Source organism: Megalops cyprinoides, chromosome 2, assembly GCF_013368585.1.
Source record: "Megalops cyprinoides isolate fMegCyp1 chromosome 2, fMegCyp1.pri, whole genome shotgun sequence".
In the NCBI taxonomy this organism is placed as follows: domain Eukaryota; kingdom Metazoa; phylum Chordata; class Actinopteri; order Elopiformes; family Megalopidae; genus Megalops; species Megalops cyprinoides.
Genome location: NC_050584.1, coordinates 31984547 through 32451358, shown reverse-complemented (window position 1 = coordinate 32451358; position 466812 = coordinate 31984547). Strand labels below are relative to the sequence as shown.

Genomic DNA, 466812 nt, shown 5'->3' with positions numbered 1-466812 from the left:
CAAAAGCGTACTGGAAGATGTACTGAGCTGTGTTTAGAATTGGAGTTTTGAGATTAGCAAAGAGATGCATTCATTACAAGCCACATGCATTTGTTGCACAACAGTTCTTTGAGCTGTTTTGTTCAGCAGGCTCCCCTGAGTCCTCAGCCCTATCGTTTTTCCTACATTAATATTTCGCAAGACTCATCAGTCTGAGAGGCCTCTGTGAGAACACTTCTATTTGGAGAGTTACGCGTGCTGTTTTTATTGTTTTAGTGTTTGTCTGTACATTACTGAGACTCATGCCGCTATTGTGCTACATGCTGTAATCTGCACACCTGTACAATATAATGCATCACAATCCACCATATTTTTGTTGTTTTCACATGCGACCACATGCTAAAAGCTGTTCTTTGTCAGGTGTTTTGTTAGTTTGCATATGAAAACATTATTTTTCATCAGGATCTTTACTAGTTGCCAACTAACTGTACAGTTGCAACTGAAATGTACTGAGCACTTAAAGTACTGTTCTTTTTCAGGATGTTTCCTTCTTCCTCTTAGTAATCTTCATGAGATCACAAGCAAATTACCTCATTCCACTTTACTTCACATACATCACATACACTATATGTCCAAAAGTATGTGGACACCCCTCCTAATTATTGAGGTCAGGTGTTTCAGCCACACCGATTGTTAACAGGTACATAAAATCAAGCACATAGCCATGCAACCTCCATAGACAAACCCTGGAAGTAGAATGGGTCATACTGGAGAGCTCAGAGACTTTAAACATGACACTGTCATAGGATGCCATCTTTGCCACAAGTCAGTTTGCGAAATTTCTGTCCTGCTAGATCGGCCCCAGTCAGCTGTAAGAGCTATTATTGTCAAGTGGAAGCGTCTAGGAGCAATAACAGCTCAGCCACAAAGCGGTGGACCACGCAAACTTACAGAGCGGGGCCATCAAGTGCTGAAGCACGTAGCATGTAAAAACTGCCTACCCTCTGTTGAATCACTCACTACAGAGTTCCAAACTGTCTCTGGCTGCAACATCAGCATGAGAACTGTGGGTCGGACTTCAAGGAGTACATTGCTCGCACGTCACGGACCTGCCGATTCCTGCCGATTCCTCCTCCACAACATCAGGAGGATTCGCCCGTTCCTAACCACATACGCGACGCAGCTCCTTATCCAGGCCACAGTTCTCCCTCGACTGGACTACTGCAACGCTCTCCTTGCAGGCCTCCCAGCATGCACCACCCACCCTCTCCAGCTCATCCAGAATGCAGCTGCCCGACTGATCTTCAACCTCCCCAAATTCTCCCATGTTACTCCCCTGCTGAAATCCCTCCACTGGCTTCCTGTCGCTGCCAGGATCAGATTCAAGACCCTGACCCTCGCCTTCTCTGCAGTCAACAGGACAGCCCCTGCCTACCTCCAAGAACTCATCCAGCCCTACACACCAGCCCGACCCCTACGCTCAGCAGCAACTGGACGCCTTGCTCCCTGCATGGTCAAGGCAGGAGGTGCTCGTTCTGCCAGACATCGGCGTTTCGCCTACATCGCTCCCCAGTGGTGGAACGAACTCCCGGTCTCGCTACGGACAGCTCCTTCACCCCAGTCCTTCAGACGGGGCCTGAAGACGCACCTCTTCAGACTCTACCTGGACTGACCCAGCACACAATTGCTGCCCCCCCCCCCCCGCCCATCAGTGCTGTAAATTGCTGTGCTTTTTTAAAATTGCTGTGCTTTTTAAATTGTGCTTTTAAATTTTGTCTCTTGTTGCCGCCTTAACCCTGACGCTCATTGTGCCGTTTTGAAGTTGTTGAAGTTTGCCGTTCGAAAGTATATCGTACTAGTTGCCCTTTAGGCTGTAATTGTAAAAATCTGATAGTACTGCGTCCTCAAACAGACCTTGCTCTCAGCTGAGAACTGTCTCATTGTGGAACTGTACACATCCTGTCCCCGTACTGTCGCTGTACCTACTGTATGCACTTTTGTAAGTCGCTTTGGATAAAAGCGTCTGCTAAATAAATAAATGTAAATGTAAATGTAAATGTCGGGAGCTTCATGAAATGGGTTTCTATGGCTGAGCAGCTGCACAAAAGCCCAACATCACTGCCATCAATGCCAAGCGATGGCTGGAGTGGTGCAAAGCATGCTGCCACTGGACTCTAGAGCAGTGGAAATGCGTTCTCCGGAATCACGCTTCACTATCTGGCAGTCTGATGGACGAATCTGGGTTTGGCGGATGCCAGCATAGAGCTACCTACCAGAATGCACAGTGGTGGAGGAGGGGTAATGGTCTGGGGCTGTTTTTCAGGGTTTCAGCTAGGCCCCTTAGTTCCAGTGAAGGGTAACATTAATGCCACAGCATACAAAGACATTTTAGACAATTGTATGCTTCCAACTTTGTGGCAGCAGTTTGGGGAAGGCCCTTTCCTGTTCCAGCATGACTGTGCCCCTGTGCACAAAGCAATGTCCATAAAGACATGGTTTGACGAGTTTGGTGTGGAGGAACTCCAGTGACCTGCACAGAGCCCTGACCTCAAACCCATTGAACACCTTTGGGATGAATTAGAATGCCGATTGCGAGCCAGGCCTTCGCGTCCAGCATCAGTGCCTGACCTCACAAATGCTCTTTTGGCTGAATGGGCACAAATTCCCACGGACACACTCCAAAATCTTGTGGAAAGCCTTCCCAGAAGAGTGGAGGCTGTTATAGCTGCAAGGGGGGGGGGCAACTCCATATTAATGCCCATGGTTTTAGAATGGGATATCCAATAAGCTCATACAGGTGTGATGGTCAGGTATCCACATACCTTTGGCCATATAGTGAATTATATGCTATATTATATGCCATCAATAATGTTCTACAGTGAGACGTTTGGTAGCCTCACACTCTTCCAACTCTTCCATACAGGGAACGAGAACCAAATTTGCCTAAGAAATGCAGCATTTTGAAACCAATACCCCCAGATGTGTGTGTATGAACATAGAACAAGAGCAAATACTCAACAGTTACAGCAGTTTCAAACCTGAACATGCAAGAATGAGTGTGTGTAGGGTCATTGTCCTCCAACATCCAGTTGTTCCACTGTGATGTAAACCAGCTGTTACATGATTTAATATAACACCTTAACCAAACTTTTAACACAACTCTCTGATAATAAATTACAATATTCTGCCATGAACAAACATTTCAATATATTCTTATTCTTCTTACTTCTACAAATACCCTCACCCCTGTGTCAACCAGTACCACGTTTCTGTGTAAATCAGTGTCGTTAATCAAACGTACATGTATGCCTGCTATGCCTGAACCATTCCAAATAAACATAAAATGACAAAACGATAACTGACAGCACCATGACTACAAGAAAAACCCAATAAACTGAAGATCTGTTACTCCTAACCTTTCTACATGACTAATACTCCTGTTATGTCTACCACTTTTACAACTACTATTCATACTTCTCACACTTCCAACTCCGATACAATTTATACCACCATTATTATTCTATCTCTTAAGAGCTATGTTTACATGTGTCATATATGTCTACATCATATAATTTTGTGAGTAGTGCAGTTAAGTGCAAACAAACATTAACATTGAACTTCTTCAGAACTTCTCTCAATGACAGCAGATACATAGAATATGTGGTAATCATTACTTTAGTCTGACTCCTGTGTATTACATCTTGTCTCGTGACAAGCAATGCAGTGTTTTATGGACTTTGGATAAAAACAAAAGGTCGCAATGAATATTTCTTTATTTGGAGAACATGCACAACCCAATGCTCAGATTCAGTTGATCACTTGTGTTGTCTGATGAAAGTAATTATCTTTTTACAGTGAGGGTAAAGCTGCTGCTGATACCTAAGATCCCCTGCTATTTTATGTAATACCAGCTGTGTGAGTCCCCAACAAACATCTAGGCCAGTGAGTTTAGAAATAGATGTATACAGTTATTGGTGAATAATAAAAAACCTTAAAAGGGAACTGCATCAGTAGCCTAAATGAAATAGTGGAAAAGACCAAAATCAAACCTATAATATTTCATAATCAGATGAATTATCTTAAAGGAATACACAATGCAATATACTGTTTACCGTTTGAGAGTTAAAATATTTTATCATGTCTGCATCTGCATGTCTACATGCATGTACAACACTGCAGCATATAATTTCCCTTAGGGTACTTTGCACATAACATCCCATAACAAGAGATAACATGTTTTGTCATGTCAACTGTCAGTGTAGAATTTACACAGCAACAATATCCAGCACGTTTGCAATGTGAAAAACTGAAATTAAGAGCTAGTGGTGTCCTGTTACTCAGATATAAATATACAAAACAAAAGTGTTTACCATGCAGTCTAAAGCAGGGTCACTTTTTATGTCACCTGCTAATTCCAGGTGTGCTGAGCTAATGGATGCTGTTGACTTTTGGTCAGCCTGAAATATGACTGGAAAAACATACTTCTTGCAGCTCTTGTGAAAGCTGATGATATTCGCTGTGTTGTTTCAGAGTGCATAACTAAACATTATTTTTCCTTCCCAAGGGATGTCACCGTGTCACTACCTGAAGTTGTGAGTTTGAGCAGCATGTACATATTCAGTTTAAATGCTCCATGTTAATGGATACAGACCACACATCATTATTTGTTCTTCAAATAAAGTGTAAACCAAAGGTCTTTGTCTCACTGATTTAGATTTGGACAGCAATCAGGTTGCCTCTTCTATGTTTGATAGCGCCAGCATTTTGGACCCTGAATGGACCTTGTTTTTTTTTTTCCTTACTTTAAAAACAATTTATAGAAATCCCAGTTTAATCACATTAAACATGTTTTCTCCAGCATTATTAAACATATGTTTAATGAATAGTTGTATAGTTACAACAATATTTATATAATCAGTATAGATGCATCATAGTAATTGTTTGTCAGTGCTGGCTAAAACAACAGAACTGGTTCATTTAGGATTCTTATCAGGCTGCTATGTTAAAACAAACATGCTTGCAGTCCAGGTTTTGTAATACATTTGCACATTGAAATCATTAACTTCGCTGACATGATACTGGGGTAAGGATTAGCACTGAGGCTAAGCCACTGTTAATTCCCTTGTAGCCATATCCAAATTAGCCTAAAAGGTTTCCTCTCATTGTAGTTTCTCAGTGGTACCCATCATTATGTTTTGCGACACTTCACACAAGTTTGCATTCAGCTATCTTTGTCTTTGAAGTGAAGGACAAAAGTTAGTGATGCCGATCTTAATTTGCTGGATTTTTTTTTAATGCAACAGTCTCAAAAAGTAATGGTGTTATCTTAACTTGACCATGACTAAGGATTGAGAACAACTGACAGCACATCAGACCTAACTGGTTAACAGGCCAAACATCATGCTAATGTCAATCCTATTTTTTAACAATGCAACTGAGTTTAATTATAATATACATTTAACAATAATACAAATAATAGAATGTAGTGTTTATTCAGCAAGGTGGAAAAAAGGTTCAGCTGGGAATCTGCCTCTGGGAAGCTACTGCAGGCTGAAGAAGAGAACATGCCAAATCTCCCCTGCTGTCCCAGACAGATGAGACTGACATCAGTCCATATTGAGCTGGCAGAATCTCATAAACGCTGAGGGAGAGGCTTTGGCAGCCACTGAGAACATTGGGAAGGTCTGACATGGAGATTCTGTGAACTCTGAGCAGACACATGCCCTGCGCCTTAAAGGTGTGAGCCAGCATGAGGGTAGGACCGTGCTGAGAAGCAATCAGTTTGATTATTGATGCTAGGTAACCCCTCCGGGTCAAGCCTACCAGGCCACCTTCAGCCTGAGACAGGAGGAAGAAATGGATACACTAGATCAAACCCTTTCTGGAAGCATGAAAACTGCCCCAGTTTCCAAAACACAAAGTTGTGACAGATGGAGCCCTCAAAGCCTGCAGCTTGTTTAGCCAGGGCAACCATAATTGTCCCTGTACAGTTGAACTTTACACAAGCTTGGCATAAAATCCAGCAAAATTCAACATCAAATATCCCAGCCATTCAACCATAATTTTTGCTAAGTTTTTAAACACCAACTCTGACCATGACAAGCAACAAACTGTGACCACAGTTGCAAAACCCAAAGAATAATTTTTGTAAACAAGACAACAAAAATATGCTAGCATTTTCATCAGAGCAAGCTTTGCTTTCAAATACTTAACAATTTACTGAACAGTTTACTCTTAAAATTTCAAATGACTTGTACCATGAACAGTACCAGTGACAACTGATTACAATTTACAGGCTTTTGTTTGGCATTTCGCAGACGCTTTTAAACCAAAAGCGACTTACAATTAGTGCATATTTTAATTGTGATGATTAATTGTAGGGGCTGTAGATTTTCTGAAAATGAATGAAATGTTGCTTGTAACCGCATCCTTATAGCAAAACCCTAACAGTTCACAGCCTAATGGCATCCAAACAACCAGATGTAACCCCAACACTGACCCCCAACACTGACCCCCAGCAGCCAGGCTTTCTGTGGAAGTAGTCATGATGCAATATTTGTCATGTCAACTGATTCACCTCAGTTCTCTTAACAAGCTACTTAAAAACAACTGTCACCACCCGACGTGTAAAAACAAACAGTTGATCATTAAGCTCAGTGTTGACCAATCAGTGGAATAACTGGATAAAAAGGGTCTGAAGGGTCTCCAGACAGAGAATGCAGCATGTTGTGCACCTGAACACTGAGCGGTGGCAATGTTCCTTCTTACATGTTCAAGAAAACCTCATTGATCAGCTACACAACACTTTTCCTTGTACTCACCTTGACATAGCAGGTCACCACTGAAAAAGAGAATTATGTTTTCAGCCGCGCAGCAGCATAACGGTTCCATCTCCTTCAGGCTCCAGGTTCCCTCAGCTCTCTAGCTCACCTCGACACGGTAAATAGCACGCATTCACAAAATAAAACATTAAATTTACACGCATTACTCACACTGCAGCAACAACTGGCATGTAGGGACGGAATGAGGGGGAGTTGACAAAGCTGGAATGAATCCAAGGTCAAGTGTGCCTGCAGAAATGCAACAAAACAACAATACAACTTTGAAAGGGTCTAAACAACCATAGTATGGACTTTGAATGTAGAACATCAAGTTATGCTCTGTAAATACTGGCTCTCACTGTTTGTCCCTCAGATACAGACTGAGAAAAGGGTCTTTGTTGCACTGTGTTACATTTCAGCAAGTTGATTTTATTATCAGTCTTCAAAGTTAGAAGCATTTTGGCTTGGACCACAAATGTGGTGACTTGACCACAGAAACTCCTGGTAATGCCAAGTGCCAAGTGTGAAGGGCTTAGCTAGCCTCAACATAATTACTTAACAAACTGAAGGTGCCAAAACATATCATTTACATTTATTCATTTACATTTAACATAACATAACATGAAAAGCCAACACAACCACAGATCAGACTTTGCAACATGTTTGCACACTGAGGACTTGGACTAAGGACAGTAATTGGTGAGTAGTCATTGCAACAGTTAAGAGAGATCTGCATGTGCCACTATGCCCTCCAACCTGTCCCACTGACATCACCTGACAAGATGCTTCTACTCTTGACATTTGGCTTCCTGCTTTATGTTGCTATATTTTTCACAAAGTGTCTGATTGGTTATTGTCCTGACAGTCACACACATATCTGGACAAGGTGTGGGAAAAGCAGACAAAGCAAACTTGGCTCAGAAAAGGTAAGCCTCTCATGGATAAGAAATGTGCCATAGCTGATCTGTGAATATCAAAATTATTAAGAATAACCAAATCAAAATAGGGTTGATGCTTTCCAGACTGAGGAGTTACAGGCCTGTCTGCTGTATGCTAGACATGTGTCAGGCTATATACCCTCATGCTTTCACAGGATAAAAACGACTGATGTGGACCTTGATTTTCCTGGAAGATTTTTGCACCACACACATAAGGGATAACAGAATGCAGTGTTTGTTCAGGAGTACAAACGCTCAAAGCACTAGACTGATGCCTAATGCCTTTCAACCAAGACCAGTGAAAAGAGTGTTGTATTACACAGGGCACACTTGTCCCTTAGTTTTAATGAAGCCTAATACTCAGAGTAAATCTCTCCTTCCCCATCTGCATTTGAACCTGTTTGTTGAGTGTGCAACAGAGCATGCTACTAAGGGAAGTAATAAGGGAGCTCTGTGTTCTCCCAATTGCATTCTGGCATTCCGACAAGACACCCATCCACTATGCAATATCAACCTCATCAGGGAGATGGCTGCTGGAGGTCCATGTCCCAGACACAGACACACATCATGGCATTGAGGACTTCTCCCCAACACAGGCATTGGCTGCAGTAACCCTGTCCTAACCTGCTCACATGCTCATGACATACTGCTCCCAGCTTTTTTCTGAAGGAGCCAGCTAAGAGCTAACTGTTTGCATTTTATACAACCTGCAGCAATAGATAATTGTGCTGACTCAATCTTAAATGCAAGTATGTGTATGTCTAACATGGTATTTGGCACAAACCTTAACAATATAAACACAGTGCAGTGGATAGAAAACTAAACAGAATACTGAACCTTCATGACTGAAAATCATGTCAAATGAAAGCTTACTGTCAAAACAAGAGCTACAGAAACACAATATTTTTGACTTGTAGCAGGTGTTTGAAAGACTGGCTCTAGGTATTTGTCCACCTGATACTGATACATAGCTTACTGGCATTCACAAAATTATATGGACTATAGGGCACAGGATATGCCTGTTCGGTTTAAACAAAAATGCCACTGCTGAAACAGAAGAAGGAAGAAACACAGTGGGATTGAGCACATCCTGTAAGTAATCCTTTGGTAAGCATCTGCTGCAACAAAGGGTCCTTCCTGCACGTCATTCCTGGACTCCTGTCAAGAGGTGCATGAGCATAAAAGTGCTATTGGGATTTAAGTCAAGCATGAGGAATATGCTAATATTTTTTCCCTTCAAAAAAGTTTTTTGTATCTGAAAAGTTGCAACATGCAGTAGCCAGCTGATTTTTTTTTTTTTTTTGACACGATTTTTCATTGGGGTGGATCTGGACGGGAGGATGGGGTAGGGGTTGGATTGAATCAGGCAATTGGGGTAGACACAAAAGAAGAGATGTGAAGACCTTGGTACAGGCAGAGGAAAAGATTGACACATGAGCCCATGCTGGAGAAAGACTCTTTCCAGACAGAGAAGGATTAAGTGTGGACTAGCCCTAATCTCTAATGGAGACTGTGAGCTCGATGTCATGGCGATGGCCCCACAGATGATGACCGTGTTTATCTTTCATCACTGTTTACTGCTGAACAGGCCACACAACCAGAGAACACTGATAGCTGTGTTTGTTTCAAAAGAGAAGAGAGGTGATTCAGGGAATGAGAGAGAGAGATTGACAGAGTAAAGGAGGTTTGTCCTGTGGCTGCTGCAGATGTTTGAAGATGTACAAACTAGCAGAACAGAGCCCTCTGCTTGCAGAATGACAAGGCTCCTGTACACACTCACCACACCACAACACACACACGCACACACACATAACCTGATGCTCGCAGAGGAAAGCCCTGCACGACTTCCTGGCCAGACAGCACAACACTTGTACTGTGTGGGCCAGGGGAAGAGAGGGCAGGGCACAGAACTTGCAGTATGTCATATACCAAGTAGAATGACAGATAGTGTCACTCGCCGAGCAGGCAGAGAGGCTGTGGAAGTGCAGCCATGATGCAGGCAATAGAAAGGCTTCTCTACGGCAAACACAAGCACATGGATGCACACACTTGCGCAAACTCAAACTCATACAAATGCACATATACTAGACACAATCACTCACTGACATTACAACCTATATAGACATAAGTGTTTTGATAATAGCCTCTATATATCGGTTTAACTGTCTGCCTCAAAAGAGCAGAGGAGGAAAGGACTGCACTGCTACCAACACTGCAAAAGCAAGGTCAAAGTGACAGGGGCTCAAAGCGGAATTCTATTTTCAAAGCAGAGAAAACCTATTTATGGAATTCTGGAAACAGTACCAAATCTACTCTTTCTTGGTGTGTAAGGAATGACCTCTGTCCCAAATATCTTCCTGAAGCTAGCACCACAGAACACAATGTCCCATTCTCCCCCTTTCAAAACACTCCCTCCCGGTCCCTGCTTTATAAACATTTTAATCCTGTGCCACAGCTGTCACGTAGCTACCTCACTATCATTTCCAACAGTATCTCCTCTGCCACGAATCGGGGCTAGGCATTTCCTCTGTCAACTCCTCTGTGTCGGCTGGTCTCCATGCAGTCCCCTTCCGCTCTGCTCCAGTCCACTGAGCTCAACCGCGACAGCGTTCTGTGTGACATGGAGCAGCTCTACTCTGTGCAACATTATCCCACTATTACACCAAACAAAACAGGACACTTTTTCCTTCCAAGCACAGAGATATTTTCTCCTCTCCCATCCTCCACACAGCTACCGCTGCCAGGAGACGGTGTGACTTATAATCAGTGTCCTGTTTCAGATTGATTGGATATGCTGAGTAAGGTGCATTTTATAGGCACAGTATTCTCTGACAAAAAGTTAATGAAAGCAAGCCACATGTACACATGTAAATAACCATTTGGACACACTCAGGTGAGATTAGCATTTACCATAAATCTGCAGATAAGTCAGAGAAAAAAGATGTATTCATTCTGAATAATGGAAGCTCCTTCCCTCTCATATAATAAATACATTTGGAAAGCTAAGCTATGGGAACCCTCCATTTTGTGTCGTTGTCATTGAAGTATAAACATATATACGCATATAAACATAACAATATGCTGTTGGCAAAATTAGACAGAAATCAATACCTTCAAAACACACTCCAATGGTTTGTTTATAAATTTGCAAGTATAGCTAGAGCCTAAACAAGGCAATATCTACAGCTTTTTGTTTTGTTCTTGGTTTTATTATGTCATGTGGAGAATAGCAAAGTAAAATGATGTACAGCTTCCAGTGGCAAATTAATATAAGTGCTTGTTGATTCCAAACTAAGTGACCTTTTCCCACATCTCCCTTGCATTTTCTTTGCTTTAAAAGAAGCATTTTCAGATATTGAAAGAGGATACTCTTTATCATGATCAATTAACAGCAACCAGGCACATTCAGGTAGATGCACTTGAATAGTAGATTCAGTCTTCATATATTCAGCAGGATTAAACACTGGACTATACTGACCAAACAATATATGACAATACGTCCAGCATAGGTATCAGTAGCTGTGCTACTAACTTCCTCCCTTTACTCATTGTTAAATGCACATTAGATATATACAGTCAAGTTAACTGTCTGCCAATCAATCCAAAATAGTATTTATAAAATGAACACCTTCAAAAGTTTCAAAGTACCACCTGCTTCCTGAATGACATATTTATAATAAACTTTAAATATTATGGTAAAATAGTTCATGTAATCAAATATTATTTGACATCCCAGTGTGGCCGGAACCAGATAAAATCAAATATTGATGACAATCAAAGTTCATCTGTTGGAACGAACAGTTGCTACATTGGAGAAAAAAGTTCTACTAATTCAAGGACATCAATTTAAAGCAAAGCTTTCGTTTAACAGTGATCTGTCTTCTGTTTCTTCTCTCATTGCTTCTTCTTATGCCACAATCATTCCAGAAAGAGAATGATTGAGAAAGATATGAGTTTATCTTTCAGTTAAATATCAGCTGTTAAATGTTAGCGTCCATCCCTCGCAGATAACCCACTTGACCAGTTCAAAACTGGCAACACTTTAGTGGTTCACACCCAACATCCCTAGACCCCAGCACCACCTGACTCATGTGATAGTCACATGGCTGTTTGCTAAGTGGCCACACTACTAATAAGCCTATAAGATTAAGCAGAGCTCTGTGAACCAAACCATGAGAGGCACGGTAAAAATAGGAAATGTGGTCCAAACTGCATTTTTTTTTCATGTTTCTGCAAAAAAGTAACCCAATACTGTGTGAGTTTTACATGAGAGTCTAAATGGGGGTGCTGAATGTGTCTTCCTGCACCTGCAGCAGAAGGGTGCTTACTCCAGAAACAAATTTATTACATTCAAATCACACACAAATCATTCCTATTTTGTCTCTGACCCGGGTGATGTACACATACAAATTAATTGAGGTTTATTATTTGCCTGAAATCTGCTAGCTGGGCTTGGTACTACAGCCTGCAATTCACTCAACAAGTTCTGACACCAAACTGTAGCTGGTTTCCCCTACACACTGAGGTTCATTTAAATGGCCAAAGTGATATTTCATATTTCAGAGACACAAGATAATTTTATGGTTAACCTTGTATAAACTGTTTCACAAAATGATTCTGTTTTCCATGACTGTCAATCTTCTATAAACCCAGTTTTAGGAAACCTTTAATGTTATCACTGACAAATCAGATTTACTGGTTTCATCAAATCTTACATTTACATTAATTCATTTGGCAGATGCTTTTATCCAATGGGACTTACAAGTGAAGACAAGCAAAAAAAATCATCAGTCAGTATCTTACCTGTTTTCTGTTACTGTTAACCCTGTATAAACATGTTTTAAAGAATTTTTCCACTGTTCACTGTCACCTTAATTTACCTGTTTCATGAAGATTTCCCTGTTTTCATGTACTATTAATCCAGCACAAACTGATTCACAAAATACTTGTGACTACTCACCCTGTAGAAACCCTGTTCCACAGAACCATTGTTTCCACAACACTTTTCACAGGGCACCTACTTGAACGACCAGCATACACAGCAGTGAACCTCCCCCACACCCCTCCCCCTTCTTCCTTAACAGTGTCCAGAAACAGTACTATCTGGTGACCCGGTCATCTGCTGTGTCACCTCCCCGTGCTAACATATCCACACTGCTGTGAAAGCCAGGGATGGAGATGGCCTGCCAGACTAGTTCCCTCTCATTTCTGAGGTGATTGCCAGTTTAAAGATCGAGACAGAGAGGGGGCCCCGCATACCATCCCCCACCTGTTTGCTCTCCCTGGCTCCTGACAGCGGGAAACTGAAAGCTGAGAGCATGCCACTCCAATCCTTCAGTGCGAGTTAGAGTACTCACCAGGGCAGACCCCTCACTCTCAGGACACAGAGGGGGCGAACATGAGGCAGGGTGGATGGGGGAAGTGGTGTGCCGGTGCCTGTAGCTGCCGTCCTCTCCAACGCTTGCTCTCTGTTAAGGCACTACTCCAAGTCAGCCCACTTTTTAGATCACCCTGTGGGCAGGCAGGTGGTAGGTGGTGCTGGTGGTGGTGGTGCTGGTGGGAGGGGGGTCAACATGTCCTTCCTCTATCCTCCGTCATGAGGTGGAGGCTGTGCACAGCTGCCACTGTACAGCTGCTGCTGTGTGAGCTGTGCTGCGTGGCTAGAGAGTCCCGACAGCGAGGCAGAAACAGCAAGAGAGAGTAGTGCAGGAGGGAGATCTGACAGCTCAAGAACAGGCATGCGTGTGTGAGTGTGCACGTGAGAGAGAGAGGGAGAGAGAGAGACTTAAGTAAAGCTGGAGGACCACTGAGAGAGCTGACTGGGGCCCGGCGCTTATGTTTCGGCTAAAAGCAGACATAAATATTGCCATTCCCTTTTGCCTGCATCAGCTCTGCTGAGTTATGGAGCAGGTGACCCAAAATAGTGTGCCACATGCCTCCTGTGTGACCGATTGTGTGTGCGTGTGTAGTGCCAGAGCGGTGGAGGAAGTCCTTACAGCTGCTCAGAACTCATACATAACTAAAGCCAGAGTTCTTTATTTTCACACTGGCCCTGACAAGTAGAGATTACTTCAGCATGACTACCTTGAGTTATCAACTACTGTATCAGGTCATTTTAGAATTACCGTGAGGACCTATTATTACATCAAAGCCAGATCTATTTGTACACTATAGCTGCAATGTGCTTTGTGTCTAATTTTAAGAAACAAATTTAGCATGAGCTGCATTCTCTCATAATTCACACAATAATATAAGTTTGGCTGTTGCTAAAAGTAATGACTGATGTTGAGAAAAAAATAGATTAGGTAATATAATTTAAGTAAAATGTTAAAAAAGCACTTGTTGAAATCCATTACTCAAAGGGCAAAATACACTGCTGTTAGGTTCAATCTGGACTGAAGCGTGGCTAATTGCTTCAGAAGAGTGTGATGAAAGGGCAGTGTAAGTGTTAGTGTCAGTGACCTGACCATTCTGGAATATAATAGTACTTTGCTATGGCAATGGCTATAAAGCTGACTTGCTCATAGAAAGAGGTGAGATAATGGTGACATGTGAACAGACACAGTTGTTGTGCCAGTAGTCTGTGAAATACGTTCTCGTAGAGTTCGGTCTATGAAGCACCACTAGTGTGTCAGCACCGATGTCAATGTGCTTTTTTCACTCCAGCTGACAAGGGAAGACTATAAAAGCTATCAATTAAAGTAGCTACATCTTCGGTTACTGGCAGCCGTGATCAACAAATGCTGTCTTTAGAACTGGACAGAGTGAACTATAATAGGAAGGCATTGGCAGCAGTGTGTTATTTATAAGAGAATGTCAGACTGTCCCCACAGAGACATGAGGACACGACCAGTGCGAGAGCTGACAGCTCCTAGTGACTAGTCACCTGAATGTGTTCATTCTCCACGGTTTTAATCAGATGGGTTATTGTCTGTGTGGGCAGGTCACAGCTCCTTTCAGCAGGCAGGAGGGTAAGCAATACTGGGAGCAGGGAAGGGAGAGAGGGACACCACTGTAATAAGATATGCAGCCTCCCTGCCAGGCTTTCCATGGGTGTTTGGTCTGCCGGATCATGCTGAGCAGGCTGAACACAATACTCCTCTGTGAGCAGGGTGTGGTGTGGGGAGGGAGTCGGGTCTGCACCGGCCCTCCATAGTCGGGGGAGGGGGACCTAAGACAGCTCTCACCTAACACTCAACAGGTCGGTGCCTCTAGCCACGTTGTTTCATTCACACCTGCATCAGCACAGGTGAGATTTCTGCTTTGTGCATCCAGCGGGCAACGTGTTAACCAATCGGTGCTTAAAGGTGATTGTAATGGCAGGCCGTGTGGAGGATGGACCTCAAGGATCCCTACTTGCAAAGGCACATCCTTCACCAGCTGTATTTGAAGGGACCACACAGCAGGAAAACAGTGGGAGGTGACACACTGTTTGGCACAGACCGGCACGTCTGCACTGACAAGTGACAGGTCAAAACTCCCACAATGGAACGGAGAGGTGAGCCCTCGATATAGAAATCACCCTTGCCACAGCTCTGTTATTATCTTGCTCTTGATTACTGTCAACAGTAATCATGTCAAGTCATCGCTCATTACCTTATCCATGCTGCCTTTACGTGAGCAATGACAGCGTCTTTGGGGACACATTCATGTCCTCCTCACTAAAGAGCTGTGGATTTATGAAGCCCTTCATTTTGAATCAAAACCCAGCATTAACTAAAACCCTCTACATATGGGATTTGTTTTCCTGATGTCTTCAGCATTTTGCATGATGTCTCAACCTCCCACACCAGGATTAACTTTTTAGCCGTTTGGCCATTGCTTTGGTCGGGAACAAGGTTTTTGATATGCGACTTTGAACGTGTGATACTCCAGCCGTGACTCACCCAGAAGCAGTGGCTTGTACAATATATAGACTTGCATAGACAAGTAAACATTAATAAACACAAATCCGACTGTATAAAATTACAATGTATACCATTTGATCAAAACATCAATTTGTTGACATATTTATTTTTTGTAGTTTTCTTTTTTCTGTGTACAGTTATGGAGCTGTTTTTCAGTAAACAGCATCAAAACAGACATTAGACAATGAATCAACACATCACAGCAAACTCAACATCCCCAAGGGCTTTCCTAAGTGGAGCTGGAAATCAAGTAGAAATAGACAGCAAAATATACAGGGTGATATTAGGAAGCATCTGAAGTTGGAAATTCATGTTCATATAGGACAACTTTTACCAATGTGAGTAAAAAAGTGAAATACCTGAGGAACATCAGAAAAACTAGTCATGTGTGAACAGGGCATAATGTTTTTACTGTATCTATTCATCCTCATCTCCTGAATTTCAAAACAGAATCATTGTACCCTTGCAAGTTCTGTGGCCATTTCAGTTTTACCAAGATCCATTTAATTTTTTTTTCTTTCACAAGTGAGGACTTATGACTCTTCCTTGCCTGCACAGGAGGATTACCATGCACCAAGCAAAAGAATGGCAAACCTCATCCCATTACATTACTCAGAGTGCTGACATAGTCCTGGTATACTAGCCAGTCTCACACTGAAATCTGGTTTACATTTACATTTACATTTATTCATTTGGCAGATGTTTTTATCTAAAGCAACTTACAAGGGAGGAAGAGTACAACACAAACAAAAAGCTTCTTGCATAAGGAGTCAACGACATTAGAAGCTCTGCATGACCCAGTTTCAGTAGTTGGCCAGACAAGGTACAAGCTGCTGGTAGAGATAAAAGTGCACAAAACCCTAGATTAGATTTTTTTTAATGGGAAAACAAAGTTAAGGAAATTGCCTTACGTGGTAGTGTTCCAGGTGTTCAGGTGAGTGTGGAATAGCTGTGGCTTCAGTTGTTTCTTGAAAACAGAGAGGGACTCAGCAGAATGGATGAAGTGTGGAAGTTCATTCCACCATCAGGGGACAATGGCAGAGAAAGTTCTGGATAGTGATTTTGTGCTGCAATGAGACGGGACTACCAGATGCCATGTGTAGTGGTCGGGAGGGAACATGTAGTAGTGAGTTCAGGTGGGTAGGTGCAGTTTTGTTGGTTGCTCTGAACAGACCTGGATGGAGTTAGTGTCAAAATATTTCCCCATAAATCTATGGGCTGGACTGCTTACACAAAGGCATTGAGAGGTACTCCATACAGACTTGCCCACTGACTATATTTATAGCTATACGTCAAATAGTAATAGAAAAGACCCAATATCACATTTTCAATGACCTACATCAAGAAATACTGACTAGAACGATCATTTATCAATCCTTGTCTCAGTAACAAGACCTAGAATGTCAACTTTGAGCAAAAGCGCGAACATGCACCATCCTGAACACAAAAGTCTAATGACATCAAGGAAGCAGTCTGTATCACATTTAATATTTAGTTCAGTAGGCAAAATGGGTTGTGAAAGGAATAATAAGGCTTGCATGCTTCACCACCTTCCACACTACTCCATGCACTTTATTTCCAAATGTTTGATGCACCACTAGATTTCCGGTTGCAACATCTGTTAACCCCCTGAGATGATGAATACTTATATGTACATGTATTATTCACCTTATTTCAAATTGTTTATTTAGGATGTTAACTCAATTCATATTTATATGCATATTTATATGAATAGAGTTAAGAGGACATATTACATTTGCTTTCTTTTACCCTGGTAAGATATGACACGCAAGCCAAAAAGCGGTGTCTGGGAGACATATCTATCTTTTCTAATTGAATATGTATCTAGGGGGTCGTACAGTAGATACAATTACAAATATAATTAATTTAAAAGCAATTATAGAAATCTGTGTGACAATTCTACCTGTGACACATTTGCAGTATGAAGAATCAGTTGCTGCATGGAAAACATTTAAATAACGTAGTAACACAGCGTGTTAGGTAGTAGTTAGGGCCATAAGTGTATGGGGTTGTTTTCCAAATCCCCAATTGCTTTGCATCCATTTGCATACATGCCAGGGAGCCTAAATTTCAGCCACTTACACATGCTATTATCAGAGAAAACCACAACCCTGACTATATGCTGCAATCACAAACTGTGACAGAATGAAGGAGGGAAAAATAAGCAAACAAAAACACACGGGGCACCTGCACAGAATGCATCAGCCTGAATCCTTTACTGAAGTACAGAACAGAGAAAAGGTGCTTATAATATGCACTACTGATATCCTGGCTGCTCAGCCCACATCAGCCATTGCAGAAGTGTTTAAAATAGCTACACAGGCTGTAAAAATGGCAGACAACACTGCTCATAGGGGAGATGACCAAGGGGCAAAACATGGGATCCTGTAGCAACAGTTTACATCTTTAAATAAACTACATACAAGTCTATCAAAATACAATTTAGCACACAGTATACAAGAATTTAAAACTTGGGTAAACAATTAAACGCAAGAAAAAAGGCTTTTTAAACATCTTAAAAAAGAAATTCCAACTAATGGTTTTAAATCCAGCTGGTGGTAAATATGGCTCCCGTTTTTCATGTGGAGATGGTGTAAGTAGGCGACACGGCTTCTAGACTTATGGTTATATGTATTATGAGTACGGCCCAGAATTCCTCTCCACCACATGACCTGCAGGGCTTCCAACCTGTATTAAAACTGTTTAACTATAACAATTAGGGTTTCATCAGTGACAAATAAAAAAATTGACAAAGGTATGGGTAAGGGTAAAGGAAATGTATAAACAATATCAACAAGCTTTTCAGAGTGAGAGTGTGCAACTATCTGGTATACTATATACCAATTTAATTTACTATATACCAAAGTAATTTATTTTGCACAACTTGAAAATGCTGTCATGGAAAAAAGTGGATCAGCACTGCACAAGATCATTATGTTTTGTACATGTTGTTTTTGTTTGTTTTTTTTTTATTTTGCAAGGACTATTAATTACGGCTTATTTGTGAGTTTTGGGAGATACTCTAAAGAGTTTAAGTATATGGTATCTCAAATTTTAAAAAGATGACTGCAATGTGAACAACATGTTCAAGGCTTCTTGCCAGAATGATGTCAGAAAACACAAAACATACAATAAAATCGAGGAGTTGACCGATGAATATTGAACACTGGTATGGCAGATGCATTGTATAAATAATTAACTGCAATATGTAAAAACATTCACCAAGGTTGCAGAAAAACTACAAGCATATTACAAACCTTATCAACCCCTTCTGAGACATCCAAATCACAAATTTCTTATATTTCAATTTTTACTCAACACATTTGCAGTTTGGATGTGGAAACCTTCCTGTGATGTTCAACTTCAAACTGTACGCAAAATAAAATGGCAATGGAATGATTTTTGGGATACATGGGGAAAAAAATCACAGTCTAACACTAAGGGCTGCACAAGTCTTGTCAATTGTAATGAATTTGGCTGAAGCAGAGAGAATTACTTTGCATGGGCCATCTTTCACACAGTAAGAAGAAGACTATAAGCACAAAGAAGAGACTATAAGCAAACTGACACCAATTAAATGCACCCCCAAAATTTACAGCAGTGGCCTGCCTTTCACTAAACTGTATGTGAACTTTGTGTGCTCCTGTTTATTTCACATGCCCCTACTATGAACAACTATTTTTTGCTTGACGCTACTTCTTATATGCTTAGGACAAGTTAATTTTCTGCACTAACTTTCTGAATTCAGCAATTTGTCACCACTTCAAACAACAGATTCTGTATACATGTTCCTGGTAAATATTTTTACGCATAGCCACATTGCCAAACAAGACTGAACTTGATAAAACAGCATCAATGGACATAAACCATTGTCACTCTTCATATCAATGTGCGTAATATGTGACTATGAAATGATTAATTGAGATAACTGAAGTACCAAATGAGATAACTGCTTAACCAGTGGCTTGAAATGGAACTTTATCAACCTCTTTGTGCTGGAGGATGAAATACATGCGAGAAAACAGGCGGAGAAAAACTCTGGGCTGTAATTATGAAGTCTTACACAGACAAGACAGCAATTCACTAAGAGTCAAATCTCCTCTTCAATGAACACATTTTCATTAATGACGTTTTCCAAATGTGCCACACAGATGCACAATTCAAAATTAATACATTCCAAAATGAAATTTGTTCAGATGTAACAAATATATAAATATATATGTATATACAACTTCATTTTCTTCACGAGATTGTAGCTACAACAAAGAATTTAAAACGGTTTTCTGAAACTCATGGACTTAAAGACCAAATGGAACACGGGAACCAATGGCAGAGATAAGGAGCCCTTGGAACTTAAGGCTAGGCATCCACTGACTGATCTTCAGAAGCAAAAACAGACCGTACATTATCGGCTTTGAAGCACCAGTTATGTCAGACAAAAGATCTATCTTTTAAAATGTTTTTTTTTTCTTAATAATAATCAATATATTGCAGGATTATTTTAAAGCACCTTATAATAAATTAGCTAGTAAAAACTCCCTAAAGCAGAAGAGTAAGGTTAAGTAATATGTCCTATTGGAATACCATGCTCAGAAATGCAGTCGGCTGTGAGCAGCGTAGATCTGGAAAGACAAAACATTTCTTTTTTTTAATAAAATGGCAATGGTATTGTCCCTTTTACCAAATGCTGGCAGCAGCAGCACTGTAATGCTGAGGAAAATAAATAAAAATCAACAGCAGGCCTTCAGAGAAACAAATTTTACTCTTATTCCAATCCTCAAACAGAAAAGATATCCTGCTTTGTAAGGCAACTCCCTCAAAAAAATCACTGTCACAACAGATGGTAACTGGTGTTTTCTTCCGTTGTGTGGAAGCCCTCAGAGGCAAAAATATTGTTTATTTGTTTTTCAAAAGGATATTCAGTGGTTTCCATTTGTTTTTACCACGTTATTGCTGTTCATTGGAATCTGTTTGATTGTGAACTCAGATCGTAACCAACAATGAAAATTATGAAAAAACAGTCCTGTACCGAAGGACATCTGGAGAAAGGATTTGTTCATAAAATCCGTATTCACTAAGTCAATAAATTAAGGTACAGGGGGTAACTATCCTGAACATCAGTGCTGGTGGGTCTCTGCAGGAGCAGATTTTTGGTTGACTACTCCATAATGGCTCTGTAGATGACAGGCTCAATGTAGTCCCCCCTGTACCGCGAGTTGATCACCCGCTGCCTCTTGTTTTCCTGAATAATGTCCTTCTCTGTGAAAATCCCATCAAAACGCATGTCTGATGCTGCAGACTGAGGAAAAAAGCACAAAACACAGTAACACAATCAACAGCAGCAATTCAGAAAGTATTGGTACTGTTATTGTGAGTTTTCCTTAATATCTGAGGTAAAAACACCATTTTACTTGGTTGATGTTCAGTGGTTTACTGCCACAGATTCTCCTTTGTTATAGGTTGGTACTCACCAGTCGTGTCTTCACTCTCTTTGGCAGCTCTTCATCTAGAGTGTAAACGTCATCCCTCTTGGCCGTTAGCTGTGAGCCATCTTCAAACTCGACCTGCATTAAAGAAAAGCATGTGAGTACTTAAAACCAAGCAAGGGGGCACTTAAGAATACATCAGTAAGAGGCAGGGTCAATACTGACCTCTCACAAGGAAAAGCAATGCTTTGCTGTGCTGTACGTAGCACAAACTAACACAACAGCTAAATTTTAAGGGAAACAGTTTCTACAGGAATTACCGCTCCATTTTTTTCTCAGTTGGAATACCTCCATCTTACCTGGTACATCTGGATGACATGCGCGGCCACAAACTTGGCTCCATAGACTAGCCCATCTGTCCAGCGCACCTGCACCACTTCTCCATGTGAAGGGGGGCCCAGCTGCGCACAATCCCGATTCTGGGTCAGAAAAACAGCTTGGTTACACTCAGCAATGACACACACACACACACAACCTTTGCAAGCAAAGCAGCATATTGACTGGGGTGGCAGTGTAGCATAGTGGTAGGGAGTAGGGCTCGTATTCAAAAGGTTGCTGGTTCAGCTACCTGCTGGGGCACTGCTGCTGTAAGTTTGGACAAGGTCCTTAACCCATAATTGCCTCAGTGAACAACCAGCTTTATAAACAGATAAAACTGTAACCTATGCAAGTCCCTCTGGATAAGAGCACCTGTTAAGTAACAATAATGTAATGTAATGTGATGTCATGGGTACCCTGGCCTACTCACCACAATGTCCTCAGGGAAGAGGTTGTCACTGAATGAGCCATCATCAAAGTTGACCTCATAGAAGGTCTCTTTGGTCAGCTGTACCACTTCACACTGGTAGTAGCGGCCGTTCTTGTGCTTACAGATCACCCTCTGTCCCACTGCCAACTCCCGCATGGCAGCTTTGTTGCGCTAAGGGAAAAAGCAAAAGACAGGAAAGCCCATTTCACTCTGCCCGATTAGCCCACACTCACTCACTTAATGCTTTACCATGGTAACAGCAGTAGCCAATACAATAGTAGCTAATATCCCTCCCCTGCAGAAGAGTATAATTCCATATAAAAAAATAAAAATATATTGCAGAAAAAATCTAATTCTATTGCAGCTGAGCGCTAGCGAAGAGCATCTAGCTGTACCTCAGTGTGGATGGGGCCCTTGTGTCGGCAACAGGTCACATAGACAACAAAGGGCCAGTCATCGGGATGCATGAGGACACCAGCGGCCTGGGCGCAGGTTGGATGGTAGGCTGTGGGGCATCGGCCATGAGAGCACTGCACACAGCAGCCTGAGGTTTTCTTCATGCGCTTCTTACAGTAGTAACACTTCTGTTACAAAACAGGCCAGGGTATTGTTGTTACAAACTGCCACAGGACACAACCTACATAAAAAGGCCAGCTCTGCTTCTTTTGTCTTTTACCGGAAGTTAGAGTCAAGCATCTTTAACACAATGGCAATGCAAACCATAAGGTAGAATGTTCCAGAAGTTCCGGAGTTCCAGAAATGCGTATGTGCAATAACCAGACCTGATATTTACCCACGATAAATGTAAATGAGACAACGTAAAAACAATGCTATGGTTTAAAAGTTCAATGCTAATATCAAAGGCATCAGCATCAAGATCAGCGTTCCCTAGCCAAATCATAATCCAGTAGTCTGTGTCCAGTAGGAGCTACACAATTTAAAAAAATCATCAAAATGATCTTCGGCACACATATACTTGACATGAGGAAACAATGTCCTTATCACATCCTCACAGATCTACTGATGCCCAAGGGGCATTAAAAAATATTTTCCTATTTGCTCATTTCTATTGCTGTTATTATTCTACTATTCAGAACCTCAACATAACAGCTAACAACTAACTAGTTAGCCTTACTGCTAACAACAGATTTTGGAGCAAGCAGCTGTCTTTAACATTTCTTTGTATTGATATATTATCTCCACAAACACACAACACATCTTGTTTCTCAGCTACTTCTCTGAACCACTACCTTTATGACTGCATCTGTGTATAAACACCATAGGCAGATCCAGACATTGCTTTGAGTTCATTACTTATCCATGGGTTGTTAACTCTGTTAAATATGTTAACATTTTCAGTGGCAGCATGCCCTAATCTGACGTGTCGTTTCCATAGCATTAGTAGTTGTGGCGGTGGCGACTGGTGGGCTGTCCCTCTGAGGAGGCCGATTGGGTCGGGGGGCTTATGGTTCAAATCAAATATAACTCATACACATAAACATTTCCCAGTAAACTGTGGAATGCTTAACACATGGGAAAAATTTACAGACATCTAAGCAAGGGTAACAGTGGCAAGGAAAACTCAGTTCCACTGAGATCATTCTGGGCCAACAGTACATTGACATCATCATTCTACCGGTAAGACACTCGACCTTCTCATACCAGGACTGAAATGATTGAACCAAATTGATAGGTTTTAGTCTACATTTAATGGGATTTTTTCTTCATAACAAATGTGACACAAATGAGTTACATAAAATCTGATCCATGATGTTCTCCACTGCAATCATGTGGGCAATTTGCTAGCTATCATTAGCCTGCTAGCCAGTATAGCTAGCTAGGTAGCAGTAAGCAAAGGCAGCAGTTAAGTCAGAAGGCTAAAAAAACCGTAATTATAAAAAACAAAAATCAAAGCCTGGACAACACACACCAATTCATTGGGTTTTCCAATTTAACAAAAGTAAAACAAAATTCAATCTCCGCTTCAGATAAACTTTTCTCATTTACCATCACCCAGCTATCACTTCAATACACTACACGTGTACAAAGCTCACATTGGTTAAGTGATTGAGCGCGTATTTGTTAAAAAGAGATGGATGATCTGTCTACGCATGATTAGCGGTTGGACAGAGAACGCTCTCCAGATACCAAGTAGAGCCATTACAAACGTGGAATAAAAAAAAAAAAAAAAAACAGTGAATTGGACCCAATACTGCTGGCTTCACAGGCAGCTAGGCATATTCCTTATGCCATGGTGCTAAATGGCCTGGGATTAGTGTAGCTAAGTACAACTCTCACCCTCACGGTCTATGTACAGTCTAAACAATCTCTGATCTGTGATGGGTTTCATTGCACCTTTCATAAAAGACTGACACAACCACAAAATTAGAATTAAACGTATACACTTTGGATAAATGTACACATGTATTTTCAAAGAAAGACATAAAAGCAGCACAGATCCTACTCTATCCCTCACTAGACAAGTCTTAACCAGTTTCCTACCAGCTCTTACATAACTTGTGTGTGGCTTTCGATGCAACTGGCACTATAGCACATGTGTGTCTGTGTCTTGCAGGCTACTTGAAACTTACAACAAAGAGCGGAATATACATAACAAAAGCACCATTACCACATTTCAACCATGATAGAATACAAAACAATAAAAATGAAATGAAATGAATGGGTATGGCACAACAAGAATGGGTATGTTCACGTGGGCCACCATTTCAACTGCAAGTCTAAGGGGGAAGGAGAGTGAAATCGCTTACCAGTTTAAACCTCTGTAAAGGTATTCCACTGAGGTCCACTGGACTACGCTCAGCAATGTTCACGAAACGTGCCTCCAACACTGCCACAGCACACAACACATGCACCCACCTGCAATACATGGAAAACAAGGCCATAAAAATGACTCCAGATAATGCAGGCTTCACTGACATCACACAACCTTCTGACTTAATGCCCCTGTGTGCTTACCTAAAGACTCCCAATGAACTGCACCATGATGAACTAGTTTCTAAAATCAATTAGGACAGCTTCTGAGACATTATTCTTTCATCAAGACCGGGGCACTGTAAGATAACTCAGTAATATATATTCACTACTGTGACACGAGACTGTCTGTGTAATTAAGTGACACTTCAATGAACAAATATTCAGTCATTTGATGTCTCCTCCTTCGAAAGGTCCCATAATTCTGCTGTGTAATTCATCACTGGTTGACAGTGACCGAATGAATGGTATATTTAGAGTTGAGTGTGCTGCCAATATGAAGTCAAGGACTTGCTGCCACTCACTTGTCATTGTTGGCTTTGTGCAAGGCCCCTCCTCTCAGTGAACACAAACAACAGTTCTGAAAACAGAAAGACAGACCAGGCCCGGGATTCAAGGTTCAACTGAGGTTTAAAACATCAATGCACAAAATAGCTGCTACACAGCCCACTGTAGTGCATGTCCACATTCGTGAGAGAGCACTTATGAAGAAGGTCATTGACCTGAACGCTGCCCTGTTCATTTACTTCAGATTTGAACATGTAACCCCACCTGCATGCAATCCTACTTGCAGGTACCTTTTATAATGGGATTATCACAGACCTCTCCCAAATAACACTGATTAACATTTTAATAAAATAAATATTCTTAAAGACACAAGATAAGGTACATAAGGTACAGCATGGTACCTCAGAAAAATTGGATCATGTACAATGTGATAAAAACGCTATCATTTTCCTGCAGACTGTTGCGGTGAGAAAGGAGGAAACGAGACTGACCTCCATCATGGCGTTGGCTGTGCAGCGTGCACACTTCCAGTCCTCCGACACCCGCTCAGGGGCGACGCCGTAACAGCCTGGGAGCAAATGCAACACACAACATCTTACACCACCCACTGCAGAGCGCAGCACAGCTCCCAGTGAACCGGACGTCAAACTGTTACTGCTGCAAGATGCAGGTAAAACAAAAGTTGTGCATGCATTTCCTTCCCGTGTGAAAATTAAAAGCAGAGCAGACACCTGGATGGCTATTAATTACATCACATTATTGGCATTTAAGCAGATGCTCTTATCCAGAGGAACTTACACAGGTTATAGATTTTTTTTTTACATGTTATCCACTTATACAGATCGATATTTACTGATTCAATTCTGGGTTAAATACCTTGCCCAAAGATATAACAGCAGTGCCCTAGTGGGGAATCGAACTGGAGACCTTATGAGTTATGAGTCCTGCTCCTTATTGCTATGCTACACTGCTGCTGTTAATGTCTCCTTTGCAGCTTCTAAAGGACGCAGTGCAGTCTACAGAGCGACAAACCATTATTAAAAACATCACTGATATGAATCCAGTGACACAGCTCACAGCTGTGCACAGTCCACCGGGTAGGACTGGTGATGATGCAGAGTAACAGAGCAGTACTCACTCGTGTGTACCCGTACGCTGCACTGTGTGCAGCTGATCAGCAGACTGGTGCCATCTTCCTCCAGGTAGGGAGCAGAGAATTGCACATTGGTGTTATCCGCTGTGGTGGTGAAACACATCTCTGGGATCAGAGGCTTGGTCCTCAGCTGCCCTTCTGTGGGATCTGCAAGACTCTGGCTGCTGTCACCGCCCTCAGTCTGAACAAAGAAACGTTACATATTACTGTACACTGTCATTGCCTACAGTTTGAACACAAAGATATACTACATATTAGCATACACTGTCACCACCTCCAGCCTGGACACAGAGAAACACTATATATTACTGTTGCTGCAGAAATGACAGAGAGTGCTTTGGTCAGGCTGGACAGAAACAGAAAGTGAAGTGTTACCAGTGCTGGGGATAGAGAACACATATACTATTGCCGCAGTTGCACCAAGACAGGCCACAGAGAGAAGACAATGCTGCTCCACTGCAGTGTACCCAACATGAATGGATGAGACTGAAATAATGTGCTGGACTGTGGCACAGCGGAGGTGGGTGCTGACCCGCTGGTAGGTCTGGAAGAGCATGCAGATGGCACAGTAAGGTGCCTGCAGACCCATCATGTGGTTGTACGCTCTCTCTCTCTCCGGGTTATAAGGTCTGTTTTGCCATAGGTAGGCTAGGGGCTTGGCCCAGGGCTCCGCCTCCAGCCCATCCTCTTCTGTGGCCATCTGCTCCTGGAGCTCTATGGGAGTCAGAGAGGGGGAATTACCAAACAGTAACAAGAATTTTGAACAATGATTCATAAGAGTGGTTTCTGGCTTCACACTTTCCCTAACCCTAATACACCTGACCTACCTTACCATATCATTTGATAAAAATACCATAAACACTCATTTTTGAACTTGAAGTGTATTTTTGTTCTGAATTCAAGTAGAATATAAATCCTTGATCATGGCTCCTAGCTGGCTCACCATTCATCCTTAAACAGGTGAGGCAGTATAGGGTGGCAATGCTGGTTAATGTTTTGCCTTTAAGCAAATCCAGTAAATGGTGAACCATATAATTATACTTTGGATATCAGCTCTTCAGGGCATTTGAAACTCACCCTCATCACTGAAGCAGTCCTTGATCAGGGGGTGATGACGAGGCAGTTTGCTGAGCTGTGTCTTCACATGCTCACTCTCATTGCTGTCTTCTGCCCCCTGCTGGCAAGAAGGCAGGTCAATTCAATGCTGTGCAGTGGCATCATGTCTATATAACTTAATCCGAGAGCTATGTTTAACCAAAAAATGTGGACAATGAATTTACGCGCACTCCCTAAGACTAAAGGAAGATCTGTCACGTTTGAATGCTGGGAGGGAGGTATCTCTCAGTTCTGCTGACCTTAATACCATCCTGTGTCCCTGTCTCAGTGCCAGTCCCAGTCTCCTCTGCAGCAGGGGTCTCAACCTCACAGTAGTCCCCTTTAGCGTAGCTGTGGACATGCAGGGCCTCAGCAGGGCTCAGAGTTCTCTGGAACAGCAGATGAGCCGGCTGGGCATTTCCACTAGTGCTTGCCACCCCCTGGCCCTGTGGGGGGTGCTTTCCAGACTGGGGAGGGCAGATGTCAGCACACTCTTGGTCTGTGGGGATGTCGTTACCCAGGAAAGTCTTCTCCAGGGACTGTGGCTGTGTGTTGACGTTAGCCTCCAGCTTCATCTGAGGTGCCTCAAAGGCTTCTGGAACACACAGTGCTAGAGTTGCATTCGACTTGTAAACATCTGCCAAAACTTTCTAATGCATATCTGTGACAGGTTTACAATGTGCACTGTGCCAAGCCAGGTGTGCAAATAACCAGATGTGAAGACCACAGTCTTGAAGATTTTCCAGCTCTGGTCCAGTCACTCTTTGCCATTCTAGAGACTGAGGAACTGAGGATTTTGATTTGAAACTGCTCTTCTCTCTAAGATAACAACTTCACACCACTGGCCAAGTGACAGGGCCCTCTACAGGCACAGAGGGTGCTCTGCCCACAGTGCTGAGATAATATGAACATAGGCATACTTATATACAGGATACATGCAGAACAGCCTAAATCAGCAGTAGAGCAGCATGATAACGCAATGCTGTGAGGAGGCTACCGGTGTCTGTTAGGCTGGGTCCCTCACTGTCCTGCTCTGGAGGGGTCAGACAGGCCTTCTTCTCCACCACCTCATCGCCCTCCTCCTCCTTGTGTAGCACCTCCTCTGGAGCATCCTGGCAAGCCCGTGGTCTCTTTGCTCCAATTCTCTGCTTATAAGGACTGGAGCTGAAAACAATTTTCCACAGGTCAACATTTTAGACTAAATACAGACTTTGTCACATGAAGTTGCAACAAATCACCTTCGGTCCCAATGATGGACAGGGTTTATAGTTATCTGTCACATTTTAAATGTAGACATGTCTATGTTTTTGTACAATGGTGAATTTGAACTACACAATAATCTTGCAAATTATATTGCAGATATCTACCAACATATAATTAACTTTAAACAACCTTTTTACCGTTTTCTGAAAAATATGCTTAATATTCATATTATAATGTTTTACGGTATTTAGATTTTGTCAATAAAGCTATTTCTCTTATTTCTTAGAAACAACTATGTATTAAAGAGGAAACATTTTGGATTTATTCAATTAAATAATTTCATTTAATCTACACATATCTGCAATCCAGTAGCCATGAAATTCTTTGTCTTTTCTTCGTGTTGCTGAGTTGACTCAGTTTGGTTTCCTGAATGATGAAATACATTTGGCTACAACAATGGATATGGAAATCATTGGCACTTGCTTCACAGGAATATCTCACCAAAAGACAAGATCAGCAGGTATACAACACCAGCTATTCCTAGCCTTCTGTTACGAGTCAAGTGTCCTCTTGACTTGACTTCTAGTAATGTGTTTCTATCAGGTACATATTTCTTGTTTCTTTTCTGCCCAAGCTTCCAAAATGTGTGTGTCAGTGTGTTTTTGTGTGTGTGCATGACGCATTTGTGTGTTTTAGATATAATTTTTAACTGTGGTCATCAGTGATGTGAAAGTCATAATTCTCACTTGAGGTGGTGGTTAGACAATGAGGTCTAAACACACGCTGATACATAAAACCAATTCAACTAACCCAAACATCATATCAGGATGCCATCTGTTGCTCTTAAAGGCAATGTCATTATCATATCACCTAAAGGACTACTTTCAACAGCAATGATGACCGCGGCAGTGAATGTGGGAAAGAGAGAGCAGCCGCGCTTTGGCACCTTTTACTTTCTCCCTCTGAGGTGGGGCTGTTCTCGGTGCTCTCCTCTTTAAAGGGGGCCTCTGCCTCAGGGCCTGTCTGCTCCTCCTTTAGGAACTCTGCTGCTTCAGGCGTGGGCTTGGAGTGGTCGATAGGAGCATTGTCCTTCCCCGCCTTCCACTGCTTGTAACGGTCTGGCTGGAACTTCCGCACAAACACATCCATGGAGATCTTCACCATATCCTTTCTGCAGGAGCACTAGGCAGGGGAAGTGGACTGCAGCTCAACACCACTGACACTCATACATCCTACTCAGCCACATACACCTCCTCAAAGTCTGACCTCAACACCTCTGCCGAAAAGCTCATATACCGAACAACTGCTTTTCATCTGTTCCCCTAACTGTTGTGCCAATTCAAACTACATGTACAGTGCTTACAATGCTGAAATAAGTTAGGGCAAAATCAACATAGGATGTTGGCTTTTTCCTTTTTGGATCAATAAAGTCTTATCTGTCAAACACAGTTTGACTGACTAGTGACTGGGAGAACACAGTGGATGTCATAATCATCTGGATATGGTCAAACTGTATTTTAATGGCTTATTGATAGAAAACAACTGCTAAATAATAAGTAAAAGTGTTTAAGGAAGACGTTAAAAAAAAAGTTAACATAGCAAGCAGTACATGGGTAGTACAATGCAGTACATGGGTAGTACAATACAATTCATCTTTTTAAAAAGCTGCACTTACTCCATGTTCATATGCATATATATCTTGCAATCAGCAATTACCTAGCAAGTCTGTCAGTTTAATCACAATGCTGTACGTTTAATTTTGTAATAAGACAAGATTTAAGTGGGCCTTACGAGAGTTGCCTGCTTCCCATACTCAATCCAGCGCTGAGTGGCGAAGTTGGTGGATTCTGCACAGTTGAAGCCATGGTTGAAGCCAGCATGGTAGCCATATGGGAATGTCACTATGAACTGACCAGCCTCCTGAGTGATCTGACATATGATGTACACATTAAGTCAGCCAGAATCTAATATAGGGGCAAGAGCACCAAGTTGAAGACCTGGGTGCAGTTGTTTTGCATCCATGGTAAAGCATTGCTGTTATTTCCTGTAGTTCCAAAAAAATTCAATTGTATAAATGTATGTTCTAAGAAATGTATGTTATACAACCCCGGGTGAGATCATCTAGTATACAAATGACTAAGGTAATGCAAAAGATAAGACTGGACTCCAATTTATCAGTTATCCAGTCACTTAATTCTCTACCACTAGTTATAATATTTGCCACAAAAATATAGGTTACCTTTTCAAATGGAATGCCATACTTCTTCAGGATGGATGGGGAGATTAATGTCATCTTGTGTCGAAGGAAAGCCTCACAACTTTGGGCACTTCCAGGGAAAAACCCTGCAAGAATTAGTGTCAAAGTCAGGTTTTGTCCTCAATGAGCTTGAATCCACCACCCAGAGTCAGGTCTCCTCCTGCATGGAAAACCTGCCAGGTCTGAGAACATCTGAATTACATGTGCAAGGTGTTCTTCTTCTATTAGAATGTTACAACACAAATTGTCACCTGCTTCATTTTGATTATACCATGTAATTGATAATAAACACAGAAAGAATCTGCCTGATTCTCACCACCCACCCATTAGTTCAAGGCTTATCTGGACTACTCCCTGATAACTCCCTGTCACTGCCATACAACCACTCCAACTAATCCAGAACTCTGCTGCTGAAAAGCTGTTCCCTGTCCCCTTTGTATTTTGTGTACTGCTATTTTCATCTCCCTTAACTGTCATCTGTCTGTCCATCCCCTCTTCAGTGAGGTCCTGCTCATTCTCAATGTTGCCCCCTGGTGGTGGGATCAGCCACCTTCCCTGCATCAGGACTGCTGTTACTCAACCGATTTCATCTCCTTCAAAAGACACACCTCTTCAGGCTATACTTAGACTGACCTAACCTGGATCCATCCTACATCTGATTGTTAGACCATGGCCATTTTAACTTACTTTAAGGACAGCACAGACAGATATTGATTAGGATTCATTTCGAATTCATCACATCTGGGTATTTGTTTTTAGAATGTAAAAACAGCTCTGTACTGCCCTGTAATTAGTGTTTATGCAACGGGTTTAGCAACTGTACTTGCCAATATGATGTTTCTATTCTGTACTTTCTGTATACTCTAATGATCCTTGTCACATTATTCTTACTCACCTTCACAGAGGATTGTTCCTTCTGTACTGGTCAATATTAAAAAAAACTCCACACTTCAATGCATTTTAAGGACAATTCCTCAGTCATACCTTTGGCGAGACGTTCCAGTCGTTTCCCATGTTCTGGGGGAACACAATACCTGTGAATGATATATAAGTACAAAATACATGGACTACCAGAGTAAATGAAGAAAAAACAGTTATTCTGCATCAGCCTTAGGAAGGACAGAGGACCAAAACATTGCTAGAAAGGAATTAACTGAAAGAAATCTGTGTTGCACCCTCTGTTCTCATGAATGGCCTCCTTGGGTAGTAGCTACCAAACTAGATAGTGGTGTGCAACAAGGACCTCTTTCACTCTAACAGTAAATGAAGTACAACAGCATTCAACTGACAGACACAAATGTTTTTCATGAACATAAACACAAACACAAAATTCTAACAAAATATAAAACACAATGATCCTACACAGTGTTGTTTAAAGCCACAGTTTTATTTTCTCTCTTAGTAATGCTGGCTGGTCAGTGATAGTGAATGAGGTCAAAGAAAGTACAAAATGTGTAAGTGACAAATAGTGCTATGATGTTACCAAGACTTGGGCTCTCCAAAGTGCAGGTAGTTGATGCTGTAAAGGTCCATGTCCTCTGTGTGCCAGGCGAAGGTGGTTTTCCACATCCCAAAGTAAAGGTAGGGCGTGTTGACTCCCTTGATTTTGATCCCGCTCTCTCTCTCTACTGTGTCCAGAATGGTGTTTAGGTGTCCGATGTTCCACTCTGTCACGTCCTGAGAACATTATCACAATGCATTTTACCAGACGCTACAGAACATTCCCATGGAGAAAGGGTGTGCTTTGATATGAAATTGAATTTGAAGCTTAATTACCACATGACAATGCAGAAGGAGTACAATGAGACAGTTTGAACATACAGCACAAGTGACGGGAACATCACTCACAGGATCATACAGTGTCCCATTCACATCTGCCCCATACAGGGGTGGATTAAATGTGAGGTTCTTCCAGTACTTTCTCTCCAACTCTTCAAAATCCACATAGCGGGGGTTGCAGAACCTACAACGAAAATGACAAGGAAGTGAGCTGTGCGAAACAAACAAAGCCAGCAACAACGACCATTTTAGCAAATTATTACCCAACTGTATCAGCCCATCCCCTGCATGAGTATAGGTGAGACACTGCAACTACAGCTCCAGACATCAGTGCGAACCCTTGAGCACAACGGTCATGTCTCTGGTGCCATATATGATGTGTTTTTCCTTGCTCCGAGTAAGTGGAGTTTTCAGGCTCACTTGTCAGTGTTAGCAATCCTGCGAAACTCGCGCACAGTCATTGGCTTCTTCTGGATGTTGTACTGGGTGAAGAGACCCGACTGCCCTGTGACCACCTGCTGGATGGGGGCTGGGATCACCAGGTCATCAATGTCATCATAGCAACGCCTTGGCTTCCAGTCTTTTGGAGGCACAACCTTCCACCACAGACAAACAAATAAGACTGCAATTCACCCATGGACATTGTTTGTTACTGCATTTCCAACTACAATACATAATAATTGATAATTAACAATAACCGATAATAAGATAAGATGTGGGTCACTCCCTGTCCACACATCTCACCTTTGCCATCCCAGCTTTGTGGGCTCCTTTCGACTCCATGTAGGCGATATAGCGGCTGAAATTCTTGAACTCCTCCTTGGAGGGGTGGAAGGTCATGATCCCGGAACCAGGACTGTTAGCCCCTGAGTCCGAAGCCATTGTGGCAGAACGCTTTTTCAATCTAAAACAGAAAGAACACAAATAAAATAGCATGCACAGACGCACCTTATTTGACACCTATTTTCTGAGACACGAGCTGCTGTTGACACTAATTATAATCCATTTACATATATTTACAGTTTGTCACTTCGCAGTTTCCCTTATCCAAGGACAGGTAGAAGATGCTAGCACATTTAATGTTAAGTTCTGACACCCAGCTGACCCTCTTGTCAAGAGTGACGTCCAAGACGTGAGTACATTAAACGTTACATTTACATCAAGCTGATGCTCTCATCCACAGCGACTCACAAAGTCTACCACAAAGTGTCAGGTAATGTCACCGTTTTGAATGGTATATACAGTATAATGAAGTATGTCGTCGGTTAGTTGTCAGTTCACAGCACAGCCAACAGTTAACGTTACCTGGACTTATCTAGCAATCAATCCAATCACATATAGCCTAGTACTGCTTGACTTACCAATACCGTTAGCAACCCATCTTATTCTAGTTATACTTAAAAATGTAGACAGCTAGCTACCTAATAATTCACGTCATAGCAATATATTTCCAAGCACAATAACTAGCTAATCAGTTAAGCTGGCTGCTAGCTATCTTAACAAATATAATTCAATATAAAGCTAGCAAACTTTCAGGGGTATACAGGGCGCCGTCTAACACACTACAGTGTATGTTTCACTCATAAAACCGTAGCCAGCATAACTTGCTAACCGACGCGGTCCAAAGTTTAACAAAGTGAAGTGAATGAGAGTGAAATGAATACTCCTATTTTGTTACATGTTGTCTACTAAGTCAGCTAACAAGCTACGGTGCTTTTAAAACATGTAGCCACCTACATTACCTAGCTAATGTTTGCTAACTTCGCTAGCTAGCTACCACGGTTCGGCCCGCCCTCTGCCCGTGATTGCACCGAACCCTAATGAGAAGCAGTTACTGTGTTTGTGATTGGTTAAATGTCGCGTCCTTTAAAAAGCCGTGAAGGCCCTGCTGCAGCTGAACTCTCAGAAGACAGACACCTAGCTAACATTCATACCAGAAGTGATCAATAAGTGCCCATAGCTATAGACTATCCCTGTCATATATAGAAACGTGCACAAGCATCTAGCTAACGACATGCAGTACAGAAGCTAACATCCCAGCCTGCAGGCTTTCAGGTTAACTTGCTAGTTGACTTGGAAATACAGAGCGACTGGCTAGCTAGCATTAGCTAACTTATCGATTTTCAAGAGAGTATTAAATATGGAAAACACATTAACTCCCGTATTTCAGTAATTATTTATTAAATAAAACTGCACAGAACTACTCACAGGTGCTGACAAAATAACTCTTGACTGCTTTGCTGTATCCTCAGTGCAATCAATTTATAAATAAAGGTTTCCCCTCTCAGGAAGCCTAGTCCTCGGAACTGTCTACTGTACGCATGCGCACACAATTTGTTTACCACGAACGTGCGTGTGCGAATGGGCGTGATCCGTAGCTGACCGAACTAATCAAAATGCTTGGTTAGGTTGTAACCCCGCCCAATTATACATATAATTTTCCAGTTTGTTTGAAACCGTAACGTTTTGCTCTTATTAGCCATAATGTTCATGGGGAGTAATGCTTCTGTATAAAGCAGGGTAAAGTGATTTTCCCATTCCTCCTGGTCCCGGAAAGTCACTTTGTGCGATCAAATTAGACTTATTTTGTGAAACAGTGTTACTGCTGGTGAAAAAAAAACAAGCAATCTGTCTCCTTTAATTTTGTTCATTTGTGCTTAAACAAATTAGTATTTTATAAAAATTATAAATATTTTACAATTAATACAGATCATGAGGTCTAGTACAGTACGTTTTACCATTAATGCAATGTATGGGGTCTGGTTAAGTTAATAAGTGTAATAATTGAGACAGCTGCCATACTTATGTTTAAAGGGCAGATTCTTAAACAAGTAAACTTATCTTTAATAACACAAAGGTATTTTATAAAACAGTGGTAATATGGCCTTGTGCTGCAGATGAATGCAACACTCTTGATTGTAGTGCATGATGTATCCTGCACGATAGCTCTCTGCATAAATTTTAATTAAGTTACCTTTGTATAACCTTGGTATTACACTGAAATGCCTGGACAAAAGTTTGGACACAAATTTTATTTATTTTTCATAAATACCTTTATTTTTACCATTTTCCACAATTTAGAACAGTAGTAAAGACATTAAAACTATGAAATAACACAAAAGGAATAATCTAACAACCAAAAAGTGTTAAAACTATCTTATATTTCAGATTCTCCAATTAGCCAAAATATTTTTAAAAAATAATTTTAATTTGTAATGAATTAGAAATTCATACATAGGCATCAACTTCACTATTTATATTTGTCTAAGAAATAAAATTTAAGTATTTAAACATAAGTCTTTAGATCAAAATGTCTCTGAATGCACGTTTCCCATTACCTTAAACAGATGTGTCCAAACTTTTGTCTGGTACTGTATGTATGTATATAAACTGTGTTTATATGTATATACGTATGTGTGTGTATATGTGTATATATATATAAACTGCAAAGCTGAAATCAAGTCAAAGGCACAGTCAAAGGTACACAGTGATTGAAATGAAGTAGTGAATCGTGAAATAATTATAATTATAATTATAATTATTGGTCCACAGTGAAACAAAATGATGCTATCTGAATGGACACAAGAGACACAAGCTCTGTTGGACACTTTTCATTTAAAATGTACTGGGCCTAACAACAAGTGATACATTTCAAAGGAACGCAGTAATAAAATCTTAATAAAGTGTAGCGGTTAACTATGTTAAGGTTATGTTAGGTTCTGTGCCTGCAGAAATGCAGCTCAGAATAAAGACATTAATGGGGATTAATTAATAGTGCAGCAGTAACATTCTCCAGGCCCCTCATATTCTTAGGAGACATTGGCATAATTAGAGAGGAGATGACACATATAAGACAAGCCTGCAGTACTGGCTCAGACCCAATCCAGACTTGAAACCTTTGGCACACACAGATGTTGGTGCAGATCTGATACAGACATCTTTATGCACAGAACATCCTTCATTTTTAATGTGATAGTTAAATTCACATTGTGTCAACTTAATTGGATTTTCAGTCACCAGGCAGTAATCAAGCATACAGGTTCAGGAGCCTGAGGCCTTGACCCAGTTGTTTGAACTGCTGCCATCTTGTGGTGACTTTGACGATTTATTCAAGGAAGGACATCAAAGGATAATTGTTGCACAGAAAATGAATTCACTGGCAAGCCAGCAGTGATGAAGGCATGGTAAGAATACAGATGAAAGCAGTGATGATGAATTCGGCATTCTTAGCAGAGTTCTGAGAATGCTAACTATTTGTCTAACTCTATCTTGCTGGCCCTTCATTATCCAATTGCAGGATGTCTTTCCAGCTAGGCATTCACACATTGTATATATTTTTTTTCAGTTAGCTCCCAAACTGAATCTTCATACTGATGTAACGCAATCACAGGTGAATGAGTTCAGTCTGTAAGTTAAGGTATTTTACTTTATTCATGCCATGTGTTTTTTTTTGGCCCAATTACAGGGTAAAATACTCTTTTTCTTTTTTCCAAAAGTGAACTAGTATCTAATCAGACACCCTTTTCCAGGGCAACATACACAGCGTACATTGTACATATTATGCATGTACAGGGCTGAATTTTCAAGAGGCAGTTCTGTTATAGTACTTTACTTGAATGTACAAAAACAGTGGTCCACTGTGGATTCAAACCCTCAAATATTTGATTACATTATTAAATCCAGTTCACCACCATGGCATGCTACTGCTGACGACTGAGCCCTATGACTGAGCCCTGTGTTTCTCTTGCTTTTATTCCCATGCTCAGCTATATTGGAAGGCACTCTTTTTCAGTTTTTTTTTTTTCACTGAAGTTTGAGCAACAGTATTCAGAGAAATGGCAGGTGAAAGCCTACGCTGGCTGATGATTTTCCAAAATACCTTTTGGAAATGTACACAAGGATCTACTGTGATGAAGAAACATGGTGCAATATGGGAACTCTGCCACAGTTCGAAAATAAGCTGTAGAATATTTATAAGATCAAAGGCCGATAGACTGCGACAGGTGCTACTTACTTTTCTGCTACTCTGTTTTGACATTTCTAGGAGATTACTGATGGGTACATTACTGTTTATTACAGCCGTGCACACTTTAACTGACTGAGAAAACAGTGGCTTTTCCAGTCCTCCAGGGGACAAGCCCCACCCATATCAAGCTGTAATCGCATCAGATCTGAACCCAGCTGAAGTGAGTAAAGAGCATTGATTCCTCACAATCTGATTACGTTTGGGCACATCAGCAGCCACTAGATCAGATTCCCATTCCCTGTCCATGGAAAACAGGGAACGGAGAACCGGAATAAACATATTAAAAATAGAAATTGCCTTCTGTGCTGACGAAACCCAACAATGATATTCATATGAAACAATTCTCATTGCTTAGACTCAATGAGAGGCAATGAGAAAGTCAGCACTGGTTGTATCTCCATAATCATTTTGATGCTGCAAGTTGGGAGGCAAGAACTGTTTATCGTCCTCATTGGTACATACTGTGACATATCTGTATAGATTCACTTACAAAATGTGTCATGTTTGGTTGCGAAATAATTGATTGGGTGTGAAACTGAATTGAACATGTCTAAGTATCACTTATCTGCCTGTTGAAAACTGAGAGCTTTTTACCAAGAGCAGGGACCGCTGGGCTGATTCTGTATAAAGATCTTTGGTGATGTGACTACATGATACATATCAGAGAGCAAGGTTTTGGATTCTCTTTGTATGTCTCCCAAACTGGATTCTGATACAAGTCAGATTCTTGACACCCACACATCTTAAAGGCCCCTTAAACTCCTTTTCCGAATTCGTCATCTACTCTGCTACGAGTGCGTTGAGTTCAGTGCAAACTGGCATTGACAACACACTTGACCAGCTGCAACATTTCTGCATACAATGCTTTCGTATACTACAGCTACAGTATTGTCATGGATAGACAGATTACTTCTCTTCCACGTTCATAATTGAACCTAATAATCACATGATAAATTTCTCCTGAAGGCATCCTATGAGGCCTGCAGTCTGCACTATGACAATGAGTCTCAGCAGCAAACAGCAATGAACATTAGAGGGAAAGTGGTTTGTTGCTGTGCAGTTTTTGAAAGCAAATCCTGATGACAACCTGCCTTTGATCTCATGGCTCTGGTGACAGGCTGGTTTGCATGTTCCAGATACCCTGCAGCAGGAGTTTCACATATTGGTCCTGCCATCCGTACCACGATATGAGCTTCATAAAACAGGTGACACAAACCTGTAGGTTACAATGATGTACGGGACAAGTCTGCACAACCGTAGACAAGTCCACAACCGTAAAACACGCAGATCTTACAAGTCGTCTTCTAAGCAAATACAATGCAACTGCAATAATTATCTAAAGAATGCAAAAAAGAGGCCCGCCTACCCCTAGCTTTGTTAGACTTAAGGCCTAGCCACTTGTCCTTACCTGAGGAGGGGGCAGGAACATGCGGACACCTGGATGGAACAATGTTCATCTTCTGTCACTTGGACTTGGGAAAGAGGGACAGATGGACACAAGCCAACCAGTACGCCCTCATGCAGGGTGCGCCGAGCACCCTGCATAGACAGATACATGACAACTGAGTTGTATAAAACCCAATTATTCAACTTTATTAACATCAACATTTTTGCAACATTTTATTTCCTTTTTTATTAACAAATAGAAAAACAGACTTTGTATACAACAGACTGAACCCCTACAGCACTATGCATACACAAGGTAAAAATGAATGCATCGCCGACATTTTCAGTCCCTCATTCAAATTCGCCTCGCTTTTGCAACTCTATCCATTCGAGAAGAAAATGCTTGACTAAATGTAGAAATCCTCTACTGTCCGTTGGTGCTGCCTCACCATGTGCTCAAAGGAGACGGTCCTCTGCTTCAGTGAGGGCAATGTTAATACAGTAGTTAGAACATTGGACTGTTTCAGATTCAAGGACGTAAGTCTGTTCATTTACCTGTCATCCCCATGTTGCTTTGGGAATACTTGCAGGTGGAATAACTGACAACAGTTAACGTTTCTCCAGGATAGCAAGAACTGTATGTATATATGTGTATATACTATATATTTTTTAAAAAATAACAGCAGGCCAGTCCAAGGGAAAAAAGACTTCTTGCTCCCTAGAGTATGTGTCATTGTACATATGTCTGTGGTGTGGCGTGCCCCTTGCCCTACCACTCTACTTTTTGATCAGGACTGGGTTCCCCCTCTTCATGTGTCGTGTCTGTCACTTTGCCCAGCCTGGGCTTGGCCAGACCTGGGGGGTGTGAATGAAGGGCATCACTGATAGTCAGTGATACAGGGAATGCTCCCCTCCCAATATTCATCTTCAACTGTGTGTAAAGGTCTTTAAGCAATGGGTGATCCTTTTGAAATCACAGTCAACAGCTACTGAGAACAAAGCTTGGAATGGCTGATTTTTTTTCTGATTAGTTTATTCAGTTTTGGTACTTTATGGTTTAATATCATACCATTCACTCTGATGTATGCTTTTAAATCATTTTTATATATAATGAATCTTTCCATAAAGTACCAGGATGTGAAAAGGCTTACAAAAGTTTATCCCCCATTCCACTGGAAAAGACCAATTATACACAAGAAAAGGATAAGTTTTGAATATAATCATGGTAAAAAATAAAATCAACAGCAGCTCAGAGAATAGTGGCTCTCCAGTATTAGTATATAAAGACATGCTAAAAATACATGTCCCTTGTGCTAAAATCACCTACAAAAGTTTGAAAAATAAAATTAAAAATAGTACCAATAATGGAAAATACAGACCCATATACTAGGTCATTAAGACTTAAAAAAATACAACCAGTGAAAATGATTATAAAAATTCTAAATAACAACAAAGTAATAATGGTAATAATAATAATAATAACAACAACAATAATAATAATGATGATAATAAAAAAGCCAAAAACAACATGTGCTACCAGTAGTGTCCTACAAGGGAGGGGTGCTTTGTGCAGGGTGGTGACCTGGATGCTATTCGAAACAGACTTTTTCCGTGGAGGGTTTAAAGCGATTTCAGTGTGCCAGTCCAGGTGGACCACTTTAACTGAAGGTTGGCCAGCTGAATCTTGCACCGTACTCCTTTCCTCTTGGCAGCTCTTTGTACAGAATTGGGTGGGTGGATATGGCTGAGAAAGAACACTTGGCACTCCTGAAGGGTTTCCCAGCTGCCCAGGAGTGGTTACGTTGCATAGTGATCAAAGCTCCCCAGGTACTCCAGCGCTGCTCTGTAGCACAACTGATACTGGTCCTGAGAATCACAGAAAAAAGCACTCAGATAAACACTGGATATAAGCACTGGATAAGCACACTTCATGCAATAGAATCCTGCAGTGGGAAGCACACGTGCAGGACTTGTCTTTACTGGACTTCCCTCCTAATATGTCACCGCTGTTATATCAGTACCACCCCGCCAATGGCGGCCCCTCCCACCGTCTGTCCCTGCTGTGGGTAGTGACTCCCCCCTCTCAGTGGCCTTACCTCTGTCTGTACCATAGCCGGCCGCTGGGTGCGCAGCGTCTTGACAGTTTGGAAGAGATCCACGACGCCCTCGTACCTCATCCGTTCCAGAACGATGCTGAGGGTGATGAAGACTCCAGTCCTGCCCACACCAGCACTGCAGGGGGAGCACACACATTACACACTGGGAAGAAGCACGCGTGCATGCACACACACAATCATACACAGAGAGAGTTTCATAATGACACGCACACGCACATACACACACATTCACACATGCATAATCTCACGTTAAATCACATATACATGCACACATTCACGTACACACAGTCTGTCCTACACACACATTCACACAAACACACAAAACACTCTCAAACTGTCTCACACACATGTATGCGCCCACAAACACACTCAATCTCACATCAAACACACGCACAATCAAACATGCACTCACACTCAGTCTGTTGCACACCCATACATAATCACACATGTATACAGGGTTTCCATTAACCGGTAATTACCGGTTTTTGCCTGGTAAAATTTATAAAAAACTGATAAATTAAAAACTATAATGAAAGCTATCCCTAAACAGGACATTTGCGTTTTGACAGTGAAACCTAGCCTACATTTTAGCGGCTAATGTTGAGGTTTTGCTCAATCGTTACTGTTCATTTTGCTTAATTGTTACTGTTCGTTAAATAGTCAAACTGATTTGAGGTCGTTGTCATTTTTTCGTCAGCCTAGATGTACATTATATTTGCGTTTGTTTCATAGACTGCTATCGAAATGTGACTGGAAAGTTTCAAATTTGTCCGTTAAAATAAATTCTTTCCGGACACCGGACCGGCAAGAAAAAATCCTAGCGGAAACCCTGGCATACATGCTCATGCGTACACATAGCACATAATACTGAAAATGAGGATAATTGCATTCCTAGACACCTAATACAGGTAATGACGATAATCACATTCCCTGGGAGTCACTTCTTTTGTGGTTCCTTTTACACCCCATAATGTTCTTGACTAAATGTTCTTGAAGGTGGCTGGACAAATAATTGCATCCAAGACCATGCAGACCCTTTTGTGGGGTCTGAGACTGAATGTACCGAACACGTCACCTCTGCCCCTACCTGCAATGCACAGTGATGGGTCCATCCTGTCCAAACTGCTCCTTGGTTTTGTGCACTTGGCCAATGAAATCGATGAATCCCTCCCCGGTTTTTGGCACTCCTTGTTCAGGCCAGTCAGTGAACTGGAACTGGCGGATGGTCCTTGACTGTCCATCCTGTGGAGCCAATGAGAAGCAGAGGTTGTGGTGACCACTCATTCCCCAGACAGCCTGTCACACCTCAAGGTAACACAGGGAATGGCTGATACGATCAATCCTGCCCACTGGATTTTACCAAGACTTCATATGCATGTTCCTCTTGTTTTGCCATGTGCTACAGAACTTTTAGAAAAAAAGATCATTTTTTAGAATTGCATCTGGTCCATCTTGTGAGAAGTACTGCCTTCTTCAACACATTCACAAGCAAGGAAGGTACACTGCTGAATCAGAAATAATGAGCTAAAACTCCACACAGTACAACATAAACCAGCTGAGGCTGTGGAAAGTAGGCTGTATTTTAAACTTAATGTTAAGCTAAAAGCAGGGAACCTATAATTATATGTACCAGTGACAAATAATGTACAGGGGGATCCTGTGGTGTGTATAGTTGTGCGGCTTGCAAACTCAAGACTGTGCTCGGTTTGCTGTGGTTAGTAATTTACAGCCAAGTTCTATTTAGCAGTAACAGTGACAGTGCGCTGTAGTTTTTACACTGTCAGACCGGCCCTGGCTGAGTTTTGACCTTCACCGGGCTTCCTGAAAAATGCCTGGGCGCATGCAGCCTGACAGTGTATGTGATCACATGTAATTTGTGGAGGGTGTGCAATGGCCAGCGACTCCTCTTCCGACCTCGTTCTGCAGCAGTCCATTATTCACTTTCTTGAATGCAATCAAAAATATAAACACAGCAACAGCAACCTCCTCCTCATATTTTCCATCATTTCATCCTCCGCAACTGGATAATGTAATCTCCCTCTATGTGTAATGTCCTCTCTGTGTGACATCATTCAAAGCAGTAAAACAGCCTTGTTTTGCAGAAATGCACTCCACACAAAACTGTATTGTTTTCTGCTGCCTTGAATTACAGCTGGCCTGGCACCTGCTCCATGGAGAAAAAGACCCCTGTGTTGGCATTAAGGCATCAATTTGTTAATAAGCAGGCCATACTGGTTCCTGTGTTTTTTGTCTCTAAAGTTTCACCAAGCTTGCCTTTAAACTGGTAAAAGTGATCCCTTAAAAATGACCCCATATCCCTTATGCCCAAACGCCCCTGTGACAAATACGGTGCTTACCCAAAAGCCACTCCAGTGCGTCATGGTCAGTTGTAAATAAAAAACTAATAAAACTGAAACATTACATCAGAGTCCAAAATCAGCATACTGAATTATTCTAGAAAATACAGAAGTTTCTTTTGATGCTCAGTATACTTGGTTTGCTTAGTTTACCAAATTCTTTAAGCCGTTTTTTCCCCACTGCTGCCTCTGTCCTTGCCATGTTGCAAAGGTTGCCTAATGATATAATGCACAGTGCACACAACAGAAACCCAAGCCACACTGAGGACGGAGGAGAACTGAATTGCTAGGACTTTGTTTTTCTAAATACGAATCAAAATGACAGCCACTTTGCAGAGACCTTCAACAGATTTAAAAACACAGACTGAGAAAACAATGGAAAAAAATTCAGCCTCTTCAAAACCAGATACTAAGATGAATCTCATATCCAATTCAGAGCCTTCTGGGTAACAACAGAGCTTTGTATTGTTAAAGAAGCACGGTTAATTAGATGGTATCATACAATAAATAGTGTGAGGATATTTTGATATGCAGTGTAAATATACTTTGGTGCACATGACACAATCCCTGTGGGCGGTATGAAACTGTGTGCACACTCGGTTCTCAGCGTCGGTACAACAGAGACAGGCTGAGGCCTGGAGCTGCCTGTCCTGTACCGCTGTGGATCAGCCTTTGGCTGTTGGCAATGCTGCAGATATGTCTTGAGAGCCGCGGGCACACAGACACACTGGTACACACGCACACTCCTCCCTCGCGGAGCACACGTCTGTGGGTCAATCTCCATATGGCGTACCGCAAACATGTGGCGGATGAGCATGATGCTCCAAGCCTTTCCAGTACCAGAGTTTATTTTTGGATCGGGAAAAAATCTGTTGTGTCTTGGGGGAGGTCCTTCATTTTTGTTCCAGAAAACCTGGGATATCTCGCATTGCACTCAATGTGGCCTACATGTTCTGAAATATTCAGGTTTTAATTCACAGATCAGCCATTCAACATTCATGTATTAGTCATGACCAATGCTTCCCTTTATAAAAATCCACATGCTCATAAACATGAATAGAAAGTAAAAAACCTGAATTTTATATCTGGAACTTCACAGTATACAGTATATCCCTTTTAAAAAGGGACTGGAGCAGACAGTGTGACAGTTCTGGGAACAGATCTGGAAGGGACCTACCCTGGCATCAGTGACCTTGAACTCTCTAAGGATGTACTGGGGCATGTTGTACTCAGCCATGGGGTCCACCACAAAATACTGGTACCGGGCTGAGCGCTCCGCAGGCCAATACTGATGGCATTTCTCCTGTTGGGAAGAGCACAAGGACACCTGGTCAATGAGTGCACTGGAGTGGCAGCCAGCACATCGATGCATCCTGATGGCGACACTCACTCTACCCATCTCTCTCAGCTTGGTTAGCATCACCACGATGGTGGAATTGTGCTCCCACAGCATCCTCCAGAAGTCCTCTGTGGTCTCAGCCAGGGGGCCCTGGGTGGCAATGTAGGCCTTCTGCTGCCTGTGGATGCAGGGAACAACACAGTGAGGGTCACACACCTTCGACCGTACATTGCAGCCTTTTGAGAACCACCAAACCCTGCGCGGGCACCTAAGACACGTGTTATGTTCACGCGTTATGCACGTGCTGATTATAGCAAAGAAGTACAGTATAACATTTGATGATATAACACTGAGGTATTATCAGGCACTCCAAATGACTGGGAATAGTGCAGTGCTGACGCTACACCTACAGGCACAGTTCCTCTCATGTGCCAACAGAGGGCAGTGTAACCCTGCATAAGAGACACACTGGGTATGCTCAGCATGCCCCCTCCCCTGCACATGGCCGCAGGTAAACAACTAATGAAGGTGCTGCAGGGGAGGCAATAATGTGCAACTTGGAGATTAAAGCTGGCCCTGGGCGCTACTCCTCCATATCATAAAGGAAACTGCAGAGGAGCGGGTGGAGGATGAGGAAGGGGAGAAGGGCGCAGGAAGGAATTGTAAAACAGCAAGGAGGTAAGGACTGATTTCGGGAAGCTCAACTCTTTTCTCCCTTTACCTTCCATCCTGCCGGCTGCCCCGCAGCTGCTGGACTTGATGCCCTCGGGGGCTCTCAGAGCAGCTTTCTGACGGAGTTACAACCTCAGGAGGAACAGGACGTGCGTTTGTTTTACCAAGGGAAGGGTTTTAAAAGAACAGCAACTGCGATGTGGTGCTTAAATGAATGGATCAGCGCTGCACAAGAATCACTGCCTCACTCCCTGATGGTTTTCGCTCTCCACGTCTTAGCAAGTGGAGATGAAACACCATTTCACATAGAACGGATTCATCAGCAGCAGTGATGTATGACATATTTTACTGTCATTGTCAATAGTGCTCCTTGACTGCAGCCACTCACAATTGACATCTTATGTCCAGAAAGTGGTCTCATGGTACTACTGGAAAACTGCAAGGCTTGTATGATGAAAATAAGAGTCAAATGATAATATCACAGATATCTAGGTGTTCATTTAGCTAGCAGACACCTACGTTGTTTGGCAAGTTCAAGTTCAGTTCAACATTTTAAAAAAATGCAGTGCTTACATTTTCCTGATGCTTAATGAGGTTGTGTAGGAGATATGTATTTGGATCATTTCATTTTCACAACTGTATTTACTCAGATTAATTCCTCTATTTGCATGTGACAAGGCCCATTCTGCTTTTGAAATGAGAAGCTAGCTGGATGGACTGCACACTAATCTGATGATGTCAACCAACATTAGGACTAAGCAATAATGGTTCTGACACTGGGAAAAGTTGGATAGAGCACACTAAAATCCAACGAGGAATCAAAACAACTTTTGACATTGGTATCACAAGTCAGCACAGCTTTACACGTTTTGTGTAAAATAATGTACATTCTGGTGTTTCATCTCTTCCTTAAAATGCAGGATCCCTAAGTACAGTATACAATCTAGTCTAGTCTGTCAGGTGTGTTTTTCTCCCCTACAAACAGAAAGGGTGCATGAACCTCAAATTGTTTATGTGCTGCCAACATAAAGTCCCTTAACAGCCCTGCAGCATTTATTAAGCCAGTCACCCAAGGCAATGCACTCAGGGAACTCTGGAAGTTAAAAGGGAGGGAAAATGGAGAGCAAAAAGACGTAGCACCACATATGGAGGAACCCACTTTTCACAACACTTCATTAAAACATCTTCTCACTGGGAATTGTTGCAATTACAGTATTTACACTTGAATAAATGACAGGGCCTCTCTGGGTTGGCTTTCATTAAGTTTTAATTTGATAAAGAGCAGTAAAGGGGCCAAGCTTTGGACACCCTGCCCATGAGCTCTAGTTAAAAAAGTGACATTTCTCATTCTGCTGTCAACATGGCAAAGAGATGGGGAAGCTTTTAAAATTCATCCCTGCAAGAGATCCTTTGACTTTGCCATCATAAAAACCTTCTCTTGAAAAAAGCCGCATTCAAAATGAGAGGCATAGGACAGATAAATGTGCCAGCCTGCCAAACTGATTGAGGAGATCATTTAATCCTCCTACGCTTGGTTAGAGCTAGGGAGGAAGAGATGGCAGCAATTAAGCCATTATGATAAGCAATCATTTCACTCCCCACAAACTGTGTTGTGTCACATTTCACAGGAGACACCAGGAAAACAGGTGTTATTCATTTAAAGACAAATCAGAGAAGAAGTGAAGAGGTGCTGGCAAGCCTGGCACTAAAAGCTCTCTGAATTGGCTGCTAATAAGATGAACCCAGCTCCATATTGACAACAGCTGAAGGCTTACAGTGATGAAAGTTCTCTCATCTCTCCCACAACCCTGCTGAACATACCTGTATCCATCAATGAAGCTGGCATTGATGTAGTCAGAGCCCTCCACACCCCGGATGGGCTGCAGACATACACGGGTGGACTCAAACGGCATGATATTGACGAGACGGTTCTTGAATTTGTTGCAGGGGAGGTTGGCACTGATGAATCTTGAGGTATGTGCTTTGGAGTTTGCCAGTCTCTGTTGGGTGTAGGGGGTATATACAGTTATTAACTTCTCACATTTCTTTGAATATTTTGGTACCAGCACTGCACATGTAAAGGCAAGCAAACAGTAGCAGTTGCAAGGAGACAAACACATCTCATGTGTCTTCAAGTGCGATTTGGAATTACGACCCTCACACTATCACCAAGTTTCCTTGAGCTGGGGAGGGTGAACGGGCTCAGAACTCACTGACTGATGGATGACAACTGAAGCACTTCAAGCTCCTTGTTCACAGCTTCACACCATATTTATATGTGAATATTTAGATGAATAATCATACATATTTAGACATAGCTGTGTCTGAAAATCAAATGTACAATCCCGCAAAAAGGAAAAAAAGCCAAAAACAAACAAAAAACATGTCATGCTTGTGTCAATTTCAGAAATGTTTATGAAACAAGTTTGCAGCAGGGCTCCGCAGAAAAAACCTCATTATACCCTCTCTAGATGTACAACTGTCCTGCTTGCCAAACAAGTTTGACCTGTATACTTTCGGCTGTTGTGCATCCCCCAGGAAGACATTGAGAGACTGGAGGGAGGGGTGAGGAGCAGTTCGCTTGGTCAGAGTTGCAGGGGCACAGGAGTCTAAAGCGGTATAGGCCTACTCGCCCTGTAGCTTTTCTCTCATGGCCATAGTGAGGGGATTTCAGACCTTCTTTCTTCCCTGCCTCGATCTGTCTCTCTCTGCCTGTCCTCAAGATATGCCTGCAAAACAGATGACTTGCCTGCACAGGACCTCTCTGTCTGTGTTTGAGGGAATAAAGATACATAGCTACCTTATTTTTCAAACTCATAGCATATTTCTGCAAGTTGCCAGCACTCTTCTGTATCAAATTATGATACATCACTATTGTGGAAACTTCACTCTTCACTCTTACCTATTATTTATCTTTAGCTATCAATGACCTTGCGTGCATTTGATCTGTTCAAGGTTAATTGCACCCAATTAGCAGTGGAAGCTTTGCAGAATCATGGCCAAGCAGTATGCTCTCACAGTAAACGGTGTCAGGAAGACAGAGTAAGTGCATTTCAGGTGAAAACCGAGAGCATGCAGCCACAAAGTGAACAATGGGCGTTGTTTATGAAGGATCCAAAAAAGTATCCAAAAAATAGGAATTATCTAAGATGGCAGTGTCACCCTCATTAAACAAGAGCCATCACAAAGGTGGTACAGACACATTCCAGTAAAACCAGATCCAGCATACTGCTTCCTCTACGGCTGCCGTTACCTTGAACTCCAGCTCCATGGACGTCACGGTTTCCCCTGGAGGGACCTGGGTGAGCTTCTGGATGTGGGAGTACAGGTTGCGGGCAGGGACCTCGGTGTTGCCACAGGTGGCTGCCTCCAGCAGTGCCTCGTGGATGAAGATGTACTGGTCCTCCGTCTGCACCATGTAGTTGCGCTGGGCGCGCATGCACGTCACGTGGCCGTAGATGTCCACTGATTTCTCATGCTTCATGCGCTCCAGCATGGCCTCGATGACGATGAAGCAGCCCGTTCGGCCCACGCCCGCGCTGCAGGCACAAGCATGTGAGGTCACCACAGAACATACACGCTTGGAGGCAGAGGTGCCACACACTCACAAGGAGGAACCGTGCAAGGCCCTGACCCATTACTATGATTATTCACTTGCTGTATGTAAGGTCAAAATAATGGTTCAATGATATTCTAACCTCACAGAAGCACGTCTCCAAGACCGCCACCTTAAAATCTCGACTTTCCTTTGAAATGTCTTATGGTCTTAAATGGTGGGAGGCTCTCCAGCAGTGTTGCCCTGCTGATCCAAAATAACAACTGGGGGGATCAGGCTGGGGAGGCCTTACCTGCAGTGCACCACCATGGGCCCAGCATCGGGAGGGTTGCAGGCCTTTACCCTACGCAGGAAGGCTAGGATGGGCGTGGGGTACTCAGGCACTCCGTGGTCAGGCCAGGCCATGAACTGGAACTGTCTCACCTCCCTCTTCTCGCTGGAGCCGTTCTGTTTGCAGCAAGAGAGCACACCCTCACACCCATTCTCAATGCCATTCAACACCAAAAACCCCATTTTCCCAGTGTCTGTTTACCTCAATGTCACAGACAATGTTGCCAGACAGCAAATCATTACATTATTTGGGAAACACTCTTATCCAGACAGACTTGCATAGCTACCCATTTTTACACATCATTCATTTATAGAGCTGGAGGCAATTCAGGGTAAACACCTTGAAGGGGTGTTTACCCTGACAGCTTGCCCAGGGGCCTCACCTGGACCTTAGAGCTTTGAACATAGACACAAATGGAGGAGGCACACCAAACAGGAAGAAAACTCACCTTGTACAGGGCGAAGGTACGCACGCTATAGGTTGCCAGCTCCACTGTGTCCAGCATTGTCACCTGGATCATGCCGTAGGTCTCAGTGCCCCGGCTGGGCCAGTACTGGTCACACTTCACCTGCGCATATACACACATTATTGAAAATCCATTAGGTAGAGCTAGCTGAACCAAAGAACCTAAGTAAGGTGCATCTGCTCATTGTGCATGGTGGATAGCAGCGGGCTAAGGGCATGAAGGTGATCGATGTTAAGTGCACCTTAGCTGCTGTGCTTCACCAATCTGTGCTGACTGAACTTTGGGTGGAGAGAACAATGGAGGCGGGGGGGGGGGTTCTTTAACTGAGGTTGGGACAGGTGGTGGACAGCTTGAGTTCCTCACGCACCACTGCACCTTCTACTGTGGCCTGGAGGGGGCAGACAGAGGGCAGCTTGTTGGAGCTGGGGCCAGGCTGGGGGGACAGTGGTGGGAACCCAGCAGATGGGGGCATCACGCTACGCAGGCTACATGTCCCGGGAGGGCTGAAAGATTGGGGGGTGCATGTCAAAGTGACCGCTGCCCTCATTTCCCCTCTTGTATTTGAGTGGGTTTTGGGTGTTTGAGAGAGGGGATGGGTGGGGAATGGGGGTGTGTGGGCTGGAACCCTGAAAGCAGTGCTTGGGGCCTCTCAATGCAATGCAACAGCACAGGGTGCACAAAGTTGCAACAGGATGAGTGGATGGAGCTCACTTAACAGCAGGGCCTCCACCTTGACCCATAATTCCATTGCACAATAACTGCACTCAACCCAAGAGACAGAACCAATTGCAGCACAAATTAGGCAGGAAGCCTGCACTAAACTGAAATCATTGCTCACTTTCCTGGGGATACTATTCTGAGATGTCTATCATTTTGTGCTGCACATGGCCATTTTCAAAGTGAAAAATGTTTATAACTCTAAACACTTCATTTTGATTTCTAGGACATTATTACCTTTGCATAGATGCATTTAATGGCATAAAGGTAATGATAAACCATGCGCAATAGCAAAATCATGTGAGGACTGCAATCCTGAAGTCCTACAATCGCGACAACTCACAAACATTATGGCTTTATGTGTTTGTCAGGAACGAGAGAGCTGGAATGTTGACACAAAAGGCTTGTTTTATAATTTTTCTAATTTTATAGTTGAAGCAGATAATGTAAAGGCCCTATGTTCTTGTCATGCGGCAGAACAGAGTGGACAGGTGGTGCTACCAGAGGGTGGCCAACACTCACTCCTCTCTCTCATCTGCTGCTGTGCCATTTCCTGTTTACTCTCCCCATAAACGTTGCCTCCTTTACTTAGTCAGTGACGAGCAGGATGTATGTGGGGGTGGGGAGAGGGTGGTCTTGGCAGCTACAGTGGTAAATGAGGTGGGCCATGTCAGCAGGGGTCAGAGGTCATAGAGTACCGGATAAAAGCCTTGTCTCCTCCTCTGAGCTGCAGAGAGCTGACAGGTGCACTACAATGCAAGGCTTCGTTCCAGCAATTAAAGGAGTAGGAGGTGTAACTATGAGGCAGGATAAAAGGATCAGAATAATAAGTGTATCAAAATCTTGCAAATCCCAGGCAATCAGGGCCTTTTGGATGTGCAGCAGACAGACCCAGTACAGGCGAATCAGAGCTGCATGCATCAGTCTTGTTTACTCAACCTAATGTTGTATCGTGAAATTCTGTGTGCTGTCTGGTTAGAAATGAACAACAATCTACCTTCTAATTAACCCTTTCGCAGGTGACTTATTTTATGCTATGTAGTGCGCATTAAGTTACATGGTTCGGTATGTTTTCATTAGCATTATTAAGCTTCTCATAGTTTTCACCGCCACATTTGCCGTACTTTTTAATGTTAAACCTCTGTTTCGTCAAAACTAACTTTAGCTAGAATCTAGTGTTCTATTCACACCGGTTTGACCGTAAATGCAAAAAGGTTAAAATATGCACCAGCCAGATGTCTCTGCCCTGGTTATTAATGGTGTCAGGAAACAGGATGGCCCAGACTGATGCACAAACAGACCATGGCTGTCACCCGGCTCTGCTACTCGAGGACCTACTCCGTCTGAGTTCATCTTTTCTCTCAGTCTCTAAAGAGACCTCATTATCAGCCTCCAAACTCTACTCCTGTGGGGGTGTGTGCTTCTGCTGCCTTCCAGCTATCCAGTGTCAGCCTATCCAGTGTCAATAAAGATGTTTATTTCATTTGAATGTGGCCTTATACCATTGACAATGTTCTAATGTTTCCCCATCTCTCATCTGACCTTAAGCTTATCATGAAAAATCTATAACTGTGATGTGGATGCCCTTCTCCAGCCCAGATACATTTCCCAAGCTGATGCCTGCCCAAAACATGTCCAAAAATGACATTTCCCTGCTAAACAGAAAATGTTCTACCTAATGTCTAATGGCTAACACAACCCAATAGGGTTTAAATAGATTAATATATCACCAAAAGCACCAACGAGGACACTGGCTCATCAGTGGACACCTTATGGTATATGTCCGAAGTTGTACAAGATAAATGTATGTAATCATTTGAAACTACTAAGAAAAGCACACATATACCAGTTCTGACAGTAAATCAATGACCACCTTTCCTGCCTTGTTTGAACCTCCATGGTGCCAACTGCTGTGAGGATGTGTGAGCCCAGATGAGCACTCACCCGGGATTTCTCCTCCAGTCTGGTCATCATGACAATGGTGTTGGTGCGCTGCTCCCACACCATGCGCCAGAAATCACTCAAAGTCTCTGGCAGGGGGCCCTGCGTGGCAATGTAGGCATTCTGCTTGCGGTATCCGTCAATGTAATTGGCGTTGATGTAGTCGCTGCCTGGCACACCTTCAGGGTACAATAATATAAAACATCAGAGGCTGACGGCAGAATGTCTGGATACATATACAGCACTTATTGTGGCTCCTCAAGAAATCGTTCACTTAACCTTGAAGTTAGAAATGTGCTGGCCTGATTAGCATTAATTACACATTTATTAAAACCTTCTACGAGAAGATATGATGTCATTTAGTATCCTTCTGACTGCTTGTTAAGATGAGAAGTTACTAACCATCGACCGCAGTGAGGATGACCCTGGAGTGGTCATAGGCAATTACATTTGCATAACGGTTCTTTGGTTTGTTGACCTCCAGATTGGAGTTCTCCCAGGTGAACTGCTGGCCAGGGTCGATGGACTGCAGGAGGAAACATGAGTTAGAGCAGAAGTGACTCTTCCCTGCTCTGAGGAGAGGATGGGAGGCAATGACAGTCCTTTGATCTTGAGGAATCTTTGAAATAGGGCATGGGGAGCGGACCTAGATCCTCACACCAAAGTATATGCATGGGTTTACAGAAGTGCCCTCCAATGACTTTGTGCTAAGAGAATCTTCATCAATTGGTGACTGAAAAGATGTTGACTTTGAATGTCATGGCAACAGATACCTGGAAAGATCTGCTCTCTGGGTTAACCAAAAGATTATTAAAAAAGATTTTAAAATAGGAGAAAACAATACAAGCTGAAGGGTTTCTTTTTGTAGTTTGGGAGTGCTGTAGGCTGGCCGAGACACAGGAAGAACAGGATATTGTGTGCAAGACTGTTCCTGTTCTATGAAAACTGCCCTAATGACAGAAACCCTGTCAGGGGAAAGCAACAACTTGAGAAGATCAGGAGTCTAAGGGGGTGAAAGACAGAGTCCCTACAGAGCAAGTTGCTGACAAAGTTGCTATCCTAAGGTTGCTTTTGGCCACAGTTTCCATAGAGACTTCCTTCCTGCTCACCCTCTTTCACGTCATGGAGAGAGTGAAAGAGACATTCAAAGTCACAGTCTACATTAAAATTCATTCCTGGGCTCACATTGTTGCCAAAACACCTTGTACTTTGGGCCTCCCAAATCTTTTACAAATGTATTAATTCAAGCATGGTTCTGGGTCAGCAGAGATGATCTCTCTAAGTCTTCTGTATGACACCTCTTTACCTTGCTATAAAGAGAGGCAAACATCCCATAAAATAGCTGTTCGTTTGTATAATGTTACACTTTCAGCACAATACACAATACTAGCTCAAAGTCTAGTGCTGGAGCTCTTAAGGGAGGAATGTGTCTATGCACTTATTTCAAGAGAGAGATGCTGTGGACCCTGGAGTCTAAATGAGCTTCAATTATGAATATAGGCTGATGGCAGGCTGAACAGATGGAGAGTAAGACCTGTCAATCCAAATACATTGATGAAACAAACTTGCCTGACATAAACATCTTATCACTTAGTGATAGCAACTGGATGCATCTGAAGGCTTCCAAAAATTACATGAGTCTGCAGCCCAAAAAAGTGTAAAGGGCACAGACTGTAGTCACTAGGCTCAGAGAGATCTGCATAGTATGTAGGAAGCTTTGGCTCGAGGAAAGTGCATATCCCAGAATTTGTTTTCTCCTCACAAATATTTGCTTCATTGTATTAAACTGACCTGTAATGTGAGATGTAATCGCTATATACTTCTCTCATAAGAACCTATTTTTGCATTTCAGATTTGACATTTTGATATTTTATTCATTTTAACCAACCAACTCATGCATTTAAGTCACTATGGGTCAGGGGAACTGGCAAAGGGACAGCGATGATAACAATGAAGCAACCATAGGAAAGGACACTGCTCCTAGGTTATCTAATAAAGACAGAGCGACTACAGCAGCATGATGGCTTTTAAAGATATGATTACTGTCCTACACAACAGGGCTGCAGCCATGGCATTTATTTATGCTGCAGTGTAAAACAATTTTATCCACAGACTGTTCCTCTGCACTGCTTCCTGTTCCGCACCTGATTTGTAGACTTACACTGGACCCCCTCTGATGTAGGTTTATATACACCAACACTCACAGACACATTCACAGACAATACTCTGATGTATACTTCTACTGCAGGAAGTGCTTTCATGGCATTTAGAAAGCACTTACCGCACTGTGATGAAGTGAGGCGTTCCCTCTCCTGGAGGACCAGCACACTTGATTTGACCTTGAGGGGACCTGTTTACAGATGCTTGACACTGCAATGCTGGTTTATAGGCATGGTGACGGTGCCAGTGACAGGAATAGAATGAAGGCGAAAGAAATTGAAACTAATTTTCCTGCCAGCCATCCTTCAGTGAACTGATTTAAAACCCTCCACACTCTCAGCTGGTAATCTCACATAGCTTGGGAAACCAACTTTTTATAACATGTTCATTTTTGAGCAGTTTCAAGTAGGAAAAGTTGTCAGAGATTTCTCTGTGCTCTCTTACGTCAGGCAAAAACCACACGCCTGATTTCTCTGTTCAAGAAACAGATAATATTTCAACTTCTTTCATACTTCAAGCATGGCAATGGGGTCTTGCTTTTGTCTTCCTCTTTTCTCCAGGTATGGATTCAAAATGGATGAGGCCTGATGGTTTCAATTCATATAGTGTACATTTGATCTATATAATTGTAAAGACATCCTTGTAAACCGAAATTTTTGAAAAAACACTAAAAATAAGACAAATGTTGTGCTTATGTTGCATGGCTAGGAGAAAAGCTATGGCTAGCTATCCTTGAACAACATTTGGGTTGGTTAGTACAGAGAAGAACTTCACCTGACAGAATTATGTCAACATTTTATTTCCAACAGGTCATATACAGCCTCAGTTGAAATATTTTAACTGTACTTCTCAGTGCTGACCTCTGAGGTCATCACTGTGCTGCCAGGCATGCTCCAAATTCATCTGTGAATGCCTGTCCTGTCTAGAGGTAAACAGGGCCAGTATTACACAGTAGTACACACACTTTACTTGGATGGAGCACCCTGCTCCTCTGAGACCCTCCCACCCCCATACATGCCCTGAGCACTTTCTCCAAACTTCTTGCCTTGTCTACTGGCTGTCTGGCAACAGTTTCAGCTCATCTGTACTGAGACCCATGTCACCAAATCACCAGTTATGTGTCAAGTTACTCAGGGGTGCCTATCTCCACAGCACAGTACATTAAGTTTTATTGTAGAACTTCTCAGACATAAAATTCTGAAATCCATTTTTTTCATCTGTGAAATCAGCATGCTGATGTTATAACAGGGAAGATGGGGAAAAAAGCACTGCAATTTAACATTTGGATGCTATTAGTTTGTTCTGCTAGATAACCACTGGAAAACTAAAGAGGCTGTCCATTTACTACCTTTGCTTAAGTTGAATATATAGAGGAAGCAATAATGCTCATATACTGGAGTGTATGTCAGGATAGTGACAATGAAATGTGCAATCAAGAAAAGCAAGAAAATGCTTGTCAAACTCCAGGCTAGCAACAGTGCACCAAATTCACCAAACAAGAGCCTGAAACAGAAAAATGCTTAGAGCCCCTATTGTGTTTCCCATCGCTGGTTGGGCCGACATGTTTGAGACTGCCTTTCACAGATAATGATGATAATGGCGAGAGAGTCAGAGTCCGCATCCCATTTAACAGGCTGTTAAGTAAAGTATCTACAGCCCCAGTCTGACAAATACTGCACATTACTGCTAATGTGCCTGAGAGGCATGAATATTAGTTGCAGTTCTTGTCACTGGAATTGGGCTCTCAGTGTGTCCAATCTGTTCTCCAAAGCTGTGGAGACACATAAACAGTGACATAAGAACAGGGGAAACAGAGAACCATGATTTCCTTATGCAGTTCTGTGTACTAGCGAAAATCCAGCAGCGAATGCAAAATTTAACAAGCCATGAAGACTAAGTTGAGGCATGAGAAATAAATATCTTGATGAGCCTTTAGTGACTGCCCCATAGATCTCAAACACCTGACGGCACACATAAAAGTTCACATTTCTGGATGGGGTCCAGCACTTGGCAATAGCACCGTTACTGTTTCAGGAGTTTGACTTGTCACAGGTACAGTCATGCAGAATATAGAATCCTCTTTTACTCTTCAAACATCTTGCTTTTCGTACAGATGTAAAAGAATAGGGGCCCTCATTAAAAGAACACCCCTGCAATAAGCTTTATTTCTGAAAAAATTAAATGCAAACCAAGTTATACTGTTTCAGGCTTTCTTCTAAGGTGCCCCCAACGGTATGAGAATACAGGGGGTGGCTACAGTCTTGATGAACTTTTTCACTTAAAAAAAACCTCATCTCCCCTGCTTACATCGAGATCCGGCTCTGGGAACACTTGAGCACTGGGAAGGGGGAGTGAGGCACAACCCCCCTCCCTCCCTAGTTCTGGCTGCGTGGTCGAGCACACAGTTCTGGACAAACCGGTGATGAGTTCACACACACAGAGCTCGGCAGCTCTGGCCTGGCCCCATCTCCCCCTCTCTTTGTTTGTGCGGCTTGATTAAGGCCTGCCAGCCCATCTGCACAGCAGCTCCATGCCGGGATGAATAGACAGATCAATGAGGGCTGACAGTCTGTCTAGGTGAGAGGCTGAGAGACATTGTTTGCTGTATTTCTTAGTGAGGCGCATGAAAGAGATGCTGTGCTGAGCCCAACAATAAGCCCCACTGATGCCTTCCTCAGAAGCCGGAGGGAGGCGGTTATTTATGGCACCTGTCTCAGGACATGTGGGGTGTTTTGAGGAGGGTAGGTGACGGCATGTTGGGTGAAAACAAGTGTTTCAGAAAAGTGCACAAGAAATGTACAGAAAGAAAGAAAACATTTCACATTTGAAAATCCAGGAAGGTTCCACCGTTGTTTCAAGTGGCTTTGTTCTTCAAATGGAACTCTCTCTCTCCGCCGAGGTGGATTTAAGAGACTTCATTAAGATGCGATTCCATCTAGCGAAAGCCTGATTAAACCTGTTGTCATCCCAGAGTGTTTATTACCAATGTGTCTGTTAAGCTAATTGTGCACCAGTCCCAGTCCCAAATTCGTCATCTGTGTGATTATGCCTTTCAGAGCATATGGTCCCCATGTGTTCAATATATGTGTGCATAATGAAAGCCATCAATTCCTTCATAAGGGAAGGCCGTTCAGCAGCAGGTGCCAAAGCCAGCTGCAGAAAGCAGGCGCTACTGCCACTAACCTTAACACTAACACTACTGCCGCTCTTAATCTGAGGCTTCTGGTGCCGCCATGAAACAAACTGGCATGCAGACACAGCCAGGGGCCATTCTTCTTAACACCTGTCAATTACTAGTGGAAAAAATTACAGCCACTTAAAGGCCTGTATTGGTGAGAGCCTGCTGGTTCTTGCTTGGAAAGACTGAGAGTGATGAGTACATGACATGAGAAGTGTGCACTGTCAGAGCCAGTGGCAGAACAGTGCAGTTTCTTATCACAGGCAGGGGAAGAAACACTTCACTTTGCTGACACTGAGCATCAGTGGGTGCTTAGCAGGGTCTTTAAGCCGGTGGCAGTGTTGGCTGTCTTGATGCAAACAGAAGGATATGTGGCATCTTCCGCACTATGCAAGCAGGAAGGGTGATGCAGTCCAGTATCAAGCATTCACGGACCTACCACAGCACCAAGTGCAACTGAGAGACTGCATCTGTTTTTTGTTTTAAATATTACTCTCATGGGTTACTGTATCAGCTGTATCTGGGTTTGACATGGCTGGTCAGAACACCTTCCAACTATTTTAACCCTCTGTTCAAGCAGGTGGAGACTGTGCTCTTAATAAGGTCACCAATCAATTTCAATTTCAATCAGGAGAATAAAGAGCCTATGAAATAATTAGGCTGTGTAAGGGGGTGGGATCAAATCTCCATGTGCAGATAGACATACAGATAAATGTGCAGACAGATAGCTGAACTTATGATGGAAATGTGCATTTGTTTACAATGTAACAAGACTTTACTGAGACTGCAAAGCTTACCTGAGTTTCCATTTGACTGGAACAGACCATTACATAACATGGACATCAACTAGAAGGGCTGAAAAATTAGACGTGCCCTACTTAAATATGTGAGGTTGAAAACAACAGCACATAAGTGGGCTGGCATGGTTACATCAGGCCACATTATGAGATTCAATGAATTTTTCCTTTCTTTCCCTTCTTCAGAAACACTACTCATTTCTGCCTTATACTTGCTGAAATTTGCCACTTTAAATGCAAATTTCCTCCCTTTGTAGGACAACAACAGCAATAATCCTTCTTTGGGTTTCACAAAAAGGAAATGCAGAAAAATATTATTCTTTGGGGTGAAAAATGATTCATACATATTTTAGCAGTAACCTCTCACCAATGTTAAACCCTCTTTGATTAAGGCTCAAATAAGGGTGCTGAAACACACAAAATGTTGAGCAGTTCCACCCTACTTTCCTCACGTTGCACAGAATGAATTACGGTTGGATTATGAATATAGAAAGGAAATAAACATTGTGTCATTTAATTCATTCATTAAAGTTAATGTTTGAAACTTCCCTCAGCATTGTGGGCACAGGTGATTGGAGAGAATACATGCTGAAAAACTGAAATACATTTGAATGCATGAAGCAAGCAAAGTAACTGCAGCACTACAGAAAACAAAAATTGAATCCAGCTCATTGAGGAGAACACATGTGATATCAATACATGTATCAGGGCATCTGTGCAAACTACATCCTAAATTGAGAGGAAATCATTTTGCCCTGGCAAAGTTTAGCTTGAACCCTGGTTTTAGTCATTTTCCTGATCATGAAACAGTTTAGAGTCAGGACATCTGTATTATTTGAGGGCAGAGAAAGTGAAAGAGAGCAGGAATGTTCAGTTCTTCTCTCTCTCTCTCCCCAGGCTCTGGAGAGAGAGGGCCTTCTATCATAACCTGCTGTGTTTTCATTCAGATGTCTCATCACTTGGGAAAGCTCATAACTGAAGAGAATGCATGTTCAGCCCTTTTCATTGTGGTCTGAATAAACAGCCTGGGTCCCTTGCATATAAACAGGTCAACACGGGTGATGGGCAGCTTCAAAGGCCCAGAGATTTCAGTGTACCACCTTCAGCAAAACCTTAGTCGGCCATTTATATTACTCATGTTGCTTGAGCTATGCTTATTTTCTAGTTCCAGTTCAGGATTTGAGCATGGAGGTCATTTATCTGTGCCACTGAGTAGTTTTTGCTCCACCTGAGTACTCAAATAGCTGACTCTATTAAACAGTTCTGACTGTCCAAATTTTTAGCCCCCTCTAGTTTTTGGTGATATATGCAGCTTAGCCTGATGACTTATCTGATGGAAACATAGATACCATTGTCAAGAAATGCACGGAAGTGCATAAAACGGGGGGTTTTCCCAGTCACTTTCAGCATTTGCCCTTAAAGACTGCAAAATGGAACAAAGCATCCCTATTTCTGATTTGCATGCCACTACAATGATGTATAAAACCACACTGCTATGGTCTTACTGTTAAAATCAAAGGGAATGCATTAAAAGAGGAAAAGGATTTTCTGGTACACTTGTACACAGGTATGAAATTATGAGATTTCCAAGATAATTAATTGCTGTACATTCTCAAGATAAAAGGTAGCACTCCTGTTGCACAGAACCCCCGTAACTCTCTATAGGAGATCTTGCTTCCTTCAGCTCCTCTTTGGCAGAGGGGGAAAGTGCCTGGAAGAACTCCAGCTGGGAATTAGAGGCTGGAGTTACATCATTTTTTGTTGACTATGCCATTTCCACACTCATTACATTAGCTGGACATGAGATGCCTTCATGTTGAATTCCCTTCCATCTGGAAGGGGACACCATTTTCATCTATTGCTTGTTAATAAGACGAAACAAATTCAGACACATAGATCCCAGGCAGTGCATGTCTAAAACAACGTGAGTTTTGCAGCGAAGTCACACCATACCTCATACTCCTGTGAGAAGCGGAGGCTGTCGTTGGCCTTGAGGCGCTCGATGTGATCGGCCAGGTCGCAGATGGCGATGGGAGGGTGCTCCCTCATGCCTGTCAGGGGACAAGAGACACGACAGGTCAGCCTGAGGGGAGTGGAATGACCCTCTCTCCACCACAGGTGAGCGCACAAGTACTGACCAGAGACTGACAGTGGATGAGGGCTGCCAGAGAGGTGACACGTGTGGAGAAAGAGAGAGAGGACGAGAGAGCTGATGCGGGTTGGTGACATCATGCTGTGCTGTGCTGGCGTGAGGCTGCTGACATATCAGTGATGTGCATGAGCAAACTGGCATGCTCACCGGCGGGCTGAGGTGGACGGTCACCTGGAGTGTGGGGGTGGGGTTACACAACAGTATCTCCAAAAAAGAAAAAAAATGGCAACACTGTGACAGCACAGGGCAATGGTCACTTTCTCAGACTGGCTGCCGAAACTGTTCCTGACTGGAGTGAGCGGAGAGGAATTTCAAATCCCATCCCCCCAGAGGCAAAAGTGATTTGACAAATCTGTGGCACTAGCAGCCTTTAGTCCTCCAAAAAAATCCCTTCCTTAACATTTTCTCCTCTAGATTTATATTCATGCTTCATATGATGATTTATCATCTACAGACAGAAATCCCTGACACAAATCCCATTCACCTCTGAGCACAGAAGGGTACGTTCTTAACTGGAACTGAAAGTGTTCTGCAATTATTGCGTTTTTCCAATAACAGCTGAGCCAAGGTGACAGAAATTCGTCCCAGTATATTCTTTTCACAGAGGTTTCACACCACAATAAATTAACACTCTGTATGACAGACCAAGAGACAGGCAAACACACATACGCTGTACATACAGATCACACATATACTTCAAAGGTATATCCTTAACTTTAACCTCAAAATTCAAATGATATAAAAAGATCTACATTAAATTCAGTAACAGCACTCTGTGGTGGATTCCTGTTAACGTAACACTGCGACGCTGATAGGGTACACAGCAAACAAAAACCTCTGATGGACCCTCTCCTCTGTGTACACTAAACTCCTGTCACTGAGCCTTCAATGCATCAAGAGAAACCACACAACCCAGAACTTCAAATACCTCTTAAAACAAACCTGAATGTTGACATAAAAGGGAAGCAATCGCTGTTGCCATTTCCCCCTCAGGAATGACCGTTCCTATGCCATCACACTTGACATACATGCAGATCAAACAGCCTGTAACAGCCCAGTGCCCATCCCCAGGCCTCCAAACACCACACCCACCCCCTGGTTGCACTCAGCACATCTCTCCTCCAGTGCTCCTGTGTCCACCACTCCTTCAGAGTCAGTTGCTGTTGACTGAAACAGTTCTGAGAGCCACCCTGCGAGGTTGAGACTCATGAGGGCAAACCCATCTGTACCCACACACTGCTGGTCATGTCAGAACTCCACACACACAGTGCAGCTGGCTTGGAGTGTAGATGGCCTTCATGACACACCGAGGGGAGAGGTGGCACAGAGTGGGGAAAAATAAAAGTAAGCAGAAGATGATAAGGCTAGACGGAGGGGGGATGGGAAAGCCGCACAGATAAGGGCTACAATACACAAAGGAGGAGTAGAAACTAACTTGGAGTGTTCGGGCAACAGGGAGCACTGGAACCTGTGGAAAAAAGACGGGGTCAGGAGTAAAATATCTCAGTCATCAGCAGCAGGTTTCAGTACACCTAGAGTCTAATGTGGAGAGAGCTACAGTAATCAGTGGTTTGAAAGAGAAGGAAGAAGCAGGAAGACTGGAAGGAGAGAAATGGCTGTGTGGAGAGAGAGGGGCAGTGGCTGCTGATGGAAGAGCTGGGGTGTGTGTGAGAGACACAGGGGTACAGCGGCTGTTTACTGTCCTGAGCAAACAACAGACTATGCTGAGCCTATCTGTACGCGCTTATCAAACTACTGCCATCTGGTGGTCATACCCTGTAATGTCTGCTCTTTCAAGAGAGAAATTCAAAGAGGTGGATTTAATTCAAAAACATAGCTGCATTTAACACTGTAAATAACACCTGTGAAATGCTCATGCATTTTATTGTTTTTTTAAAGGTTCTTCTGTGTGTGCTGAGCCAAGAGTTTTTCAGGGCACCAGGAAAGAGAACTGGCAGCACCACTGCTGAAACAACGTGAGGTCCTCTCTACAGCCTGGCACAGACAGAGGAGAGAGAAAGGGGAGCTCTCCTGTGAGTGAGCCCACTTAATTCCTCTACCAAGTTCAAAGGGATGGTGCACGGATTCCTGAGAACGCCTATCTTTAATTACCTCAGATTGTTGCGGTTCATAGGAAAAGGACAGAACGGAGAAAGCTGTAACTTTATGCTTCTCTTTCCAACTTCACCCTCCCTCTGTCACCCTGTAATGAAAAGCAGTAGGACTAACACCTCAATTCCATGTGAAAAGGACTGCCTGGGTGGGAGGGGCTGGAATTTCCCTGCTGTGTTCTTCCTGGCCTGGGTATTTGTGATGCCTAACAAGACGATCACCTCTTCCTTGCTGCGGTTCGGGGGGAACCTAAAGACATGTCATCAAGGCCACCCCAGAGCTCTGCAGCAATTCCAGAGGAGGGCGCTATTGTGACTCCAGACAATCAGAATCACACCTTACATTCCACATCATCCAGATGAATTGAGTGTTTGTCCATGTCTTTGAGAAAGCAAAATTATAACGTGCTAAAGAACAGCGAACCTATTTCACTTCACAAATCCGGCGGGACTAAAACAAAAACAAGCAGGTGAATCACTTCTGACTGGAAGTGGAAGGGCAGATATAAAACCACACCGACTTCCTTTAGACTCAGAACAGCTTATGCAACCAAACAGAAGTTGTTCTCTCAAAATCTACAGCCGCTTCCAGCATAGATGGTTCAAGGTGATCTCGGCACCATCTCTGAACAGGTCCCATGTTCTGATGATTTTCTGTGCAGCAAGCCAGTACCGGATCAAGGTTTATGATCTCTTCCCCTGTGGAACCCATCGAAGTAAAGTAATATTGGGTAACTAGTGAGGCTGCTGGAGCTGACGTTTCGCGAGATAGGTGAACAATACTCCTGTCAGCTAGCCCGCAAAATGCACTGCCAACTGTGGAGCTACCCTTTTGTCTGCCAGTGTTGCAGACAAAGGAGCCATGTCCTCACGGGTGGGAGCATGTGTCAGTCTTCCTGTCACCAGGCTGAGAAGGAGTCAGTGGTGGAGTGACAGTCAGAGAGAATAAAGGCCCCTGACCAGAGAGGGCCTGGTCCAGACTCTGTCCCTTTGGTGATTTGGTTCCAGCCTGTCCTGCGGAGAAGTGCCCTTTCACCCTTTTAGCACAGTCCTCTAACCTCAGACTGATTGTTCAAAGGGCTTTCTCCCCGCAGCAGGTGTGTGTGCTGCCCATAATGGATTCCCTGGGCAGGAAAGTATACCACTCATGCAAATTTCAGAGTTTATCTCTCAAAACCTTTGTCAACTTCAGTGATTACTACAGGACAGATGAAGAAATGAAGAAGACCACAGCATAAGAAGAGAAATGCCTGTGAAAGCCAGTGAAATAATACAACACGTCAGAGAGGAAGAAGCCTTGATAAATGTGTGCTCCTGAACAAAAAAGAAAGCTTTCAGGGAGAAAGTGAAGCTTAAGGGGGGGGGGGGGGGGTGGCGGCGTTGTATGTGTGTGTGGGAGATGGGGAAAAAGTTCCTCTTTATGCTATTATTGCTGCACAAAATTGCTGACTGTGCTGATTTTGCCTTCTCATTTTAACTCATTCCAAAAGGGTGCTGGACATAAAAAATGGTCTGCTCCATGGGCCATACTGGACATACAGACAGCTTCCTAAGTGTTTCTTTGACCGCTTTGAACTTCTGACTGGTTCAGACTAGCTTGGGTGCTTTCCTCTTTCTCTGGAAGATATGGTTAGTAGTATACACAACATGAGGCAAAAGATCATCATAGCAGAGAAACACTGGAGAGCTTTGCGTGGTCTGGGATGGGTGTTGGGGACGAGCCATTACCTGGGGTCTGGTAGTTAAGTCTCCTCATCTCCACTGGGTCGGACGAGTGGGCCAGCAGGGAGTCCTTCACGCCCCCGGAGTGATCATCCTTAGCTGAGGGAGAGGCCCGTTTCCTGTGGAAGGTGCGAATGGAGGAGATGTGAGAGGACCCTACCCACAGCAGTTCGCAGAGAGTCAGTGTGTTTACTAATCGCGTTTAAACTACTCTCGCCGGGGTCCTCATGGCATCTGGCACACTCATAGGACACAATTCACTACTAAGACAACAAGAGCTGTCATGGCTGCATGCTAAGAAGGAACCAGTCAAATGCAGGTCTGATGTACTTAAAAATCAATTAGAAAATTAATTTTAGAAAAGGCTATTAGGCTCAGTGTTCCTCTCAGGAGAGGAAGCCAATCTTCGGGAAAGGAAAGCCATTACTCTGATGATTCAGTGGTTCTGGAGTTTGCCACTGCTTAAGTAATGTTGGCGTCTCCCAGGTGGACATGTTTGGCAGTAAAGTGGCCACTTTAACTTCCCCCAGCTGGAGTCGGATCGGTTTTAGGTGCTCTTGTTAAGCATTTAATTTCCCTGGCCTGACTGAGGGGAAAACAAGCAGGTGCCACAATTAACAGATCAGCTGGATGGCACAACCCCAGCTAATTGCGTCGCTGCTAGCATCTGTAGTTAGGCGTGCATCTCCGTCAGGTAGGAGGCTCGCACCTGGGTGGTGCTGGCACACTAACGCAGAGCAGGGACACATCTGTGAACGCCAAGCAAGACGGAAATTCACAGTGGGCATGGCTTAGAGCCAGTGTCTGGCGTGTTGCAACCCGTTGTACTCCATTTATAGAGTTATGCTGGGTAAGTAAAGCATCCTTTTCCAACAGCCATTTTAGAGAGATGAACATGCACATGGAGCATAAACGTCTGTGCTGTATGAAGGCCCCTGTGGTTATCTTTCCTGACTGGTAAATCCCTGCCAGTGCTGCTCTCCCTCATGCCCAGCCGGTGCATGGCTTATTTTTGCATGCCTCACCCCCCATTGAAAAGGCAGGGTCCGTGAATCTTTGCTTTTCTTTTGTGATCCATTTTTACTGGCTTTGTAAACAACTGCAAAAGCACAAGGACAGCATACCAGAGAAACACCATCAAAGTCAACAGCACACCCAATCCGACAAACAGGTCCATGCTTAATCGGAAAGTGAACGTAAACACTAGCAGATAAATGGAGGCATTTGTCCAACATTCACAATGACGATGTAGGAGGGAGAAAAACAAGAGAATGAAGCCCTCTGCTCCTCTCACCTGTGTTTCAGACAAGGCTTTTGCTCATGAAAATGTCAGCCTTGACGTTAAAACTTTTTTTACACAACTGCCTGGCATTTACTTAACAGGAGGTATTTAGATGTAGGCGAGACTGCAGTCCTTGAGCATTCAGACAGCACTGTCAGGGCAATCAACTGTCACGGGATCTTTTAACACAGAGGTTGTGAGACTTTCAGAGTATTCACACATCTCACATATCTGCATTCAATCTCTCTTAAAGACAGATACATATACCAAAAGAGGAATTTAAAAATTCCTTTCTTTTAAGTAAAAAAGGTCTTCAGGCAAACTCAAGAAGCAAACTTCAAACCATCATTTCACCCAAATGAAAACCTGAATAGAGTGGGTCTACTTGGAGGAACAGCAGGAGCTGAACCAGGAGCCACCACACTACAGAATTAGAACCTACCTTTCCTGCTTGCTGTGTCCACAGAAAGCAAAGGGGAAAAGACAGAGAGAGAGGGAATTACATTACTGTTAGTCAGCACCACAGATGCAACCTAGCATCTTGGCTTGCGTGCAACGTGCAAGGGGAGACAACACCAGACTTATGAGCTCTTCACTTACCCTTGGCCTGCGGTATATTCAGATGTTGACGCTGACGTTTAGAAAATTAGTTTTTCCCAGGCAGGCCCAGATCTAATCACCCTGGTCGTCTGATAATCTTTAACAAGGCTTTTCCCCTTTTTGCCCCTTTTTTATGTTTTCATTCATGTAGACTTCACTGCCACTTTCCCCCACAACACATTTGTACATTTGTAAAAACTCTCATCTACTCAGAGAGTACATTTAGCCAATGCATGCCAACAGCAACTTCATTCACATTTGACTTGGTTTGGAACATTACCAGAAAACATGATATCAGAGCAGTGCAAATAAACCGATGTCTGAGAAGACTGTCAAGCATTATGTTCAATTATGTTCAATTATGTTCTGAATTTTTGTTTTTTTTGTTTGCAAAAATACAGAGTATGTTTGCCACCCCCTCAGATCAACTGCAGTATCCAAGAGACCTAAGAACTTCCCTGCTTGAGAATCACTACACCTCACAAGCTAGGACTCAAACTGAGCTTGAGGATCTCTCCTTCTGGATTTAGTACCAGGAAAGGTCTGCAGGCTGGTTTTTCTCTCTCGGTGCCAATTAGCAGAACTTTAATTTGGAGCAATGGGGCAGAAATTGCATCTGTGCCAAGCTCACTGAACATCCCTTTATGCAGGGCGAAGCATTAACAAACCTGTCATTAAGTGAGACTTATGTCTCAATTCCTGGCCAAGCTGGACAGATGAGAGCTGGAGAGGAAAGGGCCTGGGCTGTGTATCTGGGTTTTAATCAGTACTGGCTGGCTGAGCAGGCTGTGCTGTCTCTTATTAAACAGTAGGCAGCCGAACAACATTTCAGCAGCCATAAAACAGCCTCTGCTGGGGCGATGTGTAGAGATATGTCCATCTGATATTAATTTGTCTTTGGGCCTAGTGCTCTAGGTTTTCAAACTTTCCTGTAATTGGCTTAGAGGAAGGCCTTACCCCTCAACCCCCACGCGGGGGCTGCCACCACATCTCAGTCCCCCTACTTGTGACCAGGAGCCCAGGCCCCACACAGGGGGTGGCTGTAAAGACTTTCAGAGCTGGAGGAAACAAGGGGGCTGCCTCCTCACATAACAAAGTCCTACCTATGACTGAATTATTGCTGGGATGGATATAATGCAACGCCACACGTTGAATCCCCAATGAACTTTGTTAACTTGGTTTAAATAATCTGTCTTAGAGACAGAGCATTTGGAAATGGGGTCATCCCAGTTTCTGCTGTTGTGTTCTTCTGTTTAAACAATCCCCCACCCAAGCTCTTTTATCTACAATCCACTAGCTGAATTATCCTCCTCTGATATGGGGGCTTCTGCAGTTCAACACAAAGGGAAGGCCTGGACAAAAGGGGTAAAACTTAGAGCAAGTCCAGAATGAGACTTTTTGTAAGCAAGAAGCATTGTTTATTCAAACCTTAAAGGCTCTGTGCACAACCACTGTTTTAAGTTTGACTATACAGCCCCATAGAAGGCAGCAGGAGCTGAAGAGAGGACTCCACCACGCTCCTTTGTGTCTTTGTGAGTGGGGACCAGCGGAACGGGCTGAAAGCCTGAACGACAGCACAGCGAGGGGATGCCCCCCCCCCCCCCAATACTGCCGTGGCAAATTGTTACCATTAGCATTTGCGCCAAGCGCTCGCTACACACAAGCAGTTTATGACCACTGGCCCAAGGACACCTCCATCCACCCAGAGATGACAATTTTTAACATGGAACAAGACACATGGAGGTGGCTGGTGGTTCTCTTCACTAGGTGTGTGGTGAGGGCTTTGTGCAGGCTGGGAGGTATACAAGACTTCTGGTTACAGGGAATCGACCTGACATGATCAGGGAGAGACAGAAACAAAGGATACATACAGTGTGGAGTCGTGGATCTAATTCCGCACACCGGCTCTAAAATTGACCCACTTTTGGGTGGGAAAACACCCATATTCTCTAGGGCTTCGGTCTACTCAATTTCCAAACTAAGGGGACAAGCAACTCAGTGCATGCTTATAGCCTCTCTTCAATCCCCTGGAGGCCGGTGGCTCAGTGCATGCCACATAACCTCAGGTTAGTGGTGCGATGTTCAGCCTCACCTCTTGAAGAGCAGGATGGCAATGACGATGATGATGATTAGGACAACGGCTAACACGGGCCCCATCACCCACAGCATCTCGGGGTCCTCGGCGTGCTTGGACATGCCACTGTGCAACTCCACTGTGATGGGGTCGGAGTAGGGGCTGGCAGCAAACGTCTTCTGCAGAAACAAGAGGGGGGGGAGGTTGGTGGCAGTGAGCAGGAGAGCGTAAAGGGGCTGGGCATGGGAATGACGGCCACAGGAGGGCTGAGTGCATCCTGATGTACGAAGAGACTGGGATGCAGCTTGGGGACTGTGAGGTATTGGGGGGAGGGAAGTGGCTGCTTCAGAGCAATCTTGGATGGAGAGAGTGAGCAAACGGGTGTCAGAAAACAGTGCAGGTGATGCGTGAAGATGGAGATCGATGCGATGGCCACCTACAGGGAAAAAAGTGGTGTGGCTCAAGTCCTGTGCAATCAGCTCAGAGACAGCAGAGGCTTTTTAAGGACAATGGCTGCTGAAAGTCTAAGGCTGTTCTCACAGAACCATGTTTCCTTTACGCCTAGAACTAGGTCTACCAACCAAATAATGCGTATACAGATGTGATTCACATATTGCTCCACTGAAACATTCATACATAACTATAGAACAATGTGCTTAACAATGTACAATTTCCTGTCTACCTCTGACATAGTTTCATCATTACAACATCTGCAGCAATCAACAGCTTGAGCAAAATTGAGAATCGCAGCATCTGCCCACACTGACTGGATTTCCTCCCAAAGTTATTAACCATGGGAAAAGATATGTGCATTCCTCCTGAATCTTCAAAGTGGCCAACCCACAAGACTTCACACACAGCCAACTAATCATTTTAGTAAGCCATCTCAGCCAGAAAAGGGGAGTGCGGATAGATGTACCAGGTGAGAGGGTGTTTCTGGGGTCCCAATAGACAGTGGGAGAGGACCAGCCTCTCCTTCACTGTAGCCCCTACCATGACAGTGGTATGAGACAGAGCAGAGTCTGCTCTGGCACTGTAAAATGAGATATGTCCAAGCTGTCTTCACTTCTAATGTACAGCCTGTAGATGAGTTGCACATTGAGAGAGGAAGGGTCAAGTGTGTGGGATCACTCAGCAGGTTTGCCCAGAACTGTTATCCACCACCTGTGCAGACATGCAGGTGCCATCTCCCCCCCAGCCCCCTCATGACCCCCCCCCCCCACATCCAGCACCCAGAGGTACCACACACTGAAGGTGTATGCCTGTGTTTAATCTGTCATTAGCAACACTACATCTGTTATGAAGGTGACAGATGTGCATGGGTATGCACACACAGTACATGAGTGTTAGTCTGAATGCATAGCTGTTTCACTAGTTTACAGTGAATCTGAGTAATAGTGCATTACAAGTGTGTGTTTAAGTGAAGTTAATATATACTGTATAGGTAAGTATGGCTTTGGAAGCATGTGCAAACTGTGAGAGATCATGATGTCAGGCTTGCCACACACACACACACACACACACACACACACACACACACACACACACACACACACCATAGTTCTATGCTACCATAATGCCCCAATCAAAGGTGACTGCTGAGAATGTGAATGGAGCTGGAGAGAGACTGAGAGAAGATGGATGCCTCCTCCCTTCTCAGGAGGCAGGGGCTCCATACAGTTACTGCAGGGTCCTACTTCTGAAGCTTGAGAAAGATCCTCTTAGTCAGCACAGTGTTATTATTTAATCAATTAGAATACGTTTGATAAAAGCCATTAGGAAGACATTTTAAAACTTCCATTATAAATGGAGGTTTCTCAACCCTCAGAAAAAAATGTAATTTCACCTTGATGAAGCTGTCTGCAGAGATGGCTGGCTTAGTGCACAACACTTACATAACAAAATCAGTCAAACTGAACAATTATTGGGGCATAATTCACTTGAGGTGACTCATCTCAATTGTCATTTTAAACACCCCCTTGCAGACGCTGGATTTGTTCCGTTAGAAAGCATATATCTGCTATAAATAGTGTTCCCAAGGTGCTGGGCCAGCACTGGGCCTGTGACACATCCAGCAGGCCACCAGTAAATGACTTTGGCAGGTGGCTAAACCAATCTACCGTGCTCCAGCGAGAAGAGCCAGACCCACCGTGCAGGATGTGGTGCTGCTATGACCGGGGGTAGAGGGGTCAGCACACCTAACCGGCGACATGACCGCACAGCTAAATGTGTGCATTCTCGGTTGTGTTTCACCATCACGCTGTAACAGGTGAAAAAGAAAGATTTGAAAACTGTCAGCGGTCATGCCTCTTTGACAGCGCAGCATGAAGGATCAGCAAATGGTACTTTTAGAAATGCAGAGGGAGGCGAGAAAGCCAACCAATTTGAATGGACTTATCTGATGGAAGCTCATCTCACTGAGCGCTGTATGCGTTTCCCTTCACTGCAGATCAACAGTGGAATGATGTGGCATTCGAAAGCAAGCATGAGGGCATTTGTTTGTGTGTGCCAGCGAGAGACAGGGCAGAGACAGACCAGATGAAACTGGGGGTAAAACTCTCTGAAGCCAGCCAGCGATGGCAAAATGAGATGACAGAAAGTAAAAACAAAGGAGTGGAGGATAAAACACCTGGAGGAAACCAAAAGAAGTGGCGAGGCCAACCAGCACAACCAACCAACAATGTCCATTAAAAAGAGATAAGCTAACTGTGCTGCAGGGAGAGAAAAAAAAAACAAAAACGGTTCTAGTGTGTTATGAAGTTATGAAGTTATGAAATTGTAACAACTATGAACAGCTATTTTAACTATGACTTTTTTATCATCATTATGTTATGTTATAAAACCCAGAGGTGAGCTGCACAAGGTTTTGAATCCCATTGCTCAGTTGATAAACCACTTTGGATACATACAGTTATTTATGTTAAATCGTGGTAATTTTATTTGACACAAAATTGAAACCATTGGGCAAGTCACATCAATCCAATTCCTTCCTAAAACTGCTGTCAGTTCAGAAGGTGAGAATTCAATGTTTGGATTAAAGACTGCCATACTTGAGGATGAAACTGAGTATCAGCACAAGCACAAAGAATTATAAATGCACTGCAGCTAAAGGAGCCAACAGCCGGAGAGGAGCACCCACTCATTGTCTTTCATGACTGTCCCTTTTCCCTAGCCACAGCAGTGGTGGTTACCTTCTCATAATGTTTCTAGGAAGTAACTAGGAAGAAAAGAAAGGAAGAAACAAACAGTGACAAAAAAGAAAACATGCTAAAAACTTGCACCCTATGGCTCCATGGCAGTCTTAGTCGTAAACAGCATCTTTCCTATTGCCCCAGTCTTCAGAATGGTAATGTGCCCACTTTATCTGTGGAAAAGCAGGAAAGGAGCTGGAGGCCTCTGTTCACTCTGTGAGCTGACCCCCTCTCTCACACTAGCTCTCCTTTCCTTTCCTGTTTTAAATGATCACACTTTTTATACAGCCAGCATCTATCATCCAATTTCACACTTCCTCAGCTTGTTTACCAGCCTCGAGAGCAATGTAAAGCCACTTTCCATTTTTTTTTTACCTCCTGCACCCCTGATGCCCCCTCTCCCAATTTTATTCTGTACCCTGCTCATTGCCTGGATGGAGAAGCTGGCTATGAAATTTGAGATTATTATGTTGTGGTTCAATCGGTTCCCCTTCGTTTTCTGTGCTACAGGTTTTTCTGTAATTCTGCCATGTCATGGGCCTGGCTGGGTGTCCTGCTACCTGTCCCGCTGTGAAACCAGGTCCCCTTCCCCTGAGGTGACCTGGGTGTGGTGAGTTGGGTATGACACAGGGGGGCTGAGAGGGCGATAAAGGAGTAGCTCAAACGAAATGTGAAGAAACTGACACCTTCAAAGTGTAGAGTGCTGAAGTTGTGTCTCCGGATGAACGGAAAAAAATAACACCAGGGCTTTTGGGGTAGTAAAGATGGCCCCAGCAGCATCCCCCCCTTTCCCTGTATGACAGAAAGAAATCCAAAATCTATACAGCAGAAATAAAATTTAGTGTCTTGAAACTAAAATAACTATTCAGCGTGAGCATGGAAGGCATTTCAGTTATCAGGCCAGCTGATTAGTATTTATGTAAACGAAGTTTAAGAGACCTTGCGCGTAAAGGACTGTTGTACCAGCTATAGGACTGTGTACATGCAGCCTTTGATTATATAATTCTTCCAATCACACATTTTGAGAAGAGCAAAATCACAGTCGTTTCTGTGTGGGGAAGAGATAAATAGAGATATTGAGATATTGATTTAGAATACTGTCGAAAGAGAAGAGGAGCTTCACTACTTAAACAGATGTTACTGGAAAATGAATGAAATTAACTTTCATTTTCTTAATAAAACACGTTAATCACTAGATCAGATGTCTAGCTGAAGTGCTGTGGCTGGAGCTCCATTGACAGGTCTCCTGCACCGATACATTACTATGTTGGAAACAGTAGAGTGTTATGGGATATAAGTTTGGTTTGGCCTGCGTTCTGTACTTACAGAGTCCTTGTCTTTTAGGGCTGCCAGCACAAAGCACAGGTACTGTTTCTGGCCGGGAAGGGGCTTGTTGTAGAAGCCATTGTACTTCTTCTCATCTCCCAGGGTGAAGGTACTGGGAAGGGACTCCAACTTGGCGGCGATGTAGGGCTTCATTGACTCAGCCTGTCGCCGCCGCCTCCTCCTAAGGCTGGGGTTCTCGCTGGCTTCCAGGAGCTGCCATTATCAGAAAGATAGGTTTATACACTGCACTGAGGGCCAAACACACTATGCTGAGGGCCAAACACACAGCATTTGATGATTGCCTGAGCAGTAACAGACTTAACCACATTACATTACATAACATTCATTTAGTAGACACTCTTATACAGAGCAACTTCCAGCACAATAGCATGTAAGTTTATCCATTCAAGTTGAATGAGCAACAGTGTCAGACAACACTAACAACACTCTCAGACCAGTGAATGTAAGCATAACACTACTGAAGCTCTACCACAAGTTAACTTGTGCAGTCTGACTAAGCAACGGAAGCCAAGTATACTACCATACATCAGGCACGAGAACATAGAATCCAAAATACATCACAACACTACACGTAAAATAAACAGCAAGTACTAGAGGTCGCAGGTGTTAGGGGGTGGGGACTGAGAGGGAACCGAGATGCAGTCAGAAGAGGTGGGTCTTCATTCTGCGTTGGAAGTTGGCCAGTGATTCTGCCATCCTGATCGCTGTGGGGAGCTCATCCCACCACTGAGTACCAGTACACACAGTTATTGTGTCTGAGAGAAGCGACACCGTCAGGATGGGACAGTTAGTTGCCCTATGGTTGTCGAGCGTAGTGATCTTGGGGGAACACATGGTTTGAAGACTGATTGTAGGTATTCAGGGGGCTGCCCCATTCACTATCCTGTATGCTAGCACCAAGGTTTTGAACTTGATGCAAGTGCTAACAGGAAGCCAAAGAAGTGAGGTGCGGAGGGGAGTAACTTGAATACATTTAGGGAGATTGCCTACATTATGGCTTAGTTGTAGGGTTTTGAAGGCACAGTGAGCTACATACACCAGCAAGAACCTGACAAAGACTCCCTATACTAGAGGGTTAAGAAATACTTCAATGACTGTTACGGCTATATAATTAATAGTTAAAATAATTACACAAAGGAAAGTGCTACATTACAATCAATCAGGTATTATTAGGGGTTGTTTTATATTTTAAAAGTAAGAACTGATACATATCATAACATCAGTATTTGCAATGTTTTACATTTTTTCAACCAGTGTGAGTGTCACCCATTCTGTCCCTAGGATCCAATTGTGAAGGTTCATCCTATACCTGTGAAGAGTTAAACCTAAAGTCAGACCGACACCACAAGCTGAACCTCACTGTAATAAGATGTGAGGCCACACCGCGGCCCAGCCAGCTGCCTCTCCCTGACCCCACGCAGGAGAAGGTTCGCTGGGTCAAGTTTTATCGAAGAGTCTCAGGTGTTCCTGAAGGCAAAGCGTTATTAATTCATCCTGACTGAAGGCGAAATGTCTCAGTAGCAGGTTGGCACTTTTCTTATGAGCCAGGATGCCCCCCTCCCACTGCCCAATATAAATTCATTTTTACTTTGTTATGGCCTCTGCATTTATGTTTCAAACTGAAGCTCCTTGACATTCAGTTGAGCTCACGTCAGAGCCGGAGGGTGGGGGGTGGGAACAAAAACTAATCATCTCAGAAAAGCCTCCGATCTAGACAGATTTATTTTACATATGTGAGGTGTCTGAAACTTGTTAAGCTGCACTTTGGCACTACTTTTTTGCAGACTACAGTATATTCACAGAAAGCAAACTCATGAGAAAGAGAATGTTTTTCATGACCAAACTCAATATTAATAACAGCAGTAAACACTAAAAAATGCTAGGAGATGCTTTTTTAGGAGTACTCAAAGTGACATGGAGTACTGAAGACTGAAACAAAAGTTCATCAAAAATGAAAGTTAAATGCATTTTTAAAACATCACAGACAACAGTACTATTGGTTAGATACATGAATAAAGCACCCCATTAATATAGTGATTTTCAGCGCTATGATTTCACATGACCAATCATTTAAGAGGCAATAAAAATGGGTGGGGTAAACTCTGAAAACAAATTTCTGTGGCTCTATTCTGAAGTGCTAATAAGAGGCTCATATATCATGTATGACTTATACCACAGACCTTGCAGTCATTTCCCACCTGTCCCATAGATGTGACTATGCTTGGGTTCGCTCTGACAGCAACCCGGGGGAATCTGTGCACCAGCTGTCATTCAGCACACAGTGTTCACTCACGTCATCCAGCTCCATCTCGTCCGGATTCTCCCACCGATGGGCTGTGGCTTGTGTGACCGGCACCACCACAATGTAGTACCACCTGCGGAGAGAAATAACGAGCTTGGGCGAGTGTAACGGGTGGTCTCTTACTGCGTTGTGTATTAGATTTAATGTGATGTTACGTGGGTCGGCGAGCGAGCGAGTTAGCCACTCGGCTACCTGCTACCCGCTACCTAAGGCTTTACGCAGGACTCACACGAGCTACTTCAGCTCCGCTACACTCACCCCCCTTTGACCTCCTCTGACTCCTCAGCGACCACTGGCGGCCAAGCTGTGCTTTAGCCAGTGATCCGGGTCACGGCACCAATGTAACGGGTGGTCTCTTACTGCGTTGTGTATTAGATTTAATGTGATGTTACGTGGGTCGGCGAGCGAGCGAGTTTCGAACCGAGGTTCTTACTGCTCGCTGCCAACCCCTTACAGCCAGCGTCGTTGCCAGTTGAGCTAAAGGCAAATTGCCGTTAGCCTGTCGGCGACAACGCTACTTAACCAGGTCTCAGAGGGAGTGACGTAGCCGCTGCAACCACTCGGCTACCTGCTACCCGCTACCTAAGGCTTTACGCAGGACTCACACGAGCTACTTCAGCTCCGCTACACTCACCCCCCTTTGACCTCCTCTGACTCCTCAGCGACCACTGGCGGCCAAGCTGTGCTTTAGCCAGTGATCCGGGTCACGGCACCAATGTAACGGGTGGTCTCTTACTGCGTTGTGTATTAGATTTAATGTGATGTTACGTGGGTCGGCGAGCGAGCGAGTTTCGAACCGAGGTTCTTACTGCTCGCTGCCAACCCCTTACAGCCAGCGTCGTTGCCAGTTGAGCTAAAGGCAAATTGCCGTTAGCCTGTCGGCGACAACGCTACTTAACCAGGTCTCAGAGGGAGTGACGTAGCCGCTGCAACCACTCGGCTACCTGCTACCCGCTACCTAAGGCTTTACGCAGGACTCACACGAGCTACTTCAGCTCCGCTACACGAGTGTGCCGCAGCTGACGCGCTTCAACTGGCCTGCAATTAGTCTGGAATAATCCGCCTGCTTCCACAGTGGTCACTAATTAGCCTGCATTTTCTCCTCTGTGGCTGATGGGTTTTTGGGGTGACTGTGATCTGCAGGGTCTGGAATCTCAGGGCGTACTCACACTAAGTCCGGTTGCCTTGTACCGTGCCCGAGCATAATTGTTCCCCCTCCCCACTCACCCGCTGGCCTGCGCTCACATTGCGCTTAATGCTCCGGGCCCGAGCGTGCTTACGTCATCACAATGCGACTTTTGTGTTTAAGAAAAGCGCTCTCGCACAGCACAAAGGAGTCCATGATTGTACTTATGTTGTGGCTTATTTGGAGTCGTTTTTAGCGCGGTGACACACGGCCCTCTCTAGTGGTGTAACGGACCGTAGTTGATCCGTGATCCGTACAGATCCCCCCCACGGTTCGGCACTTATGTGAACTGCAGATTAATTGCAAAATTTAACCATAATAGTGTGAAATACAGTTTTACTGCTGCTGTTACTTTTTAAAGTAATAATTCCCTAAATCTCGATGCAGAATTGCAGTGAAAAGATACAAGCGCCGTTTTAAAAACCAGCAACCTTACTTAACACTTACTAGCACTGTGAAGACGAAGGCTACGTCGGAAATCGCTCACTTGTTCACTCACTATACTCACTATTCACAGTCATACAATAAATTAATTTTCTGGATCTAGTATTATGTTTGCAAGTTTATTCGAACATTTGTATGAACATCTTTGTGTCTGACTGTGCCAGCTAGCTAGCTAAGTGACTAGCTAGTGGCAACTGACATTAACCTGTAAGCTAGATAATACTACTACCTATCTAGCTATCACGAGCGAACTTAATGAAAGTTTAAGTGTTCTTTAAGTTCTGTAAGTAATAAATGGAAAGCAAAGTTATATTCGTCTCCTTTTTTTTTTTTGCTAATCTGAAAAATGATCCGATCTGTGACTCAAAAACGGTGATACGATCCGGACTGTGAGTTTTGTCATCCGTTGCACCCCTAACCCTCTCACATGCCTTACAGATTTATCGATTATGCAATGCGGCGATTTTCAGTTAATCGTGCTGCACGTATAAGAAGATTTTTACAGAGGCAGCTGACATTGAGGGAGTAATTTGGAGCTTTACTCGCCAACTACAATTCACGTTCATCAATAAGGTGAGAACCAGACCCATTATTAACCAAATATTCTCGAATTAATTGAAAAGTGTACTATCCAAATAGTAATAGAAGATGATTGTTGTTGTAATGATGACAGTAGCGCGCACACAAGTAGTAGCCCTAACTGGTTAACATTAGCTAACATTACTGTGATTAGGCTACTGTAATTTGACACAAATCTGACACAAAATATTGGTCTGTCCCTTAGCATAATGACTGAAACACAGTCGCATCATTGACATCATGTTCCGTGTTCCGAGTTCCGTGCTCGGGCACGGTTAGCGATCACACTAGATGCACACCATTCCCGAGTCCAACTGAACCGTGCTCGAGCTCACCTCTTCAAGCGGGCCTGGGCACGGTACGGAGCGATCACACTAGTCAAACGAACTGGACTTTAGGGGTCAAACGTGCTTGGGCGCCGTACGGTACACTGTCAGGAAAAAAGCAGTATTGGAGTGCTGCGGGGAGATTTGTTCCTGCTGTGAGAGCTGAGGCTTCAAGCCCCAAATAAAAAAAAAAAACAATCACTCTAATCTTACCTTGATTCAGTACATTGCCATTTTCATGGTTTGAGAAGCTGTATTCTGCAATAAATTCTGCAATAAATCTCGTTCAATCACACCCCGCAGTACTCAAACACAGGCTTTTTTCGCCCCTGATCTTCTCTCTACAACTTAACACAGACACAATCTGTCCAATAATCCCCAAAATAACTTTTAGATGAAACCCTCATCAGCCCTGGGATAAATACTTTTGTGTGTTCTTGGGTTCCAATTTTGATTGTAAGAAGAACTAGAAAGAACACGGGGACTCTAATTTTCTTGTGAAAATTAGGTTTCGATTTTAAGCAAAGTTCTCCTGGCTCTTCTTGCTAAGATCAATGTGTAACTGCTTTTTGGAGAGATAAACACTTGAAACGCAATTTTGCTGCACTACCGCGAGCTCCATCTTCATTTACGCAAGCATGCTATACCAAATTGCTGTTTAAGTATGTGCCTCCTTACCTTTATAAATAGTCATTTTCATTTTTTAAGCCGACTCCATAAATTGCCTGGTCTCATCATAAGAACCCATTAAGATGCAATAAAGGCTGTGGCTTACTCAGACACTGTCCACTGAAAGACCAGTGACCAGGATTTAGGTGAAATAACAACTTTGCAACAACTCCTAACCGCCAGCCTGCCATAGTTCTAACAGCAAGATGGGGAGCTGCAGTTATTTCTAATGCCGGCTCTCTGCCTAATTACTGTAGAGAGAGCAGAGTTGTTGCATCTCCCCAGCCCCCAATGTAACCTATTGGAAAAGAGTTTTAAAAAATAAGGCCATGTAATATTGGCTGGGCTGAAAAATAGAACAACTATTTCTTTGGTGTGGCCCTGTGAATTGATTACTGAGTAACATACCAATGATGGTCTGGCTCCTTTCCAAATTTCCCTAACTGGGCTGGTCACTGACCTGACGGTAGCCTTGGTGTGCACTTTGGGCAGGTTGATGGTGAGGCGGCCACCCTCCTCCTGGCTGTGGCTGTAGAGAACGGGCTTGGTTTTGAGCACGTCGGGGGCGGTGCGGATGGACACCTGCTGCTGCAGGCCCCCGGCGCTGTTGCCCCGGCTCATCAGCACAAAGGAGTACTCAGTGTCGGGCTGCAGCTTGGTGATCAGCTTGCGCTTCAGGTTCCCCTGCACCTCCACACTCTGCTGGTTGTACAGGATCTGTGGGGCCCAGGCCACTCTTGTTAACAACCCTTGATGGTGCTCTGTGTGTGTGTGTGTGTGTGTGTGCTGCTCTTGCAATCAGGTGTCTTCAAACTAAATGAGATCAGTTAGGACCTATGAGTTTGTGGTCAACAGTCCCCCCCTCCAGCATGCAGCAGCCACCAGGCTGACTTTATTTGAGTGTGCGGGTTCTGGGTGGCAGCTCAGCTCTCTAGTGTTGCTGGTGCTGGCCTAATTAAGTGAGCTGTGGGTGGAGTCAGCAAGTTTTATATAAACTTTGCCTCTAATAGGGTAAGTAAAAACAGCTGTAGCAGACAGTCTTAAAAAATATAAATATAAAATTTTTATAAAATATAAAAAATCTATATATTTTAACATTTGAATACAAAACCCCAGCTATGAATGGCAGATGAGGTGCAGGTTTCAGGATTCAGTGCTATGTCATGTGCTACAGCTCTAGATGCAGGTAATCCAATGAAAAAGCAAACGTGCTATGCTTGGTCAGCCACCTTTGGCTCCAGATTGTGTTAGCCTAGTACCAGCTACGCAATGGAAAACAGGTAGGAAAGCCTTAGCTACAGTGATACTACACAGGTGAAAATAAACTGAATCTTTGTAGTCAACCTGGACCATTCTCAAAGGGAGGTGAGTATTGTTATTCTTTTACTGATATCTGAATGAAAACCCTGACTGAAAGGAAAAGTCTGGTTTTCAATGTGATAAATATTACTAAAATCTGATTTTGTTATTGCTATGATTGTGAAAAAGCCAAACAGTTACTGATGGTTTATGGAAAAATCCAACTAGTTTGTGTACACTGACGGTAATTAGATGCTTAGCTAAATGTCTCTCTATGATGAGCTAATTGCCTTGTTTATCCAATAAAACACCCCATGTCATCTGCAGAAGGAGTGATTAAAAAAACAGTGGGAAATAAAATTTGTGCAGATGCCACTCATTCATTCTCAGTGAAGTAACAGAACTGCGTCCATCACCTATTTATAACTGTACCACATCTGGACATACCTCCCCAACACACAAACACACATACACACACAAACAAAACCAAATGAGGATACAAACTCTGAACTTATGCAATTCCCTATTTTGGTGTGGGTATTCTGATTGTACCTGAAACTTCAACGACACGAAATCTTACCTTGAAAGGCACTTGAGAGTTATATGTTTCCGGCACTTCCCAAGTAAGCAGGACTGAAGTTTTCATCACAGCTTTCACACCGAAGTTTTTGGTAAACTCTGCAGGAGCAAAGAAATTTTAATTGCCTCTTCATATGTTTGATGGCTGGCAGTTTTCTCCACTTGCTCTGGGATGACAGCTGGATGAACCCAGAGACATTTAGGATGTACGTAACGATTACTGTGGTAGTCCAGAGGGAGACTTTTTGGAGGAATTTGTGTTACTGAACAGGTAGCTCTGCTGCTCTGCTAAAAATGTCTAATTATTTTTACTAGATTTTCAACACATACTGCCATCACTCCCTTCTAATGCTTAATGTCACAACATACTGATAGATATTATATTCTCATTATTATTTATTTGTTATCCATCACACAAACAGCATTGAGTTTATTAATGCTATAAATTTGCCAACAATCCAATCAATCTTCTTGTAACTGAGCCTTAAGTGCTAAATTTATGATATGGTACTCAGCAGACATTTCAACAGTTGTGATAAAAATCTCATGGTTCCAATATTCACACTTAAGAGGAACATGATGTTGATTCGAGTGGAAAAATTACACAGGCAGGAGGGCTGAGCTGTAAATAAAGCATGCAATAGGATTAGCTAATTTATCTTCATCAATCAGCTATGATGGTGTCGCAACAAGTGGAGCAGCCAACATGAGTGTGTATGACAGAGAGAACACGAAGCAATACCTCATGACATTTTTGTGGCCTGTGAAAACCCTGCGCTAGTCATGCTGCCTAAACACTGTTACCACCAGCTCCCATGAGCCGTACATCTGCTCATCTCCATTCCCATCTGCTCTCCTTGGCTCCATTTCCATGTCAACCACCTCCTGTGGTCACTCCGGTCTGCACTGACGTCAGCCTTGAGCTCGTGACCTTGTGTAAAATGGAGTTCCTGAGTGCCTCTATCTGTAAGTGGCCTGTGTGCATTTAGCTCACAGCATTCCCCAGGCACAGCAGTCGACATGGTGCTTGGTGTGTGTTAACAGTAGCCACAGAACTCACAGTCATGGAGGTAGACATGGAGCCATGTTCATGCGTGTCAACGTTAGCAACAGCGCTCAACAAGCATGGCGGTAGACATGGTGCTGTGTTCATGTGTGCTACTGTTAGCCTCAGCACTCACCAGGCATGGAGGTAGACATGGTCCTGCTTTGTATGCTGGGGCTGATGGGGCCGCCTCCCTTGCTGGTGAAGGCGCGCACGCGGATGTCGTAGGTTGTGTCAGGCTGCAAGCCCTGGATGGTGATCTGGGTGTCAGCAGTGCTGTTGGTGCTGTTCTGCTGGCTGTTAATGTCCCGGTACACCACCACATAGTGAATGATCTTGCCGTTACGCTCTGACAGCAGCGGGGGCTCCCAGGCCAGCTTGGTGGTGGAGGTGGTGAGGCCCACCACGCGGAGGTTCTGTGGGTACCCGCTTGGCACGTCTTCCGGGGTGGTGATCTCCTTTACGTACTCCTCCCCGTTGCCTGCCCTGTTCTTGGCGCAGAGTTTGAAGACGTAAGTGGCGCCTTTATGCAAGCCCGTGACAGTGAAGTGATCATCCGTCTTCCTGAAGTCCTTGACATTGTAGGCATCCTCCTCACTCCGCTTGTACTGCAGCTGGTAGCCAATCAGCTCACCCACCATCTCCTTGGGTGGCTGCCATTGGATCAGAGCCGTGTTCCCGATGGTGGTGCTGATCATCATGGTAGGCTTTGGGGGGACTGAGGAAAGAACGAATGGAAGAGGAAGTGGAAAAGGGAACACCAAAAGACAGGACGAAACACAGAGGGAGAGGGTGAAAGAGACAAAGAAAGCGAGAGAAGACCAGTCATTTGACGCCTAGGTGATTACTAGAGACATGAAGTGCTTTCCCTTCACCCGAGAAATAAAGCACTACAAGAAACCTGACTCCATAAATATTACTCTACCTGCTCCGGTTGTGGTAATGACTTTGGCTTTACTGCGAGCCCCATCCCCCTTGGTGGTATAGGCTGCCACAGTGACAGAGTATGTAGTCTCAGGGAGAAGTCCACTTATAATGGCCTCCTGGGAAAACAAAGCTTGCAGGTGAAGTCAAGTGCCACTCCTGCAGATTAGCCATTCACACATGCACCTCACCAAAAGTGTACCTCTGAAATTCTTCCCAGACATTAAAACTATCAAATACTTCTAACATTTGTTTCAACTGACAGTGTTGAGGCAGCTTTGATGGCTTTAATGCAGAAAGGCATTGAAGAAAGATTTGTCCACTATTAGGTACTACGAATATATGCAAACATAAATAAAAACAAGCTGTGCCACTTAAGTCAATGCTCTTGACATCTGCCATATTCACAGGGATGGGATTGCCCAGAGATCTTTTTAGACTTTTGGAGAGCTGAGCTTGTAGAAATTCCATGTATTCCCAGTCACTCAGCCAACTGCATAAATAAAATAGGCTCAATTTTGCCAACGACAATTTTAGGTCACTGGATGATGGGTACCCCATTTCAAAAACACTGACTTCTATGGCAAGCTTCTTTGATCAAGCAAGAAAACCAACATTCAATTAAAGAAAGAACCCAAACAAAAGAATGTTACAATTACAGAAAACTGAGAGGTTACATTTCCTGATCAAAGGACCCGCAGCATTTTGAAGTGTTTCTGTGTCTGTAATTACATCACCTTGTTAGACAAGAAATATCCTCATCATTGAAACAGCAAAATATATACATGAAAACAGCCAATCTTCCCTTCCCTTAATTGTAGGCTTTAAAAGCATAAACACATCCATAAAACCCAACCATACCACACACATGCACAAAAAGGAGATCATATCAAGTTCTCTGGCAAATCATCACAGATACTCTCATATAATGTACACTCATACATCCATGCACGCACGCATGCACACACACACACACACACACACACACACACACACACACAATCACTCAAGGCACATCCATTGAAACTCATTTGCGAAAAACACTCACAGGACTGATCATTTCTAAGTGAAATGACATTTAATTGTTGAAGACAATAAAGTAAATACAGAGATGAATTCTCCTTTGAGGAAGCAGGAGCTTCTCCCTCCCCACTGATGGCTTGTAGATGGGGAGCCAATAAAGACAGGCAGGGTGAGAGTCAAACAGAGTCGGGCGTCAGACCAGGAGGGGGTTTCCAGCACAGAACACCTGCTGTGGTTCATCTCCAACATCAAATTACTGCCTTTAGCTACAAATGCTTCTTAGGCTTGGTGGAGAGAGACCAACCAGCACCGTGAGAATTATAAGGGTGATATAATCCTGCTTGAGCTTGAGTTCCCAGAAACAAAATAGCTTTTTTAATTATTATATCACTGTGAAACATTCATATCCTTCATGCATTATTAAAAAGGTTTCCACTACTAATTACACTTTTGCTTTAAACGACAGAAATGCACCCTTCCTGCTCTACAAACACATACAGACACATCCTCCCAGAGAGCAAAAGAGAAAAACAGATGAAAGGGGTCTGGGTTGTCTGAAGTTATTAAGTTTATTGTAAAAGCTTTATTATTTTAATTGCACAGAAGTCATTTTTAGCCCTATGTTGGGGATTTTAGTGATCTTTCATTTTCAAAATTCGAATCAGTCCCTTATCTCTCTTTGAAATGTTGGGGGATAAGGGAGGGATTCCCAGAGAGGGGAGAGATTAAAGAGGAAGGCTGAGCTCCATCACAGAAAACCGCGATGTTTCCACGCCGGCACCCTCTCAGAATGAGATCAGCCATTCTGCTCTCTCCTCCTGTGTGCTGCTTCTGGGTTGCCAGCTAATACAGCACTGCTGCCTCTTATGCTGCTCTGCTACAGCTCATTAAGGGCAACACAGCTGAAGGGCATGCTCACATGTCGGCCTGATTAAGGGAGGAAATAAGTAAGAAAGGGCACAGGCAATTTCATATTTTGACTGTATTTGACTTCGGCTGCAGTCCAGGGGCCAGTTTATCTGGATAGTGTTAAGTGCTCTCCATTAAGTAGTGGCAATTATAATGGACACAGCCATTATCTAGCAAAGAACTTAACAACTTGACAAAAGCTCACGTAGCCACTTATGAAGCCTCCTGTAATTTTATGGGTTTATTTACATACAGGTGAGACATTTATCAAAGGAGAAATTAACTACAATGTCAGAGGAGTTGGAGTTCGAACTCAGAACAGCACTTCCATAAACAGCCACCAAAGGAAGAGAAAACTTGTGTCTATTCACAGTGGTGAAGTTTCACTTGATTATCTGGGCTTGTCACTACCTGTCTGGAGAGGAAGAGCAGGTGCTTTTGTCAATCACCTGTAATTCTCACTCAGACATGCTGTCTGATTCACTGCTGTTGACATTTGTATTTGAAAAAAAGGCCTTTGTGTGGCACAGGCTGGGTGTATTACTTGGTTTAACTGTTATTGTCAACAACAGAGTTGTCATATCCCTCCCATGCAGTCACCAGCCCATCCTTGTGCCCCAGTGTAAGCAGAACAGCACCACTGAAAGAGCACACTGATAAAATGGATATGCAATAACGTCCACACACATCTGCAAGCACAATTAATTAATACAGCAAACACTCCTCTGTGCACACACAGGAGAACGTACACATAAACGGGCAGACAGAGCGCTGAGAGGAACAAAGCCATCAAAATAAATGTAGCATAAAAACTCTGGAGGTCACAGGGGTCAGGTGTAAATCCTCTTTTCCAGTATAAGGAAAAAAACACCACAATTCAGGTTAAGTTGTGAAGGAGTTTAGTGAGATGGGATGGGGCTCATGACAGCTGTATGTCAGAGCCTGGCTGCACAGGCGAGTCATGGCAAGCCTGGTGTGTTACCTGGGCCCTGCAGAGACAAGCAGGCAGGTAGGCAGCCAGTGATCTTGGCAGCGAAACCATCCATGAAGATGGGTGGGGCCGCCTTAGAAATATACTACACGTTCATATACCATGACGTTTTATCCAATACGAAAACAAAAGGAGGATTTACAGCTCTCACGCCTGCGAGCTTTAAGCGCAGTTCGTTCTCACGCAACGTGACGCCATGGGAACTGGAGAGAGGGGGGCTGTGGGGGACACGTGCGGGCGCAGACGCATCATTGTCTCCAGCTCTGTCTCACTGGGTGCAAAAGCACACCGATGGGTCTCGCTGGTTCTCCACCTTTAGGCGTGAAAAATAGCTCTCTCTATTCACAAAGGCAGATGTGGAGGTGTTTGAGGGAGAGCTGTTCAGTAAGACAGACAACTATGCCTCAACAATGGAGGTCTTCACACCCCAGGTCCCTCAGAATCCGCTGTGCCCCCTGCACACCCCCCACCTCCACAAACACATATTGCTGGGAGCCAAGCAGAAGGTATGAAGAAAAACATCTGCAAAAATGAAACCGACAACATGATTTTGATTTTTCAGCTTTCGTCACTATATGGTGTACTGAAAAGTTAGATATCAAAGACTGGAGCAGCTAGTTTGAATGGAGAGCTATGTGGGTGAGTGCCAAGAGTACAGTAGATTTATATGTAGAGGCAGCTACAGAGAATATGTTTACAATGAGGGCGGAGAGGGTAATAGTTTTTCAAGTGCTGACAGATTTAGAACAGTCAGCTGAAAACATACATGCAGAGCATGGAGGGCTCTGAGATCACAGTGTATCATGCAACAGATCTTCAGAGAGAGGGGAGAGGGGCCAAATGCCTTAATAGAACATCTAAACTGGTAGTGGATCTGAAGTGTGGAACCTGATTACTGGGAGATACTACAAAAGCACATGACCTTACAAATTAGGCATGATGCAGAAGCTACTGCAGCTAATTTAGATGCAAGTAGGAGAGGGGGGCTGGGAGAGGGTGAGGTGTTGTAGAGAGATCTTGTCTTGTTACTAAAAGGTAGGGGAGAAGAGGGGAAAAAAAGGTTTCACACTGCTTGCTTCAACTGTATTAAGCACCTGCAGGACATCTGTTTAGATGGGCAGAAGAGCACCCCTTCTCTCTGCATGGGGTTATGGGGAAGAGTGTTACACCCCGCAGTAAGAACAGAGGCGGAGACAGAGACGGAGGAGGGCTGCAGAGCATTCCCAATGACCCAGCACTGATTGAAGGAAACCCACACTGCACACACTGGCAACACACTTCAGTTACTCACATAGTCCGTCGACTCTTCAGCTTTCCACTGACATAGAGAGATAGATTGAGGGGAAAAAAAGGAGTCAGAAAGAGCACAGAAACAAAAAAAAAGTTTTACTTTTTTTTCTCTGCAGAGGAACAGCTGTAAGAAGGGCCTTACAGCAGCATGCGTTTGGTGAGATTAGTTGTTCTAGGAGGAAAAGGAGCTCTCAGGGGTAAAAATATGTTAATAAGCACTAATGAAAGTGGGTGAGTTTTTGTGGCACTTCACATGTTGCCAACTACTGGCAGGGCATGGTAAGGCAGGCACATGTGGAACCAGTGTAGTGGCAGCAGTGGTGAACATGGCTCCATACAGGATCGGTAGGTGATGAAGCCATAGTGGCCCTGTGCCACAGTCACCAAACTTCTTGCTTGTTCAGCTGCAGGGAACTCAAAATATGGATGAGGGAATCAGGAAGGAATTCATCAGTTTATACATGAGGGACTCACCTGAAACGTGGATAAAATATTTTGGTGACCTCTTTTTTGAAACAGAAGAGTGTTTCAGTCTAATCGAAAAATCATGGAAGTTAAAAAGAAACCTGCAGCACAAACTCAGTGCAGGGTACTCTGTCTTTACATTACACTGCCTTATTATTCTACCTGGACTATACTAATATTAAGCCTTGACTTCTTTCTCTGACTGCCATGTGAGAAAAAAAAGAACTCATGTTTAACATGTTTCCCAAAAAGCACTACAGTTATTATTCAGGTGTGGTTATTGTGATAAAATAACCTGCTACTGGAAGACTTATCGTTCCCATAACAGAAAGCCAGGTTTTTATTTCATAAGTGCGTTCATAAGATTTTTGCAGGTGAGATGTCTCATTTCCAGCTCAGTTTCCAGTGGCAGGAAGCGTGCAATCCCATTACCCCTCAGCTCTGCCGTGCTCATGACATCCAACTCTGCCAGGGCCCCAAAACTTTCACTGCTACCATTCCTGTCCCAATTCAGACACGGGCCTGACATCTGCTCACACCCTGGGACCAAGGTAGCCGGCTCTGACAGGGCAGAGAGAGAGAGAGAGAGGCTGTGGTCTGTGAAACTGTTCAGCTTTCACCAAAAATTTGAGAGGCTGCTGCAAGAGCTGCAAACTTCGTTTCCAGCTTGAGCGTGTGACAAGCACTCAGAAAGTCATATGAACTCTGAAACAAACTCAATTTTAGAGACAGGTTAGTGAGGCCCCTTGCTGCACAGACCTGGCTGTGCACTCTTGCCTGTGAATACTGTGACTTTGAGCATCTCATCACAGCTCTCTGTTATGACTCTCAAAGCCCTGCTCCTTCTCAAGCAGAATATGAAGCTGATCATTACCACAGAATATCTAGCAAGTATCCAGAGGGATAAAAAGCTCCTCTGATCTTATCTGAGTGGGCGTCTTTGGACTGTAATGCCTCTGTGTGCGGAGGTGTGTTGAGAGGAATGGGAGGGGTGGAGAACCTAGCACCATTTCATAGGAGGGCCTGCGTGTGTGCATGTGTGTGTGCGTGCGTGTGTGCGTGTGTGTGTGCATGTGTGTGTGTGTCTGTGTGTCTGTGTGTGTGTGTCTGTGTGTACACCTAAGTAATGGTTCTATTAGAAAAAAGGGTGGGACATGTGATCATGCGAGCTTTTATTTTTCCTCCTTTGGTCTGTGTATACCAATCCTGTTTCTTCCTTTTTCCAACATTCTGTTTATGACATTTAATTTCACATTTCATACACTACAGCACTTAACATATCCCCCACTCTCTGGCTGTGAGAGAGAGACAGAGAGAGCGAGAGAGAGAGAGATGCATACACACACAGTCTAGGTGATTTAAGTTCTCCTTCAGGACTGCAGTTGTGCCCATCAGTGAGTTGAGATGAAATTTCACCTTCAGAGGTTAGCCCTTTTGCTTATTCAGCAATGAGCCAGGGTATTAGATTTTTTCCCCTATTCCATGGCATTGTTCACCCATTCTCTCTGTTAGCAGTTACCTAGGGGACTTCATGGATAGAAAGTCTATTTCAGACAGGAAGGGCTGCTTGTCTTATAAATAAGACTGATGGATATTTTATTTTGTGTGTTGCCTCTATATATTACATCTCTCACACAAGCCTAACATGTCCCTAGGTGCTGCTACAGAATTGGTTCCACAGATGCAAGGCATCTGTATTCTGGTCTGGGACTTTGCTGACATATGGGAAATAAAAGGCAAAGTGGCTTCTCTCTTTTAACATCTTTAAAAGCTTCTTTATCATAAACAAGGTGCTGCCAAACACTTAACAAAAAAGTAACCCACCAGTGACTGTTCAAGTCAAACACTTGATCATACAACAATGTATTACACCCAGGGCTGGGAAAAAAGCTCAACAAGAGCAGCCTCCACTTTAAACCAGCTGCTCTGTTCCCCTTTGGCTTGGTGACTAATAGTGTGCAGAGCATCTAATTGCTCTTGTGCTTTTTATGACATTAGATTTGCTTGGTATACCAACAATGTTCTTAAGCTTTTGCAGTGGCAAGCGTGTGTCTTATCTGAACAGTAATCTGTTCCCACTGCGAACATTCTCTCATCCGAGGAGTTTGCCAGCAGTCTGCTTTAAGTGGTCTGGAACTGCAGCTGGTTGGAAAGTGCAAAACAAGCAGGTGAGACGGATTGACAGAGCATGGCCATGACTGGCAGGACCCAGCCAACTGCCACACTCAGCATTCCAAGGTGCTTCGTTTTGAGGGACTGAGGTCACAGGGGGGCACTAGAGCAACTGCCTATGGATGCTCTGAGGGAGGAGGCTTGACGGGTGCAGAGACCATGGAGCCATGTTACATGAACAAAGCGAATGTTCTCCTGAACACCACACCTCCCAGTGCCAACCTGAAAATGCATGGCGTCATGTGGGTTTAGTTTGGGAGGACTATGTTCACTATATATGAAGGGTTACAAAACACTGTAACAAAACAAATCAAAACGAAAAGAAAACGCAATGAAGATGGAAAGGTGAAGATAAAAATCAAAGTTCGAAGGCTGTATGAGAACATCAAAGTTCGTCGAAAGCACCCGACTGTGATTTTATGTGAAGGACGCACTCGCCTGTGCGCTAATGCAGACGAATGAACCCCAGGTGAACCTCAGCAGCCCTGATGAGGGGCTCCAGAGTGGCTGTCAATCACCATTAACTCGCGTGTCAAATCACTGCACAGTGGCCTCGGGAGTTGCGCAGCCAGTGACAGTATCAGGACTGTCCAACAGATTCAGGGCCCTTGTCCATTAATAATCAGTGGGAGCTCCACTGTCCTCTGTTGCGGCCCAGGAAGTGGGCAGGATGTGGCAGGATCGTGCAGCACTGGGGTGGTCACTGTTTAACACTGTTGCCACCATGCTGACTGACATCTCTCACAAAATGGCAGTCAGACTTGCACAGTGGAAAATTAGTTAAGCACATTACTTCAGCACAATTACCTGGAAAATTAACTGCAAAATAGTCATGTTAAGTATTATGCTGTAACATCTTCTTACTGCTTTCAAAAAGTCATTTTTCAGAGTAGTTTACCCATGCTGACTCGTTTCTGGCAGTGAGAAACTACCAAAGGCTGCAGTTGCTTTTAATATTAAGCCTTTGTGCTTTGTGGCTGTTCCTCAAGAGCAAGAGGAAGGAACATTTATTGAGTTAATTGAATTATTATTATTATTATTATTATTATTATTGGGCTGTTACACATGTAGCTATCATGTGTAACCTGGGAACCACAAACACAGATCTAAATCCAGGGCACTGAATGCACTGAAAGAGAAGGGCCATCAGCTAAATATCAGCTGTCCATGGGCGAAGCTAAGAATACTCACATTATTTGTATTGGGGGTAAATGACAATGATTGTCAAAGATACACTATCTGCATCTCACATGAGCAGTCCTCCTTTACCAAGAGAGGTGGGAGAGAGAGGAAGGGGAAGTTAAGTTAAATCTCTCCAGGCATTGATTTCTACACACACAGCCACATAAACACACACAAACATCCAAACAAACACACACATCTTCCCTCCAGCCGTGGCCAATATGCCAATGTAATGTGAATTCTTGAACACTGTTGAGGGACATCTACAGAGCACACAATCAAATATTGCAATTCTGTGATTCATGAGAAGACAAAACTATACCACAACTTGACAAATTTGGACACGCGGTGGGCTCTGAACACTGACACTGGATTCATTTGGGCAAACATGACAAACCCAAACAGACAAACAAACTCTTCAGTGGCCACACACAAACAGGTTCCCTTTCTCCCAGTGGCACAAAGACTGTTTTCCTCTGCATACGGAAAGACAGGGATCAGCATCTGATGAGGGCTTCTTATCTGATCAGACAGCGCTTACGCCTCAGCAGCCACCATGTGAGGGAGGGAGGGAGGCGGGGGGGTGTGGAACTCTGGGGGTCTGAAAGGTGCTGAAAACAAGCCTGATTTAAGCAGCACTCTTAAAAAGCCAGGAGTGTGCCAGAGGAAACAAGGGGGGGTCGTGACCTGAACACATCTCAGATATAACTGGCAATAAGAAACGCATCATAAAGTGCAGGCAAGTAGTTTGTAAGCAATTAAGGGTTTATGTTCCTGAATCTCTGCAAGCTCCACAGCTGATAATTTAATATAGGTTATTCTGTCATTCTGCCTTTGTGCTAAAACCGGCAGCCTCTCTGATGTTGTTATGAGCAGACTGCTCAGGGTGCGGAGAAGTCTCTGACGCAGGAAAGAAAGCAAACGGAATTAAAAAGTGACCCCTGGGACTACGGGCTAGACTCACTGTTAATATTTCCTCAGACTCTGTTTACTTCTATCTCATTCTCTAAAACTCAACTCACGTGAAGGAATAAAGCAGACCTGCTGTATTTAGTCTCTAGTCACATTTCAGCAAGGACAACGCAGCCATAAATATGGGCCGAGAGGGGTGCAGGTTGAGCTGGTGGAGTCACATAAAAATGCACACCCGGACAAGATGCCACTTTCAAAATGATTCAGGAAGGGGCCAGGGATGAAATGAATTAATCACGGTGACTCCGTCATATTTACCACTGACACTTTGGCAGACAGGCCTTATTCCAAATTGATTTTTGTCAGAGGGCAACATCTTCTGCTCGCCCCTGCTGTAGGAAAATAGCTACATGAATGGCTGAGGAACAGTCAACAGTACCTGAAAAACCACCAGTGTGGACAACCAGAGAACACTGAAAACATATTAACGTAAAACCGGTACACAAAGCCGTCGGCTGGAACACACAAGCGTGCTTTGGCAAACTACGTTAAAAACACAGAGGCAAAACGACAAGCCCTCTCATTAAAAAAAAAAAACAGATCTTGTAGTTAACAATGTGTGACAGCTCTGTCTCCAGGACAACAGTGATGAGGCCTCAAGCCTCGGCAAGTTTTACGCAGAGGTGATAAATCTACTGATGTAATCAGGTTCTGCTGCTAATGCCCTGAAAAGACTGTAAACCCTTCAGAGACGAGTCTATGGGATAGTTCCGCCGAGCACCGAGATTTCAGAAAGGGGGCCAGACATGTGGTTGCAAGTGCTACTTGGAGAGGCCTTTATGTGGCATACAAGCAGAGATAAGGCAGAAATGAACATGCTTTTCAAAGCTGGAAGAAGAAGGCTTTCCCTTGAAAAACATAATAAAAGTGGTTGATTGCCTGAATGCAGTGCTGTGGTTTTAATGGGTGGTATAAACAGTGGAAGAAACCAGACAGTCATTTGACTTTGAAAAGTGTAAAATAGAGCAGTCTCCCCTACTGTATCAGGTCAGAGGAAACAAACATGTGACTCAAATCCCATTACTGTTTCTGAAATCAAATACTGAACTAAATCAAATATTAGCTTCAAAACACGTCATAGTAATCATATTCAAATTCATACCTCCTTTTGCTATGCTTTGAGGTCTCGTCACATTTTTTGTGATTCCATTTCATACTAGCCTTCTTAGTTACATGTAGTGACATGATTCTTGCTACTGTATACAATACAGTATACAGTATCTTTCAGTGGAATTGTTTTTTCCACACTGAAGAACCATGCTTTTTTACAATGAATACTATGATCGGTATTCCAGGGGAAAAGCCATTTTCAAAGGTATCACTCATGTTTGGTATATATACACAGTCAAAATAAGAGGATGGTATTACACAAATGGGGGCATATACTTATCAAACATGCACAAAACATTTGCGCATTTATCAGCTGCATTTTACTCCTCAGTATAACAGAACACAGAACAAGTAATCGGTAACACAAATTTCACATGAAATAACTGATCCTAACTGATTTTCTTAACAGACAGGTGGCTTTTTCATTTGGACAAATCAGCTGTTAACTCTTAATACCCACAATAATGACAGAACCCTTTTAAATCAAAGTTGTCTTTCGAAACAATGATAATTATATTCCTTTGCAGCTTCATGGCACCACGTCAGAGATTTTTCCAGATGACTCAGTGGCGTGGTATGCACACACAAGACAAATCAGAAATATTGTCGGAGGGCAGAATGTCTAATAGCAAAAGCATGTTCATGCATGTTAATTCCTGCATAACAACTGGAGGTGTGATGCTAGATTCCCTCTCTCTCATTTTCTGACAATGGAAGGCTGGAATATTCATGAATACATGAATCTCTGTGAAAGATTAAAATCTTTGTTCTATCTCAGACAAAACATCTATACTTTAAACCATTTAAAATGTATGCGAAAAAAAGAAAAAGTAGCTGAATAATAAGGCAGTGTGTTTGTATTAATATTCAACCACAAAAGGGTACTTGAATCTTGAAAGGTCACCAATGTAATATCCACTTGTGAATGGAAAAATGGTTATGCATTTGCTTACAACCTGTTATTTTTGCCTTTTCAATACTTACAGTATTCCCCCATAGGCGGTGTTTTTCTCTAGTCGTGTGGAAAGGATTTTGTTAACAAAAATCAAATAAACAGCACAGAAACATGAAAGGCCTGTTTGTCTGTTTTTTGTTGTGTTTTTTAAAGAAAAAAAATTACCAGATAACGAAATCACACTCGGCCAGAAACATTATACTGCAATGGCGAAAATGTGCTAATACGTTAACACCTGGCTAACAATCCAGCAGAAAACAAATACTGTTTGTAAGGCAATGGCTCTACCTAAAACAACTAAACTGAAAACAAATTTCAGTCCATGGCCCAGGTTATGTGGTTGACTGGACTGGATAAAAAGGGCATGCCCATAGAGGTAATGTGGGTGGGGTAAATAGTACCTGGGCCTCTGGCAGTGCCACATCCATGATGTTCGGCTGGCCGTGTGGCTCCCCACCCTCCAGCCGTGAGTAGATGACCTGGTATCCCCGGATTTGCCCATGCTGTTTCACTGAGAGAGGCGCCTTCCATGTCACCCGGATGGTGGTGGAGTTCAGGGCATCTGCCTCCACCTTCCTGGGGGGGGCGCCTGGCACTGCATCGGGGGGGGTGCAGAGGGTGATGTTAGCAACGAGGTGCTTTTGATCAGGCCTGGGGGTGGGGCAGCACATCTGCCTTTCTCAAATCCATAGGTTGTTGAAGACTTGGAGCATGTGGTCAATTATATTATTTCATCCCATTAATAATTAATCCCTCAATGCATTAAAAAGAAGCAAATTCAGCACAACAGGATTAGTATACAATTACAGGAAAGTCAGTGTGATTTTGAAAGGTGTTAGAAGAAAAGGTTTTGTGTATGCTAAGTATCAGCTCATTTATGCTAAGCACTGCACAGTCATGTTTCTACTGAACAATTTTTGTACTTTGCTGTACAGTGGCTTCAGAAAGTATTCAGACCCCTTCACTTTTTGCACACTAAAATGGATTAAATTTATTCTTTTTGGCACACAATAACTTACATATGAAAAAGCAAAAACATGTTTTTAGAAATTTTTTGCAAATTTATTAAAAAAAACTGAAATATCTCATTTACAAAAGTACTCAGACCCTTTGTTATGGCATTCCAAATTGAGCTCAGCTGCATTCCGTTTGCTTTGATTATCCTTGAGATGTCTGTAAAACTTGACTGTAATCCACCTGTGGCAAACTGAATAGCTTGGACATAAGGCATACACCTGTTTATACGAGGTCCCACAGTTCACAGTACATGTCAGACCAAAAACCAAGTCCTGAAGTTCAAGAAACTCTCCGTAGACCTATGCAATCAAATTGTGTTGGGTCTGGACAAGGGTATAAAACCATTTCTAAACCTTGAATGTTTCCAGGAGCACAGTGGGCTCGATCATTATGAAACTGAAGACTTTTTGGAACCTCCAGGACTCTTCCTGCAGCTGGCTGTCCACCCAAATTCAGTAACCTGGCAAGAAAGGTCTTCTTCAGGGAGATGACTAAGAACCCAGTGGCCACTCTAACAGTTTCAGAAGGCCTCCGCTATGATGGAAGAACCTGCCAGAAGGACAACCATCTCAGAAGCACACTGTCAATCAGGTCTTAATAAAGTGGCCAGATGGAAGCCATTCCTGACTACACAGCATGCAACAACCCGTCTGGATTTTTCCAAACTGCACTTAAAGGACGCTAAGGGCATGAAGAAAAAGATTCTCTGGTCTGATGACACAAAAACTGAACTCTTTGGGCTGTATTCCAATTGCCATGTCAAGTGAAAACAAAGTACCGCTCATCACTTGGCTAATACTATTCCTACGATAAAGCATAGTGGTGGCAGCATCATGCTATGGGTGTGCTTTTCAGCAGCAGGGACATCTGCCAGGAAGAATAGAAAAAACTGCTCAAATCCAAAGCTTAGACTTAGCCAAGAAGCCTCGAAGCTGTGAGTGCTGCCAAAGGTGCTTCTACAAAGTACTGAATAAAGGGCCTGAATACTTATGTAAATGAGATTTCAGTTTTTTATTTTTAATAACTTTGCAATTTCTAAACGTTTTTACTTTGTCATTATGGGTTATTTTGTGTAGATTGACAAAAGAATATAACACAACAAAGTGTGCAGAAAGTAAAGGGGTCTGAATACTTTCTGAATCCACTGTAGGTCATCTGTACCTGAGGCAAGCTGGAGGTGTTTCTACAGCAAACTGACCCAAGCTGCTAGCATACCGGCCTATTATTCATATGAAAGCAGGTTCCCCGTAGTCCAGACAAGGGAAATAGAACAGTTCTCTCCTCCTTAGGTAAGACAGTTTTGTTCACACAACATCAATAGTTCACATTAGAAAATTATCAAACATTTACCTTCTCTGTTGAGCACTGGCTCTACATCTAAATCAGCTGAATTACTGTGTCCAATCAGGAATGACAAAAGCACAGCAAACAGGATTGCTTCCTGATTAATAAGCTAACAAGCAAACATACCCTACTTATTTCTTGGAAGACAAACATAACATCAACTGATGGAGGAAGCTAAAATTGGATGTCTCGAAAAGGAAGTAGTGTCAGCAGCCCTTCAGAATAAGTATAACTCATTCACTTGATCTTGATCTTGATACAGGCCTCCACATTAGGTTGTGTTGGAATGATACACATACAGCTACGGCAGTGCAACCCAAACTCAGATCAAGAGAGCGGAGCAGTACCATGTTTACTCTAAACAGCAGTGACGGTTTTGCTTAGTGCCTTACTGCCAGCCCTGGTTTTGCTAACCTACTCATTATATAACTGCTCTGTGCCTGGCCTCAACTCCTGGAGCATGCAGCCAATGTAAATTGTACATGAATGCAGAGGAGCAGAGCCACAGTTTGACAGCTATGAGAAATGCATGGTAGAAAGCCAGTCAGCAGCAGCACCCATGCAGGCATCTGTAAACGATCAGCGTGCCATCCTCCCACTGCAAGCTCAGTCTGCCAGGGTGGAGAACTGGGTATCCTTCATCATTAAAAATACTTCATACAAGTTAACACACTCTAGCCAAAGCTGAAGAGGCCTCCCAAGCAGCTCTCAGTCATAACGGCTTGGCTGTTTATACAACTACATAAAAGGAAGCCAAGCTTGGTGACTTTCATTCCACCCCACGGTCTAGTGTATTGTTTTATTTAAGTCTTTCAATCACATACCAATTCTCCTTATGTTATATAAAAATCTTCTCTGTGTAGGCAATTCAGGCTTAAAGGTGAGCTAGCTCTGGGGTAAAGAGGCAGTCAATACTAGCATGTACAGCGTCATTGCTTTGTGCAACACTTTCCGATCTTGTTTACTCCCTGTTTTCGCTTCCTCTCCAGAGCCTCAGCAGGTCCACGTCAGGTCCCACACTTCTCTCACCTCCGAGCCTTTCTAGCCACTTCACTAAAGTTGCTAATGCACTTTTCTAAGAGGCTCAGGCATAAAAGAAACCCAGAGCACATCATCTGGCAGCCAGGTTTGAGCAGAGGAACAGAGATTTGATCGTAATTTGATGAGCCGCGAGAGAGCGGAAACATATCAACTCGTTCACTTGGGGGTATGCTCACGTCCAGTCCAACCAATATGTTTCATTTAGGAGGGAGACAAGCCGAGCTGCTGTTCCCCGGTACTGCTGATTATCACAGAGATTGTCAGAGTGTTTCTTTTTTTCCCCCCAAGGGAATCAAGGACAGATTCTGCTCCAGTGAGATGTTAAATTTTCTTAATTGCTGAGAGAAAAATGGCTGCATTTCAGTAAATTAAGACAAATTAATTATGAAGCAGAGCATTCAAGGCCCAGTAATCCCTTGCTCACAGCTGAGCAGAATATAGGGTGCTTGGACTGCTGCTCCATTTCTATAGGTGTGCAAGGGACAAATAGCAAAACCCTGGCCAGGAATGGTGAGAGACCTGCTGATGCCTCTTATGGGAACATACAAACCCTGGAAAAACCATGCTGATGGAAGGGGTTTGAAATTCAGAGGGCACAGACAGAAAGAACAAAAGCAGGTAGTGTTAGAACTCCAAGGATGTTAGAGAGAAGAATGGCAAGAGCGACACAAAGCAAGGGAAACGAAGCGGGTTTGGTTAGACGTACGAGTGCGCAGAATGAGCATAGCACTCTGGGGAGCGTGGAAAATCCTGTTAGCAAAAAAAAAAAAAAAACAAAGTGTTTGTTGTCTCTCAGAGGGCAGTACTGGCTTGAGCCGGTCTGCGTTGGAAAGTGCGCCAGGCCTAGGAGGGAGAACAGAGCCTGTGACTCCGACTCTCCTCAGCCACACTGACCAGGAGGGGGGCCTGGAACGGGCTGTCACAGAACTCTGCCCTGGCCCGACTGCCTGCCAAGAGGTTTGGGGTCGCTGGCAGATGAGCAGTCATTCTAGAGTAGCTGCCTGGCGTAGAGGCAGGATGCCGCCTACACCCCCACCCGCAGTCTAACCCCCTGGGCACCACTACTCTCCACACAACAGATGTAGGCAATAGAGACATGATAAAGGACCAGGGGAATCAAATTAATGAAGACAATAGACTGTATAAAACGATTACGAAGGCAGAGGGGAGACATGAGGAAGGAAGTTGTGAAGGGCACTGGCAGGTTTAGTTTGTTAGCTGTTTGCGACGGCTGTCCCCTTAGAGAAGATACTGTGCCGGCTGCAGGAGATTAGCATTGACGCAGTGGCAAGCTGAGGTAGTGAGCGGGCTTTATCAGCCCTGAAAGGGCTACACAATGTGTAAGCCATCTGGGAAGTCTGGTCCGCTTATCGGGGGCCATGCTTTGATTTTCTTGAGAGGCTCGGGACAAAAGAAGATTTGTTTCCAGGTTGCAATTCAATGGTTTGTGCTTGGATGGGGAAGGGGTCAAGCCTTCCTAAATCTTTTGTAACCCACCACCTTAAAGCTTTGGATGGCAAAGTGTAATTTGTTAGAAAACACAATCCCTATTCTTTGGATGCTGCTACTGGCTAAAAAAGGCAACAGTCTGCTATATGAGAGTTAAATAAAAACTTCAGACCAACCCCCCCCCCCCCCCAAGGTGCCTCCACCATCCCAGTCAGTTAAGAGAGAGAACGCACTAAGAACAGACAGATAAGCAGACATGTGATTTGGAGGAACAGTAGGGTTAATGCACTGGCGGTGTTAGTGGCAGGAAGCGAAGCTGGACAGTGGACATACCGTCCTCGCTGGTTCGGATGAGCGCGCCGGGGCTCTCAGGGCCAGGCCCCACGTTCGTGTACGCTCTCACCCACACCTGATACTCCGTCCACTTCTCCAGGCCCTCCAGCACATAGCTGGAGGCATCTGCTCCAATGCCTGTCACTTCGTGGCGCTCCATGTCCTCCCCGTTCACCGCCTGGTAGGCCACAGTGTAGTCCACAATGGCCCCATGGCGGCTGGCAGCAGGGGGGGCCACCCAACTCACCTTGATACTGGTGGAGCTGAGGCTGACCAGGTGCACATCCTGAGGGGGGGCTGATGGGGCTGTGGAACACAACCGAGGGAGGGGGTGGATCAAGCAGGAGGGGAGGGAGGAGGGAACCTTCTGGACTGGGAGGGGCCTGACACACAATGGCACACAGGTCTCATGCTCATGCCTGTGCTTGTTGTAGGCTTAGTTCTCAATTCATGGACTCCAAGACACTGACATAATTGCCATGAGGACCACAGTGCCAAAAACATGGCCTGTTCACTTGTTTTAAGCTTGAGATACCACTGATTTATCACACACTGACAAGCATGAGTTTGCAGCTGGCCATCTGCTCCCTGTGGTGGGAGGGATGGGTGCTCAGATTTGGCTGACTTCAGCTTCTCCACCAAGGGGTAAGACTGGATCACAGGCTGGGCTGCACCCTCTTGAGTGTCACCTTCAGAGGGAAAGGGTGCCAATGTAAGACTATACTACCCACATCCACACTAAGGGCTTGTAGCTGAGCACAGCTCCTCTAAGAGCTCCAGAGAGCCCTGTAAACAGCAGCAAATGCGAATGTACAGGAGGGGTTTGTCTCAGAGAGCCTCTGTTCCCACACACAGGCCTGCTCGCAGCTCACAATGGCTTGTGCTTTTTTTTAATATTGCAAACTCTCAGGCTCTTCTATTTTACCATGCTTGTGTGGCCAATTCTCCAAAGCCCAGAAGTTAATACATATACAGGCATAGAAACACTATGGCACGTGTACATGCAGGGGTGAGAAAGACTTTATGAGAACAGCATGGCTGTATGGAAGCACAGCCATGCAGCAATTCAGCATTCCAAAACTGTGGGGAAAAGAAGTGGGAGGAGGAGCGGGAAAAAGGAAGCATTCTGTATCTTTCACATGTCTGCTTGCATTTTTAGTGACCAGACCAGCATGGTAGCATCACATCAAGGAAAATGCATGTCCTCAGGATGTACAGACACTGGATCAGAGTCAAAATGAGACAGCAAATAAGAAAACGCATAACTGAATTAACAAACGTGTTTACATTGTCGTAGACAAGTTTTGGAAATTTCAAAATGAGGGGCAGATCACACTAGAATAAACTAAGCAGAATAGTAACTCTACCAGTGTGCTAATATACAATACAAATGGGTGGAGGCAGAGAGAGAGAGAGACAGGGAGAGAGAGGGTAAAAGAGAGAGCAACAGAGTGAGTGACAGAGACAGAGAGGGAAAGAGAGATGCTCCTCTGTGTGATGTGCCAGCACAACTCTAGGGACTCTGACTCACTCTGTCAGAAAGCAAAGAGATAAGGAGCTGGAATCAGGGAGGCAGATTTTGGGCTTCGGTTCCTATGGGAACTGAACCCTGGGTACGCTGAGGTTTTATGGCTGACAAGTAAAACAAACGGCTTAGAATAAACTCAGATCCCTTTTGGGAACCGTCATAAATATTTCAACAAGTTTGGATCTGTATCTCTAGGCGAGCAGCAGTGGCTCTGTCAAAACTGGCGACTTCACCTCATTAAATGTAAAAGGAAAGTCAAAAGAGACATGATTAGAGGACAGCTGTATGCTGGATTTTTCAAAGGATCTGCAAAACAGCCAGAAAGGCAAATATCTTAAAAAGCACTTTACTGTGAACTATTTTCATTCTTCTCTTTTTTGATCATCTATATTGTTACATGTTGGGGGTGGACAGGGACATCTTCACTAAATGGATATGCAGACTGCCTCCATACGTTCTGTCCTTACCTCCCTGCAAACATTCAGAACACAGTGCTACATCCCGCCAGCACCATGATAGAGGATATTTGGCATGTCCAGCTGGGCATATTAAACATTCAGGATGTTCAAACGGTAACATCACAGTACAAGGATATGTGGTGCCTTTGCTCTTTTATGTAAGAATACTGCCACCTTGTTTGGCCAATCTTTTCCAAATCTACAGAGGGGAATTGTGAGTCCTAGGCCCCTGGCGTCAGCACCTGCTCCCATAGTTGAGCCCCAATCCTGCTTTCCTCACAGACTTAGAGACAGTGATCCCCAGCCTAAAACAAGCATCACTGGTCTGGTCAGAAAAAAATCACAAGCCTCTCACATCACAAAATGTTGATTTTCATGTGAACGTTTTGATACACCAAACAGAAAAGAAACTGATTGCCATAAACTGAACTTACCTTTTGCCCTTGTCAGTGAGTAAAGAAATCCCTTCAGGTAGAAGCGTGGGTGAGCTAACTGTGCTGACAACATAGTGGCTCGAGAGGGGACAGAACATTTTTGGTGGCTCAAAATATGTGATTGAAGGGCCGTGACCTGCTAAGAAGAGTGGCAGGGAGGGAAAAGGCCATGGGGGGTCGAGTTGGTGGGCAGTGGGGGTGACTTACTGGATTGTGCAGTTCTGGCCTCGATGGGCTGAGTGAAGACCCCTTGGCCCACCTCAGAGTGGGCTGCCAGGGAGAACTTGTACAGAGTGTCTGGCTTCAGGCCTTCCACAGCATAAGAGCCTGCAGGATCAAAGGTAACGCGGAGCTGTGTGGAAGAAAATAATAATGACACTCAATGGTCATCCATGCAGGCTTCCAATGACAATGATGTGGGGGTAGGGGAAAAGCAGCTGCACGTGTCCTGTTCACCATGGGGAGGACATTGCATGAACTCTGGCGGGGCCGGGTCTACGCCTTCCACTCTCCAAGCAGACAGGAGGCTCCTACTCTGTTCTGTAACAGTGCTGATTCTGATCAACAACAGTGTAGGATTACAGACCGGAAAACAAAAAAGCAACTGAAGATAACGGTCACGGATTTGGGCTATTTGAGTTGAATACTTGATCAGCTGTCCAAACTGAGTGCCTTATCTTGAGCACAGCAGGAATATGAACAAATCAGTATGTAAGGTGAAAGTATGCAATAAACCCTTGCAACAAGAGGCCAAAATCAAACTAAATCACAGGATGAAATCACACAGTGAGTGCTGATACCTACAATCATTCAGCAATTCAGAATAGTTCAACGGGATGTGCTCCAGAAATAATTTATGCATGCTTAGCCTCATTTGCTAAGTTGCTTTTGCCTTGTTGTTTCTCCAAGAAACTTTGAAAATGAAAAAATGTGAATAAATATAAAACAGAACAACAGAACAGAAACGTTTCAATTAGGTTTCCATCAGTTAACAGGCAAGACATGGAGGGACAAGGACAAGGACAAAATGTATATCTTCTGTGATGTTGATACACTAGAGAAAGAGATAACTGCCATGATAGCTGGAGAAGCTCATGAGCTCCCTAGTGCATATAATGATGTATTGATTAGTTATTAGAAAGAATCTCAGTCACCACTTTGCTGATAATGCTGGGAAAGGTCATATTGTACTGAGATGATTGATGAGAGGAATCTTTCTCTGAACCAGTAAAGAAAACAGATATGACAATTAATTATTTGACCAAGGGCTGCAATACTTAGTCATGTCTTGCAGCACCAATACTGGCCATCATTGATTCCCTGCCACAGGATCCGTGTATCTGACATAGAAGAGAGTGTTACAGTGCACCATGCTTCCTGCATTCATTCCCTTCACGGGGGCTAAACTACAACAGCAATAGCAATAATAGACAAAAAACTCCCCTATCACTTTCAGCTGCTGCTTGTGATTATGGGAGACCTAGTTAGATTAGTCTGCTATTCTAGTTTCAAGCTGTGAGATGAAATGTAGCTTGTTGGGTATGACTTGGATGTTTTCTGTGTTTTTCAGGTGATTGACAAGAGGGGGGTGGGTCTTGGGTCAGTTGTCAAAGGCTGGGGCGCACCTTGTTCCCTGAGTCTGCCTCCCAGTAAATGAGCTCGTATTTGGTAATGGGCTCCTGGACAGGCCACAGCCATGTCAGCATGATGCGGGTATCCAGCTCTGCCTCCGCCTCAAAACTGGATGGCTGGGCCGGCACTGAAAATGACACCACAACATAGTTCCATTTAATACAACCAGGTACAACAGCACAACAGAGGCAAACATAGAACAGCATAGGACAGAACACCTGTCCTACCCTTTAATTTGTGTCTTTATTGAGACATCACCTTCTGAACTCAGCCTCAGATAGCCTCATGTGCTTTCCTGTGCAGGGCAAGAGCAATCTATTCAGGGCTTTTTAGTGATTTGCCCTGATAAACAAGGGTAAATATTGGAGCTGATGTTTTACAGAAGTGAGGCTATTTTTCAAGAAGGCTTGTGCTCTCCCACGTCCCGGATTTTTCAGCATCACAGCATTCTGTGCAGCTAGGCTCTCAAAAGCCCTGTAGCAGGATTGAAACCACTCTCCAAAGAGGCTGGCCAGACCACAGAGCCTACCATGGGGGCATGTGACTCACCTCCCTGCTGGGTCTTGATCTGCAGCACGTCGGAGTGTGGCCCGTCCCCCACGGAAGTGAAGCCTAGCACGCGAATGCTGTAGGTGATGTCAGGGATGAGGCCGGAGATGGTGGTGAGGCGGCTGTCATCTGTGTTGTGCTTCTGCCAGGTGCTGAGTGGCGTGTTCATATCAGTGGTGTAGTAGACACGATAGCCCCGGATCTGCCCGTTGGGTTCCTCGGGCGGCTCCCACTGCACCAGCATAGTGCTCGCGCTAAGCATGCGAGCCTGCACGTGCAGCGGTGGCGAGGAGGGCGCCTGCTCGCCCGTGCGGGCGTCCACAATGTCGCTGGGCGGGCCCCGCCCAATGTTGTTGACAGCCATCACCCGGAACTCATATTCGGAGTAAGGGCTGAGGCCTCCGATGCTGTAGCGAGTGGTGGCCACCCCGTCCACCTCCTGGAAGCCGTTCTCAGAGGCCTTGGCCTTGTACTGGATCACATAGTACGAGACAGGCTCCGAGTTCCCAGAATCCCATGTCAGCGTGACGCTAGTGGCAGTCGTCTCTGTCACAATCAGGGAAGTGGGAGGCTTTGGCAGGGCTGTAGGGCAGGGCAAACAAGTTAATCGCTGGAAAACCACCATCTAACAAGTTGTGAAAGAGCACAAGTTCTGACTAACAACTCTTGCCAATGCAATTCTGCCCTATCTCTATAGCTGGAAATATGTCTATTGCCTTATTTGGAATCAATACAGGGCCAAAAACGTCACCTTGATTCTGCTGCAGAGTGGGATGTGAACTGCTGATGGCAGTGATGTTTTAATATTTGTGAGAAATCAGACCTACCACTTCAAACACAATTTAAAACAAACATCTAGCCTTACATTTAATGCAAATAAATAATTAACAGTTGCATTATGAGCTCTGAGCAATGATGCCTTAAATAAGTCTCCACAGTACATTCAGTCGACATAAAAATTATTTCGCCGACACTTCTTTGCAGCTAAATAGCTTTAATGAGATAAATGCAACTCAATGTTTAAAAGGAGCTTTAAAAGGATGAAAACAACAAGACAGACAATAGACAAAACAAAATCATACAAAATGTATAAAAATAAAAATGTTTTACTGTAACATTCATGCCTTTCCGATGCAAAATCAGCAACTACACATAACTATGTGAATGGATATGAAAGCTTTCTTGAGTTGTATTTTGCATTCCACTATAAACCAAACATGAAGATCACAGGTATTATACATGTAAGCCTGACACAGCTTCAACATTTCAAATTCACATTTGTTGAACTGTGAACAACGAAAATTTCCATCACTTTGTTTGAAAGTACATGGAAAGCATGCCTGGATTTGCTGTTCTTCTCCAGGTTATGTGGAATAACCTGGAGAAAGCCTTTTGCTTTCTTTGACAATACCCAAAGCCCTGAATTATCCATGATCTATGGATAATTCTGGCGGTACTGAAGAAACGCTCATTAGTATCCCCCTGTACAAATATTAATTTTCATTCATTTTCAAGCATGCTCTCAGACATAATCCTCAGAGAATACTATTACGTCAAGGTTGGACATGGGATTCATGTTTGGTTTTCGAGCAGCGGGGCAGGTCACATTTGAAAACAGCAACTGTATGTGTTCTCTCTCTGATAACACAGGAGCTCTGAGAGGAGTTGAGAGTGGGGAGATTTTTTTTTCCTTGAACTCAAAACCAAACTGTTGTAGTGAAAGTATTCATAATAAATGGTCAATAAGGCCTCTTTTGTCCACATACATTACATAGAATTCAGCAACACATTCCGCATGACACTTGTACAACCACATCCTCACAGTGCACGTTAACCAAGCATAAATTAGGCTCATGAATTTCCACTTGATCTTTCCAGACATACATTCCTGAAGCACAGCAATTTAATGGACTCAGGCTTTTCTCACCGTCCACACAATATGACCCCCGTGATCTACTGAAATGCACCAGCGCAGTACAAGCAATGCAAATGGACATGCAGTGACAGTAGTTTGTCTTACCTGGAGTGAGCTGGCCATTACATTAACCACACCAATTCATTTCCAGATCTAATTCGTAAGAGTTGTAAGGAACAACTCAGTCCCCATCCCTCTCATCTTAGGTGCCCTTTGCCAGCAATGAGCTCACCTTTGACAGAGATCTGTGCTGTGGCTTCAATCATGCCCAGCGAAGAGATAGCCATGCAGGTGTAGTTGGCCGACTCGCGGATGTTGGTCAACTCCAGCACGTTGCGGCCCACGGGCATCTCGTCCTCTTTGGTCAGCTCCACCACACCCGCCATCCACTTGACATAGGGCATGGGTGCCCCCACTGCCACGCAGGTGAGGTTGACGCTGCCCCCCGGCATCACCTCGTGGTTGATGGGAGGGATGGAGAAGCGTGGCGGGACACGGCGGACTGCCGGGGGAGAACAGAAGAACGTGTGGGAGTGTGGTGGAGGGCTTTGTTGCTAGCTTCTTATGTGGAGACTGTGGAAGGCCTGGGTTTGGCTGCTTGATGCTTTCACTTATAACGTAATTCTGGGGATTCTAGAGCAGAATCCTCATTCGCCTGCCCCCCATTACATGCTCCTCAAGGGATTAGACACCGACTTTGTGTTTGTTCACATCTCATTCCTGGGTCCCCCGTGGTATATTGCATATTTGTGTAGTGAAACAGAATGGAGGGATAGGTGGATACAAGGTGGCCTATGAAGCTGCTGTTTTAACACAGTGTGCAGATTGGAACAACAGCATTTTATAAAGGATCTGCCATTTGGTAGCACACATCTTCAACAACAGAATAAAGACTTTACTCGATAGTGCTGGATTATGATTATCAACATGAGAGGGGACTTTGACAAAGCTTTTTAATGTGGGTCTGAATGTGGATGTCATTTAGACTTGCAAAGGAAAGATATTCCTTTGTACTCTCTTATGGTGAAAAAATGGCTGCCTAGTTCTCTGCAACGCTGTAGGAGGGTGGGGGTTGGTATCCAAGCTTAATTGGGGTTTACGCAGACCATTGCTATACCATTGTGACAACTGCGCTAAGCCATGCGAAAATGTTAGCAATAGTGCTAGAAGCTTCTCGGCTCGGTGGGTGAGGCCCACCCGTTCAGAATCTCATCTCAGTCTATGCAGGTCTGCTGGCAGATCAAACCTCAGGCCCTGGCATGCGGACAGACTGACATTAAAAGGGGTTCCCATGGACACGCGAAAGCTTGTTGACGTGGTTGAGGGTAGAGGGAAGGAAGTAAGAGCGGCTAATGAATCAAGGCTGAGCGCCACAATTAAGAACTGATCTGGGACAAATGACCTGGAACACAAGAAAGAATGATTTTCTTTTTCTTTTCTTTTTTTTAATTTCTGTGCAAACTAATTCTTACAAGAGAGACAAAAAATGTAAACTTGGTTGTAAGACAGTTAAAAGATGCTCCACTACATTTAAATCACACTACATTTAGTAAAACATGTGAATCTGGATTATGAGCAGTTACAGCCCAGAGAATGAGTGCTCTTTAATCAGGAGCTATTTGTCTGAAGCAGACAATGATGGTACAGGGAACGTCTGGTCCCAATCCCCACTGTCTGTTCAGTCAGCATTATCAGTATGGTAAGTGAAAACTGTGTTTTTCCTTAAGGACAGCGAAAGCCAGGCCTCCATTCTTCTCTCATTTGTCTCCCAACACACATAGGCAGTCTGCAGAACTTCCATCCAGCCACTCCAAACCGAAGTACTCCCAACGGGATTCTGGATTAATAAATAGCTGTTTACCATATTGTTTTCTCCTTTCTTTGGCACAAGTATCAGAAATTTTGGACGAATGTGCTGCAGAGTTCTATATGTGTAATAAAACAAAATGAAATGTTCAAAAATTTACTCTAAAAACTGACAATTACCATTACTTAGGCATTTCCTTACCATTGGAAAAGGGTGAGAGCTGTATGTAATTATCTGGTCAGTTTAACTAATGCTGTATCTTTTAAGTAAATTCGAAACAGTATGGAGAAAAATAGTTTTTGTATCAGAATTGAGATCTCAGTGTTTATGTGACTTGAGGATAGCATGAGTGCAAGGGGGGTTCTGTCACCAAAGCACAGAGAAATCACAAAATTTGGGCTTTTATCTAAAGCACCTAGTAGCAAACAATAAATAAGAAAATTCCATGTAATGGAATTTATGTGATTAAGTCTCCTGTATCATCTTTGGCTCTGTAATGGTGAAACTGTGCTTGCTGTGACTGCAGAGCACTACAGCTATGCTTGCTGTTTTTGCATTTCCAGAAAACATCTATAGTCCTACAGTTGCATATATTTGTGACAGAGTGAGAGAGTGTGTGTGTGTGTGTGTGTCTGATTTAAGCCACATAAACCCTGAGAATGTGAGCTGATTCAAGTTTGACAGTTTTTTGTAACCCTTTTCCAGCCAATATGCTAACTTGGGTCATCTTCAAGGAGTAACAGATTAGAGTGAATGTTCCGTTGCTGTACAGACAAGCCTGCGGGGGTTTTAACGTGCTAGGCAGTGTTAGAGAAAACCGGAGTTAGTCACTGTGTAAATAAACAGGATGACGTTACCCATGGACATGAAAAATGGTCACAACATGACTTTCTCAAGTTAGAATGACATTAGCCTGCTGGAAGGCAGCTGGCAAATCTGTGGGTGGGGGGGGAGGGTCTCCAAAAAGTAAGCCCAACGCGATAGGAGTGTGCTGGGCTTCGTTTTGTCTACTCAAGGAGACCAGAAGTGGCGTAGGCCCATTAGAGGCTAGATTAGTGCACGTGATGCTGGCTCATGTGAAGCAAACACCGATCCTCTGTTCTCTGGCATGCGGCAGGCTGGGGGACACATCTCACAGACAGGGATGTGGGGAGGAGGGAGCATGCACTGTGGCTCTGGGCAGGGGGAAGGAGGGAGAGGGGACCGTGCGGTCGCACATGGATGCTCTCAGGCAAGGGCACGCAGCAGCCCAGGCGCAGGGATCGCGAAACACAACATGCACAGCAATGGTAGCGTGTCTGTGTGATCATGCATATGGTTATGAGTAACACAAATTAAAGCTGTTCCCACTCGAATGTACAAAACAGCCCTCATATCCAAACCTGGCCATCACCTAACCAATAACAACAATAAAAGCCCTATTTGATAGGGATTTACAGCAAATGTTTAGCATGGTTTAAAACAGTTATCTCACCACAGGGGCCGCAGCTAATGAAGAGATGAAACTAAGTTAGGGTTTACAGTACGAAGGCACGGCTTTAGAGCATTAGATTCTCTGGCTCTAAAACCTAGTAGCAGTGTGTCTCGTGGGAGGATGAAGATACTTTACAGATACAATTAAAATGGCCCTTTGTGGTTTGGCATGGCTGAGCCATGAGAAAATCCCTTCTGTTGCCTCGAAGGCTGACACACTCCTGAGTGAACTCTCAAGGTACTCGTGTGGTGATGATTATATTCCTCTGCCTGAAGAACTGTTTGGAAGGCTCCTGAAGATCCTCCTAAACATTTTGTCAAAAATAGCTGAGCGGAACAAGGCCACAGCACAGCACCACAATGAATATCTGTGCTGCTCCTCCCCATCCTTGTTAAAACCATGCTTCTGTCAGTGTGGGGAAAGCTGACTGAAACTGACATGAGGATACACGATGGGCCATTTTGTAAGCAGATAATGGAAAAATAATGTGTCTTATTCTAATAGCCTTTTCTTCAGGAAAACAATGACACAATTTGCCAAATTACTCACATTGATATCACAGTGTATATCACTGACATTTAACTGAATAATCTACCCATGCATGAGTGTGACTGGGCAATGTGTAAGTAATACTGATTGCCTTTTTAACATTGGTGGCTAAGGTTTTGGCTTAATGGCTTTGTGTTCTGCCATAACCTCGGGGGGAGTGATGTAGCTCCTACACTGGCTGGATGTCACACAGCTCTTGGGTTTCAGCACAGCAAGAGGGGGCATCTGAAAGGCATCTTCTCCCAAGGGGCAACATTCTACACCTTCCCTCAACAAAGCTACACCTTGGTCCTTTTTTCAAAGCTGAGTTCAGAGGTCCCTGAGCTGCATCAGATCAGACAAAAGTTATAGAAAAAGGCAACATTTCAATGCAGGGAGAATATCACAGGGGAACTCTCGGTGCGTCACACCGCTTAAATTGGACAGAGAGCACAAAGGAACTGTGACGCAACCCTGTCTCGCCAACGTTCAACGTATACCTACTGTATTTCCAAGCTGCAACTAGCCCCTTGTTAATCACCGTGTGCTTTCATGCATTTTGTTAGATAAAATGTAAACCCTCAGATGGAGCTTGAATAAATTAATGGTAGCTGACTGGCTTCCACTTGGGATGCAATGAGAAAACTTGAGCGATGCAGTTTTGCCAAATGCATTTTTCACACAGAAACTCTTTTGTCCTCAGGTAAGAGGCAGTGGAAACAGATAAGACCTTATGCTTACACAGTCAAGCGAAGGTGTGATTAGCTATAAACATTACAGAATGGCTTGAAACAGGTGAAACCAATGAATACTACTTTAAGGGTGTATCAGAAGTAATTCTTGTGAAGTAATGCCAGCCAGAGTAGAAACAGAAATGGTTATCTACACTCCCTTGCAAAAAACTACACATGAAAAGAGCAGCGGAGACAGAGCTTCATCAGTGAGCTCTTTATTAATACCTATGAATGACTCATTCTGGAATGTGCTGTATTATTTAGAAGCAACTAAACTGTTCGGAGAAAAGCACCTGATTTCAGTATTTCTGCATTTCAAAGCTGATTTGGGATTTGGCAAAGAAGATAGCTGAAGCGGCTTTAAAGAAGAAAATATAGGGAAGAAAAAAGGATTCAAACTCCCGCCCTGGCGAAGAGGCATTTTGGGAGCTCAACCCTTCTCGGCTTAAGGAGACAAATGGCGAAAATCGTGCATGGTCCTTGAGGGGCTTGATAAAAATGCTTAGAATTTTCTGCTTTCTGCCTCTTTTGTCCTCAGAAACAAATCTGGAACCCATAAATGCTTGAATCCAACATAAACACTCAAAGCTGTTTCAACAAGATTAAGTACTTGAAAACTGAAATGGCTTTACCCTGTTCACCAGAATAAAACAATTAATAAATGAGAAAAGTCATCAATTTTGGGGAAAAAGACACAAGAACTGATTTGAACTTGTGCTTACACTGATGTGATCTGTCATATGTGATCAATATGGTTATCTCCTTGCTCTGACCTTACCTTAGAATCATGCAAAACCAGAGTCACTCTATGACATAGTCTATGACTATGACTGTACTGTTCTCAGGCAATGAAAGACCATGCTGCTGCTGTGAAATAATGTGTGACCATACTGTCCCCACTCATTGTACATAAAAGCTAAGACTGACAATTCACAGTCGCAATCCCCTCCATCAGAGCCCTAATTCCTTTACTACCGAACTGGGCTGTCTGAGAACAAAGGCACATTAAGAATCCTGCTGAAAACAGTGAATGGCTTGTGAATAGCCTATGCTATTTGAACCTCCGGAGGGGAATCAGGGAAAGGCAATCATCTGTGCTTGGTATTCACTGTGAGATGTACAACAGGTGCAAACAAGGAAAGGAACCACACTGGACTCTGTCAGTATAGGGAAATCTTGCAGAATAATGACAAAAAAATGAAACAAAGGCCGCGGTAGACAGAAATGCAGGGCTGGCGCAGTGGGTCCAGACAGAAAGGAAGTGATGGTTTGAACAGACACGTCTTGTATGCGGTGCAAGGGTTGAGGATATAGTATGAAAAGACAGATCATGAAAAGACCAGCTGAGCCTCAATGTCAACAGACCCATGCGAGCATTCTCAGGGGGTGGGGGGGGGGTGGGGGGGCACAAGTGGGAGTACGAGCAGCATAGCAGGGTGGGAGGGTTGAGGAGTGTGGATGCACTGCTGGAGTTTCAGGGTGGAGGCTGCACCCCGAGAGGAGACTGGTTGGGCCCGCAGTGCCCAGCGAGGCGCTGGCTCTGGTTCTCTCAGGGCCTTGGCGTAGGAGGGTAACAAGTGAAAAGGACCAACCTTCCCGCTGATCTGAGAGGTGAGTTTTGGATTGATTTTTGGATGGCAGGGTGCAATGGTGATGAAGGAAGGAAAGTTAAAAAAAATAAAACGAGAGAAAAGAAGAGGAAGAAGAAGACAAGGAGAAACAGAGACAGTGAAACAGGCCAATCTTCTGCTTATCCATAAAAGAGAGTGAGTAAAACATGATGGAAGCAAGAGCACATAACACTGACTTATAAGACACACACACACACACACACAGACACACACATTCAACTTCAATGCCTGTCTCACTTGCATAGGACTCACACACACACACACACACTTGTCTACCACCACTGAATAAAGATGGCATCAGACACTCACAGCTGGCTAACACCTCAGCTTCATTATACACAAAAAAAAACCAGACACTCACAACCCAGCTGGTAACATTGTCTCCTTTAGAGCATAGCCACCAAGCAGAACAGAAGGCTGGACATGAATACTAACAGGCCCACTGTATCTAGATAAGTCATGCATACCATTATGCACTTAAAATGGGTTTTCAGCCACACCCTACCAAGCATAGCTCCTGTATGAGTTCATCACAACAGACAAGCTCAACTGTTCACACAGAGGCTTTAAGATTGAATCCTTGAGCCAACAAGAACATACACACTCTCACACAGGCACAGACACATATATCAGTGTTTTGAGCTGGTTATCAATACATGAAATGACACATGTATTTGCAGAAGATATGTAGATGGGAACGGACCTTGTGGTTTATCTGTGTAAAGGCCTATACTCACATATCCAGCACTGAATGTATAACCTATTCTGTGGACAATGTGTGTATTCAGGTCTGCTGTACTTTCCGTGGCAGGTGTGAATGAACACACAAACATGTACACATATACACATTTATATGCATACACAAGTGCATGTATCTGTCACACACACAATTACTTAGACACAGCGAAAGCCCTGGCAAATTATGGGTACCCGAACACACTTGTGATACACCTCATGAAAAGTCACATAAAAACATGAACAAGAGCAGACGATGGCAGACTTCTTTTCATTACAAGATAAGCATCTGACGAATGGGCACTCGCATATGTGGTCAGCGTATATGACTGATCTCCCCATGGTGGCGGAGTCCTCTGTCAGAGAGAGAAAGCCCACAGGCAATGTGATGAACTACAAGAAAACTCTGAGGCAGACAGCAACAGACAGAGAGGAGGACAGACAGATAGAGTGAGGAAAACTGAGAAAACCAGTCACTGAACAGCAGCACCGCCCCTTCACACCCACCCCCTGACCTCCATCCTGCCCCCATTGCAGAAGAGAAGATGAAAATATTTAAAAAAAAAAGAACAAGTAACACTGGTGTTGCAAGCACCTGAAGAGAAAGACAGGTTAAATTAACTCAGTCAAATGTCCAGAGATACATTATAAGAAAAAAAAGCCTTACAGAAACAGATAAAGATCCACATCTCATAGAAAGCTGCAATGTAGAAGCCATTCGCAGAGGCCTCCCTACAAAGTGGCTCTCTGCTGTGTTCAACTGGTAGCTAACAGGTTGATTGTTTACTTAGTTATCCATTTCCCAATACGTGGATATTGAAGGGCAACACCATGGTGATGAAACATCATTGAACCATCAACATGACTGATGCTCCATTACTGTTTGACCTCTATAAAAGCAAGTTCCTCCAGTTCTCAAAGGCAATTCTTCTATCCATTCTTTCCCTTCAAACGGATGAGTATGATTTAGATTAATCAGGGATATTTCCAGTAAGAATGTGCAGAGGCAAAAGGAGAAAAACCCCCTAGACTGAAACATAATACATGCATACTGATAAAAAAATTAACCTAACTGACCAATAAGAAGGAGGCTTATATTTAATGCCATCAGTCACATGACAGATCAGAATTCCATATTTACCCCACTGGCCCTACTACAGCCATATGTGCAGAGTACAGACTATTGCAGCAGGGACAGTAAGCACAGAGTGAAAACTCTCTGTGTGTTCTTTCATATGTCAGTTTTTTTCTTTGACCCTAGGTTCCCTACATGGGTGATGTACAAGGAACCTAAACAACAGAGGACTCATCATCTCATTTTGCAGGCTCTCCTCTCTGTGTGAATCCACAGCCTACTTTCCACAACCCCATATTCACACAGACTCTACTGTGTAACACTGCTTTCAGGTTGAGACTGTTGTCCTACTGTCTGAAGGAGGATGCGAAATGAAGGTCGCACGCTAAGCTCCAGAAATGCTTACCCATTTTACTGATGTATTACTGCCACCTGTGCGGTTGTGCCCTCACTGGGGTGCAAACAGAGGGCTGGCAGTGTGACGGGTCTTCATTTCATAATTTAAGTGAAGCACGACACACTTTTTTTCCTTAGAGTCAAATGCACTTCCACAGGGCTATGTTGTGCTGTTTTGTATTTAAACGGAGTCACCAGAGCGGAACAGAATTCTGTGTGGGGTTGGATGCCTGCTGTTGACTTGAAAAATGAATCTTATTTGGATCTGGTTTAAAATCCATGTCGGCTTCTGAGGTCAAGTGAGGGACAGAGCAAATGCATTTTGGCCAGTTTCAGGTCAAGATATTTAGATGATACTCATGAGTACCTTCCCCGATTTGAAATAAACTTAAATGCATTGTGTAAAAAAAGAAATGCATGTATTAAATGACCCCTCATCTCATCTAATTTATTTTCTCTGTTCTACCTCCTGCCTCCACTTTGCTGTTATGCTGCAATACTGAACACATCACGGAAGGAAAGGGAAAAACACACTAAGATTATTACATGAGTCTACACAATGCAAACAGCAGACATACGTCTGTACATGACAGCGTTTTGGAATTATTATGCTAAGGAATACGGACTGCGGTCTCTGAAATATGCAAGCAAGGGCTTGGTGTTAAATAAAGAGGAAGGCTGACAACTGCTCCCATTCTTTAGCCTGAACGTGAAGCAGTCTCACTGTTAAATGATAGCTAGGCCCAACTAATTTTGTTTAAAAACTACTTTCAGTTATAAAATGTTGCTTTTGCATAGATGCACAATATACACATTAGCATGTACAACTAGAGGCAGAAAGAAAAGCAACATTAAGTGAGGGAAAACGTTCTCTGTTCTTGGTTCCTCGTAAAATGCAGACAGATGGCTTGAATGTTAATCAAACCTATTGTCAGTGCTGTGCTACATGTTCTATACTCTACTTCTTAACAGTGACTGGCTAAAACAAATCTAAAGCAGTGATGGGTATACACAGGCATACATCAATTAACTTCATAACGACAAAGACAATCCTGCTCCCTAAGTGATGTCAGCATGTCATATCAGTGGCTATTGCAGGCGACTGACACATCCATCAGATAAACGGTTTTCTCATTAACTACATGCCTCACATGCTATTACACATGATCAGTATTTTACTGCTCAGATGAGAAACACGCTAGAGCATTCTGGGCAGTTGCAGGTTAAGAGGAGCACAACATGAAATTTAATGCTGAACTCTTCTTATAAAAAATGTACAACACAACAGTCACATGTCTACATTCTTGTATAAATACAGTAAAGCACAGTTAATTAATACATGGGACTGTAATTACAGCCATGTAAAGATACAGGTGAACAAATGGGAGATGCTTGCATCTACTACAAGAAATCAACAGAAATCTACAGAGCAGCTGCTGGCTTTTCTCATAAGTGTAATAGCAGCAGAGTTTATTTTCAGCTGGGGATATTTGATGTTTGAACACTGAGATGCTGTAACGAGAGGCACAGTGATGGAAGATGTCTCCCTTTCTCCATCTGACAGGGGTATTGATGTTTCTGTTTTATTTTTTTTTTTTAACAAATGCAAGCAGGCACAGGTGTGTAGCACAGGTGTTGCAATTGCCTTTGAGAACTTGAAAGAGGTAGCCCCAGTTATAAAAGCTGAGGGACAGAATTGAATTAATCCTACTGGTGTTGCGATCAAGCATAACCTGGATCCGGTTAACTGGGGGAAATTCCCCACTCCTAACAAACAGGAAACACAACAGTCAGGCAGGTGTCTTCTTTCCCCTCTCAGATCTCTGCCTGTCCATCATCACAGCAGACCCTTGATGCCCCCCCACTGTTAAGCATGCAGCAGATCCCCGGCTGAGATTGAGCAACTTTTACAAAATGTGCTGAGCAAACAGACTCCGCCCAAAAAATAAGCAAAAAAAGTAAACAGCAAACACATACCCTGACATTCAGCGACTCGGTAACATCTGTGCTTTTGCACTGAAAAAACCCCTTATGACGCCAGGAGTGATGCTGAAAGATGAAAATGTTAGTGTTGCCCATCCTGAGGAGCGTGCTGATGGTGGGGGGCGCTGACGCCCTGCATATCGACAGTGATTACAGAGACCATAGGGCCACATGTCTGTCAGTGATTCAGCACAGCAGGGGCAGGGCACTTACCTCGCACGTAGAGGTTGGCGGGGGCAGAGTAGCGCGTCCCGGCACTGTTCATGGCCACGCACTCATACTTCCCCTGGTCGGACTCCTCACTGTTCTCAATCTGCAGAGCTCCTGGAAGAGAAGGACAAGAGGCAGGGAACACAGGGGGGCAACAGTCACTCCCATGAACAATATTCACCCATCTCCTCCCCTCACCTGCCAGTGCCAGACCACTGACACATTAGCGCCACCCTGAGGTGAAGACACTCCTAACAATGAGGACTTCAGGAATGCTATGGGGTGCCACTCTGGTGACAAGCACAAGACCACAGTCCAGAGGTGTAACAAAATTGAGACAGCCTCATAGACAGACATAAAACAAGAGCATGCACTTATGATGTTTGGGTGCAATGCACTGAACTTTGCTTTGCCAAGGATCTACCAAGGCTCTCGGTTAAAGAAATCCTCAGACAGTAGCATATAAATCTGGTTTGTCAGGGCACAAAGCTAATAATATTGCTAAGTTTGAAATGGTGTCTCTCTTTTGCATAGAAATGCACTGTAAAAGACTTACTGATAAGCTGATAAGACAAAGTGTGTGCACTACCATATTGACATTATTCACAGAAAACAGCTGGTGAGACCCTATACTATGTTCATGACTTATAACCTATTAATCAGCTATGTATAGCTGTATCAACTATGAATTATATGTTTGATAAAACAACCTATAGAGGGCATATGCCTAATCTTCCATAACAACGTGAGGACCATTCCCATGTATTTGGCAGGGGGACCTCAGAACTGACAGCAGCCAGACATATACGAAGAGGGTGTTAAGTGCAGCGCGTCACCCTCCGGTAGTTACTTCACAGTCCGCACAGTACCAGGGGGCTGTGGTTTATGTATAACGTTCCTAAGTGGCTGCCAGTCAGGAGTCTTCACAGACAGAGAGAAGGATGTGAGGGAACCCCCCCCCCCCCCCATCTGCACAATGGTGAGCCTGTTAACAATGGACAAATTCACTCCTCCCACACAGAAGAGAAAAATGAAAGGAGGAAGAAGAAAAAGAAGAACCTAAACACCATGGGTTTTCATTCATTAACACTTCAGATAAAAAAAACCTGTCACAGATCAAGGGCTGGGAAATAAGTAATCAGATTAGAAAATAATGCACTTTCTTCATGCGTCCCAGGTCTAGCAGACCCATGGTATTGTGGTGGCCTGCTGGGACTGGCTGAAGTGCTTCCAGCACCAGAGAGATGATTGTCGCCACACAGAAACCTTCCTGGAGCAGCGAGCAGGTCTGCAACCACAACCAGATGCTCTCAAGGTCTGTCCCCCGCAAGCATACCAGCTGCAAAATGCCAATCAATTCAGGGATTGTTCAACACTGATGACATCATTATTTGCTATGGAAGACTGGCTCTAAAATAATAAAATAAATAAAACAGATTTTTCCCCTAAATCTGGTTTAATTTTATGTTTGAAATGGTCAATCCAGTGAACTGTCAATAATGTCTGGACGTTTCAACAAACATGGTCGATAGCAAGTGCCCCAGAAAATAAATGTTGCCTGCATTATACTGCTGACAAGTACTTACCTGATTCTTTCAGCAGCATTTGTCTGGATGGTCTAGCATTTTCTCATTTTTCTTTCACAATGCATATAACTGCCACATATACACTGTACATATCAATAAAGAAAATCCAGTGTAACAAGCTGTAAACGGTAACATGACTATCTTGCTCTAGCAGCTGTGCAGCCAGAGGTGTGTAACAGACATCAGACATCATGCAGTGTGCAGACAGCGACGCACATTGAAGTAAATATATGTCAAAATATATTTTGGAAGGTTTTTCCGGAAATGCATTATGGGATGAGATTGTTACGAAAAATGTTCAGCACTGACAAAATTAAACTGAAAGAAACAAAGGATGGATGTGTGGCGACATCTGATATGGGTCTGATGTGGTAAGTGCTCGGCACCGTCCGAATGGGGGCCTCTCTGAACCCACACCTTGCTCCCTCAGGTCCAAAGAAACCTGAATGCTTTGGTAATTGAGTGCAATGTGACTCAAATATGCAACCTGAGGCTACACTCACACACACACATACACACACACACACACACACACACACTTCTCCACAGGTGCTACAAAAACAGAACTACTAGATGGTAAATAGTGAAATTACACTGTTTTATACTGTATATGGAGACAAATCCAGGCTTTTACTGTGGAAGATTTATTACACTTCAACTCTGGTGAGAGACCTGGATGTCTCCTCTACAGAAAGGAGAAGCTGACACACTCGTGCAGGTTGTCTGTATAGTTGGACCTGATACAGCAGTTTTCCTCTTAAGTATATTTGGACTTAGCATAGCAAGATCCTTAAAAAAGCTGAGATGTTTATTCTCCTTAGAGCTGAGATTCAAGAAGTGCTCAAAGTGTTGATGCTCAGACCAGCCATGTTCATCATTTCAGTGATAAGGGGTTAATTAACCTTTGCAAAGGAAAGACTTTCACAGGCTTTAAGGCTTGGTGCACAATGACACAACTGCCAAATATTCCAGCCCCCTTCTAAGAATTCCGTTAACTGAACCTGGCTTCCTGTGATTAATGGCGTCCCCCTTTCACTCAGCCAGATCCAGACAGTTTTGAGACAGAGATCACAATGGAGCGACCCATACAATTCCACAGACTATTTCCAGCACTGTCAATCACCGTCTAGCACGTATGTAAATAAGGTCATTTCAGACTCAGCATGGAAGCATCTGATATAGCTATTCAAAAGAATGGCCGGGATTCATTTTGTGTTCCCCCACCCTGGCTCTCAGATAAAAAAATGCGTCCCTTCAAACCCCGGTCCCTCTCGAAGAGGCTAACATGCACGGTTTGTTTCCATAGACACCCATCCTGACGTGTCTGAGAGGACACCAGGGTTCCGGCAGGCAACCCACCCTACTGGCGGCCTTCGCTTCGCCGCTGTTGTCGCTTGTTTGTTTTGGACAGAGTAAACAAGACAGAACAACGGAGGGGGCATGAGCTGAAGCAGAGGTGGTGTTAGGGCTGAAAGAAAGCTGAAGATGGGAACAGCGGAGGGAGGGGGAGTAAGGAGGAGGGGAATGGAGTGAGTCAACATTTCACTTTTCAGCATTCTTACCTCTGATTGGTGTACCACCTGGTGAGGTAATTTGAATGCAAATAAGATTAGAGAGAAGCATTAGTAAAAAGAGGAGAGAGAAAGAGAGAAAAAAAAACAACAAAAGGAAGGAAACTACTATTGTGTATTTCTCAAGGGTTTTTCTTCCTGATTTATTCTGAGTGGGGAAGAATCAATGGTAAAGATACACTATAGTAGTACTATAAATTACCATGATGCTCTCTGATGGTTGCCATTGTGCAGGGAGACAGAGCGACTGTGGCTGGTCGGACAGGCCCTCCTGGGAGAGGAGCCCTAGGACTGTGGGTTTCCGTACCACACATCAGGCAACCCACCAGTCAAACCAGTTCTTAACTGGCAGCTAGGCTGCCTCCGGTCTCTGCCAGTGTATGGGCTTATTCATTCTACCACAATGAAGAAAATGTACTGACCAGCTTGGATGTGATACACACCAATGCTCCCCTTTGCCATAATTTACAAAGTCACTTTCAGCTCCTAACCTGAATTCACAGAGCACTAGTCTTATTCTCAATCACCATGGCAGCAATTAAGTTTTTTTATTCTGGTTTCAGAAAACTATCTTCAACAGACTTGTTTAAATATTGAATTTTTGCATTGGTTCTAAAACATTTCCCAGGCTGTTAGTAAAGGGATCCTGTAGCATATCTAGTCATATGCAGAAGGACAGTAGGGTCTGTTGGTTACTATACGGATGCAGAGAATCCGGATAATAAAACCAACTACTTGCTACTCAGAAAAAGGAGAATAGAAAAAGGAGAAAGGTTTAAGGAAAAGGAGAACCTCTTTTAGCTGTGGGGCTTGCATGAAGAGGGGGGCAGCAGCAGCTTACAGCAGGCTTTGGGTACACTGAAAACTGTCAGAAAGACCCATGGTGCTCACAGCAGAGAACTCCCTTCTACAACTCTCCACTGCAGTCAAGGATAACTCTCCATTTAACCTGCTTCACAGAGGGTCATTTTGGACAGCTTTCAAATGTGGCTGGGTCTATGTGAAAACAAGTAAATCTTTACTATGTTTTCACAGTGACCTTCAACTGTCAGCATCGAATCATTGCTTTTTTGCCCTTCAGAATTAAGTTTGTTCAACGTCGAGTTACAGTTTACTCAGTACTTTAAAGAGCATCAGGACTATTCACCTTAAGTCATCAGCTGACAGAGGAAAAGTGGACTTAAGCACCATATAACCACCCTGAGTGCAGCTCCATTATTTTCAGCATGTTCACCTTTTTTGCCTTTACCAGAGTTGCACATACCAGAAAGTACCCACAAAGAAAGCAAATCCCATTCCATAAACCTGCTGTGGCAATGTCCAGACCCCACTTATGTACAAATGCACTGCTCACAGATGGAAGGACTTGCAGCTAAGAATGACCACCTAAATGCTAAGTGTGGCTGAACAAGCTGGACTAACCACAGAGCAATGAAATTCAACTCTGCCAAGAGCTGTTAAGGTGCTGCTTTCACACTACTTCAATTCCGTTGTGTCCTAAGGCGGGAGGCAGCTGTTTATTTACCAAGCAGCCCATGCCGTAAACAGAACGGCAAGAAGCAGTTAAGGCAGCACTGATGGCAATTACTTCAGGTCAGTCGCATGTTTAAGAACTTCATTTCATAAAAAGGACACAAATTAAAATTATTTACTTTTATGTAACTGGAGCACATTGGCCACCAACTGAATTTCTTGATGAGAGGGGAGGATGTACCTTAACGTCTAACATGAGCTGACCTAGTAAGATTATCTTGTGTTATATCAAGGCAAATAAATGACAAACAGAATGACACATAGGGGACGCGAGCAAATATACGCACATTTCACTGTTTATGTGTATTTGAATCCGCAGGCATATTTTAAGGAGCAGGTTTACGTCGAAGCAGGACAGCCGCTGAAATGGCATTGCTGGGAGTATTCAAGTCTCTGCTTGATTGTAGTGTAGCTGAACAGAGGGGCTGAGATATAAAACCAATTGAACTTAAGTGCAGTGCTGTAATGTGGATTACACACAGCATAACTGCCCTCTCCAGAGACCCAAATGTCAAAGCTCCGTGCACCCCTATGGCTGCTCTTTGCAAATTCGTATCCTCTGTTTTTAGGAGTATTGGTAGCCCTGCAGAAGTCAGAGGGCTACTAAGAGCTCAGTGAAAATGGGTCAGTCTTGACTACAGGAGCAGTCAAGTGCTAGGCATACCAAGGGCCTTTAAACACTTTCCGAGCACATCTGATGAGAGATCGCGAGGACAAGGGTATTCAAAGATTCAGAGACCTGCACCTCTCTTCCTGTGCTTGTTTTTGATGTGTTTTGTTTTTCTCATTCATTGTAAAGGAGAGAGAGGGTAGTGGCATGTGTAAAGCAGAGGAGGTGAGGCAGCGAACCCCAGCGGCCCTAGTAGCCACCTCTATGCACTGGGGGTGAACCGAGGCCTTTCCTTTCCTCTTGTCCTCTAATGAGCCCGCTTCGTTTTACTTGTGGAGCAGACATCGTTAGGATCAAATGCTGCTCACACCTGGGAGACGCAGGGGTCCTGGCAAATGGTCCCATTATGCAGTTGTGCACAGGTAATTACGCATGAGTTGGATATATCAAATTTAAAATAGAGTGCACATTTGCATATTACTCAGTTTCTGAGGCAAATAAACATTTTTTCAGCATTTCCTGTGCCACATGGTGTCAAAGGCACAGTGCTTTTCATCCCACGTACTAATGCACATTACCTGGCCCCCACCACAACCTTTTCCCCGGGATCTACTGTCATTTTAGTGGCCTTTTCTGAAGCATTCATAAATGGCTATGGAGTGACATCCTGCAGAGGCCTAATATTCGACCTTGACACCTTGAAGAGGGGGGAGGGGCAAGGCGCATCTTACCTGAGCGAAGTTGCTTGATGCGCCCATTGCTGCTGCCAATGTCCACGGGCAGGAAGTCTTTGAACCAGGATATCTCTGGGTCGGGGTTCCCACTGGCAGCACACAGCATGGTGGCAGTGCGCGTCCGCTCCACCACCTTCAGCTGGGGGCCCATGTCAATCGTGGGGAACCCGTGAGGTATCTGGTTTTCTGCAACACACAAAGCAAGCAGAGGAGGGGGTAACTCAATACACATGGTTGGACCAATGGAAAGTGGGAGGGCACAATCTATGTTTTTCACAATCTACGTTGACTTCCACTGAGGACAAAATCCAGATGGAGTGTTCTCTCAGCCTCTGGAATACATCTGGAAGGTGGAGAGCACCTGAGAAGTGATTTTCCCCCCTGCTGTTCTCAAACACAGATAAAATGCCTCCCTGTCCTCTAAAACCTAGATCATCTGAAAAGCTAAGCATTGTAAAAACATGGGCACTAACAAATGAAGTTTAAGACCAAACAGAATCAATGAATGAAGTCCCATGTTTGTCTTTCTGCTGGGCGCAGAAGTAACAAATTCAATAGGTCCACAGCCAAAGCCTTGCAGTCCAAATCACCTGGACACCAATGACCTGGGAGATCGTGTATGCAAGTTCACATTCAGCATAATGCAGGGGAGAAATTAAAAGATGCTAGGAATTCACAGGTCAGCAACAGCCTGCGGTCCCTGGGAGGGGAAGGGAAAGCAAATGCCTGGAATCCACAGTCAATACCATGACAGGGCAACTTACAGAGCTGGTGCACAATGTTTACAGTGACAAATCAGCACAAACAAACCGCTGGTCCAGGTGACGCCATGCAGGACTGACAGAGAAGAGGCCAACTGAAATCGATGAGAGGGGCAATCTGGCACTAAAGTGAGTAGTAGCCTTCGGCAGACAGTAACGCGATATTGGGGAAGCAGTGATTACATTTAAAATGTGATCCTGTCAATAATAAGCGCATGGCCTTTCATTACTGGAAGACTTTTTTCCCACGGCAATGGTTTCCCTTTTCTGTGCAGTCACAGATTTGGACATTACATCTAATAGTGACTGCACTCTACTGGAGGAGGGCATTCCGGAAGATGGGCAAGTTCACTGTGATGTTTATGAAAATGGCATTGGTTCTATTCAACTGACAAAACATGCATAACAGTTGTACGATCTCTCTAATATAGATAATGGGTACAGTGTGCTCATGCACGTACGTTTACATGCATTTGTGTGTGCACACACAGACACACACATGTGCAGCCTCAAAATCCCAACAAAAACGGAACAGCACAGAAGCTTATCATACATTAACCAGCAGGCAAAAATAACAAGCTGGGTGATATAAGCTCTGTGATTACGGTGACACCAATGGAACACTGAAGCCTATTAGCCAAAAAAAAAAAATCCATAATCCTTCTGAAAGGAAGAATACTGTTAATAACCTGTATCAGATATCAGTGCCAAAATAAAAAATGCATTCTGCCTATTTACATGCTTTCTACAGAGACCAACTTCAATTCATTCAAATCACTTGCATTCAGATGGAGCAAATTCCACTAGCATTTATGTGATTTCCACAAAATCAGTGGAATATGCAGTGGTCTCCCTAGGATTTTAAAGCCAAGAACAGGAGCACAACCCAATAAAATGTAATAACATGGTCAAAATGATGCCCAGGTTCCAGGTAACTGCTCATTGCTCATCGTGACAACAGGAGAATAGCAGCTTTTATTTGTATCCAAACCAGCCAAATCGTCTATAGTGATGCAAATATATTCTATTATATCTGAACACAGTTCAGCCTCCTGAGAAGCTGTGCCATTGGTCCTGAAGCTAACATTTGGGCTTGAAGCTCCTGGGTGTGCGGAACTCCTTTTCCATTACAATCCCCGGTGAGTCTCTCATAAGCCATGCTGTAGAGATGCTGGCTGACACTTATCACAAAAAGACCAGCAGAAGCATACTTACAAAAAATAAATCACAAAGTTTGTTTTGAAAATCAACAAAGAACCAGCTGGAGCACACAGCCACATACCTGTATTTAATATACCACTAATTAGCCAGGTGTGGTTGATTAACCAATAGCTAATCAAATCAAATACAATTACACACAGACAATGACTTACAATTAAACAGACAACTAATAATTAAACAATTAACTAGTTTGTATGTAATCGACTGAAACAGAGTCAGGTATGGATGAAGAGGACAACTCAGAGAAAAGGCTTCTTAAACACACATTTAAACAGCTCCATGCTGACACACACACAGAGGGGAGAGATGGATGGACTCACTATGTAATTATGGAGTGAATTTGCATCCAAATATAGTTGAAAGGAAAACAACTGGTGGCTTGCTATCATTTTGCAGTCATTTTTGATATGATAAAAAACGTGCATTCATTCATTGCTATAAATGGAGGCCAAGAAAGAATGTGTTTTCAAAGTGGACATTGCTAACAACGTAATATGCTTACCAATAAATACATACTGACACTCAGTATGTAGTGTAAAAAATATATTTCTGTAATCAACAGCTGATCAAAGCCTTAGTACTCATTCAGGGACCTGATATACTGAGTCACTTCTCTAAGCACCAAAGGGTGTTTTAATATTACTTATTCAGCAGATGGTGTTTATGCAGACACAGCCCCACTCCCACCTAGCAAAAAAGACCACACAAAAAATGAAGAAATTTGACAGAACAAATGAAATACACTGCAGCATAACTGTCAATGCTCTCCAGCACATATTTCTACATCACTGAGAAACAGGAAAAGTAACACTTGCTTGTGTTTGTTTTTCAAAGCTAAACAAACGCTGTTAAAAGCTGCTGACACCTTTCACTAGTGGCAAACGAGGTGCCGCCTATTTACGCAACTTGAATCACCTAAGCAAAAATATTTTGGAAGATGACATGTTAAAAAATCCAATGGGATTTGGAAACACCAGTGAGACCTCATCCTGTCAAGACAGGGAAAATACACATAAAATAGCCTGTCTACACTGTTTTTAAATGACAAAGCTTATGGAAGGTTGATAAAGTGCAGAATCATAGCATTAGTATTTTTTGCAACTTTTTAAGCAACTATATTTAGGTCATTAAACAGGCATACATAAACATTCTTTTTCAAAAGTCCATATATGTGTGGACACAGAGTCTCACACAATCTCCTTTTCCTGGTAAATATGTCTTCGGGAACCTAAACATGTGCATTTAGGTCCGCAGTCTCTCAAGGGATTGCAAGCTCTAGCTCAAAATAACAGCACGGTGCGGATCTGGGGACCTCTCCAATAAAGGGCCTTAAACAAGCTTTCAACACTGGGAAGATCAGATTAGAACAGAGAGGAGAAACACAAATGCACCCAAGGAGTCCCCAGAGAGGCTCTGCTGGTCTTGCAGTCCACAGAGAGACACCCAAATCTCTCCAAGCTGCCTTGCTGGAGATGGGACAAGTAGAGCAGCCTATTCAGCTCTCCAACGGGAGCCAGGCTCACATTTGTCTTTCCTGTGGGAGTGTATTGTTCAGCGGGGAGGGTACAGTGGAGAGGGCGCGCAGAAACACTTTGTGAGTTCGCTCTTCTCATGTAGGCATTCTGGCACACTGTAGTTACTGGCAATGTCACAGAAAATCTCCCAGGGAGTTATTACGCAATGCAGCGGTGTGCGTGTGCCCCTATCAATACTGCAAAACTGCAGAATTATTTAGGAGTTTACCGCAGCTGTTCAGCTCTGGGCGTTTTGTTTTGGTGTTTTGTATTGTGCAAGAGGAGTGCATTCAGTGTCCACAGAGGTGCGAACAGCATGTTAATCACAAGCATGATATCATCTCCAGCACAATGGCGCCATTCTCTCTCAATGTCTGTGTACCCCAAAAGAATCTTAAGCTGCCAGGGAAGCACTCTGACAAAACTCATCTGGACTTGAAATTAAATCTGTGTAGTTTTACAATACACAAAGTATGGGCCAGGGCTGAATTTATTTCACTTTATTCTGTAGTTCAGAGGCCTTCTAATAGCAAAAATGTATATATAATTATGATACCAGTGCTGAGCTGTCACAACACCAGAATTATTGCAGAATGTATATGATTTATTTTTGATTGTATTCAAAGACAACAAACATTAATTACATCTCCTTCATTGCACTAAGAGTAAGGCCTTTTTACAAAAATGTCTGTTCTCTATATTGTCAAAAAATTAAAAATTATAATTATTATAATACTGCTGCTAAAGGCAACTATTATAGCTGATTTAGAACGTGGAGATACTACAGGTATTTTCCATTACACATACTAGTGATAAAGTTGCTGTATGATATGCTATACAACATATTTGGTCAAATCATTTTTGATTTTATATTTAGAGCTTTAAAGACCAAAGGTTAGTTTTTCCATAGTGTACTTAATGTAGCTAGCAAAGTGCTTAAAAATTGCATTCTCTGACAACCTATTAAATATGTGATTGGTTAGCTATTATTTTAATCTGGTGCCCTATCAGAGAAGTGTTTTTAACTGGATGTCATATCTACAACAATCATTTCTTCTGCTGTCTCTCATGTTTGAGGTACAACTGGTTAGGTAGCCTCATAGTTGAACTGGTAATTGACTTTCTATTATACACTTTCTATTACATATGTGGAGGTGCACAGTGGATTAAACAATTTTGGCTGGCTCAACTGTCATTTAAATATTTCAAGAGCAGAGTGGAAAAGAACCCGGAGTCATATCTTACAGGAGGGGGTCGCTGAAAAGGAGACTCTTTTGACCTGCATATCAAAGGCTCCAATAGTCTGCATAGTCTGTTTGCAGCAAAGTGTCACTCTTTCCTGAGGCTGTCAATTGCACACAGACCTCTGAGAGGATCCTGTTCAGAATCCTGTTTTTACGGGAAAAGGGAACTCATATTTCTGTTTATGTAGGAGGTTTGGGAGGTGGAGAAGAGAGAAAAAAATTCAGTTTGGTCTGAAATCCTATACGCTCCGTGAGGTTTCAGGTGGCAGCTAACAACTCAAAAGACAGCATTAGTAGCATTCTTAATAACAGAGTAATGGCACTTATATTAGCTACACACATCCAGTTTTCTTTCTTTTTTTTCACTTGACATTTGATATGTGTACTGAAAGTATGTGACCGCAGTAATGGCATGTTCATGCATTACGTCTCTCTGCAGCTATTTATCGAGCAGAGTTACCATGTCACCTGAAAAAGGAGCCCACCTTGTCTTGGCTGCACAGAGAAATTTCTGTACCTGTGGATTACCAAACCACCCACCTAATCCATGCACACAAAAGCTGTCAGTAGGGCATCTTTTGCGCAGAAAATTAGTTCCGACATGCCCAATCCATTCATTCCTATCACTCTGCCTGCTAAAGTTAACAGCTTTTTGTCATCACTTTGTCAAGAAGAAGAAGTGCAAAGAGCAGGGCCACCTAACTTATCCAGCATGCCACAATATAAAGGTAAAGTGACCCACATTCCGACTGCCTTTCTCACATTTGAGCTCCACAGGGTTCAAGATCCACATATTTGTCTTCCTCATTTAAAAAAGACAACTTCATAAAAACACATACATGCCAGGATTTGGTGAGCAGTCCTTGACAAAGCAGCTTAATACCTGATGTGCATAATGGAAGTCTGCAGTGTGCTTTTGTACTGCTTAAGATGAGATCCTCTCTCCACCAACATGTGTAATTCATGTATTATTGATACGTTCTCACAACACTGAAATTTATTTATTTATTTAAAAAAAAAAACTGCTGATCTTCACGTCCATCATATACAGCACTTATAGTAACACCGGGCCTGCCTGACTTCTTTTTTTGTTTAAGACAGCTTGCCACAATGACACAATGCAGATTTTGAATTCAAAATTCCTTCTGAAACTGGGATTAATTATTTCCCAAGTTATGACATAACAGTGAGGTGTTTAAACATAAGTGTTTGGCTGCTGGAAATGAACGCGTTTCTCCAGTAAATGGTCTGCCAAAAGAGAAGGGTGACCTAGGCTGACCCTGGGGTTAGGGTTAGCATTGTGGGAAGGTGCCAGGTGGGCTCTGCGGCCACGTATCAACACTGATTGGGGCAAGGACGAGCCCTTCTGTATACCACAGCATGTATGAAGGTGTCTGCGGTGACACACCAGGGAGGCTGTTTTTACGAACCCCACCGTATGGCCCGGAACCACAAACATCTGGGCCAATCACGCCTGGCTCAAAGCATGCACATAGCTGAGGAGAGACAGAGAAGAAATGCTAATGTTACAGAATTTGCTGTCTGTCTGACTTTACAGCGGCTCTCCCATGGTGTTGTCCTCACTGGGCAGTCTGCCAAGTCCTTGCCACAGAAGGAGAATACACCACCAAATACTGTGCTAGCTGTATTATCAAGGTTCCTGAAGTGAAAAAGTCTCCCCTATGATTTACTTCATGTGGGAGACTTTCCATTCATTCTGGGACTGAAAAGCAAGCCCCAGGACTGTGGGTATCAGTTACTGAGTGAAATTTTCCCAGAGAAACACTCACCGGAAGGGAATATTTGTGACATGACAGCTGGATAGAGTGGATGAGACTGCTTCAGAAACGCTGATCCACAGAGCTAAATTTATTTTCCGCTATGGGATGTCTCCTGTCAATTCTACCAGAGGCATAAATCAATACAGACCATAATGCAAAAGTATACAAGGACCAAACAACATACTTCCTCCCGGACAAATGAAAACATATAAAAACTAAACCAGACCATACAAATAACTGTTGCAACTTCAACCATGCAAAGGACTAAGTAAATTGAGGAAACAGTACTGGGGTTAAACTGGACAATGTTTCTCGGCATGTTCACAATTGTGATGGAATTAACAAGTGTGATACATATAACAACTAAAAGTTTGGAAAAGGAAGCGTTCTTCAACATTGCAGAACCAGGAGCAGGTGTTAAACTGACTGCTGAAGTGAGAGAGCTTCATATCTCAGTGACAATCAGCTTGTGCCCCTGTGCCCTCTCCTTAATTGCATTTGCATTGGCTGTAACTGCTGCTGGGGTAAGTCTGTCATGGGCCTGGTGAGCAGTCTTACCTCAGTGTCAATGTCCTACATTAGCCTTCCCAGCAGAAGTTTTGCCTTAAGAATGCCCCGCTTTAATTAACAGCACATTTGTTGTTTTCTGACTGTAGGGGAGGGGCACATCTCATGGTTCACTGGCATTTCGAGTACCTGCCCACCATCCTAACTTTTAATCTCAGAGCTGCAAATCCCCATGAGGGATGCAAGGCTTTTAATAAGATCCCCCTCTTTCCCAAAGTCAGAGACCTGCAGTGACCCTTTCTCAGTCATTTACTGTAGAATGTCAAAAAAACAAAACATACAGTTGACCACACTCTGATTCTGTCTATCCTGGCTATGATGAGGATCACTAACACCACTCTTTTTTTGGTTCAGTCCTACCTCTGCGCTCTTTCAGGGTGTTTTGGAATGGAGGATTGTCTTAGACCCCACAGATTGTCTACGGGTGTCCCTCAAGCCTCTGTACTTGGCCCCTTCCTCTTCTCTCTTTACACGCAATCTCTTGGCTGGCTCTGTCATTTCCTCTCATGGCTTTTCATACCACAATTTTTCATACAGCAACTTTTTCTGTCTTGCCCTCCATCTGACACACAGGTTTCTGCATGCATCTCAACTTGCCTGAAAGACCTTCCACATTAGACGGTTGACCACCACCTAAAGCTGAACCTGGCTAAAACTGAGATGCTTTTCATCCCATCCAAGTCCTCCTTGTTTTAAGATGTCTCCCTCAGCCTAGACTCTACAAGCCCTATCACCAATAGCAATACCAATAATGCCTTGATGTAATTGTTGATAGCCAACTGTTCTCCTCTCAGGTTGCAGTGGTGAGTTGGGTATGCAGATTCTTTTTGTACAAAACTGAAGGATCCACCACTACCCCACTATGCATTCTGCAGCTCCTAGTTCAGGCCTGTACCATGTACTGCTTGTACTGACATTCAGACCCCTACAACTAAACCAAAATGCAGCTGCACGACTTGCCTACAATCTCCTTAAACATAGTCAAGTTACTCCCCTCACCTCACCCTCACCTCACATCATTGACTTCCTGTTATTAACCGCATCAAGTTCAAAACCCTGGTGCTGGCATACAGGACAGTGAATGGGACAGCCTCCTCATACCCAAAATCGGTCTTCAAACCCTATGTTCCGCCAATATGGCTATGCTCTGCAACCATGGGCAACTGACTGTCCCGTCTCGACAGGGTTGCTCCTCTCAAACACAATCCCTGTCTGTACTGGTCCCTCAGTGGTGGAATGAACTTCCCACAGGTTTCAGGACAGTGGAATCACTGGCCATCTTCTGATGCAGACTGAAGACCCACTTCTTTAGACTGCATCTCAGTTTCAACTCAATCCCTGCCCCCTAAAACCTGCTACTTGTAGTACTTGTAGTTTATTTTACACATAGTATTGCAATGTGTTTTGGATTCTGTGATCTAGTGACTGATGCATGGTAGTATACTTATCTTCCCTTGTCTAGTCAGGTTGCACAAGGTAACTTAGATCAGGACTTGAATAGTGTTACGCTCACAATCACTGGTCTGGGAGTGTTATTAGCCTGGTCAGACACTGCTGCTCATTCAACCTGAATGGATACACTTTTGTTCTATTGTGGTGGAAGTCACTCTGGATAACAGCATCTGCTAAATGAATGTAATGTAATGTACTGTAATGTAATTCTAAATTAATTGTTCTCAATCTACAAAATAGCTTAAGAATGCAAATGGCAAACTGTAGATTTTTTTGATTGAACTGGTTAGAAAAATGTTTTTTCTGCATTGATTGGGATTACACTGTTTAGTATTGTACAGAATGTCACTGAAGGGTTTAATACAGTTTATTTAGTGTGCTTATGCTCTGAATTTGTTCTCCTTTGAGTTGTGTTCCAATGTGTACACTGGAATTGAGTTGCTGTAGAGACTGCAATCCCACTAACCGCATGTGTGTTGATAAATGCACATTCTTTTGGGGGTGACAGATTTTTTTACAAGGCAACAGCTGAACAAACAAATGACTCTATTAAATCATGTATCGCAGTTTGACCTTATCTTATTATGTTTCCTGAAGTTCCAGATCACCACTGACAGACTCGGCCTCTTGTTTTGTTTTGTTTTTTTGTTTCTTTTCCAATTGAAAATGTTCTTCTAGTCTTGATTTTTGGCCGTGGTGCAAAGATAAACTGCAGTTTGGGCAAAATGAGTTATATCCATCTGAATACCACCCACCAAGAGGATACTGCTGCTTGCGTATGTGCAACAAGTCAAAACATGTTGTTACTTTTTTCATTATCTGAATTCTTTCTGATTTGTGGAACTGCACCTAACTCATTATGATTTGTTCTTCTTTATTGAATTAATTAATGCTCAATTACTGCAGTCAATTATCTTGTTATGTGTGCCAAGAACTATAGCAAAACGTAGCAGATTTGGCTACAAAAGCTGGCCACTGAAAATGCTGGGCCCTCCTCCATCTGTCTTTTTCAAAAAACCAAGAAAGCATACAGGGGTGGTCCTGGAATGAAATGTAGACATCAACACCTATACAAGGCAGGTCAATGTTTTTTAATATAATACAGGGATTAATTCAGGCATTGAGAGGACAAGGCCAGCAAGGGTACAGATGCAGGCAGAGGGAGATCAATAACCGAGTAACTAATTATGTGGCTTGGCACTGAAATCCATTCAAGAAATGGATTTAAATTGAAAAACAATGAAATGGGTTATAAACACCAGGTAGTAACACACCTGACATTCCTTCTTCAGTCCTGACTCGATTGGCTGTGCTTCATGCTGCAAATTAGGGCTGTGCGATATGGTGATATATATCGTGTGACGACAGAAAAACATCTATCGTTTCATATTATGCTCTATCGTTTATTTCATTGTGTCGCAAATCACACACTTTACGGCAATATTTTTCGTCATTTGCTTTGCGTTCTTCCACACGGCACGGATGCAGGTAGGAAATTTGCATGAAGGCAACACAAACAAACATGGAGGAGAGTGAGTGCGACACAGAACTTGACCTGCTACTTCACAGAAGTTGAAAAGTGTTTTCTATTTACCTTTTTATATTTTATACATTAATAGTTTATATTTTCTTACATGCTTAACCCTTTCGCATGTAACTTATTTTTATGCTATGTAGCGCATGTGTTATGTTACATGGTTCGTTATGTTTTCATTAGTGTTATTAAGCTTCTCATAGTTTTCATTTAACATTTGCTATATTTTTTTAACGTTAAATCGCTGTTTCTTCAAAGCTAAAATTAGCTAGAATTTTTCCAATCTAGTGTTTTAATCACACACGGTTTTAGCATACACTCTAAACGGCTAATCACACTGGTGTGATTGTACACGCAAAAGGGTGAATTGAAAATTTGCACAAAGTTTCTATATAAAAGGAGAAAAATGACCGAATATGAGTAAGTACCTTTTATTTGTCGATTATATAATTCAAAATGTAATAAGAAATAGGCCTTTCCATGTGGTTATTTTATATAAACTATTTATTCTTTGAATTTACAGAAAATATGCTATATTGTGATATGTATTGTTATCAGGATATGAAATGACCTATATCGGGATATGAGATTTTGGTCATATCGCACAGCCCTACTGCAAATGTTTACACATTGTCTTCAATGGGGCCTTGAGCTTGCCTGTAGTCACTGACTTGACTAGCGGTTACATTAAACAGTACAGAGACAAGGCGAGGTGACCCTGAGCTGGACAGCGTAACTGTTGATGCAGAGGAGACGCAGTGTTTGTACCACAGCATGGTGGACAGGAGCCTGCTTTGTCAGATCCTTGCCTTGTGTGTAAGCCATGCACGGCTGTTCTCCACACCACCACCCCTCCACCCCCCCTTTCTGAGAGACAGAACCAATGTCTGACCTTCACTTGTTTTCATCAAGGGTAATTAGTTTGTGCATTTATTAGCATTGCTAATTAATCTCTAGCTCTCTCTCTCTCTCTCTCTCTCTCTCACTCTCTCTCTCTCACACACACACACACACACACACGCACACGCACACACACACACACACACACACACTTGCACTTATGCAACACAGCAAATTCAGAAGCTTCCAATAAGGCTTTAAGCTGCTGTTTGAACCCCTAGCCTTTGAAAACATCTCCCTTGTGGTTTTATGTTTGTCAGCATTGCTCACACTTGCTGTAGGAGGGCGCTCTTGCACCCTGCACACGTTCCCTTTGAGAGGTGCATTCAGCAGCATTTGAGCGTGCAGGTTGGGGTCCTTTTCTGTAATTGAGGCGTTCCTCCTGCCGCTCTGTCTCTGCTGCACATACTCACCAGTGACTTTCTCAGAGCTCCACGCAGCAGCGCAAAGACACTTTCTTATGACCCCACGGCGGGAGTCCCTGAGCGACACCCCCATTTCAACACCAAACTAACAAACATACCATAAACCTACTGTGGCTTACATGCTTCAGAAATCATCAGCAGTAACCTACTCACAAAGGTATTTGTGCACAGAATTTGGTACAACTTAGAGCAATATGCGTTGTGGAGGGAATGCGGTAAATGGAAGATGGAGGTCTGATGAATTCCAGCATCACCTAGCATGTGGAACGTGCTGGTGGCTCTTGGCTTATCTGTGGCAATAACAGAGGTGCTGGTCTGAGCAACAGAGAGAGTGCGTCAGCAGCAATCTGTTATATAAAACAATAAAGGCATTGTTCTCCTGCCAATGGTAAATCACACAAGAGCAGGCTTACTCGCTGTAATATGACCAGCTTATCGATAAACATGTTTACAGTAAAGAAAGGTGAGAGCCAAAACTGTGGCAGGGTGCCACTCACTAGCGGACAGGGGAGGGGTGGATAGATGAGGTCAGATACTGACATACAAAAGAGAGACAGAGAGAGAGACTGAAAAAGAGAGACACAATGAACTTGGACAACCTACAAAAGTAAGAGTTTTGACACCGCAGGTGGGGAAATGAACACGGGGACTTGTCAATATCACGGTAAGCACTACGTGAGCAGAGAGGAATCTTAAATAAGAAATTGCTATTAAAAAGGCCAGTGTAACTGCTTCTTTATCAGGCTCTCACATCCTCACCCCACATCAGGAAGAGCCTGTGTTTGCGGCAGGCCAGGAAGGCGGCTAGGAGCCTGCCGCAGCAGATAAATGCTGGTACAGATGGCAGATAGTCCAAATCTGGAATCTCCGCTCCAAAGGGCTCCGCAGCCTGCTGCGTTAAGGCCGAATGTGCCTCTGAAAATATAAATGAAGTTGAAAAAGTGCATGCAAATCCTCTCAAGCATCCCAAAAAAGGATTTGCAAAATGGCAGACTGGGTGTACTCCCTCCGGTGAATGTCACCGCTCCGGAATGCTGTCGCTCATGTCAAAGAATGTGCACTCGGAGCCTCTGTATTTGAATTCGATCACTCCAAAGTCTCCCTTCTGAAGGGAGGGGGGCCCTCCTCCGCGGATTGCTGACGATGCCTGACTGGTATGGGGCGCCCCCTTTTCCCCAGATTCACTGCTTGGTGTTCCAGAACCTAGGTCCTTTGCAAGCAGTCCTGGACTAGGCAGAGGGATTGGAATTGGCATCCTCTGCTTTTAAGAGAGGCCAGGATCTCTCCTCTTTAACGTGCATTACACGCCCTGCAGCCCCACCGTTTATCATCCCCACTGAGGTGCTGCTGACAGATTAAGGGAACATCTCCTTTAATGCCAAACAGGTAGAGAGCTGCACCCAGCGGGTTCCAATAGGCCAACAGGCTTCTGAAAGATGAGAGTGGCTCTAACATGGGGGCATTGCTGCCAAGAGCTGCCCCCCCCCCCCCCCTTCCACGCAAGCCTGTGCCGGTGCCAAAATCCACCTTTGTCACATTCTGCCTTTGAGTCCCTTGACAAACAGAGGAGACCTGCTTTGGCAGATTATCGGACCCACTAACAAACACAGATCTTCATTACCACCAGCAAGATAACAGACAAGCCAGAGGGCTCTGCCCCAAACAGGGCCTGTATCTGCACCAGTCAAAACCCTTTTCCTTTTTGTCCCTCATGAGCGCACCTGCGGAGAATTGGCAAATCTTTGTAAATCTGTGACTTATTCATAAGGTCATCTGTGCTTGTGAGTGGTGCTGCAGAGATGAGGTGGACTACGCTGGCTCCACCTCCACCATCCAAGCTTGGATGCAGGGTGGTTGAGTCCTCAGGGGCTCCTCCAGCTGTCAACTGGGATCTGGTGCCAAGAGGAGGATGGGGGTGGTGCTGAGAGGGAAACATTGAGGTGCAGGGGGGGGGATTGAGAGGAGGATGGGGGGTGCGTGCCAGCCTCCTGTCTGCTGTAATTACCGGAGAGTGGGAACCATGGCAGCAACGATATGGGTCTAATCAGGTCCTGGCTGACACAAACCTGTCTACTCACGCCAATCACACAGAGCTGCCAAGAGAAGAGTTGACACTGCCTGATCATGCTAATACCAGGGTTAGCCTGCTACTCACAGTAACACACAAAAAAGCCACTCACAAAAACAACTGGAACAGGAACCATTACCCATAAACACTCCTAACGAGTCAGTAACTAGGTGACACTTTTTTTTTTTCCTGTGCAATGATGGCAACGCACAGACTATAAGTAAGACTAAGGACTGAAGGCTGTAATAACATTATGCCTTGAGAAATTCTAATTTGCAACGTTCAAACAGCCAGAACATATGCAAGTTTGAGTACATGCATGAATTTGACTGCAGGCAACCAAAGGATTAACCTGAGCTGCTGCAAGCTGCCAGGTGGGAATATTACCTTTGATTGATCAGCCCAGCACTTCAATTACTAAATACGTCCAGTCCTCTGGAACGGAGGGCTTGTTACGTGCATGGAACTAAGAAGTAGCCCTGTAATTCTTGGTGGTTTCAGACCTGACAAGGAAAAAGGGCTTTGGCATTCCCGTTGGCATTCACAGAGGCTGCAGAGAGTGATGGATGGCCATAATTACATGTAATGTCCACTTCGACATGGGGGCTCGTCTCATGGAATGTTATGGTATTAAACCGTGCATGCCCACTCATGGACTCCAGTGCCCTTTATCACCCTCATCCATTCTTGATATAGCCTGTGTCTGTGTACATGGTCCCCTGCTGAAAATAAATACTAGCATAAGCACAAACAAAGGGTAGCTAAATGACACTGTCAGAATCAACACCTTTTCTGGAGGGGGTGCGCCACTGTATGCGCAAGCAGAAGGAAAAATTCTACCCTGTTATGACTACAACTATTATTGTAGAACCTAATCTGACTCATTTGCATGTTTATTTCAGGACAGTTCTTCATGCTAGGTTGTCCTATACCAAGACTCCACTGGTTTTCCAAAGAGAACTATGAAGTGTCTGCTTTGAATACTGCTAAGAGGCTACTGTTTGGAATCCATTTTGAAAACAATGTAACTGACAGGCGCCCTTTCCACATCCTGAGTTTGTTACGCTAAAGGTGCTGGCGTCAATCCAAGATAAAGCAAGCGAGCCTGTCTGTTTCAGCTGGTCTGGAGTCAGCCCCGGACCTGAGCTGCGAAAACAATGTCGCTTAGACACCACACTCCCCTCAGGGTGTTTGTAGCAGAACGTTTGTGTCCCCCAGCCCTGGAAGAGCACCAGCAGCAGGTGAGGGAGTGAGGCCTGCAGATTAGACTGAGGAGCTTTACCAAAACAAACAGGCGCACTCTGTCATGGCTTTGTGGTATGGCAGGAAAAGAAAAAACAACAAAAACAAGCAACCACAATCCTTTCAAAGAACATAATCCATTAGGTTCATTATTGGAGGTACAGAACATGCCTTTGGGATCTGTTTGTCTTGGAGCAGAAGTCAGCTGTTTACCCAAGTGCTGCACCCTGGTAAGTGCACTCAGCAGGGGTGTGCCTGCCACAGCCACACACTGATCACAACACTGACACCCCCATCGCCTGTCATCTCTGTGTGTGGGTGGATGGTGGTGTGGTGTGGTGGGGGAGGGTTGCTGCTGACCGCGCATGCTCACTCACAGGGGGACCTTCCCAACGTGCAGAACGTGAGCTTTCTGTCCCCTGCTCACGTAACCTCATGCGGGGAGTTCACATCTTGGGTAAAATGTCAGCCATGTGACCAGAGACTCTCTCACTCCCTTCAATAAACCCCCCTGGCTGCCCAGCTTTCTGAGGAACAATGCCATATGCTAGAGTTTCAAAGACAATGTGTTGAGTTATAGACATATTTTCTTCCTGGCCATAATTTCTGGAGGTATTGTGCAGGGCACTTATGTAACAGCACTGTAATGAAATACTCATTTCTTTGTGACAATGACAGCTAAATTGGTTAGAGCAGAACTTGGACATATCAGCAAATGAGTGTTGCACTTAATCCCTTATATCAAGCGAAAAGACATACTCAAAATAAAATTATGAATGCAGACAAACACAGGAGTTAATAGAAAATTTACTGGCAAACACCTTTACCCAGGCAAACACCTTCTTCCACATGTCTTTCATGAGCTAGGTTCCACTACCAGCTGAACAATCAGCCCCTCTTTTATCTGAAGCAAATAAAAACAGCTTACTAAATGGCTCTGGCTCCTCCATGGCTCAGCCCAGAGCTGCTGTATTTATGTAGTTGCCATGGAGATATGGCCCGTGATTTTTAAATGCTGCTGCAGGTGTCACGCCACGCGCGTGCCTCGGTGCTCATGCCTTGATTGGTTTCAGCAACGCATGGGTCAGGCCACTTCCAGCAACAGGTGCGTCAACAACATCGTATAACCCCCATGGGCTCCACGACCTGATCAGATGGCACTGACCCCTATTGTCACACATCAGCTGAACAGCAGGGGGCTGAGGCCACCTTTCTGCCTCCTACCCAGGAAGGTTCCGGACCACCTTGAAGGACACCACAAGCTGTAATGTCACGGAACCACACTGTTTTCAGTCAACAGACTGTCTCACACAATTTTTGTGGAAATGACAGGTTCTCTGCAACATTTTACCATCACACTCTTCATGTTTGTGAATGCAACAAAGCTGCCTTTGAAAGCATTGCTTCAGAGGTATAAACACTGGATATGGCTAATAGGTCTAATTTAGACCACATTTATTAAGTTTGAAGACCATCTGACAGTTTTTTTCTTTGACAGTATTATACAGATAAGATTATTTCAGTATATTTTCTGGAAAACAGTGGGTAATTTCTTCATTATGGGCTGAAGAAAAATTACCATGTGAGAGGCAAGGATTTTAATTTTATTTGGATTAACTGTACAAACTGTGTTTCAGTTTAAGAAACTAGTTATCCAAGTTTAGTAGCCAGCTTGTTATGCATAACAATAAAACTTTTGCAAACAAAAATTTCATTTTTCATATTGTCAAAACTCTGGCATGATGACAGCTGGTGATATTATAATCAGCTATCTATTTTAGTGCACAGAACTTGCCCAAAGTAATTGGTTGGACGAAAAGACGCTTTGCACCAAATTTTAACTGTACACAATAAAAACAGGAACTGATAAACTAAATGATGTCATTTTCTAAAATCCCTGTGGGAAGCACTGTGTGGGGTGCAGCACAGATGGAGGGTGTCTGGAGGCTGTCTCTCCACTTCTCCTGCTCCACAGTCAAGTGTGCAGAGGACAGCAAATTAGACCGTTCATGGGGGAGAATCCCAAAGGTGGACAGCAATGACACTGCACTTTCAAAACCTCAAGAAAGCAGTAGTGTTAAGAAGCAGGGAATGATCACACAGCACGCCAAATATCTTTGGATTAAGAAGAATATGCTTTCACTGAACAAACTCTATCAGACTCACATACTTCGAACAGGACACAGGAGTCACTTTCTGATGTACCTCCCTCTCTGCTCCTGATCGCGAACACTCAGCTGAACATTTGGTAAAAGCTGCATTTGTTTTGTTGAAATGTGAAAAATGTGAAAACTTTTTTTCGAAGGAGGGGCAGTCTGTGGAGTTCACACCATGGTATAGCAGTCCCCGCAAGAGTTATATACACACTTGGGCTGTTAACAATTTAAAGAAGAAAGAAAAGAAAAACCCCCGACAATTAATCGATTATTATTTGATAAGGTTAACAACAATCGATTAAGGACACTTCTTAAAATTCACATCCCTAATACACACATATACGTGTGTGTGTGTGTGTGTGTGTGTGTGTGTGTGTGTGTGTGCGTGCGCGTGTGTGTATGTTTTACAGCAGTTGATGTGTATTTTAGCATGTCTAGTACAAAGACAGGTTGTTTGTTTGTCACAGATGATTAAAGCCAATCAATCCACCATTATGAGCAAGCAAGCTTGAGTCAGTAAATGGCTGTGATACGCCACAAGAGCATCAGGAGGGCATCTCCTCAAAGGTCTCCTGAGATCAATTAACACAGCAACAGGTGACACTTTTCTGATACTGACCAAGGCTGCTTCCCTGGACCAGTGGAGCTTAATAATCACTTGCCCTTTCCCCAGTCAACCACAGGTTCTAAGACACTGTTGGCTGCTGCCCATGGATTATTCAGAGAGCACCTCACGTGTGTAGGGTGACCTGGACAGACTAATGGGAGGTGGAAACAAAAGGGTAAAGAAGCACCCCTCCTCTGGGTCAGCGCTGGTAGTGAGGAGGATTTTGGCGGCACAGTGGCTCACGGTGAACTCCTGTTTGGCCCCCTTGCAGCTCAGTCCCTGGAGTTCTGATTAAAGAACGCTAGCAGAACCACCCTTGCAAGCGTGAGCATGCAATTTATGAACTCTACACACTCGCACAGCCCTGTCTGCGGAGTCGCTCTCATCTGTTGCGTACTGGAACTGACTGTCTGCTTTTGAGTTTCCACAGCAATTTACAGATCCTTACTATGTGCTCCTCAGCATGACAGAGCATAATGCATGCAATATGTGAACCGGAACATGAAGGGAAAGTGACAGAATGGGAGGTCTTCAATCTCTCTAGGAAATAACGAGTATCTGATCTGGCTTCCATGAATGGTTTGGAGTTTAGCGGAAACAAGTAAAAAAGCTTAATGCCATAAACTTGTTATGAATTTATGCAAAATAGCTCTCTACAAAAGGAATGAATCACTGTCAATGCTTTCCTTCTATAAATTTGGAGAGAATAAAGCAAATATGTAACCTTTAAAGCAATGAAAAATTGAAAATGTTGTGGAAACTGGCAGGCGCAATGCCTTAAGTCCTCCTCAGATGGACAGTAGTGTCCCAAGTTATGTTTTAAAGCCTACTTACTCCTTTAAACTTTAAAACTCCTTTAAAAGGAAAACTTCAATCCAATACCAACTTCTCCTATTCAAAAGCCTCTCTTCAGCATAGAGACAGCACAACTAAAATTAATTTTGTGCCGTCTGTCACATTCTTAACACAAGAGCATTCCTGACTATTTTATTTACAACTATCAAGATTCTCGTGGCAAGACACTGCAAATAGAAGAAGTGACCATGCCAAATGAAAAGATTTACAAAGGAAATTGTGCAACAGGAATTGAGCTTCCCACGTTATCTTGGCCATTAGAGTATTATTTTCTTTCTCAGAAACAAACACAATCGAAAGTATTTATGGGGTTTATCGGATAATCTTGCGTAACGCTCACCATTATGCAAGATTATCTGATAAAGCCCATAAATACTTATGATCGTGTTGGATGTGCGTCGGTAGCCGAAGAAAATGAGCAGTTCTGTTCTAAGGGCCTTGGCTTCTGATGAGTCATTCCCTGCCTCACGCAGTTCTCCTTTGATATATGCTGTCATTTCAATTTGTACCAAGGCCAAACAGACCGCTCGTTTGATCAACGCGTTTACATGGAGTGTAAGGTCGCGGCACGGTGGAGCCAGGGCCTTCGTTGCTCTTTCATGTAGCAAGGGGACCGGCTTCCTGCTGAGGTGCACACTGTGCCCAGCTTTTTGGGAACAGGAAGAGAAACTGGTAGGTTTAAGTCTAAGCCTCTTTCTGACAGGAGAGATCCCTGTGATGCTCCATCTAGACCGACTGTCTCTGCCGTGCTGGTGGCAAGTTCACCTTCTGGTTCTCCAGATGCGAAATGCAGGCAGAAGCTAACAGTGGTCATTACCCAGTTTGCTGAGAACAGGTATTACAACACAGCAGCCCATCTGTGGACATCAGGGACAAGAACCGATAGAGGACTCACCACTGGCCAGTTAGGGCCAGAAAGTTTCATGCTTTCTATTTATGACTTTAACTGCTCTGGCCATTTATCATGGACTTTTTAACTGTTATGCTACCTGTCAAAAGCTCTCTCAAAATGCTCCAAATCTTCTAGTTATCAAGCCCAAAAAACCTTAAGACCAGTTATATTCTTAAATAACAGGCAACTCTACATGTCCCTTGTCCCTTACATGTCAACCAGTGCTTTTATGAGCAAAAACATCTTTCCTGAATACAACACACAATACTCACTTCTTATACTTGTCTAATCTCTGGACAAGTTCCTCCATGTTTATTTATTATGTTCAAAATTATTTATATATTTTTTTCCTATCTCCTTTGAGATCAGTGTTATTTACCCAGAATTTATATCTTGCCCAAGGCAATGGAATTGGTAAATATTACTATGATTTGACAGGTTTTTGCATTGGGATGTCATGTCATGCATTGCTGAAAACTCCTTGAAGATACAACGTTAGAAACAAGCGCCTTTTATTCAGAAAAATATGCATATTTTAGCCCTGAACTCACCTTTATTTGGAAGATGGAGGCTACAAAACATCTGAATTTCAAAATAATTCAGAGTGGCTGGAACAGGGGAATGAATTGCTAGATGTCCTTTTAAGCAATACATTCACCACTTCCACATGCACCATCGGCCAATCTAGGGAAAACCTGAAGAGTAATTGGCATATCAACTACATTGTGGTACTTAATTAATCAGAAACTAATATGATTATTGCTGTAATTGTTCACATTTCAAGGACTATGGGTTGCGCATAACAATGCATCTTCCATTCAAATGATATAGACTTGATTGAGCCTGTAGGTAAAATGATTAAAAGTGGTTCAAAGAAAATTAATGGGCGCTATGAATACCTCTTTCCAATTGAAATAAACACTAATTTGGACTGTGATTTAAGAACCATTAACAAATGTTACAGAAAAAGATTTAATGCAGTCCCCTTAAATTATATGGCACTATTATATGGCATATTTGCCTGTTAATTGGGGAGTTTTTCCTTGCCACTGTTGCCTTAGGCTTGCTCTCAGGGCGTCTCAGGCCTGGGATCAATGTACAGCTGCTTTGTGACAACTTGTGTTGTAAAAAGCGCTATACAAATAAAATTGAATTGAACTGAATTGAACTATATGTTGGAGCTGTATTACATTCTTTATAATTCTTGAAGACAAAATGTACTTCTGAAAAAATTTCCTACTCAAAATGATTAGCATTTCAAGGTATCTAATAAAAGACAGCTCTTATATTTTTTGTAAGAGTATGATTTCAGGCCCTGCAGACAAATGCATTCACCCTCTTTTCCATTAAAGAATGTCCTTAATGAAGCAAATTAAACCGCAACAGCTTTGGTTGTTGCAAAACACAACTAACGTTAGCATGTTGTTAAGCACAAACAGGCACAGATATAAACAAAACAGCTCTGTACAGATGTGAAAACATTGCCCAAGGAGGAAAAAATTAAGAATCTTAAAAATAAAAAAAATCATATTTTCATTTAAACCCGTCTAGGCGTGGAAACAAGACATGTTAACATGCAAATTTAGCAGAGTGCCGTGCCAGTCAGGTTACCATCTGTCCTTGCTTCAGCAAGGAGACTCCTGGAGATTTAATTACCCATAATGCAATTCCTCCAGCTGGCTATTATTGTTAATGAACAGACTGGAGGTACATGTTCTAATAGGAAAAACAAAACAAACTGCAAATCTAAAAAAAGGGAATTCCACAAATTACAGTGAAATATCTTCCTCTCAGGTGAAGTCAAGGACACCCCACCCTGAGTTAGACCAGCAGGATATGCTTTCCTGCTCCTACCACAACAATACACATTAGGGTTCACAATTCATGCATCACGTTCATATTAATCAGTGGAACGGTGTCTGGATTAAAAACTGAACCACAGCCAATCAGTGATTCACTGATTTCCAAAACATTCACTGGCTCAGGACTGCAACACAAGAACATGCACAGCTCATTACACATTGTTGAGGCGTTGCAGGACAGATACTGCTGCAGCAACATGTGCCCATCAACAACAAACCAATCACGCGAAATGTGGTTTGGCACAACACTGTTGTTCTTAGTTCTGTGTGAGCAGGTCCCACAGAGGCCCCACACATTTCTCTGTGCCTGGAGGAACCCTTGACAGCTCCTGGATATGCAATGGTGCACCCCACCACCTCTCAGTGGGCACAACAGCATGCACCATAGCACAAAAAAAAGTAATTAAATAACCGTAATGCCATCTGATACCATTTCATCCTGCTACAATTTTATCCCATTTGAAGGAGAGGTGTTGGAAAAAGTGGCCTATTGTTCAGTGCAGATGCCCTCTCAAATGACACGAGAGAACCGCCTGCTATGCAACTGGCAGGTCATGCTCTAAAATTCATCTCTCCTACTTCAGATGATGATGATTATTATTATTATTATTATTATTATAATTATTATTTCACTAAGCCAGTGTCAAAAAGAGTCATTGTTCTGCCAGAAACTACAATGATATAGCATTGTAAAACCTAATATTGTGAATTCCTCACAATAAAAAAAACAAATCCTCATGGTAACCCAGGCAACTGGCATTGTTCCATCTGCCGTCGTCAGGTAGTTTTTTGTTTTGTTCCGTTTTTCTCCTGATGTATTGTGAGGGTATGTATGTCTGGTTGGTAACATGTTCAGGCAGAGTTTCCCCACTGTTGTGAGTGCCTCCAACTCTTCACCTGGAAACCTGTTTGACATATTGGCATTCTCTCCGGTAGATCTACCTGCCTTGGCACATCCTCCCCGTTACCCTCCTATTTCCCAGGTCACCCTGATCCCTGGATTCTTCCTGCTCTTCTTCTCATTTATTCGCCTTCATTTGACAAATGAGGCCACACCATGGCGGGAGCGTCACGCTCCTCTCAGGGCTCTACTGCTGTAGCGAGGCCCAAAATCTCTAAGAGGTAGCCTGTCATATGCTGTGCTCAGACTTGCCCTGTGGAGACAACAATAATGTTGCCAGACAACACAATCATACTTGTCTGAGAGTTCAAACAAAATGATAAGATATTTGTTCTTCATCATTATTTTTATTATTATTGTTTTAATGTCTTTCTACACTATAAAACCATTTATCATAAATGTCACTGCATATTAATTGTGACATTTGTTTTTTTAATAGTTCATAGAAAACTGGTAGCAGTGGTACTAAGGAAGGTAATAAGGTTTTCACTTCTGTTGTTGCATTCCACAATACTTTCACCTGGATGTGACTAAATTATATGTAACTTTAATCTGCCATTAATTCCAAATATATCTGAATATATTAGAAGTACAATTTTAAGAAAACACTTCTGAAATAAATTTACACTCTAATATCATATATTTAAAACCAACATTCTACATGCACACACACTACTTGCTGACAAACTTAAAAAATGTCACTTTTAATTAACAGGTGGCAATATATTTATCAACTATTTTCCAACAGTATAAACAGGCCCTTAAAGTGAAGTGAGTCCACAAAATATGGCTGACAGAGAGTCAGGCAAGCATGGCCACCTGAACTATGACTGTGGCAGGAGTTGAGACATTTCAGGTAATTTCCTGATGCCCATAAACCTCTCCCTTCATGTAGCAATGACAGGACTGCTGAAGGAATCTCATCAGTCATACTTAAAAACGCTGTAACCATTTATTACCCCCAAGGCTGAGGAGCCCTGAGGCCCCGCTCTTTCCTCTCCCCTTCCTCCAGCTGAAGCCCAGACAGAAAATGTATCCTTTGTGATGAGAAAACAGAGTGAAGGTGACAGCAATTATTGTGGACTGCTCTAGCACCGTATGTGTAGGAGGCAGGGGATTAGGGGTTATGGTTGTCAACTGACAAGTTTACTGCTGCATGTTAATAAGGTCTGCAGGGGATGCTGTACAGCTGTGAACTGAGCATGCTCACCAGCGCCCCCACGATTGCCGCAAAGCATGTTGCTCTTTTTCTCATGTTTGACAACCACTGAAAGACAATTATGTTTGAATTCCGTTTTCTCTGATTGGATTCCAAATGTCACCAGATCTGCTCAAATCCAATGGCACATCAATCATTTCACCCGATGCAGATGTGTGTGCATATGTAATGGTAGTCCTCCATGTCTGAAAAAGCGAAAGGAAACATTCTGATACAAAGATATGACGTTCAGTGCTTGAGGATCATGTCTGACCTGCAAATGTGGCCAGGGTCTGTGGAAGAGGTAGCTTCTGCCTGTCAAACATTTCTAATCTCAAGCCACTCCAGTACACATCTCCACTCAGCAATGCGGGCTGGGTCTCAGCCAGGAGACAGTGGGAGAAAATGAAATTTGTGACAAGGATCGTGCTCATAACAGGGCGGGCCAACAAGATCTCTTTCAATCCTGGAGATGGCTACACTCTCGTCTCCTCTCCAAACTCTGACACGCCCCCAAGGAACACTGCCACGAGCATATGGACACTGTCAGACAGAGTCATCTATGTGATGTCATGCAAAATCCCATGTTCTGTGGATTGGACAACATGAAGAGATCTGATGGAGGAAGGTGCACCTCTCCCTGTCCTTAATGGAACAATGGATTCATTTGATATTTCTTCATTAACCCTTTAAGACTAGGAACCCATTAAGATGGATGTGAGATGTTTAATGGGTATATGAAAAACCAAAATTAATTTACAATTAGGATTGGCAGGATTTGGTACATACGGTAAACACTCATAAATGCCACTGGGAAAATTATCTTTGAAAAGCAACATAATTTTTAAACCCAACACACACCAGTAGATTCCACTGTTCTGCACCAAACCGCTCACAACTCAGTTACATATTTGAACAGCTTAGTGGCACCTGTGGCCTCACTCCAAAATCTTTGTCCTCGCTTAGTATGCTCCCTCATTTCTACTACCTTGCAACAAACGTAAGAATGAAAAAGGAAGGAATGCAGATTTGATAGAGTTAAAGGCTAGATGAAAGACTGGACATCATATAACCACACACATGAGAAACTTACAACAGAGGGTATGGGGTGGGGGCAGAAGGTGAAGGACAGAGACACTCAACTCAGATGATATTACACAAATCTTTACCTTGTTACACATGATATAAGTAGGACGAGCAGAGGACAACTGATTCGCTAGGAGAAAAAGGGAAGAAACCTAAATTATTCAATCCCAAACACATATTTTCCTTGACAAGAGGAAGCACATTTAACCCTGACAACTGGGTGACATTTATCCAAATACACTCATGTCCTGAGGTATGTAAAACATTGCTAGTACTGTTCTGCAACCAGCCACGCAATTTAGACTAAGGTAACAAGCAACATAAAACTGCCTGACTCTGCACCTCATCTATCTCTTCACATCAAGCAGCCACTAAACATCCTTTGCTTTATTTACAGTGAATATCTATCAATTATTTCTTTGTGTGTTGTGTGTCATGCTGCTGCTTTGATTTAGTCAGTATGAAGACAGTAGGGAGGTAAATGAGAACTGACAAGGACAGAACATTCTAGAAATGAGTCAGTGACGCTGTTGGGCTCATCAGTCCCTCTCGGTAGAGGCGCCAATTTTTTTTCACTCAAACTGCGAAATTTATTATCGTCTTCTTTATTATTTATTTCACAAGCGGGCTGACCTTTCACAAATTGCATTTTTGATGAGGAAGTTTTGAATAAACGTGGGAGAAAGCTGACCAGGTGTGCTTCAGGGCTGCGATAATCATGAAGCCGCACCTATATCATGCAAAGGACTTTAATCTCCTGCTATAAAATGATATTAGAAAAATTCAATAGAAAAGTAAACATGGAGTCTCCTTGTCTGTCCTTGTCAGTCTCTCTGGGAAAGAGTGGAGCTCCAGGAGAGGGAAGTAAAAAATAAAAAAAATTATGAAAGTTCTCCCCAAACTGAGTCTAATGCCAGTTTTCAGTAACTCTTCTAGTGCTCCCCCTTGGCTGTATCTGGTCCAACAAAAGCTACTCATAGTAAGCCACCAACACTGGGGTGTTTGTTACAAAGCTCCTTAGAGCAGAGTGTGCCTTTTTATCCCAATGCCCAAAACATCAGTAGAAAAATGACTTTGTCACAGAATAAGCAAGACAAGCTGACTTGTGTGTGCTTTCCTACTAGCTTATGTATGTCTGTTACTCTACGACCTGCTGTGCCCCAATTCCTTCTCTACAACAGAGCTTATGGCTTCTTACTTTCACAGAATACTGGCAAAAAGGAATTTTACCATGTTGACTTCAAGTACATACATGATGCATACAGGAATATATCAGGTGCACCTACTTTAAAAAAAAAAAAATCCTCTTGGATTTTGTAGCAGTGCAACAGGCAACAAGCCAGAGGATGTTTTAACAAATAATTGTGTAGGAGGAATCAATGTACCCATGCACTCACACATGCACGCACACACACATGCCTACACACACACATACTGCAAAATAAGTGGAGCTGCACGCCCTCCTGGAATTGATCCTTTTTCTTACATGTTCGTGTGGATGGAGCACCCAATCAATGCAAGGCCATTTGCACAGTAATGCTATAGTGCAGCAGTGATCTCTGGGCTACCAGGCCTGCTTGTGTCAGCATGAGCGCTTGCACCGCATCACAGTGCCAGCTGAAACAATAACCTGAACCTGTGCTCCATCATTTATTCATACTGATTGGTTGCAGTGACTGCGTGATCATTACCAGGGAATGAAGACAGACTTTATTCCACAGAGTGATGTGGCATCTCAGTTACTCACTGAAAGTTGAGGGGGCCCTTCAGGGGATCAGAACCTGTGTGACATGCCACACATTGGAGGTTTTCTTCAATAGCATGCCCACGGTGACGGAAAACAGCCTGTGACAGCACTGCCATTATTCTTCTCTCAGAGGCTCTGCATTACGAATAGCAAACGGCATCTCTCTCTCTCACACACACACATACACGCAAACACACACTCTGAGGTCTGGGGAAGTGAGCGAAAGGAGAAAGATAGCTTCCCCCTTCTCTCACTGCAGACTTTCTGCATACTGATACACACATGTGAGCAAGCATGTGAATATGCATCCGCACTTATCTCAACACCGGCCCAGGTGGCTCTCTCTATGTTTTATTTTTATCTGTCAAGCAGGGCAGCGCCCGTTATTGCTGGCTAGGGAGGTTGGGGGAGATAAAATGTGGGCCTCAATGCCCCGTCTATGGTAGGGTGCAGTAGTGGAGACAGGTAACGCCTACAGCCACACTACAGGTGGGTTAAGAACATTCTATGTTGCAGCTGAGGTTACAACCAACTAGTGGGGCAAAACAATTGGCATCTGCATTAAGGATAATCAGTGTATTCCGACACTTGAAACATTCCACAGGGCCTGCGCTGTGCACCTTAAAAAATTTATTCCACAAAGCCTAAGAAAATATAAGAAACATACAGATAAGGAATGAATCATGCCTCTATGTTCTACAACTGAGCATATGGTGAGAAACTCAGCCCATCACCTGCCAGGTTTCTTTTATACCCCCACGTTAACCTGAGACCCTCTCCTGGGCCGTATCCCATAATGCACCTCATGACTAATCCATTCTCATCATCACTCACTCAAGGTGATTTGATTATTGCGGAGGCTCAGCTGGCAGGTCGTCCCTTCTCTCTCCACACTCCTTCAGAAAGACGCATCTGCATTCTTCAGCAGCTGCAACTTGACGGCCTCACAAGGGGACCACAATGAATGGCAGCCCCCTGCAGAAAGGTGCTACCCAGAACACATTATCATCACTGAGATTGGTTTTTGCACTTTCTCCTTGCTGTGCCACTGATGTGAACTAGATGTGGTAGACAGGAATAAACAACAGCTCTCTCCAAAAATAGACCTCATCAGTCTTCCTTGCTGTGCGGCCTGGCTGAGCCCCATCCTTCGAGTCCCATGGTGCATCTCCTCTGCTTGCCACATGCCCCTTTGCAGGGCTGGACCATAACAATCTACCTGGCGGCTCGCATTAATGAGCACCCCTCTCTGGAGCTCCCAGGCTGTGGGATTTTGTCACTCACCATGGAGGGATTTTCTGTGCATATTGTGACCTGTGCTGCACAGATTTGCCTTTCTCAGTTCCAGTGAGGTCTAAAACATGGGATTAATGAAGGATTGGGGGGAGGGGGCATGTGTCCAATGTGAGTGAACACTCGACACAGGTCTGTGTATTCAGACTGACTGGCATTCTGCGATTAGCCCCATTCACATGATTCAGACAGAATCCAGTTAAAATGCAGTTTTTTTCAGAACTGCATATACACTGAGACTTGAAGTGCATGTTCCACCTAGCAGCCTCCAGATAGATTTGGCAAGCCAGCGGTGATATCAAAGACATCATCTCCAGTTGGGTGATTCCAAACAACAATCCCATAATATTTCTGCCGAGACAGAACGTATCAGACTGAAATCACTGCTCTTTGACATAATCTTTAATCTTCCTTCTGGCAACAACATTACAACTTGTTTCCTGGGACCAACACACTTAAGTAGAGTAAAATCAAATCTTGTTGATGCATGTGCTGAAATCCTGATCAAGAATGTCACGCCACGCAACATACAAACCAATTATGGTAGAATATTGGACTAAATCAAATGAAATCTCCCCCCTGCCAGCAGCACTAATGTCCCACCTCCACGAGGGGTGGGACTAAGATAGACAAAAGGTTGCAGGTCATCCCTGAACTCAAAGAATTTATCCATTTTAACATGAGCAGGAGTCTGTGGGTTGTGACAGGCCTTACCTTCTAAGACGGTGAGCTTGGCACTGGTGTTGATTTCCCCCACACTGTTCGTGGCCGTGCACTCGTAGATGGCCTCGTCCCTGTGTGTACGAAGTGGCTGGATGCGCAGCACAGACCCCGAGCCATCATCAAACTCGATCACCTGGGAAGAGACACATCCCTCTGGGGTTAGGACATTTTTGGAACTGGGCCGCTTATCAAATGACGGGTGCTACCATAAAGCAAATCTGATCTGATTTAGGAATCCCCCTGGGATAAGCAGCTGAACCAAGGGGCCATGTGTATTGTTACAGTTCCATCTGTTTTTCGCAGGGCAGGCATAAGTGCACAGCTGCAGGTCGTCCTGGGAGACCAGATGCCATTTGATCATCTACCGGGAGACTAATCCGGATGCCAGGGACTGCTACTTCTCGTTAGGAGCTGAGGAGGGGAGTGTTCTCTGGAGCAGAATGGGGGGGAAGGGTTTCCCAATACATCAGAACAGCTAAAAGATATGCCACCCCCACAGCCTGGCAGAGGAAGGGAGTGCACTACGTGCAAAATCCACACAAAATATGTTGGCTCTGGAGGTGTGCCACCTCAACAGTACACACGGCTCAAACTGTGCCTGCAGTGTAGCTATGGGTTTGTAGCAAAGGGCGAGAGCAGTCACCCCACCCGGCCTTGAACCCGGGTCTACAGGGTACCAACCATGCGACTTTGACCGCAATGCCAAAGAGCCTGGCTCGTTGGTATGGCAGTCAGAGCGCATACTCAACCGCAGTGACGGCACTCCGTCACACTGCCCTCCCCTTCGGGAAGTGCGCCCATGCGCTTCACGCACCATGGCGTCACTCACACATTCTCTTGCCGTACTTCTCCCATCCCAGGGTGCCCCACTCACCAGTGCTTCACCCATCTCAGGGGTCCCTCACACTGTGCTTCACCCATCTCTGGGGTCCCTCACATACCAGGGTCAACTGAACCTGGGGGTCCCTCATACGGCTCACACACCGGGCACGCCTCCGATGGCCTTGTGGCAAGCCATCCCACTTCTAACACCATTTGTAGCGAAGGGCGAGAGCAGTCACCCCACCCGGCCTTGAACCCGGGTATACAAGGTACCAACCATGCGACTTTGACTGCGATGCCAAAGAGCCTGGCAGTATGGTATGGCAGTCAGAGCGCATACTCAACCGTAGTGATGGCACTCCGTCACAGGGTTTAAGTGGTGTCGTATTGAAAGTTAGAAGGAATCCTTTCCCAATGAAGCCTTGGTGAGTCCACGTGCAGATGCTGCACATTGACAATGTGTTGATGTGTCTTCCCTGAAGGCGTGGCCTATTACTGCATATGCTTCATTGGCATGTAGGCAGTAATGGAACTTCCTGCTGATGCCAATTCAAGGCTAACTTGCATGCTTCAAGCTTCATGGCTTCAGGACTTACTTTGAAGTGGGACAAAATGATAAAGAAGCAATGTGTTCACTACACTGAAGAGTGTTCAATGCGAGGCACAAGTTAATGATTGTCACACTCCAGACAGGAAGGGAGAGGAGAGAAGGGTCACTGGGTGAAACGCACCTCAAAGCGCTGAGAGCTGACTTTCTTTCCCTTCTTCATCCATGTGATTCGAGGTCTGGGCTCACCAACTGCCTGGCACACAAAGGATGCCACCCCTCCCGAAATCCCGGTCTGGTCATCCGGCGATTTGATGAAACTTGGCAAGCCTGAGACAGAGAGAGTTCGTGAGAGCAGGAGAAGGCTGCATTAATGCTCTGTTAGATATCACATGTCCTGAAGGGGAAAAATATTGTCTCAATACTTTTACATCTTGTATCATTTACAATGTAGCATTGAGAGTTTTCAAACATTGACACCACATGGCCTGCAGCCAAATACAGACAGAAGCTGTTTTCATTTTTTTTTTGTAAACTTACTATGTTAATGCTGTTTTCAGCTGTGCCTCCTCCCTCATTATTAAACCTGGTAATATAAATCTTAAAAATTTCTGTTGCTGTTGCCTAACAACTCCAGGCAGAATAAACGTGTAACAAATCTCCTCACTCTTTTTACATTCAGGGTAACTGAACCCCAAATCTCTAAGAGGAATTCAAAAACACTATTTAGTGCCTTGACAGAAAAGCGCCATGGCAACACAAATTGCCCCAGACAATAATAATTTCCAGAATAATTTTGGGAGATGTATTTGAATATTCTTCTTGTCACAACACCATAGGGTAAAACACAGATGACACAACACACTCTCCACAGATTCCTGAACACACAACATGTATTGCAACCTTGCCTTACTACACTTATTTTGAAGGTCTCTTCATGTCAGGTTCTCTTTGTATCAGTGAAGTTAATGGGGACAGGTGTTAATCAAGTGTACACAGGAGTGCTGAAAGGAAAGATGCAAGAGCAGGTTGAATCCTTGCCACACACAGCCGTTTTGACACGAACTTCCCTTTTCAAATAAATAAGCCTCACGTTCATTTAGCTAATGCAAGTCATTTGATGTTTGTTTGGCATATTGTAGAAGAAGTAAGCATTGTTCTTATACAGTAATTCTGACGTCCTAACAGCTGCCCATGCATTTTGAGTCATCTGCCTGATGGTTGTGAGACTGGCCACATAGTGTGAGGTATTCAATTTGTTGGAGAGCTGGACCACACACATGTTTTGGTGTGGAAGCATGCAAGGAGCAAATCATCACACTCAGAGCTACATCCTTCCATTATGCTTGGGGCAAGCATATACTCGGTGTGGCAGGTTTGCTGTCTGTTAAGTTATCGGGTGCCGGGGTATACCCCATACTAATTTCATACATATACACTTATGCAACATGATGACCATATACAATCTGTAATTTGGCCAAAGTGAGCTAACAAAGACATGGCACTTAGGTTGTGACGTGCAGTTTGTACAGTAAATAAATTATAAACCTAAAATGCCATTTCAATGTATTCTATTTATACAACTAATAGGCAAAATCACTTGAATGAAATATAAATTACATCAACTACAATTACATCATCAAATATCAAACTATCAAACCATCAACCTAACATATTTTGACTATTCTATTATGTTTTAGATGGCCATCTTTTCGTTTTCGAACACTAGTTTTTGTTATGTCTCTTCTGTTACTTCAACAAACACCAGCTAAGCTTTAAGCAGAGCCTGAGTCATGTTCTCCAAAAAACAACACACCCAGTGGAACGTCTGGAAGAATACTCAATAGCTGTTTAATCCCTTGCATGTATTATCTAGGGTAACCAAGTTTATCAGATATGCCTAGAAAGCACAAACACCTCTCTCTGTGCCATGGTAAGACTATCAAATTCCCAAACGAGAAAATCATTTCACAGTGTGAAAAGGAAAGATGAGAACAGGGTACTTGCTCTCAATAGAACAGCCAATGAAAAGTCTGCTGCTGCTACATGCAATCCATTCTCTGATTTATCTTTTAAATATAGAATCGGCACGCAAAAAGGAGTAAAAATACATACCTTGTTAACATAATAGCACTACCCTGAAAAAGGAAAACACATGCCTGTCTACCTTGCAACAACTGCTAGCAAATCATTTCTGCCAGTCTCTGGCCCCCATAACAGAGGAAGGCAGCATGTTTAGGTTGGTTACTCTTGCCGTTAGATTGTGCTTTCTCAGCTGTTATTAGACAGGGGCCCTGGTGCAGAGAGTGCAGAAGCACAGACACCTGCCCTGCATCTCAGAGTTGATGAACAGGCCCTCCTCACCTCATCTCCATGAAATCTGAGCACATTTGACTTTTCCATTTTCACAGCCAGATATGCCCCCTAGCCCTCCCCAGCCTATCAGCTGCTCTGACCCGACACTTCACAGGACCTTTACCTTGACTGGTGGGAAGAATAACACCCATATTTCAAAGGGACCATTCAGCAAGGTTCACTCCTGCATTCTAGAGGACACTCTAGGGGTGTAGCAGGGTAGAAAGTGCAGGCATTTTGAGTGCAGCCTGTGTATGTGTGCGTATGTGTGTGTGTATGTGTATGGGTGTGTGTGTGTGTGTGTGTGCGTGCATGCGTGCGTGTGTGTCTATGTGTGCTTTTGAGGTTAAAGGGAAACCTGCAGAGGAAAAGGAAATTTTAATCCACTCTGAGGCCACACTACACATTTGTCTCTCTGAGCAGATGATGCGTGTGACACTCAGAGAGCCCCACTTAATTAATGTCACTCTGACCTCAGACAGTCCCCCTTCTGTAACATCTATCACACAGCGGTTCTGCTGAGCTTTTTTCTGTTTCCAGAATTATTATGGGAGCTGGGCTTTTTTCTGCTTCCAGAATAGGATCAGGGGAATTAGGCAGAGATCTGCACAAATGCTTCAGAAGGAAGCCACGCAAACCCTGGGAGCCCAGCACCAGCTAATCAAAGTGGCGTTCAGAGGAGAAGCCATTCATAGTTGAACAAGAAGGAAATGTGCAGGAAAAAGACACTCCTTCTCTTGCTTAGTGCTCCTGAGTAGGTGAACAGGATTCTGTGGCACAGCCATTTAGAGCCCTGAGAGACTTTTGGACCACAACATGCAGAGCGCCTCTTTGCACTACTCCATGGACATCCAGGTAGGCTTAAGCGGGCACTGACTGGCCCTCACTCTCAACCCTAGCCTCTGTCGGAGCTTGTCAAAAAGGATCAGTGTGGACCACATCCCATATATCCAGCCCAGTCTTTGAGTTTTGGACCTGTCTGACGATGATAGTACATCAGCCAAAGAAATGACTTGTTTCTTCCTCCCCCTGGCATATCCTCTAGTGCTCCCCAGGGTGGACTGGTAGCTTTCCCACGCAAAGCAATGAGGCCTCCTACACCTTCTTTACACTTTCAAATGACACCTCACTGTAAAGGCTTGGCATCAGATCAAGATGAAACTGAACCATTCCTAAGCTTGGCATAAGACATCACCTCCATCCTTCTTATGCTGCCACAGGTTTTTGGTCCACTGCTGTTCTTAATAAGTATGTGTGTGTACATGGGGGGGGGGGTGCTGTAGATGACACCCCACTCTCTATCACATACACATGCTGACAGGAGCCACAGCTTGCATGAGGAGACAGATGCTTAGTGAATCAATTTGGATGCAATTTATTCAGTGTTTAGAATGCAGAGGTAAAATCCAACTCTCAGGCACACTTTTTAATGTCTTATTTTCATCTTTTTAAGGCAACAGCACATGAAGGAAAACAACCCTTACTCTTCTGTCTGGTGATATTCACAGTCATTGACTTAATGATGACTCCCTTTTAAAGGGATTTTGCCATCCTTGTTCAGTTAACACTAGCAGAGCCTCTGTAATCCCCAGACTCCATTCCCCTTAGCTTATCTCCTCTCTAGTAGTTCTCAGTTGTTTCCAATTGACAGTAGAAATTTGCTTAAGAAAAAATACAGGACTGGCATTTGAACTGGACACATCCATATGGTCTCTTGATCACACCATTAGGTAATATGCACATATCCCCTGAACAACAGTCAAAGAAATAACCTAATTGTAGCAAGCCCTTTTCCACTGGCAGGGCTAGGATTCGAGGTTTCTCTCTCTGTCTGTGACTTTGATTAGCCATAATACCCAATCAATGAAACAGAGAGTGGTAAACATAGCACAATAACTCAATTCCCATTAGAATGGAGAAGTACAGGTTTTCAGAAGTACTGGGTTTGAAACTAGTTCCTGGTTACTGGTCTGTGTCTTTAGCTCTGTCTACCCTGTGTCCTACCATCTGAAATCAAGTGTCTGTGAATTAACATACTGGGTGTCGGGAGCAAAAATAACAACCCCATTGAGCAAGCACAAGTGAAATTGCACCAAGAAAGCCAGCAATTAAACATCACCCCAGAGTTCCATTTCATGTCTGCAAAACACCATTGAGGAGCACTTTGAAGTGGGTTTTACTGATCAATAAACACACTAGAGTGCAAACCATTTATTCTCATTAATAACAGATAAGCAACTTATCATCAGGTGTAATGTTCATTTGCAAGGTGGTACAAAGAAAGTTTTTTTTTTAGTGCATTTGCATTCCATTAGTGTGTTTAACACCATTAGCAAACACAGCTTGAATATTACTTCTCAGATAATCTCAAAAGCCTTTTAGCCTGTTTGCTTAATTTCATGAAACATTATCTAATTGACAACTAAACACCCCAATTGTGTCAGTCAACCGTTAACGTACATCATCAAGTTTGTCTAATTAAACTACCCAAAGAAACAAAAACCAACACAGCAGCAACCATTTACTGTTACATTAAACCAGTTGGCTTGTCTTCTTCTTGTAACTTAATTCACACTTTGCTAAAATCTCAGTACACATATAAGGGTTACGTATTCAAATCAAATCTCGGCATCCCTGTTTAATGTGTTAGAATTAGAAAACTTTTGCTGGAATTCCTTTGCTTCTTTATCGGCTTGAAAGCCAGTCCATCAAATGCTCAGTTCTCCACAGTCTCCACAGCTTTTAAAACTGCTGCTTGTGAATAACTCAGCTCTTATTTCATAATGTGCATTCACTCTCCAACCATCCAAGCCACTTACCTCTGCTATCTTTTGCCTAAGCTCCCCCAGATCGTTCAGTCTACATTAAATCAGCTTCACTGATTCAGAGTTTATTCCTTCATGGGTGGTTTACACAATGCACATTAATATTCACTCAGCTGATTTAAAGAACATCACAATGAAGGCCAAACAATAGCCTTCAACATATGGCTCAAGAGAGATGGGCTTTGTTCTCTTTACTGTCCTCCATCCATATGAAATGGGAGCTCTCCTCAATCCTGATATTAAGCTGAACATCAAATGACAGCATTGTGCCCTGTTGATAAGACTCCAGGTGGTACTGACAGGACAGGGGTAAACTGGTGGATACATATTTGCTGGCTTCCACAGAGTCCAAATGTTTCCTTTTCTTGGTCTTAGGATTTTTAGTGAAGCTCAGAAGCTTTGCCATCATTTTTCATGTAAAATTTTCAAAGGAGATCAATGTACCACAGACCACTCACAAAAATGATATTAACGATGCTGGGTACCAAATCTCTGCACCAGCAGTAATTTATTGGTAAAAGGGGACTTCTTGCATGCACATATAAAAGCCCTCTTTACACTATCTAGATACATGTATCTGAATCCTGCACCAGGTACAGTGCTGAGATTCAAAAAACACTCATTACAGTAGCACTATTGTCCTTACACTCAGCAAGAGATTTCTCAAGCTGTGTACAACCATTAACATCTACTCACACACCACATTTTACAAAATTAGACATGTATTACATGCAGTACATCATTTTTAGCTAAACAATCTGAAACCTTACAAAACATCTGAAACCTGTTTAGAAATGAAATTCAGTTTATATGATCTCATGTAATATTTTTTTTCCTTTGACTGACTTAAATAATGTGGTGCAGGTCTAATTCAAAGAAAGAGCAAGAATGCAATGGGAGGAAGACAGTTTCACTCTCTGAAAGAGAGTGTTTGTGTCTGAAGATGGCTCTTTGCTGAAGGGGCCTGTTGGAGTGAAGGGTAAAGACTTGTGCTTTCTGCCAGGTGAGCTGAGTCCCACTGTCTCAAACACAGGCCCCATGCTGCTCTGAGATTTGGCTCACACATCCAGTGTGACTTGGATTCCTACAAAACAGCCCTGAGTCCCTTTCCCCAGTACAGCCCACAGTATTCTCAGTGATAGCAGAATACAAACGGAGGCCTACATCCTGAGCGGGGCTTTCTCCATCTACAATTTAGCCTACCGCAACACACTTTGTCCAGCTCAGCACTCTAACTGATGCGCCCTTTGAATTATTTAAGAGAAAAGTATGAGAGATAAACTCCAAGTGCAATTATGTTTTTTCCCCTCTCCCACAATGAAGTACATTAAAGTAATTGTCTCCTCAAAAACAGCTGAAAATGGTAGTGTGGAACGTTAGTTATCTCCTGGGTTTAACATTTTCAAGCTGCTCCTTCACAACACTTGTCCCAGCTTACGTAAATACACACTAAATTATGATCCTGACATTGATGCGTGGGAATTCATATTAACTGTAAATGCTCACTTGGAAAACCTTCCGCCAGTAATTGAAGTGAACATTATTACATGAAAGGAAAACTTGGGACTGAACATTACCACAATGGTAAGCATATGCGTCTCCTGTCAAAGGCCTCTACACCCATTATGTGCCCTGCAAGCACTTTCTAAGGCATGAATCATATTCTGCGGTTCCTAATGCTAATGTTATTGCACTTCAAACAAAATGCAATCACAACGGGATAGTTTTTCTCCATGAGTTTCCTGTCATTATAAAAACAACAAAAAAAGTCATTTATTCACATTTTTAAAATGAGATGAGAAACTCCTGCTTGCAGAGGTCTTGTTAAGGGAGAAAAAAGACTTCTCTGTCACAATGTGAGGTACTCAGTTTCCTCGCGTTGCCCTCATAAGGACCTTGTTATACTGTAAGCACTGAGAACACCAGCGCAACACAACGAGCTGCTGTTTTTTTTTTGCTCTCAGATGTGCACCCCCAAGCCCTGTGGGGGCGAGAGCTCACACAGGCTGGAGGTGTCAAAAGGATCGCCTGCCACTTCTAAGAGGGGTTTCAGATGGTCAGCACAAAAGTCACCTGGAAAGTCTGCAACTTCACGCTCGGTGTGAAATCTGTGGGACCCCTATGCCACCTGTGAGATCACTGTAAGCTATGGAAACTGGGGCCTTCGTGTGGTAGAGAGCAAGGCTATCCTTGCACAGCAGAGTGCCAAGCGGACACTGTGAGATTCTGGTGTGCTGCTAACTGCAAAAGTGTGACGCAGGCTGCATGAGAGGGAAGTCAGGAGCAAGCGACGCCCACAGCGTTTCACTGGTAAGCTATTGAACAGACACAAGGAATCGAAAGGGACATAAATTACATCCTCACATGAGCAATTCCCTGCAGGTCTGCTTCCAGCAATAACTCTGTCACGTCTAGTTCATTGGGACAAGAAGAATCTGACTGCATAATGGGAATGGGTGGAGCTTTCAACAGACTTTTTTTCTGAACTCGCTATATAGGTCCTATCATGTTCATTCGAAACTCAGAGGAAAGTGACTGCATGCTCAACGTGGTGTCCTTCTCTCCTGTTCTGTCCATGCATCGACCTTCATGGTTGCAGGCATGGTGCAGTGTAGCGAAGGGCGAGAGCAGTCACCCCACCCAGCCTTGAACCCGGGTCTACAGGGTACCAACCATGCGACTTTGACCGCGACGCCAAAGAGCCAGGCTCGTTGGTATGGCAGTCAGAGCGCATACTCAACCGTAGTGACGGCACTCCGTCACACTGCCCTCCCCTTCGGGAAGCGCGCCCATGCGCTTCACGCACCATGGCGTCCCTCAAGCATTCTTGTGCCATACTTCTCCCATCCCAGGGTGCCCCACTCACCAGTACTTCACCCATCTCTGGGGTCCCTCACACCGTGCTTCACCCATCTCTGGGGTCCTTCACACACCGGGGTCAACTTAACCTGGGGGTCCCTCATATGGCTCACACACCGGGCACGCCTCCGATGGCCTCATGGCAAGCCATCCCACTGCTGACACCATTTGTAGCGAAGGGTGAGAGCAGTCACCCCACCCGGCCTTGAACCCGGGTCTACAGGGTACCAACCATGCGACTTTGACTGCGACGCCAAAGTGCCAGGCTCGTTGGTATGGCAGTCAGAGCGCATACTCAACCGTAGTGATGGCACTCCGTCACATGCAGATTGAACCACACAGTCAGCACATTGATCTTTTACATGTTGGACAGAAACTTCTCCACAGACCTCCATCTTTCCTACCCATACATTGCTATAATGACCCAACAGGGTGAAACGTCATATTTGCCTTCATATTCAAAGTCTGAGTTTATCAAATAAAATAACAGTATAATTTGAGTATCAGTCATTAGCAGGATGCTCCAGTGACCACAGGGTGATATTCCCAACACACACAGTCTCCCTTGATCAGGCCATGGCAGCTGGGGTAATGCTCTGCCTGGTCCAGCACTGAAGACAGCAGCCAGGCACCCTCACTCTGGGATGCATTTGCCCTTTAGTTCACCTTCTTTTCCTTTAAGGGAAGTGGAATGAGAATGACTGTGATGGTATTTGAGGGCAGATACTGTCCCCTCCATACTCCCAGAGTAGATATGTTTCACTACATTGCAAATTGGATGGTTTAAACCTGTGGAATTCACAGTAGCCCATAGGAAGCAGCTCTCATTCTCCTCTTCCATAAATCACTTCATATAAAAAAGAAAACTCTGAGAAACAAAATGCACAAAGTGTTCAATCAATGAAGTCAAAGAAAAAAAAACAACAATGCAGTGGGTCAACAGACTTTCAATGTCCCTTGCCTTACACACAGTATTATGACGTGTTTAGTAAAGGGCGGGTGTCACATTGCTGTGATCCCTTTCATTGAAATGGGGAGAACCCTGGGATTGGGGGACATATCTGTAGTGGGGGAGCGACAGAGATGTCCCCAAATTCACAATATCTGCCTAACTAATCTGATTATGGAAACCCGTTGGCCTCCAGGGGTCAGTCCCTCCAGTGGCACATTCATACTCATATTTTGCCTCTTTGCCACTCCAGTATTTAACCTTTCACCTTATTTAAAGTGCTGTCTGGAAGAACTAAATTACCGCCCCTTTAAAACAAATAGCGTCTGCCTTGACAAGGAAATTCACTAATGGACAACTCAAAGCGACAGGTTTAAAAATGAAGACCACCCATTTCCCATCACACACAAATCCCTCAATACACTCAAAACAATTTACTGAACATCAGAACCTGATATCACAAAAGCTTAGGCAGGGTCTCTCAAGTCTCTGAGCAAGTCTCTCATCTAATGTTAATCCAGAACTACTTGTGGAAGCTGCACCTTTACAGATTGAGAGGATGCCACTGTAAATGGTGACTCCTTGCTTGATTTGAAATAAGATGTACTTTTATTCTACCAAACATTGCTCTATTCTTTTCTCTCTGAGTAAGGAAAACATTACGCCCCTGCCAAAACCAAAAAGGTCTAGCAATTTTTATAGACATGGCTGCTTGATAGATTATTTTGGTCAACAGAAACCATGCACATCACGAAAAAAAAACCACAGCTGACGCAATGTTAATTTATTTGGACAAAGTGGTTTTTCACATGAATACCATGTGAGTTGTTGGGGTATACTGGTGGACATGCAGATTTAACAGGTTTTTCCCACTTGATTATTTTGTCTACCCCATATGTTTTTTTTTTTACTTCAGACCATATTACACAAAAGCCGACATCTATTAAAATTAGAATCATTTTTACTTAATGAAAATACTTTACAAGTGACATGAAGTTTACTTCACCATTTCTCCTCTGTTAAAAACACTGATCAAAAAGTGTTACTGTGAAAAGACATGAACAGCCTTTTTCATCCTAGCCAGGAGTCACAGGACATGAAAAAGGAAACTTAAAAAAATTTCAGCTAAAAGGTGAAAAAGCAGTGTCAGGACATGAGGTGTGGATTCAACTTCACAAAGGACCGTGTATGAATTTAATTCAAGTAAATCTAAAGCCAAACCAGACAAAATCCAGATTAATCAAATCAGATCAGCAGAGGGGGAGGATCATTTCCTTTATTGTTGAGAAGGATACATGTCAGCACCTGAGGCTTACTATCCTAAAACAGATATTCATAAACTGCATGTATATGATACAAGCTGCCTTCACCGTATGACAATAGGGGCTGACAGATGTCTAATAACCTGAGGGAAATCAGCTTTGTTGTCTTTGATGGTATTAAATATGAGGCATTAAAGCTTTGCTGTTTCACTGGCCAGAACCCCATGAAGATCATTCTTCCTGTGCTGTTTTAATGTGTTGTCCATTACCAGTTTTTAACTGTTCCTTAATGTCTTCATTTCCTTGAGATAATACATTGTGTCATGAATAATTAAGCCACACAGGCACACTTTGGTGAAAACCAGCCTAATGTGACGAATCAATTTGTAGAACCCATCCCAGCACAAAGAGCTGTCGGACTGGCGTAAGCCTGTCATGCAGCTCTGCAAAAACAGGGACACGACCTGTGTGTGTGTGTATGCTGCAGGAGTTGTACAGGAAGGGAGTGGCACTGCAGATCTCGAGGACTAAAAAAAAAAGAACAGCCAAGCTCATTTACTTTCAGAGCACAAGCCAAACTAAGCTCTCTGTGGCTGTACACCTGCCAGCACCCAAAATGTTCCTCTCTCAAGCACCTGACAGGGAGCAGTGAGCATAAATTGTCAAAGAGTACCTGATTCTCTGCCTATTCCTGTGTTTATGGGTGGTGGGGGTTGCATGCAAACAGAAGGAGCCTGAGCAAGGAGAATAATTTAGAAGGACAGTCAAGGACAGACTGCCTTAAATGTCTTAAAGAACACACTTGATTTTGTATGCACCTCAGCTGTTAGATGTGTGATATTCTGGCTTGCAGTTGAAACCCTACGCCTTTCGCTCCATTATAGCTGTCACATTTCCGCTTTCTGGAAAAAAATGTTGTTGTGAAGTGCTTATTTACTGATTTTTGCAAGTGAAACCCTGCTCTTTCTCTAATTAGCACTTTTAGCAGCCTTAGACCTGGTGGTTTGAATGTCTATTACAAGAACATTAAGGACATGCTGCGCTGTTTGTTTAGGGAGAGGGAAATAATTACCATAATCAACTGCGGTACAGTAATTATGGCATTACTTGCTCTCTCTCTTTCACATACACACACTCGCGCACGCACACGTGCGCGCACACACACACACACACACACACACACACACACACACACTCACTCACTGTGCACAATATTTAAAATATTCAAATACATACAAGATATTCAAATATGTTCCTGCCCTGAAATCTCTTTTATCTTTTACTATATTTTGAAAGGCAAGAGAAGCATGCAAATGATTCATGTTTGTTGTGATAAGAAAGAAGGTGAGGCACACATAAATTCCATTTTTCATGTCACGCCATTTTTATCTTTACCTCTCTCCCCCTCCAGGAAGGGCATGGATCCTACCCTCCATAAGTCACCAATTCAGGCCCTGAATGCGACTGAGGCTGCCCGCAGCAATGTTGTTGTGCTGTTGATTTAAGCCATTAATCTAATGCTGTTAACCTACTGTAGCCCCCAAAGCCCCCCATGCCTACCCTACTGCCACTGTTACCTAGTGGCCTGTAATCCAAATATCACAGCTGTTAACTGCCAACATCACTTCCCAGTGTTTTGGGATATGCTTACTTTAAATTAAATCCATTTTAAATCACAATCATAATCAATTCTGTTCCTCTCGAACTATATGGATACTTAAAGAGGATACAGTTTTCAAACCCTTCACTGAACCACACTTAGTAAACAAACCCAGATCAATTTAGAGGGTACAGGCCCTTGGTAACCCCACACATGTCCTCAGTAGTAACTTAAGATGGGATTTATGGTGACTTGCTCTTCCTTCCACACAGAGAACCATACGATATGAGTGAGCATACCAACCCACTTCGTTGAGGTATTTTTCAGAGAATAGATTTTTTTTAGCTCTATCAACATATTGAAAATATGTTAATTATTGCTATTTTGGTACATTTCAATATACACTGATGAGCCAAAACATTATGACCACCTGCCTAATATGCTGTTGGTCCTCTGTGTGCTGCCAAAACAGTGCTGACCCACCAAGGCATGGACTCTACAAGACCCCTGAAGGTGTCCTGTGGTATCTGGCACCAAAACATTAGCAGCAGATCCTTCAAGTCCTGTAAGTTGTGAGGTGGAGCTGCCGTATACCAGACTTGTCCGTCCAGCACATTCCACAGATGCTCAATCGGATTGAGAGCTGGAGAATTTGGAGTACAGGGCAACACCTTGAACACTTCTTTATGTTCCTCAAACCATTCCCGAACAATGTGTGCAGTGTGGCAGGGCGCATTATCCTACTGAAAGAGGTTACTGCCATCAGGGAATACCATTGCCCAATGGCCCTGGTGCAACGGTGTTTAGGTAGGTGAGACGTGTCAAATTGACGTCCCCATGAATGGCCGGACCCGGGGTTTGCCAGCAGAACATTGCCCAGAGCATCACACTCCCTCCACGGCTTGTCCACAGTGCATCCTGGTGCCATCAGTTCCCCAGGTAAACGGCACACACGTACACGGCCATCCACATGATCTCAAAGGAAACGGGACTCATCGGACTAGGCGACCTTCCTCCACTGCTTCAAGGTCCAGTTCCAACGCTCGCATGCCCATTGTAGGCGCTTTCGACGGTGGAAAGGGGTCATCGTGGGCACTCTGACCGGTCTGCGGCTATGCAGCCCCATACACAGCAGGGTATGATGCACTGTGTGTTGTGACACATCCCTCTCGTAACCATCATTAAAATTTTCTGTGACTTGTGCCACGGTAGACCTTCTGTCGGTTTGGACCAGACGGAATAGCCTTCGTTGCCCTCGCACATCGATGAGGCTTGGGTGCCCAACACCCTGTTGCCGGTTTGTGGTTTGTCCCTCCTCGGAGCACTGCCGGTAGGTACTCACCGCTGCTGGCCGGGAGAACCCCACAAGCCTTGCCGTTTCAGAGATGCTCTGACCCAGTCGTCTGGCCATAACAATTTGGCCCTTGTCAAAGTCACTCAGATCTTTACTCCTGCCCATTTCTCCTGCATCCAACACGTTGACTACGAGAATTGATTGTTTCCTTACCATCTAATCTACCCAGACCTTGATATGTGCCCTTGTTTGGAGATGATCAACGTTATTTGGTTCACCTGTGAGTGGTCATAATGTTTGGCTTTGCATTAAAATATTTTACAAGTATTGGCAATATATTCTTTAGCTGAACAACATATGTCATTTTCACACTGAAACAATGCATAAAATACATTTAAGTCAAGAAACAGTGTTAGTTTGATCCAGGTTCAGTAACTTTCTGAGAAACTTTGTTAATGGAAAGCAATGTGTTAGCAGATGCACCAGATTCGCTGTCGCTCAGAGGAAAATCACCTGCTTAGGCTGCAGAAAAGAGAGAAAGAAGCATAAGGCCAGAGTTAGGTGGTGCCTGACAGCACCTCTCAGCTGTCAATAAGAGAGAGAGAGGTGGGCGAGAGGTGGCCCTCAAACAAACAAAGACAATATAGGCACAGGGGGATAACAGACAACACGGCCATCTGGCATCCACTGGTTTGGTGGGAGTCAATGTCACGACTGCATAAAAGTTTTTTTTTTTTTTTTATTTTGAGGGTGCCCCTGTTTGCAGACAGCTGATACTCTAGATCTAATCTAGATCCCTGCAGATTGATGACAGACAAGTGAACAGTACTCCAAGCAATGACATGGGTGGACTTGGACTGGGATTCAAATGATACAAACTACATATCTTCTTGCCTTCAACCTCTAAGAATGACAATGAGAGGAAGGAGGGGTGCACTCTCCCTGAAAACCATCAAGCAAGCAAGATTAATGCATGAAACTACACTCCAATTAGTCAAATCTGGAATCAAGGCAGGCACACTGCCATGTGTACCACTTCCCTCTGCGTTGAATATGTAAAGCGAAAAATGGAAAGGATGGCCATGGTTTCACTGCAAAGTGCCTTACATGCAAAATGGAGACTGAAAGTAGCAGTTTACTCAGGCTTAATCCAGCATTAACAGGAAATCCTACATCCCATCGGTTATAGGATAAAGTTGCACCAAAGCCTGCTGCCATGCGGTGTGGCATGGGAATCGCAGCAAAAGCCTCAATAAATAACGGCTGCGCAGGCCCTCACTGAAATCTGTAACGGCAAGGCATAACCACTGTTTATGTTTGTTCGTATGAATAATACATCTTAGCCTTGTTTTGTGCTTCTTCCGAAAACTGCTTTCCACATTCTCCTGCAAGGGTGGAGACAGCAGAATGCAGTCTCCACTGCGTTCTGCCCTAGAAAAGCCATAGAAAAGTTTCCTGTTCTGTGCAAAGCCATACAGAGCTGAAGTGTTGGGGGGAGGCTAGGAGCACAGGCACTTCACACGTTGTATCCTAGCTTGGAAGCTGGTGACCAAAGGTCACATGTCTTCACATGTATTACCTGCCAGGATTACGATACTGCTGAGAGAAGACAGAGCTCCCCTTCCTCTTTTCTCCTGTTTTGAAACAGGGAGGAAATTACAGAGCCACAGAGTAGTAAACCCTGTAGCCTTGCCACCGTGAAGCGCAATGACCTGCAGGATTTACAGGGGCTGCACCATAGCTACACACTGCTGTACGGGCCAGTGAGTACTCAGCAGACAGGAGTCATGACATTGTTAAACGCAAAATAGGGAGGCACACTTTTAAAATTTGCTTGTGGAGGTGATCACACAGAGTACTGAGTCTCATATATAGATGACCACAAATGCATTATCTACAGTATCACTCTACCTTATTACTACCTTAGTATTATCTGGGCCAAGTGGGACTCACATTAATACTCATTTTGCGGGAAAGCCTTACTAACTCTTCAGTGGATAAATGCATAAGTTTTAGTTTAACAATACATTGACCACTGTGATAAGACACTGTTTCTGCTGGCTAAGGCTGGCTAAGCTGATCGGGTACCTCGACCTCTGAGAAGTTCAATGTCCTCTGTTTGAGAAAAGGGTATAAAGTACACTATGGTGTAACTAATGATGCATCCTAGGAGGGTAACATAGTGACAGAAAACCTCTACAGGTGCTCTCTCTAACCTCAAGCTTGTGAACCTTGAAAATAAAGCGTAAGCACATTCTATGACCACCTCTCCAAAGTGACTCTGCCTTCCTACCACTCTCACCGAGCACCACACCCGGCCTCAACCCGTTGTTGATAAAACGAAAGTGCGTGGTGCTTGCTCTCGAGCTTGGGCTACCCACCTCTCACAAGCAAGACCTGCAATTCTTATTCAATTAAAGTCAATTACAAATCCTCCTCAATTTGGTGTGTACCACGCCATGTTTTAATGTAGAGAACACTTGTCCCCTACGGAGAGTGTTAACTAATGACACCTGTATGCGGTGCTAAGAGCCAGCTGGATAGAAATACAGCAACTCCATCAAACTGATTACATTAACTCCAAGTCCAGCAAATGGGATCTGTTGCTGTTACCAATTTTTTTCAGCTAAATGCTTGTAATACTTCAGATGTTCAGTGTTTTTTTCCAAGGCAGTAATAGCAGTAACAGAGGAAGACAGGTGTTCTCGGCAGGTAAGGGCTACCACGTCTTGACTGCCCTTTGCAAGGGAGTGACAAGGTGAAAAGGGCATACAGGATGTGCTGACGCCTTGCAGCGTTCACCTCAAAAAACAGGTTTTTGTTTGTTGTGACAACACCAGAATATTCAGGCCAAGTGACATCCCTCAAAAGTCCCCCCCAACAGCTTTCATGCCAGGTGTGGATACTGGGCAATGAGGAGTTAAAGGGTTCCAATGTTCCCCCTGAGAAGCCAGGAGATGAGACCAGGTTTTTGCAGGTTGTGGGGGGTCCATGTGATTAAGAAAGAAAGCATCCTGCAGCCAACACCAATTCAACAAGAACGCACACCACCACCTCACCCTTTCATTTCCAACATCTCTGATTAAATCACCATGGAATTTTTATTCTGTCTTTAACAAAACAGAAAGGCCTGGTTTGAAAGGTGTCTGGATTAGTCTTCTTTTATCCAATACAGAAACCACAGGGTTCCAAATTCTTCTGAATATCAAAGTCTCTGGTAGCTATCCAGACCTGACACTGTAAATTATTTCTGCAAGGTCATTTTCACCCTGACATTGTGTGGGAACTGTAGGAGAGGTTGGAAAGATCAGCACAAAGAGGGTCTTTTCTTGGACTGTAAAACAATCATTTTGATTTGGTCCAGATGGAATCTAATGGAATTATGGTTGCCCTGACCAGACCTCTGTCAGGTCACGCAGTGAATTGACTCATTCCCCTGCTGCCCATGGTTGCAGAGACTTGTCTTGGCCTGACCTGCTCTTAATCAGAAGACTCTGCTGACAAAGTCACTCACCTCAAAGTGCAACTGTACTTCTGCTCACTGGGGCAGTCCAACATAATCCACTGAAATGATGTCCCGTGGACTTTGAGGAACATCAAAAATACATAAACTCTATTTGGATTATGGAACTTTAAAAAACCCAATTAAAGATTTAAAATAAACTAACGTAGTGCTTTTAGGTCTCAATACAAGAGAAGTATGACAGTTCATAAGGAATTTTGTTCTATGCCAACAGAGGCAAATCTTAACTGCATTTCGTCGGGTAAAGCCACAAGAGCTGGTAGTGTTTCCTGAAGTGAATCAGCTTATAAAGACATTGCTGTATTTGTTCATAAAACCATTTAAGAAGCTGCTGCATTTAATATGCCTAATTTCCAAAGCAAGAAAGTCAACATCTTGATTTTTCTTGGCCTGTTTTAGAAGTCAAATTTTGGGAACCTTTCAGGTGGCACCTGTAATAACAGTGGACCTTAAAGTGATGCTGAATAAACTATTAGAATGGAATTCCCCCAGAGCTTCGCCTTCTAGAAGAAAAATAAATCACTCAGGGAGCTTCTGGCTCTAGCCCAAACTCACACCTGCTAATTGTACAGGGATTACATGCAGTGTTTGACAGGGAGGGTGACACAGTATTAATGCAGCCTACCAGAGAAATATTCAACCATGCGGAACAGTTATAGGTACCATGGCAAGCATTTATGTTTGATTTCTGCATACTGGGTCGAATGCTCACAGGAAGAATGTCATTTCTGAAACTCCATAAATAAGCAGAAATCTTTCTGAACAAAGCAAACAGAGATAATTACTTGGATGCTACATGTGACTGGATTCACAGACATTCGGTCAATAATGAGAGCAGGTGGTGAAAATGAGGTAAAAGTGCAGTACTCACTGTCTGCATGTGAGGGCAGTACCAGGCAGCTGAGCAGGAGCAGCACGGCCCCGGCAGCGGTCGCGAGAGGTGCTGGTCTGAGGCGAGGTACCATCTTCTGACTCGGTCCTGACGCTCCCACTCGACGACTCCGTGCTCGCACAATCATAGGCTGACACCTGAGGGGTGGCAGAGACACAGGGCACATTAGGGTCCTGCTGGCTCTGACCTCAGGAGTGTTCCAGATGTGGTTCAACGATAAAATAAAAAAGGAAAGCCATGCATTCTCTGAAGAAAACAGAGATAAGTGCATCTTGAGATGACTCCAACCCAATTAAACAAAGTGCCCTGGACTGCAGCTGGATGACAAAGAGAAGAAAGGAAAGGGGGGCTTTAGAGGGAACCAGCAAGTCACCACTCTGGTGGCTGCACACTGTGAACCCAGGTGTCAGCCAGGCCTCCCGGGAGACCGACGTTCACTAACGGCCCCATTAAGAGATTAAGAGCTTCCTCCAGAGCCCAGACTGCCATACCGTTACAAGGCGCATACTGTTTCCCGGAGGAATCTGGCTGGTGAGGAGGGTGGGTTTCCCATCACATTAACTAGGCTTACTCATTGATTGAGAGCCTCCTTAATGTAATTACAGAGAGACAAAGAGATCTCCACTGACTCCACTGATGCACAGCTGAGGAGCACGACTGAGACACGTTTCAGTGCCACGGCCGCCTTCCACATTCAACACCTGCCCACTCTGCTGTTGATAAAGACGAGCTCCGACCACCACTCTGTGGCGGAAGTAAGGCTTGGACGTGCAGTGTGCCACCCAGTTAGCAAGTGATGGCCTGCCAGCAGATCACGGCATTGATGTCCTTCTCGCTAGCTTGATTGAGAAAGACAGAGCTGACCATTAATAGCCACACCGGCCCAACCAAGACGAGTTGCTTGGCTGTAATGTTCATCAAGAGCCATATGGTTGTGCACACCGGCTGCCTGGCACTTTGTTATGAAGCCACAACCCAGCTTGAGGAGCTGTATCCTGCCAGCCGGAACCCTGTGAAGGAAGGTGGCCCATTACGCTCCCTTCATCAATAAAGGGCACCCTGAGATGGGGTCTGAGGGGGGAAACAAGCACAATCTTCACTAAACACTGCATGCTTACAATGCCTGATTTCACAGAATGCTGCTGTCAGAGGCAGAGAACATAATGTCTCCTCCTTAGAGGGAGAACAAATCAGTGGAACCCTCCCTCCCCCAGCACCTCTGACAAGGGGGGTTCAGGGGCTCCGTGAGACTGCCAGAACCCGCCTAATAGGCGGCCTCCGGAGACCTGGCTTGCTATAATATCACAGGGCGAGAGAGCTGCTCCCACTCAACCTGCGCAATTTATTCTGGCTCTTTCAGAGAAAATCATGCACCTGGAACCGCGACACCTCCCCACCCCCACCCCACCCCCGTGCACATGCTCAAATTCTTCATCAGGTTCGGGCAAGGCTGCAGGCCGCAGTGATTCGGCACACTGACGGCTGTCCAAATGGTTCCCTTCTGGTTCATTACACTGGAAAATTGCAAGGACTGAAAAACTTTTCTCTCGCTCGCTCCTACCAAAAAAAAGGAGAAAATATTTTGTCGAAGCAGAATCAGTTTAAATGTTACCACGTTCTCTGCCAATGCTCTCACATTTACAGAGCAACCATCCACTGCAACAGATGCACAGTAATTACTGCTTTCCTCAACTCTGTGCAGTTACCTGTAAACCGCAGCTCTCACTCCACGTCAAAATATTTTTGATCACCTAAGAGTAGACAAGATAAGCCCAGAATATAAGCAGGGAAAAAACATAATCATATTTCAACAACATTATTCACATGTGGCTACTTGACTGCAATGTTCCCATAAGAAGCTGTGCAAAGCAGCACCATTTCATTGATTTGACTCTGTCAGGGAAAAAAGCAATACTGATATTGTCTTGTGCACGAAGCCCCCACTCTTTCTACAACTTTCTGACTAACCCCTTGCTCACATGTCAAGTTCAGTACATGCAGAACAAAGGAACCTTCACAACTCTTGAGATTTGCATCAGGCATCTTCCTCACATGCTGTCTGAGAGACAGAGCATGAATGAAGGCAAGGAGAAACAAAGAGCAGATGGGATAAAGATCTCAAAATTTCAAGATGTTTTTTTTCCTCCCTCAAATCGACGCTAATCTGTCCTGACAGTGATGTGGTGTGCTGAGTGGAAAAAAAAAGACAGGAGATAAAAAAATACATAATCAAATAAATAAACCAGAAGAAAAGAAATGATCTGCTCTGAATGTGATTAATGTTAAAATGACTCAAAAAACCCTGCCAGATTTTCACTTGGGCAATGACATGTCCTAAGCTATTAGCCCCTCATTTCAAAAGCCTCCTGCAAAGGAGTCTGTCAGACACAATGTGCCCGTGCGCTCTGTGCTATGTATCCTGTTTTGAGTGAAGTTTCAGCAGGTGAAGTTGCCTAAATCACATGGAGAACAGAGCATGATCACCCACTAACAAATACACTTGTGGAGCTTTCAATCCCTGCTGAATGTGGTCCCTGTTAAGGCTGTCGCCACGCAGGAGGAAATCTCCCCAAGATTCTGACACAGTAACCATTTTAACAGACTGTGTCGATCAGGCACTTGTCTCCAAAAATGACCCTATGTACACCTATACGGATCAACACACTCTGAAGGTGCAGTCTGTGTAGCCTCCAAGTGACTTGTAAGTGTGCTAGAGATTTTTTCAGAGATCGCGACTTGATGCTGATGATGTTTATATAGCATGTTATTATCCATAGCTAGTTACTTTTGCTGCTATTGAGTAGACACAACCTTTAGTACTTACTGAAGGTCACTGTTGTATTTACTGGTCTGGTAGTCTAATTCCCTCCCCTTCACTGGCTCACATTTTTACCTTGCTGGGAAAAACAAAAAGGAGAGGGCTCTGGTCAACGCCTCTGTTTACCAGCCACTATGCTTTTGCACCTCTTGCTTGCTACACCTTGTACTACGTCTCACGCAGAAGGATGCCAAATACATCCATGTAAGGTACGACATGCTTTGTTAGAATATATCTTTCACAACAGATGCTGGGGAAAGGCAGGTGCACTTCATCTTTGACAGGGCAGAATCCTGGAGCTACGTTCCTTTATTTAGTCATCCCCATGCTGCTCGGTTCCCTCGCTGGTGGAGGGAGATAAGTCAGCAGAGCCCATGGCAGGACAGTCCCTCTAAAAAGGGTGGAACATACGCTCCGCTTCCTGCAAAGTGAGGGGATGGGAATCCAGAACAGGGCTCGTTGAGGTGGCCAGAACTGCTTCAGTGCGGACTTCATATCCCGCATGTCATTACAGTCATTTCATTTGCAGCTTGACATGCCACAACATGGTTGCCTTGAGAAGAGACAGGCAGCAGAGGAGTGAGCCCAGATGAGTGGACTAGGATCCTCCACATTTATGGGAAAAGTATCCTTTCCCCACAGTTAACACAATCATCCGCAGGTTCGTGGCAGAGACAGGGTTTCCCCTATCCCCTGGGAGGTCCTCGTGCAAATATATCAGTCGCTTAGCGCCATGCAGATATAGTCTCCTAGCCAGGCCACCGTGGCAACAACAGCCAAAGAAGTACAATATCAGCTCTGCTGGCAGTGCTGCTGAGCTCATTTATAACTTTATCGACCAGTGACTCCCCCAGCGAGCAGCATGACGGGGAGGGACCGCCTGCAGAGATTCGCTGGGCCCCGCAGAGAAATAGTCCGTTTCAGATGTGCGGTCGAGGCGGCTCCCCGTAATCAATCTCACTTAGTTGCCAACTCGGGCTCTCTCTAATTGATTGTGACAAAATTTGCCTGTCTTTCACTGGGAAGAGAGCATGTCGCTGGGCTGCTTTGAGGAATAATTGATAAGAAAGGACATTATCTAAATTTAAAAATTACAGCCGACAGACGGATGCTGGCAGCACATGAGCGCAGGCTTCACACAGAGGCACTCCCACCAGCCCCCCATCCCCATCCCTAACCACCTTACCTGCATCCGGCTCAAAGACAGTTAGGGCCTCCTTTACTGCCTCCCTCTTAATGTCCAGCTAGGGAATGTTTCCACCTCCACTCGTAAAAAGACCAAGGACAGGAAGACCAAACATAAACCTTCCTAAATTCCAGTGTGTGGAAGCGGGACACAGTGATTACTGTGGTGATGCTCACAAGATCACAGGTCCACAGGGAGGGGAGGAGTAATGATCAATTTAATGCTTTACAACATCGCTGTGGCTAATTACGAGCTACAAGGACAGTGCAGCAAGCCCTCTAGAGAAGCCTAAAAATGTTATGGGATGCAAGATACTGGTCTTGTGGAATGCCTTCCCACCCATGGCACACTTTAAAGCTGTACAAAAATCTGGTGCAAACTAAGCATGGACATTGAAGTTAATGGCACATGTACACTAATAAGGCTAAGGTGGGCTAGGGGAGCAAGGATGAGACTAGCCAGATGCATTCTTCTCTGTTTTCACATTGAGGGAGACCAGTAACACAGGAATCACTAGGGGGCTGGCACTGTAGGCCTTAATTAACAGGTAATTCACTGTCGGCTGCGGATGAGTTGGTGACTGGTGGATGTGCAAGTTGCTCACAGTGGGTAGTGCAAAGGTTCTCATCTCTTCCTTTTATGTGTCTGGGCAAGCAGCACCACCAACGATCAATACCTCCTATAAAAATGTTCTGTTTGCTCCAGACCTAATGAACACAGCCCAGAAGTTAAGGGCATGGAGGATGTGTAAGGCCAGGCTGAGATAGACACAATGCATGAGTTCATAAAACAGCCCGTTCGCCAATAATATCGGCATTCAGGAAGATTGTGACAAATCCAACAGGGGGTTTGATAGAGTACAAACAAAGTGGCCTGACTTCATGTTCCATTCTCGAACACATAAATGCCCCATAAAAAAGACCTTATGGAACAGATACATACTGATCCTAATCCAATTAAAATCTCCAGAAAGGTAACCAAATTACTCCGTCTTCAAACTGAGTTTGTTCCACAAAGCCAGCCTTACAGCTTGAGACAAGAGGCCTTTTCTGTGCTATGATGCTGCTCTTCAAATTCTGCATACAAAAGGCAATGTTACGTGACCAGACACAGTTACTGCATGTGTTGAGGGCCGCTTTGGATGAGATAATCATTAATCCACACACGATATTGCTTTGGACTGACTTTCTCATTTCACTGCTGAACTTCAAGCACTTAGAACACTGGTTGCGAGGTGCCAGTATTTTCATAAAAACTCATCTGCCAGTTCACAAAAGGTTATGAATATTTTTATAACCTCATAGATGTTGAGGATGTGGAATAATTTATCGGGAATCAAAAGCAAAGCCTAGGTGAAGTCTGACTGGAGGAGGTGTGTGGTAGCTGTCAGGCAGGGGATCAGCAAAATTAAAGGGAGAAAAATGATTCGGAGGGCCAGACAGCTCAGAGCTGAGGAGAATTCAAAGGCCTGCAATGTAGCAGTACTTCTGCTTGGAATGACACCTGATGAAGGGAATCACTTTGGAAATGAGCTCATTTCCTATAAGGTCCTCAGGCCTCCCCAAACAGGTGTCTGTGAGTGTGGGTCTGGCTCGGTACTCGGAACGGCATTCAAATGTGGCCAGCGAGGTCAGGGATATGGTCCGATTTCACACACTGAGATGCCAGATAACTTTTAACTGGTTTATTGCACTGTGCATGTGTAAGAAGTCACTGGCAAGAGCTAATTTGCTGTCAGCAGTCAGACCGGATTTATAACAGGACTCATAGGCTAGTTAGTGATTATCTCAGAGCCACTCATCACTCCACATAGACTAGGAAAGTCAGTGTTGTACACTGCTCAGAGCAGATTCTTTTGGTTTAAAATTTGCAAGAGCACTTTAAATTACCCATTGCCGTCGCTACAACATTTATAATCACCTCATGAGAATGACCCAAAGGCAAGCAAAACTTCAACTAGGCAGAAAATCAAGCGGTGGCTCATAAAGTGCATGTGACATATTTTATTTAATATCATGTGTGGGGAAAATATCTGCACTCAAGTGCCATGCCTTAAATGTCAGTCAGTTCATTACTAATTCCACTGATGTGCAGAATCTGATATCATTAGCAAAGACTCACAAAATGACTTTTATTAATCTCTCACAACTGTCCAAGCACACATGTTGATCATGGATGGCTTCACTAAGCATTTCCCTTATCCCTTCCCCTTCAAGCAAACAAAACATTTGACAAAAGACTTGTACAAGCAATCCATTATCCGTTATCAATATTATTATTATAACTATTAATACTATGTTTGGACGTCTTGATATATCAAGAGTGTATCACAAGAGCAACAAGAACTAGAAAAACGTAGGTACAGAACAGCTGTAGCATAACTTTAAAGCTACAAGATAAAAAAACAGCATGAAAATATGAGCAATTAACCGTAAGTGCCTTAGAATTACCTTTCACATCATACTAACTTATGTATAGAGATTCATGAAATGCAAATGCAAGATTACCTTATATATTAGCATTCACATGCTCCCAAACAATGATCTGTACAAGCAACATTATTTTGCATCATATTAGCACAGTCAATGCCAGTGGTTAGGAAAAGCAATGCTCCACAATGGCAGATTTCATTCATGGCTTGGAATCATCATAAACCAGGCCCTAGACAGAGGACATGATTCTTAGCAAAAATCCTCTTCTACAGTTACATCAGTATGATCAACTTTAAGACTCGGTGGGTGGAGGAAATGTAAGAAACAGAGGGCAAATGAAAAGCTGCATACGAAAGAGATGTTTGGAAAGGTCCCACTCACTGTGTCTAGAAGACAGAGGTTATGAACACGGCAACAATTTCCAGCACCATGCCTTATCTCTGTGCCCCCACATTTAATATCTCAGTCTCCACTCAGCATGCAATAAAGCAGTAAACATTACACCAGCTCTGTGAGGATGACTGTGTGTTCGCGGGGACTTCTGTGATACAATAAGTAATAAAGGCAGATAAACACACATACAGGTAGCATGAGGACAAGCGCACAAACAATGTGAACCCTTGTTACAATAAAATTTGAAGTGAGGCCTAATGTGGAGTTGACAGCATCAGTGATTAGACGGGCAAGGTCACTCTCCACCAGGCTACCCTCACACAAAAACTGTCCAAGCTCAGCACATGGAGGATTAGAAAATATCCTGTCTGCCTGTTCAATTGCTGTGGGTGAAAGATAGGACTCTTTTCACACTTCAGGCAGAATGACACAACTGCCCAAAAAAACACAAAGAAAGGGTGTGCTTCAGCATTTCTCCACAAGATCAAAAACGATATTAAAAAAGTTCACTGCTGCATTTTACAGTCCACTTCTATCATGAAGAGTAATACCTTGGTCATGTGACACTCCAAACAAGAAGCGGTCTCATGCCTTCTCTTTAGAGAGCAGTATTCAAAGGTAAGGACTGCATCTGAGGGCGTGGTGCACAGACAATCTGCTTTCACCAACACATTTCTAATAAAAGTACCATGCAAAGTTAATATCACTTCTTAGTCTATTAATATTCTAAGTGAGTGCAAGAATGAACATATTTTGATATTTAAAGCCATTGAAATATATTGGAATTAGAAGATGGGATAGCTTTAATTATATTTAAAAATGGGAACGTGTGTGTGTGTGTCGGGGGTGGGGGGGGGTTGGTGGACATGTATTGGATCATATTAACATCTATTATTGGGTTTCATCTATGAGCATATAAATATGAATATATTTTTTGATTGGTTTCATGTGAGGGGTCAATTATTCATCTTGCGTTCCTTTTACATCATCTGTTTCACTGAAACATTCAGGACTTTCTACAGTGTTAAAGATACTACGGCCTTCAATTAAACTACAAACGAAAGACCCCCCGACCTTCTTCAAGTACTCTCAAACACACAAACATTTTATGGACTTTTCTACACGCACGACACACCCCTTCTTCATGAATTGAATGAGATTAAAAAAGTCTCCAAATTATCTTGCATGCTAAAAAATGCAGTATGTGAAAATGAAACTGATTTCATTAGCTTTTAACCAATATCCCCAATAATAATAACAGTAATAATAGTAATAACAAGAATCATAATGTAGGCAGGTAAAATGAAGGGTTTATTTAAAGAAACCCACTCCCCCCCAAAAAAGGAAATTCCTGATTCCTCCATATCAGATTCAAGCAAAATGCATTTTCCTTTTGTGCATATCACAGAATATTTTTAAAAAGTCTGAGCAGTCAAAGAAAGCTGTAATGCCTAATGCACTTCTACTATTTGTATGCATTACAAGCACTTGCTGAAATCCTGGGCTCCATTAATTTACACAATTGGAGTTGAGCAGAATTCCAGATCTGTGAGGGTAATGCTAGCCTGCTGATGATGACATACTTGCTGAACAGACAGCATAGTCTTGCTGCTAGAGGGCTCCCAGCCAGAGGCCTGGTAGTCAATCATCTGTTTGTTTTTGGTGTAACGCCCTGACTTGTCCTGTTTCAACCGACACCCTGGGGAGAGTTTCGGGGGGGGGGGGGGGGGGGGTGTCTAGCCTCACCTCAATCATGCTGGAGGAGGAAGAGAGAAGATCAGTGGGAGTCTTGTCTTTATCTGACAGACCTTCGGGCAGGCTGGTGTCGGGGAGAGTGGGGGGCTGGGGATGTGTTATACCTATCAGGATCAAGGCTGTCAGAGACAGTGAGCAAGCCCCTCTCCTCTCTTTATAAAAGAGCATTTCTGTGCAAGTGTCTGCTTCAGGAGGGGATAACAGCCTCTCTCTATTCTCCACACCCCTCCTTGTGCTCATGAACAGGACGCTACTTCCTACACTGTTTGAGTGGCCCTTAAGGACACTGCAAAGATATATATTACACAGTAATTAGCCTCCAAAACAAACTGTTTGCTCTTGGACCATTTTGAATTCCCATAAGTAGATAAGGTCATTTCTAGTTATGAAAGGCAGAGCGTACGAGGTCCCCACCAGTTTAAAGCAGTGTGAAGTTTGAACCTGGACAGGTACAGTCAGTCAGAATACCTCCACATCACATATTCTGTCAGGCTTATAACTAGGGTTGGGAACCGAAACTCGGTTCCAAATTAGAACCGAATCCAAAATGCCAAGTACCAGGTACCCATAAAAAAAATGAATTTCGGTTCTGCTTATCGGTTCCTAAATGTGATAACCCTTTATTGAAAACAAAGGCTACATATCTGCAAGGACGTACGTTACTATCTGCCAGGACTTGTCCACGTGACTACGTCACGCATCAACGCAACAGTGTGTCCATTTGTTTAGCCCTTTCGCGCGTACGGTCACACCGGTGTGATTAGCCGTTTAGCGCATATGCTAAAACCGGTGCAAACAGAACACTAGATTGGAAAAATTCTAGCTAATTTTAGCTTTGAGGAAACAGCGATTTAACGTTAAAAATACAGCAAATGCTAACTGAAAATTATGAGAAGCTTAATAACACTGATGAAAACATAACGAACCATGTAACGTAACATGCATGCTACACAGCATAAAAATAAGGTACATACGAAAGGGTTAAATACGAACTAGCATGCATGGCTAACATCACAACAGTGTGAAAGATAGACCGGGGTAAACGGTAAAAAGTGTGGCTTCACTTTAGAAAAGAAAACAACGACAAGACAAAGTCCAATGCATGTGGGAAGCTAATTAGCTTCAAGTCAGGTTGCACATCAAATCTGTCCAAATGCTTAAGGCAGCACGGCGTCGATCTGAAAGACTGTACAGTGTTGCCATAAGCAGAATCGGAATTGATAAAATTCAAACCAAGGCGAACCCTTAGTATAATCCCTTTTACATTTGGTTGTTTTGATGGTTAAAATGACCTCTGGATGAGGTGTTTATTTGTTGGTAGTGGGGATAGTGTGTGATGCACTCGACTAGTAAAATATAGGACAAATAAAGACGCATGTGTTTGTCACCAGAACACAAAAAATAGTCTCTCCAAAACAACTAACAGTTTAACTGCTCTAGATCGATCTTTATCTAATATTTAATATTTGATTTTTTTAATGCACCTGTCTGTGGATCATATGTTTTTATTGTATGTCTTTAGTAAGTACTAGTAAATAGTAAATACTATTTACTTTGTGAATGTTCAGTTAACTCTTGAAAGAATAAATATATTTTTGTTATCTAAACATTTGACCTCTTTTTTTACCATTTTGGAATTGAAATGGAGAATTGAAAAGAATCGGAATCGATAAAATTCAAACGATACCCAACCCTATTAATAACGTCATCCCAAAAACACTCTCTCACACAGACACACACAGACACAACGTGTGTGTCACTGCACCTCTCTCCATTGGATGTGTGGCTCACTTGCTCCCAGGCCACACTTTCCAAGCGGACACCAAACAGGGCAGATGGAGTGATGTATCCTGCTGGTCCCTGAAGGGAGGGATTTGAAATGTAAAGGAGGGGGCAGAGAGAGCTGACAGGCGTAAACACGGGAGCCAATCATAGTAGGGCTGATTAAACATGAGTGCTGCTCCCCGTCTGAGATCGCCAATACTTAGCGCAAGACGTTGCAGCAGGGGGTGGGAAGCACACTGCAGGCACAAAGCATGACAACTGTCAATCTCACACGCACATTCCTGTGCCCTCACCCACTTAATCACAGTACACACTATCACACACAAATGATCTCACATATGTCCTCATACACTATGTCTTCTACACACACACAGATACGCAGACACACAGACACACAAACCCAAAAATGCACACCATCCTACATACTATTAAAAATATGTACACGTGCCAGTCTGTGATATCAGGTGAAAACGAGGCAGCTCTCAGATACCCAGCGCTGGAGGCAAACGACAAGCTATTAGCAGGTGTCTTCAGGGGGCTCCCTGCAAAAAAACAAAAAACAAAAAACAAAAAAAAACTTGTTCCAGACAGCGGGGACATTGCTGGCTTTAATTGGCCTCTCTGTTGTGTGACAGTGGTGCGCCCACATGGAAGCCGGCTGGGTTGGCATACAGTGGGAGAACGACATGGACCAAACGGCCCCTCTCTACCCCACACCGTCCCATGTTCCGTCCCTCACAAAGCTAGGACAGCACTCTTATTACAGAGGTACTGCAGAGGCCATTTCAGTTCAGTTCCTCCATGCAGGAAAGAAGATGCTAAAGACAATTCTCACGCTGTGAGGAACTCTGGCCCGGATGCGATTGAATTACCCAGGGGTGCTCCAAGATGCATTTATCATTCAGGTAAGAATGAAAAAGGACAGATACAACAAGCTATCAAGGTAGAATAATTGTGAGGAAATAGCCATACAGACGTTTTCTTCCTTAGACACACTGTTCAGTGCACAGTGCTGTATCAGAACTGAAGCAATCAGGGATTTTTGGATCACAACATAACATCAGTCCAACATCAGAATTAGGTGTGTATGTGTGTGCTATGACTACTGTGTTTGTAACAATTACACAAAGAAATGGTGTGGGAAGTTGTTTGTTCTTATTGAAGAAATACCACTTGCAAACCAATTATAAAAGTTGATGAGGAAAACATTTGACAACAGGTTGATTGTGCAAGACTGCAATTAATGTTTGATTAAGAACAAAGACCGTCAAACAGGATTTATTCAGAAGGGAAAAAACAATCACTCACAACACATGCCAGGGCAGGCATTACAGGGTCACACTGAGTCTACATTAAAGCAGGCTACTGACATGTAACAAAGCTTGTGAAGACATCCAGGGCTGGTACTAAAGCAACTGTGTCATCATACAGATGCTCCATGTTGCTGTGTCACACGTTCCCATTCACATAGAGCTTTGCAGGGACACAGTGACAATGGCCTTTGTGCGTTCTGGTGACAGGCGTGGTGGCAGCATTCGTTCGTCCACCGAGAAAGGCTGCTCCCTGTTTGAGGCATTAATCACAGCTCCCTGACCGTTCGGCTGTCACAGAGGACAGGAGTCCGGTGTCAGAAACAACAGGAGCAAAGGATCGATGTACCGCTGACACACACTCTCCATTATATTGAAGGGTTCCCCCAGACTAGCTGATGTCCTCATTAATGACCAGAGCCTCTCTTTCTCGTGCTCAGTTCCTGCCCAAAGGCTGTGGCTACCAGCTCGTGGCTCAAGCTTCCCATAAGTGCTGATGTAGGACCAGATTCTCCAACCACTATTTTAAACTTTACCATTATAATCTAAATAGCAAAACTGGTCCAACATCAGTACATATGGGCAACCTCTGTCTGCAGCCCATCACTGGGGCAATGGCTACCTTCACACAGGGGTCCGGGGTCCAATGAGCAGCAGACAAGAAAGGCAGAAGGGGGAGTTCGTTTAGCGAGTTTTATTTTGCTATGCTCCAGCCTACCTGTATTAAAACCCTGCAAGATACTGTATCACAGGCGATACATGAATAAATGTACAAAGATTGTAATTTGAATTATCCATATCATCCATCCCACCCTGCCGTTTCTTTCTCCCACAGACTCCTATCCAATCCTCTGTCGAAGCACTGGTACATGTGGGAGACCCAACTCTCAGACCCTTCAGCACAAGGACATAGTGTTCTATAAGAACCGGCTTCTGCCCCATGTTTTTTCAATCTCTTTCTCTGTCAAACTCTCCATCTCCCCCTCTTACCACGCAATCCACTTCTGACCCTGAAAAAGATAAATGTTTTTCAATTAGCCATGGGCCCATCTGGATCAACGTCATGCAGGGTGATGCGTCCGGAACTTTTGAAAAACATTAAGCCCTGACAAAGTTCATTCCTTTCACAGATCAAGCTCACCAGGCTGAGTGCAAACTTCTCCTCCTCATCCCCACTAAATTCATATGAAACAGGAAGGGGGAGAGCTGTTTGACACATGAACACAAACCTGTCAGATGCACAGGCTCCTGTTCTGATCAAACAGAGTTCATCAACATGTAGGAGCAGCGCAGTGTCACCAGACAGGTTTCAGACATCTGCAGCCGAGCCCCGCGGGCTCACTGAAAAGAACACTAGGAGCTGTCAGTAGACCGTTAGCGTAGGAACAGAGCACATCCCTCAAACATAGCGATGTATCAACAAATCGCAATTCCAGTTTGGCAGAGGCAAGCATTTTCTCCCATCAATCACGCAATTACTTCCACGGTTCTGACAGGATACCAGGTCGACCATGTTAGATAACAAATACCTTCGACTAACCTTTAGCTCCACTGAAATGCACAGCAAAAAAAAGCCTGTAACAGAAATTAAACTGTGACTATGCAGCTACTGCTACCGCCAAGTTGCTACCTGCAGGGAATTTGCAATTATGTTAAAACAGGACTGAATTTTTCACCAGCTGATGAGCTAAGAATGATTATGAGTTTGTACTATCACCTGGGAGGCTAGGTCTACGCGTGCAGGGGTGTCAGACATACAGTTATACCTCCTTTACCACATGACACCATATGCAGGCATATGCATCTCCATATTACTAAAGGAGCAGGCCAGAGCGTGACTGTGACCCATGCCTCCGCAGGGATGCTGCACGGCACTGGGGTGGCTGGCAATGGGGTTATCGTTGGTGGTTGTTACTGCAGTGGGCTCCGAAGACTCTCTCAAACCCCGCGCATATGCTTCCACGCATAAAGCTCGGTTGGCGAGCTTTATGCATGGAAGAGGCTAGAAGACGTCATGGCACAGCAATAACCTTGTGAAAGGGAAACGGTTGATGCGTAACCTCTCTTTATTATGGCTGTTGAATTGCGCTGCTTCCTGTCACCGCACTCTCATCCCCTTACAGGGACAACAGCCCGGAGGATGAATCACCACTGAATCAAATGAGTCACACCCAGACTACCATCTTTTACACATATAAAAAGCTAACAAATGGCTAAATAGAGCTAACATATCTTTAGGCTTCTGGACAGTAATTTTCAGAGGTTTGAGTGATGTCAAGACCATCCATACAATACAGTGGAAACTCAAGCTTCTGAACAGCTAAATATAGATATAAATACAAGTTTAAAAATGTGGAATTTTGTTGGTCCTTTCTAAATGCCATGAAATGATTTTTTTAACAAACTTCATACACTTCATAAACACAATCCCACAAAGCCCACTCCTCACAGAAACACATCACATTAAGTGTTTTTACCCAAATACTGCACAAAACACCTAATTTATCTGCTGCTGGCAGTCTCGCTTCTTCAAAGTGAACTGGGGCAGTGATAAAGCCATCCAGCTGGAATCCAATTTTAGCAGCCAGGCATTGTTCCTGTGCACGTGGGGTCTCCACTGGGAGCAGAATGGCAGTAGGAATGTCTTTGTCATGCCGGGCCCTGTCCCTGCCCCATCACAGAAGCAGCCAGTTGGGGCCACCCCCGAGCAGTGGGGCTATAAATAATAAAAGCACACTAATGAAATGAAATTTATCTCAATTCATCTTCCCAAACAAGCCAGCGCAATGTCCGGCAGCGGGGGAGGGCACTGCTGTGTGGGCTGAGGGTGACTTTGAGAGGAACAAAGGCCGGTGCTGGCATGATGATAACTAATGGCGCTCTCCGCCAAACTCTCCTTCCAGTTCTTCATCACGCACGGCAGAGGTGCAGCCTATGATGCTTTGGCTAAAACGGCTAAAACTCATCAGAACAGAACAGGAGCAGAGTGTATACTGTATGCCTGATACAATTCAGTGTGCATGTGAGTGTGTGTGTGTGTATGTGTGTGTGTGGGAGGGGGTCTTTTTGACTGTATGCTGCAGTACATGTTCTTGCTGCACAAATGTATTTCAGTTACTGCAGCCTCCCTGGACTAGTCAGTCCATCTAGACCCTAGAACAGTGAGTCATGACAGAGTCCCAGATCAATATACCAATCAAGGTCTCTGTGCTGGCCGCCTCAACACTGCAACTGGAGAAACCGCCGAGGTTGCTCAGCCTACTGTGGAGGAAGGGGAGCCCACAAAGTCACACTGGACAGACTGGATGGATGCACAAAAACGGGGGCAACTGAAACATTGAAAGACCTGACCCAGCCAACACCCATGACGTGTTCATGCTCTATGTGTAAAGAATGGGACTGAATTAGACTCAGCCAGAAGAAAAGGAATGAGATGAAGTGGGATTTTAATTGTTTTTCCCAGAGCTTTAATCAAAGTGGGCTGGCCTTTCGATTGCGTTCACTGCCTCCCAGGTTACATGCTTAAATTGGCAGAGGACACTTTCACATGCGGCATCTGATCGCTAACCTTTCACCCTCTGATGTGTCATCTAGGTATGAAATGAGGTATTGCAAATGCGTAAGCTGCACATTAGCTGTGCTGGAGGTACTTACATTCTAAGACTCACATTTAAGGTCACAGACTCTGGTGAAAACAACTACAGCAGTGAAATCTGAAATCTACAGCAGCACATTTCACAGTGCTGCTTGACAATGAAGAACTCCTTAGTATTCCTCTTATATATTTCTAAGAGGAATGAGTACGCCAAAATATTGCCAGAAGGTTGTACTGGGAAGATGCATTTGACACAATGCGTACTTGTTGTATTAATTAAGAGTTGTTATAATCTTAATAAACAAAGAAAACTGACATTACATCATCTACTATTTAAGCCTACAATCAACCTTTGGACTATGAGGCAAGTGTAATGTGCTGTTATGTCATCTGTGCCTTGATCTAGAATCTCTCCATACGAATTAAAATCATCAGGGTAATTCAGCTGTGTATGTTGGATGTCACAAAACTATAAGAATGAAATAAGTATACGAGACCATTACATGTGACGGTGTGTTTTTGAAGAGAGGACTACAGCAGTTCAACTACAGATAAAACCTAGAAATGGAATGTACAAAGTGTGAATTGTACTTTGATTTGATTTGAATTGTAAGTAATTATTTGAATTATAAGTAACATGTAGGCACCACACGTCCTTCTGGGAAATGGGTGTAGAGCATTTCAGCCAGGAGCGGCTGAAGGCCTCTGATTCACTCCAGTTTCGTATTAATCCCATTATGTGTGTACTGAGAACAAACAGCAGGGAATCAGTTACTGGAGTTACATGTGAAATCACCCAAAATGTGTGACAAAGTTGAACTGGAAGAGGTCTATATTCAACAATTATGTTGCAGTAGCCCACATAAAGCACTTGACAGAATATTACTCAGCATGAAATGTGGTTAGCACTAATATTAAACTTTCATGGTTAGCACTAATATTAAGGGAAACACCTATGCTTTTAAGTACTTTAATTAAGCTTCATACAAACTGTGAAATCCAACAGTAGATGAGACAAGCCATACTGAGATTGAAACCCCAAGGCAAAATTCTACTGAAGCGCCACTATTTTGTGAAAGGTTACCTTCACCATATCTGATTCATTTGGATAGAGGATGTCTGAGATGTGCATTTTTTCCATTTTGTAGATAATTTTAGCCAGTGAAGAATGTGAAGAATGACTGAACATGAGAATGATGTCAAGCCCACTGAGATACTTTTTTTCCCACCAAGCTGTGTGGAAAAACCTGTGTTCCAGCTGTCTCTGCTTGTGCTCTGAATCCTCTCAAAGAGGCATTTGAAACCTTGGGCTACTTACTCTGCGGACCTCTGCTTACAGGCTGTATGGAACTTCAAAGTTTCCAGCATAGGAAAATAAAAGCTCTGATGAAAATGGCTGAATCAGTCAGTGAATTTTTTTTCATATTCATTAAGTACAAACAGCATATTTTTCTCTTAAAACCAAGGCCTATTATTATGGTGGAGTATTTTGAACAATGTGGAACTCCAGTGACAAAAAGGTTTTCTTTTGTAGAGTAAGTCTCAGGCGGCCTCTGGGAGAATAGAAATCCACAGCAAGAGCTCTTTTTTTTCAACGGCAAACAATTTGCATGCTGCGATCCTCAGTCAGCAGTTGTGGGCCAGAGCGTGGAGAGACCAATTTGCATCTCTCCGCACATGAATTTTCAATCACTCTTTGCTGGTTTGACAAGTCAGCACCTGTAAGGCAAAATCAGCAATCGAAAAACACCAGTTCCTTTTCTGAGATCCAACGTGCGTTCAGCGATGGATGTCCTGTGGTACCAAGTGACACAGATGGATACCGTCCGGTCCGTGAAACAAACGCAACTGAACACCCCATTTTTACCAAGCTTGCAGTATGCCTCTCCAGGGTAAAGAGATTTCAGCTGGCAGTTACAAACTGGCTAAGTACTCAACCAGGTCTGTATACTCAGGTGTGCGGTCACAGGGTCATGTGCTGAGGTGGTGGTGCGACGTGCTGGGGCATGATGTAGGCCCAACAGACACATTCCCACCATGCCTTCCCTCTAAAGGACAAACTGACAACACTCACACATAGGGCAGCGAAGGGGTTCAGTTTGGTCATTAAAGTCAATGTTCTACACCTATGCAAGGTGCTTCATTTAAACTGTAAGCGAAAAAAGCTTGTGCTTCATGAATGGGTTCTGAAAACTGGATTATCAGTGTGTGAGAGCGGTATAAATGTTGCTAAATGCTAAACAAGTAACATGACGCAGTAAATGAACAGAACATGGCCATATGCTCCCCACTCCAGCAGCTTTCTTTCACCGTTGTTGTGTGTAAGATTCCTTGAGTCAAGTACCTAGAATGGCCCACACAGGACATTACTTCTGTCAAAACACTTGCATTCCTTCACACTAGCACTTTTACAGTTCATGTCAGAACTTATCAGCATTGCCACACAATAATGCCCTGTAGTCAATGCAGCAAAGTGCTAATAGGCAGTCAGTGCATAGTGGACTCTGTCACATTTCCGTTCAGGCCTTTTAGGCAGTATGTCGCAGGGTCTGAGGTTCTGAAACACCTTCTCTGTCATGCTATCAGCGGAGCATCAACACAAATGAAAAACAGCTGGGAGTAGAATGTATGCACAGACGATGAGCCAGGAATGTTGTATCAGAAGCCACAAAACCATCTATTCTACATCATATGAAATGCTCATTTACCTCAAACAATTATAGATTTTACTGATGTTTAGAAATACAGTCATAACATTCCCCTTTCACCCTTGTCATTTTAAGGCAAGCGCATCTTGCTCTGGAGAAATAAACCTGTGAACATTACTGCACACAAACCATACTCCAGCATCTGGGGTCAATGTGACAGACAACTGCATGATGCTCAGCGCTACTGTTATCCTCCTGTCACAACACAAATGATTGTAGCAGGGAACAGAAGACAACCTGATAAATTCCAACTACTTTGAGTCTCAGTTGGGAAAGGCTACGAGCATTCCTATCAAATGGAAGAGGAACTTCAACAACATACTGATTCAAAAAGGCCAGTGCAGTGGGACATCAAGTGTTACCCTCCAGGTTTAAGCTGTCTGTGTATGTGCGTGCCCCACCTACTAAAGGTGGAGCAGAGGCCCACCGGCAAAATGAGCTGGAATGCTGCAGAGCAGAGTTGCACAATGATCATTAATGGCAACAACAACACAATGAGGACGAGTGCTCCAACACAGACTGCGAATGACACAAAGGCAGGCTCAACTATGTTAACCCAGGAATCTCTGAGGCAATTAACCTGCACTGAGTCAGTGCCCTCCCCGTGAATCCACCGAGTGCTGGCCGGCTGTGACAGAGAGGGATTTGGAGGACGTGACAAAGGCGGGGATAATAAAAAAGCTCTTCAGTGTCTTCAGTCGTAAGAATGTCCAACTCAACAGTACTGTGTGGGAGAAGAGCCGACCGGGGTCAGTCCTGGCATTTCCACAATGCCTCTCTGGGAGGTACAGAAAGACGTCTGGAGGGGGATATCGGCTTTGTATTTTCTGTGCTTTATTCTAACTCCTTTCACACACTTGCATTATCATCAAGTTGCATGTGGCATTCCCCCTAAACAAGGTTCTACAAATTGTGGGCCAGGGAATAAAAATGGTCCCTGACCAAATGACTAAGGAACTCTGAATAGGTGTGTGATTTGGGGTAGCATTGTGGTTACTGATGAGACACGAGTGTGGCTTCCTGAAACAAATCTCACCCTCTCCCTCTTGCTCTCTCTGGAGAGTAAAGCAACAGAGACAGCCAGCCTGCCGCAGCACCATACCTCAAGCAATACGCTGGATCTCAGAAATGGGTAAACGCCTACATTTGCTTTGGTGCTGATTCACAGTGCCATTGAGTTTATTATGCTGTTGTTCTTTTTGTTGTGGGTGAGCGTGAAATGAATGTTCACTTATTTAAAAAAAGAACCTCTGTACCTATGCTAACTAGCCTAGATGAATAAAAAGAATGACCTGGTGTTTTTTTTTTATCTTTCAACCTGACAGTTTTGCGCAAATGTCATCATCAAAAGAATGGGCTAAACAATCAAAAAACTGAAACAGACAGTACACTGGGTTTTCAGTGGACAGAAGAGGATAGTCAGTGTCCTTCACTGAAACTTGCTGCTGATCATGGAGAGAGATAAAAACAACTGGAAAAACACAGGTGGCTTGCCACTCCGCAGGGTGTCTCACCTTAGTAGCAGTAGCTAGGGTACTACTGAGAAAAGCTCTGGGCTCTACTCAAAGCGTTAAAACTGAGGAGTGGAATGGGGGGGGGGGTTCTAACCAGATGGGGCAATTTGCCAAAGAGCAGGCTAAAGAGGTTAAAGGCTAAAGAGTAGAAGTCAGACCCATACCAGACTGAAAAACAGGACAAAGGAACTAGAAAAGTTCTTGTCAAGCAAGAACAAAGGGTCAAAACAACGAACAAAGGGTAATAACATTTAAAATACAATGCACTGATATACAAAGAAAAGAAAATCTCCATCCTATAAAATATAACAATAACTCATGCATTTTCCAGCCACCAGAGAAGTTCAAGCAACATGAACATACTGAAGCATTCAGTTGATTACTCATACCTGTTGAATCCCCTTTTATTGAATGTTACCATTATAGCTAAACAGTAACAAACGCTATACATCTATTTCTAATACAAGAAAGTTCCCATCGGTAAAGACACTGAACTTACCCATATCAGTGAGAATGATCAAACAGCAACAAAAGACAGATAAAAATCCCAGGAATAGATATCTTTAACCCTCCTGATCAGAAAGCTTGCAGTTATTCCACAGTCATTACACGTGTTAGCCTGTGTAACGTATCCAGTATTGTATCCAGTGTATCAGTGTTAGGCTGCCTCAAATGGAAGTGAAAAACTGAAGGAGCTTTGCTTCGGCTGTTTAATCCATCTGTATAAACCTGGCCATTTGCATTCTGCTAGATTGTCACCAGTTAAACCGCACTGACGCGGGGTCAGGGAGTCTCTCCTGAAACAAGGTTGATTGTATACTGAGAAGTGCTGGCCTGGGTGGAGTCAGTGCTTGCATGTGATGTCACAGGTGTTGGATTTCAGTATGCGTGCATATGTGGGGGGAGGGGGGGGGGGCTTGACAGCTCCAGCCAATGGGGAGGCTTGTTTGCAGTTACCTGAGTGTTTCTGTGCAGGTAGAGCGCCATCGGCACAGTGTTCCGTAATGGCTGAAGGAGGAACACCAGGGGGCATTCCAAACAGAATGCTCACATTTATTTGAATGTCAATGGATTGTTCAGCTGATCAAATTGTTGTTGTAAAAGTTAAAGACAGTTAGAGGATTAGGATATTGCAGATTGCAGTCAGCCAACTTTCCTCATTAAAACCAGCAGGTCTCCCCCCTTTTTCTCTGAGTTATTCTGAGCAGGAGCTAAGCTAAACAAACCACAGCTCATGGTGCTAAGGTTACTCCCACACCAGTGGAACAGGGGAACCATCCATCCATTTGAAAGCAGTGTTCATCTGAATGCAAATATATGGACACACAGTTTGTTCACATACACACACACACACACTCTGACTTCTGAATGTTAAAGAGCCACTTCCAACATTCTTGAAAAAAAACCATTCACTTTAATGCAAGTCTCATCAAACAAACAATGTGACATAGTTTAGGCACAAATATTGCACTGACAAGCAACTGTCAGCACATCTGTAAAAATGTGTTACCAGTACTTTCACTTAAATCACAAGGCTTTTAAATAAATTCCTATTTGGCTGCTGAAATGCTAGAATAGAAAAAGGTAAGAAGATAAAGCCATGTGTGTGAACTGTTAATAGCTCACTTCACACCTTGGAAAAATAAAATTTAGTTTAAGCTTTAAAATATTTCCTGAATGTGATAAATGCGAACATTCTCCATGATCAACATAATCCATGATCTCAGTCATAGTTATGTACTGGCTAAATAACCCAAAGCACAGCACACAACACTAAATACCAAGGTATTCTGCGAATTTCCCAGTCACCTCATCAAATAACCTGCGATATGATTGCATGGGAGTGTCAAACTGTGTTTGTTTTCTTCGTGCTGTGTTTAGCCTTAAATTGTTTACTAAAAAGTTGTTTTATGACACTTGGACGAAGACAACTGACTGGTAGAAAAACAGCAGATGTATGCTTTCCTGGGCCAGCTGGGCCAGCTGGGGCCTGCATCGTTTATAAAGGACCCTGGGCATTAGTGGTGAATACATTCTAGAGATCCCCTTAACAGGGAAATTCATGAATACTGTCCCCTAATCATAACAGACTTACAATAATAACAGAGTACCAATAATAGCAGAGGGGAATTGTTCATGACAAAAAAACCAACCACATTCAATATAAAAAACAATGTAAAAATGGAAAAAAACAAGTAATTAATATGTAAATTAATGTACAATACAATACAATTGTTCTAACACAACAAATGTGTTCTGCTGCCTGACAACAGACAGTGAAGCCAGGAACAGGGAGCGCAATCTGTTTGGCGTGAACGCTCAAATACAGGTGAATGCTAAAAATGCCATGGGTCGTAAAACGCTCAAGTATTAACCTTCTGATTCTGGTTCTGTGGTTAATCATCTTCCACTCTGTAAATGGTGGTAAATCCTCTCAAGCACAACACTATCTGTCTGTTGCAGGTTCAAGGGGGGGTTACTCTGAGGCATACTCTATACTAAATTGCCCCCCCCCCCCACTGCAAGCTGACAGCAAGTTATGTTCAGGGCTGTAATATATTTTAATTCGTTATGGAGAAAAACAATTTTCTTAATGGTATCCAGAGATTAAAGGAAAACCTCTCAAAGCAATTGTACAGTACTACAATTCAGATATGAATGTAATAAGAAAAAGTAACACATACTGTATGTCCAACAATGATGAAATCCACATGACACAACCCTTTCTTGCTGGGGTGATCATTTTGGCATCTATACTCTAGTTCACATATCGTTAAAATACAAGTAAAATTATAAGTAATTCATGACATACAGGGTTTTTAAAAAAGCATTTAAAACATGTGGTCACTCCAGGTTCACTGGGTTTGTTTAAAAAAAAAAACAGACTAAAACAAGGTCCCTCTGGTTGAAGCCTTCAAGTCAAAAGCTAATCATCTCATTCAGATGTTCAGGGGGCCTTCCATCAGTCTTAAGAATTCAAGAAGGAAGCAGGAAGCCAAGCGCCTCTCGGTAGAGTGTCCACACAGGTGACACCTTCCTGGAAGAACTCGTGGCATCAACCCTTCCAGAACTCCCTGTGAAGTCAGTGGCTGACACTGACTTTTATTTGATTACAGTGGTCACTGGACTCTTTGGAGGTTCAGTGATTTCACTTCAGTGACAATGCAAACTGCAGCAAAATCAATACAGCAACTAGGTTAGAAAAAATGCCACTGATTAAATCAACGGCATTGGGATTTCTGCACACCGCTCTACGACAAAGGGGCATGAACCAATTACAAATACAATACATTTCAGCACGCTGAAATCACTTCTGGTTTCTAAGCAGTACAATTTCCAAATCATTTTAAATTCTCACCATCTCAAAATCAGAGTTAATGCCACTTAATGCCAAGACCACCTGCATTTTACTATACATCACTTTCCTAATTGTGGGCTCTTATTTATTAATTTATGTATTAATGCATGAGCATTTATGAACTGAAAATAGACAACCCACAAGCAGGTGGACCCTGCACAAGTTATTTGTTATGGCTGAATTGAGTTGGTGCTGCACTGATGATAAAGTAATTACTAATTACTCAAAGGAAAACACTACAGCTTTGAAGTACTTAAATGCTAGTGAATTAATTATTTTCACACTAATATTCTCTACTGATCTATTTGCTAATTAACTTTTCAAATTTCTCTTCTCAAAAATGTATATGGGTTAGGAATTTACTATGCAGAGAATCACAACTAAACTTCATGAAATATTTGAAAAGACAACCAAGCAGATTGGTAATAATCACCGACTTCATTAGTGATGTACTAGTATATTTTACTTGATAAGCATGATTTAACATTTGCTGACCAGACATTTAATTAAATCTGATGTATTTATCTGAGAACAATTTATCTGAAGAAACTTCCAAGAGCTGGAAATCTGAACTGCACATAAAGAACCACAGGGAGAGGCTTTTCTACTGTAGCTATTAATGCAAGTGCAATTTTAAGTTATAGGTCCAGTTCTTATCAAATTCCGGCTCCCTTCCCCTTCAATTCAAACGTTTTAGCCCTTTGCAAATAAACCTGTGATCTATAACCAACGTTTTTATTTTTTCCTGATAAGAAAATATGTCATGTAAATGCAGCCAGTGATCGACAACAAATTAGAATCTGGAGTAACTGGCAATCATTTTGAGTAAAATGAGTAAAATGATGAAATGATGAACCCACTCATATGCTGCTGATGATTTAGAATCAAAGGGAACACAACAAATGAGAGTTTGTGAGTATTATAAAGTTGTGAACATTACACAAGCTGCAGTTACACAGATACATGTAAATAGGCAAACATGAACAAATTCATGTGCCTTCTGCATTCTACAATGAATTCTGCAACCACTCAGCACAGAGCTAAACCAATTTAATTATTTGGGATTAAAATGAGTATGAGATTAGGAATACTCGATGAGTTCATGCAAATGTCCAAGGGGAAGAAATTATCTAGCCCTTGTTTACTATTAAAATGGTATTCTCTTCAGATGGACCCAGACTGGGCTGAAAGAAACTGGACAAGGCAGCACAGTGCTCCAAGGAGAGCTTCCAGCCCATCAGAACTGAACTGTGCTGAGTGGGAGAGACAGCCTTCTCTGTCGATTAACACCCATAATGCACCCTGGCCACTTTCTTCTTCTTGCATTTCAAAGCACTGCAAGTACAACCTTGTTTATCATGATATGTAACATGCACATCTCTCCTGTAACTGAGCCAACACACCAGTGCCAGCTCCCTAGTTCAGGAAAAGCATTTGAACAGGGTATCCAAGGGCAGAGGTGTATTGGACACATGAAAAACTAAAACTGTAACTCTTAGGGGAAAACCTCCATCTGCAAACACGGAGGAATGATGGCATTAGGACACTCCAACATATCCAGCAACACTCAGTTCAGAGTCGCTCAAATATGTCAATTATCACAAACCAAACTCACACGTCCATTATCACAAGCCAAGTTGTAATTTAACTGCTTGTAGCAACTTTGGTTTGACGCTGTGCTGAAGTCAAGGTGGCATTTCAGACATAGTAAGATATCAATTAGGAATTCTCCGCTGCAACATGGGGGCATACGATGAACAGTCTCCTTCAATGGGGGGTTACTGATGATCATAGGTTCACGTTTTGCACTGCACGTGCCAGCTGGCAGCCGCAGTCCTTCATGTAACTGCAGTGGTGTTACTAAGACAAAAAAACCCTGTAATATCCCTGACACACACTGTGCTAGTATCAGCTCACATCATAAACAGTGAAATACAGCCTCTATGGCAGCTGGAACTAACTTGGGTCATTTGAAAACTACAGAAAACCTGCAGCTCTATTTTCTTATTTTCCAGCTTCAAATGTGAGCTGTCCTTGTTCTTCCATTTCTCCTTTGCCTGTGTTGGCACACCTTACCGATACCCTGTGAGAACATCATACTGCCACACTAACATCTCGTGTTGTTACCATATTTTTTCTCTCTGAGACTGAATATGTTTTTTGAAAGATCACAAAGTTCTTTGATGTTTTCCCCCCTACTTGTTTGTGTGTGTGTGTGTGTGTGTGTGTGTGTGTGTGTGTGTGTGTGTCTATGACATGTGCCTATGACTCATGCAGCCAGACAAAGAATTAAAGAAAACAGAGCTCTGTCACAATAGAGACCGGGAACTACAGATTGTAGTATGGGCCTTCCAATCACCAAAAGGTTTATTTCTGGGCCCAAACTCTAACACTCTAACAACAAAACAAAGCACTGCTGTAATTGTCTTCTGATATCTGGAAAGATGATTATACTGCAACTGTTGTGAGGATCCATTTCAACAGAATTATCAGAGAGTTCAATTTCAAAAGAAACCTGCTCAGGTTACTCATGGAGATTTACGCTTTCCAACAAAGAGAACCACACTCACAATTTCACAGGATGGGAAAAAGATCCCGACAGGGCTCAAATGCAAATAAACCCACCTGTATTTCTGTTCACCAACTGTTTGAACGAGAGCTAGTGGGGCAAAAGCTAGCGAGGCATGTGGGGCTTGAATTGATGAATATGTCATAATTGTACTTTGGTGAATGTGTCCTGATGTAATCTAACAAGTTCTTAATGGTCCCTCACAGGCCTGCAGCAGAGCATGGTCCCACAAGCACAAATCCCACAGTGCCGGCAGGTGCTTTGTCCGCACCTCTGCAGCTTGGCCGCCCTTGAGCCCGGTCCAGCTGCAGCTGAGCCCCACCTGCTACGTACGACTGTCACCTCCACTCGTGTAAGCGTATCTCATTCTCCCTAAATACACACCGCCTCATAGCATCCCCCACCTGCAGCAATACTTTAACAAGCATGTACTGCAGTATTCACTGCACATTATAATACAGTGAAAAAAAGGTGTGGTGGTAGGTAAATGCACATAATTTGACACTGGAAATGTTACCATGTTTGCGACCCTCAAACAATAACAGAGCATTTATCTGTATTTCCCCACCACTAGTGACAGGTCATTTTGAGAATGGCATTCGAGAAGTCAGTTGTGAAGCCAAAATGTCCTAAAAAACACTGGTGCCAAGGGAATGTCCCAGAATGCATCTCAATGCACATGCTCCCACCAGCAAGGGCCAATCCTTCATGTTTCCCATTATGCTGAATTTAAACCAAACAAAGATTCTTGTCTCCTCCCACAGATTTCCAATATGCAAGTGGCACTGTCTTTAAGAAAAAGCACATCTACAAATACAATGATGCCGTATAAACCCCACTTCTTCCATGCACTCGGCTAACCATGCTAAAACTAGAGGCCTATTCACTCAGCCTGGGAGCTATATCAAACTCCAGCAGACAGTGAGGGCCTGCACCCACCAAGCCAAGGGTGTGAAAATAGCCCAGAACTGCGAAAAATTATAGCAGACAAACTACTGACAACAGTGACAGCTCAGACAGCCCAGTCGAGGGAAGGTGAAAGACAGAGAGACTGTGTAAGTGATGTGCGCAAGACAGCAGGAGAGAGGAGAGAAACATCTGTGCAAGCATGTGTGTGTGTTTGTGTGTGTGTGTGAGAGAGCGAGAGAGGCAGAGAGACAGGCGGCGAACACTGTGTCATGCACGTTAAATTAAACGCAACATGCATTCTCTATTACACTCATCTGGGTGAGTCAATGGGCTGCTATTCTCCAAGGTCTGGCCGAGCGTGCTGGAGAATGCAGAAAACAAATCATTTTTTATCTGGGATCCCAGTGGGTATTGACAAACTGGAGATGCATTTAGATAGCCCAATTAAAACAGGAAATGAACCACTGTGAGGCACTTAACACAGCGCCCACTCCTTCGGCTCCTTGCACTTCAAGGGTTTGCTGTGGAGGAAAACAAGCATCCCTGAGCCCAAGGCCTTTCCTCTTCTGCAGGTGACCGCCGGAGCCTGGAGGGATAGTGCAGAGGAGGCTGGCGCAAAGCACCATGGCTCCTCAGTGTTGCTAGCTGTTGGCACGCACACCTTACAGACCCTGACTATGTGGGAATGAGGATGGGTCGTGAGGGAGCATTTCTTGGTCTCACTGTATGATGAATAAAATGAACCTTGTCAGGACTGTGCCATAAGCAATGCTGGAGATGCAGTGAGGGCAAGCATGGGAAGGGTCAGTGCAAATAGCAGCTCAAAACACAGTAGAAATAGCGAGTTCATTGGTTTACTATGGTTTATTACTGCTCAAATGCTATTTGGACTATTGCTGCTCAAAATTTGCTTTGCTCATTTTTTTTGTCATCATTAGAGGAAAGATTTTGTTTGAATTAATTCATGCAAGATCCTTGTCTACAGAATCTCAGAGGGTTGATGATTTGGTTGCAGGTGACAAATGACAGAATAAAGAGTGAAATCACAAAACCTGTGCAAATAACTTAAATTTTGATGAACTCCTCCTGTTCACGGACCAAAAAAGGGGGCAACTTCAGGAATTTCAGCACACGGTATTGAGAAAACTAATGGTTTTCCTGACACTGCAAGTATTTTCGCTGCAAAAAATAACTTGGATGGCAGTCATCTGAAAACTTAAAAGAGCTGTCTTAACCTGTGTCATATTCCAGTGTAGACACATGTGCTTACATATAAGGAATATAGACTCTGTTGAAAAAAACAAAGCCTTCATCAGTAATCACAGCAGCACCTGACTATGTTCCACACTGACTATGCAGGCTGAGCCATTTGCAAAATGAAAAGATAAATTCATGCAAGGGACAACGTGTATGCACACATATGCATATACACACCACACGCAAGCACATAACCTAATGTACATCCTATGACTGAAGGTGAGGAACACAACACATCATGTAGATCATCTATAAATCTCAGGTCTCAATGATAAAAATTAAGGACAACATAATAGCCTGTGCTCATACTGATCTTCCGGGAGAGCACCACATTAGACTATGCCAGCACAAACAACAGGGCTCTGTAAGTGTGACACGACGCCTCTTGGTATGCGCCGAGTGTGGAGTACACTGTTCACTCCAGTCTGTCCCTCCTATACCCCCTATCCCCCGAGGTGGAACAGGTATCTGGCAGCCTGTGTCTTACTCCACCTGTGCCACTCTATCCTCCCCTTTACCTCTCTCTCCATTCATCTCCCACTCCCTCCATTTTTCTCCCCTCCTCCTTGTCATTTCTGACAGGCAACGGCTGAGGGGAGACACCTGGACCTCCTGAAGCTGGGCAGAATCTTTTTGCAAAGCCAGTGACTTCACCCCTATTCACGTATGCACACATACGCGCTGACAGCCCTGGGGTGGTCTAACCATTGAGAATCTGTGGATGTGCATGAATGCCTCGGCAACCTGCCTGTTCACACATGCACACAGCCAGTCATTAAAGAAACAATAGCTGTTAAAGCAAACACAAAAACACATTCATTAAACTGATGTCACTTTTTTTTCTACAACACAGAATCAGATCACTCACAGTAATTATATACACACACACACACACACACACACAGCCTGTCTTACTATGAAGACTTACATAAGAAATAGATTATGCAGAGTTAAGGCTAGGTTGTGCAATGCACTGGCTACCCTTATCTGTACCATATTGCATTAACATTTCCACATTATAATTACACACCATCACTCTTCTGGGTACTGGGGTGTAATTAAGGAGCAGTCTAAAGGTCTGCCAAAGGTACTGTTAATCTCTCAGGGCAGACAGCTACCCTCCATCTGCAGCCGGGCAGCTGTGTTTGTTTAGGCTTTCTGAAGCTCAGACTGGTTCTCAGCTCTTGGAAGAGGTCCGAGTGGTCACGATCACCACAGGTCCGTCTGTGCTCACGCCAACAGACGCTTCGGGAGGCACAAATCCTGCCTACCCCTCTTTCAACAGATAAGAATGCTTCCCCAATTTCCTCGCAATTAATCACAGCTACCATCTGAGAACCCGTCACTCCAGCAATGCATGGATGGGGAGCCAGAAGGCAGATAAGGTCCCTCTGTTGTTACAAAATGAGATGCACATCCCTCGCAACAGCTATGGGCCTTTTGCAAGCACCGCCAGAGCCACGTCCATTCTTTTGACAGGGCTCAGCATCAGTCATGCACAACTAAATTCCTATTCCCCAAAAGGCCAAACCTCTGGGCACAGACTACAGGCTGGCACATTAAAGATGTATGGAGGCTGGAGGGAGAGCTCACATCTCCAGTGGAGGTGAAGACAGGGTCGTAGCATGGGGTGGAGAAATAGTGAACAGGAATGAGGTGGAGGAGCAGTTGCTGAATGGGTGAGAGACAGCGCTCTGCTGAGTCCAGCTTTATAAGATGCTCTGCAATGACATGCAAGGGCCTCTTTACAGTATCATCAGTACAGCACCTGCTGGAGAAGGAAGGAAGTAGGACCTATGAATTGTGAGCTGTGAATTGTGTTAATGTCTTGCCAAATTTTGGAAAATAAATGAAGTGTTATCAGTTGAATCCTGCAAGAGGGTGTATCATTTTGCACCATCAGTAAAACAGTGGATCTGATGAAGAATGAATGAAAGAAAGAATGAACACTGTACCATCAACATGTTTTCTTATGGAGTAGACGGATCAGACAGTACAAGCCTGAGGAAACACAGCAACAGTGAAAAGTGAAAAAGTTTCACAGTGATCTGCAAACTGGAATTGAGAACTGTTTCACAAAGAACTTCATTTCAGAAAAAAATAGGGTGATATTTCACAAGCCCTAGTTCCGATTGTATGTACCAGATCCCCTTTCTGCTTTACAGCAGCAAGCAAGACAGTACTATGATCTTCAACACATTTCTCAGTTTCTTTTAGCATGGTTGTCACAGATTTAACTTGATGATGCATGATGACAGTAATAGTAGGATTCATCATACTTTTTCTTTTCAACAAATTCCATTCCGACATGCCTTCTCAGGCCCGTGATGACGGATAATTTGGCCTAAATCTAAATTGGCTATTCCAGAAAGTGTGGTGTAAATGTCATCACTATAGACACATATACAACAAAGGCCTTCAAGACACAGATTTACCCCTGAATGATGGATGACATTTGTTTCCTAAATCCATGCTGTCTATTAACGTTTTGTGAATTAAATTCCCGATACATAAGATTGTGACAGCAGTGAAATGTGTTTTTCTAAGCTGTTAATGCATATAGAGAATTGTTATCCTTAAAGGATAAAGCTTTTGAAATAGGGGAGCTCTGTGAAAGGGGCCTGATCCTTACAGTTGACTGCACTATACAGCTGTGCTCAGGAATGTCTGCAGATTATTGTATTTCACACATTAGCACTTAATTGAACTCAGGGCAGCATAAAGCAGTGTATGCGATAGCTGCTAATTGTTGCAAACCAAATACAGAATGAGAAGGGACTTTTTGACAGAGCAGAGAGCAACCCCCCCATATTACATTTACATTTATTTATATATATTACATATATTACCTTGAATACCCCACAGGTTTTTGACCTCAGCTTCCCCTGAGTGTTCTACCACACCCACTGATGAATACCCCAAAATTAAGAAACACTACTTCAACAACTATAAACCTCCTTTTTCCAGCTTTTCATAGGATTTCAAACATTTTGCGAGTTAGATTTAACTTCACAATGAGGCAACGTATGCATACATCACATTAGAGATCACAAAGTTGTGTCACTGGAATAAACATATTGAATATTTTAAGTGCTCTGCTGCAAGTGCTCTGGTATTAAAGAACCTTTAATGCAGAGATATTACTGTGGCAGGCATACAGTTTCACCACTGACTGACAGCACTGCAACTGATGAACAGATCACACCCATGTAAGCTGTATTAAGCACATGTAGCACCTTTCATCCAGAAAATGTCTCTGAGGCCATGCAAGCTGAGCGGAATTATAAATCACCCTATCAGCCCCCATTGGGCCAAGGAGAAATGCAATCTCACACTTCTGAACCACATAATGGCTCACTCGAGCTCAGTGATTTACAACTTACAATTACAAATACAATTACATTTAAAGTCTAAAACTTTGTCAGCTTGTCCTAGAAATTAATATAAGGAGAGCAAATAAAAAAGAATTGACTCATGTTGCCATTTCAAGGCATTTTTGCCTCTCCCTCACTTGCAGTTAAATCACAACCTGCAATTTTTTTTAAGAGAGAGATTCTGATATATGCAGTTCCCCAATTATTTCCTATCAGTTCCTCTTGACTTAACTTCATCCATCTCCCAAATACACTAGGCCTTCTTCACACTGTCCAAACATCTGAATCCAACATCAGTTCAAAAACACATCAGTCTTTATGTCTGTACACCACATTGTACTGCCAAACACTGTATAATGTTTCACTCCATTGGAACCTCCGACCGAATGACACATAACGTTGAGCACTGAGCATAACTTCAAATAACAGCACACCTCCATTGCAGATCTGTCTTTAAACTATGTGTCTTGCAGACGTGGTGTGAATGAACACTACCTCTACAGACTGGTACTACAGCATGCTTGGAAATATATTACACATATACTTTTTTGCTACCACAGACATGTGTTGTTGCCAGATCTCAGTTAGACTCATTTTAAGTCACAAAGCAAAGAAGACCATAAGGCACTGAATTTTGACTGTTATGAGCCGTGATAATGAAATACAGAACCAGTGCAACTGAAGTAAGTGGCTGCCTTTTTTGAATCCACAAGGTTTTAAATTCTTTGAAAAATTGAAACACTTCACATTACACAGATAAATGACACAGAACACAGAATAAAAATAGCTAAGTGGCTATATGGAAAAATGTCGGTGTTCAGCAGACAGAAACTGCAATAAACTGACAGCGGTTGGTCGTTTGGGGCTTTGGGGAGATGTACATACTGCTGAGATGAAGTGCAGTGCAAATAGGGCCATTCATTTTTACTTCATAGGTTCACTATATAGGCTGACTTCAGTGACACTACCTGTCTGTGTACAAATGCACTGTTTAGCACTATTTCTACAACCTGTGTCTACTGTAAACAAACTGTGGAGTACAGATGATAATTAGACAGGAAGATTACATATAATTACGATTGCTGCTTGGAACAGAGTGGCTACGGATTGTTTTCGTTATTCAAATAAGAATATGGACACAAGTGTGTACAGAATATTAAAAAAGATACATCACTAGCATGCTTTAGAAGAGTTCTGACTAACTAGATGTTTGAAATACTATTTACGTTAACAGCAGCTGCCTTAGAAACCTCACTGTCTCACAGATCCTACAAGTCCTACACCATGACATTTGTAAATGACTCCTTCCACCACGGACAGCATTCCTCGGACTTATAGACTCATTCAGGCCCAAAAACAATGTATTTCAAGCATGCAGAAGTCAACTGCTATTGTAAACAGAATACCAGAATCATTTACATAGGGGCCCACCAAATTCCATTTCATGGTATAATCTCTCACCCAAGCGCTACTCTCTGAAGGGCAAAGAAAATATTGGAATATTTTCACCCAGAGACTTAATAACTAGATGCACAAAAGCTTCCAAAACAGCACATGTAATTGGAAGTACTGACTAGGCCTTGTCATAGCGGCAGACTTGCAGGAGAGAGAGAGAGGGAGATGCAGAGATAGAGGAATACAAAGAAAGAGGGGAAGATGCCTTTATGTGAAAAAACAGAAAACATAGATGGAAAACTGAAAAGACAGGATGACAACTTTGTGGGATTGCTGGTTTATAGTGAGGCAATACAGAGCAGAAGACAGAGAGATAGGGGTCGAAAACTCCAGCCTTCCTCCCAGTGTGTGTTATATAGCCTGTAACCTCTGTGTTCTAATGCACTCTTGAGCAGCTGAAATACACCTCATTGCCAGGTGCAACACAGCCATGCGAATAGTAGCCATTACACAGACTCAGACTCAATGTGATTTTCCTGTTCATTTATGGGATGCCTTACCTGGCACTCTGCTCACATTGTGCTTTAATTGGTCCATTATAGTGTGATGCTAGCAATTCATTCCTTGTTTTAGCCTCTGCTGGATGATTTTCAAGAAAACACAGTGTACTTTCAGTACAGGAGGACAGCAGGTGTAGAATAACAGCAAGACATACTGCATTAGCATTCACACTATTTGTTACACTGCATGAAGACGCTTGGTCTGGAAGTTGCTGAGCCCCATCTGTAATGTAGAACTGACCAGAATGTATATCTAAAATATTGGGATGTTAGATATATTTTTTATTATGCATTATCAATGTAACTCTATAGTAACCTCTAAGGCCTCTAATATCATGGGGCAGGTCAAAGCTTTAAGACACTCAGACTTGCCTGCATTTGTGTATCACACTCAGTGTTGTTCTTTCAGTTCTGAGATTCATTTTATTGGCATTTTCTCTGTAGTGTTTGGGTTGTCCAGAATTCATTTTTTAACCAGTTGATTTTTGGCTTTGCCACAACTTTCAGTAAGGCACTCATACATAGGCTGTGCATGATGTAGTCAACAGCTCTATCAGTCTGATTGTTTTCCTGTCCTTTACTCCAGATTCAGTAGACAATGATCTAAAGCTACACTAAGGGGTTTGGACAAGGTGCTATGCCCATTAATCCTCCCCAGCCCATGCAGCTCAGAGTGCAACGGAGCCCAGTGGTGCGGCTGATCCCATCAGACAGCCCAGGAAAGTAGGAGATGAAGCGTAATGCAATTTGCGTCAGTGTCTTCAATGCGCCTGGGACAACATCCGCCTCTGAGCGTCTACCTGCTAAGAACTACTCCGATCAATTTACATTGATGTAATGAGTTCTGCTATGCTGGTTATATCACCTCAAATACTAAGTGCTGTGTTATTGTGATAAAAGATTTTCCACTTGCACTAGGGGTGATGGATTTCTGATTTCCCCACAGAGCTGTATCTTGAGAATTATTCCCCTCGTTATCTCATAAGTTGGTGAATTTGACAGCACTTCGTTAGAATGGCTGAAGAATCATGAGACACAGAGCTGCTGGAGACCATGTATAAGGAGGTTAAGAAGGACAAAGTGGTTCAGGACTCATTAATCCACATAATCTCACATGTAAGGGCTTGTGTGGACTGTACTACTGCAGAGTACCAGTGATATCACCACCTTTCGTGTTCTCATACAGTGCAGATTAGATGGATCAATTACTCATCATGACATCTAATTCTAAACTTAAGCTGTGTGTTTACAGAGGTCCACTCCCACATCTATTATGTTTCTTGCCCTCATCCTTTAGTCAAACCCCAGAGAACTATGTTAGTGACAAAACTAAATTTCCCTTAAGAGACACTGACTGTGAAGCCATTTAATAAATCAGAGTACACAGCAAAAACATCTAAATATGAAGAACACCCTTCTGTTCACAGACCCAGCAACCTTTGCAGCAATCATGACTACAGGTTTTGACAGTATTTCGAGTCAATTCATTACACAAGTGCTATGTCTTTTCTCCATTTTGGGGAATCAGGAGATGTACGATTCATTCTATCATGCTGGACTTGGCCCCTCCATCCTTCTTTTCTTCTCTCATGGCATTGTGCATCAAAGCATACATAAACAGGTAGATTTTAGCATCAGAGAATATCCAAACATGTAGGTTTTAAAAGGCATTAACACCAGCAGCACAAACAAATCCCATGTTCCCATCTCCTGATTTCTTTGATGACCTCAAAGTCTGTGTCCTTGGGTGTCTGACAATGCCAGTCACAGGTAGCTCTGAAACAAAAGCATGCACTTAGATGTGGAATTGTGCAGGCTATTCCAAAGGAGACCATTATCAATAAGCCCTTTAAACTTCTTTTAGGAGAACCATAATGGTGGTCTATGATGATGACAACACCTATCATCAGGCACTTGGACTGTCCCAGTGGTTGTAAGGTGGAGTGTTTGACAACAGAGCTGTCTTGGTGGCTCTACAGTGCTTTTCTAACTTACAGGGCTACCAAAGCTCTATTCCGGTGGCCCGAGGGACCAGTCAGAAATAAAAAAAAAAAAAGTCAATCCTCTACAAATGTGTAGCTACAGCATGGCCGCAAAGACCATGCAATTACATTCACTTTCCTCTACATTACAGAACAGCCACAAGTTTTGTTGTGCCCTATGGCTTGTGAAATCATCACTGTCATCCAGCAGCACACTGATAAGGTATATTTCAGTCAAGACGCACATTGGATGGGGTGTGGTTTCATGCCTGCATGTGTTTCAACACGATCCTCATAGAGGGGGTCAAAGGATTCGCAACAGACAAATAAAATCACCTTTATAAATAATGTAAAATGGCACAAAACCACATGCTCAAATGAACATTCCAAACCACAAAACTGCGGTCTCCCCTGGCAGCAGGATTAGGTGGAGAAAAGTGCAAAAACAGACTCTCATCATTAGCCACATACCTGTGCTTCAGGTTGAGGTACGTTAGGTAAATAGCTGTCCAGACTGGTAGCTTCTCATCTGCATTTGAAAGCAAATCTAAAACAAGTCTGACAGATGTGACGTTTCAGTTTAATGCTCATTTTCACCTACAACTCACTGAGTTTGCATTCTCCTTCTTAACACCTCTTTTCATTATTTCTTCCCATTGCTAGCTATTTATTCTGTAGACATATACTTTTCATTATCAGAGCTTCATGTTATGAAGGCAATTAAGTAGTTAGAGGAGTTCCCAGTGTAGGAGCTCAGATCACCCATAACAGGGTGAGTGATCTTTTTAATTGATTTCCAGTGTGCATGCTAAAATGCATTCCAAAAACATTCCTATATTCCATGTATTCCAAAAGCACATCTCAATGCCAAATCTCTGATAGTATTTTCAATCTTCCACTCATACCACGGATCTTAGGCATGATGTCTTACACAAAAAAAATACACAGCATGCTGACCAGTAAAAACAGGAATCAAAAGAGACTGAGGAACATATAAAAAAGGTACCTACATGGGACTCATGTAACTTGGTTTTGACTTCCCCTCACTGTCACGTCATTGTGCTAATTGGTTCGACCTTTCCTGTGCCCGAAAATGTGTTTTCACAATTATCACATACAAGCTCCATAAATACCCTGTTTATCATCCTGAGCTCTGCCTTTAATTCCACTTGTTTGGGGAAGTGTGGTGTGATGAGATATCTCTACTGCTCAGCTATCTGATTTCCTAAGGCAACTGGGACAGGGAGAAAGAGACAGTATCAAACACCTCAGCATGCCACCTAACATTCGCACAATGTCTCTTCAGCTTTGGTGCAACATGCTGGGATGAAACTAAAGACGTTGCACCAGAGAAGAATCTCCTAAGCTTTCCCCTTCCACAGAACAACACCTCACCACTGCACCTTCTGCATGTAGCCAATATGGATAAAGTGAAAAAGAGAACCTTCTCTCTCCCTCTTTCTCTCAGCTGGTGGAAAACTCCTGTGTCTCCAGATGCTTCTTGTTTTCCTACTTCCACTGCTCCTCTGGAGATCTTTTATCTCCCTGTGACTGTGCATAAATCACTCCTTGGAGGTGGGTAAGTTTACTACTTCATTCATATATGTCTACTGGCATCCATGTAAGAGTTATTGAGAGATTTTACTGCACCTCCATTTGGATGGCTTGTGAATTTTGTTCATTAACATTTTCTTTGCCTGTCCACTAGATTGCACCCTTTTAACACACCTCTCTTCTTCAGAACAGTAAGGAATCAAACTCAGAAACAAATTCTGTGGAGAAGCTGGCCAACACTTCTCACAAAAATAAACAAAGAAAGGGCCAGTGTTCAAAAGCTAATGATGGATTTTAAAAACCAACAAACAAAAGAAACCAGCCTGAGTACAGAGTCAACCAGAAAAAGTGAACCTCCTGCTCTCCAGCCACACATGTGTATTTAACATGCCCCTAATTAGGCAGGTGTGGCTCATTAACCAAAGGCTGACTTTGTTCAATTAAACACAAAGACAATTATCAACTGGCAATAAAACAATTAACCTGTATGGATTGGTCAATGAGATCAGTTACTGACAAGGTTGAAAATGAAGACAACAATCCTTTTAACATAGCGACAACTGATCAAACAAAACCCGGTGACAATTAACCCCGACACTTCAGGCTTTGATACTCTCTTACTGGGGGTGCCCTCAATTATACAAAGAGCATGAAGATTATATTCAACAAATCCAGTAGCCAGAACAGATAAAGTTTCTTTCTGCAGACGTTTTAGGCTCCATTATAATCCAGTGGCCGTGAGGATTTGTCCAGATAAACTGTGATTATGATCTCTGTTAAACAGGAGGAACAAAAATGGCTTTGAATTACCACATTTATTTATGAGAGATTTGGAATTAGTCTCTGTGCAAATCAAATTATGCATATTCCCAAAGAGATGCCAAAACAGATACCCAATGCAAATACATATAAGCCGTGTGAAATCTATGCACAAATGCAGTAACACACACACTTCAGTTCTGAGGGAGGCTTTATTATTAGGTAGACATGCAGGCCTATGCATAGAGTAGCTATGACAAGGTAACTGTTTCAGAAGGTAAAACAACGTTTACATTTTTAATGTATGCTGCTCTAAATGCAAATGGCTCCACTCTTAAGTCCCAACAAGGCGTGGCAGCTCTGTTGTGTTGACGCCTGCTTTAACACAAGTATCCAAGGAATCATCCAGTCATGCTTACCAGGACTACTTCCTTGGGCTGCAGAGCCACCAGGACAGTAGGATTGTGTTACTTGCTGCCAATCCCCTAGCCTGTGGGATGAATGAGAAGACAGGGTGGCAGTCCCTTGATTGGAGCCCACTGCCCTCCACAGATGAGGAACTCCCTCTCAGACAAACTCTCCACCTGAAAACAAGTCTCCCTGCCAATGAGTGAAGTGTCAGGGCCTGGGGCTGTAGCAGTGAGGTTGGGGTTTCAGTATACAGAGCACTGCAGGCAATTGCTCCCTACCCTGCTGTCAACTCCAGATGCAAATGAACTCTGCCACCGCAGCCTGTGTGACTAATGGAGAGATGACAAACTCCCTGCAGGCCAGCAAGGGCAGGTCAAATACCTGGCCTCTCCAACAGTAACGTCACAACGTCACAGCCATCATTAAAGCCAATTCCTTGAGGAAAGGGAGGCACAGAACAATGAAAGGAAGCTACAGAAACGGTTTTGGGGATTGGATCCGTGACCCTTGGAACTCGCAAGGCGCATGGTGAGGGGTTGAAAATCTGCACAGAGCTCCCCCCTCATCCCCCAAGCAAACAGCAGGCCAATTAGCCCTAATGACACATCCCACATCCGTTGCACACAAACCTTTGCCTCTTGACAAAGAGGAACCTGCCCACAGAAACCAGAATCCATTTGAATATATCCGCTTGACCAGGCTCCTTCGAGCCAATGGTGGTATCTAGCACCGTTACCCCTCCCCCCTAGCTCCTCCCATACCTTGCCCTTCCCTAATCTCAAAGTGTAAACCTGTCAGACCGGTTACAATGGTAAAAATGATGCAAGTGAGTTCATTTAGCAATTCCTAACACCAGTGGTTCCCAAAAATGAGAAAGCTTGTACTTCACTCAAAGGTCTATGTTTGTTCAGTTTGACAGGAAACTTTTTTTTCCACAAATAGTGTCTAAACACTACATCTGCTTTAGCAGAACAGGCCCAAGATGGCTTCCGTTTATTTGCATAGCAAACTGAAACATGCAGATTGCCCATTAAACCTCCAGCGCTGCACTTGGTAGATTGTTGTGTGCTCCTTTGTCACATGAAATGATCAAACAGTAAACACTTCAAAGGGCATCAAAGAGGACAATCTAGTTCTAGTTAGTTTCATGTCATTTTCTCCTACCAAACTACTACCAGTATGGTGCAGCATTGGAAATGTAAGGTCTCTTTTTGCAAACTTGCATTAGCTATTGAATTAACAAGCATTAACATGCACACAGTTGGAGCATTTAGGACTGTTCAGCCTTGATTTTGCTTTTTACAAAGCGCAAAGCAAATTGTCTCTTCGGAGTTAAGGCCTGGATTTCCAGTTTTTTTCTTTTGTAAACACTATACCTTCTGTGTCTGTTAATTCAACAATGGAATATTTAGCTCTACAATCAAGTCTGCTATGCAAGGACATTCACATAACACAGTAGTGAGTGCTTTCACACTTCCTTCTCTCTTAAATTTACACACAATTTTTCCCCTTGACAAAAGGCACAATGACTTTTTTATATTTTTCACCCTGTAGACGCAAACATGCTTTGATTCACCACTACTAGAATTGAGTACTAGTAAACTAAGTGTCAATTTCTAAGAAACAAAGTGTGACTGAGGAATAGCTGGGAAAGAATGCCTGTAATCCAAACCCCAAACAAAGCAGAGGAAGGCCAACAGAGTAAGGATCGGAGGTCAAAGACCCCCAGATTTCTGGCCAGACCGCCTATCTGCAGGCAGGGGACGTAATAGGTGCCACCATTGGTCACACTCCCAGCTACCATTAGTTCAGAGGTCAGATGGGAATCGTATCGTCGTCTCTCTGTTTCAGAGCCAACCTGGGCCAGTTGAGGAGGCAAGGGGCAGCTGTGAAGCATGGATGACAGTGTCCAGCGTTGAAGTTGGTTTTCAGTCTGTGGGATGCAAGGTCTGAGACCACTTGGGTGTACATACTTGGGGCATTGAGTGGTCTCACTTGGGACTAGAGGTGCCTTCAAAAAGGCAGACTTTCTCTCATAATTCCCATCATGCAGCATTAGCATCCAAAATTAATATCATAGTCTGACATCGTCTGGATACTTTAAAGGATAGTCATGTGCTGTAGAGAAGTGTTGCCATGAAATAAACAAATGAGAGCTGACAATCCCTGTGATAGTTGTCCACACATCCTTGTGAATAAATCCCCGTATCCCCACTGTTACTAAATATTTAATACACAGGCACGTACATAAAAGCTGATTCTTGTTTTCAATGCAACCTTGAAAGAATTGATAAAAAGAAACAGCAATCTGTAAGCCAATATGAGCTAATCTTGACCACAGTTGAGGTGTCCTGTTTGATAAATAAATAAATCAATAAGAATGAATTTTGTTGGCAGCATAGAGCATTTCGGAAAAGGCAAAAGAGGTGCCCTTTGCAAGATCAGCAAAATAAAACAACACAAAAAGATGCGAGTTTTGTCAGCTCATAAAAATGCTTCCAAAATTCCGTGTTGGAATGCTCTTTTGAGCACAGAGCTACGGCTGTTTCGTCTCTGCAGTTCCTGACTCCCACAGCAGATGGCTGAAGCGAAGCCTCTGCAGTGGAATAGAATCCCTCACAATCCCTCACAGGCCAAGCTCCCATTATGCATTCCGTCATCTACCTTTGCCACACAATTACATAAGTTGTGTGTGCCTTTCCCCTGTTCATTGAAGGAGATGGTGTGGTAACACTGACCAGTAATCTGTGAGACGTACCTAAACACATCAAGGTTGTGTGAAATATTACCCCAAGCACTTTCCCTGGACACCTATTGCTGGGCTCTGCAGCTTGGCTGCAGCAGCCTGTACAGTAAATTGCATGGGACATGCCAGCAATGACCAGAGCTTGGAGCAAAGATCGATCTGACGCTGTTAAATACCTGTACACCCTTTGCTGCATGAGGCTCTGACAAAGCAGGTAATGGTGTCAGATCACATACTGAGGCAAGCTATACAAATCCATAGCTGACACTTCTTAATAACACAAGAGGTGGGGGTGTGGCTATTTACAATCAATCTCGGTCCTCTACAATCTAATAAGGACAGTGGGCTAGCCTTCACACTTGAAATAGTCTTACTTCTACCCCATTCTTCACTGTGCAATGCAACCACAGCACAACCCTGTCATCAGAGTCTCTAAAACTGAATGAGTAACCCAAAGTTTGGTTTCCAGACATGTATTAAAAGGCATGTCTTACAGACTGTGGTGCAGCTTGTCTGTGGGAAAAAGACTCAGAGAGCAAATCAATCATTTCCTCCCCTGCAGGGGAGGTGTTCTGAATGGCAGCCATCTCCTTGCAGAGTTGCTGTCTGTTCCAGCAGATCAAGCCCAACCATGATGAATATTTTCACTGAAAACAAATCTGTTCTGTGCATTAAAAGACAGTAGCATTTCTGTACGATATCCCAAACACAAGAATATCACGTAAAGTGAGGGACTTCAGATGACTCAATCTTTTCAGATTCCTCCTCAAAAGACCAGGACTTTGGAAAAATCTGGACAAGTAAAAGACTAAGGGAAACACCTACTGCACTCTATATTTCCCAAACATGCAATATTTATCTGCCGTGCTGAGCTGGACTTGCTGTGGGACCACCTGCTCACAGCGGACTCAGGGCTGAGTCTCAGTTCAGCCTTCATGCCACACAGAGGAAGCATCCAGGGGGTGGGGCTTTCAGCATCCAGCTCTCCTCATGCATTTGCACAGCCTCTGCAACACCACTCAATACCAGCTTGACTCAATGAAAGCTTGACAATAATTAATGCAATACTGTGGAATCAGAGCTAACAAAAAATATTCAGTTTCCTCCTCCAGTGCAATTAGTGATTCAAATATCAATTTCTCTAACTGTCTAATCCTTGGTGTTTTGATGCACCATTAACCACAGATGACTTTAAAACTGAATGGTCATTTGAGCGCCTGCATTTGAAATCAGTGCCACATAAAAACTAATATATTCAGTTCACCCTTGGAGGCACATGATGGATGAATGGGATGTATGTGAGGGAATTCTGCAGAATTAGGCTGGTGACACAAAGGAGGGAGAAGTACAGGTAACATGCTTAGTATGTCCTGAATCTTCACAGGAATGTGCTGAGGAAGAAAAAACAGAGAAGCTCAGCAAAGCAAGTCAATTAGGTCATGCATCCACTAATGATGTGCAAGATGGGAGATGTGGCACCTGCTGAAATTTTACTTACTCTGCTAAATGCCAATGATGTACTTACTGACTGAAAAATCTCCCAGAGAGATGAGTGTGCACTCATAACACAAAGTGCGTAGCTTCCCAATGTGTGTCTTGCGTGTCTCCGATCAAAGCAGCACAGCACCGCCTGTCACCACCAAAGACAATGCAGCAGAAGTGACCAGTGTGATCAAATGGGTCCGCATGCGGTTCACAGTGGGGACCATGAGACCCATGCCCAGCTGACCAAGGCATTTACTACTAACTGGAGGAAGCCCTCAGGAGGGAAGGAGAAATCTCAGCGGTTCAAACTGTCTGGTTCATGACCCATTCCGACTGACTGCAACAGCATATGCAACTGTTTGCTTGTCTTGGAACTTGAATTCCCGACTACTGCAGGGCAACCTTCAGGGAGGAATTCTTCATGTGAAACAGAATTCATCGGTCATAAGCAGGGGAAACAGACAGAGCTCCAGAACCCTTCCAAACTGCACAGCCACTAAATATTCCCTTTGGCAGATTACTAGTCTATAGGTAAAGAGAAAAGCAAAACATAATTGCAGGCTCTACGTCATTCTTTTCCCAAAGCACTTTCAAAGTGCGATGACTTAGTTGCATCAAAGATCCTGTCCAGCAGAGTGACTATGTCACAGAGGCTACTTGTCACACCGTTATGTTTTTTTAATTTTTTGTCTTAATAAGACTTTTTGTTGTGACTTTTTGCTTCTTGGCTGTGGGATAGACTGATGTGCCTATGAGGAAGGCTAATAAGCAACGAGCATTAACCTGCTCTGGCCACCATTCATTGAAAGAAAAACCTTGTTGGCTCAGTTTTTCAATGCCCATTCTGAAAAGGAGTTAATTTTGTTCTCCTTCAAAGCTTTTAAAGTTTGTGCGTGCCATTTCCAGAGCACAGCACGTGCATTTATTCTGTTGACACAGCACTGAGTGGGGACAATAATTTAAAAATCCTGGGGGGAGCTTGCACTGAAAAAGGCACCTTCACCAGACAGAAATTGTGAGTCTACAGAATACAACAAGCAGGCAAAAGGAGGACAGAGCATGGATTTTCTCACTTCGTCCTTCATACACAGCTTAATTCAAAGAGGAGTGTTTCCTATGGGTCTAGGCTTCACACACATGCACGCAAACACACACACACACACACACACACACGGAAATAAGCCACTTCTCAGCTGCACTGCCATGTCCCTGACCTAAAGCTGTCACCCAATGCTTCTAAACACTTTACTGTTGATAGTAAAATATACAGGATTGGTGACATAAAAAGTAGGGTTGCAAGATATTGGATTTTTGCCGATATTTGATATGACAATATTTTCAAACTCATTTTGGCCTATTGCCGATGCCGATACCGATATAGTGTAGATATATATATAGTTGCCGCGTAATTTAACCCTTTAACCCTGTCTTATTTCCCATCGCATTCTCTCCTTATGGAGCCGCAACATTTATTTTGAATGAGCAGAGACACAATAAAATTACAGAAAAGGTTATTTGCTGTCCGGTGTCATTGTGTAAGTGTAAAAACACAAAAAATATGCCCTCTGTTCGAGTCCCAAAGCAGGAACTAGGCGGAGGTTGTCTTGTTTTTTTCCCATTGCCATCTCTGCTTCTGGAGCCGCGTTATTTAAAATTTTTCTTACACCCCTCCAGAAGCAGAGAATAGCTCGCACTCCCCAAGTGAGAAAATTAGCTATATATTTTACCACTCCTTGCATCACTGGTGCTTTACAAGCATTGCAAATAGCAATTTTGTTATCTGTTTCAGATACTTCGAAATACTTCCATACAGCTGACATGTTGAAGCTTGTTGGTGGGGCTCATAATAAACATTTAGCATCATCGCTTGTGCATAGTTAACGCGTCACCTCTACAGCCAGGCACGTCGGCAGAAATTTTCATATCTGCCGATGCCGATAATTAACTTCTTAAGTTTTTTAATGGTCGATACCGATGTCATGCCGATATCATTGTGCATTCCTAATAAAAAGGGATTATGCTGACATTGCTACCCATTCAAACTCTCTTTCAGGGCTGCAATGTTGAGAAAATACCAAACCATGGAAATGCAAAGGATGCCTCATGATTCAACTGCAAGTTTGAAGAACTGAACAAGCCTGGCAAACATTGTGGTTTTCTGACTTCAGAAGATATTAAATAATGCTATACCTACAATCAGAATAGGGAGCAAACAATATCAAAATGTATATTACAAACCCTTTGTTAAGATAAAACTAAATCTACATCTAAAAGCAACCACACTGTTCAAAAAACTGCCTTAGGCAAATCTCTCACTGCATTGTAATGAGCAGTCTACAGTATTCAACTTGAGGCAGAATGCAGGAAGCAGGGTTAAAATGCTATTGACTGGGATAATTTGGCACTTCAGCACAAGAACAGATGGTTGAATTTCTATTGATCGGCCTGCACTGCACACGCAAATTGTCCTTATACTTCAGCTCAGAGAATGATTAAGACAAGCAGTTCTCATTTTGAATCCAGAATTCCATTTCAGTGTGAATGCGGAAGAGATTTCCACCAGAGAGGAACAACAGAATCAGACTATGCTCTATGACTATGACTATGTTCTGTATGAATGATGAAAACATTTCCTTCCTCCAAAGGCACAGAACACAACAGTTAAAGTCAATCCAAATTTTGTACAGACAATATTTACAAGGTGGCTGATTTTGGTTTTACCCAGGCAATATGTATACTTTACTTGCACCATTAAACATTGCTACTGGTGACCCAATTATGACCAAATTTTGATCCCGTAGCTCCATGCTGCTACATAAATAGCAATGTTTAATAATTAGATTTCTCCAGACATTATGCTTAGAATTGGCTTCATCAGACCAGAGAATCTTGTTTCTCACAGTCTGTGGTCTTTAGGTGCTTTTCTTGCAAACTCCAAGCGGGCTTTCACACAGGATCTCTGGAGCTCAGCCAGAGTGATCATCAGGGTCTTGGTCACCTCTCTTACCGAGGCCCTTCTCCGGGCAGCCAGGCAGAGTCCTAGTTGTTCCAAACTTCTTCTGTTTAAGAATTATGGAGGCCACTGTGCTCTTGAGAACCTTCAACGCAGCAGAAATTGTTTGTAGCCTCCCCCAGATCTGTGCCTCGACAGAATCCTGTCTCTGAGCTCTGCATGCAGTTCCTTCGACCTCATGGCTTGGTTTTATGCACTGTTATGCACTGTCAGCTGAGAGACCTTATATAGACAGGTGTGTGCCTTTCCAAATCATGTCCAATCAATGGAATTTACCACAGGTAGAATCCAATCAAGGTGTAGAAACACCTCAAAGATGATCAAGAGGAATGGGATGCACCTGAGCTAAATTTCAACTGTAATAGCAAAGGTTCTGAATACCTATGTCCATGTGATATTTCAGTTTTTTACTTTTAAGAATTTTTTTTTAAAATTCTAAAAATAAAAATTTCTAATTTTCCTGTTTTCACTTTGTCATTATGGGATATTGAGTGTGGATTGATGAGGGAAAAATGAAGTTAAACGATTTTAGCATAAGGCTGCAACACGACAAAATGTGAAAAAACTGAAGGGGTCTGAACACTTTCTGAATGCACTGTAATACAATCTTACAATTATCTGTGATGGGAGCACAGTCCAAATTTTATCTAATATGATTTTCATATTAGCAAGGCCTTTCTTTAATTGGGATGGGTCATTGAGGATTGGCCCCCTGCTCTGAAAACACACGACTGATCTAGCATTCAGCTGCAGCTCTGTGTTTTGTCTGCAAACAGTCCTCCACATTAAAAACAACAATCGAGACAGGCAGTTGACAAAGTCGAGGGATCTTTCCTTACATAGCAGTGTCAGCTGAGGATTGATTAACATGCAAATTAAATCAGCAGAACGTTACATTTGGCCAGGTGTGTGTTTGTGTGTGTGTGTGTGCGCGCACTTTAATGAGCGCTCAATTAAAGGTCTGATATGCTCCCTTCGCATCCTCAAATTAACGGTAGAACACCACTAAAAATTGCAGGGACTTTCAACCTTCTCCAGCCACAGCTCCTTTTCCCTACACTCCACTGAGCCAACTGTTAAATAGGTCAGGATGAAGCTCCAGTGAGATCAACGCATATCTGCTTCAATTAAACTACAAAGACATCTCCATTCCATACTGCATTTATAAAAAGGGTGGATACATTGATGTGGGGCAGCCAGGCCTGTCGAAAGCCTTGAAAATGCACCCACGCTGCAATGTTCCACTGTGCGAAAATGGAGACACCCACACAATGAAAAAGGCTGGAGAGTGCTGAGGGACGCCGTATGGTCTCAGCATTACTGCCAGGCTTCTGATCATTGTCACTCACAGTGTCTCAGTCCTGCACATTCTAAAGGCTACCAGGACGAGACCCTTGGCTGGAGCTTTTAAGGACCGTGTAAAAATAATGTCTCCCCGAGGACACACAGACGGTAAACACTTACCTTCATTTTGATACCTGATATCCCTGCAACTGGTGCTGCTCTGTGATTTGGCATGCCTGGGTTCTTCCCCAGCACATTAAGTTTTTACACACAGTTAGAGTCCAGGAGCACCTGAGAAGCCCTACTGAGTGAGAGGTAGCCTCCGCAACAGAACTCATTAAGATCAACAGAGAAAATGACCTCCCCTCCCTACCCACACACACACACACACACACACACACACACACACACACACACAACCACACAGCTAGTTCACAAGAGCCAACAATTAGGCACTCCTGGTTTAATGGTGACATACAAGCACGGAGTACACCCTCTGTGAATTGTACACGAGTGTACACGAGTACACACAGTCATTCTGAAAAACAGCATGACAGCTTTGTGGTCGCCTATACAAAAGGGAACAGAAATGCAGTAACATGCCATGAGTCACTCATAAAAGGCCCTCAAGACTGAGTGAAAAACTGGAAACTGATGATTGATGATAGCCTGCAGACATCTGAAATGTTGCCTAAAAGCCATGCTCTGTAACATGAGTATTTCAGCATGCTTCGTACACTCTCAGCAGTGAGTGATTTTGACCACATTATCATTTTCTTGAGTGCTAGAACATACGTGTTTGCATGTGTGCATTTGTGAAAGAGGAGAATGGAAAAGTGTGAATGTATCTACAGTGACACACAGTAGAGCTACTTTTCTGCCCTGGTTTCCATTCAAACACAGGAAAAATTGTTTTTTGGATCAATAAAAGCTACAAATTGCTTCACATCTAACACAAGCATGAGTCTATTCCCTTGAACTCGTTCTATGATGTAGAATAATTACCGCTGCAGCAAACAATAATACTATAATGCAAACCATTCTCTCCACCACCACCCTCACCCAGTACTGAAAGGACAAATGGCCTCTTCCTCCAGTGAAAGACCACTGGGATCTGAGCAGAGCTAAGTACTTTAATGGCAAGAGGAGAGAAAACCAACCAACGCAGCAACAACAATTTATATCAAGTGCCATCACAAGTCTTCATTAACCACAAACATTTGATTGTAATTAGTATCTGTGCCAGGAATAAGATTAGCAATTTACAGTTAATGAACACAGACTACATGGTTAATTAAACTAAAATTAGTCAAGATATTGAAAAAAAATCAGTTTTTTTTTTTTTTTTTTACGTGAACTTCACAATGATAAATGGACAGAATCGACAAACATAATTGCATTTCCGCATTAGCAATGCAGAAAATTGGCTTCCAAACAAAACTGACAAAAAAACTCCCTTAGGAATTTACCATGCTTTCAGAGATCCTACTGCAGTGTAGGCCTCATTCCTCCATCCTGCATGAAATAACTACACTCACCCATTTTTTTCCCTGAGCTGGCTCTGAATTTGAGGAATTAAGAAAGCAGCTCAATTTTTAAGTCTTCCCCCTATGACAGAGGTGTCAAACTCAATCACTGAAGGGGCCATCTTAAAAAATCACCACAAATTCATGGGCCAGACATGGTCTATAGTTTTATTTTTTAAAAATACCATTCTGCTATGACCCAAACTGGCCATTGTTTGATCAAAATATGCAGAAGTATTTCAGAACTCCAACAACAACAAAATATAGGCAGGCTGTACTTGTGGGTACTGGGACCCCGATGGAATCGTACTTGGCCTTCAGTGCGCTGTTACATTGCAATTCTATTAGCTCAATTTTTATGTTCATTGGTGCGCTGTCCACATCAGCTGCAAACAGATTACTGAAAAGCTGAAAATTGAATTTCTAGGCCTTGAAATCTGCAAATTGTCTTGTAAAGTCTGTGCAAAGTGTGCTCAGTTTGTCAGTGAAATGTGCACTTGGGAAAGCAGTGGTAGTGAGCTAGTTTGTGATTGTTTGGCTGGATGGAAAGAGACCCAAGTTGTATTGTTGCATTTGATTCTACCACAAGCGCAGTTTGCTTTGGAAGCCTTTCACAGAGCCATACATACCAGTATCAGTGACTACATGATCGCATCCCTGCAGTTGTAGGTTCAGCATGTTAAGATGGTCAGTTATGTCACATAAAAAAGCCAAGTCACACAGCCACCTTTCATCCCGGAGCTCTGTGATGTCTTTCCCCTTGCTCTCCATAAAACAACAGATTTCCTCGCACAACTCAAAAAATCTCTTCAGCACTTTGCCCCGACTTAGCCAATGCACCCCTGTGTGGTAGGGCACATCTTCATATTCGGAATTCACCTCATCAAGAAAAGACTAAAACTGTCGGTGGCTCAAACTATTTGTAACTATTTTCGTTACAGTGTTCATTACATGTTCCATTCTCAGTGCTCTACCACAAAGCACCTCCTGGGCGGCAGTGTAGCATAGTGGTTAAGGAGCAGGACTCGTAACCGAAAGGCTGCCGGTTCGATCCCCGCTGGGACACTGCTGCTGTACCCTTGGGCAAGGTACTTAACCCACAATTGCCTCAGTAAATATCCAGCTGTATAAATGGATAACATTGTAAAGAACTGTAACGTATGTAAGTCGCTTTGGATAAAAGCGTCTGCTAAATGAATAAATGTAAATGTATAATACAGTGGTAGGCTGTCAGCTCACCAGGGCAGTTCTCCTCCTGCATCCTTTCTCGCATCCTCCTCACCAATCCGCTCTTACCACCGCACATAGCGCCCCAGCTGTCATCAGTCCCAGGGCAGAGTTTGTCTCAGGGCAACTTCACGTCATTAATGCATGTCTCTACTTCTTGAAAAATGTCCTTTCCAGTGGCTGTATCATGCATTGATGTAGCCCTTTGGGTCCCAGGGGTATTTTGCCCCATTCTTGCAACTTTTATTTGTGTGCCTGTACAGCCCCATCTGACTAAAACTAGACTAAAACTAGTAATAATTTAAAATACTAAAATCGGACAAAAACTCTTATGCATTTTCGTCAAAAGACTAAGCCTAAGACTAAATCAAAATCAGCTGCCAAAATTAACATTGCAGCCAAGGAACACAAACGCAAGCAAGTGCACCCTGTGGTGCAAACATTATTTCCTCAAGATGTTCCTATGTTCCAGAATAATAACGCCCCCATACACTCTATTAAACGCATTCAAGACTGTGTACATGAACATCAGGAAGATGTCAATCACCTTCCGTGGTCTCCCCAAACACAAGGTTTAACACAGTACGATCGGAAATGTATAGCAAGGAGTAAATTTCCACGTCCATTATCTCACAAGGAACTGGAGGCTTTTCTTCTGGAAAAAATGGTATTGCACTAGAAACAATTCAAAACTTATATAACAGCGTAACAGTCTAGAAAGGACTGGACATTTTATGAGTTATTGTTAATACATTTTAATATATTGTTATATAGTGTTAGTATATTGTAATATAGTGTCAGCACACTAAACAATATATTAAAACACATTAGTATTGTTGCATATCACATTATTTATCTATCTCCTTTACTTGTATATATTTTTTCTCTTTTTTTGAAGTGGAAATTTGATATGGATTTTGATCTGGAATCAGGAGCCGATGATGACAAACAATAACAGTGAAAATGTAAAGTCTACATATGAGCTGAATGTAGGCGAAGGCCTCTAAACATCCTGTTAGTCTTCCTAAGTAGCACAGTATTTATCTGCAAGATGTAATTAACCTATCAATATATGACGCTCCTACTTATTACTGAGTTTACAGCTGCAGCGACTGACTCTGATCAAGTGGACAGCAGGCTGCATAAGCATTCAATTTGGTCATGTAACTGGGATGTCAGTTTGAGCCCAATTACTTAGTGCCTCACTGGATTTTCATGGATTAATACCACAGGCCAATGCAATGCCATTGCAGACCTAGGGTTGGGAACCACTAACCGTGCATAAAAACGCAGGAATGCCCCCCTCTTCTGTCTGTATATATTAGCCATTCTCTCCTACCTCAACTGAGAGAAATTTGAAACGGGCCCGTGTTGAGCTCCACTGTTCTGTGTTTGGCTGCAGTTCCATCCATGGTAACTTTATCCAATGTGAAATATCCCTTTCAAGAGTTTCATCTAAAAGAGCTCAGTTAATCAGTTTAATTCATATAATCTCATATTTGTGGGTTTAGTGGACCAAAGTCTTGAGTGCCATTTCCTTTTTTTCCCCCGTACTGAGATGCTTTGTGCTCGTTCCATAACGAGTATTCAGTTTTATCCACAAGGTGAAAGGATGAGATAAGGCAAAGTCTGGCATTTTTGGCAATGAAGTTTCATAATCCTTCAGAAAAAAATTCAGAATCCTACATTTTCAGTCTTTCAGGTTATTTGCTTTCACGTAAATGAATATCAGAAGATGGAAAGAGCCGCTATTGCAAATGCCTCTGAAATACAAGCAAGGCTAAGGTCAAATGATTGGAGGCTTTACGCATTCATCCTGCGGCACAGCCATGTAGGAGCGGAATGGGCAACTGCAGCTGACAGGGGCTCCCACCATGAGTCAAGCAACATGGCCTGAGGGTCAAATTGTGTTCCCAGTGTTCCCGACAAGTAAGCTACGATGCAAATTCAGATTCAATGGCCGCTCACAGGTATTCAGTAACTTGTGACCAGTGTTACATCTGCACACAGTCCTGTCTGTGTAAAGTCTTGCCCACACAGACAGAGACACAAAACTTAGTACAATTTGTCGAGGTGGAGAAGTGTTCTCCATGTTTTTTTTTTTCTGTAATTCTGAGTTTCAAACTCAGAATGTAATAACAAACACGCTCTGCTCTCTGCATTTTCAGCCCACAAGCCAGCAGCAGTGAGCTACAGTATTGTAGCCACTCAAGGGTGATTTACCGTATTTTGGGGCCTTCTGCAAAATCTAGTGACCAGCCAAAGCTCATTCCTTTTTCCAATGACCAGTTCAAGTTTTGCCTGTTTTTCACTGCGCTCAGTATTTTGCTATCCCAGTTAATTGCTGTTTTTAATTTTCCCCAACTTCTAACACTCCAGTATGTTTAAATACACAAGAACACAACTGTTCAGAACTTCCACAAAGATAGCCTCCATAATAAATGCACATTTGCAAAAGTAACTACAATCTACTACCACTTACTGAACATTTACCATTCCCCTTGTCCTATGTAATAATTTGAGTTTTCTCTTTTTTTGTGAAACAACACAGTTACTGCATTGGTGCTGAGGAGGTTAAGCATCAAGTACAGACTCAGACCCATACAGATAATTACAATACAATCCATCCTAAAGGAAGTCATAATTCAACTATACAAAGGAAATTGATGAAAGTATTGAGTGGAAGGATAAATGATCTGTCAGGTCTGAAGCAGAACACACTCCTACTCATGTAACAGCCTCAGTTATGTCTACCCTGTCACACATCCATCAGTCAAAGAGGTCTGATGTTGAAATATAACCAAACTGCAATAACAGCTGACACAAGGCAAACACCATCAAAATCTGCCTGATAACTGAAACAGCCCTCAGAAACCCTTATTCACAACTGTCTGACTTCAAATCTTTGCACAGCCGAACACTAGCCAAAGCTCTAGCCAATGGGGTTCCAGCAAAACAATTGTGAAAACTGTAAGTGCTAATCAAAAGAGGCTGCAACATCAAACAAATCAGAAAGGGAATTTAATCTTTAAATGGATCATCAAAACGTAGAGTCAATAATTCTAATGCAATTTCACAGGCATGGGGGGGGGGAGGGGGTCACAGGGACGTGTACACTGACACACGATACTGAAGAGAAACATCTACATGGGTCAGATGTTGAAAATAATTGGTTTGTGAGCTGGGTAAGCAGTTTGCATTTGATTTATGAGGGGAAAAAGACATGTGCTCCCAACTCCCAACTGTGCTCCTAACCAAACCGGCTCCCATGATGTTCTCAGCTGCATGTTCAGTGCAGAAGGACAAAGATGAATTCAGTTCCAAAATTATGAAGGCTTCCCAACATATAAAAATTATGACTTAAATGATGGAAATTTAATGGTCATAAGGAAACTATTCCTATAAGATGCACTCTGGGGGGAGTAAGTGATGTGCTACAGCACACTCATTCTGTTCACTTCAAAATCCCATTGGACAAATAAACCTTGCCTGTTGAACTACCATGGGAAGTTAAGCTGTGCCGATGACCTAACAACTGTGGTAAGAAACCAGAAAGGTAATTAGAGGTTTTAAGGTAAATAAAGGTAAAGGTAATAAGATTTTATTCCAAACAGACAAATAATGCACAATGTAGGTAGAACTCCATGTTACTTTATTCATTACCTGTCCATTAAATCACAATTATTTTTAATTCAGCAAATAGTAATTTAATAAGAAACCAATTTTTTTCAGTTAGAAAAAATGTACAAGCCATATACATGGCTAATGACACATAAACCTAGGAGGCACTTTTAACTACATGCTAATTCAACTGATGCAACTGGTAACTAGCAACTCCTTGAGCTGTACGCCAGTTAGCATTTATATAACTGGCATGGCCAGCTGGGAGCTCAATTATCTTTTGAAGTAACAGGCTACAGAATCAAGATGGGTAGGGTATTGAAGTGACTGCATGCCCAACTAAATGCAGGTGAATGATAAGGCAGCCAGATGTCAAGAGACAGCTTGGGAATCTGACATCAGGACTCAGTGATTAACACCCCTACTCTTTCGATAACTTCCATAGGATCTTTAATAACCACAATGTGTCAGGACCTCTGATTCATTCGTAGGGTGGAGCCTTCCATGCAGTGACATGAAAGGCGAGCATGAAAAAGCAGCATTTAGGCTATACTGTACTGTGTGCTAAATATGTACATCTACAGTAACCAGTACTACTTGTTCTCCACACACTGACTCACAGGACCTGATCCGCAATACCCGTGCAAATCACCTTCGTCACAGGATCACTTCTAACATTCCTTACATTAATGTTATCCCTTCAGAGGTGAGCATGCCGTCACATGTTTTTGTCAGTGCCAGCTATGCACTGTTAAACACAGGCATGAAATGCCAAAGAACACCATCGTGCTGCATGACCAAACCAAAACAACATGACTGCCAAAAAATTACTAGAAAACAGATCATGCTGCTGGAAGGCTGATGGTGGCAATGGCAGCATCACGAATGACCAGACACTGCAATCAGCAGCTTTTTCGTATCTATAAATGTATATTGTGTGAACAGGTTAAGCTTGGGACATCCTGGAGCAGTGTGCAGGTCAAATACCCATGCTTGTGCTTGGGACTCTTGCTACAGCACACAAAGTTAGAATAATGGAACATAATTATGCAAAGACCACTCAGCATTCCCCACTCACTGGATGAAGGATTACAGAAACACTTCTGTCAAGGGCCTGTGCCAACTGTCTTTGAAATGTGTGAGGAAACCTGCCACACAACAACAAAGTGGGGCAGAGCACCAAAATTACTTTCTTTGGTACAGGAAATGTGGTCCCATTCTATGTGAAAAAAAAAGAATTTGAGTCACTTTGACAAAAGTGGATGTTAGATTTTAAATTGGTGCCTGGGTACAGATTTCAGTGAGGTCAAAGCATTCAGGTTGTTACAATGAGTATTCCAATCTAGCTGACTGAGTCATTGAAGCTGCAGCTGCATTCCACAGACTTGCTGCACTAAGTGGTGGTAAAATTGTGATTTTTAACCACATTAATGTTTTGCTTTTGTTCATTTGAATACAAATCAAAGGTAGGAAGTTTCACAGGACCTAGAGGACTGCTATGGAGTGCCTAATGCTGGAGCTGCCATTACAGTGGGCTTGACTTCCCTGTGCCTCTCACCGCTGTGATGTGGAGAGATTCTTTAATTATCACTGCACAGTGGTTCACCTGTATGTATCTAAACTGCAAATCGACCATTATGTAACGGAAAAATTGACATCTAAATTGACATTTCCATCTTCATGCTTAAGCAGTAATGAATTCAGTTGAAGAATGGAATGGTTTAGATCAAGGGTGGACAAAAAATAAATCTGATTGGAATCCTGGGAAACATGACTTTGCACAGCGTAACATGAAAGATGAATAATAGAGTTATAAAGCTTGGGCCTTGTACAAAAGCTTTATATAAAATAAAAAGTAAAATATATATAAAATTTCAGTCACTCTGACAAAAGTGGATGTTAGATTTTAAATTGGTGCCTTGGTAAAAATTTCAATTAGGTCGAGTTGGGCAGCAGTATAGCATAGTGGTAAGGTTTGTAACCAAAAGGCTGCTGGTTCAATTCCCTGTTGAAGCACTACTGTTGTACCCTTGGGCAAGGTATTTCACCCACAACTTCCTCCAGTAAATATCCAGCTGTGTAAATGGATAAGATGTAAAGATACTACTTGAGATTAAATTCATTCAGAAATAGTTATTAAAAAAATAAATTAATAAAAATACTGCAGCATTCTTACGTAATGTTCTGACATGCAGCAGTTTGGTTTTGTAGTTTAGTGTCCCTGCGTCCCCCTGCAGTGAGGATGCCAATAAGTGGGGCAGCACACAAATTACGGGATTTCTTTTCCCAAAGTCAAGGGGTGCATATTTGCTACTGGACAGTTAAAGGTTAGAAGGCAGGGGCATCTAATTAAAGTGTAACATTTTGATACTTGGTCAGTATGAGAGCAGGTCTGTATTGCCATTCTATAAGCAGCGCTATTTATTTTTGCTCCAGTTAGTAGCCTTGACCATTAGAAAACCATGGACAACTTTGTTGCTTTAGGCAACCTGCACAACCTACAGTTAGCCTGTAACAACAGAGAATAAAAGTCCCCTGTCCCCAGCTCTTTCTTTCATGTCTGGGCTGAAACAAAGCTCAGAGGCCGTGCACAACTAATTAACAGGCTGCGTTACAAAGCAGGAACAAAATCTAAAAGCCAGGTTATTCAATATTCAGACACAGGTTGGCTGAATACATTCAAAATCTGTCCAACAAGTGGCTCTTAAAAACATTTTCAATACACACTTTAAAAACTATATCTTCCTCAAAAACTGATGATTTCACAGTGAAGTGATTTCTACAGGTCAAACAAATTGACATGCTAGTATTTCACGCAAACATAAAGTTATGTTCTGAACATTACTGGTGAAAAACATGCAAAGCATGAGGCCCAACTTGCCATCCAAACAGGGAGCTGGGCTGCTGAATATGGATCATCTTATCATTTCCTGAGAAACTTCCCATTAAACTGTTTCATACTTGCACAAATAAACTGCTGCAAAGCAAACGCAGCTCTCTCCATGAGAGCTGAAACCTGACATTAGATGACACCTTAATAAACATTCTGTCACACCTCACACCTGCCAAGCGAATGAGGTTGGGATTAACTGCATATAATTGATAATGTTACCAATTTCACAGTGGCAACTGAATAAATACGTTAGAATTTGTTTTGATGGTTGTACTGTAATTCTGTGCCATCACCTTTGCTCTACACAAGGGTATTCTTTAGATTTATTTAAATGTACAAGTTTGCTCCTCATTAGTGTAAGTGGTGATGCTGCTCTGTAATCACAATTCCCCCTGTGGTGCACCAAATAAAATGTCACTGTTCATCAGCCAACCACAGCTATACTTCTGAAACACCATGAATGCAATAAAATTTAAAGACAAGGGGCCATATGTATCAATCGTGTACATCTTGCCGTAGGACCATGCATACGCACAATCTCACAATTTGTGTACGGAGGTTTTTCGTCAGAGTTATCAAACACCATGTACGCCTAATTGTCTTCATAAATCTGATCGTAAATCAAATCAGCGTGAGATTATGTGCACATGAACGCGCTTAACGTCCACTCCCACAATTGTTCTTATAGGGACCGAGACACGCCTTTAATTCATCGAATTAGCATATTAAAGATCCCAGGTAAATCTGAGTGAAATGCAGAGATTGATGTTGGGGATGAATAACAGGACGTAAGAAAAGAAATTATTTGGACATGGAGATAGAGGTGATGGTTGATGAGGTAGAGAGGAGAAAAAATGTCCTTTTTGGAGGCCAGACTAGCGGCATTTCAAATTGACGGAAAAATGCGGAGTGGCTCAAAGTGGTGACTGCTATGAATGCAGTTTCACCAGAGGTGCGTGCGGGGGAGGAGAGAAAAAGAAGTGGTCGGATTTTAAACCTGAGTGTACTCGCACCATTTAGGGAATCAGAGCACTTGGAACGTAGGTCTACAAGATGCAAAATAATAGAATTTATGAACGATTCTAACCACTGAGAGATGACTGCTAAAATCAACAAAATAATAGCCAACAGTGTTAGGGTGACTAAGTAAAAAAACAAAGATAACCAGATCGTTTTGCCTGTCTTTCTGCTCATGCCATGCAGCTCTCTCGCTCGCTCTCTCTCCCTCTCTCTCATTGACCGAAACTTTACTTCCCTGTGTCATTTCCAACAAGTATTGCAACGTTTCCAATATTTTTATTGTTTGTGATAGTTTTCTATAGGGTACATAAAAATTAAACCGGGGGGGGGGGGGCTCTTGCCCCCTTGCCCCCTTGCGGTGCCGGGTACAGACACACTGGTCCTGTGTGTGCTTATTTGTTTTTTGGCCTCTCTTTTATGGCTTCACCACTGCTGTGAAATAAATGTATTACTTGATTTTGAAACAATAGTCTTTTGTTGTTGTTATTTAGCCTTTCAGAGGCTATTACATGGTTAAATCAATGAAATTCATTAAACCTAGCTGGTGACCTGGCACTCTGCCCCAAATATTCCTATTTCATATTATGGCCATGACGCACAAACACATGGAAAAGGTAAGGCAGGGAATTGTTCGCATCTAGTCAAAACGCCACTATATTGCCACCCACAGGATGAAAATAAAATGCAGAAATAGGCATAGCAGGATTATAACCTACTGTTTTACTAAATAAAAACACTTGCCCCCTCGCCATCTTTAACTGCCCCCTCAGTCACTTCATCCTGGCGCGATAAAACTCATCAATCATTGACACAAGACCCGTTTACTTGCATCACCATTAGTTCCTCTTGGTGTCACTAATCTGCAAATTACAAATTTTATGCGTACGCCACCTCAAGACCATGCGTAGAGGTATGCATGTTTTCCTGGGAAGTAGCTTTTCATAAATACCGTGTTATGTGTAGAAAAGTGCTCAGCACAATTTTAGTGCGTACACACCGTTGATACATGTGGCCCAAGGAGGGATTTTTTTCATGTTAGGGAGAGATTTTCCTGTTCATGTAACTCCTGACACCTGAAATTTTGGCCTCATGGTTCAGGGAACATCTTAAATTTGGGATTACCTTGTAATGAAATCAGCATTTCACATGCAATATTCAAATAATAATAAAAAAAAATGTAAGTTCTGTTTACAAGAATGCTTGCTAGATAGGGCATCAGCACATCTCTGTTCATCATTTTATGATAAATCTGCACAGCTAGCTAGGTACCTAATCATGTTTTACCATTGACCTCTTCAAAATGTTCATATGCATGAATGACATAAAGACATCACAACACAAAGAGCCTCTTTGCGCTGAACTAGGGTCAGATTTGTCAATGTAATCCTAACCTTAAGCATACCATAACTTAAAATAACCTTAGGATAATCTTAACTACTGAACAACAAGGCTCTCTATCATCAGCATGTCTTAAAATAGGATTACAGAGGCTACCATGTCTTCTACCACATCTTCTGTATTATAGGTTTCCATCTCACACCTCTGACCACTCCCTGAGTGGATAATGCCACCTTTTAACTGCAATATTTTTAAGAAGAATTTAGCAAACAGATAAGTAACAGATAATTAATGAGTAGTAAACTTCTAATTTTTGAAAGTGAATCTAGAAATACTAGAACTACTATTTTATTATGTTCAGATGTGATGTTCTGAATAAATGTGAGGATCTAACAGTTGCACACAGTACAGTTTAACACAATTTTCTAACACCCTAACCAAAGCAGCAATCCAACAACCTAACTGAAAATACTGATACCAATTTACTACCCACTCACAATCAGTTTGTTTCATAGAATGTGACAGTTAAGTTAACAAAAAAGTTTTGAGGACAAACTTTCAAATTGGCTTAAAAGGCATAGCATGACAGTAGCTAGTAGTTACAAGCTTTACTCAAGAGACAGTCTGTAGTTTGCCTTGTATGACTTGTTTCCCTAAAACAGATTTAGCTACCTCCACGTACATGCATCTGACCACAAAATACTGCAATCCCCATTTAATTAATCAGTCTTATGCCACTTCCCACTTGCCATCTCCCAGACTCTAGGGAAGGTTTGCTAGGAGATTATCTATAGGGTGTGTATGATTACCAGCAACATCCACTGTATTTTTAATAGTGTATTTAAACCTCATAATTTCAATTTGACCTAAAACGCAATTCCAATGCAATCATAGAAAGAGACAACATAAACATAAACTTACAGCTCAGCAGGATTCTAAATAGTTTGAAACAATACAAAAACAGGCAATTACTACCCACTGCCTCATTGTGTTTTGAAAATTTTTGAAAAGTCTCATTTTTTTGTATCTTCATAAAAATTTGAGTAATGAGACATAAAGGTTATAACTCAAAATTGAATAGTTTAGTGCAAAAAATGATGTGCCTTACATACCTGCTCTATTGAAAATATTGATTTGAATAGGAGCACAAAAGGACTCAAAGCATAGGAGTGGATATCACATCAGGCAGCATTTGCAGGCCTGCACATCAGGGGCCAGAACTAAAGCACCCCCTCACATAATTAAATGTTTGAACAAAGAGAGAAATCTACAGACAGAATATTAATCTGACACAGTGAGAAAAGGGGTATCATTTCTATTTTTAATGTGGGGTAAATGTTTCATTCCTCCAGGGAATGTTGAAAAGAAAGTCTTGTCTTGTGTGGCAGACAGTGAGGAGGGATATTGATCCGGAGAATGGATTGTAGTTGCAAGCACCGTAATAAGGACTGAAAAAATAGCAGGATTGCAGAGAAAGACTAAGCTGTTCAATTTAGAAGCAGGTCTCCATGTAGCCACCCCTGAAGCTTTGCATTGTTCTGAAGCCAAAAACACTTTTGTGATACAGCACACTCAGGTTAATCAATTACTCTGATCAATTAAAAGCCCCGGGGTTCAAAAGGAAGCCAAACTGGACAGAAAACAAAGGCCACCATTAAGTATTTCAAGAAATTCCTTTTTAAGAGACACTGTTCCTTTTCTTTTCTTCTTCTTTGTTTGCACAAACATGTAATTCACATTAATGTTTTAACATATAGTGTATGCTTTGATTGATTATCCCACAAAAAAGGAACAACTTAACCAGCCACATTACAATTTAAGACTGCATCTTTTCCCCCCATTGCGTTAAACTTTTTGTACTTTATAGCTGAAGGATAAGATCAATAATATACTTCTTGACAAAAGGAGATAAGAACAAAAAATGCTCATCCTTGTTCATGAAGCAATATAACAATGCTCTCCTGTTGATTTGTAAGAAGATCTACAATGTCATAAATTCACTTGCTGTTTTCTTGAACTGTGGCCATGAAAATGCTTATACCCCTGTAGGAACACGTCTAACTATTCACAGCATCATGAACAATATATCAATGTCTACTCGCTAACCTAGCCAAACACATTTTCAGACCCATTTAACGCTGATAATGCTTGCTGTTTCCCCAAGCCCTGGTGACACCCTAAGATGAAATCATGAATCAGAGTGGATTCGGCCTCCTCTTCTCCATGACATCCATGCCAGCTAACCTCACCGGAATTGGTGGGGCAAGGGCACAGTGAGGCATGGAGGCGCATTTATCTCTGTCCCAAGCTCCCAGCTATTATTGATGAGGCTCCACAGCAGAAACCACTCCTTAATTAGCATAGAGTTTGATCAAGCATGCAACCTTCTTGCCTCCCTTGTACTTCCACGGGCTGGTCACACTGCATCACCGCTAAATCTACATACATACACACACATATATATATACACACATAAACACGCACATATACATATATATATATATATATACATATATATATATATATATATATATATATATATATATGTACACTGCTGAAATTATCTGTATATATTAGCAATGAAATATATTTGATATTTACAGTATATAATATCTCAAATATATTTCACAATATCAATATCAATTTATATCAGATATCCAGTGCAGGACAGAAGAAAAAGATGGCTGGAATTTCCCGCTCCAGTATACCATATATAAACAAATATAATGCGTTCTGAAAATTGTACAATTGTTTCAATCTCTCGTTCAATTGCAGTCACAGCCACTTGATATGGTTAGCACTTCAACGCTTGGCTGTCAATTGCTGCCTCCTATTGCCAAGTAACAATTAACACATATCTTTACAGAGGCAGAAGGGACCATCACAAAAGCTGTCATTTAAAATAAAGCCAGTTTGTTTCCTGTTTCTGTTCAAACTTAATGTCATTGGGAAAACAGCATGCTAGCCGTTCAGTAAAAGTTGACACTGCTTCCAAACAGTCGTAGGATGTAGCATGCCGATGATGCATTGCACACAGCATGTAAGTAAAGCTGAGTAGGAGTGTAGCAATCCCAGGAGTGCCAAAACAAGCACACCATATTCAAAACCATAGCATGTGTGTAGCATGTCCATATTGTGAGTGTGAATCACCATTTTTGTATCAAAATGCTTTCCTGGGCATCATGACTCTGCGCTGCCCTGTCCATGTAGTCTAGTGGTACACTGCTATATCCAAAAAAAAGACACAATAAAGGCTTGCTGGGCACAAGGGAACAGTGGCATGTTTCAGGCTCCACACCCCTCTGTGAGGCCTTCCCTCCTGCCCATCTGTCAACTCCGTGGGCGGAATAAAGCCCAGAGCTTTGCTTCCTTACAATACCAAAAAACAGTTCTTCCTATCCCTAACAGAAAATATCCGTTCCAAGTCTCTTAAATAACCTCCTCAGAACTTCAAGGAAAAACCGTCTTTCAAAACACAGTCTCACCTTGAAATTTACCCAGAAAATTATTTCTATACAGAAACCAAAGTCTAAAACATTTCTTTACTCCTCAACCTTCAACCTTCCGATAAAAATAGTTAACAACAACATAACTATAGAACAACATAATATGTAAAGTTGGGTATTACCAAGTAAGAATTACATCTGGTTCCTCTTCCTTCCTTGAAGAAAAACAAGGGTATGTTTGCAAGGGGAATTAGCCCACCAGGGCTTTCCCTAGAAATTTACTGTATGGTGTGGCACTGCAGCATATCTGTCTTTGAGAACATCACAATATAACAACATTAGGATTTAAGACTCATCTTTGCCATACTGACTGCAACCAGCAGACATGGGAAATGAGATCAATACTGCTGTAATTAATATTCAAATGAGTGTTTAGCAGCAAGAATTGTAATGAAAAGTTAAGTCTTAATTATTCTGAAATGCAACTGGCTGGCAAACAACATGACATTTTTTTCCAGTAAGGAGACCAAGCTTTCCAAGCATGAGTATAATTTCCACTTCTTCCAGGAAATAAAAATCTCAAATGATCTGTGGAAATTACACTGGCCAAATCAAATACCTGCTGTGGGTTACTAGCTCATCAGGTAAGCCAGTTTTATGTTACCACTAGTCAGCTCATGAATTGGTTTTCTTTATGTAATTTGAATTCTCGTGATAACCTTCCTTCTACTGCGCTAAACCTGTGCAGCATGTAAACATATAAGGAGATACAGTGACCTCCAAAAGTATGTTATCGGTAGAATGCAATTTGTAATTTTTTCCATTAACTTAAGGTGTTTGGATCTGAAATTAAAAGATGAATGTGAAATAAAAATAGAAACTAATAACTTTTATTTAATAACTTTATCTAATAATATCTAAAACTTTTATATGGTCTTCACATGCACATACATTTTACCATTTTAGAGAAATAGCTGTTTTTGTGTTGAGTGCCCATTTTCAGGTGTGGAAAAGTAAGTTAACGAATGACCGACAGGTGTAACTCGTTGCTCAGGTGTTTCCTTTCCATGGATTGTTCGCACATAAAAGAGCAGTGGGTGTCTAGCTTTGATTTCTTTTTATCTGTGAAGATTGCATTTGGAGCAAGAAAGCGTACACCAGCATAAAAACCAGAGAACTGACTATGTTAGAAAAACAGCTAATCTGTAAGAACAAGAGAGAACCAAAAAAGTCATTAAGAACCACAGCACAGGAAATGGCTATATCAAGAACAGCAGTTTGAAAAGTTCTGAAAAAAAGAAACCACTGGTGGACTTCAAAATAAACAGAGTGAGTCGCCCATGGAACACAACTGCAGCTGATGACAGAAAAATCCTAAGAGCTGTGAAGAAAAACCCTAAAACAACATTCAGTGACATCATCGCCAGTCTACAGTGTGCAGGTGTGAAAGCAGGGTGCGATATATGGGGGCTCTCGGGGGGTCCGAGACCCCTTGATTGACACTTGAGACCCCCTGAGAGCCTCGACAGCAAAATTTTGGGGGGTCTCTGGAAAAATCTCTAAAAAATTGTTTGTCACTTGCAATTGTCACTTGCAATTGTCACTAAAAATGTCTTTTAACCCTTAAAGCCCGACAGACGCAGCCTGCATCCAAATTCACACCCCCTCTTCTCAGTTGAATTGCTAACGAAGTATTTATCGTTAATGATGCTAGTTGCTTGTCTATGCGACGAACTGTTGGCGAGAAAAATAATTTTGAATTTGCATAAAATTTAATCATAGTTACAATCTGCATACCCATTACTCTTGTTTGAATTACTCATGAGCTCGTCATTGCATAGATATGGAACATATATCACAAGAAAGAGTGGAACTTTGCTTGCTGAGCTTTGCAATGATGCTAATCACATATTTGTACATAGCAAAGTAATCACATTATGAAGACAGATCAAACTTTTGCGAAGTAATATCTTTACTAATTTCTTCACCCATTTTCACACTCCTGCTTCTCGGTTGAATAAGTCACAAAATCCCTATCGCTTCACAATCACCACAACCACATATCAAAATAAACAGCAGAACTCACCCTTTCTGATGATACTAGTTGTTTCTCTGTGTGACAATGTTGTTGGGTAATCCGGTTTTGAAATCACAGCAAATTTCTGCATTGTCTCCAACATAGGGCTGACATTACATCCCACTTTGTATGAGAAATAAACACAAAATAATGTATTTGCTTTTCAATACAATGATTCAAAAGTTGTGGTCAAAAGACGTGTGCAGCAAACTTCGTTATGAATAATCGTCATACACGGATCCATAACTTTTGTATGTTTGTCTGACGTTACCCAAGTTGCCAGATCATCTATGAAACACAATCTACACACAAAATCCACACACTACATGCAATTAGTTATTTACTTATCTATTTACTATCCACACCCCTCCCCCCCGCGCCGAAAAAACCTCCTGTTCCTGTGTTGGATGCAGGAGAAGTGGGCAGGAGTAATGACCTGAGCGACTTTGACAAGGGCCAAATTGTTATGGCCAGACGACTGGGTCAGGGCATCTCTGAAACGGCAAGGCTTGTGGGCAATGGTGAGTACCTACTGACAGTGCTCTGAGGAGGGACAAACCACAAACCGGCGACAGGGTGTTGGCCGCCCAAGGCTCATCGATGCACCGTCTGGTCTGGACCGACAGAAGGTCTATTGTGGCACAAGTCACAGAAAATTTAATGATGGTTATGGGAGGAATGTGTCACAACACATAGCGCATTGCACCCTGCTGCGTATGGGGCTGCGTAGCCGCAGACCGGTCAGAGTACCCATGATGACCCCTGTCCACCGTTAAAAAGCGCCTACAATGGGCACTTGAGAATCAGAACTGGACCTTGGAGCAGTAGAAGAAGGTCACCTAGTCCGATGAGTCCCGTTTTCTTTTAGATCACGTGGATGGCCGTGTACGTGTACGTTACCTGGGGAACTGATGGCACCAGGACCAACAGCATATTAGGCAGGTGGTCATAATGTTTTAGCTCATCGGTGTATATGTTCCCTTTTTTAGTTTAGTAAAGGTTTTGGACTGGGCTACTGTACTACTGTAGACTTGCTTCTTCAAATTTAAAGCTAATGCAATCTGCCAGCACACTGAAACACAGACAATGGCTATTTTTCACTCAACAAATCCCACAGTGCACCACATTAAAACAATTGCTGACTGGAAGAATAGCGAATCTCCACTTATGTTGACTGAGCAACTCACAGGGGTCTGGCAAGCTGCTTCTACTTACCCGCACCAGCAAGGCCATCGGACACGAGCCAATGAAACCTACCCTACCGCAGCTGAACAAAGACAGTTGTGTTCCACCACTATGGACTCCCAATCATCATTAGTGAATGAGACAGCTCAAACTCAAACCCAAGTATGACCTTTCAGACAGCAGTAGGGTATAGTGGCTGTTGTACCCTTGGGCAAGGTACTTAATGCACAATTGTCCCAGTAACAATCCAGCTACATAAATGGATAAAATTGTAACCTATTGTATGCAAGGTGCTCTGGATAACTGTCTACTACATGACAATAATGTAATGTAATGTAATCTTGTGCAGAACATGTTCATTAACCAGCTTAGCCACTCAGGTGTTCACAACATACATAGTATTATACTGTTTCTATTCAGTTGCATGAATGAATTTTACCAAAAGTGGCTAGAAAGTAGATCTGGCAGACATGATCTTATTGAAGATTCATATTAATCTGTATCATAAAATAAAGGAATACATTCTTACTTTGGGATAATACCACTATCCCATTCACAGTATACACTTGGGTGATCGATCTTGAATCAGCACAGCCCTCTCCAATCTACAACTCATCTGTATCTTTCTAGCAAGATTAACAGTTAAACAATGGATGGACCAATGGAGAGTACACCACATTTCTCTGAAACAAACAACTTCAGATGTATCTAATACAACTTGACTAACTTCACTCAAATATGGAGCAGTCCTGCTTTCAATCCCTTAATCCAACCCCACCCTACCCATCATCATCCCTAGCAGTCGTGCATAGTTGTTACACACCAAAACCTGCAACCTTGTGAAACATACAGTATCTCCTTGATAGGACAACCTTCACCATCCATCAACGCATAATTAGTTCATTTTTTACTTTCTCATATTCTCACCAGTCCCCAGTCTCTAAATTCAGAAAAACAAACATGAAACCTTAACATCCTTCCCTACATAATATTAACTTGGGCATTTATTCTACAATATTGAATTTTGCATCCAAGTCCAACAAAATAAAATGGTGCAGCCACCTGATGACAGGAGCACATTGGGTTTTTCTCCTAATGCCAAAGCTAAACACACTGTAACTTAACTTACTCAAAGTCATCATCTGCAATTAGCCCCATTTAACCTGTAAGCATCTCTGTTGCAGCTGGTCATAGTATCACACAAGTCAGAATTTACTGATTCCCCTATCGTTTCAGTTTGCTTCATACAGAGGATAGTTGTCTGAAACTGAGCCAGGGACATTGTTAACATTTATTCATTTTGTCCTTTCAAAGTATAACAGCAAATATAACTAAAGAATAAGAAATTAAGCCACAATTTGTTCAATTTGCAAGCATACAGGCTACACTATTTTGTCTTTGTTAACTTCAATAGAAAGGAAATCTGTAGTATTATATAATCTATAATATTTTTCTCATCAATATTTTTATTTATTTCTCCATCAGTACTGTTTTGATCAGTACATCAGAACCTAGCCAAGGTGGTTAGTGATATGACAGAATACAGTAATAATGATAAAATAAAATATTATAATAAATATAAACTGAACTATTACAATATCCAAGGATTTCCCACATGTAAAAAATGTGCAGCAAGTCAATGAATAGGCCTTATTGTTGAGTTTAAGAGCTGAAGTTGTCCAGATGCTTTAACACTACAACTCCATTGGTTTCCATTAATGGGCACATTAAGATGCTATAATATAGACAGTAATGTTGAAAGCTTTTCTTCTTCATTTGTAATGAAAGTTTTTTTAAGTAGTTTGACTGATTTTTTTTTTTGCAAATTGTGTGCAGACATGCAGAACTGCAACTTTGACATATCAAGTAACAAAGCACTGTTTTATTAGGGGTTTAAAATCAACTCTTAATGAAATCCTGGGTTTTAAAAAAAGCACTGTGAAAATACTCCAATTTGAGTGTGAAGGTAAATTTTATAGACTCAGTGACCTTCACTGTATAGTCAGTATCAATGGATGAAAGATTTAGTCTGGGAGAGATAAAACAATAAGGCCTGCTAGACTTTGGCCAAACAACAGACAACAATGGTGAGTGCAATTCAAAAATCCCTGATACACCATTTTTATTCTTTTGTCGGAATGAAAGAAGAACACCTCGACTATTCTGCAGAATGGTCAATCAGCTGATGGACATCACAACAGCAGCAGTGGCTGTGTGGATTCCGGTTCTTTCTTGGGAGCACAGGACTGGCATCTATCTGCCTGCTTTTGTGTCTCAGCAACAGTTCCAGCCAATAAAAATTTCAAAAAGTCAAACATGCACTGCTTCTCCTTCCATTGTTTCAGGCACATGTGTGTCCACTCCCTACTGCATTGTAACAGCAATAGGAGCAATGTCTAAGGACATACTTTGGCATTCAAAATTCAGAGAAATAGGAGAAAACAGAATTGGGCATTCCAAACTAATATTATACACACACACATATAGATACCTTTAATTACAAGTGCGTTATGTATACATACATACATACATTCATTGTCTCAGATTCCAAATTTAAAGCCTTGAGATTTAAAAAGTATTCCTACCCTTCGTAATTATAAAGCTAACCTTGCTCAGGTGCAAGACACTGTCTTATAAACTCATCCAATTTGTTGATGATCTCCACCTGTGTAGGAAATTAGTGGGTCACCTGTTTTGAATTTCTTCATGAGAATAAATTCCTTCCCTCTCTATAAGGTCAAACAGTATGGTTGGATTTTCCATTTAACAAACCAAAATGAAGGGAAAAGTCCATTCAAAACATGTGAGGGATATAACTGTGGAGCAGCACAAATCTGGGGAAGGATGCAAGAGCATTTCAAAGGCACTGAACATACCTCAGAGCTCAGTGCAGTCCATCATACAGAAGTGGAAGAAATATGGAACTACAGCCACACTGCCCAGGGCAGGCCACACCCCTAAACTTCGCCAAACAAGAATGACACTTGTCAGAGAGGCTACTGTGATGCCAACTTTGCAAAACATAACTTGGAAGATACTACAAAGATATGGCAGAGGTTGTTGTGATCTGATGAGACTAAAGTGGAACTTTCTGGCTCAAACACTAAGTGGTATGTGTGGCATAAATCTGAAACTTGCTTTTGTCATAATGTATTATTATTTTTGTAAATCAAAATAAACATACCTAGACTGCTGTCAACCTGCATGTAAACAGAAACGTATGCAACAGTGGAGCTCGTTTAGAATATGAGAGAATAAGCAGGAACGAGTATAACTGGTCTGCAGCAGTTTTAAAATAAATATTTAATATGTATCCAACAAACTGCTGTCTTTCAACTAATTAAGATCTTATATCAACTAGGGCATGAATCACATGGTTCTTTTGTGGTTTCACTTTAGTGTTCTGTAACCCTATGATTTATGTGGCTTAACTACTGCTGTTTGGAACAATGCTTCCACAGAAGACTCTCTTTTCCAGGTACTGAAGGCTTGTCTGTGTGAGCGCTCTTAATTCTGAAGCAGCAGTGTTTGTCTGCCTTAGGTCTTCTGTAGTGTAAAAATATTATCCATGTTCTCAAGTAATTCACAGAGAAAAGGCCCACTTAAATCAATCATCTGGTGTCCCATGTCACATTATTGTACTTACAATATTGATGTGATAATTTTGTTTGCAGCGTGGTACTGTAAAAGATATTTAACCCAACTCACAGATCAAATTTTTAGCAGATATGTTACAATTGTGATTTCATCCCAGTTCAGCTTACTCAGACAGAATTCATTAAAATCAGTTTTGTTTGTTATGTCTTGGTTTGGCTAAAATTCGTTACTTGATGGGCTGTTAGAGGAAACTTTTTTTTTTTTTTTGGGGGGGGGGGGGGGGGGGGGGGGGAGGGGTGTCCACAGAAGGGCTTTAAGAACCTGCTGAATGTAATTTGTTAGAGCAGCAAAATGACAATGGACTGATTTAATTCCCTGCTTCTTAAACCACTGGTTTATATAGGCTTGTTCTAAATGAGCTGACCAGCTATATGGCCAGATCTCACTTCCTCAGGCCAAGTCAGCAGTTTCCCCTGTCACCTAGTGCCAGCAAACCTTTGATGACAAAGGAAGAGGTCAAGCTGGGACAGCGTTTGAAGAATACTGTTCTAACCTTGAATTCCTATCCCCATCCAACCAAAGCTTCACAGAGGAGAGCATTACTGTTGCAAATCGCACTTATAAGTTCACTGTCCATACTGTTTAACAGCCTACTGCATTGCAAGTCAAATTATGACACAAAAGATGTTGCCTCACTGCCTGTATGATATGATAGGAATTCCACCTACATATATTTATACAAATTAATTTGGCTCACACAATACAGCCACTTATGAACAGAATGCATGCACCAACAGTTATGATACTAACTGGGTTGTGTATCTGAAGCTCTGGCAAATGTGTAAGTAACACACTTGAATCAATAAAACAAGGGTATTAGCTCTATACAAAATGCAAACATTAGCTATGTGCTCTAGTCTAGTACATTCAATACAGGGCTATTTTTCAAGGTTGTAGCTGACTAGATAAATAGTGACAGCTCTATTTAGCAAGCTAGCTATGTAACTGCAGGCTTAAGGAATTGTGATGATGCTTATATTTATCAAGGGCGCACAGTGTACAATGATAAAAAAAAATGAAACAAGATGTTATTAGTCTGATTTAAATGATGGCTGAATATGAGCTGGATTAAGGATTGTACAGTATGTAGGAACTCTTACTTGCAAAGCTCTTACTTGCTTACTTGAAATCATAAATACAAATATCTCAATGGAAAAATTAGAATACCTGAAACATGATTCAGAATTTAAATACTTGAAAACAACTGACAACTGAACAGGAATACAAAGAATTCAAATGAATTACTGGTTCAGTGTTTCCTCTCATATTTAGATAAAATGCAATAGCAGAAAATGGAAAACATATTCCTGTTATCTACATAAATTCAACATTACATGTGCAGTCATTATTAGATCACTGATGATAGTTCATGAGATTTTTTTTTGCTAATTTCTTTATAAAGACCATTGTTTCCACTGACAGATTAATAAGCAAACTAATTTCAGTCCATTCAGAAAATTGCACATTTCCTCAGAAGAGCTATTCAATTGTAAAATTTGTATCATGAAACTGTGATGCAAAACCATAAAATCTGTGTATTCATTTCTCCCTATTAACCTCCATATTAAAAGAGCTTATAAAGAGTGTTTTCCAAGCCAGACGTCTGTTTCCACTTTTGGTTATACAGCCACACCCTATAAAACATTGGTGTAAATGCTTTATATTGCCATCAGCAGCCTCTCTACTAAGAAATTTGGCCTCAATCAGAAGTCAGTTTACCTTTAGGACCCAGTAGGCCTATACCCCACAAATTTCTTCACCTGACAGACGTTTTGTGGCAACCTGCTATGTCGCAATAACCTGGCTGTTTAGAAAATGCTGTGTGCCAAGGAAGGAGTACAAAATGAGCCAGCCCTCCTCTCTAATATGTTTACGCTCCCACTCGCGCCTGAAATTACACATCATTTATCAACACGGCAAGCATGAGCAAGCATCAATGCAGCAGCTGAGAGGGGCCTGTGCCGAGTGGCTCTTCAGCACAAACAGTGGCAACAGGAGGACCAGAGAACTGCAACAGTGCTAACTGATGGCGGAAATGTTTCTCTTTTGTTTACCATGGAGGGCTCTGCCGCCAAGAGGACCAGGAACACATTACGAAGGGCAGAAGCAGAAACAGATGCACTGGCTGCAACCACCCCAGATCTGTAAAGGCATACACTCTCTCTCCTCTCACACACACACACATACAAACAATGGTAAACGCAACCTCCCACTCACATAACCATGCAGGGCAGAGACCTTAAACATTACAGTGTGTCTCCAACAGCGCTTTCTTTAATCTTTACGTACTAAAAAAATCCCATTACATACGACTCAAAATATTCACATGTGGAAAATATCTATTAATTCCCCTTTAACAGCTTGCCCAGTTCCTTCAGTCAATACCAGTTACAGCATATTTTATGTCCAGACAGCATGGGGTTTATTGTCCAAACAGAATGCTTGCCTTAGGTCTCAAGTCAACCTATCTCAGGCTCCAGCAACTCTACAGTTGGAATAGCACCACCATAATAATACATCAAGGCCCCTGTATAGCAAAGAACATGTAGGCTGTTCTCTGGGGAAGTGCTACATGTCCATTCTTCAAAACCTCTTTTTAATGCCTGCTGTGTGACAAGTGGTCTGAGGGCACAGACACTTCTTGACGTCACACTGGAGGGTAGGGAGAACAGGAGAGAAACTGTCATCGGACAGAGGATGAACACAAATCTCAGTATTATGTATCCCAAATAAGGTGACCACTGCCAAATCCTCACACATCAATGAATATAGCTAGCGCCATAGTGTGTAAATTACGCTGTAACACTGATCTACAAATTAGCTCCATCTTAACCTTCAATTACAAGACAAGCTATGTATTGATGATTAACGTTTTATTTTATAACGGAAGTGCTGGAAACGTTAGAGCGTGGGTATTCACCTTATTGAGCACCTATGCAACATGCCAGTGAACGCCCCTGCACTCCAAGGGGGAGTCGCTTGCGGACTCCCATCTTAAAATAGCTGTAATAGCTGCCACACCAGAGTGGAAGCGCTCTTAAAATTTGGCGCAGAAACATATAATTCAGTCCTCACCCAATCGGAAAAAAAGACTCCCAAAAGAACTTATTAAATGAAGAGTATTTGAGCAGCTCGATTGCTAAATGTTACAAGCCGGCTGCACAGTCAACTCGTAAGGTTGAAGTTGAAACTGTGAGTCAGTTCCATCTTTACAAAAAAAAGTCCTAGAAACGCTCTAATTACCAAGACAAAAAAATACGATAAAACAGGTCACCGTGTTACTTTTATTTATTTCAAGATATATGCAATTATATTTCCTACTGTTAAAATGCTGGGTGCGTGTCGATCTACAAAATCTAACTGCCGCTGGTCGGTTTGCTCTGAAATCATTACAACTTCAAACAGAAGCTGTCATCCACTAGGACAAGTCATCCTTTCAGTTCTTGCTTCAAATAGTTGTTACACAGAATCGTAAACAACCGATCTTCTTACGAAAAGATGGAACTGCAAACAATATTGATTGCGAACACTATGCTTATGAAAAAACGCTGATTGAATAAAGTCTTCTCACACATCACAGGGTTAGCTATCTCAAAATATTGAACTCTTCTCTCAATGTAAAACAAAGTATTATTTTTAATCATTGTTAAAAATATATACATTTTTTTTTCAGTGCGCATTATGTTTGTGGTCAGTGTTAGCTGTACATAAGAGTCGTCACTCTAGCCATGAAGTCCTCACTGCCTAAGTAGCTCACAGGAACAGTGCAGGACCAAGACAGCTTGACTCTTTAGCTAAACGAGCATTGCAAAACGGCTAAAGCTTGTCGTTTCAAAAAAAAAAAAATGAAATAATGTTCTATTTCCTACTTATGAATAGTTTTGAGTGCAATTAAAGACATAGCTACCCAGCTGTATGTATAACGTTATAGCGACAAGGAGCATTTAAGTTTAAATGAGACACTGGACAATTACCTAACGTTTGCAAGAAATTTAAATTAAACGGATAGTTTGACTCAGTACACTACATTAAAGTTAGCTAACAAACAAGTATGAGCTTGTTAACTACCTGAAATACCACTGAAATAATCTTTTTTCCACTGTCATTGTTAACTATACGATTCTAGCGACGTAATGTAGCAACTGCAATTATTCAAAAAGAAGCTTGGACTAATAATACTGAACTTATATATCTTCTCGTCTAATGTTAGACCACCGAGCTAGCAAAATTCACTGAAATGGCACTGACATTGTATTACACAGGGACGACGTATATGTACATAACTGTACGAATTCAGTATCTGATTTCTATTCCCACTTAGACAACAGTTCAGATTGGTTCTATAAAACAGGCTAGCTTCCTTTCCCACCGGCTTGCTAACAGCTAGCTGGCGAGCATCGACACGAGATAAGTCAATTAAGCTAGTCGTTGCTGAACAAATCATCTCTATGTTCGTTGCTGGTGGACAACAGCCACATTTAAAGATGAAAAGCTACATCTTTATTTTGTTAACAGTGATGCATTCATTTGTTGTTTTAAAACAAGCTGTTACAACAATGACACGGGTTCAACAGGCGAGCGCTGTTCGACTTGCTACCCTGGTCCTGGTGGTGGTAGGTAGTAAGCACGCTTTTTCGTTATTAGTCACTGCACAGATTGTGCAATGCAGTGGTTGTGTCCAACTAACTAGTCAACCTTAAAAACTATCCGCATGCAAACTACCTATCAAGGAAGCAACCAGTGCTGACAGACAATATTTCGCTTGTTATAATATCTAGCATAAAATTTAAAGTGTTGATTTACATGGAAAATGCTTAAAATTCAAAGTTCCTTTATATAGCCCTGAAAACCTCGATTTCATATTCTCACTAAGCTGATATTGATTCACTCCCGCTCTGGCCATCAACTTCTTTTTGAATGAATTTCCATGCAAAAGTCATTAAAAGGACAACTCACTGTCTCTCCGCTCCTCTGCGGTTTGCATTTCTGTCTTCGCTATTTAGCAGCCACTTCGTTCTCCTGGTTCACTTTGCATACGTATAATTTTCCCCTTTTAAATTCTGTAAACCACCTTCGAGTCCAAGCCGTCCGTGACGTGCACCACAAAGAAGTCGAAGTATAATCCCGGGGATGGTTATTTCTTTTTGTTTTAACAGCAATAAACCCTTGCAATTGTATTTATTTTTCCGCTAGTAGCAGCGTGTCTCTGACTCTCTCCCACTCATTCGCACGCCTGGTGTCCCTAGCACGGCGATGAGCCGAATCTCTCTCGTCTCTCGCTCTCTCAGCCACGCTCCCGGTCGAGTTCTCTCTCTCTCTTACAGGTTGTTCGTGCACATTTTCGGATTTGCGCGGAAGCTCTCGTTCTTTTACGGACGTGTAGGCGATTTACGTTAATTTTTCCACGGCATTATTTTTAAAAAGGACTCCAATACTGTATCCCTTTTTCATGTAAACAATGGTGGATTCATAAGCACTCAACATTTTGTGAGAAATAATACGATGAAACGTATTGGTTTTTGTTTCATCCAAGCTCTTAGTCATAGAATCAGAATTATTTTTCTGCTGAATTTATGCAAGTTTGAGGTACTCAGCATTGATCCATGCAGATTGATTCACATGCATCACCTTATCATCCTGAATGTATGAAACTTGGAAGGAACAACACAAGCCAGAAACATCGCTGGCACTCCAGCATCAGGGTATCCTAGTCGTATGTACCATACATATACACAGTGCCAGTAAAAAGTGTGGACACACTTTTCTTTTTTATTTTTACTATTTTCCACATTTTAGAATAACAGTAAAGACATATAAACTATGAAATAACACAAATGGAATTATGCAACGACCAAAAAAGTGTTATAAAGAAATCTAAGCTTATATTTCTCTTATATTTTATATTTTTCAAAACAGCCAAACAAATTTAATTAAATTTCACTATGTATTTAAAAAAAAAAAAAAACAAGCATTTCAGCATAACAACAAGAACAAATTGTCTTTAAATGCATGATTTCTATTATCTTAATCAGGTGTGTCCAACATTTTGACTTTTGAAATGTGAAAAGTACTGTTTTATCAGGATATTGTTTATCAACATTCCTTTATTTTGTGCTGAAAACAATTCAGACATGCACACTGCACAAATATACAGTATTTGGCCACACCTGTTTTTCAGGGTTAGGGCTAGGCTATCTCCAGTGAAGGGCAATCTTAATGCTTCAGCATACCAAGACATTTTGGACAATGCTATGCTTCCAACTTTATTGCAACAGTTTGGGGAAGGCCCTTTTCTATTCCAACATGACTGTGCCCCAGTGCACAAAGCAAGGACTATAAAGACATGGTTTGATGAGTTCGGTGTGGAAGAACTTGACTGGCCCGCACAGAGCCCTGACCTCAACCCCATCAAACACCTTTGGAATGAACTGGAACGGAGATTGCGAGCCAGGCCTTCTCGTGCAACATCAGTCCTGACCTCATAAATGCTCTACAGAATGAATGGGCACAAATTCCCACAAACACTCCAAAATCTTGTGGAAAGCCTTCCAAGAAGAGTGGAAGCTGTTATAGCTGCAAAAGGGGGACCAACTCCATATTAAAGTATATGTATTTGAATACAATGTCATTACAGTCCCTGTTGGTGTAATGGTCAAGTGTCCGAATACTTTTGTCCATATAGTGTATGTGTGTATAGATTAGCATTCAGAAAAGTGAGAAGGACACTGTACTGTAGGAGGTGCCTTCCTTCAGGCCTTAAATAAGGCCCTGACTTTCTGTTGCCAGTAACGATTTCATGACATTTCCTGAAAGAGACTGGATTTTAACCCCTGGTGTCTTGATCACATTCCCAATCTGGCCCTCAGTATCACCACATGACCATCCTTAGAGATAATTGGTATGTTATCCCTTGCATTCACCTCCCATGAGGACAGTATTCTCAAGTATTATACAAGACTCATTATAACGTATGTACAATGGATGTGTCATGAGACAGACCACTGACCAGAAAGGAAAGATTTTTGTAAAAAATGAATATTTTGTAGAACATTTATTTGGAATATTGAATTGCACATATTTGACTCCCCTCCAAAAAAAAAGAAATTGTCATAATTTCTATGAAAATGAGACATTATGCCAGGACTGCATAACAACAGTACCGAAAAGACATAAAAGAATGAGCCATTCGGTTCTGATATGTGCCTTTCATCAAGTATCACATGCATATAATGTTCGCTGTGTTTCTGAATATTTTTTTCAATAAGGAAAATTGGCCTAATCCCCAGGGTGACAGGGCGAAACGTTTGCAAACAAATGTTTGTATATCCACTTTAGGACTTAGATGGGTGCATTACTACTGGTTGACCTTGCCTGTTATATAGGATAAAATATGAACTTCTTAGGCAAAGACATGAGACTGACAGAAAACAAGTATACGTAAACACTTATCTAGTAACAGGATTCGCATGTTTAAACACCAGACTAGTTTATTGAATCAGCTGTTACTTTCTAATGATATTTGGAATAAGTTTATTAGTCAAATAGAATAATGATATTTACACCAATCTGTTTTTTTCAGTCCTAAAATATCTATGAATAAACAATGTTTATCATGTTTGTCGACAGTTGGATCATTGTTAGCAGCTCTCGTTTTGATAGCGATGCGCTGGCAGCAGCTGATGCAGGGAATTGCATCACTGCTTTGGAATTCCTGGATTGTACTAGGTCAGGGGTCTGTAGCACTATTTGATGTGCTTCTAAAATAACTTGGTCCTGAGTGCTTCTGCAGTTAAGCAGTTCCTGTAGCTTCCAAGCTCTGACACAGTTACCCTTAGGGTGATGAGTTCTCACTGAACATTTCACAATCTTTAATTAAATGATCACACCATGGAAAGAAACCTATATTGGTGGAATTCCAGCTTTGCTAGAGCTTGGATGTTTTGCATCTTAATCACATGTTCATATGAAAACCCACCATTATACAGAATGTGATAAGCAGGAGAAAAGCCTTTTGAGTTCAAATGGGACAACAGTATCTCTGACGGTTCCGACTGGCTGAAAGTGCAACAGATAGCCTTTTAATGTTGACCTCATTTAATGTAAGTGACTAATGTAAGGAATTTGATCCTTTCTGATAACACGTGAATAATTGTGAGCACTGTGTGCAGTTCTTAGGGAATATCAATCTTCTATGCATTTAATTTCTATAAGCAACAGAATTCACTGGCCTGTTACTCAGGATACAGACATCCCACCCCACCCCCATACACAGACAGACAAACACTCTGTCTCTCATTGGTGAATTTGTGGGTGTCAAAAACCATGGATCATTAGGGTAAAGCAATGCAATCCATAGCATCTACTTCAGAAAAACAAGTTACAGCACTTGTATTGCATGAATATAATCGGTCATAGTTCTGATTCTCATCATATTTCAAATGTGTAAATTCCATCTCAGAAATGTTCCTCAGTAATATATCTACATACTTGCCCATTGGGCAATCTGGAATACTTGTTGTGTTCAAATGTATGGCGACTTTCCAAATTGAGACAGAACACAGTTATAGCCCTGCGTTCTTTTTTGACTTATTAACGAACGGTCCCATTTTTTTTTAAATCTCTTGTAGAATATTTTTATCTTAGTTAATGTTTATGACTTAATGATTATCTCTATGGAGATAATCATTAACTTCAGAAGCAGATACTATATTTAGGCCAAGATTTCAGTTAACCACCATATATTTTCTTTTTAAGAAAATGACCATTTAACTTCTAATTTTGTTTTAACATAATAACAGTTAAGGTTTGTGTATTGCAGTTAGACTGAATCTATACCTTTGTCTGCAAAATATGGTGTTCTTAAAGAAATAAAATTTGGAATAATGTCCAAACACTTTGTGTGGAATGCAGAACTAATAGGATATCTGTTAGTATCAGAATAATAGCAACTCAACATGGCATTGTATTTCAATTCTTTAAAACAAAGTCATGTGTGTAGTTGGTAGTTGACAACTATAACCCAAAAGACTGTTACTGTACTGGACAGGACTGGTTTGAAAACGCATACATACAAGACCCCAGCCCCCCCAACCCATCCCCTGTAAAAAATATCCCAGTATGCTGTTGTTTTATGTCAACACCTATCCCTTCCTAAAGGGGATAAAAACTTGCTTCTGAGTGAGGCAAATTCTTCAGATCCTTTGAATCTGAAACATGAAATAACTTTCCGGTATTTGGAGACCTTACTTGAAAGATGGGTGCTTGTTGCATCCAGTTTGTTAATCTAATTTGAAAGAACATTATAAATACATGTAATCTTTCATTTTTGGAGTGAATGTTTCAATTTGTATGCATATACAAAATACTAGTGTATAAAAGCCTTTTCACTTCATGCATGTTGCCTTGACAATGTCTTTGTTAAAAGACAGGCTAATTCCCTTGCCCCTTTCAGTACCAAAATTGTATAATCTTATTAAGTTTACACACTACGATTCAATACATTATTGGTGTCTCCACGGACATGCTCCAGACAGCTGAGAAACATTGCACAAATGTAAAGAAGTACTAGAGGTTATTGTCCTCAATTCTATTGAATTGACAATTAAGCTGGCCTGGAAATGGTTTCAGGCTGATGTGCAGATGGTTCCATGACAATGAGGTCCAGTACAGTCCCTTCTTTTGCAAGCACAAAGACACTATAGTTTCTTTTCTGCAGCTCATGCTAAGACCAAAAATATGATTTTCCCCTACTTGTTTGTTCTAAGATGAAAATTATTTCTCAGATTGTCTATTTTTGTTTCTAACACTCTTTGACATAAATGCAGAATTCAATTCAAAAATAATAAAATTAAAATGGAAGTCAACTACAGTATTTACACTGCTGTAGCTGTTATTATTTTAAAGTGATTTTCAACATACAAATGTATGAATAATATAATTAAGCTTACTTTTAGAAGAAAATGTCATATTTTAAATTCAAACTAATTCCAAATTGTTAAACTTGATGACATTTGCATTTACATTTTCCCATTTATCAGATTCTCTTATCCAGAGAAACTCAAATCATGCCTCTAATAATGAAATGGATGAAACACTGTACATGCAGAGATTAAAAAAAGATTACATTGAATTTTGCACAAATGACAGTACCAGTTTGGACACACTTGTCTTTCTTTATTTTTACCATTTCCCACATTTTAGGATAATAGTAAAAACTATGAAATAACACAAATAGAAAGAATGCAGTGACAAAACAAATAAAATCTTATATGTTAGACTTTTCAAAATAGTAAGATAAATAAATAAATAAAATTCTTTGGAAAAAAATATATTTTAGGGATATACATTTATACATTATAGGGATAAATTAATTGGGTTGACTAATTAAATGAAGTGTTGATCAGTCATTTTTCCAGGGAAATATGAAGTTTATATACATATTAAGGAGTTATTAAAGAGCATGATTTTGATCCATATTAAATGATTCTATACTCTTCATGTCTGTCTTCCTAATTCTGAGACATCCAGAAATGGAGTTGTAAAGAAACAGCAGGGTATCGGTATTTCCCTCTCAAGTATGAGTTAGAAATGACCATTTAGAGTATAACTTACTTAGAACAAAAGGTTGGTTAGTTGAAATGCAAAGTTGGTTGTAATGTATTTAAGAGAATGCTACTCCAACTTCAGTCCCTTAAACCCAAACTAACTATATAAAACATGATTAATAAAAAGTAAATTATTCAGAAATTAATGAAAAAAAATGCTAATTTACTGAACAGTTTTTTGTATTCAATGAGGAACCCATGAATCATGAAATAACCATTGACTCAACTCAATCAATACACTACTCAGGAGATATGAGATCAGTATGAAACTATAATGCAGTGCTATTACCAGCACTGTGAACGCCAGCTCTTCCTTTGGTGTCCATCTGAAACCCATGGAAGTCTTGCAAGCCAGGGAGGAGAATGGGGCTTCCAGGGTAGAAAGAGCGGATAAAACCTCTATAAAATTAGCAAACGCCAAGAAACTCTGCACCTGTTTAACAGATGTTGGTGTGGGCCATTCTGCTACTGTCTGCACCTTGTCTGGGTCCATCTTTATACTGTCCTTGGAGATTACGAAGCCTAGGAAAGGGACCAGAAATGCATGATACAGGCATTTCTGGGATTTGAAATACAGGCCATTTATCAAAAGATGTTTTAGCGCTTGCCTCACCTGGTGGATGTGTTTCCTCTCAGTACAGGATGTCCTCCAGGTAGACGAATACTCCATGGATGAGTATATCTCTCAAGACATCATTAATCAAGGTTTGGAAGGTGGCAGGCACGTTTACCAGACCAAAGGGCATCACTAGGTATTCATAGTGGCGTATCAGGATATTGAATGCTGTCTTCCACTCATCGCACTCTTGGATATGCACTAGGAGGTAGGTGTTGTGCTGATCAAGTTTAGTAAAGATGGCGGCTCCACAAAGGCCACCACCAATAATGGAAGAGGGTAATTGTTCTTGATATTGTTCAGGGGTCCGTAGTCAATGCAGGGCCTGAGTCCCCTCCTTCTTACTCACGAAGGAGAAGCCTGTTATGGAGGAGGAGGGGCGAATGATTCCATTAGCCAAGGCCTTGGAAATTTGTTCTTCCATGGCAGCCGTCTTTGGGACTGAGAGAGAGTAGAGATGCCCCCATGGGGGACAAGTACGAGGCAACAGTTCAATGGCACAATTATAGGGGCGATGAGGGGGTAAGGAAGTGGCCCTTTTCTTGTTAAAAACTTGTTAAAAAAATGTGGCAGCTGGTGGATAAGTAGCAAAGCATCAAGGGTCACCACAGGCCTGGCTGTCAGGGGCTATTAACGCAGGTTGCCTTCCTCGCTCTTGTCTTCTCTCCCTCAGACAAGGGGAGCCACTTTGATGAGCTTCCAAATCCTCCAGCTCCTCCAAAGAGGCAAGCTCATCCTTAACCCTTCTTGCATGTAACTTATTTTATGCTGAGTCCATAGTGAATGAGTCTTGCTGTAACAAAGGCTACAGAGGGACACACGTGCAAGGAGAGAGTCAGAGACAGACATTGGGAGAACCAACAGGGCTTTGCTAGGGAAATGTACAGTGTCATAGTCAAAGGCAGGAGCAAAGTCCAAAATAGCAGGCAAAGTCAAACTGTATTCAGAGTATAATCCAATAGCAACAACAAAACAAGGCAAGGAAGGTTGAAGACTTGGTGACAAGGGAATGAACAGACAGGGTATATATAGACAAGGTAATTAATTCAAAAATGCATCTCAAGGAATTTTTTTGTTGAAAAAGTACCACATTCTTGGTAAAATAAAGAAATATGTTTGTTTTACCAGCTTGTGTTATCAGCTAGTGCAATTTCTGGTCAAGAGGAACCTGTGTGCTGCTCCTAGCTCCAAAGTCCTACTTTACATATTAAGAGATTTTATGAATATGGGCCCAGGGCCATTATTTATCAGGCATGTCATAATCACTCCAAAGAATCCTGCTAAATGCCCTTTCAGGACAAAAAGGACTAACAAGTCCTACCTCACTGTAGTTGGAGTTCTATATGAAGCTTCTTACGCCTACATTCAGTGAAGAGTAAGACCATTTCCTACAAATACACCTCACTTTATTTTCAGACAGGTGCGACAAACAGTTGCCAAAGCATTTTTTCTTTTTTTGCCCCAAATATTGAGCAAATGACCAATAAATGCAGTCCTGCAAAACTGTGTTTTCATACCACAACGATTTGTGAACAATATCACACATCATACTGTAAATGTCAATAAAAGTTAAAAAAATTAGTTCAGATGGTTTCCTCTCTAGGTCAACTTGAAAGCAATGACCAAAAAAAAGTGTCTTTTAACAACCACATGAACAAAGTGTTTATCTGTGCTTTATCGCTTTTTTCATTATTTTCTTAATTATGGTTAATATTGTCTTGATTATCAGTTTCTTCCCAGGACAGATACTGTGCAGAATTGTTTTGATTATGTCACCACAGAGGGTAAATTTAATCAATAAATCACCAGACGATATGAGGGGAAGTAAAGACATTATAATCCCAGTTATTATTTTCTGAAGGTTTCATGTGAATTTTGTATAATCCCAAACACCTTTCCTCTCCTCTTTCCTCACCTCTTCAGTGCAGCCAACTGTTGCAACTCTTAATGTGTTAGGACCTTCAGACCTGCTGAAAGCAGATGTAGTAGTGAAAAAACAAGACAGTGGGAGTTACTTGTAAAGCTTCCAACTGTTATTCTCAGCTGTGAGATCTTATGAACTCCTTTAGATGACATATCTGATATCTGATAGATTATAGATGATTATAGATGAAATATTGTTTAAATTGTTTAAATCATTTATGGGGCTCATACACTGCCATATATTGATATAAACAGTGAAATGCAACATTTGACAACTGTGGTATTTGAGCTGTGCACCTCTAAGCAGCGATGGGACTATGGTAAATTTAATCAACTACGGTTTTTTAAGTATTTCTTATTGAGTAGGTGATTATGGAGGATGATGGTTGACTGATTTGAAAGTAAATTAATAAATAAACAAATACAACAAATACATAAATTATGGCAATACACGCATAAATAAATGAATAAATAAATGCTGTTTACAACGCAATAAAAGTAGAAAAATTTTGCCATTTATTTATTTAAGTCTACATTTCTATATCTGCATTTATTAATGTAAGCTATTACTGTCTGGGTGAATCTGTTCATTAGCCATACCCACCTAGTTTATTCCCACACTGCCCGTCAGCATTCCCTTGCCAGATTGGGTTTCAGATGTTATTTCCCTTCTATCACAAGAACGCTGAGGGAATCTGTTTTTCCTCTATTCTAAGAAGGACTCTAGCAAAGGGATATTAGCTGGTTAATTTTTAATTTGTTGAATGCAAAACCCTGTTTTTCATGGGCCAAACGCTAATGGCTGTGGATTAGGTATCTTACAGATATCTCCAGAGAACCTCAGCAATGATCTTCCGATCTGCTGAACACCATTAAAGCATAAAAACAAGGCACTTGGAGACACACTGTCCATCTTTTGACCGCTAGGCTCCAGACTGGCAGTACTTATGGAGCAGCTTTGGTGTGGAAATGTGCAGTCCATTTTACAATGGCAAGAGGCGATTTCTGTCATTTTGTGTGTGCCTGAAAAAATAGTTTCAAGTGTCAATGGTTGGTTTGAAATGTTCTTACCTTAACTGTGCTTACTTTATGGCTGCTCTCATTTTTTACAAGCTGAATGCTATTAAATAGTTTGGTTCATGCCACAATAGTGTCAAATTGCAAGTCAATTCAAGATCATCTCCATGATAAGAAGTGTAAAAGCTCTAACTTGTCTAGACTAGATAAGAAAAAAAGGACTTAGCAACTTCAGTGTAGAAATTCCATGAAAACCATTTGAGATGGACAAATGTGATGTTCCAAACATTCACAAACATACCCTGTCTGCCTGTGTAAAGATGAAGATGCCCAAAACGTGTTTTTTTTAGACCTGTGGGCCCTCTAGGAGCATGAAAGGGATGATGGTTATTATTAACTTAGATGTTCTATTGCTGTGGGTATGAGGTAGAGTATATTGCTAGTGACAATGGCATTTTGTATTGTGAGTTTGTGTTCCAAACTCTATATCAAGGTGATTAATGATCATACATTAACAAGTCAGGCCTACATTCCCCTGACAGTGACAAACACACAGCCCAAAGTATGCTTCCTCCACACGTTTTCAGAAATAAGCAACTGAGGATAAACAGATGAAAAAAGGGTTTCTTTGGGGTCTGTGACGAAAAATGTGTGTGATTTATGTGTTACAATAAATGCAATTTTGAGAATATATGTCTTTTAGCATTTTAATAAAACTTTACATAATTATAATCCATGCTCAACAGATTTCTTTCTAATTAGTATATCATAATAATAGTCAAAGATAATATAGTATTATGGGGAAAAAAATCAATCAATACTTGTTTTTATGGATTGGTCACTTTTAATTACCATGTGTTTCTGTTGAGCAGCCTATGTCTCCTATAATGTATGTATTATTTTAAAATGAATTAATAATTATAATAATAATGTTGTAAATATTTATTTGTGTACAATGTAGGTGGCTGATTCTGAATTTATTGAGCCTAAACTAGTCATAACTAGTTACTGTGATGCAGTTGGTGTATTTTATGAATGTCTGAGTAGGACAGAAAGCTAAAGAAGCTGAAAATAAGGCAATCATGTACTAATGAACAGAAATGAACTTTCTGTCTTGTACAAAGCTATCCATCAAACATTCCCTCAGAGATCACAATGCAGTTCTGCTGGTGCTCAGCCAGAAGATGTCTCGTGTGAGAGGAGCCAGGCAAAGCATATCTCAAACCCTCTTTTCCTCTCAGGTGTACCTGCAGTAATGGTGTGTGCTGTGTGTGATTCTGGACAATCCAAATTTTTCAACCATCTGGTCTGTATTATTGTGGCGTATTATTATAAGTATCTTTGAGCAAAGGAGTGAGACCATGATTACCTTTAGAGAGCACATCAGAAAGGGACCCAGATGTGACAGTCAGTTGGGCTGAAGAGGGGGCAGAACATGAGACTGTTCATTAATCAATGGTTTCAGTTAAGCTACCCTATGTTTTCCCATACCTGCTGTGTCCTTGCTTCTCTGATGGGCAAGATGGATCTCCCTGCACTTAGGGAAAGGTGGTCTTGGGTGTCCCATGGTGTGTGACAGATTCATGCATTAGACAAAGTGGAGTGAACCTGAGCGATAAAGCAGGGAATTGTCAATGGGTGTGTAATAAACCATAAAATGATTGTCAAAGCCCTTGAAATGAAGGGAAATAATAATAAGCTCAATAAAGCTTTTGTTGCAATCTGTGTGACTCTGAATTGTTGTTAGAAGACATTCTGTTGGTGGAGTTGAAACGTCATGAATCAGTTCAACTCAAGTTTTTGAGGGCTTTTCATAGCATGTGCAACTTTTAGGTTAATCCTAACCAGTGATCCATAATAATTTGTGAAGAGACTATATACTCATTGCTAATTGTTTAAAGACAGTTTTATCATTGGTTGAATTACTTGGATCACATTAATTGAGGTGTGTTAATATGGTCCCTATAAGAACAGCATGAGTCCCTAACTAATCCATCTGATGGTTCACTATTTTATTCCCAATGCAGATGCAGTTCAGTTGCAGTACATGTAAGTTGTAGTAAACAAAGAAGCATGTGGACATAATCTGAAAAGCTATGTGATTTTGATACTACAGGACTGGAGACACACACACACACACAAACACATGCACACACAATATACAATGACTCCGTAGCTCTGTGGACCAGACGTACAAAGTGATGACACAAGTAGCAAGGAACTGATCCCCAAAATCCAAAAATTTACAGTCAGATGATCCAAATCCTGCAGTATAATTCCATTGAAGAAATATACATTGGGAAAGAAAAAATCTGTCCAGGATTAGTCATATTACAGAATTTCTGAAGCATCTTCCATTGACAGATGGTGGAAATGTTTCTGACTCATGACATGAGAGAAAGGTGTAGTCCATGTTACCAGGATGGATTCAAATTGTGAAACATTAAGATTTTGAATTAAGGAGAATGGTACTGTAAATGTAACAAGAACAGTGGTATTTAACAAAATAATATCAAATGCTAATTGCTTCTCTACATTTTATTCAGGACAGCACTATGATCTGATGAAATTTCAGTAAAGCATATTATGATCTGTCTTCTGGTTTTGGGACATGACTTCAGAACTCCTGGAGTGGCTACATTTTTGTTAAACTGAGCTAAAATTCACTGAAAATAAAAACAACCAAACAAAAACGGACCAGGTTTCATGCTGAATGTATGGTGCAGTACACTTTGCTCTACAAAGCTCAGCTCTGGAAAACAGTGCTACATATTTTCCCTGAGTTGAGTTTGCAGTTCGACTTTATTATCACATTAAGAAGATCATAATAACCTGAGCACAGTGAAAAGCTCTGAAAAGCAATATTTCTGTTTCGTATTGACGGAGTTCTTCATTTCTCAATTAAAATTTAAGTTATTTTCTGTTATGGTCAGGAATGATTTGTAATCAATGATGATCATTTTACAGTAAAATTCTACATCAAATTTAATTTGTAAATGACAATAATCGTAATTCCAAGTCTGAGAAATGATTTTAGTTACAAATATCACCTTGAGAGATGACAGGACTTTGTATTTATAACAGATTTAAAATAATAATGAAAAGTTGTAATTTCATATGTACATAACAGCTTTTAGTGTGGATAATCACATAAAAATGGAAAAGATCCTAACATGATCTATGTGACACAGTGTATCTGGTCTGGTCAGATGAGCAGATTCTGCCCAATGAGCGATTGACACATGTGAACCTGAATCTACAGTATCTGTAGATTCAGGTTCACATGTGTCAATCGCTCATTGATAGTTTGCAATACACATCCATACTAAATGCTAATTTTCAGATGACATTTGCAAAATGTCCTGATGACTGATAAATGTAAATATCTTGATTCCTAAAAGGAGGCATTCTGAATCTAAACAATACAAATCAGTCTCTATGAATGGGTGGAAATCCTTTTTCCATCTTCTTAAAACATTTTAAGGACAAACAAGACTGTAAAATGTTGTGCTGTCTTTATTTAAATTATATTTAAATATGGTTATAGAACATGACAATAAACAATATTACAACAGATGATTAAGTAGCTTCTCAGTTGTATTGAACACATCACAGAGTATCTTAACATAGCAAATTAGGAAACCTTGATCTTATTTATCACAAGTAACAAAAATGGTGTTGAAGACTTCATTGTTTTATTAGAAGGGCTCCTCTATGAACAAGTCCACAATTTTGCACACTGTTCAAAATGAGTAAACAGGCTAATAATTTCCAATGTAACATTGTCAAATCCTATTTGTATATTTAAGTGTAATATATGTATTTAAGTGGATAGGGTATATACAGTGCATTATACAGTGATGCAGTCATTTTGTGGTGTGAGTCACAAACTCACTTTGAACCCTACATGCAAACATGCTTTATGTACTGGGGAAAAAGGAGTGTTTTGAAGCAATTTTGTGGTTTCTCACAGAAGTAATTTAACCACATAGATACCAGGATGACAGAGCATGGAAGTGAAGCCATGACAGAACCATGTGATTATTATGCCATTAATGCCCTACTTCATACAAGTTCTTAACTGGATGTAAGAATACGTTTTGTCAGCCATATATTATGCGTTTATTTTAAAACCCCATTAGACCCACTCCTACTCTGTCTCTAAAATTCAAAATGAGCTCAACTGAAACATCAAGGTACACATACTTCTATTTACATCTCGGTTTAACGTTTCATCCAAAAGTTGGCATCTCCTACAGAACAGTGTCCCCATTACTGCACTGGGGTATTGGTCTCCTGTCAGGTCCAGAGGGAAGATTGCCATGTCCTGGCCCACCAACACCACTTCCAGCAGCAACCTGTTTTTTCCTAGATAGTCTAACTAGTACTAACCAAGACTAACCTTGCTTAGCTTCATCTAATAGGCAAAAGACTATTGTAGGGTTGTATGGCTACTGACTGAAAATTTTAACTTGAGTAGTACTAACTCGAGTCCAAATAATTACATCTGTCTGTCACTTACATGGAATGGTATTTCAAATCTGTCTTTGTTAGTCTGTACAGGTTGCCAATGAAATACTTCCCAATGAAAATGGGGTTCTGAACAACATCTTAGAGAGAAGCTATTATTCAAGCGGAAGCCAATTTAAGAGCCTCATTGTGAAGCTATTAGGAAAAAAGCCTTAAACAGTTCAGTTAAAGTTAAATGTCATTTAATGAACCACCAAGGAACCCTCTTTCAAAGTCACTTAGATCTTTTCCTCTTGCCATCTTGATCCAAAATTGAGATCAACTGGGCCTGCTCAGCATTTTTATACATACCACAGAGCATGATTGGATGTTAATTGCTTAATTGTTCCATGCAGTACACCTGTGTGGAAGCATCTGCATTTGTTATGTTTCTCCACTCATTTATAAAGAGTTTTCCTTTAATTTGTCATCTGTGTGTATACATACATATCAGACTGACATACTTTTGCAATGTGCTGTTAGGAATTTCTCGTTGTTAATGTATTGTTGATTCTGCGGGATTAGACCAGTGTATTGAACGCAACAGCATTTCTCTTCATTTTTACTAAGTGCCTTACATTACATTTATTTATGGTAGTGATATTTTTCGATTCAGTGAAATACAGAAAGATATCCCTACTCTAAACAAATATTATGTTGACTTAAATTTAAAATTTAAGGTAATTAGTTTAATATTAATTATTTTATTATTAGTCATTCTTAGTCTGTGTATTTAAATCTCCTTGTTTTTACAGTTCTTTTTTGTCAGATTGACTTAGTGCACTTGCCTGTTTCAGTCCAGCCTTTCTACTTTTGTGTCTGTGCACTTTTTGGATTTCCCTTTTGCCTGCTGATTTGGATCCTTCTCTGCCTGATTGTTGCTGACCACTCTGCCTGTACTAGAAACTGATTTTGCCTCGCTCTTTTAGGATCGGGTGTGTGTGGCGACCCTCTTTGCTTTTTGACCTAGGACTGCTTTTTGACCTCGATTTTGGCTCTGAACTGTCAATAAACACAGGATACTCTTGTCTGCATCTGGATCCTTCTCTCATATTCCTGACAGTTCCCCTCTTTAGCCTCACTGCACTCAGAATAAGTGTGACATAGCCTGTAGTCACTCATTTATCCCCATATCAGAACCCCCTGTGAAACATTCCAGGCTTTTTGCTCTCTTGCTCTCTTGCGCTCCATTTCTCTCTCTCTCTTGCGCTTTCTCTCTCTCTCATGTGAGGTGTTCATGTTACAACAGAGCTGTAGTCAAGATCACCTTTGTCGAGTCCAAGACCAGGACTACTTGAGACCGAGTCAAGACTGAGTCCAAAGAGGTTTGAGCCCAAGTCAAGACTGAGCCCAAATGAGAGAGACAGAGTCAAGACTGCGACAGAAAAAAAAGAATCCTCTTTGAGACCACTTACTTACCTGTTTATAATTTTTGTGTGATGCTAGAGACACAGTATATCTTCTATTTTAAGATGATCATTTTGCACTATTATTTGTAAAGATCAAAGATCAAAGAGCTAGTGCAGTGTAACAACACTGTAGGATCAAGTACGTGTATCGTACTAGTTGCCCTTTAGGCTGTAATTGTAAAAATCTGATAGTACTGCGTCCTCAAACAGACCTTGCTCTCAGCTGAGAACTGTCTCATTGTGGAACTGTACACACCCTGTCCCCGTACTGTCGCTGTACCTACTGTATGCACTTTTGTAAGTCGCTTTGGATAAAAGCGTCTGCTAAATAAATAAATGTAAATGTAAATCAAATTAGGCCATATTCTTTAAGTATAGCCATTTCACTTGATATCATACTCAACACTCTCCAAAGACAAAACAGCATGTAACCTCCACTCCGAGAAGGTTGTTATACCGTACTTGTTATGATCAAAAAGCAAGTGCAGTGTAACCACACTGTAGGATCAAATTGGGTCATATTTTTTACTTTAAGTATAGCCTTTTCACTTAAAAGTCACATAAAGCTGAAGTGCAACTTCACATTTTCATTGACTCAACATCATAGACTCAACATCAGACTCAAACATAACATTCAATACAGATTCACGTCATCTTTTTATTATGGTATAACAGTAACATTCTGCATGCAGGTAAATAACAACAAATAGGCAACAAAAATAGCCAAACCATGTTAACATTTTCAGGATTATACTAGTCAAGTAAAATCTCCCAGGGGATTACCGTTAGCAATTTTTAGTGCAGAATTCGATGCAAGTATGGGATAGCAGGATCCCGAACTGGCTCTGTATCTAATCCTCATACTGTACATGCTTCTCAGTGTCCTTTTCCATGTTACAGAAGTCCATTGTTGCACTTGAGAAATATGAGAGAGGAGAACATTTTTGATCCTAGACTTGCTCTATGGGGCCTCATATGAAGTCCTCCAGCACTAAAAACTCTTTCAACTGGTGCTGAAGATGCAGGGACAGACAGCGCTTTCAGAGCAAGAGCATGCAAATGTGGATATTTGTCCTTGTTCTTAAACCAGAACATGAGGGAGTCCTCCTCCATCGGACAGCTCTGGATGTCTTGAAAGTATTTCATTACCTGAGTGACAATGCTTGCCTCAGTGGGAGTGCCTATGCTTCTTTTTATGAGTTTTATACTTTGCCAGGAGTCGTGGAATTTGGAGGAGTCCTGAGGTGGTTCTGCTGTGGACTCCTAATGGATCATTCATGGATTCCTGAAAACAAGAAAACAAAAAAGAAAAGTAACAAATGATTTCCTTAAAATAATTAACATTGTTAATATTATCGAGGACCCATTTTTGAGTGCACCACTTATGTGACGTTTTCATAGGACTTGGAGATTGTGTGGTCCAGTCACCCAACATTTGAAATAATACCCACATTATTCACTGCCAAAGAGACTCTGCTTATGTAACCATGGCTGCCAGGAGGGAATGAATATCCCTGGCAGGAGTGTAAAAGGCGATGCCTTGCCATCTGAAAGATAAACTTCTTTGGTAGCAGACTGTTCAGGGACCACTGTAACATTAGGGCCTTCAGACCCAATATGTGATAAACAAAAGGCTTGTAAATAGAATGGAGGGATCTGACAGGAGAAGAAAAGGGCCTCCGCAGAGCACAGATAGTCCCATTTCCCAGACAAGTAACAGGATCTTTTTCTGAAAGCCTCCCATGTAGTCCTGGACTATCTACTGTGACTTGAACGGAGATGCACTGATGTGCGGTTGAATAATCAGACAGAAAGAAAGGGTAGTGACTGCGCCTTCCCCTGATGTGCATGCAAGATGAACACAAAGAGCGGTGCAGCATACAGATTGTTAGGCACATCCATTCCAAATTCAGACACTTCATTAATAACTTTGTGTGTAGTATTAGCCTCCTCAGGCTACTGCTGCAAAGCCATCAGTTATGTAGCTTCTGAATCTGCATAAGATTTTTGATCCTAAGGTACTGAATGTATTTTCTGTGTAAGAACATGTGGCATAAGGACTGTGGACAGAGGAGGGAATGGTAAGTACAGTTTCACATTTAAATACTAAGCGTAGTAATATGAATGATTACAGAAAACAAATGGAACATCTGTTCATGGTTTTACACCCTGACCTTCAGAGATCTCACATTAACCCCATGATCCCTTTTCATTCAGTGGGAGGAAAAAACTGGTGTCAGTGTTTTTGGTAACTGTCCTTTACAGATATACTTGTGTTGTTCCATGAGTCTCCTGGAAAGATTTTTGCAGATTCTTGGAAAATGAGAAAGGAGGCATTAATCTTTCTCGCTCAATGGAATTCATACCCATGCTTCCATCCCTCAAATGCTTTGCAATGCACTATTAATATATACTTCCTGTAAATACATACAAAAAGTAATATATAAGAAGTAAAACTTGTAAGTTACAGCCAATAACAACCCGAGTTACAATAACCAGAGAAGTGCCAGCCAAAAAATAAGGAAATACCGTGCCACAAATCGATGCATGAAAGTAGAAGCTTTTAATAAGAACTAATCAAAGCAAAACAACACATAGAACATGCAAACTCAGGGCAGGTACACAGAGAATATATCAAGCTATGTCTACCATACTCACCCGTGTAAACAAATCTTGCAGTATGATGTTCTTACCTATTTTTTGCTGTGTGAGTTTCAAAACTGGTAAAATGTCAAGGAAAAACTGTCCTGTCAAATTGTGCATTATTACGAGCTACAGAGTTGTAAACAAGCAATATTTTCTGTAATGATTTTAATCTGTTGCCGTTCTTCTCTTTTAATTTGAGTGTGGGGATGAACATTTTGTTTCCCTTATGTCTGTATACTGTAGATCAAGTTTAGAATATAAAATATATTCTGTACGTCTTCCACCAATTAGACGCTCACATGCCCTTTGCCAAGAGAAAAAATAATTTCAGAAGCTTTATTCTGTATGGGCCGCATTAACCCATGTGCGTAAGTCAAAAAAGCGCGCAGCTACGTACTTTTTAGCCTACACGTATTCTCCCCTCGACAATATTTGTGTGTCATTATTTTTAAACTACAATAACATTTCTTGTAACCCTATATTACATTGTTAAACAGAAAAAAAATGTTTTACATCACATGGTGAACAAGCCTGGTAAATAATTAGTTCAATTAGAATAATAATATCAATTAAGATGAGTATAAATAGGACCAATCTTCTTATATGCCTGAACAATCCTAAACCAAAATGCCTGCTGTGCATTTGCTTGTGCTCCTGAGACAGTGGGAAAGACGGAGAAGAGCTCGCCAAGCACAAAGAAGACGGCCATCGTTTGGATATACTGGGGCTCACTGACACGCAGTGCATCCAGCATTTTCCTCTTGACCATGAAGCCATCATCCACCTGTGCAAACTCCTAGACAAACAGCTTTCTGGCTACAGTAATCACCAGCATTCCCTACCGGTCCTCATCAAAATCACCAGTGCTCTGTCTGTTCTTGCATCTGTGTCGTTTCAGAGGGTGGCTGAATTTTGAACAATGAATTTTTAATAATAGGCTACTCAGCATGAGTTCAAGGATGGACATTGGAACATGCATTTTGTTGCACCTTTTCCTCAATAGTGCGTTTGAATCTCCACACGTCAAACATGTCTTTATACATAGGCCCAGCACGTGTTGTTTGGTATATTTATTTTTGGGTTTATGTCATACATAGAAACAGATGCTTTCCTTTTAGGTGATTTGTAATATAGCTGTCCCTTTGCATTTATTTTCAAAGTCTGGTTTATGGTTTGAATGGATTTCAATGACATTCACATGGTAAATTCTTACGCACGTTCCACGTTTTACAGACACCCAAAATAAACAAGGTTGTGACTCAGTCTACTTCTGTTTTAAATAAATCACACCTCTTTCATGAGCCTGCCTTCATTCTGAAGTTAAGCACTGTGGGTATGATCGGAGTGCGTAGGGGAGAATACGCATAACTGAAATGTGCGTAACTGACGGCGTGCAAAAAAGGACTTGCGCGCGAATGGGAGAATACGGCCCAAAGTGCTATAGTGGTTAGAACACTTACCTTTGGGCCCATCGCATTTAATTTCCCAGGTGCTGTGGTTGCCTCAAGCTACACTAAGGCACAGCTTGGGGTGACTCCTCCCCAATTCACGACATGCTTGTCAAGCTCTCCCCCGTCTGTTTGCCATCACTCCCATCAGCTAAAGCACTCTCACCAGACTCATCTTTGACTAACTCCATTATGTCAAAACCATAAAAAACAGAAATAAACATAACATGTGATGTTGAATTATCCAAAATGTAAACTTGAATATTCTTTCTCCCAAAACACCAGCTATGAGTGGGATCCATCTGTTCAGATTCACTTGGTGAACAGTGGTAAGTAAATCTGTCCCAGTGAGCCAGCTGTTTGGCATGAATTCTATATATTTTACTCACTCTGTGCTACTCTCGATGGGTTTATCTCCAGGAAAATGTAATAATTTCTTTCTCCTGCTCATATGACCTGGATTATGCAGTCACACATCTGTATTGTGCTATTATGCCTTTTAAACTCAAGGGGAAGCTAGGGTGGAACCTAGTTGGATACCAGATCTCCTGGGTCCAAAAACTAGATCTGTATATAAACATAGTGAGGACAGTAAATCAATTGTGCAGAGATAATGAACAATATTATTAGCATGTTTTTCTTTTACAACAAAGCTAATGAAATATAACTGTTTGTTATTACAATGTGAATTTATGACTTTTTTACCTTTATACCTATTTCTTTCTCTGCCATAGCATTAATTCAGTAACACGAAACATAGCAGCATCTCAAATAGGCTCGGAGAAGTTTATGGCTGTAGGTCTGGGCCCCTTATTGTTATAACAGGTAGTAATTTTAATCCATATTTGTTTGACAGCATCCTTGTGCAATCAGATGTTAAAGATGTTAATAGTCTCACCCAATGCACCAGATGCAAGGTCTGGCATTCCTCACAGGGATGAACTGGGGACTCCTCCACCAGGAGGTCTTGGAATGCTTTTGTCATATGTTGAATCTGGAGGAAAGTGTGCAGCTGAGGTAACTCTGAAAATCTGCCTGGACTGTTCTGCCAGTTGATTATAACTGGACATATTCTGGAGTGGTCTCAATGGATTTTATATGTAATATCTTGGTCTGCTGTTGGCAGGGGTGAAATACCCTTTCACCCCTGAGCCAATCAGAGAAAATAACTTAGGGGACTTTTCGGTAGATTCCACCCGAAGTACAAGGAAAAGGTAAGGCAGCATTCACTATTCAAAATCGAAGGGAAGCAAAATCATTCTAAAAATCAATCCAAGCAGATTTGCAGAGCTTATATATAGATTCTCAGATACAAACACAAACACATGTTTTGATTTGTATCGTAAATTGTACAGTTACTTTAATGAATTATACTGCATTTTCAAAGATACAGATTCAGTGGATTCAAGATGAATTCAAAAAGACTTCTAACAACACTTCCCTAACCCTGCTATCACCATTATTCGTGTTGCCCATGGAGTCTGAAGTACGGATGAAACCTGACCTAAACTTTATTTACCCTGGGGTGTGACGATGAGAGCAAAAAAGTGGCAACTTCATTTATTTTCTCCCCCTGCAGATTCAGAGCAGGGACTGTGTAAAGGACTGTGTGCTGTGGTCTGTCTTGTACAATAAAGAACAGTAATTAGTCTCCAAGAATTGCCAGCACAGTTTCTAAATGTGCCTTGACAGGAGAGTTCTTCAAAATCTACAAGTAAAATCAGCTCTGCCTTGGGGCGAGTTTTACCTGTGTCATTTGCCCAAAATCTATTTCAGAATTTCTTGAAAGTAATTTTTACATCCCGTTAGTACAACAAATATTGACCACATGGAAACCAGTTGTATTTTCATCCTCATGATAATTAACTTATCAATCTGTTGATTGCAATTAATCAGAAAAAACATTCAGTTTACATAAAAAAAAACACTTTCTGAAATATATTTTAATCTATAAACAAAATTAACATTGGGCATCACCTATGTAATATAAAGTACAGTAGTAGCTAAGAGAGAGTACATTGACTGATTGAAGTGTGGCGTAGTGGTAAAATGCAGTTCAAAGAAGCATCAAGGATTCTGACTGCACTGAAGATACTAAAAATCCATGGTAAGTGTCATTGGCGATGCATAATTATTGATCAAGAAAAGTGGGGCTTGATTTTAGTAAAACAAATCATGAGCCACATGCAGATGCATGAAGGTGTGGATACCGAGAGCTGCAATGAATGCAAAAGACAATACTGGGGACTGAGAGAACAACAAAAGATTAGTGAATTCTAAGAAATAGTTTCTAAAATTAAAACATGTATCCATTATAAATAAGAAACTCTCTTCCTTGCAAAAAAATAGCAATGCCTTAAACATAATTTATACAGTACCTCATGCTACAGCATAAAATCCTTTTAAGACAGCAGCACTTTGTATTTCCAGCTTCATAGTTCTGTCTCTCACTGACTATTTGTGGTTTGAATTTGAATTCTAAATAGAATTTAAAACCCTCACGTGCACAGTAGACTTCCTAAAAATCCAGTAAGTCACAAGACAACATTTTGTGGCTTGCCATTAAAACTCTCATTTGTTGTTTATCTTCTTCTCATCGATCAAAGTCTAATTATTAAATAAAACAAGCAAAGATAATTGGGACTGATTTTCAGTAACATTTCTTCAATGCAAAATACTTAATTCCTTTGAAAAATGAAAGCACTTGGTACTTAATGATTAATGTACTGAAGTAATGTTAACAGATGATACTCATCCCTTCACACCATTTTGATTTCTGAGATATCTGCAATACATTTAAAAAGTAAGATGCTTAAACATAGTTCTCAAAGTTAAGGACATGGCTGTTAGATTCAATAGACACATTGGTCTTGTGATATAGTGTGCTCACACACACACACACACACACACACGCACACACACACACACACACTCTTACACAATAGTGTACATCAGGGGATTTTCCATAGGAAACCAGGGGAGGCAAAACATTCTTGAAGCATTTAAAAAATATTTTATATTTATATCAAATATCAAAGGGTTATAAAGCATAAGGATTAAGCTACGGGACATAAATTTGAAATATAGGAGCATCAGAGGTGATATTCTCATCCTCTGTTACAGTGACAAATAATATGCTAGTTCGCCAAAGACAAGTCAGATATTCCCATTCATTTTCGATTTGACACTCTGCAATGAAACCTTTAAAAGTTGTTACGTCCAAGGATGTAGATGGGGGTTGTTCCTTTTTGTGTTTGTCCCTCCCTTTCTCCTGGCAGAGGTTTTTAGTGGCTGCCTTTCACCAGCGCTGGAGATAAAAGCTGCACACCGTTGGGTTAAAGGTCGGGCTTTCCCCTCTCCCGATTGAGACATGCGAGATTGTTGCCTGTTGATCGAAAAAGAATTGTGATCGCTTTCGTATTTCCTTGTATATATTTTGTAAATACTGTAATTAACTCATTAAGTTTGCTGGAAGCTCCGTTGGGAGGTGAGAGCCATTTCTTTTCTTTTTGTGGGATCGTTTTCTCCTGTTTATGTGAGTTTCTGTTGTTTATTTTACTTTTGTTGTAAGGTAATTAGACGAATACGTAGATGTGTTTTTTTTGTTTGTTATTTTTGCATTACCACCTCCTGAAGTTTTGCCTTTGTTTTTGGCTTCCTACATAAAAGATCTCTATTTCCAGATATTCCTCTATTGCCACTTTTATCATTCACAATACTGCCAGTCATTTGTGACTCCATTCAGGGTTCATTGTTATGACAGCCTTAATAAAAATGAATGAGTGATGACAAGGCAAAGTAGATAAAGAGGATCAGGAGACGCTGAACTTTGATTTAGATATGCTGAATTTAATTTTTCAAACATTTTAAAAGAAGTTTTTATTAGTATTTGTGACAATGAACTCAAGACATTTAATATAAATATGTTATTTTACAGAAATTCTTTGCATTTTCTCTTCTTCACACTTCTAAATTCTACATGAGGGTGACTAGCTACCAAAATAGACAAGACGTCAAGTGGCATTTGATTTGATTTGATCAGATTTTTGTGAGATTAAAAGTAAGATAAACACTTTCCTGGCATGGTCAATAGAGCAGACAGCTAACGTTAGTTGTCATTTTCAGCTCCACATTATTCTGGGGTAAGCAGATAGGGCAGCCTTCAGAACAATGTCAGCCATTTGCTTGATGTGTTCAGTGGGTCAGATGCACTATATCTTCTTCTCAGGAAAGTATAAGATAGCCAAATTAATTTTCCATTCTTTTTTAGTTTCATTATTTCACAATTTACTTTCCGTGATGTGATCTGGGTGGCTGTATATTCATCAACATTAAAAAAATACAATGACAACTGTATTGAAGCTCCGTGTGCATGCAACTCCACTGAGTACAGGGTCAAGGGTTCTTCTTGGTAAGAGTGTCTCATAGTTGGGATATCCATATGGAGGGCTGTATTGATTGGTCTTATGAGATTCAATTGGTCAAAATATAAATGGGCCTTACTGTATGTTTAGCATTCACAAAAGTTCTTTGATAATTCTTTGGTAATTTTTAGCAGCTTCTACCCCCTCAAAACACAGTGTGTATACATACATTTGTCTGTCTTTAGATATATCATGTACATCTGTCCAGAGACCAGAGTTAAGAATGATACTCAACAGAGAATCAAGACAAAATGAACAACAATCTTTAAGGAAAATATGGCAGGATAAAATATGAGTGAGCTGTATTGTGTCCTCAATAAAAAGTATCCAACATTATTTTGTCATCAGACTATGAAAGCACAACAAGGTGACCCTTTTTAAATATATGGCACACCACTGCCAAGTCTTCACAGGAAGTTATTTGTCATCGCTGTCCCACAAGCACAGAGTCAGGACAGTCAGGAGTCACTTAATCAATCCCCAGATTTTGGCACCAGGCAGACAAAAACACAGATTGCCCACACCATATATCTCACTGTCACTCCTGTCAACAGCCAAGACCCTAGACCTCCTCTGCACAAGCTCCTGACCATCTGTGGAAATGTAATGGTCCTCTTTCAGGGAAATGTGACTGTGCTCTGCTGATTGGCCCCATAAATGATGGTACAAAATAAGTGAACTATGCTCACCTCCCAGTACTTTGCCCCAGGGATAAAGCAGATGAGACCTGCAGTTTCTATCAGTACAAGTCCATCCACCAAGAAGTGCATTGCTTGTAAAATAGCCTCAGCAGCACTATTAGCCACCCAGCAGGTGCTGTGCATTACAGATGGCCATAAATAGTAACTTTGAGGCTGGGGTACATGGTAAACATGAAACAGAATTTGGATTTAAGTGCACTGACACTATGTTGCAGATGAATTCCATAGTCCCAGTGGGTGAGGGAATGGCAGTGTGGCATAGTGGTTAGATAGTGGCACTTGTGCCTGAAAAGTTGCAGGTTCAATTCCCCACTGGACGACTGCTGTTGTATTCTTGGGCAAGGTACTTCATCTATATATAGGGTAGGAGTTAGCCTATCCAATCCATCTGTCAGAGACTCAGACCCATCAGCTATGGTTAACAAGTGTGGAGTGATTTTGTGAAAGCATAACCTCCCTGGCTATTCAGCTCTCTGTGGATGGAAGTAAGGAGACCATTTGCTGTTCTCACCATCTGTGAGCTGCATTCCTCTTGCAGGCCTTTGATTTAAACTGCACACTGCTGTTGCCTTCTTATATACTGTAAAGATGAAACTCCAGAAGAACCTGAATGTTGCCATGGTATTGTAATAGCAGAGGATGCAAATGGAGGAGTGGTGTACATAAAACTTATTGTTATTTCACTGATGCATTTGCATTACATTATTGTCGTTTAGCAGACACTCTTATCCAGAGTGATTTACATATATATAGGTTACAATTTTTATCCATTTTTACAGCTTGATATTTACTTAGGCAATTGTGGGTTTACTACCTTGCTTGTCGATACAACAGTGGTACTCCTGTGGAGAACCAACAACCTGTTACGAGCCCTGCTTCTTACCTCTACACCACACTGTTGCCCATGATTCAAAAGACATTAATATGCATATAAATGTTCACATATGTTAGGTTCAAAGTTCATGGTCAAGAAAGATTAGTCCTTGTACTGCAGATAGTCACACTACTCTGTGTAGTTCATCAGCAACTTTACAGGCCTGGTCTGACTTTAACGGCCCTCCTCCAAGCTACACACTAGTTTAAAGGGAATATTAATTTTTCTCCACTCAAAAAGGAGTTTGTATCAGTGCAATGCTGGGAATCACTGAATGGAATGAGGAATTTGAGGTCATTTCAGGACTGAGATTTTGCTACCAGGGACCTAGCAGTAGGGATTAAAGGTGTAAATCAGAATGGCTGTAGGGTCAGAGTGCTGGTCATAGCTCACACCTCTCCCTCTGAAGTAATCACGGGCTGCCTCCTATTCCCCTGATGAGGAATTTATTACCAGAAAAGCTAAATAAAACAGGAAAAGCTGTTCACTGGAGGTTGTAAATTACTACACTGGTCACAGTGCCTTTGCTAAATACCATGTGATGGATTCCTCATCTTAGATTAAAAAGTGAGTGATATCATTGTATGGTCTCTTACCTGGTGAGGTTAACACGTGGTTAAAACGTTTAGTAACTGTGCCTGCTGCCAGTTTGACTTTATCATATGAGTAAAACTGAGATAAAAATGCAAATTTTGAGGGTTGTCCTATTGTACAGGCATCTATGAAGTAAATCTAATCTGTTATTAATCTAAATTTGTAAGTTTGTAATGCAGAGTTTGGGAAGACTCCTGATAACACAATATGATTTAAGAAACCAGAGATCCTAACTCTCTTGTCAATGGATGATTTGACAACTGGGTCACTATCCTTATGACAGCCAATTCCAGCTATGGAAATACATTTCAGCTATGTAACTGCATTTCCTACTAATCTCCAGTCTTAAAATCTTCAGTCTTAAAATCAGGTAGTTTTCCACAATGTTCAATGACAACATTTCAACAATATTCATTAAAAAAATCATTTTAATGATCCCGTAGGTGATGCAAATGAAATACCTTGACACAGTGAGAGGCTGAGCTCAAAGTTCCAGCACATGTGTGGTAATACCACAAGGTGACAGTACATATGATTCCTGCAGTGCAAACACTGGGCATTTAATGGGAAAAAAACAGGAATGAAAGTCCAACAGGGGAAAGCAAAAAGGCAGGTTCAGTTCAAATACAGGTCAAAAAAACTCCTCTAAACAAGGTCATACACTAACGCAGATTCTGTTTTGCATGCCCCTTCCACTGCTCACAACTGCAAATCCTCCTCACTCCCACACACATCACAGGTGAGAGGGCTCCTCTTTATCTGGTGTTAAGGAACCTTGTCAGGTGTGTCCACTGGGAAGGTGTGGTGTGAGATTGGGAAGAGGTGGAGCCCCCAGTGTGTGAAGGACCTGCCTTCAATCACCTCTCCTCTTGATGTGTCACAATACATATATCTCAACGTAATCACACGGCTGTAGAACCTTAAAAATTAAATAATGAACTGAGATAATAAATGATTGTTGTTTCATGTATCACAGAAAACCAAACCTATAGACCTATAAACCTATATCTTTAGCATATCAACAAAAAAATTTGACCTACTTGGTTGTATTAAAACATTTTGCATGAGTGCATCTGCACAAGCAAAGAGTGAAAAATTGTAGGGTACAGGAGGACATTAGTGAGAATCATCATCACTGCTCGTCAGCGCTACCTCTGTGGATTTATGGGAACCTGCTCCTTCATGTTGCCTTAGAAGACCATTGGTAATTTCTTAAAATCTTAAATTAGTTAGGTAGCTTATATTGTCTGGTTTGCTTTATACTGTAAGTGAAAACATTACTCTCAGGAGGTCCATGGTGACTAGCAGGGTGACCAGGTGACCTGCGGTCGAGCACAGGTTTGTATCTCTTGCTGTTGTTTTGGTCCTCCTCAGTGAGAATATCCCATGACACATTCAGCAGCATTTTTTTCCAGACAGTTCCATGCACTCAGGGGGGCTACACACAGAAACACTTTAGAGAACAGTGCAAAAGTGTCTGAAATACATCATGCATTAAGGAATGTGTCACATACACCAGAACCTATTAAATGTAAGTTATGAAATGCATAGCAAATGCTCTGTGTTTTTTGTGATTATTTCACTATCCCCTTTTATATATTGCTAAGCTATGCAATGGCTTACTACAAATGATCACTATATATGTGATGGTCCCACACAGATTTTTGAGGGACATACAGTATTTATACTGAAATGTGTGTTTTACACTCTGTCCATCTCTGGTAAGTAATTGTGTCCTTGAATAATGTAATGTAATGTCCAAATCATGGACCATTGAGAAAAAACTTGGACCAAGCAAATTAAAAATAATCATCGCAGTTTGTTTCCATGGTGAGGGTCTGAATGCCAAGAGTGTTCGTTACCATTACACAGCACTGCTGCCAATTTACCTAAACATATAAGTAATGCTCTGTGTTCACATGGACTGAATACAAGAATATTTTTTGAATTTGATACTCAATTAATTAAAAAGAACACAGCAGTAGTATTTTCCTCTTTTGACAGTTTAGCCTCAAAAGACCTGATAAGAGGCAGGAAAATTTTGGATGAGTGCTAAGATCCATACTCCTCCTTCACAGGTTCAAGGAATTTGACCTTTTATCCTGATCATCCATGCAGTGAAAACAAACAGGGTTTTTCTGAAATCCCAAAGCTTTAGCACCTTTTGATTTCTGCTTGGCAGGTCAAATGTGAGTGCTCTGGCCCAGCTGTACAGAGTTTTGTCAATGACGCCTTAGCTTCCTTGAAAATATCCGCCTATTTACTATAAGTCGGCCTTGAATGCGAGCAAGTCAGGGTGCTGATATAGGATTTAGCAGGGTTTAAGACTTGAGCTTATTGTCCTCTCCCAACCACCTGCCTGCCTTACCCTGTAGTTTACAAGGAGCATGTCACCCATCATTAAACAATGCGATATGTCCCAAATCCTTTTTTATTGTTTCCCAACAAAGGGGTATATGGTGAAAGGATATACGGCATGTTAATTTCCAGGTTGTTTTCCGAGGCCAAAAAAGGTATTTGTACTACCACAAAGCTAATTCAAATATAAACATGGACGTGAGAGTCCAGAGGTTGATGCTTCAGAAGGTTTCATCTTCCTAGCAACATCAATCATGACTTTTTATCTGTGGCCTACCATTAAAATAAAAATGTTAGTTATCTGTCATAAAAAGTGAAGTATTGATGGATACCATGACTGTGGCTGTTTCATGTCCTGTCTTTAAGATCTTTTGAAAGCATGTATTACTGCAATACACAAGTTGTTTCGTGCTGAGCAGAGAGGGACAATCATATCCAGTTCCAGAGATAAAAAATTAATAAGCCTGTGGAATACTCTAGACCTCTTAAGGGAGATCTCAGGGAAAGGTTATGTTTGAGAAAATAAAAATCAACAAAATGGCTCAATATTATTTTAAAAAGATGCCTGCATCTCATGCAGATTGGAAGTCCATTTGGTAAGCATGCAAATTAATGGAAAGGTAGAAATTGGATTTAAAAAAGGGGCACACACAGCCTGACCCTGAATCACTGGTAAGCATGAGAAAGAATTCAATAAACGCCAATGCTGCTGTTACTGTCATCGGCTGTGATATTGAACTGTAGCTATAAACAGTGTTTCCACTGTTCATTTGTTTACTTCCCCATCCCCTGCCACTGTGGTTCTAACTCTTGATCAGTTCTTCGCTGAAATCTACTCATAAAACCTGTAACAGCAGGGCTCTTTATAATTTCAGCTACATTTTTCTAACATAGTGCCTTCAGGAATGAAAAACGCTCATTCTGATAAGTGAGACTTTAAAAGCTTGTCTTAGAGAACTTAGTCAATGGTCTTTGGTGTCCTATTGAATACAGAGGCAATGAGTGAGTGTAAGGTATTGATCAATTCCCTATGCCACCTCCTGCTTAAAAGGAAAGCCAAGTACAGTACAGAAAAAGAGAGAAGTAGAAACAAGGTCTCACAATCAATTAAGTCCAACAGCCTTACAGCGAAAAAATCAAAACAGGAGGTACAGTGCTATAGAAACAGAATGTGGGCTATAATGAAAAAGAGAATGACTTGACTCCATGACCATTATTTATTATTCATCTGATTAGAAAGCCATACACAAGTGTGACATGAAGGGCATCTTGAATTTTATCTTATTCATTCCACACATATTTATTTCACATTACCCAGCTGATAACGTGAAATAAAAAAGACATAGCCTTTCCCAAACAAATATCAATAAAAAAGGAAATATACCCTTTGCTGTTGTTGTTTGCTTTTAACAAAGTAGGTATATGTGCATGCTTCTTGGGGAAAACATAGGGAATCTGAGCACAACACAAAGGGTTCTGATATTATATCAGAAATGAAGGATGATGTATACCCAAGCAAATGATTCTACATAAATAAATAAATCTCTCTGCTTGCTAAATCATTCATGTTCACTGATGTGGAATGTATGTCGTTCACTGATGAGTGTATCCTTCTCTTCTGATTTTCAAAGCTTTTCAATTTTACAAAGACCACAGCATTTAATCAGTTTTTTTCTTAATGGTATTGCAGCTTTACACAGGTCCAGAAAATCTGAAACTTACAGTTTCAGTTCCTGAGAATACTTTGTGTATCATCTTGAACAATTCATGATCTGTACGGTGGAACTTAAAATGAAGAGAAAACATATTTCCATGTGTTATTCCTTACCTTTCATACATGCATAGTCCTTACTCCTTAATTCTTACTCCTTAAATCTTGAATCAAACCCATAAATTAAATCCTATTCTCAATATGTCTGTCACCTGGACACAAGGTTTGGACATGTGTGGATCCACAGCACCTTAGAGTTATCTGGATATGTTGGGGGCTGGCACAGATAAGTCAGACAGAAGATGACAGAATCTGTGATGCCTTGTCCCTGTATTACATACGGGACGTGGTTCTGCACTCTAGTGTGGGGTTTGATTTTAGGTGTGAAAAAGTTGTGTCAAGCTCTTTTAAAGGCTTGTATAATCATAATGATTAACATACAAGGCATAGCCAAGGATCAAATTTCTCAACCCCAATCCCCATTAACCATAATGAGGTGAAAATCTAAACTGATCTAAGATTAAGATTGGCATCTGGGAGTAACTTCACTATAATCTGTTTACTCTAGTTGACTCAACTCCTTATATTCTTAATGTTAATGCAAACTCAATATATGTGGGAACAACAAACATATTCATAGATTCAACACATTACATGGCTAACTAAACAACAGCAGAGCATGCTTTGACACAGACACGTGCACACACACACATGCGCACAGTGTTACCTAACTGAATATTTTCAAACATTCCAGTATCCCCAAAATATATTCTCAATATATTCTTAACAGGAATAATCAAAAATAGTGCAACAGAGCTTTAGATTTTGAAAAAAACCACCAAAACATTGCTAACATGGCTGCAGAGTAGCTGCAGAATTGAACACGTGTACTCTGGTGAACATCCTCCATTTTACCAGCCGGCTAATGGTTTTTGCCATTTGTGGTAAAATCAATCATTCTAATTTTGTCATGTTACCCCTCTAAACCAGCTCCCAACTTCATAAAATTTGTTCCTGTATATCTTAACTTTTGGGACAAGTGGGTTTTTAAGTGTCCAACACAGTTTACTGATCTGTGTAGAATGGAGAAGGAAGACTTCTGATGGTCAGGTTTAGTCAAGACTACTGGTCTTGGAAAATAAAAAGGTTCTGAAAACACTGGACATGCCATTACATTGCTTGGCATCATGCAAGTAGGGTTTTGGAGCACTGAGTTTACTTCAGGTCCCCACTGCTGATAAGATGGTTGTCCTAGATTGTTGCAGGTGAAAATATCTCTGTTTTGCAGCATGGGATGACCTCCTCTAAGGCTGTTCCTCTTCTTCATTGAATTCCACAGCTTCAGGCTAATCTTCAACATCTTGAGATTCTCCTAGCACTCTGTCATTCACTTCAGGCGGCTCCTGCATCACTTCCACTTCTTCCTGTTCCACTGGTTCTGGGCTTACAGGTCAGAACCCCTGTGCCAAAGCTCCTACCCGTGAGTGCTGTGAAGAATGAGATATCTGAGGTTTGATATTGGTTGCTTCAGACATAGGTATATGCCAGTAGGTGAATGAGATTTCCACCTCATCTGATGTTTTTATCCACTTGCCTCATCTGCCTGTTTTATTCATAAATGACACTAAGGCTGTTTTCCAACCCTCTACATTTTGCTCTGGTTGTTATTCCTTATTAAAGGCTGTATATGTCTGAATATCTGTTCATATTTCTAGCCCGGGCCTTGAAAACCTCACTGAAAACATGGTCGATGACCTGCCTTTTCCCTGGTTTATGAGCTAGCTAGAGTTGCTAACTGAAGACAATTTAGTCTAAGAAATCAGTGAGTAAAGGAAGCCACCAGAAACTGGAATTATCCAACCTTGTTATGTGCTGCCTCTGTAAATTATGGAAAAGTTTCCTCTAAGGAGCACAGGTTTATTTCCTATGACAGACAACAATTTGAGGTTACCCAGTACAGGTCACAAACCAACTCTTTCATCAAATGCACACTGCCAGCCCTTGGGATATGTGCTTTGGAATTCATTCCTCCTGATGGCTACACCAGTTTAAAGCTCCATATATTAACTGCTGTATATATATTTCACTGGAATTTATGATTTTGCAATGTATTTCCTTGACAGCACAAAATGTCCTTCAGCACCATTGAGCCTGATTTCCCCTGTTATGCAGAGTAATTATTTCCACTGGCTTGCTCAGAACATCCTGCTTATGTTCTGAGACCTCGTGCACTTTGAATTCAACCTGCTGAAATGTTCAAAACAACGCTACATTTAAACGAACTTTGCTGTCATTATGGGAGTAATTTATGTAAAACAATACAGAGGGGGAAGAGAATGCATAATCACTGGAGGTCTGGGATTTGGGGGTGTTTTTAGCTTGTGTGGGAAAAATGGTGTACTGTTCAGCCATCCACCTTTCTGATGCAGCAAAAGCTTACCATTCAGCCTGAACTAATTCCCTGTTGTAGCTGTGCAAAAAAATAATAAACATTTACCATTGCTTTTAAATTCACCACATATGTGCAGATGGTATTTTGGTATTGTGTTATTTTTAAGTGCACTGTAAATGACACGGCAGCAATATTTTGTTTTTTGTTGGTTTTTGATTCCAGACAATGAATGTGGATGCAGAAGTATGATTTGGAGATGGAACTACAGAGGGAACAAATTGATCACACTGTACAGGTATTTACCAGCATCAAGGGGAACAACTATACAATAAATAAAGACTTCTCTGTGCTTAATTATCCCCATGGCAGAACATTGTCTCATTTTATTTTCCAGTGTCTGTTGCCCAGTGTAACTAATTTTAAAAAGGTTTAATCATGTGAGCGTTCGCAGCTACGCAGCTACGCACTTTTCAGCCTACGCATATTCTCCCCTTGATTTAAGTCTATAATTTGCGTGCCATGAAGGCAGTTATGCGCTTCGGGTGGAGCAACCCTAAAATCTGGGTGTTTCTTAGGTAAACACCATTTACGAGTATTCTGCCCTTGACTTACGCACTTTTCAGCTACGCGCTTCTGAGGGCTGTAGTAAGTCAAGCGCCACTACATGGCGAAACACCATATTGCCTTTTAAGTCGGCTGAAGGCCTACTCTTAACATTAATATACATGTACAAGCAAAGTTCAAAATTTACAATATTTGTGTGTCATTATTTTTAAACTACAATAACATTTCTTGTAACCCAGTATTACATTGTTGAACAGAAAAAAATGTTTTACATCACATGGTGTTGTGAACAAGCCTGGTAAATAATTAGTTCAATTAGAATAAAACAGAAATATCAATCAAGATGAGTATAAATAGGACCAATCTTCTAGTATGCCTTAACAATCTTAAAATTCCTGCTCTGCATTTGTGCTTGTGCTCCTGAGAGAGTGGGAAAGATGGAGAGGAGCTCGCCAAGCGCAAAGAAGACGGCCACGAGTATTCCGACCTCGTTTGGACATACTGGGGCTCATTGATGCGCAGTGCATCCAGCGTTTTCGTCTCGACCGTGAAGCCATCATCCACGTGCGCAGAGTCCTGGACGAACAGATCTTTTCCTCAGTGCGTTTTTATTAATGAGTCATACACAGGCCCAGCACATGTGTTGTTTGGTATATTTACTTCATTTTTGGGTTTATGTCATACATAGAAACAAATGCTGTCCTTTGAGGCGATTCGTAATATAGCTCTCCCTTTGAATTTATTTTCAAAATCAGAGTTTGGTAATGGTTTGAATGGATTTCAACGGCATTCACATGGTAAATGCGTAAGTCCACGTTCCACGTTTTCCCGACAGTCAAAATAAACGAGGTTGTGACTCAGTCTTCTTCTATTTTAAATAAATCACGTCCCTTTATGAGCCCGCCTTAATTCTGAAGTTAAGCGCTGTGGGTGTGATCGGAGCGCGTACTGGAGAATTCGCGTAACTGAAATGCGCGCAACTGGAGGCGCGCAAAAAAACCACTTACGCGTGAATGGGAGAATATGGCCCTAGGTTATGATGTATTTGTGTGTAAAATTTGTTTTGCTTGCCATGGCGAATGTAACTGTCAGTGAATGTCCCTAATAATTGCTCTCATGTATTGCTCCTAGTAGGAGCCTCCTACATTCCTTAAAAAGGGTAGACCACATCATTCTCCTTAACCCTGACAGATTATAGTGTTTGGGTTAATTTAGTAGAAAGGGGCTGAGTAAAAAAATAAGTTTGTGCATCTGCTTGTGAAACTGTGAACGCAAGTATTTACTAGTTTCGGTAAAAACTAAAAATGAAAGAAAATAGGATTCTTCCATTCTTCCAGCACACAATGTTTTTCCAATGAACTGTGTGACAACATCTTGATCTCAAGGCTAATGTAAACTGAGTGACGACTGAGAGAGAAACCTGTATAGAGTTCCAGATGATAATTCCCCAAAACAGTTAAATCAGGAGAACATTATTTTAAATTATACATGGTTGGTGTTCTTTATGCTCACACTTCACATTATAAGTTGACTCTACATTGCTTGGATAATTTTCTCTGAGAATGGCAAATTTTATACAATTGTTTTTATTAGTGGCCACAATGTCAACTGCAAAGAAACCTCAGTTCTTGGACCAGAACCAGAAAAAGTCAGTCAGTATCAGGATGTGGTGATGAAAGCAGAATGTCTACATTTGCATTTTGATTATGATTGACACAGGACATCTGGTATCTCCAATGTGTGCATAACTAAATATTGCGGAAAAATCTTGAAAGTGTTGTTAATAATTTACGACAATCGGCCATGAAAGTGTAAAGTCCCTGATAAATAAACATGCCGAATTTAGGAATAGTGATTACTGTCAGAAAAACTAAACAGTAATTTTGGGTTCAAAATGCAAAATTCTCATATGTTATACATACAGCTGGGCTCATTGAGAGCTGTCACCAGCAGGGGTTTTTAACAGAATGGAATCATTACTGACAGGCTGGAAACTGCAGTCATGTGAACCATCTGTTTCTATGACAACAGAAACCTCTTCCCTAACAGAGGCAAAGCACTTGAAACTCAGTTGATTCTTAGGTCAACCAATGAGAGATACAGTGTCACATAATCTGTGTTGATGAAGTATTCCCTGGGATCTGAGACGTCTGTTCTTGTCATTAATTCTCATCAAAGATAACAGATTTTCTTGCAGTTCACATGACAGTTCACAGCCTACAGTTCAGCAGAGGAGAAACAAATAAAGTAATTTAATTCATTTTGCAGATGCCAATAGTATTTGAACACAATAGTCAAGAGTGTGTTGAAACGTTTACACCAATTAAGAGCCATGCTTGCATTATTATTAAAATTAATCAGTGGTCAGTATATCAGGTCCTGAGTACAGCCTAAGACGCATAAGCTAATTTACACACACCTCAGGTTAGGCTGACTGTGACACACTGCCAAAATGAATCAAACCAGGAACCCTGTTACTGCTACATTACATCAGTTCATGTGACTCAACAAACTGCCTATGTTAATACAGATCAGCAACTGTGTGCTCAGAGTCAGCTGTCACACCCATAACCTTGTATTGGATTATGTGAAAGCCTGCAACAAGGAAAACCTGGAAACCTGCATAAAATGACACAGGATACAAAACCATTATATTATAACATTAATGTCTAAGCTCTGTGTGCACTTAGAAGTAATATTACACTACATGTAAATATTTATTAAATATATATAAATTAATATATACTAAATATATATTACACTATATGTACAATAAATAAACCTGTTTTACTGGCAGCATTTTGCATATAGATTATCTTGTCACAGCAGCTACTGTACATTTATACCCAGTCTTGCATGCTACAATGTGTCTTCACCATCATGCAGATCTGCTGACCAGAAACCAACTGTGAAGTTTCTGGCCCTGTAATCTTTTGTGCTCTTTGTGGGATGTATATATACTGTTGAAGAATACAAATCTGCATGTAATTTCCACTCACTTGTGCCCGTTGTTGTTAATATTGATAGATTTGGTGGTTTATGACTGACAGCCATCATAGTTTGGCAAAGTTGAATGGATTCCTGCTACATCTTTAATGCAGTAACTGTTTCCATGACCATGTGACCATGGAGAAGGCAAACCTTTAAACTTCGTAGGTGCTAAGCTTTTACCATGAGCATGGGATAGTAGTCATATTAGGACTGATACGTAGAAGAATCTAAAGACTGTATGAAGAACTGGGTCTGCAGAAAAATGATGGAAGGATATTGTTCAGATGGTGAGAGGAAAGAGTTTACGATGATTGTGGGTGTGATGTGCGAAAGTGAGAAGGTAGAAACAGAGGGAAAGGTACAGATATAGGGGGAGAACTTCGACATGTCACAGGTAGACGTAGTTTCAGTGTGGTTGTGCAAACCAGTGCAAAGTAATATCATCATGGATTATAACTGGTGGCCAATGGAGAGAAAGGGGAGATGCTGGAGCTGGTGCAAAGTAAGTATATTTGGCAACTGCATTCCTGCTTTTTTATAGCAGATTCACTGGACAGCTCTGGGATGTCTGACAGCAGAAGGTTAGTAATTACGTCCTTCTTCTTGAAAGTATCTTCTAATGTATTGGGTTTGCTGTGGACCAAGGAGCAAAGTGCTTCCTTTGAGAAATGCCCTCTCTATAGGGTTTCAGCCACATCAACCTTGATCTATTAGGTCCAAGAATGCACCTTTGTTGTATTTAATTTGTGCCATCCTGCAGTGGTGTCCAGATCGATTTGTAGATTAAGGAGAGTTATACTGTATATTCCTTGCATATGTGTCATTGTTATGCCTCCACAGGTACTATTTATTATTCAGTAAATATGAATTTCCATACAATCGAGGCATGAAGGTTGGGTCCTTTGGCTTGGAATTCTACAAAGAGATCACACCTGGCTGTGGGATGAGGTTGTTGATGCCAAAAAGAACCCCAAGCCAGACATAAGTGTCCTGCAATAATTCAACCTAGCTCTTCTATCAGTAAAAAGAGATGCAAAATAGTGTCAAATTTGATAGTGACAAATTTTTAGACATGGGAGATTTGGGAGTAGGAAAATGAAATGAACTCAAAAACTGCTTTAAGACCTAGAAAAAAACAAATACATACAGTTAATTAGGTGATGGTAGCCTAAAAACAAGGTTCAGCTGTGAAAGGCCAGCTGCAGAAGCCAGGAACAGCCTGTGGCAAAAATAACACCAAACCATATGATACAACCATTTGATGAAGGCAACCACAAAAATAACCAGGGAGGGGAAGCAGAGGGATCGACAGGAGAAAGCCATGGGTGAAGCAACTAGGTAGAGGTTCTAGGGCCTGCACAGTGCCAGTGTAAACACTGGGGAAAGGAATAGAGGAGAGTCGAGTTGCTCCTGCCAGCGTAGCTGGAAAAAGTGGGCATGTTATGTGGCATAGCTCGCAGGTAGGATGATGGAAGCGAAGGAAGAGAAAGGCATGCAATGAATTCAGCAGGGCAGCAGTGGAGATGGTAGGGAGACAGGCAGGGCAGGGGCGAGACAAAGCTGGGATCTGTGGCCAGAATCTTCCTGACAAGGTCGTTATCAGAAGTGCAGAGCAGCAGATCCATCCACAATGAAGGCATGTTTATCAAGTGAGCAGACAGCCAAGTGCGAATGGCATGACCAGCTAACATGGAAAAGAAGTGGTATGTGTGATTTTTATAGTTGTGGACAGTACTGGTGGGTTTGTCTACTTTTCATTTCAGAGACTGTCTATAAATTCTCCTCCTGAATTTTAGTTTGGAGCTTCAATTAACTATGTCACCTATGTTTTTCTCAAGCATTGTTCACAATGAATTTCCTCATTCTCTTAATGGTAACTTGAGTTTGCTATCCTACAACTGTGTACATCAATCTTTTTGTAGGCCACTGTTGAGAACGTTGGCTGTATTAACTTTAATTCCCATTTGTTGTCAGTTTGAACTGCCCCTGCTTTTGAGATCATCAGCAGTAATTTACCAGCATGGTGAGTAACTCGTAAATGAGAGGCTTGAAAATGAATAGATATCAACCTGCTCCAGCATCTTTTGTCATACTCCCTCTCTGCTAACTACTCCCTTGATTGCTGTCCCTGCTATCTCTGTGACTCCATAGCAACAGGAGGGTGGCATAGTATCCTACTCTCATCCATGAGCCTGATGGGATCCCTGACCCTTTCCACAACCTGCAGCACAACTGAAGGGGAAAGGCAAGCCATGGGGGAAGTGAGAGACTTATGTCCACAAGCAGCAGTTTCCCACTCTCCTTACACTGTCTTGATAACAAAATAACAAAATTAATTACCGCAAGGCTGATAGTATCACTGGTGACCTCTTTGTTGTTCCAGAAAGCAATAGTGGCTTAATTAAAATGAAATGAGATTGCTTCTTTTGTGGATGATGCTTGATGGGAGTGAACAAAGTGCATCTCTAAATTAGCCTCCACTTCCCACCAGCCTGGCCATGGGGTCTTTGTGGGACAAATCATTCCCTTTGAAATGTGTCTGACAGGCCTAACCAGCCTGTTTTTCTTTATCTGTTATTTGTTTCGGCCTTCTTTTGTAAGTGAGCTCATCACACCAGAGGCCAGTTATTGCTGACGCAAATGAATCATTAATGCTGAGAGTTCCTTTACGCAACATGATGTCCACTGATTTGGTATTGCTGCAATTGATGAAATAATGCCCCAGTGGCCCAGCACCCCTCTTTACTTACAAATGAGGAGTGAGAATATTGTGTGGTAAACATCAAGAGCACTGACAAGGCAATGGAGTAACTGTTTAAAACTGGTTTTGATGAGATATTCAGTGGCAGTGAACAGGTATCCGTTACCAATAACAGTCACGAGTCACCAGTGCCTTGACCTCAGGGTCTGCATCCAATCCTCTTTTATTGTGGTTTATTACTACCATCCCAAATCAATGTTTCTCCAGGTCCCATTCCTAGTTGGCCAGCATCAATCCAACAGCTGTCTAGGATGATAATTTCTTCTGACAGCCCAGAATATTTCACCCCTGATCTCTTAAATCCTCATATGCTGGTCTATAAATTTTAGGGTCCTGTTCACACATTCTGACATAAAGGTCATTGTCCACTCAGGAGCTGGGAAAATCAAGGGTCAGCTTTATGTGAAGGTGGTTCCCCACTGCTGTGCTTCTGAAGCACCACAATTTGAGAATCACCTTATTTCCTTTGCTCCACAAGAAGCAAATATTCATTTGCAAAAGCTGACATTGCTGAAGTGCTATTGACATGTTGTTCATTTTCCTTGTAGTCTACATAAGACCTGCTGAATTGTGAGATACTGTTCAGCAACCTTCTAATTCATATCTCTACTGTACACTACTGAATAAAAATAAGCGGCTTAGCTATACACAGCAGAAAAAGTTGATTCCAAACTAATTAAATAATGATTAGCTGAGAGATTAAATACATAACCTCATGGTTGCTTATGAGGACATCTCAATCAGCACCATGGCGCCACTCAACAAAGACAGGAATATTTATCTCCTTTATAAGAAGTCAGTCTTTAGCAGCAGAATTCACCTAGCTCAAAGAGAAATGATATTCTCCTGTGTGAGTCTGTTGAGTAGTATTGTGTGCATAAAAATCATTACAGTGGCAATAAGCAATTAATTAAACTTTACTATTCTGTAGCTATTCTGCAGTGATTGCTACTAATGGAATATTCACTTGCAGTTATTGTGAATTGTTTCTTAACTCATGAAGCAGGTCCTAAACCAAGTGTGAATTAATTCTTAACAGATGTTCTCAGTTTAGTATACAGTTTTCCTCTCTGTCATCTGTGGCCTTTATCAACAAACCTGATACATTCCTTAATATATTCTGTGGAATTGAAATATTGAAATAATGTTTTTAATAAAGACATTCTAGTAAATGGGCCATTTAAGTTACGATGAGCTATTAGAAAACACAGAGAGTGAGCGATTTTGAGTACAAAATTACGTTTGCTTACATTTCATATTGGCTTTGCATAAAAAAGTGGATAATAACCTGTTTATTGAATTATTAGCTGACTTACATTATGTATCATTAGAAATACTGTGCACAGTCAACAGTGATGAGTCTACCAATGTGTATATTTATTATCTTTGCTTTTTTCAAAATTTTTTTTCAAAATTCTTGAATCTCTATATCTCAAGGCATTGATTTAGGGTTGTGGTTTAATCATGACCAAGACACATGTTGCTTGGTTCTACAGTCCATTCAGGCAATCTGCGGTTGATTTGGAGATATCCACTATCTACACCACAATCAAAATATCTTCTTGTATCAAAGTCAAACTGATAACATGGAAGAACAAGTAAGCATTCTGAATTAATCAAAAATGTTAACTTGTATTGTGCCTTGTTTTTAAAAAGGACAAATGCCACACAAGGAATGCCACACATGTTTTCCACTGAAAGAAGGAGAACTAAGTTTTTTTTACCATTTATGCATGAAAGGAATACAATTAATAATTATTATATTTTATAAATGAATAAAAATTAATATACACTACGAATCAATAATATTTAAATTTAGCAGATCTTGTAAAATAAAACACCTCGAGTCTCACACACAGACACACATTCACTTGTCAGTAATTTCAGTGCTGTATATATTAACTGACTTTCAATGACAAAGTCACAAAAGCTCTTGAACGCTGTAGTCTACCATTTCTCACTTGATTAGGGTGCTGTGACAATATGTCAAAATTATTTAAAAAAGAGAAAAAATACAAAAATTTTATGAATCAAGATTTTATTTAGAAGTGACACCACAAATCAGAGCACCACTACAACTGAACCAAATGCCCTGCTCTCCACCCAGATACCTGTATTTTACACATTTCTGACCATTCTTATTTGGCCCAAACAGGTGTCACTTATTAGCCAATTGCTGGCCTCACAGACCTGTTCATCACAAGGACAAACACTTAATCAGTTTTAAATGAAGTTGATGGAATAAGACCACTTATTGACAAGATGATATATGGAAGTAGGATCCTGTGCAAGGACTGTGGCATTTTTTTCTGCACTAGTTATCTTAAAAAAACACATTGACAATTTGTCCTGTTTTTGGCTTTTTCATTCCAGGTAGCAATATCATGCCAAGGTTAGTATAAAAATGCAAACAAGTAATAAGTATGGAAAATTTTTAGCTTTTGTTTCACTTTAAAAATGAACATGTTGAAAACTAGGGTATTATTTTTCAACATGTTCATTTTATTTGGAGATTTTATTTGGAAATGAGCCAATCATAAAGGGTATCTTATATTTTCTGTGGTGTCTGCTAGGCATGCTCTTAACTTCCCTTCCTTTGAGGAATTAGGCTCAATGTGTGCATCTTAAAAAAACAATGTGAATGTTATTAGTGTAGACATTAGGTTCCAAACATTAGGTTCAAAGAAAGTAGTTAGCTACTTCCAGAGGAAAATATGTTTTAGGTTTATAAAAACGTGACTTTTACTTTTGCATTGGTGTAACTGAGTCTAGCTTCATCTGACTTTTCTGAAGCCAAATTTGGCGTGAAGTCTTCTGGCAGCCCTGTTCTATGAACATGCATATTTACATAAACAGCTACCAACTAAAATTACCTACCCCTGTAATTAAATGAGTTACAGTTTAATTACAGTGAAGGCTCCTCCTTCACACGTGTGCCATAACACAATTATTATGCCCCATGATATTTTTGACCATGCCTAATTACCTGTAAGCAAAAATAAATGCCTTCCATTGTAGACAATATCTGTAACATTTCTGTCATGCAAGGAAATCAACTTAATTTAAAATGTTATGTAATGGTTTTTGTATGATTGCAACAATCGCTCCAAATGAACCCATTTACAATGATCTAGACATATGATTATGCAGTATGTGTTCCTTCCCCATGCCTCAAGTGGGTAATATCAAACTGTTGTAAATGCAGTAAATGAAGGTGGGGCTGTTTGCTGTTGTGGAACAGTGGTCTACGCTTACTAGTCTACTTAGGTATAGCAGCCTGGGGTGTGTCTCCACCACAAGCGGCTCCCTGTGACTTCTCCCATGATCCAGAGCAAGTACTTTCATATGTAGAGTATGTGCCACACTGTTGTGGTTGATGAAGGTTGAGGAAAGGAGGCATATGGACAGATTATTACAAACAAAATCCACATGTTTTCCAGGGTTCCCAGGTTGCTTGTTCTAGATCTAGATAAATGTACATTTTGTATTTGTTTCCACATTAACTGGCATTAAATTAATGAACACAGACAAAGATTCAAGGTGTGTAAATATATGCTTTAATGATTAAACTTCAGAATAACAGTTAATTCAATTAATTTTGAATTCTTTTAAAATGAACATTTTAGATAGATTGATAGATAGATAGATAGATAGATAGATAATACTTTATTGATCCAAAAAGGAAATTACCTTGCCAACAGTCAAAGTTGTTGGGAACAGGGTACACAAACTAAAATAAACATGAAACATAAGACAATAAGGACAATAAATAGAACAAGAGAACAATAAATAGAACTATAAATACTGCAACTGCAAACCGCACCATTGAAGTGACAGTTGCATAATTCTGGCCACTGTCATTAAACCTGACATTTGAAAAACACATTCTTTATTAATTTCTTTAATCTTTGCAATCCTCACAATTCCAAGTGTGTATAGAAAAGGTACTTTTTAGACCACCCAACAATAAACCATCATGCATCTCAAATAGCTACACATGTCACACAACAATAGTGTATGGAAAACATAACCATATTCCCCATGAATAACTATGACTATGCATGTGTATCTTGTCACCATTCCTCCCTCCAACTGTCCCATTTCTCTGGCATGGTGATGAAGCCAGGGGGTATAATTGCTTGTAAAACATGGCACTCAGTCAGCCGACTAGAAAAAATTGATTCAGCTTGCCTGGAATTGGTAGGAATAGTGGCCAATTTCCCCTGAGTGATCCCAATATTTTTCAGAAGCTATTTGCAGGGGTCCTATAATAAAGGTGGTTTGGTATAGGCAGGAGCTGTGCAGTGTAGTTCAACAGAGAGACAGCTCAGGTAATGCACTCTGCCATTGGTCACAACAGGGGTTGCAAGTCAAGCCATACCCATAAGCTTTAGCCCTGTGCAATCAGAACCTTTACTTTGAACCAGTTCATTCTGATGTCTTATGAGAATCTGAATAAAAAGCATAAAGTGCAACAATTAATGGCAATGAGATTATGCGATATTAGTCTTGGATAATATATGAACATTAATGAATGTTAATCATAAAGTCAAGGACCACATTAAAGGTCACTGTCATGGCAGACATTTTGTAGTTAATTGTTTATTGTTAGCAGTGCCCCCTAGAGGCAAAACCATGCACTTCCTTTTATAGTGTATTGCAATTTGTTCTGGTTCTATGATTGGTCAATTGAAGTGGTTTGAGGCCAGAGTCTGACCAGGGAGTTTAACTAGTTTTACTGTTCCATGTGCATCAGCAAGCTGTGTTCTCTTTTCCTACTCTTTTCGTTTCTTGGAGAGTCATTGATCGCAAGTTTCCCTAGCTTTGTGGTTACTGTGTGCAAATATACATCTTGTTAATTAACAAATAACTCACTGCAATATGTGAGATATATGTTTTATCGAACAGTAAAAACAAATGGAGTAAAATACATTGTGCTGAGTTACACATAGCTCAAGTTCATGTTTGCGAGGCTAATTTTACTGTCATGTAGCATACTATATTAGCTCTATATTTTATGCTCTCCAGAATGCTATAAATTGATTCACACATCTCTTTATTTTATATGCAGTTTTAAAAAAATTTCAGTGTAAGAGAAAAGAAGAATGAGTAAACTCCCTTCAACTTCACTCCGCGTCTGAATTTTTCTGAAGCATGCTAGCTATCTGTCGATTCGCATAGACGTTACACGTACTGGGGACAGAATAGTCACAATCCTTTAAAAGTGTCTCTGGGCTTGGGTTTAACAGTGTAAATGAAAGACTTTAACACATGCCCAACAGAAGAGCACAAGTTGAAAAAGGAGGGGCCAGCACTGTAGGCTTTTGAGCATAAAATCCACATAAAATGTAGAACAAAAAAAAACATAAATAAATAAATAATCATATGAGATATGAGTGAAATATTGCATGTAAACCTCTTTAGTAGTAATTAGATTTCTGTACAGCTGCTCAGACCCTGCAGTAAGCAGTGAATTAAGTGGTGAGTGCATAAGCAGCATTTAAATATGACCGTATCATTTACAGACATATCCCCCATTATGTTGTCTACAAGACCAGTATAAAACATCAGCTTTCATTAAGATTGTATTCAGTAGGTGACCCTGCTGTTCATTACAGCCAATTGCTTCCCGACAATCTTTTTTTTCACTTGAGAGAGAAGGAAAGACTCTGTCTTGAATCTTAATAAGACTCAGAAATATGGGGATAGGGCCAAAGAGAGGGGTCCTTTCATGGTTATTAAAATAATATTCCTCATGCAAATAGAAAAACAGTGTAGAATGACTGCAATATTAAAAGCCTTTATTGATATTCATACATCCATGCCTACCCCCAGAACAGTCACATTCTCTTCTAAGTATTAATGTCACACACTTTCAGGACTACATAGCAAGCAAATAGGTTGGTGGGGCGTATTAACTGCAGGCTATGTTAGAAAAATGAATAGGGAATGTATTTATTATGACTGACAGTAATGATCGATCATTCTGTCATTGTCAGGGTTTTGGCTGCTGCTGCTTCTTGGAATGACCAACAGGTGGCCTCATAACTTCCTGTCAGGGTTCCTGGCTGCTGCTTCCTGGGGTAACCACTGGATGGCTTCACTTCCTGTTTGTTCCCCCTCATTTAGTTGTTTTCATCTGTGTTTTCTGTTACTTAAGCCCTGCCCCTTGCCTTGTTGTTCATTCTTAAATTGCCGTGCTTCATGTATGTGCTCCTGTACCAAGCCTACTTTTGCTTTGCTTCATGAGTCTTCAGTAAAGAAAATTTTATGTTCTGAGTCATTTGGATTCACCTTGCTCCTTGTAACAGTCATGGTTGCCAATACCCTAAATAAATTTCCCATTTGCTATACTTTCTAATGTTAATTTACTGTTTCCTCAAAGCTAACATTAGCTACAATTTTTCCGATTTTGGAATCAGAACTGTGTTATGCTGCTTATGTTGCAACTTGCATTTGTGGAATGTTTTTATGTGAAAAAGCAGTGGGTTTACAATGAATGTTGCTTTGTTGCGTCACTTGTAAATAGCTGCTCTAATGTAATGTTCTAATCACACCGGTTTGACTGTATGCTGTAGGGACCACTCTAGAATGATCACACCCGTTTGACCGTACGTGCAAAAGGGTTAAGAGTAGAAGTAATGCACACACATACATTTAAGGCATTTTTTTCCTGCATTTGTTTTGCAGCTAGTCATGCAGATGTCATCTATGGCAGTGAATGACTGTCATACTAAGGCATAGGACTAAAAAGTGACCGCTCTACAGATTTTTAAATTTACTTCATGTAAGCCTTCATGTAAGCCTTCCTAAGGGAAAATGATTATTTATGTAAAATATTATTTAAATTTAGACCAGTTTGACAGATAATACCCCAAATCTCATCAGTCCTAACTTGAATGAATTCTTTTGTAATTTAGCAAAGCTCTTCGTATCTAAGGTCACATAGTATGTACTCTAGAATAGTAGGGTACATGTCAATGTTGCTTTTAAGAATCATTCATTGGTATCATAAAACACAATGCCTTATGTTAATGTTGCTTCCATAGATCATTATTTGCATATACATTCATTTTAGTATAATGTACAGAAGTTATGTTTCTCTTGAGGATAATCGTGAAGCACTATGCTTGTGTGGTTGTATTTTTATTTTAGTGCTGTTGTTCACCCTCATGTATATCGAGTGTATTTAATGTATCATGTAATAATGGCCTTGTGAGTCATTTGGGAAAGGAGTACTTGCCACATAAACAAACAGTACAGAATGATAGGTCATTGGATTTGTATTTTAGTCATGAGCAATATAGAAGCGTTATATTTATTCAAAAATCTTTACATGAACAGGTAGTGTGAATACAAGTTAAAAAACAAGCTATTCCAGAGATTTTAGAAAAGTTTCCCTTTTAGAAGGAAAGATTAACACAACAGTTACATAGCAGTTTGGTCCTCTGATTAAGAACGTGTTTAGGAATCTGTAAATGCACCCATATGCATATCACAAGTGAATAGAGCTATGACACTGTCAGAATGTGGCTAGATACCCTGTAGGATACCCTGCTAGCTTTGTCACATGTTCAGTGGTTATGACCCTCGGATATATAAGCCTGTGACTTCTTCCAAAAACTTCTTCCATTTGAGTGACCCTTTGGCAGAGAGACAGTCTTGATACCTTCAGTTCAGCACTGTGATGAATGGTTTTTGAGTTATGAGCCTAATTAGTTGCGGACTTTGCTGTGTTACCCTATTCCTCGGTCTATTCCTCATTCAATTTTGCACAGCAAGGAGATGCTTCAAAGCAGATCAGAAAATGACCCAGAAAACAGCTCAGTTGTCTTGCTCTGGGGCTGCATCTTGTGTTTCTGCTGGGGACATAACAAAACAGAGGGAAGACATTTACACACATACACGTACAAAAGATGTCACACAACATGCACAAAACAACATGCTAAGGTCTTTGGGGCGCTATGTTCCCATGATGCCTCTGTAACTGGAAATCATGTGCAGACATCTTGAAGGGGAAGGTAGGTCCTATGCCTCAGTGACTTGCTCCTACATCAGTCATTTTTTTTTCTCTGCCCACTCCTTGGTGCTCCTTCAGCAGGACTGTGAAATGTGCATCACTACATGGAATACAAATATGCTCTGGTTTCATCAGCAAAGGATTATTCTAAAGTTTGTAAATGTCCTTGTGAAACACATCTAAACCTGTTCACAGACACTGCCCTTTTGATTTTCCAGTTTCCAGTCATCTGTTATTTCTTCCTTGTAGTAGTATTTCTGTTTTGACAGCAGAAATTTGTCCTCGAGTGACCATGTTTTTTTTATTTGAATAGACTGTAAAATGGGTTGCTCTCATAAATCAAAATTTTATTGTTATAGCTTATTTCTACCATTTAATATGTGTATGTATGTCTAATTGAGGCCTGTTTTTTTTTTTTTTAAAAAGAAGTATCTTACATAATAGATTTATAAATGCCCTGAAAAAATATGACACAGAATAAATATTTTGATAGCTCATGGAGATGACAGCATAGATGTGAAAAGTGTCACAGGTATACCTGACACATACCCTAACGCCATTGTGAAAACTCTTTTTTATTTCTTTGTTCTCTAACTTCAGTGCCAGACCCTGGTGGGTATTTAAAAACATAAGAGACATCATAGCACATACCTCAAAACATTCAAGCTGTCATCTTGTCCTAAATTTTATATATTTCTTTCTCTCTTCTTTCTCTTTCTCTCTGTTTCTCTCTCTCTCTTTCTCTCTCTCTCTCTCTCTCTCTCTCTCTCTCTCTCTCTCTCTCTCTCTCACACACACACACACACACACACACACACACACACACACACACACTTCAGCTTCATCCCGGTGTTCATAAATCCACTCTTGAATCTGTTTAGCAGTATGTATGTGAACACTATTGTCTTGGAATATGGGAACGTCTTAAAGAAACAATGTTGCATCATAAGGTGCACCTGATTGTATTCCTACCTTCATGCTGAGTAATTACTGAACCCAATGACTCCCACGAGATGGCTGCCCATATCGTGACAAATCCTCCACCATGTTTAACAATTAATATCAGGAAATGTGGGTTGAAGTCTTACTTTCTCCAAACAAACCCATCCAGATAAAGGAAAAAGAGCAAAAGCCTCAAAAACATCAGACTTTATAGATTAATTTCTTCCATGTTGCATTAGCTTTGGTCACAAGCATTTTTTGAATAGTAGCCCTATCATAAATATCAGCTTTATGAAACTCCCAGTGTATAATTTTGTTGAGACTAGGCCATGGAGGTTTAGATTTTGTTCTGTGGTAAATTTCAAGACGGTTGTTTCATGGTTTTCAGTAACCATCTTGCTAAGTCATCCTTGTTGATGAGCTTTGACTGGCAAACACTGGTACAGTTTTTCCTTGTTTGGCATATGCCATCATGATTTTTGATACTGTTCCCCTTGACAGATTAATTTTGCCATTTCTGGGAATACAATCCTACTATCTGAATGCCTGCTACATTGCTTTGGATGCAGCTATGGAGAGAAACAGGGGTTGTGATGATCAAACAGTTTGTGATGTTCCTTGGTATGTGTTAAGTCACAGAGTGATGAAACGATGCTGTCACAACATTATCTTTTAATAATGCAGTGGCAACTCTGATAATGAAGACATCATAATATGTTCCCCTTGGTGTCACGGTACGCTCTGAAGGGGTCATGAAAAGGCAAAATCTATGATCAGCAAGATGAGAGATGACACTTGGCTGGCTTGATAATTACCATCACTCAAAAGATGAGCATCTGGAAGTCCTTGCAAGAATTTCAAAGCAGAACCCTACCAAAATACACACTCTGGGACAACAGTGATCTAATCTGCTGAATCTATCAACTCTAAGCTTTGGATACAGAAATATAATTTTATCCTTTTGAGGGCTAAATGATTGATACCCTGAAGCATCATACATCTAGCCACTGTGAAAATAAAAAGTCTTTAGTAAAACTTTTAACGGACATAGCAAATAAAGTGTCTCAAATTGAATTGGTGTTCATCTGTTTCTTTGATTTTAGTGTGTGCTATACTGAGGTGGAGCTCCTCTTTGCTTCTGGATAAACCAAGAGGTGGCATAGTCAATTTTCTCCCTTCGGTGGTGCTACACAAGCACTGACTCAATTCAAGGATTGAACATTATTCGCTCATGCCGTGTACAGTATACCAGTTTCAAGGCTGTCTTTGAACAATAGTGTGCTTGTGCTCCTATTTGACAACATTGAAGGAAATACAAGTGAAAAAGGCAGGGTAACTGAGATAAGAAACCTCATCATGAACAAGGTATTTAGTAGATGAATGCCTGGTGTGCTTTGATTCTTCCTCCCTTGACTGATTGCAGGAGTGACACTACATCAAATGCCAGTATTATTCATCTGGCAAAACAATTTCTTTCAGTTCTTGCTAGAACAAATCAATTGAAAATTCTAGGAATGATATTTTGTTTAAACTTTAGACTTCTGGTCCATCCAGTCAAGGAAATGGCAGTGAAGACGTATCTGGATACAATTACAAAATGAGATCTGCATCAGCCTCAAAACCTGTAATTTCTTCGCTCATAGAGACTCCAGCCTCCTAATTAAACCTTAATTAATAATTAAGCCAGGAATCTTTGAGTAACTAAGCATGAATTGTCCATCTAATCTGTTTAGTTTCAACACCTAATAATAAATTACTGTCATAGCTGAGTAGGAAAACTAGGCCTTTCAGCTGAATAAGGCCTATCGGTAGAACAAAAGTGCATGCTGGAAGTACGTCAGGTGAACCTAGGTCAGAATGCAGCAACTACTATATTGTCTTTTGCTTTTCAAGTGTGTGAAAATCCAGCAGTGGGTGTTCAACCACACATTCAAACACCAAAATTGGAAAAAATGTGGAAAAAATTAACTCATTACTTTGACTCTGGTATAACCAGAGCATTCGGGTTAGGAGTGCAAGTACTAGTGCAATGACCCCTTTTGAATGCGGATTCACACACACCTTCACACAATGGTTCTTTGGGGAGTGTCTTATGCGGTAAAAAATGATATAATGTCTTTAAACTAAATTTAAAACATAATTTTAAAGTAACAGAACCTCATCAAAACACTTTTGTCATGAAGAAACACAGAATACATTCAGATCACACAAATGGAGATAAGATAATGTGAACTCTAAAAAAATGTAATCTGTAGACAACCTTCACTGTTTTACTTCTGTGTCCTAAACTTACATTTCATGGAATTCAAGCAATCAGGCAGACAGCAGCAAGCAGAGCATATGTGGGGCCTCACTGGAAATTAGAGGTTTTTAGAGTATTGATTGATCCAGGACTTGATCCAGTCCAGGTTTTCATTTATCAGCAGTGGCTTAACTGACTGCAAACAGGTTTTTAGTGTAGAAATGGGGAATCCAGTCCTGTTTTTCATCTATCAGAGGTGGCTTAATTAACTGATGTCCTCATTTGTATGAATGGTATACCAGCTGTGGTCCTATGTGTCCAAATGAAGTACTTACTAAAATACTCCTATGAACACCCAGTGAGGGGGCATGGTTTCCAACAGTGAGTGTACACTAATACACTGTTGATATTCATTATTTGCAGTGTTAAGATATTAGCATATTACACACTGTCCAAGGATTCAGACTCATCTCTATATTTATCTGCACTGTATATGTGGAGTTAACTGCCCTACATGTTTATCATATGTGATTCAATATTGCCTAATGTTTTGATGAAGACACTAATAGATATCAGTGTCTTGCTTATGTAACATAGCATATGAAGCACATGGAATGATCAGTACTTTTTGCTTGATCTAAAATAGTAACAAGTGTTCTTCCTTCGCCACTTCCTGCCACATGACCTGCAGTGTGTGAAAGTCAGCTTCTTGCCTGGGCTGTGAGCGAGGGACCCTAGGCTGATCCAGTCCCAGGGATACAGAGCTGCTCAGGATGGTCTGTTACAGTTAGCATGTTCCATCACTCTATCACAGCTATATTTATTAATCTAGCAACAAGGGATTGTCTCACTGGGAGAAATGTTTAGACATGGTCAGTTATGTCCTGTATGTACAGTGTAACATGTGACTTTATTAGATTTTCCTTTCTTTTAAGTTGTTCTGGATAAGAGCCTCTGCTAAATAACAAAATCTGAATATAATGCTTTGGGTTTAGCCCCTCTCCTGGAAACACATAACAGCCAATATCAGATATTCATCATCTCTGACCCTCAGTTGTGAACTCCCACAAGTGCGGTTTGATCTGTTTACAGATGCCACCTCACTCCCTCATTAGACTCCCAGAGAGCTCACCACTGAGAGCATGTTGGTTCTTTTGGTTCTAGGAAGTGCTCTTGGAATCTATGAATGAAAAAGTCATGTTTTGAAATGGTAAATTCATTTTATAAAGCACCTACATGGAATGATTCATGTCCTACATTTGAAGAACAGACTTGCTGTCTTGCCTCATACCATTTTAATACTCCAAATGTGCTTTCAGTTAGAGAATGTGCATTCTACTTTTCTGTGGTAGCCTCCGAGGCCACTCAAATTGTGAATGAAAATTACATTCATACATCCCCTCTGGCCATAAGTGTTGTGTGCTTGCAGTCGCTATATAATGAGGAACCCACTGGTATGAAAGTGCATTTTCTGCTGTACACAGCTGTGCTCTGCACTGACTCTACCTGGCTTTGCAAATCAAAGATTGAGCGTGTACTGCAGGTAGGTGGCCAATGGTTACGTAAAGCAATTAAATGGAAATGTGTTTTGCTCTCTCTACTGATGAGGATGCAGCAATGTCACTTTAGATTTCTCTCACAGAAGCCCAGTTTGTTATTACACAACATTCCCCTCTACCTGCCCTATGCTCTCTGAGTGTTGCAGGGACTTTGGGAAACCTGCCATTACTACTGGCTGCTTTAATGCCTGTGGCAGTCTCTCAGTTCTTTCAAGGGGCAGGAGAATTCAGCAACACTCTGGGAGCGGCACACACGTTCCTCCTTCTGCTTGGTGGCATACTGTCACCATGTCGACCCGATCATCTTCAGTCTCTGCACTTACTCTTTAGCAATGTACTATGGAGACAGGGGCTACCTGAAGTGAACTGCTGGATTGAGCTCTAGGTAGCCCACCTTTTAACATAGCTGGGTCTACAGCAAAGTCCCTGCTCACTTCGTCTGTTCACAGCAAGAAGGCAGAAGCGTTCAAAGCCACCCACCCCCAGGTCCTCACCAACATCCAGGTTTTACAGAGGCTTGCTTGAGGAGTGGGGACAGCATACTCCGGCTGCAGAAAAACAAACAGCTGATATCAGCTCAGATTAACTTAACCACCTAATAAATCAGACTGGAAACTCATTTATGTGATTTCAGCAGCATCATGAGATTCTTGGAAATGCAGCAAGCTTTGTCTGTGTGCTCACGTTTTCAATCAGTAGGATACTGAGGGCTGGATGTTTGAAAGGCTGGTGCTGTGTCTGCAGTGTGACAGAGTAGCTGCAGAGCATCAGCACTCCTGCTTCTTATGCTCAGACCTTGCGCATGATGCGAAGTGTCCACGCTGTATCTCTACACCACTTTTATACATCGGCATTAGTTGGACATGTTCTCAATGACATGTGCTTGAGCTCCTCCTGCTCAGAGGATGAACTCTGTTCTTTGTTGCAGACACAGATGAGTTCACACTGTGATCTCAGTATAGACTCTTGATCTGAGACACACATGGCACCAGGCTGCATGTGGACACAGCCCTCCCCTTTTGCCCTTGCTTCCCCTGACAGCTCTGGAGCCCTCAGCATAGTGGAGGATAGCTGCAGGTCCATGGTGGGGAGTCATATTACACTTGGGTGAATTTGGTTATTGCTGGAAAATGTAAGATGAGGTCAGATCAGTAATATTTGATCCTTTTATTGATCAATTCTCTCTGAATATATTATCATCTGCGAGTCCTTCAGTTATACACAAGATAATGGATGCTATTATTTTGCCTCCCCACATAGAGAAAATGTGCTGGATTTTTGTTTTGGGACTTGATCTTTACAAAGATTTCTAAATGCTTTATTCCATTTATTTTCAATAAATTAAATGATCAGAGAACAAAGCATCTTTACAGATTTCTCTTCCCTCACAAGTTCTTCTTTCTAATCCTCTCACACTGACATGACTGGGACTTCAGTGACAGAGTCTGTTCTATACTCATATTATAAATATATGTAAATATATTCTTTATATAATTTAGTAATGAATTTACAAGCTTTGAGGTGAAAATTTGAATCCTGTATTTGTTTGATATATTAAATGAAGTTCAAGTGGCAAAAATATTGGTAAGGTAAAGTGACTGCTGCAAAAAATGTTTAACATTTGTGGTGTTCCAAAGGGGGGGGGGGGGGGGTCAATTGCACAAAATATGAATGCTTTCATTGTATCAAATCACATCAAATTTGGGATAAAAGATGAAACTCAAAAACATCTTGATGTGCTGCATCCTCTTTGGTCAGGGTTCTTTCAAAGTACATGGCTCTTTCTCTGCCTTCCAGTGGGAGGCATGTCCTGATAAGTCTGTTGATATGTCATGCAAATATGCTAGGCCCACTGGAAAATAATGGAGTCGTTGTCTGGCCTACAGAAGGGAATTCACTCTCCTGACAAGCCACACAAAGAGCCTGTCCTTTCTTATCAGTCCTATTTATCTGCAGCTTTCCACACATCTTAATCCACTAGTCTTGAATCTAATTTAGTGTGGGCCTTGCTTTTGCAGTGCCACAGCCTTTCTTTCATTCCCTCAAGTTGTGCTTTTTGCTCATCAGTAGGACAGAAGAGACAGCGTCAATGTCAAAGGTCATCATGCATCTATGTCCGGTTGCTTGAAATTCATTTGAAGATCTCTGTGGGATGTCATATCATTCTGACACTTGTAGAAAACACCAATAAAGCTTGTACTCACCAACTAAGATCAAGGAAAATGAAAAAGGAGAAACAGCTCTGTATGTAATATTCATACATGACAGGTGGCAAAGGTTAGTATTATGGCAAGTTAAAGTTTTGATCAAAAATACAGGATAAGTTCATTCCTCAGTTAATTAAGAGAAAAACATTGTTTAAAAAAAGAACTGTCCATTTAGAAGCAATTGCGCCATTTTTCGAGTGTGAAAAATATTGAAAAGAAGATTTTGTTTCAGCTGGTCTACACGGTATTGTACATCATGACAAATCAAAACAAGCGTCCAAAATCTTTAAAAAATTCAGAAAAAAAACAAGTGCATTCAAAACAAGTGAGGGGTATAATTGTGGAGAAGCACAAATTGGGGAGGGATACAAGAACATTTCAAAGGCACTGAACATACCACGGCGCTCAGTGCAGTCCATCACACTGGAAGAAATATGGAACTACAGCCATACTGCCGCCCCCTAAACTTAGTCGCCAAACAAAAAGGGCACTTGTCAGAGAGGCTACTGTGATGCCAACTGTCACTCTAACCAAGATACCAAAGTCAGTGGCTGCAACTGAAAATGATGTCAACAATCTCCAAGCTATTGCACTCTTTTTTGAAGAGTGGCAAGGAAGAAGCCCTTGCTGAAAAAAAGCACATGCTAGACTTCACTAAAACTTCACTTGGACAATACTACAAAGTTATGGCAGAAGGTCTTGTGGTCTGATGAGACTAAAGTGGAACGTTTTGACACCACAAACACTAAGTGGTATGAGTGGCGTAAACCTAACAAAGCACATCAGCCAGGAAACAACATCCTCCCAGTGAAATACGCTAGTGGAAGCATCTGGGGTACTTTTCAGCAGATGAATGCTGCACAATCCATGGAGATTCTGGATAAAAACATACTCCTCTCTGCAAGAAAGTGTAAACTAGGGAGGAAGTTTGTGTTTCAGCAGGACAACGACCCAAAGCACACTGCCAGAGCAACACTGGATTGGTTTAAAATGAAGAACATTGACATCCTTGAGTGGGCCAGTCAGAGCCCTGACCTCAGCCCCATCAAACATCTGTGGAAAAATTGCTGTCCACCGCCACTCCTTAGCTAACCTGGTACAGCTTGAGCAATTTTGCAAGGAGGAATGGGCTACTATTGCTCCATCACATTGTGCAAAATTCATAGAGACTTATCCAAAAAGCCTGATGGCTGTAATAGCTGCAAAAGGTAGTTCAACCAAGTACTAAAGAATGGGGATGATGATACTTATTAATTGTTGACATTTCAGGTCTTGATTTTTTATTGTTTAATGGTTTATAATTTTATTTTTTGGTTGTATTATTGCAAAGTTGAGTCATTCACAAATCTCAATCTGATTAGTCAAAATCTCAGGTTGTGGAAATCATTTGTGTGAAAAAGTTTGTTGGTTGGGGGTTGAATACTTACCTTGAATAACTTTCATATATTATATTGCCAATATATATACTATATATATTACCAGAACATTGAGCAGGAGTTTGTCAGCAGAGAGGAAGCCAGGGAAAGGGTTTCTAAAAAGTCAAAAGCATGGAAAAAGAAAGCAGGGACACACAATTCTGTAGGGTGAAAGAGAAAAATCACATTACATCCCGTAATGTTGTTGTTTTAAGTATTGGAGCCTTATTGAAACACCTTGGAGCTCCTCACCAAAAAAAAAAAAAAAAGTCTTCCATATTTCTTCTATGAGGGGGTCGCAGCATGACAGAAAAATGTTGGCGTGTCAAGGATGAAGGGTGCATTTATGTTGCAAACAGCAAGTGCCACAGAGGGTCAAGAAATGTAATCAAAGTTCCTGATACACTTCATTCAACTCCATGCAACTGTGTGATTGAACACAGGGGGATGTGTAATAGAGGTTCCATGGTCCTCTTTTTATTTATTTATTTTTGTTTTACAATTTTAAGCCTCCTGAAGTTGGCATTTTCTATGTGGTCACAACTTGCAGAGAGAAGGGATGGAGAGTCTGGAACACTGCATGTGTAAGTTCTGTAAGTGTTATGCTGTGGCCAAACTGGCACTGCAAGGCGCTTATAACCCCACTTTTATAACACATACAATTTGTGCTGAATATGATCAGACATAAAAACCAGGGACTGGAAATACATTCTTTCTGATGATTCTTTCTAAACAGTTCCTGCTCATGTTACTTGTGCTGTATTCACCAGCTTTCATTATGGAATACAACAAATTAGAACCGCGATTGCTAAATGTGATGGGTCAAGTTCAGGCACTGGTCATCTCATGCCAGGATGCCAGGGCTACTGTAACTTCCCCTTTGCTTGTCTTCCTGCTTGTGCTATCAAACCCCTACAACTAATCCAGAATGTAGCTGCACAACCTGTCTACAATCACCCTATATGTAATCAAGTCACACCCCTCCTCACCTCACTTCACTGGCTTCTGTTATTTGCTTACATCAAGTTCAAAACCTTGGTGCTGGCATACAGGACAGTGTATGGGACAGCCCCCTCATACATTATATTTACATTTACATTTATTCATTTGGCAGATGCTTTTATCCAAAGTGACTCACAAGTGAGGCAGAGTACAACAAGCAAAAAACCATAAGGAGTCAACAATATTGGAGGCGCTGCATGACCAGTTTACAAGGTACAAGCTAGGTGGTAGAGATAACGAGTGCATCAAACCATTAGATTACATTTTCTTTTTTTAATAGGGAAACAGTTTGGAGGCATGAGGAATTCCTTTAGGTGGTATTGTTTTAGGTACTCAGGTGAGAGCAGAAGAACTGTGTCTTCAAATGTTTCTTGAAGACAGAGAGAGACTCGGCAGAACAGATGAAGTGTGGAAGTTCCCTCCACCATTGGGGGACAACGGCAGAGAAAGTTCTAGATAGTGATTTTGCGCTGTGATGTGACGGGACCACCAGACACTGTTCAGTAGCAGAGTAGGGAGGGAGGGAACATAGGCTTGTAGTAGTGAGTTCAGGTAGGTAGGTATAGTTTTGCTGGTGGTCACAAACGCAAGCATGAAGGCCTTTAACTTAATGTGGACAGCTACAGGGAGCCACTGGAGCAAGACAAAAAGAAGTGTAATGTGAGCCCTCTTTGATTGGTTGAAAGACGTGCAGCCACATTCTGTATCAACTGCAGAGGCTTAATTGTGCGTGCAGGTAGGCCAGCCAATACAGCACTGCAGTAGTCAAGTCATGGATGGTGGAATGAACTCCCCATGGGGGTCACAACAGGGGAATCGCTGGCCATCTTCCTATGCAGACTGAAGACCCACCTCTTCAGACTGCATCTCAGTTCCACCTCAATCCCCACCCTCTAACAACTGTTATTTGTTGCTTACTGTATCACAATTTGTTTTAGATTCTGTGGTCTAGTGACTGATATATGGTAGTATACTTGTTTTCCATTGTCTAGTCAGGTTGTACAAGTTAACTTGTGGTAGGGATTGAATAGTGATATGCTCACACTCACTGGTCTGGGGGTGTTGTTAGCCCGGTCTGCCACTGTTGCTCATTCATGCTGGATGGATGCACTTCTGTTCTTGCGCTGGAAGTTGCTTTGGATAAGAGCATATGCTAAATGAATGTAATGCAATTTAATGTAACTATGATGTGTCAAATCATTTGCATGTTATCCCCTGTGCTAAATAATGCACATGGTGGACACACTCTCCTACAAAATAGGCTAAAGAGCAAAATAGCTGGCTGTCAAAATATGATAGTTTATCTTTATTGCAATCTATTCATCACCTGCATTCTCTGACATTCAAAAGATTTAAACAACAGAAATAAGATGCCAAACAAAATGTGAAGCATGCATACTTGAAGAGCATAGCTCACTTCATTTGACCATTATTATAAAACTATTCATAAGATATTCACTATTCCCTATTTATAACAAAATTCACTATTCATGTGTATGAATGTTTTTGTTGTGTATAATGTGCATACAACCAAAATGACAAACATTTTGGGATTCCTTAATTTGTTCTCAACTCGAATTTATTTTTTCATAGGAATGAATTTCTTGACTGCTTCAGACCACTCATACCACATACACAACAAATTTCATCAAGATGACCTTTCTTTGTCATTCACATAAATCTGTATCCAATTTATATAATTTTATACAACATTACCCTTGGCGGTTGTAATATATCAAAATGCAATTCAAGTTGCAGTAAACAAACAAAAAGTAAATAATCTAATCAGTGGCTTATTCTGTAATTACTTGCCAAATTATAATTGTGAATCTGTCTGCATTGTACATAACAGAGGTTATGTGCTGAGTATTTGATTCTTCATATGTAAGCAAACACTGAACTTGACACTTACCACAACAAATGAAATATGATACAAAAATAAATCTGCAGGCCTTTTTAATCTGGCAGTACAAAAATCCAGCCAAAAGGCAAATGGTAAATGCATATAGAGTGTTTACAGTAAGTGCGGAGGATGAAATTCCAATTAGCAAATGTTTCAGTCAAGCAGCCATCATCAGTGCTATTTATACATGATAAAGGTTTAGGATTGGGTAATGACTGTGTCACTATCAGTTAATCCAATCGCTGTCTTGCTTGTCACCTCTTTTGTTCGACAGTTGTTTGCAGAGCGCATACACAGAAAACAGTGAAAACCAAGTCTTACTTCAGCTGTGGGGATATTAGTTGGAGCTGATAGGTTTACAAATTGCATAAATCTAGTTACCTGTAGTTGTAATCAATTGTGATCTAATTGTAGTCCTACTTTCATTGAAACTTGTTATCTTTGTTATTTTAAGGTCAAATCACTATCTGGGTAGAAAAATGTCATATTCATGAAGTCACCTCTGCACTTTGCTTATGCACTTTTGAGACCTCTCAGCACACTGATGTGATACATGCTATGCTATTTTAACTATATCGGGTTATTTCACACATCACATACTCACAACTGAGAAGATTGGTGAAGATTCAAACTTTACCTCAAACTGTGAAATATATAGTCCTTACAAGAATAAATGAAATAACCATTTCAAGTATTTGGTTATGAGATCTGCATTAGTTGCTACATACAATTGATTAAAATTATATTGGTCATTTTGTTACTTTTTGGTACAGAACTGCTAGAGGCATTACACAAAAAGATATCCAGATTACGGTATAAAATCTCCATTCAAAATCATATATAGACCAGGAGGCTCAATCTGAGTCCAGGAAATCTGAGTCCAATATGAGTACCAGGAAAAGGATTTTGATAATAAAGCTGTTATCTCTCTGTCACCACTGAGATTACCTCCCTGTTGGTAGTATTGCCTGATACCATCCATGCCATCCTATATGGTACCAGTCATTGTCCTGATTCCATGTTCCTCCTGAATATGAAAAATGGGAGGGTGGTTCTGCATCAGCTACAGGAAGTTGAAATCCTTGATGCTCACAGATGCTTATCCCTTGGTAAAGACTGATGAGTATCTGACCATTCTGAAGGAGAATATAATTCAGCACAGGACTTTGCCCATGGTTACTGGCAGTTGAAGGCTGACTCTAAGGACAGTTTGCTACCCACTCCGTTTATATTAGTTATCATGCAAGCCGTTTTTACTCTGTAATTTGCAAGGCTTAAACTGCTGCAGCAGTCTCTGAAATGTATGCTTTTTTGTAGATGTTTCAATTATGTTCTAAATGTTGATTATATTTGCTAAAGGTTTCATACGTTATGAATGTGAGGTTCATTTGAATAAGATCTCTCTATTCAGCACAAATCCCAGTATGGGGCAGAGAAATGGTGGCTAATGACTTCACATATGTATGGTAATTTTGTTCTCATGTTACTCTTATGTCACCGCACAGAGGAGAAGGCTGTGACTGATGGAAAACAACTCAATTAAAGTGGCACATAAAAACCTTACAAAAAAAAAACAAAACAAAACAAAACCAAAAAAAGACTTATATGCAACAATATCATGATCTGAAAAGAGAATGGGATTATCTCATCTAATGACCAACATAATGTCTAATCAAGTTTGAAGCTGATTGAAAAGCATTCACTACAGAAACACTAATTTTGATATGTATGATAGAACATATCTTTACATGTTAAAGCATAGCATTAAATGTTAGTCCATGTCATTTAATTCTTCTCCTTTACCTGACCAAAGGTAAGGACCATTTCCAATCATTCTCAAACTCTTATCCTCTAGAGGTGGTTTTGATAACCTTGTGTTGTAAAGACCAGGGATGGTTTATCTGTAAATCTTTTCCTTAAAAACTATGTAAGAGTCATTCACTGTTAGCACAGTTGCCACTGCTGTGCATATGCATGAGTGTCACATTTTACCGCCCCTCACCTGCGCTGTCATACTATTCTCATGGATGCCTCCACCTCCACATACTACATTGTACTGAATACTCAGCATTCACAATGTTGAGCTGCTGGAAAATTTATAATTTTTTGAAACTTGTTCTGTTCATATAACCTCAACATTTTCAGAGGCAGTGCCTGTAGCCAGGCTGCAATTCATTTGCCTTCTCACTTAAGCCTGTCATTCAATATAATATGTAACAATGCATCTTTGATAGATGAGGGGGAATTGCATTTATTTTCAATTAATATGTAATGCTAATATTGACTAATTTGATTAATCAAACAAAACACTTTGGGCCCTTTTAATAAAAAAGTAGCCCCACATTCATCATGTCTAATGACAGAATCGGTTAAGGATAAGCTCTCACCAAAGATGTAATCGAATACTATCACTCTCCTACACTGACTGACAACAATCATCATCACACAGCTTTATCAAACCCTAACCACCACCTGATTGGTACCAAGCATGAATCTGGTTAGCAGGATGTTTTTCAAGACAATTTTCTGACAAATGTTGCAGACATAGCAATATTGAGGACAGAAAAACAAAACAGAAATATTGATTGGCTGATTACACAGAAGCTGATGTAAAGTTTTTCTTTCTTCTTAATGCCACACCAATGCTTGAATCAAACACTGATTATTTCCTTTGTCTTTGTGATCTTCCAGTCTTTTACAAAGTTTTTCCTATCTTGCTTAAATTAATCCCTTAACCACCCTGTTGCTATAGTAAATACTACTGTCGATGTCCACTGTTGCATCTTGGTCATGTTGGTTGGTTGCTCATGGCAATGGTCTGTGAACTTATCCAGATGGTTTAGTCAAATATATCTCACTCATCCAACTGCTGATTTGAACCCTTGTAGTAAAGGTGAGAGCGCCAGTCATTGATAAACATATCTGTCTCATTCTGAGGGCTGATTGAAGAGGAGAAGGTAGAGCTAGCATACGGTAGAGACTACACTCTGAGACTGCTGTTTGAATTAAATATTTCTGACATCTTTATTTGATAACCAAAGCCACTGATCTTACAGTTTCTCTCCCTCTCCTTGTTCTAACTGTAGCTAGCTTTCCAGCTGTAGGCCAGTGATAATACAGTGAGCTACCTAGGTAGCTATGTAATGTAGCTAGCTGGTCACCTACCTTACTTTCAAAAAGAAGAAAAAATAAGTACAATAACAGCAAAAAATTTAGGTAAGAGGTGGAGTGGGTATGCAGTTGATTAATAAAATAAAATTCTGGAAATCAGTTCATTTCCTCCCTTTGAAATGAATATTTATAGTATTCAATGACGTGTATTGACATTAGACCAGCCTTTTTGATTCTTAACAGAGTTTCATGCCAGTTCTATGAAGAGTCTAAATCTTGGCCAAAGAATTTGATAGTCCCAGACTAGAACTAGTATTGTCAGCTGTAAAAAGTCTACAATTTATTCCACTACTGAATTACTTCTAAAAGTCAGATCTGCTGATTACCATGCTGATAGTTTTCCCTTTCAAATCACAGCATGGTAGAGCGCTGCGGGTTGGTTATCAATGAGAGTGACAGCATGCCATCCGCTTACTCTCAGCTTCAGCAGACACTTTAATGTGGTTGGCCTCTGCATACAGTCCTCAGGAGTCTTAGTCGCTGAGGAGACAACATCACATCACAGCTGGTAAGAACTGACATGCATCTCTTTGTGCATTATCACTAAAACTGAGGCGTGAAATGAAGGAGTCTGTATTCCGCTTGACATAACGCAAATACAGTACCGCATATACTTGCAGAGAGAGGGGAAGGGTGTTTTAGACACACTCCGCTGCCATCATTCCAGTGACTTGGCAAAAATGGTGGCCTCTGGAAGGCTTGAGGATAACTGACTTATAATCCAGGGTCTACCAGGCACTTGAAGGTACCATTGATGGAACACAATGTAATATTGCCTATTTAATGCAACAATTACAAAAAAAGAAATAGAAACAGTATTAGCCAACAGACTAGCATGTCCAAACCGAAAATCATACGCTAAATGTCTATTACTGAGAAGAAAAAATAACAATAAAGAAAAATACTTAGCAGAGACATCCAGATCACCCTCCCATTCATAAATATGAACCACTTCTGGTGCTTGATCTGTGCACTCAACTAGGTGCCTGGCTCCCATACAGGCAGCACAGCCAGGAAATGGAAGTGTAAGTAAAATGCTGGTATTTACGTGAAAAAAAAAGACCAGTATTGAAACAGATCACAGGAATGATACAAAACAGAACAGTTATGTGATTATATTGTGGTACAGACCAGATACCACAAATATGTTGTGAAATGTCAGGGATTCAAAGACTATCACTTGCAACAACCGGCATGTGTCCTCGTAACAGCGTTTTGGGTTCTGTTGCCTGCTGCTTCCTCAATCTTCCTTCAGAGGGCCCTTCTTCCTGTCTGTGCCTTGTCTAATTTAGTTAACCGTTTTCACCTGTGTGTAGTTAATCTAGTCATGTGTTTTGTGTCTTTTATAAGCCCTGGCTATTCCTTTGTTCAGTGCTCAGTCTTGAGCTACCCTGCCTTGTGTGTTTTCCTGTGCCCCGAGTTATCTGTGTTTATTGCATCATCCCTGCAGCTGGATTCCTCCTGCTCAACTGTTATGTGATATGCATGGATATGTCCACCTACCTGACCATATACACAAACATCTGCAAATTATTGTAGAATACGCAAAATGGACTAGACAAATACAGCAAAATGGTTGTTAAGAAATGGTAGATAAACTCAGATGGAGAATGAAACCAATTGTAGATGTTTTGAAAAAACATATTTTCAGTAGTTATTTCCATTTTGTGGAAATTGTATGTATAAAGTAAGACAAGGGGAAAGTAGTTCACTACTTTTAAAATACACGTGTGATGATGCCAGAGTGGCAGCTCCTCATCACAAATCTGAACAGCACATTAGCAATGGGGGGCCACTGGCAGCTTAAGCTTACCAGCAAGGCAAGACCAAAGTTTTTATTACAGTGCTGTTTTACCAACCTCCACCCCCTCTGAGGAAGACATCTTTATTGTTATCATTACAAACTATTTTACATTATTTTTACACAGCTGTTTTTAATGTTCATGTTTTACAACTGTTCAATATTCATATATTGTGTTCAAAGAGGCTTGTTTAAATCTCATCTAAGAAGAAAGACAGTATTCAGTATAAGCTTTATTTTTTAAATAAAATGTGTTCATTATGCCAAAGAATTTAGTCTGCTACATTATCAATTATCCTACATCAGGTAGCTACCTAGCTAATTAAAATGAGACCAAAAAATTACAGTACTAAATTTAAATATTGTTTCCAGCTATATCTGTCCTAATGTGAACAATTGGTAAAGACTGGATATGTCAACATAACCAATTTGTTACTAATTTAAATGATAAATTTCAGCAGGGAGATCAATAATGAAGGAATTCCCACCACTGATTTAGTGTTAATCAATTTTCAATGTGTGATGTGTGCTTTTGAGATACTGATGTTCAGAGGTGGAAAACCCCGGCTTCAGAAAGTAAAAGTCCTACCATGAATTTGTTCTAGCCATTCACTAAACAAGGTGATTTCACTAATTAGCTCCTCTACCTGGCTGAAAAGTTCTACTAATTAAATTCAGCTGGTGTAGTGAATGGGTGGAACAAATACGTGACTTTTACTTTTTGAAGCCGGGGTTTTCCACCTCTGCTGATGTTGCATTTAATTCACATGCCTCTCAGTGACAGTAGAATGTTATAATCCACCAATTCAGTGAAATTTCTTCAGTTCTGGTGAGTTAAATATTTACATGGGAGAGGGATATTAAAATGTTAACTTCAAAAGAAATTGAGAGCAAGTACAGGGACAGTTAACGGTGGAGGGACGAAAGGGATAGAGAAAGAAATGAATCCATTTCATTAAGCTGTGTGGCATTAGAATTTTCTTAATCACAACCTCCCAGTTAATTGAGCCACTTTCGTAACATGATAGTTAAGCCACTCTTCTCAGCTCTTCTTATACAAAATGCCTTTCTGCCCAACCTTCTGTTTAATTCTAGACTTGGAAGGGATATACACATAAAAAGGGAGATAGAGAAGAAGTGGTATCCAAAGAAATATTACCCAGCATCACTCCGTTTTGGTTTCTCCTAAATGTCTGCTAAGGCACCTACTGCAGATGTATAAAATCAACAACTGAAAAATGCCTGCATAATTACTGAGATGACAACTTGAGCTGTATTAAGAGGAGCCTTAGATATTTCCCATTCCCATTTATTATTGCCCAACATGACTTTAACCTTATGGTTCTTTCAGGAAGGTTAGCAGAATTTTTACAGCTTGGCTTTGACAGGTACACACATTTCCTTTTAGATGAGGTGCATAGAATTTGGGTGTCCCTTCCTTGCAGTCAGAAAAATTTAGGAACTATGTTTAGGAATTATTTTTGCATTCAGAAAGTATTTTGTGCCAGGATTATACTGTTTGAACTGTGATGTAGAAATGCAAGTGTTGGTGCCCATATTTCTGTCTTTGCAGGTGCTTTATGTAGAAGAGATAGGCAATCATCTTCTGCTGTATGCAGAGTGAAGATACTGTAGCAGTCAAGCTCCCAGAGGGTGGAATTCATTGACAGTAGTATTTACTATAGCAACAGGGTGGTTAAGGGATTAATTTAAGCAAGATATGAAAACTTTGTAAAAGACTGGAAGACCACAAAGACTAAGAAAATAATCAGGCCAATTTATACTACTAGAGCAATCTTGGATCTTAAAATTGTGTTAATTTCTCAGAACTGAAATTTATCTAGGGATATTCGGTTTTAATGACATCTGACATTCCCATGTTTGTACAGATGGTGAAAATCACCAATTTAATAAAGAGGGCACACCTTAGCATTATAAAGCATTGTTGAATGTACTGTGCAAATGTTAAATTTACTAATAGCTCACAGTGAAGACAGCATGCGTGTGAGGGAAAAGATAGGACTGACTTAAAGACACCGACAGTACAAGACACCCACAGTACAAGAGGTATACAGTATTTGCTTGAGGTCACGTCTGTCAGATTAGCAGTTTCCACAGCAAATGCCTTAAAAACACTATGATTCACTGCTTGAAAAGCACTATATTGTTGGGTACGTCAGTCAACCTGCTCACCTCTGCTGTATATTTTACCTCATCAACAAGGTTTCCAGGATATGAGCAGAGCCAAACCCGCCTGAACACTACTGACATCACTGGGGCCTTGTAGTTTAACCAGTCAGAGGAGAGAAGCAGCCAACATGGTACATATGGGGTGTTGACACCCTGCCAGATAGACAAAGACTTTCAATTTCACAATTGTTTGTATGCAAACTGGTAAACTGCTATTGTTACAGTGGCCTGATCCTTAAAGTGACATTACCATGACAGGTGCATTTTGACAAGAGCCATTTTCACCAGTGAGCGCAGTCTGGGCAAGAGGCCAGTTCAGCAAGGAGAGCTGATGACAACAGCTCTCAGTGTTAGCATATGTCTCAGTGTGGGACATGGAGTGTTTTTTGGATGGGGGTGCACCAGAAACAGGAAAAATAATGGGTCACTTCTGAAATATCCTGTTTCTCTTTATCTGCTCTCCACCTCACCTTCATTGCTTCTCAGTGTTCAATTAGTTTTTCAACTACATATTTTACACATTATTATGGGTCTAAAAAGCATCTGTATTTCTCATGTGTGGCAGCTTAATGTGGTACAAAATTAAAATGCAATTACAATACAATCTTAAAGTATTTATTTCCACATCATTCCAGTTCCAAGTCAAGTTCAGGAAGGGGCCCTTGTGAAAGCTGCTCATCATCTGCTATACCATGCTTCTGGAATTGGATTTCTATGACTCATTTGAGGTGGGAATGGACTCTCCTTACAGAAAAATTTAATTGTCTACTCAGATCCAGGGCTCCCAGTGATCCTAAGTCAATCTGCCTTAACCCTCAAGAAGGACAAATAACCTCATTATAGACAGTGGCGTGGTGTGGGGAAAATTTTTGAGGAAGCCAGGTGAGACAAGACCTCTAATCTATGTCCCTTTATTTGGGGGTGGGGGCTTTAACAGCCAATGTAATGGAACCAGATGAGCTATTAGAGCGCCCGGTATAATTTACACAAAACTGTATCATACAGATGCAGGACTTCAACACGCCTGTTACCAATAGCCTACGACACCGACACACACTCTCTCTCTCTCTCACACACACATGGTCCTCCTAAACATATTATTAATTTATGCATTTTCTTATTCATTTATGCACGCCACCCCACCCAAATGCATAACCGGCCACTTAATACACAGTACAGCTTTGATAATGAATAAAAGAAGCATTCATTCACAAAATCAATCAGGAGACAGGATTTAAAGGTTTACGTTCACATCATAAAATATCAGTTGGCTAGGCTACATCCGTTGTATGTGCGTTGTCAAAAAGAAGACACGGCCAGCAAAATAGCCGCTTAAGTTTAGTGCTACCAGCTAACCACTCCGTGCGGTTATAATTTTCTTCATTGTATGTTCGGAACCCTTTTTCCCTCCCATACGCAGTTCTAGTTTTGGCGTAACATGCAACGATTTGATTGATGTGAGGCCAAGGGCGACTGGCTTCCCTTGGCATAGTCCTGTCTAATCAAAATTTTGCAGTGGCATGACGGTAGCCTCATCTTATTGGTTAATCATTCAATTTTTATTCACCAAGGGATATATCACCTATACCACCTATGCTCGCGGACATGACAGACTACAGTAAGAGTGCAATATAGTTTTTCACCACACATTCACCACATAACATTTAGAGGGGCGCTGTTTCACTCCTTGTAAAATACTCAATGAGAAATGGGGAAGAGATGGCAGCAACAGCGCAGAATAATTACCAAAACGGTTAAACGAAGTGTTTTTATTAAAATGACAATACCGTCAGGGGAAGCCTGGCTTCCCTTGGCCTCCAGGAGAAAACGCCACTGATTGTAGAGAGACAGTCCCGTGTGTCGCTGTGCAGTGCAACAATGACATTAGGGACATTACAGTGACACAGAGGCTCTGCCACTGCAATGTCCCTAATGTCAAGCCAATGCTTCTCTTTCAGCAAACACGCGTACTTATCTTAGACTTCATTAGGCATAATGGTGTGCCAGAAGATTCTCTTTCACTTTCCCTATTATAGCATCCATAAAATAATGTCTTGTGTCCAACCCAGGGCATTCATTTATGGGTGCAGAGTCCAAGCTGTCAGTCCCTCCCTGCACAGAACCAAATGACATAGCATTTGTACTTGCAAAATGGCATTTTCAGAATCCCAGTGGTGCATCAAAAACTAACTACCTAACTAATACTGAGGTAAGTAATCATACTTTTAACAGATTCTTGTTCATGAGGATGTGTCTCACGGTGTACTGCCATGCTGCTGTTCTTTTGGAGATGTGTGAGAATCAGCATTGACAATGTGTCTAAACCAATCCTGTCTGAGTACACCAGTGAGGAGAACCACAAAGGTACTAGAAGGTACATATGTATTACATCATTTTGTTTTTCACTTTCTGAGAGTGGAGTTACCTGCAACTTATTCTTTACAACAATTCTAATCCCACTGTACGTGTAAAAGGAGCTAATAAGTGATAATTTCAGTAGTTTCAAATTCAAATAGTGAGCTACGAGCTAATTCACTGGGAGGGGGGCTAAACTCTCTTGAAATGGCTTGTCATCTTACTACCCACATTATCAGACAATATGCACATAATAAAAGACTTATTTCAGTGTACTGTATGTGAACACAGTTTTGAACCCTGTACAACAGCATATATGCATTTCAGATCTGCAATCTATTATTGGAGTAATAGCAACAGATATGATAATGGCATAATGGGAAACATCAAAGACATTTTGATCTAAACTTATTTGTTAAATACTTGAAATTAGTTTCTTAGTTTCTAATATAAATAGTGAAGTTGATGCCTATGCATGAAAGTCTTTCCAAAAAAAATTTTTTAAATATATTTTTGGTTACTTCGAAGAATCTAAAATATAGATTATTTTTTTTTATATAAGATAAGATATTTTTGATTTGTTTAACACCTTTTTGGTCACTGCATAATTCCATTTGTGTTATTAAATAGTTTTGATATCTTACTATCATTCTCCAACATGGAAAATAGTTAAAATACAGAATAAAAGTTCTGTCCACACTTTTGGATGGTACTGTAAATCCTGTTTTGGACTAATCTCTCTATGATTTTGTGATTTGTTTTAGGTAACTAACTTGATTATGCTTAGTAGGTGATGCCATTACAAGTACCATTAAAAAGAGGCCCACTGTAACCTGACCTTGATGAATTGCATTGGAATATTGTAGCGTGTGGGCTTATGAATATATATAAATGGAAAGTCACACAGCTCTAATTTCATGAGATGTAATAATGATAAATGTATCACACTCTTTGACTGTGTGAAGTGTTGATGGTTTTATTAGTTTGGTTGAAACGTATCTTTGTCACCAATTTATTACGGACCATTGATGATGGAGATGCTGAACGCTGATTATGTGTCACTTTTCCCTGACTCTGCTGGTTTTCTGCAGTGCTTGGTATTTCCTTTCCACAGCTTTTAGTGAGTGTTTATAACTCACAAAAGAGTTGTAATGCCATGCTGTTGGCATGGTACTCCACTATTCATAATAAGAAAGCATTTTGCAATTAAGTGGGTATACCACATCCTCAGCACCAAACTCTGCCAATGGCCCCTTTTCATGTCCAATCATAAACTCCCTTTTCATTTTTCAATTCTCTCTGTAGAGTCCCTTATTAAATATGCATAATGTTTGTATCAAGGAGAAACCCAGAGCACATTTGGGTAATGCAGGATATTAGCATGGTGTAATTGTAGCTGAGAGCATTCCTGTCTGCCTGTATGCACCGCCATGTGGGTATGTAGGGGAACAGACAGCTGGTGGAAGAGTGGAGACACAGTGAATAACACTCCTTTTGGCTTTTGGGCTCAGTTTTGGCCCTTGGAAATGATTACTGAACATTATCTTACCTTCTGAACCCAGCTGCAAAGAAGCTCTGATCTCTGTCTGGATCTGGCAAGGCAAGAGCTTACTGCACACTACTTGGCTAATCTGGAGCAGATAGGTCTTTGAATAAGCAGTCATGATAATGCTCCCATGCACCCTGAGAGGCAAATAGAGAGATATAGACAGACAGACAGATTTAGGCAGACAGACGGAGACAGGCAATTAGTCAGATATTCTAAACATAGATAGATAGATAGATAGACAGATAGATAGATAGATGTGAAAGCCTAACAGTGAAAGACTAAGTCAATGCCAAAACATGGCACACACTTTTTAATTCAAACACTGATGCCTTTAAATAGAGGTGTTTACCCTATAGCATCTCAGCCCTCACACCTGCTGTGGGTAATTAAGAGCTGCCCTGTACAAGCTTTGTCCTGTCATGAATAGCACAAGTGGGACATCAGAGTACTCTCTACCTGTAAGGCGAGCAGTGCAAAATGAGAGAACATGAGGGGTATCAAATCCGACACTGCAGACTATAGGGCTCATTAATCCCCTGCCAAGTCTCCCCTCAAAAGAACAGAGACAACATCAAAAAATCTCCAGAGGAGGGAACTGATCTGGAATTCAGTGTGCCACTGACAGAGTGATGCACCAAGAAGAGACTATCAGCTCTCTCCTTTGTCCTCCCATGCAGTCATCTCACAAGAAATCTATTCCAAACAAAATATAATATGCCATAAATTCCTGAGGGACAAAAAAGAGATTTTGACACTTTTCAGGAGTCCACCGTGTGGAAACTTAATGCACAAAGGATGACATGACTGAAGATAACACATTTGTAATGTAGATTAAACAAGATTTATAATGTCAAAGCTTCTTTTTGCATCACAGCTTTTATAACATAAAGTAGTGCAGATGATTCCTATGTAACTATAGTATAATGTGAACAAATCCTTGTTTTCATTTCATTTTGAGAGAGCAAAAAGGTTCACTGTAGATGTTGTCAGACAGCACAGATGCTTTGTGCCATGAGCTGTACTGAATGTCTTGTTATTAAATTCACACTTGTTCTGAAGTTAGCAGACTTTGACAATATTCTTGTAGCATTACAGCCCATCTCAAAATACCATATCAGATCATATCTGATATTATATAAGACCTTTTACCTCTGTATATACCTGTAATTATGTGCACATGTGTGTGTCAAGACTTTTCTGTCACAGGAAAATGCTTTAGGAGTGATTCACACTGATGTGCTTCAGATGAAAAAATAAAAATTTACATTGCTTGTGTTATTAATGTTCTTTGTCACTAACATGTACAAGTATTTCACATAAATATGATGATAAGTTCTTTGCTTGCCATAACTGATGTGCTGTTAATTAATAATGCTGATGGAAATGCATGAGAGGATCAGTCACTGCCTATATTTAGTAAACGCTCTGATAAATTTGACATTATTACCAGTTCTCATGCTTTCATAAATGCAATATATAAATAAAATGTTGTCAACATTTTATCAGAGGAATTGTAACAACATGCATATTAACATAAATAATGGAATAAAACAGCACAGCTGCATAGTGCTGGCACACATGTGAAATGTAATATATACATTTTACATTATTTTGAAAATATTTGAAAATTGCAGTCCACAAGCGTCATCCAACCATCCTGAAGAATATGGAGCAAATCTGCCAGGAAGAATGGGCAAACATCACTCCCAAACAGTATGCAAAGACTTAAAGCTGTTATTGCAGCAAAGGATAGCGCTACCAAATATTATTGTGTGGGGCTTGATTACTTAAGCAAACAGTATATTTCATTTTTTTTCTTAAAAATATTTTCAAATGTAAAACCAGTGTCTTAAAATAGTTAATTTTTTGTTTCAGTATTTTTAAATAAAATTTCACTCAAAAAGAAATTTCAATGTATCATCTGGAATTTGTTAAAATGTAAGAATTGGTCAAGGGTCTGAATACGTTTGCAAGGCACTGTATAAGGTCAAGCACATTCAGGAATTTTTCAATAAAATATGTTTTAACGTATTTTACAAAGTGCTATATATCTTAAAATATGTGTTAATTGGTGCATGACATACATGAGGTGAGAGCAGAGACATGTTATGACATGATAAAGTGTGTGATGCATTATGCATAATGTATTATGAATGCTTAGTGTAGCCATTTTGCTATGTTTATGTAGGCTTGATGTAGTTTCACTTAATGTACAATGTGACCAATTGTACATTAACACACAGACAGGTTTCATTTCTCCTTTCCTTTGGCAGTTTTTAAATACCTTAAGAACTTTTCCATTCATGATTGAATCATTACCATTTACTGACTGTCATACTGATTTTCACTGGAACAACACAAGCAAGCAGTATAATGACATATACACGTCTTGAGGTTTGAGATTACTACTTTTACAGCATTCTTTTGAAATAAAAAAAAAAAAAAATAGGGATTTTTAGGTGAATCAACATTCACCATAGCTTGGTTGCTTACTTTTCAGCTGAGCTTTCTTATCTTCTAGACACACCTGTTTAGAAGCCCTAGCTTACAGAAAGCTGAACAAAAAGTCTTGAAATTGTTCTTAGAACGAGAGAGGCATCATCAGATTAATCCTTATCTGAAGTTACACCATGAATCAGTGACAAGCCATCAAAGAGACGAAGTGACAGGGTGAAATAGTGCAAGCAGCCAGAGAACCTCAGGTCCCTTTAACTGGGCTCCCCATTACAGCACAGTAATAACAGTGGCTTCCCAAACTCTATGCTTCTGAGAAGCAAAAAGGAAGTCTTTTATTTTGCTGTTTTACCCCAATTGGTTGCCTCTTGTTGCTGGCTCTTTCTAAGGGAGGCCTTTCAACGCTACGGAAACAATGCTCCTCTGCTCTCTCTGAATCCTCTCATGCTTTCAGTTTCAGCTCTCAAAAAAGAGAGAGCAGTGCCTTTCTGCTGTTGAAAAGCACCCTTTCCTCAGGTGTCAGGCCTGCACCAAGCTTTCCTCCGTCAACCACTGCCAGCTGTGGAAACACATTTGCCTGAGCTGCAGTGAACAGAATGTAAACTCCCACTTGGACAGAGGATACGCGCTCTGACTGCCCAGTGTGCTTTTAATCACAGAGTAGAAATGTGCTGCTGGCTCTCAGTGCAGAGAAATGGGGCTTCTCTCAGATGTCTGAGTTGAACAGCTGGCAGTTACAGAGTTTGGCAGTGAGACATCCAGCTAGTGATTCTCTTGCTCTCAATTAATGCTTAATGGCTCTTTCACCATTCAAACTAACTGTCTTTGTTCATTCAGCATTTATCAGAACAATATACTTTGTCTTCCAGTTCTGGCGCATTTTGAATCCTTTGGAAAGTTCCCCCCTTGTGCTGCAACTGTCCTGGATTGTTGATTTATTGCACTGCTTGAAGTTCTTGCTCAGAGCTTTACATACTGTAGCTACCTCATGATCATGTCTTGTCATCCAGAGACGAAGCGGGCATTGGATTTGCTAATCTTATCCTGATAGTACTGGAAGAGGCACAGACTATGAGATAGGCAATCTACACCATGTACACATGAGGTAATCAGATGAAATTTGTCTTCAGGTCATACAGACACAATGGAGATGTGTTTTGGCTTTGTAATTCTAGATTCAGTTTCAGACATGAAAGCAAGCCAGTTGTTTCAAAGGTCAAGAAAAAATGAATATTGAATTGTTCAAGTTTCCCATCTAAATCTTTCTTTTGCCAGTTCCTTTATGTACGAAATGATAGCATATTGACATGAAAAGCATATATTTCATAAAGATCTGCATTGATAACTTCAGAACCAACATCCCTGAATATTTCAATGTCTGCAAACAAAAGGGCATCTTGCAGAAAAATCTGACAGCCAAACCCCCAATTTAGTACATTTCCTTCAGTCTGAATCACTGTAATGTAACTGCAAGCATTTGTGCCAACATTGTACATTGCATTGTACCACTCCTACGTACTTTTTCAAAAACTTTCTATAAAATATAAGAATGTTTCAAACATGCATGATATTTGCCTTAAAAGCTTACAAACTTTTTTTTCAGAGAAAGGTGTTGGTAAATTTATCTTAGATATATTAAAAACATGCTATGAATACTCTATGTTTTGTGGAGAGGGGTTTTAAGACAGTTAAAATTTTATATATTTACTGCTTAACGTCACTTTACAATATTTCCCTCAACTATCCCAATATGATGATTGTGACCTGGCAAATGTTGGTTATCATAGTAATGCCAGCAATAATGAGTAATGATTAACTTTCCATGTGTAGTATATTTGCAAGAGAATGGACTGTACGTCTATATGTTAGCAAGGGAAATTAAAAAATATACTGTCTGCCACAGGACAATTGTGCAACTGGCTTTCTGCAAATTTTCTGTGAACCACAATCCCCATAATTGGGAAATATATTGAAAGTCAGATGGAAACAACACTGGTAAGTAGGTTTATCATACTCTCACCCAGCTCCTCCATATCCTGTTTCTTGCCCTGGTAATTGGTTCTCAAATATATATTTCACATTTTACAGTCAGATACCTTATGTAAAAATGTTGCTTCCACTTAGGTAACCCTGCATCATTACTGAGTAAAACACTGTGCACATACTGCAAAAAGGAGGAATTACCACTGCAATATCTTGCAATATTACATGTACATGAAACTTGGCAGTTGGTCCCCCAACTCCCAGTTCTAGGGTGGACTTTCACATGTAAATCATAATGCTATAGGCTATATGAATACAAACAGGTCAATCAAGGTAATAGCGGAACTTTGACACCTAATCCACATTAGAGCTCCAGCTACTCAGGTTTTATGATTTTTATAGGTTATAGGAATAGCTCTAGTATATATATATATATATATATATATATATATATATATATATATATATATACATATATATATATATATATATATACATACAGTCTCAATAGATTAGGCTTATATAAGTAAGGAAGTCTGTGTTGAATTACCTTATATACCGTTTACTGCCATTAAAATGATACACTAAACAGCATGTCAATTTATTTAAAGATTATACAATGAGGGTCAGTATTTTTATTATTTATTTATTTTTTTTTTACAAATTAATACATACTGTATAGGGATGGCTGATTCTGCTGGCTTGAGACAGCCTGCTCAGCAGATCAGAAACAAAATTGTTCCAGCAAGCAAGCATATCAAGACTATAGAGAATAAATATTCCAGCAATCATTTTCCTAACATTAGCATATACATGTGCTGACCTTTCTGCTCTAGATCTATCTATAGGGTAAGTTACATTCAGATGTTTTACCCTTTTGCATGTCATGGAAAATTGTCAACCCCTGTGATATAATATTTAGGGTACATTTGATGATACACTGTCAACATTGTATCTGTCAAGCTCATTCAGGACAATCTGGTAGAATGGAGACTGTCACTACTGTATACAAACATCTTCTATGAGAAATCTTTCATCTGAAACACTGAGCTTCACATATATCATTTGTGTCATTTGTCCAGTTCCCAGACTTGGTTGCTTTACATATCAGCCCATTTCATGTATTGCTCTACAGATAAATATGGGAAAAATAAGAAGATTATGGTATTAACTGTGTCCATGTATGTGTATGACCATGAAGCCTTTGATGCATAAAGAGTAACTGAGATAATAGTAAAATAGAATAAAACAGCCTTACATGGTCCACCATGACTATAATAAGGATAACCCACAAAACATGAATATATTGTTAACTGGGACTTCTCTGAGTTTTGCATTACAGGTAGTGATTGAATGACTTGGTTGCCATTAAAACTCTAACAGCATAGGATGTAACTATTAGCGAATCCTCCACGAAACCTGATTTTCAGACAAGGCCCAGTCCTTAGGTAACTGAGAGGCCTGAAAATCACTAGTTTTCATGTGACACTCATTACTCCACCCTTGGAGATTTCATTACCAACAGGAAATATTGCACACACAGCTCCATATTGGCTTTTATTATACCATTTGCAAAGGAAAATCTTTTAAATGTCTAAATGTTCTTTAGATATGGACATATACATGCATACAAGTTGTACTTACAATTCTGACTCTGGAAGTACATTTAGTACTCTTTAGTACTGGAGCCAAGGACAAAGTGCTGATGTCTTGCATTACAATTTGAATTTAATTACTCCCTTTAGTCTGCACATAGGTGATGTGTTGTCATTAATTTTTTCACAATGAAGAAAAAATATGCTGTTCTTTTAAAAAATGTAGTTCCTGAAATGATATTAATAATGCTCAGCACTACTACTACTACTACTACTGCTACTACTACTAATGATAATAATCATAATCTTAATCATAATAAAACTTTGTGGGATGGTACTAAATTTGCACCCATGGTTTTCAGGAGTTAGAAACATTATAAACCCACCAATTAACCTCTGAGTTAGTCCTCTGCAAGAAACCAGATGATTCGAATCACTTACAATATCTTCTTCCTCCAAGCTATCTCCCGCACTGCGATCAAGAGGCATGCTTTACTCTCAAGAAAAGGAAGAAAATACAATGTCTGTCTGACTTAATTTCTTCTCACTGTTTTCTCCCATTCTCTTCATTACTGGCTGCACTATAATCCCATTTTCTGTTTTAGTATACTGTATATTGTGGAATTAACAATTCATTTGCATTGTCTTTCTCAGGCACCTTCTTTCTACTGATGACAACTAAAAGGAGTAATTTATTCAAAAAAGTTTAACAATTACTCTTCTCCTCAAGGTTCAAATGATGTACACTTATCCTTTATTGCTTTCAATCACGTCTGATCTCGATCTCTGTACCCAAGTTCAGAACAATAGAGCCAAGTATTTGCCTTTGCTTTTTCCACAATCTCATACCCTGTATTTCTCATTATTTCTCTTGCACACAAGTTGTTTTCTTATTACTGTTAAATTGGCTTGCATTACACATCTTCTGAAAGAATGACTGCACCCTCTCTTTGTATAAATTTCTTTTAAAAATCCTTAGCTGAGCTGTCAGGCATTCCCTGTGTCAGGATTCTTTTTGATCCTTTCCAGACTAGGTTTTTTCCTCTCACCTAGCCCATCCTTCAGTTGGTAGCTGACTGTCTCCTAGTGCAGCTTCTCCGTATTCTAACTCAGTTGTCTGCAGTTTTTGCTGTGAGAGATCATTCTCTGTGGCTCCTTTCATTGCCTCCCATGGCTTCTCCTATCACTTATATGAGGATGCAAACAATTCTGCCTTGCCCTCTTTGACTCTTCTCAGATTTCATTTTTCATGGATGCATTACTACCGTCTTCCAAACATGTTCTTTTATTCATTCCATTTATGCTATCCACCTATGTTATTCTTTTTTGCCTTCTGTAGGATAGGTAATCAATATTTCATTTTACCAACTGAATATATAATTATTGTGAATCAAGCAGTGGTTCATACTAAACATTCTGTGGATTATTCTTAAAGATATTTATGCTATTAAATGTCAAAATCAACATTTTTTCAAATATTCCATGATAAGGGTAGGATCCTGTTGGCACCCTAACCCCAAGCTTTATAAGTGTATTCCTTTTTCAGACTATTCTTTCAGGTCTTTTCTTATTCTCTCTTTAGCCATTCTTTCTAGTCTATCTGCATACAGTGCATAAGAAAGGCAACTAAAACAGAATTTTGCTTGTCTTCTTACTTGTTGATCTGTTGCCCAGTTCCCTTAATTGCTTCCCCTTCCTGTTTCAGTCGTTCTAAAATCTTTGTTCTTGTTTATTGTTGTCATTATTGCTCTGATCTTTTATATCTTTGATCTATTATTCTCTCACACATTCCCCTTGGCCCCCAAGATCATCACTTTTTGGTGATCATCACTTTTCATCTTGTCATTGATTAATATTACACTCTTTTACTTCTCTAGTTCCCTAATGGTGGGATAAATTGGCCTCCTGTTTAAATGCAGTTTATTACTACCTAACTACCTAACTACCTCTCTGCCATGAATTTTACCACTCCTTCGCATACATTTTCTTTATTCACTATGATGATTCTTCTTTGACATTTATTTGGATTATTTGACTATGCTTCATTTTTTCCCTTTTTGTCATAGTAAATTATTTTAGATCATGAACACAGCTTGGCTTTGTTGTATAATCCTCTTTTTTGTTTGTTTTACCCTCTTTTTTCTTTGTTTTAAATCTCACACTGTTCATCTGGTACATTTGCCATTTCTCTTCTGTGGGTGTAACCTGTCCCTGAAAGCACTACAATATGTACATGGTGATTAACTATCATACTGCACCTAGCATTAGTCTTTAAGTGTATTGTTGAGTTCCCAGGGCCCATTCACCCCTGTTTGTCACTTGTTTGTACACATTTTTGAGTCCATTCAGGTGTAATTCCACTGCTCAGAGACACACATAGTATGCCATAGTGGTTGTTTATTGGGACCCTTCACCTACAGTATTCCAGTGCCTTGACATACCACTTCAATTCTACAACAAGAGTGAAGACACAGCTCTTTCACTCTCACCTGAACACCTGAAACACTTCCTCCCTAAAGGAACTTCTCATCTCCTACTATACTATGAAATAAATAAATTAAAAAAATGTAATGGTTTAACATACTTGTTAGCTTTACCTGCTAGCTTTGTACCTTGCCTGGCCAACCTTTGGAACTTTGTCATGCATTGCTTCTAATATTGTTGACTCTGTATGGTTTTTCGCTTGTGTTGTATTGTACCTCACTTGTAAGTCCTTTTGGATAAAAGCATCTGCCCAAATGAATAAATGTAAATGTAAATGTAAGTTTAAAGGAACTTTATAAATGAAGGAAAGTTATAAATGTAGTTTGTGTATACAAATGTTAAAGCAATAAAATCAGAAGAAGGTATATGTCATATATATGTAGGGCAACACCAGTTCTCAAACATGTACCAACAGTGCGCACATTTTTTTACTGAAAAAAATGTATAATCACAAGGCGATGCACAGAATCTAAAAAAGGTAGTGGTATTTAAAAAACAGAGAACCTCTCTCCCTACCCAGTTTTCCTTTTGGAAAGTTTTTATTTCTTTGCTTTTCTGAAAATTGTCCAGATGATGTCAGTGGGTGGTAAAAGTCCTCATAGCATGACCTAATTTATTGTTACAATGGGCTATTTTAATTATTTTCCATGTTTACATTGTGGATATGTTTTAGCCTCTTCAATTTTATTGTAGAATTGTTTAGAAACATCTTAATAGAAGAAACAGCCCTGTAAACAGCCCTTCTAATGCAGAACCACAAATGCTTGGTCCATTCAACCAAGCACCTTCTCCTTTTTATTCAAAGAACTACCCTTGACGCCTTTTAAAAAGTGAACTGAAATTGAAATCGCTCTAAAATTGAAGTCTTTGGAACACAGTGTCATTAAATTGCCGAAGCATGCTTTAGAGCATGACTTTTCTTGGTGAGCATTACTACAGTACTGTATGTGCACTTCTGGAAGGCGCTTGAAAAGCATTACATTTTCAACAGACACTGCAACAATCTCCTTTTACAAGAAATCTGAGACAAAAATCAATACCCTGCAAACCTGCCATTTCTTATCTCTCCCTCTGGCCCTAGATTGCAGTGTGCTCAGAATTGCTCTCTTTTCAGGTCCCTGGGCCCAGCAGATAAGCCCAACTCTATAATTCTTGTAAGGAGAGGATAGCAGGGTAGATAGGATTTGTAGAGCTCATCTCTTAAAACCTTTAGATTCTGGTGTAAACTACATGAAGTGCTGGAGAGAAACATCTCAAAAAGTCAGGGCTTTAACAAACACTACCACTTACTGATCGCAAGGAAGGTAGGAGACAATAGAGAAGCTACATTTGTAATTGGACAACAAACACATTATTAACAAACAAATAACACAACTGAAGTTGCCAGCTGCCATCTTTAACTTTTGTCTCAAAGCAGCCTTGGTGCCAGAACCAACTTTGTCAATTTTCGTATTGATTCCAGTTAATTGGTGTGTCAATATTATGTGATGTGAAATACCCTTGTCTGCAGCAATTGAATAAAAAAAAAAATCACAAAAACCCCACTGATGCTAACTGCGTCACTTTTTATGAATGGCTCAGGGTGACCAAATACTACTCCTTTTACCTTGCAACATATATAAACAAAAACTATGCATGATAGCCAGCCTCCAGTGCTACCTATGCTCCAGAAAATAACAAGAAACAGCAGCAGCATTAACACCTTTATAAAAGTAGTTAAAAGTCATATTTCAGCCAGAGTTTACGTAAGTCCAGAATTCATTAGATTCTGTTACAAAAGATTAAGAGCACACTAATTGCTTGTAAGCAATGTTGACTCACTTCTTTATTAGCTTTGAAGGCGCCGTCTCTCTGAGCTGAGCTGTTGAATTTCCTGAAGACAAATTCACAAATCCCTTTCACTCTTTTCGACATTGAATGGTCATGTCCCTTTCAGATCTAAGTTGCTCTAAATGTGCTATTTGATGGTATAGCTTACTCAGTCTTTTTGTTGATGAGAACATTTTCAGTATCGAGAATGAATTCTTGCATAGAGAACTGGATGCTCGATGAAGGAAGGGGAAGAAGAGGATTGTTTGCCTTGTTTGTGGTGTCTTCAAAATGGGCTGCATCAATTTGCATCACTGTTTCAGCTTGTGATAACTACTGCTGTCAGACATGACGGGCGGAGCATGAGGACTGAGCTAGGGGGGCTTGGTGCCCCTGAACGTGCACTTCCCACCAGACATGTGTCAGAGACAAAAAATGAGAGAAGTGTTTGGTACACACTGATTTTAGGTCACCCTCCTTTCTGGGGCTTTTGTTCTTCCATCATCAGCTCTCTGCTGGAACTCCGACATAAAAGAGCACCTCAGTCAAGCTCTAGGGTCATTAGATATCTGGTGTGGCAGTAAGGCAGTACAGATGTATGTGCGTGTGTGTGTGTGTGACAGAGAGAGCCTTGTGCTATGGTATACCCACATGTCACACATAACTTCCCTTTGTTTTAATATTCTGTTCATTTCACTGGTGATAGTAATTTGTGTAGTGTCACTAAGGCTTTTTTCAAAATGAACACAATGTTCTTTGCATTAAACTGAATTTTTTTTCACATCCGATCAGGCTAAACAGATCACTATCCATTCAACACCCCAATACCTCTTCACCTAGTACTAAAATGTGTACCATATCTGTCCGCTGTTTTCATATTGTCCTAAAATTCTTCTCCATATATGCAAAGGAAGTAGTAGTCATGCAAAACAGCAACCATGGGTGCACAGGAGATTCTGGTATTTACATCACATTCTATGTAATTGTAAGAAAAACGTATATGTGCATTGCAATGGAGACAACAGGGGAGACTTGTAGAAATGACCACCACAGCTGTTACACTGGCCAGTGTCAGTAGCTATTGTCAGGTTTTGCTTGGATGCTTTGATCAGCCCATAGTTTTAGTAGCATCTGATCTCCTAAGCGCTTCAAGGGTGAGCATCCTCAGCCATGGCTAATGAAGGAATAAGAGCATTACAAAAATGGCAGATTTCATGGGAAATATTTGTGGAAATGGCAAGGAAACTATAGATGGCATTGCACTAGTGTATGTTTTATGTAACCAGATATGTCTACACTTGGCTACAATACAGACAAAATGTGTCCATATCCACCTCCAGAGGTGGTCAGTGAGAACCAAGAAATACTTTTTTGCATCTGTACCTGGCCAAAATGATCTGATCTCACCGGCTCTGGCCGTAATCCAATCTCAAGATACATTGTGATACCAGATGTAAATGGGGTGTAAGATGATAAAAAATGGCGGTAGAGATTTTTATGAAAGCTAGGACAGATTTGAGCTGGAATATAATCCTAAAATGTCCCACTAGTCAGTAGATCCTTCAGAAGGTTCCTAGATGTGTGAATTGTTTTTACATAATTAAGATTGGTGACCATTTATCACCAAAACTTACACTTGAGCAGTTTCTTTCAAGCTAATTCTTTTGAGTATGCCATATATTTGTTTAACCTAGTTTCATTCATTGGTATCAATGTATTCAATTAAAGCTAAATCAAAATCAGAGATAAATATAAATACACCAAATTGTTCTGTGGATCAATAGCATCATTTATTATAATTATGGTGTGATGGTATCTCATCAAAATACTTAATGCAAATCTGAGATATATTGCAATATACTAAAATTACAATAATTTACATACATTTAATCATTTTAAATGAACTGAATGAGCTAGACATATATATTTTTCAGTATATTCTCAATACATAATTTTGTTGTATGGCATGATCACCACACCATTAGAAATGACATTTTGATGTCCGCAGCCACAAAATAACATCACTCCCTCCAAGGATAGTAGGGCAAACTCTCTAGGCTTTGGCAGAAGAGATTTGACAAGGAGACTGATCTCACTTGGTTATGAATAATGCCATCTATTTCAAATCACACTCACACAGAAGCCTAGACAAAAGATAAAATGAAGGAAATAGTCCTTTATTCTTTCTTGGCATTAAGAAAGAGGAACATAATCTGACAGATGGCCAGACCTGGCCTTACCTTTGGCTCCTTGTCACTCTGTGTGCTCTCAGCTTGTAATATGGAAAATCCAGGATGTCTCCCTTTGTATCTTTTCACTCTTTTTAAGATAATACTGCCTGTGAACATGTCTATGAACATGTCTATGGTCAATTAACCTAACCACACGCCCACCTTTAGGTCTGCCATCCTTGGTAATTGAGAGGGTGTGATGACCAATGGTGTGTTGGACTGCTCTTCGAGATTGCTAAGCAGAGGCCAACAGAATCATGGAAAACCGACAAGGAATTGTTAAACTAACTGCCTTCCTGATAATTTGTCTGCTATACAACATAATCTCTATTGCTTCATCAATTTGGCTAATTCTTCACACCCAGGCCTTAGTAGACAGGAGAAATAACTACATCAAACAAGAAAATATTCAATATATTGGTTATAATTTTTATTATTGGCAGTTGCTCTGCTTGAAGCAACAGAAGAAGCCTGGAGAACAGTGCAAAAGCACTTTGAAATCCTTATTATTAGAGCAACATATTGATACATTACCAAAGTTCACCTATTGTAGAGTCAAACAATAACCTAGAAGTAACATTACCTTAAATCTGTTACTTGCAAAGAAATACTATGTACTTGGCTACTACTTTATTACTAGGTTATAACAACTTAAAATTACCATGGTAAAATGGCTATCACATGGATATAAGAATCAGGGAAACAGGATATGAGCCTATTTAAGCTTTATTTCACAATGTTTAAGGTTACTTGCATATCAGACAATATGAAAGATGAATTAAAGAGGGAGATTTGTTTAATTGTCTATATTTATTGTCCAGGTGGAAGCGATTTATATGGAAGATTATATAAGCCATAACTGAGTATAATACACTAAAGAACAAAATGCAAGTTATCCATGGTTAAATCAAATACAGTACAAAGGTACTTAATGCAATGTATGTGTGAAATCAAATGCACTGCAAGATTTTCTTTCACGAATGGTCATTTGCTTTTTGGTCGAGGGGATTACTGTAGCATTTTGCTGTTGGTGTATTGCATTTCACTAGTAATCGATTATTTTTTAATATGGGTGATTAGCATTTCTTTCAGAAATGTGAAAGTACATCATTTGAACAATGCTGGAGTATCATGGCTTGAATTGGTGCACTGGGACCAAGAACAGAAGGTGAAGGTCTTAGGTAAAATCTCACATGTAAATTTTACTGACATGTATGAAAACTACATCTGCTATTAAAGGTATTGTTTGCAATGCTAACAAAAAAGGCCAAAAAACATGGATTATTATGTCATAATTTTACATTTATCAACAATAAAATTACAATTACGATGGCTAACATCAGCTGCTGTTTATTACAAAAAATAAATTAATCATAAAATTAGCTGAACAAGCTCCTGACACTTCATTACATATGGTTTGGACCTGCTCTAAACTGAAATCCATCTGGCATCCTATCTTTGCAACCTAGTCTGTGAGATTTCCATCAAACTTTCAGTATTTGTTGCCTTATTTGGAGTGCTCTCAGAACATGTCTCTCTGAATAAACAGACAAATAACCAGTTTGTATTTGCTACCTTGTTGGTTAGGTATCTCAGAGCCTTTTTGTCCTACATTTATTCACTGGATCAGGGATCTATCTATCTATCTATGTATCTATTATTATTATTATCCATTAGTTTTATGTAGCAGAAGTCAGAGGAGCTGGTGACCTAGTGCCATATCGGGCTAGGGTCAGAACTGTAAATCCTGTCCTTACAAAACCCAGTTGAAGACCCAAGTGAAAATTACACACATGGACTTACGTTTCTTTGCCCTTTGTTATAGTTGGGCATTGCAATATTTGACAACTAACATTTGATACATGTTCATAGTATTGCGTATTAAGGCAGACAGAAGTTTTGAAGAAGGCCATCATCTGTCATCTCAGTTTTTGCATGAGTACATCATACTAGTGTGACCTTACCACATGGTAAGTGCACAATATCAAAGCAGCTATACTACACTGGCTCTGTTGGATAGAGGGAAGAAGTTATACATACAATGACATACATAGGTTCCTTGCCAATGAAGAATAAGATATAGGTGTAGGTTCAAACACCTTTAACAGTGCACTTTTTTGCGGTTATTCTGTAGAGTACTCCGTAAATCTGTACTCTGTAGATGAATTTCACATCTGCTCCAGATCACTTGTACCACATACGCAAGCACACAAATTTAAGATTATGTTTTTTGCCATTCCGATGAAATTGTGCAGGTATCAAATTTATATGTGAACAAAATATCCCTTTGCGGTTGAAATACATACAAAACTTCAATTCAACTTACAATAATAAATATGCTAAGTAGCTAATTTAATCAGTATATTGTCATTAACTTACTTACAAATTATAATTGGGAAAATGTATGTACTGTAGGTGACAGAGCTTACCTGCTGAAAAGTATTAGATTCTGTGTTTATAAGAAAACACTACACTCAGCACTTACCACAGTTGTATTGGATTAGGGAAACAAACTCATATGCAAAAGTAAAGCTGCATACCTTTATTAGCTGGGACTACAAAATTCCAGCAAAAGAAATAAAGTAAATGCAGGTGAAATGCCCAAGAGTAGAAGATGAAGAGCAAAGTAACAGTAATTAGGTCAAGTGAGCTTCTCTGTGCTATTCTCTTTAATAAAGAATTATGCTCTGAAAACCTAAATGATGACACTACTGGTGAACCCACTGACACCACAGAGTGTTGAATACATCCACATATGTGCACTCACTCAATAACAGAGTGCAGTATCAGTGTAAAAAAGGCTGGCGAATGTATTTGGACAATGCAGGCGGCACAATTATGGCCATGAAACAAGGCGTTCATTCGCCACTAGGTGAAAGGCAACAAGAAGACCCTATGTCCAAATTGTTCCAGAGAACAGGGCTATGATTTAGGCTCTCATAGACTTGATGAGCATCTTTGAGTCAACCCCGCACCTTTTACTCCTGGCTTACTTCTGTAAAGTCTACTCCACCCTGTAACATGGTGGATGACATACCTGCTTCCCAAATAGCCTGAAGGGTGTTCAGCTCTCTTTTGTTGTAAGGTGACTGCTGACTCCTGAAAAAAAAAAACCTGACTTTCCTAAGTAAAATGGCACCAATGCCTCAGTATGCATCAGGAAGTCAACCACATCCACAAGCTTGGCTCAGCAGTGTGATTGACAGATAAACCTTCATCAAAAAGCAATGCACTCAGCAATGCTGCGCTCTGCTACCTCGGGTCGCCTCTGTGTCCCGAAATACAAGGGCAGCATCTCTTGAACCCGCCTCTTCTCAGTACTGGCTCCACACTGGTGGAATGAGCTTCCTGCTGAGATTCAGACAACGGACTCCCTGGGCACCTTCAAGAGAAAACTTAAAACTTATCTTTTCAAGATGTATCTCTAGTCTACCTTCCTCTCTATCTGTCTCTGTCTATCCACTTAATGTTATATCTTACTGACCTTTTGTAATACTTTGTGATAACTACTCTTAGCATAATGATGCGCTTATTTGGAAGTTGCTCTGGGTAAGAGCATTTGATAAATGAAGTAATGTAATGTAATGAAATACAATACATTTGTATTGAAATGCTTACCACCTACACAACAAATGGCCAACAGGGAAATGCAAATGAGTTTCTCTTCACCTGTGTGTTTTATATTGAACTTGTTTCAGGCAAGAATAATTTGAATACATTTTGTGTACATTTCATTGTATTTTATTATGACACAGATAATCCTCCATATGTTTAAGGGACATTTTGCTGCTCTGCCAGTTCAACAGTTAAACAGCTATTCATATTTATGTGTTATTGTATTTCCAACAATGGTCTCATGATCAAAAAAATAAATAAATAAATCAATGGAAAACCAATCCAGATTAATATTAAAGGTTGTAAGAAAGGTGTAACCTCTCATCTGGTGGAATATGTTACTTTGTAAATATGACTCTATTCTCTTTCCCTTCGAGAGAAAAGCCAGAAGCGGGTCTACTATAAATTATTTGATTACAGTGCAATAACCCTTCATACAGAGAAATGGATCTCTGTTCAATTGTATTTCATAATCCCATTTCTGGATTAGACTTCATTGATTCAATAGACAATCCCTTGAGTCTCTTTGTTGCAGCACAATAGTTAAATAAATAAATGAATTCACTGTATGAGATTGGCCCCAAATGCCAGAACCTAAGATAATTGGTAATATCTGAATCATTCCATTTCCTGGAAACAAACTGCATGTGGTACAAATGCATACCTCTTTGAAGATAATCAACTGAGTTTCAGTAAGAACATTTTACCTTTTCTTTCAGGTGTTTTAAATGCATTTTACACAATAAAACATAGTGCAAACATTCATGACTTACAATTTCCACACAGAAAAAAACATTTTGTTCTGAACCCACCTATAATGACTACAGAAAAAGTGACCATTTTTCAGGCAATGGCACATTTTTGGCCTGTATTACTAGTAACTCAGCTATGTCAGTTGTGGTCTGCATTTTTTAAAAAAATCTCTTCCAGCATACATATAATGACTGTATACACATACTTATAAAAATTGATCATTTATGCTATCACCATTTCCCTCATAAAAATAATTCCTTCAGCCAGCAGCATCTCCAGGTCTGATTCTGAAAGCTGTTTTGACTGTTTGCTAATTACTACAGATTTCCTGGTGGATGTAATCTTTGTGCAGTGCCATACTTGCTTGTTTCCTCTCTCTTCTGCGCTCATCAGGAGATCTCCATCTGTGCTTGAGGTCCGGCCAGCTCCACCTCAAACCTCGGGATCACAGATGGAGGAGAGATTGGATGAGTGCTCCAACAACCATGGAAAAACAATACAGCCTGGTCAGAAATGAAAGCAAACTCAAATAAGGCAGCATTTTTGTTCTACCCTGTGGAAGAAATCACAGGATGGAAGCTGAGGATGACTCAGAACCCATTGATATAAACAGATGTTGTTGTCCTTCTGGGCATTGAGAAAAACAAGTGGGGGTGAGCTATTGTATGACATTAATACATTATATTTAAACAAGTGAGGTCTAATCTACAGATGGTGCCCTGCAGCTAATAATTCATTCTTGCCAAGGATTCTCCTGAGACGCATCTCCGAGCCAGTTCAGAAAGATGTCCCATCCTCGTTTCCATAGAGCAGCTGCAGAGGTGCAATATGTGTATTTACAGGATTTACATAATGTTATATAGCATTTTTAATTGTACATTTGTATTTTGCAAAGGAGACTGAACTTTTTTTTAAGAAACAAGCTCTTGTTAATCATGCTGCTTGAATAGTACTTCTAATGGTAATGATAATAGATACTACAATAAAAATTTCTTTTAAGAGTTCATGTCCATCTTTATTTCTAATATAGCCCAAGAAAGCAAACATTCATTAAAGAAAAACAAGCTGCTTCTCCAAATGAAAAAGGAAACAATGACTGAGTTGAAATTCTGTGTTCACAGTGTTGGCCCATGGTGGTCATATTGTTTTATGCTACATAAAACTATTGTAGACAGCACAGTATTGCTTTTTCTTTGTTTTGACTCAGTCAGTCCAATTAGGGGTTTCAAACTGTCAAACATCTTGGGCCATATGTATCAATCTTGCCATAGGACCATGTGTACACACAATCCCATGATTTGTGTATGGAGGTTTTCGTCAGAGTTATCAAACACCACGTATACCTAATTGTCTTCATAAATCTGACTGTAAATCAGATTAGCGTGAGATTATGTGCACATGAACGTGCTTAACGTCCACCCCCACAATTGTTCTTATCTGGACCGAGACACGCCTTTAATCAGTTGAATTAGCATATTAAAGATCCCAAGTAAATCTGAGTGAAATGCAGAGATTGATGTTGAGGATCAATGGCAGGACGTAAGAAAAGAAATTATTCGGACACGGAGATAGAGGAGATGGTTGATGAGGTGGAGAGCAGAAAAAAATGTCCTTTTTGGAGGCCAGACTAGCTGCATTTCAAACTGATAGAAAAATGCGGAGTGGCTCAAAGTGGTGACTGCTATGAATGCAGTTTCTCCAGAGGTGCGTATGGTGGAGGAGGTGAAGAATAAGTGGTCAGATTTAAAAAGAGAGGCCAAAAAACGAATAAGCGCACACAGGACCAGTGTGTCCACACCCGGTGCCATGAGGGGGCAAGAGGGGTGTTTTTCCCCCTCAGTTGTATTTTCTGCCCCCCAGTCTAAGATTTATATACCCTATAGAAAAATAGCAAAAACAACAAAAATATTGGAATTATTTAAAAAGCTTGTGCAGAACAAATGATGTATTGACTCTAAACATTTGTCTGATTGAAGTGTTCCTTTGTAGTGCTATTTGAAACAACACTGAATGATTACAGATATCATTGCAGTATTTATTTGCTACTGCTCCTATTTAAAGCAACACCTTTCAAACCAGCTGCTTTCAGCTTCTTCTCCTAGTGTACTCTCCTGCCAGTGCAGAGTGTTTTGCATTCATTATAGCCTGTTTGGTATGCAGCCCACCCTGCCTCTATCTGTCAGGAACCTGACTTACTAGAAAAAGAATGAATGCCAAAAATGTACAACTCAACAAAAGCCAAGTCCTGGTCACATGCAGCAATATTTCTCACATTACATAGCTGTGTACAGAATTCTAGAGACAGCTCATTTAGTCTTTATTTCGAATGTCATGGCATGCTCTTGCTTTGGTAAATTCTGAACTGACTCATATTAGGCAGTCCTTTCTTATTTCTAGTTGTATTAAATCTTACATTTCCAATGGAACCAGCAGCAAAATCTATATTCAATGAGTTCAGATCATCACTTTTTTTCTGTAAAATGTACTGCACAGATTGTGGTGAGCTATTGCTTCTCTCCCTATTCCTTATAAAGGAATGCATATGTGTTGAGGAAGAAAATTACCCATGACTATTTCAAAGTGCACAGGGGGCACCAGAAAAAAGAAGAGAAGCAAATAAAGGCTGACATTTTCAAAAGTGCTCTTTAGAAATGTTCCATCTTGTGTGTAATTAAGTGATTATGAAATTAACTATTTCCCAAAAGAGACACTGTGCATTTGGATAACATTTTCTGGATAAGCTCAGGCAATATATCTCAATTCTCTTTTGGTGGTGAAAGTAGAGGTTGGCTTGAGACAGGCTTAATGGAACAGACACCCCGTGGGCAGATTAATGAGAGTGGCTTACTCTCATTCCCTGTTTGCTTGGAGGAAATATGCAAATTTAATCCAGTCAACAGTGAATTTGGAGCAGGCTGGGGTTCTGTTGCTCTGTACTGGTTTGGATAGCCAGGGGAATTCTAATGTAAATGTTCTGCCATTTAACAGATGTTAACATTTGTTTGTCCATGAATGAATCACCTTTTACCAGGGGGAGTTTAAAATGTTTCTGCTAATTGCAATTGAAATGATACATATTATTTCACAACAGCAAATGTCATTTCAAAGTAGACTGTCCTCGGACTGAAATGCTCTTTATACACAGCTTTGTTCTGAGTATTGGTACTGGTTTGTTATTGACAGGGTACCAAATACTCTTTGTGGATTACAGTCACAAACAAATCTAAAAATGTATATTCTGAACCCTGCTCTCCAACAGCATACGACATCTTACTACAGCATTTTGTAGTACCTTGGTAAAATCCTATAAACAGGTTAGATCAAGACATACTTATCTGTTAGCCTTAGGTAACCTTGAATTTCTTAAATTTGTTTCAAATGTATTTTAAAAACTCCTGTCAGACAGGATTAATTCTGAAGGTTTGGCTTTCCCGTCATAGTGATATACAGGCTGCAGATGCAACACCATTGCAGAGGGGTGAACTGTGCTGTAATCTAGTGATTTGTCACCTTTTGACATGTTCTCAGATAATCTAAAGAAATCTGAATGTGCACTTCAGTGCTGTATCTCCACCACATAATTTTAGTCCAACAGATGTCTGAATGAGGAGACTGTAAAAATGGCAACACTAGTTAGGTGTTAGAATTACTGCCAGAACGTTATATAGCTTTGCATGTGATATCTGGTGATTTAACAAGCATGTTGTGTTTGTTTGAAAATGCTATAATGTAACCACCACATCCAGCACAAAGAAAAAGCAAAGGTGATAATACTGTGATGGTAATGGATGTAGGAATAAACTTGGCATTGGTTTATTGCAGCCATGGGGGTATGTGCCCCCTTGGGGCATCTGAGATGAAGGGTTTAATTACTCACCAGTCTGCTCTGATTCCATATCCTTTATCACAATAATAATCCAATTCTCTCCCACTCTCTCTCAGACACATACACAACTCCTGTGTGTGACTCAAGTATTACGCCTGGAACAAGAAAGTCTGCTTTTCTCCCCCCTTTTACACTGTAGGTGAACTCCTAATGAATGGGATAGTTTACATCTCAAAAAGCCATCTCATTTCTTATCTTTTTGTATTTGGATAGTTTTTGTTATGGATGTGTGTTTTTGTAATGTACATCCGTATGTGAAAATTTTAGGCATTTGCATATGTGCCCAAATACAAGAGAGCCAAATGTGCACAGATATACATATGCACACAGAATGATGAATGATGAAATTTGTGCAGAATGGGATGTGTAGAGAGGGGGAAGCTTTGACCATAGTTGACCATCCTTCATCAAGTGATTTTATTTAATCTAAAAAAATCAGAAAGATAGAATTTTCATGAATGAAAGTATATACGAAATTAATGTTAAAGGGACACATGTAATTGTATTTCTACATGTGTTATCAAGCTGTCCAGCAATGTATGTAGATGACAAGCTGGACAGATATGTCTATCAGCTAGCTATGAAAAGAAGTTAATAATGAGAAGGTTTTTCAGATAGATTTGTTTGATGGAAATACAAAGATTAATGAATAGTATACATTTTTAGATTTATAACTGAGAGCGAAAAGGACATCTCAGTTTCTTTGAGAGAGTCATAGCTTACATTACTAATTATCTCTTCAACTTTTTCAGGTGTGTTCTTGTGTGATACTCTTGTAAAATATCTCTACCGAGGGTTTTGCAACAAGTCACTGCCACTGCCACCGCTAACCATTGTTGTCGTTGAAATAAAAGACTTGGGGTGTGGCTTCCTTTAAATTGTTTTTATGAAACTTTCCCAATGGAATTACCAGAGCACATAAACCGTTCAGAATTCCCAGTCACAAATGAAACCCAAGACATGTATGCATAGAGTGGTTTTGTGTTTTATTCATACCAACAGATGAGCTAGATCCTTCACTCATGAATAACACATATCTTCTCTATGAGTTACAATGATTAATCAAACCAGTAGAGATCTTCAAGACAGAACTCTGAAGAAGTCACTGGACAGGAGAGAGATCAATATGATCTTCAATGAATAATGCAAAACCATTTGATAACTAAAATGGAATACTTTAAAAAAACTTAATGGCTCAAAGTAAAATACCTCTAAATATGAGCCCCTAAATATATACCCAAAGACAAGATTCTTCTGCTGCATTCCCTCTTCTCTTTCTCATGAAGCAAATGTAACTTCCTTTCTCCTGATGAGAAGAGCATCAAATAATAGGCCCTCTGTTGATAAAGGGAGTATTCTATCAAGGTGGTGAAAGTGCTAATGAGTTGGATGGGTAAAAACTCTAGGTTAAGTGGTTCTTTTATCAATATTCCTTTTTAATGCAAATGAGGCTACCTGCCTGCCTCTTAACTCATACAGAATTCAGATGAGAATTGCAGGCCACTCATTTCCTAACTTCATTTTATATTAAATTTCTTTTTACGTAAATAACATTTCACGTAAAGTGGGGCACAAGATTTCTAGGCGTAAACATACTGAAGGTATGGGAATAGTTTGTTTTATCAGTCAAACATGTAGTATGTTGTACCACTGAGGAAAATATGCATGTCTAATTTAATCACAATTGCATATAAAAAGGTATCTAACTTATCTCAGTTGTTCCTGTCTTGCAACACTCCAAAGGCTGCTAAGTGTTTTCAAAGTTCTTGGTTAAATGCACATTTCTGCCTGTGATTTGCTGACAGATATGTCCAGTACCCAGCAATCCATTCCATTCTATATCTACACACCATATACCAACCCAACTATTTCAGTGACATGCAGCATATTTATAACTACTCATATTGCAACCAATCCATCAAGCCAGATGGTCTCTCTCTTTGATCTCTCTTTCTCTCACTCTCTGAGAAACCTGGGTCAACTCATGCTGCAGTTCTGCTGCAATTTGATAACAGTAACACTGCTACTTCAAGTCATGTTTTCCTGACATCTTCAATCTCCAAGGGACATCACAAACCTAGACAGCCAGCTTCTACTGGAGGAAATGGGATACATGATTTGGTGGAGGAGGGAAAATATAGTGAAAAGGCCAAGTAATGACACATACAGAGGTCAAGGTCTTGTTGATCCCTAAACTTGAGTGGTAGCTCAAACGTGCAGTAAAAAAAGAGTCTGGAAAGACCAGTCCCAAAAGTCATGTGTTGCATTATGAAACACTGGCAGGCCACATGCGCCTACCTTATATTATAATGCTAAAACATGCCTACATATTTATCAATTTACAATAAAATTAACTTTTTCAAAATGGTAGTTTGTTCTTTTAGATTTTATTTTGTTGCCTTGCCAGCCACTGTGTTTAGGTCTCATAAGGACTGTTGCCTCAGGAATGTTGATTTGTTTAAAGTGATGCAAGATCACTGCAACTAATTACAGTAAGTCAGACATGCAGGGCCCCTGTGCAAGCAACCCAGCACAGCTTCTCCCATGTGACCACTTTTAGTGCAGAAATGCATCTTTTGCAGCAGAAACACAGACGATTACCAATTGTTCACTTGCCTATGTTTGTACACCACAAACCAAAGATGCTCACTATAAAAATAGACACATTCACCCTCAATTGTTTACTGTAAAGTAGTATTTTTTTCTGCCCTGAGAACACTTCTAATGTAGGGTGTGTGTTGGGGGATGGCACAATGGAAGGCCAGTGTAATAAACTAGCATAACTCATTTCAGCTAAAAAACAGGGATTTACTTTGAGAAAAACAATAATAGGATGAGTGTCAACACTGGGAGATTCGAATCAGCTCAACTCAGCAACTCAGTTAATTAATGTGAAGCCTGCTCCCACAGGACTACTGGTTTCTCTCCTGTCCCCTCTGTCCAGCCCCCTTTTTTACTGAGGAAGTAGTAGTCAAGTACTTTTTAGTCAGTATTCAGAGTATACATGTTGGTTATACATAAGAAATCATTTTGAGACATAACTGCATGGTCATAGTATTGCAACAAAGTATTTCATATGTAATCTGTTATGAATTTTAATATTTATGTAGTATTTATTGAGGACTGAGAGCCACACAGAACTGCTCAAATTTGTATTTTTTTTTATTCAGCTGTCATATCTCAGTTTATTATTACCTTAATATTAACACATCAATATTTGGGCTTGAAGCTGTATGGTGAGTAGGTCTGTTCCAATCCATCTCAGTATGATACAATTCTTACGTAAATGGCGCAGTGTCTGTATAACCTCTTAGTAGTTCTTGTGTCCCCACAAGGTAAGCAAATGAAACTGCAGGAACTCAGCTGTATTTTAATGCTTTTTCCCCATCTTTGGAATCGGCAATTGTATTTAGGCTGGTTTCACCATGGTAACTACTGCAGTTGTGCAAGAGGCAAGAAGAATGTAACCCTCCAATACACTTACACACAGCTAACAGCCAAATTTTTGCACTGTGAGTCACACAGCAGATTACTTTGCAGTGAGTGCTCATTTGAGGATAGGCAGTTCTACATCATCTGAACAACTCATAAGAGCCTGAGGGTGGCGAGATGAAGAAGCCCTGGATAACCTATCCAACCCTATCACAGACAGAATGAAGCTAATTTGTTGCACTGCTGCAGGCTCCCAGTCATCGACACAGCTGGGAATGAACTCAGTCTGTAAAGCTCAGTTTGTGGTCCAAGCGAGCGCCTTAGCCACTGAGTTACTTGCGAGTCTGTCTTTTCTCTACTGAGTAGGACATTCTGTGTTGAGTGTGTTGAGTTGAGTGTTGTTAGCATAGAAGTGGTATGATAAGCTATGGGAGAGACTGCATGTAAATAGAGAAGAATAAGGGGCTGAATACAGAGCCCTGAGGGACACCTGTAGCCAGGCTGTGGGGTCTAGACAACCCACCATTCCAGGACACCCTGAAAGAGCATCCAGACGGGTAGGGTTGCATTCAATGAAGAGCAGTGTCAGCGATCCCCAACGTAGCCAGGGTAGACAGCAGTACAGTGTCCACTGTATCAAAGGCTGCAGAAAGGTTCAGAAAAATTAAGACTGAGGAGTGGGAGGATCCTCTGGCTGATAGAGCAGTTACAGTTAAATTACAATTTAAATGTCATTACAGCTTCAAGAAGACGGTCTGTGGTACTAAAGCACAGAGAGACAAAACAAATAAACCAGAGTGAAAACACCACGAGACTCCACCAGGTAAATTGTAACACACCAAAAAAAAAATTAACCAATAAAAATATAGTTGTTTACTGGACAAAATTTATATTGATTGTAAGGGAGTTTTCACAGAAGGATGAATTCTATGCAAAGAGTCCATGCAAGAAACTCATCTGTGGGCTAAGGTAGGCCATAAGGATCTTAGGAAGAACAAAAATGCAAAAAAAAAAAAGCCTCTGCCATAATATAAATTTTGTGCAAGACGTTTTATTTACAGTGTTCCCCAATAATCTGCAAAAAAACACAGAGTGAGCACATGCAAAATTAACACGCTTTACAGAGAAAAAGGAGCAGTTATAAAATGTGGACACAAAACATAAAACAGACATGTGCACTGCATTTAACAAGTGTCGCCAAGGCCATGGACAGAGCCCTCTGTTACATCATCAGTGAAGTAAACCAAGGAAAGAATTCATTGCCTTTGTGGGTGCATGCCAGTTTGTTGCTCTCTGTTGGCAGTGGAAAGAAAATAGTCATTTTGTCAGAATCTGTTTTTATTGTCAGATGGAGCTGAGGCAGACCAGTGACTTGGGATATAGCTGAATTAAATCAAGATGCTTCTGAGTATTTTCTCAAGGCATCAAGGTTTATTGGGTATCTGAGTGTGGTATCCTGAGCATGGCTCCATCTTTGAGCACATGGCAATTCCCTGCTTCTCACAGCTCCTGGCAGATCTGTGTTGATTCATCCTAGTGTTTCTCATACTCCATATGAGACGTCTTGAAAGACACTCTTTACCGATGGACATGGCTGTGTCCTCTCAGTTTTACTGCCTCCTTTCACTTTTGTTCATATTTTAATGTAAATTTACACAAACATTGCCCTGGAATGATTAATATTGTAGGCATATCACATATTTTTGGGTGAAAAATCTAAAAAATAAATTCTAACCTTCATAATTCTTCGAAAATCCAAAAATCTGTATAGATTTTCTGTGGGAGTGGTTTCTCTTATCTTTTTCATTGTTCTGTAATTCCTGCACAGCTGTTTCCAGAGTTTTGTTTTTTGACTCTAGAAGCCTCTTCAGTATCAGATATTCTTCATTCAGTTCCTGCCACCAATTCAATCAGACTGCAGAGTTTTTCAGTGAGAGAGGAACTTGTTCATATTGTAGTTTTCATCGCTTTGGTCTTTCCTCCCATTTTAGTTTAGTGTTGCTAGAAATCTTTGAGAGGCACATCACTTAATGTTTTAGTCCTGGTTTTCCAAAATGGGGCTGCATGGTGCTGGAGCAGGAGTATCACACTTGAGAAGGACCTTCTGTATGCACGTCATCTCAGGTCAACGATGTCATATGACACCTCCCTCCTCCTTTTTTTAAAATAAATATTTTATTTTGCAGTGCACATTCAAAGCCCTCTGCTAAGGCTTTCCACTGCTAATTGGCTAAGATGATTTCAGCCTCCGGGGAGACCCAGAGATTTGCTTGGATTACAACCTCAAAAGTAAGATAATTCTGTGCACTGTAGCTGGATTTGAACTGATAGTAGTGAGTAAGTTCATTTTTACAGTCATACCATGAATATAACCTTTTTCCTTTTCTCCTTCGTTTCTGCAAATTTTAGATGGTGGCAGGATGTCAGAACTCGGATTAATTTCTGATGTTTATGGTCATGTATGAATGTACTCCGGTGGTTCTTAAAGTCTGGTCCCCGTGAGGTCTTCTAAGTGGGCTACCGGATAATTGATTAAATAATAATAATAATAATAATAATAACAATTGCACAGACCTATAAATGAATAGATTTGCAAGTATATGTCATAACTAAGTTAACTATCCTCTAAAAACAAATGTACATTTGTCATTTTATAATCATTTTTTAACATCATTCATTTCACTCTTTGAAACTTGAGGCAGTGGATTATTCCAATCGTGGTAGCAGAAAGGTGTCAATAAGCACACTTCTTTTGGGGGGAGAAAATACATAGCCATCATATGTATTGTTGATGTATACATAGGAATAAGATCAGTGTAATTACAAAGATAAAAGGCAGGTCACTTCAACAGATCAGTTGGTTGGTTTGTGATTCTACTAATTATATATATTCTCTGAATTTTGAGCCAAATTAATCATTTTATACCTCGCAACTGTCACACTGTAAGCAGGATTCAAAGAGAGAATAATAACTAGAAATCTTGTATGAAATGATATGTCAATGTGAATTGGCAATTTTGTGATTTCAAATAAAATTGACATGCATGCATTTTTCACATACTCAGACTATGTGTCACTAGGTATGATACTGTCCATAAATGTCACTGGAGCAGTATGCCCAGCTGTCATATATCCTGCAGGGAGGTGGCATGCTGAGGTCCACACAACAGCTCACTAAAGCAAACACACAAGAGGTGGTGTAGCCTCAGGCAGTTTGCAGTCATTTACAGAGGAGATGCACCCATATCAGCGACATCCATCTGTGACAAAGCTTGCTATGTACTCGCTGGTCCAACCTTTAAAAGCTATCCCCAGCCAGAGAAAAATGTAAAATAACATCTTAATTGAGACTGAGGAAATATATCAAAACAAGAATCTCAGTGAGTTTAGGAAACAATGGAGAAAAGACAGAGCTAAAAAAAAAAATCTGTGGGGCCATTTTTATACATGGTGCTGTAGGCAAACTGTGAAGCAAACATTTACTCTTAAAAATAGTGACTGTACCCGATTGCATGTTTTTATTCTTGATACCACAGCATTTGCTTCAAGATGCAAGGCTGCGATTTCATCAGAATTAAGCCGACTTGGTATTTTTAGTATTTCATTTGAGGAATTTCAAAGGTTTATAAATATAAAACATCTGAATAAGCTCAACATTTAAACCAAGTTTTACAGCAAAGACAATGCACTGGGTACATTGGTGTTACCATTTCCACTAAATTGTAACTGTAACACTATTTTGCAACACACATGGATAACAAAGTTTTACAGAATCTTAGTGTGATAGAGCCTAGGGTGTGAAAGGACATGGGCTGCAGTTTTGTCCAGTAACTTTATTAGACAACAACTTGGTCGTGGTAGTCGTTAAAAAGGGATGATACACTGTTTTGTTAACGTTGTTTTGGAATTGTCAGTTGCATGTTAGGCTCATCTTAATGCGAAAACATCTGCATGCAGGAGCACTGGCAATAGCAAATGCAATGCTCCCACAGTATACCACAGTAAAGTAAATGCTGATTGGAGGAGAGGCGTTCCTCCAACATAAAAACCGTCCCATATTCACCTGTTCATTTATTTAAATTAGAAATATTTTTGTTTCTAGTACTAACAGCTGAAGTGGTTGCAAGGGTAGAAACAAAAATATTCAAGATAGACCTTTTGCTGCTGTGGAGATATTTTAGAAAATTACATAAAATTTCAAATTTCTTAGCACTATACTTCATGTGTTGAAGAAAGCAGCTGTTTCTATGTTTCAAACCATCTGAGGCCTTTCTAAAGATTAGATATCATAACAAAACCATGTTTGAACATGTATGAAGGTGGTGTTCATTAATGTATGGGAGCATCTCAAAGAAGAGGTTATATTATACAGTTCATTCCAAGATTGGGTGACAGTCTTACTGTGGCAAAGCTGTGATTTCATGTGCTGGATATTATTGTTTCCAAGGTTTAGGAGCCATTACCTGTTTTTTGTATCATCTGAAAGCGTTTTCACAGTATCATGGATTTTTATCATATTGACCCCTGTCCTGAAGTCTCACACAGCATCATGTGTTGATGTGAAAATATTTGTAATTATAAGCAAGAATTCAATGTAGCCCCTTCATACGCAGTCAGCCCCCTAAGAAGTTCAACACAACCTTCTCGGGTCATCTAGACCTGGACTACACTTTGGACTACAAGCCGCCTTCTGCACCTGATGGGAAAGTTTTTTTTTTTGCTGTTAATTTTGGATGTGGTTATTGCTGTTTGTTTGACTTATGTTTGCTCTGTTGCTGTTTTTTTTCCATGTAATATTTCTGCTTATACATGTCTTATACATCTGCAAGTTGTGGTGGGAGAGAACAGGAGACACACCCACAGTCCACTGAGAGTGATTAATTAATGAAAATAATGACTCGTTCTGCAGCAGACATGACAGCCAACAGATTACCCATGAGCTAATTCTGATGCCATAGTTTTAACGCTTGAAAAGAATACATTAAGGTGTACACAGACAACCTCATCAAAGTGGTACATTTGTCAAAGAAGCAGACTTTTTTGGGGGGATGGACATCAAAAGGTTTCTTTATGTTGCAACAATGTGCCTCCTTGAGATGAAAAACGAGAGAACAAATGTGTGAAGAGTCTTTGAATACCAAACAATTTCCCTCATGAAAATTCAGCAGGAAGCAGATATTTAATTAATTGCTGTGCACCTGTTTGAGGAATTACAATTACAAATATTAAAACTGGGAACAAAGACTCTAGGTCCAAATTACTTAAATATGAGAGTGCTGGTTGTTGTAATGATACCACTTGCCATCTTTGTGAAGCCTGAGATATGTATTGAAGAAAGAAACACTGGAATATTATGTTGTAAAGATGTGGGACCTCATCAAAGAGGTAAATTTGATGAAGACAAATTAACATTTTTCTTTGTGCCGTATTTATCCCTGAGGATATCTTTACGATTACACTCAGCCAATAACGTGTGGTGGTCCTCATGTTTCCATACCTATCAGTATACATTAAACATTCATGAACATAACAGAAATATAACAGAGGGCAGAGTGTTTTTTTGGTTGAAAACTGCATGAACCTGCCAAGAATTATGATTGCCATCAGCTGTTTGAAGCACAGCACCTACACATCATTATTTTTTGTCTTTCAAAATGGCTTTCAATGCCCTTTAGACACATCACTTCCTAAAAAAGAATACACTTACCTTACTGGTACATGGCACTGCTGTTGGTCTCCACAGATTTTTATAGTTTATTCACCTTCTCACCATAGCACTACAGTATACAATGCTACATGAATCAGATTAACACAGGGAACTGAAATGTAGAATTTCTGCATAGGCTATAATACAACCAGCTAGCTTCCATAACTGGGAAGTAATTACATCTGTATATATCATACCAGGAAGTCAAAGCATGAAAATATTGCATCATTGATCACTGGATTTACTATAGGCTTACCCTCCTGAGAAAATCAGTTACAGGCACGGCTTACTGTATCACATCTGTTTCATTAGAAGAGTAGGTTGCCCTGTCAGTTGCTTTGTGTTGGTAGCTTTGAGATTGTATTAAAGTTCAACAGCTAGCATGCAAATTTGCCCATAGTTTGCTGGTTCCCCAAGAGAAGTGTCAAGGAACTAGTTAATGTAGATTTGGCCCGCACTGTGACGGGGCAAACTCATTTTATTTAGCCTAATAATCTAGTTTTATTTCTGTCAGGTTGGCCGTATAGCAACATCAAGACATGTTTCAGGTGTGGTTGACTGTTGAGAAACATATGTGCATGTCAATGAGTTTATTTGTAGTTAAATGACTTTTCCAACCGGGAAAGCACTGCACATATAACAAATGAGAAAGAAGTTTGCCACTGTACAATTGAGCTCCAAACCACTGTTCCACTTGACTCTAGCTAACCAAATCTCAGGGTGTGACATCACCTCTGAAAGCAATCTACTACCTGCTACCCTTCCTGTTTTACACAGACCTCACACAAGTAACTATTTCAAGCTCTATTACACACACATCAGTTATTTTGTGTTCTTTCACTCACGCAGGCTAACATCTAAGACGTAGCCTAAATATACACCACTCCCTCGTTAATATTACAGGCAATTGCCACCTTGTGACCTTTATTTGTATTGTAAAGAAAAGATTAGAACTTGAGGAGAGAAATCTATAAGCCTCCAATTGTCTTTCCCTGAATCAGTCTTGAGATGACTAGATATAAATATTTTATAGCCTCTAAAGCCTCTATTTATATATGTGTGAGCTAGACTGTGGAAGTACTTATCTTAAAAACTTCATTTTCATGGACAACTGGGGCATTTCACCCTTGAAAAAACCTTGAAGTTCTGCCCGTTGGACATTGGGCCAAAGAAAAATATGGGGATGACCTAAGGCGGGTGGTGGGTAAAAAAGATGAAAAGGCCCAGATCACTCAGAATGGGTATGACTGGATTTCCCAAGGATTCTCTGGAGCAGTTCAATCCACCAAAAGCTTACAAAACACTGGCAGCTTTGTGATCAGCACATGTACATCAAATGTGAATTCCCCAACAGATGACAGTAGCTAAATCATCATTGTTTGTGTTCTGTGATGCCAGGGTTTACCTTGTTCTCTGTTTCAGAGAGCTGGCTACCAGGGGTTTTCTCTGATGTTCCTTTTTCTATTTGAGATTTGGACAACAAAGAAACAAGAGGGAAGGAAGATGTACAAAATCTCACCAGTTGTACAAAGATGGTTACTTGACTATATTATATTATATTATATATATTTATTATAATTGACCATAGCCAAACTTGATAACAATTTACCCAAAGAATTCATTCTCTGAACTGTTTTTCTATAGTGGGCAGCTTCTACCTTCTCTGAGACTTTTCTTTTTGTTCACAAAATTAGACAGGTCATGTTTCAGAATGAGTGAATTCCCCAGAAACCTGAACTCTATATTTTAGAGGAAAAATGTGGAAAAATAATGCCTTTGAAGAAACACTGAAAACTGACCAGGCTGTTTCATACACCACAATCACTTTGCATTTAGATACAAAATGTTTTCCCTGATTCTGGCTGGTGTTGAAATAATTTGTGTGTATGTGTTCAACTGTGGTGTTTAATGTTTTTGCTGGACAGAGAACATGAAATATTAATAATGGTAGAATACAACTAAGTTGGACATTCATGAGAGCAAGTCAAGTGGCTATCTCGTGAAGCAGAGTGGTATAGTAAAGACTACAGAAACTAGGGTGACCATACATCCTCTTTTTCCCAGACATGTCCTCATTTTGGGACCTAAAACATGTCTCTCTAAACGAGGACATGTCCGGGAAAAAGAGGACATATGGTCACCCTAACAGAAACTAAAGCAAAAACTATTTACTTAGTTCTCACTCCCTAGCCTCACTTTTTATAGTTACATTTGACTGTAAATCAGGATTTTGTGTCATGAGAGCTGTGTCATGGCAACATTTTTATAAATGTCATGGATAGAGGGAAGAGGGCATTGCCTGTACTTGCTTATGAATTATTTTTTTAATGCTGTTATCTCGAGATCACAAGTTAATTATCTCATTATCTCGAGATAACAAAGCTTGTTTTCTCGTGATAGCAAGTTATTTATTTTTACGAGAAAACAAAAGGTTGCTTCCTGTTATTACTTATAATGTTTATCAGTGATGAGGAGTGCCATGCCAGCATGCATAGATGGCATCTTGACAACTCTAGCAACTGATTTAAGATGAAAATGTCAGGAGTACCCATTATTGATAAACACATCAGACTCTACTTCAGTCAAGGTCTAACACAGGCAAAAATTGCACTGTGTCTTTCTCTTAGAGATAACATTCAGATCCTCCCCGACAGTCATGACAGCGATCTTGAAGGCTGAAATCGGGTGTGATCAAATGCAGCGTTTCCCAAACCTCTCCTGGAGGACCCCTTGTCCTGCATGTTTTAGATCTCTCCCTGCTCCAACACAACTGATTCAAATGATCAACTCGTTATTAACTCCTGAAGCTGCTTAATAACAAACTGATCATTTAAATCAGCTGTGTTGGAGCAGGGAGAGATCTAAAACATGCAGGACAAGGGGTCCTCCAGGAGAGACTTGGGAAACGCTGATCAAATGAACCAGACACTCATTTTTTTCCAAGTTCACCATAATTATACCGTGATCTTGAGAAAAGAAAAGTTGTTTTCTCGTGATAAATTATTTCGTTATCTCGAGAAAACATGAGCTTTGTTACCTTCAGATAACGAAATAATTAACTCGTGATATCGAGATAATGGCATTTAAAAAATAATTGCAAGCACGGCCATTCTCGGCTTCCATAGCAAAGCGAGTAATGCAACATATCGTTTCACACGGCAATAAAATCATAACCTCTGGATGGTCCAAGATAGGCGATTTCCCCTATACATAGTAGACCGAGTACTAGAATGTGTACGTTTGGGACACTCATACTGATTCCACAATAAATGTTAAAACATCAGTGGGCAAGGAGTCTAAGTTACATACCAGTAGCTACAAGGTTAACTCTCGCATCCATTCACGACAGACTTACTAGTCTTGGGTCAAGCGTAATGTATAAAACATGGACCAATGTTTTATACCAATATAAATTAAAAGCAACATGGGGATCAATACGAGAGCTAGTTATGCTAAACGCAAGGAAATGTAAGTAACAAATACACCGGTATTCACCAAACAAACAGCTACTACCAAGCAACACTGCCGAACCGTCGCTCACGCTGTTAAAAACTGGCAAAACTTAAAAAAAACATCATATTATAAACTTTTCATTACGTAGTTGGATTAAAAACCACAATTTCCACAACAAACGGGGAATTCTCATACCTTCAGAGCACAACCATGTGCCATGCGAGCTATCCACATGAAACAGGTACTCTAGGACCCAACCTGTCTCCGCGTTTGCCTGACATTATATTACAAGACGAGGCAGATAGGAAAATACCTGTTGAACACCCAACATCCAGGCACTGGCTACATTATGATGAACAAGAAATGTGCACAAAGAACAATAACAAAGGTTAAATAAATTCTAAAACTGCACTAACTTATGGTCTCAAAGATACTACCTCTTTTTAGAACATTTTATCGACGAGTTTTGATTGAGTTTTCTCAGCAATCCTTTGTTTTTTTGCTCATTTTTTTTTTAACCAGTATTCCTAAGTCTCAATAACAAAATTCTATTAATAATAAAAAACAAAAAATGGGAAATTAATTCATAATTTATCTGTTGGCATTTGTCAAAGTATCCACTCATTATTTTCTCAAGGATGGAGTGTGTAATGTTGCAGTGTGGTCTCCCCAATTATTCCAGTGGTTCCAGGTTGGATTTGTGCTCATTTGGTGAACCGCTATATATTTGGCCTCTAGGTTTCATACCCATGCTTTTAAAATGTCCGCCATTTTCTATTTTTCCTAAGCTATTGTATTTACAGCATTGGCAATTTCCTGCCAAGCAGTATTTATACTCCACCTGACATGCTGTCTCAGAATGAGCTCAACAAGTTCTATTTTCAACTCAACCTTAAATATTAAAATTTTGACATTACAAGTTTGTCATCTTTGCCATCATAGGCCAAAATGAGGCTACTATATTGCAAATCAAGTGCTTTTGTGCAGACAACATGATTTAGAACACTAAGGATCTAACTAACTAAAGACTTACCTAAAAGTGTGGATTTTTTACATGCCTCCCTGATCAATCATATGTACATAAATTCTAATATTTCCAAGGGGCGAATTTAGTAGTAGCATTATACACCTGTTAATGAAAGAGGTCCTGGCTTGCTGATGCAACAGAACAGCTGGAGCATCTTACACACAGTAGATATCTCTGCCCCAGTGCCATGCTTCCCCATGGCCTAGTACCACACTGTCCACGTTAGTAACCACTATATGTGACTACAAACGTCCATGGCACCCATTGATTTTAAGTTTTTTTTTATTTTAAATGCAGGTTTTACAAAATCTACAGGTTATTCCTGAATGAATGAAGCCAGCATGATAGATATTAATAAGTGGTAGATTTTACACAGTCTATACTCAATGTTGTAAGCCTTTCCTACTTCTTCCTGTTGGTTCAGTTATTTGCATACTCTTAAAGCATCATTTCCATTAATGCAACAGTGCTATCTTGATTTCACAAGGAAGATTTATTTTTCAGTTATTTCATGTGCAACTATTGTACCTATTTTCTTCTCTTCTTTATTTTGATTTTCTTTCCTTCACCCAGCTATGTTCTTCTTCAGTATTATTAACCACTTTACTGTTTATTAGCATTAATTTTATATTAATTCCTGCATGATTGTGTTTCCCTCAGTATGATGCATATTTATTTGTTTTACTGGGACTCAAGAACAAATACCTGTTTATGCTTGCAAACACTGTCAAAGGATTTGCGCAATATAATAGGAACCCATTGAAAATAGGTTATGCCTACATTATAGGACATTTTGTATGCATATTTCCAAAAGTAACACTTAAAGGCAATGTCTAACCAGTGTGCATCCACCTTGGTTATGCGACTATTTTGATACCACTGGATTGTGGTCTAAAGCATTGTCTGCCAGAGTCTGTGTTTTGATCTATGTGAAGCTGCTCTGAGTCCTTTTTTATCATTTTATCAGTCTGAGGTCAAGTTTTACCACTTGGGCCTTACAAAGCTACACCATTTTTCTTCTTTGAGGGTTTTCTTCTTTGAGGGAGCTGGAAGAATTTATTGGTAACCATGAAGCTGTCATCAAGTACACAAGTTTTCTTGTCTGAGGATTTTGAAAGACTGTGATGAAGAGCTTTTGTCCCGAGATTTTCATCTTCTATTTTGTACACATACACTCAGACCTCATGCAATAATCTTTAAAAAATGTTTGTTTTTTTCTCCAAAGTCACTGTCATTTATGAATAGTTGAATCACTGACAAAGTTTTCTTAGCAAGTAAAAACATCAAACTGCTATTAAATAAATGAATTTTCACATTAGGGTTTAGAATTACACATTACACCGTACAGTAAGTTTTCTGGCAATCATAATAAACTTGTTAGTCTCTAGGCAAGTGTGTTCTTAAGTAAAGGACATAGATTTGGATAGTGCTTGTTAGACAGATGATCATTCACTGAATGTGACATCATTGTTATCTGACAGAATTATTCATTCTTATGGTGATATTCCCACCACAATTTGAATCCTACATCTTTGAAACTACAAATGCCACAGTCGAGCAAGTTATAGTACTAAGTCCAACTTAGTGTCCTTAGTGTAAGTTTGTTAACAAAATGTGTTTTGCCATTTTTCCACATCTGTTAATATTAGAATTTTGACATAAACTCACACGTGCATCATCTTCCAGTCAGTAAAAAATCTGCTTCCTGCAGCAGTCCCTCAATTCATTATCCTAAAGGCCTAGGTATAGTCATGTAACATTTAACAAAAAAAAAAAATTCAAATCATTTCATTTTCTAACTTTATTTAGTTATGTATTTATTTTTGCAAATGAAAAGGACTGCTCTGTAGTTTTAAATAAAATCAAAAAAGGGCCATGGTCCCTGCATTGTTATTGACAATGTAGAGGTAAAGGGTTAATCTGTTTTTTTATAGAATGTACTCTACCCCTACCCTGGATAAGTTCCATGAAAAAGAGGCTTTGTTTCACTGAAAGTATTCACAACACGTAACTACAATAATATTGAATGTAATTTTCATGTATTTCATGTAATTTCTCGTGCCATAACTGCAGTTCCAGAAGACAGTAAAGAGTGATCATCATCAGATGGCAATCTACAACAGTGTTCTATTTGCTAGATTTTCTTGCCTATCTTTATTTTTTAATTTCCCTATAAAACTCCAGTGATGTCTCATCCTATATGCCTTCTCTATCCAAATAACAGGACATATAGAAGTTACTGAAGCCCAGAGTATAAAATGTAATTCAGATCTTTACAAAAAGCAAACTACTGCCTACTTATTTTCCTGAAGTCACCAAAATACAAATGATGACATCCACAAAGTAATTAACATGTATGTTTGTGTTACATGTCTTCAAAATACTTCCCAGCCCTGTTCAAGCCTAATGTTCACATTGACTCACATTGTTCCACAGCAAGGTTAATCGGCTAATTAAGCCCCTTTGGATTGAAAAGAATTGATCCTTGTATTAAAATAAGATGATTCAATATGGACACCAGATTGATTCTTGCAATCCACTAAATACCTAGATTAGTATGTATTAGGTTGCACAAGAGTGGGGGTTAGGGACATAGAGATAATAGCCTAATAGGGTCTGATAGGGTCTAACTGAGTCTGGCAGAGTGCCAGTGAACTGGATTCCTTCATCCTTCAAATGGTTAGTTATATTCTGGAATGGTGTCATCTTTTGTTAAATCCAGGAAGCAGTCTGGCTCCTATCTTTCATTAGAAGACTGATGAAAGGCATCTATTGCCTTTCTGTTGTGTCATCCACGTGGAAACTGAAGAACATATATTTGAACACAACATAGTAAGAGTTGTTGTGTGGTAACACTTACCCAGTTCCCCTCCAATGTTGAGGGGGGAATGTACCAACCTTTTCTTACAGTCTTTCTCGAATTTAGCCAGCTGTCCCATCGGTTGATTCTGCCACAGGTTACCCAAACCACTATAGTTTCTGTTTTTGCTGCCAGAACCTTTTGAGGAGGCCACCCATATCATGTGTGAGGATTCAGTATGACTGTCCTCAGTGACCTGCTGTGTACAGACTGCGATTAGCTGTGGGGAGACTTAAAAGCAAGGAGGCACTGCAAGCTTTGCCTGAAGCTTGGAAGCTTGTGTGTATGTTGGAGATGCTAAAAAGACCAAGTCTGTCTTTGAAGTCACTAATCCCTACATGAAGGGCACTCTTTTGGATCATGTGATGAGGCCAGTGCATGGAGCTGCAGAAATTGTTACTGATGAGGTTTAAACAGGAAAGGATAGCTATTTTCATGTTGTGGAGAGCAGGGAGTCTAGCAGAAATATTTTTGGGAACGGTGATAAACTTTGAAAGATGAAATCCTCATGACTGTGACAAAGGTCAGCCTATTTGTTTGATAGCAAGTTTTATTTTAAATAATGTATCTCGGGAATACACCACTGAATGCTAATCACTGAATCCCATCATTACATATTTGTCAAAAAAGGCAGAAATATATCTTGTACCAACCTGTGTGGCTTTCAAATATTAAATATTCAGATCAATCAGCATTTCCTCTGAGAGAATCTTTAGCATAGCTGAGGGTGCTGTTTCACCACACTGACCTGCATGGAATGCTAACTGCTCATATGCTGCAGCCTGTTTTCAAAAGTATTTCAAAATTTGATTAGGGGAAGAGACACTAAACAATAAGTGCATATTGCAATCTTTTAAATGTCAAACAAATAACAGAGTCAGGGGTGATCATATTCAATAAGAAATATATTCAGTTTAATTTGAGTAGTTTTAGTCAATACAGAATAAGATGATGCAGTCTGATGGAAAATAAATGCTAACTAAAATACAATAATGATGTTCTGTTCATTCATTTTTCAGTTCATTTTTGTGTGATAATTGTAAGAATGTAAATGTAAGAATTCAACAACGTGTTGTTATATCATTTTGATATGGTTAGCATGTATGTACTGTATATGTATTTGTGTATGTATGTATGTATGTATGTATGAGTGAATGTACAACTTCCACATTGCTACATTGCCTCTCAAAAACACAGAAAGCCCATCTGATTTCCAGAACCGCTTTACTTTATTGGAAATATCTGTTCAGCTTTTAGAATTTAAGTTAGAAATGTCTTCTACCTGGGCCCTACAATGAGAAGAAGTGGCTGCAATGGAACTCAATCTGTTGGCCAGCAGGCTCTTGGAAAACATATGTAGTTTTCCAGGATTATGTAAATTCAGAACATATAACTTTGAATTTCCTACTATGAGAGATACATACAGTACCTACCCAAGTCTGAATCATCCCCTGCATGCAGAATTTGCCTAATTAGATGCACATAAATCTTTCCCGACCAACTACGGGACATATGTTATATACTGTTGCTTCTTTAAACATAAACTGGGTAATTGCATACATGATATATCACAGAATGCTCAATAATGTTGATTTAATGGTGTAATTGCATTGTGCATAAATCTCAATATTAGCTGAAAAGTATATCCACATATAATAGGCAACTAATGATGTATAAAATCACATGAAGTTTATTGCAAATGAATGTGGTGCATGACTTAATTTTTCTGTTCAAGAGGGGAAATGTAATGACTAAAGCCTTTTTGGGTTTATGTCACAGTCTAAAAGCAGCATTTGAAAATAACAGCTTCTATCAATATGCCTGGGAGAACAATCTCATTATGAGAGTTAAAATCAACACAAGTTAGAAGCTGTATGGTACCATAGGGGATCATACCTCATAGGCCTTAATTCTCATATTGTTTCCTTGATGTTGAAGAAATTGATTTTGAGTCATTGTTAAAATGTATCTGTTCTCCATGTTGTTTTATGACAATGAAAATTCACTCCTAAATTTTAACTTTAACCAGGTTGTTTTTTATGGCGAGATCTCTAAGGAGTACCAAATACAGAGAATATACTCCACAGGGTTTTAATTCAAATAATTAATCAGTTATATTTGTATTGTTTTAAATACATTTATTTCCAAGAAGTAGTAGCTGAATGAAGCATAAATTAAGAATTAGAATTATTCAGCAGTATTCTTATTGTCACACCAATCTAATGAAAGACTATTCAGTTTAGTTATATTGGCAGTTCAAAATATTGGTCATAGATGATCCAAAGGTGGTGCTTTGCTGCCTTACAAATGTAGAAATGTGAATGTCCTTAGGAGCAGAAAAATTACTTTCCCAAAAGCTATTCAAATGAACAAATTGCTAAGATAATCACTTCATTGACAGTTAGGGAGCTAGCATAACAGAAAGGAGGTGTTCTGCTGTCTAAAAAAAAAAAAATAGACAGCCTTATCTCTATGAGTGAAAAAAAAAAAAACTTTCCTTTGTCAAAAGCAATTCAATTGAGTAAATTACCAAGATAATCACTTTGTTGACATTTGAAGGCAATGATCATCATTGTCTTCTTCCTAGTCAAATCTGACTGTATTTTATAAACTGTATATTTTAGAGACTGTATATATTTTATCAGACTAATACTGAATAGGTACCATGGGAAAAAATAAACAGCACCAGTCATTAGACTATATTGACATACACATAGGAATCAGACAGTGGTCCTTATCCTGGTTGCAGTCATATTCCAAATAATCGGTTTGTATGCACCATAAAATACAGGCCCCGATAATGTGTAAAGGTGTCAGAGGATAAAGGATTAATCAGGAATTTTTCCACTAATTTTATGGGGGAGGCTTGAAAGCATGCTCACTTTTGCAGTATCTTGTTTTGTTTTTTGTTTTTTTTTTAGCACATTTGCATAAAAGGTTATTCCAATCAACTGTCTCAAAAATGCAAGAATTTTTTGTTAGCCATGACAACTAGCTAGCAAGTAAAAATCAGGTTTACACTACAATATTAATGCACATGTAATCGTAGTCATTACTAATACACAAATACAGTACGTTAGGAGCATGCAATTTTCACTTGAAATTAATTCACTTCTAATAATTGCTTGATACTGATTTTATTTTCTACCTGCTAGCTAAATGTATATTCTTGATGATAACATGCAAGAAGTGTTTTGCATTCCTGTCCAGATATGCAAAGATTCATCTATGAAGGCATCATGACCAAAGACCCCCACTGACAAACATGATTACCACCATTGTCCTTTTTAAACTGTAACTTAGAATATCTGAATAAATTATATCAACAGACAGAAAACACAGGACCAAGTTACATAAATAATTTAGAAAACATTGGGTAGGTTTGCTTTGAAATAGTGTTTGTTCAGTTTGTGTCAGGTACTGTGGCCGAGATTGTTAAGTGTAACTTGGCTTCATTTTAATGTCAGTAATTTTAACTACAGGCCTCTTTTTGGTTTTCTTCTCACTTTGGCTTCAACCTTTCCATGTCTGGCTTCCCATTCCTTGTAATGATCTGCACTATAGAAAACACGTGACTTGTGTGTAATTGGAAAGCATGCACTGATATTAGGTTAGATTAGATTAGATTTCACATTATTGTCAGATTTCTGAAATTTGTCTTGCATCCCATGGCATGAAAAGTTTCACATAGATAACAGACTGAGGAACAAAAGAGTTCCTCAGTCTGTTGAGTCGAGCCTGTGGCAGTCTGAATCTTCTATTCCATATCAACACATCAGGTGCATTACATGCAATACATGCATTGCAAATGAGGAAAAAAAGAAAAAATATTTATTACCTTGGTGGACTATTCAGTTAGTTACCCCCTTTCTAGGCCCATGATTCATCAGCGGAGGTAGGGAAGCAGAGTACAGGAGTGTAGTGCGCAACTTTGTCGAGTGGTGTGGGCTGAATCACCTTCAGCTCAACACGAAAAACACAAAGGAGTTGGCGGTGGACAGAAGATGCAGATTACCCTTGACCCCTGTCTCCATCCAAGGGGTCAATGCGGAGGTAGCGGAGGAGTACAAATACCTTAGGGGGGTACCTAGACAACAAGTTGGACTGGTCCAGTGACACAGAGGCATTGTTCAATAGGGGACAGAGTTGCCTGTATTTCCTCAGACAGTTCCACTCCTTTAATATCTGTGGGAAAATGGACTGTGGTGGCCAGTGGAATCTTCTATGCTGTGGTGTGTTGGGGCAGCAGCGTGAGAACAACTTGTGTCAACAGAATCAACAAGCTCCTAAGGAGGGCTGGCACCATCCTTAACTTGTAACTCACATGGGTGCTTGAGGATGGGAACCGGAATGAGTATGTAAACAGGGTGGGGCTCATGCATTGTGACTACAGAGAAAGGTTCTGCAGTGGACTGTAGACCAACAGGGACAACAGATGTCTTAAATTGCAACCTGTCTGGAAGGGTGCCTACCCCTATCATCTAACTGACTCAAAACTGGGGACATTGGTTGGCTATCTGAAGCTGTTCATCATTGCATTTTACAAGCTGGCAGAGGGGGAAGGATATGCAAAGATGCAGTTTTCACAACCACCGACAGTTTTCCTTCCTGTTATTTGGTTTGAATGTGTATGAATGAATTTGTTTTCAGGGCCTTGTTTCTGTCTCTTCATTCACAGACAATGCAATGGAGAAGCTTTTTGTCACCACAGTCTGTATGTATGTGCGTGAGTGTGTGTGTGTGAAAGCAGGTATGGCATTTGGTACTTAAATTACTTAAATTACTTAAATTACGTAGCTGGGGGGTGAAGCGAACCAATTAATAAAAGGTGGGTTGTGAAAAGAAAAAAGAAAAGCAAGGTTACAACTAGGGCAGGCAGTTTTTACTTGTTTTTATACATCTTAGCCCTTATTTTATCTGCTTTACCTTTTTTATCATTGCCTGTTTCTGTTTTTGAATTTTGTATTATTCACAATGAATTGTGCATTTCCTTATCCTCCCTTCCTGTGTTTTTAAACAAAAACCTTTACTGGAGAGTTCTGGGAGACATTTCAGCTAGCTTCCTCACATTATTCAGTGTTTGTTTGTCAAATTAATTTACATTAAATAATTATATAGACATAGTGATCTAGATGGTTGAATGGTATAGCTCGGAATAAGAAATTGAAAAAAAAATGGGGAAAAGGGAGAACACTAAATGGCAAGCTTGATAGTTCTTACATGTGTTTTTTGCAAATCAGGAAGAATGATCCCACACAGGACAAGCACAAACCACTTTAGATCCTCATGTGTACTGTCGTTGAATCTCATCTTTTAGAAAGAAACTTAAGTGATGAGATGGAGTCAGAGTGCAATGAGACAATTCCATGTTTAGAGCAATTCCAACTTCCAACTTTAGAGTACATCACACTTTTTATGTGTTGATAGGGCATGCAACTCTCAGAATAGACTCATATGTCATTTCTAGACAGTATTCGGGCAGAGAAGTTATAATTGTGCTTTGGAACATTCTGTGGTTAGCAGTTGATATAACTGATATAACAGAAAACTCCCTAAAACGTTCTCATTAAAATTCAGCAAGATGAAAGCATATCTATGCCTGACTGGAACACAGCCAGTGTACTCCTTAAATTCACCCAGAGCAGGAACCACTGATGGCTGTTTGAGCAGATAATCTGCTCTGCTCAGGAAAGCTAAATCATTCTTGACACTTCAGCAGTGAACACAGGGTGCTTTTAATTATGCTTTTAAAATCTTCTGGTTTTGACGTGGACTGTTTGACTACTGTTTTGTGGCTTGCCATCTAATAAATACCTAAATTTGGCATTCTGGTCTGCGCCTGGGTCCTTCCACCTGGAAGCCTGACAATCAGATTCAGATTATTAATTCAGATTATTAATTACAGGTGAACACTTTTGCGCTGATACATAGGCAGGGTTGGGAGGGTTACTTTTAATCTGTATTCCACTAGAGATTACAGAATACTTGCCCTAAAATGTAATTTGTAATGTATTCTGTTAGATTACTCAAGGTAAGTAATGTAATCTAAATACTTTGGATTACTTTCTGAACACTGTGTTTAACAGTTTTTTAAAGAATGTTCATCCGACTAAGGTTCTGAATGGTTATTCTTAGAATGTTCACTTAGCATTGTTGTGGCTAACATTTTGGCACCCCCATGTTAAGGCTATGGGTATTTCATCGCAGTTTCGTAAATTTCATCGCAGAATTATAAATGTTAATTCAAAAACTGTACATTACATGAAAACATGACTTAGAAAAGGCACCCTAAATACATTGTGAGTGAGAAAGGAGTAGCTTAATTTAATGTATAATATGCGTAGTGTAAAATTGTTGGAGTAATCGCAGTTTTGAGCATGTGAAATTTGACTTGTTTTGTCACTGTATCTACTCGTTAGCTAGTTAGCTTTAATACTATACCTACTAGCCTACTAGCTAGCTGAATAGCTAATCCATTGCAGCCAAAACATTGTGAGAAAGCTAGCTAGTGATCAATATTATCTTAAATAATATGTTTCTTCAGGTTAGAGGTCGAATCTGAAACCAAGCTGATAGCAGTTTGGTTGCTGGCAAACACAGCTTGCATTGTACTGTTATGTTGCGACCTTTGTCAAATTTGAAAGTAAAATGGTCCTGGTATTTCCATGACAGAAATGCGTTGCGCTGGTTGCTTTCTGTCTCACTCTCCATTCTACTGTCTTGTCAGTCAGGCAGGCTGTGTGCTTTTTTCTTTTCTTTTTTTTCGTGGTATATGGGAAATACACCCCAGAGTTGCCTGTCATTGGATAGATTTTCCAAGTGAATAAACATTAAATGAAAAAAATAAATGAAATGAAATGAAAAAATATCCAATGTAATCCCTTCAGTAATCTAAATATTTTAAAAATGTAACAGTAATTTGATTACCATCAATTTAAATGGTAACTGTAACGGAATACAGTTACTCATGTTTTGTATTTTAAATGGGTTACGCCGTTACATGTATTCTGTTATTCTCCAACCCTACACATGGGTTACACACACCACTTCCACAGGCAAGTAGTCCTATAGAAGGCCATTATGGAATTTTTTAGAGATGCTGTTCATTGCTGCTATAGGTTCTAAGGAATTAATCAAATATTGTAATGTGCTGAACACAGGTGTCAGGCAGCACAGGCTAGGACTCAGTCGCAGACCCAAAAAACGCGAGGGCAGAGAAACACACGGCAGAATCAAAAACCAGTACACAGGCAGGGTCAAAACCAGAGAGGCAGTCCGAGGGCAAATCCAAAAACGGGAAAGTCAGAATGGGCAGGGTCGGAAAACGGGAGGGCACGATCAGGCGAACAAAGCAAAGCGGCAGGCAAAAAACGGAGTCAAAAACAGGCAGGTCGAAATCACAAAAAACAGCGAACAAAGATAACGCGGGGACGAAACAGGCGAAAAACACTGTGACGAACTAGCAAAGACTGCACAGCGAGCAGGGCATATAAAGGGACAGACCGACGAGGGGATGAGATGCAGGTGCGCAGGTAATCAGGCGGAGACAGGGCGGAGAGAAGGGCCGGGCAGAAACACAAGGGAAAAAGGAAAAAAAACCAAAAGCGCAGGGCTAGGAGGCGGGAGCACTGACAACAGGAAAGTGTGCAGTACAGTCCCATAATAATTAGGGTCAGATGCTTAAAGGAAAATCTAAGAAAATGACTTTGACAATGGATACAGAAGCTGCCGGCTATTACTACAGTTTGGGACCACCATGACAAAACTGTGCCTTAAGATGTAGCATCTATCCTGGCACCAGAAGGGTGTGGGCTCAATCCCAAGTAGTGATTTTAAAGATTAAAAATGTAGCCCACTGTCTCTCCGCTTGGCACTCAGCAAGATAAACATTGATTGAGGTAATAGCCCTGTAATAGATTGGAATCCTATGTGGGGGTACTTATATATCAAGTTGGGCTCAATCACTGAAATCAGGATAAGATCCAACTACATGACAAACTAGAGTGGATTCTGCTTTCACATTCACATTTATACAATGGAAACTGTCCTAATGTGAACATACGTAATAGCCCATTTTCCAGAGGGAACTGAAAACACAGAAAACCCAGAGCAAATGCGACAAAATTGGGAAATTATTCCCTGATCCAGGAAAATGCAATAGATGGCTTTAGCCTTGTTGCTCTTTGAATGGGATTTGTTTGCCAAAGTTGATACATTATGTGCCTTACAGCAATCCAAATAAATGTTTGCACAATCCATTTTGAAGACAACAATATCTATCACTGTTTTAGGATGAGAAATTTTAAGGCCAGATGAAATTCTGTACTGCCTTCTATCAACTATCTACAATCTATTTACTAATAAACCTCTTATGCTTGTTTCAATGAGTCACAAATTGATTTAAGGCTATGGATCAAATAATAAACAGCACTGAATTTCCAATTATACCTGAATTAATATGAAAGAATATTCTTGGCAGGGTTTCAGGGACTGCTTCCCGCAACAACCAGCAGGTGTCCTCGTAACAGCCTGTCTGGTCTTGTTGCCTGCTGCTTCATCGAACTGTGTGCCTTGCCTAATTTAGTTAATCATTTTCGCCTGTGTTACTATCTTCGTTACTATCTTCGTGTGTTTGGTGCTCTATATAAACCCTGCCTGCGGCCTGGTTCCCTGCTCAGTCTTGAAGTTAGCTGCTCTAACTTGTGTATGTTCCTGTGCACAAAGCTTCGTGTTTTTCCTGATTCTCCAGTGAAATTACTTTGTTTCTTTGCAACCCATCTGTGCTACTGTGTGGTTTCTGTGATTGGATTCCTTCTGCTTGCTCATTACAATTCTGTTATGTTTATGCCATTGACTGCCTGAACTTTTGTCAACCAATGCTTGAATCTCACAGCAGGTGTACTTTTTATAAGGGACAGAGAGGAGCCGCTGCGTCTGCACGCGCCGCCATCTTGCAATAATTTACTTATAAAAACAGTCTACATTGTATTCCTGTGGAATATGTAGTTATATTTATATTTTTTATATTTATTCTTCATATTTATAAACCTACAATGTGCCTGGATGCCCTTGCTGTAAATATGTGTAATTTGTAGCAATTCTTGTTCTTGTCTCTCAGTGTCTTCATTGTGTTATGTCGAACTGTTGTATTGTCACCGTGGGCCTGAGAGTAACGCAATTTCAATCCTCCGTATGTCCTGTGCATATTGGAGAATTGACAATAAAGTGACTTTGACTTTGATTTTTATCAATTAGAAAATGATTGAATTAATTGTAAAAATGATCACCCCGATGCATTTTTGTGTGAGTGTCTGCATGAAGAGATACAGTGCAGCAACATAATAAACCATAGTGACACCAGTCATGTGCAATGTATAGACTCTGAATACGCCCTCTACACCTCACTACACCTCCACAGCTCAGCTGCACAGGTGAAAAATTGACTGTGTCAATTTTTTGTCAAGAAACACTAACCCCTGTGCTTTTCACACTGCCCCCAAGATGTCAATTTTGAGAATGTGTGGCTAATCACAATAAAGCGGATCTGTGTACGTCCAATAAAGGCTCCAGCCTGATAGAGTTAACATTTCCCTCATATTGTCTCATCTCCATGGTTCTAATTCATGAGTCATTTCCTAGGCCAGTGGCCTGGCCCCCATGAGGTGTTGATCCATGAGGCCAGGTTCTGATTAAAAGCCTTCTGCCAGGTTCTCACCCTCTGCCTAAACTGAACTTCCAGAGCTATCTGAAAACCCTGAGGAAAGTTTGTATCTTTCAAATCTTTCAGGGTTTTGAGCTCTGTTGTGGTGAGCTTGAAAATCAGCTCAGTATCCAGCAAATTCATTACATTCTAAAATTCTTGTAGTAAAATAAAAACCAGCTCATGGGGTTCCTGTATTTATATACATGGACTCAGACCTTTCATTTTTAGCATCAGGTGTGCACACATGTGCATGTGTTGGCTATCTGGTTCTATAGGACATTTCTAATTAAGGAAGCACACAAGTTTAACCTGCTTAAAGGATATCTGATTACCTATATCATCCTTGTCCTGCATGTTTTAGATCTCAGCTGATTCAAATGATCAACTCATTCTGACTCCCGAAGCTGCTTAATAACAAATTGATCATTTAAACCAGCTGTGTTGGAGCTGGGAGAGATCTGCAGAACATGCAGGACAAGGGGTCCTCCAGGAGAGGTTTGGGAAACGCTGACCTAGATCATAAACACATAAGTTAAACTATGAGTCTCAGGAGCAGTTATAGTATATGAGGCATGTGATCTCACTTATTGAAGTCAGATCGACCAGGTGATAGAATAAAAAGGCAAAGCAGGTAGAAGTAACCACATCTATTATAAAACAAAATATGAATCGATACATTGAAAACTGTGAAAATGTGAAATTGAAAACAACTTTCAAGTAATTTGGAATCAACTTTACACCTCTTGTTTCCAAGTCCAGAGTCATTTTGTGCATACTTCAGTACGATAGCTAATTAAAATGTAAAAATGTATGCAGCCTTAAAACTTCCCAAATCATGTCTGGAGTGGATGAACAGCATCCACAATAAAACACAATAGATCTTAAAGCATCCTGAATTTAGTCTCAGAGCATCATTAGATATTTTTCAAATATTTTCCAAAATTTTGTTTAGTGAATGTGCACTTAGTTTTTCTGAACTGGGGCCACAAAGCAAGCTCAACTAAAATACGCTTATTTTTGAGTACCTAAGGTTAAGTCATCCTGCTTACCAGTGGCGGCTGGTGAGCTGGAAACAGGCGAAGCCCGAACACTACCTTTAAATCTATCATTACTTTCAACCTGTTCCCCTTCATCCTCCTTGATTAACAATAAAACAAATAATTCACAGAATAATCAACATAATCACCTCACCTGTTTCCAGCTCACCAGCTGCCACTGCTGCTTACTGAATTCAGGTTATTTCCATTTCATGAGGGCAAATTCTGGTTAATGCAAGTCAGACTTGAAAAATGAAGCTATTTGCATGTGCCCATTTGACTTCAAAAGTGAGTGCTGCTACTTGAATCTGACAGAGAATGTGAGGGTGCGTCAGAGCCTCATAGTATGGCGCAGGTGAACAGAAAATCTTAATGCAGTTCTATAAGGAGTATAAGATCCATCAGAAATACAAAAAGTACTACAGCTATTACTACAGCCAGAGAAGAGGCTTGGCAAATTCTGCATAATTATTTAAGCAACTGCAATGAAAGGCTGTGAAAACTTTCCATCTATAGCAAACAGGCTAACTGATCAACATGAATGTGACACTGAAAATGAAATGTATTTATGGCATTTTTTATTCAAACATTTCTTTTAAGTAGGCTATTTCAGTACAATATTCTGAATCCACTACACTTTGTATTAGTGAAATATGGGTTGCATGTAGACTAATGGTCATTTTCTATGCATTTTAGTGCGTATCAAAAAGATCTTGATCCAAATCAGGACCAAACACATTTGACCAGGTGACATTAAGAAACTATAAATAATGTTTGTGCTAGTGGGGCTAAAGAGTGGCTCAACCAGTAAAAGCACAAGGTTGAGCACTACGGCCCAGGTTCGTTCCCAGGTGTGTCAACAGAAGACGACCGGGTGTCCATAGTGGTAGAACAGACTGGCTTCTTTCGACAGGGGGATATGAGAGAGGGTAGATCCGGCGGTGGTTTGCTCCATTTCCCATCAGTGACCCCTGCTGGTTGATCAGGCATCTGCAGTCCATCTGCATAAATCTGAGTATGAAGCGTCCCCCCTTCAACTTAAGTCTGCACAAGCTTAACATGGGAGCTGCAGTATGTAAAGAAGCAGTGGCTATCATCATGGCACAGTTTGTCCTCACCCTCCCTCATTAACAGTAGGGGGTGCAACAATATGGGCAGTTTATAAGGAGGTAATTGAGCATTCCAAATTCAGAGAAAAAGCAGAAAAAGCATTGGTGATTCCAAATATAGTTCAAGTTTGAACCGTTGGAGGTAGCTGGGCAACTTTTTAAATGCAAACAGTCCCTGCTTTTTATGTAATATGTCAATGTAAGTAAATTTTGCAGACTGGAATAGCCTGAGATTCAGCTGCACCAGACAAGGTTGTCAACTAATCAACACTTCAACACAATTAACACAATACAGTAGCTGAAGAGCCAGACAACATATTATTGTATTCCTGCAGGTCTCCCTTCAAAGGCACAGAAAGGCCTAATGAAAGCAATGAGCCGTAGCTGAGTTGATTACCGTCAGGTATATGCAAATATCAATGAGGCCATGGCTGTCCAACATCCAGGCCTTAGGAGGTGGCAGAAATGTCAGACTGAGCCTTTTCTGCTCCTGCACACATCCCTCCTGGCATCACAAGTATGACTTTCTTTCTCTCCCTTTTCTTTCTAAAGTACCCAGGTTTGCCCCAACTGTTGTGCAGCCTTCTTAATCAATTTATTGCTCATGTTTATATCATCTTTGTTTACACTGCTGCGCCTACACGGCATGAAAAGGTGATGCATAAAACATGACAGTAGCTATAACTCTGATAAAACATAAACAACACTTTGCAGCAGCTACTGAAAGCCCTTAAATTCCTAAGATAAGACAATGATGTCTGGGCCCTCCTAAATGTAGCATCAGTATTCATTATTGTTCACTGTAATTTCTTATCACTGTGAACCCTGCAGGAGTCAGTTTCGACCTACAGAAATCTACACTTCCAGCATTGGTTTCATGAACAGGTTCCCTGTTTTTTTTCCTAAAATAAATTGCTATCTTTGTTAATAGTAGCTGTGTAAATGTGGATATGAAATGTCCACACTGAGGTATAGCAGCCAAAATAAGGGATTTTATAGTGACACGGATAACATTTTAACAAAAGTCTGGTCTTTGACGAGAGTGACGCTAACGATGAGGGCTTTAAGGGATTTGGAGATTTTTTAAATAGAAGGTGTCAGGGCTCAGGCAGGGACTCAAGCGCAGACAGCGGAATGGGGTGCACAAAGCGATGTTTAATAAAGCCAAGACGGGGAATCCAGAAAACGTAGTCAAAAACAGGCGAAGTCAGAAAACCAGAGAAACACGGCTAAAAATACCAAAAATCGGATCCAAAAACGTAGTCAAGAAAACGGGCAAGGGTTCAGATAAACAGCAAGCAGGCAGGCAGGCAGGCAGGCAGGCAGAACAGGAACAAACGGCTTGTAGCGACACAGACGAACTGAGACGAACTCGCGATGAGACAAGAAACAAACAAGGAATATATAGGGCAAGGCAGATGACAAGATGGGGTTCAGGTGTGCAGGTAGGCGGGTGGAGCCAGTCAGATGACCAGGTGGGCGGAGACAGGGCGGAGAGCAGGGCAGGGCTGGAACACAGGGAAAAACAAAAGCACATGGACAGGGAAAACAACAAAAACCAAAACAAACCCGGCTAGGGAGCCGCAGTCCTGACAGTACCCCCCCCCCTACGGACGCCACCAGGCGTCCCAGCAGGCAGTCCAGGATGACGCCGACGGAAGTCCGCGATGAGGGAAGGGTCGAGGATGTCACGGGCCGGGACCCAGCACCGTTCCTCTGGGCCGTAACCCTCCCAGTCCACCAGGTATTGCAGTCCGTGGCCCCGACGCCGAACTCCCAGCAGGCGACGTACCGTGTACGCCTCGGATCCATCGATCAGGCGGGGAGGCGGAGGAGCCCGCGGAGCCGGGCAAAGAGGGCTGCGGACAACAGGCTTGACCCTGGAGACGTGGAAGGTTGGGTGGATGCGGCGGAGAGAGAGCGGCAGTTTGAGCCGGACTGCGGCGGGACTGATGATCTTGGCGATGGGGAAGGGACCGATAAAACGCGGAGCCAGCTTGCGAGACTCCACTCGGAGAGGAAGGTCTCGTGTGGAAAGCCACACCCGCTGCCCCTGGACGTAGCGGGGAGCCTTGGACCGATGCCGATCAGCTGCCCCCTTGATTCGGGCAGTGGCACGCAGAAGCGCGGTCCGGGCGCGCTTCCAGGTCCGCCGACATCGGCTAACGAATGCCTCCGCTGAAGGCACGCCAACCTCTTCCTCCTGAGCCGGGAACAGGGGGGGCTGATAGCCAAGGCAGCACTGGAAAGGGGACATGCCGGTGGAAGAAGACGGCAGGGAGTTGATGGAGTATTCCACCCAGGACAGCAGCCGACTCCAGGAGCTGGGGTCTTGCGAGGCCAGGCAACACAACACCGTCTCCAATTGCTGGTTAGCCCGCTCGGTCTGGCCGTTGGTCTGTGGGTGGAAGCCTGAGGACAGACTCACAGATGCCCCTAACAGTTTACAGAACGCCCTCCAAAAGTGCGAAGTGAACTGGGACCCCCGGTCTGACACCACATCACTTGGCAGCCCGTGCAGCCTGAACACATGGGTGATCATGAGCTCGGCAGTCTCTTTGGCTGTGGGCAGCTTCGGCAATGCTACGAAGTGCACGGACTTAGAGAATCGATCAACAACCGTGAGTATGACGGTGTTACCGTCTGATGGGGGCAGACCAGTGACGAAGTCCAAGGCGATGTGGGACCAGGGTCTCTTGGGCACCGGCAGCGGACGCAGCAATCCTGCAGGAGGGTGATTGGAGGGCTTGTTCTGGGCACAGACCGAGCAGGCGGAGACAAAGCTGCGTACATCCTCCTCCATAGTCGGCCACCAGAAGCGTTGCTCGATAAGGGCAGCGGTGCGTCTGACCCCTGGGTGACATGCCAGCCTGGAGGAGTGTCCCCACTGCAGAACCTGCGAACGAACAGACTCGGGAACAAACAGGCGGTTATCAGGACTTGCACTGGGACCGGCCTCACCCCGCTGGGCTGAGCGCACCAGGGACTCGATTTCCCATGTTGCCGTGGCTAGCAAGCAACGAGCAGGCAATATGGTGCTGGGTTCAGGTGGCTCCTCAGGTGAAGAGGACTGGCGAGAGAGAGCATCAGGCTTGCCGTTCTTAGAACCTGGGCGGTAGGAAAGGACGAAGTCAAACCTGGCGAAGAACAGAGACCAGCGAGCCTGACGGGGGTTAAGACGCTTAGCAGTACGGAGATACTCCAGGTTCTTATGATCCGTCCACACCAGAAACGGGGTACTAGCGCCCTCCAGCCAGTGCCTCCACTCCTCCAACGCCAGCTTGACCGCCAGCAGCTCTCGATCGCCGATGTCATAGTTGCGCTCGGACACGGAGAGCCGACGGGAAAAGAAGGCGCAGGGATGAAGCTTGTTATCCTGCGCCGACACCTGAGAGAGTACAGCCCCCACTCCCAACTCAGAGGCGTCCACCTCCACCACGAATTGTCGGGCAGGATCAGGCTGGATGAGCACAGGCGCAGTGGTGAAACGCTTCTTGAGCTCCTGGAATGCTTCAGCAACATCTGGAGTCCAGGAGAAGCGTCTGGCGGGTGAAGTCAGGGAGGTGAGAGGAGCGGCGACGGAGCTGTAATTGCGAATGAACCGCCGATAAAAATTTGCAAACCCCAGGAACTTCTGGAGCTCACGACGGGAGGTCGGCGGTGGCCACTCCTCAACTGCCTGAACCTTGCGACGGTCCATCAGGACCCCCTCCTCAGAGACGACACACCCCAAGAAAGAAACGGAGTTCCGGTGAAACTCACACTTCTCGGCCTTAACGAACAGGTGGTTCTCCAATAGTCTCTGCAGGACTTGGCGGACATGGCGTGAGTGTTCGGCAGGCGACCGGGAGAAGATTAGAATGTCGTCCAAGTAGACAAACACGAACCGCCCAAGCATGTCCCGAAGAACATCGTTAACCAGGGTCTGAAAGACAGATGGGGCATTAGTTAGACCGAAGGGCATGACCAGATATTCATAGTGCCCCGTCGGAGTGTTGAATGCGGTCTTCCATTCATCCCCCTCTCTGATGCGGACCAGGTGGTAGGCGTTGCGGAGGTCGAGCTTCGTGAAAATCCTCGCTCCCTGCAGGGAATCGAATGCAACGGACATCAGAGGAAGGGGGTAACGGTTCTTCACCGTGATGCTGTTTAGCCCTCGGTAGTCAATGCAGGGGCGGAGCGAGCCGTCCTCCTTTCCCATGAAGAAGAAACCCGCTCCCGCTGGAGAAGACGAAGGGCGAATAATGCCGGCAGCCAGGGACTCCCGGATATACTTATTCATGGCCTCCGTCTCCGGTGGCGACAGGGAATACAGGCGGCCCCGGGGTGGAGTGGTGCTGGGCAAGAGATCGATGGTGCAGTCATAGGGTCTGTGAGGAGGCAAGGAGGTGGCGCGGGATTTGCTAAACACCCCCTTCAGATCCAGGTACTCGGGGGGCACCCCAGACAGGTCGGGGAACTCCTCTGCAGTGAAGGGAACAGAAGAAACAGGAACCGGGGCATCTTTGAGGCAGTGAGATGCGCAGAAGGAGCTCCACTCCAGCACCTTATTCTCAACCCAGTTTATCCAGGGGTTGTGCTTGCAGAGCCAGGGGTGTCCCAGTACCAGCGGTGCTTGCGGCGTATCAATGATATGAAGTACGATGTCCTCACGGTGGTTGCCGGACAGCAGTAGACTCAGCGGGGAAGTGATGTGGGTGATCCTGCCAAGGGGCCTCCCGGTGATGGCAACGGCTTCAAGGGGAGTCTGGAGCGGGACCTGAGGCAACCCGAGCTGCTGCACAAGGTCAGCATCAATGAAGTTGCCGTCTGCTCCGGAGTCGATAAGAACTGCTACCACCTGAGGTTGACCGTTCACAAGGAGAGAGGCAGACAACAGTGGGCGAGTAACCGGGGAGTCAGACAGAGGGGTTACGCTCACTTGTATCTCCCCGACTGCGGGTGAGCGCTGGCTCTTAATCAGGCAGTTGGCGACGAAGTGCCCGGGGTTGCCACAGTACAGGCAGGATCGGGTCCGGATCCGTCTCTGGCGCTCAGCTGGAGACAGGTGCGTGCGGTTGATCGAAATCGGTTCTGTTGACAGACCTTGGGCAGCAGGGACTGAGGGCGTTGCTGCTGAGGGCGCAGGGGTTCTCCGGAACTCCTCCGCTGATCTCCGGGACTCTGCTCGCTCCCTTCGACGTGCGGACAGGCGGTGGTCTACACGGATGGCGAGGTCAACTAAGGCATCGAAATCAGCAGGCAGCTCCCGGGTGACCAGCTCGTCTTTGATCTCCTCAGACAATCCATGGAGGAACGTGTCGTACAGAGCTTCCTGATTCCAGCTACAGGTCGCAGCGAGGGTCCGAAAGTCTATGGCGTAATCGGAGACCGAGTCCCCTCTCTGACGGCTCTGTAACATCTCCCGAGCAGCCTCACGACCGTGTTTGGAACGGTCGAACACCCGCCTCATCTCCTCACAGAAGGTGGCGTAGGAGGAACACACAGGTGAGCGGGCATCCCAAATTGCCGTTCCCCACTCCCTGGCACGTCCGGTCAACAGGGTGATAATGTAGGCGATCCTTGCCCGATCAGCGGGGAAGGTCGACGGCTGGAGCTCAAACACCAACGAACACTGGGACAAAAAGGAGCGGCAGGTTCCAGGCTCACCGGCATACGGCTCTGGAGGCGGCAGACGGGGCTCCCGTCCAGGCAGGAGGGCAAGAGGCTGTGGAGGAGGTGCAGGGGAATCTGCTGGGGCGTCTTGTGCGAGCTGGAGCTGCTGCAGTTGAGCGGAGAGGTTGTGCAGGCTAACCGCAAAGCTCTCCAGGGTCTTGCCAACCGACTCGAGCTGGTTCTGATGTCGGCCGAGGAGAGCTCCCTGTCGTTCCAGCACCGATCGCAGCTGGTCACTGTCCGCTGAGTCCATACTGGCGAGTTCGTACTGTCAGGGCTCAGGCAGGGACTCAAGCGCAGACAGCGGAATGGGGTGCACAAAGCGATGTTTAATAAAGCCAAGACGGGGAATCCAGAAAACGTAGTCAAAAACAGGCGAAGTCAGAAAACCAGAGAAACACGGCTAACAATACCAAAAATCGGATCCAAAAACGTAGTCAAGAAAACGGGCAAGGGTTCAGATAAACAGCAAGCAGGCAGGCAGGCAGGCAGAACAGGAACAAACGGCTTGTAGCGACACAGACGAACTGAGACGAACTCGCGATGAGACAAGAAACAAACAAGGAATATATAGGGCAAGGCAGATGACAAGATGGGGTTCAGGTGTGCAGGTAGGCGGGTGGAGCCAGTCAGATGACCAGGTGGGCGGAGACAGGGCGGAGAGCAGGGCAGGGCTGGAACACAGGGAAAAACAAAAGCACATGGACAGGGAAAACAACAAAAATCAAAACAAACCCGGCTAGGGAGCCGCAGTCCTGACAGAAGGGCACCAGCCAATTTAATGTCTTACATTGTAGATTAAGAGCTGCTATTTGAAATATATTTCTTATTGTAATAGTATCCAGTGGAGCAATACTAGGTGTAATGTGATAATACTGGTTTGCTGTGGTCAAGATCCTCACAGAGGCTTTCTGTACAAGCTGAAGGGGATTTACAGTAGTATTCAAGCATCCTTCAATGGTCAGTGGAGAAATTATGAACATGACTGGTATTGTGGCTGAGCCGGCAGTCTGCTGTGCATAGCACAAGATTCTCTAGGGGGGCTCCGATGATCTCTGTGTTAGAGACCAATTTTATGGGATGGGATGGCAGAAATCTCAGTGTTAGAAATCAGTTTTAAAGATCCAATTAGTTGTGGGTATATGTATGGGTCTTAGTCTGTGGGAAAGCATGGTTGTATTGTAGTTGAGCTCTTTACACAATATCATAATCAAAACAAAGCCTCCTCAACCCTAATATTTAACTTCTATGTATAGCTGTAGCTATATTTGTTGCAATTAAAATGGAAAGATTAAAATTTAACACATTGAAATGAACTTACCCACAATGTATTGCTCTGCCCAATATCTGTGTAATATTTATACCAGCAACATGAAGTACTTTGAAGCTACAGTAACATCCAGTCTGCCTGCATTTTTAATGCTATAGTGGTTCCCACAGAAATGCTTATCCTTCTACAGTATCTGTGACACGTTCAACAGCCATTTGCAGACTTTTCTATTTCCAGACAGCTAGAAATCAGGCTAATACATAACCAGCAGCTGGTTAATAAGTTGGAAAAAATTTAATCTATAGAAAAAGGGGCTAAGCAAACGCAGACTAAGCATACTCAGGTTCCAAGAGTTTTTGTTGAATGGAAAATCGCAAGGCAGGTTTGTAGTGGCAGCACAGGCAGGGTCAAAAACCAGACAGGCAGTCCAAGGCAGAATTAACGAGGAGCAGGGAATGAAAACAGGAGTAGGCTGGGACAAACCGGGCAGTCAGGCAGAACAGGCAACCAAGGCAGGGCGGCGGGCAGGGACGAAATCAGAAGTCAGCATGGCATCAACAACACGAGTCATCAGGCGGGGAGGCGGGGAGAGGGGAAGAGGGGAAGAGGGGGAGAGGGGGAGAGGGGGAGAGGGGGAGAGGGGGAGAGGGGGAGGAGGGGGGACTGAGAGGAACTGGCAACAAGACAGAGACAAGCAGGGTATATAAAGGGCTGGGCTGACGAGGATATGGGATGCAGGTGGGCAGGCAGGCAGGTGGAGGTGATCAGGAAATCAGGTGGGCGGGGACAGGGCCGAGAGCGGGGCAGGGCCGGAACACATTGGAGCTGTAAACAAAGGGAGAAACACGAAAAAACAACAGCTAGGGGGCCGAAGTACTGACACCTAACTGCATCTATTGTTATCTGCTTGTCCCTTATTGAACACAAAACACCTGCTGTACACTGATTGAGCAGGTAGGTCACCTGCTGCTTTTGATTAAAGTGTGCGAATGTGTAATGATTCCTGGTTAACCAATATCAATTCATCAATTCACCATGCTCAGTTCAACACAGAACTACAACAACTACCCCTTTTACTCCAAATTCTCTGGACATTGATGTTTTCAATACAAGCTATAATCAGGTATGAAACTGAATAATTCAATTCCTTATGCATTCCATCCTGGCACCTGTTAAGAATGATATAAAAATTCTGTGAGTATGAAGGTGCACACATTGCCTAACTTGAAAAATATTCTCTCTGCATCCACGATTAATCAAGCCTCCACAGGGAACATTACTTGAGCTATCACTCCTGAAATGATGCCTGAATTCAAAATATGCAAAATAACTTTAATTGAGAGATATGGAATATATTATTTTTGTATAGTACAGAAAACATGCTTTAAGAACATTTACTGTACATGTATCAGTCTGCACTGTGACAAAAATGTTTATAATGTGAATAAAGCTGAATGACCACCCCCCCCGTCCCCCTCTAGTTTTTTGAGTGCATATACATTTCTGGAATTAAGGCTTGATTAACTGGTATTTGGTAAAACACGTGTAAATTTCAGAATGTATTAAGATGCCAGTCTCCACTACAGCTGATGAACACAATGATGATCAAACTTAGTTTTCTTCAATCTTTGAGATTTAAATGTGATATAAATTATTAATATGAACATTTTATCCAGAGTAAAGCAAACAAGCAGGGGTCACAGAAAAAAGTTTCACCTCACTGTAAATCTACAAATCCATCTAACTTACAGAATAGGGGTTGAGGTTGCATATTGCACTTAAAGGAACATTAATCTTGCTTTGGAAAGAGGTTTCAACATGATCAACTTAAAAAAAATGATGTGTTCAGAGGCATTATAGCATGGGAGCATTTGTGCACTTATTTAATTTATGGGAATATAAGGCCAAGTATATCTGAGAACCATCAGTTCAGTCCATGTTTTGCTGGTCTTAATTCTTTCCCCCCCAATGGATTATCTGATAACAGTTTATCTTGCTGGACACAGATAGTTAACTTTGATGTGTTGGGTTTCGTCTCAGTGTTTAATGGAAGATCCAACACATTTTTATCACTCAGCCATCCAGTAATAGTGTACTCCATCTAAGTTAAAGGTTCACAGGGGGAAAGTATATTTATGCAGCAACTACATTACTTCCTCATAGTCCCATCCCAGTATTGTATGTACTTTTGACATTAGCCAGGCACAATTTTTGAACCACTGCCTGAATTTGAAATGACAGGATATCTGAATCCGATTGTGTGTTGATAAGCACAGTAGAAACAATAGGAAAAATCTATCCAAGGCTATTGCATACATGTATATGGTAGATGCTGGAACTGTAATAGCTTGCTCTGTGATGTGGACAGGGGTTTTGTCTTGCAAATATTTAAGTAAGATAGGATTTCAGAAAACTAGGGTAAAAAAAACTGATGAGATAAAGCTGCAGAGAAATAATTGCACTGAAGATTATTGCCTAGTGATGTAATGAATCTGGGGGCAATGCTGGTAACCAGGTCAGCAAAAAGAACACATTAAAAGGAAAAAGACTGTCATTTTCGTAGCTCTGCTCTTATGATGGTTTATTATACAGGCTTTTCAGAAGTTAATTAGGTAAACATAGCAATCTTTTGGTTATGAAAAAAATGTGTTAAAATATAAACTTGAATGTATTTTCCAATTTACTGCATACTTTACAAAAACAATTTACAATATTTGAAATAGGAAATTGTAAAATTACATTTTTGCAAACTATTTAATTCAGTTTTCTTTTTTTATGAAATTTTTTAATGAAATATTTACAATCTTGTCAGGAAAATAACAGTGGCTTGTCCACAGGCTTGTAGGTCGTCATTTTAAGCTATGTAGTATACATCAGTGGTGGCGGGTGAGCTGGACACAGGGGAGGCCCAAACACTACCTTTAAATCTATCATTACTTTCAACCTGTTCCCCTTTATCCTCCTTGATTAACAATAAACAAATAATTCACATAATAATCAACACCAAATGCGTAATTAGAATAAATGATCATGCTCATGAAACAGCTCAAATTGTCTGTAGTTTGTGTGCTTGCGAAAGCTACAACATGAGATTGTTTAATTAACAAGGATGACATTTATCGATTTAAATTACGTTAAATGCTCATGAAACACCACAGCTTTTGTGAGGTCTGTGTTCTAAGCGTTATTGTTCATTGCACTCAACCTAACCTAAACGTTTATTCTCAGTAATTTAAATCGATTTAACTAAATTTAGCTCCATTTTGTAATTTGAATTTTGTAACACAAGAAAGCTATAATGTGAAACATTTAAGAGAAAGCTTTGGGATTACTTGCCACTTAATTATTCAAATTGCCATCCTTGTTAATTAAACAATCTCATGCTGTGGATTTTGCAATAGCACATAATTTTCAGTAATCTGCGGTGTTTCACCAGCCGTGACTTGAGTACAGAACATATTTGAGCTGCATGTCATTTCATCAGGAGGACAAAAAGAGTAAAGATTACAAATTGCATCCCATCTGTTGAATATATGTTTATATATGGTGTTTCTTACTGCTAGTTGACCAAGGCCAACCTTGGCTGAAACTCCAGGTAGAAGTGTTTTTTCTAATATAGACATGGCTTTTTCACATTCTCAAAAGGTTATGAGTCATTTCTGGGCAATAAATGAATATGAGTAAAAGCCATCTTGGTGCTCTGTATGTGTGGCCTATCTTAGTAATCCATTCAAAGTGCTCTAAGAATTCTAAAGACCAAATGAATGATTCTTTAGTTTTATTTTTTAAACCACTCTGCCCCAAGTCAACCGAACATTTAGTATTAGAGTGCATGATAATGAAAGAAAGTGTCCAGTGTGCTGTTGTTGGTGAGTTGTATGGGGCTCCACAGTTGCATTTAAACAGTTTGTTGAGAGCAGAAAGGGGGAGCAGTCAGGAAAAAAAAACAATGGAGTTGGGAGAGAGACCGTTCTCACAAAGATTTCTGGTTACAGTCCTTGTGGAGATGTTTGCATTTCTTTTTGTAGGGGAGTTTGTTTGTCAATGTGTATGTGTTGTTTGTGGTGTGGGACAGAGAGGGTGGTGACAAGCCAGGCCATGCACTGAGGCGTCCACTGGGAAGAAAAACAGATGTGGATTCCTATACCTAACTGGGAAAGAGCTGATGTGCTGGCTAGGACTAAGTACACTTTCAGGAGCACTTTTCTATGAACCAATGAGTGTGTTGATTGTCTGTGCCATACCAGTGTGAATTGTGAAGTGGGGTACCTGTCCTTAAGTTGAGGACAGGAGTCTCAGCAAGCTGGTGTCAGCAGGAGGAGGGAGACTGCAGCTGACCAGCCGGATCACCATGGGAGCCACAGCTGTGTCTGGACAACATGAAAAGACCATTTTGTCAGAACTCAGGCAGGGACTCAGGTGCAGACAGGGAAGACTGGTACACGGTTTATTAAATCCAAAGCGTAATCCAAAAACGTGGTCAAAACTGGCAAAGTCCAAAACCAGAAAAGCTCAACTAACAAAACCAAAAAGCAGATCCGAGAAACGAAGTCGAGGTAAACGGGCAAGGCAACAGTACTGGCAGGCAGAAAGGAAACAAACAGTGAGCAGCGTAACAGAAGACTGAGACGAACTGGCAACGACACAAGAAACAAGCAGGGTAGATATAGGGCTTGGCTGATGAGGATATGGGATGCAGGTGCACAGGCAGGCAGGTGGAGACGATGAGGTAATCAGGTGGGCGGAGACAGGGCGGAGAGCAGGGCAGGACTGGAACACAGGGAAACCATAAACATGAGCACATGGAGGGGAAGCAAAAACAACCAGCTTAAGATGCTGCAGTCCTGACACATTTATTTTATTGTGTGTGGACTTAGGTGTGAGGGTTTTTTGTTTGTTTTGTTTTTGATGATAGCTTTAACCCCAGGTGCTGGGGAAGGTAATGCAACATTTCTACATTATATATTTTCTGGAGTTCTCGCAAAGTAGCTGCACTCTGTGTGATCCACTGTAACTAGAATAAAATAATAAAAGGAAAGGTGATACTCCACTGGGAAGGGGGGTGGGCCCTATAAGTGATAGCCATAGGGGTACCTTTGTATGCTGACTGCCATTTTCCTGAGCAGGGCATAGCTGTAAAGGTTTCACATTTTGGATGTGTGTTTGGTGGAAAAGCCTGACTACCTGTAGGGGACACTATCTCTGGGGAGAGTTGTTGTCGTACATAAGAAATATATCACATAAAAAAATCACATAAATTGCCTGTAAATAGTACAGAGTGACATGGAAAACAAACAATTATGGAGGGAAGTGGTGGTGGGCAGAGGGTACTTTGACAAGGTGGGTACTTTATAACATTTCTATAATGTTACATCAAAGGGCTATGCAACCAAATATTAGACCTTATCACTTTGATTTGTTTTGAAATGCATCCGTTAACTACCTTTTGCACATCTGAAAAAGGTGACTCAACATTAAAATGGCTTTCTATAAAATGATTAAAAACATATATGCATGTAAATGGCATGACATAAAAACTAAAAGCTAGTCTCTACTTAGGTGTCATAGTCATTTTTTGATCTCAAATGCAAACATCTAAAGTAGCAAAAATATCAAATTCCACTCTACCGTTAACATACTTATGGAGGGCGCTGTAGGCCGGGAGTAGGCCTACTAAGTTTTCACCTTCAAAATCAGGCCCAGAGAATTTTTTAAAGGGCCATCAATATAGGGAAGATAGGGGGCTGATTTTTATGATTAAGGTACAGGTACGCAAAATGATATTGTGTTTACAAATAGGCTACATAATGAATTATTTTGAAAGAGGTCCCAATGATTTCATTACAGTAAGTTGCAAGATTACAAATGTATTTTTATGGTGAAGTCATAGTTTAGCAATTGTTAAAAAATGCTTTGGACACATCCTCTTCGTAAATTCTTATTACGATAATACTAATCATTAGGTGCAAAAAATAAAGGAATAAACCTGTAAAATACATCTAGTGCTTAATGTGCATCCCTATTCCTTCCTTCTAAAGAAGGTCACTGTGTTGTGAATCATCTGGGTGAATAATGTTTGTTTGAGGCATTCCCTTCTGGGGTAGAAGCAGGAATATAATATGACAGCAACAATGTGTGCCACAGAGGAACTGCAACCTTGCCATTGGGAGTTCTGTCTCTGGACAAGATGAAAGGCTTGAGAGAATGCTTCCAAAGACTAAGCTGCTGATCAAAGACCTCAGTCAAGACAGGAGAACCTAATTGCGCAAGATATTCATGGGTTAGATTTCATTGGTTCACCTCAGATATTCCCTTCCCTCTCCCCTGAAGATATGGGCCATCAAATCAAAAGGAGATTCCAGAAGCTTCACCCCTATTTGAGAATCCTCCCTATAATGAATTGAACCTACAGGGTCTCATTTACACTACTCTGCTCTGCCATTGGCATTTCAGTCTCTGTGGTTCTGCATCCTAAAATCAGCCATTGTTCCCTTGCAGGACCCAATCGAGAAAAAAAAAAAAAAACTTTGAAACCTGCCTGTCACTTTTTGCTTATCAAATAAGGTCCTGCACAATAATGAGCATATTTGACAATTTGTTGAGAGAAAAGTAAAACACTTCATGATACTTCTAACGAATAAACAAAGAATAGCACTGATTGGAGTAATTAAAAGCAAGTGCATTCAGACCTGATTATGAAGACCAAGTTAATTTGTCAATACATTACGGACCCTAGTCACTGTCACTGTATAAATATGTGGTGCTTGAAACCCGCTATAGAGGACATCCTGGGATTCTGTTGGCAATGATAACACAATGACTTGGATATTCAACAAAACACAGTGAGCCCTGTTCTCTATAAGATTCTTTCACTCGCTCCTTCATGTTATTTAAACCCTGTGTCTTTTTAGGGACTTTGCACACTTACTGTTAGAAAAGCAGCACTTTACACATAATGAATATCCCTCTACGCTAGAATTGTGTTTTGAAGCAGCAGTTGGGGAATAAGTTTGCATTTTTAAAAATTTTTAAAAATTATTCAAATACCCCACCCTCACCACACAATTAAAATTTGATTGTAAATGAAGGATAAGATTTAACTTCAGAAACAAGACCGCCGCCTATTGATTGTGTTAAAATCCAATGTGCCGTTGTTTACTTGGGAAAAAGGGAAACAAAACAAAAGCAAGAAGAGTCCACTAATCCAGCTATCAGGTCCAAAAACATGTTCCAATCCTTTCCAAAGTTCACATTGTCAGTCATTGTCCTCCAGTGCTGTTCTTTGTTTTCCAAAATCCTGAAACCAGGCCAATACTGTTTTTTTTGTTCTCCACTGCCACTTCTCTTCACCAATATTTCCTGTCCCATTGTCTGGCAACCAGAATCTTTTCTCCCATCTTTTCAACTGACCTTTTGAATCAAGTCTAAAAATGTTTGAAATTGGAATTAGAGCTTTCCTGGGTAGTAATCAACTACCTGCAAATACAGCTCCTCGGGACCAACATATGATTCATGATAATTTGTAGCCTTCACAGTGTGGGTCATATACTAATACTGGCACAAAGACCAACAGAATGAAATTATACAGAAGTGCCCATATAGTAGGATGACCATACGTCCTCTTTTTCCCCGATATGTCCTCTTTTTGGGACCTAAAAAATGCATCCTGAAAAGAGGACATGTCTGGGAAAAAGAGGACGTATGGTCAACCTACCATATATCATCATTGAGTAATAGTCAGTTTGGCTTTCAGAGACTCATCATGATATGCAATTTGTAAACTGTTTTTCAATTGTGTTTCAACCTTTGCCAATGTTAGCATCTAAAATCTATGCTAAAACAATTACTGTCTACAGTCACTATTTTCTATGAAATAGTTTTTGTACTTACAAGCAATGACCAAAAACATAGATATCAGGCAATACTGAGGAGGAATTAATGTGAGTTTAACATTTGGAAATTGCAAAATGAGCGTTGAGAGACACAAATATTGATGCTCTCACGATAATTACATTCAAGGTTGCTAATTAAGATTACTTCATCAATCATAATCAAATAATATGTGTCAGCCTTTTAAAATCTTAACAGAGGCCATTTTGGATTCAGTAAAATTGAAAGGCCATATTAGCTTCATGCTTGCATTTGATTTCTCATAAACTAAATATTAAATAGGGTATTTGAAATTACCCTTAATGAAGGAATCATGATGAAACCAACATGTCATAACAATGTTATAAAAGTACCATCCATGTTTTTTTTTTTCATAAAACCAAGAGTAGATACAGAATTGTGTAAGGGGGTTCATTCAGATGTCCCATTTCTACAGCAATCATTACCACACATAGATATACGATAATATGAAAATATAAAATAATATGTGAATTAAATACCCATATGTTAAACACGTGCAATGAAAGAGAACATTATTCTTCTGTTGCTTTTGTGGTACTGTAACATTGTATGCCCATAATTTGCTCTTTTCAATGATGCAAACATTAAAATATAAAATGTACTTTTTTTAGGCAGAGAAGATGTATGTTTCATGTTATGTTTTGTTTTCGTTAAAAATTTTAATTAATTTCACATTTTAATTAGGGTTATGAATAAATATGTAATGCAGTGAATTTTGCATACATTTGGCATTCATCCATTGGATTATTTTGTTATTTGATCATCATAAGTAAATGGACGCAATGTTGCTGTGTTTTCTTCATGTTGCCTATATACAGAGCACATATACTGCAGTATTAACAGAGCAGGTGTAGCCCTTTTTCCAGTTTTAAATTTATTTATCTTTATATATCTAAATATAATAATGATATCATGTAATCAGCATGGATGTCCTGCAACATACAGAGGGCAATACACCTGTCCAGAACCATCCAGAAGCTGTGATTTTACTGCCATTTGGAATGGTATGTTGCATTATTTGTTTATGTTGTATAATGTATAAAGTATAATGCTTTAAATGAATTATCCTGGGAGTACATTTGTCATAGGAGTACCTTTGTATTGTGCCCTCTGCACTTAAGTTGCAAATGGCTGTTGTTTCTTTCTTAATTAATCTCTATAAATCACTTGCTATTTTCCTTAAATTGTTCAAGGCAGCTCCAGTCTAACAGTGCTGCTGTATTGTGCAGTTTGAAGCTAACTAGCCGAACGCTTCTGGCTAACCATTTTAGCCCCCATTGTCATGTCAGTGCAGGTTGGCTGGCTAATTCACGTCTGTTATATTGTGTTTCTTTTTACACTTGTTTGTTTTGTTTTTTTTTGTGATCTAGCCAATCCAAGTACAGAAGCAACTACCTTAGGCAGAACATAAATTAAGCTCCCCTTTTCATAGTGTGCTGTGGGTCCTTTTATCACTATTAGTCATACAGGTTTGTGTGCTGAATAAAACCGGAGTGCAGTGTAAAAGTATGAAAAAATTAAAGTATGTGGATTTGGATAGTAATTGATTATTTGTGGCCAATTAAAAACAGAACATATTAAAAACAACCAAAGCAGATGGCAAGGAGCCAGCCCCCAGTGAAAGGTCTCCCACCTTCTCAAACCTGCAGCTAATTTACTCAATACACTTACAACTTAACGTTAACAGTGTAGCAGCATCTTAACAGATGGGCAGAAGATTGACCTGTTGTAGGAGTCTGTTTAATTGAAATTCGCTTTGATAAAGAAACAAGTTTTGTTTGTTTTTGTTTGTTCTCTCTGAAATGAGAGACAATTGTTGGTTTGGCAGGAAATAACCAAAAAGCTTGCACAAGTGTATTCAACAAAGCCCCTAATGTTCAATTATAATACTCTGGAAAACACAGAACTGTCAGATGAAGTTGCTTCCCACGATGAATATGATCGGTTGTGTTTTATACAGCAGAGATGATAATAATGTGTACTCAAATTCATTTCAAAGGAGCCCAGAGTCATTTCAGCTAAAATTAAGTTTAAGCTAGCCCTTAGCCAGACTCCCCTGCGCTTACAGAGATGTGGGTCCCTTTAGAGTGGGTGTCTCAGGCTCTAGGGAAAGTCTTTGCAATCATTATGGTAGAATAACTGCTGTGTTAATTACTGTTAACCTTAGCCAGAAGGGGATTCACTGATGTGTAATTGTGAGTGTTGGGGTAGATAAGGAGCAGGGATCAACTGGTGTTCAAGAGACACCATTACCTGTGGAGGGTGCTCCTCATTCTGGGGTTTAGGAGTATTGGGCTGAAGGAGAGAGTTCGAGAGAGAGGAACATTGACTGAGTGAGTATGCATGTTGAACTACTGCTTGATTTTTTAAACTGTAAGGCTTACTTTTATTGCCAATTACCTGTACAGGGTTTTTGCCAACCGGTGACATTATCTATTCTGAGGTCTCCACTGCTGCCGAGTCTCTGTTGTACAAGCTTGCAGCCTCACATATTTGATTGCATGACACATAGTCACTATCCTACTGCAGTACAGAGTGAAAATGCCAGGTTCCCCTGAAACTACACTAGATCAAAAATGTTGACTGGAAAATGACTGTGTGTAAATAATTTTCAAACATAGTCAAGAAGCAGACAAACTGTACTTGACACCAATAAAAAAAAAAATCAAATGACGTATAAAAAACACAATCAATGTGGAAGCATCGTATCATTGCTCAGACAGAGAAAATGTGAAATCCTCATGTAATTGAATGGGTCTCTCCCACAGTTCATATTACAAGCAATTTTAGTTCTTTAACACATCAACATGTGAATACTTCAGCTATAACATTTGAGTACTTAACAAATTGTCAAATTTAACAATTTAACAATACTTGTCAAATTTAACAATACTTGTCAAATTGTTGTGTACATGGGCTTCAATTCATTGCTAACATATTTATATCTTCTGTTGCATTAACATTGCAACAGAAGATATAAATATGAAAGCATACAGGGATCTCTACAGTAGGTTTTGGAAATATCTCAGAAGCAAATAAGCATTACTGATTGTCATCATCCATTTCACTGGGACTAAAATAATAAAAATGGTAGTGCATCAAATTGGCTGCATATAGTACTCTATCTTTAAGTGCTCTTCATCAAACTATGTATGTATAATTATGCACGTAGCTTCTCCCATATTCATGCATACCCTTGACTGAATACAACAAAGCATAACAGAAAATGTACACATTTATAAAATAAATAATAATCACGATGTTGATTCTCAATATAATTTAATAGTAATCAAATAGAAAATGTTATATAACTGGTTTAAATTGTAGTGAAAAAACATGACAATCAAGAGTGGCACAGGGACACCAAAACTCCAAAAGCATTATTGTTTACATATTCATTTATTTCAGGAAAAACACAGTTGACTGGTACTTATTCCTCACTTGAATGGTACTTATAATGGCACTGAGAGAAACTGTATCCTCTTCATTCATCCACTTGCAAAGCTAATAATTTTCTTTGTGTCACATTTTTTGTTGGAGGTTTTGTAATCCCCAGTTTTGTTTCTTAGCAAACAGAACACACAATGGGCCAGTTAGGAAATTCTCCTACTCAAAGATGACACGGAGCAGGGTCCTGTCACACGGCCTTTATTACCCTCTGCAGGGGAAGCACTTCAAGCACACACCAAATGTGGCTACAAGCAATGGCAAAAACATGCAGTCAGCTACGGGCATATATAGGCTGCTTGTTTACACCTTTCACTTTATTTATCCTATGCAGCTTTCACGGCAACACTGATCCTGTTTTATATGACACTGTCCTAATGATGCATTTAAAGATGCTATGGGTTCATATCTAAAGGACTTAAACGCTTCATGGCTTACATAAGAAAACTCCTTAAAAACACATTATTATAAGCGCACTTATGTTATGAAATTCATCCAGGCCAAGCAGGCCATATTCACTTTTTCTTCTTGCATCCACTTGTTTACAATCCTGAATCAGAGAAAACCTTTTCCGTTTTTAATTTATTTTGCCTATACCTTCAGCTTGGAAATAAGAATGTCCTTATATGGGATTGTATACGCTTATTAGAGATAAAATGCATGCGTATCCAATTTAAGAAAAGTTGGGGTTCATTATCGTACAAATGAGGACAAGAACAAAGCTGGGTATTTCTGCACAGGTAGGAATCCAACATGAGTTTTTTGTACAAACTTTCCAAAGAGCAAAAATATTAATATTGCACATAGGTAAACAACTCACCTGCTTTTTGTTTCTGAATATATTGGACTTTTCGAAAGTCTATAGCTTTTTTAGTGCTCATTACTTCCCTCAAAATGCCATCAAATGTTTACAGTTGTCAAGGGCACACGTTCCTTTATTTTGAGATAATGAACACACATATAGTAGGGTTAAGCTGCAGTATCTGTTTTCCCATGTTTTCTTGTTGACATCTATAGTCTAATCACACTCTTGAGGGAAGCCACTAATCAAAATGAATGTGTTTTATCTGTAAGTGTTGCCAGGTTGGGTACACGCCACACCACACTTACCACACTCCACAGCCACATTCCCTGAGTGACTTAATTAACCGAGGTCAATTACATTTACCCTGACAGTTGCAGCTATTACAAGTCAAATGATTACCACAAACATAAAAAACCAATAGAAACATTATATTTCCATTTCTTTTCTGTTATCATCTCCATGAATTTCTGGTCCAACTCAGACAATAATCGCTTCATTTGAGCCATTGATTAGGGGAACTTGAATCATTTTTAGTTTCAGCTGTTTGTCAATTGCTGGTTGAAAACATCTCCAAAATCTTATGGGGCCTGGATCTTTGGATCAAAGAGTGAAATTTCTAAAATGCAAATAAATTTAAAAGGAAACTTTCAAAGGAATTGAAAAATAGAAATAAAGCAGTTATAAAAACAGTTATGGCAGAGTTGGCCTTACAAACATGTGGCATATTTCAAAAGCACTTTTTCTATTATTCTATTATTATTCACTACACTTTAGTCTTGATTTATCCCCCCAAAATCTCTGTTTCCTGGTCTTAAGAAATTAATTTACTTAATGCATATTCCAAACACAACCACAATAATTTTGCTGTTGCATTGTTTGCATATTCATGGTTAATAATGTCATTGTTTTTGTGCGTTAAGGAGAGAAGATTAATTAAATCTTAGTTCATAATCATTTTTGCATATTAATCTAATCAGTCCTAATTGTGTGTCTCACTGAATACCTCTTTAGAGTAAACTGCTGTGAAATTTAAACAGTTTCTATTATTAACATATTTTAAAATAATTTGTTGTATTTTATTCAGGCAGTTTAGTGCTATTTATAAAGTGCACAAATTAAGTGTGCACCAACACGAATGAGGTCCATGAATTTCTGGTCCATCTCAGAAAATAATTACTTTATTGGAGCCATTGATTAGGGGAACGTAAATCATTTTTTATTTCAGCTATTCATCAATTGCTGGTTGAAAACAATCCTCTGTTGATCCCTTTGAAGAATATATAGAATTAATGCTCCGTGATGTCTGGTCCTTACTCAAATGGAAAGATGAACAAGCAGGCGCCTGGGTGACAAACAACTTTAGCAATGCTCAGTATACAGGAGAGGCTCCTTACAGTACATGTATATCTATTCATTTTAGTCTTGCTAAACTTACAACATACATTTGGCTAAGGTCTGTTTAGTGCACGATGGGAAAATATTCTGTATGTCCTAGATTACAGCATGCCATGCTTAGTATGTCAGTCATGTTTACTTCAGCTAAATGGGATCCTATTGAGTAGTACTGTACCACTGTCAGACAACAACGGGTCCTTTCATGGCCTTGTTACTATAATCTTGAAATAATCAGCTTTATGCTCATAAGGGTTAGCCTTTTGCTATATATTAGGTAAGGTCTATAATGTTATGTGGCCAGCTTGAAGGTAGGACATTTTGGGAGGATGGACATATCATCTGCCAAGTGATGGTTTGGCAAGGAATACCTATATCTATACAGCACTGAGAGACAGGCCTTTTATGTGGTGTCCTAAAGGAATATGCACAATTACACTGAGGTCTGACTTTTTGTTTTTGTTCTGACAGTTTGTTCAGTGTGTCTGCTTCTCTGACCACAGGGATACTCCATCCATTGTCACACTATATAATACATACCCTACAAAATTGATGCATTATGGGAAAATCTTACACTTGAGATTACAGCATGCAATAAAACAAGTCTCCACTGTCATTTTAAGATAATTTCTAATCAAACTAAACAAGTCAATAAGTCTAGGTCATTATAGCATTAATAGCATACTTTTTAGTGGTATAGTGTAATTAGGCTATCACTAAATCTAGAAATGTTGGAATTTAGGAATGTATAGTTTGTCAGTTGTTTCATGACATCATATTAGCCTATTTAAAATGGGATTATGGCACTACTTTGCAGCAGTGAAGCTATTTTTTTGAGTAGGCTATTTATCTTGTTTTATCACATAGCCAGCGTGTGAGTTTTACATTTTACATTTATATTTATTCATTTGGCAGATGCTTTTATCCAAAGCGACTTACAAGTAAGGTACAATACAACACAAATCAAAAACCATACAGAGTCAACATAGAAAATTAGAAATACTGCATGACAAAGTTCCAAAGGTTGGCCAGGCAAGGTACAAACTAGCAAGTAAAGCTAATGAGTGTGTTAAACCATTACAACCAAACCATTACGTTAAACCATTACAACAAAACACATTAAAATTTTTTAAGTTTAGTAGGAGATAGGGGGGAAGAATCGTAGAACTAACTCTAAAAAGCAGAAATTTTACTCTTCAATAAATATTAAGCTGTTTTTTCCTAATATGATTCAAAACATATCTTGTGTTACTTCTCCCTTCAAGCTTGTTTCATTACACGGTGTTGAGACTGATTACCTATGAAAGGGTACAGTTTTAAATAGGCTTAATTTGCACAGCTGATTTGGGAAGGGCTTTCCAGGTGTTGCAATTCACAACAGCTGTGGAGCTGTTATCAGAAGGCCACATTGGGCACTGCACTACATATTCTGCCTTTTATATTCTGCCTTTTTAAAGTTATAGCAAGTTAGAGACCATTGACAGTCCCCTGGGAAGTGGCCTTCTATGCTATGAGGGTAAAAAAGTCCAGTCGTATTCATATTCAGGGTCCAGTTAGGCGTGGGATATATCCAATAATTGTATAATCACACTCAGGCATGTTTAGTCATTTGAAATGACTTCCTGTGTAATCCCATTAAATGAAAAACCTGTGATTTTAATATTTGCAGATTTTGTGGTAAAAACCTTTGACAATGGTAAAAATAAAATATTTCACAGGGATTTCAAGGAATTCAGGGTTGTTGTTATCTAAAACACAAGCTTTGACAGCCTATTAAGTAAGCTTAATAATGGCTTGATGTTCTATTAGCTTGTTGATGTGGTCTGAATGGTTTAATATATTGAGCTCTATTAATTGAAATAATCATATGAAGTATGTTTACAGTTTCCTTTTTAAGTTGTATATGTTAATGTTAATTCATTATTAAGAGGAAAAGTAATAAAAGTACTATATCTGAGGTTCATACCACAAAATGGAAAATTATAAAAAATAATATCAAGGTCACAGCACAAGCAGGTGCAGCCCTTTGTCAGACATTACTGACAAGTGATGGTACCTCAACTCTACACAGTAACATGATTATTGGTGATATGCACAAGTGTCAGTGTTCATACTAACAATGCTTGCCTCATCGTGTAGGCTTAGCTTTCAAGGTCAGGCACAGTCACTATGGCATATTCTTAGTTTGTAAGCCTATGCCACAGGGTTAATTCACCACCAGATGTAAACAGGTGTTTTTATTTTTTATTTATTTATTTTTTTTAGAAATATACATATCAAACCTGTAACATCTGCTGGATGTTCTCCAAATGCTGACAACCAGAAATTCATTAACAAATCCTTAAGTCTGCTATACTAGTGAGTAATGAGTACAGTTAAAGTAGTTGTATGCCACATAATATTCTTTACATCAGAATTCAAAGGAAAGGGTCTGTAATGGACAATAACAAACATGTCAGTCTGGCCAAGTATGAGATACTGGGGTAAAGGCCTGCATTGCCTTCATGTTTCAGGTTGTGGGTGTTATCCAGGGCCTGAACTGTAGTGCAGCAGTCTCATTCATAATTGCAAAGAAATACAAACATTTTTCCTGTACCATTTACTTGCCATTTCAACTAGGGGTGATATCAGCCTTACTGTTCTGTCTATCACTGAAATGAAGTGGCAATTTCCAGCCACTGAAAGCACTGGAACAATAGCTCTTAGATATTATTATTTGTTATGTATGTTATTTATTGATTAACTTAGCAGACACTTACCTAGGCTGACAGTCAATTCAAACACACTTTACACTCCATTTATCAAGTTGAATTTTTGCAGAACAGCTAAGAATAAGTACCTTGTTCAAGGGAATAGCTGCAGTGTCCCAATGGAATTTCCACTCACAACCCATCAGAGTCAGTGCATTCACTGTGTTTATGTTAGTAAGCAGTACAAGGTCAAAGGCAAAAATTGTGAAATGGAAGTCAGAAGTCAGAAACCACTGGGACTCTTCTTAGAGCTGGCCATCTAGCTAGACACATTAAATGAGCAAGAAGGGTCTTGATCAGGGATATGACCAAGAACCCAATGGCCACTCTAACAGAGCCTCAGAAATCCTCTGCAGAGAAGGGAGAGCTTGCTGGAAGGACAACCATCTCAGAAGCACTGTCAATTGGACCTCTATGGTAAAGTGGCTAGACAGAAGCCACTCCTGATTAAAAGGCATATGACAGCCCGCCTGGAGTTTGCCAAACGGGACTTAAAGGACTCTGAGGGCATGAGAAAAAATATATTCTCTGGTCTGATGACACTTCACAGACGGACCCCATCCAATCTGATTGAGCATGAGAGGATCTGCCAGAAGAATGGGAGAAATTGCCCAAATTCAGGTGCACAAAGTTTGTAGAGACTTACTCAAGAAGGTGAGAAGCTATGATTGCTTCTATAGTACTGAATATAGGGTTTGAATACTTTTTTGTTATGAGAACAATATAAAAATACCCTTGGAATCTACAGATGGATTTTTATTATTATTAGATTGATTATTATTCAGTGTGCTACCGGAAAAAAATGTTTTAACTGACAGATGCATAAAATGTTTTTTTTTTCTTTCACAGATTCAGGTCATACCGCCTCCTGACATTACTTCATCTCAAAATGTGTGCATTTCTTTGTTTGCACTTGTCAAAATTATGTGTCACTGTTACAGTTGACTACATATATTCAGACTGACTATACAGCATCTTCAGGTGCAATAAACAATTTACTACATTAATCTTGCATGTTGCTCTGGATAAGAGCGTCTGCTGAGTGAGAAAATGTAAATATTCGGCTTGATTGCCAATACAAAAAGGTTGCTTTTTTAAATTTGTAATTGAATCTGTAATGGCTGTGTAATATACCAGCATTATTGTTGATATGAGCATATATGCAGTTGAAGAGAAGAACAACACATGTTATACACCTAATACCCACCACCCCTCCCTTGACAATCAGCTGGATATAGCAAGAGGATCCACCAACCCAGTCTGATGGACATTACCGGGGAAAGAAAAGAAAAAAGTATATTTATGCATTTCTTTGTCTGTTTTAGCATGATAAATTGTAACCTCACATTATGGATTACATGCTCCTGTTTTTGATTATAATGATTCTCCACCATGCCCTATCACATGGCACTCAAAGAAAACCAACAACAGAAAATGGTCTGCCTTTGCAGCCACAGACCAATGTCTCTTTGTAACTTTGGATGTAAAGCAAAGATATTAGCAATCCTCTGCGGGAAGGAAGAATCATCCGTATTCCTTTGTGGCTTTTGAAAGCAAAAATCTTTCAAAAGCAATGTGAGCGGAATTATGTAAAATGAGGATTCCTCTTGAGGACCACAGCTGCATGAAATAGTTTTTATTAGTGGCACCATCTGGTAAAAGCATCAAATCTCATTTACTTACACTATCACTTGTACTATTATTCACATTTATCAGGAGATCTGTCTTGAACGTTATGCACGCCACTGAGCAAGACTGGCTCCAGCTCATCTGTTCAGATGGGTTTCCTCAGATTAGTGTTTTTCACAGACCCCTTGTTGTTCCTCCAGCATCATTATGTCATGACAGTAACACACTGCCTATCAACCTGCATTATGGCAATGCATTACTGTCCTGCACCATTCAGAACTTCTTTCATTACTATTTTTTTGTTCATTTGGTACCATGTTAAGCAGTCCATGTGCTTTTGTTTGCTTTTCCTTGTGTTCCAGCCCTGCCCCGCTCTCTGCCCTGTCTCCGCCCTCCTGATCAGTTTCACCTGCCTGCCCGCACACCTGTTTCCAGTCCCCTCATCAGCCCAGCCCTATTTCTACCCTGCTTGTTTCGGTCTTGTTTGCTAGTTCGTCTCAGTGTATTTTTCGCCTGTTTTGTCCCCGCTGTTTTCTCTCTGTCTGATAGTTCCCAAATTCGACCCTGCCTGCGCCTTGACTTTGTTTTTGCCTGCCGCTTTGTCCTGTTGCCTGATCGCCTGCCTACCTGGTTCATGACCCTGCCTGTTCCTGTTTTCTGCCCCTGGTTCTGCCCACGGACTGCCTTCCTGGTCTCGACCCTGCCCGTTTTTTTTTTCGCTTGTGTCATTCGTTTCAATAAATCCGCCTGGAACCTGAAGCTCCCGTGGTCTGCGACTGAGTCCTTGTCTGAGTCGTTACAGAATCACTACATTTCTCTAAATTCTATTTCTTTATTCTGCCTGATTAGCTGGACAGTGCTGTCTGACGCCCAGAGTGAAAAGCATGAAAGTCCAAGGTCTGCCATTGTGCTTCAAATATCAGCTCAACCAAAATGTGGCACATTGTTCCTCAACGGCCCAATTGGATAAGTTCTACAGCACATTCCATGTATATGTGATCTGTGCTTTTTTATTTTCATGAAATAAAAATGGCTGGACCCTCACTTCAATAGGCTCAATCTCATGGAAACAAATGAAGCAGTTTTCCCCCGGATTCCTGTATACCTTTGCATAGTCAGCATGGCACATTCAATCTACACCCCCCCCCATCCTGTGGTACGTTAGCTCAGGTTGTGACACATAGTGAAACTGCCATACTTACTGTTACACCAGTAAAGTTTCTTTAACCACTCTACAGGAAAAAAAACAAACAATGCATTTTGCATATTGAGGGCCACTTTGCAGTATATAGTCAGCACTATGAATCAGCTCCAATTTTATACCTTTACATAGCTAAGTTAAATAAAGCTGATGACCCCTGGAAGGACTCTTATTAGGATCCCTGTCCGATCAATGTGTGTTCATAGTTGAGTGAATAGAAGATACCAAGAGAGTAAGATCTGTCTTGGCCAGATTCAAGATGAAAAATCCTGAAGACCTTTTGGCCATCCCTGAAAAAAGCAGATATAGGGGCATCAATGAGATGCATGTTGTGGGGCAATAGCAAGCAAGCAAATACAATACAAGCATGATCACACAGCAGCACTGCATTCAAACCTTCATATCATCTTCCTCACTACCACAGCTTTGTTTGGTTAATCAAGACTATTTGACAGATGGTGGACCCATTTGAAACTGTCAAGAGTGACACTATGCCCAAATAGTTCGCCCTCCACAAGAATGCCAGGGCAAGGTGAGTAGGAGCAACTATTCTTTTTTTAAAAAAAACACAAATTTAACACAATTCATAAAATCTGAGACGCCGCTACCCCTCTCCCAACGAAGCCCCTCCCCCTATCCTTCTGTCCACCCCTGTCTGCCCTCCCCGGCTACAAACAGGCGGGAACGCTACCCAGCCGCTCACACCAAAAAAAAGGAAGAAAAAAAGGAATCCCCACACACACACTTAGCCTCACTGCACACACCCGTGATCTGGCGTCCCCGCCCACCTGGACGCCGGGAGAGAAAGGACTACTCAATTTCACTACCGAGGGGGAAGTGCTGCCGCTGCGGGGGAGGCTCCTCACACGCACGCACACCACACAAGACGTACAAAACGAAACGAAAATATAAGTGGGGACGTAGCTCAGCCCGCGCCACACTGCCGGGCTTCGCCTACGTCCCAAAAAAACAAATTAAATAAACTCCAGACAAGGCCCCCGCGTCACTCCTGCGGGGGCTGGCGGCTCCGGCGGCGACCCACGTCTTCTCCCCAGTAGTAACTCCGCCGGCTCCGCGGGATCGCACTGAGGGAGACACAGAACAGCAGCCGGTCAGCCCTCCCTCTCCACCCCGTACTGGTGACCCACCCACTCCCTTAAGGTTCCGCGGTGCCACCTCCCTTCCAGCAAGGGGATCCACCTCCCCAGCACGCGCTTCCACGGGGTGGGGGCTCTCTTCGACCCCGGCTGCGTCCGGAACCAAGCGTTGTTTTCCCCGCTCCCTCAGGGATTCACCGCTAGAGCCCCTTCGGTCGCCGCTCTTCTGAAGCCGCCTAAAACACACAAACACACTCGCGCATCTCGCACACCAAAGCAAAAACCAAAAGAAATTAAACAAAGCAAACTCAAAACCCGCTCTGGGTCGCGACTCCCAGAGCTCAAAGAAAAAAAACAGCAAACCAAAATAAACCCTAACTCAGCCGTGCCGGCACGTTCAAAAGAAAAAAGAAATCAAAAACCTGGCTCCACGCTAAAATCCCGTGTGGCAACCTCCGTCAGCGTCTCTGGCGTGCTACTCCCACTCACCTGCCTAAATAGTCCCAGCGAAATTACACAGACAGGCAACAGGTGCGGAGCACACACCAGGCAGCGAACACCGTCAATTGCCAATTATTCCATCCCGAGCCCCCTCGCTCTCCCAGGGAGTGCAGCGCGGTCATGTCAGGAGGAACTCCTGACAAAACCTCCACAGGAAACCCAATATAATGGAAAAAAAGTTACTGTATCTGAACAGAATCATGATGTGATGATAAACCTGACTGAAGCCCTTGTGTGAAATCCAACTGTTATGCAGCATTGTGCGAAAAGGTTTTGAAAACATGATCGTGCAAGACATTGAACAATATGGTAATTATGTTTGCTTTGTTTGATACTCAGAAATGAAAGGAAGCAACCATGAGCTAATTTTAAAAATCAATCCTACTGTTCTGGAGTGTTCATTTTCTTCCTGCACACTCAGTGGGAAGACCTGTTTGAACTGTGCAGACAGACAAAAAAACGCAATAAAAATAAAGCTTGATTGAACTTTCCCAGTAAAAAAGTAGCAAACTGCTGAAACAATGTTAGTTTCAAGTATACCAGGTTTCAGGAACCAAATCACTTGCAAGTGAAGTCATGTGAAAGACAGACAAAGCACATTGTGGCCAGTTTAATAGAAGCTATTCAAAAAATAAAGACTACACAGACTATTGCAAACTTTTATACAAAGCCAGAGGAAATGTAGAGGACTCTTGGTTTGATAGGTGGTAGCAGTATTGGACATGAAGTCTTGAGCAGACAGTCTGCTGATCTGCAGTGGTGTTGATTCAATTGTGTTGGACCATGAAAAAAGGAGGGGCACAGAACTTCCAATATACAATGATAGCAAATATAGGCACAGTATATACTGTATGCTGACCGTGGTTATGACAGGGCGGAATTAAGGTGTGATTGCTCCTCCTGAACTTTGTGAAGGAACAATCAAATTGACAATGCACCCCCACTGGGGGAAATATAGGAAAAAGCTGAGCTTTCTTTGAACAAGGATGGAAACCATTTCTGTGAAGACCTCAGGTCTTTTGGGGACATTGTGTGGGCAATTTTCTGACACGAGCACAGAAAGCAACAGCCTCTTTCCCACACACTTAGTATAAGACAAAGTGCTTCAAACAAATGAATAGATTTTTAAAAGAAGTGATTCATTTCTAAAAGAATTACGTTTACCTCCTTGTTATACATTGTGATGGCAGCATCCCTTGAAGGTCACATCTGTTAGACTATATTGTAGTCATGAATGGCCATCTTGTTACTTGTCTTCAACTTCCTGTAGAACTAATGTCTACTAATGCACTAATGTATTATTGAATAACAAATTCATTTTAATCTGAATGAATTATAAAAAAATATATACACAAGAAGTTGTTTTTTAGTATGTTTGATATACTAGCATGATGAACACACATATGTGGTATTTCTTTTTTTTTCTGCTGCACGTAAATGTGTAATACCTCTTGCGAATTCTTGGGGGACTGCAACATCAGTATCATCCTCTGATATCTTTACATATATCCAGGGATGCTATAGAACACCATCACCACCTTACCCAATCACTTTTAATGATAGCAAAATGCTGAAAAGGCATGGGATTTTAGTAATTGTATAATTGTATAAGTAATTGCCAATTTTAGGCAAAACTAAGAATCAACATTAAAGATATAATTTTGTAGCAATACTCTAGAAAATTAGTCCTTTAATCCATTAAACAGAAGTTAAACGACCTGATGAGCATGCTTTATTACCTGCCAACAGCTGAATGCTCATTTTATTAATCATCAGAATGCAAAATATAAACACCTGCAAGTAGGCCAGCATTTGGCAGGCAATTTAGTCTGCTATATATACACATGCACATTCATACATATATTATTTATTCCATTTTTACACAGTGATTATTGTGAACTTTGATAACTTTGCGTGTCATGTTTACTATATACCATAAGGTCAGAGTCCTACTGGGCAATTCTTTTAATGTGGCCACATGATTAGAGTGCCTTTGGAATTTTTCACGTACACATTCTCTGGGAAGCTGTATAATTTGTAAAACATTATTATTCTGCAGACAGATGCTCATGCACCCTGTCTCTGGAGTAATCTGTATTAAACACTAACACCCAACTGTGTGCTTTCATCAAGAATAACTACAAATTAACCTTTCAGTTCAGTGCGCTCCATATTTGATAATACTCCTTATGAAATAGGAATAAACACATGACATGACACAAAAAGTAATGTTGTTTTTTCAGCTACAAAAAGTAAAAAACAAATATTATACTTGAATCTTGAATTCGCTGGACATTGTTGAGCAATTAATGATAGTAATGAATGTTATTATCTTATGAATAAAATTCAACAAGAACCAATCTACACTAACATTCTGCTATTTGCATGTTCAAAGGAACATTCTGGAACTCTACAGAGGTCTCCTGTTTCCCTGGGGCGTAATGGGGGCAAGGATGTAGCTTTCATTTTAACATTGGAGGGGGCCTCAAACAGTAAATTTCCTTTATGATGACTTTAAGCGGATGGGCGCTGACACTGCACCCATCAAATCAATCACAACATTAACATAACCATGCAGATACATTCATCTGGGGCTCTAGCAGTGGTTCTCAAACTTTTCTATAATTTACTCTACATTTACAGATGTTACGCACATGTTGTTTGCATAATCGCAAGCCCAGCTTTAACAACTGCCTTTGTTGTAAGGAGACTTTACATGGGTAGATGGTCAAGTATTATTGGAGGGGGTGGCAGGGGGCAATCTGATGTGCTTATAAATATGTAATGTATGTAATTGTAATCTAACATTGCACAGGATATGCATAAATGTAATGCTAATGTCTATTTGGAAAGAATATGTTTCACAATAATAATGTTGTTTTCGCTAATAGGTTAATATTCTTTGCTGCTATTTTGCAGCCCATGTAGGAAGTATGATATGATGCTGTGCCCTAATTTTTTGTTGATAATAAAACACAAGACTAATGAGAAGATTAGCATCGTTTCATGACACCGCATCCACACGAATAGATGTCTTTAGCTTGAGTGTTAAGACGTCAGCCTCCAGTGTCGCTGCTGTGTCTGTGTCTGTAACTCCCCAGAGTTAATGAAATGTAATGTGGTTAAACTATGTCAAACCCCTGGAAGCAACTTGATCCGATTAATTGGTTCTCAGAATAATTGCACAGCATAACTGCCTTTCACAGGACACAGTAAATTAGCCTAATTTTATCTATTTTGCTGTTTTTGGTAACATTAGTATCGCTGGCTGGAGTATTATAGTATAAACAATTAAGGCAGATACTTTACAGCTAGCATCAATTTTCATTTCTCGTAGTTTGGAAATACACCAATTATTCAGATGATATATTTATCCTGAGAGACAACCTACACAGGCAGGTCTGAATGACTCTTGATACCTTGATACACAGCTTAGACCAATACTTTACTCATGATGCCACATTAATGACTTTAGTAGTGTGGGATGTCAGGCTACAAGGAGAAAAGCAAAGCAAAGTTGAAGATGTGTGTTTAGCATCTATGAGTGATGTTCTTGGTTATGCATTTTTCTGTATAACTGCTGCATCTTAACATCGTACACTAGGGTCCAAAATTATTGGGACACCTGGGCATTTTGTGGTTAAGTGTGGATGTAGCTATTAGTTTTATCACTCGAACCTAATTTATGGTGTGGCGAAAACAGTTACATGTTTTGGCAACTATTAACATTTTCAAAACATCTCTTTATGTGGTTGGCACACGATTGCCTGATGACTACCCTTATTTCCAACATTTTAATAATATGTATGACATTAATTCTGCCAAACAAACTGACAATTCCATGACATTAACTTAATTTTAAAAGGTACCTACATATTTATTGAGTGCAGTCAAGTGAACAAAAATGACCATCACTTCAATTAGGCCTGATTGAACGTTGCCCTGCCCCCTAATTGAACACTCATACTGAAGCCTATATAAACCTAACAAGGTTGAAACATGGTCACAGAAGATGAAGCTGAAATTGACATTGACACTTTCTGTATGTTCCCATGTTGTCAAGGAAGCATTATTGTTCAACCCTGATGGAATCCCAGCCTCTGCACTCTGTGTCAATTTCTCCAATAGTCCTGCAGAGCGCACAAACTTTGTGAAACATTGCACGCCATTTCATCAGCAAAGTGGTCGTTCTGCTCCCAAGCTGTCCTCTTCACTTCATTTGAAGTCAAATGAAAAATCAATGACTTCTAAGCTAGCTGTTTTGCCTAGCCTTCTAAGCTAGCTGTGTCATGACAAACAAATTTATAACAATGATGACTGTCTTTGTCATGGGCTGTGTTATTGCCTTTACTTGAAGTATATTACATTTTTGTCTTTGCAAAAAATATCAATAAATTAATACAAAATTGATAGCTTAATAGCTGATAGCTTAATGCAGATGTGCAAATGATTAATTTAATAAAGCTGATTTTAACTACATTTTCAACCAACCAATTTTTTTCTGGAGCATATTTAAGGTTTAAGTTTTAAGGTGAGATTGCAAAGGAGTTACAACAGTCCCTGCAGTGGTACCTCATGCTGAAGGTCTGCACATAGCAAAAGTACCTTCTGGCAAGTTTTGCCACCAAAGTAAATCATATTTCTCTGGCTCTCCACCAAATTATCAGATCCTCCTCTCCTTTCATCAAGGTAAGATGTCACCTCAATGACAATCCACTGTTCAGTGAGTAAGGATGATGATGGCTGATGTTGCTGTCACTTTCCCTTTCCAAGAAGAATGCCTTTGGTTTTTTTCTGTTTCACAGAAAGCTGTTCCACTCCTTACCATCCAACTGCCCTGATGCTTACAGTCTGAATGTACCCTCACAAAAGAGGTGTCATTTCTTCCTCAAGCTTCACACTGGTGCCAGCAGAGAAGAGTCAGAATTTGTATGAGTTATAGTCATAATTGGGATACTCAGCTGGCCCAGGATCACTGTGTATTGCTAGTTCATTGCTTTCCCTCCTTCTGCAAAAGAAGTAAACACATACACACGAACACACACTTAGATATGAAAATCATATTTAGTATTACCTTCAAATATCACAAATACCAATGTAATCAGTGGTTGGCTCAACTGGATTTTGAAGGTAATTTTCATATAGATTAATAAACAAAGTGTTTAATCAGTAAAAATACAAAGTGTTTAATCAGTAAAAATAATGTTAAATGTTCTGAAGAGCATTAAAAAAAATAAACAGAACTATGAATAGTTTAAATAAATACATTCTATAAATACTGTCCTGACCATTTTCTTGAAATGTGAAATGCAAATAAACTGTGCCTCTATGCTCTATCTCTGGGTAATTTGGGCCTTTGTATAAAACAGAGTTATATGGGGCGAAAGAGTAGCATAGTGGTTAAGGAGCAGGACTCGTAACTGAAAGGTTGCCGGCTTGATTCTCCACAAGGGGACTGCTGCTGTACCCTTGGGCAAGGCACCTAATCCACAATTACCTCAGTAAATATACAGCTGTATAAACAGACAACATTGTAAAAGCCTGTCATTGATGTAAATTGCTCTGGATTAGAGCATCTGCTAAATGCCAATATTGTAATGTCGTGCAGTTAGCTAGTACTTACGATTAGTAAAAAAGTATTAAAATGATCCTGTGTCCTAAGATAATTCATTTAAGCAAGCAAACTCAAACTACAGACAACCTCAACAAAGATTCAAAATTGCAATGTAAGTAAATAAAGGCATAAAAATATTTTATAACAAAGCAATACAATGCCACATCTCCAATGCCTGTTGATATGTCCCTTTTGGCTAGGGTACCAGATCTTAGATTTCCTGTCGCGTTTAATGATGGATTTTAAGGTTAGATTTCATACAAATGTTACTTATGCTCATGCTTGTTAAATGCATGCAATTTAAAAAGCAAATCTTACTAAACAACTATTGTTGATTTATGCACTTTATGCAATTTATGCAATTATAGAGAAATTGTGTTTTGTACCAGTATCTTATTTATTTTATTTTTTTATTTTACCTTTATTTTACCAGGAAGTCCTATTGAGATCAAAAATCTCTTACAAGAGATACCTGGCCAAGATAGTAGCTGTACAAACTCACAACATATTAAAAATACAACGTATACAACATAAAATACGACATATACAACATGATATACAAAAATCCACAACAAGAAACAGCTATTTAACCTCAATGGCCTCTCAAGATAGACAAACATCATGTCTCATCCACATTCTTTATGATGCCCTTAAATTTATCAATGGATATAAATGTATCTCATTTTAAAATCTTTCTGCAGATTATTCCATGTCCAAGGTGCATTATAAGGTGCATAGATTGTCTGGACCTCCAGACTTTTTGTGATGTGATGTGATTGTAATGTCTTTCAAAGCTTTACAGACTTGAGCAACAGAAATAGGTTTAAAATCAAACAAATGCAGATTTCCATCAGTTGCAGTAGTGGCATAACATGGGACAGATGTATTTACATTTAAGCTGTCAAGTACAGACCCAGAATGAATAAATTGTTTATTAAACTGACTAACCATGGCAGCTTTGTCCTTTATTTCATCTGAGCCAACCCGAATATCCTCAGGGAGACTTGAAGTAACATGTGTACCTGACAAAAATTTAACTTGTTTCCAAAATTTTGAGGGGTTATTTAGATTCTCTGTAACTGACTTAAGATAAAACTCTGATTTGGTTTTTCTGATCATTAAGGTGCACTTGTTCCTTAGGGTTCTAAACGTTGTCCAATCAGCAGAAAAGTTTGAAAATATAGCTTTGGCCCATGATTTATTTCTTAAACAAATTAGCTCCGAAAGACTGGCTGAGAACCAGGGATTATCCCTACCGCTCATCCTAAACTTCTTAATGGGAACATACAGTATTTTTAGAAAAAGACAGGAAGATTGAGTGAAAATATTCCCATGCCAGTTCAACATCCGGAATCAAGGTGTCTCTGCTAAAATCACTGGATTACAAATCGTACAGGAAAGCCTGCTCTTCAAAACTTTTAAAATATCTTTTAAAAATGAAACAGGGTTTTCCCTTGGGGATTTTTGTATTCCTGACACAAGCAATTACACAATGGTCACTGACATCATTGCAAAATATGCCTATTGAAGTGTATTTATGAAATGCATTCATTATAATTAAATCAAGCAAGGTAGATTTATTTTGTGCTTTAGGATTTGGACTTATTGGTGCATTAATGAGTTGCACAAGGTTTAAGGAATCACACAATTCTTTAAAACAATCTGAGGCTCCTGAAGGCCAGTCCCAATTCAGATCACCCATAAAGATGAATTCAGAATCATTTAATTCATGTAAGATATCTGAAATATATTTGAAAGCACCCTTTGAGGCAGACGGGGGTATATAACAGCCAACCACAATGATATGAGAATCCTTTGATACACCCACTTTGATGGCCAGGACCTCAAACTGTTTATCTTTAGTAATTGACAGAATTACAGAGCTAATAAGCTTGGATTAAACATACATGGCAACCCCACTTCCTTCCTTCCTTCCTTCCTTCCTTCCCTACCCCATCAGTTTTATAGACTTTGTAACCATAAATAAAAATTAAATCATCAGTACCTTTGTTAGTGAAAAGCAGAGTATACAAACAAAAATATTTACAAATTGACAAAAACAGAAGCATACAATACACATCTGCACATTCACATTAACATTACTAAAAGACTATTTAACATTAGATGATGGATTAAATGGTGATATCTGCCACACCCACATGCCTTAAACATCCAGTTTTATTTGACAGCAGATTATCTACAGTAATTTGTTTTGAACAGGATTTTTATCTTTTTACATGTAGCTTTGCAGCATTATTATCCTTTTTATATTTTGTCACCTATTTTGGACACCTTCAGTAAGACAGATGATGTGACTTGTAGTAAGGATGTCATGTGTCAAGTGCTGATATTTCCTTATGTTGCATCATAGCACTCATGTTAGGGTCCACAAAACACACATGTAAAACAGACAGTAATTCCTCTTACTCCTGTGCACAGATCTTATCAATTAAGCAGCTGTAATAATGACTGTAACATATGAACTATATTATGCCAAAGTGCCGTGACTAAGTAAAAGGCCTTTTGTAATCATCCTAATCTGTTTGCGATTTAAGAGTTTGATGATTGTTGTCACTTTTTTATCACTAATTTAGGATGATTACAAATATATTCCAGTATACTCTATAACATAAAGAAACCATATTTTTCTTCTCCTGTAAACAAAGCTCTTTTTGATTATGTACTTCCCATTATTCTGGACTGCTCAGCCTGCACATAATAATCTTGTAAAAATATTTTTGTGGTTGTAAACATCCTTTGTGCATTCCAGAAACAGATCAAATTAAACCTAATGATACAATAATGTTATTTTCCAGAACTGTAATTAGATTCTATTAGTCCAATGGCTTCTCACATGTTCTATAAAGAAAGAATGTTCTCAGCTTACTCTGGTTCTCCTCATTACTCTTGACTTGGACTCCAGCAGTAATATTACTTACAATGTCTCTCTAAGCATATGTCTCATTTGCCATTGGAAATGGGTTTGTTAATCATTCCATCTTTCCTGTTGATTGATTTCATATTACTGGATGTATTCAGCATCATTAACATTCTGTAGATCTGCTAAACCTCTCTTCCTCAATTGTAATGAAAAAGTATCATAGTAAATGTGACTTTTGAGTGTTTCCTTTACACAGTCATTTTATGGAGTTATAAAAGAGAAATGAATAAATGCAGGTTAGTAGGGAAAAAATAACTGGAAAACAATAAAAAATGATGGAAAACCCCTTCTAGTTTTAGTAATAAAACCCTTCTGGGAAGCATTAAAGTACTGAATGGGAAAAACTAGGAAGCATTTCCGGATAGAAAAAATCACCTTGTTACATTGACCACAGGTCTAAATTCCTAGCACCATCTTCAACAGAACTAATTCTAACCAAGATATACAGTTGAAACATCGCTACTTTAACAGTAACAGAGTGTGATGATATGTGGGAAGAAACTATTCCAGTGTTGGCTTGTTTTGGTGGGTGCCGGAGGGAGGGAGTTCAAATCTGTGTTGGCCAGGATGCGAGGGGTCAGCGATGATTTTGCCTGCCCATTTCCTGGCTCTGATATTGAATGGATCTTGGAGTGTGGGCAGGTTAACTCTGATGATCTTTTCTGCAGTCCTGATGGTGTACTGTAGTCTGTTGATGTCTTGTTTGGTGCCAGAGCAAAACATTTACATTTATTCATTTAGCAGACGCTTTTATCCAAAGCGACTTACATAGGTTACATTTCTTTATAATGTTATCCATTTATACAGCTGGATATTTACTGAGGCAATTGTGGGTGAAGTACCTTGCCCAAGGGTACAACAGCAGTGTCCCAGCGGGGATCAAACCGGCAACCTTTCAGTTACGAGTCCTACTCCTTAACCACTATGCTACACTACCGCCAGTGTTGTTATGGAGGTTGCTATGGAGGCTGTTATGGAGGTTGTGAGAACAGACTTGATGGTTGCTGTGTAGAACTAGCAGATCTTGTGGCAGGTTGGCACATGAAGTATATCCTCTGCTGGGCCTTTTTTGCAATGGAGGTGGTGTTGATCTCCCACTTCAGGTCTTTGGAGATTACAGTTCCCAGAAACCTGAAGGTCTCCACGGCTGAGACAGCACTGCCAAGTATGGTGAGGGGGGTCAGGGGTGGCGGATTCCTTCTGAAGTCCACCATCATCTCCACTGTCTTGAACGTGTTCAGCTCTAAGCTGTTGTGCACCCGAGGGCCAGCTGTTCAACCTCCCATCTGTATGCAGACTCCCCATCTCGGGTGAGACCGCTGATTGCTGTGACATCTGCAAACTTCAAGAGTTTGACCGAGGGGTCCCTGGAGGTGCAGTCATTAGTGTTAAGGGAGAAGAGCAGTGGGGACAGCACACAACCCTGTGGGGTCCCAGTGCTGACTGTCTGGGTAATGGATGTGAGTTTCCCCCGCCTCACTTGCTGCTTCCTGTCTGTGAGGAAGCTGGTAATCCTCTGTCAGATGGGGGCAGGCACAGTGAGTTGGGAAAGTTTGGAGTGGAGTAGTTCTGGGTGGATGATGTTGAAAGCTGAACTGAAGTCTACAGACAAGATCCTTGCCTAAGTCCCTAGGCAGTCAAGATGTTGGAAAATGTGGTGTAAACCCATGCTGACTGCCTCATCTACAGACCTGTTGGCCCGGTAGGCGAATTGTAGGGGGTCCAGGTATCAATGAGCACTTTATCGCATGCTCATTGCGCAATAGTTGTCTATAACTCATTGTTGTACAGACCCACAGCCTGCACTAATGTATACTTTGGCTTATTGTGCAGTAGCTGTTAACTTATTGTACAGTAGCTGTTCATATTTATTTTTATATACCTCATTCATTACATCTTTACTCCATTCCATGTATGTGTCCTGCACTACTGTTGTTTGTTGTATCGCTACTGTTGGATGGTATTTGTTGTTGTCACCTGGTACCAGAGTCAAATTCCTTGTAAGTGTAAAAGCATACCTGGCCAATAAAGTCTGATTCTGATTATGATTCTTCTGATTTTGTAGTATTATGTAAAATACTCAAACAACACCTCATGAATTAATTGATGATTTGATATGAACCTTTGTGCGCATAGACCCTATGATGTACTTTAACGCAACTGTAAAGGAGAAGCTACTCAAGCTTGAAGTCCACCGTTTGAAAGTGTATCGTATTAGTTGCCCTATAGGCTGTAATTGTACAAATCTAATAGTACTGTGTTCTCAAACAGACCTTGCTGTCAGCTGAGAACTGTCTCACTGTGGTACTGTACACATCCTGTCCCCATACTGTCGCTATACTTGCTGTATGCACTTTTGTACGTCGCTTTGGATAAAAGCGACTGCTAAATAAATAAATGTAAATGTAAATGTAAATGTGAAGGTAATGGGGCAATCAGGTGGGCGGGGACCAGGCGGGGAGCGGGGCAGGGCTGGAACACAAGGAAAACAAAAAGCACATGGACAGGGAAAAACAAAAACACCACAGCTAGGGGGGCGGAGCCCTGACAGGAGGAGTGAGTTGTGGAAAAAAATGAAAGGTGAATATATAAATGAAAAGAGTAGAATGCTGCCAGTATTGGCTAAATTGGCTCCTTAGGTCACTACACATTTTTTTTTTTTACTTAGTTCACAACAAACTTTTTCCTTGATGGGTGATTTGAGTTGTGTTGTGTAGCTGCACAAATGGAAATTGTAGGAGCCCTGTAGTACAAAATGTTCCTTCCTAACCTTCCTATCTTTTTTACTGCTGGATGGATTATTGGTTGCTGTTTAAAGTGGTTTGCGAATATCCATTTAAAAAAAAATCATTTTTTTCTCCTGCGAGAGTACCAGTCTGAAATTTGGCACAATGATTTGTTGAATGATGTTGACTAAGCTTATGAGTTTTCAAACCCCTACTCCAATATGGAGTTCTGCGGTGCCCCCTAGAAGTAGTATTTTTGTAAATATTTGAACACTGTTTTTGGGGATACTAAATGACACACTGAGCTATGAAGTGATATGTAGGTCCATTGTCCTTCAAAGTGTCAGAATCAGGTTGACAGGCACACAAATGTCTGAGATTTAATAAGGGACCCCACTAAAAATGTTGAATTTACCCATACTTTTTAGCTTGTTATGGCAAATATTCTGTGGAAAGTGCATACAAAATGTTACATTGGTGTGTCCTTTAGTTTGGAAAATGTAAGCATTCAAAGCTGAGGAGAAAAGTAGAGCAGAGAACTACAGCTTGTTAAAAAGTCATGATCCCCCTTTGAAGGGATTGTTTTATTTTCTGTAAAGTCCCTTGGCACATTGTTACAAAAGAGCAGTGGACATGCAGTATCAGATGTGAAGCCTACCAAAAGTGGAGGAAAGATTAGACAAAGGGCTGTAAACATTTGTAAACATCAAATTATGGGAAAGTAAAAACCAGGGTTCTCACACTCTTTCTCTCATGATAGACTCTGATCAAATGATACAGATAAAAAACAACACAGATAACATAGCAGTGAAAATCTTTATTGGTAGCCGTCCAGATTCCCATGTGAAATGCTTTCAGGGGCATTGTTCCTTAGTAATTTAACACATATCTCATTACTACTCCTTCTTTTCTACTGTTATACTCTTCTACCTATTAGTATTGGGTGAACTGTATTAAAATAACTGAGTTGCAGTGCTATTTTACACTAAATGATACAAGAAAAAGGGTAGCACTTCTACTGAAGAAAAAATATAACATTTTGGCTGTCAGAGCAAGCTGAAGCTGCTTTAATGACAGAAAAACCATGCTTTCCTTGCAACAATTGACAGACATACTGGTATTGTACCCATCATGATTTCTCTTACACATACATTTGAATGCCTGTTTCCAACAGTAGCCAGCCCCCTACGTATGCCAAGGATCATTTCAGTTCTATGCAAATGATTGCCAGGGCTACTAATAGACAACACTAATAGACTTGAACATTGTACCTAAAACATCTGCTTGAGCTACTACACATATTGTTGTCACAGCTATGTCTCCAAGAAGGAACAGTGATGGGATACAGGTTAAATTAGCTTGTATTTGTATACCTAGTGCCATTTAGAGCTATTGTCTCTGAAAGCGTTTCAAATAGAAATCTGGACATCAAAAAGAACAACAACAGTGCAACAGCAGCAAAAAAAAAAACAGAGTTGGTGGCCACAAAGTAAAAACAAGTTATGCATCATCTTGAAAATTCCGAAACTGGGAACCTGTTCCTACAGCTGAGATCATAACACCCATTTCAACCTGTTAATGACCTAACCTTTTCCTGTTGCTTTGGTAACGTTATGTCCATAATAGCCAGTTTTAAGCACAGTCTAACCTTACCTTATAAGTTACATTACTCTATCAATGATTTTCAAGGCTATGAGTGAAATAATTTGAAATAAAATAAAAAATTGTGTTTATTTGGACATGAAACATTGTGATTTAAATTAAACAACAATGACTGAAAGAGCAGTGCCAGGTACAGTCATGAACCATCTTGTTCTCCTCCCAACCCACACTGCACATGCTCATTATTGACTACTAGATTACCTCTACCAATTTCAGTCATGATTCCCAATTTGACATATGCCATTATAAGAATTATTATGAGCAAAAATCAAACTTTCCAACTCATTAAGACAACTTAATCCACAGTTTCCTGTGAAACCAAGCCTGAGTTGGTTACCAGCCTTGATGAAGTGCATGGATGATAGCGCTGCTGGCACAACCGTGTTATCAGGACAGATCTAAGTGAAAGGTGAGGCACAGATGAGAGGCACAGACTGAAATGAAGTCAGCTTTTTGTACACTGATTGGCTGTAGTTCAATATAGGTTAGATGGGTAAGATCCTGTATATGTTATCTTAGTGCAAACAAAATGTCCGGGGCACTCTTACCGGGAAGGTTATTTAAAAGCCTTATTGGTAGGGCATATCCAAAAGGAAATTAAATGGCTGGAGGAGCAAAGACTTCTATTGCGACTAGGAGCTTCAATATGTTTTCATCTGTGGTTAGTTTATGGTTGTTATCAATTTGCTATAGGCAAGGAATTACATAAAACTACTTTCAGGTTAAAACAGAAGACAGAAAGTAGTAAATTCACACACATATCTTGTCTGTTTAGCCTGACTGGATTTAAGGTCACTAATTTGAAAATTGGATATATAGGATTTTGGGATTCAACCTAAATCATGTCACTCACTAAAGCTTTGAACATGTAAAGTTAATAAACTGCCCTGTCTCAGAGTCATATATCCAATCATAAATCATACAGGGCTGTACAGGCATATCTGGCTAAGAACACACTTTAGTTACTGGTACAGTGGCTTAATTGGTGGCTGGTGGCTTAATTCAACCAGCTGGCTCGCTAGCAACCTATCTATGGTTGCAGTTTATTATGCTATTTTCTATTATCTATTTGTGGATGGTACAGAAGAAACCGTATGCTTTATACATCTGTGTTTATTTACAGTATACTTCAACTGTTTCACAGAGAAGTCATAACTAGGTCTGTGAAAATCAGATCTGAATTTGTATATCTAGATCCGCTGTCATCGTTGAGTGTTAGCTAACTATTTAACTCCTTTAGATAGCTATGTAGCTAACTAGTTAGACTAGGTCATGCCATCCAAATAGTTCAACCAACTGTTTGGTTAGCAAGATAGCTATAGTTGCAGGTCTCTGTCAGAGCCAGAACTTGGAGGGAGGACTGGGTGGCGAAGGCAGGGATTAAGTCAGCTTTGTTGACTGTAGACTGGCAGTTACAGAGTCCAATGGAGAAGAAGAGTGCAACTGAGGAAGCAGGGAGAGGCCTCAGGTTGTCTGGATTGCATTTCCTCCTATGAATGAAATGAGAGCTGCGTCTATGGTGAACAATGGGGATGTATTGAAAGCACATGTTTGTAGGTGATGAAGAAGCACAAATAAGGGAAAGAAAAGTAAAGTGTACATAACCATTTATAATGTGCCTTGTTGTTGCCCCTGCTTGGTGGACTCGTGCAGGTAGACTTACAGGTCTTTACACGAATAGGTCTTCACACAAGGGCTGATGCTTCTGCTGATGCTTCCATGTTAGCTCAGCTGACATTTTTAAATAGCTATGCAAACTAAGTGTTCACAGCTGAGGAGGCCTATTTAGTTAGCAAAACAAAACCCTAATGCATGAATCGCTTTCTCATAACGGAAACTGAAGCTAAAATTTTCACACAGGAGATGGGCCTATGCACTGAGACACACTTAAACTAGCGATTCTTGTCAAAGAAAGATAAACAAAACAAAATAGAAATGCACTTGCAAACTCCATGCTAGCAACAGCAATAGTCTGATAATACTGAAACAAGTAAAAAGCATTTACAACTACTGCAGACTCTCAGTATTTCATTCATAGTTTGATTTTTAATCAAAAGTCAAGATAGTTGATTCTTGAATTTAAAGAACTTTATACATTGTGAATAACAGTTTAAGAAATAAATAGCAGCTTGTTTTTGTTGGCCATTTAAAGAGATTGTTGGCCATTTTTGATATAAACTTTTCAAAATGTATATTAAGAATAAGCTATGACAAATAACCATTTAGGGTGTTCAAAATCATGAATTTCTGAACAAAATAGTTCATGTCTTTTACAAAATTACAAAACATTTCTCATAAAATTCTGTAGTTTATGGCTTAAAATGAATTATAGACTGGAAAAAGGCTGGCAGATGCTCCTTTGCTATAACTTTTGTCAACTTTCATTTTGGTAGAAAAACAAGTTGCTAGTTGTTGCTAGTTTCATGGACTACTGACCAGAACCTAGTCTTATTCATATTTTACATTGCATAGGAATGTACATAGTCTACCATGTACAGGGAACTGTAAATAGCCAAATTAATCAATGTTGCCAGAGTTACCTCACATAGCAGCTAGACAGATAGCAACCAACTTGCTTTGGAAAGCTACCCGGCTAGCTTCAGCAGCAGACACGAAAGCTTCATATTGCAAGGTTTTTTTATACATGAAAACACAGGGCCCAAAACACAAATGCACATTCATACACAATTACATGAACCAAAACAGGAAGGAGCACAAAGTAGTGAAGATCGCATCTTCACAGTCTAGCTATGTAGGTTATCAGTTATTTTTAAGACGAACCAGCTCATCCATAGAATTGTGTACAAATGATAGACCTGTATTAGCAATTGTTATAGATCTCAGGTAAGAAATGATTTTACTCAGACATTTACATGGCTGTACTGTTACTTCTTGTAAAGTAGAATATTTATCAAGTTAGGTAGCAGACATCTGTCATGGCCAGTAAACACATGATAATAACAATGCCTTTTGCATCAAAAATGGACATAAAACAAACTAATTAGATCTTCCACTGGTGAGTGCTGTGCACCTAAATGCAAGGGAAACATCCCCCATGTAAGTTTTTTTTCGAGTGGACAGATGTCAGAGCCTATTTCAGTTTTTTCACCTGACTCGTTACGCTAATGAAGATAGGACAGGGATCAAGATTAAATGGCATCAGCCTTACGTATGAAAAAGTCAGTATTATTTAGTACATGAAAGGATAACATTCAGTATCAGAATTCTGCTTCCCATTTGCCCACAAATGAATAAATAAATGAGATTTTCATCCACTATTTTATCTACACCCTACATTCTCTACACCCTACACTCTACATAATCTTTTCGTTTCTGCATCAACTAATTTCAAAGACATTCAAAACATCATTCATGTCACCATGGAAACTGGTGCTTTGCTTCCTTGGGCAGACATTCAAAAACGTCAGTATGCTCTGGTTGGCCATTCCGTGTGATGGTTCCTGAGCCCAGATTCCCATCTTTCTAACTCAAGAGAATAGCCTTTTCAATCTTAGTGTTTATCTATCCATTCCTTTGGCCCAGGGGTTACAGTGGGACTTTAGATGTGGTAGTGACCATTCACAGCAACAATGTTATTTGAAATTTGTATTTGCAACTTTTTTTTTAATCAGATCATTAAAGGTCTCTGCTCTTGTGAGGTATATGGTATAGTAAACCAAAACATAACTGTAGTCATATAGAAGATACCGTATCATCACACTTGTAGAAAACTCAATATGTTTAGCTGGTTTTTACACATATATAGAAGAATAGCTGTAGTCCTGTTCCACTATCCAATTGGTCGCCACTGTCCACAAGCAAAGAGGTTCTGTTGAGTTCAGTGACCTGACTGAAGCCTTACAACTATTGTTTAGTGCCACGATTTACTTTATAAGAAGCTGGATAAAAGACCCAATGAGATTTTTATACATGGTTATTGATGGGCAGCATCTAAAATGAATGTGGACCAGATATAATAAATAACTGTGTATTAGCTGGGGCAGATGTGACTCTGTCATGTTTAGATTTATAGTTGTGGAATACATACTTTATAGTCTGACATAATAATGTGAAAAAGAATCTTCAGCTATACCTCACCTGCTTAACTGAACTCTCTGCTCTCAGTTCATGTGATATACACTGTCAAGTGGAGTATACCATAAACACCCCTTTCATCAATTTGCTCCTGAGCAAAGAGGTATTTCTAGAGCCTGTGGGCTTGACTGATAGGCAGAATTTGATATTTACCTGAGCCGATGGATTAAATGCAATTCCTAGACTAGCAAGAAAGTTTTAGACTTGGAGAGATAAATTAACTTTTGCTGTGACTCCCCTCCAAGTTACATTCTGAAACAGACAGAGATTGACAGTATTATTGGCACAAAATCATATGAAGTCAAACAGCAACAGACTTGGGAGCTTTCACTGCCTGGGTAGAAAATTCTGTCTTGAAAGGAGGTCACCATAGAGGCTTCATCATTTCCATATGAGGTTCAGGCACCCTGTAGCTTCTCTCCAATGAAAGGAGTCAACCGAACCATTGGGGATAAAATATACTCAACCTTTTGGGCTTCCCAAAACATTTGCAAGAGAGAACTATTTGGAATTGCTGGGCATGCTGAGCTATATTCTGAGCTAAGTACTCACACTTCAAGAAATTGTATTATTTTAATATAGGTCAGAGTATCTTTTGCACTCCATACCAAAGACATAAAGGAATGCTTTGGTTTCCTACTAATCCTCACATTTTCTTTGAAAATGAAAAGAAGAGATAAGGATTATCCTTTAAGTGGGACTCTAGTCTGACATGTGAGATAAGAAGGTGACCAAGATAAACAATTAGGATTAATGTTGTGGTTAATATGGTAGATGTCACTGAAACCCACAGTGCAACACAGATTTCTATTCCTGTGTCTGGCAGTATCCACCATTGACCAGAGACCTAGCCTGATACCAGTGGTCAGCTGCGGGACACCTTAAGAGTAACTGGGGTTGGATTGTGTGTGTGCGTGGGGCTGTGTGTTGAGTACCTCTGACAGTATTCCTTGAAAATGTGCAGGTATTTGAAAACTATAAGCTGTCACTCCATGAAGCTATTATTACAATTGTACATATTTCAATTGATTTGGGGGAAAGAGTGCCAAAACATTTTCTGTTTAAAATTGTTTCTTCTCTCACTAAAGTTTATCATTTACCACATGAACACACACACACACACCTCCAGAGTGTAGAAAGAATTTTGGAAACATTAGGTAGATGTAGAATAGTGCTTGTTTCAGTTTGTGTGGGGTAATGTGGCTGAGATTGTTAGGATTACTGTATATGGCTTCATTTTGGGTTTAATGGAAGACCTATCTTTTCCAGTGCTTCTACTTTTATAAAGAGTATATACAGTAAGTACTGTTTGTGAGCAATTTGTTATCTTTCTATATGAAAGCACTATTTATTTTATTTTACATTTATTTTGTGCTATTTGCTAAGGGTTAAAATGATTCTGTGCAAAAGAGCTGATGTACTGCAGCTGAGGAGAATGGTGGCAATGTCTATTGCCTATCCATGAGGTTTTTTTAAGCAATGATGCTGTCATACTCAATAAATAGTGAATCTCTGCATATCTGGAAAAGGATGTAGTGTTTTATTTACATGTTAATACCAAACTAGTGAACAACAACTAGCGATTTGCTTAGCTGCAACTTTGGGCAGTTCCAGTTGCAGAATTACATGAGCTGATAGTTCCTGAGCTCAAGGTGCTTAAATAGTTTGGGCCATATCAGCTTTGCATATGGCTTATTTGTTTGGATTGCTTTCAAAAGTTTTTACAGTTTCTTCAGATCAGTACTATGGAATATTTCCAAGATTCATGCTTTAATAGAACAAAAATACACATTTTGTCTGGTGTCTTCATTACAATGGCCTGATTTGTGAGCAGGAGCCTGGGCATAGGAGACTGAAGCTAAAAATTGGTATAACTATGAAGATAACCATCAAATACAAATGATTTGCAAATTGAATGTCAACAGAAGTGTTATTATTAAATTAATAGGAGGCTAAAAGGATATTGCAATGTCATAACATTCACCTGAGGAAAGCATGACAGTGCCACTTCAAGATGGCTATGGCCTGTTGAATCCTCAGCCAGTTTGTAATTGTTTCCTGTCTGTAAAGGTCAGTTAGGATGAGGTCATTAGCAGCCTTTGTTGTATAACTGTGCAGTGTTCCTTGTAAGAAGGATCAGGAAAAATTACTGTGCCAGAGTGGCTCTCCCTTCTCTTACCAAAGGGTTTATTGCCAACAAAAATCTCTTGAAGCTCCCCATGTTTTATCTGTTCAGATTAACATTTTACCCAATAGATATCTGACTGTGATTTCCCCTCTTTTTGCAGTAGCCATGTAACTGTCAGGAAGATTTTTCATATTCCTGTTCTGTGATATCCATTTCATTAAATGTAATTTATTGTTCCGTCAGTGGCTTGGAAATTGACAGTGGAACTGGTGGGACAAACAAATATCCTTTCTGATATTGGTGCTAGATTCTGCTCATTCATTTTTTGTCATAACTGTCACAGTTGTTGAGTTGTGTCTGTTGATCTTGCATGTAATACAGCTTTTGCTTGAGTATGTGAACTAATGAAGTAATCCTAACACTTTACCAACCAAGGATTTCAAAGCAGGTTCAGAGTATTGTGTTCTGCATCATCAATGAAGAAAAAGTGCTGGAAAGTGACTGATACGCATTGATAAGGTTATATTTTTGATTGCTAAAGTTTCATTGCAGGATCAGGCTAGCAACCCATTTAAGATTCATATCATTTGAAGGAGATTTTTCTTTTGAAGCTTTTAAAATAAATTATTACTTGATACATTCATTTCTCATCTGCCCCTGTCCTCTGTCTGTGAAATCCCTGATCTCAGTGTAACACAGCCTTAAGAGAGGAAAGTCTTACTTCGATGACATCCACTTGCAGCTTCTTAAAGGGAAATATTTTATATCATGTAAGTGCAGTCTAAATATGTGCACTTAAAAGTCTTTGGTAAATGTCTGCCAGCTTTTCAGACAATCAGTCTCTGGTAAAACAACTAGGAAGCAGTCAGCTGGGAACGACATATCATGAAAAACGGACACATAAAAAATGAGATTTTTAAAGAAATGTAATGTGGCCAGAACTGATGTCCTTAAATTTCTCACTAAAATGAAAAAAATCATCTTTTCAGAAATGTGCAGAATTATACGGTTGTTTACCAGCTCTACTTCTGAAGAGCTGTAGCCACCCCTCAAGAGCAGATCAAGAGGTCAACATTGTCACAAGGGCTAACTTTTCAAACCGCGGTCCAGATGACAAACGCAGTTTTATAATGTTAAATCACTGTAGGGCTGCTTTTTCAAAACATGGGAAATTAATTACATAGTTAATTAATGATAAATTGATAAAGTATGAAATGAATTGGATATACAATTCAATCAGATGTCTAAACCCTCAGAGATGGATACGCTGGAAACAAAATGGTAACATAACTAATAAGTTTCAGTTGTTGAGATAGAATAATGCAAACTATATCTAGAACATGAGATGCAAGATATGCATTTTTGGGGAAATCATCCTCCAGTCCTGATGCTCACCTTTTAAAATTACGTATTACAGAAAATGTTCTCATGGACTTGCATATGTCATACAAAATAACAGGGTTCCTTAAGGTCCAAATCTATGACCTCAATAACTAAATAAAGTAATATTTAAACAAAAAAATAAACCCTGTTGTGCATTTTGTTTAAGTGAATCATAGCACATGTTCCTTATAAAATACCTTTTGTATGGAGTATGACAAGATTTCCTATATGGTGGGGATATACTGAAACTGCCTTTTTACTAAGAAGCAAAGCATTTTTAATCAACAAAATGTCACCTGAGGGCTTAAATGAAGAATCTGATGTTCTGTTAATCTGTATCTGTTAATATTTTTATGCTGAATTAACTATTAGTTAATTAGTTAGCTTTGATGTTCTCAAATGCAGTTGATGCATTACAAGATTACAACCTTGTTGCCTATGTACGTATCACACTTTTGTTCTCCTATTGTGGGATTAAGAAAGTCATATTGTAAAAGCATATTGCTACAGTGATGTTATTAGGGGTTTAACAGATAAGTTTTAAGCAATAATGAACCGAGCTGGGCAGGTTCCTCCTTCTTGGGAATACAGACCCCAAACATGCTGCTAAATCTTGATTCCAGCAACGAGTCCTCATTTACTCAATAATATTCCATGAATAAATGATGAGTCCTTAGCTATAGCATTTAGCATTTGCCCTGGACCAGGGGGCAATATCAGATTTCATATCTGCATTTTTAATGAATGACATCAAAGACGGCTGCCAGTGCACCCTTCTGACAACAGACTGAAATAGATCTGTCCTCTGTCACGAGTGCTAGCAGGGTGTTGGAGCAAAGGATCAATGAGTAAACAGTAGTGGACACATGACTTCACATAGCAGGCTAGTTAGAGGCAGTGTGTCATCAGCCCTTGTTTCTTCCCGACTACTGAACAAAATGCATGAAAAACTCTGTACTCTAAAAATAATGTGAAGGGAATGTTTCAGAGCATTAATAAAGAATAAATAGTTTACTCTCCCATTTAGCTATAATGAAAGGCTCACCCATAAGATGTATTTAAGAATCTCACATTACATCGTGCACTATGCTTGAAAGAAACAATACAACAAAACAGCAGTGTTTAGGTAAAGCCAGATCGCTTCTATAGTGTGCACATGCTTGTACATTTAGAAGATCATTTAAATCAGTCAAACCTGTATCTGAATGGAGCTGGTGATGAATTTCTATACAATACAGTTACCAAACCCCTTTTCACAGATGGATGTGCTAACAGACCTCATTGTTTTGAAGTATCATTAACTTACGTGTTTCCTACAATGTGTCCCAGGCGTGTCATATGCAATATGCATATTGCAATAAAGAGAATTAACCAATTAGGAAAAAGACTGACATGTGCAACACTTTTTTTTCTCAAAAATATTCCACAAGCATGTCCAGTTACATGCTAAGATAGTCATTGCAGTAGTTATTCAGAAAAAGCACATAAAAGAGAACATCAATTATGGATAGATGCCAAATACACCATCTTCAAGTCTTAATCTTCCACCTACAACATACCACATTACTACAGGCATTAACGTGTGGGTGATGTGGCGTCATGGTTAAGGAGATTACCTGAGATGCATGTAAGCGGTATGGACAGGTGTTTGAAAGTACTCCTGTATGTTTTCTGTTTGAATTATGTGTACCATGTGAATAATTGGTGTGCTTCTGCTTTAAGAGAAACTCAACACTGATATTAATTGTAAAGTGTTTTCATTACTATAATTATATACACTATAATTTTACAGCCAGTGATACAACTGCTATGGAGTATAGCTCAGCTCAAAATGTATAACCTGTACACAGCTCAATATGTTGTGTTAATGTGTTAGAACTCAAGATAAAGACATTTATTTGTGTAAATGTGGTGTCATGAAACAACCAAGGATGATCTTCTCATTTATCCCGTGTTTCACTGAAACTGCAGTGGGACCATAAGTTAAACAGTGTTGTGACAAAGGCAAGGTTTGTTACTATTGTTTCATGCCAAGGAAGCAAAAGATCAAAAGTGTCATGACACAGACAAGGTTTGTTAATACTGTTTTATGCCAAGGAAAGGAAGGTCAAAAATGTCTTGACACAAACAAAGATGAGTCTGCTCGCTATTTAACCTAGTTTCATTGACACTGCACTGAGACAATTACACATCTACAACAGTAACACATCTACACAACTCCTCACATGTGTTTTGCTGCTGTTCTAACTCATTACATGCAATATGAACCTAGAATGTATGAATCTAGGGAATGCCGTCATATCATACTTTTTAAATACACAGTGAATTGTAGTAAAGAATAGTAGTAAATTATTATCGATAACATGACATTATTATTGTGCAACATCTTCTTTCCAAATTCATTTGCATTGCATTTCTTTCAAAATGTAACTTACACATCATTTTTATTACCAAATATAGACCTACATTCCATAAAAATCTTTGTGGTAGGTTACTGTCAATAAGAAAAACAAAATTACATCAGATCACACAATCACAAAATTGTTTCTCAAAAAGCTATCAGTCCTTATCGAATATATGCCCTTAGCAATTTGTTATGTAGCTGACAAAAGGTTGAGTGGGAAAAGCACTTGTCTTAAATGCATCTTAGCTGATCTAATAGGTGTTTGAAAAAAATATGTACAGATACTGAGGAATACTCTGCCCACAGGTATTGACAATTAGCTACACAATTAATCTGATTTACAATGTTTCACTCAACATCTGTTAAAGTTAATTAAAGTCATTCTCTGCTTTGATTTAATTAAATTTATATGAATTCATATGATGAGTATCAACATCTTTAAAATTTACATGCTGAGTCACTGTGGCCAGTAACAGATAGTTAAGATGTGTTCTCTGATGAGTTTCTCCAGTGTTGCTCACGAGTCTGAGTTTATTTAATTAGAATGAATCCCCAGAAGTGTTATGTCATGGCACTCAAATACATTTTCAGATTGCCATTGTGTTTTGTTGAGTCCAGATAGAGCTCTTATGAGAAGTTCACATTAGGCTAACACTCCCGCTCTCCTCTCACCAAGGTGATGTTTCACTGGCAATCCAGGGGGACCAGAAGTTCAGCCGTGTTAAAACAGGCATTAATTCTCAAACCCATGGTGTTTCACTGACATTTGAAGCATTGGACAGAAGTCCACATGTTCACAAACCAATGTTTTATGATCATTGGGTGATGTCATGATAAAGATCATTTCACCTGGTTCAGGCTGACTACCTTAAAACCATAATTAGGCGCCATTAACCCCATCAACCAATAGTGTGAGTGTGTAAAATGCCCTTTTCAGCAAATATCTTAGATATAACAAAACAGCTATATGCATTATGATTTCTACGCCGCACGTTCAGTGCTTAGAAGTTTATCTTTTCATTACTTATTAAAGAAAACCTGCAAGGGATCATTCTTGTAATTTAGGACTAATTCAACCTGGTCTCATGGGATATACATACCTCTGACCACTTTTTTGCAGAACCACATACGTACTCTCAGGTAGGCCTCCACTCTGTCGCAGTTTTGAAAACAAATGTCCACTGGGGGTGCTAAAGAGAAGCTCAGACTTTAATGTAACATTACGATCATTTTGCCATTGAAATGGACTGTAGTTGACTTTATGATGTTTTTTTTCATTGTCCTGAAGCTGTCAATTGTCAGTGTTATTTTAATGATAAATGCAGAATCATTTGGGAGTGCTCATGATGCCCGTCGGTTCGTGAGTGTGCAAAGCAGCTAATGCCACCTCTAACACAGCACCACGTATAGTTGTGGCTTTTCTCCTATAGTTTGGTTGATAAAGCAGATTGTGTACTTGCTGGCTACCAAGCAGAGGTTCCCATAACCTTTTGGCTCGACATATCGGGGAACGGGAGTAACAGCCGACTGATTCATTCGACTGGGTGATTTAGCAAGCTAGCCACCTTCAATTAGGTGTCCTGTAGTAAATATAGGTAAACCACCAGTTCTTTCAGTTCGCTTGATATATAACTAAATAAAAGTCTGCAATTTGCTGTTGGTTGCCGCTTGCTACAAAGCTTAGGTTGTTATAGCCTTAGGCTATAACAACGAGAACGAGATGATTGCTGGCAGGTCTGACATTGTAACATACCCGAGGTGTCAGCTGACCTGGCACGTAGCTTCAGGGACGTTATGTAGCTAGGTGGCTAGTGAGCTGTCAGCTTCTGTGTTAGTTAGCTAGATTTATGTTTTTGGTGTATTTTAATTTACGTACCAAGTAGTACATAGCTATGTATCGCAAGAACGATATGTCTTCTCTTAGTTGGCTTGCTAGCTAGCTAGATAAATAAAGCAGTCGGTGTGTTTCTGTTGGTTGTCACGATGTGCTGGCTACAAAGCTCAGGTTGTCGTGGCTGATCGGTGTGCATTCGCTGCCATCACAGCCAGATGTGTAAGATGAGCTAATACTGTATACAGTACTAGTGATAGCTGGCTAGTGAACTGGCTAGAAAACTAGCTAATGTTATATATTCGCAAAACACATTTAACAAATCACCAATTATGAGCGCATCCATATGTGCAAACAAATGTGAAATATGTTGCATTGCTTTCTATGTATTTTTACTAGCGGTGTAACGATTCACCGATACGAATCGGAAACCGGTTTTAACATTAACGATGCCACTACATCGATACGCGGACACCTGGATCGATCTAAATGTAGGCTACCACGAATCAGTCGATGGCCCGATTATAAAGTTACGAAGCGACTGAAGATTTGTTGCTAATTCTACTGTAGTATGACCTAAACTGCTGCGATTTAACGTTACTAGTCATGTTACTTTCAAAATAATAATGACTGCCTCTCATTCGCTAATAAATCTGCACAGCGTCTCGCGTTGACCTTTTATCTTTTATGAGAGTAACGTTAGTGTTGCTTGCGAGGTAAAAACAAGAACACGTCCGACAACGCCGACATGGTTTACAGTGCACCATCAAATCTAAAATCTAAAGTTTGGAATACATTTGGATGTTATAAGAAGGAAGGGAAACTGGTCAAAAGTCTGGCCATTTGTAAGGTCTGTAGAACAGCGATTAAGTACAGCGGTAAGCGGTCAGCAATGTACTGAAGAACATGTAGGCTAACTGTTTTTTTTTTTTTAAATAATATTTTTTTTTTAACTGCCAAAGTGAGGCACCTGGGCATGGGTGTGTGAGACAGACTTCAGTTTATATTAATAATGCCAAAATGTTTGTTCATACAGTAAGTCTTTTTTGTCTGTGTCTATTGGAAAAGTAGCCTAATGAACACAATGACATGTAATTCTGAAATGATACATTTGTCTTCCATTTTTTCCCGTGCCATAAAGTAACAAAAATACTTGGGATTCCCTGGTCTTTTATGAAATATATCTATGTGAAGGTAAGCAATGCCACTTTTATAGAATTGGCTTATTTTAATTTATAATGGAAAATGAATGTCTATATTAAATAAATGTTAAGAACTGTATCAGATTACATCGTATCACATCGCACCGTATTAAAATGTATCGTCCCTGAATCGTATCGTAGCCCATGTATCTAGATAGCCTACGTGTCTGATCAGGAGAGATGCACACCCCTACTTTTTTTTTGTATTATTATATTAACGTGACAAATTTACTACTATCCGAGATTAAATAGGTCTATGTAGATACTTTGTTCAAAGTAAAATAAAGCACAGCCAAAACATAAAACTAACATAGTGATCTCCTTCCGTGGTACCATGAGCCAAATGGTATTATTTATTTTTTAAATTTATTTTATGTATTTTTTATTTACCAAGCCAGATAAAAATATTCAAACAAGTGAGCAATAGCTACCTGATGTTACCTTAGCGATGGTGGCACATCAGCTGCTTTACCCTGTCATCATGAGCAGTTTGGCATGTTGAGTGCTTCCATGAGATTCTGTTACATCTATCATAAAATAAAATAAAAAAAAACACATGACGTCTATTTCACAGAGCTTCTCCCAGTGGACATTTGTTTCTCAAAACTGCGGCAAAATGTACCCGAGAGTAGCCTACGTATTTGTGGCTCTGCAAAAAAGTGGTCAGAGGTACGTATATCCCATGAGATCAGGTTGGACTAATTTATTATTTGCATTTAATGCAGTTTCCTTTAACATTATGACTCTATTGTGTGTTAAATTAGTAAACTAATAATGATGACGTAAAAACGGTTATGCTCATTATGATTTGTGTGCGGTACTCAGCTTCAGTTATTCCATTTTCTCTTCATATTAAAACATATTCAACTTGATTATAAGGCCAGAGTATCAGCATTGTACCATCTGTCTTGGGGAAATTGATTCAAATGGTTCATTAGTTGAAAAGGTTTGTTTTCCCCATCATTACCTTTCCCTTCTTAGAAGCCACACAGAAAGCCAAGTAGGTAGCAGTATCCAGGGTTATGCCCCATAGGCACTGGCTTTCTACAAAGCCTGATGAAGACAAAGAGCCACATTTGAACTGATTACCAAATAACTTCAGGCGTGCAACCCTGTGTGTGAAGCTGCCAATGTCTAAGGACCTGGAGTGCTGAATAGCCAGTGGTCGGTGTGAAGGTGTTGAACTTGATGCCAGCGATAACAGGAAGCCATTGAAGTGAAGCTAGGAGGCATGTGACTTGACTACATTTAGGGAGATTGTAGACAAATCATGCAGCTATCTTCTGGATTATTTGTAGGGTTTTGATGGCACAGGCAGGAAGACAAGCAAAGAGGGCGTTTCAGTAGTCATGCTGTGAGAGGACCAGGGCCTGAACTAGGAGCTGCATAGAATACATAGTGATGTAGGGGCAGATCCTTCAGATGACCTTATTGCTGCAACCTGAATCATCAATCACTGATGATCTTGTTCTGTAAAGAACAACAATACATAATCTAGAGGGGTTAGTACCAGCAAGAGTGTGAAATTCAAAAGAGGAGACAGAGATGAGAGAGGGGGAGTACAGAGCTCACTTTCACAGCTCACAACTTTGAACAGCTACCAGAAATAGCAAAAATATTTCCACAGTAAGCTGTCTTGCATCAATATTAGGTCTGTACACTTGGCAGAAGCAATTCTGCTATTCCAGCAGCATTTCGTCCCATTATTTGGTGTCTTGACACTGTTGAGCTTCTCATTAACCTCCACTCAGCAAAGGGGCACAGTGCCAAGCATCTCCAGAATTTTCATGTCTCTTACAGTTTAACTTGAGTTGCAAATGTTAAGAATGAACTTTCAAGTAAGAGATCTAATAATCTACTGCCACCACAAAAACTTATGCAAATAGGAGATAGATAAAGGTAAGGAGGAGATAAAAAGCACAACAGTGTATTGAAAGCAATTTTTCTTTTTTTTTTTTTTGCTAATGTAAATGAAATATGAACTGATTTATATCTATTTGATTGCAATCCCTTAAAATGTATATTCAGTAGATATGTATTTCCATGCAGTCAAATCATAAACTTTTTTGTTTTTCTTTGATGTGGTAATAGCAGTATTTTATTGTGTTGTATATTTTGTTAGACATTTTTTCGTTGGCAGCATCGGCTATGCCTGCAACTCAGAAGTCATAATGTTTGTATATGGGATTGTCGGGTGTTTATAAGTAAGTTTTTCATTTCTGAAAATATTTTTTCAGTCTGCCTAAAACTGAGGAGAGTTTAAAATGTCCAAAATAGCCTCATTCACAGGGTGTATAGGGTAAAATAATCAAACACAATGGTTTTTGGGGACAGACGGGTAAAGGCTCCTCATTCACACACATGAATTCCAAAATTTCATAAATTTCAGTCGTTATTAAAAGATTGAATCAAGGTTCATATGAGAATGTCATCCAACACTGTTACAAAGCAGTTGATAGGGGTTGATGTTGTGCCGTCCATCTTATTACCACACACTGTTTATCTCACCTTTATTTGAAAAAAAAAAAACTCCATATTTTTCTATTGTAATTACGGTCCATAGTCATCTGATATAATAACTTGGTTTTTGGTTCTATGGTAAAAAGACTAGCATTGGGACATGGGTGGGGGAGTAGCACAAACACTCATGTTAAATATGCTGTTGCTCAGTATATTTCCTCCTTAGTCCCCTTTTGTCTTTAGTAAAGTAAAGGAAGTAAAGTCACCCATTAATAATGTTACATCTGCTTTCTGTCTTGTACAGTTCTGCTAGACTGCTTTAAAAAACAAGGTTACAGTACTGTAAGGTTTGCTTCATTACCATTCTCTTTAATAACATTTTCCTTTCACAGGCATAAACATTTAAGATTTCTGATTTTTTTGGTCTCCACAGGTTTTTATTTTCCTTTGCCAGTGACAGCCTCAATGATCAAATGCTAATTTTGTTCACTCAGTGCTGTTGTCAGGGCTCAGGCAGGGACTCAGACGCGGACCACGGGAGCTTCGGGTTCCAAGCGTCTTAGACAGAATCGTGAGGCAGAATCGTATATCGGAAAACGAGCAGGGTCGAAAACCGGAAGGCAGTCCGTGGGCAGAGCGAGGATCGGGAAAACGGGAGCAGGCAAGGTCGGGAACCGGACAGGCAGGCAATCAGGTGAACGAGGCAAGGAGGCAGGCAAAAACGAGGTCTAGGGAAAAAGCAGGGTCGAAAAACGAGAAACCGGCAGACAGAAGCAAAAATGCAAACGCGGGGACGAAACAGGCGAAAAACACTGTGACGAACTAGCAACAGGACAGGGAAAAGCAGGGAAGATATAGGGCAGGGCAGACGAGGGAATGGGAAGCAGGTGTGCAGGCAATAGGGCGGGCGGAGACCGGGCGGGGAGCGGGGCAGGACTAAAACACAAGGAAAACAAAAGCACATGGGCAAAAGGAAAAAACAAAAACTCGACAGCTAAGGAGGCGGAGCACTGACAGTACCCCCCCCTCTACGGACGCCCCCAGGCGTCCCAGCGGGTGCGCCAGGATGCCGGCGGTGGAAATCCCCGATGAGGGCAGGATCCAGGATGTCCCGGGCAGGGACCCAACACCTCTCCTCGGGACCGTAGCCCTCCCAGTCCACCAGGTACTGGAATCCCCGTCCCCGGCGCCGGACCTTAAGCAGGCGGCGCACGGTGTAAGCCTCCGTTCCGTCGATCAGGCGAGGCGGCGGAGGAGCCCTCGGAGCCGGGCAGAGGGGGCTTCTTACGACAGGCTTGACTCTGGAGACATGGAAGGTGGGGTGGATCCGACGGAGCGAGAGCGGGAGCTTGAGCCGAACCGCTACGGGACCAATCACCTTGGCAATAGGAAAGGGGCCGATGTAGCGGGGTGTGAGCTTGCGGGAATCCGTCCTGAGGGGAAGATCCCTAGTGGAAAGCCACACCCGCTGACCCAAGCGATAGCGGGGGGCTCTGGAACGGTGGCGATCGGCGAGCCGCTTAACCTGCGCTGAGGAGCGAAGCAGGGCGAGCCGTGCACGTCTCCAGGTGCGGCGACATCGCCGGATGAAGGCAGCTGCCGAGGGGACGCCGACCTCCTCCTCCTGGGCTGGGAACAGGGGGGGCTGGTACCCTAGACAGCACTGGAAAGGGGACAGTCCCGACGATGATGAGGGCAGGGAGTTAATGGCGTACTCCACCCAGGGCAGTTGCTGGCTCCATGCTGATGGCTCCTGGGAGGTGAGGCACCGCAGTACGGTCTCCAATTGCTGGTTCGCCCGCTCGGACTGGCCGTTGGACTGGGGGTGGAACCCAGACGACAAACTGACCGTGGCACCCAGCAGCCTGCAAAAGGCCCTCCAGAAGTGAGAGGTGAACTGGGGGCCGCGGTCGGACACCACGTCTGTGGGCAGCCCATGTAGCCGGAACACGTGGTGGATAAGCAGTTGGGCTGTCTCTCTGGCAGAGGGGAGTTTGGGGAGTGGGACGAAGTGAACGGACTTGGAAAACCGATCTACGACGGTGAGGTTACCGACGGTGTTACCGTCGCTGGTAAACGATGTCCTCCGTGACATGCTGAACCAGTATGTGTTCGTTTACCTGGACGACATACTCGTCTTCTCCCGTTCCTTACCCGAACACGTCCAGCATGTCCGTCGTGTTACCGTCAGATGAGGGCAGACCGGTGACGAAATCCAGAGCGATGTGGGACCAGGGTCGTCGGGGAACTGGCAGGGGTTGCAGCAGGCCAGCGGGCGGCTGGTTAGATGTCTTGTTTCGGGCGCAGACCGAGCAGGCAGAAACGAAGCTGCGGACGTCCTCCTTCATGGTGGGCCACCAGAACCGCCGACTGATGAATGCCGCCGTACGTCTGGCGCCGGGATGGCAGGCGAGTCTGGACGAGTGCCCCCATTGCAAGACCTGAGAGCGGACAGAACGCGGAACAAAGAGGCGATTAGGAGGGCAGGAGCTAGGACCCGGTTCGGTCCGGAGGGCGGCGTGGACGACGTTCTCAATGTCCCATTGTGCCGCTGCAACCAAGCATCGGGCAGGTAAAATGGTGCTGGGTTCCGGAGTCTCGTCTGCTGGCGCGAACTGGCGAGACAGGGCGTCGGGTTTCCCATTCTTGGTTCCCGGTCGGTAGGACAGAGTAAAGTTGAACCGGGAAAAAAGCAGAGACCAGCGGGCCTGTCGGGGGTTCAGACGCTTAGCCGACCTGATATACTCCAAGTTCTTATGATCTGTCCATACCAGGAACGGCGTCTTTGCCCCCTCCAGCCAATGCCTCCACTCCTCCAGCGCCAGTTTAACTGCTAGTAGCTCCCGATCGCCGATGTCGTAATTGCGCTCCGTGGGCGAGAGGCGATGGGAGTAGTAAGCGCAGGGGTGGAGTTTGCTGTCGGTGGCAGAGCGCTGAGACAGGACTGCCCCCACTCCCACGTCTGAGGCATCCACCTCCACGATGAACTGCCGGGCAGGATCGGGCTGGGTCAGAATGGGCGCTGAAGTGAAGCGGCCCTTCAGGTTGCGGAACGCCTCCTCTGCTCCCGGGGACCAGGTAAATGCCCTGTTGACAGATGTCAAGGCAGTGAGGGGAGCCGCTATCGTACTGTAATTTCGAATGAAGCGGCGGTAAAAGTTAGCAAAGCCGAGGAAGCGCTGCAGCTCTCGACGGGAAGTGGGGCGAGGCCACTCCTCTACCGCTCGCACCTTCTGCTGGTCCATTTGGATGTTACCCGCCGTGATCACGAAACCCAGGAAAGAGACGGTGTCCCGATGAAATTCGCATTTCTCTGCCTTGACATACAGGTGGTTCTCCAGCAGGCGCTGGAGAACCCGACGGACATGCTGGACGTGTTCGGGTAAGGAACGGGAGAAGACGAGTATGTCGTCCAGGTAAACGAACACATACTGGTTCAGCATGTCACGGAGGACATCGTTTACCAGCGACTGGAACACAGCTGGGGAATTCGTCAGACCGAATGGCATGACCAGATATTCATAGTGCCCGGAAGAAGTGTTGAAAGCAGTCTTCCACTCGTCTCCCTCACGGATACGGATCAGGTGGTAGGCGTTGCGGAGGTCGAGTTTAGTAAAGACGGTGGCCCCTTGCAGCGACTCGAAAGCAGTGGACAGGAGCGGTAGGGGGTAGCGATTCTTAACGGTGATGGCGTTGAGACCACGGTAATCAATGCAGGGACGGAGGGAGCCGTCCTTCTTCCCTACGAAGAAAAATCCAGCCCCGGCAGGCGAGGAGGACGGGCGGATGATCCCGGCAGCTTAAGACTCTCGGATGTAGCGATCCATGGCCTCCCTCTCTGGCGGGGACAGGGAGTACAGGCCCCCCCTTGGGGGTGAGGAGCCGGGCAGGAGGTCGATCGCGCAGTCGTAGGGGCGATGCGGAGGAAGCGAGGTGGCGCGGGACTTGCTGAAAACCGGCTTCAAGTCCAGGTACTCCGGCGGCACTGCCGACAGATCCGGGAATTCCTCGGGCGAGGGAGCGTCTAGCGGCGCGGGAGCCAGAGCATCGCGAAGACAGTGGGAGTGGCAGAACGGGCTCCAGCCCAGAATCTTGTTGCCCTGCCAGTCAACGTGAGGGTTGTGCCGAGCGAGCCAGGGATGGCCCAGGACCACGGAAGCTTGTGGGGTGTCTAGTATGTGTAGAACGATCTCCTCGCGATGGTTGCCGGAGATGAGGAAGCTCACAGGAGGGGTGGCGTGAGTGATGCGGACCAGCGGGGCCCCGGTGATGGCGTGGGCTTCTAGCGGTGAGCGCAGCGGGACACGGGGCAGCTGCAATTGGGCTGCCAGACCGGCATCGATGAAACTCCCGTCAGCCCCCGAATCGAGTAGCACTGAGACGGCGTGGGGCTGGCCCCCGATGAGCAGAGCGGCTGAAAAAAGAGGGCGGACTCCAGGGGACTGGCTTAAGGGGGTCACGCTCACCTGTACTCCCCTTGCTACGGGTGAGCGCTGGCCCTTTACCGGACAGGTCGCCACGAAATGCCCTGACTGCCCGCAGTAAAGGCAGGACCCGGCGCTGATTCTCCTCTGTCGCTCGGCAGGGGACAGGCGAGTCAGGCGAGCGTGGTCGACCTGCATCGGCTCCAGGGAAGCAGGCGGCGGAATAGCAGGGCTGTGCACAACTGGCGTGGGCAGTTGTGCTCGAGAGGGGCTCGGCAGTTCACTGACTCCTCTCTCCCGGCGCCGCTGCCCCAGGCGCTGGTCGATTCGGATAGCCAGGTCCACCAGGGCGTCAAAGCTGGCCGGCAGTTCCCGGGTGGCCAGCTCATCCTTGACGGACTCAGAGGCCGTGGAGAAAGACGTCGTATCGAGCCTCCGTATTCCAGCCGCTGGAGGCAGCGAGAGTGCGGAAGTCAATGGCAAAGTCCGACACTGACCGACGCCCCTGGCGAATCAAGAGCATCTCCCTCGCAGCCTCGCGACCATGTCTGGATCGATCGAAGACCCTCTTCATCTCCTCCGCAAAGGCCGCGAAGGAACGGCAGAAAGGGACGCCGGCGTCCCAAACCGCAGTGCCCCACTCCCTGGCGCGTCCCGTCAGCAGGGTAATGACATAGGCGACCCTCGCCCGGTCCGTGGGAAACGTGGAAGGCTGCAGTTCAAAAACCAGGGAGCACTGGGAGAGGAACGACCGACAGGTTCCCGGATTCCCCGTGTATGACTCGGGAGGTGGCAGACGGGGCTCCCGGTTAGGGGGTACAGTAGGAGCAGATGGGGGGGCTGCAGCGGGCGGCGAGGGGCGGTTATCCTGGCTCAGCTGCAACTGCTGCAGCTGAGATGTGATGCTGGCAAGGCTGGCAGCGAATCCCTCCAGGGACCGGCCGATGGTTCTCAGCTGGGTTTGGTGCCCCCCCAGCAACGCGCCCTGCAGCTCCAGTGCAGCCTGCAACTGGGGTAGGTCCGCTGAGTCCATGATGGCTAGTTCGTGCTGTCAGGGCTCAGGCAGGGACTCAGACGCGGACCACGGGAGCTTCGGGTTCCAAGCGTCTTAGACAGAATCGTGAGGCAGAATCGTATATCGGAAAACGGGCAGGGTCGAAAACCGGAAGGCAGTCCGTGGGCAGAGCGAGGATCGGGAAAACGGGAGCAGGCAAGGTCGGGAACCGGACAGGCAGGCAATCAGGCGAACGAGGCAAGGAGGCAGGCAAAAACGAGGTCTAGGGAAAAAGCAGGGTCGAAAAACGAGAAACCGGCAGACAGAAGCAAAAATGCAAACGCGGGGACGAAACAGGCGAAAAACACTGTGACGAACTAGCAACAGGACAGGGAAAAGCAGGGAAGATATAGGGCAGGGCAGACGAGGGAATGGGAAGCAGGTGTGCAGGCAATAGGGCGGGCGGAGACCGGGCGGGGAGCGGGGCAGGACTAAAACACAAGGAAAACAAAAGCACATGGGCAAAAGGAAAAAACAAAAACTCGACAGCTAAGGAGGCGGAGCACTGACAGCTGTCTTTCAAAAGTATGGCCTTCCCAATCATGTTTTTCACCCTACAGGAACTCAGGATATGGCATGCAGAGGTTTGATTCATAAGTTAATTTCATAGAACCCTTGAATAAAAACCACACCTGAACAGGTGTTACTATAGGACAGACATTTAAATTCCACCCTTGGATAAAGTCTGTTTAGTTTCACAGCAGTGAAATAAATGGCACAGCTGTTTTTGCAAGCAGGTATATGCTGACATACTGAGTATAATTTGAGAATATATGATTTGTGCAATAATAAATGAGTGAGCAACATTTTGTGATGAATGTGCTGTAGAATATTAAGGGAAGGAAGTGAGGAATGGATGGGCTGTCAAAATTAAAAAAGGGAGTTTCAAATAAAAGTTTCAGAGCCATATTATTCAGGAATATTAGGTCTGTGGAAACCTCCGGGGCAAGGAATCAGGGGAGGAACTGGAGAAGTTGATCCATTTACAGAACAACATTTTGATTGAACTCCCACCCCCTTGTGCAAGCCTTGTGCCACTGTCAATGGAAACCTAAGACATCAACCTCTTCCTGCCCAAATAGCAATGGAATGTGTTTCTTTCACCCAGCTTGGTTTTAAGATAACCTTCAGTGATGACCAGGTAGTCTAGATCTAGAGGGCCTTATTCATTAATATGTTCATAAAAAATGAGCGTATTTTGCTCCTGTAGAGCTGCCTGTACAGCTCTCATTTGAACACACCAACAATGGAAGTGCCCGAGCGGCGAAGGATGGTGTGCTGTTACCTTTGGTGGTTCGGGAACAAAATTTGTTAAATATAATTGCTTTTAATACATCTGACTCCAAATTTTGTAATGTTAACGCGGTTTAATTTAGTAACCAAATCACTCAAATGCCTCTCTGCTAATCGCTAAGACAGAATGCTTATATATGCAACAGAGAGACTGTAGCCTCTGGTCTCGTGTAGTGTTGCTCTATACAGGTTGCAGTCTCTCATAGAGATGCATACATACCTGTGGCCTGAGCTCAGCCTAAAATGGCACTAGTTGTATAGGTGAGGGACTACAGAGTATACCAATAGCATAATGATTCTATAAGCGTGTAAATAGCAGTTATCTTACCATACAGTGATCAGCTGAGCGAGTAAGGAAGATGATGAGCGAGATTCAGAGATTTGGGGAGCCTTAAATAAACGGGAAAGTTCATTGAGGACAGGTGCATGACTGCGGGCTGGCTGGAAGATGTAAACTGGCTCCAGTCCACCAGGGAATGGAGCCACTCGGCAGGCATACAGTGCCCTTCCACCACTACTCACCTGGCCCCATTACAACATGTACTTGTGTATACGGTTCAGGTGGTCTGGGGCAGTTGTAAAATTTGTTTGGAAGTAGTATCAAATTTCAACTAACAACAAATCGATGACTTCCAAAATGTTCATGAGATTGATCATACGTACAGTATACATCAATAGTGAATCTGGCCCAGTGATCTTGGGCCATAGAGTGTGATGGCAGTATTGACCAAAGGGAGAGCAGAGGGATCTGGCATTGTTAGCGTTGCTTCATGAGGTAATATGTGGCACACTTCAACCGCCACCTCTATAGAAAAGCCAAGCTTTCTCAGTCTTTTCAAATACATTGAGGAATGTTGTTCTTAGCCTGAACACTTGTTCCTTATATCAAATGGCAGTATTGCAGTAACAAAAATGTATTCCATTTTGCAAATCTGTATGGACTGGAAAGAGGTCAATCTTTAATAAAATGATATTAAATATAAATTTAAATGTTGAGGGTATGTTATTCTTAAAAATGTTTTGCAGTTCATGTTGCACACTCCAGCAGAATGAATGGGTAGCCTACATCTAAACCATAATGATATGCGATTGTTTTTGTGTCAGTGTTAAATGCTCAACATTTCATTAGGCAAATTTAGTATATCTGGGGCCTCATTTATAAAATGGTCTTATGAACATATTTGATCTTAGAATTTGCGTAAATCCATGTCAGAGTAATGATTTGATAAAGCTTCCCACCTGACATACAAAGCTATATTACAGGCTTATATTAAAGGTGAGGTGCGCAGGCCTATCATTGTGTGTGAGAGAATATGATGTAGGTCTCAAAATTCAAACTAAATGGACATTAAAAATGCTATTTTAATATTGTTTCAAAGCTTTTCTATATCAGTGAAAATGTAGGTCTCTGTAAGTACAGTATGTCCAGTACCTGTGCAAACTGACATTTAACAATGGTTGTACTAGCCTTATTAGAGGACTTGCTTAACCATGCATTTCACAGGACGAGTGTTCAGGGACCAAGCTGACTATTTTGCCTAGAATGATGACTGGGTTATGAACTGCTTTCACTTTTCCTCACCATCAGGTTCCCATATTTCACTGGCTGATAGAATACACCCATGTTGCTATATGGGCACCCCTCATAGATGAGCATCTCTATGTCAGCTGCAAACACTACCACTCCATTAACACTCAGATCATCTGTGATGCCCACATGGCAGTAGTAAATACAGTTGCAAGGTGGTCAGGCTCTACCCATGAATCCTTTATTCTGCACACATCAGGGTAGGGACTTGGCTTGATGCAGGAGCAGGGAGGGACAGATGGTTTTTGGTGAGTTGCATGGTTTGTCAGTAGTGACTTTAAAAATTGTTATTTGGTGGTTGACTTGGAGTATTGTAGCTTGTACTTACTTATTCAGCTCTTCAGGTGATTGGGGCTATCCCCTGAAGACCTAGCTTCTAGTGAGTTATATAGATTATTGCAATACTGTAAACCAAAAACTGAAAACACAAAGTGTTGAGCATAAAATTTATTTTTTAAACAGCTGAGACACAATCTGAACAATTTATTACCATTATTGAGCTTCGGCAAAATGTGGCACAGCTGTCTTAAGTCAGAGGCTGTAGCAATTGATTCACGGATATCTTAGGGTTGTAGAACAGAGTCAGTAAGGACTCTGACTCAAATACTGGCTGGTGAATGACAGGTGAAGGTGGAACTCCTGGGACAGATGGTGACCCGTTTCCCTGTGGTTTTGGAGGCCGGGAGGGAGGAGAATCCAATGGTAGAGGGTGTGGGGAACTGGCCTGCTCCCCAACTTCATTCACTGCAACTGTGACACACTGTCATGCCACACACAGTATCTTGCGGGTGAGACCACTGCTCAAACTCCCAAAAAGGGTACTGGCATGGAACTTAATTTCCCTGAGGAGAGATTCAATTCTAGCCTCTGAAAAGTTCTTCTTTTTTCTCTCAGCCATTTCCAAGGACATAATTGTCCTGTTCTAAACTACTTATATGACAGGTTAATTGGAGAACAATCTCCGGGTGGGGTTTTGGAGCTTGGTCACATGTGATCACTCTGAATCAGTCTGAGGTAAAAGACTCAACAAAGGATATTTCAGAGACACACAACTTTCTTTATGTGCTTGACCATTATATAAATACTACCTGTGAATCTTTTGAAGAAAATTCATATGACTAAATATAGGATGGAATCCATGTGCTTTTTATAAATGAGACCTGTAGCACAGAATAACTCACTCTGCTCTCCCAGGTGAGTGTGCCACATTCATTATTGTTGAAATTGTCAAATAGCTGCAGGAGCAGGATGATAATTAACAGGAGTGCCAGCTGACACTGGAGGGGGCGGGGGTGGATATGTCAAATTCATCTTGATGCAAACACAGATACAAATGCAAACATTTAGCAATTAAAACTGTTGGCTGGCATATACTTTATGCAAATCTGAATTGTGTTTATTCCTAGATGAGATGATCTTGAAACAAAATTATAATATACCGTCAGGCTGCTCTACAGTTCAAGTAAGAGGCAGAATTATGAGACGTCACTAGACATTCTAGACATTATTACTGAAGTCTTGTACCCTCATGTACCTTCTCACACTTACCCTCAGACAGAATACACACACAAACCTTCATGCTGCATCAATTTGCTCCACAGCTCAACAGCACGTACAATACAGTCACAGCAACAGTAACCAAGATTGAGTGAAGCATACAAAAAGTGCACCTAATATGGAGAGTACAGCAACATAAGGACATAAACATGTAGTGTCATGATGGACCTGCATGATTAAGACTTAGATGGCAGCTAGAATAAAGCTCATGCCAATCTTTCCAACAACAATAACTATTATATCTTCAGCTTTATACCGTAGTTTCTTCAGAGTAACAGTGTGAAGGGTGCATACTGTCACTATTCTTGCCTTTGTTGAGCTCAGGAATTCTGATCTGTGGCTTCACACTGACTCTCACTGACTCTCACTGACTCTCTGCATGGCCCCACACACATTTTACAGCTTGAATTTGCCATACATGCATGCAGAGCACGCCCTGTGCAATCAGGCTGGAGAGACACTTCAAAGTAAGATTTCCAATCCACACAGTCATTCAGAGAGGGTCATAAAGTTCAAATTTGCATTTAAATGGAGACATTAAAAACTGTTACTTCGACAACTCAGTGTTCATTTGAATTATACAAAATCTTTTTCATTTCATTTCTATTGCAAATCTTAGGAAATCACCTTCAGTTCTTCAAGACGAATCACAGCTATCACTTTAAAATAATGAATGACCCATTAAGAGTTGAAAGGGACAAAATGGAGGGCTAACTATGAGCAAAAACATAAACATAAAAGCAAGTCTTTCTGCTACACCTCAGTTGGATTGTGTATTACTACGGGACATCCTTAGATTTCACATTTCAGCACCTAATTTGGAAGCTGGCATGCAGTGGTAGTACACACACATTTTTTTGTATATTGTTGAACCTGAGGACCAAAGTGGTGGAAATTTTTTATGCTTCTTCTAGTTACGGACAGTAGTTTGAGACCAAGTTTAGTTATAATTCATTTTGTAGCCTACTTTAAATTCTCAGTCAGATGTCAAAGTAGCCTCTATTACCTCTCCCTTCTTTAATTTACCTCAAGAATAAATCAATTCTGCCAAGTAATCTACATCCATAACCTATAAGTATCCATATTCAGTTATGCTATACCTTATGCTTAACACATGAAAAAGGAAAAGGTTTGGATTGGAAGTGACAGCTTCTTTCCAAAGAGTTTGCTTGGTTTCAATGATACAGTACAATACTTATACCTAAGAAACAATATATAGGAATGTATATGAAAATGCACTTGATGCATGCAACACAGTGCAACATGTAACAATACATTTTGATACAACAGAATTTAGCATAATCTCAGCATTGTTCTATGCTTTTAAAATGTAGAGTATCTCAGCATTATTTCATTACATGCTATTGAAACAACATTCAATGTTCAAACATAAGATTAACACAAATGCTGTAGCTCCAAGTTACCGCATCAAAATAAATAAAAATTCAATGATATTGCTCAATTCTCACTTGCAAAATTTATACATCCGTTTCTCATTATACACCTACAATCACCACTCTTTTAATTCTTTAATGAAAAGTTTTATTAGTGGAGGCATATCCTAACATTATTATTATATTATAATATTAATTATTAATTCTCATGAGATAACTTGCTCAGGGTAATAGTTATTCTAAGGGTAATAGTTGTGGATTTTAATGAAAAAGCAAACACCACACATTTGTAAAAAAAAAAAAATGAAAATCATTTTTTGAGTTTTGTATATATGGTCATTGCAACATTGCAATACAGTCAACAAAAAAGAAAAAGAGATCCATGTCATCCATATTTGCACCCCTGATGATATAGTAACACAAGATATAAAAAAGAAATGTTTATGCTTAGAAACGTTATGCTAAGCTATACTCTAATAGCAATCTATATAACTATGACGACACTGTATGTGTGTACACATATACATGCCAAAGAGCCTGGTTTTAATGCTTCACTACACCCACTATTGGAAGGCTAGTAAAGGCAAGGTATTACTGCTGTAATTTATAATTCACTGCCACGCTTGCTGTTTACAAAATCATGCAAAATTGAAAAAGCACTATGCTTGGCCCTGACTCAGAAATCCAACACTATCAAGTGATTTGAAATCCCTTCAAAGAGCAAAAATCACTACATAAATACTATTCATTTCTGAGCATAGTAGTTGGAAAAATAGTACAGTAACTTCAGATTACAGTGTAAGTAATTCGCCATATAGTGTAAGAAGGCCTTGCTACCCAGATAATGTCTTCTACACTTTTTATACCTGAACCCAAATCCATTCTAAATGGTTCATGTCAGCTGAGAGTAGTTTGGGTTTTTAAATTCATGAGTTTTAAAATCTATTTCACTCCTTCTCTGTACTATGGGGGATTGATTGCAACAGATAATGCAAGAAATTAGTACGCACACACAGGACTACAAAAAACACAGATTAAAAGTCTGTGGTAAAAGCAACAATGGAAAATAATTTATCCATCATGGTGGTAGAAATGGAGGGAAAAAATGAAGAGCAAGGCATAGCTTTTTAACTAATGCCATTTGTGAAACAGCAATGACAAGTTCATTTATAACAGCCTTAAATTAACTGCATCTAAGATATGAAAGAGCTTGAAATTGAAAGTGAAAAGAAACTTCACTCAGTACCAGCTTTTCACATTTATTTGACCTGGAACTCAGACTCAGAGTTCTTTTTTTTTCCACCAGAAAACAAGATCCAAAAAGTTTTCCCAGTGTGGAAGCCTGCATAAAAAGTAAACAAAATCAGAAATTCTATGAATAACAAAAGTACTTTTTTGCATGGACTCTTTTTTTTTGTCTGGCATTTTTAAGAAAATGTAAAGATAAATTCTATTACTCATTTAGTTAATGTCCTTGTAAATCATACAGCATAGCACACACATTTTAATCTAGTGACCCTACAGATAAATGTGCAAAATCAGACCAGTTAGTATTTTACCTGGCCCTCATTTTCCATTAGTAATTGATTTTAGAGGTTCAGAAGGGTCCACTGCCGAGCTCCTGATGTGGTCAATTAAATTGTCTCATTTAGCCTGTTTAACAAGTTGGAGTAACTACACTAAGACCTATTGAGACTGAACAAACATTGAAATATCTATCATCACTGCAGTATCGTTAACCAATGTAATTTTTTGAGCCTGTATAGTTTTATGAAATTTGCAGATGCATGCCCCATCAAAAGGCAAATTCATCAAGCAAAGTCAGCGGCAGATCGCCAAAGGTGATAAGAGGCAATTGTGTACTGTTTTACAGCAAATTCAGACAAACATCATCTTCACTGAGAGGCTTACACCTCTTTCACTTTCTGCTTGTGGAACTCAGAGAACTTAGAGAAGCCCTGAACGTCTGCACACAACATCATTAAAATGCAGAATGATATTTTCATGTTCATTACAAGGCCAATAATATAACACTAGAAGTTCTTCTATGCCAGATCTCCAGTCCTTTCAGCCTGTCCCAATGACAAATGACAACAATGGTGTGTCTGTTGAGAGGACAGATGATAGATCACCCATGTTATAGTCAATAAAGTCTCCTGACTTCTATCCTAATTAAAATAAAGTCATAATAAGGTCATTTGACTTTTTCAGCCTGTTATAAACCTATTATAGAGATTGTAATAACCTATGACTTAAAGTTGTTTCACCCATTTCATCTTGCCGGTAACCTGTAGGGTCAATGGCCTTGGTATATATGCTGGATGCTTCAAGAATTAAACAAATGTATGTCGAAATCTTGCCTAATAATAAAGTGCAGTATTGTCAAGAGGAGCTTAACTCCTGTGGAAAATGAGATGAGAAAAAGTGCTCTAAAGTGCTTCAGTTCTGATGTCTCAGATTCAAATCATTTTCTCTGCTTATTTTGTCAACTGTTTTCCCCTTCACTTAGCACTAAAACAATCTCCTCTACAGATGTGCATCTTAGCTGCTGCTTGTCCTAATGAGCAGCAAAACATTCCATTTTCAGGCTGTCAGCCCTGCTGAATAGCATGAAAGTATAGATTACATTCCCCCAGCATGTGCACATGCTTTAACAGGTTCCCAAAACATTACTGGTCCTGTGTACTGGGAACAGGAAAGAAACCCTCCCTGGTGAAAAAGACAAAGAACAATTGAAACGTATTTCATTGGATGTTCAGGAAGCCATGAAATTACATTTACCGTAAATTTTCACTAACCAGTCATCTTGGATAACTTCATGCCCAGATTTATAAGTGTAACTGGCTTATTAGAGAAAATCCCAACACTGACACCTGTGGGATATATGCAGGCTGTCACTCTGAAGTAGGTGAGGGTAATGCGGCTCACAAAGCAGCTGTCAGACTTTTCATTTTTACTTTGCCTGAGTAATGATGGTCTGCCGCTCCGCGGTATGGCTCAAGCAGAGCCAGAACCTTGGTGATTCATCAACTTGGTCTCTCTGCAAAAAAAGAGAAGTTCAACTTGGCTTCCAATCTGTCACTGGGGTTAAAGCAGGGTGCTTTACAAGACACTGAAACTGTACTCATTGGGGATGCTAGAAAATAAGGCAATATTTGATGGTGCTCTTTGCTTTGCCCAACTCTAGACATTGAAATTGTGTCTACTGGCTAATTGTGCTGACAGGCTTTATGAAATGTTGACTGCAGAGGGAAAGAAAATTGTACTTGTGTAAAATAAAATTATATTATAAAATGGTATGTTCTGACCTATTGCTCCTATAACAAAGTTTGGTATCTTCATTGGTCTTCATTGGTTTGGTCTTCATTGCAGGAATGTTTCATGCAATCAAAAATGTGTTAAATTCAGTCTCTCTTCCTATTTCATGTACCAAAATAGCCAGCCTTAAGTTTAGTGTTTGTGCTTAACACCCCCTAGCCATGCCAACATTCATGATATATCACAGGTTTGAGTGCCATAATGCTTTATTCAATATCGCTACTCTGTATTTTGTCATTAACTTTGAGTAACAAATTAAGCAAATGTTAAAATGTTCTTACACACGAATTGAGTTCTGTGGATGGGAAAAAACTTACAGTCATTACGGTAAAACTCATTACTCCTAGCCTGGAATGAATTCTCCTCTTGAGTAGTTGGCTATGACTGCACTTTCAGCCGTTGTCTGTATTGGTGCTTGGTGTAGTTTACTGCACCGCTAATCAGAGTAGTTCCAGGCCACTGAGGCGAACCAGAATGAATCTGTGAGAGAATGACCACCTGTCCCACTGAACAACAAATGTTTTAGGTGAATGCTAAGGGAGACAAGGACTTTGTTTTATAATGTACCAAGTTATTTATTTAAAATATAGTTTCAAAATATATTGGTTTCACCGACACATGATTTTGTTTTCTGTAACTGACGAATGTATGAATCCTAAAAAATACCCCTTGAAAACATTACACAGCACTATGAACAAATAAATAATCAGTTACTGTACAGTATCATCTGATGATGTAAATCTAAATTGCTGCACATTTGGGTAGGTTGCTGCATTTAACTTTAGGTTTTTGTAGGCTTTTACATCAAACTTTTGCAAATTTTCTGAGCCATTAAAAAGGTTCAAAATCAGTGAGACATTGTGCAACAACAGTAGTCACCACAACATCTGTTGGGGTGAATTGTTGAATGAGACTTTCAGCACTGCTTTATGTGAGAGGACCAAAACTAAGTTTTATCACATCATCCATGACATCCTGACTACCCCCTAGCTGTACTGTAACAACACAGTAGACTGCCCATATTCAACGCCATGCAAATTAGATTTCACTCTCACAGAGACTGAACAGGGGTGCCAAGGGGGTAAGAGCAGGGAATGGAGCCTCACTTAAAAGTAGGATTCCCCCCCCCATGCTCATTAACAAACTCAATGTGCAATCGGTTGAATATTCAGCGAACCATTTCTGTCCTCTGACTTCTGACAACTAATGAGCTCTAATGTTGTGTGGCTGACTGATTTTTCTGTGACAAAACATTAATATGTTATTTAAATGTTTATATGTGTTGATTCTGTTTTCTGAAGCAGGCTTCCAATAGGGCCTGATCAATATGCTGTCAAAGTTGTTCATCCTTACACTATTCCTTTTACTTCTTTTACCTTGGGTATAGTGGGTGGAACATCTTTTTGTAATGGTCCTTTCACATAGGGTCATTTGATAGTACAAGGCTCACACTTCCTGGGCAACATACCATTTTACAGCAAATTATCAGCACAATGCAGGTTCTCAGTCAGTGACAGGCAGTTACCATCAGAGGGAATTTTCATAAAATGCATATTATGTAGAATATCTAATCTGGAAAATACACCACCTCATTGACTCACATCTCACATTTGTCTAAATTCCAAGTCAAATCCAGAATTTCCCTAACTTGTTTTTGGTGTGCACTATATACACAATAAGGATTACAGTATATTGGATTTGATCTGTCTCCTTTTCACTGTTCTTACTGCCTCACTCCTGCAGAGTTTTTATTTTTCTTGTATGATTGTAAGGGCTCAGGCAAGGACTCAGTTGCAGACCAAGAGCGCTTCAGGTTCCAGGCAGGATTATTAATGACGGCAGGCAAGTTGCGCAACAAAAGCAGGCAGGGTCGAAAACCGGAAGGCAGTCCGTGGACAAAAGCAGGGTCAGTAACAGAAGCAGGCAGGGTCAGGAACCGGGCAGGCAAATGATCAGGCAACGGGACAAAACGGCAGGCAGAAAAACGAAGACAAAGGGCAGGCAGAGTCAAGCACAGAGAAATCAGACATTCAAAAAACTGCGGGAATGAAACAGGTACGAAACACACTGCAACGAACTGGCAAACAAGACAGGAACAAGCAGGGTAGAAATAGGGCTGGGCTGATGATGAGATGGGATGCAGGTGAGCAGGCGGGCAGGTGAAGGTAATGGGGCAATCAGGTGGGCGGGGACCAGGCGGGGAGCGGGGCGGGGCTGGAACACAAGGAAAAACAAAAAGCACATGGACAGGGAGAAACAAAAACACCACAGCTAGGGGGGCGGAGCCCTGACAATGATACAGAGTACATCATTTCAATACTGATTTTTCGAGTAAATTAGTCCAATGTACAATGTTCTCTACTGCGTTCAACTTTACACTATTTTGTATTCAGAAAAATACCAAAGACAGTTACTATCAATGTCCTCAGATTTTGTGATCTTGTTTTCTTCAAAATGATTTTTCAAGATGACAGCTTTTGTTTTCAATAAACTATTATTGTAGACTGTTATTATCATAATATATTTGTATTCTGATAATTAGCATCATTGTCAGCTTGTAGTTCCAAAGGTAATTATCAGGTATGTTCAATGTTCACTTGTCATGACGACTCAATGAAAGTTCAACTACAGTAATGCCTAGCAGTTCAGAAATGGCTTGCAAATTTTGTTATCAGAATGTCCACACCAAATTGATTGGTTTTGTGCAACCAACACACACAAGTAAGTATGCAACGTAAAGACAAGGGGTAACTACTGACCAGTAGCTGAAACAGTTTAAACTAAGAAAACTGTACCTCTGTAAATATTTGTCTCTCAAGCATGCCTAAGTTTCCCAGAGAAGTCTTTCAAAACCTGAAAAAAGCACAGATTTCCATTCCAAGCAGAAAATTACTTTCAGGAGGGTTATTTATGATAAGATTCAAAATCTATTCAGTATTTGGAATGTGAAGTAGGACATTGTGTTTGACAGTGTCTTTTCCAACAGACTTGATACAGCTAAATTTGGGTGGGCTCCTCAGTGTGAATAGTTACTAATACTTTCACTTCAGAAGGAACAAACGCAAGAATTTGCCTTGGTTTTTGGTTAATTTTGCCATTTCATGTTTCAACATTATGAGTTTGGCAGTCATTACATTTGCACAAGACATACAAAAATATATTTGATTTAATGTGTTGCTTGTTGAGGTTGAAGACAAGGCACAGTGCAGTTAGATTGTACAAAGGCCATAGTTTTTCCCCACTGCAACAGATCAGAGTTAAGTTCCAATCTCATAAACAGTATGGGTCCTCAGGACATCCCCACTGCTGTTTTAATAATCCATCTCAAATATATCAGATTATTAAATGAGTTTTTAGGTCATGTGCATGTCAACTCTGATGAGAGGCAGCGAAACTAGATTTTGTATAGCAACCCCCCCCAACCAGCTTGATCAGTAATGAGGTGAAATTTGACAAAAAAATGTTAATATTTGTATGAATGTACTTCAACTATTGGCTGTGCAAGATGGAGAGTACCACAGCTGATGAGAGAGGTCTGCCTTGTGATGAGGATTAATTCCACAGAAAACTGCTCACACCATTTCGAGAGCAGGAAATGGTAAGTCTGTCTGTTGATTTCATACATGGATCGCAAGGAATAATCCCTCCAACACCAAACATTCCCTCAGGATAACAGCCCAAAAATTAGCCCAAATTAGCTTACTTTATTATTTATTAGCAAATTAGCTTAAGATGCAGATCATCAGCTGTAACAGGGTAGCTTCAGGGAGAAGTTTCCATGTGCAATAGACTGTTTCACAAACACAGGAGAACAACAGAATAATATCAACCTGTGAATTTCAAGACAGGTATGTGTATGTGTGTTTCAATATATGCATTGCAGCACACGTTAGTGACTTGTACCAACACAGGATTTAAAGAAATGACACATTCATTCCAATACCCCCAAGCATCAAAAATCATAAGCTTTATAAGTGCTTTCAAATGTGGAAAACAGCAAAGACATATGGAGAAATGAGCAAACATTGTAAACACAATCTGAGTATAGAGGAGTAGAAGCCATATGGCTTATGTTATTATGCAGGGGCATGCTTTCATATCAAACCCTGCAATATTTATGTCCTATTGCCAAGCAGCCTTTATGTGAATTTATAGCCTGTGATTTATAGAGCTGTTATACCAGTATCTTTTTACTACTATGTAAGTGCATACAAAACTCAGTAGCATCAAGCTGTGCTTTGTTGTGAATTATAATAACACCACTGGGGTGTATTGGTATGTAGACATCTGTGGAACATATTCTGTGTTTCTCATCCTCATATGATGCTTACACATCTTTGTAGTGAAATGGAGTGCTGGCTACCATCATTCCTGGTCTTTTGTGCCTACAGAAGCTCATACTGTCCCCTAGTGGATTGGCTGTAAACTGCAAAGCACTGCAATGCAAGGTAGTTAGTTAGAAGAAGGTGATTAAAAATAATGGCAAAGAAATTACCTTATGTCATAATATCGTTGCTGGGAGAGATATTCTCCAGGCAGAGGCATATAAAATATGGCAGCATTATGGATACAACTACAACAATGCTGTTTATATCAATATATATTTCATATAGTTGAGCAGAAAATGCTACAAGTACAGCTGCCACATTGATACAACACAAGTGTTGGGATGGAAATGAATTATTAAAGACAATTTATACAATTAAGATTTACATATGGGGAAGGGTGGAAAGTGGATAGAATTAATAAAATAAGATAAAATGCCAAAACAAGCAAAGCAAGGCATAGGCCAATGTATGGCTGCTTTGCAACAGCACTGAGGTAACCCAGTGTTAATACTGTATCTCATTACCAAATACTTTTATGCATAGCACATCATTTTTTTTAAAATGAAACAAGAATAATTCAGATAACTCTGGACTTTTAATGCACACTGACATTCTATATTTGTGCTACATGCAGCAACAAACATCCACTAAAAGTAAATTAAATTTAAATTACATTTAAAAAGTAAAAAAAAAAATCCACATTTTCTTCATTTTAAACTATCATTTTCAATCATCTCCCAAAATTTAGGGCACAGAGAAAAGAATCCATTGAAAGTTAACAGAAAAAGTTTCTGGAGCCTGGAAATGAATTTTCACCCAATTATAGCTTACTCAGCTGCTGCCAGTGTCAAATATTTAGGTCTTTGTGCTTTTGACGTCTTCAATGTTCACAAAACTTTGGAAAAAAAAATCACAAAAGACAAGCAAACATGCTTTTTGCTAACTGTTGTAGCATTAGGAAAATAAAGTTGTTGGAAGAACAGATTGTTGATGTTGAGTAATTGTTGCTTTTTTCCATTGCTGGTGTAATTATATAAACTAGCAGAGAGGCACTGGCATGGGACTGTGTATGGCATGCACAGGGGCAAGCTGGGGGGGTTGGGGTGAATTGTAAGATACACCAGTGCTAAAGCCGTGGGAGTGCAGGGGAATGCCAACAAGCTCTGTCAGATAGACACCGAAAGCAACAAGCTAATAAGTTGAATCCTAGAGCACTTTCAGGAATATTACAAAAAGAGCTGATGCTGAGCTGAACACTTTCTCCAGGGTTCACTCCCCCCCTTTTCTTATTCTCTTAGAGTTCCCCTGAAGTGTGATATTCATTCTCATGAAGTCTTTGAGTAGCTTCTGAGTGGTTCTTTCAAAGCCCCATCCATCCATCCATCCATCCATACACACCTGCTGTGCTATCATGTGACTGGGGCTAGTGTATCACTAGCAGCATTCTCACTAATTGATCTACCATTGTGCCACATTAGCAGAAATCATTGAAATGGGGAATATTTGATTATGAAATTATCAAAATGCATCTTTATTACATTCAACCATTTTCATGCATTTCACTCCCTTGTTGCTTACATCCTATCCCCCCCTTTCCCCCAGCTTTTGTCCTTTTTTCACATTTTTTCCTCTTTTCTTGGTGTCCTCTTCTGTGTGATTTCTAATCCGGGTTCTCCGTCCCCTTGTGCCTGCACTGCCGCTCTGTCCCATTTCCCTGTGGAAGGCTACCTCAGGGTTTGCAAAGTGCAGAACTGACATGAATTGCTACATTATTGTAGGCTGTGCCTGAGCTGTCACACTGATTGCTCTGTGCAGTGTGTGCTTGTAGATGCTGATGGATGTCTCAATCTAACACCTCTCAGTTCAAAGAAATCACTCCCTGAAAAGGAAAGATTAAACTTTATAGCAGCCTTTATAGCAGCCAGAATAAGGCAGAACAGACCCAAGCTGTTCTGTGAAACGCATGCGTGCTTGTGTGTGCACACATGCACACACAAGCTCAGCCAAAGCAATAATCTTTGAGAAAGCTGTGACCCTGCACACACAGACAAGTGTCTGACAATAAGGGAGTGGTACTGTAAACGGAGGCCGTCTAAATCGCTGTAACCATCGCTGTAACCATCAACCCATTCTCTTCTCTCTAACACATGTCAAAAACCCAGCTCACTTCTACTGCCTCTAGGAACAGGTTGTCATGATTATTACAGAAACCTGAAACTGTGTTACTACCGAAAATAATACAAACAAGGGTGATATTTAGTATGGGATCATACTGATTGCAGACAAAACACTAAAGCCTTTTTGGTCTGGCACTCATCAGTGTAATGAGCGCTCCAAGCTCCTAGCACTTTTTTTTTAGAGCAAACTTTTTGCCCAGTGACAATCTATACAGTCAGCAAAAATAGCAGTTACCCAAGGCCCTGACCTTTTTTTCCTCTCAATCCATCCTGGCAAGGCTTTCATAGGAGTCGCATGCAGTAGGTAGCATGGGCTACCGTCCCTTCATGTAGACATCACGTTTTATTTGTGCTAATAGCTTTTAGAAAGAAGACTGGGGATACAGGGAGAGGAAGGAAAGGGAGGTGAAGGGAGGAGACTGCAATTTTCACTTAGCAGACAAGAGGAAGAAATTTATCCTGTCTTTGACATCCATTAAATTCCACTTTCCTATGAGTAATTACCATGCCGAAGAGGACAATGAGAGTCCAGGGTGAAGCGTTTGGCTTTCTGTACACATCCTCCCACACGAGAAGCTCAGAGGCACACCTGAGAGTGCACTGGCAGCTCTGTTGGCTGCCAAGCCTGAGGCTTAGGGCTCCCAAATCTGACCTCATTCGAAGGGCCTACCCATGCTTGTGCAAACCACCAATGTCCTCAAGCACAGGCCCCACCTCATCTGAATGTTTAATTCAATAGGGAGCAATAGCAATATATGGCAAGCCAACTACACTCATAAATTAAGGATAACACAAAACACTATTGCAATGCAGCACAGTTCACTTGAGCAGAACCATTTTTTGTCAGAGTGGGGTTAGCAGTCCATTTTCATCCATACGTCTGCAATTTAATGATTGGTATATGAAATGGGTGTACAAATTAGATCTTGAACTCCTCTTGCCAAGTAGTTTCCCCCTACCCCTTTCTCTTAATCAGAGCTATATAGGCTGAACCCTCACATGAGCATTTTACCATTTTATTTTATTTTATTTTATTTATTTATTCATTTATTTATCTTTTTAAATTTTATTTTAGCATGTTTATGTATGTTATGTTTTTTTACGTCCTATACTGTCCACGCTATATCTTCTATGTCCTTGATGATGTTTGAGCTTGTCTGCTGGCTGTGAAACAAATTGCCCCCTTGGAGATAATAAAGATACCTTGACCTAAGTATTCAGAGTTCAGCTAAGGTTGGAGAAACATTGATCATTGCACAGAGCAGTAGAAACCTCACTCCCAAAAGTCATGTCAATAGTCTTGGATTGACAATGTGTGTTTGTAGTATTCCACAATGACTAATACCAATAAGCATTATAGATGTAATCAACCTAATATTCTGAATCAGAGTCCATCCCCACCACATTTAGTTCTGCTTAAATGTAGCAGTAACAGTCCTTGTCTCCTTTTTAGATATCCTGGCATAAACATGTTGAATAATCCTCAACCATCAAGCATTTCATACGTGCCTCAAGTAATGGTGTTATATTCAAGACTACCTTAACTTTCCATAACATCTTAATGTTTCCATTAGGAGATAGCCAGCATGATGTGTCCAGGCCCAATGCATTTAACTGATGTCTCTGACAAAAAGATGTGAAGATGTGTCTGCCAGACACAGTTGTCGTGTGGGAATGATGTCAGGTGGTGTGTGACATTTTTCATCTTGTCCTGCGTGCGATCCGGATGGGCTGTGCCGCGGTTGTCCGGTTTCTGATATTCTGTGTTGTTGCTCAGGCAGGCCCTTCCGACGATTATCCACTTAAGGGGATGAGCGCAGACAGGCGAGGGAAATCAACTGAATAATATGACTGCGCTGCAGGTTGGTCAAGCTAGTAATTGGGGGGAGACAGGGAAATAAAAGGCCTCACCTGAGGTGCAGCAACAGACCACTTCTGGGAGGAGCAGGCCACCATCAAGAGCTGGCCAGGCTGCCAACAAGAGTCTGCGAGGAAAGATTAGAGACTTCTTCCGGCCACGTTCGAGTGTAGGCTGTGCTGGCTAACGATGGCGGAGTGTTGCTACCGAGGCTGTTGTTGTGTGGCTGTGAGGGGAGAATGACGAGGAGGAGCTGAGGACCGTGTGGCCAAGGAGTCTGTACAGCGCTCTCAAACCCAGCGAGAGGGACAGTGATCCCCTTCATTCTTGTGTAGATGGTCATATCGTGGCTGTTCCCTGTAGCCTGCTCACTTCAGACTGTTTCTATTGCCAACAGTTGTGGAGCTGAGGTGGTCCGTCCTACTTTCTGGTAGTTGAGGTCAGGGGAGTGACCTCATCATGAAATTCCCACAGCAGCACTGTTGCACGTTAAAATAAAAGTCCGGACAGACTCGTGTTTCCTCAAGTTGGAGAGTCACTCGGCGGCCCTGGTGGAACTGAACGTTTTTCTTTTTTTTCCAGTCAGGAGGGACCCCGACTGAATGGACATTTTTTCCTTTTCTTTTTACTATTATTATCATCTGTTTAATTTTTTTTAGTAGTTATTTGTCCATCCTCCTTCACTTGTTTTGTCCTGGCAATGGCAACCTTTAGACTGGTGCTAGCATATTGAGGAGGTGATATGACTGAAGTGGCTCTTGGCTGGTATAGGGTTTTCTTGCTTGCTTGAATTGCATGTTGTGGTAGTTGTGTGCTGTAAGGGGAATATATGGCTTTTGTGAATAACTGCATGATTTGTCCTATTCTTGGAGTTCTCTGCTGTGTACAAAATAGCCCGCCGCCTGCTGTGTCAAAATGCATACACTTACACAACTTAGGTGGTGTTTATGGATTGGCCAGTGGTGCCATCAGCCAGAGTTTTGGAACATAACTCTAGATAAAATAGATTAGCTGTGGTGAAGGTCATTCACTAATTTGCACTTGGGTACTAAACCCTTGTTTGCCTTATTTCTTATTCTGAGCTTTCTATAGTCCTAGATAATGACAGTGTACCACTTTACTTTTGTAACTTAGTCCAGTTAGTTGTTTTAGTTTCCCTAAAGCAATGCAGCTGTAATAAGTGCTGAGTTGACAGTTTTCTTACAGGCATAGGGTGAAATACCTTTCATCACATAACCTTCATCACAGTACAGACAGATTTACAATTATAATTTTGCTGCCAAAATGCTACCAAATGGCATCTGGTGGTCCCATCAAATCATGGCACAAATTCATTATCCAGAACCTTCTCTGCTGTTCTCCCCCAACGGTGGAATGACCTTCTACAATTCATCCATTCTGCTGAATCCCTCACTATTTTTAAGAAACATCTGAAGACACAGCTCTTCCACACTCACATGATCCCCTGAATCACTACCACCTAAAGCAATTTCTTATGTCCTAAACTCTGTTTTGCTTTAAGAAAAAATTTGATGGTTTAATGCACTTGTGTTTCTACCAGCTAGCTTGTACCTCACGTGGCCAACTATTGAAACTTGGTCATGCAGCACTTCTAATATTGCAATATAGCATTTGAAATACATAAAATGTGATTCAATTTGCAATAAACAAAAAATATACTTACCAATCTAATCAGTAGGGTTGTTTTTCATTTACGTAGTTACCAAATTATAATTGCTTGATGAAAATTATTTAATTCTATTATTATTTAATCCTATAAAAAACCTGAACTCAGCTCTTACCACAGTTACGTTGATTTAAATTCCCAGCAAAAGAAATAAGGTAAATGTACATAAAGTACACCTACCTAAGTACACAGGCTGAAAAAGCAAACATTAGCAGCAAGTAGCAAACATTTCAGACAAGCAACCTACATTGGTGGTACTATTGTTTCCATAGAGTTACGTTCTGAAAACTTGGCTGATGCTGGTCAAACCGCAGATACCACAGAAGGTTCAATACAACCACTTACGTGCACTCACTTGATAATGGAGCGCGTTATCAATGTGTAAAAAGGTTGGTGGATGTGTTCAGACACAGCAGAGAGCACAGTTTTGTACACAGCACAGAGGGTATGCAAGATGATGTTGTTACGCTGTGTCCTCCAAAATATCACCAAGGAACAAGGCATTTGTTTGCCACCAAATGAACGGCAACAAGATGACCCAATATACGAATCGCAACAGAGGACAGAGAAATGAGTCAGCCAAACTTTTAACTTTCAACATTGTGAAAGGTCACAAATTCTGTAGTGGGCAGTGAGTGATTTGCACAGAAGGTACACATTTTACTGTTACCACTGTTACCCACTACCCCACTGCTCAGCTATTAGGTTCAGGAGCAAACCTGATGAGCAAACTTGATGAGCTGTGAGGCAATCCTCAGCTGAAGGATGATCGCATACAGTGGGCAAGGAGCTGCTGACACCAGAAGAGCTGTCCATTCACCATTGTGCCCCCTCTTCTTTAACTGTCTTTAGTGTCAGATATACAAAGAGGCACAGCATATATCCATTATCTTTCTCAAATATGCCCCCACAATAATTTCAATAAAACATGTTACATATGACTGTCATTTACTTGCAAAGCTGCAAATGAAAATGAGCTTTGAAAACAAATGTGTATGGGAAAGAATGTTCACTTTGCATTCTGGCTGGATATTGCATATTAGCACTATAATATATATAATAATATAATATATAGGTAATACTGTCAGCCTGCAATTTTAAACTAGTGTGTCAATACTTAAGGACTAAGCTAACTGGTGTAATGAAAATGTTTTTATTATAAATGCACATTAACTTTTCTCAAATGCATTCTCACACCAGATTAGCAAGTCTTTCCCTTATGGTCTTCAAGTGGCAGATTTTCAGTTACAGTGTGCTTCTCAGACATAGCTGGCATTCATTTCTCTGCTGTAAATGAACGGTCCTTTTCCATACTCTGTTCTGAACTCTCTCTGATGTCACAAAAAGCAAGAATACACCCTTCAGTAATTCATTTAGTGGTTTTCCACTAGGTTGGATCTGTGGCTGAGTTGTGGCTCTTTGACAATTAAGTAACAGAGATGGACATAAATACATATATAACAAATATATCAAGTGAATCCTACGTATTTCCAAGAAAAGTAACATACTAATAATGTGTCACCCTTTGTAAATCCTGTGTATGCCTCATAGTGTCTTCCCATTACTACAAAACTCAGACAATGGAAATACATGTTCAGTTCAGACAAAGACACATGAGAAGCAGTAGTGGACCATTGGGGGAGGAGTAAATCTCAAAGCAATATTCTTATGTGCTATGTTAATCCCTTGTGACAAGGGACACAGATGAGCCTAATGCAATAAATGTAACTGAAACTGGGAAGGCTTCACCAAGTAATCTCATGGGATGAAACAAAAGGCACACTATTAATACAAATCAAGGAAATAGCTTACTTATGACATCTGTATGCTGTATAAGCTTCCTGTGAAATATTACAGTAAAATTACATTGTAAAGTAATTATTGAGGCTGCAAACCATTTATTTTCTTCATGAAATGAATAAGACAAATAACAGGAAACAAAGTAAGAAACCACGCTAGCCTACTTTAAACAATTTTAATATCATGCCACAACGATTTTAATATCATGCCAACCAACTGACAACAGCCCATAAGAAAGAAGACTGGTATATTGCATTATATATACAGTATGTACAGTACATACAGTACCAGTCAAAAGTCTGGACACACCTGATTAAGATAATGGGACACATGCATTCAAAGACATTTTGATCTAAAGGCTTATGCTTACATGCTTGAAATTTGTTTCTTAGACAAATATAATCAGTGAAATTGATGCCTATATGAATTTCTTTACAAAAAACATTTTAAATTTAAAAAAGTATTTTTGGCTGCTTTAAAGAACCTAAAATATAACTTTTAAAGCTATCATTTGTTTAACACTTTTTGTAGCTGCTATTGAATGCATTTGTATTATTTCTTTTAAAAAGAAGGAAGCAGTACTCATTGAAATAATGCCAGAAGTTAATCAGACACACATATGCATCGCTGAGTCTCATGGGTTGTGTCTGGTTATTTATGTCACAACTCAGGCAGGGACTCAAGCGCAGACAGCGGAATGGGGTGCACCAAGCGAAGTATAATAAGCCGATACGGGGAATCCAGAAAACGAAGTCAAAAACAGGCAAAGTCGGAAAACCAGAAAAGCACGGCAAACAGTACCAAACAGATCCAAAAACACGGTCGAGGGAAACAGGCAAGATCGGGAAAACAGGCTGGCAGGCAGAACAGGAAAAATAGCTTGTAGCGAAACAGATAACTGAGACGAACTAGCAACGAGACAAGAAACAAACGGGGAATATATAGGGCAAGGCAGATGACAAGATGGGATGCAGGTGTGCAGGCAGGCAGGTAGAGACAATCAGGTGGGCGGAGAACGGGGCAGGGCAAGAACACAAGGAAAAACAAAAGCACATGGACAGGGAAAAGAAAACAACCGGCTAAGACGCCGGGCGTCCCAGCAGGCAGTCCAGGATGCCGCCGGCGAAAGTCCGCGATGAGGGAAGGGTCGAGTATGTCACGGGCTGGGACCCAGCATCGTTCCTCCGGGCCGTAACCCTCCCAGTCCACCAGGTATTGGAGTCCGCGACCCCGGCGCCGGACTCCCAGCAAACGGCGCACGGTGTAAGCTTCGGATCCGTCGATCAGGCGGGGGGGGCGGAGGGGCCCGCGGAGCTGGGCAGAGTGGGCTGCGGACAACGGGCTTGACCCTGGAGACATGAAAAGTCGGGTGGATGCGCCGGAGGGAGGACGGGAGCTTGAGCCGGACAGCAGTGGAACTGATCACTCGGGCGATGGGGAAGGGACCGATGAAGCGTGGGGCCAGTTTGCGGGATTCCACCCTGAGGGGAAGATCGCGTGTGGACAGCCACACTCGCTGCCCCCGGACGTAGCGGGGAGCTTTGGAACGGAGCCGGTCAGCGGCCCGCTTGATCCGGGCAGATGCACGTAGGAGCGCAGTCCGGGTGCGCTTCCAGGTACGCCGGCAGCGACGGACGAACGCCACAGCCGAGGGGACCCCAACCTCCTCCTCCTGAGCTGGGAACAGTGGGGGCTGGTAGCCGAGGCAGCACTGGAACGGGGCAGGCCGGTGGAAGAGGATGGCAGGGAGTTGATGGAATACTCCACCCAGGGCAGCAGCCGACTCCAGGAGCTGGGATCTTGCGAAGCGAGACAACGCAGCACCGTCTCCAGCTGCTGATTAGCCCGCTCGGTCTGGCCGTTGGTCTGCGGGTGGAAACCTGAGGAGACACTCACAGATGCCCCCAACAACTTGCAGAAAGCCCTCCAAAAGCGTGACGTGAACTGGGCCCCCCTATCCGACACCACGTCAACCGGCAATCCATGCAGTCTGAACACATGATTGATCATCAACTCCGCCGTTTCTTTAGCCGTGGGCAGCTTTGCCAGCGCGACGAAGTGCACAGACTTGGAGAAGCGATCAACCACTGTTAGGATAACCGTATTACCTTCAGACGCGGGCAAACCGGTGACGAAGTCCAAGGCGATGTGGGACCAGGGTCGCTTGGGGATAGGCAGAGGGCGCAGCAGTCCAGCAGGGGGGTGATTGGAGGGCTTGTTCTGTGCACAGACTGAGCAGGCGGAAACAAAGCTGCGGACATCCTCTTCCATGGCGGGCCACCAGAAACGCTGCTCGATGAGGGCCTTGGTGCGTCTAACCCCTGGGTGGCAGGCCAGCTTGGAGGAGTGTCCCCACTGCAGGACCTGGGAACGAACAGACTCTGGAACGAACAGACAATTAACCGGACAAGAACTGGGGCAGGCGTCGCCCTGTTGAGAAGAGCGTACTAAGGACTCGATGTCCCATAATGCCGCAGCCAGCAAGCACCGAGCGGGCAATATGGTGCTGGACTCAGGCGCCTCCTCCGGTGGGGAGGACTGGCGAGAAAGGGCATCGGGCTTGCCGTTCTTGGAACCTGGGCGGTAGGAGAGAACGAAGTCGAACCTGGCAAAGAACAGGGACCAGCGAGCCTGGCGAGGATTAAGGCGTTTCGCCGTACGCAGATATTCCAGGTTCTTGTGATCGGTCCACACCAGAAACGGGATACTCGCCCCCTCCAGCCAGTGCCTCCACTCCTCCAAAGCCAGCTTAACGGCTAGCAGCTCCCGGTCCCCGATGTCGTAGTTGCGCTCCGAGGTGGAAAGCCGGTGCGAGAAAAAGGCACAAGGATGGAGTTTGTTATCTAGTGCGGACACCTGAGAGAGCACAGCCCCCACTCCCACTTCCGAGGCGTCCACTTCGACGACAAACTGCCGGGCAGGATCAGGCTGGGCGAGCACCGGCGCAGTGGTGAAGCGCCTCTTGAGCGCCTGGAATGCCTCCGCAGCGACCGGGGGCCAGGAAAAGCGTCTGGAGGGGGAAGTCAGAGAGGTGAGAGGAGAGGCAACCGAGCTGTAATCACGAATGAACCGTCGATAAAAGTTTGCAAAACCCAGGAATCATTGGAGCTCACGACGAGAAGTGGGCGTTGGCCACTCCTCGACTGCCTGGACCTTGCGACGATCCATCCGGATCCCTCCGGCTGTGACAACACACCCCAGGAAGGAAATCGAGTCCCGATGAAACTCACTCTTCTCCACTTTAACGAACAGGTGGTTCTCTAGCAGCCTCTGCAGCACTTGGTGGACATGAAGGCAATGTTCAGCAGGCGAGCGGGAGAAGATGAGGATGTCATCCAGGTACACGTACACAAACTTGCCGAGCATGTCACGGAGAACGTCGTTTACCAGGGCTTGGAAAACGGAAGGAGCATTAGTAAGACCGAAAGGCATGACCAGGTATTCATAGTGACCCGTCGGGGTGTTAAACGCGGTCTTCCACTCATCCCCCTCTCCGATGCGGACCAGGTGGTAGGCGTTGCGCAGATCGAGTTTGCTAAAGATCTTCGCTCCCTGCAGGGACTCGAACGCCACAGACATCAGCGGGAGAGGGTATCGGTTTTTCACCGTGATGGCGTTTAACCCCCGGTAATCGATGCAGGGGCGGAGTCCACCGTCCTTCTTGCCCACGAAGAAAAAACCCGCTCCGGCAGGAGAAGACGAGGGGCGAATTATGCCGGCTGCCAGCGACTCCTGGATGTACTTATTCATAGCCTCCGTCTCCGGTGGCGACAGGGAATACAGGCGGCCCCGGGGCGGAGTGGTGCCAGGCAGGAGGTCAATGGCACAATCATAGGGACGATGAGGCGGCAAGGAGGCGGCGCGGGACTTGCTAAAAACTCCCTTCAGGTCCAGGTACTCGGGGGGCACTCCAGACAGGTCAGGAAACTCATCGGCGATGGTGGAAGCTGCAGAGACGGGGACTGGAGCGTCTTTGAGACAATGAGATGCACAGAACGGACTCCACTCCGATATTCTGTTCTCCACCCAATTGATCCAGGGGTTGTGTTTGCAGAGCCAGGGGAGTCCCAGTACTAACGGTGCTTGGGGTGTGTCCATGATGTGCAGCACGATGTCCTCACGGTGGTTGCCAGAGAGCAGAAGACTCACCGGCGGAGTAACATGCGTCATCTTGACGAGCGGCCTCCCGGTGATGGCAACCGCCTCTAGGGGGGTCTGGAGCGGGACCTGTGGCAACCCAAGCTGCAGGACCAGGCTAGCATCGATGAAGTTCCCGTCCGCTCCGGAGTCAATAAGAACAGCAACCACCTGTGGCTGGCCATGAACAAAGAGGGACGCTGACAGCAGTGGGCGAGTGATTGGGGAGTTTGGAACAGGCGTTGTGCTCACCTGTATCTCCCCAGTCACAGGTGCGCGCTGGCCTTTTACTGGGCACTTAGAGACGAAGTGCCCTGGGTTGCCGCAATACAGGCAGGACCGGGTCTGGATCCGCCTTTGTCGTTCCGCCGGAGAGAGGCGCGTGCGGTCGATCTGTACGGGTTCCGGAACAGAGGGCATCGCTGCAGCAGACAAAGGCTTCCGAAACTCCCCCGCTGATCCCAGAGACTCTGCTCTCTCTATCCGACGAGCAGACAGGCGGTGGTCGATGCGGATGGCGAGGTCGACCAGGGTGTCGAACCCAGCCGGCAGATCCCGGGTGACGAGTTCGTCTTTGATCTCCTCCGAAAGCCCATGGAGGAACACGTCGTACAGGGCCTCTTGATTCCAGCCACTAGTCACAGCAAGGGTCCGAAAGTCAATGGCATAGTTGGAGACTGAGCTCCCTTGCTGACGGATCTGCAGCATCTCCCGAGCAGCCTCATGACCGGTGGTGGACCGGTCGAACACTCGCTTCATCTCCTCACAGAAGGAGGTGTAGGAGGAGCACACAGGCGAGCTGACATCCCACACTGCCGTTCCCCACTCTCTGGCACGCCCGGTGAGCAAGGTGATGACATACGCGATTCGTGCTCGGTCTGTGGGAAAGGTGGACGGCTGGAGCTCGAAAACCAGAGAGCACTGTGACAGAAAGGAGCGGCAGGTTCCAGGCTCACCAGCGTACGGTTCCGGAGGTGGCAGACGGGGCTCCCTACCTGGCTGAGCGGCAAGAGGTTGCGGAGCAGGTGCAGGGAGTTCTTGTGCAAGCTGGAGGTGCTGCAGGTGAGTAGAGAGATTATCCATGCACGCCGCGAAGCACTCCAGGGTCTTGCTAACAGATTCCAGCTGGACATGATGTTGCTCGAGCAGGGCTCCCTGTTGGTCTAACACTGACCGCAGCTGGCTACTGTCTGCTGAGTCCATAGTTGGCTAGTTCGTACTGTCACAACTCAGGCAGGGACTCAAGCGCAGACAGCGGAATGGGGTGCACCAAGCGAAGTATAATAAGCCGATACGGGGAATCCAGAAAACGAAGTCAAAAACAGGCAAAGTCGGAAAACCAGAAAAGCACGGCAAACAGTACCAAACAGATCCAAAAACACGGTCGAGGGAAACAGGCAAGATCGGGAAAACAGGCTGGCAGGCAGAACAGGAAAAATAGCTTGTAGCGAAACAGATAACTGAGACGAACTAGCAACGAGACAAGAAACAAACGGGGAATATATAGGGCAAAGCAGATGACAAGATGGGATGCAGGTGTGCAGGCAGGCAGGTAGAGACAATCAGGTGGGCGGAGAACGGGGCAGGGCAAGAACACAAGGAAAAACAAAAGCACATGGACAGGGAAAAGAAAACAACCGGCTAAGACGCCGCAGTCATGACAATTTATTCATGTACTGAACATTCTCCTTAAAATGATACCCTATAGCAAAGTAGGTAAATATTTTTCACTTACTATTTCACAAGTTCACTAATTCAAGAGTAAGGATTTGTAAGGGCTTAATTAAGAAGTGTTGTTTTTAGCAATCTAAACTGTCAATTCACCTGACATCTGGAGAGATGTGTGCTATATGCCAATTGGGCTAGATTGGGCCTGAATTAGTTTTTTCATGATTTTTCAAATATCCAATCTCTTTATCTCCTTGATGGTGGGGAAAGTTGTCACATGTAGGTGGAAGATTTATGGGTGGTCATCAAGGCTGCTGTGGCTTGTCTTGTTGCCCTACTCTCTACTTTTTCTACAGATGCTACATGGCATTCACAAACAAAACTACAAACTTTTGATGGCCACTTTCCCACGTCCCTTGTGTGGATATATCTCTGTTAATCCCATATTATATACTAGTCTTATCTTATAAAGGTGGACTCTGCCATTCAAAGTCTGCTGCCAGGGACAGAGAGATAGTAACATGGTATAGACAGAAATGATGAAAAACATTACCTCATCAGAACCCTTCCATGGATTGGTAGGTATAGGAAGTGGACCCTGTGACCGGGCCAATTACTCTGTGATCTTTCTCTCAGCCAGTCCACTCCATGTGTTATGATACCTGCTGCAGTTCTTCTCCCATTAGCTTCTGTGCAATGGCAACGTAGTCTCCTTTGATAGTTTATGGGCTTGGCTCAGAAATCTCCTGTAGATTTAGTTAATGGTCTAATGTGATTCCTGACCCCTAAACCAATCTCTCTCATTCCTCCGGATAAGAACTACTTACACCTGCAGCCAGAGTCTGTTTCACTGATACTCTAGATGCTATGGGTTACTGAGGTTAAATCAATGCTGTACTTGAAACTTGTCCATTGCTCCCCTTCCTGTCCAGACTGTCCAGGATCTGAGAAGAACTGCATGATTCATACCAGTAAACAGTAGTAACATAGGTTTCCCTCTGCAATAACAGCATAGGACGGGATGGTTCATGTTGGCTGAAATGACTGGACACAGAAGAGGCAACATCTGCAATATAATAATTTTTAAGTGTTAGTTGTTGACTTCCTACTCTATTCACATGCCTACTTGGTGACCATAAAAGACAACCACTTCCCCATGTATTGTTTTGAATATTGTTATAGATTCCATATTTCTGAAATTGTTAAATTATATTTTAGCATTGAATGGAGTAGCACATTAGTGACAAGTATTATTTATTATCTAGCTTCTTAACCATGTGATTTTAACTTACCATTGTATAAATGCCTAATCACTTACAGTTTCCTTATTTAATTAAAATACTTTAAAGAGCTTTCCACTCCAGTTAATCAGTAGCGTTTTACCAAGCTATTGCAAAATGGTTGTGTGCATTTCTTATGTCATTCTTGTGTCAATCTGTATAATAATGTTGTATTTCATTGCTAAAGGGAGGCAAAATGTTGTTTCACACTAAAGCAAATGAGCATGTCAAAGCAGCAAGGCTGGCAAAAGTTTAAAAGAGCAACAATAATAATGTCATTGTCAGTTTGTCTTCATGATGATGTCATGCACTTGCTTGATTTCCATAGTCATCTATTACATTAAGTCTTTTAGAGGCCTCAGGAATACAGGCTCAACCCCACAACCCCAGAAGTGCAGATCGTTGCAGCAAAAGGTCAGGTTCCTGGTTTGTTTTGGAAGAAGAGATCAGCATCTTGAGGAACAGCCCGTGTGGTCCCTGGAAGATGACTCCCAAGTTTGCTGTATGATTAGGCTGCCTGACTTACTACAAGCTTATCATATACAGTACTATGTGATGCAGGACTGAATCCCTCTTATGTATGTGCGACTGCATCACAAATTAAATCGTGAGGTGCAGGGAAACAATAGAGCCATACAGTGGGTCTAGAAAGTTTACATACCCTTTCAAAATGTCTTGTTTTGGTGGCTGAACAAGTCAGTCTTTTTAAGCTTTATTTAACACATTGTAACCAATGATATCTAAGTGAAAATCAAAGTTCACACTGGGGTAGAAACAGGTTGTTTAGTGTGATCACTCACTCAATATACACTTGTGTTACATTATAATATGCAGTGATGAACCATGCATGTGTTTTACTACAGTACAAATATGTTGCCATTCCTCTGGTGTACTGAATGATTGTTGCCTGACTATAATGACTAAGGTGCAGCCTCTGCTGACATACAGGGGGAGTAAAAAGAGCACAGAACCTACCTTCTGTTTTGTTTCAGGGTGAGTGACTAGAAGGAGATGCTAATCAGCACCCTACTGGGCCTTTATGTATTTTAGCAAATGCTCTTTAGTCCATACAATGTCGCCATGTTCCAGCACCTGATGCAATGCTTTCTGGGATGCCAACTGAATGAGTCATTGTTATTGGCAAGTGGATCAGTAAATAATACACATGCTTCTGGTCAGGTAGACATTTTGATCTTGATTGGTATTTGGACAATAGACCTTTTGTTTCAGATGAGCTTCAACAGTACAGAGTGTTCATTTATATGGACAGAATCATCAACTTAGATATAGGCTAAATATAGGCGTCATTACAAATAGAGCTCCCATACATTTGTATTTACTGTATCTGACATTATTTAGAAATTAGATGACTGTTCTAGCCAGTTATAATTAGCAATTGGTAGTTCAATTGCCCAAAATAGTTGTAGACTGTAAATAGTTGTAGACTGTTAATAAGCTAAACTTTTTTCTTGCTGCAGCAAATATTGGTATAAGCTTAGCTAGCTGAAGTACCCGCTAACTATAATTGGGTCAGAATTGCCTGGCTAGATCTCATGTCTTGCTGCTATTTTAGCTACTGGTACTATGATAAATTATTTACGCTTATTACCAGTGATGCAACATCAAGGATCTGTTTTTAGCTAGCTAGTAGCAGAACTCTTACCCACTTCTACAAAAACTTGACAGGGTTTTTCTTTGAAGCCCTGCAACAAGTACTGGTGGTGAGTGCACCTTAAGCTCTGCAGGCCACAGTTCAAAAACAGCTCAGCCTTGGCGCTGTGGATTCCTTTTTGTGCCTGCACAGTGCTGCCAAGGAAAAGTAAAGAATGCATCATTTTTCAAAATGTGCTTGCAGTTACCAGTTTTTTTCTATAGTTCTTTTACCAGTCAAGCTGTTTATACAGTTCCTTTCAGTGCTTATTTTATAACATTAGCATTTGGAGATAATTTAAGAATTATTAAACTGGGTCAAGTTCGAAGGAATATTCCAACCAAGGTATTTATACCAGAGGTGCTGAAACATCCCCACAGAGATGACATGGTAGTATTTCTGTACCATGAGGGCTGAGTAGAAAGAAGCCGATCCATGTTGAAACTAAACATAATTTTTAATAGTTTCTGTGTCTCCATTTGCCCTCATTGGTGGTTTAATATAAAATAGAGACTTGCTTTTTCTTTTTTTGCCTGCACTTTTGCTCCGTCGCAGATGGTCTGCCTGTGAGGGATGAGAGAGTCCGCATCCACTGCCCCATAACATGCACCGATATTTATTAGCCCTTGTGCCACATGAGCAAAACCCCTTACCAGACACGATATCGAATAGGCGCAGGTCAGAGCAGAAGAACTCCACAAACTCTGAAGGTCCAACAGTATTCAAAGGTAGCCTCAGATGTGTAACAAGAACCTGTCATGTCAAGAGAATAAAACAATTGAGACAGCAAGGTCTATAGAGTACGAAGAACAGAACATGAAAAAAAAATACTGGGAAGAGAGAAACTTGTTAATGAACTTGTGTGGGGAGTTTCTGGACCATGGATACTTGGCTGGCAGGCAACCTATTGGACCTGCTAGGAGCTGGCTGGTGCTGGGTGGTAACATCAATAGCAACAGAAAGATCTAATCTCATATAATTGCTGCAACCTTTAATCATGACAGACAGATTTATCTCTTGCTACACTGCCTTGGTAATGTCAGATGAAGGTTGCCAAGGACAACACACCTCAGATTCCAGAGAGGCCTCTCATCAAGTCCTGCCTCTTACAGAATTCACACCTTCATTCAAGGTTGACACAAGGCTAATTATTAAGGTATAAAGGTTTCTTTGTAGCTTGTTTTCTGTGAAAATTCTTGTTCTTGTCTCTCAGTGTCTTCATTGTGTTATGTCGAACTATTGTATTGTCACCGTGGGCCTGAGAGAAACGCAATTCAATCCTCCGTATGTCCTGTGCATATTGGAGAATTGACAATAAAGTTGACTTTGACTTTTGACTTTGACTTTGATCTCTCCCTTCCAGAAAATAATAAAAACCTTGCCAAACCAAGCCATTATCATCTGGGAAGTTATCTCCTGTCACGTTAGGAAATGGCAGAATCCTAAAATGTGTACTAGATTTTGCTGTCAGTGCAGTTACAACAGCACTGTCCTCCACTGCAAACACAATACTCTTTGGTAACCCTCTCATAAGTTCTTAAATAACTGGTCAACTGCAAACAAACCATTATCATGAAACAGAATTTCAGAACCACACCAGTTTTTTCTTGCCAGGAGAGAAACCAAGGGCAAGGGAAATTCCTAATTGTCCTACTGAAATTTGTTGTTCATGCAGTACCTCATTCCTGATTCTGGCATATCAGTTTACATTTTTGTTTGTGTTAAAAAACATGAAATCATAAAACACTATTATTACCTCAGTACTAATGCTACGATTGGGTCTACTGAGGGAGTTCTGATTTTTTCATAGCTGTGTGGAAATATTTTTCTTCTTTCTGAGATTTGCAAAGAACATGAAGAACAAAGACAGAGAAAACAGATGTTTTCTCATTTAAGATCTGGACACACAGAGAAAACAGATGCTTTCTCACTTAAGATCTGGACACACAGACAGGCATAGGCACTGGGAACTTGGTGATGGGAGGTGGGCTGCTTCCAGTGACCATGTCATGGAAGAACATCATTAGTTCTAAATATTTTACTTGGGTATGGACATTTCAAGCAGGTACCATGCAAATTATTTAACATTTACTATAAGGATACAAAAACTTAATCTATATCCATTGTCTGCTATTCAGATTTAATAAGTATCATATAACCAAACACATGATAAGCCTCTTCAAAACAGCAAGCAGTAACACTTTATAATAAGTGTGTGTTAATAAACCATTTACATGGTATTACCAAATGGTTAATTAGATATTTACAAACCCTTACAAGATATTAGATTACTTACAAAACGGACAGTGCTGAGGGCCTTCAAAGAAAGTTAAATTTTCATATCTTTTACATTGTATTGTGTGGTTATTTATTGGCAATCGATGTTTATTCATCATTCATAAACTTTTATAAAGTATAAATAGTACTCGCTTTAGAACATAAGAACAATCAAAGAGTATCCAAAACTGCATCAAGTCTGGACTTGAACACAGCAAGGGTCTCTGCCTCAACTACATGACCTGGCAACCTATTCCATGTATTGATAACTCTTTGGGTAAAATAATGATTCCTTATATCAGTGCGGAACCTAGTCTTAACTAGTTTCCATTTATGTCATCTTGTTCTACAGACTGAACTCACCTTAAAAAATGTATTGTATTTAATTTTTTTAAGTGTCTTATAAACTATTTGTAAGTAATCTACTAATGTTATCTAATGTCTTGTAAGGGCTTGTAGATATCTAATTAACCATTTGGTAATACCTTGTAAATGGTTTATTAACACACACCTATTATAAAGCATTACCCAGCAAGCCTGTCCACAGTTCACAGTCCTTGTTTATCTATCTATTGTATTGGTCATAAAAAAGTAGTAAAACATACTGTAAACATACAACATATAGTTTCTGCTTGTTGTCTGCACTGTGGTTTGTTTTAGAGATGTGGTGGCAGCTAATTACTCTAGTTAATCTCTCTCGCTAGAACACAGAACATTGACCCTCTTACCCAACAAGTTGTTTTAAATGTGTAAAGACCTATTGGACCTTTTTTCTTCAAAACATGTGTTATGAGGCTGTCATCATGTAGCCAAAACTGGTTAGCCAAGCTCAACGAACAAGAATATGTGCAGCTGGAGCCTGTGCCTGGAATTTAGCTAGCTAACTAGTTAGCAACCATTGAGTTATGTTGCTGTTTTAAATGCTTCACAAAGTAATAAGCTATTATTTTATTAATTGTATGTTATACTGCCTTACAACATATCTCACTGCCAAAAAATAAGGCCTCAGGAAATTTCATGTAGAGTTGTGTTTAGTTTTGTTTGTGTTGCTACAACATTGCCTTACATGTTAGTATGCACCGTAACTTTATTATTTGTCTCCTTCTGGGAATAATGTAACATTGGCAACGTGTACAGTTGACTTAATGACAGACCGTAGGAACAGAGCGCTGTTCCTACAGTCACAGTTTATGCTGTGTATCTCCTGCAAGATGGGAGCAATGTTATCTCTAAAAAAAAAAAGAAAAAAATGCCAGCATTATTTCATTTGTATCATCCATGTTCAAATTCTCCCAGTAACATTGAGTATTTCACCTACAGTCAAATGACAGTGTACGTTCTTTTAATTAGCCGATGAATTTTAAGTTGAAAGTGGAGGTCTTAACACAGCCTGCAACATCCCTTCAAATAAACAGGATTGAAGCATATGAGATGATAATTGCAATTGGTCATGTAGAATCAAATCTATATGTACACACATTAAGTACCTTAGGTTTTATTTGTATTTGTCAAATGAGATGTAATGATGTAATGATATAATGTAATATTTCGCCAATATTTCACTGAAGGACAACTGTTTTGAATCCATTTCAATTTCCAATCCATCCCTTTTGTGTAAATAATCAGGAAATCCACATTGATCCTATGCACCCCTAAATGGGTTTGTGCCCCATCTTTGCTACCTATTTCTAAAATCCTGGACATGCTACTGAAAATCAAGAGCCATGGAGCTGCATTTTTCAACACAATATTCCTCTTTATAAATATAAAATTATATCCAAAGCATTCCCTCCTGGTATAGAGATTGCAGGTAGGGGCCACAACTAGCCAATAAAGTAAAATACTCTTTCAAACTTCAAGCATGGGACTGACCTTTTCTCTGCTGCTACCTGCAATATGACACATCTGTCAGTATTTCAGTGCCTATTAAAACAATGAAAATATTATGAAAGAATAATAATAATTCCATGAAGGTTTTAAAATACATGAATTTGTTTCAACAGGTCATTGATACATATGCCAATATTTATTAATATTTAGTTTCATGCAAAACTAACATGTCCTCATGCAATGGTTTCTCCCATGTAGTCTGTGGCTTTTGGGAGAAATAGCATCACTAATATCCTTAAATGCTGTTGTTATGAGTCAAAATTGTAGCTAACTAGCTACCTGCTCTACAAATTCCTTCTGCCCCTGTTCAGGATAAGGGTAAGGAATGACCCTTGTAATTTTTGACTTCTCTCATTCTTGTTTTCTGAAATTAATGAATGACCACAGGTCAGGGATCATGTTAGCACCATTGTAACCATGATAAATGGGGTGTAATTTCTTCTCCTGCTGGTGATTGTAATACTGATTTTTTTTGTTCCTAGTCTAGCTGCTGTAATAACAACAATGTATCAGATCTGTATGTTCTGTTACTGTATGGCTTCCCTGAAACTGGGGCAGAAATGCAGCATTTAGCATTTATAGGCTCTTCAGTCAGAGCATAAACACAAAATCTCTACACTGTTGGCATATGTGCCTGGGGCAGTTCCTTTATCACGCCGTGGGACTGAACTCTTCATTCAATTGGATCAGAGAAAAAAATAGTGTGAGCACACTTCCTTAGATAAATGCGCTACAGCCTAGCTGCACCATGTGCCTACAATGGTAAAAATAGAACAGGTCTTAATTTAATGGTTCCCTTTGGATTAACCTGCGAGGATAAATTGGATCTCATGTAAGTGTGGTCCGTACTTGGGTTGAGTTTATGAGAGGTCCTGTGGGGCTGACAGCATCACGCTGAGCAGCTATGTTGAGTGCCCATGCTGATCTCAGAACTGCCTCATTATTACAAGCAGGTGGGTTCCTTTTATGGAAATGTACAGTGAATAGCACCTATGGAGATGGAGATGAACGATCAAAAACAAAAATTTAAATGGAAAAAGAATCTGCAGCCTTCAAATATTGCCCACTGTCATTGTTAGAAGCACAAAACTCAAGATAGAAAAAAAGGCCCCAATTCACTCCTATTCAGGTCTTATTATTATGTTTTTAACAGCACTTCAAGTTGTAAGATAAAAGTCAGTTGTTCATCTGACCTCAGGAGCTGGCACTCACTCTACCTTGACAAGCATACTTTATTTGAAGTCCAGTCCTTGACTCAGGAGACCAGGGAAAAAGCATAATGCATGTCTGTAATATAAGTCATTATAGAAGACAAAGCACATGACCAAGGCATAAAGTCAATGAGCCAGAGAAACTACTTCAAGGTCATCACTCAGGTTTATATATGCACACATTCACTGTCTGAGAATGAGATTGTTTCCTTGTGCAGTGCAGATGTTGAAGCCAAACACAACAATTTAGGAATATTTATATGTCAATGTCTTGCATTGGAAGGCAAGCCTCTTGAATACACAGCCCATAGGCCTCATAAGGTTTTTTAGGCAGTGGTTCCTGGCTGTCTCAGTACAGGCTTTTTGTTACTGTTCTATGGCAGGGTACACTGTTGGCTCTGCCAGTTTGGCACATTAGAGTATATATTTCACCCCAAGGTCTGAATGCTGAAGGAGACACAGGCCACATTCAGACAGAGCTGCCTAAATTGCCTAAATTGGGTACAAGTAATGTATAGAAATTTTTGATATGAAAGAAAGGTAGAGTGATGCTCATTAGTTATTAGCAGCCAAAACCAGTGGAATACCAGTATGTCAGAGTAGACCACAGTAAGCAAAGACCACAAAAAGCAAAACGTCTTATACTTATGCAAAACTTCATATGAATGAATGCCTGTAACCTCCCAAGAAAGTTGAATAGATTGCATCTGCAAAGAAACCAACTCACTGTATCTCAAAAAAAGACGTTCAGCGATTCTGTCATTTAAGGTCCAGCAAGCCTCAGGAATCCTATACCCTTTGAATCTTCATTTCCAGCTTAATTTTCTATGTGTCTGTGAATGCCCTGTGCTGATTAGAGACATACTCATCTTACCAGAGTACAGTCACTCATCCATGCATGTTTCTCCAGGGTCTCCTCCTTCTTTTTTATTAGTTGTCTATTTTGTGGGAACTTGGAAATAGGTAGAAGTGACTAATTTACTGGCACCACTTTCTTGTCATTGGTGCACTAGCCTTTCCATTTGATTTCCATTTGTACACGGGTGAGATGCAAATCGGTTCTCCGTAGCTCCAGTTGAGTCTTGTTCAGTGGCATTTATCACACCATTTAAACACAGCCTTCCCACCTCCTCTGGCTATAGCATGGCCTCCTGTGGCTCACAAGGTGCTCCACATAACATTTAGCAACTGCCCTTACAACCTCTTCACCGTCTCCAGCTACAAGTACTTTCACTGCATGTTAAATTTAGCTCCCTTCCTTAACAACACTCTCCATTCCTGCAGATGAGAGATGATTACTTTGAGATTAACATACATCTGTTGGTGTGCATCTAACTGCTGAGCGCACATCTCTGGAGAAACAGGTGAATCACCTGGACAGGAATACAGATAATGACTTAATTAATAAACAGGTCATTCACATTCAGTGTCCATTACTTAGTCCATTACTCTAATGATGAGAAAGTATATGTATTAGTATGAGAAACTAATCATTAGACTTACAGGTAAGGCTTTGGCTTCCTTGCTGAAGGGATATAGTCCAGAACAAAATCAACCTGTACTGTAGATGCTTTTGAGTAAGTTTCTTGATTTCCACAAGGGTATTAATTTCTTCCTTTGCTGTAGCTGCTGGGAAGCAAATGCTATATAAGCTATATAAGTGCAACCTCTCAATGTGAAGCCATCCAAGTGAACATGTAGGTGTCTTATGTCATTACTGTGTTTGTAACCAGAATGGATGTGCTCTGGCCACACCTACCCTGAGTCATACATGGAAACTAGCAGAATGAGGAAGTCAGGAACAATGGGAAGAATGACACAATAAAAACTTGAAATGCAAAATGTGAGGCTTTGACAAATTCATTCTGTTAAGGCATACTAAAAAAATTGCATTCCAGAGAGTCAAAATTGCTTCCTACAAAGAACGCAAAGATAGAACTCATTATGTAATCAGACTTCATTTGCAAACAAATGAAAGACTGCATTCAACTATGAGAGAAAAAAAAAACTGGGAGAAAACAAAGGATTCATATCTGAGGAAGAGGCATAGTTTTTCAGATGAGTCATTAAAAACAATCATCACTTTCACCACTGCATTTGAAGGAAAGACTGTCCTAGCAAGAATATCACGTGTGTTTTCTTTTCCTGGCAAAAGCCGGGTGTGACAGAGACTGTTGCTGTCGGCTTTGAGCAGCACCAGAATACAGATGAGCCTGACCAGGCCTCCCTTTAGATGGGAAAAGGCCTGATGTGATAAAGGTTCATTCCACACAATTTTCACCACTTCTCTCTTAGGAATGGGTTCTTCTGGGGGGAGGAGGAAAGATGCAACTACGGGCTCACACATTGTCAGTTCCTCCGTTCTTCTGTTCTCTTCTCATGACAGATGAAGAGCAAAGATTGTTTATGTGTGCTGCTCCCATGTGTTTGTTAGAGAAGGATTAGATGCATGTTGATATGCAAACTTGCTCTGTTGCACTGTTTTACATGCTTACTTGTTGCAATTTCTATATTTAATATTTAATTTCTACATGATAGCATGGGCATGCACACATGAAATAAATTCCTCTTTCATCTTTCAAACTTAAAAAAGATATTACATCAAATACTCCTCCTATGTTGAGCTGTTCTTTTTTCTCTAACTAAGTTGAGCTGTTCTTTTTTCTCTAAGTTATCACTTACACAGCAGGTTGCTGTGTAAGTGATAACACAGCTATCATCAAATCCTGTCAGACAGAAGCCACATTAGCGTGCAATAGAACAATTCTGTATGGCTGTCGACTCAAAGAAAATAGAGTGGAAACACAGGCACTGCACTTGTAAAGGCTGGGTAGAGTCTGGTCTGAGTAACCTCTCTCACATTATCTCTGGCATGCATTTTAACAAGAGCTTTAAAGTAGTCAGAAGATGTGTGAGGTATCAATGAATGCTCTAACAATTGAATAGATCAGACCAAGAGATGAGGTGGGGCCTCTATTTATAGCACACAGCATCTTACTTTCTATAACTATTTACCTTACAGAAGGGAAATATTCTCAAATTAGTTTATGCAATTAGACAGATGAGCTAGCTGAATATGCTGGTCATGTTTTTGTGAATTACTCTCAGTCACCTCTCTGTGTTGGTCAGGGTCACTGTCTAAGGCAATCTGTGCACCAATCATCTTCATGAAAGCAGAGGGCATTGCATCCCCTGACAGATAAGGTTATGAGTGAGAGACGAGAGAACTTCAGCTGTTATGAAGTTAAAGCATAGTGTAGTATTGAGCAGTGCCTCAATTTCCAAGACAGCTTTCACTGTCACATTTCTCCCCTGTATCAGCACTCACAGGGGAAGAGCAGCAAATAGACCATTTTTTGTTTCATTTTTATGTTAATAAAAAAATTCAATTCTCTACAAATGGCTAGGAATCTCACAGCATTCTCTTGAGTAATGGCATGCGGTGTTTCATCTGAGCCTTGACGGGTGCAGCTCTTTGGGTCTATATCTTTGCTCTTCATATTGTAGCTCTGATTAAAACAGATCCCTGGCATTTCTTTTGAAATTAAATTATGCAGGCATTTTTCTAATGGTAAAAGAGGTAAACTTTGATTGACTTCAATTGAAATGTTGTAACGCTTAATATATATAGGTGACTTTGGTGCCATAGTCATTGTTATACCATTGTTATACATAAATACCAATGAAATATATGACAGATAACACTCCCAGTACCTCTGCTGATGACACCACTTTCTTAACAGTTGTGTACAATGTGTTGGTTGTGTTTCATGCAGCAGCTCAACTAAAACTCCATTAGCTAAAATAGACATCATCAGCTTATATTGTAGATAAAGGGTACACAAAACTGTACACTGATGCTATACTTCAACGTTTTGGAATGTTTGAACTCCCTGACATCATTAAATAAAAAAGGTTTAATAGAACACCATTCCTCAGAAAACAATTATTCTCTGGTTTGAAATGTATGTGTATTACAATTATGTCAGGTACAAATATGGTTATGTCCAATACCTTATGCTTTTCATAGATACCATGCTATGTGTAGTCATTTCTACCATGCATTCCTACCTCAGAAGCATCAAAATTTTGAAGGAAATGGTAGTATTACACTACTATGGAATCACTGCACTATATTTGCAGTCGGCAGTTTTTCACAGCTGTAGATGATAGGTTAGGAGATGTTTAGCCCTACTTGTAACAAATAGATAATGCCATGTACATAGTGTGAAGAAAACATTGCTACAGTAGCAGCACAGGGGAACAGAGCCCTAAAATTAGTGTAGTATTCCCCAATCACATTGATTGAATGAGCACCTCCAGGGTTTTTGCTGTAATCCCTCACTGATGATGATATTAGCAATGTATCAAGGCCATATTTCTCCCCCCCCCCCCCCCCCCCCCCCCCTCTCCCCTCCCCTCCCCTTTTATGCAAGTGTACATGGCACAAATCCACTTCCGTTCATGGTTTATACCACTGTTGAATAATATTATTTATGCTTTCCATTCATTGTGTAATTCAATAACATGTCATACTTGTAAATTAGGTGTGACCCAGCAACTGTTATGAAGCATATTCTTTATTGCAACTTACTGTAGCAAGATGGGCCGGTATGATTTCCCCTCCCACCAAGAATTCTTGATAAACTTATACTGATGTAAATATATGATTAGATATGCACCTGAGCATAATACATTTTTAAAATCAATGTAGAATTGTATGCATAGATAAACTGAGGCTGTTTTATCAAGATGGCGGATATGCTAAGAGTTGGGTTGGTGCTACACAGCACTGAGTCTTACTCTGTACAAACATTTTCTTCAGTACCATCTAACTTCATTTGAACAAACAGAATTCAGATACAGCTTCATACAACCACACAACAAATGTCCAATCCTTTTTATACGCTGCTTCTTCTCCATGTTAATTTTCCAACTTGATTACATCATTACAAATCCTATGATATCCCTGGAAATACTTCTCACTAAAGTCTAGTCAGTGTGACAGTGACACATATCCCTTAGAGGTGAGGAATGCCAGTGAGGAATCAGTTCATCTGAATTTCTAGGGATCTGATGAAAATAGGTGTGGAAGAACAATCCTATTGCAGAATCAAATGTACTATACAACTATACAGTACTCAGTTAAGAAAATACTTAATTTTGTGCTATTATTACTTGTTTTATGAACAGTAAAATAACACTTCACTCCAGTAGTCAGGTTGCCAGTCTGGTTTCTGTTTAGATAGCAGAAAAGAGATCACAATGAGCCTATAGCATAATCTCAGTTACAACCGAATAAATATTTCCTGCCACCTTTCATCTGCAAAGCATTATTGGTAGTTTGTTTCACATTCAGCCACTGTGAATGAGATATAAGGCTTTAGTATCCCATTAGAAGGTTTTACTTTATCTCTTTATCATTTTGCTTGTCGGTTAAATTGAAAAGTGTAATTTATTGTCTTAAAAATGGTCTCTACCTTTTCGTTATATTACATTACATCCATTTAGCAGACACTCTTATCCAGTCCAACCTCCAGCACAAAAGAATGTTGAATGAGCAACAGTGTCAGACCAGTGAGCATAACACTGTTCAAGCCCTACCCTAAGTTCACTTGCGCAACCTGACTAGACAAGAAAAAGCCAAGTATACTATCATACATCAGTCGTTAGATCACAGAATCCAAAATACATTGCAATACTACATGTAAAATAAACAGAAAGTACTACAAGTAGCAGGTGTTAGGGGACAGGGGTTGAAGAGGAAGAGGTGGGTCTTCAGTCTGGATTGGAAGAAACCTTGCCTATGTTTAGGGAGATTGTAGACAAATTGTGCGGCTGCATTCTGGAGTGGGTTGTAGGGGTTTGATAGCACAGGCAGGAAGACAGGCAAAGAGAGAGTTACAGTAGTCCAGGCATGAGAGGATGAGGGCTTGAACTAGGAGCTGCGTAGAATACATCGTTAGGTAGGGGTGGATCCTCTGGATGTTGTGCAAAAAGACACATGTCCGACTCACCACTACAACCTGAGAGGAGAAGGACGGTCCACTATCAAGTATTTCTCCAAGTATCAAGTATTTCTCTCTTTTGACAGTGCTTTAGACAAGCTTTTGTGGTAAGTCTAGGCTCAGGGAGAGTTCTTGAAACGAGCAGGACCTGGATGGGATGAAAAGCATCTCGGTCTTAGCCACACTAAGCTTTAGGTGGTGGTCCTCCATCAATTGTGGAATGTCTTTCAGGCAAGCTGAAATACATGCAGAAACCTGTCTGTCAGTGGCAGAAAAGATGGATAAAGTTGCATGTTGTCAGAAGAAGTGACATGAAAAGCCACCGGAGGAGATGACAGAGTCCAGAGATGTAAAGAGAGAAGGGGAGGGGGCAGAGTACAGAGCCTAGAGTGACACCCGTAGAAGGGCTGTGGGGTCTAGACAACCCATCATTCCAGGACACCCTGAAAGAGTGTCCAGAGAGGTGGGATTGAACCCAAAGAAGAGCAGTAATCAGTGATCCCCATCATTGCCAGGGTAGACAGAAGTAGAGTGTGGTCCACTGTATCAATGCAGAAAGGTCTAGGAGAATCAAGACCAAGGAGTGGGAGGATGCTCTGGCTGATCAAAGAGCCTCAGTGATGGAAAAAAGGAAGTCTCTGTGGAATTGCCAGCCAGATTGAAAAGGTTTAATAAGGTTGTTCCAGGAGACAAAGGAGGACAGTTGTTTAGCCACAGCGCGTTCAAGTGTTTCAGACAGAAAGGGAAGGAGAGAGACTGGTCAATAGTTCTGGACAGCAGACGGGACCAGAGTCCTCAACATACAAAAAGCCATATTATTCATGCTACTAAGATAGTGTTACAAATATGCAAAACAGATAACCGGTTCTTTAGTTGTTGGGTTTTTTGGGATATTGTACATGTGGACATTCTGGCAAATAAACATCTACTACAGTTCCTTCAATAGAGCAAAAGGTTACTGTACTTGTTAGAGACCCTCTGTCAGGTCTCTGCCTCTGCAGTGCTCTGCTAAACATCTGTCAGCACTACAGGTCTGATCACCAGAGTGAGTGGGCCCAAAGTGTTACAAACTCTCCTAAAATCATACAATCAATATGTATGTGGTTTTGTCACTGCAGAGGTGCCACTACTGATGTGCAGTAAATCTGAACTTCCCTCTGTTCAATTTCCTGCCTCAGTGCTCTCCCCTAGGCCTGCTGGACCCCTTTCTCCAGGATTTGTTTTGTTTAACAAACTCCTGTGAGATCTGGCTCATTATTCAGGACTCACGGTGCCCACTCCTGCAGTGGGGGGAGGGGGGGGAATGGGGGGTGGACATGGTACAGGAACCAGGCTAGCAGTTTTGTCCCCTGGGTAATGTACTTGCCTGTGAAATTCTGCATGCTTGTTCTGTGACAAATACAAATTATTAATGAATCCAAGTTGATTCCAGTCTTCAAAGATTAATACATTTTTTTATTATTCACCTTTTTTCCTCTGGGCAGTTTGTTTTCATTTGAAGCTGACAATGACTGAAATTTCAAGTTTGGTGTAGACATGCTGAGACTTGGAGTTGTGCCAGTACATTCAAATGTGTAATGGCCTGTGAAGATCAGAACCATAGCTGGAAATTTCATTAGCAGCTAGACTTAGGGGCCTTTGCTCTGTACCTTGAACCATGCTGACCTTTCATCAAGCTTTCTGCAAGACTGCACCCTGCACAAGTTGGTTTTAGAAAAAAAGGGCTATCTATGCTTGCTGGGGTGAAAGGAACATTTTCAATTGGACAGTCTAATTATTATTATTATTACATTAATTAATGTCACCCTTTTTAAAGAAAAGAAGTCATGTACATTTTGAACCAGACTGATTAAGTAGGTGCGGAATCATCCAACCAAGACAGGAGTATAGCTAACAGGGCACTGTTGTCTCCCTCTCACTGTTGTCTCTTTGCGTGTCGTCGGGGAGGCGGGTCAAGAAAGTGTCAATCATGGCTACAGACGCGCTATGTGTGTTGTTGCTGCCGAGTTCACGCATTAACATTACACTGTAGAATTTGCTATCAGCTCCTAAATCGCAGATACAGCCGTTCGTCGTTTGGCGTCGTTCCCGATGTTCACATTCTGGCCCGACGCTGGAAATTTGTTGGCTACGTCAAAATCGTGTCAAAATTGGGCTGAAATTGTGTAGTGTGAACCCGGCATTAGTTTTTTAGCCTATTTCCTTTCACACTCCGCTTTACATGTTATTGTTTTGTCTCTGCGATAAACATGTTCGTCATTTATTCATTGATATATTTATCTGTTTTTTTTAGTCATTCTAGTTTATTTTGTTTTGTCAATGTTTGGTTTCCTTGTTAATAAACTTGCTATATTAATTACATCATTGTATTCTCTGTAGGCTATTTTGTATTGACAATCCAGGCTATAATAGACTTCAAACACCTCATTTTATTAAATTTCATATTAGTTTCTGATTGTTACGGTGCTTACCAAATGATAAGTGCTTCTCAGGCGATAGCGATATTCCCTACATAGACGGCACCATGTCTGAGGATAGGCATGTTCCCTTCAGTCATAGAGATTTTATTCAACTACCTACAAGTACATCCAGCCCCTAGCTTTGATATTGACGCTGATGAAGCCAGAATGTCAGTGATGTTAGCCTTGACAAGGTAAAGGCATGCATTCAATAAAGTCACATGTTTCATGACAACTCTATGTAGTGTGCATTCATTCCAAATACCTGCAATTGCTGGACCAAAAAAAAAAAAAAAAAAAAAACACCCTACTGCCTCCAAGTCTAAGACAGTTGATATCATTATTAATCCAGTCACAAACATACCAAATCTATGTTACCCAATAATAAAACTGAAAATTTGACTGGTATTGATCACCTCACAGTCATTCTTGATGGATTGTATTATTGGGTTTAAGTTCAGTTTTACTGAGATCTTAGATTAAGAGCATATCAATAGTCCAAGAAACTTAAAACATTCTTTGAGGTGATTTGAATGGTAAAGGCATTGGGGGTTGAGACTTTTCACATTCACCACTATGGAGTAGCACAGGTTTATCAAAATTAGTCTCATAACCAGAGAATTCCCTAATTATGCCAATAACTGCTAGAATAAAGAATGTCACATTAGTCATGAAAAACAATATTGTCTGCAATTCTATGTTCTTTGTCTTATACTGATTCCTGAAATACAATGTCTAATGAGATATGTTTGCCAAAATGTTTGCTCAGACTTTAGCCAACAATTATTTCTCATAAATGGCCCATTGTGCCAACTATCTTTATAGCATATGCATCTCACACATACTTCACAGAATATATTGCATCACATACAGTAAATCTCATTTTAAAACTGAAATAAAGAGTAGATCTTCCCCTCTTGAAATATTCCCCTGAGTAGATGCTCCCCTCCTGTTATTAAAATGATTTTGTTATGGTTGCTGTAATATATTTCACAGGAGATTTCTTGCAATTTTAATCTTGGGATAACTGCTGCTCTGTGGAACATAGGCAGGGTATCAATTAATGCACATGGTGTAGAACTGCTTGAGGAGGATAGATGAAAATTTCCCTCACTGTAACTTCAGGATTGTTTACAGACAAAGCAATAAGTTATTTCCTCTATGGCATTTAAAGCATGAGGCTATGCATCTCAAATAACTGTGGGCAAAACAATGCTGAAATATGACATTGCTGAAATATAAGTCAACACTTCCCATAAATGAACCAAAAAACAAGGTTAAAAGAAAATTTTAAAACCAAACACAAGGAAACCAGCGTACACCAACCAAAAGCAGGGACAAAATTCAATTCAATTTGTATAGCACTTTGTACAACACAAGTTGTCACAAAGCAGCTTTACATTGTTCCCAGGCCTGAGACCCCCCGAGAGCAAGCCTAAGGCAACAGTGGCAAGGAACAACTCCCTAATTAACAGGAAGAAACCTTGAGCAGAACCCAGCTCAGAGGGGGGGCCCATCTGCTTCTGGCCAGAACTGGGCAGATAGAATTACAGAAAATACATGAAACTGTACAATGTACTTTAAGACATTTGAGTTT

General features: G+C 41.3%; 3 protein-coding genes across 7 annotated transcripts; all 3 read right to left on the bottom strand.

Moving 5' to 3' along the window:
* Nucleotides 1-20777: 20777 nt before the first annotated feature.
* Nucleotides 20778-34982, bottom strand: LOC118772495 (lysine-specific demethylase 4A-like). Its single transcript, XM_036520875.1, has 22 exons — nucleotides 34875-34982; nucleotides 33411-33570; nucleotides 33087-33262; nucleotides 32736-32850; nucleotides 32371-32564; nucleotides 31872-31921; nucleotides 30870-30973; nucleotides 30422-30559; nucleotides 29577-29812; nucleotides 28425-28591; nucleotides 27688-28022; nucleotides 27410-27506; nucleotides 26865-27046; nucleotides 26318-26513; nucleotides 25671-25747; nucleotides 25197-25252; nucleotides 24669-24777; nucleotides 22296-22484; nucleotides 21901-22071; nucleotides 21452-21571; nucleotides 21138-21230; nucleotides 20778-20965 (listed from the first exon to the last, which is right to left on the bottom strand). The coding sequence occupies exons 2-22, from the start codon at nucleotides 33546-33548 to the stop codon at nucleotides 20825-20827; spliced, it is 3084 nt and encodes a 1027-aa protein (XP_036376768.1). The 5' UTR covers nucleotides 33549-33570; nucleotides 34875-34982; the 3' UTR covers nucleotides 20778-20824.
* A 5631-nt stretch (nucleotides 34983-40613) lies between these two features.
* Nucleotides 40614-242296, bottom strand: LOC118769223 (receptor-type tyrosine-protein phosphatase F-like). Of its 5 annotated transcripts, XM_036516264.1 has the most exons (37): nucleotides 241973-242296; nucleotides 168854-169011; nucleotides 151500-151645; nucleotides 149938-150079; nucleotides 121915-122103; nucleotides 119032-119049; nucleotides 115887-115997; nucleotides 111446-111457; nucleotides 105543-105812; nucleotides 103396-103977; nucleotides 102840-102973; nucleotides 101422-101566; nucleotides 98795-99100; nucleotides 94012-94205; nucleotides 86756-86782; nucleotides 82543-82660; nucleotides 81754-82335; nucleotides 80574-80671; nucleotides 79155-79411; nucleotides 75482-75563; nucleotides 73168-73380; nucleotides 68669-68829; nucleotides 66419-66430; nucleotides 64701-64813; nucleotides 62297-62329; nucleotides 60663-60760; nucleotides 52977-53100; nucleotides 52578-52753; nucleotides 49899-50018; nucleotides 49412-49566; nucleotides 48817-49102; nucleotides 47385-47563; nucleotides 44943-45069; nucleotides 44730-44855; nucleotides 42283-42437; nucleotides 41175-41310; nucleotides 40614-40944 (listed from the first exon to the last, which is right to left on the bottom strand). In XM_036516264.1, the coding sequence occupies exons 2-37, from the start codon at nucleotides 168999-169001 to the stop codon at nucleotides 40876-40878; spliced, it is 5844 nt and encodes a 1947-aa protein (XP_036372157.1). In that variant the 5' UTR covers nucleotides 169002-169011; nucleotides 241973-242296; the 3' UTR covers nucleotides 40614-40875. The 5 variants fall into 5 exon arrangements, with proteins under 5 accessions (XP_036372157.1, XP_036372165.1, XP_036372173.1 ...); XM_036516272.1 differs by lacking the exons at nucleotides 111446-111457; nucleotides 119032-119049; nucleotides 241973-242296 and adding an exon at nucleotides 188870-189171; XM_036516280.1 differs by lacking the exons at nucleotides 86756-86782; nucleotides 111446-111457; nucleotides 119032-119049; nucleotides 241973-242296 and adding an exon at nucleotides 188870-189171.
* Nucleotides 242297-397236: 154940 nt separating this feature from the next.
* LOC118770972 lies at nucleotides 397237-439490 on the bottom strand. The gene is given in 10 exon segments (XM_036518775.1): nucleotides 397237-397513; nucleotides 397609-397781; nucleotides 417445-417686; nucleotides 418546-420082; nucleotides 420269-420570; nucleotides 420989-421224; nucleotides 421333-421565; nucleotides 438947-439090; nucleotides 439201-439260; nucleotides 439431-439490. Coding segments are annotated over 10 exon segments (3264 nt in total).
* Between the last annotated feature and the right edge of the window lie 27322 nt (nucleotides 439491-466812).

Excerpts from the sequence above, each read along its gene's own strand:
- LOC118772495 (XM_036520875.1), bottom strand. The coding sequence starts at position 33,548 with ATGGCTTCGGACTCAGGGGCTAACAGTCCTGGTTCCGGGATCATGACC. Across the intron at positions 29,813-30,421 it reads ATGGGAAGCAGGCAACTCTC|TGCTCCTGCAGAAAGGATAT; the intron begins GTAAGGCCCACT and ends TCCCCTGCCTAG. Across the intron at positions 22,485-24,668 it reads CTTTACAGAGGTTTAAACTG|AAGTGTTACTACTGTAAGAA; the intron begins GTAAGCGATTTC and ends GTTTTGTAACAG.
- LOC118769223 (XM_036516264.1), bottom strand. The coding sequence starts at position 169,001 with ATGATTGTGCGAGCACGGAGTCGTCGAGTGGGAGCGTCAGGACCGAGT. Across the intron at positions 99,101-101,421 it reads GGCCAGAACTGCACAATCCA|CCCCATCAGCCCCCCCTCAG; the intron begins GTAAGTCACCCC and ends TGTGTTCCACAG. Across the intron at positions 68,830-73,167 it reads CCCTAAAAGACAAGGACTCT|AAGACGTTTGCTGCCAGCCC; the intron begins GTAAGTACAGAA and ends TTGTTTCTGCAG.